Source organism: Erpetoichthys calabaricus, chromosome 5 (genome assembly GCF_900747795.2).
Source record: "Erpetoichthys calabaricus chromosome 5, fErpCal1.3, whole genome shotgun sequence".
Lineage (NCBI taxonomy): Eukaryota > Metazoa > Chordata > Cladistia > Polypteriformes > Polypteridae > Erpetoichthys > Erpetoichthys calabaricus.
The window spans coordinates 105,388,628-105,875,869 of NC_041398.2; the positions used below are offsets into that span (position 1 = coordinate 105,388,628).

At 38.6% G+C, this 487,242-nt stretch overlaps 3 protein-coding genes across 5 annotated transcripts; 2 read left to right on the forward strand and 1 right to left on the reverse strand.

The window, feature by feature from the left end:
• Positions 1–151,682: 151,682 nt before the first annotated feature.
• Positions 151,683–339,047, forward strand: tec (tec protein tyrosine kinase). Of its 2 annotated transcripts, XM_028801906.2 has the most exons (18): positions 151,683–151,977; positions 193,431–193,620; positions 230,336–230,440; positions 262,535–262,616; positions 279,798–279,926; positions 283,609–283,658; positions 288,117–288,304; positions 293,180–293,245; positions 294,541–294,595; positions 299,121–299,200; positions 312,569–312,702; positions 313,762–313,836; positions 314,158–314,329; positions 320,274–320,490; positions 321,627–321,691; positions 327,139–327,257; positions 330,155–330,312; positions 332,542–339,047. In XM_028801906.2, exons 2-18 carry the CDS (start codon positions 193,483–193,485, stop codon positions 332,611–332,613), a joined length of 1,905 nt encoding a protein of 634 aa, XP_028657739.1. In that variant the 5' UTR covers positions 151,683–151,977; positions 193,431–193,482; the 3' UTR covers positions 332,614–339,047. The 2 variants fall into 2 exon arrangements, with proteins under 2 accessions (XP_028657739.1, XP_051784317.1); XM_051928357.1 differs by lacking the exons at positions 151,683–151,977; positions 262,535–262,616 and having other exon boundaries at positions 193,478–193,620.
• Positions 339,048–375,898: 36,851 nt separating this feature from the next.
• On the forward strand, positions 375,899–435,223 carry txk (TXK tyrosine kinase). 2 transcript variants are annotated; one of them, XM_028801908.2, is made up of 15 exons: positions 375,899–376,000; positions 394,826–394,874; positions 395,376–395,475; positions 403,252–403,442; positions 404,388–404,447; positions 405,694–405,748; positions 413,053–413,132; positions 414,698–414,828; positions 416,307–416,381; positions 416,625–416,796; positions 418,419–418,635; positions 420,128–420,192; positions 423,440–423,558; positions 424,504–424,661; positions 434,803–435,223. In XM_028801908.2, exons 1-15 carry the CDS (start codon positions 375,985–375,987, stop codon positions 434,872–434,874), a joined length of 1,560 nt encoding a protein of 519 aa, XP_028657741.1. In that variant the 5' UTR covers positions 375,899–375,984; the 3' UTR covers positions 434,875–435,223. The 2 variants fall into 2 exon arrangements, with proteins under 2 accessions (XP_028657741.1, XP_051784318.1); XM_051928358.1 differs by having other exon boundaries at positions 403,378–403,442.
• Positions 435,224–463,129: 27,906 nt separating this feature from the next.
• Positions 463,130–471,866, reverse strand: LOC114651866 (fibronectin type III domain-containing protein 9). Its single transcript, XM_028801910.2, has 2 exons — positions 471,640–471,866; positions 463,130–464,555 (listed from the first exon to the last, which is right to left on the reverse strand). Exon 2 carries the CDS (start codon positions 464,536–464,538, stop codon positions 463,861–463,863), a length of 678 nt encoding a protein of 225 aa, XP_028657743.1. The 5' UTR covers positions 464,539–464,555; positions 471,640–471,866; the 3' UTR covers positions 463,130–463,860.
• Positions 471,867–487,242: the final 15,376 nt, after the last annotated feature.

A 487,242-nucleotide genomic window follows, 5' to 3' on the forward strand; every position in this document is an offset into this window, starting at 1 on the left:
CAAAGTATTGAGCAAAGGCTGTGAATACTTATGTACATGTGATTTCACAGTTTTTTTATTTTTAATAAATTTGCAAAAACCTCAAGTAAACTTTTTCATGTTGTCATTATGGGGTGTTGTGTGTAGAATTCTGAGGAAAAAAATGAATTTAATCCATTTTGGAATAAGGCTGTAACATAACAAAATGTGGAAAAAGTGATGCGCTGTGAATACTTTCCGGATGCACTGTAACTGCTAGGCATTCAAAAGTTGAGAATTTAGGAAGGGGGAGAAGTGATAATTGCAAACCTATCCGATGGATTATAGCCAGACCACTGCCACGTCCAGAGCTGCAAATACAATCTGCTGGTGCTGTGAAGCAGCAGCACTAACCACTAAGGCACTATGCTTTCCAGCATACTACTGATTAAAAATAATCGTACATACAGAGTTCCCTATGTGGTAAACTTTCAAAAGCACTGGTTATGGAATGAATAAAGTAATCTCAGTTTTAAAAAGATACTGCTTATGGCAAATTATGCACTAAGGTTTAAGAAGATCAGCTATATTTGCTTTTAACCCAGACTATTTGATGTTATGTTAATAATTATACAAGTTACTGAACAACTTAGCAGTCTATGAAAACTCTGCCATGGGTCTCAAAAGTGAAAGCAAATTCATAAATAGGACTTTAGTTTTTGTAGTTATGGAATGATTTCATGCTTCTAAGACAGAACTCTGATTAGATTTCTATTAGAACAGAAACAAGATAAGAATATTATATTTTCTATCTGCAGCCTCTGATTTGTAGTTTTGTTCAAGGTACTTTGCATTAAACACCAAGAAGCGGCTTAAACCCCAGAAACAAAAAGTTAAGATGAAGGGACCTTTTTCAGAATTAAGAAAGTTTTGCCTGGATGATGGCAAAGGAACCCGGACAAAATACAGGCTTAGGAAAATTTTTGGCAAAAGAAACGTAAGTACATTTAAGGTATTATACAAAAGAAGTAAAAATGTTCTATTTTAATAAATAACGGGAGGTTAGAAATTTGAAAATACAACTTATGAGAAGGAACCTATTAACCATAATAAAATGATCAATGTCTACATCCAAATGGTTTACAAAAGCCATTATAGAACAAACAAGTCAAAGGAAGTTATGATTAAGCTGTATAATGCACTGGTGGGGCACTGGCGGCGCATCATCTACAGTATGTGCTACTTTGTGCAGCTTTGGTCTCCAGTCTAGAAAAAGACCTAGAAGTATTAGAAAAACTCTAGAGAAGAGTAACTAGGCTGATTTCTGACTGCAAGGTATGAATTAATGCCTGAAGGAGTTAAACTTTTTCATTTGAAGCAAACAATGATTAAGAGAATTCATAACTTTATAATCATGGAAGGAATTTGTATGGAGGATCTTAGTTATTACTCTAAATTAACTTTAAAAATCAAATGGGGATATAGAATGAAATTTGTTATGGGCAGATTCTACACAAACATTGTAAAGTTCTTCACACAGAGAACCATAGACACATCATCAACAGTGTGGTAGAGAGTGGTGCATTAGGGCCTTTCAAATCTTGCGTCATTATTTTGTAAAATTAGTTGAATAAACATTAATAATAAATAGCAAAAGGAAATGCTATAATAAATTAGCTGGCATTAAAATAAACTAAACAAATTACAGTTTGGTGTGTCCAGTAGTCAGATATCAGTGTCATCCAGTATATAATTCTAAATATAAATATTACATTTACGCAAAATACAACATCAAGGGCAAGTGCAGGACCAAACTGGTGTTCACAAAAGTCTGAGTATCCTAACAAAGGAGGTAAACAGAATCTCAATCAGGGATACAGTCATGGTTGAAATTATCGGCACCCCTGGAATTTTCCCAGAAAATGCACCATTTCTCCCAGAAAATTGTTACAATTACAAATGTTTTGGTATACACATGTTTATTTCCTTTATGTGCATTGGAACAACACAAAAAAACAGAGAAAAAAAGCCAAATCTGACATCTTGTCACACAGAACTCCAAAAATGGGCCGGACAAAATTATTGGCACCCTCAACTTAATATTTGGTTGCACGCGCTTTGGAAAAAATAACTGAAATCAAGCGCTTCCTATAACCATCAACAAGCTTGTTACACCTCTCAACTGGAATTTCCGACCACTCTTCTTTTGCAAACTGCTCAAGGTCTCTCAGATTTTGAAGGGCGCCTTCTCCCAACAGAAATTTTCTCCATAAGTGTTCAATCGGATTTAGATCCGGACTCATTGCTGGCCACTTCAGAACTCTCCAGCACTTTGTCTTCAACCATTTCTGGGTGCTTTTAGAGGTATGTCTGGGGTCATTGTCCTGCTGGAACACCCATGACCTTTGACGCAGACCCAGCTTTCTGACACTGGGCCGGACTTTGCGCCCCAATATCTTTTGGTAGTCTTCAGATTTCATGATGCCTTGCACACAGTCAAGGCATCCAGTGCCAAAGGCAGCAAAACATCCCCAAAACATCTTAGAACCTCCACCATATTTGAGTTTAATAATAATTCATTACATTTATATAGCACTTTTCTGAGTACTCAAAGCGCTATCCACACAGGGAGGAACTGGGAAGCGAACCCAAAATCTTCCACAGTCTCCTTACTGCAAAGCAGTAGTAGGCCTCATTCCATTTTCTGTAAACAGTAGAATGATGAGCTTTACCAAAAAGCTCTACCTTGGTCTCATCTGTCCACAAGACATTCGCCCAGAAGGATTTTGGCTTCCTCAAGTACATTTTGGCAAACTCCAGTCTGGCTTTTTTATGTTTCTGTGTCAGCAGTGGGGTCCTCCTGGCTCTCCTGCCATAGCGTTTCATTTCATTCAGATGTCGACGGATAGTTCGAGCTGACACTGTTACACCCTGAGTCTGCAGAACAGCTTGAATATGTTTTGAAGTTGATTGGGGTTGTTTATCCACCATTCTGACTATCCTTCATTGCAGTCTTTTATCAATTTTTCTCTTCCGTCCACGTCCAGGGAGATTAGCTACAGTGCCATGCGTTGTGAACTTCTTGATTATGTTGCACACAGTGGACAAAGGAACATGAAGATCTCTGGAGATGGACTTGTAGCCTTGAGATTGTTGATATTTTTCCACAATTTTTGTTCTCAAGTCCTCAGACAATTCTCTGCTCTTCTTTCTGTTCTCCATGCTTAGTGTGGCACACTCAGACACACAACAGAAAGGTTGAGTCAACTTTTCTCCATTTTAACTGGCTTCAGGTGTGATTGCTATATTGCCAGCACCTGTTTTTTGCCACAGGTGAGTTCAGACGAGCATCATATGCTTAAAATAAAACGATTTACCCACAATTTTGAAAGGGTGCCAATAATTTTGTCCGGCCCATTTTTGGAGTTCTGAGTGACATGATGTCAGATTTGCCTTTTTTTATCTGTTTTTTGTGTTGTTCCAATGCACGTAAAGGAAATAAACATGTGTATACCAAAACATTTGTAATTGCAATAATTTTCTGGAAGAAATGGTGCATTTTCTGGGAAAATTCCAGGGGTGACGATAATTCTGGCCATGACTGTATATAGAGTATGTTCTAAAACAGATAAGTGTAGGACACAGTGGACATTGCCTATTTTGCTACACTTTTAGTGGCACACAAGGCCTGCTAAGACAGCAGATTTAACAGGATATTGAAATCTAGCTTCATCCCCAACCAGCATTTACTAGAAAATGGCTTAAAAGCTGCTCAAAATGTTATTCTAATAACAAAGGTGTAAATCAGAGTTGAACTGACATCTCTGCAGAGTCTTTGAGACATTCCAAGTTCTAAAAAAAAGCTTTAATTATGTACCAGGCTCTTGATCTGTAATTCGAAGGGACTTTATTCCAATCACCAGAAGGCACACATTCCCCCATTAATCTCTTGTTTCTTTTGTACTCTCTGAAACCAGCTTTCTGAAACCTAAAAGATGAGAAGCCACTCTTTCTCTTTGAGGAACTGAAAACTGAGATTCAGTCTACCAAGGCAGAATTTGGTGCCATTGACTGAGCCAAGACTGAAAAGCAGTTAATACTGAAAAAACTTAAGAGCCTAAACTCTTCTGCCAGAAAGATTAATGCATTTTCCGATGAAGCTGCAGAGAACACAGCCTAAGCCCTAAGAGGAAACTGAAGAAGGCAGCATCACATCCACATAAAGGGCCACATGGCAAAGAGAAAGTGCAAGAAAAGATCTCCATTTGAACCCAGAACAACAGAAACAACTCCACTTAACATTGGGCATCACCCTTAAAGACTTGGTATCATAAAACCGTTTAGTTGTGCAAAGATAAATTACAACTCCAAATAGCCAGTTGACAGCATTGCACTGTATGCTTCTCTGTCTCATCTGTCTTGCATACTGTCTTCTATGTCAATATGTATGCAGTTAGCATATTTCTGTAATACTTGCATTTCTTAAAATGAGTGTGCTATAGTTAATTTGATCTAAGTCTAATGGACAGAGACCCCCTTGCTTACAGAGTACGGTAAGGAAGTGAAAGGCTAACCAAATTATTTAATTAACTACTGGCACTGGTGAAAGCAAAACTGAAAATTAATTAACCAAGTTACAGATATCTCCTCTTCCTACAATACTACAATACAAACCAGCAATCTGCTTTATAAAGACACAATCTGCACAAGTAGCAGGAGGCTGAAATAAACAGGGCAGCTGATATGTAGATGCAATAGAGGACTGTTTGGAGTGAGCCTGGTGTACAGACAAAAGATGAGCACAATTTGTCTAATGTTATGTTAAAATATGACAAGAAGTATAAAAATCTGTTACACATTTCTACCAAAAACAAAATAATTCACTCAAAATCATTATTTGAAACAAACAAAGCTCAAAACTATTTTTATACCCGAAATAATTCTTTAGTAGCTCAAACACTTGTTTCTTGCGGAGTCTTTCCTTTAGTGGTCTTAAAGTTTGGAAACTTTTCAATGCAATTAGAAACCTTATATATCATGGCCTCCATGATATCATGGGTTATATGTTATGTGCATTACATGACTAACACCATACAATACCATAGTGATCAGATATACTTAATGGTGTGTGCCCATTCAAAAAACTACAACACAAAATTACAGCATGATACTTTAGCCCAAAAGTCAACATAAGGTTTTCCTTTGAATCGTTTTGCAAGAAATAACTTTCAACAGTGCTGTAGTTCCTGCCAGACTTTAGAAAAAGGTATATAAGTTCATATTTATTGCCACAAGTACAGAATAAACTGAAATTCTTCCTTGTTTATCTGACCAGTATGCAACAAGCCACAATTATCCAGGGCCAAAACGATGAAGAAGTATGATGTTGCATATGGATAAGTACATAGACATCATAATATGGCAATGATACCTGTGGCACATGCACACTTACCAGTCTGACAACAGTGAACTTCCAAATGAGAAGCACAAAAGATACACAAGAACCACCATAACCAGAAATGCTGCTAGAACAAAAATACTTGAAGACTGCCTAGATGTTATGAGTAACTTTAATAAAAAAATGAGTATGGACCACTGTGTGCCTGTGCACTGAAGTGGATAAATTAATGCTATGTGGCTTTCTCCATTTCTTTAAAATTAAAAGGACGAAACAATCATCATTTTAAGAAGAAGGGACACATGATTAAGTCCATTCTAGATAACTATCAATGTAGGCAAAGAGAAATCCTGTTTATGTGGTTGTTACAAAAATTCTATACACTCACCAGCCACTTTATTACGTACACCTGTTCAACTGCTTGCTAACACAAATATTTAATTTAATCACATGGCAGCAACTCAATACTTTTAGGCATGTAGACATTGTCAAGATAACCTGATGAAATTCAAAGCAAGCATCAGAATAGGGAAGAAAAGTGATTTAGATGACTTTGAACATGGCATGGTTGTTGGTACTTTATGGGCTGGCCTGAGTATTTCAGAAACTGATCTGCTGGGATTTTCATGAACAACCATCTCTAGGGTTTACAGAGAATTGTCTACAAAAGGGAAAATAACCAGTGAACGGCTGTTGTCCAGGCGAAAATGCCTTGTTAATGCCAGAGGTCAGAGGATAATGACCAGACTAGTTTGAGCTGACAGAAACGCAACAGTAAGTGAAATAACCACTTGTTACAACCAAGGCATGCAGAAGACCATCTCTGAAGGCACAATACATCAAACCTTGACACACATAGGCTACTGCAGCAGGAGACTATACTGGGTGCCACTCCAGTTAGCTAAGAACAGGCAAGTGAGGATACAAATCAAACAGGCTCACCAAAATTGGACAACAAAGATTGGAAAAATGTTGCCTAGTGTGATGAGTCTCGATTTCTGCTGCAACATTCTGATGGTGGGGTCAGAATTTGGTATCAACGACATGAAAGCATGGACCCATCCTGCCTTGTATCAATGGCTCAGGCTGGTGGTGGTGATGTAATATTGTGGGGAATATTTTCTTGGCACACTTTGTACCCCTTACTTCCAACTGAGCGTCTTTTAAATGCCACAGCCTACCTAGGAATTGTTACTGACCACGTCCATCCAGGAGGAATGTTTCAAGCACCTTGTTGAATCTATGTCACAAAGAATTACAGCAGTTCTGAAGGCAAAAGGGGGATACCAGGAAGGTGTACTTAATAAAGTGGCTGGTGAGTACATATAAACACTGAAAGAATTATTTTTACTTCCTTGCTGTCATTCTGATGCATTCTTAATTCCTGAAATAAAATTTATTTTGACAATAATATATACATATACAGTATAATATGTATGAGGGCAATCCCAAAAGTAAGGTCTCCAAAGCGGTGGGAATGTACAGAAACTGTTCGTATGGCTGTTGGCCACACTGTTGTGATTGGTGCTTCCTCCACTCCCAAACAAGCATGTGCGGCTTCGCTACGATGCTCAATCTTGGCTTGGCAGCCCTTGAAAATGGAGCTCCCGTTGAACGCTACCGCCAAGTGCGAAGTTCGCGCAGGAGACCGTCAATTTCCGACGAGACAGTAGCGAAGGTTGAGGAAAACATGAGTAAAGATCAGCGGTTGGAACTTCATCACCGACCCACTCTATAGTCCGGACTTGGCACCCAGTGACCTAAGTTGAGCAGCACCACCTGTTCCCTAAGTTGAAAGAACATTTGTCCGGAAGGCGATTCTGCTCCGACGAAGAGGTGAAAGATGAGGTTCAACGCTTCCTGAAGGACATGGTGGCAAGATGGTATGACATGGGCATTCTAAAACTACCACAGCGTCTACAAAAATTCATCGACCGAAATGGCGATTATGTAGAAAAATAAATAAGTCTTTAACCTTTAAAATGATGTACACATTATAGAAAATAAACGGTTATTTATATTTATAAAAAAATAGGAGATCTTACATTTGGGATTGCCTTCGTATATCTGCTTCAAGGTTCCATGCTCACTTAAGTTTAATACAGCTTCATTACAGCTCTAGTGCCTGAAGAGTTTAATCAATAAATTAATTTTCCACCCTTGGTTTCTTTGCAGGAAAAAATCTATGTTGTTCTCATTAGTAACTCTAGACTTTTTGCTAATTTAACAGTATAACAGGAGCCTTTAATATCTCAGACTTTTAAATTACCTTGGCAGTCACATTTACTATCAGACAACATATATCAAAATATTAAGATGAAGGTTAGCTATTTTAAAAACCAACAATGCAAAAAACTATTAATTTTTTCTAAACCTTTTTAGATATTGAATTATCCATTCCTGTGGTGGGTTGGCACCTGCCCGGGATTGGTTCCTGCCTTGTGCCCTGCGTTGGCTGGGATTGGCTCCAGCAGACCCCCGTGACCCTGTAGTTAGGATATAGCGGGTTGGATAATGGATGGAATTATCTATTCATTCATTTATTCATTAATCTTCTCAACCCATTCTAATTCCAGTTCATTTCAATTTAGGGTCAATGTCCAAGGAGAAACAAAACTGGAAGCAGACGTCAGTCTGTCCTTGGGCTATCTATTTCTTACCCATGCAAATTATTATGATAAAAGTGAAAATATTATTTTGCATTTCAGTGGAATACCAAGGCATTCCCAGGAGAGCCGAGTGTTATAATCTCTCCAGCATGCCCTGGCTCCTCCCCTAGGTCTCCTGTCAGTTGGACATGCTTGATACACCTCCCCAGGGTGACGTCCGAAAGGCATCCTAATCAAGTGTCTGAACCACCTCAACTGGCTCCTTTAGATGTGGAGTAACAGTAACTCTACTTTGAGTTCCTTCCAAATGTTTGTGCTCCTCACCCTATCTTTAAGGCTGAGCCCAGATGCCCTACAAAGGAAACACATTTCTGCCACTTGTATCCACAATCTAGTTCTCTTGATCACTATCCACAGCTTGTGACCAAAGGTGAGTGTACGAACGTAGATCAACCAATAAATCAAGACCTTTGCCTTTCAGCTCAGCTCTCTGTTCACTACAACTCACCGGTACAAAATCCATATGACTGCAAATGTTGCTCCACTCTGCCTGTCCATCTCCAGCTCCACCACTTCTGAACAGGATTCCAAGATTCTTAAACTCCTCCACTTGAGGCAGCGCCACAATCTTAATCTGGAGAAGGTACTCCACTCTTTTCCAACTGAGAACCATGACCTCAGATTTGGAGGTGCTGATCCTCATCCCTGCCTCTTCACACTCAGGTCTAAACTGCCCCAGAGCATGTCTAAGGTCACAACCCAACAAAGCCAGCAGGACCACATCAACCGCAAAAAAAAAAAAGATGTGATGCTGAAGTGTCCTCCATTCCTAGGCTGCATGTACAAATTCTGTCCATAAAAATTATGAAGAGAAACGGTGACAATGGGCAGCCCTGCTGGGGTCCCACACCCATGAGGAATGAGTCTGACTTACAGCCAGTAATGCTAACCAAGCAGGACTGGTACCAGATTCTCCCGAAACACCCAAAGTATAGGGTGTAGTAACACAGACTGTTTCAGCTGTGCTTTAAGACAGACAACGGGTTTTTAAGTAATCAACAGATGTTCAGACACCTGTGCAAATTGTTTGCTTCAAATTGTAAGGCTTAATTTACTTTAATCGCTGCGGAACATCTGTAGGTTGTGACTCATTAGTTGTTCCCCAAAGAAAGCCTATTTGTAATATTCTGAAATTTCCTTTTTCAGTTTTTGCTAACCTAAACTTTAAATGTAAACCTCTGCAGTTTACTGCTTACCATTTTACCATTTTAGGTCATTCATTACATTTCAACTGATTAAATCTGAAGAAAAACTGGAAAAACTGATGTGTTCTAAAACTTTTGACCTGTAGTATATATACTGAATATTTTTTTACTTATTGCTAGTTTGTGGCCATTTGTTGTATTTTGATATTATTATTGTTCTATTTGCCTCTTTTGTTGTTTGAGGCATGGTGACACAGTGGTTAGTACAGTGGTTAGTACTGCTGCTTCACAGCTCAGATCACATTTTTGACCATAATAATTAGTCCACCATAGTCGGTAGATGCTTCCCTAGCCCTCCGGGTTATTTCAAACACCACTGTATCATTATAAGCCACTCAGAATTAGTTCAGTTCCTCCTTCTTCATTGACTTCAATGCTATATGTGGACTTTGATGAATTTCACAAATATTTTCTGATTCCCTGAAGTCACACCTTGGCAAAATGTGCAGAGTCTGAGCATTACTAGTCATGAATTTGAATCTCACGTTCAAGGTCCATGAAACACATTTTGCCATTTTTGTCATCTATTTTTGCAGTTGAAAGTAACTGAACTTCAGTACCACTGAGGTCTTCAAAATAAACTTACTAAAGTTTCTTTGCTTGATTCCTACACACTGTACATTGCTCAGGAGCTGATTCCATGGCTTTCCAAGACTGCTCTGTGCATTGCATCATTATTTGATAGCACATACTGTTGCAAGCAATTTTACAAGCCTACTAATAGATACATGTCTTTGCGAGAAATTAAATGTTGTGACATCCAACATCTAAGTTGATAGTAATAATTTGTACAGAACATGTCACAGCAAAATCACTTTACTTTAAATTCTCTTATTGGTGTTTGATCAATGCTCCTAAAAGCTTTTGATAAAAAGGTTTATAGCTAAACCATTTCTTGGTGCAAATATTTTTAAAATTCATGTTTTTCATTAACAAATGTACTAGATTAGTTTGTTCATAGTCACACCTAGCTTTATATGGCCATTGTGTGCGTCACTATTGACAATTCAGCCCTCTCTATTCCTGTAATATCCACTTAACTTTATTCTTTATATCTACTCCTTAAAACTAATTAAACTGATTCTGATTCTACAAATATAGTTTTTTTTTCTCTAGCTTATCTGGATTTTTTTTTGTTTTTCTGTCCTCTTTGCTATCTGACCTTACTTTATTCTGTTATTTAGTTTTGCCTAACATTATTTTTGTTTCATACAACCTTTTCTTTCTTCATCTTGTAAAGCACTTTGAGCTACACCATTTGTATGAAAATGTGCTGTTTAAAAAATATTGTTGTTGTCGTTTTTCTACATAACAGAAAAAGATCAAACAAAGTCGAGAAATATAATGCATATAATTCAGGTTACATGCTTTTTATCTATAGGAGAGAAAAATCTTAAACTTGAGAAAATGTGTCTTTTGTTTTGTTTATTATTGTCCTTTGTTTATATCCCTCTAGACATATAGTGGCCACCCGGGGGCGAAGCAGCTACCTAAACTCCCAACACAAAGGCTCAGACACAAGTTTGTAAGTGAAATAAAAGATTTTTACTGTGTGAAACTCTTTATAGTCAAGTGTTTCCCATAGCACAACCACAGCACACAGCAATACTCTGTTTCTTCAGCTCTTTGGTCTCCTTCTCTGCTGCTCCTGTCGCAAGTTTTGTCCTTTTCCTTCTGACTCTGGCTCTCAGACTAAAGCGGGGCAGCTCCTTTTAAGTTACACCCAGGAGCACTTCTGGTGTCCTGAAGCTGTGGCTTGGAAGTCCAATACAACACGGCTCATAAATCCTGAAAACCCCCTGGTAACACCCATGGAACCCAACATGGCTGAGCTGACAAACTCCAATTCTCAAGATGCCTTGTGGGAATTCGTGGTGACACTGCAACCCAGGGGGGCTGCTATCTTGAATTCTGAGGGAGACAATGTCCTGTACAAACTGCCTCCACCTGTCCTTCCATGCTGTGGGTGTCCCGGTTGGGCAAAGTTCCTAGCACAGTTCTGGCCAGGTTACCAGCCTCGGCAGGACATCCCTCACAATATGCAGTATATGTCTATTTATACTCGCATATATCTAATAATAATAATAATACATCTGCTTTCTATTTTCTTTGTTTTGAATAAACTGTATTTGATTTTTTGCAGCAAGCGTGTTTGGGTTATTTGTTTAAAAATAGATTACCCCCACTGTCCAAACCACAAACAGAGAAAGTGAAAGATCATACTTCTGGGGTCCCAGCTGGAAGATAAAACAGCAATTCCTCACAGATCCTGCACCCTCTTTCCATGAATGCAATATATTATTTGTTACTGACTTTTGTGTAATGAAATGGTTAGACATGTTAATAACGCTCAAAATGCAGGTTACAATAACCCAACAAACATAGCCTGCCTTGTTTTTAATATACAGTACATTCATTTTTGTATTTAAAATCTAATATCCACATCAATGGAATTAAAAAATTTTGAAAACATAAACCTCTAAATCCTTTTGTAGTTTGTTTTCCAGTGATGTGTACTGCATATTTTTGCATATCTTACTATCTGCAATATATTTGTAGTAAATTGCATTTTTCAAGAATTTGCCCAAGTTTCAAAATTGTACAAATCTTTTTGAATTGCTTGTTCTGTTGTCAATTTCAAATTTCAGAGGTTCAATACCAGTACTATACCTGAAATTGGGTTACTTGTGTAAATTAGAAAAGTATTTATGTCTATATTGCAATGGACTGTCACCTCATCCAGAGTTTGTTCTAGCCTAGATACCTGAATAGACTCTGGCCCACATAACCCTAAACTGGATTAACCAGTGTTGACAATATACAGGCAACCGAATTTATGTACAGTGGAACCTCTAGATACGAGTTTAATTCGTTCCAGCACTGAGCTTGTATAGCGAATTTCTCGTATCTAGAACAAACTTCCCCATTGAAAAAAATGGAAATCCAGTTAATCCGTTCCGCACCCCAAATATATTAACATAAAAATCAATTTTCCTAACAAATAACACTGATAAATTATATATACTGTAGTCTACCTTTAATAAATAACACTGGTAAATAATATAACTGATTATTAAAAGAATCAAAACAGGTGTCCAAAGTGCAGTAGAGCATTCAATAAATCTTTAAATAAATAATCCTTAAAACAGTTGTGAAGTGGAGGTTTAAAATACACAAGAATAACAATCCTTTAACACGAGGTTAAAACGTCAAAAGGATGCAGTCTTTAAAAAACAGACGACAATCCCCGGTGCTTCTTCTCTGTTAGCGTCTCACCTGCGGGCTCTGCAACAGGCGGGACACTCTTAATGCAGCTGACCTTCTCTACACCGTCCTGCTTCAGCTGTTTGGCTCGCCTGTTCAGCTACACGCGAGCCTGCGCGCGCGCGCACACACACACACACTCTCACTCACTCACTCACTCACTCTCTCTCTCTCTCTCTCTCTCTCTCTCTCCTCTCTCTCTCTCCTTCTTCTCCCCCTTAACCGGCTCGCGCTTCTCTATATATGCGGGGAGGACATGGCAGCTGCAGCCCATCAGCCACAGGAACAATCATGGATGTGGGCAGTTTCCCACCTGTGCACTTAAGTGAGAAACGCAGACACCGCAGATCGCGGCTCGCAACTGCTACCACGCCCCCTCGCTAAGCCGCGAGCTATACCCACAGCCTGGCTCGTGGCTCGTTACGCGAGCCAATGCTCGCATTTAGATCTGAATTTTTCGCTCATACTTTCCTCGTATTTTGAATTTCTCGTATACAGAGGTGATCGTATCTCGAGGTTCCACTGTATTTACTGTATAACAGGCAATTACTGTAGACACCAACTTAAAAAATGTCTTAACAAATTGTGTGATCAATCCTTCCTAAACTAAACACTTGCTGCCTGATATTTAGATGATTATTTTTACATAAAGCAGCATTCTAACGTATTTCTAAATATAGCTACACTACAATACACAGGTGTTAGACATACTGTATGTCTCTATCCTATTCATATTCAAGGTAAGCAAACATATCATTTGCACTCCAATAGCTAGCGCAGAAAAATTAAGGAAATGACAAAAACAAAGAAAAATACCAAATAAGACAGGGAAAACTTGAAACTATAATAAGGAAAGCATGTAAACCACTCCTTCTTCTTCTTCTTTTGGCTGCTCCCATTAGGGTTTGCCACAGCGGATCATCTTCTTCCATATCTTTATATCCTCTGCATCTTGTTCTGCTACACTCGTCACCTGCATGTCCTCTCTCACCACATCCATAAACCTTCGCTTAGGACCTAAGCCTTAGGTCTTCCTCTTTTCCTCTTCCCTGGTAGCTCTATCCTTAGCATCCTTCTCCCAATATACCCAGCATCTCTCCTCTGCACATGTCCAAACCAACGCAATCTCGCCTCTCTGACTTTGTCTCCCAACTGTCCAACTTGAGCTGACCCTCTAATGTACTCATTTCTAATCCTATCCATCCTCGTCACACCCAGTGCAAATCTTAACATCTTTAACTCTGCTACCTCCAGCTCTGTCTCCTGCTTTCTGGTCAGTGCCACCGTCTCCAACCCATATAACATAGCTGATCTCACTACTGTCCTGTAGACCTTCCCTTTCACTCTTGCTGATATCCGTTTCTCACAAATAACTCCTGACACTCTTCTCCACCCATTCCACCCTGCCTGCACTCTCTTTTTCACCTCTCTTCCACAATCCCCATTACTCTGTGCTGTCGATCCTAAGTATTTAAACTCATCCACCTTCACCAACTCTACTCCCTGCATCCTCACCATTCCACTGACCTCCCTCTCATTTACACACATGTATTCTGTCTTGTTCCTACTGACCTTCATTCCTCTCCTCTCTAGAGCATATCTCCACCTCTCCAGGATCTCCTCAACCTGCTCCCCACTGTCGCTACAGATCACAATGTCATCAGCAAACATCATAGTCCACGGGGACTCCTGTCTAATCTCGTCTGTCAACCTGTCCTTCACCATTGCAAATAAGAAAGGGCTCAGAGCCAATCCCTGATGTAATCCCACCTCCACGTTGAATGCATCCGTCACTCCCACCGCAGACCTCACCACTGTCACACTTCCCTCGTACATATCCTGTACAACTCTTACGTACTTCTCTGCCACTCCCGACTTTCTCATACAATACCACAGCTCCTCTCAAGGCATCCTGTCATGTGCTTTCTCCAGGTCCACAAAGACGCAATGCAACTCCTTCTGGCCTTCTCTAAACTTCTCCATCAACATCCTCAGAGCAAACATTGCATCTGTGGTGCTGTTTCTTGGCATGAAACTATACTGCTGCTCACTAATCATCACCTCACGTCTTAACCTAGCTTCCACTACTCTTTCCCATAACTTCATGCTGTGGCTCATCAACTTTATCCCCCTGTAGTTACTACAGTCCTGCACATCCCCTTTATTCTTAAATATCGGCACCAGTACACTTCTTCTCCACTCCTCAAGCATCCTCTCACTTTCCAAGATTCCATTAAACAATCTGGTTAATAACTCCACTGCCATCTCTCCTAAACACCTCCATGCTTCCATAGGTATGTCATCTGGACCAACGGCCTTTCCATTTTTCATCCTCTTCATAGCTGTCCTTACTTCCTCCTTGCTAATCCGTTGCACTTCCTGTTTCACTATCTCCACATCATCCAACCTCTTCTCTCTCTCTCGCTCTCTTCATTCATCAGCCTCTCAAAGTACTCCTTCCATCTGCTCAACACACTCTCCTTGCTTGTAAGTACGTTTCCATCTTTATCCTTTATCACCCTAACCTGCTGCACATCTTTCACAGCTCGGTCCCTTTGTCTAGCCAATCGGTACAGGTCCTCTTCTCCCACCTTAGTGTCCAACCTCTCATACAACTCATCATACGCCTTTTCTTTAGCCTTCGCCACCTCTCTCTTCACCTTGCGCCTTATCTCCTTGTACTCTTGTCTACTTTCTGTATCTCTCTGACTATCCCACTTCTTCTTTGCCATCCTCTTCCTCTGTATACTCTCCTGTATTTCCTTATTCCACCACCAGGTTTCCTTTTCCTCCTTCCTCTTTCCAGATGTCACGCCAAGCACCCTTCTTGCTGTCCTCTTACTACATCTGCTGTAGTTTCCCAGCTGTCTGGTAACTCTTCACTGCCACCCAGTGCCTGTCTCACCTCCTCCCTAAACTCAACCTTGCAGTCTTTCTTTTTCAACTTCCACCAGTTGACCCTTGGCTCAGCCCTCACTCTCTTCCTATTCTTGATGTCCAATGTCATCCTACAGGTTCCTATGCTGCTTAACTACACTTTCCCCTACCACCACTTTGCAGTCATCAATCTCCTTCAGATCAACTCTTCTGCATAGGATGTAATCGACCTGTGTGCATCTTCCTCCACTCTTGTACTTAACCCTATGTTCCTCCCTCTTCTAAAAATATGTATTCACCACAGCCATGTCCATCCTTTTGGCAAAATCCACTATCCTCTGACCTTCTTCATTCCTCTCCTTGACACCATACTTACCCATCACCTCCTCGTCTCCACTGTTCCCTTCACCAACATGCCCATCGAAATCCGCTCCAATCACCACTTTCTGTCCCTTGGGTACACTGTTCATCACTTCATCCAACTCTCTCCAAAAATCTTCTTTCTCACCCATTGCACACCCAACTTGCAGTGAATATTGTGACAGTTTGCGGTCCTCTCGACCCCTTGAACCCTCTGACCACTCTTCAGACACCAGGTAAAAGTTCAATAATTATTTATTTGGACAATAATAAAGTGCACAAAGCATCTACACTCCACAATACTCATATAATAAATCAATAATCAATCACAATCAGTACAATCCTCCACTCCCAGACGCGTTGCCACCCTTCCACCCAGCTCAGCTCCATGCTCAGGTCTCTCACGGTCCTTTTTATAGTCCTTGACCCGGAAGTGTTTCGCCCTCTCTGTCCACGTGACCTGAAACACTTCCGGGTCAGATAAAAATCCTTTCTTCTTCACCCAGGAAGCACATCGTTCCCTTTGTCCACGTGACTCTGACGTACTTCCTGGGCATAAGGCAAATAATCCTTGTTCCTCCCTGCAGCATCCCCTAGCGGCCCCCATGGCATCCAGCAGGGTTGGGGATAAAAACTGCATTGTCCAGAATTCCCTGCTGGCATTCGGGGCACCTCCATGCTGCAGGGAGGACTCTACCTGGCGGCCTGGGGGTATTGGCCGGGATGAATGGCCGGCCACATGTCACAATATGCACTAACAACATTCATCATCACACCTCCAATTTCCAGCTTCACAATCATTACTCTGCCTGACACTCTTTTCACCTCCAAAACACTCTTGACATACTGTTCCTTGAGAATAACTCCTACCCCAATTCTCCTCCCATCCACACCATGATAGAACAATTTGAATCCACTTCCGATTCACCTGGCCTTACTCCCCTTCCATTTAGTCTCTTGCACGCAAAATATATCAGCCTTCCTTCTCTCCATCATAACTGCTAACTTTCTCTCCTTACCAGTCATACTGCCAACATTCAAAGTTCCTACCCTCAGTTTCACGCTCTTTACTTTCCTCCTCTCCTCCTGCCTCCGGACACGTCTCCCCCCTTCTTCTCCTTCTTCTTCTTTGGACAACAGTAGCCCAATTTCCGCCAGCACCCTGTTGGTTAACAGTACTGGTGGCGGTCGTTTCATCGGATTCTTAAAGGGTTCTGTGACTCAAAAAAGGTTAAGAGTTACTGGTCTAAATGGTCCCTGTAGCAGTAGTGGGCGTTATCGACCTCTTGAACCCTCAGGTACCACGCCAAACACCTGGTAAAAGTGCAATACTTATTATTTTTATTATAACAATAACATGCACTAAGCACCCTCCACTCCACACTACTCATACAATAAACAATACTACTATACTTCTCAATCCCAATCCTCCTCTCCCAGACACTTAGTCACCCTTCTTCCCAGCTCAGCTCAGCGTCTGGACTTTCCCAAGGTCCTTTTATATCCCCTGACCCGGAAATGGTTCCAACCCTGCAGTCCATGACTTGTTATCACTTCCGGGTCAGATTAAAAGTCCTTTTCTTCATCTTGGAAGCATGTCGTTCCTTCTGGTCATGTGATCAGGACGTACTTCCGGGTTATAGGGCACGTAGCATTCCGCAAGCCTCCTGGTGGTCCCCATGGTATCCAGCAGGGCTGTTTATAAAAACTACATAGTCCATGAGGCCCTGCTGGAATTCTGGGAGCCTCCATACTGCTGGGAGGGCTCCACCTGGTGGTTTGGAGGTGTGCGCCGGAATATATGGCCGGCCATCCCTCACATCCCCTACATGAAAGAATGCGGAAAAGGCTATGTGTTATGATTCTAGAAAACAGAAACATCTTAATTCATCTTATAAATTTTGAAGAAATTTAAATTAATAACTTTTACATTATTATCTAGTACATAAATATTTATTTGTTACCTAAGGTGCCAGAGAGCAACGTGATATTTTTAGCTATCAACTAATTTAAAGAATGCTCATAATTATTATAAAGAAGAATTCATACTTTAAAGTGGTAGCCATGCTCAAACAGAGTTTTGTGAATGATTTATATTTTTGGATTATGCAATACAACAAATAGATAGGATTGAAGCCTACCTTGCAACACTGGATAACTGACAGGAAACAACCCTGGGCAGGGTGCAAATCCATCGCAGGGCCCACTCATAGAACACACAACCAATTTAAAATTAACATCTAATCTAATCATTTTGGGATGTGGATGGAAAGCTCACACACACATGGGATGTGCATGCAAATTCTTTACCGAGCACAAGAAGTTATAGAACATAAACCCAGAATGCTGTATACATTATCCCTTTTTCCTTCACTGTCCCTATCCAATACAAATACAGTTAAAACAGATAAAGTGTTTTCGGGTTAAGGAAGAGAAAAGCCAAGCAAAATGACACCTTTTATTGGCTAACTAAAAAGATTACAATATGCAAGCTTTCGAGGCAACTCAGGCCCCTTCTTCAGGCAAGATGTAATAAAGAAACTCATCTTGCCTGAAGAAGGGGCCTGAGTTGACTCGAAAGCTTGCATATTGTAATCTTTTTAGTTAGCCAATAAAAGGTGTCATTTTGCTTGGCTTTTCTCTACATTCATAATGGCTAACATGGTACAACACCCTAGTACTACGGGTTAAGGAACAATTGCATTCCACCTAAGATTTCAGTGCATAGTGTACTGTGCAAATATAAGTTGTGTTCTTAATGTGAACATTTTTTTCATCCATTTAGTCTATAGACGTTCCTCCAATCCCTGTTTCAGCCTTGACCCTACCTTGAACTGCAAGCCAAAATGAAATATGCTAACTGCAAAGCAAAGCAGAAAGCTAAAACGTGCTGACTGAAGAAATAAACACTACAGTATATAACAGCAGTATAACATCATAATGTGTATTATTGGGATTCTTTTATGATTATTCATAAGCACATTTTATAAAGAGAAATGTTCCCTAATGAAAGTAATTACCAAGGACATTGTTTACAGAGGTACAACAACAACAACATTTATTTATATAGCACATTTTCATACAAAAAGTAGCTCAAAGTGCTTTACATAATGAAGAAAAGAAAAATAACAGACAAAATACAAAATTAAAATAAGACAACATTAGTTAAAATTAGGTTAGGTAGAGTGAAATTGTAACAGAGTGTGATGTATTTTCCAGCTACCATACAGAAATGTTTTTAGAAAAACTTTTCAGAAGATACAGCTTTGCAGTGCAAAGCATACAAATCATATCACCAGTTACAGACCTAATTTTTTTTTAATCTTGTTAGTTATAGTATACTGCATGACAGTGGTGGAAAAAATCAAGTAATTATACCAAATTCAACCAAGAATCCACAATGTTTTTATACATTTTTCACATTAAAAATCTCATCCTTGGTTGCAAATGACAAGTTCATTGCCAGTTTCTTAGAAAGTAATGTGTTTCAAGTCTTGAGGAGATTTGCTCAAGCAGAGTATGCTCTGGAACATACTGTATAGTGTGAAGCAAATGTTGGTGACAATGACTAAAGTGCAATGCTAGCTATCCGTAATAATTTATACACTTTACTGAAGCCTCCACATGGCATTTTAAAAGTATACTGAAATATTGCTTTATAAACTGTGGTGGATGCCTGGGACCCTTGCTTAGCTGGGACACCTGGAGAATGGAAGGACTGGGAGAGAAACAATATCTCCCCTGGGACACAAAAGGCCAGCCGCCCCAGTTGGTGTTAGGGCCGCGGGAGCCAAGCTTAGGGGCTCAACCCTGTGGAGGCCTATGGCCACCAACAGGGGGCGCCTGGACCATATCAGTGCCCTGGACTGCAGCACTTCTGCCACACTAAGGAAGTGTTGCTAGAAAAGAATCCGGACACACCTGGAGTGCTTCCTGGTGTCGATGCAGCACTTCAGCCACACCAGGAAATGCTGCAGGAAGATCATCAGGAGCACATCCAGGAGCAACATAATAGGGGCCACCTCACTCTATTCCAACAGGAGTCGGGAGGTGGTGGACAGAGATTTGCGAGTGGAGGAGTGAAGGTGGCAGGAGAAGAGAGGAAAACAGACAAAGAGAGAGTAAAAGGAATGAGCTTTGATTGGTGATTTGTGCATTGTGTGGTGCTGTAAAGCCTTAAAGAAGAATAAACGTGTGCTTTGGACTTGTGAGTTCTGTGTCTCTGTCTGTGTCTTTCACAAAACATATATTTCCAGAAAAGCAAAAGGGCAATCAAATAAAGACCAAAGATAAAATGTGGAAGTTTAAATTGAAATATTACTGTGACTACTCATGCTGAAACCAATAAATTATGAACCCTATCACCCTATTTAGTCCATAATGATGAATAGGAATATGCAGTGTTTATAAAACAAAATAGATAAATCTATTATAAAAAAAAAATCTTGGAAGGCTTAGAAGGAGAGGAGACGTGATTTTCTTGGAGATACTTTAACGTCCCGTGACACAAGGCAGTGAGACAAAATGACAGCTGCTGTACAGGCTTTTAAATGTTCGAAGTGCTGCTCAACATGCAGATCACGCAGCACAGCAGCAGCAGCAAGTCAACAGCTGATCAAGCAAAGAGGAGGTAAAAAAAAAATGTACTTGTTTCCCATTGTATCACCGTTTAAGAGGAGGTTTCGAAGGGCCAAGTGAAGCAAGCAGGGGGCAAAGCCCCCCAGTATACATAAATAATACTCTCTTTTATACCAGTAAGGGCAGGTGATTCCTGGTCTATTTCACTTGCGATAACTTTAGCATGCATTCTGTTTTTCATAGAGTATATACAAGAAGTAGAAGGTTAAAAGCATGAAAATACACAAGAAAACTGTTAAGCCAAATTTAAAAAAATGCACACTGCCATCTTAAATAGAAGTGCAAAATGGTGTCACCAATAAACCAAGCAATATTTTGGCCTGGAACCCCTGCATATTTTGTTTTTTTTCTCTAGCCATCTGTTTTTTTTTCTGTCCTCCCTGGCCATTGGACCTTTACTTTTAATTAATATTTACTGTTAATTAGTATTGCCTAATTTTATTTTAAAATTTTGTCTTTTTTCTCTTTCTTCATCCTGTAAAGCACTTTGAGCTATATCATTTGTATGAAAATGTGCTATATAAATAAATGTTGTTGTTGTTGTTTTAAAAGCAGACGTGAACCGTACAATATTTTAAAATACAGACATGAAAAAGTTGTGATAAATGTTATAAAAGAAGGAAGTAAGAATCATTATTCTCACGTGCGTAAGCACACTGACTAAGCACTAAGTAAATAATGAATACCAATGTTTGGAACCGAAATACAGTAAACTGTGTTTCTGCTACCAGCCTTCTACCATCACAACGTTATCATGGCATTGTTAAACTACTGCTTTAAAAGTGAAATGGTGTTATGTGCAAGAATAATACAAGAAGAATAAAATTCAATTATATATCCATTGCAGTGATTCTGAAAATGTACATGCACCAAGGCCACCATCAGTCTTAAATCTGTGTTTTACACATGACAGATTGTAAATTTTAAATGAAATATGACCAGTATTATCCTACACAAAAATATTACATTGGACATTGATCTCCAGGATAAACCCTACTTCTCAATAATCGCTGTCAGGTGTTTGGAATGCATGGCCAGCACATGATCGTAAAGGCCGGTTTATACTTCATGCTCAGAACACGTACACACATGCATCATGGGTGCCACACATTCCCAGAGTTCATTTGGCATGTCCCCTCAGCACATCCTCAGAAATTAATGTGACATGTGCGTGAGTTGCAGTACCGGTCAAAAATTTTGAGGGGAGCCGCAGTCTGTTCAATTTGGAACTTTATGTCAGTCTTTCTTTACTATCAACATGTGACAGAAGGCCACTTTCCTATAGGATCAATGTGCATGCTTCATTGTTGATGGATGAATGGTCCAATGTGGTGAAGCAAATCATCAAACTTAAATGCTGACATGCAAATGTATTTGTGGTGCTTTTCTTCATCTGTTTCTCGCATAGGTAATACAAGCGTCGCATATTCCCCATCGTAATGATGCAATACATTTTAAAGGTCTCACATACCATCTTTTTTTTCTGTACCTTCGCAACAGCATCAGAATATACGGAAGTGTATTTGTGCCACAGAGAAACAAAAATTTGGACCACAGTGAAGAAATTTGTGATTTAGTGATTAGAGTGGAAATTTCAACTTTAATCTTGTAGTTTATTTTGTTATTAAAGTAGAATGTTGTAAATGTCATCTTAAAACCAACCCAGCTGTTAATCACTATGTGCTTCTTGGGCTTTCTCCTGAACTGACAGCAGCAGCAGGTAGCAATCACCACACAGAACGCATTTAATTTATGATATTCCAGCTCTCTGCATATTTAGAATCCTCAGATTTATACTTGATATTACTTTCATGAAGAAATGTTTTAAAGTATGTATATTACATTTTACACATAAATCGTTCACTTCATTTAAATAATGAATACTGTTAATAATTACAAATGTGGGGGTGGCACAGTGGCAGAGTGGTAGTGCTGCTGCCCCACATGGAATCACGTTCCTGGTGTTCCCTCCTGGAGTTTGCATGTTTTCCTGGTGGGTTTCCACAGTATACTCCGGTTTCCTTCCAAAGGACATGCAGGTTTGGGGATTTGGTGATGCTAAAATGACACTAGTGTATGTGTGTGCTTGTATTCACCTTACGATGAGCTGATGTCCCGTCCAGAGATTATTTTTGTCTCACGCACAATTCTAGCTGGAATGGGCATGGCCCTGTATTGATGGATGTATTCAATAAACATCCATCATTTTCAGAGATCTTGTGGCAAGGTGTCCTGGGAATTTAATGAATGTTTCCGGCAACTCACAACACAATGAAGCCAAACATTTTTTCACCATGATGATATCTCGCACTGCCACCTAGTGGAATCCTCCAGATTTAAATAAAGTATGTGCGCAAGTATAAACAGTACATGATTGCGTAGCATATAAACCCGGCCTAAGGTAATGGATTTTGTTAGAAAATTCTGTAAAATATGACGCTCATTATTTCAGCTTCTTACCTTTTAACACAATACACCTTAAATGTTTTCATTTGCTGACCGCATATACATATATATATGCACATATATATATATAGTCACACATGTGAGCATGGGAAACAGTTTACAGGCTCAAATGTGTTTCTCAGCCAGGCCAGGGGTTGGCCCTGTCCTGTGATATTTTCTCCTTTTATCCTTCTGCAGACCATTTGAAGAATCCGCCTCCAAAAGACGTCACTTCTGGTTCCAATCCCCTTGTGCCCGACTCTTCCTGTCTCCAGAATATATAGATGCCATTTTTGTTTTGTTATCCAGTTCCATTTTGAACTTGTGTCTGTAAAGATGTTTCTTTATTTTCTGTATTGCCAAGTATATGGAGTGGAATCCCCAACACTCTTTTGTGCTTGTGCTTATTTTACAATATATATACAATATACTGTATATATTGAGCAGTAAATCCTGCTGCTGAGCGCCATCCAATAGAAAGGTGGGGAAGTGGCGCATTGAACCTTAGTAACAGTATCCGACAAGTTTCAGCTTGTTTGGTGCAGTCAGTCGGTTGTGAGTTTTACAGTGTGCAGGAAATCAAGAATTGCGAACATTAACATGAAATTTTGTTTCAAACTGCAAGAAAATTCTAAAGAAACACACAAAATGTTAAAATTTGTTGATGGTGATGCTGCAGTGACCGTGCAGACGGTTTAAAAGTGCTTCAAGCAATTTCTTAATGGTTATGAATCAGCTGAAGATAAGGAGAGATCGGGACGTCCTTCAACATCAAAAACCCAAAAGAATGTTGAAAGTGTAATCGAAATGATTTGATCAAACAGGCAATTGACTATTAGAGAAATTTTTGAGGATCTGAACATTTCTTATGGTTCCATTCAAAACAGTTTAACAACAGATTTGAACATGAGGTGAGTGACTGCGAAATTTGTTTCACAGCATTTGTCAATTGCGCGATCATGCCTCTTCATATTCCAGCTTTTTAAGAAATATCATCACAGGAAATGAAACTTAGGGCAATGGTTATGATACTGAGACCAAGATTCAGAGTTCTCAATGGAAATCACCCAGTTCTCATGCAATAAAGCGCATCAAGATCCAACATTAAGGTGATGATTGTGTTTTTTTGACCTTGATGGTACTCTGCAAGCTGAGTTTGTACACAGGAACACTGCAGTGAATTCTGAATATTATAAGGGCTTATTTACTATGATATTTTGTTACCAGTTCACTAAATAATCAATTTCATATTCACAAAACATAACAGCAGTAAACTGAAAAACACTACACAAGACCTTTTGAAAGCTGCAGTTGACTGTCAAGTTTTCAAAGAAAATCTCAAAATCTTTCACCCATAACTTGCAGATTCATTTCAGTTTGTTAAACGTGTAATTTCAGACTGTAGTGGACTCTGGAGGTTCTTAAGATTAATGTTTTGAAATATAATGCTAGTGTACTTTAGACACTACTGGCAGCCTTCACATGTCTCTTACTCTCTCTCTGGGTCTGGTTACATGAAGCAGGGTCAGAAATTCTTCTATCCACAATTCCTTAAGCTATTTAATTTTTAACTCTTTAATTATAATAATAAAAGTCTCAGTTATTAAAATGATAGAATAAATTCATTCTTCTTGTGAGTAAGACGATAATTAGTATCTCTCTACAAAGTAAATAGAAAACAAGTGGGGTGGAGATCCTACATCAACAACACCTATTTATTTTTTGTATAGCCCAAAATCACACAAGGAATGGCTCATTGGGCTTTAACAAGCCATTTGTGACAGGCTTTCCAGTTGCTATCAATGTGTTTGACGCATCTCTTTATGTCACTATTAAAAGTAGTGTTACCTTTGTCCTGATGTACAAATTCAGTGTAAATCGTGTGGGAGATGGCCGGCTGTTCATCCCGGCCAATACCCGCAGGCCGCTAGATGGAGCCCTCCCTGTAGCATGGGAGTGCCCCGAAGACCAGCAGGGAATCATGGACAATGGAGTTTTTATTCCTGACCCTGCTGGACACTGTGGGGCCCACCAGAGGACACTGCAGGGAGGCTCAAAGACTTATATGTGCCCTGTAACCCGGAAGTGCGTCATGATCACATGACCGGAAGGAACGACGCGCTTCCGGGTTGAAGAAAAGGACTTTTAATCTGACCCGGAAGTGATGAGGACTTATGGATTGTTGGGCTGGAACCACTTCCGGGTCAGGGGATATAAAAGGACTCTGGGAAAGCCCAGACGCTGAGCTGAGCTGGGAGGAAGGGTGGCAACGCGTCTGGGAGAGGAGGATTTGGTTATTGTATTGATTTGGTGATTTGTATGAGTAGTGTGGAGTGGAGGGTGCTTTGTGCACATAATTATTATAAAAATAAAAAGTCCTGGACTTTTACCTGGTGTTTGGCGTGGTACCTGAGGGTTCAAGGGAGCACTGGCACCCCCTACTGTTACAATCGTTAAAGCTACCAGAGCTGCTGAATACAGTACAACTCCAAGACAGTTGCTTTTAGCCGAAAATAACTTTGAAGGCTAATCTTAATGTTTTCCGCAATGCAAATCAAATTTATTATTGGAATACATCAATAAGGGCTGAGCATTAACAGTTTAAGTCTCTGGAGTAAATAGTGAATTGAGGAAGAATGTTCTTCAATAAAACATCTTAAAAATGTACTAAACACCCACATTTATAATAAGTCCACTGTTCATAACATAATTATTGTGCTCTTTCAAAAGCATGAAGTGGCCTGGTCAATCCTGGTCAAAGGTTTAACTATGTTCCACTGTCTCAGTGCATGGCTGGGATGTATTACAGACAACTCTATGAGGCTAATTTACTACTGTGTCTTCAGAAACATTCCTATCATATTCAGTCATGCTTTATCTGCCAGTTACAGCACATCTGTATAACAGTCTGTTATGAGGGCTATTTATTTGGCCTTTTGTGTCTTTTCTATGTGTTTCCTTTACATTCACCTGCAGTACATACCACATATTCATTGTAAGCTTTAGAATTGTTAAATTGTCATTGACACACCCAAGTGATCAGTTTTGAGGCAATCATATATGTTGAATGCAGTGGCAGCTGGTGAAAAAAATTTGGATGGGGGTTCAGTTTTGGGGGGGACAATCAGAAGCAATACTTATCTATTATATAGTACCTTTCACATCTATCTCTTATATAGTGCCTTTCAAATCTATTTATTATATAATGCCTTTCATATCTATGTAGTCATTCCATATGCTATCGTGGTCTTCATCTTAGTGCCAATGTACATCTTGGCCTGTCTAGTACCAGACCCACAGGAGAAATCCAGGCTAAAATGTATTATACCCTTTCCATCATGATGCCCAATCTAACGCCATTTTTCTCATTTATAATGTGCTCCAAAACATCAGTCCATGACATCCACAGTCCCCTTATTCTTCCCATAATTTGCCCTATAGATGTGGAAAGGAACAGGTGCACCCAACACCCAAATTTCATATACTACACCTGCCTCTAAATTACCAAGTCCTCTGCCAACTTGCCCAGTTCCCCATTCTGCCAAAACCCACACTATAATGTCTGCACCCTCACTTCCATAATCTTCCAAAAATGTGCACTTCCATCTGTTCTATTTATCATCCATAACATCAGTCCAATCCAAATCTTATTCTGCCTCTACTAATAGAGTGCCTAGTCCTTGGCCATTTCCACTGTATTGCATAAATCCACAGAATACAATCACTAGCCCTCTGATTTTTCTGAAGTGTTGCATCCTAATTTATTATTTACCACACCCATAGAGTCATTCCCACACTAATTTTATTCTACACTTGCTGCCAGTCTGCCCAGTCCTGTGCTAGTTTGCCAGGCTTATCTCATCTGGGTATAAATTCACATTGTAAGATCCACAGACCCCCACATCTTAAAACATAACTCGTCCTCCAACCTGTCTTGGTCAAGTCCAACTAAATCTTAAATATAAACTAAATCTTGAATATAAATTTCACCCACCTTTCCTTCAGGTCTGAAAATTTCTCTTGTTACTTTCTGATTAAATGGAGTCATATCACTAAGCCTACCAAAAAAAATTAGCCTCATACTATTGTCAATATCAGTGTTTCCCAAAGTTTTTTCTGTACTGGCACACTTTTTGTAAACAAAATTATCCCAAGGCACGCCATTATCTTACTAACTACAAACACATTATATCTCATAGATTTGCTCAACTGCCCGAAGGAGCAGAACTACCAGAGAAGCTTGTGAAAAAACAAGCTCCGAGATGAGCATTTGCAGACATGGCATTTAGTGAGCACTTTGTTGGCATCTCCAAGCTGCTTTGCCCTTTTGCACACTCCTCTCTGCCTCAGAGGAAACTTGTATGCCCACAATCCATCAGCACTATGAGGCTCGCTGGAGACCACGCACCCAGAGCAGATGGATTCTAACAGCCTAGAGACAATTCTGAAGTGCTTGAAGTGTTGCGATCATGTAGCTGCTTTTATGCCAGCTTCTATAGGTAGACCTGCCCTCCTCAGACAGGTCTCAACAACCTACAGAGCTTGTCCATCTTAGCTTCAGACCCAAGTGCGCTATACTATTATTTCTACAGCACACCTGGGTACCTCTTACAGTACAGCACTGTGCAGCAGCACACTACACTGGTTGAAAAACACTACTGTAGATGACTGCAGTTACTTTAATGCCACTTGCATTTTTCAGAAAAATGTTTTAGGTCTCATAACCCCATAGTTGTTCACAACATTTCAACACTTTGTAACAGCAAATAGGGAAAGCAAAAAGACATTACTTATACCATATCAAGTTAGCCAACTTCATTTGTTATTGCAAGAGCGGAAAACATCCGTGTGTAAGCTCGTCCTTGATCACTTGACTGCTGCTGAATTGTTAAGTCAGGTCGGTCCAGTCCATGCACCTTTACCTTCTTTAGGAGTATTTCATTAAAGAAATAACTGAATTTTCTTTGACTTCTGAAGTTCCACCTGAAGTTGCCATCTCCGTAAAGTCTTGTTTGCTCACCTGTAGTTATGTTAATGCTGGGTGTGAATTGTGAACCACTGACATGAACGTTAAACAGTTTGTTGACAATTGTCCGATCACAATAGATTAAAAAAACCTAAAATACTAATTTGCCACTAATAAATGTGGGAGTGTCTGGGACACAAAGAGCTGCATCCCCAGAAAAATCGAGAAGCAACCAATTAACGGGCAGTCTCAGGTTACCTGCTTGCCAAAAGATCAAGGACTTGCATGCAATCTCATTTGGCTATCACCCTTCACTCAGGAAATATAGATATTCACACAGAAATTAAACACATACAAGTTGGAACCAGTTTTTAATGGATGTTGACATGCACTGACACCAGGAACGTTGTGCAAATAAACAAATTTATTTCATGATTATTTTATACAAAATAAGTTTTTAAAATATTTTGGGGGGTGGGCACCAGATTGCAAAATGCCTCTGGTTGAATTTTACCATTCAGTCACCATTTGGGAGAGGACGTGGAAGTGGTGCAAATGTACAATTACCTGGGTGTTCACATGAACAACTCACTGGACAGATCTGACAAAACAATGGTGCTCTACAAGAAGGGCCAGATTAGACTGTTTTTGTTAAGGAGACTCACTCAGGTCTTTTGATGTGTGCAGGAAATGTTTTACCAATCCAGAGTACCCAGTGTACTGTTCTACACTCCAGTCTCTTGGGGAAGCAATCTGAGCTCAAAAGGAGCACAATGCCTGAACAAACTTATCAAGAAAGCCTGCTCCATCACCTGGATACACTGGGAGCTGTTGTGGAAAAGACGATGATGGCAAAATTGAATGCCATCATGAAAAATCTGCTGCATCCCCTCCAGGAAACACTCTCTCCTGGAGTGTGCTAAGAAACACTTATGGGGGTCTTTTCTGTCCACTGCTATCAGACAATTCAATGATTCCACCCGATATACTTGTGAAGTTTATTTTTATTTATTTATTACTTAACAAATGATTGATTGATTGGCTGTATTACTTGTTCTGTGACTCTGTATCCTTGTTTTTTTACATTTTGCTGCTATATGCATCTGAAATTCCTCATAGGATTAATACAATTTATCTAATCTAATCTAATTCACAAAGGTAGGCCTAAAAACAGCAAACTTTGAGATACAGATATTTTTCACTTAGCTATTATTATAAAACATTATAAGCTTGTAAAATATTTAATGTCAGGTGATTTCTACATGACAGCAATACATGGCTGATGACAGTACAGTAATACTTCAGTTAACAAAGTAAATGCATTCCACGACTTTATTTCTTATAAAAACTTCATTTTTGAGGGTTGATGTATCATAGGAATATTATGGATACATAGTTTAACAATGCAGGGTTAAAGGAGGAATGGTTTAGCACTACAGTGCTACAGTGGTGGAGGTAGTGGCCTTTAAAAGGACCGTTGTTTATTCTGCAGTCAAAACTTCCATCTCCTTCTTTGGCTGTCCTCCCACACCACTGCTGCTGCCCCAGTTTTCCATGGATCTTTCAATGCTCCCTTCATGTGGCTTAACAGACTGATTATATACTTCCTACACAATTATGCTTCCAGGTACACCTTACACCTCAGTTGGTGTCACAGGGAGAACCATATGCCTCACTTTCCCCAACTCCTTGAGCAATGTCAAATTACATGACTTTTGCCACAATTTTTCACTGGTATAACTCATTTACCTGTACATAATCTTAGAGTGTTGGGGGCAGATGCTACACACTTCATGACTCCTAGCAGTGATTAAGTCCAACTAGTCTGTCACTTACCCCAACAAAATAAAACAGGCTTGAATTTTTCTTAAGTTTCTGTGTGTGAGCTGATAATCAATGATCACTCGCCTAGAAGTATAAGCATATAATGCAGCTATGAGGAATAAAGAACACAAGTGTTCTGAGCTTTCAAACAGAAGACAGGCTAGTTTTTCTGATGTTGAATGTTTTACGTACAATGACGGATTGGAAAGCACAAAGACAGGCTGACATTGCAGCTAACTTGCCATAACTGTAAAGCCACTCACTTTATGGATGCCATCTCTGTCAGGCGGTGCATGTTACTAGCTGTCAGAAAAAGGAGTGAGCTTGAAATATTTTGAAAATATATTGCTGTGCTGGAGAATCACTATGCAGTTGGTTAATCTACTAATGTGAGAGCTGCTGGTGGCCACATACCCAGGCCAACACATTTTAGCATAAGGGACACACCTCCTCCTTGTAGGTGAGTACTCTCCATCAGTGACCCCTCTTCTACAATCTGCACTGGCTCTCCTCATGCCCAGGTGCTAACCCCAATGATTCTATTACATTATATACAGTATGACCACCAGTGTGTGTGAGGAAAATCAATATGTTGCACCAAGTCAAAAGAGTCCAGTAAGGACAGGAATTCATTCCTCAGTTTACATGTAGAAATTTCAATAAGTATGCTGAAATTGCCAAGAACAATGACTCTCTGGGAAAGGGAACTTAAGTGGGTTAAAAGTTCAGTCAGAACAGATAAGAAAGACCCATTGTATTTTGGGGGACGACAGACAACAATAAGTAAGACAGGACCAGATTTCATTATTAGTTAAAGAGCTAGACACTCGAAAGACAATGGACAGTCAATTGGGACTCTTTTAATATTTAACTCGGATCTGGCAATTACTGCAACCCCTACACTTTGTCTTGAGTTGAAGCCTCTGACAAGTAAATGTATATGGGTGGTATCGCCTCTGTGAGAGATTGTTTGGTTTTTGCCATGTTTCTGTTAAGTATGTCACATCAAGGCTGGAATCTATAATGAATTCTGATAGCAGCAGTGCTTTGCCGTTAAGACATCTTGAGTTAAACAATGCAACATTAGCCAGAGAGAATTTGTTGTGCACAGATCCATAGCCGGAGGTTATTTTAGCATATTGAAAATTTAGCACACTGACACTTATTTCCAAAGCCAAGAGTAGAATGACATATTCCATCAACAAATGCCACCATTGAACTTTTGATCAGCAGTCCAGAGGTGGTGACAGCCTGACCTGTGATATAAATTATTGTAGATGCCGTATAATGCCAGTGTCTTTTAGGACATTCCACTTTGACCACTTGCTCTGACAAACTGTTTAATATGAAAGAGTTTATAATGCCTAGTATAGAGCAATACTTTTCTGATAGTAGTAGAGATGCGGTGCAGTGCAGCGGAGAAGGTGTAATGGGTGGGGTGGGGTGGTGCAGATTAGCAATGATAGCAAAGCAGCATCCAGAAGAAGCATAATTGGAGACATTACAAGATGCACATGAAAGATAGCTACCAGAGTTTGGTGGTTCTAACATACAACCATATACATATAACGCTGAGTACTACAGGCATGATCGCCCCAGAGCTGCAAGCCAGGACCAGAAGCGGAACTCAAGGAAATGTAGAGATAGTGCACTTATTTATCAACAAGAAATCATGCAACCTTTTTAATATTAAAACAAAATGCCAAGGGGCCTCATGTATAAGACTTTCTTATTCTTATAAACATGTATAAGCCATTCTTAATGTAAAACCAAGCATTTATAAAACACGAATTTAGCATGGAAATTGGATTAAAGTTACAGAGAGTTTTAACCTACTGCAGGTCCAAAGCAAACTTTTTTGTTGGTATCATTTTAAAAAATCAGATGGCAGGACAATGAAGTGAAAAGAAAATCTTGTTGATCCATCCCTACATCCACCTAAATCAGTTGTTCTAAATCTGTTGGAACATGGATCTCATGATTTCTTTATGATGGTCTCTGTAATGCAGGCTCCAATTCAGCACAAAACTCCAAGAGGACGACTCCAGGACATCTAAATCAGCTTATTCGTCAGTGATCATCATGAAAAAAAGACATAAATAACAATACCAATATTTAAATGGCAGAAAACATGTTTGTAAGATTGGTTGTCTACGTAATTTAATGTGGCAAAACAACCACTTTCTTATTTTAAGAAGTTAGGGTGCAACTTAGTTAACTGATTTGAATTTTGGTGCATTTTCTGTTAATCATTTCCTTTATAAAAAATAACGATAATACATTTTTGTTTGTTAAATACTTTGTCACAGGTGTAACGTTTGATGTAAATGCGGACATAAGCCACGGCCATGCGCACAACTGTTTCAATTGCTTGTACTGATGATCGGTTTGAAGACAGAAGTGTTTTGTGGGGCACGGAAAAGAGGAAACACCAGAAACAACATATTCAGTTTGAAATAACCTCTCCCAAGCTAAATCTAAACTAGTGAACTAAGCTGTAATGGAAGAGTATTTCTCCAGCTGTTTGGCAATGTGCAATTAGTGTTGCTTTGGGCAGGACAGAATATAGTATTCATTTGATCCATCCATCTTCTAAACCAGCTTATTCAGGGCAGGGGCAGCTACAGCCTATCCTACATGGTAATGGGAGCAGGCAAGAACAATCCCTGGACTGGGCACCAGCCCATCATAGGATGATCACACACACACACACATACATTAGGGGTTAATTTAGCATCGCCAATTCATCTAACCCATCTTTGGACCATGGGAGGAAACTGGAGCAAACCCACCCATGTGGACCCAGGGACACAACCCCCAGACTCCTTGCTATGAGGCAGCAGTGCTAACACTATGTCACACTGTGCCTCATTCTGATTAACAAACACCTTTGCTGGGGCTTCTGCTCACGAATCTTCACTTTTTGTCCAATAAGACAGATGAGCTACAACTTACAATTAAGATAAAGACTTTCTCTGGTCATCTGCTTTATGTGTTACAGAGACATGTTTCAATGAATAAATTCTGAATGCAGTGCTACAGTTGACAGGCTTTCAGCTCTTTAAAGGGGGGCATGTCTCAGACTTAACAGGTAAATCTAAAGGAAGTAGAATTTGTTTTTATATACTTAAACAAAGGCTGGTGTATTGATGTCACAGTGCTACTAAAACACGCCTTCCTAATCTTATTATTAGTAAACCTTTTTATTCTTAATGTACATTTTCATCGTTTATGCTGATCTGTGTTTACATTCTGCTGCAAGCAGGCATGCTTAATAAATAGGACAAGCTGTTTGAACAGATAATGGAGTGGACAGAAGGCTCCCTAACTCAGAAGTTATTATCCTGGAGAATTTTAATAAAGCTAATCTGAGTTGGAAACTCAAATATAGTGTAACAATTTGGGGTTCAAGAGATGAAGGAATTGATTAAGCACTCTACACAAAGCTGGTAGTAGTGGGACCTCCATCCATCCATTTTCCAACCCGCTGAATCCAAACACAGGGTCACGGGGGTCTGCTGGAGCCAATCCCAGCCAACACAGGGCAGGGTGCCAACCCACCGCAGTAGTGGGACCTTAAAAGGACAATTTATTTCATTTGTGGTCACACCCCGTACATCCTTCATCAGTCACTCTTCAATAACACTCATATCTTCTATGGCTCCACACATTCCCTACTGTTTCATCCCCTTGCTTGCATATATACACACTGCCAGCCTTGCATCACTCTGCTCACCTAGGGTCAGAGGCAACCTGTCTGCCACACTTTCCCCTGGCTCCATGAGCCAACTCAAGGCCAGGATCCAAACCCAAGGCTTGCTGTCAGCAACACAACCAGGCTGATGGACTTTAGCTGTGGCAAGACATGTCCAAGTGATGATTTTTTTTAAGTGTTGTATCTGCATCTTCTCTTTCCACGTTCTCAGGAGCTGTTTTTATGGCCATCTTCTACAGGGACCCCTACCCTTTCTGAAAGTTGTCAGCCAGAATCAAGGGCATTTCAATAGCCAACATATTACAACATATTCACAAAGGAAGGGAGGGACCTAGATCCGGGCTCAATTCAATTAACAAATTCAGTTAGGTCACATTTTCAAAACAAGAAATTTAGCTGAGGCAGACATTTTCAGAGGTTGGTAAGCAGTTGGTAATGACAAATTTTAAACCAATCCAAATAAATGTATTGAAAAACAGATAATGTTTATTCATTGTTTCTGTTTTAAATTTGGCCACATCTGACACAGACACATCATAAAAAAACAATAAAAAAAAGTTATAAATTAAAAGAATCTAAGGTAGCAGCAATACGTTTTCCCCTTTTGAAATACAAAAACAAACATTTTGGTCACATCTGACCTAAGCATATATCAAAGTGCATAAAAATAAAGTAGTGTAAGGTATTATCAATAATATTTGTTTCCCTTTTGAAATAAAATAAACATTTTGCTCACATCTGACCCAGGCACATCTCAAAGTGCATAAAACTGGAAAGAGTGCACAGTATTAGCAATAACATTTATTTCCCTTTTGAAATAAAATAAATATTTTGGTCATATACAGTATGACCCAGGGACATCACAAAGTGCATTTAACAGAATAAAAAATATCAACGCTATCAAAAGCAGAAGACTACCTTTTTCTTTTTTTCTTCTTTTTTTTTGTTTTGGAGGTGTCCCCGTGACCCAGACAAGGAGTGGTTGGGCACTGTTTATAGCGTGGCACACAAAATAAAAAGCCAGTCGGCATTTTGAAGATTCCCCTGGAGAAACAGCTCCTGTGTGTTTTATGCAACAGGTCATCACTGTGTCATAGACTATTACCACCACTTCTAGACACACAACGACTTGCTGCATTGTGGGTTGAATGTTAGTAAGCTATGCAGAGTGCTGCATTTACAGTCTGCACTACTGTAGGGATTTATGTAAGAATTTCTGATGGCTCTCCAAATGTGTTTCTCTCCATTTTCTCTTCATTTCTGGTGGGATCACTGGCAGGGCCACTCAGAGGTTGCTTCTGGGCCGCATGTAGACCAACCCCAGATCATTGTTATACTACAATTACAGACGCATACCATGCAATCCCTCATACGGCCCTAGGGCATTCTGACCATAATATGTTATTTCTTATTCCTACTTACAGTTAGAGCCTCAAACAGGAGAAGTCCATTGTTACAACATTAAAAAAATGGACTACAGTGGTGAAATTATTGATCTGCTTTAAACTCATTGACTGGGTTGTATTTAAAAACACAACTAGCAGTTTGGATGAATATAGAGACACTGCAACATCATACATCACTTTCTGAGAAAATGGTTGTATTCCTATAACAAAATGGAGTAAGTATAACAATGATGAACCATGTCTCATAGCTGTACTCAAGCAGGCCCACCGAGCAAAGGAGGAAAAAACGAGCACTACTTAAAGCAGCCATGTATAAATTAGTGAAGGCAGTGAAGACTGCAAAGCAAGAATACTTTGGTACACCAAAAAAGCACCTGTTCAGCTAATGACCTATCTGCAGTTATGGACTGGCATGTTGGATATTACAACCTGCAAACAGAAATCACCTTCTCACTTTTTAAATGAACTTCAACTACAGATTTCAGTACTGTCTTTTTCTCAGTCAGGACACCTTTTAGCTCCTTTTTAATCCAGGGTTTGTTGTTCAGATAGCAATGCACTCTCTTTAAGGGTACTATAGCGGCGACGCAAAAGTTAATTTAATCTGAGATGTAATGCCTCAATATCGTTCCCATTTGACTCTCACATCATTTTCTCCAGGCTTGACTTCCTCACAATCTTGGTGGTAACTGGTTGTTATCTAATAAAAGTCTTTTAACTGGGAATAAGATGAATCCGGTTGTAGCCAGATCTGTCCAAAGGTGCCAGAAGTTTACACTTAAAGGCATTATTAACATTTGAATAGATCAAGTCCAGCTTGTTATTTACTCAAGTGTAAGAAAACACAAACTGATGGAAATTTCTCATAGTTTATTTCAAAGTCACATGGTTGATGTCTCCACATATTGTAACTGCAGGGGCATAATGAGTCATCATTAAAGTGTTGGTAACGAAGTGAATCAATTACGTAGCTTCATCCCCCTTTGCAGAGGGAGGGATAACATTAAAAATACATAAATAAGGATGCTGTAACTTATCTCCCTAAGCACATAATGTGGATGAATTCTGGCAGGTAGAATTTCAATGTAGGAATCACAAATTGTAGCTTTAACTGTAATATGCTCCTGTTTACACCATTCATCGCTCACATAGATGACCAGCCCCCAACTCCTGTCTTCTTTTCAAAACCACAGTGGGTCTCAGTCTGCTTGAATAAGATGAAATCCATCCAGCACTAAGACAGTGTCAGGAATATCAGGTTTAAGCCAGCTCTCTGTAAAGCACAAAATGTCACAGTACTTGTATGTGTCATGAGCTGCTATAACAGCAGACAGTTTGTAACAAATCTTCTCCGCCATGCCGAAACGGGTCGCTGATGAAAAGGATAGGCCAGTATCGCACCCTGCAGCACACTACAGCAACTGAACATATATAGTATGAGAGAAAAAAAATAACTAGACAATATTATCTATATGCACTGAGAAATGTATTCTACAAAAGAAAGGACAGGAGGAGAAAAGAACAAAAACAATCCCTTTCATCACCCCCCACACCCAAAATAACCCTTTTACGTGCAAATAAAATAGAAATATCACTCTCCCAGTTCCCCTTCCGAAGTTCACACACAAGTTCAAAGTTCCAACTGTTGGCAGCAGATGAATGATGTGTAGAATTGGGAGGCCGACCCCAAACAGTGAAAGTCCATCCATCCATCCATCCATTTTCTAACCCGCTGAATCCGAACACAGGGTCACGGGGGTCTGCTGGAGCCAATCCCAGCCAACACAGGGCACAAGGCAGGAACCAATCCCGGGCAGGGTGCCAACCCACCGCAGGACACACACAAACACACCCACACACCAAGCACACACTAGGGCCAATTTAGAATCGCCAATCCGCCTAACCAGCATGTCTTTGGACTGTGGGAGGAAACCCACGCAGACACGGGGAGAACATGCAAACTCCACGCAGGGTGGACCCGGGAAGCGAACCCAGGTCCCCAGGTCTCCCAACTGCGAGGCAGCAGCGCTATCCACTGTGCCACCGTGACAGTGAAAGTCTTGAAAGTAAAATGTTCTACAATCTGTGTGCTATTGTAATGAAAAATAAGGTCTTTGTGAGCTCACCTGAGTTTGTTAGAAATAACGGAATGCCAAATTCACAATTCAGGAGTGAATCGCTGACTTCCACCTAACAGACAGATCTTTCGGAGCTACAGAACCTCTTCTCATGGCCCAGGCAGATGCTGATCTGTTTAGTCAGATTTTTCTATCTTCTCAATGGTTGTCCTCTCCTCCTTTTTAAAAACGGCACAGTGCATGCAAATTTCCCCCAGAAAAAAAAGAGGAAACGAGATGTCCCACCTTCTGGGGTGCTGCTGTCAATCACAGTCTGTATGGGCTATCAACGTAAGCAAACCCAAAAGACAACAGAAAAACATTTTACATCTATTTATTTGGCTGCATTACAAGTTCATCCATTTTATTTGACACCAATTGAATATTGCCCATTACAATGGATGGTAGACCAGTTCTAAAACCTTGTCGCCTTGCTTTTACTCTCATTCCAGCAAATCACCCTCTCCATCTCTGAAAAACACCAGTAAAGTAAAGTGCTGCTTAGACACCCACAATTGCAGCACAAGTAGCTGATTACGGAAGTATTTAATAAACACCGCTTTTAATTTTGCAGTGTCTCTTAACATTTCCAGGTGTTGCAGACATAGGGAAGCTTTCCGGTCCTCCTTGCAATCTCATACAATTTCATATCCCATTTGAAGATGAGCCCGTGCCTGGGTTTGCGTGCATTGCAGTTTGTCAGTAAATTTAAAATCCACTTATGTTATTGCTAGTGGCTACTATCAGTGACAAGCCAGAAGCCAGATCAAATATAATCATAATCAAGACTAGTAACTAGCAAATCAAGTTCAGATACAAAAAGATAAAATGTGAGAACTACAGAGCGTTTGTAAAAGACTGCTGCTTGCTCAGCACCGGGACATGCTAAAAAATGAGTGAAAAATATTTGCCCTTGTATCTCTAACCATGTTCAAAAATTAAGAAAAATATTACAGTCACAATTAGAAAAAACAGGCAGAATAGGTGTAGCAGGAGAAACTTAGTGTTAAACAGTACTTTCAGATTTCTTTCATTCAAAGCTATTAGGTTGGAAAAATAAGAAGCTCTTGTATCTTTCACCATCTTATTAACAGTGATCAAAACTTGTTTAAGATGTAATTGATGAACTTCAGGTTTTGTGTACTTCCATAAGAGCTCCAACTATGGATACAGTAATTTATCCAAGTGTATAAATTAACAGCAGGCCTTAATTTACATTTAAGCAGAGCCATAGCATAGTTACAGTGATCATTAAAAAACTGTAATAACAATTCGACATCAAGAGATATTAAAGCTTAGGTTCAAGCATCACAGAGAATTTGTCAACAACTTCAAGCCAATGAAGCGAGAACAAATTTGTTTAGAAGGCAAAGTATCCAAATTAAAAGAACGATCAATTGATACACATTTATCGTCGCTGACAAATAAATCTTCACAATAAACATATCCAATGTTTAGACCAAGTGAAAAAAAGGCCCAGAGTATGACCACCTAAATGTGTAGGAGCAGAAACATTTTGCCTAAAATTATAAGAATTAATAATGTTAAGAAACTCAGTAGCACTGTAAGTTGCATCATCAATATGAAAGCTAAAATTCCTGACAATAGAAATCAGAAAAATCATGCAAGAAAGAAACAACTATGCCAGGAGGCTTATAGATTAAAATACAATAGAGTTGTCCTACTTTAGTCATTGGAGCTCACCAAGTGGCATGTAAAAGTCTTTTGAAAAATTACACAAAGTCCATCATCACAGCCAGAGAGATGTGGTGAACTAAAAAGTGCAGTCTGCAGGAAAAAGCCCCTTTTACATGAGCATATTCCTTATCCTGCTGCCATGTTTCAGTGAGGAACATGAAATTCATATTTTCCTACGAAAACAGCACCCATACCAGAATCCCAATGAGCCAGTGACAGCCATTTCTAGATATTGTATATTTCCATAAGGATTGAAACAACTTCCACATCAGTGAAAAAATCTATTTGCAAATGTAGCCAACATTAAGGAAAATAACATTACGCAGAAAATTAAGATCAACATTAAGGATTGCAAAGCAACCTTTAGAAAAAAACTATCAATGTGTTTTAATTAATGTTATGATGAAAGTTTGTCAGGAAAAATAGTCAGACACTAGTTAAGACCAAACATTCACTGCCAGAAATGTAACAATAAACTTTTCACCTGAAAAATGTCTTTTGCAGATTTTATACAACTACAAACTTCATTGCCTAGATGGAATGATTCGCAAAACTTTCCAAGTATACAATGATGGCAGTCCGAGCACCCATTTAAAAGGCTATTTCACGGGTCAAAAAACTGTGTAATAGTTCATGACGCTTAGAAAATAGACCTGATTTTCCTAGTGCTCAAGAATAAGCAATTAAAAAGCAATGAATGATGTCTAACTTTAGAAGTAATGAAGTGTTTTGAGTAAATTGTTTTAAAGCTCATTCACCCAGAAGCTACACCACTTTTTGATCCAAATGAGTATGCTTGTTAAGCAGTAAAGGGTAAAACTACCATGTTAATCACCACAGAATACATCTTTGAATATCTGAAGTTTAAAATTTAGTCAGTACAGTCAAGATTTTATAGGTTTAAACAATACATCTCCAGATAAACAATTTGATAAAATATTGGGTTAATTCACAATTTAATATGCAGTTGTTTTAAGTTTCTTGTGAATTACAGACTAAAACACAATTTAACTATGCACATTACCTTTAAAAAATATAAGCAAAGGAGCCATACAAGACTGTGATCTCTCCCAAATATTGTAAATTTTGCAAACAAATGAGTGCCAAGCTTCAACTTCAATGGATACATTTTTTCAAATATATGGCACTGATATAATTTTTAAAACCTGCAATTACTGTACATCACCAGGATATTTTAGTAGTGAAACATTACGCTGTGAAAAGTATGTTCTGATAAATTGTTGTAAAGTTCCACCTGCTAAATGGAGAGTTAGCTGACCATGCATGCACAAGATAAAATCAAACTGTAACATATAGGATAATGAAAGAAGTGAACATTTTCATTGAGATTCATGTAACAACTGTGGAACATTTAAAAAGAGTAATCCAGTCTTATTTTTCTATTCTTTCCAATATAAATTCAATTTTATTGTTCTATCAGACCAGTGACAGATTTTCATGATGTAAACTAAAAATCTTCAGCAATAAGCCTATTTCTTTGTAAAGTGTAGCTCAAACAATAACGGTAGAAGATGAATTTGATCAAAGTAAGGAAATGTCATTTTCTCATATGTTGTATATAAGTGAAGTTTTTTCTGTGACCTACTCTGCAAGTTTTTATCTTGCTGTCTGATATTGTTGCCATTGTTACAGTATGATCAGATGGATTCTTCATTATGACATAATGCAATTTACCACTGTTCATTAAAACATAGTGCGGCACATGTACTACAGACATTACACATAAACATTAGATATGCTGACCTTTTTAATGTACAAAATTCAAGATGCAATAGTTTCTGATGTTTTAGGGCGACTCAAGTTGTGTAATTTTTTGATTTCAAAGTCACAAAAATAATAGTTTGTAGTAACTTAACAAAAATATTTACCATGTATTGTACTTAGACTTTAAACCAGATTCCACTGACAGTTTATCCGAAGCACCAAACAAAGTGCAAAATGGTTTAAGAAGAATCAGAACAATATAAATTTCTCTTAACTTTAAATAGTTTTTTCCCTCCCTATGAAAGCATCGACATGTGTTGATACCAATGGGACATTATGAAATTAATCTGCATATTATTTTTACATAGCATGCAAAAAATTAAATTTGCCCAATGACAGCTGTGCTCAGTCGTATTGCTTAAATTAATTTTAAATTCAATAGGGAAAGGATAGTTAATCTCAAATTAGGAAAGGCAAATGTTTTGTACATATTTACAAGAAGCAAGAGAAGATGGGCTAAAATTGAAACACTAAAATGTGAAAAGCTGAACTGATCATCCAAATAACTGTATTACATCAGGCAGAGGCATGTGTACGGATATAAGCATACCCACAGTAAGACTGTATAACCAGTGTCACACACGTGCACAGAAGAGGCTGCTAAAGGGCTTGAATAAGGGCAATTCCAAATCAGACCAGGACGTGGCAGAGTGCACGGACTCTTTTTCTCCCTTTCCTGCAGACCATTCACGGGAGATTCCATCTGGCCCTGTTGATGTCACTTCCGGGTCCAAGCCTATGGAGGAAGACCTTGCTGGCTCCGGCCCCTGTGATGTCACATATGGGTTCGAGCCTATGGCTGAAGACCCTTGTGAGCCCGACCCCTTTAAAAGCCTCCACCTTTTCCCTATTCCCTCAGTTCTGTTTTGGACTCGATTTCGTGCACATCAGTGCTGTTAATATTTTTGCAACATTGCAGCCAGGATACCAAATATACGGGTGGCTGCCCCAAACCTTGTTATGACTCAGACTGGAGTATCTGACACCAGTAAAGAAAGAATCCTGAATCAATAATAACCAGAGGAGCATTTTATGAGCTTTTCATGTTAATTACCACTATCATTTGCCTGTTACTTTTCATTGGCCAACTTTCCCTAACTGTATTTAGCAATTAAATACAATTAAAAAAGTGCAGGTCTTTTCTTGTTTTGCAAAGATCGTAAGAATACCAGCATAGTACAAACAAGTTTTTAGTAATATAATGTAACCTGGCAGAATAAAATCGTTTCTCTACTGAAAAGAAAGTATTTGTTTCTTCTACCGAGATGTTTTGCTGAAGCCACTTTTAGTTATATTTTCTTCTATATATTGTAATTTCATAAGAATCTGAAATGTCTAAAACATGCAGAACCATAAGGAGAATACTCTAGATACAGTATATAGTATGAGTATGGCCTCAGCATAAAGATGGGTTGTGTTATGTAGAAAGATTGTTAATTCGGATGTATGAATCTCCTTGGTCAGTGGCTCCAACAATAAATTGAAGAGAAGAAGAGAGAGTGGACTGCCCTGTCTAGAGCCCTTCTTAATATGAAAAGGAGAAGACATGTCTGAATTTGTGGAGTATGGAGTGGAGTATAATGTTTTAATCATGTCCACAAATTCAGCACTAAATCCCATCTTGTCCAGAGACTGCCGGGGAAAAGTCCAATTTAACCAATCAAATCCCTTTTCACCATCCAGGGAGATTCCAGGGGTAGAAAAGGAGAGTGCTATGTCGATTGTATGAAGCAGTCTTGTGAGGTTATCCGAGACAAAATGGGAATAAATAAAACCAGTCTGATCAGGATGGGTCAATTTATGCATAACAGGCTGAGCAGTCTGCCTGTCAAAAGTTTCACATCTAAATTCATCTGGGATAAAGGCCCAAATTATGACACTGGGCAGGGTATTTGCCTTGTTCTAATAGGAGACTGATGACTTCAATGTTGAGTCTAGGATTTACATATTGGGAAGAAATGGCAGGATTTAGCATTTGGAAGAGTGGTGTTGTGATGTGAGATTTTGCATATAACTTGATAAATAGTTTGTATGTCTTTATTTGTAACTCTGGCAAAGCAATGTAATATTAGTGTTACATTATTGATAATAACAGAAATGGTGTGATAGTTTAAGAACCCCTTCCCCCCACTAGGACTGAGTCTCTTTGAATTTCACAACAGGATTTGGGGGAAGTGCCTCAAACCAGTTTGGCAAGTGTTTCTCTGCTAAAGTCTCTCAGTCAACCCCCCGCAAGAAAGCCAGGCTGCCTAACTGCCAAGCTTTACTTTAACATATGGTTTTGGGGGATGGCAGGTGTTAAGATGTTCTTTGCCCCATTGGTCTGAAGCATGGCTGTTTGGAATTGGCTTGTATCAAAAGCCTTTAAGTACCATGACGCCCTATTGGCTATAGGGGTTGGACAGAAAACCCATAAATTTGCTTGCTTTATCTCACCCTCTCTCTCTCTTACTAATATCTGATGAAGGAGCATCTCACACCATGAACTGAAAAAGACAACACAATGAAGAGCACAGCTCAGCAGCCATATTAAGACAGGCAATGCGGCCTGTTCTGAAGAAAGTTGACCACAAATGATGCCTTAACTAGAGACATTTTTAAGTAACTAACACGTCTGTGTGCCGCCTGAAACTACACATCACCATTTAATCAGGTTGTATGGTTGCCAACATTCAAATGTACTTTGCATATTGTTATTATTTATGAATATTATCAATAATACATTGTTTAAATTGTAACTTATCTCCTGCTTGTCTTTTACGACACCTATTTGCCTGAGGTTATAAATGTAGGAGGGAAGGTGGGGAGAAGTTATATACTATAATACCTTATAAACAGTGGTAAGTCTGGGAGATGTGAGGCATTCTGACAAAGGCTACATATTAATTATACAAAAGGGGAAAGAAAGTACAGCAATATATTACTCTACCAAGACAAAATAAGTGGTAAAGAAAGTTGTTCCCAAAAAGCTGAAACTAACTCTGGCCGAGTAATAGGAACACCTAAAAGCAATGCTTTGTCTTCTGAAAGGTGACTCAAATTGAATGAATCTAAGGAATCTACGTAAGATGAGCAAACAGAGGAGGGAAACATGGGCACCTCAGAAAACAGATTAGAATAGTAGTTTATTTATTTTCTTAGGATCATTAGTTACTGCCCCAGACTCCATCTTTATTCCAGAGAATGTAGCAAATGATTCATTACAATAAAGATGATGGGCTAAGAGTTTACTGGACTTAGCCCCTGAAATACACTAACAAGTCTTGATGTAATGTATCTGGAATTCTGCTCTTTGCAAGAGGAGTGCAATTAGCTCAGCTCTAACTGTTGATATTTCAGATTCATAGTTTTTATCTGATATGCAATGGTGAGGCCTTTCCAAATAAGAAAGCATAAAGAAAGAATCAAGTTCAGTTACTTTTTATTTTTTCAGGTGTTAAGGTGTGATGAAAAGGAAATTGAAAGGTCATGGAGGATTTCTCGATCTTGGACTGAGACAGTATTTATCAATAAAAATTCCTTTAATTTAGAGGATGATTGATCGCAGAATTGTTTCTTACTTAATAGTGATATATTGAATTTCATCCTACTGGCACAGGGTTGCAAGTTAGAATGATGGCATTTAAGAAGAAAGCTCTTATGGTCTGAGATTGGGGAAGCCATATGACAGGAACCTAGGATAAGTGGGAGCAAACCTCAAGAAATAAATAAATAACCTAAGTGTGAATAGGATTTATGACATGGAGAGAAGAAAGCGTATGCTCTAGGACAGGGGTGGGCAAAGTCATTCCTGGAGGGCCGCAGTGGCTGCAGGTTTTTGTTCCAACCCAATTGCTTAATAAGAATCACTTATTGCTCTAGAAACACTTCTGCTTCATTTTAGTTATCTCCCTCATTAAGATTTTGAACCCTTATTGCTTATGTAAGTCTTAAACAGCTGCATTATCGATTTTTAATTGCTCCTTATTAACAATAAGATGCAAATGACAAAAGAAACCAGCAGTTATCCATTTTGCTTGTTACCCTTTACACCTGTGTGTATTTATCGTGCACTATTTGGTTTAATTAAATACTTGGAAGGAAAGAGAAGAGAAAAAAGTGAAGGATTGAGAATTACCCATCCGTTTTACACTTCGAAGTATTTGGATGATATCCTTAGAATGGAAAAAAAATCTAGGATATGAGAATGACTTGACATAGCAGAGCTGAAGCACTAACAAGCCATGAAAGTTAATTATTGGCAAGGATTGTTTTCTAATGAAGCAACTGGGTTGGAACAAAAACCTGCGGCCACTGCAGCCCTCCAGGAATGACTTTGCCCACCCCTGCTCTGGGAGATGGATTTAAAATACAGTAATCCCTCGCTATATCGCGCTTCGCCTTTTGCGGCTTCACTCCATCGCGGATTTTATATGTAAGCATATTTAAATATATATCGCGGATTTTTCGCTGCTTTGCGGGTTTCTGAGGACAATGGGTCTTTTAATTTCTGGTACATGCTTCCTCAGTTGGTTTGCCCAGTTGATTTCATACAAGGGACGCTATTGGCAGATGGCTGAGAAGCTACCCAACTTACTTTTCTTTCTCTCTCTCTTGCGCTGACTATCTGTGATCCTGACGTAGGGGGATTGAGCAGGGGGGCTGTTCGCACACCTAGACGATACGGACGCTCGTCTAAAAATGCTGAAAGATTATCTTCACGTTGCTACCTTCTGTGTGCAGCTTTTAAGTATGCTGCACGGTGCTTCGCATACTTAAAAGCTCAAAGGGCACGTATTGATTTTTTTATCTGTCTCTCTCTATCTCTCTCTAACTCTCTCTCTCTCTGCTCCTGACGGAGGGGGTGTGAGCTGCCGCCTTCAACAGCTTTGTGCCGCAGTGCTTCGCATACTTACAAGCCAAACAGCCCTATTGAATTGTTTGCTCCTTTGAAGAGGAAGATATGTTTGCATTCTTTTAATTGTGAGACGGAACTGTCATCTCTGTCTTGTCATGGAGCACAGTTTAAACTTTTGAAAAAGAGACAAATGTTTGTTTGCAGTGTTTGAATAACGTTCCTGTCTCTCTACAACCTCCTGTGTTTCTGCGCAAATCTGTGACCCAAGCATGACAATATAAAAATAACCATATAAACATATGGTTTCTACTTCGCGGATTTTCTTATTTCGCGGGTGGCTCTGGAACGCAAACCCCGCGATGGAGGAGGGATTACTGTACTAAAGATCTGCCAGACTGAAGTTTTTACAAAATTTGCCAATGAAGGGGATTGACTGATGAAAGTGTACCTGGAGATTCATGTATAAAATAGCGCCTAAACCATTTCTAACACAAAAGAAAGGATTTATAAAAGAACTTTGGCATGAAAACTACCTTAATTTTATGATAAATTTCAACTATCCATAAATATCTATCTATCTATCTATCTATCTTACATAGACTTTTTTGGTGTTGGTGTTTTAATGACTCCAGGTGGAAGGACAATAAAGTGAACAGAAAATCTTCTTTTATTGTTCATTTCAATTACACATCAATCACATTCCGATGTTCTTGAATTAATTATATCACAGTTAATTTTATCATTTTTCCTATTGTTCTTTTTTTTATTACTATTTTGGATCATTGGATACCTGATCATTTGGCAAATAAATTATCAGTCCTGTGTAGATTATCATCATTTTTCATGAAAGCAGTGATATAAAAACTTAGTAATCCAAAGTTTAGAAGAGTTACACACAGCTAGAAACAGTGTTGCCTCACATCCTTACAGAGCTGGGTACAAATTAACACACTGTAATTGAATAATCTGCAGTCTCTTGCTATGTCTATGTTTTCTCCCACACTGATTTTCCTGATTGCCATTTCTAAATTTGCCCCTTAAGAGTATGGGTATGTTTGTTCTGTATGTACGTATCACGTAATGGTCAACAGTCCCTAATATAGGAGGTTCTTGACTTGTGCACCTTATGACCATAAAAGTGGAATAAGTGAGATTAGAAAATGAAATGAACTAATCAATTTACTATAACCTCACTAATAAAAATAATTTTTTTGATATCAACAGTTAAAATGCTGCACTGTCTATGAGCTCAAATAAGTTAATCACATTTTTATCTTGCTACAGTAAAATAGAAAAGGATTACATCCTTTCCTCCATTCATTTTCTTTCTGAGCTCACTTTATCCATTGCTGGGTCACTGGGAGGCAATCCCTATTTCTGAAACCTATTTGGCAAGGCAGAAGCAATTCTGAATGAGTTGCCAGTCCAACAAAGTGCACATTCAAAACAAAAGTTGCCGTTGACCTAGCAAGAAATCCGTAAACCTGGAGCAAACTCCCATGCATAAAGAGAGAATATGCATATCTCAGAAAGAGAATCATCAAGCTAGGGTTTGAACCATTGTAATATTCAACGCACTTAATTCAAAGGTGCATGTATATGTAACATTAACTGATGACTTTAAATTGGCCCAGTGCGTGTGAGTATAGCTGCATTCGTGAATATGCCCTGTGATGGCCACCAGGTCACCTAAGGATAGGCTCTGCCTTGCTCCTGGATGCTGCCTGAATAGGTTCTGACTAACCATGACCTTGTATTGAAATAAGATCAGAAAATGAACAAACAATAATACAGATTAACAAATGTTCATTAAACATAGGTAGCTATACATATATATGAAATATACCAGAAAGAAAAATGGATATTGCAAAATGCCTCATGAGTTTTTGAATGAGCTATGTAAGCTGAGACATTAAATGGTATTTTTAAGGCATGTTATGTCCAGGCATGGAGCCACTAAAGCTTGTGCTCTCAAGCACTATGTTGCACAGTAAACACTCGGCTTCAAAACATGTATACTTGACTGACAGCAACACCTTTAAAATATTTTTGAACCACATTGCTGACCATGACATTTTCACATTCAAATATAGGTTATTCCTGCCTCCAGATGCCACAAAGCAATTCCTCTTATCATTTTGTTCTATTTACAGTAATAAATTGCTATTTGGTAAACATTTTTTTTTATCGTTAGCAATACATGTCTTTGAACTTTAGTTAAAACTAACCAACAGAATCTACAAATGGCCTTGTGCTTTATCTACTGCATATAGTAGCTAAAATGGAAAGCATATAGGAACTTAAACTGGAACACATCTCAGCATACAATGTAAGGCTGGTTACCCACATGCTATTCCTTGATAACTTAAACCATTTTTTAAGTTTCTATGCAGAATATGCCCAATAACTATTAAATGTTTGAAATGTGTGACCCATAGGACCACTGAATGACCTTTACTAACCAAAAGAGTAACACTAAGAAGAGATAACTTGGGGAAAACCTGAAGAACCAAAAATATATATAAAAAGAAATAATAAGCCTGTTCCCCCTTGAGCCTTCCAATGCAGGACATCAAATCCCTGATTTACCTGTGGGTACCTAATACACTATACACACATTACTCTCCCAAATGACCTTGCACACTTTTCTGTACCTTTTTTGAATCTCTGGTCTCTCTTCTACCCTCTAGAAGAATGACTGTAAACTTCTCTGGTCAAATCAAAACTCCAGAATATAAATAAAACTACCTGTAAGGGGCTCATAAAAGGATCACTGTCAAGTTACTAGTGTTATATTACCCAAAGGTCAAGTTATCCAGCCATATACTCACAATGTTCAAAATGTAAGATTTATTCTTAAAAAAATACTTCTGGACAATTAGACAAAATTCTGAATTGATGCCAGGACTCTTGAAAAATGAATTGCAAGGACAGGCAGATCTTCAGTGCAGACACTTCATTCCAATTATGTGGATTGTGCAACACAAAAAACTTCTTTCATAGATGTTTTATTATTGGTTGCTGTCATTCACTATTCACTCTGGCAGCAATTGAAACTTATTATATCACAGTCTTTGTGTTCTCTGTTGTCCATGAAAACAATATGGGGGAAGTAATGTTATATATTATTTTCAGGTGGTATATTCATTTAAACCTAGCCCACATTGTATTTCTGCATAGACCTGGAGAGCACATCCAGTGTCACACTGGCTGTGGAGAATCTCTTGGTCATATCTCTTGGTCAGCTTCTTCTTATAGGCTCAGGGGCTCATGTACCTTCAAATTTCATTGATCTCTTTAACACTCAGACAAACACCCAATCACCTGACCTTTCCATTGAGTAGTAGTGACGTAAGTACAGCACACAGAGGTGCCCTGCTACTACCAGTCAGACTGAAGAATAATAACATCCTCTAGGTGTCATGGGGGTCGGCTGGAGCCAATCCCAGCCAACACAGGGCACAAGGCAGGAAACAAACCCCGGGCAGGGTGCCAGCCCAAGGCACGGTGGCGCAGTGTGTAGCGCTGCTGCTTTGCAGTTTGGAGACCCAGGTTCGCTTCCCGGGTCCTCCCTGCATGGAGTTTGCATGTTCTCTCCGTGTCTGCGTGGGTTTCCTCTTTCCTCCCACAGTCCAAAGACATGCAGTTTAGGTGCATTGGTGATCCTAAATTGTCCCTAGTGTGTGCTTGGTGTGTGTGTGTGTGCCCTGCGGTGGGCTGGCACCCTGCCCGGGGTTTGTTTCCTGCCTTGCGCCCTGTGTTGGCTGGGATTGGCTCCAGCAGACCCCCGTGAATCTGTAGTTAGATTATAGCGGGTTGGATAATGGATGGATGGATATATTAGCACAAGCAGACTGTACAGATTTTATTCTTTCCCCTTCATTACATAAAGTACACTTTTCAAACTCACTGAACTTGGAAAAAAAAAACAAACATTTTTATTGCTTAGTAAAAGACACAAGACAGTCTTGGTAGCTTGTCTGTGCTAGCAGTACAGCACCCTATACATGTAGCATATGTAGGTCAGCATTTTGGATTTTTATCAATTACACCAACTAAACATTTCAGATAATGGAATTGTTTTAATTCATTACTCAGTTACTTTCCAGAAGTACTCATAAACAATAAGAAAACATACTGATCTTTAATGTTTCAAAATAGTTTATCCAGACATTCAGTGGACTATTTATATTCTTTGTGCAATTAATAAAACCCAAGTTATCTATAATGCAGTGTAAACTCCTGTTTTGCAAATATCTATGAACCACCTTGGTGTAAAGAACAGTATTGTGTACCACAGCAATAAACTTCTCACATTTTTTGGCATCAATTATCCATATTTTTCCCAAAACTGCCAAACACAACTTGTGCCTTGGAAAAAACATTTTTTGCAAAATTAGTTATAAGTACAGTGGAACCTTGGTTTGCGAGTAACTTGGTTTACAAGTGTTTTGCAAGACGAGCAAAAATTTGTAATAAATTTTGACTTGATAAACGAGCGAGGTCTTGCAGTACGAGTAGTATGTATACTGTTTGTCTGCTGAGCATCATGTGATCACAACTGAGCTGATGGTTCTTCTCTCTCTCGCTGCGGGATTGTGGGCAATCGTCTCCTATTCTCCATCTGAGTCGGCGTGCCTCATAGTAAACATCCGTATGAGCGTATACTGTTTACTACAGCATTAGCATTGTGACTGTGTGCGCGCGCGCTTGTGTGTGTATGTGTGTGTGCTCGCTCGCACGCGTGTGTGTGTATGTGTGCTCGTGCGTGCGCGCGTGTGTGCTGTGACGTGCGAGTCCCCTTCTTGCACACTAAAACACAAAGCTGAGTCTCAGTACTTTAGCAACACCAGCTTTATTCAGCTTGAAACAGACACAGCAGTCAGGCACGGCCCTGCTTATTTATAATTTTCCTTGTCCCTTGTATCACCCATCGACGGCAGGCGCTTATAGCATGTCCGCGATCTTTTCGGATTCGCTTTTATGGCAAACTGCTACAGCACTGGGAGACTGCGATTGCTTTGGGACGCTCTTCCTCGTGTCGTCCCGTTGGGTGGAATCCCACAAGAGTTTAGAAGCTCACTCACACCAGCCATGATTCTTTTCAAAGGTAAAGTGCAGGTTTTACTTTATATTTTGTATTAATCATTTTTATATGAATAGTTTTGGGTTGTGGAACAAATCATCTGAGTTTCCATTATTTCCTATGGGGAAATTTACTTTGATATACGAGTGCTTTGGACTACGAGCACGTTTCCAGAATGAATTATGCTCGCAAACCGAGGTTCCACTGTACATCACTTTGGTCCTGCCCAAATTACAAGGTCATTCATTCATTCATTCATTTCATTTGTTCAGTTATTTATTTATTTATTTGTTTATTTACTTACTTATATATTTACCTCTGTGATTTTTGTCTTTTTTATATATAATAATCTTCCACCTTCAGATTTCTACCAAAATATAAGAACACTAATCTAAGAAAACTTGAAAAATAAATCATGCATGACATGGTCTCATTCATTTCTGTTTTTAACAACTTATTTCTATGTTTTATACCTAAAAATATATATATTTTGTTTCACCTTAAGCACAAAATATTTCTGTGGCAACAGTCTTCCAAGAAAATATTAAAATACACTAAGCAATTTGTAATACAAAAAAATGCAAAACACACTGTACCAGAAATATACAGGGCTATCAATACTAAATACAAAATACAACAGATATATAAAGATAGATAGCATAATAGGTAGATATCTACAGTATATCCTGATAAGCAAAAAAATAATGATAATAAAACTCCAGTCTTATTTCACTCTCACTTAATGTGTGCAATTATAAACAGCTTTGGGAACAGGGATGATAATGTTCAGTATAAAGCACTTTCAGAGCTCTTTACAGTTTTCAGAAAGTAAACCAGAAATGAAGATGGCTACAGCTATTTTAAAGAAGCAGTTCCACAATCTACTTGTGTAACCACAATTTTCCCTGTTGTCAATCTTTTGCCAGATAATAAAAGGACAAGGGTCCCTGGAAATGGTATTGGCCTTCTTATGTAATCTGCAAGTGTAGACATCTTCCAGGTTTGGTAATTTAGACTCAGTGACCCGCTAGGCTACCTTCACCCCATGCTGTAAATCCTTCTGATTGGCAGCAGGACTTAATAATCCTGGAATTATTATTTGTCTTTGCCAATTAAACATACAACATGGGCTATTGTTGTTTTAAAGTGCATACTGCTATGAGGTGAAGTGATAGTGGGAACCACCAAATGGACTAAACTACAGCTTGCTTGACTTTGATAACATGCCTACTTAAGTAACTAATCATATGATCTCTTGGGTGGAGTACAAACGTAGCCACTAAAAACATATCTGTTGATAGACAAAGAAAACAAAATGGCCATTTACCACCAAAAGCCCACTTGTGAACGTGTTGTGCTTTAATAGACAGTGGTCTAAACTCAGTCTAAACTCAGTCACAGCTGACACACCACAGACACCCAAGACTGAATAATGTGGCTGTTAAAATAGTTTTTACATTATTTGATATGGACAATTAAAACCGAGATTAGAAAACTGTGTGTGGCCAGCAACTTATATATGCTTGTAATATTTAACCCGGGCGGCACGGTGGCGCAGTGGGTAGCACTGCTGCCTCGCAGTTGGGAGACCTGCTTCGCTGGGTTCGCTTCCCGGGTCCTCCCTGCGTGGAGTTTGCATGTTCTCCCTGTGTCTGCGTGGATTTCCTCCGGGCGCTCCGGTTTCCTCCCACAGTCCAAAGACATGCAGGTTAGGTGGATTGGCGATTCTAAATTGGCCCTAGTGTGTGCTTGGTGTGTGGGTGTGTTTGTGTGTGTCCTGCGGTGGGTTGGCACCCTGCCCTGGATTGTTTCCTGCCTTGTACCCTGTGATGGCTGGGATTGGCTCCAGCAGACCCCCGTGACTCTGTGTTCGGATTCAGCGGGTTGGAAAATGGATGGATGGATATTTAACCCAGGCTTTATCTGAAAAATGCCAAAATTAATTCAACACTATACTGAAATACTGAAAAGTCTGAGTCTTCATCATTTAATTTACAAACTCCAAGGGGCACATATGGTTGTATTTAATGAGAAGATAAAGAGAGACAGAGAAATGTGAAAGTCAGAAACAAATTCAGTAAATAAAGGTATTGGACTGGATTCCATGATCAGATTTCATAATTTGCCTAAGCTGTCAAAAACAATAAACTTTACTGTTGAATTCCATGGAGCTATTTTAACAATATGACTTTACACTGTACATAATTCATTTCAGCATTATATAAGAAATAGTTCCCTGTACTGAATTAATTTTCAATGCCTTTACAAGCCTATAAAAAGCAAGATTTAATTCTGTTGATGTTAGATGATGGAAAAACTTTCTTGGTAACACTTCACAACACAATGGGGTTTTTGAAAATCATACAAAACATTACCTTCAGTAAATCACTGTTCACAGTTTTAACAGTGGACCTCAGCATTCAGCATTAACAATCCAATGAGCTTAGAAATTTTTTCATTAGTATGACAAATAAAGCCCAGGCGTGAAGTGCTAACTCACAACTTCACCCACTGTAGAGAATGATAACTATGCAAAATATGAGAATTCTGTATAGATAAAGCACAATAAGTGTTATTACTGTAGACCTTTATATATCTATTTATTTGACAATTTTATCCTAAGCATTTTAGAATCCACAGGTGTACAAATGCTCCAACATTTCTTTAACTGGAGCACTGGCAGGCAAAGCAAATTGCTTAGAGTCACACACAAAGTCAATGTGGGGATGGGAGTAAACAAATATATTCAATTCAGTCCCTTAGTAACTAGGGCTCACTGTTTATTAATACAGTTTTATTAAATCTATAAATAAATGTGTGTTATTAAGTAAAAAGCAGATAAGATTACAAGTGTAGCTCTAGTGTTCCATGCTCTTTCCTTAAAATTAAACATAATGATGTGCTCAAACTTTGTTTATAATTGTGCACACCATCCAAAGAGGAGGCGGTTGAAATTACAGCTATTATTTAGATGATCACAAAACAGTACTGTGTCTCTTCATGTAACCATAAACTGAAAGTTAAATTGCAGAACTGCAGGGAGGACAATACTCTCTTGTGTCTCAAGTCTAAATGGTTTAAATGCCTTTGAAGAGGATAACTGGATGATGTGTTCTGATTCAAATCCCATGGTAGAGAGCAGTGTTTTCATTTCCTTTTTTTTTTGTATCCTACAACATTAGCTTTAGCCATTCATAATTGTCTTCCTCCTCATTGTTTACCTCATTTCTAATTTTCTAGGTCAAAGTGATGAATTTCAACTTGTCCAACAGCATAATAAATCGTATCCCATAACTGCTAGCATCAAATAAGAAAATACATTACACTTTAATTGCAATGTTATGTTGAGTTCACTGCTGTCTCCTACTGCCATTTAGACAAAATTTTATTTACTTTGTGGAGTTTACATTCTTCAACAATGCCCCATATATTGTAATATAGTGGGATTGACATTCTTCTAGGATTCACCCAGACAATGTGCTTTCCAGTTTTAAGTTTTCCAGGGTGAAATTTTGACAGTCTTGTCTTGTTTGCAACCTGAATGTTTACATTACACATACACTCACCGACCACTTTATTAAGTATACCTGTTCAACTGCTTGTTAACGCAAATATCTAATCAGCCAATCACATGGCAGCAACTCAATGCATTTATGCATGTAGCCATTTTCAGGACAACCTGGTAAAGTTCAACCGAGCATCAGAATGGGGAAGAAAGGCGATTTAAGTGACTTTGAACGTGGCATGGTTGTTGGTGCCAGACAAGGTGGTCCGAGTATTTCAAAAATTACTGATCTACTGGGATTTTCACACACAACCATCTTTAAGGTTTATAGTGAATGGTCCGAAAAAGAGAAAATATCCAGTGAGCAGCAGTTCTGTGGGTGGCAATGCCTTGTTGATGTCAGAGGTCAGAGGAGAATGGCCAGACCGGTTCGAGCTAATTGAAAGGCAGCAGTAACTCAAATACTGTAACCGCTAGTTATAACCCACGCATGCAGAAGAGCATCTCTGAACACACAACATGTCAAACCTTGAAGCAGATGGGCTGCAGCAGCAGGAGACCATACTGAGTGCCACTCCTCTTAGCTAACTACAGGCAACTGAAGCTGCAATTCACACAAGCTCACTAAAATTAGACAACAGAAGATTGGAAAAACGTTGCCTGGTCTGATGAGTCTCAATTTCTGCTGTGACATTCAGATGGAGGGGTCAGAATTTGTGTCAACAACATGAAAGCCTGGACCCAGCTTGCCTTGTATCAATGGCTCAAACTGGAGGTGGTGGTGTGATGGTGTAAATATTTTCTTGGCACACTTTGGACCTCTTAGTACCAACTGACCATTGTTTAAATGCCAACAGTCTCCCTGAGTATTGTTGCTGACCATGTCCATCCTTTTATGACTGCAGTGTGCCCATCTTCTGATGGCTATTTCCAGCAGAATAATGTGCCATGTCACAAAGCTCAAATCATCTCAAATTGGTTTCTTGAACATGGCAATGAGTCACTGTACTCAAATGGCCTCCAAAGTCACTAGATCTCAATACAATAAAGCAGCTTTGGGATTTGGTGGAATGGGAGATTAGCATCACTGATGTGCAGCTAACAAATCTGTAGCAACTGCGCGATGCTTTCATGTAAATATGGAACAAAATCCCAGAAGAATGTTTCTAGCACCTTGCTGAATCTAGGCCACAAAGAATTGCATCAATTCTGAAAGAAAAAGGGGGTCCAACCTGATAATAGTAATGTGCACCCAATAAAAGGCCAATGAGTGTATACTGTAGATGGCACAGTTTTCCCAGGAATCATTTTTAAGACACCCTAGAACCCACAAACATAAAATGTAACTGTTATTTCACTCCTATTAAATGATCACATGGTCCTGAGCTTACCTTTGCATCATTTGGTTTAAGGCAGGAACCAGTACTGAATGGGACATTATTCTATCAAAGCCTATAATACTCACATACACAAAATACAGTCACCAGTTAAGGTAAGAACACATCATTTTTAGGACATGAGAGAAAACCAAAACACCCAGAGACAGCGAGCAGGTACACTCCACGCAGAACGCAACTAGACATGAAACCAAGCTCAGAACCATAGTATTTTAAGACAGCTAACCACCACTGTGCTACCTTGCTGCCTGTTTCATGGGTTGCACATTAAGAAAGTATATTCATAAATGGAACACATGTACTTGTACCCAAAAAACATAATTTAAAACAAACTTATTTGGAATAAGGTAAAGGTGACTTTTATGCGTTTTGACACAAAGTTTTGACACTTCATAATCTCCTATAGAAAAGCTCGTACAAATTTGCAAATTTGTCTACTGCAGGTGCCACGATGGACGGACTGAACTCCTGGATGGGAGACCGCATTGGAAGGATGTGGATGGGTCCACATCCCAGGTCAGTTAGTTGCTGGTATCTTTCCTGGCTGGGAGGCCATAATGGATGGACAGGAGAGATTGTGTATCCAGAACAATTCCTTCCCCAGTATGCTAGATAGCAGCATCCCTCTGGTGGATCTCCAAAGTACACACCCATAAGGCAACATGGGAGTTGTAGTTCCAAAGTGCAGTCCTGGAGAGTTTCTTGGGAGCCACCAAGAAACAGCAAATATTTACCACATCATTATCACACAAGACAGGCAAGGGAGCAAACAAGCAAGACTTACTTAGCAAAAGCAGTAACAGCTTATTTCAACATTGAGACTATAAAGTGCATTCCAACATGGGCAAACAGTGAAATTAAATAAAAAATTAAATAAATAAATCCATGAAACCAGTAAAGTGTCTCAGGGTTTTTAAAATACATATTCTAATCTCATAAAAGGGATAAAAGCCAACTATACTTTTTCCTTCATGCTCTTTCTCAGTTCTCATCATGACCCATGGGGGTTGTTCCACCATATCCCTCTGATCTGCCACCACAGCCAGGACTCATGAACCCAGAGCTGCCACCTCTATCAGTCATCACAACCCCTAAGGTGCAGCTACCTCTCTACCGCATAAGGACCCAACTTACCTCCTACTCCCGTAGCCTTTCTCACCCCCTCTGCTGAGAGTGCAACCATCTCCCGGAACTCCTCCAGCCCTCCGTTTTGCTCCCTCTAAACCAATCACCAGTGTCTGGTGCTGCCCAATTTGTCCTTCACGATTTTATCTCTCCCCCAAACCAGCAATCACTCTCTCTTTTGTTTTCTTCCTACTCAATCTCAGATCCTGCTCCCATTTGATCTATTAATTGTGCTAGGCTGGTGCCCTCTGATTGCAATGCTGCAGTTGGCCAGCAATCATTATTGGGAAGTCGCACATGCCAGTACCTGCACATCCCACACCAACAACTGCTAAAACAATGGGATGTGCCATTACTAAAAGGGTTAAATGATAAAAACAAACAACACCCCTTAATTCTCTCACAACACAGACATAGCCTGGGTCTGCAATAGGCTAACCTGATATCAAGAACAGGTTCCCTTGTGGCTGTGTTTAGAACTCACTTCTAGTGTTTACAAAATGGATTCAATCAGGATAACAATCTATGAATTTATAGACTTAATCCACAGAGCTCATCTGCAGACCATAGAGTTTTATAGTCCATATTATTCAAACTTCTTTAATCATGCTTTTTATCTGGCCTGCACATGGCCGCTCATTTCTATCTTGTGCTCACTTTAGATGCATGCCATTTTATAAGTTACTTTTCAACTCACTCCCATCAAGCTATACACACATGTCATTTACAAATATATTTTTAAATATGTGGCCAAAACTTGTAACCTGTAGGAATAAAACCTTTAACCTGCAATAAAGCAGAGTTTTCAATATGGCAGCAAGACACAGTGTCTCAAATTGCAATTTAAACATGCTAAAGCTTATTTTACTGTGACTGACAAATAATTATATTGTTTTTAAATATATCAAAACTGCAATATACTGAACTAGCAAAGAACCATAAAACCATACAATGTTTAAAACCACATTGTATTAGATGATGAACAGGGAATGTAAAAAATCAAGAAATTGAGAAGTTAGTTTCACATTTGAAAAAAAGTATTAGAACAACTACAGTGCTATGAAATTATAATTTTAAAATGATATTTAAATACAGTGTCATTATCTTAATAAACAGCATTGTGATATTTGACCCTACAGTTTTAAACATTTGAGTTCTTTAATCCCGCTGTCAAAACACTTGCAACTGATATGAACTGAGTGGATACTTTACTAAATACACCAACCTCTGTTAGTCTAAAGCAGGAGCAAGGAAGCCTCATTAATAAGAATGTATAAAAAGAGTTTCACAGAGATGGATGCCATGGTTGAGAGTCAATAAATAAATTGCTTATTACAACTAAATAGGCCCTCTTTGTGTTAAGCATCACAAGCAGAAGTTTACTTAGCAGTGGAAAAAAGTCCTTGGGTCAGATAACTAATCTTTGTTGTTAAACAAAATTACAAGCCTAAATGCTTGCTTCCCACAATGATATGCTCTAGTGGCTTTGTGATGGTGTAAATTCTAATTGTATTGGTTTACCCATTAGTTATATTTGAATAAATACGAAGCAATTCTGAATTAACAAGTTATGTGGCAAATCTTTCACATCTTGATTGTAGTTGAATGATTCAAGGTGACACAAGTGCTCAAAGAACAGTTTAAAGTGCATGGGAATATGAATATAGCCATACATCAATTTGAGCCTTAATGGAAAATTCCAGTACTCAGCCTCAGTACTCTGCGCTTAGCATCAGAAACAAAACAGAAAATTCTTTAAATTAACACAAAAGAATGTTATTGTGATGTAACAGCAAGTTCTTCCCCTGGCTGGAGTTCAAATTCATGATTTATGTCAGTCAGTCATTATCCAACCCGCTATATATACTAATATATACTAATACAGGGTCACAGGGGTCAGGCAGGAACAAATCCAAGGCAGGGCGCCAACCCACCGCAGGACACACACACACACACACACACACACCCCAAGAATAATTTTAGGTTCGCCAATGCACCTAACTTGCATGTCTTTGGACTGCTGGAGGACACCGGAGCACCCGGAGGAAACCCACGGAAACACGGGGAGAACATGCAAACTCCACACAGGGAGGACCCGGGAAGCAAACCCAGGTCTCCTTACTGCGAGGCAGCAGCGCTACCACTGTGCCACCGTGCCACCCATGATTTATGTCTCTTTTGTTAATTTTTGATTATTTTATTTATGTTGATTACATAATCAACATAATTTCATTCATATTTTGTGGTGTTGTCTATGTATATCAGTTGTCTTTGCTATGTTCTGTGTGTTTTGTTGGTGGACCCAAAGATGTCAGGGCCACCTGCTAATCACCACCAGAAACCTGGAGGCTCTTCCACAGTTCCTGGGGGTTCACTGTGAATGTGCTCTATGCTGAGTTCTTTTGCCATTTTCTTTGCTTTTTGTGAATAACTGGATTTTCGACCTGTTTTTGACCTTGCCTTGGATTTCATTTTGAGACTTGCTCACCTTGCGTTGTCCTTGCTGGCTGTTCCTTTTTGTTCAGAGTCCTCTACATATCTTCTTGTATTTACATAGCTTTCAGTGAAATAAATCATTTTATTTTACAAAGATTCAGTGCCTGTCTTTATTACTAACTGGGGTTTGATAGTGCTAGCCCCTCTAGTGGGGATTTTTGGAAGTGTTTTTGGGACTCCAGGTCCAAAAAAGCTATCATATTAATCAAATGTAGTTATATACAATTACTGAATCTATGAAAAAGGTACACTGAACTTGATCTACTGGTCCAACTCAAAATTTAGAGGGATAAAGGTTTGATGAAGGCACTGTTGAAATTTGAAGAATACATTATTTGAAATGGAGTGATTATTAAAGCGTTCATTACTCCAGAATACAATTAACAATTAACATTATAAATTATGACAGGTGTGATTTTTCATATTGAAACACAATTAGTACGCTTTTTCAAAATTGATAGAGTCGTTCTGCTTTGCTATTTTTAACACTGTATATCTGACCTGGATAAAAAATGCTTTCCTCTCGTTTGTCTCAACATGCAGTGAACACAGAGACATGATAGGTTTGGTCTGAATAAACAGTGTTCCAATTCAGATTTGAATTTTATTGGCCCTTTTGCTTTTCATTCTACAAGAATTCATAATCTATCCTGGTCACCACAAGATGAGTACTGTGGAACTTAAAATATATAATCCCACTGAGATCCATTAAACCATTGTTAACACTGACATTATGTAACTGGTTTAGAAATGAGGTAAAGAGTGTGTGTGTTTAGAGCTATCTAAACAGAATTTAACAAACGTAGAGTTTAAGTTATGTCAAAACTTGAATTATTTACTGTAATTCTTCACATGATACTTTTTATAAAATTAAAATATCTGAATATCGTAATTAAGTGTTCTAATAAACAACCTTTACTATAAATAAAGTATTACTACAGTGGGAACAATGCCAAAGCTTGTTACGTCCATAGCTATAATGCAACTCATTTAATTTCTTTTTTTTACAACTGAAGCAAAAGAAAGTCAAGTGACATACTCAGGGCTTTACAGTTAGGCTTAAGCAGGAACGGAATGAGCAGTCTGAATGAACAACCCTGTCAGCCTTAAAACGCAGGCTGCATAGCCTGCTGCACAACTACACACATTACAAGCTTTACAACCTGTGCAAGTTAGAAGACTGAGCTTCAGGTTTGTTAATCATGCATAGTTTATCAACTGAAAAGCCGAATCAGGTTACAAGAACTACCCAGATCCTTCAGTTTTCTACATAAGCATTTCTTTAACTGAGTTCAATCAAGCATTGTTTTTTTTTCATTTTTGAAATGGCTTGCAGTGGCAGTGAGAGATCACAAAGTGGCCAAATTAACTACCAGAGAGGAGACAAAGAGGAACCCAAACTTGTAACTGCAGACAGCCTTGTATTATAGAACATACCACCAGGTGGCAGTGTGAGATATCGTCACGGTGAGAAAACAATGTTTGGCTTTGCTCTGTTGTGAATTGTTGAACCATCCATTAAATTCCCAGGACACCTTACCACAATATCTCTGAAAAGGATGGATGTTTAATGATTACATCCATCAATCCAGGGCTGCACCTATTCCAGCTAGCATTGGGTGTGAGGCAGAAACAATCCCTGGACGGGGCATCAGCTCATTGCAAGGTGAATACAAGCACATACATACACTAGCATCATTTTATCATCACCAAGTCCCCAAATCTGCATGTCCTTGGAAGGAAACCGGAGCACACTGTGGAAACCCACCAGGAAAACATGCAAAGTCCAGGCAGGGAACACCAGGGACATGATTCTCCGTGGGGCAGCAGCACTACTGCTCTGCCACCATGCTGCCCCCTCATATGTACTTAACAGGATTCATTATTTAAACAAAGTTAATGACTTATCTGTAAAATGTAACATACATTCTTTAACACATTTTATCCTGAAAATGATATCAAGTATAAATCTAAGGATTCTAATCACTGCCTGCCACAGGAAGAAGCCCTAGAAGCACGTAGCAATGAACAAATGCATCGGTTTTAAGATAATATTCTACTTTAATGACAAAACAAACTACGTGATTAAAATCAAAATTTCCACTTTAATCCCAAAACAGATCATTTTTCTTCACTGTATCCATAATTTTTTTTCTCTGTGGCTCAAATACGCTTCCATACATTTTATGCTGCTGCGAAGGTGCAACAAAAAAAAAAAACAGACAGCATAGAAGATGATATGTAAAACCTTTCAAATGTACATATCTCGTTATTACAATGGGGAATATGCAACACTTGTATTGCCTACGAGAGAAATAGATGAAGAAAAGCACCACAAATACATTTGTATGTCAGCATTTAAGTTTAATGATTTCCTTCACCACATAGAACCATTCATCAAGCATCAAAGCATGCACATTGATCCTGTAGGATTTGCAAAGCAGGTTGCTGTTATATGTGGACAGTAAACAAATACTCTGACGTCACATTCCAACTTGAACACACTGCACCCCCCTATTTTTTGCTGGTACTGCAACTCACGCACACGTCGCATTAATTTCTGAGGACATGCTCAGAGGACGTGTCAAATGAACACTGGGAACAGGTGGCAGTCATGATGCATGGGCAAATGCATTCTGAGTGTGACGTATAAACCGGCCCTTACTTGTGCCTGATGTTGCCATGATAGACCTTGGTTCTCAAGACCCTGAACTCCACCAGGAGTGTGTAAAAATTAAGTGATAGATGAATGAATGTATCTCACTTCAATCGTTACTGCTCCAATTCTGAATTAACAAATCTGACATTTTCGTGGCTCTGTTAGCGTTGTGTTAATAGTCACAGATGTGTCTCTCATCACTAAATTTTAATAAAAAAGACAAAATGCTTTAATTATCATTTTATGTTCAACAACCATGTGGTTTTACGCTTAGGTTTTAATACTGAATTACAATTTTTTATTTAAGGTATGATATTTATTTATTTATTAGGCTCACCCTCCTTTTAAGGCGACCGACTTTTATCCTCAATTTGTGTGTGCTCCATGTGTACAACAGGCATGTAAGTGTAGGGAATGAGAACATCAAAGTGCCCATTCATAACATCTCCCGAAAACCTACGTTTTTTTATCCCCTCGAGTGCCTGTCCAAACTTGGAGTGTAGGACTCCATAATAATATACTTGAAACTCATAGGGGAACAACTCTCCCGCTGCCATTAGCTCAGAAATGGTACCATAAGTTTGAGACTTTGACATTTCAGTGAGATACTGAAGCTCATTTGTATAAGAGATTCCTGACGGCATCATTGTAAATGGCTGAAACCTTGACCAATTACTTAAAACATGTCGTAAAATGTCAGCCCTAATCTGTACCGCTAAAGACTGAGTTTCATGCACTAAATAAGCTATAGATGAGAATAAGCAAGCACCATCTCCCCTGATATTTACTATGCGGTGTGGCATTTGTACTCCATCAACATTAATTATTTCCAGAGACATAATTTTGTCTATTTTTCCAGCGCATCGCGCATTAAAGCAAGGGAACGATGGGAGCACGAGAACTCTGCTCACATCGCGTCGCTTCGTACCGCAAGCCGCAAGTAGTAAGTCTGTGATAAGTGGAATACCACTACGCTTTACACTCACGGGACGGAAGGACAATCCCGACCGCTTTTATATAGTAGAATTTATACCATTTAATGGTGAATGCCAGACTTTGAAAACTACTTTAACCATTTACAATTAATCCATATGAATTAACCATGTATTTATAAGGATAAATAGAACACAATGATTCTGTGGGTTCTCAGGGAAATACTGAAAAATAAGTAAGAAAAAGGGTTGAGCATACGGCGGTGTAAGAATAGGAACGGAAAACGGTGAGAAAGGAATTCGGAAATCAAGAAGAAAAAAATACTTCTTGAAAGACGCAGTTGTGAATAGGTGTTTTGGTGGAGACGACAGATAATGAGTCGAAAGATCTAACCCTAGAAAAAGCCACGTACAACTGATCGTGGCTGAAGACTGGTTGTTGTAGATTAATGCAAATCTTTGCAAACGTTTGTCCTTGGGACTTGTTGATAGTCATGGAAAAGGCGAGTCTGAGTGGGAATTGTGTGCGTTTAAATGTAAAAGGGAGATTGGTGTCGGAAGGAAGGAGAGAGATTCTGGGAATGAAGATTGTTTAAGAATTTTGGATAGCGATCAGTTTGCACTCAATAATATTTGTATGTATTCGGGTAACGATGAGTCTTGTTCCATTACAAAGACCTTTTGATGGCATAATATTTCAGAGGAGCATAACTACAGCTCCCACCTTCAGATGAAGGATATGGGGAGGCATGGCAGTTGGTGTGAGGGTGTGTAAAAACTCTTGTGGGTACGATTGTTGATCATTAGAATCGTCACTGACTGCTGTATCTATACTCTTGAAGGTCACTTTTTCACCCTGTATAAGATCAAGAAGTTTGCTGTTAATATGGAGAGAATCGTCGTTTGTGACGCTCAGTATTGCTCTTACAGCAAGTTCCTGGGGAGTCACAGTCGAGAAATTAATATCACCGTAAAGTTGAGCAACTGGGTCTTGTTGTGGTAAACATTGAGAAGGTAGTTCTGCCGTTAGTTTTGTTGCATGTATCTTTGACTTCCTGGAAATGTGGATGGTAATATGATCATTTTGCCTACACGTACGTTGTTATTTTCAGTGTTTGCTTGCAGTGTGTCTGATAGTCCTTTGTATTGTTCCACGCATAGATCTTGTTGATCTAATCTGAGATAGTTGAGACACACGCCCTCTGTTTTAACATACACATCTACAACGTACTGTTGGAATTGTTTGTCGCTGGAGTGCAAAATACTAAAGGTATTCCTCATTGCTAATCTGTACGCGTAGAATTGGCATTGAGTAAGCCTTATTCGCTTGGTGGTTCTTTTATCGGAAACATGTTGTAAATCTTTGTGCCAGCCAATGTCTCCATAAGGGAATAAAAGTGGGTAAACCATAAGATGACGTTGTACAAAAACCCGTCGACAGAGAAGATACTGTCGTTCATTTTATAACAAAGGCTTAGGAAACAACCGTCACAGTATAACGAAAATAGGAAGGAGCGAAACCAATGCCAGTGGTCGACAGAGTACATTCCTGTAGCAGGCTACAAAAAAAGACTCCCAGGCGCACACATGGCTGAAGTGAAAGGTCACGCGGTCAGGCTAGATATAGGGCGGTGACGTGACACCAATGGGGTCATGAGAGAGGAGCGGGGAACGCGGTAGTCCGAAGGAGGAATAGGAATCGAGAAAAGCAGCGTGGGTAGTGTATGGGAGGCCTCAGGCAGCGTGGGGAAGGATTTGGAAGAGCAGGAATAGGAATCGAGAAATGCCGTGTCGGCTGCGTGTGGGTGGGACTGGTTTTGAAGAGGAGCCGCAGGCAGCGTGGGGAAGGGTTTGGAAGAGGATGAATACCAATCAAGAAATCCAATCACAAGCAACAGAAAAATATTTTAAGTGTGCAATGAAATAGGCCGCTAGTGCAACATCAGGCTGTGCATTGGCGACTGTTTCAATTTATGTCACTCAAAGAGTATGTGCTAAATTGGCATCAATACAGTGGTGGACACAAGATATAACTTTCCTACAGTATTTATGCTGAAATTTTGGTGTTTACAAATTTTTGTTAAACATAATAACATTTTTTTCCTGTTGCAAAAAAATTAAACATTTTTGGCCTGTTTATCCAGGGGAAAATCTATCAAGTTACCAATTGAACTAACACCTGTTGAGACAGTCTCTGTTCCTGTAATTCTGAACTTGATTAAATTAATTAAATGATGGAGGAATGGCTCTCTTCGAAATGTGGGACAGAAATGGAGGTACCCCCATAAAAATCACCCAAAAATAAGAAGAAAACATGCACTGCACTTTGCACAAACAATGACATTTTCCATTATATTTAGCAGTTCTTAATGACAGATGTAGGCATACTTTTTAACATCTTCAGTGGTTTCTTAACTATTTGATATTACTTTGGGAAGCATTTGAAAGTGATTGACCCTAATTTCTGAACTGGATAAGGGTATATTAAAATATATATTTTATTTTCCAGTTTTCCTTCGGTACTTGCAGGAACTTTAACCCAGCTCTTCACAGTGTACACTTACTGTATACACACCAATACAATCTCTAAATCTGGCCCTCTTTAGGGTCACCAAATCTGTGGATGGAAGCTGGTGTAATGAAGAAAAAACTAAAGGAAAAGGTGTAGAGTAGGTAAACTTAACACATTTAGCCCGTTACGAAGTAGGGAATCAAATTCAGGTACTAATGCTTAGCAGCAACAGTACTCACCATTGAACCACCATGTTATACTCTCTATCTAGTCTTTATTGTCAAAAATATCAGCACTGAACATTTTCACCTTTAGGATCTGAGATTGAACTTACACATGTGTAGAAAAGGTGGGCAGAAATACACCTAGCTGAAAACAGCTGGCCAACCTATCATCAGAAAAAGGCTGAGCACTCCCATTCTAACCAACTGATATAATCCCTTCAGCATGTCCTGTGTCTGCCTTTTGGTCTCCTCCCAGAGGTCTATGTCCAGTACACTGCCTTAGGATACAATCACAGAAATCTGCCACAAAGTGATTTACTAATGGTTACTATTTCAGTTCAGCCCCAGTCATATTCATATTTTAGAAGAAATGCTAACTTATTTATTCATTATTTTGTGTAGGTCTGATGCAGTGTACTGATGATGTGACATGTTTTACTTTACATAGGCCTCAGTAAAGACTGATAATATTCAGTGTGGCACTGTGGTCTGTGTACAGTATTTCATAAGCTTTGCACTTAAAATAGCTTGCTTATGAAATATTATTGATTTATAAACAATATACAGTACATATTTTTTTTATTTCTGCGTATTATTATGATTTGGTTATTTTACAAAAACTATTATCCTAGTTACACAAAGTTTTACCATAGCCTGGCATTTTGAGATCTCACCACCACTGGACTAGGGAGCCACAGCTGCTAATCTGTGCAACCCTGTGACTTTGGAATTGCTACTCTCAATAACCTTACACTCCAAACTTCTGTACTCTCCTACAGCATCTGGAGAAGATACCAACAGGAGTAAACCTGTGCTGATAGGCAATATTATTAGGATAGGCAATCAATTACGTACATAGCCAATATAAGTTCCTTTGCTACTGATTTGAACCACATGATTAAACATGTTCATAAATATCCCATTCAAGCTAGGCATGTATCTTGATTGTATATGGATAGGATATAAATACATTGCATTTACACTAGAAACTTTAAATGCTTCTGTAGCAGAAAAATACAAACCCAATTTACATTTTTCCTTGCAAAAAGCAAATCAGAAATTTGGTAACCTTCTATGTTATGGGGTTCAATAGTTTAGGCATGCTGTTATGTGAGCTTTACATTTTCACTGATAATGAAAGCCAGTGGAAGATACCATTTTCTGCATGCTACTAAGAGAAGACAAGTGAGGCAGAGGATGTACTTTAATGCTGCAATTGCAACTTTTCTGCACTCAGTCACATGAGTCAAGCCTGATGAGACAAAATCCTTCTTAGATCATTCAAAGACTGCAACAGCTGTTCAGAGTCCATATGCATCAGTCACATATTTCTGTATTTGCACATGACTGTAGCCTCTCAGGCTGCTATGAAGAAAAGATATGAGATTTTGAAAAAATGTACCCATCCAAAAGCATGTCATAGCCATCTTCTCCAGTCTTTTTTAAATAAATAAACCTTCAGTCCACCAATGCATTTGGAAAGAGTGTGGTTTTCTCTGATCAGCTCTGCAGGAGATATACATCTGGCTCCAATGAAGCCACTCAGTGTGGCAGTGCAATCAATGGCTTATATATCCCCCATTACAACCCCAAAAATTAACTGACATGGATTATTACAACCTGAAATGGACGCCATTTAATTTAAATCCACGCTATCAATGATTGTTTCTGTATGGGTGTGCCATTCTGGAGGAAGTGAAGGCTGATATGTGTTCCCAAGAAAGAAAAACACTTGAGCTTCAAAAATGACACAATGGACAGAATGCATAAAAGCAAACCTAATTTACTCACATGAATAATGTATAATAATGCAATACCATTGTGTCCATCCTGCACTTCCTGCTTATATTTTGTACTATTACTAAATCCAGAAGCACCAATTATTAACTGCAGATGAGATGCGTATTTACCACTTGTGCTAGCAGCACAGGCTGACTAAACTTGCATAGTCCACAGAATGGGGTTTTCACAAATGACTATGTGAGCTCTTAGATTGTTAATATTTCACAATAAAAAACCTTTCTTCATAGTCAATAAATAATTATGGTCAAAAGATATGTTCAGTATTTTTCAAGTGTTTTATTTCTTCACAGCAATGGTATATATCAGTGGCGGACCATGCATTTCACACCTAGGCCTTCAGTAGTGCTCCGTCTGAATCAGCCCGCCCCTCAAAAACTAATTTATGGTTATAAAAACCATCTTCAGCCCGCCCCTCAAAAACTAATTTATGGTTATAAAAACCATCGTAAAATGCAGAAATACAGTATAAAGAGCCGTTGCATCGCAGATAGATAACTCCTGTAGCCACAATAAATGCCTTTATTGAATAGACAAACCAGGGGTGAACAAGTTCCTTTCTACTGCAGCTACAGCCGCGACACACATAAAAAAAACATCAATAATAACTCATAAACTTGCAATATTATTTAGGAAAATCGCAACATTTTACTCACCAAAAATTCGGATTACTTGTAAACAAAATCCATCCTCCTCTCTTTCCTCAAAAACAGTTCAATTACTCTGTCGTACAGATTATCCGTGCGCTTCAGTTCCATCACGAAGTCCCTTTCTATCGCCATCGAAGCTAATGCTGAAAGTCAAACCTGCCCTGTCATATTTCTGGCATAAATTTTAATTCGCTTTAGGGCTGAAAATGTCCGCTCGACAGAAGCAGTAGACACGGGAATGGTCACCGCCAAACATACCAATGTGTACAGCTGCCCCATGCTCTCATTCAGATCTTTGTGATGAAGGATGTCAAGGAGATCAGTGGGAGATTTTCCTGCAAAATCATCCATGGCATACATTACAGTCAGTTCTGTTTTTAGCCGAGACAAATCAAAAAGTGCTTCGTGGCTCTGTGTTAAACTGGAGAAGGCTGCATGCGGGAAATTTTTCTTGTATAACCAAAACTTCTGGGGGTCGAGGAGCGTGACAAACATCAGTTTTTCGTGGTCTTGAAATTTGGTCTGTGTCTGGCAAATAATATTGTCCAGAATCCTGCCATGGAGTTGGCGGTAGTGCACGCGAGGATCTTGCGCTTGACCTCTTCGTGCGCTCGGAGCGCCTGCGGTGCGTTCAGTGGCCTCGTAGAGTTCCTCATATCGGCTTCTATCTCGCTCAACAGTGTCACAGAACTCCTTTACCCTAGCCAGACAAAACTGCACATCCAGTTTTTTGTCCTGTAGTATTGAAAAGAGCACGTCTGAATACTCAAAAATGCCACTGAATGTGTGAAGCAAAAAACAAAACTCAAAATCATCCAGACGTGCTTTAAATCCATCAGCACAGCGCACTGCGTCATCATCATACTCGTCATGATGCTCCAGAATGTGATGAAACAGTTCCTTTAGAGCATCTGTCTTCTCAAAGACGGTATTGACCACTCTGGATGTGTACTGCCACCGTGTTGGTGCCAAACGAGGGAGACGGCGCTGGCAGATTTTGTCCAGTAGTTGCATGCGCCGAGGCAATCTAGAAAAAAATGCAGCAAGGCCATTGAGGTGGCCGAAAAAGATCTTGCATTCTTTAAGCTTTGAGGCCCCTTGAGTCAGTACTAAATTGAGCCGATGTGTATAGCAGTGTATGAATAAAGCCAAAGGTGCTCTCTCTTTAACTTTAGCCTGCACCCCATTTAATCCAGAAGACATGACCGCTGTGCCGTCAAAACACTGTGCCACAACTTTACCCAGACATTCATTTTCCAACAAAAATCTGATGATAAGACCTGCAATGTCATCGGCTCGCTTCCCACTGGTAAAATCTTCAAATCTGACAAATCGCTCCTTGACACCTGTGCCAGTTACGTAACGCAGGACCAGTGCTAGCTGCTCTGCGTTACTCGCGTCTGTCGTCTCATCCACCATAATAGAGACGAACGGTGCTTTTTTAACGTCACTTCTAATCTCTTCTCCCATCACTTCAGCAATAGCACTAATCAGGTTGTTTTGTATTTTACCCGACGTCCCACTAAACACTTTATTGGTGGACAGGTGGCAATGTAAATCCGCGTTGCTCTCAGCAATGAGAGAAAGAAGCTCCACATAGTTCCCTCTGTTATTGGATCCGCGCTTTCATCGTGTCCCCGAAATGAAAGTTCCTGTTTGCCCAAAAAAATGACACAGTCTATCAGTCTTTTTAAGATTGCTGTTTTTCTTCACCTTTTCGTTATGGAGCTCCGTTTCCCTGCGCACTTGCTCGTTCAACTGTAGATCCACTCTGGTTTCCCCAAAAGTTTTGGAAAGCACCGTTGCTTGTAAGTGTCCGGCAGTGCTTTGATGTCTCGTTGCTGCCTTGGTTAGGCAAGTCAAATTTACAAACCCAGTGTGGCTCCAAACACCATGTCGACCAATGGCAAATAACAAGCACTCCCAGCAATACAATTTGCAGTGTTCCTTGGACCCTGTGAGCCAGGGGTACTGCTCGTATTTGGTAACCTGAAAGTGGCGGACAAATCCTCCTCCTGGTTGTGACAGGCTAGCTAGCTTCGGAGTTAGTCCGACCTTTCTTAACAATGTCTAGCTTTTCTTGAAAAGTCCGTCTTGAAAATGGCCTTGAAAGTAAATCTGCCACCACATCTATTTCGTCTCCTCCTTCAGCCATGGGGTGACAAAATAGCTATTACACCATCCTATCCAATCAATGGGTCTGAATACGGTGACGTTGCCGTACGCCTGCTAGAGAGCCCTAGTGAAACCAACTCAAAATCTGATTGGTTGAAGCAACAGTTTAATCAACATTTATTTTGTGTTAGAGGGCCTGCAGAATGGATTGTGAAGGCCTCTGGGCAGACTTCTTTGACTTTGACCCTGCCTGGCAACAAATGATGGCTGAAATGTGATTGGTTAAATGCTTTAATACGAAAATACATGTCTGGAAGCAGCACAGCCATCGGAAAAGCTATGAAAGGAAGCGGACAGACTATTTGGAATTATTTAATAAGTATTCATGGACAAAATATAATTAACATCAGTTTGTGATTCAGATATTTTTTTAGGCCCTGACGGTCCGCCACTGGTATATATATTGTGGTCACCAGAGGGCATTCCTGCCACCCAAACCTGACACACAGACGCAGGACACAAGTTCAACACACATGCTTTTATTTTTCTTTGTGAGAAACATTTTGCCTCATTTCCAACCTTCACAGCACAGGTCCAAGGTGCAGTACACGGCACAAAATACACTTCTCTTCTTTTCTCTTTCCTTCTCCATTTGCCTCCACTCCTCTTGGCAAGCTTCATCCTCTTCCCACCTGACTTTGGCTTCTCACCTGGAGTGAGGTGGCTCCTTTTATGCGGCTCCTGGGAGTGCTGCAGGTGGCTCATCAAACATATATATATATATATATATATATATATATATATATATATATATATATATATAATACTATGGAAACGTTTTAGGCAAGTGTGAAAAAATGCTGTAAACTAAGAATGCTAATAATACATATAAGTGTTAATAGTTTATTTTTTATCAATTAACAATGCAAAGTGAATGAAGAGAAGAGAAATCTAAATCAAATCAATATTTGGTGTGACCACCCTTTGCCTTCAAAACAGCATTGATTATTCTAGATACACTTGCACACAAACTTGCAGGGTGGTTCACTTGCATAGATGAGTTGCTTCCACTTGCATAGACTTCTCTGGACAGTAGATGGGTGGCACCTGAGTCTCACAGGTTTCTGCCAGTTCTGAGCTGATGGCTCTGCTGGACTTTGTCTGATTTCAAACGGAAGCAGGCATGATGTGTCTCTGCTGCACTAAGTTTCCTTGGCCGACCACTGCATCTGCATTCCTCCACATTGCCCGTTACTTTGTGCTTCTTCAAAAGAGCTTGATCAGCACATCTTGAAACCCAAGTCTGCTTTGAAATCCTTGCCTGGAGAGACCTTCCTGATGCAATGTTTCTTATTGATGTGCTCAGTCTTGCCATGGTGTTTGACCTGTGACATGAAACCCTCTTCCACAATCTCACCTTGGTAGCAGAGTATGGCTGTTCCTCAGCCAGTTTTAAGCCTCCTGCACAGCTGTTTCTGTTTCAGTTAATGACCGTGTTTCAACCTACATATGAAAATGAAGACCATTAGCACCTTTATGGCCTGACTATAATTCTACAAAATCCCTGATTTTGTGCAATTGTACGTATAAGAATTGATGCTGGTTTGAAGGCAAAGGGTAGTCATACCTAATATTGATTGGATTTAGATTTTTCTTCTGTTAACTCACTTTACACTTTGTAAATAGATAAAAATAAACAAATTATATTTGTGAAAGCATTCTTACTTTACAGCATTTTTCACACCTGCAGTACTTTTGCACAGTACTGTATATATATATATATATATATATATATATATATATATATATATATATATATATATATATATATATGCACGGCCTCCAGATGAGATTGCCACGTGTGCTTAAGCAGAGTGTGCGCTTAATAGGAGTGCAACATGTCAGTCTGGAAAGCTGACCATTCAGTTACACCACCTACTAGCCTAGTCAAACACAATAAAACATTCATTAATACAGACTACGGTGAAGAATATAGTGGATACTTGTATAATACATACATACACATCAACTGTTCAGATATACATGTACTGTACCTGTATGTCTTCAGCCTATTCTTTTTCATTTTCTGTCTGGACTGCCGTTGTTCTACCAGTCTTGCGATATCAATTCCTTAGTCTTGTAAATCCGAGAAATCTGTCTAGGATGAGCGCTGTAATGTTTTGCAACAGAGACCTAACTCTCCTTGTTGTCAAGTCTGTTTAAGACATCGACATGTTCAGCCAGAGACAACAATTTTTGTGCACGGGACGACAACCAAGTCGACGTTATAGTCAAAAGTCACGACAGCTAACTTATCCCAGTTGAATTGTAAGGCTAATCCATAATGTCATTCATTGCTAACAGACTTTTGTTTAATGCATTGGGAGTTTTGAGACAACATTTATATGTACATAAGAACACGCTGCTAAACTGACTAAAGTGTACACCTAGTTACTGCACTGTAAACCGTTAGGCCTCATTACAGTAGCGGGATTAGACATCAGCACCTGAACGATCTGCCTTCAGACGGTCACAAGAGCCAGGCTGCTTACATCCTCACACTGATTACATCATTTGAGCATGTCAATCAATATCGTTGTTTGACTAGTGGATGTGAAGAGACCGTGCAGTTAACCAGAGTGAAAATGGATGAAGAGAATAGCAATGGGATCAATAATGTACGTGTGCTTAAGCAGATTGTACACTTATCGCTAGCACTCTTACACAAAGTTATTGCCTGTTTACTTGACTTTATACAAATAGGGACCATGGAAGTCACATGCAGCTAAGCGGAGCATGCGCTTAACCGACATGCACTTAAGTGGGGTCAACTGTATATATCTTAATATATAATTCGCTTGCCTCCTCACTCACTCACTCACGTCCGTCCGAAGCCGAATGCGCAGTCGCCTTCTGCGCGCGTCTGAAGCTGAATGCGCAGTCGCCTTCTGCGCAGCTGCCGAAAAAACTTATGAGACCGACATCCAACCCCAACATCGCGGCAGGTGGCGGATTTACAGCCGCAAAAATTCAAAGAGAAAGGCGACTTCGATTAAAGCTCTAGAGGCCTGAAAGGCGATTTCGACTACAGCTCGAGGCCTAATTACGCATTCTGATTCAATTACGCATTCATTCAATACACCTATATCAGGTTTGTGGTGCTTATACTTATTACTATTCCATATTGTACTAGAACATTCATCATTCAATATTATACTATAGGCCTGGAAAATTTATCAACTAACAGTACAAGCCTGTACAGTAATGAGTAAAGCGGACTACAATCATTACAAAACAACTTCTTTGTTACTTATCATTTGCTCTTCATACACTGCTGACATAAACTTGTGCCCGTTTCATCTTATGTTGTTGAAACAGGCTCTTTGTCTATATATATATGGATAGATAGATTAGTTTGCCACATGAATTTGAAATATATTTTAAAAATTTGGAAAAATATTTAGCCCACTTTTGCGCTTTATAATGGAGATGAAGGGTGCTGGAATCTGAATATAAAGAGAAGCCTTAAAACTTACCAATATGGCCACTTTAAAATAGCAAAGGTTTCAGTTTAAGAAATTGTGCCTTCCACATTTCTCAGGCATGCCTGTGACATGCCTTGAAAAATGCCAGACTTATCCTTTAAATCGTTTGGCTCACTAGGCTCATTTGCTTTAAATCCAGTGTTGCCAATAAGGCGAGGCTGACTTTTTCTTAACTACCCATTTATCCATCTCAGTGTCTCTATATTTAATGAGGTATTTTAGCACCTTTTACAGTGCACAGCTGTTAACCAGGAGGACACCCTTTGGTCAAATTGTAAGTTAAAGGATCTCCAGAAAAGTGATGTTTAAGGAGACAACTGATCAAACAGAAAATACATTACACATCACCCAACACTAAACTGGAGAACAGAGAGAACTTCAGCTAGCTGCTGATTTCATCTCTATTAACTTTTATCCTATACTGTATTTCCCAATACAATCTGACAGTGGATTTGTATTCTGGAGGATTCTGCAATACAAGTGAAGTATAAACATTATTTGTGTTGTGATTGGTGTTTTTGTTGTGATGTATTTAATCTACGCTGTGGCTTTAAGGCAGCACTGTGATTCTTAGCACTGAAACTGGTCGATTTGTGGACCCAATGCTCCCCACTGGCCAAATATTGTATTTACTTAAAATCTCCCACATAAAAGGAATAATTGTTTGTTTTGTTTGATACCTACTCAAAGTATTGACAGATACTATATCAATCAAAAAATCAGACTCAAAAGGACCCTACCATGGAGGGGAATTTAGATTTAATTTAGTATGCTAAAATAACATACAATTTTATTCTTTTGTTCTGCAGATCTTTCTTTGATGTACTGTTATTAGTAAGCAGCACTATTTCAGAAGTTCAATGAATTCTTTCACATTTTGCTAATAATTAACATGTTTTGTCAACAATGCTGCAAAAACATGTACAGTAGGTTATACACAGTATTTTAGAATTCTTATTAATGTATTCAAATTTTTAACACATTCCATAGTTGTCACAGGAGAAAAATGGACGACAAGCTGTAACAGGCTAATGTGAGAGATGTGCAAAGTTTTTTTATGCATGATGCTTCACATTCTGCTTATAAGCAGCCAGCTATATCATCAGCAGAGGGAAATCCAGGTAGGGTTCTGAGTTGAACGTTTAACAACGTTTGATACATGGTCTTCTTTGTACAACTCCACCTTAAAATGTTTTACCAGTCCATAGTAGCTGGTGTTTTGTTCTACTCTGAGGTCTCCTGGGGAAGCAATTTCAGTTCAAAAGACACACAACACCTGAACAAACTTGCCAGGAAAGCTGCTCCATCACAACACTAACCCTGGACCCACTGGACGCTGTTGTAAATAAAGAATAGGGGCAAAATGGATTGCCATCAAGGAAAATCCTCTTCATCCCATCTCTTGGAGCACTTTTACTCAAAGGCTCATTCCTCCATGGTGTGCTAAGAAGTGCCTATGGGGATCTTTTCTGCCCACTGCTATCTGGCACTTTAGTGCTTCCTCCCAACATCCCAGACTAAACACTTATACTCTTTACATTTATTTTGCTATTTCTACACAATATTGCTTGATTCATTTATTTATTTACCTATTTACAGTATCTAAAAATATTTGTATTACTTTCCCTGTCAGGTCAGGTTGGGAAAGCTCTGGTACAGCGTGTTGCCAAACCCACCACACGATGAAACAGCTCGGGATCCTGGTTGACAGGTAGACATGCAGTCCAGTCCCACCACCCAGAAATGACTATCTATCAGCAGCAGCCAGGTGTTACATGGGCATCCGATTGGCCTGGTCCAGCCTCTCAGTTCTTCAACAGTGATGACCCTGTGAGCCAGATCACCCTCGGGGAATCGTGCCACAAGGCCATAGTGCCGTAATTGACACTCCCTGACAAAGCAGGTAATGTGACTCATTCGGGACTCCATAAGCAACCACTCATTCAACAAGAAGGCAAACCAGCGGTACCCTAGGATTCTCTGAGGAGACACAGCAGTCGCTCCCAGTCTACGTCTCAGGTCACTGGACAGTCCATGTCTTGCAATCATATAGCAAAACAAGAAGCACCAGGACTCTAATGACTTGGAACTTTTTCCTTTTGCAAATATTTTGGGAGTGCCAAACAACCCTTTCCAGTGACCTCATGACCCCCATGCTCTCCCAATCTGCCTACTGACTTCATAGGAAGAGTCCCCAAAGACAAGAACATCACTGCTGAGGTAAGTAAACCCCTCAACAAGGTAAACATTCTCTCTGCAGACAAATACAATGCTGATGGCTGTGCCCAAGATGTCATTAAAGGCCTGAATTTTTGTTTTAATCCAGGACACTCGCAAGACCAGACATTCACACTCCTCACTCAGTCTCTCGAGAGCCCTGATCAGAGCCTCGATTGATTCGGCAAAGATCAAAGCATCATCAGCAAAGTCAAGATCACTGAATCTTTCTTCACCAACAGATGCTCCACAACCACTGGACCCCACAACCCTGCCCAACACCCTTTCCATGCAAGTATTGAACAGAGTAGGAGCAAGAACACACTCAGCCAGGATAACCTTACCACCAGCCTGGAGATATTCTCCCCAGATACCACAGATCCCTGCAGCCTTCCGTACCCTCAGTTGGTTCACCACCTGTGCAATCTCATTGAGACTAGGTGGTTCACAGTTAATTGGAGATTCACTGTCAAGAACCGTGGACACTGAGATGTCTTATGTCCTAGCCGGAGGATCAGCTTTAAACAGCTATCCAAAGTAGCCAGTCCAGCGGGTCACAATTTCAGTGTCATCTGTGAGGACAGTTCCATCACCTGCCGTGACTACAACTCTCAGAGGAACAGATTTGGATGTGCGTAATGCTTCGATTCCTCAGTAAGCAAGGAAGTGGGTCACTAGACAATAGATGGTGCGTCACTTGCTCACCGATTACTCTAAACAGTGTTTTCCAAACTCGGTCCTGGGGAACCCCTGTGGTTGCAGGTTTTTGTTCCAACCGGATTCATAATCAATGACAACACCTGATAGCACTGACCTAATTTAATTAGCTGGTATTTTTTTTTCTTTTATTCAGAAAAGCATAGCAGCATGATTTTTACATTATAAGACATTTAGAAATATTTCTGCTTTTGCTATAGATTTAAATGCTTAACTCTCTTTTGTTGATTTCATTATACTTTGCCCTTTCTCTGTGCAGTTTTTCCCCCTTTGTCGTATCTTAATAATGACAATTTAAAACAAGCAGACCAGACACCCAGGCAAACAACACTGAATAATCAAAGGCTGCAACTACTTTAGAGTCAGACCCACTAATTAGTAAATAATGAATTAATTAAACAATTAGAAGACCTAGAAGAGTAGAATGAAAATCAAGATGAAAATACTGTTAAAAAGAAAAAAATACATTATTCCTACATAACTGCTTGGTACATTTTAATATTTTTTTTTTAGCAAACTTAGTTTTCTAATTTCAATATTGTTCCCTAAACACAGAACTTGGGAAATATCAGTTCACTTAATTAGCCCAGGAGTTCAATTAAAAACAAAAGCTGGTTGGAACAAAAACCTGCAGCCACAGGGGTTCCTCAGGACCGAGTTTGGGAAACACTGCGTAACAAATGCATCCTTATCCGCCCTCAGAATCCATGCAGCCCTCCTTCTCACAACCCCACAACCCTGCCCAACACCCTTTCCATGCAAGTATTGAACAGAGTAGGAGCAAGAACACACTCAGCCAGGATAACCTTACCACCAGCCTGGAGATATTCTCCCCAGATACCACAGATCCCTGCAGCCTTCCGTACCCTCAGTTGGTTCACCACCTGTGCAATCTCATTGAGACTAGGTGGTTCACAGTTAATTGGAGATAGATAGATAGATAGATAGATAGATAGATAGATAGATAGATAGATAGATAGATAGATAGATAGATAGATACTTTATTAATCCCAAGGGGAAATTCACATACTCCAGCAGCAGCATACTGATAAAGAAAATATTAAATTAAAGAGTGATAACAATGCTGGTATACACACAGACAAAAACTTTGAATAATGTTAACGTTTACCCCCCCACCCCACCCCCCCACCCCCCACCGGGTGGAATTGAAGAGTCGCATAGTGTGGGGGAGGAATGATCTCCTCAGTCTGTCAGTGAAGCAGGAAAGTGACAGCAGTCTGCCGCTGAAGCTGCTCCTCTGTCTGGAGATGATACCGTTTAGTGGATGCTGTGGATTCTCCATTATTGACAGGAGCCTGCTCAGTGCCCGTCGCTCTGCCATGGATGTCAAACTGCCTAGCTCCGTGCCTACAATAGAGCCTGCCTTCCGCACCAGTTTGTCCAGGCGTGAGGCGTCCCTCTTCTTTATGCTGCCTCCCCAGCACACCACCGCGTAGAAGAGGGCGCTCGCCACAACCGTCTGATAGAACATCTGCAGCATCTTATTGCAGATATTGAAGGACGCCAGCCTTCTAAAGAAGTATAGTCGAATAATGCAGCACTGTGGCTTAGCTGGTTGAAGCGCTAGTCTTGTAAACTGGAGACCCTGTGTTTTAATTATCAGCAGTGCCTTCTGCGCTCTTCACACCGCGTGATTTTCCCTATGAGTCCACATATTTGTTTTATTTATGTTTCTGCAGTTATACGCATCTAAAATTTCCCTTTGGGATTAATAAAATGTATCTAATCTAACCTAATCAAGCCACATCTCCAGCTAGCCCTCACTGCCATCTCAGTGCTGTATGTACCAACTTCTCCACAGTTCCGTAACATTCTCAATGAAACAAACCTCAGAGATTACAATCCTCAACTTTAAAAAGCTTTCATTTAACTCATACCCCAGATGAAGACAATATTCAAACTCTTGCGGTCTGCACACATTCGGAAGAATTCCTCTATCATCTATCTGCTACATAGTTTATTTTATGGACTCTACTTTGACTGGGAACAGCTGAGTCTGTGGATCACGGGACGAGAACCATCAAGCATTTCTTTGTGCCTGGCAATCTAGGACCTTGGGATGATCTGTCTCCGTGATTATATTAAATTCGCTTTGCTGATCTGCTCCCGTTTCATCTTACAGTACTCTACGACTGGGAACTGATCTGATGTTCATATTAACCTGGCTTTTGGCTCCGAGGTGATCACGCCTGAAATTACCAAGCGTTACTGTTTGTGGCTGTGTATTGGAACCTCCAACTCCTGCTACCTCCTCCTGCTATGCTTTCTGCTGATTGCTATGGCTGCTCACCTACGCTACCACACCCGCCTGTCCTACCGGTTCCACTGTGCTGTGCTGCTTCTCCAGTGCTATTCAGATAAGTATTGCCCAGTATCATGCTAAAATACTCTCATGACAAACTCCTTCTTATTAAACAGTTTGTCCAGAGCAAATGGTCTGACTGCAACATCCTAAAGGACGCCGGTATTTTGCAGCGCCCGAAATATATACATCGCGGGTCAGGTCGCCGCCACCGCCGGGCTGCGAATGAAAAGACCACCGGCAGCATTTGCTCAGGAATACGCCGTCCTTCTCATGACCCTGGAAATAGAATTGTCAGTGTGCCAAATTTGTATTATGCGGAAATAAACCCTGATTGCAGCTCTGTGCAGTAAGAAGCCTCATTATGTAATATTGCACTGTTTAACTCGAGGTCTCTTAATGGCAAAGCATTGGTGTTGTCAGAACTCATCACTGACACCAAACTTGATATTCTGTGTTTAACGGAGACTTGGCAAAAACCAAACGAATTTGCGTGTCTCACAGAGGCGACTCCAATTGGTTTCACTTTCCACTCAGAGCCTCGCAGCTCAAGACAAGGCGGCGGGCTTGCAGTAATTATCAGAGAAGACTTAAACGTTAAAAGAATCCCAATTGACTGCCCATTGTCTTTTGAGTGCCTGGCTCTTAAACTAATAACGGAATCAGGTCCTGTCTCACTCATTGTTCTTTATCGTCCCCCAAAATACAATGCATCCTTCTTATCCGATCTGATTGAACTTTTGACCCACCTAAGCTCTTACTCTCAGAGAATTATCCTTCTTGGTGATTTCAACATCCATATTGACACCCCCACATCTAAACTGAGAAATGAATTCCTGTCCTTACTGGACTGTTTTGACTTGACACAACATGTTGATTTTCCAACCCATTCTGGCGGTCATATATTGGACCTGATCTGAACTTCTGGACTATCTGTTGCCAACATTTACAGCACTGATTTGGGACTCTCTGACCATAAAGCAGTATTTTTCACTGTCTCATTACCTCTCCCACCTCTTACCTGTAAACGACAAATTTCTTACAGAAACCTTAAAAATATCTGTCCCTCTATCCTTTCTGGATCCATTTCTGATCTTTTACTGTCTGCACCTATTCCATCAACACTAGATAGTTTTGTTCACCACTATAACACAGCCCTTCACTCAGCATTAGATAAAACAGCTCCTTTAAAACATAAGGAGGTTTCCTTTAAACGCTCAGCTCCTTGGTATAACTCAGAATTGCGATCTATGAAAGCAACTGGCCGACGCCTTGAGAGAATGTCACGTAAGACTGGCCTCACCGTGCACATCCAGGCTTTCTCTGACCACCAAAGAGCTTACAGAGAAGCACTAACTTCTGCCAAGAACACCCATTATGGCAGAATAATAGAAAGTGGCCATGATAACCCAAGGGTTTTGTTCTCTGTAGTTAATAAACTACTCGAACCCGCATCTGGTCCAACTACCTCTTCTACTGAAGTCTGTGAGGAATTCCTCCACTTTTTCCGTAACAAAATTAAAGATCTAAATAATTCAACTAACATAAATACATCATCTGTTTATATCTCTCCCTGTTTTCCCACTCCATCCAGCTCCTTCTCTAAGTTCTCACCAGTCACATCTGCGTTTGTTAATAACCTGCTTTGTAAGATGAGGCCGACTACTTGTGTACTGGACCCCAACCCCACCACACTACTTAAATCTTGCCTTCATGCCATAATCCCGACTGTTACAACAATAATAAACTCATCCCTTGACACTGGCTCTGTGCCGCTCACTTTTAAAATGGCTTCTGTAACCCCAATGTTAAAAAAGTCTGGCCTTGATGCTGACAATCTTAACAATTTCCGGCCTATTTCCCACTTACCTTTCCTGTCAAAAGTTCTTGAGCGTGTTGTAGCTTCCCAACTCACCAATTACCTAACCTCTAATAATTTGATGGAACCCTTTCAGTCTGGTTTCAGGGCGCGGCACAGCTGTGAAACTGCTCTGCTACAGGTAACATATGATTTGCTTATGGCAGCAGACTCTGGACAAACTAGCATATTAATTCTGTTAGACCTCAGTGCAGCATTTGACACTGTTAGACATGACATCCTACTGTCCAGAATGGAGAACATGCTGGGTATCTCTGACACTTCCCTCCAGTGGTTCAAGTCCTATCTGACTGATAGGCAAGAGTTTGTTAGTCTCAGCAACAGCAGATCCAGCTCAGCGCCAGTCACACAAGGAGTCCCTCAGGGCTCTGTCCTCGGTCCTCTGCTTTTCTGTATTTATATGCTTCCCCTTGGCCATATTATCCGTAGTTATGGATTGGGTTATCATTTTTATGCAGATGATACTCAGCTCTACTTTAATGTTAAAAGTGGAACTTCATCAGAGCTTTCTCAGCTCACAACCTGCCTTAGTGAAATTAAAACCTGGATGGAGCAGAACTCTTTAAAATTAAATTGCAATAAAACTGAACTCCTGCAAATTGGGACTAAAATGCAACTTAATAAAATGAGCTCCTTCCCAGTCCATCTTGGCAGTGATCTCATCAGACCTGCCTCTACTGTAAAAAATCTTGGTGTAATTTTTGATTCCTCCCTCACTTATTCCGCCCACATAAATCACATTAAGAAACTTTCTTACTTTCACCTCCGTAACATATCCCGTGTTCGCTCCTTCCTCTCCTTCTCTAATGCTGAGAAACTTGTCCATACTTTTGTCACATCCCGCATCGATTATTGTAATTCCCTACTGGCAGGTGCCCCTTCTAATCTTATATCACAGCTCCAGCTTATTCAAAACTCAGCTGCAAGAGTCCTTACTCGAACCAGCAGCAGCGAGCACATCACACCCATCCTGCTCCGTCTTCACTGGCTCCCTGTGTCCTACAGAATCGAATATAAAATCCTACTAATAACCTACAAAGCTTTAAATAACCTCGCGCCAAACTACATCAGTGACCTTCTTCATCACTATGTGCCTGCCCGCCCACTAAGGTCCTCTGATTCTGGTAATCTTGTTGTGCCCCTCACTAATCTACACTCCATGGGTGACAGGGCCTTCAGCTGTATAGCGCCCAGACTCTGGAATGACCTACCAAAATTAATCAGGTCAGCTTACTCCATGAATTCTTTTAAAAAACAACTCAAAACTCATCTGTTCAGGAAGGCTTTTAGCTCTACTTGACTTTATTACCTTTCTCTCAGTTTACTTCTCTGTCAAGATGCACATGTAACCTGTATGTGTGTGCTAGACCATCAATTATGTTGTCTGTTTTTTTTTTCAGAATTTACTGTGTTAATCTTCTTTATTTATTTATCTGGTTTGTACAATGCTATATACTGTATATTCTGCCGTTCTTTATTTATTCTGTAAGTGCCTTGAGCATGGGAAAGGTGCTATATAAATAAAATGTATTATTATTATTATTATAGTGCCTACACTCCACAAATTTTAACACCTCTCACCCCTTACTGCTTGGAGGTAAGCCAAGATAAATGTAGGTGAGAGCCATCTGAAGGCCCTATCCATATTAAGTCAGTGGAACATTACAGGACTTGATTAACGCGATTAATTATTCCATTGATATTGCTGCATTATGCAAAACTGTGCTAATTAAATATAAAAACTAATGGGAAAAAATATAATTGATCCATCATTTAAAATGTGGAAAATCTACATGGAAAAAGTACTCGTATTTGTGTGTATAAAATAAAAGTCAAAATGCAAACAAAATCTTTATTAATTAAAACTAACATCATGTTTTAGAAAAGAATTTATGGAGGGTCGTTTGGACTGTTCATTCTTTCTTCTGGCTCTCGTAGATCCGTCTGTAACAAGTAATTTGACTTTCTAAGTTGCGGCAGACGAGCGCACTTCTGCCAACATCAGGATCCATTTCAGTAATTCAATGTTTAAGGGTTTCAAACGTAGAGAACATTGCATCAAATTGTTTCAATGTTAAGAGATCTTCCATTTCAATCATAATCAGAGTTCTATTACACAATGATTGCGTGCTTGCAGTCTTTGATGTCAATTTTCCTTGGTCGCGGTAGGTATCTGCCTTTGCTAAAATTGTCCTGATAGTCGATTCATTGAAGCCGAATTCCCTGCCAATGTTTGCTTTTGTATCGCTACAATTGTATCTTTTAATTATCTCAAGCTTCACATCTAAATAAGATTTCTTCTCTTCTTTTCACTTTCCAATGAGGACTCACGCTTTTGCTTGTTCATGTTTGGAAAGGGCAAGCGCTTAAAAGAAAGGACAAAAAAAGTGAACAACGGGCGAAAAACGTCCACCCTCTAAGGTGATTGTTGGCAACTGAATTGGTGACTCATGACTCCGTGAGAGTTCGAATGCCCATTATGGCCACTGAGCTGGGCATAGGGGGGACGGTGTCACCTGCATGTTCAGCCGCAATCTCTCGTTTCTACTTTCATGCAATTTTAAAAAACCGCACTAATCAAATTTATAGCCATGGCATTCAAGGGGCTTTCGCCCTTTATTCAAAACCCATGCTTAATAAAGCCACATTAAACAAAGGATACCTGTCGTGTGCCAGAGGGAATATCAAACTTGATGACTGTATCTGATCCCATCTCCTTAGGATAGACAACTCCATAATGACTTTGAAGCACAGTTTCATATTTCCAAAATATCTATAGTGTCTTGAACTACTGACTACTTGACAGGCAAACCAGAGTTTGTGGGGCTACAGAGTTTTGAATCATAAGAGAGGTCAGCAACACAGAGGCCCTCCAAGGAACTCTTCTAGCTAGTGCTGTTTACCCTGTATACATCACATTTCTGAGACATACAGCCTACAGAAATTCTTAAATTTGGAATCAGTGCCTAACACCACCTGCATGACATCCTGGTAAAACAGCAGAGTACTTTTAGCATAAGGCTGATTTCACCACAGTGTTGCAGTCAATGCTGTATTACATCTTCTTAAAAGCTACTAGTAGATGCTGCAACATATTCTCTAGCTAAGCTTTGTTTTTTCTTCTTCTTGCTTTGTATGTAGGCTGCAACACTGCAATTTCCCTTTAAGATTAATAAAACATTTCTATATCTATTTAGTTCCATTTCAGACAAGAAAGTTTTAGGGGAACAAAACAAAACCATACTAGAAACCCCGGATAATTTACATTGTACCATTTAATTTCTAGTATGACTACGTTTTGGGAAAAGCATATATAGTATAATTTAAATGTGTTCATTATCAGTTGCTGTTTAATCGTCTATCCATTTTCCAAGTCCATTTTTTTCAATTCATGGTTATACACACACCATAGACCAGGTGTCGGCAACCCGCGGCTCTGGAGCCGCATGCGGCTCTTCAGCCTCCTTGTAATGGCTCCTTTTGGCCTTCACAAAAAAAAAAAAAAACATGAAAATGAATAACGGCAATTTCTTAATTTAATTTGTATATAATATATGTAATATATATAATGTTTATTTACTACTACTACTGTTATACACTTTAACATCTAATTTTTATTTATAATTTGTCAACTAAAATATGCGTCACATCTACGTCTATAGCCCTCGCCTTTACCTGCAGGTGGCTTCTGGAGTGTGCGACCCCTGCACTAACCATGAATAAATCCCAAAAATGAAAAATCCCAGAAGAGAACAGAGAGTTTAATTCTGCGTGGACAGAAGCATTTGCCTTCAGCGCCAACGACGCTGGCTTACCGGTGTGCTTAATATGTGGCGATAAATTATCGAACAACAAAAAATGTAACGTTGAAAGACATTTTCGAAACAAGCACTCAGCATTCACTGAAAAATACCCAAGTGAAGATGAGCGAAAGAGAGCAATTTCGGAACTGCAACGGAAAGCTGAACAGAGCAAACATACTTTCAAAAAGTGGATCACTTCTCCACAATCAACTACAGCTGCTAGTTTTGTGGCAGCTCAAGAGATCGTAAGGAGGGGTAAGCCGTTCACAGACGGAGAATACATGAAAGAATCGTTCATAAAAATATCAGAGCATCTATTCTCTGACTTTAAATGTTTTGGTGTTTGAGCGCATGATGACAGTGTTTGTCAGAGATGTACAGAAAGGTTCACTCTCTCACTTCCCCTCCCTGAGAGAGTTCAAAGCAGTGAACATTCACATAAATTGTGATTATTTCCACCGTACAATTATTGCAATGCAAGCTGCATTTAGAGAAAGATTCAGTGAGTTCAGAAAGAAAAAAAACACTCTCTCCTTCCCTGGACATCGACCCATCCCTGCTGAACACATCCGCATTCACAGGAGTAAGTAAGCCCGATCTAGAAATTGAACTGGCCGCATAGCGGATAAAGATTTATGGGTGTCCAAGTTCAAATGCCTGACAGCGGATCTTGAAGAAGTCGCCCGTCAGAAGGCTACTCTCGCTAAAGAGCACAAATGGACTGATATTGAAAACCTCCCCAAACCCGACAAACTTGTTTTCAATACATGGAGTGCCATTCCCGAAACATATATGAACATGAAAAAATATGCATTTGGAGTCCTGTCCATCTTTGGCTCAACATACTTATGTGAGCAAGTTTTCTCAAGAATGAACTTCATAAAGTCCAAATATCTCTCCCACCTCACACATGAGCCTGCAGTCCTGTGTGAAGGTCAAAGTCACATCGTTAGCCCCCACATAGAACAACAACAACATTTATTTATATAGCACATTTTCATACAAAAAGTAGCTCAAAGTGCTAGAGATGATCTGCAGCGAACTTCAGAAACAGAAGTCACATTAAACAGGTGAGAACAATAGCATTTAATAGGCTAATATTTAAAAAAAAAAAAAAAAAACACATTTATTTCAGACCCGGAGCTGATGTAGGTTTTTTTGTATGTTCAGGTGCTTCAGTTGATTGCTGGCTGAGAGGGAAACCTGAAGAGGATGAGAGCACACTGAAATGGAATTTTATGTTTACTTTTTTAAAGCTGCTAAGCTACAACTAAATGTTTTATTTATATTAAAGTGGGCTAGTTTTTATTTTAATTTTATACAGGTATAGGAAGGACTCAAATAGGCCTGCAGAGTTCAGTTAAATTTATTTCAAAGTAGGCCTACACATGCACACTGCACTTCTGTTTGTTGTATTCCGTGGTTGTAACATGTAAAATCTAAAAAAAGATTAAAACTTTTAAAAGTTTATAAGCTGTGTTATGTTTTGCGGCTCCAGACTATTTTTCTTTGGAGGAAGAGGGAGCAAAATGGCTCTTTTGATAGTGAAGGTTGCAGACCCCTGCCATAGACTATCCCAACAGTGCTGACACAAGAACAGAAACAATTCCAAAAAGAACAGTAGTTCATTGCAGGGCACATTCTCTCACAAACTCCCCCGGAAGGCCAACTTTTACTCGCCAGTCCACATCATCTGCATTTCTGTGGAATATGGAAAGAAACAAGAACACCGGGATAAAAACACAAGCTGACATTGAGAGGTCCATGATTAGAACCAATAAAACTACATCTGTGATACAGAAGCACCACCAACCGAGTTGCAGTTCAGAAAATATCTGAGGGTATTACCTGGTTTAACCATTTAGAAATCTGTCTAAATCAACAGAAGTATATTTTGAGAGATAATGGTATTTAGGAAAAACTCAACATGGATTGTTTCATCTTATTATGTTTTGTATTCTAATCACTAAAGGGTATTATAAAATACATGTAAAACTTTTTGTTTTAAATTATTCCATACTTGTTTACATCAGGAGTTTCCTGGGTAATTTTCCAGTTACTTCACCTCATCATGTAATAAATATTAAACAACATTCAAAGGAAATACCTCCTTCATTTACAGCTTGTTCCTAAGGGTAGGCTAATGTGTAGTTCGAAAGATACTGTAAAGACACTCTGTTGGGTGTGGATGCTACTCAGACAAGTCTATGAATAATGTATGTATTATCTACATTTCAGAAAGAGAAACCTGTTAAACACAGTTTATAATAATCAGTGACAACACAGGATGCAACTTAATAATGTACAAAAAGACAATGAAACCAACAGTGCAGTGTGCATTCAGTCCTTTATTTTTGTCAGTCTGAACATCTGATGAATGGTTGACACAGCTGCCTCACCCCAGTTCCAAGAGACTGGATTAGGTCACTCTGTATGGTTTTGCAAATTCTCCTCTTATCTGGGTAGGTTATAGCGGTGCTTTAAACTTCAACTCCCAGCAGTCCCTGCAGTGGCTCTGATTGGTCATCTGCTGAGGGTGCCAAGGTTGTTGGATACAAGGAGGCCGGCACAACATTTAAAAGAGGGCTAGTGTTACCAAAAAAAGAAGTCTGTTGTGTTTCGTGTCTGGAGTTGCCTGTCTGTCTGTCTGCCTTCCATTTTGATACATGTGGATTCTTGTTTTGTCCTGGATCGTCTCCTGCTTTGAGTGTATGGACTGTCTGGTGTCTTCCTGCTGCATGAGGACTGTCTGAGGATTTGTTGTCATCTTGCGAAGAAAGGAGCGCTCCTGATCCCATTCATACGCCATCATCTCATCAAGAAATACTGGTAGGACTAACTCTTACATTCATATACAGTGTGCTGATCACTGGACAGTCTACCATTATTTCATTTCATCAGTTGCCGTTTTCATGGACTTCATAGTGTGTGATTTTTGTTAGTGGTTTGTTGTTGTTGAATTCGTGTTTATTGTACATTGCCGTAAGAGGGAACTGGGGTGGGATCATTGTTTTAATTTATTATTAATACATTCTTTAATTGCTGTTTTATTACCAGTCACTTTTTTGTCTCTGCTTGTGAGTGAGTGTGGGTCGGGCCAAGGCTGGGTGTGTCCCTGGAATCTCCAAAAAAAAAAAAATAAATAAATTACTGTCTCTTTGACAGTGTGAATCTTAGCGGCACCGGACCGCTACAAGGTTTTCCACCAAATATTCTACATTTTTCCAACATACAACAGATGTGCAAGTTAAGTTACTTCATAACAGCATAATGTGCTATAAGTGAGAGTGGTTATGAGCATGAGTACGCCCTGCTATGGACTACAGTGTGTACTTGCCTCGTGCCTGATACTAACAGCACAGGCTTTGATTCTCAATGACAGTAGAGAGAAGTCAAGCAAAATGACTTATATTGGCTAACTAAAAAGATTACAATTTGCAAGCTTGCAGCTGCCTTCTTCAGGCAAGATGTAATTAAAATAAAAGGAGTTATTTTGCTTGACTTCTCACTACAGTCATAATGGCTAACACGGTACAACGGGCTAGTACTACATTCTCCATGACCCTAAACCTTTAGTAAAAGCTTGAAAAAACAGATGAGTAGATGGACAAAATATATAATTATTAAGTAAAATATATCCATTGTGATGGGCGGCCGGGTCCCATGCCCAGCCAGGACGCCCCTGCTGCATATGTTCCGGGGGAGCAACCATGGGCAGCTCAATATCTCCCCCAGAATGCTTGGTGGCAGCCTCCCTGGCCGACGGTGATTCCCCAACCTCCCGCATGGCTCCATGGGAGATGAAGTCCTCCACAGCCTGGTTGGGAGCTGGAGTGGCCGCTAGGGGGTGCTGCCTGGAATCAACAGCCGGCTGGACGAGTCTTCAGCCCCACCCGGATGTTCAATTGGGACCAGGGGGTCAAGCACCTGGAACACTTCCAGGTGGGCTATAAAATAGGCCAGCCACCACCACTCGGCAGCCAGAATCGGGAGGAAGAGGACGAGGTTGCCTGGGAGGAGTGGTGGTGCCAGAGGAAGGATTGTTTGTGCTGTTTAAAGTGCTTTGGGACTGTGTTGGGCCTGTGGGACACGGAGAAGATGTGTCCCATGGCTGAAGAGAAAATAAAAAGTTCTTTGATTTTAGCACGTGCCTCTGCATCAGTCTTTGCCGGGTCGGGCGTTATATAGCACCTTATCACACCATCTATCAATTCCCATTATTGTGGTGTGTTTTAAACTTGATTATTTTAGAATTTGATGCTATTAAAATAGTTTTAAAATCATCAGTTTTCCAATAAAGACAATGGTAATGTTTAATAGTACCCTATACATTTATTTTCACAATTCATTCAGCAAAATGCTTTGAATGCTTTAAATCTATTGAATTTTTTAAATATTTATAAAGCAACTACAGCTGAGCTAAGAGGTTTTGTAAATGCTATGAAGCTTATCAAAAGAAGAGATTTATAAGGATCTGTTGTCAAAAGAAAAGCACATGGCAAGAACCTGCCCTAGACAAGGTGTTAAACCATCTCAGGACTCTCTCTCTCACATACCTAATGTAACATAAATATCTATGAGCAAAAAAAAAAACATACACAGGGAAAACAGGCAAGATCCTTAAAGAGGTGGGATGGACATAGGATTTGACCCCAGGACATGGAATCTGTGACGCAGCATCACTAATCTTTAAATCACCATGCCACCCCAACAATACCCATGAATTACCCTGAAACAGAACAATATGTAACAATAGGTAACATATAAATAAGAATACTGAACAACCCCAAAATAAAAAAAACTGGCACGTAAGATAAAATGTATTTCTCTATTATATAAAAAAAACTTGGGACGAGACAAGACGTGTTCAGGGAGACAAGACGTGACCTTCTCAGAAAGACACTTTCACGTCCCGCGAGACGAGACATTGCGCCAAGAGATTTAACCATGTCCAGGGCAGGAAAAAGACAGAGTAGATGACAAAGTAGAACGTCGTAAAGAATTCAAAAACGCTGGCACGATACACTTTTGCAGAGCAGGTTAGAGATAATGGAAGTAGGAAAATTAGAAAGCCTCAAAAAAATGATAGTAAACATCGCATTGGCGCAAACAAACAGAAAATATTTCTCGGTGAAATAACGGAACAGCGAAAAGAGATCAAATAGTGTTTGAGGATGTCTGGGGGAGAAGAGAGACAAGGCAGTGAGACAAAAGGACAGTTTCTGTACAGGCTTTTAAATGTTCAAAGTGCCGCACGAGATGCAGATCACGCAGCACGGCAGCAGCAAGCCAGAAACTGATCGAGCAAAAAAGGAGGTAAAAAAAAAACTACTTGTTTCTAAATGTATCACTATTTAAGAGGGTGTGTCGGAGGAACAATCGCGTCTCCTTGGGGTGTGTTCAGGCACCCTCTTCACAACGTGAGCAGCACAGACACAAAGTGGTTGGCGAGTAGCGCAGGCGAGGGAGGGAGGGGGGTGTGGGCAAGCGAAGCGAGCAGGGGGCAAAGCCCCCTAGTTATTCATATATTCATTGAACCATCTTTTTCCAGAAAAGGGTTGTGGGGAAGTCAGACCTATCCTATTGACAGAGAACACTCTTCTCATACACCCACATTTACTCACAACTGGTCAATTTAGAACCACCAATCAACAATAATACACTGTCTTTTGGATATGAAAGGAAACTGGAATACCAGAGAAAAGTCATGCAGGCAGAGTAAGAACTGCAAAGCTACACAGAAAGTGATTCATCTGGGATTTGGACCTATAACTCTAGGGGTTTAATGCAGCAAGACTACAATAACTTCTTTCTTATCCATAAAAATATTAGACTATCACAATTAGGGGTACATGTGCTCCATCAGGGTAGCAGTAAGCTCCAAAAGAGCTTTTTTAGTACAGTACAACTGTTTGAATACTTTGTGAGACCCGGTCGCCTGTTAAGACCAAACCGAAGAAACCCCAATTCCAAAATACAGGTGACACGCCTCTGAAATATGTGTGACACGCCTGCCAGACAACTGCAGCCTCACCATGCACCACGTTTGTCGGCTACGGGCTGATCCAGGGAGTACTTTAATTCATGCAATGACCTGGCCCACTTTTTCTTTGTCCCCTTTCCTTCAGGATGACCCGATCCCAGATGCTGACCCACAGCCACAGGACCAGCCTGACAAGGAGGACTATCTGTGCCTAAACTGAAGAAGGAAAATGAGGCAGGACGACTATTGAAGTCACTGCTTGTTTGCTGTGTCTGTGTGTCGTGGAGTGGTAGTTCCCACTTCAATAAATACGCATGCTGTTTCTGTTTTAAGTTGAATAATAAAGTTGGTTCTCCTGAAGCCCTGAGAAAAAGTCTTGTCTTTCGGGTGCAAGACAGTGACTCACGCATCACAACTTCAAGAACTGGTGCACTCTAAGATTACACAACGTTCACATGGTCAAGCCCTGATTTAAAAAGACTGAGCCAGTAGCATATCAGTTTAGAATTCAGCAGTCCGAGTATACAGACACACTTACTGACAAATTCTAAAATTCTGCGTTATCTTAACTTTTACCAAAAGCAGGTCTTTCACACATAAAAATCAAATGACAAATAGAAATTCTACTACTATAGCAGGCATGTCAAACACACGGCCCGCAACAGAAATCTGTGTGGCCTGCATGACAGATCCTAGTTAGCACTGAACTTGTACAAAATGATTACTATCATTTGTGATTGAATCATTCTGCATCTTCGGTGTTACTTATTGACTTTTCTTACTTCTGCCTTCTGACAAAAGCGCGTTTTCCCATGGCATTACGGTACCGGAAACATCATCTGCTAGTATAGCCACGAGCCTTGACCAAAGTTAATGAGCCGCAGCGTCACAACTGAAGTGCTAGGCTGCAGCAGGGGTGGCCTTAGGCATGTGCAAACTGTGCACCTGCACAGTGCCGCCAAATCCCAGGGGCCACCACGCCAATATATATTGAATATAAAACAGAAAGAGAAAATAAAGACACAGCTGACGGCAATGTAGCCGAAAAACATTCTGTTTCTTGTTAATTAGTACGCTGTATTTACAAATGTCGCTAGAGTCGGAGCAGTAAGCTATATGTAGTATTATAATGTTTTGCCATAATAAGAATATCATGGGCCGCCACTTGGTTTTCAAGTTACGGACACGCGTATATAGAAGCGTGTCATGAGCACGAGGCGGCTATGCAGTGTCCGCAACGGATGTGGCCATCCGCCGTGCATAAGATACCGTATTGACATTGCCAGGCGAAGGGGCCACCGATTCTTTCTCTGCCCGGGGCCGCCACGAGCCTAGAGCCGCCTCTGCTAAGGCTACACTACAGACTGGGCTGCTGAGACTGGCCACTGGGCAGAACAGACCATCACGAGTAGTAATAGCCCGCATATTTTCACGTTTTTTTGCTCTAGTTTCATGTAATTTTGTGCTAGTATTGTAACAAACAGTTAGTGCAGACTACAGCTGAAGATCTGAAGTGGACGCGAGAAGTTGGTGAGTTGTTTATTAACATATTTTTGTGATTTTGAGTTTGTAAAATTATTGTAGGTCAGGTGGCTTTTTTCATATCGGCTTATTTTACAATATAAACTTTGAAGTAAACTTAATAAAGTAAAATTTGATTTTTGGAGGATTGGTTTTCCAACTTGAATTACTGAGCAATGAATTCAGTGAGCATTTTCGTGATTTCAGTTCACACAAACAGGGCATTGCGCTGTTCTCTTACAATGTTGAGAATGCGCCTGAGAATATCCAAATGGAATTGATTGAAGTGCAGTCAGATTCTATTCTGAAGGCAAAATACAACGAAGTTGGTGTGCCAGGTTTGTATGCTTTCCTGCCACCCTCGTATGTGCAGATCCGTAAGTTGGCATCGAGAGTACTGTCAATATTCGGAAGCACTTACCTTTGTGAGCAATTGTTTTTGTTGATTAAAGTTACCAAAACCCCACATCGCTCAAGACTTACCGTCGAGCACCTTTCATCCCTCATAAAAGTTGCAGCTGCACAAGATTTCAAGCCTGATATTGACGAACTGGTTACTAACAAGAGATGCCAAGTGTCGGGACAAAATAAATAAATCTCACACTGTAAGGCTCCTATATAAGCAATGAATATAATATAATGAATATCAATCATCAAGACACTATATAAAAGCGGTCGGGATTGTCCTTCCGTCCCGTGAGTGCAAAGCGTAGCAGTATTCCGCTTATCACAGACTTACTACTTGCGTTACAAAGCGACGCAATGTGAGCAGAGTTCTGGTGCTCCCATCGTTCCCTTGCTTTTGTGCGCGATGCGCTGGAAAAATAGACAAAATTATGTCTCTGGAAATAATTAATGTTGATGGAGTACAAATGCCTCACCGCGTAGTAAATATCAGGGGAGATGGTGCATGCTTATTCTCATCTATAGCTTATTTAGTACATGAAACTCCATCTTTAGCGGTACAGATTCGGGCTGACATTGTATGACATGTTTTAAGTAATTGGTCAAGGTTTCAGCCATTTATAATGATGCCATCAGGAATCTCTTATACAAATGAGCTTCAGTATCTCACTGAAATGGCAAAGTCTCAAACTTATGGTACCATTTCTGAGCTAATGGCAGCGAGAGAGTTGATCCCCAATGAGTTTCAAGTACGGTATATAATTATGGAGTCCTACACTCCAAGTTTGGACAGGCACTCGAGGGGATAAATAAACGTAGGTTTTCGGGAGATGTTATGAATGGGCACTTTGATGTTCTCATTCCCTACACTTACATGCCTGATGTACACATGGAGCACACACAAATTGAGAATAAAAGTCGGTCGCCTTAAAAGGAGGGTGAGCCTAGTAATATAATAAGGACCTAGCTAAGAGGTTAAGACTCTAATTCTACACTGTTGTATGGAGACTGCATGGAAATAAATTGCTTTTCTTTAAACTTTAAGTGTTACATTTTTTAAAGTTTTCAGTATTGGAAAAAAAGCTACAGTAACTTTGTATAACAGTATAATAGTATTTATTACAGTACGGCCCGCTGACGCACATATGGCAGTCGAAGCAGCCCACCAATGGTAGTGAGTTTGACATGCCTGTACTATAGTATTAGTGGGTGCTTTAATTTTAATTTTTATTGCCATCCAATATATTTCATACGACTTTCATTCAGTGTTACATCCATAAACATAACAAGGTAAATACAATTAACACAATATACAAAGCATGACACAACATTGTGTATAGTCATTTTGAAAATTATGTTGCACAAAACGCAAATATAGAAAACAGTAAAATAGAATTGCACTCCATACAGAGGTATAAGTAAGTCCTTATAATATAAACACAAAATAAAAATATGAACAAATATAATTTAGATTGGATGAAGGAGTTTAAAAATTAGGAAAGGACAGAGTTGAATTGGAGATTGTGTTTAACCATTATGATTACAGTAGGAATGAATTTGTTTCAATGTCTAGTAGAAACAGTTTCATTCCTACAGTTTCTTGCTTTTAGCAACCGATAATGTTTCCTCAGAAATAAATGAAAAAGATGGTTGCCAGGGTGAGTGCTGTCTTTGATTAAATTTCCAGCACATCTCCTAACCCATGACATATACAGGACCTCTAATGAGTCCAGTTTTAGATCTACAATCTTTTCTGCTGTCTGAATAACACACTGCAGTTTGTTTTGAGTGAGTAGGTACACTTCCATACCAGACTGTTATAAAGAAACTGAGGATGCTTCAATGACAGCTCTATAAAACTGTACCCCACTCTTAAAAATAAAGGTGCCAGAGTGGTTCTTCACAGCAACACTATAGAGAAACCATTTTTGGTTCCCAAAAGATCCATCCATGTGAAGGTTCCAGAAAGAACCTTTATTTATTTAGATCCACAACAGACTCCATACAGTAAATATACATGAACAGATGGCAACAGATTTGTGAAACACCAATGGCTCATGATTTTAAAAGGACTCTTGTTGCATATGTACAGTAAAACAAGCTAAGCCCAAATTTTCTTGATCTATTAATGTACTGCTAGGTGGCCTACCATACATTAAAGATTTCATTTTTTTCTGATTATTAGGAAATTTTTCAAACCACAAGGATCCAGCTTCATATGTAAAGAACCCTTCCCAGAATGAAATGGCACTTTGTCAAGCAATAGTTCTATGTTGAACCACATAACAGAATAAAGACTCATAAAGTGCCATTAGAGAACCAGTATTCTTAAGATTGTACCACTGATTGTGACAGATTAAACATTTTAAGTTGTTGGAGTGAAAAACATACACTGCTGAGCTTTTTTGATAAAACAGTTATCTTTTCATCACAGTTCAGACTTTGGAGTGATAGATAGATAGATAGATAGATAGATAGATAGATAGATAGATAGATAGATAGATAGATAGATAGATAGATAGATAGATAGATAGATAGATACTTTATTAATCCCAAGGGGAAATTCACATACACAGTTGTGCCAAGAAAATTAAATGATTCCACTCTGTTCGACAGTTACATTATTTATAACTAGGGGTGTAGGAGGTGTGCAGTTTCTCCTAAAATCCAAAATAACATACTACTTTCCAGGGAATTCAAGTTAAGATTCATATGGCACCTTATTCCTGTCTGTGGAGTGCCATTCAGGATGGTCTCATCAATGAACTTCAGCAGTTTAACAGATGAACCACTCTCCAACAACATCAAGTGCAGACAATGTTGTGGTGAGAGAAAATAAAGACAGAACACAACCCTGAGGGGTCCCTCCTGACTGATTTAATTATTCTCATTTCTACGGGTAATGAAATTTAACTTTACTGAAAATATTGCACTATTAATACAAAAATCAACCTATAAACTCAAGTTTTTGATTGACTGCACTAGGTTTCATTATAGTTATACTTAACTGATAAAGAACCGAAGTGAAGTCTAAGTGAAACTTGTGCGTGGAAATCCAAGTACAGCAAATAAAAAACATGACCTTCACCTTCATTTAAAAATACGTCTTCAACGTATTTATAGTTCATTAAGCAATGATTTAAAAATAAATATATTCATTAAACACGCGTAATAAATCAGCATAAAATTCTGAAAAGAGAAAAAGATACAACGCAATGAAAAAAATTCTTAACCACAATGTTACTACTCGTTCTCGGCGTCCAAATGAAACTTTCAACAAGTTGCTGCTAAATACAACCTCTGTGGTAAGCTTCACTATGAAAAACTGTAGTTTTGTACCAACAAACGTGTTATTTGTTCAAATTAGTTCCCCGTTCAATGCTCGAAATCATTGTAATTATTAATTGAAAAGATAACCACTGTGTGGAGAAACACAATGTACTGCACCATACAACTTGGGTCGGTAAACGTGGCGAAAGATCTGCGCAGCAGATAAATTTCACGCAGATATTTGCCCTGATTAATATCCGTTTTTCCATAGTATTCTACAAATGAGACCCGAAACACTTCTTGCCAGCGCACAAACACTGAGTACTTGCTCGGCATGTAGTAATCTCTAAGTTTGCCTGACGCCTCGGTGGGGCGCCACAGAAAACCGCAGGATGTGTTATTCTGCGCTGCAGGGATCTGCTCGTATTTGTGACATCGGAGAACTCCTCCCAGCATCTGTTCGTGCACTTTCTCTACCCTCTGCTGGTCTATTTGAGAGTCACTTTCCCCACGATATTTAGACGAAGGAGATTGTTCACGCAAGATTCGACCTGTAGTCGCACTCCAGAAATTTCCCCTTAAAAACAAAAATCTCGCGAGCGCTATATTAACAACATATACTAAGGTTTTGTACCGTGTGCCATTGCTTGACTTCTCACTACATTAATAACATATATAGATCTTTGTATCGCAGCCATAAAAACCACGTACTGTACATTAGGAATATTTCCACTGCGTAGTATTTGTAAGCGGCGCGTCCTACAGTATAACCAGTCACATGGACAAAGGCAACACAAATAGCTTTCCATCGATATGAATTGACGCGTCATGCAGCATACTTGCACTTCACCTGCTCCTCAATGATGGCAGTAACTCTGAAGCGTTCCAGTCTTGAGATGGAAAGGGACGATACCTACAGTGGTCAAAAAACCCGAGTTTACCTACCAGTGCTCATATTCTTGTCCACCTTATCTTCTCAAAAATGCACAATGCAATCCACGTTGAGTTAAATCCACTTGAACGGTGGTGCACATTGATTTATTGGGTAGTTAAAGCCTTATTAATTTTAGGCACGTCTGCAAATTTTTTCCAGAATAATTATCTATCTCGAAGTCATAATGTGGCTTCGGGATGACATTCCTGAATATTGGCTGTTGATAACAATGCAGAAAACAAATGTTGAAGACGTAACCACTTCAACCTGTTCGCCTATATATGTGCCTCACTAGTCGGCAGCATCCTTCGCCAGGCAGGTAATAAATAGCGGTTCTGACAGCTTTACTGCGCACAAGCGAGAGAGTGTCGCGAATGGTGATGGGAAATGTAGTTACTACATTACTCGTGGACTACGAGGAAAGCGTACTGGATGTACTACAAATTTGTGCGCAAACTCCTCAACACTGAGTCATACTGATCCATGTCAGGAAGAGTGTCAGGGTCTGCGCACGGTGGGAATTAAAGTTGAACTTCCAAGCCAGCGCTTTTTTTTCACGAAGTGTGCATTTTACGCCTCTTTGATATCAGTTGTTTAACCGAGGACGGTATAATAACTGGCAGACGCTGAACTGCATTGGGCGGAGACTGAGTTGGTCCTTGGCGAGGCTGAGTGCAAAACAGAATGCATGCTGAAGTCTGGTGCATGTTTTTAATATTCTACTTTAGAGAGGATAGCGAACCTTACGTCAGCTCTTAAATAAATCTACAATCGTGATGAATAGACGCCTTGTTTACTGTTAAAGCTGTCACTATTTGTTCGTAGTAATTAGTCATTATAGTGCGGGTGTGAGTGAGGGCGACTGTGCCCACAGCGGTGAGCAAGCGCCCTGGCCAGGGTCTGAGCTTCTTTTCCGCCCCTGGTAAAAGGAGATCCAAGTAAAATCGCAACTACTTCTGCACCCGGAGCTCCCATTAGTATGGAGTTGATTCAAGTGGTCTAGCTAGCTGCAGCGCTCCGCCCCGTTATACTATCCATCCATCCATCCATTTTCCAACCCGCTGAATCCGAACACAGGGTCACGGGGGTCTGCTGGAGCCAAACCCAGCCAACACTGGGCACAAGGCAGGAAACAATCCTGGGCAGGGTGCCAACCCACCGCAGGACACACACAAACACACCCACACACCAAGCACACACTAGGGCCAATTTAGAATCGCCAGTCCACCTATCCTGCATGTCTTTGGACTGTGGGAGGAAACCGGAGCGCCCGGAGGAAACCCACGCAGACACGGGGAGAACATGCAAACCCCACACAGGGAGGACCCGGGAAGCGAACCCAGGTCCCCAGATCTCCCAACTGCGAGGCAGCAGCGCTACCCACTGCGCCACCGTGCCGCCCCCGTTATACTATGGTTAAGATTAGTGTTGTGGGAGGGATCGGAGCTCCGTAGGTGTTGGCTCCGGCCTGCAGGGACAACGTACTCGAATTTCAACGTATGATTCTCGGAGACTTTTCCAGAGATCTCCTAAGCTTTGTGTGTATGCGTAGATCTTTCAAAAGTATCAGCGCAAGCAGGACTCGGATAGCACGTTCACAGCATAAATATATGGCATAAATAAATACATATTTAAAGGAAATACAGCGAATTGCTCAGTGACACCTTGTTGCGTGATCACAGTTGAAAGTAAGTCTTGTCATTAAATAAAAAGGCTGCAAGGGTTGAAGCGACACTTAAAAGTAGAGTGTTCAGCTTTATGTTAATTCTCGAGTGGACAGGCAGTCCACAGCAATCGGAGCGCATCTTTAAAGAACAGTTATAAAATTAACTCAATGCAGAAAATTAATTATTTATAAATGTTGACGGGCGTGTATCAGTTGTGCTTTCTTCTGTCTGTACTGTGAACTTGGCTGTATTCTACACCCGTCCGCTTCGTTAGGCGCCTTGTTATTAATTTTGCTGCGGAAAGCTTCCCTCTTTACGAATAGATTAAGTTTAAGTAACAAACATTAATAAGATGCTGTTAACTGAGTTATTTACAAGTCAAATACTGCGTGCTAAAAGTACTCCCCCGTTTAATACTACAAATGCTTTTTCCCACTAAATATGATTTTATCATTGATCATTTTTCATCCTTCAGTAAATGTTATTATAATTTCAGAAGCTACTTTAGTTTCATTATTTCAACAAGTTTAAAAGAAAAAACATAAAATTCATGACAATTGAGTTTTTACAGTTGAGAGTACATAATAATAATAATTGTATATACTTGCAGGTGGCATTTACGTTATACAGTAGATGGGTTTATTTTTTACACTGTCTTTTTCATTTAAAGGAGTATATTTTCTCAGCTGAAGAGGTTTTTACCCTTTAAACCAGTTTATTTTTGGCAGTGCTTTTTGCTTTGTTTTTGCTTTTCTCCGAATAAAGCCTATACATATTTAAATTATGCAAAAGTACTATTTATTTATGCCCCCCCCCCCCACGATGTCATAATTTAGGTTTTTAAGATTTAAAGGACGTTTTTTCAGACCTTAAATGTTAACTCCAAATTGTACACAGGCAGTCAAAAAGTACAGAAGAGGACGTTCTGAGAAAACGTCGTGAAAATACAACCCCCCATATAGATTAGGTGGGTAAGCTAAAAGTGGTTTGTTTTTCAAAATGTCTTTTTCCTATCCCCCAATGAGACATATCAGCATTAAGCATTTTAAAAAATGCAAAAATTGAGTTGATCAGTTTTAAAAGAAAACTGCATTTTCACAACTGAAGAGGTATCCTGAAAATATGACCCCGCTGCTATTATGCTTTAAATGATTTCATATTAATTCCCATATTCAGTAAACCAGAATTAAAAAGAAAGAAAGAAAGAAAGAAAGAAAAGTGAATTTTCTTCAAAGATGCTGCGGGTGATCACATTTTCACAAATAAAGTGTGTTGTGAAAAAAGGACTCTCCTTCCAAATCATGTTTTTATTCTTTTGAAGAGGTGTATTTCTCACATTGACTTTTTCTTATTCCCAACGTGAAGTAGATCAGTATTTAAAAGCGTAAAAAAGAGTAATTGTTTCCAAAAATAAAATCATAAAAATCATTTTAACATTCAGATATTTCAAAAATGTTTTAAAAAGAATGTATGCCAGTATTTTGAGGTGGATGATGTATTTCAGGTAATAAACTCCTATTTATTTGCTGTTAAAAAAACAATATATTATCATCTAACAGTCCTATCAATTAGATTCCTATGCTGTGATGCAAATATGGAGTAACAAACCACTGCATCTCAAAAGGTGAACTATTTGGACTGTTTTCATTAGAGTAAGAAGCTATCATTCTAAAGTGATTAATGCATAACAATAATGGAAGTGTTTAGAGATTGTAATTTTTTTTTACCTCCAAAGATTTGCCTTAATAATTTTAAAATATTAGTGGGAGCAGCAAATCGGGACCACATTGTACCTTCATTTTAAGTTAATATTTTGTTTGTTGTGGCCTCAAGGTAAAGTTTTGGCAAGGAGTAAGTAAATATGTTTGTCCTGTCCAGGTACTGGCAGGTGGTTACAGGAAATTTAATGCTGACGTACTAGGTGTGTTATACTTTTTCAGTGAAAAATATTGCTCACTGTTCTCTGGTAATTATTTTTCATACTTAATTCTAGAAGGGAAAGTCCCAGCAAATTTAAAACATACATCTTTTATGTTAAAAAAAATTGAACAGCACGGATTTTCCGTAATCAAATAAAATTTACACAGTATCTCTAAGCTTTAATAAGAAATTTGGACAAAACCATTACATTTAGCAGTGAAATAAAACTACTCAAACATATGCAGGTTTTTGACAAACAAGTGAATTCCTAGAAAGGACATGTTCTATTTTGACATATTAAGGAAACTAAACATTGAAAGCATTCTACAAAGACTATACTCAGGAGTCTAATTCAGATCTTCAAAATTCATTTAAGTCATTAACACAAATGATCCATAGGAATACTTAAATTTTGTTTAGCACAAAGTAAGATTAATTATATAAAACACATTATTACATTTTGTATTGTCCCTGTCTTCAAATGTTACAATTGTATAGAAAGTTAAGAGAAAATTAAAAATATAAGATCCCAGATCTCTGCATCACAGTACAAACCAAATACTAGCTTAGCAGACCCTCTCTCACATTGCACTCAGCACTTTAGTAATTTTAATCCTGTAACTGAGCAGGAAGTCTTAAGTTTAATTTCTAAAATGAAGCCCACTACTTGTTCCCTAGATCCAGTGCCAACAAAACTAGTAAAAAGTGCAATGGATGCTCTTGCAGCGCCTATCCTAAACATTATCAATAGTTCATTATTGCATGGCACAGTACCTGATACACTAAAAGCGTCAGTCATTAAACCATTACTTAAAAAGTTAGACCTTGACCCACATATACTAAATAATTATAGGCCTATTTCAAATTTACCGTTTCTCTCTAAAATACTAGAAAAAGTAGTCGCCATTCAGCTTCAGACACACCTTACGCATTACAATTTATTTGAGAAATTCCAGTCTGGTTTTCGCACTGGTCATAGTACAGAAACGGCACTAACACAGGTTGTAAATGACATTCTGATATCCTCTGATGAAGGAAACTCCACTGTAATTATGTTGTTGGACTTAAGTGCAGCATTTGACACCATCGACCATTCTATTTTACTGCACAGGCTAGAAAATGATGTTGGGCTTACAGGCACCGTTCTCGCTTGGTTTAGTTCTTACTTATCAAATCGATTCCAATATGTACAGAAATGTGCTGACAGTACTCCATCATTATACACAGAAGTTCAATATGGTGTCCCGCAGGGCTCAGTACTGGGACCTTTACTGTTTTCACTGTACATGCTTCCACTGGGATCTCTCATTTGGAAACATAATGTTAATTTTCACTCGTATGCAGATGACACCCAGTTATACCTTTCATTTAAATCAAATGAAGTTTCTCCAATGTTGTCTTTAATTAGTTGTGTTAGCGAATTAAAGGAGTGGATGAATGAGAACTACTTGTCTTTAAATACAGATAAAACAGAGATGTTAATTGTTGGAGGGAATGATGCTGATCACAACAATATTTTGTCATCATTTAACTCAGTTGGAATCCCAGTCAATTTTATTGAATCAGCCCGCAATCTAGGAGTTATCTTTGACTCTAGCATGTCATTTAAAGCGCATATTACAAAGTTGTCCAAAACATGTTTCTTCCATCTTAAAAATGTTAGGAAATTAAGGCGCTTTTTAAACAAACAGGATTCTGAGAAACTAATTCATGCATTTATCTCTAGTAGAATTGACTACTGCAATGTGGTGTTCACTGGATGTTCAAACTGTTCTTTATACAGCCTCCAGTTAATCCAAAATGCGGCTGCAAGAATTATTACAAGAACAAGAAAATACGAACACATAACTCCAGTTCTTAAATCCTTACACTGGCTCCCGGTTAAGTTTAGGGCAGATTTCAAAATCCTTCTTTTAACATATAAAGCATTAAATGGTCGAGGTCCAGCTTACTTGTCTGAACATATCATGACTTACAAACCTGTGCGCACATTAAGATCTCAAGATGCCGGTCTGCTTATGATTCCAAGGATTAATAAAATAACAGTGGGAGGTCAAGCTTTTAGTTACAGGGCCCCTAAACTGTGGAATGGTCTGCCTGCTACTATAAGAGATGCCCCTTCGGTCTCAGCTTTTAAATCACGGCTGAAGACTCACTACTTCAGTTTAGCATATCCTGACTAGAGCTGCTGATTAACTGTACAGACTGCATCTCTGTTGTTAGTCATTAGCACTTAAACATAAGTAACATGACAGTTATAATTGTATACTAACCCTCACTTATTCTGTTTTTCTTCTCGGTACTCAAATGTGGCACTTGGTGCCATGGCCCACCTGCCAAGTTGTTTTGCCTGCCTAAGGAAAAGTCATCCCAGATGGAGGATCGCAGGAATCGTGGGAAAGAGGGGTCCTTTCATCAGATTTGGCTGGCCCAGCACTGTTTCAGCCGTGGAATGGCCAAATGGGGGAGGCAGCTTGAAGGATGAGGTCTCCAGGACTCTACACAAATCCAAATCTTATTATGGGATATATCATCTACTGTTAAATTCTGCTCTGTACTTCTAAAATTTATATTTTTTATTTCTTACTATATTGAGAAATTGTTCTGTTCTGTGTACTGCATTGTATTGTATTGACCCCCTTCTTTTGACACCCACTGCACGCCCAACCTACCTGGAAAGGTGTCTCTCTTTGAACTGCCTTTCCAAAGGTTTCTTCCATTTTTTCCCTACAAGGTTTTTTTTTGGGAGTTTTTCCTTGTCTTCTTAGAGAGTCAAGGCTGGGGGTCTGTGAAGAGGCAGGGCCTGTTAAAGCCCGTTGCGGCACTTCCTGTGTGATTTTGGGCTATACAAAAATAAACTGTATTGTATTGTATTGTATTGTATTGTATTGTATTGTATTGTATTGTATTGTATTGTATTGTATACCCTTTTTCAAAACAAACGATTGTTATGTCACAGCCAGATCAATTGTACTAATTCCCTTCACAATTTAAACCCTTTAGTGGTGTTCATTCTTAATCCCTGTAGGCTTAAGCTAAAAGGTTTCATTTATTCAGTCACTCCTCATAGCTCAAACTTCACAGTCCTTGAATCAGCCTAGCTGGTCTATTCTGGACTGACCCCCTACTAGACATTACTTTCAGTCTCACTTAATATTAGAAAGGTCCCTTACCGTAACTCCTTGCTACCATGTGTTTGAACCAATTTTGCACTCACCTAATGTTCTAATCATATTTATTTTGCTTATTCTTGTTTTGGTTTAAATGCACTTGTTAGAAGAAGGAGGTTTCTAATTTCTAGGAGGACATGACACCCTGTACCCCATCCCCAACAGAGGGATGCAGTGTCATGTGGAGCCTTTGTCTGTACTGTAAAGTATATGTTTTATAAAATAGTGAATCATCATTTCAGAACTCATTATCTTTCTCATGGTGTTCAACACAACATGTTTACAAATATACTGTATATGTGTATATTCATAGAGTAGTACTGTATAAGAAACATTTTTAAATATATATGTTTGTTCTGCAATGGATTCTTTCCCCTGGGTTGTCTTTGTCTTGGATCCAATATTGCTAGAATAGAAACTGGCTCCCCATAACCATGAAATGGTTAAGCAGATTAGAAAATGTATGTATGGATGAATGTATATATTCTTATGATACGACATTTAACAGTGTTTTATATCACAGCATACAAAATTTCCTTATTTGTGGTATAGCATAAATTTAGATGTGGTGCTCTAAGTGTTGCATTACAATCTGATGTCTAGTTTATAGAGTATGTACTGAAAAAAAGAACAAAAGAGGATGCTGCCAAAATTAAATGTGAGATTGCCATAAAGATTATGAAGAGTCGTGTATGTAGGCAAACATCAGTACAGGCATTACATTTATTACTTAAAGATTTTCCAAATTGTAGGTAGCACTAAGCCAAAGCTGTAGTGTTAACACAGGAAAAAAATATTGTACTGTTTTTGTCTTTCAGTTGGGCATGTAACCAGTTTTTTGCCCAAAAATTGTAGATTTAAAGGTTTAAAGTTCTAACCATATCATTTGTATAATTTTACTATTAAGATATTTATTAAACTGATAAGAAAAAAATGTTTTGCTGTTTGCATCATTGGATAAAATGCATGTGTGTCCCAAATCAATGTCGAAAAGCAGATGATTAATTGCTTTGTATAACTGAATAAAAAGACTATAGAATAAAAAATGCAAAGCTCAAAATTATAAACAGCACAAATAAAATACTTTGAAGCTAGATCCACTTTTACTGCACTTTTTACACAAACCCAACAACAGAATGGAGCCAAATTGCTCCATGGCAACCTTGACTGAACTTGCTATTAATCACGTAGCACTTAGTGACTTAGAAATGGTGATATATTGTTTGGTTGACAGTCTTACCACATATTTTTCTTGCTTTGATGAACACAAATAAAATAAAAAAAATGTTACCAGTGATTTGTAGATGATTTACAATACGTGATTTGTGCCACTTCTGTGGAGAAGAAAGCTAAATTTATAAAGATAATCAAGAAATGACATCTCAGGAGCAATGGGTATTAAATAAGTGAATATAATTAATTATAAATTCAGATTTTTGACATATTATGACACCTGCACAGGATCTTTGAAGTGGTCATCTATTGAAATATGTTTTGTTGTTTTTAATAGTTTATAAAATATTTAAAAAACAGTCGAATCTGGTAATTTACTTTTGAATCTTTGGACAGAATTTTAAATATCTGCATATCTGATGATTGCATAAGATAGTTCCATGTTAAATGCTTTGACAACCAGCAGGTACAGACATCTGTATTTTCTATTTTTATTTTTGTATAAATAAAAAAGATCATGAACTCATTGTTGAAAAATAGTGCCGTCCCTTTTAAAATATTGTCAGGTTTATTGTTTTAAAATATATTTTAAAATATCTAAATTGATCACTTGATTTTGTGGATTATTGTTATATAATTTAAAGTAACAGAATCAATATCGTTACATTCATGCAAATACTTATAATTTTTGATATAAGTGTTGTTATTCCATCAGTACTTTTATCCATTTCTGTTATTATAAAGAAATATAGAAAAAGGTCCTAGGTTTTGTTAAATTATTTTTGTCATTTTTCAAATTGACATTATTTGTGATAATTTATTGTTTCTATTTTAATTTTCATGACACCCCCCCCACTTTAGTTATGAAAATGCAACTCCTTTTTAAGTTTTGTGATACTGTACTTTCCACTTTTGTATGCTTTTAAGTACAAACCTAATTCATCATGGGAATTAGAAAAGGAAATGTGATGGATGCACCTCTTTAAAGCTTAGAAATTTGATTTGTATGTACAGTATTATTTTATGACTGGGCGACAAATATACAAGCTATAAAAACCTGGACATTGACAAAGATAGATGAACACACACAAGCTTGGTCCACAAAAGAAATAAAATCCTGCAATACTTCTTTATATTCCTGGCTTTTTCCCCCAGCAAGTACAAGTTATCATCAATATACTAACAACTCAATTGTCCTTCATTCACTCAGAATATGGAACCAATGCAGGAAGCACTTCAAGTTAGAGAATATTTTATCTGTGGCACCTCTACATGATAACCACCTTTTCCATCCTCTCACACTTACACAGTTTTTAATGTTTGGAAAAAGTACAGGAATAATATAGGTAATGTCTTTGCATCCATCCATCCATCCATCCATTTTCCAACCCGCTGAATTCGAACACAGGGTCACGGGGGTCTGCTGGAGCCAATCCCAGCCAACACAGGGCACAAGGCAGGAACCAATCAGGGTGCCAACCCACCGTGGGACACACACAAACACACCCACACACCAAGCACACACTAGGGCCAATTTAGAATCACCAATCCACCTAATCAGCATGTCTTTGGACTGTGGGAGGAAACCGGAGTGCCCGTCTTTGCATCCTATGAACAATTATTCTACAAATTTAGCTTCCCACCAGCACAATTTTTCCACTATCTCCAAATTTGAAACTTTGCTAAACAAAATCTGCCCAATTATCCTCACCTCCCTCCTATTTCTATTCCAGAAGAAATATTTATCAGTCTTGAAAACTCTGCATTTCTGTATAAAAACATTTTAAAGTTCCTTCCTTTTAAAGATCCCAAAGGACAGTGGGAAAAGGATCTCTCACTCAACATTTCAGAAAAGTAGTGCAAGGCAGCCATGCACAGAATTCACTCTAGTTCATTCAAGTATTCAACTTATACTCTTATATAGAGCACATCTGTCTAGTTTAAAATTGTCCAAAATGTTTCCAAGGCAAGATCCAACCTGCACATGTTGCAATTGAGCTCTAGCCTCACTGAGCCACATGTTTTGGGCGTGTATCAAATTAACATCATCCTGGACCAAAATCTTTAAATGCCTATCAGAGTGTCTTGGTATCACAATCCCTCCTAATCCATTAACAGCTTTGTGTATTTCCAGATGGGCTTAAAATGGAGAAGGACAAAGAAACTGGAAGAACCCTAGCCCACCTCTGTTAAGTCAGTGGTTAACTGATGTCATATATTATTTGAAACTGGAAAAAATCAAACTCTCACTTAGAGGATCTGTTCAAAAATCTGGCAGGATCTAATCAATAGCATTTTAGGATAGGCATTTATATTGGGGAAAAGGATTTTCTTCCCTCTTTTCTGCCCTTAAACTTTTAATGCCTGTTGGCCTTCCTCTCTTTCTCTTGAGTGGGGGTTGAATTGAATTTAGTCTTGTATGGAATTGTATGGAATGTTACTTGGTTTTAATAAAATCAATTTAAAAAATTATTTAAGGGGAGAATCTTTTTTTCGCGATCCCCCTCCAGTTGTGAAAAATTATTCCCTCTTGCATTGTGGCAGGAATCACACTTTTAGATGTTTTTAAACACTGGCACACTTAATTGGTGAACAAGAAAAAGACACTGTGAAAAGTAAACCACTTTAAAGCTTAAAAACCTAATCTGTAGGAAGCATTGTATTTTCTTGATCCTTCTTCAATTTGTAAAATGTGATTTCCTCAAACAGTTTCTAAGAAATTCCACTTCTGTATTTCTGTCTGTTTCACTTTGGAGTTAAGAGCTGTAAACAAAACATGAACTCCTTTAAGTCTTAAACAGCTATTCTGTCTGGGAACAGGATCCTTCATCAAAGTCTATTCAGTTTTGAAAAAGCGAGTCCCTTTCAAAATTTAAAAGAAGTTAGATTTTTGTATGCTTTTATATTCATACGTGTTATTTGGGGTTAACAAAAAGACACTGTCAAAAAAATTTATTTTAAAAGGAAAAACTTGATATTGGAGGGGGAAATCACATTTACAGTTCTTCAGCTGTGACAATGCTATGCCTGCTTCATGTTGTCAACAGTTTCTCCTTTTATGTTTTTATACAATGATCTGTTGATCCTATACCAAGGAAGTGTACAAAATAAACCCATCTGACACTTAATAGCCGCCTGAAAGTGTGGCTGCAAGTTATTATGGTTTACTTTCAGCCATAAAACTTTATTAGATAGATAGATAGATAGATAGATAGATAGATAGATAGATAGATAGATAGATAGATAGATAGATAGATAGATAGATAGATAGATAGATAGATAGATAGATAGATAGATAGATAGATAGATAGATAGATAGATAGATAGATACTTTATGAATCCCAAGGGGAGATTCACATTCTCCAGCAGCAGCATACTGATACAAAAAAAAAAAAGTATGTATTACCTTGCATATTGCAAATATTACATTTTTCGGTTTATTTTAAGCTTTTATTATTATTATTATTATTATTATTATTATTGTTATGTTGTCCTTTTCTTGGTACCAGAGGTACCCATAAAGTACTTTAATAATAATGTAATTTCCAGAAAGTTGAAAAATCAACAATGGTAATATTTTGGGGCGAAACATATCAAAGATTAACTTTTTAGCACAAAGCATTTAACTTGTGAATAGCTCAGTTGATATCATCTTCTCAATGTGTATGATTTAAAATTGATTCAATAAACAGGGTCGCTTTTCACAGCAAAGTTAATAATATGGAGTTTAACAAAGTGGGCAGGTATAGAATGCAGCCGAGCTCACAAGGATGCAGGACAGAGACAGGAAATCACAATGCAGTTAAACAAACATATGGATACATACGTGCCCACATTTATTTATTCATTTATTTTTAGTTTGTAACATTGACCAGGAGGTATTTAACAATTGTGCTCAGTGAATAAGCCTCACTTAAATTGATACACTGGGCTTATCTGAACGAATTTCGGTTCCACCAATGAGGATTCGGGCAAGTTGCGTTAGGTAACCAAGGCAACTAAACATAATGTTTTATATGTTACTAGCCGATCTTCATACCTGCCCAATCCACATGTGCATGCGTATTGAAAGCCTACATGCCATAAATTGTTCACGAATGCGAGGCAAATCGGACAGGGACTCAAGTCGTAAAATAAAAAACACAGATTGGGCAGTATCGTAACAGTAAACGTTCTGCACATGCATGCACATACGTGTGTGGATTGGGCAGGCACACAGATCGGGTAGTGACATAATCTGTTCTGTACCAGGCTAGAATATGAAGCTTAGCGAACTGTTGTAGAGAGTTACCAACTTGTCTGGTAGAGAAAGATAAAAGGAAAACATGTACTAAAAGGAAAACGTACTAATAAAAAATAAATATAATTCCATAATGTTAACATCATCAATTATAAAAAGTACCAACTCTTAACTCATGAAACCTCTAACACTAAAGTAGTGTAGAAATGTGTAATTTTAAAGAAAAAATGCAGCACCATCTACGATCAACCCCAGTGTCCTGTTTTCATGTATTTACTGTATGCATAGAACTTTTAAACCACCAGCATAAAAAAAGGATAAGGAAGAAAATCCTTTCTTATTTTTGATACATGTCATTGTTGTTGTTGGATTTACCTTCTGACTTTAAAGGATATGATTGATGACATAGTGAATTTGATTAGTTACTGCAACACACTCCATCTCTCCAGTTTTGATGTCACTGCATTGGTTACTTGTGTCATTTAGAACTGACTTTAAAATACTGCTTACGGTTTATAAAGCCTTAAATAATCTCGCTCCATCCTATATCTTGGAATGCCTTTCACCTTACACTCCAAATCGTAACCTTATAATTCTAAGAGCTAAACTTAAAAGAAGTGCTGAGGCAGCCTTCTGCTGTTATGTACCTAAAATCTGGAATAGTTCTCTGATAAAACATTTGCCAGGCTAATATGATAGAGCACTTTAAAAAACTGCTAAAAACCCATTACTTTAACATGGCTTTCTCATAGCTTCATTTTAGTGTAACCCTGATATTCTGTATATGCATTTAATTGTCTTTTTTTTCATGGCTCCAAAATCCATACTAACCCCTATTTTCTCTACTGTTCTTTTTCCGGTTTTCTCTGGTGGCGATCTGCGCCACCACCACCTGATCAAAGCACCATGTAGCCCCTATATTGATGGATTGAAGCCCAGAGGTCCACATGACCATCGTCGTCTAATTCTTCCACGTGAAGTCTGAAAACCATGAGGACTAATTGAGATCATTTATGTTAGGTAGAATGCCCAGTGGGGGCAGGGTGGTCTCATGGCCTTGGAACCCCCTGCAGATTTTGTTTTTTTCTCCAGCCCTTTGGAGTTTTTTTTGTTTTTGTTTTTTCTGTCCTCCCTAGCCATCGGACCTTACTTTTATTCTTTGTTAATTAGTATTGCCTAATTTTTATATTTTTTTCTTTTTTCTTTCTTCATCTTGTAAAACACTTTGAGCTACATCATTTGTATGAAAGCATGCTATACAAATAAGTGTTATTGTTGTTGCTGTTGTAGTTAACTTAATATGTACTCAAATTGTCTGTAGTCGTTAAAGCTACATAGAGACTGTTTTTTCACTAATCTATAGCCTGCATTATCCATCCACCATCCATCCATCCATTTTTTAAAACATTATAATTGTATATCTATATGGCAACATCAGACTACACTATTATTATTGTTGTTGTTGTTGTTATTTTTATTATTTGTATTGTTGTTATTATGTTGTTCAAATAAGAGAGTCAGTATTTTTTGCGATCTACTAAAGGAGACCTCTGTATTTCTCAGACATAATCACAGGCAAAAGTCCAAATAATGAAAATAACAGTTCACTTGTTAATTTATGAATGGGATTAAGTACTACTTTAGATACAAAAGAAACACTCCCTAATTATTGAACGATCTTAAATATGAGACAACAAAGTACTTGCCATTACAATGCTTTCAGGAAACACACCCAAGGTCAGTGGCTTACTGCTCTTCATTTACTAAATGATCAAGTAAAAGGTCATTGGGTGGGCACAACAAATCAGGGTTTAATCTTCTGAAGACTTGATGACTGATGTTGTGTATTGTTTGAATAAGGACTTTTTATAATTTACATATGCTAATGACAATCTGTTAACAGGGCTCATGGGTAAATGTTTAAGAATATTTTATGATATATTAGGGTACGTTTTTTTCAGAGACTTTAAATTTTATATTAATATGGGTTATGGGGTTAATTGAAAAATAAACAAAACAAAAAAGAAGGTAATTATGCAGTCACAATCACTGGAAACTACAATAACCACAATTAAGACAGGTGGTTTAAATACTAAACTACCCTTAACAAACTGTCTGTATGACATGATTTTTGTGCCACTCTTTGTTTAAGCAACAGTCATAATGACATAAAAAGGTGGTGCTTTGCTGAGAAAACACTATCTCCTAAATTATCCCAATAATAAACTTAACTTTCCAAGTGCCACATCGCCTTAACAGAATGGGAATATGTATGGAATTATGCAGTCTTAAACCAAAAGGAAAGGGCTAGAACAACTGGAAACTCTGAAGGAAAACCCTAGAAGATAAACAAGAAGCAACAGGATTAAAGAAATAACCAGAAGAAAATTCAAATATTTTAGGCCAATGGGGAACACTAAAACACCATTCAAAAGATTAACTGTCCTGGCATGAGAAACGACACCCAACATTCTGGACATTAAGAAACACAGAGTTAAAAGGAAATTAATTCAGAGTGACAAATGCCCAAGATCCAACTGAAAAGGTGTTGAAGATGCCAGTCATGTGATGTGGGGATGTAACTACAACCATCCATCCATCCATTTTCCAACCCACTGAATCCGAACACAGGATCACGGGGGTCTGCTGGAGCCAATCCCAGCCAACACAGGGCACAAGGCAGGAACCAATCCCGGGCAGGGTGCCAACCCACCGCAGGACACACACAAACATACTCACACACCAAGCACACACTAGGGACAATTAAGAATCGCCAATCCACCTAACCTGCATGTCTTTGGACTGTGAGAGGAAACTGGAGCGCCCAGAGGAAACCCACAAAGACACGGGGAGAACAAACTACAACCATGATGTGTGAAATAAGTCCCCAAAAATCTTCTTAAATAGGAAACAAATCAACAAAAGAAAAATTTCTGTATGGCAAGTTCCAAACCCTACTTACAAAGAAAGAAAGAAATCAGTACTGAGTAAGGGTAAACATTATTAAAATTATAATAAGGGAGTTGAGAAAAGTGTTAATAATTCATTAAAAAGTAATGCCACTTCTAAGTGTTTTTATAGATTTGGAACGGATCACAGAACACAAAAAAAACATTCAGAGGCCAGATACACTAATGTTCAAACAAAAATATATGACACAGATTTGATCTGTGGATTATCTGTGGATAATACAGTATAGCCCAATTGCTCTGTGTTTCTGCAATGTCATGTCACAAATGTGTATTATTACAAGTGAATGTCACACTCAACATTCTGAAATTATCAAACTACTACTTTGCATTAACCCCCCCCCACACACACACACACACAACAAAAACATTTATTTATATAGCACATTTTCATGCAAAAAAGTAACTCAAAGTGCTTTACATAACAAAGAAAATAAAAATAAAAGACAAAATAAGAAATTAAAATAAGACAACATTAGTTAACATAGAAAAAGAGTAAGGTCCGATGGCCAGGGAGGACAGAAAAAGCAAAAAAAAAAAAATTCCAGACGGCTGGAGAAAAAAATAAAATCTGAAGGGGTTCCAGGCCACAAGACCGCCCAGTCCCCTCTGGGCATTCTACCTAACATAAATGAAATAGTCCTCTTTGTATCTAGGGTTCTCTAGGGAAGGACTTGATGATGATGGTCATGCAGACTTCTGGCTTTTAATTCATCACTGTTGCGCCACCACCAAAAGGACACCGTAAAAAGAAACAGAAGAGAGAGTAGGGGTTAGTACGGATTCTAGAGCCACCATGAATAGTTATTATAATGAATTGGATATGCAGAGTATCAGGATTAAATTACAGTGAAGTTATGAGAAGGCCATGTTAAAATAATGTGTTTTCAGCAGTTTTTTGAAGTGCTCCACTGTATTAGCCTGGCGAATTCCTATTGGCAGGCTATTCCAGATTTTAGGTGCATAACAGCAGAAGGCTGCCTCACCACTTCTTTTAAGTTTTGCTCTTGGAATTCTACGGAGACACTCATTTGAGGATCTGAGGTTACGATTTGGAATATAAGATGTCAGACATTCCGATATATAAGATGGGGCGAGATTATTTAAGGCTTTATAAACCATAAGCAGAATTTTAAAGTCAATCTTGAATGACACAGGTAACCAGTGTAGTGACATCAAAACTGGAGAAATGTGCTCGGATTTTCTTTTCCTGGTTAGGATTCTAGCAGCTGCATTCTGCACTAGTTGCAAACGATTTATGTCTTTTTTGGGTATTCCTGAGAGGATTGCATTACAGTAATCTAGTTGACTGAAAACAAACGCGTGAACTAATTTCTCAGCATCTTTCAATGATATAAGAGGTCTAACTTTTGCTATGTTTCTTAAGAGAAAAAATGCTGTCCTAGTGATCTGATGAATATGCGATTTAAAATTCAGATTACAGTCAACAGTTACCCCTAAGCTTTTTACCTCCGTCTTGACTTTTAATCCTAATGTATCCAGTTTATTTCTAATAGCCTCATTGTATCCATTATTGCCAATCACTAAGATTTCAGTTTTCTCTAAAACCACTTAAAATTTTCTAAAATTTTCAAGAGCAGAGGGGTCAAGATTATTTTTCTTAAGTACGGGTTTAACTACAGCAGTCTTAAGACAGTCGTATCTAATGACGAATTTACTATGTCTAGAATATTATCAATTAGCACGCCCGATACTTCTTTGAAAAAATTTGTTGGTATTGGGTCAAGGACGCAGGTGGAGGGTTTCAGTTGAGAAATTATTTTATGTAAATCAGGTAAATCTATCCTAGTGAAAGAGTTTAATTTGTTTATAATGGAGTACTGGGGTTTAGGAGGATCCTTAGTGTTGGGGAGATATACTATGTTATTTCTAATATCATTAATTTTTTGATTGAAAAATACAGCAATAGCCTCACAGGTTTTACTGGAAGTACTTAGGAGGCATTCCTTTGAGTTACTTGGGTTTAGCAGACGATCAATCATCGAGAATAAGACTCTGGGATTACTAGCATTGTTATTTATAATCTTAGAGAAATAGCAGTGCCTCTCAAGACAGACTGTGTTATTGTATTCTGTTATTTTAACTTTTAATATTTCATAGTGGATAGTTAGTTTAGTCTTCCTCCATTTACGCTCAGCTCTACAGCATGTTCTCTTTAAATCAGACACTCTTTGGGTCTTCCATGGTATAACAATGCTAGAAGATTTTTTAAATTGTCTTTTCAGGTGCAACTATGTCAACAGCAGCTCTCTCTTTAGTATTAAATCTTTCCACCTTATTACTTACATTATCCTTGCTAGTATAGATGGCACTATGTTGTGTTACACACATCTTCTTCCCACCAGTTCTGGCCCATCTCTTATGTTCCCAGGTTTCCATCTGCAGACATGACAACAATGACCCACTCAAAACATCTTTAAGCACTTGTGAGCTGACGTATTTCCAGATGTTCAGAAATATAAAACATTGTAGTCAGCATATCAATAATTAGTATGTAGCTGTTCTTCTTGGCTGTCCATTAGATAGTTTCTGCATGAGGAATTCATTTTTTCATTAATTTTGCAGTTTCAAGATAGTCATCAAAACATTTTTATATTGGATTTGAATTGCTTGTAACATTAATTTGAACACTGAAAGAAAAACCAGACAACAAATTTGGATATGAGCCATTAATGATAATCGAGTAACTTTTCATTGCAGACTTAATGTAGCCTATGTTATCAACTCTTACTTCCATGTAAGACTTGCAATGACTCAAGCACAGCAGGTATGTACCTTTCAACTCATTTTTATCATTGCAGTGTAGATCGCTTCTGCCTGATTTCCGCCACATGCAAGCTGACTTTATCTTTTCTCTTCTAAGTAAAGAACATTTTGAAGTGGTTTTATTTATGGAAAACTGGTAGATTGATGCAAGCAAATATTTGCAGAAAGGAAAAGGATAGATCCTGCTTTTGACACATTCTTAGTGCAAGTTTTGGGTTAAAGAGAGGAGAAGGTGATAAACATTCCAATGTTTTCTAAAAATTAGATGGAAGATATAAAACTGTGGCTAAGTAAACTTTGCTCATTCCAAATAGGACCAGTAGGAAAGGATTAAATGAGATCAACATAGGGGTATTATAGCTTCCAATTCAAACTGAAAAGGAATAATCAATAAACCCTAAATCCCATACCACCCACTTTTCAGTTGGGAGCAGCAAGAGAAATAATTTTCTATCTAGGTCAACTAAAAATGTGCCTAAACTGTGACCTAACAGGGCACATAGCTATAGAATTGAAAACAAAACAGTGTAAATACATTAGGTCACAGTGGTAAAATGTGTCAGGAGAACATAATTTTCAACCTGTGTGAAGATCCTTCTCACAGCTTCAAGGACTGTCATTGGTCCTTTGCAAACTATAGTAAAAAGGTGGCAGACCAATAAATTAACGATGAAAATAAACAGACAAGAGGAACAGAATAGAGAAGACAATAAAGAAGAAGAAAGTTTCTTCCTCTTCCAAACTCCGATTGGAGGGAAAAACACAAATAGGAACAAAAGTTGTCTTTTGCGGGGAGCATGGGGCAGAAAAAAGTCAAAAACATATAGAGGCAAACCAAATTAAAATAAAAGTGAGTGAAAAAAGGTTAGAAGAAACAATAAATAAGGAAAGATTGAAGATATACAGAGTATTGTGGAAGCAACGAAGGTTGAAATTGTAGAGGCCACTAATCTTTTCTTAGGTAGAAAGGCTTTTCAAAAGACAACCCAGATGAAAGATCAAGTAAAGGATATAATAGGGAAAGAGAAAAAGAAAAAAGAGGAAAAAAGCAAAGAAAATGTAAAGGATTCTACATCTTAAATAATGGGCGGCACGGTGGCGCAGTGGTAGCGCTGCTGCCTTGCAGTTAGGAGACCCGGGTTCGCTTCCCGGGTCCACCCTGCGTGGAGTTTGAATGTTCTCCCCGTGTCTGCGTGGGTTTCCTCCGGGCGCTCCGGTTTCCTCCCACAGTCCAAAGACATGCAGGTTAGGTGGATTGGCGATTCTAAATTGGCCCTAGTGTGTGCTTGGTGTGTGGGTGTGTTTGTGTGTGTCCTGCGGTGGGTTGGCACCCTGCCCAGGATTGGTTCCCTGCCTTGTGCCCTGTGTTGGCTGGGATTGGCTCCAGCAGACCCCCGTGACCCTGTGTTCGGATTCAGCGGGTTGGAAAATGGATGGATGGATGGATCTTAAATAATTAAGGGTAGCCTCAATAATCATGTGGAGAATATTAAGCAAGATACGAAGGAATGTGATATATGAATATCTAAAAGGAACTAAGGCAGACATAATAGCTCTACAGGAATGTAGAATAGCAGCAATTATCAGTGTTAAAATGAAACTGAAAGGAGCACAATATGAGATCATATATACAAAATCATAAATACAAGTACAGCATATACTGTATGCCCCATGTGGAAAACACAATAGGTTTGATATTCTTCAGAAACTATACTTTACAATAGCTAAGAAAAGAAATGTAATAATAGCTGGGGAAATAAGGTGTGTAATAGATGAACATCAAAAGAAGATATTGTTATGGAAAAAAACTTTCCTCTATCTTGAAGAAGGCAGTCCATGAGAATGCAAAACTCTCTTTTATTACACAGGTCATGCCTAAATGTCAAAGTTTATGGATTTACAATCAATTCCACAATTCATCTGCTCTTATCCTTTTCTATTACCATCTCCTCATCTAATAAATTATATAATCTGACTCTTAATATGCATAATATGCAAAACTTTATTATTCCATCCAATAAACTAGTGCCACCAGTATTTTCTGTCTCCTTTCGACTTTCCCATTTACCTGAATGCCACCCCTCTGATAAGGGAGTCCTGTAGACTTTTGTATTGTGCTTTCTAGAGAGGTGTTCATTACCTCATTCTAACCTTGGAAATTCAAGTTGCTGGTTTCTCAAAGGTGAGGCAGACCTCACATTCTCAAGCTTTTAGACACATTTAGTTAACCCTTTAATTACCTTCACTCCTTTTCCTTGTTTTAATAATTCATTGTTACAACTTTTTAAGTATATATTTTTAATAAATTGTAAAAAATTATATACAGTATTAACTAAAAATTCCATAATATTCAACAAAAACATTATATTACTAAAACAAATTATGCAGGATCATCAACTTAAAGAACGTTTTAATGAAAATTGTGGAAAAGGACAAGGGTTGTACATGGAAAGGATGGAAAGGGAAAAGAGAGTCCTGAAAAAACTACAACCTGTCCACTAAAGAAGATAAATTAAACCAATTTTCCCAAAACATTTTTCTGATTTTTCTGAGATCACCATGTCATAATAGCAGATCTGGAAAGAGAAGAGTGGAGAGTAAGGAGAATGGGATATTGCAAATTAAACACATAATTGTTAAAGGACCCCAAAATAAGTCCACCCTGCATGGCATTTGCATGTTCTCCCCATGTCTGTGTGGGTTTTCTCCGGGTGCTCTGGTTTCCTCCCACAGTCCAAAGACATGCAGGTTAGGTGCATTGGCAATCCTAAATTGTCCCTAGTGTGTGCTTGGTGTGTGTGTGTGTGTGTGTGCCCTGCGGTAGGCTGGCGCCCTGCCCGGGGTTTGTTTCCTGCCTTGTGCCCTGCGTTGGCTGGGATTAGCTCCAGCAGACCCCCGTGACCCTGTAGTTAGGATATAGTGGGTTGGATGATGGATGGATGGACCCCAAAATAAAAGTCCACCTTAATAAAAGGATAAGTGTCTGTGTATCCATCTGTTTGCTATGTCTCCGTTATTCCAACAAATGGCACATCACAGACATTAGCACTGCTTTTACAAATGGCATATAATAGAGACATATACATTGAATGGTGCCCTACAAATGTTAACAGTCTACACTGATTACTTAGATTTCAAATGGTCTGGGTAGCACAGCTAGTAAGATTATAAAGCGGCATATCAAGAATGGTCCATTAATGGTCATTAAAGCTGTAAAACATAGTGTATGTGCATGAAAGAAAAAACAAAAACCTTTTTCCAAAAAAGGGGCAAACAACAGGACAAGCTAGAAAGTTTTTGTGAACAAAGTGGTAAAAAAGGAGAAAAAAAGAGTGAAAAATAAATCAAGGATTCCTATAGACAGAAAGAAGAACAGATAAAGTTTCAAAGTACAGAAAGGAGAGAATGAATAATGCACAAGTTTGTTCTTTAGAAATTGAATGATCTAAAAATAAACGAGTAATACTGAGGCATTAAGGGATAAGAAAGGGAGAGTATAAAGACAGTGAAAAGAAGAGAATAATCAAGTCACTTTACAATTTATGGGAAAGGGAAAAGGAATCAAAAAGGAAGGAGTGTTTGGAAGAAGAAAATTTGGGAAGTACATGGGGAAGAAATGGAAGAAGAAATAGGTCTGAAAGAAGTAGAAGAAGCGCTAAAGGAAACACATAAAGAAAAAAAAACACCCAGGGAAGATGGGCTCCCAGTGGAAATTTACATAACATTTTGGGAGCCGATAAAATTGATAACTTTTAATCCCAAAAAAGGTGACCTAAAGAAAATACAGATCTGGAAGACAACCACCCTCCTATGAGTGGAATATAAGTTTTAGAGTAGAATACTGGCAAGAAGAATTTTGATAGATATTGTAGAAGAAGATCAAGTATGTTCATGGCCATGGAGGCAGACAACAGATAATCTTCTCCTCCTAAGACAGGTTATGAAGTGTGCAGAGGATAGGGATATCCCTGTTGCAAATGTAAATTTGGATTTGGAAAAGGTGTATGACGTTTTGGATAACCAATATATTTGGGCAGCAATGTATATTATGAATGTATCAAAAAAGCTAAACAGTATTGTTAAAAAGAAGTGACAAGCCAAATAATAATTAAATGGGAACCTCTCTAGAGAAATCCCGATCAAAAGAAGCATGAGGCAAGACTGTCTGAGGTCTGCTAGTTTTTTTATTCTGTCCACAGAACCATTATTGCAACAAATTAGAGAGGGGAGTAAATAGACAGCTTTAAAATATATGGAAGCCAAGGAAAAGAAGCAAAGGTTATAGGTTAAATGGATGATGTGACCATTATGTGTAGACCTACCATCTCAATTTTGCAGCCAATAGAGTGTGTAAATTAATTAATTTTAACAAAACTGAATACCTGAATAAAGGCAAAGAGAGAAACATTGAGGAAATAAAGGAAACAGGACTAACTATAAAAAAGGAGAAATAAAAGTTACAAAAGTAAAAAGGAGAAAGGGAAGATCTGGATGAGGTAAAAAAGAAAATCAAACAGCTGACTGGATTATGAAGGATAAGGAAGATACCATACGAAGGAAAAGTGTTACTGATTAATGCAATCACTGCTGCAACTGTTTTTTTTTAGCACAGCAATAACTACTGTTGCTGAGTCTGCATTACCAGTGACTCTTAATGTGAGAAAAAAAGACTGGATAACCAAAGAAATACTGCCTATAATGGAATAATGCAGGAAGATGAGTAGAGGGTCAACACAATACAAGGAGCTGAACAAGGAGAAACACAGTCAGTGTCAGAAAGCAAAAGAGAACTTCTACATGGAGCAATGTGAAGAACTGGTGTGTCTTGAACAAAAGAACCCACAGCATATCCATGACAAGGTACAACAGATAATTGGACAACAGAAACAACTGACAGTGAGATTTAAAGAGGCAAAAGATGGTTCAGTCATCATGCAAAAAGAAGAGATGCTGCAATGATGGAAAGTGTATATTACAGAGCTATTCAATGATAATCATGGTAACAGATCCAAAATAAAGAAGACAGGGGGTTTTCCGATATTGGAAGATGTGGTAGATAAGGCTTTGGATAATATGGCAAAAGGGAAGGCAGCTGGACCAGATGGGGTAGTTACTGAAATGTTGACAGTGCTTGATGAGTTTGGTATTAAACATATTAGTCAGTTGGCAAATAAGATTTATGAAGAGGATTATTTTCCAAAAGAGAATATAGATGTGTAAATCTATATTCATTGCTATTGCTATATTCATGGCTCGCTCCCATGAGTAACTTAAATGAAGACACTCAACATATTAAGGAATCTTAAATACAAAAATAGAAAGAAGCCATAGATAACACCAACATTAGTAATGTGGCATAGCACTTTGAATGAATGAATGGTCTACCTGCCAACTCGCCATCCCCTAGTGAAGTTTAAGGGCACTAATACCATTAAAATATACAGCATCAGTTATCTCATTAGTTAAAAAGATTCAAACAAAAGTAGCAGACATGTTCAGGTACAAAATGTGACAAATACTAAGGAAATTTGGGATATATCAGCCACTCAAAAATAAATTAACGGCTTTCAAGACTCCAACATATTCAAAAGAGGTGAAGTTTTTCCTGAGAACATGGAATTTTAAAAAAGAAGAAAATGAAATAAGGCATCAGTGGAAATTACTAAGGAAAGCAACTGAAGAAAAACAAGATGGCATCTGAATAAAGGAAATATCAAGAGAATAATCCAAGAAAGCAGGGTAAATGGTGGAAAGATGAAACTGCTTAATCATTTAGTAGATTTAGCCTAAGAGACGGTGCATGACATCATAACCACAAACAAAGATCTGTTTAAAAGGTAATGAGAAGTGGAAGGTGCCCAAAAGAAAAGTGTCTAATGACAGAAATGGCAGAACATTCTATGGGGACACATTTTTGCTATCAAATTGTGGCAAAAAAATTTTTTAAAAAGTCTTACCAGGAGCCAAATCTAACAAAAATGTTGTGTTATATGGTAATTTCCAAGAAAACATTGTAGAAAAAAAATGTAATTGATTGGGTGAGAATTAATTTAATAAAGAATGTCATATGGAAAACAAGAAACTTACTGACAAGTAAAACAAAAGTGTTGTCAGTATTAAAGAATAAGTTCAGTATTTTTCAAGTTGAAGTTAACTAACAAATACATCCATTTTTCAAGCCAAGACAATTGTCAGGTATTGATCCATGTCTTGTGAATATACAGTACACACATTGTAAAATGGTTCATACATGATATTTTTGGACAAAAACACATCAGTATTATGAGATTCAGCCATTTTAAAGAAAGACCAGCTGTGCACGATAGCTCAGTTCTCAGTCTCCTGTGCAACAACCTTTCAGCTCCCAGGGATGTTTTTTTCCCCAACAGACCACAGTAAACTTTTCATGCCATGTTGGTTTTGTTTTGATTTACTTCTGTATTTATGTAAGAACTCACACAAGTGAATAATAAATGTATCCTTACCATGAGAAAAATAGTACAAGGAATATGCAATAAGATGATAATTTCCAGATATCTTTTGTTGTCACAAACATACATTAGAAACACAATAACAACAATTTATTTCTTGTATGACTCATAACCACACAAGGAATGGCTCAAAGGGCTTTAACCAGCCCTGTTTTTTGACTGCACCCCAGCCTTGACTCTCAACTAACAAGAAAAGACTTACAAAGAATCCTTGTAAGGGGAAAAAATGAAGAAATCATGGGAATTCAATTCAGAGAGAGACTAACCTCCAGGTAGGTCGGCTGTGCAATGGATGTCAAAAAATTGCGTAAAGTAATCCTCTTCACAGATCAGGATGGTCAATTAATCATGGCCATCACAGAAATACAATACAATAGTACAAACTACGTTGCTCTTGCACAGTGCTCCTCATCAAGTGCTGGCACAGAGTGCCACAACAACTCTCAAGGCAGAATGCAAGAATATATTATACAACTTGCTAAAAACAGGACCATCATACATATAAACAGGGCCATTCTTAGTCATGGGCGAGCAGGGCAGTCGCCCGGGGCCCTGAGACAAAAGGGAAAAGGGGCCCCATCATTCGAGGGTTTTTTTTTTTTTTTTAAGATCAACGCAAGCTACGTACAGTAATCCCTCCTCCATCGCGGGGGTTGCGTTCCAGAACCCCCCGCGAAAGGTGAAAATCCGCGAAGTAGAAACCATATGTTCATATGGTTCTTTTTATATATTTTAAGCCCTTATAAACTCTCCCACACTATTATAAATATTTCCCGCACAATTATACAGCATAAATCCTTTGTATTCTCTTAGATATTAGGTAAGATTCGTTGAAATTATGTATGTAAACACAGTTTATATACAGTAAAACCTAAATATTATTTTAAAGATATCGAGCGTCTCCAATATCACATATGTTACAGCCATTACGACAGACAGGCCACCAGCAATAAATACGTACAATGCAAGAAAAATTGTATACAGTAAAATGTGTGTACAGTGACACTAAACTATGTACATGTAATAAGTACTGTACGTAGATAATTAATTATGGTTACTCACCAACAATGACACGACGACTTGTCTGATAACGATGAGTTTAATTTTACTGCACAACAAAGGAGAGCGTTACAGCTCTTCTAAAGGAGCCTCTTCAGGCGATTGTGTAGCATCGCCGTTGTTCTTCTTCTGGCAGTCTTCAATCCAAATCCCTAAAGCAGATTCCATCCAGACTACTGCCTTATCACGTCCACTTGCAACTCGTTTTGCGCACTGGTTAAAGTACACTGCGGCTGTAGATCTTATAATCTTTTCCTCCTTTTTAAATAAAAAGAATCGTGGACTCATGCTGTAATGGTGTCCTGCAGCGGTGTAGCTGTTCCCTTCCTTCAACATATCCAAAACTTTTACCTTTTCTGCAATCATTTGCATCTTCTGTTGGCGCTTGGACACGGCCCCTGAAGCAGTAGCAGGAGCACGTTAATGCTGAATGAGTGAGATGAGACTTCCTGGTTAATGCAGCACTCCGTCGCTGAGCCAATCAGCACACAGGAACTTTAACTGTGTGCTCTGATTAGGTAGCTTCTCAGTCATTCGCCAATAGCGTCCCTTGTATGAAATCAACTGGGCAGACCACCTGAGGAAGCATGTACCAGAAGTAAAAAGACCCATTGTCCGCAGAAACCGGGAAGCAGCGAAAAATCCGCGTTATATATTTAGATATGCTTACATATAAAATCCGCGATAGAGTGAAGCCGCAAAAGTCGAAGCGCGATGTAGCGAGGGATTACTGTATCTGTACTATGAAGTTTAAGCTAAGCTTACTGCCCTTTGCCATGACAAATTTTACCGTAAACCCCATCTCGGACACTCGCTGGGAGTGTTGTGTAGATTCGGTTAATGCTGTGCGATTCCAAGTTGCATCAATTTACGATGCATTGATAGATATTTCTGAAAGCTCAAACGACCCAAAGGCTAGAACTGAAGCAACTGCGTTAGCCAAACAACTAAAAAGTTATCCGTTCTTGGTATCACTCGTTATCTGGTATGATCTTCTGTCACAGATCAACGTGGTAAGCGAAATACTGCAAACAAAGGACATGCAGTTTCACGTTGCTTTGAAGAGCATTGAAAAGACAATTGACTTTTTGAAATCCTACAGGGAAACAGGGTTTGCTGGCGCTCAGGTTACAGCTAAAGAATTAGCTGAAGAATTGGAAATGAATCCACAAGAAATTACCTTTCCTGCACCAGAAAGCTTGCGTAGAAGAAGAGTGCGCAGACAATTTGAGTCAAATTTTGACTACGAAGTGCAAGATCAACGAATACTTGATCCAAAGGATAAATATTGCATTGAGTTTTTCAATGTATTGCTTGACCAAGTGATATCGTCAATGACTGAGCGCTTTGACCAAATGAAAGGTCATTATGATTACTTTGGTTTTCTTTATAATTATGAGAGAATAAAAGTGATGCGGATCTGATTAAATCCTGTCAGGATATTAATGCGATATTAACAGATGAAACGACTGGTTCCGATATCGATGCTCAGGACTTGTTCTCTAAATTGCGTATTTTGGCAAATCTGGTGCCTCCTAATGCTTCTTCTCTTGAAACACTGCAGTTTATATAGTAGAACAGCTTGCAAGATTCTGTTCCAAACGTTGCAACAGCGCTACGTATCACCTTGACCATACCAGTTACTGTCGCTGCTATGGAATGCAGCTTTTCTAAGCTAAAGATAATCAAGAATTACCTCAGGACAACCATGTTACAAGAACGATTGAATGCTTTAGCATTAATGTCCATTGAGCGAGACGTTATCCAATCGCTTGATTACTCGGCATTAATTAAGGATTTCGCAAGTGTTAAAGCGCGAAAAGTTGATTTCGTTTCTTGAGCTTTATTCTGGAATGTTCTTTAGCCCAAGTTTTAATTTGGTAGAAAAAAATGGAAAACGGTATAAAAAACACACTTTTTAATTGTGACAAGAAAATAAATAAAATGCTCTAAAATTTACAAAAATATGCACCACTGCACTGCACATTTTGCACACGCTGGGCTTAGCTACATACCTCCATGTGGTGCCCAGTGGAAACAGGTCAAGTCTGGCTGAACTGTAACTAATACTACATGCATTAGGGTCCCCACAGTCTAATTATGCCCAGGGTCCCCAACGTCCTAAGAACGGCCCTGATATAAGGATACAAATTTGTTCAAATGCATCAAAAACAAAGTAGAAACCAATTAATATAAATATAAAAGAACAGGGGCAGCACGGTGGCACAGTGGGTAGCGCTGCTGCCTCGCAGTTGGGAGACCTAGGGACCTGGGTTCGCTTCCCAGGTCCTCCCTGCGTGGAGTTTGCATGTTCTCCCCGTGTCTGCGTGGGTTTCCTCTGGGCGCTCCAGTTTCCTCCCACAGTCCAAAGACATGTAGGTTAGTGGATTGGTGATTCTAAATTGGCCCTAGTGTGTGCTTGCTGTGTGGGTGTGTTTGTGTGTGTCCTGCGGTGGGTTGGCACCCTGCCCAGGATTGGTTCCTGCCTTGTGCCCTGTGTTGGCTGGGATTGGCTCCAGCAGACCCCCGTGACCCTGTGTTCGGATTCAGCGGGTTGGAAAATGGATGGATATAAAAGAACAATATGTGTCCATCAGTTAATTGTAGAACCGCAGCCAGGTTATTAGAAAAGGAGTCAGACAAACCAGACACAGTCAGAGTCCTGAAGACCTCAGCTAACTAGTCACCTCTCCTCCACTGGCCATTCTACAGCTGAGTCAGTGATGGGACAGCCAATCTGATAAAGGAAACCATCTACCTGATTATTGCAGTGCTCCCCTATCTGAGATGTTTTTTCCATAGGCAAGAAAACAATCTGGCAGTAGAGTAATGGCACCAAAGTAGAGTAGAGTAGAGTAATGGCACCAAAGTCACAGATGAGTAAACAGAATAGGGGAGGGCTAGTAAGAGTTTATACATATCATATTACTTATATTTTAGTACGAATGACTAACAGAGATGCAGTAGGCATGGCTAATCAGAAGCTCTACTTAGGGTGTGCTAAACTGATGTTGTGAGTTTTCAGCCTGAGACAGATGGGTCATCTCTTATAGTAGCTGACAGACCATTCCACAGCTTCAGGGATTTGTAACTGTATTAGGGGCTCATGTGATGGCTTTCCTCCATTACTGCTAGTTTCACCATACAGTTGATCTCCAGCTCCACCTCTGCCTTCTTCAGCTCTACAGATTTTATTTTTTTCTCTCTAGCCATCTGGAGTTTTTTTTTTGTTTTTTCTATCCCTCCTGGCCATCGGACCTTACTCTTATTTTATGTTAATTACTGTTGTCTTATTTTAATTCTTCCTTTGTCTTTTATTTTTCTTTTCTTCATCATGTAAAGCACTTTGAGCTACATTATTTGTATGAAAATGTGCTATATAAATAAATTTTCTTGTTGTTGTTCACTATGGCTGCACCTGAAAAAGGAACTGTGAGGTTGTTAGGTGTAGCTGCATAACAGTACCTTTCTCCGTGGGGTTGAGCAGCTCTGGGGCAGCTTCTCTCTTCTTGCCTCTTGGTTTAAAGAGCAGTCTGGTGCCGTCAATAATGTCCAGGAGTTTCCATGTCAGCTTACAACTATCTTCACACTGGAGGAACTAAAAGGTGCACATGGTAATCACAGGCCACTATCTTGTCAAAATGTTTTACTGTGCTCTGCTTGGGATGAAACCAGTGGGCAAGCTTCCTTCACAAATCAAGGGACGGTGTTTAGGCATGTTACTCCAGCTTGAGACCCCAGTCGAGCCAACTTTGGGCCTGGCAGTCTGGGATATGCCCATACCTGGCCAGGATCTTCCACCTCAGGGTAGGATAATCCTCTGCAGCATGCTCTTCCACATCATAGTAGGCACATTGTGCCTCCCCAGTGAGAAAGGGGCCAGTTTTTGTGTCCACTCATTGCAAAGCCAGTTTTGGTAGGCCTTGGTCCTCTTAAATAATAATATTTACATTTTCATGTCATCTCTGAGGTGAATTGGGAATGTTTGGCCTCTGCTTCAACAAAGTGTCTGTTTTGAAGTTTATTAAATCCATAGCTGAATTACCTGCTTGGCAGGTTGGGGCACTATCTCAGCAAGATATGCCAGGTCAGTCATCTTTGGTAGATAAACCTGCTGACTACACCACTGTAATTGTTCAATTGAACAGTTGAATTCACAAATAATAGATGGGCCACCAACCAGGTGGTGGAACAGTAGCTGCATCCTTGATAAGGCTTTTATAGAGCTCCGACCTAAAGGGGTAGGGCCTGCTCTGGCTGCCATCTGAGAGGTTAGGTGCCCTCACTGGGTGTCTTCTCAGATCTGTGGGTAGAAGAGAAAAAACAGCATTAGCGTCCTCTCTTGCCCCAGAGTGATACTGCTTACCGAGTCAGGAAGCTGATCCTAAGGCATACATGCATGATATAGGATTTGTTACATTTTCTAACTTCTTAAAATAGAAAAGTGCTTATTTTGCCACAATTAAAATACATAGACAAACAAACTTGAAAACACAATGCTTTCTGTCATTTAAATATTGTTAATGGTATTTGTGTCCTTTTTTGTGATGGTAAATGAGTTATAAACTGATTTAGACTTCTCCTTGTGTGCTGAATTGGCATCTACATTACTGAGACTGTCATTTAGAAATCACATGAACCGGGATGCAGTCCAATCTTCTTTGTACTGTTCCATGTTTCTGCAGATGAAGGGCTGCCTAATAAATGGCACCATTGGGCTCATTTCTCATCATTGGGGTCCTTCTACCAGGCTACAAACGTGAAAGCACCCAAACCCTACTTTATTGCACAGACAATGGTGAGGTCTTGTAGGTGTTTTTTTCCTTTGTTGAATACAGTTTTGTATGAATGTCTGTTGTGTGACTTCCTCTTTGTAATTTTATTTACAGCCACTTGTGTTTCCTCATGTATCTCTTTTGTGTAACTCTGTGTTGCTTTGCTAGCATGACAAATATCCACAGCTTTCTCCAACATTAAGTCTGGCTGTCTGAGTAATCGGTCATTACACACACACATAATACGGGTGATTCTGTTAACTGTGCCTCACACATTCCTTGGCTTTATTTTTCAGTTTGGTCATATAAGCCTCAATCATTTCAGTTTGTTTCTGTGCTTGCATTAAAAAAAAAAAACATGTCTGAGATACATCATATTCTTCTGTAGTTGGCAGAAAGTTTGAAACTTCTCTTTTAATACCTCAAAATCATCAACATCATCTTCAAAATCCATGGTATTAAATAATTTTAGTGCTCTATCCACAGCAACATGGAGGAACAGAATGCAATTCACTTTTTCACTTTTCTCCACAATGTCACTAGCAATAAGATACAAGTCAAATCTCTGGATGCATGTGTGCTAATCCTCTGCCGAATTTCCCTCTGTATCTTCAATTGTGCACAGATCATTTTGCTCATCAATGGTGGTATAGGATAGTATAAATGATTCTAATATTACATTTCTCTTTTTGTTTTTATCATGTTCTCAAAGCAGTAGAGCCCTCTACATATCCACAGTACTGAATGTTAAAACATTATATCAACCACACATTACAGATTATACTCTTGAAACATATTTCTTGTAATATAATCTATTTGAAACCATACTGTATATCTTAAGGGGCTCACACTGTACTGTAAAGGTGTAAAATGTTCCATTATACTAAATAAGTTCTGGTCATTGCCTTCCAAATTTAGAAAATAGCTACTTCTTTCCAGCAGAGGGAACTAGTGTACCAGGGTTCAGAGATATAATTCTAATTGTACAGGACACAAAACTTCATGCTGGCATGACCATTTAATTCAAATTTGACCCATTTTTCTTTGACCAAAAATGACTAATGGCTTTTCTTTTTTTATTTATCCACAAAGACCACCTGGAAAGTAACACATTTTAGATTTTTGTTCATTCATGCATTACAGTATACAATGTCTTGCAAAATTATTAATTTGTTTAAATATCTTCCTTCAGACTGTATTTTAGTACAAACTTTACACATTCAAAAAATTTAAAGACTAAACTTCTTTTTTATCAACAGATATCCCAAAGCCCAATTCAATCTGATTCAATCCAGTTCAACTTCAATCCTACAGCTCAAATTTGTGTCTTTGCACAAGTTAATATGTGGTGGAGCTCTTTACTTCCACAATAACATATTTAATTCTTTTGCTGTCTACATGTCAAGCTGCTTTGTTAATGGATAGGAGTGATGTTTGCCATTTGTTTTTTTTTTTCAATTTTCTGAGAAATTTAGGATGCCACTTGTGGACTGTATTTTTCAAATTGTGGTGGATTGTCAAAGAAATTGTTATTGTGAATTTGACGGGGCCAATCTAGAACATCTAAATTTGAACTCTATTGTTGTTCTGGTGTTGTGGTTTTGGTCAGTGTGCTGCTGAATTTTCAGTCTTCAAATGTGACTATTTTTATAGTGGTCTCATATGAGCTCCCTTTCAAACTTAGACTTAGACTAAAATCTACCCAGGATTAAAACTAAATCAAACCAGAATTTTTTTTAAAATATCCAAATCATATTGTAATGGACAAAAAATATACAATTACCCAACTATTTTTGTTTAAACCAAATATATCAACCTGTCTTAACAAGGCTCTTCCTCACTCCACAAACCAATCTCACAACTTGGATGCTTTTTCCACTTTCCACTCCATCATGTTTCCTTTATCATGGAGAATGGTGGTATAGTACCTTAAAGGAATGATAAAGTAATTCTATCATAGTGCATCTCTGAATTGTATTCCATCCATCCATCCATTTTCCAACCCGCTGAATCCGAACACAGGGTCACGGGGGTCTGCTGGAGCCAATCCCAGCCAACACAGGGAACAAGGCACGAACCAATCCCGGGCAGGGTGCCAACCCACCGCAGGACACACACAATCACACCCACACACCAAGCACACACTAGGGCCAATTTAGAATCGCCAATCCACCTACCCTGCATGTCTTTGGACTGTGGGAGGAAACCGGAGCGCCCGGAGGAAACCCACGCAGACAAGGGGAGAACATGCAAACTCCACGCAGGGAGGACCTGGGAAGCGAACCCAGGTCCCCAGATCTCCCAACTGCGAGGCAGCAGCGCTACCCACTGTGCCACCATGCCGCCCCTGAATTGTATTGCTTTTCACAAATTAAATAAAAGATTATAAAAAAGATAATGGATGCATTATGTACAACATGCATAATTAACTGCCAGGTTATCCATCCATCCATCCATTTTCCAACCCGCTGAATCCGAACACAGGGTCACGGGGGTCTGCTGGAGCCAATCCCAGCCAACACAGGGCACAAGGCAGGAAACAATCCTGGGCAGGGTGCCAACCCACCGCAGGACACACACAAACACACCCACACACCAAGCACACACTAGGGCCAATTTAGAATCGCCAATCCACCTAACCTGCATGTCTTTGGAATGTGGGAGGAAACCGGAGCGCCCGGAGGAAACCCACGCAGACACGGGGAGAACATGCAAACTCCACGCAGGGAGGACCCGGGAATCGAACCCAGGTCCCCAGATCTCCCAACTGCGAGGCAGCAGCGCTACCCACTGCGCCACCATGCCGCCCCTGAATTGTATTGCTTTTCACAAATTAAATAAAAGATTATAAAAAAGATAATGGATGCATTATGTACAACATGCATAATTAACTGCCAGGTTATATTAGAGGGAAATATCCATGGTGGGGGAGAAATTCAAAAATCAGTCTGAGTCGTTCTTTATGTTATTCCCAAGCGACAGAACAAGCAGGTTGAAGCTAACTTTTAAAAATCTTTTACTGAGTATGTGGTTTGTCCATAATTGCTCATTAAAGCAGAGCTGATGGTGAAGGATGGATTTAATGGCCCAAGAAGTCACAAGAAGTAAGTACATTCTCTTACACTTACCCAGTGTGGTCTTTTTAGTTCAGTTTCTTTTCTCAGCTTCATCATTAATAGTCACTGAAAACCTGTTAAAAACTGATTCAGTGACTGACAGATTTCTCATTATGTTTCAACTTTGGGGTCAGTTAAAGTAGTTATTCCTTAGCATTCCTATATTTATTCAGATTGTTCTATCCCATAAGCATAGTTCCATCTGAAGTTAAATGTTTAATATCTAAGGCTAATTTTTGCACCACTGGCCTTTGCAAGCATTAACTTAAGACACATGGTTGCCAAAGACCACATACGCTATGTTAAACAAAATGGTTCTGTCTTAAGCAGCAGTAAAATTTAAAGGTGTGATGAAGAGTGCTCTGGGCCTTCTGTGTGGAACACTGTGGTAATTCCAACTACTAACAAGCATTACACACTTGTGAGGTTAGCTGTTTATGACAATATACCTTGTTTGAGTAGCTTTAGATCATTGAAGGTTAAAAATAACAACTGATTGTGAAATTGCTAGCATATCTACCTCATGTGTCTGTGTGGGTTTTGCTTCAGGTACTGCCAAGTTGGGGAATTTCTCAGGATTACAAAATGCTCAATATAAAAGGATGAAGAAGTATTTTCCACATGAACACCCACTAAAATGCAACAACACACACACTGTTTTCATCCACAGGAGAACTTACTACACAGGACGTTACTTGCAACCCCACCCCACCCAATGCTTAGCAACCACCCTTTCCTGGTTCTTTATCCCTGTACACATGGGTTTATATGCTCAATGAATGATGGAGCTTTGAGTCATTTTTGTCTTCACAGAAAGTGGGCATCATAATACATACTAGAACAACCACAGAACACATCTGATTATTCAACAAAATGTCTATATATGACAGGAAATCAGTTTGGTGACTTTTTTTTCTCACAAGGGATTTTTATTTAAATAGTAAATGACAGGCAGACACATGCAGAGTTAATGCATGAGAATGTTTCCAGACAGTAAAAAAAAATCAGCCTTCTTCTTGCGTCAGTAGCACAAATTTCACTGGAAGTAAAATGCCATTTTTAATTCTTAGATTGTTTTACAACAGTGAAACAATGAGTTTCGCTGCAAATTCAATTGAGCATAAATTGTTTCTGTCATCAATGGTGGTATAGAACAGTACAACTGATTTTGATTGCACACTTTTAGACAACCTGGTGTTGCTCTAAATATTGCTTCTAAGGCATTAGGAGTTATTTTATATCCAAGGCTATCCAACAGATGTACTCAAGTTATTTTCCAAAAAGGTTTAAGTGTTGGACATTCCCAAAAAATATGACGTAGACATGCAAACGCTTATGGACATCTCTCATAGGCTGGATCTTGTCCTTCAAACATTTTACACAATTTTAGACAAAAAATATGTTTTATATTACAATAGTGTTTATTCCCTGGCTCATACTTATTTTCTGTTTTTCTAAAGTTTTTGTAAACTTTAAATCATTATTTTTCATATTTATTCAATAACTTGGCCTTGTTTATGTTTCAGTAATTGTGTACTATATATTTAAATGAGTCTATTCCATGTGCTGTGTGCATGGTTCTCAAAGAGGCAGGGCCACTCTGACGTCACCACTCCTGAGACTTTCCTCTAAAGTAGAGGATCTCAGGTGTAGGGCATTGTAGTTCACTGGAGTCAATTGTGAGTATTGTTTTTGTGTGAATTTTATTGTTTTTATTCTTCTTTTTGTTTGTTTTTGGATTTCGGCTTTGGACTTTGTTTTAGTGCCTGTTTGGCTAAGGTAGCCATTTTTGGAAACTCCTTTTTGCCATTTTTGACTATTTTGCTCTACTTTCTATGTTTTGTAAAATACATACAGTATCCTCATTTACCCTTTTGTAAATTGTCTCTCCAAGCCAAATGTTTTTCATTATGATTTCCATTTCTTTTCTATGATATTTCGGAATTTTAAAGACATTTTGAACTGGAAAATCCAGTTTCCCCATTTTTGGGCCTGTTTAGGACATACGCCTCCATTAATAGTGTGTGGTTTGGCTAAAGTGGACCTTTTTACTATGGTCATTGCTCCAAACCATTGCAATATGAATGTTGAACACATTTTTTAAGGTGTGGTTGGTGCATGTTAAACAAATATGCATTTTTTGATTGGCTTAATTCCAACCCCTCCCTGACAGATGGTGTTGTTTTTAAATCTTTAATTATTTCATTGGTGTGCACATCATGCACTTATCCTTCCTTGACTTTCCCACTTCAAATGTCATTGTTTTTGAAACCCTGAAATTCTATTCAGAACACATGTTTAATGATATTTTTATTTGGTTTTTTTTTTCACACGAAGACCCCTCTATTACTGCCACAAGTAACGTGCATTGAACGTTGATGCTCAGGTGCAAATCTCACCTTCCGGCTGTATCTCTCCTCTGGCTTGCCCTTGACTGCATTTGCATATCCTTTTTACCTTGATAGATCCTCTCCTGCCGCTGTTATCGACACTATTGAATGTTGTTTCTCAGATGTCAAATGCTTCCTGTCTTCAGCAGAGAAGAATACAATAAGAAATAAGAAAATGTCATTCTTATCAGCACACACATTGATTCACTACATGTAATGAAGAACAAAAAAACTGAAAACTGTCAGAGATCCAATTATTTCAGTTAGGTCAAAAATGTCTATAAAACTCACAAGAAAAGGCACTGTCATGTTTTTTTACATATTGTTGAAAACAGTATGAATTTTAGTGGGGGAAGGAAGAACATGTGAAGTGGGCAGAGGCGACTGCTCTAAGACTACAAAGGAAACTGCATACAAGGGAAGCTGCCCCTCCTCTAAAAGGCCACAAAAAACTGTCAAATACATACATTGCTATTACAAAGAGTGTGCTAGAACGTGTTCAACTTCATGGATAGCTCATTCAGAATCAGCAATAATTTCTTGCAGGTCGTCTAATGTGATTTTTTTCCCTCATACATTCCAATGGCAGCATGATCCATTAAAACCTATTAAAGTGCAGTTTAACTGGACTTTAATGGCACTTCAGAATCTGCTTTGTTTTCAGTGCAGCAAAGCTAGATATTTATTGGACAATTGCTTCAAAATATTCATTTCCAGGGAAGCTCAGCGTCTCTAGGTGTAAATGGGGCAGTGGGCTGGCCGGGAAGTTGGGCTGCTGTATGATGATTGGAGGAACTGTCAAAGTGGCTGGACCTCTTTTTGACTAAAAGTGTTTTGGCATCGGAACATTTCAAGTTCAGTCCCATGTGGATTTTTGGCAAGTGAAGTCGTGAGACAAGCTGCTGCTTGTACTCTGGTATTTGCTAGAGATATAGCTCACCCTTTTAATCTGTACATTTCTTACTGTAAATAAAAATATAAGTATACTGTAGTGTTCTTGAATTTACTCCTTGTTTCAGTTTTAGTTAAAGTAGCTAGCTGTGCATAATGGCTAACAATGGCTGACAGGGCATACAAAAGATATGAGTAAAGCAATGAACACATGAGTTCATATGCAAAGTTAAGTTTTCTTGGCAGGGTCAAAGTAGAACATGCAATTAATGATGGTGTTCGCATTCTGTTGGCAAAACACAATGAAACAGTTAAAAAAAACAGGGCCTTTCTTAACCATCTAATTGATGTCACTTCACTGCTTGGCCGTCAAGAGCTGGCATTAAGAGTGCATGATGACAGTAGTAAATCTGCTAACAAGGGGAATTACAGAGAACTCACTGAAACATTATCCTAATATGATTCTGTCTTGGCCACACACTTGCAGTCATCTTCTGGTATGTCCCATTGCATTCAAAATTATTTGATTTCTGCTACTGCAGCCATTGTTGTTGATAAAATTAAAGGTCACGTTCAAACCGCTCCTTTTTTTTTTGCATGGCAAGTAGATAAGACAGCTGACATTTGATGGTTGATATTCGATATGTCGATACTACAGGTCAAATGCAGGACTGATTGGTTGGATTTTTTGATGTTTCAGGGGGGAAAGTTGCCCAGTCTGTTTTTGATGTTTTAAATGAAAAAATACAGGGCTATAATTACAAAGAAACTTGTGGCACAAACCTATGATGGAGTTGCTATCATGGCTTTCTCCGTGAATGGATGTCAGGCTAAAGTTAAAGTAATAGCCCCCAATGCCATGTTTGTACACTGTTATGTACAAAGACTGAACCTGGTGTTGTCTTTGGGGGAGATGCTTGTCTGAATCCAAAACATTTTTTGCATCTCTCTCTGGGTTTGCCACATTTTTTTTCTAAATCTACCAAGAGGATGTCTTTTCTTGAGTCTGCAGGGTGATCAAGGTTGCCCAGAAATACCCCTACCTGGTGGAGCTTTACATCACAAATTGTGAGCATTGTGGCAAACAACTATGATGGGCTCCTGCAGACTTTTGAAAAGATTATCGAAGATGAGACCATAATTGTACACACTCAATGCTGTCAAAGGGTTTTTAAGGACACCGAAGGATTCTGAGTTGTTTCCATGTTGAAAATATATGAACAAATCTTCTTAAAAACTGATGTAGCCTTTGACATTGTGAAGCAGAGGGCCATGGATGTTCTTGACTACAAATAAAGAAATGAGAGTCTCCTTTATTTTGCAAAGGAGAAGAAGTTGTAGGAGGCTTTCAAAGCTGTTCATGCAAAAGCAGCAAATCTCATGTCAGACCCTCAAAATGAGCCCAGGCAAAAGCACTGGTGTTTGTCACAACTGCAGGATCCTCAGGAGCGTTACAGAAATTTGTTAATGGCCTTCCTGGACAATCTTATGGAGCAAATTTCTCAGCATTTTTTCAAATGTTGAAAGTATGCACTTTCTAGAATTAATCAATCCAGGGAAATTTTGATGAAATGAAACAGGTATTTCCTGAAGAGGCATTCCAAAGGGTTCTGAAAAGTTATGGCCACTTATTTGATTCAGGGAGACTGAAATCTAAACTCCAAGTCCTATATTCAAATCGTGACTTGCAGGGCAACAGAGGTAAGCTGTGTGATTTCTTGGTGTTTTTTAAAGACATGGAGTTGGATGGTCCAATGCCTCAGCTATATATTGCCTTTAGTGGCAACAATTGGAGCTACATTGGCAGGTGTAGAGAGGAGTATCACCTGCTTAAAATGAGTCAAGTAATACAGTCACAACACAATGGGTCAAAACCGTTGAAGCAACCTTGTTCCTCTGGCCATTGACAGGAAACTGGTCAAGTCTCTGGAAAAGACTCACACTTGGTATGACAGAGTCATAGACTATTTTCTACAAAAAGAAAGGAAGGCAGAATTTACATAAAAATAACATGATGTAATAATTGACTAATTTTATGATATAGGCCTAAAATGTGTTTCCCATTTGAAAGACCACCAGCCACCACTGGAAGTGGAGTATAGTGGATGGAACGATAGAGCTGTGAGTGAAGAGAGCAGCTGACTCAGAAAGTTTTCAGACATTGCAGACTGACAATAAATACAAATGCAAGAAAAATTGGTGGTCTTTAATTGTGAAAATGGATGGACCAATGCAACATTTCACTTGTCTGTAAATGAGTCGTCTTTTAGGAGGATTTGAGTTAGCTATGTTGAAATACTATGGTTACTATACCATAGGAGGCTTTCAAAGCTGTTCATGCAAAAGCAGCAATGCTTTAAATTACATACACACACAATTGCATGAATTGAAAATGTGTTTGATTGCAGATGCAAACATACACAAAGAAAACCTTAGTTTATTCTTGCATTTGCATACTTGTACCTTGTCAGGTCTGTCATTTCTATGAAAACTTTGCAAGTGAATTTGCAAATGGCTTCATCCACAATACATCATTTTCCTTGTTCTTCTTTCCCAGTATAAAACTGATACGGGCTATGCACTTTGCATTGAAAGCTTTTCCCAGATACCTGACACTTGGCACATTTTGTGCAGAACTGCATCATGTGTTAAAAGTAAAAGCAGACATATTATTTGATGAACAGTTGTTGAAATGTTGATGCCCTTTTACAAGAACCCAACAAGTTTGTAATCAAATTTTTGCTGCTAATGTAACAAAAAAAAATATAATATATATATAATATGAAGAAAGAACCCACTCGATTACCAGGGAAACAAAGTGTGACCGTTCATGTGATCTGTGACCCTTTAACAAGCAATTTAAGAAGATTCACTGTGGGCAGTATGCTCGCATCACTATCCACAGTGCTGGAAGTCAGCATTTCCATTAATGTGCTTAGAATTAGTGTAATGTACGTGTGTGCACCTGCACCTGTCATAAGGGACAATTCACTTTCAACAAGCTTTCACATTTCCAAGGGAGATCCTAATGTTTCACACAATAATTTACGTACATATTAGAACATGCTTGGATTTCCAAGTGGGAATCACGATTAGAAATAATTTATGTATACTGTAAATCAGCACAAGCTTAGTTCTTACTATGTTACATAAAATGAGGAGGATGAAGAAGCCAAAACAACAGGGAGAATCGAGTATTTTATTCAACTCCAACCACAGACTTTGCAAGACAAATAAGCTGCTTTCCCAAAAGACAGTGCCTGCTCTGTATCAAACTGTAAACAAATTGAGAGAGGAGCTGCCAGCCCACTGTAAAAGGACACAAAATATGATCAAGGAAACAGACAGACACTGATAATGTGAAGAACAGTACTATTTTTGCAGCAGCTGTTAGAACACGGAGTGTACTGTACTTATAGGATTTCTCAGGAAAGTGTTGCACATGCACAGCACATTGGACCACACTCAGCATAACAGGTCAGTACACTTACTACTCGAACAACCTTTCCTAATTGTCCATCTGTTCTGCATAATGATAACACATCTCTATTGTCCCATCCCCAAAGGCCACAAACACCTAATACAGCTTTAGTGAATGCAAAAATAAACCATTTTTAAGTATACACACAGCAAGTATACTGTTTATATATATATTTTCACTTCAACGATTACCATACTTTTTCAATAAAAAAAAATCTAGGGATGCATTGTTGTGGGGCAGAAAACTGCTTTAGTATGTGTTGGTGAAAAGCAAAACAACACTTTTCTATTAGCTGGACACATAAAATAATACAAGTAGTACAAAATTTTCATAGTGATACTTTACATAATTATCTTTTTATTTTATTGTCTGTGCATTCCTTTTGCACCTCTTCTGGCCTTTAGTGAGAACAAAAGGATCCAGACATCACTTGGTATAGCCTAGCAGTTTAGTACTGAAAAAATGTGTGGTGGTTTCAGTATTAAGAGCTCTCTTTTAGACTGTTCCCTAAGTTCATTAAGGGGTAAGTACCTTTAAATTATTTTATATACTTCTGCAGATGCTGACTATATTTTTACCTAAACTAGCCAGTATCTAAGTAAGAGGGAAGTTGGGCCATTTCCTTTAAACAAAGTTTCTAATTTGTATATGGAAGAAAAAGTATCACTGGGAGCTAAATTTGTAGCATAACAGATCAGGTGATGCAAGGACATTATCAACATAGATATTTCTATGTCCCGGTGGAATGTAAGCCTTGTATTTGTGCATGTGTAAATTGTTTCAACAAACAGAAGGTCAATTCAATAGTGTAATTTCAAAAGTTGTTGTTGAGAAACCCAGAAGTACAACTTAATGACCAATGAAGGACAGGGGACAAGTCTTCAATTCAAAACCCCGATCCTGTTTGATTGCACAACCCAGTCATTCATGAGAGAATTTTCCAGGAGTAGTTTACTTAAATCCATGCATTTGGGCCATTGTTAGCATATGAATGGATATCTGACATATGGGTAATGCAACACAAGTAAACTGATATTTTTTTCATAGATATTTTAAGATTTTTTGCCGTTTGTTCAGCATTGGTCCCCATAGACGTTTTGTGCGAGGATCTTTCTTATCTCTATTCTTCATAAAAACATACACATTTTTTTTTCATTCATTACTGTAAATACCACATCCACACATCATTTTTATGACTTTACTATTGCATCATTTTATGTATTATTTTGGATCATGGTCACAGCCATTTTTGTGTTTTTTTTTAGTGTCTGTGGTTATTTTGTTGTTAGCAAAGGTGCAGCGTTGCTACAACATGGTCATTTGTTTCTGGGATGGCAAAGGAAGCTTGTAAGTTCACAAGCAGAAGAGAGGTCAACTTGTTACATTCATATGAGTACCAAGATTGTGAAGTTAAGGAATTGACCTTCCGAATTGAGCAGCGTGGTGATGTTTGCACAAATCAGGTGTAATAGTTGTTTTTAGTTATTAATATTCTGACACTCTCCACAAGCAAGAAATTATCACACATTTTGGTAAAAAGGGTACCTTACAGCAGTAATCCACTCTTTACAACCCACCCCCCCCGGCCAGTGTATGAGTGTTCTCTGTTTTTATATTTTGTGTTTCTTATACCTTTTCTCCTTTTTAATGCTGAGTTAGCTTTCACCACATGAAAAGCTGAGCTGCAGTCATTCCATCCTGACAAGCTATTGACTCTCATAAACTTGTCTTCTGATTCTGTTTTGGCTTTGAGTCTGCTAGACCTGTGGCCTCATGTATAACGTTGTGTACGCACAAAAATGTTGCGTAAGCTCGTTTCCACTATCAAATCACAATGTATAAAACCTAAACTTGGCGTAAAGCCACGCACATTTTCACGGTAGCTCAAAACCTGGCGTATGCAAGTTCTCCGCTCGGTTCTGCAAATTGGTGGCACCCAGCGTCAAAGCAGTGCGACTGTTCCAGTGTGGTTTCCCTTTCTTTTTCAGATCCACATCCCTGACACGTCTTTATAAATACACTGAAATTAACCGCATATTGTTTATTAGTTTAAGGCATCTGATTGTAATTAACCTGTAACAATATTATGATCCACGGAAAGGCCAAACTATTCCAAATACCATAGCTGCTTTAGCATTGTTACTCTCACTGTACCACTCGGAGCAGCTGATCAGAAAGTTGAAAAGTTGAAAGCTGATCTGTATCGGTATACAGAATCAAGCACACGCTGCCTCAGCCATTCGCTATTTGAACTGCTCTCATCCGACAAACGCTTCAGAGCCTTTCCTGTACAGACCTCGCGGTTCAGAAACAGTTTCATCTCAAGAACTATAAACGCACTCAATCTATCCATCAAGTGCTCCTTATAGAACTGTTTGTACTTACAAGTACAATTACCTCACTGTAAACTTGTGATGCAGTTATAATATAGCATAAAATGTTAACGTTATTTAAATAACCTATATTGTTAATAATTAAACAGGTGAGGACACGGTGCGCAGCACTAGCGATGAGCTGGCGTCCCAATTATTCCTGCCACGTGCTGTATTCTTGCTGGGGGTGGCGCGACACTGCGGAAAGACAGATGGATAAAATAATTAAACATGTACTACGAAGATATTTCAATGTTCCTTAAAAGTTTTGAAGAATCTGCGTTCTAAGCTTACAGATGGCTTAACATGTATTACAGAGCTGATTGTGTGGCGATTGGTTACTTGGAGAAAGAAAAGGAAGGACAGGAATTGGGGGTTAGTACGTTTGAAAGAGACAGTACTGCTGCAATAAATTATTTCATTTAAGGTCACGCACGGCGCAGCAAGCATCTTGCGGGAGGCAGTAACAATCTGTGGACGAGGCGCCTACTCATCACTATCAATGCACCACCGTGTTCCCATGTTTAATAACATGCTTCAACTCCTATCATCATGAAAATGATATCACATCTCAGTATTTTAATTATTCAGAGAGCTGCAATATTACAAATGTAATGGATTCTGTGTCCTGTCGGAAAAAGAAAAAGCCTGTTTAAGTAGCAGGTAGTGCACATAGAGCACATAGAAGGTCAAATACAAAACAAATCATTTAGCGTGCTACTTTAGTTACGATGGGATTTGAGAAACTAGTAAATTAAACGATTTTAAGATGAAGTTTATGATGTCTACTTTAATGACAAAATAAATTATGTGATTAAAGTGGAAATTTGGAGATTAAAGTTGACATTTTGTGCTTCTTTTTTTCTCTGTACCCTAATAAGCTTTCATATGACACTCAGATGGTGGGCTACGACTCGCCTTTCACGGCGATGTTGATATCTGACCGCTTCTTTTTTATTTTGGGCACTGTGCGACTTTGTGAACTTGAACTTTCGAGTTTCTCTGACACTCTATGTCACTCGATCAACTTCCTTTTGTTGATTATATCACTGTTTAAACCAACAAATAGGAAGTTTTTCCTTGCCTCCACTTGGTATTCACTGAAATTCTTCTATTTTCCCCCGTGCTTTTGCCATTGTCTTTTCACAGAAGGCTGAGCTTATGGGCTATTTATATTGATTCGCATATTCAAAGAGGCATAATTCTGGGAGGAGTTGGGATGGGACAGCAGATGCATGCATATGCGTTACTTTTCACGCTGACTGGGATTTATGTAGTGGAAGAACGTGGAAGTTGGCGTTCGCACAGATTTATGCATCTGGATTTTTTTGTGTGTAAGCACATTTCCGCTTTTGTCCATACACATGTTATAGTGTTAATTCTACGCACGGTGTTATACATGAGGCCCCTGGTCCTTTCAAAGTTTCCTCTAGTTTCCAAGTTCCTTTTGATGGTGTAGGAAACTACACTCACTGACAACTTGGCATTTTTTCAATTTATCTAAAGGAAATACCTACATGTTAAAGGGTTATAATGGTCTATTTGTCTTCCTTTGTTAATTGCCTTTTTCTCACCTTTATGATAGCAATATACTACTTACTGCAGTACAATATTGTCCAAAAAATGTTTCAGAGGGTGTAGCAAGACAGTTTATTCTAGCCCTGCTTTTATACAGGCAGTGTTTATAAGTAATCAACAAAAGTTGGAACAGCTGTAGGAATTATTTATATAAACCTTTAAGGCTTAATTATCTTCCATTGCTACAGATAATTTGAAAGTTCTCGACCAATTACTTGTGCCCTGAAAAAAGGTCTTTTAGTATAACTAACTTTTCAGTTTTTGCTAACCTAAACTTTTTTAACTTCTGGCAGTTTACTGATTAACTTTGTATAATTTCAAGTTATTCACAGGACTCAAACTACTTAAATTTCAATAAAGACTAGAAAAACTGGGGTGTTCAATAACCTTTGACTGGGATTGTATATGGAACCACTATGAAAGAATTTCCTATCAGTGTTAATAAACTGACACCTAATTTCTTACAGAATCTGTGGTGCAGATGGTGGACATTAGTAGCTCCTAATGGTTCACCACTGACTTTCCTAGCTAACTGTTGCCACCTCAATCTCTCCAGCTTGTTTACTGCACCAAAACGTATTGCTCCTCTGTTTACCTTCTAAAACACATCATTCCTTATAACTTGAACCTCTAAGGAAAGCTTACTTTTGGGCCATTGCTAGAGCTACTCTTGTCCAGTTGTGTGCCCTGAATTTTGCTAAAGACCAATTATTTTTCCGTGACGATCCATTTACTTATAGTACAGCCCAAGATGTTAGTTGCTGTCTAAGGTTAGTCAAGCAGTGATCTTTTTGATATATTTTCAGTGATATACATGTTTGTAGTTTTAGCAATACTTCACTTTCTGTTTACACAAGACAAGAGATCATAAGACAAAGATCAATTTGAACCACAATATCAACCTAAGTTTGATCTTGGCAGAAAGCTGAAATTCCTCAACACCATCTTGGCAAACTTGCTTATGCCAGTTTTGGTCCTTTAATCTCAATCAACCAAGCAGGTGGTTTTGCTGGAGCTCACAGTCACCAGGGCTTGAAGAAGCACATGAAAGAAAATGGGCCAATAATGGAAGGATGGTGGCAGAGTGTCAGCGCAAAGGATTGAAGCCCAGGTGTCAGCCAATGGAAGTAAGATCTAGAGGCTTTGCAGGCTAGTCTGTTTATCAAACTCAGAAATTCTGAACTGCACAATAGAAGAGCCATCAAGAACATTCTTGAAGCTGCTGAAAAAGCTCCTAGGTGGCATATGAACTGGGAGAGTTGAGCCTTGGTATAACATGTTACTTGGACACAAGCGGGAACTTGAGTGTGTCTGATGATCAAAGACCCAAAACACCCTGGGCTCATCACTGACAATGCGTCAAACTTCCATCGCAAAGTCTTACAAAACCAGAATGAGCATGTGAGTTGTTATATCTAAACTTGTCTGAGGTTAGAAGGTTGTTTTCTTTAAACACTTGTGATGTTGTATGAGTACTTGACCAGCCAGCACATTTATTGTAGCTTGTGGTCAGAAAGAAATTCAGAGTGAAGATCAATAATGAAAAAGCTTAACCTTTCATACACCCAGGAAAGGTTTACTGCCTCTTTTGTCATTTGAGCAAAGTGCTACTCAGTTTACGTGGGTGACCTTGAGGTATATGATAAAGGATACTACCCATTCCATGCTTCTTTAACGAAACCACATCAACTCTAAATGATGACACATGTGCTGTGACTTAGGGTTCTCTACCCTCTGGACTAGTCATTATGAAAACAGACATTGATAACATCTCATGATTTAACTGACTAGGTTCTCACTGCTGAGCTCTCTCTATATCTACCAGGTTTGAGAGACACTTGCTGAGCTGATGGAGCATGCCCAAGAAACGTACGCTATCACTACTTCCTCTAACACAGCCCCACACACATCAGACTCTACACTTGCATCTTTTTTACAGTTTACTCCTTTTCCTCCCAAGTCACTGCACACATGGCTGTAATATCTTAAAAGAGTACATGATTTCAATAAAGGATTTCAAGTAGGCATTTCAATAGACAGTGAGACACATTCCTAAATTAGTGTGTAGAATTCAAAGAAGGCATCACTGAACAATTTACTGATTGTTTAGTTGTATTCCTAGTCACTAGTTTTATTCCTAGTCACTAGCTAATATACATAGCATAAGAGAAAGTTGCTTCTGAGACTGTAGGAATGTTCTTTTATCTTGGGTAAGTTGCTCATATTTATTATTCACTGCAAGACTGGTCAGATTAAACTTGTGGGTTCAATTCCAGGGGGACCAGATTTCTAGCAAGTGTGTCAACAACATGTTACAATATACACTCATTCGGTGATTGTTTCATTACAGCATAGCACAGAGGCATAACATGTCTCAGTAGCATCAAAAGTAAGGCAAGAATAAAACCATTAAAGATCATAGACACATGTCTGGGCAATATGGAGTCACCAGTTAATTTAAGATTCATGTCTTTAGGATGTGGAAGAGAACTTATAGGATAGCCATCCACTAACTTCGTATTATGCTTATCCAGTTCAGTGTCATAGGAGGTGGAATCTATCCATTTTTGGCATGTTAGAGAAAAACCTAACCAGGCTTTGGGGATAATGTGAAAACTTCCTGAAAACAGGGCCTAGGCCCTACATTTAAACCCAGGATACTGGAGCTTTGAGTCGACTCTAATCACTATGTCACCCTACCACAGACTATGCCATATGAAATAAACACAGGAAGATTGTTTCAACAAGCAGAAATAAAGTAAGACTGCTAGAGTGGTATGGAAACAATTTTTTTATCACTACACCATCCCTTTGTCTCCCTTATGCATCTACTGTACCTACCTACTGTATATAAACATTGACATACTGTTAGTAAGGCAAGAGGAAGGATGGATGGTTACAAAGAGGAAATGAGTTTCTTTGGGTTGGTACAGAACAGCAAGACAAAAAACATTTTTAGTAACTCAGGGATCAACACTGCTGCCTTTCCACTCTCAAAGGCTGCATTTAAATTCCTATCTAGGCACTTCTAGTGAGGTATTTGCATTACTTCCTCATTTCTGCATGTATTTTTTTTTATATACAGTACTTCAAAAGAGATATGTGCACATTAGGTTGACACATTGGTGACTTTAAACCAGCCCAGTATTGATGATAGTGAAGGTGTGCATATATAAGCACCAAATTGTCATTAACACTGGGAGGGCAAAAATGTAATTGGCTGCATTTTAATAATGCAGTGTGACAACATTCAACCTCACTTATTGCTTGAGCTCAGAGAATGACTGCAGCAAAGGTCCATACTAATGCAGTTATTTAAACAAACCATGTTTCAGGAGCATGGTCTTCAGTATGTGACAGAGTGGAAGTTTTCATTACTTGTCAAAAGGCATTGTACGCTACTTTGAAAAAAAGAAAAAAAAACTCATATTCAAAGTATAGGAATTGTTTTTGCTATTTGAATAACAACAAAATATATGTAGATTCTTTGTTTGAAACTTTAACCTTATTCTTCCAGTGGTCAAATGTTAACCAGGCTTATTTTTCTATCTGCTTATTCCCAAAGCTTTTAAATGAACCAGAGAGGCTTAGGGTTCTTGTGTAACCATGAACAAAAGTATCCTTCTGATTTGTGTTACATATGTAGGCACTGTTATCAAAGAAAAGATTACTGTAAATGTCAGAATTCAATGCAGAACTCAATATATTGTGGCAAATCCTCACAGGTGGCGCACTGATAGTGCTGCTGCTTTGCAGTAAGGAGACTGTGGAAGATTGTGGGTTCGCTTCCCGGTTCCTCCCTGTGTGGATAGCGCTTTGAGTACTGAGAAAAGCGCTATATAAATGTAATGAATTATTATTAAATTACGCATAGAAAGAGCTTAGGTTTAGGTATATGCTGTCCAGATTTGAAACTGCACTGTCATTTGAAGGCTGGGGATGAGGCTCAAGCAGCTACCTTCGTTCGCTTGTAGCTCTACTAAAATGAAAAACCCATAATGTTGTTCTCCTTTGCTTTTTTCTTTGAAATCTAATAAACAGTTGTTCCACCAAAAATGACCCTACTTAACCTTAGTCCATTTTTAACCTAGACATCTAAACAGTAAAGTAAAAAATAAGGAAGTGCAAGACACAAATGAGAGGAAAGACTAAGCATATATATATCTTCAAAAAACAGAAAGAGACTGCTGAAAAAATGAATCTATAAGAGGCAGCAAAGTATTAGAACATTACCAATTTATTTTTACATCCTCAAAGCAAGGGTCTGCAGTGGTGAAGTGCAGAACTTTTCAGTTCAGCAGCCTGTTTAGTCTGACTCCGTATGATGCTGTGCAAGCTAATATCGATTGTGAGAGCACTCATATTAAATAAAATTTGAAATGATTTATTAAGTAGTGAGTACAGTGGTGGTAGATAAGTTTAAAGGTTAAGAAATTGGTGAAAACACCAGGGCCTCATGTATAACGCCGTGCGTAGAATTCACACTTTAACATGGCATACGGACAAAAGCGGAAATGTGCGTACGCACAAAATAATCCAGATGCATAAATCTGTGCAAACGCCAACTTCAACTTCCACGTTCATCTGCTACATAAATCCCAGTCAGCGTGAAAAGTAACGCACGTGCATGCGCCTGCTGTCCCGCCCCAGCTCCTCCCAGAATTACGCCCTCTTTGAATATGCAAATCAATATAAATAGCCCTTAAGCTCAGCCTTCTGTGAAAAGACAATGGCAAAAGCACAGGGGAAAATAGAAGAATTTCAGCGAATACCAAGTGGAGGCAAGGAAAAACTTACTATTTGTTGGTTTAAACAGTGATATAATCAACAAAAGGAAGTTGATCGAGTGACATAGAGTGTCGGAGAAACTCGAAAGCTCAAGTTCACAAAGTCGCACAGTGCCCAAAATAAAAAAGAAGTTGTCAGATATCAAAGTCGCTGTGAAATGGAAAGTCCTAGCCCACTGTCTGAGTGTCACATGAAAGCTTATTAGGGTACAGAGAAAAAAATATAGGCACACAGTGGGAAAAAAGCATGAAATGTCAACTTTAATCTCCAAATTTCCACTTTAATCACATAGTTTATTTTGTCATTAAAGCAGAATATCATAAACTTCATCTTAAAATCGTTTAATTTACTAGTTTCTCAAATCCCATCGTAACTAAAGTAGCACGTTAAATGATTTGTTTTGTATTTGATCTTCTATGTGCTCTATGTGCACTACCTGCTTCTTAAACGGGCTTTCTCTTTTTCCGACAGGACACAGAATCCATTACATTCATAATATGACAGCTCTCTGAATAATTAAAATACTGAGATGTATACATGATATGATTTTCATGATGATAGGAGTTGAAGCATGTTATTAAACATGGGAACATGGTGGCACAGTGATAGTGACGAGCAGGCGCCTCGTCCACAGATTGTTACTGCCTCCAGCAAGATGCTTGCTGCGCCGTGTGCGACCTTCGATGAAATAATTTATTGCAGCAGTACTGTCTCTTTCAAACATACTAACTCCCAATTCCTGTCCTTCCTTTTCTTTCTCCAAGTAGCCAATCGCCACACAATCAGCTCTGTAATAGATGTTAAGCCATCTGTAAGCTTAGAACGCAGATTCTTCAAAACTTTTAAGGAACATTGAAATATCTTCATAGTACATGTTTAATTATTTTATCCATCTGTCTTTCCACAGTGTTGCGCCACCCCCAGCAAGAATACAGCACGAGGTAGGAATAATTGGGACGCCAGCTCGTCGCTAGTGCTGCGACCCTGTGTCCTCACCTGTTTAATTATTAACAATATAGGTTACTTAAATGATGTTAACATTTTATGCTATATTATAACTGTATCACAAGTTTACAGTGAGGTAATTGTACTTCTGATCAGCTGCTCCAAGTGGTGCAGTGAGAGTAACAACGCTAAAGCAGCTATGGTATTTGGAATAGTTTGGCCATTCCATGGATCATTATATTGTTACAGGTTAATTACAATCAGATGCCTTAAACTAATAAACAATATGCAGTTAATTTCAGTGTATTTATAAAGCTGTGTCAGGGATGTGGACCTGAAAAAGAAAGGGAAACCACACTGGAACAGTCGCACTGCTTTGACGCTGGGTGCCACCAGTTTGCGTACGCCAGGGTTTGAGCTATCGTGAAAATGTGTGTAGCTTTACACCAAGTTTAGGTTTTATACATCGCGATTTGAGCATGGAAACGGGCTTACACAACATGAGGCCCCTGGTGTTAAACTAGACAGCATCATAGTTAACAAACTTCACTTCAGTTGATTTTCTCTAATTTAACCTACCTATTAATCTAAACTGTTTCATGCTTTATTAAACAAGGATACAAACTTTCAAATACATATGGAGCGGAGTTAACATTAGCTAGGAAGAACAGAACAGGAAAGTAGTTAAGATCAAAGTCTAACTTTGTCCATGAAGACCAGCACACATTATTAATTTTCTGTAAATTTTCAGCCTAATGCAGCATATGCACATGCAGAGATACCAGCACTCAGAGTCAGAGAATCAGCATTACGAGTCAGGGACAGATAATTAGGGAGACAGCCAATGTTATAATGTCTGTCAGTGCATAATGTACCAGAGGTTTTCAAATTCAGTTCTTGTGCACCTTCAGCTGCAATTTTTTTATTTGAACCAGTTTCACAATCTGAAAGTCATTGTTACCTTTAATTGATTTCATACTTTAACTAGTTGATATTTTTCACTTACTTTGAATTCAGAAAAGTGTGGTAGTATGAATTTTACATTTATAGGAAACTTAGTAGTATTTATGTTTTGCCATAATTTTAAATGCTTAAATGCAGTATCCAAATACTGATAATTATTGGCAAGCAGAGAACGCAGCCGGGTAAACAACAGCACCCATTTCAGTGTAATACCCCACTTTTGTGCATATTTGTAAATGATTGCTTAAATAACCAGAATATTAGAAAAATCCATCCATCCATCCTTGTTCCAACCCGCTGAATCCGAACACAAGGTCACAGGGGTCTGCTGGAGCCAATCCCAGCCAACACAGGGCACAAGGCAGGGAACCAATCCCGGGCAGGGCGCCAACCCACCGCAGTATTAGAAAAACAAGATATAAAAAAGAAAGAATTCTTACCCATCTAAAACATGTGTTAGCATTACCAGTTTGTGGTTTTTGGACTGATACAAAATTGAGTTTAATTGACATAGGCATTCAATTGAAAGAGGAAATTGGTGGGGCAAAAAATCAAACTGACACAGGCAACCACTGTACCATACAGATTAGTATGAAATGGTAAGAGGAGACGGAAGGATGATTGGTCTTCGGCTGATCGTAACAAACCTGTCTGGATAAAAGCCCAATGTCAATTGTTGGTCCCAGTTCATCCCTGGCTACATGTGTGAGCTAAATTCTGAGTTTATACATCTATGTTCATTTCTTATGTATTAAGCATTTTATTTACCCTCCGTTGTATTTAATGGTATATTCAGTGTGGTATCATGTTTTTTTGCAGGTTTGATTGACACAGTATCTGCATGGCATTGGGCCTTTGTTGAGCAACACTACGAAAATGTGGATCTGCGATGAACAAGATGCCGTAATGATTGTAGTAGTTTGCTGTATGTACTCTCAGGCAGGGCTGTCTTACCAGCATCATTGGCTCCCTGGCAAAGTAGCGCACATGGGCCCCTGTTTTGATAGCAAAACAGAAACATACATAAGCATCAGAAACACCATGGGGCCCTAAGCTCCTGGGGCCTCTGGCGTGTGCCCATTGTGCCCAAGTATATCTGATGTAAGTAAAAAATCATGGGATTTATTTGGATTGACTGGTAAGGGGAGACAGTTAGCAGATATGATGGAGAGAAGGAAGGTTGATATATTTTGCGTGCAAGAGACTAAATGGAAGGGGAGTAAGGCCAGGTGGATTGGAGGTGAATTCAAATTGTTCTATCATGGTGTGGATGGGAGGAGAAATGGGGTAGGAGTTATTCTGAAGGAACAGTATGTCAAAAGTGTTTCGGAGGTGAAAAGAGTGTCAGGCAGAGTAATGATTATGAAGCTGGAAATTGGAGGTGTGATGATGAATGTTGTTAGTGCATATGCACTGCAAGTTGGGTGTGCAATGGGTGAGAAAGAAGATTTTTGTAGTGAGTTGGATGAAGTGATGAACAGTGTACCCAAGGGACAGAAAGTGGTGATTGGAGCGGATTTCAATGGGCATGCTGGTGAAGGGAACAGTGGAAACGAGGAGGTGATGGGTAGGTATGGTTTCAAGGAGAGAAATGAAGAAGGTCGGAGGATAGTGGATTTTGCCAAAAGGATGGACATGGCTATGGTGAATACATATTTTAAGAAGAGGGAGGAACATAGGGTTACGTACAAGAGTGGAGGAAGATGCACACAGGTAGATTACATCCTATGCAGAAGAGTTGATCTGAAGGAGATTGAAGACTGCAACGTGGAGGCAGGGGAAAGTGTAGTTAAGCAGCATAGGATAGTGGTCTGTAGGATGACGTTGGAGATCAAGAAGAGGAAGAGAGTGAGGGCAGAGCCAAGGATCAAATGGTGGAAGTTGAAAAAGGAAGACTGCAAGGTTGAGTTTAGGGAGGAGGTGAGACAGGCACTGGGTGGCAGTGAAGAGTTACCAGACAGCTGGGAAACTACAGCAGATGTAGTAAGGGTGACAGCAAGAAGGGTGCTTGGTGTGACATCTGGAAAGAGGAAGGAGGAAAAGGAAACCTGGTGGTGGAATGAGGAAATACAAGATAGTATACAAAGGAAGATGATGGCAAAGTAGAAGTGGGAGTGTCAGAGAGATGCAGAAAGTAGATAAGAGTACAAGGAGATAAGGTGCAAGGTGAACAGAGAGGTGGTGAAGGCTAAGGAAAAGGTGTATGATGAGTTGTATGAGAGGTTGGACACTAAGGAGGGAGAAAAGGACCTGTACCGATTGGCTAGACAGAGGGACCGAGCTGGGAAAGATGTGCAGCAGGTTAGGGTGATAAAGGACAAGGATGGAAACGTACACACAAGCGAGGAGAGTGTGTTGAGCAGATGGAAAGAGTATTTTGAGAGGCTGATGAATGAAGAGAATGAGGGAGAGAAGAGGTTAGATGATGTGGACATAGTGAAACAGGAAGTGCAACGGATTAACAAGGAGGAAGTAAGGACAGCTATGAAGAGGATGAAAAATGGAAAGGCCATTGGTCCAGATGAAATACCTATGGAAGCATGGAGGTGTTTAGGAGAGATGGCAGTGGAGTTTTTAACCAGATTGTTTAATGGAATCTTGGAATGTGAGAGGATGCCTGAGGAGTGGAGAAGAAGTGTACTGGTGCCGATATTTAAGAATAAGGGGGATGTGCAGGACTGCAGCAACTACAGGGGAATAAAATTGATGAGCCACAGCATGAAGTTATGGGAAAGAGTAGTGGAAGCTAGGTTAAGAAGTGAGGTGATGATTAGTGAGCAGCAGTATGGTTTCATGCCAAGAAAGAGCACCACAGATGCAATGTTTGCTCTGAGGATGTTGATGGAGAAGTTTAGAGAAGGACAGAAGGAGTTGCATTGTGTCTTTGTGAACCTGGAAAAAGCATATGACAGGGTGCCTCGAGAGGAGCTGTGGTATTGTATGAGGAAGTCAGGAGTGGCAGAGAAGTACGTAAGAGTTGTACAGGATATGTATGAGGGAAGTGTGACAGTGGTGAAGTCTGCGGTAGGAGTGACGGATGCATTCAAGTTGGAGGTGGGATTACATCAGGGATCGTCTCTGAGCCCTTTCTTATTTGCAATGATGATGGACAGGTTGACAGACGAGATTAGACAGGAGTCTCCGTGGACTATGATGTTTGCTGATGGCATTGTGATCTGTAGCGATAGTAGGGAGCAGGTTGAGGAGACCCTGGAGAGGTGGAGATATGCTCTGGAGAGGAGAGGAATGAAGGTCAGTAGGAACAAGACAGAATACATGTTTGTAAATGAGAGGGAGGTTAGTGGAATGGTGAGGATGCAGGGAGTAGAGTTGGCGAAGGTGGATGAGTTTAAATACTTAGGATCAACAGTACAGAGTAATGGGGATTGTGGAAGAGAGGTGAAAAAGAGAGTGCAGGCAGGGTGGAATGGGTGGAGTAAAGAGTGTCAGGAGTAATTTGTGACAGACGGGTATCAGCAAGAGTGAAAGGGAAGGTCTACAGGTAGGTAATGAGACTATGTTATATGGGTTGGAGACGGTGGCATTGACCAGAAAGCAGGAGACAGAGCTGGAGGTAGCAGAGTTAAAGATGCTAAGATTTGCACTGGGTGTGACGAGGATGGATAGGATTAGAAATGAGTACATTAGAGGGTCAGCTCAAGTTGGACGGTTGGGAGACAAAGTCAGAGAGGCAAGATTGCGTTGGTTTGGACATGTGCAAAGGAGAGATGCTGGGTATATTGGGAGAAGGATGCTAAGGATAGTGCTGCCAGGGAAGAGGAAAAGAGAGGTCATGCAGGTGATGGGTGTAACAGAGCAAGATGCAGAGGACAGAAAGATATGGAAGGAGATGATCAGCTGTTGCATCCCCTAACTGGAGCAGCTGTAAGAAGAAGAAGTTTTCACATACCCCACACGAACACCCAATACCCCCTGCTACATTTGTCCGACCAGAGATACTACTTCCTCTGCAACCTCTGGATTACATTAGTTTGAAGATGAATGGACTCATTTTACAGCAACAGTGAATATAATCCTAATAACTGTCTCAGACTTTGCAGGCATACTCAGCTGACGTTAAACAATGGCGACATCTGCCCTCAGTAAATAAGACGTGTAATTCAAATACTGTACTGATTATGGTTATGTACAATGTTTTATTACATGTTGCCTTGAACACCCTTCTTACGATTCTTTTTATTTCCCTTACTGTATATACATGCATGTCTATTTTGACGAGTACGTGCTTAAGTTTCTCGGGTACTCGCATGGCAAACTCAGTCAGTACGCAATGTGGGGGCCGAACGGTGGGTCAAGCTCACCCTACGGGGGCGCTTGTCCCGTGGGATGGCGCCACACAACGGTCTTGTGTGTGTACTGCCTGTCACTAAGCCACCCCAGAACGCGCGTGTTTCCACATGAAAAGTCAGCTGATACACATGGTTTGTTTGAGGTGGGTTTCATATCCCCATGGAAAAGTTGAACTGGGGACGCGCATCCATTCGGACTATAATTTTCAAGTAGTGGGATGCGCTGCCGGCTACCGCTTCTCTGTACAGTAGTGCCTTACCTGTTGTAACTACAGTTCAGCATCGCCTGTGTCATTTCAGACGGACGCTCGCTCACTCTCTCGCTTTTTTTTTTTCTACAGTAGCTCGTTTCACAACTTCCTTGTTCAAAAAGAAGTCGAGCGCAGCGATAATGTTGGAGGTTTCCTCATTCTTGACTGTACCGTCACAGGCTGCAAAGGGGAAAAACAGTCGGCTGCCCTTGTGAAGCGCACTCCAGGCACTGTTCCTTTCTTACATGTTAATGTTTAACCGGCGTTTGGAGAGGACACCGAGTCGGCGGCGGCTGCGTACTCTAGCACAGAGGAAAGGCAGTGGCAGGTGCTCGCACTTTGCAGTCCTCCCATGACTGCTGCACATGTACTGGAGTAAACGTGAGTGTATCTTTATGCATGCGGTTTACACAAAGAACAAGCTAAATCTTATTTTCTTGTAGGAATCAGACTTGTTCATTTAGTAGATTTCGTGTTTTATCACTACGCCACTTTTTGGGAGACGCAGTTTGGTAGACGCCGCGGAGACTATGGTTTTGTAGGATTGAACTTTGGTTTCACGCGATCGCGTTGCCATGCCCTTGCACTCACTAAACCGTTTTCAAAGGCGCTTTGAAATTTCTTTTTTCAAATGTGTTCTTTAGGGATCTGTAATGTAGAGAAACTAACTGGAAATTAAATTGACTTGGCTTGTCTGTGTGCAGCGATCGCTATTTTAGTTTACGCCAGAAGCTTTGTGGAGGGTAAATGCTTCTCCCGGTGTTACAGACTTTAACAGGGAAAGAGAGAGAGAGAGAGAGATCGGTCTAAATGTTGTAACAGTGGATCTGTGCGTGATTCTGCCCAGAAGTGAATTGTCTTTCAGTCCAGGCAACGTTTCAGGCCAATAATTGCTTGTAATTCTAATGAAATTTGTATTTTAATCAAGTGCGCACTGGTAAAAAGTGGCAGTTCATCTATTTTCACGACGTGCTTGCTCATTGACCGGATCTGACAGTGTAATAGATTATGATACCCAAAATATTTAATGATATTGAAAACCTTTTAAATTGTATTTAGGTGTACCTAATCCACTGAATGTCGGTACACCCCACGGTGAAGTAGACAAGCAAATAAAATACCTTGAATATGTGGTCGGGGGCACACAAATAGGAGCTCGAATTCACACTGTGTCCAGCTTTTCATGACACTGAATTAACTTTCTTCTAAGAAAACAAAGAAGCAGTGTCATACTTTTTATTGAAATGCTGCCCAAAATAGAAAACTATTAGTTTTTCTATTTAAGCAAAACTATATGCAGTGTACTGTGGTGTGTTGGTGAGAACATTGGTATAGTGGTTAGTGTTGCTGCCTGGCATCGTTATGCACCGATGTTCATTTATTGGCCCAATGTTGGATTTTCTCCTTGCGTTTGTGTAGGTTTTGTGGGTGCATTATGAATTGTGAGACTTAATTGTTGAGTATAAATTGGCAGGTATGACTATGTGTCTATGTGCATGTGCCTTGTCTTAGACTAACATGTCCTTGCCTTGTTCTTTAAGCTGCTGAGAAAGGTTTAATCTTTCAGCAAACCTGTACTTAGTTTGAAAAAAATAGATGACCATAAATACTTGGAAAACCACTGACCCTCAATTTCAAATAACAAAATGTTAAATAAATTTAGTGAACATAATATGACTCAATACTTTTAAATATATAACAAATGACCTTCAAATACTGGAGAATTTCAGTGGTTCACAGTTATTGTGTAAGTTTGTTAGTAAATTGTCTTCTATCTCCTCCTAAATGGGTTTAACATTTCATTAGAGACTCTAAATACCTTATATCATGATATATAACTTATTAATTTTCAAAACCAATCTCATAGTACATGTTTAGAAAAGAAAAATACCAGTGAAATTCATTTACCCTAAATGTTAAAATTTACTTGTGACTTTGAAATATTTTATGTATGGCGTAATTGAAGTTCAGTAAGATTTTCATTACCTCTAAGGATATATTTAAGAAAAAATTAGGGATTCTACAGGAATTTTAAATTTCAAAATTTTGAATGTGCTTAATGATTAGCCAGGTGATGGACATACATGTGTCTCAATGCCAGAAAGAAACAAATATTTGAAAACTGATTTACATAGAAGTTACATCATACTTGAATGACTCTACTGTAGCAGTTGAAAAAAAGCAAAACAAACCTCCATGAATATGTGGTAAAATCTGAACATTATTTACTTATTTAGAAAACTTATACAATGAATAAAGAAGTAGGTCATGTCAATTACTACTATTTGTGCACAGGAGTTTTATATTCATGCAGACCTCCCCATTTGTATAAATGTCTTTCTGAGTGTAAGGCTCTCATATAACAAACTTTAAAAGTTTATCCAAATGTAATGTGTTATGTTTATTAGGATTTTTTTATAACATGTTAATAATTGGTAATTTATATTATGCTTTTCTAAAAGTGCAGAAATCTCAAGAAGACTTGCAAACCTATACTATACCATACACAAGTGCAACACGCATACACAAGCAGTCTTTGAAAAAACATTTATGGAATTATTTATGTAACAAGTGAAGGTCTGTCATGTCAAGCATTAGTTTTCATGTGTGTGTGTACATATTTCTGCCTATGCAGCCACATAATCACTATCCTGGGTTAGACTCTCATGCCTGTTTATTTTCCGTGTAAAGTGTGCACATTCTCTTTGAGTCTGTGTGAGGTTTTTTTTGGGTGCCCATATTACGAAGGTATGTGTTTGTTAGGTTATTTGGTGATATTAAATTGGTCTTATTTGTGTATGGGTTTATGAATGAGTGGTCATGCCATGGACTTGGACACCATCCAGTCTTTCTTTTAAAGTGCAGGCGTGTGCTAGTGCAAACAACTTTATATTCAGCACACATTTTCCAGTAGCCCACAAAGAAGCAAGTGAAGATATCCCCAAAACCATGCCATTTGCTGAAAGTTTGTAAAAGATGGATAATACAATTGCTGTGATCTGAAATGTTTTAACTGTACAAACTGTGCACGATCAGAAAGATATGATTTAAACCAGGCATTTGGAGTGCCAATAATACCAATCGATTTTAATCTCTCAAGAAAAATATCATGAGAGATTGTATCGAAGGCAAAGCTCAGATCAAGGAGCACAAGTATGGTTAACAGCCCAGAGTCAGCTGCCATCAGCAGGTCATTGGTGAGCAGAGTGACAACGAGTATATACACACTGTCACAAACTCGACAGAGAGCTATAGTAAGGTTTGGGGCAGACACCCGTATATTATTTCCTGGCAGCAAAATTGAATAAATTGATGCACTTAAGTGTACAGATCAGAGTCTTGAATAGAAGTGAGGGGATAGAGGAAAGGTGGCAGCTTTTAAAGGCCAGTATAGGAAGTGACCTCAAAGGGGCCAGAACTGGAAGGGCCTTCATCCATAGGCTTGGACCGGGAAGTGACATCAGAGGGGCCGGAACCAGAAGGGTCTTCATCCATAGGCTCGGACCCGGAAGTTACGTCAATGGGGTTGGAACCAGAATTGATGTCATTAGGGCCAGGCGGAATTTCCCATGAACGGTCTGCAGAAAAGCGAGAAAAAGAGTCCATGCACTCTGCCACATCCCGGTCTGGCTTGGAATTACTCTCATTTAAGCCCTTTAGCTGCCTCCCATGTGCAAGTGTGTGACAACACACACGCACAAACACATGCAATTGTGCTAGTGTTCCATTGGTTTACTTTTTAACTGAGTGTCAATACACAGCTAACTGATTGACAGTGTGTAGCTGTTGGTGGTGACATTGGTCACAATATATATGTTATATATTGCAATGGAAACTGGGGTATCAGCGAGCCCCAAAACCCCTGAACACAAACACACAGTGAGTCCTGGGTTCATAATAACGGAAGGTTTATTAAATTCACCTCCACAAAGTGTCACAAGCACAAAGACACAAAGTCTCTCTCCACAAAACACAATACCTCTTCCCAATTCCTCTCACCACCGCACTGCCATCCTCCAGTCAAGTGTTGCTTACATCCTCTCAGGTCCAACTCACCTGGACTTTTATTAAGGACCCGGGAGTACTTCTGGTGCCAGGATCACTGCCTGATGGAAGTACTTTTAGGTCATACGGAAGTCCCATTTTAGGGAGCACATCTCCCGACAGTGCCCCATTGTGGCATCCATTGTTCCCAGCAGGACTGTATTGGTGGACTACCTCTCCCAGCATTCCCTACTGGTTCCCAAATGGGTGCTGCCATCTCCAGTTCTGGGGGAATAAAAAGTCCCATGCAATTTCTTCCACTTCCGGTGGGCTGTTCATCTGTCTACTCCGGTCGTTTCTTCCAGGTCTGGCTCCTTCCTTTCTCTTGGTCGGGATGCCCATCTGCCTGTTCGGAGCCTCCAGACCAAGTAAAGAACCATCCCCTTCTCTGGTCAGGATGCCCGTTCAACCCATGTGGCATTCTCACAATATGTATACACTCATACTTATATAAATTGTGAGATTTTTGTGCTTTTCTGAGACCCTTCCCAATGGTTCTGCATGCCGAAATGTGATTGATGCATCTGTCAAGGGTTGCTTGTCCATTGCCAAGGTAACTGCAGGTTCTCAGCACTACAGAGGAAATTACAAGTTCACAGCCTCCCTGCATAATATATCTGTTGCTCAATGGGTGACTTAGGGAACATAATAACCTGGCCACTGACGTGGCCCCGTCCATGCTTGTTTGCTGTCCGTGTGTATTGAAGTGGTGGCTCCCATTTGAATAAACACCTTAACTGTTCCAGTTTTGATTGAAATAAAGTTCGTTTTCTTGAAGCCTTTTGACTCACCATTTTCTTTTGGGTGTTGGACAGTGACTCCCTGATCACAAAATAAAACAGTTTTTCTTATACATATACAAATATAAATAAAAACAATAGTTTTTAAACACAAACACATGAAAGTAAAAACAGTATTGCTCAGATACACACACGTGTACATATGAACACAAAACAGTTTTATGTAAAAAATAAAAATGCCTTTCTGTAGACAATTTCATGCAACACTAATAAATAGAGATAAAGAGATATATATAATGTGTATGTATATTACAATGCATATGTACATATTATTCTTTATAAAATATACATTATTTATGCTTGATAGTGCCATCGTCTGTATAACATTATATGTAATACTTTCCAGTAACAACAATCTACACCTATCAAAATGAATCTAAATACGAATTACACAGAGTGATTGTTTAACAAGTTTACACAGGAAACATTTCTTCTGAATTGCTGTCTTTGAAGATAGCCTCCAAAACCTCATTTAAAGTGCATTTTGCCCATTTTCTTCAGAAAATAAGTGAAAATGATGTTTTCTGTTTATACGCCATGCGTCTTTTAGAGACTATATACTTGATTATGCATGACTCAGCTCTGTCCTGTTATGTTCACATATGGGCATCTGTGTATTTTTGGTGATATCACAGTTACTGCCATCCAGTGGTATAAGGTTTTCAAGTGTGTGAACTTATTGAGTCCGAGCTAATGACCCAGAAATGTATGGTGGTATCTGTCAGAGGTGGCTCGTGCCTTCTCTTATTTGGAGGTTATGTCATAATTGATGCATCGTACAATAGTGTTCTTGGATTTCTTTTGATCAGAAGAATCTACTGTAAGTACTGATGTGTCACTTGTAGATATTTGTTGTTGTTTTGTGAAGTAGTGTGCAAGAGCATACGAAAAATCCAAAGGACTGCTGTTTCTAGTTTTCAGCCTGTAGCTCACATTTGCTCGGTTGGTGGGAGGGTCCATTGCATTGGTTGAAATCTATGGGTCGGGACATTTTGATTGATACCTAACACTTGGAAATTTTTTTGGCACAATTTATAAAATGCCACACTTATGATTTCATACCAGATTAAAAGTCAACCAAAAATATTGTAACAATTTGATGCTCGGAGTGTGAAGTTGACACCTACTTTGCAAACAAGGTATTGTTTGTGTAGGCATGGCAAAGTTCACCTCTATGATGTAGCGAAAGATTTCAAAACAATTGCTCGACCTGGTCCTTGGCCGCTCTGTGTGTACTACACATGCCACTTAATAAATCAATTTTGAAATATATTCTGTAAGAGAGAAAATATTTAATTTTCTCATTTCAAGGTTGTATCACTTTTTCTCTGTGTGTTCTAGGTTAGTAAATGCTGTTAATCTTCGCAGTCTCAATCGAGCTCGCCCCACAGTGAGCTTTTCTAAATCTATCAACGTTGCTCTCCTTAACACAAGAATCCCAGAAGCTTACGAAAAAACTCATAATCTCGGGCCACCTTCAATTCCTTCTCGCCTCTCCATTAGCGTCTTTTGTTTTGTAAATGTATTTATGAGCACAAGCAGCAAGCAGCCTGCTATCCCATCCCCCCACCGCCGCAGCTCAACTCAGGCAAAAAGTTCTTCCAGCTCAAGTCTTGTTTATCTGGGAGTGAGGTGTCTGGAGTTGTATAGTGTAAATAATATATTATTATTTGGAACACAAGCATTTCATGTGTGTTCCGTGTCTACAATGATCTTCGTAAGTGTAGGATGACAGAAAATACGAGAATTGCAAGAAATGTTGAACACATACCTAAAACAGAAATATTTTTTCACGTTACAGTACTAACAACAAAATTTTGACGTGAAGTGTATAATGTGTGAAGACTGAAGTCCAAATATCAAATAAACACTTTCACAAAAGGTACACATATAACAAAACAATTGCACTTTTTTTTCAAGAATATATGTGCAATGCTACTTCAGTACGCGAATGTCAGCATGGCTGTGTTGATAAAACACAGGAAGCTCTGCAGTCTACTTGTGACTTTACGCTGTAGGAAGATAAGTAAATAAATATAAGTAAATAACATACAAATACATTAAGGAGTCACCCTCAATTGAATTGTTTAAAACTAGATTGAAGATGCATTTCTGTGTTCTAGCTTTCCTTGACCTCCTGTGATACTAATGGTTCCTTCCCCATAGTCTTTTGTTTTCAATTTACTGTTGGTTGGTATTTTGTTTCATTGTATTTTATTTTATTTTTATTATTTGTGTTTATTGTATATTTTATTGTAAAGCACTTTGGCTATAGCATTACTGATGTTGTTTTAAATGTGCTCTTTAAATAAATTGATATGATTAGGTTTTTATATTGCATAATATAGTGCTGATAGGGTAATGTAACTGAAAATTTCTGGTTCAGAGAAAAAGTATTCTCGCAAAGACAAATGTTTGCTCTCACCAACCATATCCATAGAGGGCTGAGTCCTAACTTGTGCCAAATACTGCTGGTATAGGCTTCAGCCCTCCATAACTGAATTGAATTAACACTAGAATTACGGTTCTGCCTTTGTCCAGAAATGGTTTCATAAGCTTTATGACCTCAGTCTTGGAAAGTCTTTCTCCTGTGGGGCGACTGGGATCTTTTCCTGAATAAGATCAAACACAGTTGTTTAGAGTATGACAGGAGCTTCCACCTACAGGAAAAGTCACTTCAGTACATATGTACTTTGTGAGTATGTCTGTGTCGATCAAACAGAGGAAGCTCTCCAGTTTACTTGTGACTTTACGCTGTAGCAAGATACATAAATAAATCAAGGTAAATAACATTCAATCTGGCTTTTATATAAGTAACATATACATGCTATAATATAAAGGCCATCACAAAACATAATCACAAACTGGAGTTTGCACAATACCTTGGCAAGCTCCGTAAGCTGTGCTGTTTTGTTGAAGGACAGGTGTGGGGCAGACTGACTGGCATGATGACACCTGACCTATTGCTATATCCAAACGGTGCCAACTTTCTCCTTTACACCGGGTGCAGCTGCATTGTTCTTATATGTGAGTGGACATTTCTTGCAGGGAGGGCTCCTATTCTCTTTCTCCGATGTAGAACCCTCATCCTCATCTGAGTTCACCTCTGTTATAACACGTCTTTATTTGAAAACAGCAGTGCCAGGTCAGGGGGAATGTGAATGCAACTGAGAGAATAAAACTGAATTAAAAAAAAATGCTAACCTTTACAAGTACCACACATTTACATCGGCTGTTACAGACTCAAATTAAATATATGTTTTTATTGTGTAATCTATACTAATAAAAGACAAAGCCCTCACTGACTCACTGACTGACTGACTCATCACTAATTCTCCAACTTCCCGTGTAGGTGGAAGGCTGAAATTTGGCAGGCTCATTCCTTACAGCTTACTTACAAAAGTTAGGCAGGTTTCATTTCGAAATTCAAAGCGTAACGGTCATAACTGGAACCTATTTTTTGTCCATATACTGTAATGGACGGGGGCGGAGTCGCGTATCGCGTCATCACGCCTCCTATGTAATCACGTGAAACGCCTTGGGGCCGATCTGGAAGAAGGTAGCACAGCGCCTTGATTTAAACAATTCCATGTCTTGGTGGGTTTAATACTGTGTAAGCATACATATTAACACATGTGCAATTAAACGTGTGCATTTACGGGGTGATTTCTCAGGCTTAAAAGCTCGTCTTTTATTAAAAAAGTAAATGCAAACTGTTTTTCATTCTGAAGGGCACAAACCACGTTGGATTTTGTAATGATAATTGATTAGTAAGGTCTATTAAGGGATACTTACAGAATGATTAGTAATGCCTGTGAATGCCAATGCAAGTAGGAGAATGGGCGTGAACTAAAGAACGAATAGTAACATGTACAGTAAATGTCTCTAAAGTCTGTCTGTTAAAAAGTTATTATATCTTTCAATCCTGTGTATTGATTAAACTACGAACCTAACCAGATCACTACATGGTGTGAGAAGTGGCGGATTGGAAGAGGAATGTGAAGAAGAGGTTCAGCTTTTGAACGAGACTCTTGTCTGTGAGTAATCCGAAAACGTGGTCAGAAAGAGCTAAGACGTTCTAGCAAAAGAGAAAAAAAAATATGGAAGGATTACAGCCCCCACCAAATCTCCAGTTAAAGGGAAATGTAGCTGAAAATTGGAAAAGATTTAAACAGAGATTCGAGTTGTATCTTGCTGCGATTGAAGCAGATAGGAAAAGTGAAAAAATGAAAGCGTCTATGCTTCTACATGTAATTGGCGAAGAGGCGCTAGAGTTGTATAACAATTTTCAGTTTGAAGAAGATGGAGACAATATGAAATTGAACAAAATAGTTGAAAAATTCGAAGCGTATTGCAACCCAAAGTGCAATGTGACGTTTGAGCGGCACAAGTTTTTTACATGTTTCCAGAAAAGCGGCGAAACAATAGACCAGTATGTGACGGAATTGCGTAATAGGAGCTGTTCTAAGAAGAAACCGTCGAGACATCAAAGGACCAATAACCTCTAATCAGAGCAGTAACACCAGCGAAACAAATATTAACGAGAAAACAAGTATAAATCAGGAAAGAACATCTCAACTGCAAACACAACCAGAAGATCAAAACGTCAAGTAAAACCACCACAACGACTCATTGAGACATGTTGAGGATTAAAGGAACATTTTCAATTAAGAAATGCTGAATTCCTTTAACACTAGAATTACCAGAGCCTACGAAAAAACTCGTATATCCGGTCCACCTTAAATCGCTTCTTAAATCCGTTCACACCTCTCCGCCAGCATCCTTTGTCCTCTAAATGTGCTGATAAAAGACAAGCTGCCAGCAGCCGGCTATTCCATCCCCCCACCGACTTAGAACGTGAGCGAACTTTTCCCAGCTCATGCCTTGATTGTTTACCTGGGAGTGAAGTGGAGTTTTACAGTGGAAATGATAGATCGTTATTTGGAAGACACGCATGAAATGCGTGTTCCGTTTCTAAAGTAATCTGTGTAAACACATTGTTAAAACAGAAACTTTTTCATATTTTAGTAATAAATGTTACAAAATGTAGTAGGCATAAACTATAGAATATGTAAAGCCCGAGTTCCAAAGACAAATAAACACTTTCACAAAAGCTTCAGGAATGATTCAACAGCTTCTGTGGCGTAGTGCGCTAAGCTTTGCCTCTTAGTGCAGAGCAGCTTTTCCTTGCCTCACAGACCTGAGTTCGATTCCCCGCTGGGGATGAAGTGTTGCTTTTTTTTCTTTTCTTTTAAACCTCAAACGGACATAAAATTTATACATTGGTATGCACTGTCAGTTACTGAGATCGTTATATTTTCATGTGGGATGCTCCTTTTAAAATATTTTTTTAACAATTGAGACTGCAATTAACAGGAACAAATGTCCTTATAACTTATTTTTAAGATCCATAACACACAGACAGACAGAGCACTGGGTAATAGAGAGACAGACAGGCAGAGAAGTCACTAGATATATAAATAAACAGGGAAGCCACGTGTACTGAAAGAAAAAAAGATCAACATGTGCGTTGTCCCTGCTGCACTGAATAAGCGCAGGCGCTCTAACATCACCCCTCCCCCAATCTTACACTACGCCACAGAAGCTGTTGAATCATTCCTGAAGCTTTTGTGAAAGTGTTTATTTGATCTTTGGAACTCGGGCTTTACAAATTCTATAGTTTATGCCTACTACATTTTGTAACATTTATTACTAAAATATGAAAAAGTTTCTGTTTTAACAATGTGTTTACACAGATTACTTTAGAAACGGAACACGCATTTCATGCGTGTCTTCCAAATAACGATCTATCATTTCCACTGTAAAACTCCACTTCACTCCCAGGTAAACAATCAAGGCATGAGCTGGGAAAAGTTCGCTCACGTTCTAAGTCGGTGGGGGGATGGAATAGCCGGCTGCTGGCAGCTTGTCTTTTATCAGCACATTTAGAGGACAAAGGATGCTGGCGGAGAGGTGTGAACGGATTTAAGAAGCGATTTAAGGTGGGCCGGATATACAAGTTTTTTCGTAAGCTCTGGTAATTCTAGTGTTAACAGTTGTGCTTTTTATACATAGTTTGAATGCTGGATGTATGCCTGAAATGTTCTGGATAGTTCAGTTGTTTGAAGTGATAAAGTTTATCGAAGTAGCATTTGAAATGTATAACATTACTAAGCTTATAAGTACTGCCTTACTTCTCTTTAACCTTTTAACCGCCAACTCCCTAAATATTCCCCATGCCAGGAGAAATCTGAACAATTTTCGTTTTTTTACTTTACATTTATTCAAGCAGTATTTACCTGCTGAAATACCTGCTGAAATGTTTCAAATAAATGGTCAATCAAAGGACGTAGCTTGAACAAGCGATCACGGTTTGGATCTTTCATATCTGGCTCAGATAACGGGCAGCAGTCCAGTTGAGATACTGGGGATACACCCACTCATCGCCATCATCCGATGCGTCGTCATTCACAGTATCATGCAGCGCATGTTGCTGATCATCATTGTCGCTAAAATCTTCTTCAGAACTGCTACAATCATGATCAGAATTATTGTCCAAAATCGCCTGCAAAACCTCACTTGAAGTCAGTTTACGTTTCGCCATATTCACAGCTTTCACTTTCGAATCACATCATGTGATCGGCCAATATAAGCGCAGAGTTGTCGAAATACAATGTAGTAATAATACCCACGCCAAACTGTCAGTTATACTACGCGCCAGGCATTCACATAACCACAGGCAAATGTGCCGGATAATTCCGGCAGTAAGGCGTCAGCAATAAAGCTACGATGCCGGATATATCCGGCAGAGGGCGGTTAAGGGGTTAAGAAAGGAAGGTGTAATGATACTTGATTTAAACGATTCCATGTCTTGGTGGGTTTACGTAGCTTATTGTCAATATCTTAAAACAGGTGTTTTTAAGACTTATTGACTGAAACGGGCTTTCACTGTATCGCAAGTTTTTTAAATACAAGTGATTGCCCGCCTATCGCGGAATTTAGTTCTAGACCCATCAGTGATAGGTGAAAATCTGCGATATAGAAAGACCATATAAATAAACATTTTTATAGTTTAAGCCTTAAAATACCCATCCCACACGCTTTAAACACATGTAAACTTATAAAATACACTTTGTTAACACATATGATATGTGGATGTCGGACTAAGGATATGAGTAACATCTCTCTATTATAAAACATTTTAAGTTCATGCAAGACAAGGCAGTGAGACAGGAAAACAGCTGCTGTACAGGCTTATTGACACGCAGAGCGACAAGCAGCACAAAGTCCACTTCTCCTTAGCATGCATTCAGCAAGCCCTCTTCCCACCCCCCAGCCCCCCCCAACGCGAAGTGGCAGGAGCGTACCAATGCTCGGAGAGGGGGGTTTGAGCGAACGTGCGTTCAGCACTCACACACACACTCCTCCTCCTCCTCCTCCTTCAGAACGCGCAAATCGACAAGCAGGCATTTTGGCAGAAGCAGCACAAAGTCCACCTCTGCTTAATGTGCGTTCACCTGCCCCCCTCTTCACAAAGCGAGTGGCAGACACATCAACGTCTGATCGCTGCGTATAGTGTTGCTCTGTGGTGTTAAGAGTGTAGAAAGTGTTTAAGAGCATAGTAAGTGTTTATAAGAGTGTGGGAAAGGTTAAAAAGACAGACAGAAAGGTTTATAAGAGTGTGGGAAGGGTTTATAAAGCCTTAAAATATATATAAATAATAAAATTAATATAGGTCGGTACTTCGTGGATTTTCACTTATCGCGGGGGGCTCTGGAACGTAACCCCCACGATAGGTGAGGGATGACTGTATTTCTGTTTTATTTAAACCTTTTAAGTTTGTATGCATAGCCCCATTTGGCTGTTTTAGTTTTTTTTTTCTTTCTTCAGTAATATTTAATCTCCTTAAAGAAAAACAACATATGCATTTTACTTTTTTTGTATCTCTTTAGTAATATTTTAGTGTAAAAGGATAACCAGTATTTAAACCTTTTATGTTACTTTATAAAGTTATTTTACGCAATGTTGAAAAATTAATAAGAAAGATACATATTTTGGCAGCTGCTGCTTTAATTTTCAATGAAATGAAAAAAGCTCTCCAAGAGAAAACCTCAATGAAGAAGAAACAGTTTGCACTATCTAAAAAGGAGAAACCCTCATTTATAAAGGTTTGCTGCAGATGACTTAACTGAAAATAAATGAATAGTTCCTATGTGTATAATACATATTTATCTATTTTACTTATGCCTTTATTCCAGCAACTTCCAACATCTGAGGTACAATTTGTTACATTACTTTTGTTTCTTGCAGAACAAGCAGGTGAAGTGACTTCCTCAGGGTCACACAGTGGTGTCAGTACCAGGATTTGAACTGACAAGCTCCGGGTTTGCTGAAATATTACTGAAGAAAGAAAAAAGACGAAAACGGGCAAATGGGGCTATGCATACAAATGTCCATCCATCCATTATCCAACCCGCTGTATCCTAAATACAGGAGCCAATCCCTGCCAACACAGGGCACAAGGCAGGAAACAAACCCCGGGCAAGGTGCCAGCCCACCTCAGGGCGCACACACGCACACACCAGGGACAATTTACAATCGCCAATGCACCTAACCTGCATGTCTTTGGACTGTGGGAGGAAACCGGAGTACCCGGAGGAAACCCAGACAGACACGGGGAGAACATTCAAACTCCACACAGGGAAGCGAACCCGGGTCTCCTAACTGGCACCTTTCACTGCGCCACTATGCCACCCGCATACAAACTTAAAAGGTTTAAATAAAACAGAAATATATACCTTTATTTTTACTTCCTTAACTTGTGGAGGGTGTATCCTGTAGCAAAGCCCTACGTTTTTTCATGAAAGCCCCTTTCAGTCAATAAGCCTTAAAAACAGGTGTAAAGCTAAACTTGCAGCACCGCTATTCAATTACACTTGCCTAACGCCTCTCCTAAGGGGAGATACTGTGGGATTTGGGCATCAGTCAAAGCACCAATCACAGGCCCGATTAGAAAGCGGGAAGCTGTGATTTGTCGTCTCCCTCCCATGTAACAATCACAGCCCGTGTTACAACGCACTATGTATGTATGCATGTATATATGTATATGTGTGTGTTTATGTATGTGTGTATATGTATGTGTATATATATATGTTCATATGTGTATATATATATATATATATATATATATATATGTATATATATGTGGATGTGTATATGTATATATATATGTATATGTAGATATGTGTATATGTAGATATGTATATATATGTATATATGTATATGTATATATATGTTTACATAACCTCTTTAACACACTACTTCTCCGCTGCGAAGTGCGGGTATTTTGCTAGTATATAGATAAGAGCAACTCACTACTCAAAATGGTAAATATACGAGGCAGTCAGGATCGAACTGGGGGATTCTTGATTATAAGTCAGCAATTCCTACCGCTGTGCCACGGAAGCTATTGTATCATCTTTGAACCTTTTGTGAAAGTGTTTATTTGATCTTTGCACTTCAGGCTTTACACATTATATAGTTTATGTCTACATTTTGTCATTTATTACTAAAATATGAAAAACGTTTCTGTTTTAACGATGTATTTTTTGGTTAAGTTAAATGCACTTTTTTGTTTAAAGACTACGTGCACTTTAGTTTGTATTGTTTAATGTATTTCTTTTTTATTGTGATGGTCACACTAATACAAAAGCATCTGTATTATTTTCACTGGTTGTTATTTTAATTTGATTATTATTAATTTTAATCCTGTTAATGCAGAGACATCAGGGTGACATTCACAGGTGGACAGACGTGAGCAAATGAGGTAAGACATGCACTGGAGCCCAGAACAGGATGTGCAACCACAGGTTGCAGGCTTCAAAATAGTCAGTCATGAAATAATCGTGACTAATCAAAAAAAAAAAAGGCACTTCCCCCATCCCTGTTGTAAAATTACAAAGAGACTCATTCCTAAAAGGGGGGAAGGGGTTCTTAAACCATTGCTGTTATTATCAATAATGTAACACTAATATTACATTGCTTTGTCTAAGTTACAAATAAAGATATACAAAATATTTATCAACTTGTATGCAAGATTTCACATCACAACAACTGTTTAATTGGTATTCTCAATTAATTGACATTCTTGATGTAAAAAGGTTAATTCTTGATGTAAAAATTCATATGTTGAAGTGATGAGTGGCAAGCATATCTATAACTACTTAATAATAGATCTATATTTGGTAAACAAAAAAGATTGTAGGAGAATTTACAGTGCAGTCCTGGCAATGGCTTTAAACCCCAGTTTTCAGGAGGTGTACATGGGTACAATACAGCATAATCACACCTCACTAGTTGGTTGTACATTATAGGAGTTTGAACTTTGTGAACTTTTTTCACATTGGAAGGTATAAATAAAAAGCTGGCCTGAGCATTTTTTAGACTGATACAGATTTGCACTTCCTTTATTAAGCCTCATCATGTTATCTGTTCTCTACTACCCTGTTTTGAAGTAAGTGTAAAAATAATGAAATAATTATTCCTTTGATTAATATGGATTAATAATTAATATTACAACCCAGATGACACAGTGATGTTTTTATCTAAAGCATTACATGTATGCCCATTTTTTAAGGCCCCATTGCTATGATCTTCATGTTGCTTTCACTGTCCTCTCATTTTCTTCAAGCAACAATGTTGTTTAGAGACCCTGATCAATAGATTTAAATAGTTTAGGTATGCTACCACGTGTTTTTTTTTTCTTGAAGCCATTCTTTTCGACTGTGCATATTGAACCAATTCATTAATAAATAACTGAACCCATTGTAATTTTTTTCACACATGTAGGAATTGCTGCTTAAAAATGACACAGATGTTGTAACACTTTTGCTTCTGGTTGTATTCTTTTTTGATTCCATGTAGTATTCTTATTTATTTGCATTGTAGTACATGCTTTTATCAAATATATTTAAATATATTTGTGGTGCTGACACTTTTCATTGCACAACCAAGATTTACAAAAATGATACTTAGCTTAACATCAGAATTCCCATATTGAAAATATTGAAATAATAATGTGACATTGGTACTTTTTTTGTAAAAATTGTATTTTTAGTCGAGTCTGAGCCCTTAGTACTGAACAGTTTGCATATTGTTAGACAAAGAAAGTTAGTCTTTGAGGGTAGCATGCTCTTCTTGCTGTCATGCATGAGGTATAATATGTATTTGGGGGAAAAATACAGAAGTGGATAAGGACCCCTCAGCATTTTAGGACAAAAAGGAGTTTGACAGGTAGTGAGTAAAAATGCTTTTCAAAATGCACAGAAGCCCTAACAGCATGTGGAAAGTCAACTCATTTCAAACGATACTATGTAGAAATGATTTTGCATGTTTGTATGAAGAATTCATAACATATGCCAATGACCGATTAATTTAAATTTGTCCAAAATCTTGGCTACATTACAGCCAGATTGCTTATATCTGCTAAATTTTAAATTTACCTTTCTCCATTTATTCATGTGCTTATGCAGTAACTACAATTTTTTTCCTTTCCTTTTTAAATGATTTTTTTTAACTTGACTCCTCTGTTTGTTTGTCTGGGTCAAATCTTGCAATTGATTTTAAACCCATGTTTGGCAAAGCAAATTTCTTCAAATTTTGCATATGTGTTCAGTATCGAAGACAATACAATAATCCGTCAAAATCAATGGAACAATGTAACAAATTTTGCCATAATTTATAGATATGCAATTCCAATTAACGCACACACAACAATAACGGAGAGAGAATATAGTGAGATATAGGAGCATACAAGTGAGAGACGCATCAGATTGCCCCCACTTGCCTCTTCCATTGAGTGGAGTGGGTAAATATGCGTGCCGACTTTACTTGTTTACTCTTGCAAAGTAGCCTTGATGATCATGGTGAGGAAGTATTGCCGTAAGCTTGCCATTTTGTCGTTCATTTTTTTCACAGCGACTGAGTGCTAATCCCATAAGTGCCTGCACAGAAAAATAAAGATCAAAATATAATTCTTTTTAGTATTCAAATAATTCTGCAGATATATTATGTAATACTTTTAAAGAAGCTTCCCATTCATGAAAAATGATTAATGAAAAATAATTTGCAAAATAATCAAAACTAAAAAATAAAAAATGAAATATATAAAAAAAACATTTAAGTAAAATAACTTACAGTGCATCCGGAAAGTATTCACAGTGCATCAGTTTTTCCACATTTTGTTATGTTACAGCCTTATTCCAAAATGGATTAAATTCATTTTTTTCCTCAGAATTCTACACACAACACCCCATAATGACAATGTGAAAAAAGTTTACTTGAGATTTTCGCAAATTTATTAAAAATAAAAAAATGGAGAAAGCACATGTACATAAGTATTCACAGCCTTTGCCATGAAGCTCAAAATTGAGCTCAGGTGCATCCTGTTTCCCCTGATCATCCTTGAGATGTTTCTGCAGCTTCATTGGAGGCCACCTGTGGTAAATTCAGTTGATTGGACATGATTTGGAAAGGCACACACCTGTCTATATACGGTCCCACAGTTGACAGTTCATGTCAGAGCACAAACCAAGCATGAAGTCAAAGGAATTGTCTGTAGACCTCCGAGACAGGATTGTCTCGAGGCACAAATCTGGGGAAGGTTACAGAAAAATTTCTGCTACTTTGAAGGTCCCAATGAGCACAGTGGCCTCCATCATCCATAAGTGGAAGAAGTTCGAAACCACCAGGACTCTTCCTAGAGCTGCCCAGCCATCTAAACTGAGCGATTGGGGGGAAAAGGGCCTTAGTCAGGGAGGTGACCAAGAACCCGATGGTCACTCTGTCAGAGCTCCAGAGGTCCTCTGTTGAGAGAGGAGAACCTTCCAGAAGGACAACCATCTCTGCAACAATCCACCAATCAGGCCTGTATGGTAGAGTGGCCAGATGGAAGCCACTCCTTAGTAAAAGGCACATGGCAGCCCGCCTGGAGTTTGACAAAAGGCACCTGAAGGACTCTCAGACCATGAGAAAGAAAATTCTCTCGTCTGATGAGACAAAGATTGAACTCTTTGGTGTGAATGCCAAGTGTCACGTTTGGAGGAAACCAGGCACCGCTCATCACCAGGCCAATACCATCCCTACAGTGAAGCATGGTGGTGGCAGCATCATGCTGTGGGGATGTTTTTCAGCAGCAGGAACTGGGAGACTAGTCAGGATAAAGGTAAAGATGACTGCATCAATGCACAGAGACATCCTGGATGAAAACCTGCTCCAGAGCGCTCTTGACCTCCGACTGGGGCAACAATTCATCTTTCAGCAGGACAACGACCCTAAGCACACAGCCAAGATATCAAAGGAGTGGCTTCAAGACAACTCTGTGAATGTCCTTGAGTGGCCCAGCCAGAGCCCAGACTTGAATCCGATTGAACATCTCTGGAGAGATCTTAAAATGTCTGTGCACCGACGCTTCCCATCCAACCTGATGGAGCTTGAGAGGTGCTGCAAAGAGGAATGGGCAAAACTGGCCAAGGATAGGTGTGCCAAGCTTGTGGCATCATATTCAAAAAGACTTGAGGCTGTAATTGCTGCCAAAGGTGTATCGACAAAGTATTGAGCAAAGGCTGTGAATACTTATGTACATGGGATTTCTCAGTTTTTTTATTTTTAATAAATTTGCAAAAATCTCAAGTAAACCTTTTTCACGTTGTCATTATGGGGTGTTGTGTGTAGAATTCTGAGGAAAAAAATGAATTTAATCCATTTTGGAATAAGACTGTAACATAACAAAATGTAGAAAAAGTGATGCGCTGTGAATACTTTCCGGATGCATTGTACTTTAGTTATAAATGCACTAAAAGGCAAAAAAAAAAATTTTCTTTAACTTCAATTTTTGTGGTTTTATATATATATAAAATATATAAAAAGACAAAAACATTGTAATTCCCCACCATGCTAAACAAGTTTCAAAAATTGTTTGACTCAATTAATTTATGTGTGCCCCATGATTTTATTTAGTCACATATAACCACGAAAATTGTGGTTAAAGAAAAAAATATTTTTTGCTTTTTAGTGCATTTATAGCTAAAGTAAATAAAATAAGTTTACTTAAAAATTTATATATTTGATATCTCCTCTGTTTAACTTAAGTTAGTTTACTTCGGTTATATGTGACCTGTTAAGAGCCCAGAAAAAAAATTTTGGATTGATTGAAAATTCATAACAGCACATAGCATTCTCACACTTGTTTAATTTATTCAGGGTCACAGGGTAGACAAGTGGCTACACTACGTGCAATTGCAGGAACCAGCAACAGACAGAGTGCCTTGCAGTGTTCATTGCAGGTCCCACCTATAGGTACACTTACTCTTAAATGGGGTTAATTTAGAGTCACCAATTAACCTAACCTACACATTTTGGGGAGTGGAAAATAAACTAGAACACCCAGAAGGTACAGGAAAAACATGCAAACTGGAGATAGACAGTGACTGGGATGAGATTTGAACCCAGAATGTTTTATCTGCAATTCTAAACCATGCCCCCCATGAAGCTTTATTATACTTATGACTATGTGGTAGCACTCTAAGCTTGTCTAATTGGGATGACTAATATGTAAAAATAAATTGAATTTAACTGAGCTGACACATTTGTTTTTCTAAACAATAGAAACGAGAGCGTGCTATCATGTCAAATTACTGTCATACACTTTATTTATCACAGGCCAGTCACTGAAAACAGACACACCAAGACTCAACCTCACATGCCTTCATATTGTTCAGCTATAGGTATAGTGCTTGGCTACTCTTATAGGTGAAGTTTTGCTTTGCACAGACATTGATAATAAGATGTTTAGATGGATTTTTAATTTTTGACTGATTTCAGTATACAGATACTGTATCACCCAGTAGTTGTTAGTTTCATATCAACAAATTAAAATTATTACAATGAGATACTAATTACATAAATTTTAGAAGAGTGTTTGAAATAATCATAATACCCATAATGATCCAGTGTATCTTCCCTAGGTACTTTGCTGTCATTTTTTGTTTTTTATCAAATCCTGCTAGTATCTTCGTCTTATTCTTCTTCTTTCAGCTGCTCCTGTTAGGGTTTGCCAAAGCAGATCATCTCTTTCCATATCTTCCTGCCCTCTGCATCTTGCCCTGCACGCATCACCTGCATGTCCTCTCTCACCACATCCATAAACCTTCTCTTAGGCCTTCCTCTTTTCCTCTTGACCAGCCACTCCATCCCTAGCATTCTTTTCCCAATATACCCAGCATCTTTCTTCTGCACACATCCAAACAAACGCAATCTCGCCTCTCTGATTTTTGTCTCCAAAACATCCAACCTGAGCTGACGCTCTAATGTACTTGATCCTAATCCTATCCATCCTTGTCACACTCAATGCAAATCTTAACATCTTTAACTCTGCTACCTCCAGCTCTCTCTCCTGTTTTTTTGGTCAGTGCCACTGTCTGTAACCCATATAACAGCTGGTCTCACTATCATCCTATAGACCTTCCCTTTCACACTTGCTGAAATCTATCTGTCACAAATTACTCCTAACACTCTTCTCCACCCATTCCACCCTGCCTGCACACTCTTTTTCACCTCTCTTCCACAATCCCCGTTACTCTGTACTGTTGATCCCATGTATTTAAAGTCCTCCACCTTCGCCAACTCTACTCCGTGCATCCTCACCATTCTACAGACATCCCTTTTATTTACACACGTCTTCTGTCTTGTTCCTACTGACTTTCATTCCTCTCCTCTCTAGAGCATATCTCCACCTCTCCAGGGTCTCCTCAACCTGCTCCCTACTCTCGCTACAGACCACAATGTTATCAGCAAACATCATAGTCCATGGGGACTGCTGTCTAATCTCATCAGTCAACCTGTCCATCACCATTGCAAATAAGAAGGGGCTCAGAGCCGATCCCTGATGTAATTTCACCTCCACGTTGAATACATCTGTCACTCCTACCGCAGACCTCACCACTGTCACACTTCCCTCATACATATCCTGTACAACTCTTACATACTTCTCTGCCTCTCCTGACTTCGTTATACATTACCACAACTCCTCTCGAGGCACCCTGTCATATGCTTTCTCCAGGTCCACAAAGATGCAATGCAACTCCTTCTGGCCTTGTCTATACTTCTCCATCAACACCCTCAGAGCAAATATTGTATCTGTTTAGCTCTTTCCTGGCATGAAACCATACTGCTGCTCACTAATCATCACCTCCCTTCTTACCGTAGTTTCCACTACTTTTTCCCTTAACTTCATACGGTGGCTTAACAATTTTATAGATAGATAGAACGATAGATAGATACTTTATTAATCCCAAGGGGAAATTCACATACTCCAGCAGCAGCATACTGATACAAAAAACAATATTAAATTAAAGATTGATAACAATGCAGGTAAAAACAGACAATAACTTTGTATAATGTTAACGTTTACCCCCCCGGGTGGAATTGAAGAGTCGCATAGTGTGGGGGAGGAACGATCTACTCAGTCTGACAGTGGAGCAGGACAGTGACAGCAGTCTGTCGCTGAAGCTGCTCTTCTGTCTGGAGATGACACAGTTTAGTGGATGCAGTGGATTCTCCATGATTGACTGGAGCCTGCTGAGCACCCGTCGCTCTGCCACAGTTGTCAAGCTGTCCAGCTCCATGCCAACAATAGAGCCTGCCTTCCTCACCAGTTTGTCCAGGCGTGAGGCGTCCTTCTTCTTAATGCTGCCTCCCCAGCACACCACCGCATAGAAGAGGGCACTCGCCACAACTGTCTGATAGAACATCTGCAGCATCTTATTGCAGATGTTGAAGGACGCCAGCCTTCTAAGGAAGTATAACCGGCTCTGTCCTTTTTTACACAGAGCATCAGTATTGGCAGTCCAGTCTAATTTATCATCCAGCTGCACTCCCAGGTATTTATAGGTCTGCATCATCTGCACACAGTCACCTCTGATGATCACAGGGTCCATGAGGGGTCTGGACCTCCTAAAATCCACCACCAGCTCCTTGGTTTTGCTGGTGTTCAGGTGTAGGTGGTTTGAGTCGCACCATTAACAAAGTCCTTGATTAGGTCCCTATACTCCTCTTCCTGCCCACTCCTGATGCAGCCCACGATAGCAGTGTCATCAGCGAACTTTTGCACGTGGCAGGACTCCGAGTTGTATTGGAAGTCCGATGTATATAGGCTGAACAAGACCGGAGAAAGTACAGTCCCCTCTGGCGCTCCTGTGTTGCTGACCACAATGTCAGACGTGCAGTTCCCAAGATGCACATACTGAGGTCTATCTTTAAGATAGTCCACGATCCATGCCACCAGGTATGAATCTACTCCCATGTCTGTCAGCTTGTCCCTAAGGAGCAGAGGTTGGATTGTGTTGAATGCGCTAGAGAAGTCTAGAAACATAATTCTTACAGCACCACTGCCTCTGTCCAAGTGGGAGAGGGATCAGTGTAGCATATAGATGATGGCATCCTCCGCTCCCACCTTCTCCTGATATGCAAACTGCAGAGGGTCAAGGGCGTGTTGAACCTGTGGCCTCAGGTTGTGAAGCAGCAGCCTCTCCATGGTCTTCATCATTTTATCCCCCTGTAGTTACTACAGCTCTGCACATCCCCCTTATTCTTAAAAATTGGTACCAGTACATTTCTTCTCCACTCCTCGGGCATCCTCTCACTTTCCAAGATTTCATTTCATTAAACAACCTGGTTAAAAACTCCACTGCCTTCTCTCCTACAACACCATGCTTCCACAGGTATGTCAACTGGACCAACTGCCTTTCCATTCTTTATCCTCTTCATAGCTGACCTTACTTTCTCCTTGCTAATTCGTTTCACTTCCTGATTCACTATAACCACATCATCCAACCTTCTCTCTCTCTCTCTCTCTCTCTCATTCTCTTCATTCATCAGCCTCTCAAAGTACTCATTCCATCTGCTTAACATACCATACTCACTTGTGAGTACGTTTCCATCTTTATTCTTTACCACATCTTACCCAGCTCGGTCCCTCTGTCTAGCCAATTCGTACAGGTCCTTTTCTCCCTCCTTAGTGTCCAAAAATCGTAGAACTAATCATATTCCTTTTCTTTAGTCTTCGCCACCTCTCTCTTCACCTTACACCTTATCTCTTTGTACTCTTGTCTACTTTCTGCATCTTTTTGACTATCCCACTTCTCCTTCACCAAACTCCTCCTCTGTATACTCTCCTGTACTTTCCCATTCTACAACCAGGTTTCATTTTCCTTCTTCCTCTGTCCAGATGTCACACCAAGCACCCTTCTTGCTGTCACCCTTACTACTTCTGCAGTAGTTACTCATTTTATGTGGTAAATCTTCCTTGCCACCCAGTACCTGCCTTACCTCTTCCCTGTCACTTTATTTTTAGGTTTCTGTTATCAGTTTACACACAGCAAACTCTTATCTGTTTGGATGTATGATTCAGCCCTGCAAAGGACCCAGTACATGTGCTTCTTGCCTATACGTAGTGCTGCTGGAATAATGATAACACAGTTAATTTTACTTCAATGTGATATGTGTTAGGTTGTTACTTTAAAAACTAATCAGACAACTTAATGCATGGTACTTTTAACTTGTTACCCTACTGCCCTTGACTATGTGTTGTAGAGTTTAGTACTGTACATTCAGCTCATTAATACAAATATAGCAATTTCTGAAATATTGATACAGATTATTGACATTCCAAGCAAAGCGTGTGACTTCTAGGTATTTGTCTCTGTGTGGTTTACAATAACATTAAAAAAATAAATTCCCATCAGCCTATTCATTGGTGTCCTTTCTTCCTCTAACTCCGGTAACATGTTTGAAATGAGACGTGCAAGTTATTTTAATATTCATGAAAGAGGACTTGTATTACTTCCTCAATCTTCCTTAGCTGATAGCATTTACTTCATCTTCTCCAAATGTTCTTTACTGCTGAGCAACACACATCCACTTAAAATACAGTGTATGAGGTTGGCCATTGTAGGAAAAAAGATTTTAACCATCCAACCCAAGGTATGACAAAATAATCTAGGATAAAGAAGGGATTTTAACTTAGTTAATTAATTATTATGTTTCTCTTCGCCAATGCCAGTAATTAATAAAATAATTTGGTAGGGCTCCCACTTTATTTTCTTTACCTTCCTGTGTAGGAAGCGGTCTCCTACAGTTAGACTTATATCAAGGTAACAGAATAATACAATATACTGATAAACACTATAGAATGCCATATATTTCTTTTCTTCTTTTTTTGGCTGCTCCCACTAGGGGTCACCACAGTGGATCACCTTTTTCTGTATTTTCCTGTCCTCTGTCTCTTGTTCTGTCACACCCCCCACCTGCACTTCCTTTCTCCATCCATATCCATAAACCTCCTCTTAGGCTTTCCTCTTTATCTCTTGCATGGCAGACCCATCCCTAGCATTCTTTTCCTAGTATATCCAGCATCTCTCTTCTGCATATGTCTAAACCAATGCAATCTCGCCTCTCTAGTTTTGTCTCCAAACCGTCCAACCTGAGTGGACCCTCTAATGTACAGCAATATTTCAATGCAGATTATGCCATGTGCCCAGACTTCATAATGAGGGCTGTATTTTGTTTGACTCAATTTGCTCACTTGTATTGTGCCTACCGAAAACCCAGCCTCTAACAGAAAGTAAACATTCATGCAAAATAGATATACAGTGGATTCAGAAAGTATTCAGACCCCTTTACTTCTTCACATTTTACAATGTTTCAGCCTTGTGCTAAAATCATTTAAAATTCATTTTAAGATTAAATGTATTATTTTTCCACATCAAGCAACACTCAGTTCACCAGAAAATTAACCTGTTTTCACCAGAAAATGAAAATAGGATTTTAAATATTTGTTAAAAATAAAAAACTGAAATGTCACATCCATCCATCCATCCATTTTCCAACCCGCTGAATCCGAACACAGGGTCACGGGGTTCTGCTGGAGCCAATCCCAGCCAACACAGGGCACAAGGCAGGAAACAATCCTGGGCAGGGTGCCAACCCACCGCAGGAAATGTCACATTGGCACCAATATTCAGACCCTTTACTCAGTACTTAATTGAAGCACCTTTGGCAGTGATTCCAGCCTGGAGGCTTCTTGGGTATGATGCAACAAGCTTTGCACACCTGGATTTGGGAATTTTCTGTTCTTCTCTGTAGATCCTCTTAATCTCTGTTAGGTTCGGTGGACAGCTATTTTGAGATGTCTCCAGAGATGTTTGATTGAGTTTTGGGCTTAAGATCTTGTCTTGTTGTAAGAACCTTTGGCTCAGTCTGAGGTCCAGAACACTCTGAAGCAGGTTTTATTTATGGATATCTCTGTGGTTTGTTCTGTTTGCCATTTCCTCAACCCTGTCTAGTCTCAAAGTCCATTCGGCTGAAAAACAGTTCCACAGTATGATGCTGCCACAACCATGCTTCATTATTAGAATGGTATCGCACACAGGATGAGTGGTGCCTAATTTCCTGTAGATATGGATGCAAATCTTGGTTTCATTAGACCAGAAAGCTTTCTTCTCACAATCTGAGAGTCCTTTAGGTGCCAAGTAGGCTTCCATGTGTCTTTCACTAAGAAGAATCTTCTGTTTGGGTAGTCTGTCATAAAGCCCAGACTGATGGAGTGTTGCAGTGATGTTTTTCCTTCTGGACGTCTCTTTCAGCTCCACACATGTTCTCTGAAGTTTACTTAGAGAAAACATCTGGTTCTTGGTCACCTTCTTTATCAAGGCTTTTCATCCATGATTTTTCATTTTAGTGACAACCTCTGTGAAGAGTCATGGTTATACCAAACTTTTTCCATATAAGAATTATGAAGACAGCTGTGCTTTTGGGAGCCTTCAGAGCTGCTGGAAATTTTCTGTAGCCTTCACTAGGTTTGTACCTCAACACAATCCTGTCTTTAAACTCTGCAGGCAAGTCCTTTGACCCGGTTGCCTGTTTCTTGCTCTGATACACATTGTCAACTGTGGGACCTTCTAGACAGGTGTGTGCTTTTCCTAATTATGTTCAATCAACTGAATCGACCGAAGGTAGACTCCAAACAAGGTGTACAAACATCTCAATGAAGATAAATGGAATGGGATGCACCTGAGCCAAATTTCAAGTGTCTGAGGATCTAAATACTTTTTTTTTTTTTTTTGTAAATGTTTCTGAAATCCTGTTTTTGCTTGGTTATTTTGGGATACAGGTGGAACCTCGGGTCACAAACGTCTCGGACCACGTACAAATCGGGCTACGACCAAAAAAGTTTGCCAAACTTTTGCATCATTTCACGACCACACACTTGGGTGACGAACAAGCCAGTTTCCCTTCTGGTTCATACGTGCCGATGATTTCCACACGTGTTCAGTCTCTCCCTGTGCATTCCCTGTGTAGCGAGAGAGAGAGAGCATGCGAGTGAGTGAGTGAGCGAGCGCGAGTGAGCGAGAGAGAGAGCGTGAGCGAGCGTATATATATTTACATACAGCTCGTACAGTCCGGAACGGATTAATTGTATTTACATACAGTCCTATGGGGGAAATTACTTTGGGTCCACTGTATTCAGTTTGAAGAAAAACGTATTTGAATGATTGTAGCACAAGCCTGCAACATACAGTAGCAAAAAATGTAAAAAATATGATGGTGTCTGATTCCTTTCTTAATTAACTATATATTATATTATAATTGTAATGTATATATTAAAAAGGTTCAGTCTATGTAAGATTAGGCAATTTTTTCTTTTTATTAAACTGTTTAATTCAAATCAATGATTTAAAGCAATATTCAAAATGGAGAATAGCTTTTTTTAAGTACCAATTGGTACAGTTAAAATGTTTAGCAAACAAAGAATATGCCAGCCAAGGAAAAAAAAAATCAAGCTACCAATCATCCCAACTTTGATCAGCTGGTCGTGTGTATCGTTAAAACATATTCATCCGAAAATATTATGAACAGCACTTCTCTGTTGTTGCAATTGTTCTAGTTAAGATCAGCAATCAGCAAACTAATATAAAATGCAAAATGTGGAAAATTACAATAGCAGTTCAAAGTGGCAGCACATCTAAGTTATTTCAGTACTTTAAACATAAATATTAAGTGTAAGGAATAAATGCAAGAAAACACAGGACAAATATAAACCTGTCCACAACCAGCAGCTTCACAGTACTCTTTGCCCTGCTGCAGCATGTAGCATGCAAGTCACGCTCCCTATTGTATTTCCCATTAGACAGTTGGGAAGTGAAAGTTCTTGTTCTGGTGGCCGCCTGAAGAATAAACCAGAGCTGTCCATCATGCATTCTTTGTCTGCAACAGTGACTAAGCTATGGTAGGAAAAATATTGAGCAATCTATCTGTAAAGGGCCAAACTGTTTGTTTAAAAAAAGAAAAATAAATAGGGAAGAGTAGTGAGTGGTGCAAAAAAAACTCTTTTTCTCCCTTTCCTGTAGACCATTCCCGGGAGATTCCATCTGGCTCTCTTGACGTCACTTCTGGGACTGAGCCAATGGAAGGTGACCTTACCGGCTCCGGCCCCTGTGATGTCACGTCCGGGCTCGAACCAATGGCTGAAGAACATGGGCCCGATCCTTATGACCTCACTTCCTGTCTTCCCCTTTTCCCTATTTCCACAGTCTTGTTTTGGACTCGGTTGTATGCACATCAGTGCTGTATATTTTGAGAAAAAAACAACTTTGCAGCCAGGATACCAAATTATACGGGTGACTGCCCCAAACCTTTATGTGATTATGTCTCGTTTTTGTGACATTGGCGTAGTCGGCAGGATCGAGAAGTCCTGGAAGAGAAGGGGACATAGACCTGCAACACATCCAGGTGGGAGCATACCGGGGCCGAGTTTCCAGGCGGGGTGGGTGTCCCGTGTTTCGGAGTGGCCCGGTACAGGCTCTGCCCCCGGCATGCTCCACTAGGCAACCTAGGCAGGCCAGGGAGTGTGCGGGAGGGGCTCACAGAATTGGGCTGCTTCGGAAGGGGGAGGCAAAGAGGGCTGTTTATGCTCTCTCGGAGGAAAGTGCCCACCTCCCTTTGAATCCAGAGCCCCGATTTCCACCTAGGTGTGCCCCAGACTGGCAGGTGAGTAGCCTGAAAAACTGGAGGTTCGACCCAGAGTGGCCGACCCCTCAACAAGCCTGGTACTTATGGGCAAAGGTAGGGCAGTGGCTATGGCCACAGGAAAACAAGCCCTCACATGCAATAGAGCAGGTGGCTTGCTATCTGTTTCTGGACACACTACCCCGGGGCTTCACCTAGCCGGTCTGGGGTTCAGAAACATGGCAGAGCTCACAGAGCTCGTGGAAAGACAAAGGATAGCCTCACAATCTGGGGGAGCTGAACCGTCCCTTGGTCGAACTCAACCGGAGTACGTCCCAAAACCTATCCCCACCCGTACAACCCAGCCCCATACAACCCAGAGCTTGTGCCAACGTCCCCGAAGTCGCGGGTGCACAAACCGCTTGGGAATGAGGTGGAATGCAGGTGGAGGAGGAAGAGGGGTTGGTGTAATCAGCCGGCAGAGAGAGACAAAACGGCCGCCCTGAGTGACGTGGCAACTCCCGGGCAGTCGCGTGCCGACACGTCATCCACCAGCGCCACAGCGGAGCGGGAGGAAACCACGCCCCTTGAGGTCGGTCCAGACCCTCTCTCCCTTTTAAGGTTCCAATTTAGAGAGACGCCGGCTTCCTTTAAAAGGGAGCAGTGGAGTGACGATTCCCTGAAATTTGCAAAAAATGCAGTGGTCCTAGTCAACGGCCAGCGCACTAACCAGTCAGTGCCACAGGGTCCTCACTTTGTGTTAGACAACGACCTTCTCTATCGCGTAGCAATGCATGACGGGCAGGAGAGAAGGCTACTGCTAATCCCGCGAACCTTCCGGCGGCAGGTCTGTGAGTTAGCACATGCCCACCTCCTAGGTGGCCACTTGGGCACCGAAAAAACCCTGGAGCGGATCAAGCTCTGTTTCTACTGGCCGGGAATCAATGAGGAGGTTCGTCGCTTTTGCACTTCCTGCCTGGAGTGTCAGTTACGACAAATTCCAAGAAAGGACCGTGCTCCACTCGTTCCTGTTCCCCTGATTGACATTCCCTTCCATCGAATTGGGGTCGATATAGTCGGACCTCTAGAGCCCTCAGCCCGAGGACACAAGTACATCCTAGTCCTCATGGATTATGCTACCAAATATCCCGAAGCTGTTCCGTTGTGCTCAGCTGCTTCTAAAGCCATCGCACGGGAATTACTAGGGGTCTTTGCGCGCGTGGGTATCCCCAAGGAAGTCTTGATGGACCAGGGGACACCTTTCACCTCGGAGACGTTCAAGGAGACTGCCAGGTTACTGAAAATAAAGCATTTAAAGGCCGCGGTGTATCATCCTCAAACCGACGGTTTAGTGGAGAGGTTCAATCAGACTCTCAAACAAATGCTGCGTAAGGTGGTCAGCGAGGATGGAAGGAACTGGGATCTGCTCCTCCCCCTCGTCCTTTTTGCCTATCGGATGTTCCACAAGCCTCCACGGGGTCCTTCCCTTTTGAATTACTGTATGGGTGACAACCACGGGGCATATTAGATATCCTAAAAGAAGGATGGGAAGAAGAGGCTCTTCCCTCTACAAACATACTAGAGTATATCGCGTAATTACGCGATAGATTTGGAAAGATTCGACCCCTCCTTAAAAGTCACATGGAAGAGGCCCAATCAGCACAGGTCCGTTATTACAACCGCGGCACGTCTCTCCGGGAGTTCCGCCCGGGAGATCGTGTCATGGTCCTAGTGCCTACCTCCCACCCTAAGTTGCTTGCCCATTGGCAAGGGCCCTACGAAGTTAAGGAGAGGAAGGGACTCGTCGACTATTTGGTGAGTCAACCCAATCGTCGGCCGAGGGAGCGGGTTTATCACATGAACCTGCTGAAACTGTGGAAGGACAGGGATCCCGATCCCTCCTCCGGCCAGCCCCGCTCACTCTTTGCTCACACGGCTAGCCTTAACTTTGTTGTGGATTTAAGTCCCAGACAACAGCAGGAGCTGGAAACAGTTATCCGGTCCGTTCGGGAGGTAGTCAGTGAGGACCCTGGAAGGACACCTCTGGTTGAGCACAACATTGTGACAGAGCCCAGGGTTATTGTCCGAGAACGCACGTATCGTCTTCCCGAGGCAAAAAGGGCTGAAGTGGAGCTTGAGATCAAGCGCATGCTGGAACTAGGTGTGATTGAGGAAAGTTATAGTCCCTGGTCCAGTCCCATGGTGCTGGTCGGTAAGCCTGATGGGAGTTGGAGGTTTTGCAATGACTTCCGTCGGCTTAATCAAGTCTCTCAATTTGATGCCTATCCAATGCCACGAGTGGACTACCTCCTCGAGAGGCTTGGGCAGGCTCGATATTTGACCACACTGGACATGACAAAAGGGTACTGGCAGGTTCCTTTAACGGACTCCGCGAAGGTTAAAACCGCATTTAGTACACCTAGCGGACACTGGCAGTATCGTGTCCTTCCATTTGGGTTACACGGGGCTCCAGCAACCTTCCAGCGTCTGGTGGACAAAGTGCTCCAGCCTCATAACTCATACAGTGCTGCCTACCTGGATGACGTGGTCATCTATTCCAGCACATGGAGGGAACACCTACAGCATGTCCGAGCGGTATTGCGGACACTTGGTGAGGCCGGGCTCCGGATTAATCCCAAGAAATGCTTCTTTGGATTGAGCGAGGCCAAATATTTAGGCTACCTGGTGGGCCAGGGTACCGTAAGGCCACAGTGCTCCAAAGTAGATGCCATTTTGAAATGGCCCTGTCCGCGAACCAAGCGGCAGGTCCAAGGCTTTCTCGGGTTAGCGGGGTACTACCGCCGGTTTGTACCCCGGTTCTCAGAGAGAGCGGCGCCCTTGACTGATTTAACAAAAAAGAGGGCCCCGAACATTGTGGTATGGACTGAGAAGACAGGCGCTGCATTTGGTGACTTGAAGCAGGCCCTTACGTCCGCACCTATTTTGATGGCACCTAACTTTTCTTTGCCTTTCATCCGCCAGACGGACGCTTCGGACACAGGCCTGGAGGCCATGCTGAGCCAAAGTGTCGATGGTGTGGAACACCCCATCATGTTCCTGAGCCAGAAACTGTTGGACCGGGAAACCAGGTATGCAGCGGTGGAAAGGGAGGCTTTGGCGATTAAATGGGCGATTACTCAGCTTAGGTACTACCTGTTGGGCCGGGAATTCACCCTTGTCATGGACCATGCACATCTACAGTGGATGGCCCTGCACAAGGAGTCGAATCCACGGGTCACCCGGTGGTTTCTTGACCTACAACCATATAAGTTTTCGCTCGTTCATTGCCGAGGCGCTCTCCATACCAACGCTGGCGCTCTTTCTCGGGTTCACGACCTCTCGGTTAGGGTCACCCGACCCAACGGGTCTGGGCTAATGGGGGGGGGCCTTGTCACACACGTGCGCATGGGAGGCAGCTAAAGGGCTTGAGTGAAGGCAGTTCTGAGGCATGCCAGGATGTGGCAGAGAGCACTGACTCTTTTTCTCCCTTTCCTGTAGACCATTCCCGGGAGATTCCATCTGGCTCTCTTGACGTCACTTCCGGGACTGAGCCAATGGAAGGAGACCTTACCGGCTCCAGCCCCTAACCAATGGCTGAAGAACATGGGCCCGATCCTTATGACCTCACTTCCTGTCTTCCCCTTTAAAAGCCTGCCCCTTTTCCCTATTTCCTCAGTCTTGTTTTGGATCCGGTTGTATGCACATCAGTGCTGTATATTTTGAGAAGAAAACAACTTTGCAGCCAGGATACCAAATTATACGGGTGGCTGCCCCAAACCTTTATGTGATTATGTCTCGTTTTTGTGACAGTACCCTTCTCATATATACATATTGTCACACAAATAAATCACAGACATCATGAAGATTTGGGGCAGCCACCCATATATTGTTCCAAGGCTGCAAAATAGGCTTAAATTAGAGATGTTCACAGATCTGAGTCCAAAACAGAACTGAGGGCATGGTAGCAAAAATGGTGTCTTTATTAGGCAGTACAGGAAGTGATGTCATTGGCATCATAACCAGAAGTGATGTCATCGGAGGCACCGGAAGTAACATCATCATCAGCGGTGGGGGGAAAATGGAAGTGACGTCATCAGAGGCGCCGGAAGCAGGCAGGGTTTCCCAAGCAAGATCTGCAAGGAACTGAGGGAGACAGTCAGCGCACCCCGCCACCCCCTGGTCTGGTGTGGAATTATTATTACTCAGGACCTTTAGCTGCCTCCTACTCGCACGTTTGTGACAAGGCCTCCCCCTCAGCCCAGACCCATCAGGTCGGATGGCCTGTACCGAGAGGTCGTGAGCTCGAAAGAGAGCATCGGTGTAAGCATGGAGAGAGCCCTTACGATGAATAAGTGAAAACTTGCATGGTTGAAGGTTAAGAAAATATCTGGTGACCTGAGGATTCAGCTCTTTGTGAAGGGCCATCCACTGTAGAGGAGCATGATCCGTCACAAGAGTGAATTCCCGGCCCAAGAGGTAGTACCTCAACTGCGTTATCGCCCATTTAATCGCCAGGGCTTCCCTTTCCACCGCTGCATACCTAGTCTCTCGATCCAATAGTTTCCAGCTCAGATACATTACGGGGTGTTCACCATCAACGCTTTGGCTCAGCATGGCACCCAGGCCTGCGTCCATCTGGAATATGAAAGGTAGAGAAAATCAGGTGCTTTTAATACTGGTGCTGATGTAAGTGCCTGCTTTAAGTCACAAAATGCATCATCAGTCTTATCAGTCCATACCACATTTTTAGGAGCCTTCTACTTTGTCAAATCACTCAAGGGTGCCGCTGTCTCTGAAAACATTAGGAATAAACCTTCGGTAATACCTGGCTAATCCGAGAAATGCTTGGACTTGCTGCTTGGTTCATGGATGGGGTCAATTCAATATGGCTTCTACCTTTGAACAATGTGGTTTTACGGTACCCCGACCCACCAGGTAGCCCAAATATTTAGCTACTTTCATTCCAAAGAAGCATTTCTTTGGATTGATTCGAAGTCTGGCCTGTCCTAGTGTTCGCAATACTGCTATATCCTGCTGTACGTGTTCCTTCCACATGCTGGAATAAATGACAAAGTCATCTAGGTAGGTAGCACTATATGCGTTATGGGATTGGAGCACTTTATCTACCAGACGTTGGAAAGTTGCAGGAGCCCCGTGTAACCCAAATGGAGGGATATGATACTGCCATTGTTTGCTAGGGGTGCTAAATGCGGTCTTGAACTTAGCCGAGTCCGTTAAAGGAATCTGCTTGTACCCCTTTGTCATGTCAAGTGTGGTCAAAAATTTTGCCTGGCCAAGCCTTTTGTGGAGGTTATCCACTCAAGGCATTACTAACCAAGAAGATTTGGACTGGACCAGAGGCTATAACTCTCCTCTATCACTCCTAGTTCCAGCATATTTCCAGCTCCACTTCTGCTTTCTTTGCCTTGGGAAGTCAATAGGGGCGCTCTCTAACGATAACCCCGGGCTTTGTCACTATGTTGTGCGCAATCAGTGAGGTCCTTCCTGGCTTCTCAATTACTACTTCCTGGATGGACAGGATAGCTGCTTTGAGCTCCCGTTTCTGTCTGGAATTTAATTCCATGCCGAAATTAAAGATGTTTTGTTGAGCAAAGAATGAGCGGTGCTGAGCGGAGGAGGGATCCGGGTCCCTCTCCTTCCACAGCTTCAGCAACTTCACATGATAAACCTGCTCACTCAGTCGACGATTGGGTTGTTTCACCAAATAATCGACAAGCCCCTTTCTCTCCTTAACTTCATAAGGCCCTTGCCAATGGGAAAGTAATTTAGAACAGGAGGTAGGGACCAAAACCATGACACTATCCCCCGGAAGAAATTCTTGGAGAGTCGTACCACGATCATAGTAGTGGGCCTGTGCTGCTTGCGCCTCCTCCATGTGACTTTTTAAAATAGGTAGAATTTCCCAAATCTATCGTGTAACTGTGTGATATACTCTAGAACATTGATTCCCAACTTGGGGGTTCCGACCCCCACCAGAGGTCGCCAAAGCCTCACAGTGGGTCGCAAGGACCTCTCCATTTTAAGGGGTGCAAATTTATTTATTTAAGTATTTGTTTATTTAACTCTTTTAGGGCGGATGTCGACTTTTGTCGACAAGAGTGGTTGAGGGGGAATATTGACAAAAGTTGACATCCAGGGATAGAGGGCGACAATCAGCTGTTAATGGCGACAAAACTCACTGTCATGTCACAGGCATTCCCTCTGTGCTTGGAGGAATGCTAGACTCATTGACTCGGCAACTAATCCTTGCGTGTGTGTGAATTGCGAAATGTAAACAAAGGCAAGATGGCATTGACATGTCACAAGGGAGCGAAGCGAGTGCAGAAAAGAAAACACTCGGCAGACGATGTTTTGCACATTATCGCTGAGTCAGACTCTTGATTTTTCAGAATCGGATTTTATTGACAGTGATCAGGAGATCGAGCAAGAGAGTGAGAAGCCGGCATCAGCTGATCGGACACCAGCCAATGCAGTGCCAGCTGATCGGCTGCCAGCTGAGCGCATTCGCGCAACCGATGCACCTACGGCAAGGTTTGCATGGGAGGAATACCAAGACATTGATCCGTGGGAGCCAAACTGGCTAACGGACTTCACAAGACGGCATGGTTTGCTGTTGGACATGACAGATCACCAGCTGCTGGACTACTTCAGTCTGCTCTCTCCTGATGCTGCTTTTCAGCTACTGTCAGATGAGACAGACGGGTAGGCAGAGAAATTTTTTGAATCTCGGGCTGAGCTTGCATCGCATTCTCGTTTTTCAAAGTGGAAACCTACAACAAAAGACGAGATGAAGGGCGTTGTGGCATTACAAATAGAGATGAGACAGAACTGGTGATATAGCTTCAGGGAGCATTGGTCCAAACGTGCTTTGTCCCCTGGTGGCTTTAGACAGGTTATGCAGTGTGATGATAGGTACGTGATGCTGCAAAGTTTTATTCACTTCTGTAATAAACAGAAGCAAATCCCAAGGGGTGAGCCAGGCTATAACGCCATGTATAAAGTTCAGCCCCTGCTTGACATTGTGGAACCAACATAGAAACAATTTTATCAGCCTGGCCGTGATTTGTCTGTGCATGAATCTAGGATAAAATAAAAGGAACGCCTTTTTTTCTGCAAATATATGCCAGACAAGCCCACAACTCAGAAAAAAATACTTTTGTCATCTCGACAACCTTGAACTGAGACTAGAATGGGGAGAAGGAGATAGAGCCTTCTTGAGGAGCAGGGTAAACCACTGGTGACACCTCGCATACTACTGGGACGACTTGTGCCAAAGACCCCAGCATACACAGCCATTGTGTCGATTCAACAGTCCAATCCACAGGAAAACCAATGACTGCACCAGTAGTATATATGCATAGTGAGTGTGTTTGTGTGTCTCACTGTGTTATTTTAGCCTGCTGAACTGTACAGTTATTACAGTATTGTGTAGAAAAAACAAATAGAATGTGATCGGAGAGTAAAGAGTAAACAGGTTATTTTTTTATTTTTTATACATTGCTTGTTAAAATAAAGTGACCATCTGATTTAAAAAAAAAAAAAAAAAAAAAAAAAAAAAAGTCCCTCAATATGTAATCATAACTTGAGATTCAACTCAATTATTTTTCATGCTTGTCAAAGAAAAATTAAAATACGATGTTTGTAAACTACTGCATTTGTGAAATGGGAGGGTCTATCCAAAACTTTCATTGAGTGTATTTCAGTATTTGTTTAGTGACTTATAAAACCACAATATTACACTAAAGTATACTGCTCAAAAAATTAAAGGAACACTTTTTAATGAGAGTATAGCATCAAGACAATGAAACTTGTGGACTATTGATCTGGTCAGTTAAGTAGCAGAGGGGCTTGTTCATCAGTTTCAGCTGCTTTGGTGCACTAGAGGGGCAACAATGAGACAACCCCCAAAACAGGAATGAATGGTTTAACAGGTGGAGGGAGCCCACTGACATTTTTCCCTCCTCATCTGTTTTGTCACTCGTTTTGCATTTGGCTACAGTCAGTGTCATTACTGAGGCGATACCTGGACCCTACAGAGGTTACACAGGTAGTCCAATTTCTCCAGGATAGAACATCAATACGTGCCATTGCCAGAAGGTTTGCTGCGTCTCTCAGCACAGTGTCAAGGGCATTGAGGAGATTCCAAGAGACAGGCAGTTACTCTAGGAGAGCTGGACAGGGCCAGAAAAGGTCCTTAACCCATCAGCAGGTCTGGAGAAACAGGATGAGCACTACCAGAACATACAAAATGACCTCCAGCAGGCAGGCCACTGGTGTGAATGTCTCTGACCTCTGACAAAAAGAAACAGACTTCATGAGGGTGGCCTGAGGGCCTGACATCCTTTAGTGGGCCTTGTGGAGCTTGATTGGCATTTGCCATAGAATACCAGAATTGGCAGGTCCACCACTGGTGGGCGCTCTGTGCTTTTCACAGATGAGGGCTGGTTCACCCTAAGTAAATGTGACAGACGTGAAATGGTCTGGAGAAGCCTTGGAGAATGTTATGCTGCCTGTAACATCGTTCAGCATGACCGGTTTGGTGGTAAGTCAGTGATGGTCTGGGGAGGCATATCCATGGAGGGATGCATAGACCTCTACAGGATAGACAACGACACCTTGACTGCCATTAGGTATCGGAATGAAATCCTTGGACCCATTGTCAGACCCTAAGTAGCTTATGTCATGTCCAGGGCAACCGTCATGCCTTAATTTATAATATAATAATTAAGTTATCTTAATTTTATAATAATATAATCTTATATCACAGCTCCAGCAGATTCAAAACTTAACTGCAAGAGTCCTGACACGAACCAACAACAGCGAGCACATCCCAGCCATCCTGCTGCACCTTCACGGCTCCCTGTGCCTTACAGGACTGAATATCAAATTCTGTTATTGACCTGCCCACTAAGGTCCTCTGATTCTGTGCCCCACACTAACCTGCACTCTGTAGGTGACTGCAGGGCCTTCAGCTGTATATAGTGCCCAGACTGTGGAATGACCTCCCAAAATTAATGACATCAGCTGACTCCATTAATTTGTTTAGGAAGACATTAAACAGACCTGACATTCAGTCCCTTCTTTCAGTTTACCCCCTCTATCTGTCCAGGTACTCAGGGTTTGAACTTTTTATCACAATTTATGCTATTTGTTCAAGATTTTTTTTTGTAGTATTATATGTTCTACTAGCCAACCCGCGGCGTACCATACGCCGCATAATCAGGCCGCTTTTTTAATGATTTTTAAGCACAGGGAAAAAATTAACATTTGAAAAATCCAGAGGAGAGGGGAAGGACGCCCATTACGCCCCATCCGTCATGCTAGTCTGCTGATTTCTCGTTCACTAACCTGTGAGTAGTGATGGGCGGGGTGAAGCCTCACCCAAATCGTATCGAAGCTTCGAAGCATTTGACACTCGCCTCTCTCGTGACACCTCCTGGCCATTTTCATTAACGTTACAGAAACTTATGATACACTTCAATGATGTCTGTTAAAAGTCGTATTGCTTTTATTTTTTCATAGCTACAGACTGACAACGAAGAGAAGGGTTCGTCAGCAGCTTGTAGTGTGTGATGTCTACAAAATCTAAATATAACTAACGGTGACAGGCAGAATGCACTATACGATAGCAAGAGTTAAACAAAATAAGACGCCTCACCTCATGCATTCCCGGCTCTTTCAATTAGTATTTACTTTTGCACTGTACCATTATAATCGCTCCTGTTATTAGTATTATAATTAACCCTGATCTTTTCTTGAGATCACATTTAATAGCCTTAAATGTTTTCTTTGGTGGGCGGCACGGTGGCGCAGTGGGTAGCGCTGCTGCCTCGCAGTTGGGAGATCTGGGGACCTGGGTTCGATTCCCGGGTCCTACCTGCGTGGAGTTTGCATGTTCTCCCCGTGTCTGCGTGGGTTTCCTCCGGGCGCTCCGGTTTCCTCCCACATTCCAAAGACATGCAGGTTAGGTGGATTGGCGATTCTAAATTGGCCCTAGTGTGTGCTTGGTGTGTGGGTGTGTTTGTGTGTGTCCTGCGGTGGGTTGGCACCCTGCCCGGGATTGGTCCCTGCCTTGTGCCCTGTGTTAGCTGGGATTGGCTCCAGCAGACCCCCGTGACCCTGTGTTCGGATTCAGCGGGTTGGAAAATGGATGGATGGATGGGTTTTCTTTGGTCTGTCTTAATTAAAACGGAGTAGACAGAAAATAAAGGTTTATCCCTGTACTTTGCCATGATATAGGTAAGCACATTTGAGAAAGAAAATGTGAAATCCTTAAATCACAGATGTCATTATTCGATCAAGTATTAAAATCTGCAGTGCTTCGAAAGCTCGACACAGTGTCGAAACCTGAGTATCGAGCGGCCCATCACTACCTGTGAGTCACGTAGAGTTTTCATTGTTGTTTGCGGTTCTGGCCACTTTTCGTGTACTGAGTTGTTCCGGAGTCACAGTTGAGAAACAGTTTTTTAATGTCTTTTAAGCACAGGGGAAAAAATGAAGATGTGGCCCGGTGCATTCTTTAACTGCCTTGTGGCGCTGTAGTAGTACGGCTGCTTTGCAGTAAGGAGACAGTGGAAGATTGTGGGGTCGCTTCCCGGTTCCTCCCTGTGTGGATAGGAAATTATCCGCGACAAACAAACTGTTTTACACGCTGCAAACCAATCCGCGCCGCTTTTTCAATGTTTTTTAAGCAGAGGGAAAAAAATGAACATTTGCAAAATCCGTAACGCTGCTTTCAGTAAGTACAATGCACACGCGTTTAATTTGCCAGCCGTCTTTTCTGGTTTGGGCCGCTTTTGCAGTGTTACCTCTTGTGTATATTATACACCCACCCACTCAGCTTGTGTGAAAAAAATGCGCTCGTTCTTTCATCATTTTGTTGCAGCAATATACATTGTGTTTCCACTCAGCGCGCATTCATCTCGGATTATTACATCCTGCTAGACTAATCTGCTACACGGCTGCGTTTGAAAAACCGACTTATCCCAGATGAGTTTCACCGGCATTAATTGATTATTCAGTGTTGTTTGCCTGGGTGTCTGATCTGCTCAACAGGATCATAAATAAAAGGAAAACAATGTGAAGGCAATGTCACAGGTGATCCTGTGGTATAGTGGTTCCACAGCTCCCCTTCAAAAGCCCATTTTTAAATAAATAATCATCGCACTCACAGTGTAGCGAGGGCGTGGAAGTGTGGCTGAAACGGTTTCCGGGTAGACTCGTGCTTCGGGCATTTCTCCCCTGTGCAGTGTGTGAGCAAGTGACGAGAGAGAGAGAAAGTCGGTACGTTAGAGTGAGCGAGAGCAGGCTCGAAGGCAATGTGTTCCTGTGGTATAGCGGGTCCATAGCTCCCCTTCAAAAGGCCATTTTTAATCAGGCGACTGATAGTAGTGGAGTCAGGCACAGAGAAGGTCAGCTGCAGAGAGAGCGTCTCGACTGTTGCACGGCCTGAAGCAGGTGAGACGCTAATGAAAAAGAGGCACAGGGCTTATTGGTTTTTAAAGACTGCTTGCTTCATTGTGTTTTAACTTCAGTTTTAAAGGATTGCGCGGCTCTCTCTTGCGCTGCCTGTGTGTGCCTCAGTCTCTCTGGCGTTGCCTCTGTGTGTGTGCGCGCGGCTCTCTCTCTCACGCTGCCTGTGTGTGCCTCAGTCTCTCTCTGGCGTTGCCTCTGTGTGTGTGTGTGTGCCTCTGTCTCTCTGGCGCTGCCTCTGTGTGTGCCTCTGTCTCTCTGTCGCTGCCTGTGTGTGCGCGGATCTCTCTCTCGCGCTGCCTGTGTGTGCCTCTGTCTCTCTCTGTTGCTGCCTCTGTGTGAACCAAGGTTCCACTGAGGTTGACTAATGAAAAGTCAACATGGCTCAGAGCTGCAAGTGGACTGTGGCACAGACAAATAGAAATGACGGCATGTTTTCCGAGGCGTTGCATCTGAGTTGGTGGGCGTGGCTCTGTGATTTTTTTCGTCGTATCCAATGGTCTAAGAGTTGGTGGGCGTGGCTCCTTCCTGCGTGCGCCATTGGCGTGCTTTCCATGGGTGGCTACTTGTCTCCCGGCTTAGTGAATTATATATATAGATTTTAGTCTGCATTATTGTCTTTTATTCTATGTGAATGTTTTGTATATCCTGTATTTATCTTTATTTAGTGAAGATATTATTTGTAGCCAATGTTATATAGGTCCTGTTGTTCTTTTTCAATTTTGGGCAGGGTGCTATATAAATAAATTGTGTTCTAATTAGTATTTTTATTTTTTTCTTTTGATGGCCCATTTTTTAAAACTAGAGCAGTTCTATATAAGGCAATTAATATATTGCATAATTCAGTGTAGAATATGTATTGCTGTTTTCTTCACATATATGTTTAAAAATATTAGGTTGGCTTAAATGTTTATTCTAAATTGGTTTAGAACAATATTGCACACATGCATAGTACATTTTAAAAAACGTAATCACTTTTATTATTAACGTTTTACTAAACTCTAACGTGGTGTAAACATTATATTGTATAGTTCGTTTCATGAATGTAAACGAAAAACTATTTTCAATTAACACAGATCTTGATGATTTTGATTTTGTCGACATTTTAAATGGTTCCCACAGACCCGAACACAACATAAATGTTAATAGTGTATTTCACAGAAACGATCCGTATTGTTTACGTTGATGTATGACACAACATGATGGCAGAAACCCTATGAACTTCGCAATGATGCATATTATTTGGTTTCTAAACGGGTCTTTGACCCGACGTTACTTTCCGGGCTTTGCTGAGACTTGCCGAAACCTTCCAAAAGTAATTTTACGAAGTCAGTCCTGAAACGAAGGTGATGCCACTTTTGGGTCTAAAACTTCGGGTCTGAAACTGCGGTGACGTATGGTGCTGTGGCTCTGCAAGTGGATGCTACTCAATTTGGGACATGCTGCCCAATGGGACTACAATTTCCAGTGTTATCTGCATATGGTTGCATGAATGCAATGGCTTATTCATTCTGCTGCCTACTGTATCGGGGAACATACAGCCTGAAATATTTAATTCATGGTTACTTTTAACAAGCATCATTTTACCTATTTCTACAGCAAGTTAACTAGTTGAACAATCTCACACATGGCAGCGGTGTTGTAGCTAAGAGACTTCATGGAGTACCCCTCTCAGAAAATGAAACTAGTCATTTAGGTAGATTAAATAATATGAACTCCTTGGGCTTCCAATTCATAAATCTATGCATAATTGTGGTACTTAAAATTTGATTAATTTTTTTAACATGTCCTCAGTGGATTGAACACAAGGGAAAAGGAGATGCTAATCTTAAAACTGCATGGAACATGACCAGCACTTGGCACAACAGCAGGGCTTAGAATGCAAAGAGATGGTATAAAAAGCAAGATAATGCTTAAATTTAAATTTTAGAAGTAGTGGAACAGCATTCCTGACCACTTTAAAGAATGAAAGTTTTTGAAATAATGCAGTTCTGTAAGAAAGAGTAGATTAAAATATTTCCACAGTAATGTAGATAACTGATATCCAGCTTAATCTATAAAAAGAGTTTAATTGTCATTACTATTGCTGAAGATGGTGCAACCATTTATTAAAAGCAGAGAACAATTACCTTTTCACACAGTACCAGTTCATGTTGAACAATGTTTTGTTTATTCAGTAAATTACATAAATATAAAAATGTGTTATTTATTCACTCTGTGGCTTTTAGATTTTGGTTGAAAACATGAAAGCATTCAATGTAAAAACAATGTGCATTAATAAAGGAAAGTAGCATGTGTCCAAGTACATTGTCATAGCTCTGTAATTATCTTCATTGCTAATTTGAATTAAAATCTCCTTAACATGATTATTTTATCATTTGTTTTATTTGAAATTCACAATTCACTGTTTTCTACATTGTATTTTTTTTCTTTCAGCACTTTATTGTGGCATTTCAATGGCAGGAGAGGTTGTAAAAAGGAGGTCAAAATGAACTCAGAACCAATTTTAGAGGAGATTTTAATAAAACGTTCACAACAGAAGAAAAGAACATCACCACTTAACTACAAAGAAAGAGTTTTTGTTCTGACAAAGTCAAAGTTAACATACTATGAAGGACGACCTGAGGTATTTTTTTATTGTTTTATATGTTGTTGCACATAAACAGCTTGCAGTCCTGTGATCTGTGGCTATGTGGTGGTCGTCGATGCTCAGGTTGTCTTTCACAAAAACAAGTTCACAGGATCATTGTCATTTCCTGTCTCAGCTCACACGAAAATAGGAAATGTTAGATTTAACCAAGACTCAGGTCACATGTATTTCCTAATGTATTTTTTTTTCAGTTGGTTTAATAAAATGCATTTATGTTAGTTTACAAATGTTACCACGTTTTCTGTTCTCTCATAATGCATTGAATTTAGTGTACTGTGAATGAGGGACCTTAAAGATGGACCACCTGTATCTTAAAGGGCAGCCAGTGCTGCCGGTTTCTATAAATGGACAAAATAAGTAACAGTTCACGATATGACCTTTATTTTCCTGATCTACAAAATTATTCAGACAGAAATGGTAATGGTGTTTTAGGCAGTTATGTAATGCATTCTGTCATTCATTTAACATTACATTAAATTGAACTTGTAATGTGAGTGCAATTCATTGTGAAGTTGTTTGTATAATATTCTGTGAAGTAAAGTGATTAGAATGGTTTTGTTTGGAAAGGGTTTTTTTTTTTGGTGAAACAGATAAGAAGAGGGGCAATTAATAAATTCAGGTGTATTTACCTTATGCTTACTTGGAATTTTTTCTTACTTTTTATCTGATTTTTTTTTTGTCTTCTCAGCCTTAAAATTATAACAGCCTTCACGTCAGTAACTTTCACTACAATAATTCCTCCTAAACTATAAAATGTCATTATGTTACTAGAAGCACAGATAAAACTGTAAAAATGTGAAAGTTATAAGGACGTATAAACTATTACTTAAAACTGTACTCAGAAACAATGATTCTAAAACCAGAGCAAAATAATGGGTTTATTAGATTAGGAAGGACCTCAACATGGGAACCAATAGTGTCAAGCAAAAAGTTGCAGTTCAAGTGACTATGCATTGTGGTATACCACCTTAAGTGTGGAATGGTCCAGTGGTACATTCAGCTAAGCACTCCTCCCCAGAGTCAGCTCATAGTGGGTGTGGAACAGTTTCTTTTTGGTGTCCCACATACTGTATGTTCTTTTGAAGAAGGTTCAGAGAATAATGCTGTTGTAATGCTGACATTAAATTAAATCTGTGTATTGGGCATTGACCTATTGTGAAATGAAGGGGGACACTATCTCTTCAGTACATAGTTATATGGCAGACTGCCTTTGTTAAGTAGCACACATGACCACCTACTGTATCATATATAATTTGATAGTATCCGTATGTATGGTGTTCGCGTCAATACCCCGTATGTATGACGATGTATGGTGTTTGAGTCAATACCCCGTATCTATGGTGTTCGCGTCAATACCTCGACTCAATACAAGTTAGAACCATGCAATGGAACTCTGTCTCTGTAGTTAGAACATAACGTGGCAAACGCGGACGCAGTATTGCATGATTGGCTAAGAATGTTCGAATGCTACAGTGACGCCGCTGGACGGCCGAGTATAGTTAAGTCGGTGTTGGTTCGAGCAGATAACAGTAAGTTCGGTTGGTTTTTGGAACGTTGGTTTGGTGGGGTGTACTTTCCAGGACTAACATCGTCGACTGACTTAAACCCTTCGACAGCTCCGGAACCGTAAGTAATATAGAACATATCGCCATTTGCTTGGTACGTCGAAATCTATCTTTGGGCAGTTCGGTTTTGGCATCCGTCCTTCTGACATCTATTGGCAAACTGAGTAATGACGGCTGGGTATTAACAGCGGTCATTGTTTAAATTTTAGCCGATCTCAGATCTAAAATGACCACACCAACATAAATATTACTCCGACTCTGATTAGAGTTGTAAAATACGGTTTGTTTTGAAAATTTATTTGCCGGAAAAAATCAAATGAGGTGCGCCGAAGAGCTGAGTTCACATATCGCAGCCCCGTTTAAACAGGAAGCTCTTCATTACATTGGCCGAAAAGGTCTATTTTAAGCACAAATCAGTGCCATGATAACAAAATCATTTCAAGGACTTAAAATAAAAACAAATAATTCTTTGCAGAGAAAGTATGGATTTCACAAATGTAGAATTTGTAGCCCAATTCGATCGGGCTCCCAGTTGCTATGTTTCTTTAAATTGCCAAGAGATGGTGGAAGTGTCCAAGTATGAGAAGGCCGACCATAGACATAGAATTACTAAACGCTGCATGACAAGCACCATTGTACGTCAACGTCGCCGCCGCATTGCGAGTGGCACTGCTGTGGAGTGAAGTAATGGATAAAGATGCCCCACGCATGTGCTGCTTGGGATTGTACAAACCGCTGTACGCTCCAAACCAGATCCCAGGAGATTACATTTCATAGGTGAGGCTGAACAATTCTTTTGGTTATATTTCACCATTAGAAAATCCCATTTTATAATCTTAGCACTCAAGGTCACCTTACAATAAAATTAAACAACATTAGTAAAATTAGAACAAGAGAATGATAAATCAAACATCAATAATTAGCAAACAAACAAAGATAACTGCCAGTAACAGTGCAAAATTCAAAATTGGTATACCAGTTTGAAAAGAAAGTTCTGAGGGAAGTTTTAAAATGTGTTATTGAATCAAGCTGATGTATATGAGCTGGAAGAGAATTCCAGAGTTGAGGAGCACTATGAGAAACGCTCGAGCTCCCATAGAACAGAGTCTGACGTGTAGTACAGAAAGTAGAGCTGCAGATGAGGATCTCAGTGAGTGAGAGGGGTGTCAGTCTGTAGGAGATCAGTGAGGTTGTGGAGAGCTTTAAATGTTAAGAGCGGTATTTTGTATTATATTCTGTAGTGAACAGGGAGCCAGTGAAGCTGAAAGAGAATCGGTGTAATATGTTCACTGGATTTAGAACAGCAGGTTATTATCCTGGCAGCAGAATTTTGAAGACGTTGTAAGCGATGGATAAGTTTTTGTGGGATGCCAGATAGAATAGCATTAATAGTAATCTATATGTGAGGTGACTTGGGCATTAATCAATACTTCAGTACTGTGTTGCATAAGAACAGGACAAAGTCTAAAAATGTTTCGGAGATGGAAGAAGGCAGTCAGCGAAATGTTACTTATATGGGAGGAATTATTTAATAATAATAATAATAATAATTATTATTATTAGTATTATTAGTATTATTTAATAATTGCCTTTATTAGTGTATAAATGGATATAAATAATTACATTTAAATGATTCGCCAAAATCTGTTGTATGTAAACGATACTGTTTTAAACGTTATTGTTTTTTCATCAGAAAACCCAGTTTTCCACGTCTACGTGTATTAGTTTAAATGGCACTTTTACCACTCGCAATAGGGCAGACGCGCTGACGTATCGTGCTGACTGGGCAACACAGTGAATGCGGCATCTATCTATATATGTCTATGATTTGTTCACTTTCCGACGTAGTGTAAATAAAGTAAATTCATCTCACTGTGGTGCGTATTCAGTACGTAATACCATGTAACACATTATAATTCTCCTGCTTTACGCGAATATACTCATGCCACCGAAAAAAAGATGTACAATTCCAAAGTCCACTTCAGATGCCAGAGAAAAGTCTATTTCAAGGGCATCTCAAATGCCACAGCAGACACAATCCAAAGTGGACGAACTTACAATAAAATGTAAATCAGAAAACTGTTTGTTCTATTTCTATGTTCTGTTTCTTTCATTTGGGAAATTCACCAGTTATAGATTCCCGGGCAACGCCGGGTATTCCTGCTAGTTATAAATGATTGTGCTCCACACCATGACTCGTTTTGTGTTCAAGAATGTTTCCTAGATTACATCACTGTTGATTAGAACACCCAAAGGGTAGTCAATGGGGATGAACTGATTATAGTCAATAGTATCCCAGGCTATTCCAGCCAAATGCAGTGAGTGATGGTGACTAGTCATCCAGACAATCTGTTTTTAACTTTGCATTGGATTATCATCATTATGTGTCAGTGAACATTTACTACATTTTCAGAATTATTTCTGCCTTATAGGACTGACTGCCAGAAAGGATTTAGTTTAGTCAACAAAGCATAGTTAAAAATCAATTGGTGTGTACTGTATTTAAATGACACAATTACAGTTAATCAAGTAATTAAATCATCAATAAGGACTCAAGTAATTATTTAACTTTGGAAATAATGCTGGGAGTACACAAAAAGCTTGGTACGTGAAAGATTAATGTCTTAATATTATTTCATTGTTTGGACAGTATACAGATAGAAATTATATACTTTCAGTTGTCTCAGTCTGCTGATTCCTTAAATGATTCCAAAAAAGATAACTCTTACAATTTGAAAAATTCTCCAATTATAACCATTATTCTACATACTTTAATCAGTTTTTATATGATGTGTCATTTTCTGTCCATATTTAGGCTGGTTAGAAATTTCACTTTAACGAATCTATGTATTTTAATTGAATTAAATTAATTATTTTATTGGCGCCACATGATTTTATTTTTAGTCACATATGTCCAACAAAATCTTGGTACAGTACAAGAAAAAAACAGATTTTTTACTTTTTAGTGCTTCTTTGAATAAAATCTTGTGACTTAAAAATCTTTTTTTTTTATATATTTCTTCCCTTTTTGACTTTCCAGTCTGTAGCTGGTTGTGGATTACCATGTTAAGATAACTGGTTGCTGAATTCACTTGAATGCAGTTTTTGGTGATATTTTAGCAATTTTTAATAATTCACTTTAATTTAGAAGGCCATGCATTGACATTTTCCAATCATTTCATATATTGTAATAATGGTCTTCAGATTTCCACGTTATTTCTTCATCTCACAGAAACTGAACCACTGTATGCTGCTGTTGCATAGTGATGGTATTAAATGAACAAGCTAAAACTAACCTGCCCTATCATCACTGGTAAAAGACATTGGAAGAAACAAGGCCAAACATTTTGCTCTAGTCAAGTGCTGTCCCATTCGTAATATGTCAAATGCATTTATATCAAAAATAACATAAGCCTTTTGGGATACTTTTTGAATCGACATTATGTATACAGGTCACATAATAAGAGCAGTTTACTTTTGTGTGTGTGTGTGTGTGTGTGTGTGTGACCTCTAAATGTAGTACCTTAGCCATGAGCTCAGTCATTGTGCCTGTGTTTCTCAACTCCATGTCTATTGCAGAAAACCCTGGTGCTGTTGCTTCACCACTTAATCGCTGTACTGCATCACTTTAATGGTCCTCCTATGTGAATTGCACCTGATTTTAACCCATCTAAATCCAGTTTTAGGGATGGAGGGAGTTGCAACTCTTTCTGACAACACTGTGCAGATGGTAGGACCATCATGTTATAGGTCTGCCTTTATTATAGCACTCATAAAAGCATGAACTATCACAAACTATTTTTAAAGACAAAATAATTATTATAATGCAGCATAAAATATACAACATGATCAGTAAAATAAAACCATCATAGCAAAAAAAAATTACATGATAATAGTATCCAACCATTTTTTATAATAGAATGTACTGTAAACATATAACGTAGAGCACTGCTTAGGGTATTTTAGGACCACCATTCCTTCTTTCATAATTTGGATCTCATTTAATACATTCACTTTGTATAATCAAACATATCTTGGTTATTATTAGAATGTAGTCATCATAATTACTGTATATTTGAATGGTAACCACAAACACGTGAGTAAAGTTTTTTCACGAAATATGTCTAAAGCATTTCCTGTTGTTCAACAATACCATTGTCTGCCCCTTTTCAAAACCTTCTGAAACATTAAATTGACACTAGAGTAAAACCACACATCATTTTAAAATGTTCTTTTAAAGCAAAAAGGGGAAAGCATTTTAAAATATGATTTTTATAGCAGGAATTATTGAATTTTATACAACACTTTTCAAAGTAATGAGTGACCTTTTAAATGAACAATGCAGCAAAATAATATAGTTGTGACAGTAATCAGGGAGTAAAGCTGGTTATTTGGGACAGGGTAGACAGCCAGTTTGTCTCCACTCCATTTATCTCTTTATTACAAGGGACAGATACTGGTGGTACTCTTTCCTCCTGATCTGAGACACAGAAATTGTACTCCTTTATTTAGTCTAGTTGCAAAATCTTCTCTGACATTGTTTCTTTCACTTTTATTTGGAGCCTTATATTGTTCCTGTTCAGAAATATGCCTCACTTGTTGCAGTCACACCAACTTGGCCTCTTAATTTCCTTATTTCAGCAACACAGACAAAGTTAACAATTGTTTTTATGTCAACAGAGTTTAAAAACCCATAGATACTGATTAATTAGTATTACTTAAAAGAACACAAGGAGAAATGTTTCAGCCAGTAAGGGTAGTTAAACGAGAACAAAAAGTAAACATGTTAATTGCTAATATTTTCTGTGGTATTTTTTCTTACATTTCATATACAGTAATCCCTCCTCCATCGCGGGGGATGCGTTCCAGAGCCACCCGCGAAATAAGAAAACCATATGTTAGTAGAAACCATAAGTAGAAACCATATGTTTATATGGTTATTTTTATATTGTCATGCTTGGGTCACAGATTTGCGCAGAAACACAGGAGGTTGTAGAGAGACAGGGACGTTATTCAAACACTGCAAACAAACATTTGTCTCTTTTTCAAAAGTTTAAACTGTGCTCCATGACAAGACAGAGATGACAGTTCAGTCCCACAATTAAAAGAATGCAAACATATCTTCCTCTTCAAGGTAGCAAACAAATCAATGGGGCTGTTTGCTTTTAAGTATGCGAAGCACCGCGGCACAAAGCTGTTGAAGGCGGCAGCTCACACCCCCTCCGTCAGGAGCAGAGAGAGAGAGAGAGAGAGAGAGAGACAGATAAAAAAATCAATACGTGCCCTTCGTGCTTTTAAGTATGCGAAGCACTGTGCAGCATGTCGCTTCACGAAGCAGCTGCACAGAAGGTAGCCAACGTGAAGATAATCTTTCAGCATTTTTAGACGAGCGTCCGTATCGTCTAGGTGTGCGAACATCCCCCCTGCTCAATCCCCCTACGTCAGGATCAGAAAAAGTCAGCGCAAGAGAGAGAGAGAGAGAGAGAGAAAAGTACGTTGGGTAGCTTCTCAGCCATCTGCCAATAGCGTCCCTTGTATGAAATCAACTAGGCAAACCAACTGAGGAAGCATGTACCAGAAATTAAAAGACCCATTGTCCACAGAAATCCGCGAACCAGCAAAAAATCCGCGATATATATTTAAATATGCTTACATATAAAATCCGCGATAGAGTGAAGCCGCGAAAGGGGAAGCGCGATATAGCGAGGGATCACTGTAGTTTTCTATTAAAGTATCAGTCATTCAGATCATAATATATCTATCATTCAGATTATAACAAAGTGTTGTTCATTGCAACACTGCTCACATCTGAACATCCCAATATATTTGTACTTAACCATATTTGTCTACAGGCTATTGACAACACTTTTCAATGTTTTTTTTGTTTGTTTGTTTTTTAGTATTAAATATGTTCCGTGGGTCCGTAGGTTATGTCTTACTTATGAAAAATTCCCTCCAAAAAGCAAAGTATGTGTTATCAAATGTCAATAGTTTTTCCTTCTTTCTACAGGCTTAATTTTTGGCTATAGCTATTACAAGATATATGATTTTCTAGTTTTGCTAATTCAGTCTCATTTATTTATTATTGTTATGAAAGTTCTTAGAAAAATTGACATAGTTAACAGAAAGGAATCGGGGATAGATGACTATGCTAACTGTATTATTGCTGTGTCAATATACACTTGATTTACGTGGAGCTAATATGTAAAAATAGGTGAGTCAGTATTCATAGTTGAAAGTCACTGTAATTTAGACAAGTGTACAGTTTGCTTCTTTAATAATGCTTTACTTTGTATTTGGCCCCCCTTTTAGGTTACTTTTTCAGCCAATTGATGTCCTGAAATTAATTTAGTCTTGTAGCAAAAGAAGGGCAAAAATCTTAATAAATTACCCTGGAGAGAGAAACAGTCAGGAAGCTTGTGTGGGCAGGAGGCGCTCAGTAAGAGGAAGGGTGTAAGAAGGTAGCTTTCCTTTTTCTTGATACTGGGTTCACACAAGTGAAGTATATGAGAAAAGTTTGGGTCATATTACTTTGTTTGTATGAGGCAAAGCCAGACAGATTGCAAATACACCTGACACTGCTAGCACTTCACTTGTGTTAAGTTCCTGGAGAAGTCTTACTGGATTGTGCATAATTCGTAGTATTACAGGACAAAGTGAGCATTGCCCTTGCTGCTTGACTTTAGTGGCAAACCAGAGCTGTTAAGGAAACAGATTTAACTGGAATGCAGATATCTAGGTTTATCTTCCCATGGCTTGCATTTCAAAATAAGTGACTTAACTCTTCCTACCAGCCTTTACTTCAGCTGATAACACAGATATAAATCAGGGTTGGGCAGACATCTTTGCAGAGGCCCCTCTGCAAACGTCTTGAGTCACAAGGCACAAATTGAATTCAAACAAGAACAAAGACCTATAATTCAAAGAATGACAACTGGAATGGACAGGAAAACTGACCGACTGTATGAGAAAACACTGATTTTGTAACTTTTGTGACTTTAATCCAATCACAAGAGGGCAGACATTCTTTAAAAACTAGTTGCACCTGTATTTCTGTTGAGGAACTCAGAAAGGAAGACATGGATTTTCTCACTGAGCTCCCTGGAGACTCAGTCAAGGCACTCTCTCTAAAAACTATCTCACTCTGCAAAATGACTGTCTAAAACCTCTCTCTAACACCATGCAGCCAAAGAGCTGTTTCGTCTTTGAGGAACTGATGTCATCTTTAAAGATAGTAAAACTAGAACTCTAAATAACCAGGAAACAGCCAGCCTCATTATGCCAGATTAGGTTCTATCTGCTTATCTATATCTCTATCTATATGTTTGTCTGTGTAGTCTGTGTGCCTCCTGTCTATATATATATATATATATATATATATATATCTATATATATATATATATATATATATATATATCTATATATATATATATAGATATATATATATGCAGTAATCATATTTCTGTAATCCTTGTGTTTATCAGTCTTCTTCTTCTTCTTTTGGCTGCTCCCATTAGGGGTCGCCAGAGTGAATAATTTTTTCCATATCTTCCTGTCTTCTGTATCTTGCTCCAGTTTTGGTGTTTATCAGTAAATTGTATTATTCTGATTCTTAAAATGAGTGTGCCTCAGTTACCTTGATGTAAGTGTAATGACCAGAGATCTAACTATTACAACAGAGAAAAGTGAGGTAAATAAAGTCAGAGCCTTAACAAATTATTTAATTACCAGTATTGCCGGAGTCAAAATGGACAATTAATTAACCAAGCTAAATTTCTCCTCATTTCCTACAGTACTTGGCCTAGTTAGATTTACATGGAACTCAAACTTGAGCTTGTGTTTATAATAGTACAATTTTCTGTGTTTTGAATAATGATCTGCTCTGTTGGCAGAAAGAAAACCGGGGGGGTATTTTCCGTACGTCGCTTAAATCATCTGAGATCAGATGCCTCATCTTGGATGAGTTAATGCCGGTGAAACTCATCCGGGATAAGTCGGTTTTTCAAACGCAGCCGTGTAGTAGATTAGTCTAGCTGGATCTAATCATCCAAGACGAATGCGTGCGCCCGTGCTCATTGAAAAGCCCATATATATTGAGTCTAGAAAACATGATCAGCAAGTCTTTGATAGGCTGCAACAAAATGACGAACGGGCGCATTTTTTTTTTCACACAAGCGGAGCAAGACCTTTCATTCGAAGGACATGAAGAATTTAAAGATTTAATATGCACAAGGGATAACACTGCAAAAGCAGCCCAAACCAGAAAAGATGGCTGGCAAAAAGTGGCCGACAAATTAAATGCGTGTGCATTGTAGTTACTGAAAGCAGCGTTTCATTTCCTATGTGTCAGATTAATTATTATTTATTATGTCATAATTCCAGATCAAACGTGAGCACAAGGAGAACACAGGAACAGGTTAAAGTGAAGTACAAGAATATACTTCAAACTGGTAAATATTGGTATATAACTATTTAAAGAATTGATGACATAAAGAATCATATATAATGTAAAGAACATTAATTTTAAAGCTAATAAGAAGGCAGACAAGCAAAAAACAGGTGGAGGTCCACGTGGTCCAGACCTAACCCCTGCAGAAGAGTTGGCTGTCCAGCAAAATGCCCATCGCCCTATTTCTGAGGGCATTCCATGGGGAAGCTCCTCCTCAGAACCAGTGGCAGAATGCAGTGGTAACTTCATTTCAGGTAAAGGATGGTCATTGCATATATTTGTCCTCAATGTGTGCCATAGGTATGTTCTATATAGCCCTCTTTTTTTTGTTGGGTCAGTTGCAGGGAATGTCATATACCTAGAACCTGTGTCTGACCAACGAGATATTGACGAAGGTCAAATATTTGATGAAAACATTGTGTCTGATTATTCATCAGGAGGAGAGATACATTTTCCAAATAATGTTTGATCAAACTCCACTCTGATCAGTCCCATGTGCCCCAATCACATTTGGAAAACCTGGGTAATGAGAATGTTAGGCTGATTGTGAGATTCTTTATGGAACTGTGGGTGTTTTTACCTGTGTATTACCTACCTGCAATGGCAATGAAACGCCTCTTCTGTCTGCACACGGGTGTCCAGGAAACACTTTGAAAACCCAAAGGAAATCTTTCAGAGCCAAACAGACTTTATGAATTGCCTGGCAAACTGCACTTTTAGATAGATTTTCTGCATCACCTACAATATATAAAAAAACTGCCACTTGCAAAAAACCTCAAAGCAATGCCTACTGTCTGTGTGGTTGTGAGAGCCCGACTTCGCCAAGTTTGACTTCGAATATAAGGTCCTAATAAATTTTTGAGGTACAATATTGCTCCTCGGCTAAAGCGGTATCTTTTGAAAAGAATTTCCTCCGGGAGCAATAAAGGATCTTGCCGATCGTGCAAACCCCTCTCTATATGAAATTCTCTTCTTATAATTTGCATACCGATATCAATTGGTCACTCATTCATGAACGGCGAAGTCATGACTGAATGAATTCCATGCATGGACACTGATTAAGTGTGTGAGCTAATCCTTGTTTACATCGAACAAACCTGCTCTGAGCAGGTTTGAGGATTAGGATGTGTTGCTATGACAACACTTCCAGCAAGAGTTTCGAAAAACCGACAGATCCAGGATCACGCCAAATCGTCAACAATTACATCCGGCTAAACGAGTAATCCACGTACGAAAAATACCCCCCAGGTGCTTGCTTTGAGTGAGAAAAGGAAAGAGAGAGTGACTGCATTTTTATTATGCTGTTTATTAAAAAAATTAATCTCTCTTTAGTTCAGTTACTGCAATTTTTGCTAAATTTCTTGAGACAGTTGTCAAGAGCTTGGCTCAGCTGAAAATATGGGTAATTAAATGTAGCTTGCTATCTGCTGCTATTTAGTTACAAGACACTTGGAAATGAGCTCTTTCTCTGGCAAGAAATATTGTCATTAACATTTTCGAATTAAGGATATTATAATCTGTAACTAAGGAACTGGACCATCCAGCAGATGTCATCTGTGACTGAATAAAGACTATTTCAACCCTCCCGGGCTGTTATGCAAATAAAAATAATTTTAATTAAAAACTTATACTAGTTAGCTGAGAGCTGAATTGTTATTTGTTGTCTAGCTATGGTCCCTTAGGGGCACAAAACGGCACTTTTGTAAAGTCCTCTGTTGGTGGTAAAGCGCAGTTGAAATAAAGGATTGGAAATAAAAAACAGTCCCAGTCAATGAGTAGCCTGCCATTAAAGGACCCTAGGATTGAGTACACTGGGTGCAATATGAACAGCAAGACATATAAGAGGCTACAGGTAACAGTTGTGCAGTTGGTTTTGACATTTCTTCCTATCTCCGCATTAAGAAAAGAGGTTAGTTGGTACCTTTTGTGTTAGATGCATGTTACAGGTGATCTGATAACATGATAAAACATTTGGTGTATAAAAAAACTGAATTATAGTATGGGAAAGTAAAAAGAATAGTTGAATTTTTGTACTCCTCTGTCTACAGTGGCTTTGGTTTTGTTTGGAGCAGGTTAATTTTTATTCTTTCAAAATTTAAAATAAAAAACATTATCATTCATCATTCATTTTCATCCCTGTACAGGTTTCTAATGCAAATTATCCAAAAGACTTGTATGCAAAAGTGTGAAAAGAACTGATAATGTATAAAAGATGAGACCACAATTTTGAATATTTTAATCAGAGTAGTACACCAGTTGTTTCACTGTTTTCAGATAAGCACTGTATATAGCCTCTTTGTTGCTTTTTCTATAAATTTTAATGGTGCAAATGAAGCTTCTTTCACTGTTGTAATGCATTTCCCAACAGGTAAACAGTGAGTGAAGTCAAAAGATGGGGAACAGAAACTTTTTTTTTTTGCTGTTTGTAAGAAGTAGATTTATTTAAAATTAACTAACTATTTAAAGATAACTAACTTAACTAATGTAGACATACAAATGTCTCATATAGCACGGTACTGATGGTGTAGAGGAGTGACTGTAGTAGTGGCTATCTACCAAATTTTTCAAGATTTTGTTTACAAAATTAGTTCAATAACGCACCATTGTATAGGGTTGGTTTATGCCAGCATAGGGTCCATCTTTCGTAACCCTGAACTGGATTAAACGGGTTTAATGATAGATGCACAGTTACTCCAATAAAACATGTATAGCATAAGTCTGTTTTTGATGCCTCATTTTCTGGAGAATTCTGACTAAAACTGCTATGCAAGAGATTCTTTTACTCGACCTTCAGTTTTTTCTTTATTTATTTATCTACTGATTTGCTGAAATGTAATACTCCTTTGCCAATGTTTCTTTAGTCTGTAGTTTATTTTGTTGTGGAACATGTAGGGCTTTTGTCCTTTTAGAAATACCTTGAGTGCCTCTGCAGTATTCCTGTAGATATCTCCAGAGGCACATTGGTTTTTAAGAATATGTCAGTTTGTATAAAAAATAATTTTATAAATTCCTCAGTTGGTAGCATAAATGCATTAAGTTACCAACGGCAATGTGAAATGGTGAGGCATAATGATCTAAGTTTCAAAAATAAAAGGAACATGGTCAGCATTATCATATTTACAAGATGTTATTAAACTATTTTTAAAAAGTTGTTAATTCAAACATTGATGTGATGTTTTGTGGAGATCAAACAGTACTTTCTGGAACATAAATATAAATGTGCCAGAAAGAGTATGATCCTTACTAAATGGTGAGGTTTTCAGTATTGTAGTTACAGTGGGTAACAAACTATCTACTGTAGATAGGATTTGATGCACAGTTAAAGTCTGCAGTCATTATGAACATGTGTGATCTAATATTGGTGATTAATACAAAAGCCTTTGCCATTAATTCTTTATTATCTGTTGTAAAAAAGAGCTATATACAGTGCATCCGGAAAGTATTCACAGCGCATCACTTTTTCCACATTTTGTTATGTTACAGCCTTATTTCAAAATGGATTAAATTCATTGTTTTCCTCAGAATTCTACACACAACACCCCATAATGACAACGTGAAAAAAGTTTACTTGAGATTTTTGCAGATTTATTAAAAATAAAAAAATTGAGAAAGCACATGTACATAAGTATTCACAGCCTTTGCCATGAAGCTCAAAATTGAGCTCAGGTGCATCCTATTTCCCCTGATCATCCTTGAGATGTTTCTGCAGCTTAATTGAAGTCCACCTGTGGTAAATTCAGTTGATTGGACATGATTTGGAAAGGCACACACCTGTCTATATAAGGTCCCACAGTTGACAGTTCATGTCAGAGCACAAACCAAGCATGAAGTTAAAGGAATTGTCTGTAGACCTCCGAAATAGGATTGTGTCGAGGCACAAATCTGAGGAAGGTTACAGAAAAATTTCTGCTGCTTTGAAGGTCCCAATGAGCACAGTGGCCTTTATCATCCGTAAGTGGAAGAAGTTTGAAACCACCAGGACTCTTCCTAGAGCTGGCTGGCCATCTAAACTGAGCGATCGGGGGAGAAGGGCCTTAGTCAGGGAGGTGACCAAGAACCCAATGGTCACTCTGTCAGAGCTCCAGAGGTCCTCTGTGGAGAGAGGAGAACTTTCCAGAAGGACAACCATCTCCGCAGCAATCCACCAATCAAGCCTGTATGGTAGAGTGGCCAGACAGAAGCCACTCCTTAGTAAAAGGCACATGGCAGCCCGCCTGGAGTTTGCCAAAAGGCACCTGAAGGACTCTCGGAGCATGAGGAAGAAAATTCTCTGGTCTGATGAGACAAAGATTGAACTCTTTGGTGCGAATGCTAGGTGTCCTGTTTGGAGGAAACCAGGCACCGCTCATCACCAGGCCAATACCATCCCTACAGTGAAGCATGGTGGTGGCAACATCATGCTGTGGGGATGTTTTTCAGCAGCAGGGACTGGGAGACTAGTCAGGATAAAGGGAAAGATGACTGCAGCAATGTACAGAGACATCCTGGATGAAAACCTGCTCCAGAGAGCTCTTGACCTCAGACTGGGGCGACGGTTGATCGTTCAGCAGGACAACGACCCTAAGCACACAGCCAAGATATCAAAGGAGTGGCTTCAGGACAACTCTGTGAATGTCCTTGAGTGGCCCAGCCAGAGCCCAGACTTGATTCAGATTGAACATCTCTGGAGAGATCTTAAAATGGCTGTGCACCGACGCTTCCCATCCAATTTGATGGAGCTTGAAAGGTGCTGCAAAGAGGAATGGGCGATACTTTCCTAGGATAGGTGTGCCAAGCTTGTGGCATCATATTCAAAAAGACTTGAGGCTGTAATTGCTGCCAAAGGTGCATCGACAAAGTATTGAGCAAAGGCTGTGAAAACTTATGTATATGTGATTTCTCAGTTTTTTTATTTTTAATAAATTTGCAAAAACCTCAAGTAAACTTTTTTCACATTGTCATTATGGGGTGTTGTTGTGTGTAGAATTCTGAGGAAAAAAATGAATTTAATCTATTTTGGAATAAGGCTGTAACATAACAAAATGTGGAAAAAGTGATGCGCTGTGAATACTTTCCGGATGCACTGTATGTGCCCTACCCGACACAGACTTGCACGGAGGCACGTGTAAAACCAATAAAAAGATTAATTTTTCTTCAGCTGAGGTCCACGTCTTACCCGTGTCCCTCAGCCCTAACACAGTCCCCAAAGCACATCAAATAAATCAAAATAAAGCACACCACACTCTTCTTCTTCCTCCACCACTCCTCCCAGGCATCCTCGTCCTCCTCCTCCCAACTCTGGCTCCTAAGTGGTGGCTCTGGCTCCTTTTATTAGGCACCCAGGTGTGGTGAAAATACTGCCCACAAGGGCTCAGGAGTCCCAGCTGCAGGACCCAACAGGGCTGCACCAAACTCCAATTCCCGTGGAGCCCGTGCGGGAGACTGAGGCACCGCTCCAACCCAGGGGGGTTGCCATCTAGTATCCATGGGGAGATATTGAATAGTCCATGGCTGCTCCCACTGAACATACACTGAAGGGGCATCCCGGCCGGGCTTGGGCCCCGGCCATCCGCCACACTGTATTCAATGCATATTTATATTATCCAAATTTTATTTAGATTTATTCATATTGGCTACCACCATAAAACAGCATTCTTCAGGTTCCATTACTTTGCCAGTGTCTGCATAAGGAACTGCTTAAAAAATTTGAACTCTAAATGCACTGTCCCGTGGCTGTCATTGTGCTTCTGACTCAATTCTTGTAGTCCCAAACTCCAGAAATCACCATCTGTCTGCTGCAGCCAGGTGCTGCGTGGGTGTCCCCTTGGCCTGGTTCAGCTGCTTGTGTCCTTAACAATGAGGATCCCGCGAGCTGGGTCACCCTCGGGGAATCGCGTCACATGGCCTTAGTGCCGTAACTGATGCTCCCTCACAATGCAGTTAATGTGCTTCATTTGGGACTCGAGACACAAAGTCAAACCAGTGGTTTTTTCAGCAAAATAACAAAAAAAACTATTTGTATCTTTAGCCCCCTTAGTAAATATTTTGAGTTAAGGAGTGCCTTGGGTTGTATGCCCAGGGTTCACAATGTAAATAATGCAAAATAACAGCATTCTATTGGTTACTTGTTATTGACAGTTTTTATTGGATGCTACAAAAGTCTCATTCTATATTACATAAAGAGTGGGATTCTCATTATTTCATCCCATGGATGTAAAGACTTTTTGTCTTTAGCATTTTTGAAATGCTAATTCAGTATTTAAAGTTCACTATAATGTGCCTTTCCTAAATAGATGTTTGTTCAGTCTAAATCTAGAAAGCAATATGTCAGTACTAGGGATGTCACAAGTAATTCAGTACCAAGTTAATATCAAAGTTCCATAAATGTAACCGTACTAGATTTTTTATATCAGTAGTACCAAGTGAAAGTTGATACTATGCATATGCGTGACTGCAAGTAGATGAATTACTCCAGAACACACAATTATATGTGAGAAAAACACAGGAAAAAACTACATATAAAAATGTCTCAGAGTGGTGAAGGTGTTAATACAGCACCTCATTACATGTTGAAAACAAAAACAGCAGGAGTCATGTCTGGAAATGCTGTGTATTCAAAGCAATTGTAGCAGTCATGCTTATCTAAATAAAAAAAAGCCAAAACACATACATACATAAGTTTACTTATTAACACTTTTATCCCATTATAGAGTTAGTTCAGAAACATATTTGTGTGTGCTTTGAGAGCATTAGAGTGCAATGATGTGACTGATCAAAAACGTTTGTGTCAGAAAGCTGAAAGAGGAGACAAAATGACAAAAAGATTAATCTCTTTTTAATACCTTGTCCTGCACAGTCCCTAAAAAAGAACAGAGCCTTTACATTAATTTTCTGATTACACTGAACATATCTCAGATTTGCATTTAAGCATCTATTTATTTTCTAACCAGTTTGTACAGTTGGGTTGTGGGGAACTTTACACACCGACAGCACTCACAACAGTTGTAGCAACGAAACATCAAGCCACGTTTCAGATCAAGTGACAATTTGGCTTGTCTACACTAGGGATTAAATGAACTGCTCCATTTGTTAATACCAAAATAAAATTTACTTTTGTGTTTTTTTTACTTTTGTAATTTGTGTTTTGAAGCAGAGAATACTGCAAACATGCCAATCAACACGATGGGGAAAGACATCCATCCATCCATCCATTTTCCAACCCGCTGAATCCGAACACAGGGTCACGGGGGTCTGCCAGAGCCAATCCCAGCCAACACAGGGCACAAGGCAGGAAACAATCCTGGGCAGGGTGCCAACCCACCACAGGGGGAAAGACATACTTCATTGATATTTTTGGGTATGGTCTAGAATTTTTCAAGAAAGATGATCTTCACCCTAACTGGAAAGTATGGCAGCAAAACTGCCTGGATGACTGGTCAGAACATCAACTAGGCTGCAGCCTTGTGATCTTATATTGCAGGCAGTTGTTTAGCCCACCTTATATTTTGTAGCAGCTACTCTGATCCTTGTTGTGGAATCTAATAAATTTAGTCCTGTAGCAAAATTTAAATCAATTAATAACCTGAGGTAAAAAAGCATAATTAAAGAGTTAAAATCAGATTCTTAGCCATGGGTACCTGTATCAGTAACTTAATTCAAATTTAAACAATAATTATGATACCAGTTCAAAAACAACCTTTCAGCTTAAAGTGCTGTTTTGTAAACATTCGTTTTCTGGAAAATGAAGCTGCTTTGGTAAACAATATTGTATTAAGTACAAAATCTGGTTTGTGTCCTCTTTCTAAAACCTGGCTTAGTAAATACTTCCTTTAGCTGAGGCAGCACTAAATGTTTATACATTCCTTCATAAATCAAAATATAGTGGTTAAGGAGGTGTCCTTGGGATAATTCTGCGCAATGAACTGCAAACTGTTTCGTAGAATTTAGGCATATTTACATCCTTTGAGACACTCATATTAGATATTAAAACAGATTCTAGCATAATTGTAGTACTACTCTACAGACCGCTGGCGTCATATTCATTGTTAGTGACAACATTTTGGCAGCCTTTTATCTAATTTATCTATAAAATATGATGATGTAGTTGATGGGGTGTTTAATATACATATTGATTTGAAAAATGATGCTTTTAGTAAATGTTTTACTTATCTGTTAAACACAGTAGGGTTTTGTTAGGTTGTTAGTAACCTGACTTATAGTGAAATTGTTATCAAATACAGGTAAAATTCTGTTACAACGAACTGCCAGGGACCTAAAAAATATTTCGTTGTAAGAAAATTTTGTTGTAATGAGATTCTGTACTTGTCACTATAGTGCTTTGTTTAACTTGCGTCTAGGCGTTTGCAGTCATTTCCTTGCTATAATACACTTTCAGGGTGCGAATGATGCCCAAATCCAATGGCTAAAGCACTGCTGTACAATTGGGTGGGAGGAATTCAACACAAACATTATGTAAATGCGGAAGCATGTTGTGGGAAGCACAGTTATCAATCAGAAGCCGAATCATCCTTTTCTTCTTCTTCATATTGTGAAGTTTCTGAAGTCTTTTGGGATTCTTCCCACCCAACGGGAACGTCACGCTAAAAGTCGTCCCGAGGCGCGATTGCCGCATCTGTGTAAGATTGTTTGTCCATTGCCTGGGCAGGGCAACAGCAGACTCACAGCGGTGCAGTGAAGCGCCACAGAAGTGAATCCTAAAAGATCGGGGTCACACTGTAAGTTCCTGTCTTACACCCCAAAACACGAGGCTGAGTCTCAGTACTTTAGCAAAACCAGCTTTATTCAGCTTGAAACAAGAACAGCACAGTTATTTATTGTAGCAGGATCTGCCACTCTCCTATAAACAGATGCAGCAATCAGGCAGGTAAGTGGCCAATTAATACTGTTCACTGCATTTACAATGTTCCTTGCATCACCCATCGAGATCTTTTCTGTTTGCTTTGGTGAAGAGCTGTAGCAGAGCCGTGAGCCTGCTGTTGCTCCGGGAATGCATAAACAGACTTCCACAGACGCAGTGATCGCACTTTGGGATGCTCTTTGGTGTGTTGTCCCGTTGGGGGAGGTCCCAAGAGAGTTTAGAAACCTCACATTTTCTTGAATGAGTGCCATATTAATAAGAATGTTTCTTGATCGAGCATCACTTTTCCACATAAAAAACCTAAAGCTTTTTTTTTCTAATATGAACTATCGTTTTTTCGTGTCTTCTGTTTCTATAGGAGTGCGACAATGAGTTAAATTCCAATGGATGTTTTTCAAATGTTGACGAGCAATAAGCAAAATGTATCACCAAAAACCACCGAAAACAAAAACGGCAAAAAAACAGTATGAGGAAAGTTCGAAGAAAGACATTTTTTTTACAATGTTTCTCTTTGGGGATCATTGTGCTCAACTGAGCTGCAACCACAAAACTAACTGCTCTGTGGATGATTCATTCAGGCATTTCAAGGTCTTTTGAGCACTTCGTTGTAATGAAAGTATCTGCTGAATGTACTTCGTAGTAACGAGATTTGTATAGATTCGTGTCATATGGGGAAACTGTCGGGGCCATAAAATTACTTCGTTGTAATGTAAATTTCGTTGTAAAGGTATTCGTTGTAACAATTTTACCTGTAGTTATTTCTGATCACTAATTAATTACATTTGAATATTTTTTGAATTTTTTTGCTTTTACCAATACTATCACAGATTAAAACACGTACAGTACAGCATCAGGATTGTATCACTGCTTCAAAGTAAGAAATGAAACTTACTACCTGTCCATTAGTGTCATTTATCAGACCATTAATGAAAAAAACAGAGCTAGAGCACATGCAGTTAAGAATTATAGACAAATTTCAAATTTACCCTTTCTAAAATATTTGAAAAAGTAGTTGCCATGCAGCTTCAGTCTCACCTTACACATCACAATTTATCTGAGAAATATCAGTTTGACTTCTGCACTGGTCAAAGTTACAGAAACAGGGTTAACCCATGTTGTGATGAAGGAAATTCAACAGTAATTATGTTGTTAGATGTAAGTGCAGTGTTTGACACCATTACTCATTTTTTATTACATACACTGAAAAATTAAATCAGTCTGTCATTTGTTAAATCAGTTTCAGTACATATAGAAATCTGCTGACAGTACTCCATCTTTATACTCAGAAGTTAAATATGGTGTCCCTCAGGTCTCAGTACTCAGACCTTGATAGTTCTTATTTGATGTGCTTCCATTGGTAACTATCATTAGAAAAAATAACTTTAATTTTAACTTGCCTTCAGATGATACCCAGCTATACTTTTTTTTTAGACCAAACAACAATTCTCCAGTAGTGTTATTAATTAATTGTGACAGTGATTTAAAAGAGTGGATGAACGAGAACTACTTTGAGGACAGAAAAAATAGAATGTGGGGAAATGATGCAGACTGTAACAACATTCTGTCACTTTCAACTCAGCTGGATTAACTATTAGATTTACTGAAAAAGCAAGCAACTTAGGCATTATGACAACAGCGTGTTATTTCGGTCACAAATTACAAAATAATCAATGATATAAAAATGCTGGAGAATTCCAGATATTAAAGATACTGAAAAATTAATTTACACATTTATTTCTAGTAGGATTGACTTCTTCAGTGTGGTACTCACAGGCTGTAGTCTGTGGTAGATTACTCTCTATAATACTTTACTCACAGACAGTAGTCTTTTTTGTCTACAGTGTTATTAGTTATCAGTTCTAAAGAAAGCTGTCCATTTGGGTTCTTCCATCCTTGATAACTTCTTCCAGATTATTTTTTCAAGAAATGGAGAAAGATCTCCAGAACTGAATATTTAGTGATGACTGAAAACTCACCCTCATTAGTAGCCTAAATCATGGCCTTACAGGAAAAAGTGGTCTTGTCATAGGCAACTATTGGGTTTTCCAAAGGCAGTAGATGCAAGTTGCACACCCTAAAGCAGGGATGTCAAACTCCGGTCCTGGAGGGCCGAAGTGGCTTCAGGTTTTCATTCTAACCATGTTCTTAATTAGTGACCAGTTTCTGCTGCTAATTAACTTTTTTCTTTAGTTTTAATTCACTTGACTCAGGCCCCTTAGTTGTTTCTTTTTCCTTAATTAGCAACCAAACAATAACGAGACACAAAACAAGCCACCAAATGACCAGCTCACCTGTGCCATCACACAATATCTGAAAATAAAGAAAGGTGAAGGTCTCGGTGAGGCTGATCTCTCATGTCACCAAAACATCTTGATGGTGTTCTTGGAAAGAACAGAAAATCAGCAGTTTTGGAAATGTCTGCTGTGGCAGAATGAGAGAAGCAACAGGCCAAGGAATTAAATAACGGGTTTAATTAACAGCAAGACTCGTCTTCTCATTAAGAAACTGGTTGAAGTTTGAAGACCCAATTTAGCTGGTCACCTGTTGGCTCGTTTCACATCTCATTACTGTTTGACTGTCATTTAATGAAGAAAGGAATAAATTCAGAGGACCGAATCCTTAACAACAGGGATACTAAATTGAAGGGCAAAGAAATTAATTAGTAGTGAAAACTGGTCACTGATTAGGAAAATGGTCCGAATGAAAACTTGCAGCCACTGCGGCCCTCCAGGCCTGGAGTTTGACACCCCTGCCCTAAAGCATAGATATTTATTCTTAGTGGTATTACTGTATGTGCTATTTTCCATGTGAACACCACCATGTAGCTACAGGCTGTACATTTACCTACGTCCACCTCTATAGTTCTGTCGCCAGCTTGTTTCCTCTCATTCGCAGTCTACTACAACTGCTCCTCCTCTCAAGTGTATTTTGCACAATATGAGTAGTCAATGAAAGCACTAAACATTTCCTTTCTATCACCTTCATAGTCAAGTATATTTTAGTAATGAGAGATTCTTACATAAATTCAATATACTGTATGTGAGAACACTTTCAGGTAGGAATGTTTTGAGTGTGTGTTTAACCTCAATACATTAACGAATACACAAGAAGTTTCTCTGCATCAGTGTGGACATATTCAGTGGGATTTAGGGCTTTTGTTTAACTTCTGAACTGGTGCACCAGTGGCAGAAATTACAAGCCACTCAGTGAGATGTTTTACAACATTTATCAATATACCTTCCAGAGAAACTTAAAAGACATGGCTTTGGGATATAGGAGCAAAACCACACAGAAAGATGCAGTGACTGAACTTAAGATTTCAGCTATGATGGCTCATTGACACTGTGCTTGCTCCCAGTGAACTTGACGTTATATAAAGTTATATAAAGATGTTTTAATAGAATTGCAGATGGCAGCATTTGAGTAATTCAATCAGTTTGTTTTTGAATAATATGTGTTAATGTTTTAAAGGTATGTAAATATTTATACATTGGTAAATCGCTTAGAGATGACTATATTTAAATATTTCTTAAAATTATTTAAAATCCATCAAATGATTAAATTGTGAAATATTTAAAGAAGATTCTACTTTTCAAATATCTTTAAATATGTCAGTCTATCTGCACATGTTTATTTATGTATTGTAAAGTACATTGCTGCTTTTACAGTGTGAAGTCTTTAAAAGGCAACTTGCATTTTTCCTTAACAAAATATTTTTTATTCATTTGGTGAACTACTTCAAAGTGTTGCATAATTTGTTTTCAGTATATGTAGTTTAAAATATAAATGAATGCTTAAGTTGCCACTTAAGACCACTTGCATGGTCTCCATTGACACATGACTGTAAGTTCTATTTTTTTGAATACTTTTGATTCCACTAGCCTTACAACAGAAGTTGTAGTATTGCAGTTTAATCTTGTAATGTACTATGGTATCAGGATATGTTAAGTTTTGACACATTTATGCTGCTATTGACTGTCAGTCTATTGACTGACAGTGGGTGTGACCAGTTATTTCTAGCCTGTTACTGGTTGGGAATTGTCTTTTTCCAAAAATATTTACAAATAATGTAATGACAGCAATCTTTTGATCTCCTAATAATATATTTTAGTGCTTTAATCACTTTTTTTTCTTGTGCTATTTAAAAATAGCCCTTTCAAAAGTTATTTTTTGCTTACAACATTTCATTGTCTTTCATTCATTTTTCTTATTGAAAAATGTTCAGAAATTTTGGGTCATGTTTTTGTCTTCTAATGTCGATCTCTTGTCACATTATGTTTAGTTGTGTTTTGAATTGTTCAGTTACTCTAATTTGATGGAAGCCTCATGCATATGCTATTACTACATTATTGTTTTCCCATAAACAAAAATTAATCATTACAAACATTCATTTTTCTGCCATTCCTATATAATTTTTTTCACTGTATATCTCTAGCATCTTTAGCTGTTGCACAACTTAGCATTGTTTTAAACAATTTGTGCATACCCTGTGGCTGAATTCCTGCCATTTATAAACACAATCCATGAAATATGTAAGTAATGCTGTAGAAAATAATTGTTTTGACATAAAATAATTTTTATTATATTATATTACTAGCCGTGCCCCGCGTCTCCGCCCGCGTATTAGTGAAAAGGGACAATGAGGAGGGTCCTGTCTGGCTCCCCACTCCTGATGTCATGCTTCCCCCTCCCCTTGGCCCACAGCCTCTGTCTCAGATTAGCGTGATAATATATCGCTCCTGCAAGTGAACTATGATTCTTAGTGTGATGAATGAAATCGCAAAATCAACCAGAATGTTCAAGAACATTATAGAAAAAAACCCAATCTAAATTCGTTAAGGTAGTCTCTCATTGAAAAGTGGACATACAGACAGACATTGGATTTTATATATATAGAGATATTATATTGAAATTTCTTCAATTGGATATATGTGCTTTTTGGCTAACGCAAAGTAACTAGCTATGTACAGTGTGTTTTTTATTCACTTCATATCCTTGGTTTATTGTGTTGGGAATGTATTATCATACGTTATCACAGTCTCCATGGGAACTGTTTAACATCATTCCCTAAGTTTATTGTATTCAGACTGTTTAAGATCATATCCTAGGTTTATTGTACTTTCAAAAGATATCTCAATTTTAACATTTTCTATACCACTGCCAAGGGGTTCTTTTTATTTTGGACATGCCCCGTCTCTTGGCATGTGAGAGGACTGCAACACCCTTAGGGAGGAAAAATGGGGTGGGGTGTTGTGGTGGGAACAGAGCATAGCTATTTCTTATTTATCCTTTCTATCTTGAATAACTGTAAATAATATGAAATCTACATCAAAGCTATCATATGTAACAATGTACTACCGTAACTTAAGACTACAAAATGTCAACAAATGTTCAGAAGCAATGTTTTTATGACCAAAAAGTAAACGTTGTGAGCTGAATTGTCAAAGGTCTCAATCATGAATTAAAAGAGAAAAAGTATTCTCTCACTTAACAGGTTTAAATGCCAGGATAGTATTTTTACAGAAGACTCACTTAATAAGTAAGGAACAGTTTCGGTGGCAAAGGAGTAAGTAGATTGGCCAAATTTTTACTTCAGCTTTACAAAGAAAACTAGGGGTGTGGGAATCTTAATACACAGAAATATTCCATTTGTAGCATCAGATGTCATATCTGATCCTGAAGGGCAATATATCATGGTTATGGGCAATTTATTTAATAGTCCAACAATTCTGATAAATGTATACATCTAATGTGGATGATGAGATTTCATCCAAAATGTATTTGCATCTATTTCTAATGTGAACAGTTATAAAATTGTGTTTTTAATTGTATTTTAAATCCAGACTTAGATAGGTCTTCAACTACAGCGGTGATAACATCGAATACTGCAAAAATAATTGCATTGTTTCAATGGATCAGAACTTATCAGACCCATGGAGTTTTTAAATCCTAAACTGAGAGAATATTCCTTCTTCTCACAAGTTCATCATTGTTACTCAAGAATTGATTATTTCTTAGTAGACAATATTTTTTTGCCCATTATCAAATCTTGTAAGTACAATGCTATTGTTATCTCCGACAATGCCCCTCTAATCATGGATCTTAAATCACTATGCCCCTTACACATTCATCTCATAATTGGTATCTTAACCCCTTGTCATTAGCTGCTGAGAATTGTACAGAATTCATATCCAGGCAAACTGATTATTTTCTGAAGACAAATGCATCCTCAGAGGTCTCTTCAGGGAAAATCTGAAGGTATTTTTAATTGGACAGATTATTTCATATCTTTCTCACAAAAATAAATTGGAATCCAAGAAGAGTTAATCAGTGAAGCTATTAGAATAGATTCAGAATATACCAGGTCTCCAAATGAGGAAAATACAGTTTTTGCAATCATAATTTAACCTCTTGACTACTAAAGAAAGAGAACAGCTTATCTTTTATTATGAACACGAAGTGAAGACCAATAAGATTTTAGCCCAACAAATCCACAAGCAGGAAGTCCGCAATGGAATAGCAGCAATTACCAACACAGACGGAGATAAAATCATTGACCATAAAAATATAATCTGAGAGTACTATAAGTCCTCGTATTCTACACAGTCTAAAGAAGATAAGACACAATTCAATGTGTTTTTTGATTCATTACAGATACTACAGTTAAATACTCTTAGTTCTTTGGGACTGGATAGACATTCGCAGAATTACTGGACACTATAAGCTCATTTTGAAGTGGGAAAGCAGCCGACCCTGATGGCTACCCAGTAGAATTTTATAAAAATAATTTCAAACAAGTTAGCTCCACTATTATTAGCAATGTTTCTAGAAGCTAAAGACAACAAAACTCTACATCAAAATTTTCACCAAGCATTAATTACCATCTTTCCAAAGAAAAATAAGGACTTACTTCAATGTGCATCATACAGACTAATCTCACTCCTGAATAATAACATTAAGATACTCTCCAAAGTTCTAGCTAGAAGGCCTGAGAAAGTACTTCTGTAATATCACAAGACCAAACCAGATTTATTAAAGGCAGACACTTAGCTTCTAATCTTCAACGTTTCTTAAATATAATATATTCACCCGTTAATTCTAATACCCCAGAGATCTTACTATCTTTGGAAACATTCAAAAGATATCTGGACTAAGAATTTGTTTTTTCCATTGAACTCTCTAGCACAAAATATTAGACTGGACACCTTCCCATTTATCTTAGCAGATCAGTTTAAATATCTAGGGCTAAATATTACAAGAAAATATCATTTTCAACAAAATTTTGCTCTCTGCTTGGAAAAAAATTAAATGATGTGAACAGATGGTCCATCCTCCATCATATAATAGCAGGGACAATCAACAATGTTAAGATGAACATCCTTCCCAAGCTTCTTTTTCTATTTCAAAGAATCCCCATATACATTAACAAATCCATTTTTAAGAAAGTACATTTAATTATAACTTCATTCATTTAGAACTTGAAACATCCACACATCCAAAGGGTGACTCTACAGTGACCTAAAGCAGAAGGTGGCATGTCACTACCTAACTTTAAATTGTATTACTGGGTGGCCAATATACAGGCCATAAAGACCTGGGGCCTCATGCATAACGCTGTGTGTTGAATTCAGACTAAAACATGGCATACGGACAAAAGTCGAATTGTGCATACGCACAAAAATATTCAGATTCAGAAAACCGTGCGTAGGCCAACTTCCATGCACTTCTGCTACATAAATCCCGGTCAGCATGAAATGTAACACTCATGCACGTGCTTGCCACCCTACCCCGTCTCCTCCCAGAATTACGCCTCTTTGAATATGCAAATCAATATAAATATTTCCTTAAGTACAGTGTTCTGTGACAAGAGAAAAGACAATGGCAACAGCACAGGGAAAAAAGAAGAATTTCAGCAAATGCCAAGTGGAAGTAATGAAAAACTTATTTTTTGTTGGTTTAAGCAGTTGTACAAAAAACAAAAGGAAGCTGATCGAAAGTTCATGTTCAGGAAGTTGCACAGTGCCCGAAATAAAAAAGAAATTGTCTGATATCAAAGTCACAGTGAAAAGGCGAGTAATAGCCCACCGTCAGAGTTTCATAAGGAAGCTTATTAGGGTACAGAGAAAAGAAAAAAAATAGGGACACAGTGGAAAAAAAGCTCGAAATGTCAACTTTAATCTTGAAATTTCCACTTTAATCACATAGTTTATTTTGTCATTAAAATAGAATGTCATAAACGTCATCTTAAAAACTTTTGATTTACTAGTTTCTCAAATCCCATCACAACTAAAGTAGAATGTTAAATGCTTCATATTCTATGTATTCTTCTATGTACTCTATGTGTGTGAATCACTACTTGCTTCTTAAACGGGCTTTCTCTTATTCCGACAGGACACAGAATACATTATGTTCATGATATTACAGCTCTCTGAACAATTTAAATGCTAAGATGTACGTTTGATATCATTTTCATGATGAAATAAATTAAAGCATGTATTAAACATGGGGCCACAATGGCGCAGGGTACTGATGAGCTGGCGCCCTGTCCAGAGATTATTCCTGCCTCCTGCAAGATGCTTGCTGAGCCGTGCACAACCCTTGATGAAATAATTTATTGCAGAAGTACTATTCTCAAACGTACTAACCCACAATTCCTGTCCTTCCTTTTCTTTCTCCAAGTAACAAATCGCCACACAATCAGCTCTTTAATAAAAGTCAAGCCATCTGTAAGCTTAGAATACCGATTCTTCAAAACATTGAACATTGAAATATCTTCGCAGTACATATTATTCCATCCATCTATCCATCCAGGGCCGTGCCAGTTGCAGCAAGTATATAGTGCTAGGCAGGAACAATCCTTGAATGGGGTGCCAGTTCATCGCTACCATTGTCCACCGTGTCCACACGTTTAATAACAGTATACATTATTTAAATTAAGTTAAAAATACATTTGTATAATGAAATAAATACAGTATACACTTCGTTTCATCTTAAAAATGATACCAAGAGCTCCAAAGAAGATGGTGCCAGTCGTCATAATCTCTAAATATGCGCTCTCTTCTGCTGAATTGAATTTAATTGCTTTATTGTTATTGTATGGTACAATGAGATTCGATATGCAGATCCTCCATAAACTTATTTTCCTATAAAATGGTAAAACAACAATAATAATAATACGATAATGCTAAAGGAGCAATGGTATTTGGTAGTAGTGTGACGAGATCTCGTGGTACGAGATCTCGCGAGATCAGATTTGTCTCGCGAGATGCGTCTGGTCTCGCAAGAATGTGACGATATCCTTGCGTTATTGGCATGATGGAGTGTGAGGGAGAAGTAAGGATAGAAGATGCGCCCGCGACATTTAAATCGTTGGTGTGGCAACATTTTGGATTCCTTGTGGAAATAAGAAACGGCGAAAAAATGACAGACAAGACAAAGACAATTTGCAAACACTGTAAGAAATTAATACCGTACACCTCTGCTAACACAAGCACTATGCAAAAGCATTTAGAAAACAACCACAGCTCGTTACTAAAAGCTGCGCCTGTGAAGAAAACGGAAAGCAATTCAGTTTGCATGAAAGGGCAAACAACCATAACAAATGCCATTGCAGCTAAACTTCCACCATCCAATGCAAGAGCCACGGCAATAACAAGAGACATCGGCGTTTTCATTGCAGCTGATATGAGACCATTTTCTGTGGTGGAAAATCTGGGATTTCGGCGACTCATCCACACACTGGAACCAAAGTATGCCATCCTGTCACGCACACATTTTACTCGCACGGTGGTCCCGACCCTCTACAAGGAGTGCAAGGTAAACGTTGTACAGGCTCTGAAAGAGGCAGAAACCATCGCCATAACTACTGACGGTTGGACTTCTAGGTGTACACAGAGCTATATCACAATTACAGCCCACATTATCAACAGTAATTGGGAAATGGAACATTTTGTACTGCAGACGCGTCTACTTTTTGAATCACACACAGGGGCAAACGTCGCTGAAGTTTTACAAGAAGCTGTCACACAGTGGGGTCTTAAAAAGCCAAACCATTGCATCGCTATTGTAACAGACTGCGCGTAATATGGATGTGGCTGTGCGCGAGGCAGGATTTGAGCCGCACATCAAATGCTTCGCGCACACAATAAATCTCGCTACACAGGCTGGCCTCGGTGTTGCGCATGTCGCTCATTTGCTCGGGCGGGTGAGACGTGTAACTGCTTTTTTTCACCGGAGTTCGACAGCTGCCGCGGTACTGACGTCTAAGCAGAAGCTGCTACAACTGCCACCGCACAAATTAATAATGGATGTCACCACGCGATGGAATTCATCATTGGATATGCTGGTTCGTTACCTGGAGCAGCAGGCTGCTATAGCAGCAGCGCTCACCAGCCCAGAAATAAGACAAAATGCCCGAAACATTGACACACTGGATACCTGCAACATTGTCAATGCCGAATTTCTTGTGAAGCTGCTGAATTCTTTAAAGACAGCTACCACTGTCTTGTGTGAAGAGAAGAGGCCCACAGTGTCTCTCATCGTGCCACTGAAGAACAAGATAGAACAAAACATGGCACCAAATGACAGTGATTCCCCCACTGTGGCCGACACAAAGAGAGCAATTCTCAGCAATATTTCAGGCAGATACAGTGGGGATGTATACAACTACCTGCTGGAGACCACTGCGCTGGACCCAAGATTCCAGTCTCTACCGCAGCTAGACTGCAACCAGCGTGAGGTAGTCTTTCAGAGGATACAGAAAAGGGCGGACCAATTGCAGCAAAACCAGGTATCATTGACTTGATTTTTTTTTCCCTAGAAGATTTATGTTTCCAGTACCAAATTTTAATGGATTTAATAGGTTCATGCTGTGTTTGTGTGTGTGTGTGTGTGTGTTGTAAACACGAGAGCATCAGAGTGAGTGTATTTGTGTTAAAAGAGAGAGGGGGACTGCTTTGCTGCTTGCTAATGTTAAAGCCAGTGTTTCTGCTGCTTAAAGCCCACAGATGAGAAGAGTATGGAGCGCAAGGAAGAGGCATCAGCTCATTGTTCCACACATGGGGGCGAGGGGGCTCTTGAAGCTGAAGGCGGAGCTGAGTCAGAAGAGGAACCTGCTTCCAAGAAGACAGCACTTGAGGATCTGCTAGGGGACTCTTTCTCGAAGACAGAACAGCCCAGCAAAGGAATTGAGAGGGAAACAACTTTACAGAAGAGAGGCATCTATCCCACTTAGTTGCTGCCCTCTGACATGGTGGAGAAAAAACAACTCCAAATATCCTTTGCTGTCTCCACTTGTCAAAGAATATCTTTCCATTCCTGCGACCTCTGTTCCAAGTGAGCGTGTCTTTTCAACTGCAGGAGACATAGTTACTGCCCAGAGGTCACAATTGCTGCCAGAAAATGTAGACATGCTTATATTCTTAAAAAAGAACATGACCATATCTTAGGCTGTTCTGTATAGGTCATTACCTCATTACCTAGGTCTTAGCTCTTTTTCCATGCTTAAGAAAATTTTGTTCATTGTTTTGCACTCCGAGTTTTAAGACAGCACTACTTAGATAGTTACACTAATTATGGTTAATTGCACGTAAAGGGATATTTGTGTTGTGTATTATTTATTTTTATTTATACTATTTAATTTTATTGTGCAATTAATTGCCTGTCAGTTTGTGGCAAAATATTTTGCAGTGTTTACGTGATATTACTGCATATCATTCATCAAAATAGAAGTTTTATTTCATAAAGTTGATTTCAAAATGGACATGCATTTTTTGCATTTTGTGTTTTTCAGTTAAATAAAAGGCTATTTTTGCTATATATTTAAACATTGAGGATTTCTTTTAAAAAATGTCTAAAAGTCTCGTCTCGTTCTCGTGAACCCAGTCTCGTGTCTCGTCTCGTCTCGTGGGAAAAGCGTCTCGTCACACCCCTAGTATTTGGAATAGTTTGGCCATTCCATGCATCATTATATTGTTACAGGTTGATTACCATCAGAAGCCTTAAACTAGAAAACGATATGCAGTTAATTTCAGTGTATTTGATAAAGCCACGTCAGGGATGTGAATCAAATAAATAAAGGGAACCCACACAGGAACAGTAGCACTGCTTTGATGCTGGGTGCTGCCAGTTTGCAAAACTGAGCCGAAAACGTGTGTACCCAAATGGTTTGACCTGGCATGAGAATGTGCGTGGCTTTACACCAAGTTTAGTTTTTATACATCGTGATGTGAGCATGGAAATAGGCATACGCAGCATTTTTGAGCGTACACAACATTTATACATGAGACCCCTGGACATTGACACAAATTGATGAACATACACAAGGTCTGCAATAGAATTAAAATTTTGCAATACTTCTTTATATTCCCTGCTCTGTGCTCCAGCAAATACAAACTATCGTCAGTACGCTAATAAGTAAATTTCCCTTCATTCACTAAGAATATGAACTAATGTAGGAAACACTTTAAGACAGAGAAGCTCTTATCTGTTGCACCTCTACATGACAACCAGTTATTTCACCCTCTCAAACATGCTAAGTGTTTAATGTTTGGAAAATTTCAGGGATAAAACATTTAGAAACTTGTACATATATAATGTTTTTTCATCTTATCTGCAATTAAGCTTCAAATTTAACTTCTCATCAACACAATTTTTCTACTACTCTTAAGTTAGAAACATTGGTAAACGGAACCATCCCAATTTTCCTCACCTTCCACCTATTTCTATTCCAGAATAAATACTGATCAGTCTTGAAGACTCAGATAGAATCTCTACAATTTGTAAAAACATTTTAAGTCCCTACCTTTCATAGATCCCAGGGTACAATGGGGAAAGGATCTTTCACTTAATATTTCAGAAAAGGAGTGTAAGGCAGCCATGCACAAAATATATTCTAGCTCCATATGCATAAAGCACTCAGTCATTCAACTTAAAATCTTCTGTCAAGCACATTTATCTCATTTTAAACTCTTCAAAATTTTTCCAGAACAAGATTCAACCTGTGAATGCTGCAATCTATCTCAATCCTCACTGAGCCACATGTTTTGGGCGTGCACCATATTACAGTCATTTTGGACAAAAATCTTCCAATGCCTATCAGACAGCTTTGGTATCACAATCACTCCTAACCCATTAACAGCTGTTTTTGGTGTACTGCCAGATGAGCTTAAAGTGGAGAAGAACAAACAAATTGTAACTGCCTTTACCTCACTACTAGCACATAGACTTACTGTATCTTGCTCAACTGGAAAAATCCCACTCCACCACTTTTAAGTCAGCAGGTGTTCAAAACTTTTTAAAAATATGGCACTATCTAATCAATAACATTTTAGAATAAGCCTCTGTGTTGGGGAAAATTATATTCTCTTTTCCATTCTGCTTTTACAGATTTGCTTTCTTGGTTGGCTCTCCCCTCTTTCTTTTGGGTGGGAGTTGAATTTTGGTTTGTTAAATATGATTTGATTCTTTTGCTTTTAATTAAAATCAAGCAAAAATAAAAGCTGTTCATGTCATAGGATACCTTTCGGTTTAAATTTTCACTTTACATGTTACGAGGGATGTTCAAAACGTTTCCGCACTTTTATATTTTCATTGGAAATGGATGAAGGCGGGAGGAGTAGTAAGGTGACTATGTAGAAAAGTGATGTAATTTGTTTTTGAAACTCTTAATAAATAGAATTAAATGGGTGAAGGCGGGAGGAGTAGTAAGATGACTATGTAGAACAGTGATGTACAGTAATTTGTTTTTGAAACTCTTAATAAAGAGAATTAAAAAAAAGTGTGGAAACTTTTTGAACGTCCATCGTATAATGACAGTAAAGGATTATAATCTTCCAATCTAATTCTCGCTCCTAGAAGCAGTGCCAAATTGGAAAATATACACACAATTAAACAATTAAAGAGAATTATATAAAGTATCACCATGAAATTCTATTTCATATATTCCTTAGAGTTGTTTTTTTGATTGAAAACATATGCTAACATTTCAAATTAAAATATATATAAACAACATATGCTGTGAACCAAGAAATTATTTATTTTTATATTCACTCAAGCCATATTAGGCTATCTATGGCATTTGGGGGCTGTGGCAATTGAGATGTGTTATCTTGATGCAGAGCTGAGTGGGCCATTAGTGAGAACAAAAGGATTTAGATTTTGCTTGGCATAGCCTGGTGTTTAAGTACTGAAAATATGCATGGGTGGTTCTAGTGTTAACAATTTACTAAACTTTAAATTAGTTATTTATTACAATGCACTTCTTTAAGATGATCATCTAAATGTTCCATCCTGCTAAAATGGCTCAAATAAACACTGTACTACCACAGGAACAAACTTAACAAAATGGCTTAAATAAAACTGATGCCTCAATTGAACTCTCACAAAAAAGATCAAAATTCTTACATAAAGTGTAGATTTATCAAACATTAGAACATTTTAAAAAAAGGAATTTCAAGTCAAGTATAATACATGGCAAAAAAATCAAACTATAAAATATAACAAAAAAATTTCTATTCACCTTACCTCACTGACTTTTTATATTTTTGATATTAAATATGTTGCATTAATTTTTCTAACTAATCAACAAAATAAATTCAATGAAAATCTGAAAAAATACATCTATGTATGATCTTTTAACTTACTGACACCTGCCTTTTCTTTAACAGCTTTAAAAAGAGATATTATTATTTAGTGGCTTTTACAGATCCCTCTGTCTACTTACTGTTTCACGAGGGGCATATTTATCTTTGGAATAATAAGAATTTCAGCTTTCTCAGATATCAGCCTAGTCCTTCTTTCATCTGTCCCTCTTCATACCAGAGATGTTGGATTAGCTTAAATTAAAGTTCAGATATTTATGTGCATTTAAGCAGCTAATACCCGAAAATACTCTTTAAATTAGATATACTGTGATTATTCCTATGAGTCAATATTTCAATTTAATACATATATATATGTATTAAATATATACTGTAATATTTCCATCATTTGATGTTATAGTTTGAAATTTTCCCTGTTGAAATTAGCGACATATTTTTTAGACATTTTTTAAACATGCTCAGGAAAAGAAATTTAAAGATCTTCATTGGCAGACCCTTCGGATCCAGGCACTGCCTCACAGAAATAATAATAGTTTATTTAAGATAACAGTATTTTTAGAGATTGAATGGTGACATTGTATCAATGAAATATTTAGCATGAGAGTGCTTTTATTGTAGATATTAGCTGCTTAAACTGGAAGCGGATCGGGATCGAGGCCGTGACCGATAAGAGAAAAGATGGGTAACGGAACAGCTACTTTAAAAATGATATACAGTAGATTAGTTTAGTGAATAGTTGTATTTATTTACCAAAAAAAACTAGATTAACAAAATATAATACCTGTATAGTATTAATAAAATAAATTAACTTATATAATATTGTAATGACCAACATAATAAGCAAATACAACTCGGAGGTACTGGAGTTTTCTATGTTTTACTTGGAGTCTTCGTTGCATAACAAATGGTGCCCTGTATTATATGCTGTTATCTGGGTTACAAAGCATATTGCCAAAACAATAAAAGAAACCTTTCCCAACCAATAATTATCTCCTGCCAGTCACATTATGTCTTTTTCTATACTGCAAACACTCCTGCTTATTTTCTTGTGACTTCCTACTCAAATATTCCTTCTGTTAGTGGTTTCCATTTTCGACACGTTTTTCAATTTTGTCGGCATCACGTTTTATATTGTTCACTGTTGTTGTTCCTGCTCCGTAAACTGATGCAATACTTGAAGCTCTTTTCTACAATGGGACCTATTGAGCTTGGGATGGATCAAACACACTACAGTTTAAATGGAAACTAAAATATTATATTTAAGATATCCAAGGGGGCGGCACTGTGGTGCAGTGGTAGTACTGCTGCCTCGCAGTAAGGAGACCCGGGTTTGCTTCCCGGGTCCTCCCTGCGTGGAGTTTGCATGTTCTCCCCATGTCTGCGTGGGTTTCCTCTGGGTGCTCCGGTTTCCTCCCACAGTCCAAAGACATGCAGGTTAGGTGGACTGGCGATCCTAAATTGGCCCTAGTGTGTGATTGGTGTGTGTGTGTGTCCTGCGGTGGGTTGGTGCCCTGCCTGGGATTGGTTCCTGCCTTGCGCCCTGTGCTGGCTGGGTTTGGCTCCAGCAGAGCCCCATGATCCTGTGTTCAGATTCAGCGGGTTGAAAAATGGATGGATAGAAGATATCCAAGTACAGTGATCCCCCGCCTATCGCAGAAGTTACGTTCCAGACCCATCAGCGATAGGTGAAAATCCGCAATATAGAAAGACCATATAAATAAACATTTTTTTAATAGTTTAAGCCTTAAAATACCCATCCCACACGCTTTAAACACATGTAAACTTATTAAAACACACTTTGTAAACACATATGATATGTGGATGTCGGGCTAAGGATATGAGTAGCATCTCTCTATTATAAAAAAAATCTTGGCAGGGAAATGAGGCTTGATCTTCTCAGAAGACAATTTGACATCCCGCGAGAGTCATTTTAACGGTCACGCAAGAGAAGGCATTGAGACAGAAGGACAGCTGCTGTACAGGCTTTTAAATGATCGACGCGCAGAGCAACAAGCAGAACAGGCATCTTGGCAGAAGCAGCGTAAAGCCAGTAGCTGATCCGTCCACTTCTGCTTAGCGTGTGTTCAGCTCCCCTCCCTCATAAAGCGGGAGATACGCGAAGTGGAGTGAAGCGATCGAGACCAGGTCATCTCGGAGAGACACTTTGACAACACGCAAGACTAGACATTACAACCTTAGGAAGCAAAACCCATGAGATGGTGACCTTTGCATATCATTCCCTACTTACAAAAAATTTAAAACAAGTTCACTGACATCTAACCTAGCAGTTGTTGGAATGCTTTTGGCAGACAAACTTCAGGTGCTCCCAGCTCTTTAAACAACGACAAGCAGAACACGCAGCTTGCCAGCTGCAGCAAGCCAGCATGCGTTCAGCCCTCACACCCCCCCACACACTCCTCCTTCAGAACGCTAGTGGCAGAGACGCAAAGTGGCAAAAGGACAGTTGCTGTTCAGGCTTTTATGTGATTGACACAAAGCGCGACAAGCACAACAAACAGCTGGCCAGCAGCAGCAGCAAGACACCAGCTGAACCTATCGCATCTCTTTAGTGTGCATTCAGACCCCCCCCCCCTTCACAACGCGAGCAGCATTATAAGTCCCGCAAGAAAGAGATTTAACCAAGCCTGGTGCAGGAAATAAAGGACAAATATTGTTTTTACAAAAGTTTTAAAGTAAAAATGAAAATGATGCATATGTAACAATTTCCATGAAAATAACAATTTCTTTAAATTGTTTATCCGGTAAACCAAACCCGGGGGTGGGTGAGCGAAGTGAGCAGGGGGTGGAGCCCCCTAGTAATAATAATATTAATAAATCCACGATGTAGCGAGGGTGCGATAGCTGAACCGGGATATAGCGGGGGGTCACTGTATATAGATTAGACCCTTCTCATTTCCAACAGTTAACATTTCTTGGATTTCTACAGTGTTATATGTTTGTTATTCACTTAACCTTTTCCATCTTGCATACCATTTTTGAAATTACATCTTCAATGAAAAGAGGCAACTCATTCTTTTATTTGTTTAAAGGGGGGAAACAAAGATAAATAATACATTTATGTGTAGAGTACAATACAGTAAGTGTTAAATATGTGAATACAAAGAAACTGTTATCTGAGTATATATTGATGCATTCCAATAATCGCAGTAATACTGTAGTAATTATACTGTTAATTGTTTGCTCTTGTTTACTTTCACAGAAGAGATTCAAAAAGGGATCAGTTGATATTCACAAGATTAAATGTGTTGAGATTGTGAAGAATGATGGTAGTATTATCCCATGCCAGAACAAGTATCCATTTCAGGTAAGATTTTGTAGTCTAGTTTCTACTTGTGCTTTACAAAATTGTTTAGGTAGGTATTATACATTAAAGAAAATACTTTTAATTAATATGCAGCTCAAATACAAAACTATTACAAAATAGACTGTTTGCACTGTTTTGCTGTAATGCAGCTATATTTAAATAGGATCACATATATGATTAATGTAGACTTTAAAAGACTTGTGTTGACTTTTGTATTTGATACATTAGGAAATTTCATCAGTCCATTTTAAACTCTGGCAATGAGCAGCTGTGAACATGGTGCCATTTTATAACAGGCCACACTCATATACAATCACAGTCACTTGCACCTGGACAAATGGGAAGAAAACTGGAGTAACTGTAGAGTACACCCCACTAGTCGTGGAAAAGATAGGCACATGCCTTATACAGTACATAATGAATTGGACAAAACTTGTATGTCATGTCCTTGAGCTGTGAGGCAACATTTCAAATTGTTGTGCCACAAAATATAATGTAAAATTGAAACAAAAAGGAGCAGCAAACGTTGCAGAATGTTGGGTCAGCAAATAACATTAGTGAATACTGTACATTCTCTGCTATAACTGACTATTACTTTCTAAACCTTGTTTAATTACATATATTGGTTCTGGCTTCAGTGTTGAGAATAGAAAATATTCAGTAATGCGCTTGTAGTTTTCAAAAGATATAGTTGGCAGAATTTGATTGCTATAATTATCTTTAGTATAAATTCTTATTTAACTTTCTTTTATTTAGTGAAATAACTTATCTTTTTAAAAAATGTTCCTCACTGTTTTAAGCAGTTTTTAGAAAAAACTTTTAACTTTTCAGCCTCAAAAAATCAAGGTATTCACAACTAAAGATTTCCTTGCATGTAAAGCAGTGTTGGCTTTGCAGAGTGGAATGGTGGAAACATCAGCCTCGACTAATCAGCTGGTCACTCAGCCTAAGACTAAAGGGCTGTGTTCGGTCCTAAAGAATCAGAAGAAGGGTCTAAACACTGTGCTGGGAGTAAGACCACTGAAAAAGACTGGAATAAATTTATCTGAACTATATTCAGGTTTCTATCAGGTTTAGGAAAGTAAGGGTGCTCAAGAATTTTTCTGTTTTCAAATCAGCCATGAGTGGAGAAATTGCCTTCCAGAAAAAGGAAAGAAACCAAAAGAGGTGGTATCATATATACAAACATTTTGTCCTTTGTTCAGCACTGCCACTTCTCAAAAGAGAACTTCACTTAGTTAAAGGAGCACTCCACCCAGAAATATGTTTTATATGTTACTTACCCCATATAGTTTGTAGTGGTGTCATGTCATGTTGTCATGGAAAAATTTCATATTGAAGATTAAAACTAATCGAGACCCAACAGTAACCAGTTCTGGACAACTGCAAACAATATGAAAAACGTTCATGTCAAAAAAAAAAAATTCTCACGTAACTCATGTGTCTGTTATCCATTCATAACTTCAAAATGAGCAAAATGTGTGCATTTTTTGTTAAAGTGTTATTATCAAGTACGTCCAGAAAACTTAGTCCTGAAGGTTGACAGGAAAGACATCTTTCCCACAATACCGTGCCTTTGAATTTGAAGATCTGCCTCCCCCATCATTCATTAGACAAGGTTCCAAAGGGAGAGACAAATCTTAAATTCAGCTTGCTATCTTTAACAAAGCTTAACAGAAACTTCAGAGCCATTGGGTTTGCCAGTATTGTTGTTATATGTGGGTGTTGTGTCATTATTGCAATGTTATGTGCAGTTTTTTTAGTAATGAGATTATTTCTGGACTTGGCACATTAATTAATTTTTAATCCTAAAGAATCCATAAATCCAAATCAATATTCAAAAATATTGATTTGTTTTGTCATTAATACTTTAATTTTGCAATCCACTGTAACCCTCAATTGGATAAATAAGATTGATAATAGATGGCAGTGTGGCTCTGGTTCTTGTGTTGATTCTATGATAAAACAATGTTATTTGACATGTTTGTTGTGTTCTACATATAATTAATATGTATTTGCTACTAGAGGAATTTCTATCGTTCAGTGGTGAGCAGTGCTCATGTGTATTTCTAAAAGTTATAATTTGATTTATTAGAAGGATTGTCTAACACCAAATTTTCCTTTAGAGAGTTACAACAGGCAACAGTGCTAATGAATAAAAGTTAATTTATTTAGTAAGATCTGTATTTCTAGGAGGGCGGCACGGTGGCGCAGTGGGTAGCGCTGCTGCCTCGCAGTTGGGAGATCTGGGGACCTGGGTTCGATTCCCGGGTCCTCCCTGCGTGGAGTTTGCATGTTCTCCCCGTGTCTGCGTGGGTTTCCTCCGGGCGCTCCGGTTTCCTCCCACATTCCAAAGACATGCAGGTTAGGTGGATTGGCGATTCTAAATTGGCCGTAGTGTGTGCTTGGTGTGTGGGTGTGTTTGTGTGTGTCCTGCGGTGGGTTGGCACCCTGCCCAGGATTGTTTCCTGCCTTGTGCCCTGTGTTGGCTGGGATTGGCTTCAGCAGACCCCCGTGACCCTGTGTTCGGATTCAGCGGGTTGGAAAATGGATGGATGGATGGATGTATTTCTAGGATACTTATTTTGTTGTTTTTTTTCAGTAATTCAGTAAAAAGTTGCCATCACTGAAGACTAAAAAACAACCAGTAATAACAGCATAGCTATCGTATGAAGCAAATATAACAGTGGAATCTGTTTTCCATATGTGGTAAAAAATATATGAAATACAAACATTGTGATGAATGTCACAGGATTTATTTTGCATTTTAACAATGGAAACTATAGAAATTGTTCCATTTTGGTTGCAGCTTCACTTCCTTTTTTATGAGTTTGCAGTTCTTAGAATTAAATTTAACAACTACAGTACATGTTGAATATTTTCTGTTAGTTGTAGTATACTGTACTTTAGACTTATCTTTCCATCCATTTCGTGATCCTAGTATATACACTTCTGTTAATTTTAAGTGAGTTGATGACATTTTTTTCTGAAATATTTTTTTTATATATATCTGCATGGCCCTTGTAAAATGGATCTGTCTACCCAAAGTAAAACGATAATTACAGCATCACTTACACTCTCATATGGTTATTAAAAGTTAAAACCTTAAGATCACAGTGCAATATCAATAAATAGCTAATCATGGTTATTTTACTAACTTTTTTAAAATTCTGTTTTCAACTTTTTTGTTGTTACAGTATATTCTCCTTATAAGTATTATATATAGCTGTTTTCTGCTTAACTGATCTGACATATAAACAACATCAAAGCATAGAACAAATAAACAATGGCAAATAAAAAAAAATAATTCAAGGAATCATTAAATGTACAAAGTTTTATTAAAATTTTTGATTCATCAAAGTAGACACATTTTGCTGGTATAACAGCCAAACACACATGTGACATTCTTTCCATAAGTGAAATCAAATATTGGTCAAAAAGATCTTCCCAGCATTGTTGTAAAAGTACCCGCAATTGTGTTGTACTAGTAGGTCTCTTTCCTTTCATCCTTCATCCCAAAATAACTCAATGGGGTTTACGTCTGTAAACTGTGCTGGCTAGTCCACATTTTGAAGTGTACCTTCTTGTTCTTTTCTTTTAACGTATTTCTGACATAGCTGGAGGTATGTTTTGGGTCATTGTATTGCTGTATGATGATCCCCTGACCTACTAAACTTAGACCAGAAGGAACTGCGTGGTGTTTCAAAATGCTTTTGATTCAGAATGCAAGTCAGTCTGTGTAAGTCACCAACTCTGCCTCCAGCTAATGAACCCCAGGCCATCACACTTCCTCCTTCATTTTTGATAATTGGTTTTACACACTGGGGAACCATCCTTTCACCCCTTGACAGTGTACAAACACCCTGTTTGATGATGATATGTATAAATATTAAACATTTTTGTGTTTATTGTTATATATGGGATGGAAAAATACATGCTTTCGCTTTGAAAACATGGATTTTCTTCAAAGGAACACACTTTCTTACAAACAATAGTCAGAAAGTTATGGGATAAGCTACATGTCAAATGTCATAATGCACAACTCTCATATCTCATGGTAATAGAAGGCACCTGTCTTTTTGCTCCATTTTGAACATGACATTCCCCACCCCTCACTAGTGGGGTAGCTCTGGGAATATGATTTTGAATTGTATTAAGTCTGAAAAGACTGTAACAGAGTTGTGTTTTATTGCATTTAGTTGACTTTTATTTTACAGTATGTTTTGTTTGTTGCTGAAAAACCCTAATCTGTTCCTCCTTCTTCAAGAATAAAGTGTGCTCTTAAAAAGAACTGTCCATTAATTTAATTTGTAAAACTGAGAAACCAAATGTGATAGTTCGTAGTAGGAGCAAATGTTGCACAAATGGACCATGAGAAATATTAATCAAAATGGATCAACAACAATATTATGCTCACCAAGTGTCCCTTCTGCCTGAACCCGAAGAAGCTTGAGCCCCAGAACCCTAACACATAGCAAAGATTGGCTACAGAAAATTACTCTTGCATATGTATTTACCTTTGAGCAAATTGCTACAATGATGCACTGGGATCAAGGTGATAGGGCTTTCTTTCTTGTATGTTGCTGACTGGAGATGAACAGCAAGTTGTCCATAGTATCCCCTATTACAGAATTGATGCCTATGATTTTTTGAAACAGCAGTTTGTTCTTTATACTTTTTTTAGTTCTTTGGCCAAGAAAACAAAAATTCCAAACTAGTGAATTGATCCTCAACATTCTATTAGAGCTTAGCATCAATATTTGCTGAATATCGTTCAGAGGTTTATTAAAGTTAAATCATGAAGCCAGTCCAAGATATGAAGAATACCTTTATTGACATTTACGTGGAGCCACTCAGTACATGGAAAGATATGACTCACTTACAGATACTGGTAATACTTCTTAAATTCACTTGTAAATTACAGAAGAGCGTGATATAGTTTCACATATCATGCCCTTGCTAGTTACAACAATTCTGCTACACTAGATTGCACTGGTTTTCTTGTCACTACTTTTTCTTGTGCTAAAGTAGTAGCAGGATTGGGTCAGAGATCAAGAGGCTTTAATTAAAATGCTACCTAAGAGTGCTAAAGACAAAGCTAACAGATAACAAGGACAGACGTCATTCAGTACAATCAATTGTGAAAGACAAGGGGTGCCACTGAGCCAGACACACCACACTAAACAGTTCCAGGTGCAAAGTAAAAGTTTTATTGCACAAAATGCCTTATTTTCAGACCAATTTCACAGTCTTTCAATAAACACTCCTCTTTTCTTCATCCACGTCCAAGGACCCTAACAGGATTGTCCCTCAGATACACCCCTATGGGTGTCCCTACTGGGTCCATGCCAGCTGAGCATTGCCATCTAGAAACTGCCCTGGATGCACCAACTCTCCACCATTAACCATTACTTTATCCTAGTGCTGGACGGTATGACCAAAATTGTGTATCACAGTATTTTTCAAAATTATACCGGTTTCACGGTATTCAACTGTATTTTTTTCCCATGCATGAGTGGATGTTAACCACATTTTCCTCTGCAATTACTGCAGTAGACTGGATAAGAATAACCTATTGCACTGTCATGATAATTGTACATTGTACAAAAAAAACATTTTAATGTATTAATGTGCACACAAGTATTAATCCAGGTTTGCATGGCCCCATAAAGTGATAGTTTTCAAGGGGGTGGCACTAATGAAGAGAAGGAATCACATTGCATGACAGATTCAGTCAAAATATAGAACCTTTTTATTGAACAAATTTTGCAAACAACTTAAACTAAAACTTTGACAACATATGTGCAACCATCCGAAGAGGCATTTAGACTTAGTAAAATATCCAGAGGTGCTTGTCAAAAGTTGTATTGCACTGAACATGTCTTAGAAAAGGAATAAATAGTAAATATTTTTTGTAAACCAACTACACTTTCTGTTAATGTTAAGAATCTCTGTCCACTGACACGTTAAAGTGACTTTTTAAAAAATGTTTCCATCATTAAACTGCATAATATTTAAACTAATAAATAATAACAATAAAATAAATAATAGTGCAACTTCCAGTAATAATACTATTACGGTACTTCAAGACTTCAAGCCCAGGTGCATTACACAGTATTCTATTCACCAAATAAAAATAAAATAAAACAAAACAAGTGCAACTTGGTGATGACATTTTAACAACTGAACCTTAGGCAAATTGCACTAATATGGACCTTGCGTCAAGCTAAGCTATATACATAAATAATAAAACTGCAACTTGCATTTATAATACTATTTGTGATATAGCCCTACGGAATCATATTAGGGCCACGATGAAGAAAAAAAAATACAGACACAGGGAAGAAAAAAAAAAACTATATGTCGATAATAAATACATGTTGACTTTATTCTTGACATTTCCACTTTAGTCTTGACGCTTATGTCAAGATTAAAGTCGACATTTCCACTTTATTCTCACAGTTTATGTAGAGATTAAAATCGACATTTCCACTTTATTCTCATAGTTTATTTCATAATTAAAGTAGAATGTCGTAAACAAAACTTCATCCTAAAATCAATGTTTAATTTACTAGATTTTCTCAAACCCTTTCATAAGTTAATGTAGCACATTAAATGCTTTGTGTTGTGTTCCCCGACCCAGTTGTTAATCACTACGCGCTTCTTAAAATGACTTCCTCCACACTAAGAGGAGGCGCCAGCAGTGATCACCGCACAGAATACATTCACTTCATGATATTTCTGCTCTCTGACAATTTAGAATGCTAAGATATATACTTGATATCATTTTCAGGATGAAATGCATTAAAGCAGGTATTAAACATGCACTGTAGTGAGGCGGTAGTACTGCTCCCTTGCAGTAAGGGGTCCCCAGGTGTACGTTCAGTGTAGAGAACTTTATGGCAGGTGTGACAAGGCTCCAAAAAACTGGATGTATGAATGGGTATCGCACAGGTTTAACTTAAATATTGTGTAAATTTTGGGTTTGTGATCTGTTGGTCGGAGACATAAACACAGAATTCAATGGATGTTCTTCTGAGTGGGCTTTCTTTATTGCATGCGTGCTGTCTGTCTGACATACCAAACCCTCAGCTCCTATCCTTCCTTTTTCTTTCTCCACCTAACCAATCACCACACGATAAACGTCTTTGTGAAATTAAAACTAGTTATAAACTTAGCCCACGGAGTGTTCAGAACTTTAAAATAATCTTCATTATACATGTTTAATTATGCCATCCATTCAGGGTTGCGCCCATCCCAGCAAGCATTGTGTGCGAGGCAGGAGCAAATCCTGAACGAGGTGCCAGCACATCGCAGGGTGAATACGAGCAATACATACACTAGCAGGGTCAATATAGCATAACAAAACCCAACATCCTATATGACTTTGAAAGGAAACTGAAAAACGCCGAGTAAACCCACCAGAAAAACTTGCAAATTCAAGGCAGGGTACACCCGAGACCCCCTTGCTGCGAGGCAGCAGTGCAACCTCCATGCCACCATGCCCCCACATGATTAATACATGCTTTAATGCATTTCATCATGAAAATTATATCAAGTATTTATCTTAGCATTCTAAATGTTCGGGGAGCAGGAATATCATGAAGTGAATGTATTCTGAGCGGCGATTGCTGCCGGCACCTCCTCAGTACAAGAGGAAGTCAGTTTAAGAAGCACATACCGATTTAACATGGCTCGGGGAACACTTAACACAAAGCATTTAATGTGCTGTATAACTTATGACGGGGTTTGAGAAAATCTACTAAATTAAATGTTCATTTTACGATGAGGTTTAGTTTACGATGTTCTACTTTAATGACAAATTATGAGAATAAAGTCAACATGTCGACTTTAGTCTTGACATAAACGGCGACAATAAAGTAGAAATGTCGAGAATAAAGTCAACATGTCGACTTTATTCTCGTCATAAGCATCAAGATTAAAGTGGAAATGTCGAGAATAAAGTCAAGATGTCATCACACTATTGCACAGTACCCAGGCACATTACACTGTATTGAAAAAAAATAAAACAAGTACAACTTGGCTTGCAGTATTATCTAGTAGTATAGAAAAAGTATTTGCACATTTGAACATAATGGTCCATTTCCGACCTTTTAAAACCAAAGTATCTCCAGGCAACGGACATGACTCCTTTTTTTCGGCAAAAGTTCTTTTGTGTCATCATGTTCAACTTTATCGTCAGCTACAGCTTCAGTTTCGAGAATGTTCTCTGTCTATTTTCACCGCGCAATACCTACACTACCGCATGTACCCCGTTGCATGCCTATTTAGCGGTGTAGCAGTAAAAAAGAGCCCCTACGCAACATCTCCACTAACGCGTGTGCTCTGTTGTATGTGTTTAGCGGTGTAGCAGTGAAAAAGGGCCCCCCTTGAACAGTTTCCCGCTGTGCCATGTTCTGAACGGCGTTTAGGCAATTTAAACCGGTGTTGTGGTGTAAGAAAAATCCATATCATAACAATAATATAAAACAGTTTCGGTATGAACCGGTATACCGCCCAGCATTACTTTATCCCTTTACTTGAGATCTTGCTTCAATTCCATCCCAACTGGGTTTGCTTCCTTCCATACTGTCCTTCCATTATGGCATCATGGCCAGGAAAGGAAAGCAGAAATGGACGGATCAGCTACTGGCTTTGCGCTGCTTCTGCCAAGATGCCTGTTCTGCTTGTCGCTCTGCGCGTCGATCATTTAAAAGCCTGTACAGCAGCTGTCCTTCTGTCTTACTGCATTGTCTTGCGTGACCGTTAAAATGTCTCTCGCGGGATGTCAAATTGTCTTCTGAGAAGGTCAAGCCTCATCCCCCTGGTCTCCCTGCCAAGATTTTTTTTATAATAGAGAGATGTTACTCCTATCCTTAGCCCGACATCCACATATCATATGTGTTTACAAAGTGTGTTTTAATAAGTTTACATGTGTTTAAAGCGTGTGGGAGGGGTATTTTAAGGCTTAAACTATAAAAAAAAAAATGTTTATTTATATGGTCTTTCTATAATGCGTATTTTCGCCTATCGCTGATGGGTCTGGAATGTGACTTCCGCGATAAACGGGGGATCACTGTACTTGGATATCTTCTATCCATCCATTTTCCAACCCACTATATCCTAACTAGAGGGTCACGGGGGTCTGCTGGAGCCAATCTCACCCAACACAGGTTGCAAGGCAGGAAACAAACCCCGGGCAGGACTCCAGCCCACCACAGGGCACACGCACACACCCACACACTAGGGACAATTTAGGATCGCCAATGCACCTAACAGCACTTACAAAATATATAATAAATTTATGACAATCATAATTATCTAGAAATTAACTCTCTCAGTAGATAAAATGTTACATGGAATGAGTGAACAGCTTGTGAAGAGTTGCTCAGAAGTCATGTTTGTTCCATTACGGATTTGGAAAGAAGATTGGAATTGGCACAAGCCACTTTTAAAGAGAAGGGATAACCAAAATTGGAGCCAAATTCCATTCCGCCTCCTCGATGGATACACTTAGTTGTTCTTCTCTGTAAAGCTTTAAGTTCTGGTATGTCTTTCTTGTGCCATGGTGACCAGAATTATACACAGTACACCAGATGAGGTCTTACTAGTGTGTTATAGTCTGATCATAATATCCCTTGATTTATATTGAACAGTTTTACAATATAACAAAAAAGTCAGCTGGGTGTATGTATCCAAAACATCCAGGATATATTTTCAGCTTTACTTGGAAAAGATAGCCTTACTAAAATAAAAATAATAATGGAGCTTGATGTTAAGATTCAAATGCATCCATACGGGATTCCTTAACCTCAAACGACAGCCATTTGTCTGCAGGTAAAGCAAGTGCTTTATATGGGTATACTTCATGAAAGAAACAGTAAATGGAGTAGTCCAATTGTAATGGTCCCAAAACCAAACTAAACTGGACATTTTTGCATAGATTTTAGACTTTTTAATAAAATTTCTAAATCTGGTACATATACAATGCACCTTGTAGGTGAAATTTTAAATAAATTAGGATAGATTATTTACATCTCTCCCTTGGACCTATCTTAGGTATTGGCAGGTGACCTTTGAAGAAACCAGTTGTGAGAAAATTGAATTGAAAATCAGGCAGTCCTGGACTGTTTGAAGGGTGCTGGTTTAACTTCTAATCCAAAATAATTTAAATTACATATATCAGAAACTCATCACCTAGTTTACTCTATGTTTGAAGGTCTACCCATGCCACAAATAAAAAATAAATTACTGTGGTACTTGTGTACCCTCATCCAGAAACAGAAGCAGATTTCTGCTTTCTTAAGATTGGCTAGTTATTATTTGTTATTTATATCCAATTTTGCAGTTTGTGCTGTCCTTTTAATTGACACAGGTGCATTAGTGTTTGGACTTATGGTTGTGAAAAGGCTTTTACAAATTAAAAAAAAATCCCTGTTTCTTAACAGGTACTTGGAAACTTTGACTTTTCAAAAAATGTCATTTTGTAGACAGATGCCAGTATGTCTGGCTCGTGGGCCATATTGTCAACAGGATCACCCAGTTATGTATTGTAAAAGCTAGCCTGGCCACAGACAGACACAACACCGCAGTCCAAACACACACGTTTATTTACAAGTATTTACACGATTACACAGTCCTTGGTTCCTTTGGCCGCCTCCACTCCTGTCTCGCAAGCTCTGTCCTTCTTCCACCCGACTCCGGCTCTCTGATTGGAGTGAGGCGGCCCCTTTTATCCTGTCCCAGATGGGCTTCAGGTGCCTGATGACGGACTTCCGGCAGCAATCCCCAGTGTGGCAGAAGTGCTGCCCTTGCACCCGGAAGCACTCTGGGCATAAACCATCCCTGGTCCGTCAGCACTTCCTGGCGTCCCGGAAGCGCTGTCCCCCAGGGATCAAGGACTGTCCGGGTGCCCAGGGGAAAGAAGTGCCACTGTCCCGGTTCCTCCTTCCTCCAGGCATCCCGGCGGGGCAGGGTTCCTGGCCATCTATCACAGTATTTAAGATGTAAATTATTAAATTAAATTATAGAATGTAATTATTCAACTATTGAAAAAGAATGTGTGGCAATAAGGTGGGAAGTTGAAACACTCCATTATTACTTTATGCGACACAGATTTATATTAGTTGGTGATCATGCACCGTTGCAATAGCTCTATAGGCATAAGTATGTGAATTTAAGACTCACTAGTTGGTTTATTCATTTGCAGCCTTTTAATTTTTCAGTTCAACACCGTACTGGTAAACAACATGATAACACAGAGTCCTTTCTCAGCTGAGAGAGTCAATTTGTATAAACAAGTGAACAAAGCTTAAAAGGGAGGGTGTGGTGTATGGGATGAAAAACATTGCCTTTTTTACTTTTTAGACAGGGTTTAGATTCAAAGAAAACACACTTTATTAAAAGCAGTAGGCAGAATGTTGCAGGATCAGCTGCATGTTAGTGCCTTAACATTTTACAGTCATATTTCAAAGTTTTAAAAGTGTTGGTCTTGCTAATGCAATTAGGCTATTCTATGGCAATTGGGATTCTGTCTTTCTTGAGAATGGCATCCCTATTCATCTCTAGTGTGCAGCTCTGAGAGTATGCTTATGAATTTTGTTATGTTTGAGATGACTGTAATGGAGATGATTTTTATTGAAGATTAGCTGTGTTTTCGTTTGTGTTTTATTCCATGAACAAAGACTCTTCTTCAAGGATAAAGTGTACTCTTAAAAAAGCGTTTATTAATTTAATTTATGCAGCTCAAAATGTGACAACATGTATTTGTATAGGTTTGCCTGCATTCTGTGCCGTCTTCTTTTATTTTTATTTTTTATTATAAATGACGAATTCATGCAATTTCAGTCTGGAGAACTTTGACCCTTGAGACCAAGAATTGGAATACTGGAAGATGTATTTAAAGCTAAGGACACAGTCCTTTCCTGGAAAAGAATATCCTATTCTGTCAATGTAAAGAGTGAGCAGCTGCCCCAAGTTGATGAGGTCAGTTACCTTGGGTCTTTCTCACAAGTATGTGAAGAGGTGATTATGAGATCGACCAAAAAACTGGTGCAGCCAGCAACAGCAGTTTTGCAGATATTGCACTAGAGTATGTTAATGAAGTGAGAGTAAATTCAAATGTTAGTTTTAATATTATATTTCTTGACGAATAAATAATGCACCTGTTAGCATTAGCATATTTGTTAACTACAGAAACGCAGCAGGAGGCTTTTTTCAGTGTCATCCACATTGTCTTTTTATCTTTACAAGTTTTTCTTCTTCTTCCACTACAAGCATCTGCTTTTACTAGCTTTTAGAATCCATGGCTATACTCTGCATATTGAATAAGCAACAAATAGTTCTCCCAGTAAACAGCATGTGTCAGGTACTGAATATGGCATTCAGTCAATGCAAATAGCAAAGTTTTATTTTTCTTAACAGACATTTTCTCTTCCTTTTTATTTGCAATGGGGTTCCTCTTTAACTCTGATGCCCTTGGATGGTGTGACAGAGGTCCATATTCAGCATATGCTAGAAGTGAACTGTCACTGATCCTATTCCTTGTATATAGGCACCCTGGGTCATGTGACCAAAATTGGCAGTATTTCAAAACTTGACCTCTTTGGGCTGCCTAGACTCAGTTGAATTTGCAGTGTCCACATGGGGTTTAAAATAATATGCTACTACTACCTTCTATTGATGCTTTCGGCCCTGTTCTGAAAAGAGAGCAGAGCATGCTTTGAAGCATCTGGAGGTTCTTATCATTTCCAGCAGATTTTTCTGTGTGTGCTTCCAACTCAGTCTTAATGGGTTGTGAATAAACGGACGCTTGAGGGCACTTTTGCCCTGAGAAACCCAACAGACAGATGCATACACAGGTTTAAAAGCACCCAGAAGTATATAAATTTTTTTCCTTAAAGTGACCCAAAGCACCTCCACCACCATAAACAAGTAATCACAATAATAATCACACAATATTAAACGCAATAATTCTCCTCCTCACCTCCCAGCAGCTCTGTCACACTCCCTCCCAACTCCGGCTTGCTTGCTGGGTTCCCATCAGTCCGTTATATAGTTCTTGGCCCGGAAGTGCTTCTATTCTTCCTCCCACATGACTTACTAGCACTTCCGGGTCAGCTGGAGAATTCAAGTTTTCAACTGGCCCGGAAGTACTTCGGGGTTTCCGTTGTCGTAGTCCATTAGAACTTCTGGGCTAGGTGAGAATTTATTTTCCCACCAACTTCCCACAGCATCCCCTGGCGGCACCCACAGTACCCTGCAGGGCTGTGCTGCTGAACTCCAAGTCCCATGCCCTGCGGGCATCCGGGGCACCACTGCAGTCCAGGGATGCTGCCATCTATCGTCTTGGGGGAAGCAGTGTCGGCAAGTCACTGCCTTCCCTCATCCTTTTATTCCAGGAGCATCCCGGCCAGGTTGAGCTGCCAGCCGTCCATCACAGGGTATAAATCTTTTTATACCTATAAATCATTTAGATTTGAAAACTCCTTTGCTCTTGGAACTGAAAGATTATAATTAGAGAATGGCCAATGAAACATCGTTTCATGAAATATTGTTCAATATCATAAACTACTTGAATGTCAGTGTCATTTCCCTAATCTAGTGAGCATTGCTTTTATGCTGTGTCTGAAAGCCATTTTCTTCAAATTCATGTCTGACTGCAGGTTTTTAAAATACATCTGGTGGAACGAGAATAATGTTTGTGTTGCCAAAGCGTTATTAACATTAAGGAATGATAATATCAAGAAAAAACAAAGTCCCACTTGATAACAGTCTTATGCTTGTGGTTCTCAAAAGTTTTCATTTATTTTCATGTGTGCAGAATGAATGGTTAGCTCCATTGGTGAACTAGGTTCAGTGCTATGAAGTGAGCAATGGAAAGATTGCTCTATTTATAGTGCCGCTGTATAGCAACAAAATAATCATAGCGACAACAAAAAACAACTAGGACACAAATAATAATGTTTAACTGGTATTTAAGAATCACTCTGTACTGTCCACAACAAGCTCTTCTGGGAGAGCCCAAATAAATATAGGCAGGATGACTTCTGATGTAGCAGTTAAGATTCCAACTCTCTCACACTCTGTGCCAGCGGATGGGTTCTTGGAGCTCTGGCTGACGTTTGGTCCTGATGCTTTGTGTGTCTGGGATTTGGTTATGAGGTTCTTAATTGTAATTTTATAATTGCTTAATTATAATTTGTAAGATAATACTGATTTGGTACACTAAGCCAAACAATTTTTAACTAGGAGCTTCACCTCCTCAGACCATAGCATGCTCAGAATGTCATGGAACAAATGACTTTTTCAGTGTTTCTTCTGGCAGAGCACAATACATTTTTTCTCACAGATACCATATAATGATGAAAATATAAAGCACAAATATATAATAAAATGGGAAAAGCAAGCAAGGTAGCAGAATAAAAATAATAATTAGTTGATAGTGATACATAAATCAATTGGCCTTAGATTGAAATAGACAAGTTTCTGCTTGTTATTGTGGCAATCGGCTTGTAAATGGCCGATTGGGCTGCCTGTTTTATGACATTAAGTAAGTTAAATTGATGGCAGCTACTGTTGGAATTTATGATTGTATCTTTAAGAGTATGGCACATTATGGGAAGCAGGGAAACTCTGAAAACATTTTTTTTAAATCATGTCTGGTAGTTTTTTTGTCCTTTTATGTTGCTTGTTCATTTTAATGAATATAAGCGGGTTCAAAAATGAATGAAATGCAGGGTGCATATATGTGTGTACTTGTGACAATTTAAGGTTATTTTTCAGACACAACTGAGTTTGAAGAAGAAGCTTTCTTTGTTAAACTACAGAGCTGTGACTTAATATTTTGTATCGCTGTTCTTTGTGTGATGCAACTAACCTTGCCTTTTATATACTGTATATAATAATTTTAAATGTCTTCAGCATAGCACAATGGGCTTTAAGTTATATTATATAAAAATGTAGTTGAATTTAACAAACTCCTAATGTTTACAGGCACCACTTGAATCATGTCACACTAGAGGTGGGCAGTATGACCAAAATTCTATATCACGGTATTTTTCTAAATTCTGCCGGTTTCACGGTATTAGACGGTATTATTTTCCCCATGCATGAGTGGATGTTAACCACATTTTCCACTGCAATTACTGCAGTAGACTGGCTAAGAATAATCTATTAGACTGTTATGAGAATTGTACATCGTACAAAAAGACATTTTAATGTGCACACAAGTATTAATCCAGGTTTGCATGGCCCCATAAAGTGATGGTTTTCAAGGGGGTGGCACTAAAGAGAAGGAATCACATTGCATGACAGATGCAGTCAAAATATAGAACCTTTAATTGAACAAATTTTGCAAAACTTAAACTATGATTTTGACAACATATTTTCAACCATCCAAAGAGGCATTTAGACTTAGTAAAATATCCAGAGGTGTTTGTCAAAAGTTGGATTGCACTGGACACGTCTTAGAAAAGGAATAAATAGTAAATATTTTTTGTAAACCAACTACACTTTCTGTTAATGTTAACAATCTCTGTCCACTGACACGTTTAAGTGACTTTTTAAACAATTTTACCATCATTAAACTGCATAATATTTAAACTAATAAATAATAACAATAAAATACATAATAGTATTACTGATAGTTGTACCATTACTTCAAGGCTTCAAGCCCAGGTGCATTACACAGTATTCACCAAATTAAAATAAAATAAAACAAGTGCAATCTTGGTGATGACATCTTACCAACTGTACCATCATTTAGGCAAACTGCATTAATATGGACCTTGCTTCAAGCTAAGCTATATACATAAATAATAAAAACTGCAACTTGCATTTATAATGCTGTTTGAGGTATAGTCCTATGGAAGCGCATTAGGGCCACTGTGAAGAAAAAAAAATATGGACACGGAAGAAAAAAACAAACTATATGTCGAGAATAAATTCAACATGTTGACTATGTCAAGATTAAAGTCGACATTTCCACTTTATTCTCAGTTTATTTTATAATTAAAGTAGAATGTTATAAACTAAACTTCATCCTAAAATCAATGTTTAATTTACTAGATTTTCTCAAACCCCGTCACAAGTTAATGCAGCACATCAAATACTTTGTGTTAAGTGTTCCCTGACCCAGTCGTTAATCACTACGCTTTTTAAACTGACTTCCTCCGGTCTAAGAGCAGGTGCCTGCAGCAATCACCGCACAGATAAACGTCTTTGTGAAATTAAAACTAGTTATTAACTTAGCCGACGGAGTGTTCAGAACTTTAAAAATATCTTCGTTATACATGTTTAATTATGCCATCCATTCAGAGTTGCGCCCATCTCTGAACGAGTCGATAGCACATCGCAGAATGAATACAAGCAAAACATACACTAGCAAGTACAAAAACAAGTACAACTTGGCTTGCAGTGTTATCCGGTAGTATAGAAACAGTATTTACACATCTGACCTTTTAAAACCAAAGTATCTCCAGGAAACGGACGTGATTCCTTTTTTTTTCGGCAAAAGTTCTTCTGTGTCATTATGTTCAACGTTATCATCAGCTTCAGTTTCGGAATGCTCTGTCCATTTTCACCGCGCGGCATACCTATGCTACCACCCACTATTTGGTGGTGTAGCAGTGAAACATGAGCCCTAGTGCAACAAATCTGTGTTTAGCGGTGTAGCAGTGAAAAAGGTCCCCACTTGAACAGTTTCCCGCTGCACCACGTTCTGAACGTCGTTTAGGCAATTTAAACTGGTGTTGCGGTATAAGAAAAATCCATATCATAAAAAAAATAAACGGTTTTCGGTATGAACCGGTATACCGCCCAGTACTATGTCACACACTTGAATGGATGTGGCATAAAAATCAGAAATCAAATTTAGACCGGCTGATTTCCCATTAAAATTACTGATTGAAACCAGACTCAAAAATCTCTGTTAGTTGAAATAAAATATATATATATATATATATACAGTATATAGTACTTCATAAGCAGATTACGAGTGCAAAGCTTATTTAATAAACAAACCACATTGACCTTCATGGCTGTTTACAGTTTAGTCTGTGATGGGTCTACCCGCTCTCCCCCAGTTCATAGCAGGTACAACATTTCTGAGCTGCTAGTTTTATAGCTTAATTATTCCTCATATTATTTGTAGTTTTTGTGTTTCCTTTAAATCTGAGTATAGGTGAATAGAATTTGTACATTTTAACATGCATTTTCCTTTACTTCTTGGTATTTTTGTAAGCACATCAGGAAGTTATTGAAGACTAATTAAAACCACTGGACCGGATGGATTTTTTCCAATTGTGCTGAAAGAAATTAAAGATGTCATCTATAAACTCAAGTGACTGCATATTTGAACAGGCACTTGAGAATGGAGAAGTACCTGAGAACTGGAAAGTAAATGTGACTCTGATCTTCAAGAAGGGAGTCAAAATGTAGCCTGGTAATTACAGACCAAAGACTTATACTGCTGCAGCATGCAAAATCATGGAGACAATAATAAGAAATAAATTACAGAAGTATCTGTATGATAATAATATACTAAATAACAGTCAGAATGGGTTTGTGAGAGGAAGAACTTTTACAAACCAAACTTTTAGATTTTTGAGAGCAAGCTGCTGCAGTAGTTGACAAAAGCAAAACATCCAACATACTTTACAAATATTTTCAAAAAGCCTTTGACACAATCCCACACTGAAGATTAATTCTGAAACTAGAAGCTGTTGACTTCAGGTAACAAAATAGGATTGCAGCTTGGTTAACTGGCAAGAGACAACACATACAGACAGATCAGAGGAGAATGCTCCACGTGGGGTGAGGTCATCAGTGGAGTCCTTTATGATTCTGTTCTTGGTTCATTAGTTTTTCTGATTTATAAACAATTTGTAACTGTGAAATTCACAGATGACACTCAAATTAGAAGAATGACAAACACTGATAGGCAATAAAAACAATTCAAAAATATTTGAACAAGCTTCAAAACTAGAGTTTTATGCAGTTTAATGTAGAAAAGTACAAAGTGCTATATATGGGCAAAAGGAATATCAATTACAAATACAAGGTACAAGATGGACGACGGTGTCATACAGGAAGCAACTTCTGGAAAGAATTTAGGGTTTATTTTGACACAATATTTTCATCATCTAAGTTTTGCACAAAGGCTATTAAAAAGGCAAATAAAGTTAGCTTATATAGTAAAAATTATTGAATATACAGTACTGTGCAAAAGTTTTGGGCTGGTGTGAAAAAATGCTGTAAACAAAGAATGCTTTCAAAAATGGAAGTGTTAATCATTTATTTTAATCAATCAACAAAATGCAGTGAATGAACAAAAGAGAAATCTAAATCAAATCAATATTTGGTGTGACCACCCTTTGCCTTCAAAACAGCATCAATTCTTCTAGGTACACTTGCACACAGTTTTTGAAGGAACTCGGCTGGTAGGTTGTTCCAAACATCTTGGAGAACTAACCACAGATCTTCTGTGGATGTAGGCTTCCTCACATCCTTCTGTCTCTTCATGTAATCCCAGACACACTCGATGATGTTGAGATCAGGGCTCTGTGGGGACCATACCATCACTTCCATTACTTCTTGTTCTTCTTTACGCTGAAGATAGTTCTTAATGACTTTGGCTGTATGTTTGGGGTCGTTGTCCTGCTACAGAATAAATTTGGGGCCAATCATATGCCTCCCTGATGGTATTGCATGATGGATAAGTATCTGCCTGTATTTCTCAGCGTTGAGAACACCATTAGTCCTGACCAAATCTCCAACTCCATTTGCAGAAATGCAGCCCCAAACGTTCAAGGAACCTCCACCATGCTTCACTGTTGCCTGCAGACACTCATTATTGTACTGCTCCCCAGCCCTTCGACGAACAAACAGCCTTCTGCTACAGCCAAATATTTCAAATTTTGACTCATCAGTCCAGAGCACCTGCTGCCATTTTTCTGCACCCCAGTTCCTATGTTTTCGTGCATACTTGAGTCGCTTGGCCTTGTTTCCACGTCGGAGGTATGGCTTTTTGGCTGCAACTCTCCCATGAAGACCACTATTTGGCCAGACGTCTCCAGACAGTAGATGGGTGTACCTGGGTCCCACTGGTTTCTGCCCGTTCTGAGCTGATGGCACTGCTGGACATCTTCCGATTTCGAAGGGTAATAAGCTTGATGTGTCTTTCATCTGCTGCACTAAGTTTCCTTGGCCGACCACTGCGTCTACAATCCTCAACGTTGCCCATTTCTTTGTGCTTCTTCAAAAGAGCTTGAACAGCACATCTTGAAACCCCAGTCTGCTTTGAAATCTTTGTCTGAGAGAGACCTTGCTGATGCAGTATAACTACCTTGTGTCTTGTTGCTGTGCTCAATCTTGCCATGACCTGAAACTGTCTTCTACAACTTCACCTTGGTAGCAGAGTTTGGCTGTTCCTCACCCAGTTTTAAGCCTCCTAAACAGTTTTTTCTGTTTCAGTTAATGACTGTGTTTCAACCTACGTGTGACATTGATGATCATTAGCACCTGTCTGGTATAATTGGTTGATCATACACCTGACTATAATCTTACAAAATCCCTGACTTTGTGCAAGTGTACCTATAAGAATTGATGCTGATTTGAAGGCAAAAGGTAGTAACACCAAATATTGATTTGATTTAGATTTTTCTTTTGTTCGCTCACTTTGCATTTTGTAAATTGATAACAATAAACAATCATTATTTATATTTCTGAAAGCATTCTTTGTTTACAGCATTTTTTCACATCTGCCTAAAACTTTTGCACAGTACTATAGGTCATGAAATATTATGCTTAGAAAATATAATGCACTAGTGAGACCACCTGGAGTACTGTGTGCAGTTCTAATCACTATGCTACAAGAAGGACAAAACAGCACTTGAAGCTGTGTAGATGATGACAACCAGGTGCATCTCAGGACTTAAAGATATTTGATACTTTGACATACTCAAAGAAGTAAATCTGTTTTGTGTCAAGCAGAGGAGAATGCAATGGGACCTAATCCATGTCTTCAAAATCCTTAAAAGCATTGATAAATTACATTCTGCAGAACTTTTTCAACTAAATGGCTAATGATCTACTCAGAAACACCAGTGGAAATTAAGAGAAAGGGCATGGAGGACAGAAGCCACTCTTATTTACGCAGAGTTGTGGGAGCCTTGAACACACCACTGAGCCACGTTATTGCATCATAAACCCTGACAACCTTTGTGAAACATCTGGATGAAATATTGGGACATCTTAGCTAATGTGTCCTATGTAAGTGCATTTTGTCCCTGCTTATAGCGAGCCCTCTGTTTCCTGTTGGTATATCTGTGATAGGTTGGTGTTGGATACAGTCAATGGGTCCATATTTTAGATAGATAGATAGATAGATAGATAGATAGATAGATAGATAGATAGATAGATAGATAGATAGATAGATAGATAGATAGATAGATAGATAGATAGATAGATACTTTATTAATCCCAAGGGGAAATTTACATATTCCTTTATTAGGATTTTGAATTTATTGGTGGGGAGGTATACAGTAGTGTCAATTCATGTTGTGTTTTATAATTCATTATCATGTAATATATTTTATATTTTCTACTGACCCAATGATATTTTATATATTTCACCATCTTACAAAAACAAATGCCTCCGTAGGTTTTTAGTGATTTTTGTTAAGAAAATTGTTCTTGGTGCTAGGTCATCAAAACTACCCTTAGCACTTATTTTTTAAAAAAGGAAAGAATTGTTGCTGATGTTTTTCAGAGACACAATACCTACCGTATGTAGAAGTAATTCCCTGTTTTCCAGAAATATGACCAGGCAAAAGCAGGTATTTCATCTGCATTAAAATAGATTTGAGAACAGAGGCTGCAGGTGCTTGCAGAGTTGGGGTCTGAATGTAAAGTGAATTTTAAATAGCATCCATCTAATACCACAATCCTGTTTCAGACTTTGGGCGAAAAAGCTTTCTTTTTTAAATGTTGGTTTTTACATGATTGCTGTTGATATAATGATGTAGTGTCTTCCATCAATTCATATTCAAAACTTTACAGAAATAAATCTGGATGCCAGCCTGAATCACACCCGTTTTAAAGTCTCTGAAACAAGTACATATTTTACCTTAGTATTTTTGATGCAACTTCTACTATTCCTTTTTTGTTAAAGTTATGGAATTAAAAATATTACCTACAAATTTATTTTTTCTTTGGTGCTAGTATGTAATGCAATTCTATTTATTTTAGTATATTGAAATACTTTTAGTAACATAGGATTTACTAATATTAAATGCATGACAAAACTTTTTTGACTCCAGCTTCTTAATATCCATCCCCAGAATTTAAAGAGTTGGAACGTAGGGCAGAGATTTTCTTATATAATACGCTACCGTGGCTGTCCGTTTGTCTGTCCAGGATTTTAAATCACCTGTAGCTCGCAAACCGTTTGAACTATTGACCTGAAATGTGGTACACATATACTACATGACGTCTACTATCCGCTAAGGTGGAGAAAAGAAGAGCTGCTCAGGAACCAGGAAGCGCATCAACCTCTGAGCAAAGAAAAATGCTAAACGTACAGAGAGAGTATGAAAACTATGAATGCTCAAGTCAAGTGTATTCGCAGTGCGCCATTACTGGTATATTATAATATATATTTCTATATCATTAGATAGATATAATTATCCAGTTTTGTATTAATTTCCCGATTCTCTGTTTTAACTGTGAGGAAATCAAAAGAGTTATTATTGTGGCATGATATGAATCCATTCATTTTCTTTATTTTTTGTTATTAATTTATTTCAAGAAAGTAACATAGTACAAAATCATGAAGATATAATTGGCAGAACTTATACAGCAAATAACTTAAAAGTTAATGAAGAAAAACACCAAAGAATTAAAATAAAAGAAAACAATTAAAAACAAAACCTAACAGAACACAAATTCAGCTCCCACCTGTGAGAAAGAGAGAAGTGCTAAAAATCTCTTTTTCCCCTATATAAATGCATATTCTAAATTTTGGACAGATCCTGTAAATAAGAGTTAGATTTTTTCTATTTTGAGATAACATAGATGTCACTGAGTTATTCAAGGTTGGTTGAGATTCTTCCAGTTAAGCAAGATAATTCTACATGCTAGTATTGTAGTATAGGCTATTACTATCAATTTGCCCTTATCCACTTTAAGCCTATCTGAGGATATACACCAGATATACAGTAGCTGTTAATGGATTAGGAGTGATTGTGACAACAAGACTGTCTGATAAGTAATTAAAAAAATTTGTTCAGAATTATGTTAATTTGATGGAAACTCCTAACATATGGCCTAGTAATGCTGGGTTAGATGACAATGCCCAAAATAAGTGTGATCGATGAAAGATTTTAAGTTAAACTATTGAGTGCTTTGCACATTTAGAGCTAGTGTGTATTTCATTTATGGCTGATTTCCAGTCCTTTTCTGAGATGTTAATTGAAAGGTCCTTTTCCCACCGTACTCTAGGCTCATTGAAGAGGAGAGTGTTTGAGATGTTTCTGTATATTGTTGAGATGCTGTCTAAGACTTCAGGGCTGATCAGTTTTGCCTATGGGACAAACAATGAATAGGAGATTTGAATAATTGGATAGGTTACTTTAAACAACATTTCTAATTTGAATATTGAAAAATTGTTTTGCTGGGAGTTGAAATTTTAATCATAATTGTTCAAAAGATGCAAATACGTTATCTATATACAGTACTCTTAAGTGTCTAAATCCCAAGCATAGTCTAAGATTAAATAAAGAGTAAGTTTGAGAAGATTGAAAAACATGGTTATTGTGTTGAGAAGCAACAGATCAAAGCCTGTCTGCCTTGAAGTGCATCCTACATTGGTTGCATGTTCAAAGTGATTGATGGACTACTGGTTTATTGATAAAAGTTCAAATTTACTGGGGTACAAAGGACATATAAAAATTATTAGTTAATAAGAATTTCCCCTTGGGATTAATAAAGTATCTATCTATCTATCTATCTATCTATCTATCTATCTATCTATCTATCTATCTATCTATCTATCTATCTATCTATCTATCTATCTATCTATCTATCTGTCCGCCTGTCTGCCTGCCTGCCTGCCTATCTATCTACAGCAAGATTTAATTTCCAGGCTGGTATAAGTTCAATAATTGGTACCAGGTCTTTATAGTGTATATATTTGCCACCCAGTAATCAAAATGAAAGTTAGGTAGCAGAGTCATCTTTTGAATGTGTGGATGTCCCAAATTCCAGATAAATGAGGTTACAATTGACTGCTTTCCTAAAGAACAATTTAATTATGTATATACTAGACAAAAAGCCCGTTTTGACAATGTAAGATGAAACGGGCACGAGTTTGTGTCAGCACTGTATGAAGAACAAATGATAAGTAAGAAAGTGATGTAAGTAATGATAGTTAACTAAGAGGTTTGGGATATGTATGACTTTATCACGGCGAAAAATACTGTACACTTAAAAAATACATGCTATGTATGACAACGTTTTTTGTTTGTATACTGGAGGCCTGTCAGTATGCAACTAAAGTAAAATCTCTCTGTAGACTACATTTTTTGTGAAGACACTCTCACTGTTTGTTTCCCTTGATGTGGTCCATCTTTAACTTGTACCTTCACATCACTCGCCCTTCTGACTCTTGAAAAAGCCACATACAATTGACCATGGCTGAAAACGGGTTCGGCAAGGAATATTCCTACCATGTGAAATGTTTGTCCTTGTGACTTGTTTATAGTCATGGCGAATGCTAGTTTGACAGGGAATGCCCTTTGAATTTGGAAACACATGTAGTCTTTAAGCTTAATTTATTTTGTGTCATGTGCATAGAAATTGCCATATTTTATAATTAGGTAGGCCTATGGCAGTAAAAGGGAAAAAATGAGAAATACAAATCAATGAAAAGTAGAAGAAGAAACGAAGAAGTTTTTTTTTAATGATTTTAGTCTGCTTCACTCATTACTGTACAGACTTGTACTGTTAGTTGATTAATTTTCCGGGCCTATAGTATAATATTGAATGCTGAATGTTCCAGTAAAATATGCAATAGTAATAAGTATAAGCACCACCAACCTGATATAGGTGTATTGAATGAATGCGTATGTGGCAAATAGCCCGGACACAGAGAGACAGACATCATTTTAATGTCCCAACACACGTTTATTTACCCGAAGTTCAATGTCCACAGTCCAAATATGCACACAACCCAGTGCCTCAGCACCAATCACCCCAATAGTCCAGGCCTCTGTCTACAGTAAGACTTCAGGCCGCCTCCTTTTCTCCTCTCTCACTCAGTCTCCGACCTTGTCCTCTTCCACCCGACTCCAGCCCTGAATGAAGGGAGGCGGCCCCTTTTATAATCACCCGGATGTGCTCCAGGTGCTTCCCGGTAATCTTCCCCTGACACGCCCCTGTGTGGCGGAAGTGCCGGCTGTCTTTCCGGAAGCACTCCGGGTGTCTCATTTTCTTCTTCCCCCCAGCACTTCCCGGTGTGGCGGAAGTGCCGGGGTCCCAAGTCCTCAAGGCATAAGGACGCCCCCTGGCGGTCCGGAGGAGGCATGAGCCCTCCTTCTGTCCTTCTGGGCGTTCCGGCTGGGTACCACCCCCAGCCACATGCCACAGCGTAATTGAATCAGAATGCGTAATTAGGCTTCGAGCTGTAGTCGAAATCGTCTTTCAGGCCTATAGAGCTTTAATCGAAGTTGCCTTTCTCTTTAAATTTTTGCGGCCATTGGCACCAAGTTGCGAAAATAAGCAGTTTTGAAAGGGCGAGGATGCAAGGGGCATTAAAATCACTCCAGATGGTGTGGTGAACATTCAGTGCTTGGTGCGAATAGGCCTGCAGCGTTTTATTTTACTCACATCTCAGCAGCAGCGCACGACAATGCGTACCGCGCCACCTGTGGAGATTTGTATGCGGCTTAGAATGTGTACCTCGCTTCGCACACATCAACATCTGCGGACGACGGTAGTGTAATGATCGTGATGGCTATGGAGTCGTTCCTGCCGCTGAAAGTACTTAATAATAATATGTTCTTACGTATTATTTTGAGTGTGAGGGTTGGCTGTGATCGGGGCTAATATCCTACGCCTGGGCGGAAGGATTTGGGATTTCAGAATAATAATCCCGAAATGCGTAGGCTAAATCCACTGCCTGCCGCAATGTTGGGGTTGGATTTCGGTCTCGTAAGGTTTTTCGGGCAGCTGCGCAGAAGGTGACTGCGCATTCGTCTTCGGACGTGCGCAGAAGGCGACTGCGCAATCGGCTTGAACGTGCGCAGAAGGCGATTGTGCATTCAGCTTGGATGTGCCCAGAAGGCGATTGTGCATCCGCCGCCTGCCGTGATGTTGGGGTTGGATTTCAGTCTTGTAAGGTTTTTCGGGCAGCTGCGCAGAGGGCGATTGCACATTTGGCTTCGGACGTGCGCAGAAGGCGACTGTGTATTCAGCTTCGGACAGACGCGAGTGAATGAGTAAGTGAGGAAGCAGGTGAATTATGTATTAAGATGGAGGCTCAGAAGTAGATGTAGAAGTTTGGGAAGGATGTTCATCTTGACAGTATTGATTCTCCCTGATAAGTTGAGATGGAAGGTAGACCATCTTTTAACATATTGATGAAAAAGATCCTTATATTTGCTTGTGATGTTTATCCCTAGATATTTAAACTGTTTTGATAGAAAGCATGGAAAGATGTCTGTTCTAGCATTGTGGATTAGAGAGTTAACTGGGAAAAGCTTACTTCTATTCAAATTAATTATGAGTCCAGTTGGCTTTTGAAATTCTGCTAATGCGTTAATGATTAATGGTAAAAATATTTGTGGGTCTAATATAGAAAGTGCCATATCATCTGTGTATAGTGATATTTTCTGTTCGAAAACCTGCTTTGATAATACCCTTTATCTCTGCTGTATTTTGAAAATGAATAGCAAATGGCTCACTCATCATTGCCAAAAGCATTGGTGACAGAGGGCATCCTTGTCAAGTTACACGTTCTAGTTTGAAGTAGTGTAAGTTCATTTTGTTTATACAAACCAAAGCCTCTCGACAAGTGTAAAGTCATGTTACCCATGCAGATATATTTGGGCCAAACCCAAATTTGTGCAATATTGTGGAAAGATGGTCTTGTTCAACTCTGTCAAAGGCTTTTTCTGTGTCCGAAGATAGTGTGATCTTTGGTGTGTTAGATTTTGGGAGTGAGTATATTACATTAAACAGACACACAAGGTTTTAAGCTAAGTGACTGCCTTTAATGAATCCATTTTGGTCTTGTGATATCACAGAAGGAAGGACTTTCTATCTTTTACTTAAAGCTTTAGAAGTTTGCATCATTATTCAGAATTAAAATTGGTTTCCATAATGCTCATTGAAGTTTTATTTTTCTTTGGAAAAATGGTAATTAATGCTTATGGAAAAGCTTGAATTAAAATTTAATTTTCTCTTGCGTCTGTGAATGTTATTGATAATAATGTATCTAATTTTATTAAAAATGTTTTATAAAAGTCCAATAGTTAGCCATGAGGGCCAGCTGTTTTCCATATTTGGAATGAGATTATAGCATGCAGTATTTCTGAGAGTGTCAGAGGTTTGTCAAGTTCTTCTGCAGTAAGAGTATCAAACAGTGGTGTTTGTATTCTCTGGATCTGATCCCCTGTTCTTCAGCTTATGGGCTTTGTATGGATTTTCATGCTTATTTATCTGCTGAGCTGAGGATATTGAACTCGATGCCTCGACTGGGAGCTGGATTATATAATCTCTGTGTTGCTCTAGGAATTTTACGATGGCCCTGCTATATACATCGCAGATTTCGTTGGAGGCTGTGCTGGAGTACGCCCTCCAGTTCTCTGACTGTCAGTTTAATTACTACCATGTATTCTGCTCCTGGATTTTCTCTTGGTATATCAAGTGCGAGGGACGGAGGAGTTAACTTTGATAACCTTCGCTCACTTCAATACTCACGTATAATAAAGACCAATCAAAAAGACTGTGAAACACCTTCAAATGGCTCAATGAAGACGGTCTTAATGAACGTTCGGTCTGTAGCCAACAAATCTTTTACTTTAAATGACTTTTTTACATCCTGCAACCTGAACGTTCTATTTATGTCAGAAACGTGGTTAAGTGATGGTGATTCAGTTTCTTTCCATGATCTTTTCCCTCCTGATTGTACCTTTTTTTAGCTCATCTAGAATCACTGGTCGAGGTGGTGGGCTTGCTACAGTTTTTCAGAATCATAGACTTTTGACTGTAGACAATTTCTGCAGTTTTTAGGCTCAACTGTTTAAGATTGATCTTACAAATTCCTTACTGTGTGCACTGGTTTGTAGACCTCCTTGATATAATAAGGATTTTGTCCAGGAGTTCTTCTCTTTCATGGTGTCATGCACTGATGGAATGCTGATTCTAGGAGAATTGAGCATTCGTGTTTGTTATCTGACAAAACTCATGGTTAAAGAATTTGTAGGTCTTGTGGACTCTTTTAATTTTACTCAGGTGGTATCATGTCTCACACATCAGGGAGGACATACATTGAACTTAGTTCTAACACTTGGCCTCTCTGCAAATAACCTGGAGATCTCTGATGCTGGCATATTTGATCACTTTACAGTTGTTTTTGAAATTAAGTTTTTGCGTCCACCTACTGTATTAATTTCACTAAACCACGGTGCCTTTCATGCAGTATAAATGCTGACACAGAGCGTGGCAGTTCTGTGATATTTTCTCTGACATTCATTTACCCTTGGTGTTAGAAACCATCTCTGTGTTTTCTGATATTACTGATATGGTTAACACTAGAATCCCTGAAGCCTGTGGAAAAACTTGTAATCCCGGGCCACCTTAAATTCCTTCACACCTCTCCATTTTGTTCTGTAAATGTGTTCATCAGCACAAGCAGCAAGCAGCCTGCTATCTGATCCCCCCCACCGCCAAAGAAAGTTCTCCCAGCTCACGTCTTGTTTATCTGGGTGTGAGGTGCCTGGAGGTGTAGAGGATAAATAATATATCATTATTTGGAACACATGCATTTCATGTGTGTTCCGTGTCTTCAAAGATCTATGTAAATGTAGGATGACAGGAAATGTGAGAAATGTTGAACACATAACTAAAAAAGAAATGTTTTTCATATTTTATTAATAATTGACAAAATGTAGACATAAAGTGTATAATGTGTGAAGACTGAAGTCTAAATATCAAATAAACAGTTTTCATAAAAGGTGCAAGTATAACAAAACAAGTGTGCTTTTATTCAAGAATATAAGTGAAGAAAAAGAATTGGTTTAGGGTAAAATACTGCCAGAACCGCTTGGGTGGTGCAGCGTTAACCAATGCTGACTCGTAAGCAAGTAGTTCCTAGTTCTATTCCGGACGCGTCTGTTTTGAGTATTTAGCCACTCTTATTGTTACTGTTATAGAATAAAAACAAACATTTGATTTGAGTCTGTAACAGCCTGTGTAAATTTATGGTACTTGTAAAAGTTATATTTTTTTTTTTTAATTCGGTTTTTTTCTCTCAGTCATGTTCATGCTCCCCCCGATCTGACAGTGCTAGTTTTCAAATAAAGACGTACTATTACAGAGGTGAACTCAGATGAGGATGACGGTTCTACATCGGAGAAAGAGAACAGAAGCCCTCCCCGCAAGAAACATCCACTCACACATAAGAAAAATGCAGCTGCACCAGGCGTAAAGTCAAAAGATGGCATTGTTTGGATGCAGCAACAGTTCAGGTGTCATCCTGCCAGTCAGTCTGCCACATGAATGTCCTTCAAAGAAAAAGAAGGGCTTACAGAGCTCGCCAAGGTATCATCAAAGTCCTGTCTGTGATTATGTTTTGTGATGGTATTTATATATAAAACATTTATATGTTACTTATATAAAAACCAGATTGAATGTTATTTACGTATCTTCCTACAGCGTAAAGTCACAAGTAGACTGCAGAGCTTCCTTTGTTTAATCGACATGTGCATGCTCACAAAGTACATGTGTACTGAAGTGACTTTAGCTGCAGGTGGAAGCTCCTGTTGTTACGGTTCTGCTTTTGTCCATAAACGGTTTCATAAGCTTTATGAACTTAATCTTGGAAAGTCTTTTTCCCGTGGGACGCCTGGGATCTTTTCCTGAATAAGGAGTGGCATTGCACATGTACTTTATTGGGAAAATAGTACTTACTTACAGTTGCGTAGAGTGCGACAGGAGGTAATAAAGCTGAATTAAAAAAAAAAACGCTAACTTTTACAAGTACCATAAATTTACAACAGCTGTTACAGACTCAAATCAAATGTATGTTTTTATTCTATAATAGTAAGAATAAGAGCAGTTCACTACTCAAAACAGACATGCCCAACTCAGCAGTTCTAACCACTGCACCACCCAAGTACATGTTTTGTTATAGTTGCACCTTTTGTGAAAGTGTTTATTTGATATTTGGAATCCAGTCTTCACACATTATACACTTCAGGTCTACATTTTGTCAATTATTACTAAAATAAGAAAAACGTTTCTTTTTTATTATATGTTCAACAATTCCTGGGCTGCATTTCATCCTACATTTACACAGATCGTTGTAGACACGGAATACACATGAAATGTATGTATTCCAAATGATGATATATTATTTACCCTCTACAATTCCATGCATCACACAGCCAGATACACAGACTTTAGTTCTGAGAATCTTCTCTGCGACCTGAGCTGTTTTGGTGGGGGAGATGGGATAGCAGGCTGCTTGCTGCTTGTACTGATTGACACATTTACAAATCAAAAGATGCTGATGGAGAGATGAGAAGGAATTTAAGGTGGACCGGGATTACGAGTTTTTTCGTAGGCTTCAGAGATTCTAGTGTTAATTGTGTATATTATATTTTTATGGTCTATGATTTTATCCCCAGTTGCAACTGTAATTTCTGTTATTGCATTGCAAACTTCCTGTTTGTGGATTTGTTTAACTAAATCTTATTAGCCTTCTCACACTTTTCTTAATAATAATGTTGTGATTTAAAGACAAGATCATCTTCTTTTGTTTTAATTCTGATGTAGAGTCTGTATTTTCTTGTAAATTGCCTCATTTGGTGATGTGGCATATTCATGGTCTATTCTGGAAATCTCTCTATTTAACTCATATGATTTTTAGTCCCTAATTAATTTTTATGAGAGAAATATGAAATAATCTGTCTTATTAAAAACACCTTTAACATTTCCCAAAGTATTCTCGCTCAGATTTCTGTTTGGAGATGAACTCTATAATGTTCACCTCTGTTAACGACAATGAGTTAAAACATTAGTTATGAGATAAGTGGGTTGGGCATGATGATTCGACCTCCAAGATAAGAGCATAATCGGAAATAATTATAGTGTTTTTACAATATTTGATAGTGGGCAGCAGATTATTATTGATGATGAAATGTTCAATTCTTGAGTAGCTATGATGTGCTGGTGAGAACAAGGAATATTGTATTGAATGTGGATTTAAGAATTCCATGGGTCTGATAAATTTTGATCCATTAAAAACTGCATGATTGTTTTTGCGAGATTATCGTCAGTGTAGTTGAAGATCTGTCTAGGTCTGGATTTAAAATGTAATCAAAATCTCAGGCAATTATAATTTTATGAATGCTCATGTTGGGAATGGATTCAAATATGTTTTGATACAAATCTGTTATTCACATTAAGTGTTTATATGCAGTATTTATCAACATTACTTTAGAACTGAATAAATTACCATGATATACAGTAGCACCCTTCAGGGTCGCATACTACTTTTGGTACTACAAATTTGATTGCCTCTCTTTGAATTGTGAGTAAAGTCTTTGACAATCAAGCTTACAAAATTCAAAGGTTCATCAGAAATTTTGTAATCGGATTTCATATCAGTATTGCTAAGTAGTATGGCTAAGGAGAGTCTCATTATTTTGGCACTTACAGTTGTGGGGGTAAAAAGAATAGATACAAATAAACTACTCTCTTTCTTTCTCCATCTATATATTGGTGAACTTTGTTGGTATTTGAGGAAGATATTCATTTTAATAATATCACATCTCCTAGATAAGTTGAGGTAAAGAAATTACTTCTATTAACAACTTTGTTGATGATTTCCATCAAGATGAAAAATTGGATTTCAAAAGATCTTTAACTTTTTTTATTACCATAACTCCTGTAACCTTATTTGACTTTTTTGAGACATCAGAGGAAAGTGACCCATTTTAATCCATGCAAAGCTATTCAGTGGGAAAGCATTGTTATTCAACTTAGTTGTGAACCTAGGAACATCACAGAAATCCACCCTTACATTAACTGTTTGGCAGTGATGTGTATGGATCAGTAATGTAGAGCAATTAGTCATTTGCTGATATTACAGAGGCAAATAACCAAATATTTACTGGTAAAAACTAATAACATTGGTGAAGATGGACAGTCCTATTTAGTAGTATATTCTAGAGTAATTTTTTTTAATGTTTTAAATTATGTTAATCGTAGAAACAGAAACTTCCAGGCTGTGCACTTAATCAGTGCACTTGCATTGAATCAGAGTCTAGACTGATATCACCATTCAGCTCTATCAAAAGCTTCTTCTACAGACAAATTTAGAAACGCCTCTGGAAGGTAAGATATATTTACACTAAACAGTCATTCAATATTCAAAAATATATGTCTATCTCTAAAAGTTCCAGTTTGATCTTATGACATTATAGAAGGGACTGCACCTTTCAGATGGAGCTGTACAACTTACACTGGCGTGTAGCCTGGTGGAAATGTAAATCAGTGTATAGTCAGATATTTAAGCACAAATATGAAAGATATTCTAATGTAGAAACAAATACTGTACAATTATTAGTGTGTCATTCTACGTTCATCTGGGGCCAGTTACTTATCCATTTTTATATTAACTAATTAACTCTACCCTTTTTAGTCACTCAGATGTTACGTATACTGATTTTATGCAACTTTGTGTAAAGGTATCTGACAACTACTGTAAATAATAATAATAAAAAGGTCAGTTCCACAGTACTTGTTTAAAAGCAAAATTCTAATTTAATTTTTCCTTATTGTTAATACAATGTCTTTTTTATCTCTAAGGTTGTATATGATGCCAACACTTTGTACATCTTTTCGCCAAGCAGTGAGAGCAGAAATATGTGGGTCAAAAGTCTTAAAGAAGGTAAGTACCTATACATCCTATTGAGAGATGAGGCATCTAGCTTTGAAAGCCTGCCTATAAACACACAAGTTTCAAACAGTGTAGCTAAAGAACAATTGTATAACCATTATTGTGTTGTTGTACTTGCCAATTTTAAAATAAAATGGAGAAATTATATTTATGAACTAGAGCACCTCCTTACAGTGCTTAAGAAGACAGTCATTCATAATGTGAAAGCAGAATTGCCAACTTGGGGCCTCATGTATAAATGGTACATATGCACAAAAATGTTGAATATGCCCGCTTCCACTCTCACATTGCAATGTATAAAACTAAACTTGGCGTAAAGCCAGGTACATTCTCAAAGCAGCTTCCCTCCTTACATACGCACTTTTCTGCTCGGTTTTGCAAACTGGCGGCACCCAGCATCAAAGCAGTGCTGGTGTTTCTGTGTGGTCTCCCTTTTTGAGATTTGCATCAGTGATGGGGGATTTATTAAATATCTTCTTCTAATTTCAGCTGCTCCCATTAGGGGTCGCCACAACAGATCATCTTCTTCCATATCTTTCTGTCCTTTGCATCTTGTTCTGTTACACCCATCACCTGCATGTCCTCTCTCACCACATCCATAAACCTTCTCTTAGGCCTTCCTCTTTTTCTCTTGCCTGGCAGCTCTATCCTTAGCATCCTTCTCCCAATATACCCAGCATCTCTCCTCTGCACATGTCCAAACCAACGCAATCTCGCCTCTCTGACTTTGTCTCCCAACCATCCAACTTGAGCTGACCCACTAATGTACTCATTTCTGATCCTATCCACCCTTGTCACACCCAATACAAACCTTAGCATCTGCTACCTCCAGCTCTGTCTCCCTGTTATCTGGTCAGTGCCACCATCTCCAACCCATATAACATAGCTGGTCTCACTACCGTCCTGTGGACTTTCCCTTTCACTCTTGCTGATATCCGTCTGTCACAAATCACTCCTGACACTCTTCTCCACCCATTCCACCCTGCCTGCATTCTTTTTCACCGCTCTTCCACAATCCCCATTACTCTGTACTGTTGATCCCAAGTATTTAAACTCATCCACCTTTGCCAACTCTACTCCTTTCATCCTCACCATTCCACTGACCTCCCTCTCATTTACACACATGTATTCTGTCTTGTTCCTACTGACCTTCATTCCTTTCCTCTCCAGAGCATATCTCCTCAACCTACTCCCTACTATCTCTACAGATCACAATGTCATCAGCAAACATCATAGACCACGGGGACTCCTGGCTAATCTCATCTGTGAACCTGACCATCACCATTGCAAATAAGCAAGGCCTCAGAGCCAGTCCCTGATGTAATCCCACCTCCACCTTGAATGCATCCATCACTCCTACCGCAGACCTTACCACGGTCACACTTCCCTCGTACATATCCTGTACAACTCTTACATACTTCTCTGCCACTCCCGACTTCCTCATACAATACCACAACTCCTCTCGAGGCACCCTGTCATATGATTTTTCCAGGTCCACAAAGACGCAATGCAACGTCTTCTGGCCTTCTCTATACTTCTCCATCAACATATTCAGAGCAAACATTGCATCTGTGGTGCTCTTTCTTGGCATGAAACCATACTGCTGCTCACTAATCATCACCTCACTTCTTAACCTAGCTTCCACTACTCTTTCCTACAACTTCATGCTGTGGCTCATCAATTTTATCCCCCTGTAGTTACTACAGTCCTGCACATCCCCCTTATTCTTAAATATTGGGACCTATACACTTCTTCTCCCCTCCTCAGGCATCCTTGCACTTTCCAAGATTCCATTAAACAACCTGGTTAAAAACTCCACTGCCATCTCTCCTAAACACCTCCATTCTTCCACAGGTATGTCATCTGGACCAACGGCTTTTCCATTCTTCATCCTCTTCATAGCTGTCCTTACTTCCTCCTTGCTAATTCATTGCACTTCCTGATTCACTATCTCCATATCATCCAACCTCTCTCTCGTTCTCTTCATTCATCAGCATCTCAAAGTACTCTTTCCATTTGCTCAACACACTCTCCTCGCTTGTGAGTACGTTTCATTCTTTATCCTTTATCACCCTAACCTGCTGCACATCTTTCCCAGCTTGGTCCCTCTGTCTAGCCAATCAGTACAGGTCCTTTTCTCCCTCCTTAGTGTCCAACCTCTCATACAACTCATCATACGTCTTTTCTTTAGCCTTCGCCACCTCTCTGTTCACCTTGTGCCGTATCTCCTTGTACTCTTGTCTATTTTCTGCATTTTTCTGACTATCCCACTTCTTCTTTGTCATCCTCTTCCTCTGTATACTCTCCTGTACTTCCCCATTCCACCACCAGGCTTCCTTTTACTCCTTCCTCTTTCCAGATGTCACGCCAAGCACCCTTCTGGCTGTCACCCTTACTACATCTGCTGTAGTTTCCCAACTGTCCGGTAATTCTTCACTAGCACCCAATGCCTTTCTCACCTTCTCCCTAAACTCAACCTTGCAGTCTTCCTTTTTCAACCTCCACCATTTGATCCTTGGCTCTTCCCTCACACTCTTCCTTTTCTTGATCTCCAACATCATCCTACAGACCATCATCCTATGCTGTTTAACTACACTTTCCCCTGCCACCACTTTGCAGTCTTCAATCTCCTTCAGATTGACTCTTCTGCATAGGATGTAATGTACCTGTGTGCATCTTCCTCCACTCTTGTACGTAACTCTATGTTCCTTCCTCTTCTTAAAATATGTATTCACCACAGCCATGTCCATTCTTTTGGTAAAATCCACTATCCTCTGATCTTCTTCATTCCTCTGCTTGACACGATACCTACCCATCACCTCCTCGTCTCCTCTGTTCCCTTCACCAACATGTCCATTGAAATCTGCTCCAATCACCACTTTCTGTCCCTTGGGTACACTGTTCATCACTTCATCCAACTCACTCCAAAAATCTTTTTTCTCACCCATTGTACACCCAACTTGCGGTGCATATGCACTGACAACATTCATCATTACACCTCCAATTTCCAGCTTCATAATAATTACTCTGCCTGACACTCTTTTCACTTCCGAAACACTCGACATACTGTTCCTTCAGAATAACTCCTACTCCATTTTTCCTCCCATCCACACCATGATAGAACAATTTGAATCCACCTCCAATCCACCTGGCCTTACTCCTCTTTCATTTAGTCTCTTGCACGTACAATATATCAACCTTCCTTCTCTCCATACATATCTGCTAACTCTCTCCCCTTACCAGTCATACTGCCAACATTCAAAGTTCCTACTCTCAGTTCCACTCTCTTTACCTTCCTCCTTTCCTTCTGCCTCCGGACACGTCTCCCCCTACTTCTTCTCCTTCTTATTCTTCTTCTTCGGCCAACAGTAGCCCAATTTCTGCCAGCACCCTGTTGGCTAACAGTACTGGTGGCGGTCGTTGTTAACCCGGGGCTCGACCGATTCTGTATAGAAATTTGTATTGTTGTCCACATATTGATTTGGCAAAATTTTACACTGGATGCCCCTCCTGACGTAACCTTCCCCATTTACTTGGGCTTGTGGCACAAAGAAACACACTGGTTTGTGCATCCCCTGTGGCTGGGTTGGGGATTCATGAAATATACCAAAATTAATTGCATATTGTTTACAAATTTAAATCACTTGGTTGTAATCATTCTTTAACAATATAATGGTACATGGAATGAAGAAATAATTCCAAATACAATAGCTGCTTTAGCATTGTTACTCTCAGTGCACCACTCAGAGTATTTTAACCCGTTGTACGTGTGTGTGGAATCACAGCTGTACAGCAGCTGATCAGAAAGCTCTGCAGCATGTTCTGTTGAGAATGTAAAGGATTATTGGGATACAGCTTCCAGCCCTGGAGGACATTTATAGCACACGCTACCTAAGGAAAGCCACCAGCATCTGCATGGATTCCACTCAGCCATGCCAATCTCCAATCCGGCAAACACTTCAGAGCCTTTCCTTTATGGACCTCGAGGCTTAGAAACAGTCTCATCCCAAGAGGTGTAATGCACTCAATCAATCCATCAAGTGATCCCGGTAGAACTGCTTGTACTTATAATTACAATTACCTCACTGTAAACTTGCACTACAACTGTAACATTGCACAACCTGTGCCACTTTATGAACCGTTTGCACTATCCGCACTGTATGTACATTTATTGTACTTATACTTTAATATTTTTCATTATTTTTATTGTATTATCCATCCATCCATTATCCAACCCGCTATATCCTAACTACAGGGTCACGGGGGTCTGCTGGAGTGAATCCCAGCCAACACAGGGCACAAGGCAGGAAACAAACCCTGGGCAGGGCGCCAGCCCACCACAGTATCGTATTATTATTATTGTTATTTTATCATTTTATAGGAAAATAAGTTTATGGAGGATTTGCATATTGAATCTGATTGTACCATACAATGATAAAGAATTCAGTTCAATTCAATAGAAAAGAGCACGTATTTACAGATGATGATGACGGACTTCTAAGTCGATTTAGATTTCCAAGAGCTATCCTCTTGGAGCTGTGTGATGTTAGTATACTAGGATGTATAATTTATATACAGTACATGCTTTAATGCATCATGAAAATGATATCAAATATACATCCTAGTATTCTAAAATGTTCAGAGAGCTGTAATATCATGAATGTATTGTATTCTGTGTGGTGATCAGTGCCTGTGCGATACTGTCTATGAAAGAAGCACGTAGTAATTAATGACTGGGTTGGGGAACAAATAGGAAACTAGGCATTTAAGGTCCTACTTTAGTTATGATGGGATTTGTGAGACTCTAGTAAATTAAATATCGATTTTAAGATGAATTTTACTATGTTCTACTTTAATGACAAAATAAACTACGAGATTAAAGTGCAAATTTCGAGTTTAAAGTTGACATTTCAACCTTTTATTTCTTCACTGTGTCCCTATTTTTTTCTTTTCTCTGTGCCCTAATGTGCTTCTGTATGGCACTCAGATGGTGGGCTACAACTTGCATGTTCACGTCAAATTTAACATCTGACCACATCTTTTTTATTTTGGGCACTGTGTTACTTTCTTAACTTTAACTTGAACTTCCATCAACCAAAAAGTAAATTTTTTCTTGCTGCCATATTTGGTGAAATTCTTCTTTTTTTATGCCTGCTTTTGCCATTGTGTTTTAACAAAAAATTTAACTGAAAGGGCTATTTATATTGATTTACATATTCAAATATGCAAAATTCTGGGAGGAGCTGGGGTGGTGTGGCAGGCTTATGCACATGTGTTACATTTCACACTGACTGGGATTTATGGAGCGGAAGTGCGTGGAAGTTGGCTTATGCATGGCTTTCTGCATCTGAGTATTTTTGTGCGTAAGCACATTTCCACTTTTGTCCGTACGCCATGATTTAGTGTGAATTCTACAAATGGAGTTATACATGAGGCCCCTGACATCCATCTATACTTAAACAAATATCAGAGACTCTTACCAAAAGTAAAATACGCATACTGAATGAATAAATAATCATGCTGCATTCTAGGACGTATTCAGATAGGCTTGAATCCTTTGTCTGTCAGGATGGGTGGCACACCCCCTCTCTCACCCCATAAGCTGAAAACAAAAGGACTCTTTATTTCCCCTACCATCTCTCTCATAACAATTTCTGTCCTCTTCTTCTCACCTTTAAACTTTTTCATCAAACTGTCTTACTGACTGTAGGATCAGTTGTAGCTCTGTTCTGAATCATCTTTAACAGCTATTCGCACGTTCACTTCCTGACCACGCAGTCATGGGTTTTATAACCGTCAGGCTTCATTACCCTCTATAGCTGTTCCTAAACCCAGTGTGACCATTAAATTATAAGTCGTAAACATTTTTCACTCTATTCTACATCAAAACCTGAGATTAATTTTATTTTTCTTGGTTACCCCTACAAACTACATGAAGTAAGTAACATATAAATCTATATAATTCTTTGGATTAGTATTCTTTTAATATATTTTTAAAAGTCTGTTCAGTCAGAAATACAAGCAATCCAAAATATCAAAGTAACAATTAAGATTTGTAGACATAAGCCACACTAAAGTGCTATCCTGGCCCATAAATGAGAGCTAATTAGTAATAATTAGTAATTAGTAATATACAACTTCATATTAATTTTAACCATAGGAGTTTAGCAGAAACACTGGTAGGAGCCCAACAGACTTATTTTAGAATAACCTTAGTGAATTTTTGTCATATTCTAAAGAAACTCTGCACAGTTCCACACAAACAAATTTTTTTTCCAGTTTTAGAAAATATATAGTATCATTTTCCATTTGCTCACTTAAAGTCCTGTGGCTTTATTTCAGTTGCATTGCGATCTGCACATTGCCATCTTAGAACCTTTATTATATTTTGTTTTATTTCGTAGACTTTCAGTTATAAATTGTTGTGCTTAGGTTTCTTGTCCTGTTTCTTGATTCTGCTTTGGCCAAACTTTAACCATCAGTAAGATGACCTCACCTTTTGCTCTGCAACACTCTGGTGTAAAGAGGAATTTATACAGATGAAAAAAAACACATAATCGCCAATGCCAATCCACCACCACTAAGCTTGAACATCTTTTGCTGATACACTGTGAGTCAAACATGGGACACTCCACATGGACTCATTATTTCAGAGTTCTTGTGGTACATTCATGCAACTTTGCAAAATTAATCTGTGCTACCATTTTTTCCTAGGTGGAAAAATAGGGGCTTTCTCTTGGCCACCCTTCTGTAACAGATGTACCCTCTTCTGATGGTAGAGTTTTGACAAGTCAAGTCAAGTTGGCTAGCATGCACTGGTACAGTGCGTTGCCGCACCCACTACACGACGAAACAACTCAGCATCCCGGTTGGCAACCCGCCAGGCAAACACGCGGTCCAGCCCTACCCTCTGGAAATGACTCTCAATCTGCCGCAGCCACGTGATTCGTGGGCGACCCCTTGGCCTGGTCCAGTCACTCGGGTCCCCAACAATGAGGATCTTATGAGCTGGATCACCTTCGGGGAAACGCACCACATGGCCGTAGTGCCGTAACCGACGCTCCCTCACAATTCAGGTAACGTGCCTCATTCGGGACTCCATGTGCAACCACTCATTTGACACAAAGTCAAACCAATGGTACCCAAGGATTTTCCGGAGAGACACAGTACAAAAGGAGTCCAGTCTTCATCTCAGGTCACTGGATAGTGTCCATGTCTCGCAACCATATAGCAAGACAAGAAGCACCTGGACCTTCATCCTTTTGCATAGATATCGGGAATGCTACACACCCCTTTCCAGCAACCTCATGACCCCCCATGCTCTCCCATTCCATCTACTGACTTCATAGGAAGAGTCATCAGAGACATAAATGTCACTGCCAAGGTAAGTAAACCTCTCGACAAGGTCGACACTCTCTTCGCATACAGACACACTGCTGATGGCTGTGCCCAAGAGGTCATTAAAGGCCTGGATCTTGGTTTTTATCCAGGACATTCACAAGCCCAGACACTCAGACTCCTCGCTCAGTCTCTCGAGTGCCCCGATCAGAGCCTCCATTGACCCTGCGAAGATTACAGCATCATCAGTAAAGTCAAGATCCGTGAATCTTCCTTCACCAACAGATGCCCCTCATCTACTGGACCCCACAACCTTGCCCAACACCCAGTCCATACAAGCATTGAACAGAGTAGGAGCAAGAACACACCCCTGCCGAACCCCAGAATCCACTGGGAAAAGCACAGAGGTTCTGCCTCTACTCTGCACAGCACTCACAGTACCAGTGTATAGGCCGGCCATGATATCCAGCTACCTCAAGGGGATCCCGCAAACCCTCGATGTCCCACATGGCAGCTCGATCAACTGAGTCGAACGCTTTACGAAAATCGACAAAGGCTGCAAAGAAACTCTGCCGATATTCATGGTTGCGCTCCTTGAGAACCCTCAGTGCCAGGATGTGGTCAATGGTAGACTTCTTAGGCGTAAAACCAGACTGTTCCGGTCGCTGGTGAGTGAGCAAGTGATCACGGATCCTATTGAGGACGACCCTAGCATGGACCTTACCCGGCACCGAGAGCAGTGTTATCCCCCTGTAGTTGCCGCAATCCAGGTGATCACCCTTCCCTTTCCAGATAGGAACGACAAGTCCCATTTTCCAGTCAGTTGGGATGATGCCAGTCTCCCAAATAGAAGCAAAGATTGCTTGCAATACCAGGAGGACAGCCTTACCACCAGCCTAGAGAAGTTCACCCTGGATACCACAGATCCCTGCAGCCTTCCCCTCCCTCAGCTGGTTCACAACCTGTGCAATCACAGTGAGATTGGGTGATTCACAGCTAATTGGAGGATCAACCTCAAGAACCGTGGACCCAGAGATATCCAACAGCAGTGTCATCCGTGAGGAGCGTTCCATCAGCTGCCCTGACTGCGACTCTCCGAGGAAAGATTCAGATGTGCGTAATGCTTCGATTCCTCTGTAAGCAGGACATGGTTTGCTAGACCACAGAAGGTGTGTCACTTGTTCATAGGTTCCTCTAACAAACGCCTCTTTATCTGCCCTCAGAGCTCTCGCAGCCGTCCTTCTCAGTTCACTGGTACAGACCAGAGTTACCATTGAGCCGTGCATTGCGACTCCTCTTGATGATATCCAGGGTGCCTTGCGAGATGAAACACCTCCTTTTGGGAACACCGGTAACACCAACACAACCCTCAGCAACCTTCAGGGTCTTGTCACGGAAGGTCTCCCACATCACATTAGGATCGTCAGTCTTACCCATATCTGCAAGTTCCTCACACAAACTACGTGCAAACTCATTAGAAACAGTCTGGTCTTGGAGTCTGGCCAAGTCCAGGCTTAATTTTCCTAGTAGCTGGTAACCTGCTGGACCTAAGCTGGATCCTTAGAATTGCAACAAGTTTGTGGTCAGAATTCACAAACTGGGCACTTCTGTAGATCCTGCAGTTTTGCAAGAGCCTCCAGGGTCTGCCCATGAGGATGTGATCGATCTCCTTCACTGCACCACCAGTACTGGAGTACCAAGTCCAACAATGTGGTTCTGGGCCCTGGAACCAGGATCCAGCGATTTGCAGCTCCTGACCTTTTGCAAGTCAAGGAACATGGAGCCACTTTCACCATGGTCACCAGACCCATCGGGTCAGAGACAATCCTCATAGCCAGCCCTGTCAGTGCCAGTGGCTGCATTGAAGTCACCCATGACCAGAGGAGTGTCACCTTGTGGGCACCCATCAACCACTGAGCGAAGCTGTGAATAAAATGTCTCCCTCACCGAGAAATCACTCACCGCGGTCGGAGCATACACCGAGACAACAGACAAGGCACCCAGAGAGTGCCGTAATCTGAGTCTCATAATACGCTCGTTGAAAGGAAAGACATCGGACACCATCGGAAGAAGCCAATCCGCAACAGCTTCTCCCTGAGTATGACAGCCATCAGAGCGACCTGACCAATAAAAGGTGTATCCATCCACAGAGATCTGGCCAGCACACCTCGGAGAGTGCCGCCACAGAAATGCAGAGTTTAAGCAGCACCTCCGACAGCAGAGGAAGATGATCATCTTGCCAGGGAGACAAGACGTTCCATGTGCCTACCTGTATCAGCTGCCTCAAATTGGGACCTGAGTGCTGCTGTGCAGCAAGCGACGACTCAGCACCACACCAGTTCTGATCCCCAACAGACCTGACCCCATTGGCTATCCAACGGTTTCGACTCTTCCGAGGATGGGGCTCCCAAGGGCTTTCCCCCATCCCAAATGTTGTTCTTCATATTGATTGGCAATGGTCTTATTACTCTTCTTTGAGATCATTGTAGGGTGTCTTGTCATTTGGTGTAGTGTTATTACAGCTCTAAATTCTAAAGGTTCAGCCTTTATAGAGAGGGTAGAACTTTCTGATAATCAACTAATCAAGTGTATTAAATTAGAAAAGACAATCTATAATTATCTTTTTTTTTGATTTGGAAGGGTTAAAGGTGTACTTGCTTTTTTCCTGTTGGCAGATTGTTATATTTTAATAAGTAATGACAAACTTAAAATGTTTTTTTTTTTGACACTTGAGGTTAGATTTGTCCAATTTTAGGAGAAGATGATTGTCAGTTAGGTTCTGATATGTAAAAACAATTTTTCAAATGTCAAATAAACTCTGCAGTAAAGTTCTAAAACAAATTATATATAATGAGGAAGTCTAACCGAAATAGATTTAACACAGACAAATAAAGAGGAAGAGACACAGATGTAAGTGAGGCGGGAGCACGCCCACAGATTGAAGTTGTTCCAACTTGTTTCCCCACATCACAGAAGGGTTTATAATATGACAGGATGTTGCTAAAGATTTTTTAAAAGCAAGAACATTTAGCTAAGCAGAGATATTTATTCCTAGACAGATTTATTTGAAGAAACTTTACTTCAGATAATATTAACCAGACAAAAGTAAATAATTGTACCCTTCAAAAAATTACTTTTGCTTAGCAACAGTAAAATATATTCTTTTTATATTATATATGAGAAAGAAAAAACATACCTTGCTTGCATTATTTAAAATGTGCTGATTATTTAAAAAACATTTATAGTACACTAATTTAAACTCTACAAGCTTTACAGGTTATTTTACTTCAATTAATTAACTTCATTTATAGCATTAGATAGTTGCAGGGAAATCAGCTGCATTTGCCATTAGTCAGAAACCGGACAATCACAGTGTGCACTTGTACACCCAGAGTTAGGGAAAATATATTAAAAAATTAGTTCAGAGTTCTTTGTTCACAACCCCCGCTAGCACCTGAGCCCTGGATTGCTTAAATCCAGTAATTATACCCAGTTCATTCCAGTCATCCTTCATGTTGTTCTGAGTGAGTTTGTATTCTATTTTAGCTTTGTAAGCTTCCTTTCCTTCACTCAGCTTTTTCTCTAGCACACACTGTATGTCCTTCAGAGCCTCTTTGACACCGGATTTGAATGCTCTCTTTTTCTCATTCAGGAGACGTTTTAGCTCCTTAGTAATCCAGGGCTTATTGTTTGGAAAGCAGCACACAATCTTTTGTGAGTACCACTGTGTCACACAGAAGTTAATATAGTCAGTGATGCAGTGACAGTCATTTCCCAGTCTAACATTTGGAAGCAATCATTCAGTGTCTTTTCAGCCTTTAGGCTCCACTTCCTCACTGTTCTGGAGGTAACAGGTTGCTGTCTAATAACAGGTTCGTAGCTGGGAATAAGATGGATCAGGTTGTGGTCAGATTTGCCTAAATGAGCAAGTGGATTACACCTAAATGCATCTTTAACATTTGAATACAGCTTGTTATTTCCTCAGGTGGAACTGGTCACAAAATGATAGAAATTTGTCATTGTTTGTTCCAAAGTCACATGGTTGAAGTCACCACATATTATAACTGCAGGGTCGTAGTCATCATTAAAGTGTTGGTGAAAGAATGAATCATTTCCATTGCTAGGTCGCCATTTGCAGAGGGAGGAATATAAACATTAATAAGGTTATTGTAATTTATCTCCCTGGGCAAATAACATGGACAAATTCCAATATCTAGAATTTCAATGTCTGAATTACAAACTGTAGTTTTAACTGTAATATGTTCCCTTTTATACCATTCCTTATTCACATAGATGACCAGTCCCCATCCTGTCTTTTTTCCACACTGCTGAGTTTCTGTCTGTTCGAATAAGATGAAATCCATCCTGCATTAATACAGCATCAGGTGTACCAGGTTTAAGCCAGCTTTCCGTAAAGCAGAAAATGCCACTGTTCTTGTATGTTTCATGGCCTGCTATAAGCACAGACAGTTCATCCATCTTATTTGACAGCAATTGAACATTTCCCATTACAATAGATGGTAGACAAGTTCTTAAACCTTTTCACCTTGCTTTTACTCTCACACCAGCATGTCACCCTCTCCGTCTGTGTACAAACAGTTCCTATGGTAAAGTGTAACTGAGCTGCATAGGCGCTTGCTATCGTAGTGCAAGTAGCTGAATATGGGAGTATTTAATATACCCCGCTTTCATTCTCTTAGTATTTCTTCCTGTTTCAGGTGTTGCATACATAAGGCAGCCTTTGGGTCCTCTTTGTGACTCCATCTAAGTTTGCAGCCTGTTTGAAGTGCAGTCATGACAAGCCAATGCCTGGGTTTGCATGCATTAAAGATCATCCGTAAATTTAAAATCCATTTAATATCAAAGTATATGATTTCTAGTGGCTACTGTCAGTGACAACCCAGAAGCCAGATCAATTCTAATTTTAAACAAGAGTAGTAATTATGGATCCTGGTCCCTCATGGACCCCGTGATCATCAAAGGTGACTGTGTGCAGATGGTGCAGACCTATAAATACCTGGGAGTGCAGCTGGATGATAAATTAGACTGGACTGCCAATACTGATGCTCTGTGTAAGAAAGGACAGAGCCGGTTATACTTTCTTAGAAGGCTGGCGTCCTTCAACATCTGCAATAAGATGCTGCAAATGTTCTATCAGACGGTTGTGGCGAGCGCCCTCTTCTTTGCGGTGGTGTGCTGGGGAGGCAGCATTAAGAAGAAAGACGCCTCACGCCTGGACAAACTGGTGAGGAAGGCAGGCTCTATTGTTGGCATGGAGCTAGACAGTTTGACATCCATGGCAGAGCGACGGGCGCTCAGCAGGCTCCTATCAATTATGAAAAATCCACTGCATCCACTAAACAGTGTCATCTCCAGACAGAAGAGCAGCTTCAGCGACAGACTGCTGTCACTGTCCTGCTCCACTGACAGACTGAGAAGATCGTTCCTCCCCCAAACTATGCGACTCTTCAATTCCACCTGGGGGGTAAACGTTAACATTATATAAAGTTATTGTCTTGTTTTTACCTGCATTATTATCAATCTTTAATTTAATATTGTTTTTTGTATCAGTAAGGTGCTGCTGGAGTATATGAATTTCCCCTTGGGATTAATAAAGTATCTATCTATCTATCTATCTATCTATCTATCTATCTATCTATCTATCTATCTATCTATCTATCTAATTAGCAAGTAAGTTCAGAAAAAAATTAAATTTTTATTTTTTTGTAGAAAGAGTCTAGGAAAATAAAAAATGAACTATAATTTCAAACCAAACGATCAGTCAGTTTTTATAGGTAGACACCAGAATCCAGAAGAAATGAATCGCATACACACAGCAATACGAAACCTGCATAGGATTACTTCACAATGACTATCACATGGCTAAAATCATGACAGCTTTGTATTTCAACGAATTTAGACACTGGAGGACCATTTGACTGCTTGTGTATATTGTGTCAATGTTTAGATAAAACTAGAATAGCTTGGTAAGCAGTTGTGTTATAGTTTAAATACCATTCCTAAAGGATATCTGGACTAGGTCTTTTGTGGTTTTTTATGACTGAGGTTAGAAACTGGATTTTCTCCACTGAACAAATGCATAACAAGGGGTTTGTGTCATGTACACTTCCATATTCATGCTGTGATTGCTACTATTTCATATACTATTTAATTTCAATAGATGTTGTGATCATTAACAATTGACATTTGTATCAGGGAGGCTTTCTGTAAGTCTTTTCTGTAATGTTTAAGCCTTTCTATATTTTGTTTCTATAAAACAACGTTTTCAATCTATCTATTGTAAATCAATAAAACAACAAGTCATCAATGGTTGGGGCACCTGGGTGAACCCTGTATAACTGAAAGATGTTAGAGATGTGAAGATACATGTAGTAATTGCAGAGACATCTTCTTCAGATGAGAGCCTTGCTATGACTGACTCCGAGCTGGCAGTGTTGCCTGTTTTCAGAAGTGTGATACAGAAGGGGCGGGTTCAGGAGGGCCGGAAATCAGAAGTGATGTCAGAGGTGGAATGCCTCAATCATCAGTTCTCCAGTACGGGAATAGAAAAGGCATTAAGCAACAGTGCCACCCTCTTGTTTGGAGTGCAGTTACCAGTAGATGAGCCCTGAATTTGTCTCCTATTTGCACATGTGTGGCACTGTCTGTCTGTCTATCTATGTATCTAGCTAGCTAGCTTCTGATTTCCACAAATTTCAGCAATATAATTTTCCTAGAATGATGTGTAGCATGTAGAAATATCAGTTCTTTTACATTAGAGCAGGAAACAAACTATTCGTAAGTTAAAGCAATCAGCAGTGACATCAATTTAAGAGAAGCCAACTGAATCAACAAGCTAATTAAAAAAGTGGGCTCAGTTATTGGGCACGCTCTTAACTCACTGCAGACAGTATCAGAAGTGAGAATAAAGACAAAGCTGATGGCCATTATGAACAGTGCTGCACATCCTCTCTGTGACACAGTATCATTGGGCACTTTTAGCCAAAGAAGTATTCAGCAGAAGTGTGTCAAGAGCACTACTAGGGATCCTTTGTACCTGTGGCAATGTGCCTTTATAATACCTCTCTGACTGCTCTTTTATCCTTAGCAAAGGTGGAGGTTTTGTTTTTGTTGTTTGTTGTAATATTTCTTGAATTTCTGTAAAAAGCTAAATTTTCCCTTGGAACAAATAAACTACTATGTATCTATTGTAATAGACAAAAATAATCATAAAGAGTTGTAACATAACAAAATGATTGTCTTTCTAGATGTGAGTCCAAGGCTAGATAGGAGTAAGATGATTTTAAAGCAGTAAGGCAGGAAGAGGTGACTGGAAACCAGAAGTGCCTTCACAGGTGTTTGGCCTGTCAGTCTTCTGGTCTGTAGGTAGAGGAAGAGTAAAAACATTCAAACATAGTGCTGACCCTTGACTCATGGTGGAATTAGCATTTGATGAGCCCAGCAGTTGTCTCCCAAACGCACGAGTGTGACTCACTCTATCTACAGTATGTATGTTGGTATTTCATTATGTTTAACCATAATGCAGTAAATTTCACAGTGTTTTGACATATTCAAAAACTAAACTTACTACGTATAATGGGGCAAGTTTTGAGCAGATGCAGCAAAATCTATAAAGGGCAAACTAGGATAAGTTTTTAAGTGTAGAATAAGTTGAGTAGCAGTGGATCAGATTTAAAGACAATTCATGTACAATGTAGGACAAATTCATCTTGTAATTTAGAATTAGTCGGAAATTAAACCGAGCTTCACAGTGGATAAACATAGAGCTGAAAAAGGTGATGTAAAGAAAATAAAGCTATACAAGGAGCTTATGAGAGCAGCAGTTAGTATTCTGGGAAATTTAAAAGGCAGATAGTGAGAAATGTTGTAGAAGAGATGAAAGATGACCCAAAGAGATTATTTCAATATTTTACTAGTAAAATAACAGTCAAAGAGAAAGTGAAGTGCATTAAGAACAGTAAGGGCAAACTAAATGAAACTGACAGTGAATTAGCAAATGATCCTTGTTTTCATTTTTCTAAATTTTAATGAGTGACAAATTTGTTAACCTCTCAGCAGTTATAGGAACTGTAACCATGCCGTGGCACATGCAGACGTGGAGAACAGTGATAGGGCTAACCATTGATGTCATATACACAGAAGTGTGCCACTTGCAGCTTAGAATCTGTCCTATCTGCAGGAGGATGGGAGTTCTCATGTTGTCCCCTGTAAAGCAGAGTATTGTCTTCATAATCAGAATGTCACAGCTTTGGAACTGTGTTTTCAAAATTTAGTACACACTGGGCAAATCCCTAAAGATTAGAAGTTAGCAAGAAGCAAAACATACAATCATAGAGGTGCATATGATATTATTTATGTTGGTTTTCAGAAAACATCTAATATTAAATCCTACAAGAGTTACTAAATTAAAAGAAATGTGAATTCATATGTAGATTGGTGCACCTTCTCTTTTACTGTAAGTAATGATAAAAGTGGTGTCCCTCAGGGGATCACTGCTGGGGATGTTTCGCTTTTTAATATACATGAAAGATCTTGATAAGAATAAAAATAGCAAAGTGGTTAGGTTTACACACAACACCAAAATAAGCAGAAAAGTGGAAAATCATGAATTAGCCAAATCATTACAGAGAGAACTGGGCAGAATGCAGACCTGGGCAAATTAGAGGCAAATGAAATTTAATGTAAATAAATGGAAGGTAATACTTGTAGGAATTAAGAATATTAGGTTTGAGTACCCAAATGAAGGGTTGAAAATGTAATGTACACATTATATGAGGAGGACCTAGTAGTCACAGTGGACTTGTTATTGCCTACATTAAGACAGTGTATATATGCGACCAGCGAGGATAATAGTATGTTTAGTTAATTAGCACAATCTGTAGAGTACAAGTCAAGAACAGTGTTGTTTAAGATATATAATGCATATCTAATCCTTTTCATCCTCTGAAACTGCTTCCCCTGATGCGGGTCACGGTGGCAGCAGACAAAGCAGGTCAGCCCAGACTTCCCTGTTCCTAAACTACAGGAATTCTCAGATGTTTCAAAGCCGGCCCAAAGACATAACCCTCCAACATGTCCTGGGTCTGCCACAGGGTCTCTGTCCAGTGGGACATGCCTGGAGCAGCTCTAGGGTGAGCCTTCCATGGAGCATTTAAATATGTTCAAACCACCTAAGATGGTTCATGGTTGGTTTCGATATTGGAAAACAGATATAGCTGTAGTAGAGAAAGTGTAGACAAGAACAACTGAACTGATTTCAGGACTTCATTGTATAAGGAAAGGTTGAAAGAGCATTTTTAATTTAAGAAAACAGATTTGAAATGATTGAGTTTATTAAAAATATAAAGGGAATTAATAGGGTGGTTCCCAAATGTTACTTTAAAATAACCTCTTCAACAGGAACACAGAGAAAAAGAAAGAAAAACTTCTTAAAGGGAGATTTTACAAAAATATTAGAAATATTATCTTCAAAAAGAGAACCTCAGATACACAGAATAAGTTACCAAATAGAGCAGGGCTGGAATTTAGGGACATTTCACTTGATGTCATTTTGGGGAGAATAGAATTTGCAGGTTTGTTGGACCGAATGGCCTGTTCCTATCAACACTGCTGTAATATTTTGTTTTTTTTATGTTAGCTGTATTATATTTGTAAATATGTGTATTATTTTAACCATTTTAATATACCAAGTGTGTTTAGGCAAAGTTAAAAGTTTGAATTTATTTACATTCTACACTGATTATATTTTTCAATATTTTGTATTGTCTGAAGTGTTAAAGATTTATTTTTTAAATAATATTTTTATCTTTTCAGAAATAAAAAACAATACAGTAATAGCTGCCAAATTCCACCCACAGTTTTGGAATGAGGGTGTCTGGTTATGCTGCAGGCAAGCAGAAAAACTTGCTCCTGGCTGTGAAGAGTATAATCTGTTTGGTGACAGTAAGTTCATTAAAGTGCTAAATAATCAACCTAATGTGTAAGAGTGTTTTTCTTAACTTAAGAAAAGATTCATTCTAATGTTTTACACAATAGTGTAACTACTTATAAATTGTACAGTATTCTGTTCATAGCTGATATTAAACCTTTGTTATCTTTAATTTTCCTTTTTCTATTTAAATTTTATAAAGACATTGAGCTGATTGTTACATGTTTATCCAATAATGTGTGCTTGTCTCATAATTCTGAATTGAATAATAAACTTATTTTTATAGTATGCAGATTTTGACTTTGACGATTTGTGTGAGGTTCTGAACTTGTCCTTTATAAACTACACTAATGAAAGTAGGTGGCTGTAATTATCTTTCACAAAGGCATGGAGAGTAAAAAATGTGTTTCTGGTCTGCATACTAACTTTGTTTAAAGTACATAGCTTGTTCAGTTTACAGGCATTCTTGTAAACAAGAATAATTAAACATTTTCTTTATTTGCACTTGCTATTGAGAATAGAATGAAAAATTTCAAAATACTCAATCCCTATTCAATACCATATCAAAAACAGAAATCCCATTCAATGGCTTTGTATTAAAAATATCTTCATTATACAAGTAGACAACACTGTATGTGTGTTTTTCTGTAATAGAATTTAAAAAAATTAAAGGAACACTTTTTAATCAGAGTATAGCAGCAAGTCAGTGAAACCTCTGGGATATTGATCTGGTCAGTTAAGTAGCAGAGGGGGTTGTTAATCAGTTTCTACTGCTTTGGTGTTAATGAAATTAACAACAGGTGCACTAGAGGGGCAACAATGAGACTACCCCCAAAACAGGAATTGTTTAACAGGTGGAGGCCATTGACATTTTTCCCTCCTGTTCTTTTCTGACTGTTTTTTCACTAACTTTGCATTTGGCTACGGTCAGGTCACTACTGGTAGCATGAGACAATACCTGCACCCTACAGAGGTTGCCCAGGTAGTCCAACTTCTCCAGGGTGGCACATCAGTACGTGCCATTGCCAGAAGGTTTGCTGTGTCTTCCAGGGGCATGGAAGAGATTCCATGGGACTGGCAGTTACTCTAGGAGAGCCGGACAGGACCGTAGAAGGTCCTTAACCCATCAGCAGAACCCGTATCTGCTCCTTTGGGCAAGGAGGAACAGGATGAGCACTGCCAGAGCCCTACAAAATTACCTCCAGCAGGCCACTGGTGTGAATGTCTCTGACCAAACAATCAGAAACAGGCTTCATGAGGGTGGCCTGAGGGCCTGATGTCCTCTGGTGGGCCCTGTGTTCAATGCCCGGCACCGTAGAGATCGATTGGCATTTGCCATAGAATACCAGAATTGGCAGGTCCACCACTGGTGCCTTGTGCTTTTCACAGATGAGAGCAGGTTCATCCTGAGCTCATGTGACAGACGTGAAAGGGTCTGGAGAAGCCGTGGAGAATGTTATGCTGCCTGTAACATCGTTCAGCGTGACCAGTTTGGTGGTGGGTCAGTGGTGGTCTGGAGAGGCATATCCATGGAGGGACGCACAGACCTCTACAGGCTAGACAATGGCACATTGACTGTCATTAGGTATCGGGATGAAATCCTTGGACCCATTGTCAGACCCTATGCTTGTGCAATGGGTCCTGAGTCCCTCCTGGTGCACAACAATGCCTGGCCTCATGTGGTGAGAGTATGCAGGCACTGGCCCCCATGCTCGCCTGACCTAAATCCAATAGAACACCTCTTGGACATTATGTTTCGGTCCATCCAGCACTGCCAGGTTGCACCTCAGACTGTCCAGGAGCTCAGTGATGCCCTGATCCAGATCTGGGAGGAGATCACCCAGGACACTATCCGTCGTCTCATTAGGAGTATGCCCTGATGTTGTCAGTCATGCATACAAGCACGTTGGGGCCATAAAACCTACTAAGTACAATTTTGAGTTGCTGCAATGAAATTTCGGCAAAATGGACTAGCCTGTCGTATCAATTTTTCACTTTGATTTTCGGGGTGTCTTTGAATACAGCCTTTCTTAAGGTTGATCATTTTCATTTCCATCAGAAGATGTGGTATCCTTTCACTCCTAACACATTACCCAGTCCATATCAGTATAGATATCCAGCATGATTTTTTTTCCCCATTGAGATCTGATATGTTTTCAAAGTGTTCCTTTCATTTTTTTGAGCAGTGTATATATATATATATATATATATATATATATATATATATATATATATATATATATATATATATATATATTACAGGTATATATATTTGTCAAAACTTTAGGGCTTCCTGTGTGAAATCACTCTTGTCAATTTTACATTGAGTCCATTATTTCAGAAGTCTTATAAAACAGTCATTGTGCTTTTTTCACATGGTTGCGCTTTCAAAGCACAAATCCATATGTGCTGCAGTAGCTGTTTGCAACTGTGTTCTTTGGCTGCCTTTTTTAAGTTTAGTGGTCTCTTTAGGATAGATCTGGATTTTAAGTTTTGGATTTATGTACTTTTGTCATTTGTAACAGTTAATTTCAGATTATTTCTCCTTTTCTTTGTGTTTTATTTTGTACATAACAAATATACATAACAAAGTGTGGTTTAAACTAAGAATTAATTACTGTCCTATCTTAATTTTTTATGATGCAGCTTAAACTTTATAGAAAGTAAATGTAACTTGTAAAGTTTTAAAATTATTTTATAGAGTAATGCTAAGTTTATAACAATTCTGAAGAACACAATGGAAAGAATTACATTGCAAGAATATGTAGGTGTGGTGATATAGGGAAGGAACATTAAGATTCTGCGATTTGCAGATGAGATAGATGTGCTGAATAAATCTGTTGACAGAAAAGAAGGAGGACCTGCAGATACAGTTGACAGAAATCCACCAGACTGGCAATGACCTTTGGCTGTTCATTAACTGGGAAAAGACATAAGTGATGGTAACTGGTAACAACAAAGCAGGAGAAGTGTGCATAAGAGGTGTAAAACATGCACATTTAGACTAGTTCACATACCTCAGAAGCATGAAAACTTTGCATAATAATTGCAGCAAGGAAATGCAATGGAGAATTGGATTAGCAAAAGTGGCTTTGTAGTCCTGATCATAGAAAAATAAAAACATCGATTTAAAGACCAAGCTGAAAATAATAGATGAATGCATGATATCTGCATTGCTACATGCATGTGAGTCTTGGGACTCTGAAGAAAGTAAACATTTTTAAGGTGAATGAAATGAAATGCTACATAATGACAATTAAATAGCTTGGAGGAAAATGGTCAGCTATAAAGAGGTTATAAATGTCTTGAAAAGAAGTGTAACAGCTGAGACCAAGATCAAAGTGAAGAAACTAGCGATGCTTAGACATGTCTGTAGGATGAAGAGTGACACATTGATAAAGACAGTGCTGCTTAGAAGAGCTGAGGGAACAAATGAAAGAGGAAGACATAAAAGAAAATGGTTCGATGATATCTGGGAATAGACTACAATTGATATCCAAAGTGCACTTGAATCAAAAGAGGAAAAGACCCAGGTCAATAGAAATCTGCCACCATTGACTCCAACAGTCCACTGGAGTATTAGTTAGAAAGAAGAAGAAACTCTTAGATAGTGTTTTGATTGCAAGAATTATACTTCCTTCATTCATTCATTTATTTATTTATTGGTTTGTTTGTTTGTTTGTTTGTTTGTTTCAGTTTCAAGAAAACCTCTACCTCCCACACCTATTTCCGAGAATTCTGGAAAGGTAGGTGTGCATATGTATAATACCTAATTCAATTTATTACTTAGCACTGCACTGTCTCTTTTGTTTCTGTATAAAGAAACTCAATTACAGCAAGGTGTCAGCTTGGATTTCTCAGTTCTCTTTTATGGGTCAGCTTTCTTTTCACTTTTGTTCAATTCCAAATTCTTCTTTCTCTTGATTTTGGAAATCCTGCTTTTCATGATAATGTTCTTTTTTCCTTCTCCTTTCTCACATCTCTCCCATGTTTACACAAGGCTTCCATATCCATGTATAGCTGCCTGACCAACAGGTACTTGACTAGTTATACCTAAGAGGTCACAAAGACCTCTGAAAACCTCTCAAAGGTTATCCCTGAAATGCTGTGACAGGAAGACAGCAGTGCATTGCAGCACATATTCTGGATCATTTCATTTAACTGAGTAATAAAGGATCTTAAGTTCAAGAAGAATGACCCTGTGAGACAAAAAATTGCTGGACATTGATCTTCAGACTGTTCAAGATGGCAAAAAGAGTCACTTTTAGATACTGAATTGTTTATGCTATAGTAAAAGTGCTGAGAAGAATGAGAGGTTGGACAATTGTTTAGTTTTAAAGTCCATACACCGTATTAGTTAACTCTAGTTTGACTTTAAACCCAAGACTGAAGAGCAAATTACTACAGTTAGTCTATCAGAAGGCAAAAAGAGAAAATAAAGTTTAGCACACAGAAGAGATATGTTTTCAATTCAGAAATGATATCAGTTCACATTATAAATTGTGCTATAATAAGAAATCTAATCTGGTCTCAGTTTTCAATAGATTCAACAAAGGAGAAATGTACAGTATTGAATGACCAAGATTTGCTGTTATATGTTTTAACAAGATAATCTTCTGTCTTAACTAAGAATTATGCCTGTTTTATCTTCCCTAAAGTGCTTTGAGAATCAAAATAACTTAACAGTTTGATATTTAAAATGAGGTTCATTTGTTAGCATCTTCATTGTAAATCAAGTAACTCACCATAGATCTGTTTAAGTCCTGTACTATTTTTCAGTTCCATGAATCAGTAGATTTGTTCTCCTTGCATCTGATTCTGCATTACCTTTCATGTCCTCTATTTATCGTGTTGTTTCCTTCCCTATTGTATATGTGTTGGCTGTTTCTCTGTAGGGCATCTCAGGTCATAGCTGGGCTTCTTTCTCTTCCCATTATATATATCCCAATTATTCTTTGGATGAAGGTAAACAGTATCTAAATAACTTGAGCAAATGGCCCCAAGGACACAAATATGATCTGGTTATTTACAAGAGGAGCTTGTATGGGTAATACATGTCTGACTTTATGCTTCAAAGTTTTGTTGCATATCCTGAAATATGTAATGAAGTTTTACAATTTGGTTTGTGTTTACAGGTACATTACAGATAACCATTCTTTTTGTACTTTTTATTAAAATTGATATTTTAAAGCACATTTTAAAGATTTTATACAGTATTCACTTATTTACAATATAATATATTACCTGTTAGTTTTTGCTAAACTGAAGGACAAAATCCTTTGTGGTTTGGTTAGATATTACCTTGGAAATAAATTGCTTGACTTAAGCAATGGGAAAACATAAAGTGTAAAAAGTAAATGGGCTACAGGCAGATAGAAGCTTTTATTTACCACCCTGAAGTCACTTTCTGAAATTATGATTCCAGGGATTGTCTGGATCAGGAAAACCCCCTAAAAATAATGAGGCTTATGTCTGGTGGTTTAAAGTATTCATGCATCATTGAGCCCTAATTCCTAATTAAAGGCCTAGACATCTGTTTTTTTGTGTTATCATATTGACTGTGATATGCACTTAACACAAAAGATGCCAGCTAACATCTTTGGTTATTTTCTTAATGGAGAATATGAAGAAATATTAAACAAGATATACAACCGTTACTTGTGACCTCTTACCTGTCTCACTGTCCATATTGTACCCAGCATACTCAACCCTAGGGACCTCTTTAGCTAAATACGTGCCCACTGGGGCTGTCATTTACTTTCAATCCTTTACTTCAACCCAGTTCATTGTCAATAGACAACTTCACAAGAGCATCGTCATTGTGTCCTTAACAGGCTGCAGTTAGACAAAAATTTACAATCCAGATTCTTGGCTTGCTAGTAAGAATCAGACTGATACTGATTGAAGCTTTCACTTAAAATTATATTTATTTGTGGAAAACATAAGCAATATACTGTAAATAAATCATAGAACCTGGGTGAGTTCATCCAATCTTCATTCAGCCCAATTAGCAACATCAAGAAGGCAGATGACACTTGCCCAGATGGCAGGTTCCTTAAAAATTGTCACTCTTTGCAAGAGCCTTTGAAAAGCAACAAGTGAACTAATAGTGTCCATTTTCAAACTGCAGTTAAGAGAGAGACCTCTTTCTGAAAAAGGTCCAACAAAATGACTGCTGTTGAACTTCTTCCTTCTTGCACACATGAAACACATTGCTTACTTGTTTTTGTGTTTAGTAAAGCATTACATGACATTTTACAGTTTTTCAAAACACATAGAACATGTTATTGAATCATTATTGGCAAGTCAAGGTTATGTTCCTATTGGAATCAAATGCTGCACTTTCTATCTAAGCAAAATACTTTGAATAATGCTTTGCCTTTCAGTTTTCCAAGAATACATTACACTCCTGTTCTGCTTGACAAAACTTTCAGGCCTAAGGCTTATCATCTGAGATCTGTCAGCTGAAAAGGTTAATCTCCCGTATAACTTCCCTGGTAGCTTTCATGCTTCCTGCCCATCTACCGTAATATGAAACAATGTCTGGAGTAGTTCTACTGGGCTTCTACAATATCCCCTTGACCCTTTCCTCTCATAGTGCTCACAGAGGTATCTTCAATGCTTAGTCTGTTATTTGTCATATATTATTCCCATGCTGTTCCAACCAGCTGAGCAGCCTATCTCATTCACACGCTACATGTATGTATTATTTATGTATAATAATATAAACTTTGGATTCACACTGTCATCATTGGCCTCATCGTTATTGTTATAGGCTTGGCCCTAGGATGTTTACTGTTTGTAAGAGAGCTTTATATTTACACAGGGCCTGTTTTGGAAAATTAAGTAGTAGTTGACTGCAGATACATTTTAGGAAATAGCACATGGATTTCCTGAGTGGATGAATAAAGTATTTATCTATCTATATATCTATGATACCCTCGCTAACATTTCTTTACTACTCCTTTCGGCCTGTTAGCTATGAGTAGGCAGCTGGATCATTATCATTTCCTGAATATGTGTTCTTGATTTTCTTCTTGCTGAAATACTTTATATAAAATCCTGTTTTTAATTAGAAAGTCCCTGTCTTTGTTAACAATATGGTAATATCTTGTACACTATCGAATACTTACCATTGGCTACTAAAATATCAATAGCCTCCCTGTCTTCAATTCTGTAAAGAGTTGGTAGCTTCACCCTAAAACTTTGGATTCAAAATTTCAGTGAGTCCCAAAAACAAAATGTTTAGCCTGACTTCCAAACTCATGAAACAGAATTGGTAAAAAGTCAGGAATCAAATTTTGTATACCTGCTGTCGTCAATAAAAATACATAATAAACACTATTTTCAACTTAGAGAAAGATCACACTTAATTACCAGGGAATTAAGTCTGCGACTGTGGTGATGCGACTTGCTGAGCCTTTCACAAGCAGCAACAATGTCATTGTTGATAATATTTTTACATCACTATCTATGGTAAATAACAAAGTGAGAAACCTTCTCTGTACTATACTGTACTGTACACAAAATGAGATGGGAGCTGCCACAACCCTGTGAAAGGCAACACAAGATTGTCAATGACTGAGACAGTGCCCTGGAGCAGGATGCATGCACAACAAAACATACACAAATGAACTGCTGCCTTTTTTGTATGTGACTGCTGCTAAGAGTAGACACCAAAATGCTGCAAGGACTGCTGATGTTTTATAATATTCTATACAATATGTAATTATGGTTTTTAAAACTATACAGAAAAATATTAGTATCTTTCACAGTTGCTTGCTTTTTCATCAGCTGATTGCAAAGTGTTGTTTTGTTTTTACTAAAACTGAAGTGGTTTTTCCCCAAGCATCAATTCGATTTTGGAACCTTTTTTTAATTAAAAATTTAAACTAACATTTTAAGTTAAAGCAAGAAGATGTTCACCAAGAGAAAAAAATGTTTTTACATTCACTTAAGCTGTTTTTGTCTTATCTATAGTTTTTAGGGAAATGCAATCGGAATGGACATTCAGTATGCCAAATTGATAGTTCATTAGTGAGAACAAAAGGATTCAGACACAGTTTTATGCAGCTTTCATAGTTAAAGTACATGCAAAATGTTGGTGGTTCTAGTATTAATTCTTCTATTTAAAAATAATAAATGTGAATTTTAACTCTTAATCCTTTTGAAATGTTCAGTTTATTTATTTATTTACATTTTAGTGCCGCATGCTGCCGCCTCCTCCTCCTCCTCCAGAAAAACATGATGAAAAAGGAAAGGAAGAGATTGTAATAGCCATGTATGACTTCATTGGTGTGGAAAGCCATGACTTAAATCTTATCCAAGGGGAAGAGTATATTATTGTTGAAAAATGTGACATAAATTGGTATAGAGCACAAGACAAAGATGGGTATGATATTATTTATTTGTTTATTTATTTATTTTTATTAATTTTGATGTCAATTTGATAATTTTGGACCTGTTTTAAATGCTGTGTACTTCTTTTTACTTCCAGTTTTGGAAATAACTAAAATTGTATTTTTCTTTATATAATGTACTTGTTTTGCTCACCTTGCACAAATTAATTAGTTTATTCAACTGGGATTGAAAAAATGTTAATGGCACAGTAAAACTGCATAGACAGACAGAACAGTAAACCAAGATGCAGACAGTCAATCTAAACCATAGCGATAGTAGTAGTAGTAGTAGTAGTAGTTGTTTATTTATATAGCACCCTTCATAGACAAAAGGTCACAGGGAGCTGAACAGCAAATATAGTACAAATACAACAGTTAAAACAAAACAAAAGCAATAAATAAACAATCTGGTACTATTCAGCACTGATTAAAAGCTTGTTTAAAAAGAAATGTTTTTAGTTGTTTTTTAAAAGAATCAACAGACTCGACTCCACAAGACCGCAAGGCAGGCTATTCCATAGTCTTGGTGCCACAGACTGAAAGGCACGATCCCCATGGGTTTTTATCCGAGTGTGTGGGACAACGAGAAGGCCCTGTTGCCAAGTATCTTAGAGTCCGGCAAGCTGTATGGTGTTGGAGCAGGCTGGTTAGGTACTCGGGAGCTTGTCCGTGCAAAGCTCTGAAAGTAAATACCAAAACTTTAAAATGAATTCTATAAAACACTGGGAGCCAGTGCAGTGTCTGCAAAATGGGGGCGATATGACCACTCCGGCTAGCGTGAGTTAGGAGCCTGGCAGCTGCATTTTGAACTAACTGAAGGTGTGAGAGAGAGGACTTGCTCAAACCAGTAAAGAGAGCATTACAGTAATTAAGCCATGAGGAAATAACAGAATGAACAAGCATCTCCAATTCTGATTTTGAAATAACATTTCTTAGTTTTGAGAGATTTCTTAAATGAAAGAAACACGAGCGGCTGACTGACCTTACATATTCATCAAATGTCAGGGACCTATCAAAAATAACGCCAAGGTTACGTAGACTCAACTTAATAACAGGAGAGACAGAAGATAATTTTAAACTGATCTCAGAATGAAGAACAGGAGGAGCAACAATTAGTACCTCAGTTTTTCCTGAATTCAACTGCAGGTAATTAATACTGAGCCAGTTGTTAACCTGAGACAGACAATCAACCAAAGTGACCAAAGTATTAATTTGGTTAGGCTTAAATGAAAAATAAAGCTGTATATAATCAGCATATAGATGATACGAGATGTCATTGAAAGAGTTAAGAATCTGTGATAGGGGAAGAATATATAAAGAGAAAAGTATAGGTCCAAGAACCAAGCCCTGTGGCACTCCACATGTCAGAGGAGCAGAGTCAGATGAAAAACCAGCCACACCAACTGAGAAACTCCTATTTGACAAATAAGAGGAGAAACAGTTCAAAGCAGAGCCAGAGACACCTAACAGCTCTAATATATTAATTAAGATCCGATGGTCCACCGTATCAAAAGCTGCGGTAAGATCTAACAGTACAAGCATAGAGCACCTGCCTGCATCAGCAGCAATTAAAAGATCATTAAAAACTTTTAGATAGGTGAGATTAAAATTTTACATGCTGCTTATGCTGCCAGTGTGCCAGCCATTGCATGATTTTTGCATTTGGAACTACTCAAAGAGCAAAGCAATTAAGTCACACACTTAATATACACCAAGAAATTCTTGAATGATATTTCTGCAATTCTGCATTATGCAAATAAACAGATCGCTTATGCCCAGAATATTCAAAATTGTTTGTAGACCCTGTCTATCTAAAGCAGGGGTCTCCAACCTTTTTTCCCCCTGAGAGCTACTTTTACAAAAGGAAAATGGCCGAGAGCTACTCCTGTTTTCTAACGTTTATTCTCATAGCTTATTTCAACCCAAACAAACTGAATAAGCTTGTTTTGCCTGAACATTTACAAAATATTGGTGTCCACAACTCACATTTTGCATTTAAACATCACAAAAAATATTTAGTTCACCTGCAAGTGCATTTTGTATGTCTGTATGCATTTTCTAGTGTATCTCTCACTATTGAATTAAAACATGAATGCTGTCAAAACAAAACAATGCAATTACAAATACACAGATATTACTTATTCATTTGTCATTTTGTTACATGTCACTGTTTCACTTCACAAGAGTATTCACATGTCTAGTTGCATGTGTGATGTGTTTTTTCGTTAGTCAAATGACTAGCACTGCATGGAGTCAACAAGAGAGGTGTATGGTGGAGTGTAGCCACTTAGGTTCACTCTTATGGAGTCATTTAAATGTTCATCTCTCAGTCTTGTTCTCAACTGTGATTTCATGACATTCACGTCAGAAAAGGCAGACTCACAGAGGTATGTAGACCCAAACAAATGCTTGGTGATGATTCTTATAGTTATCTGGCTCTACTAAGCTCCAGAAATGCTGAGAATGCTTTTGAGACTTTAACTGCACATTATTTTGAAGGTTTACTAATATATAATATATAAAATCCAATGTCTGTCTGTCTGTACGCTTTTCACGAGCGAACTACTTAACGGATTTAGATCAGGGTTTTTTTTTCTATAATTTGCATGAACATTCTGGTTGATTTTGCAACTTCTCTCTTTCCGCTATGTATCATAGTTTGCATGCGGTAGCAATTTATATTTATCTTTGCGCGAATCCAAGAGAGACGCAGCAGGCCGAGGGAAGGGGCCTTCCTCACTCAGCTTTGGGGCGTGTTCCTTAACTCCGATTAGCTAGCGAACGAGAGAACAATTGAATTCAACTTTGTTTGATATTTAAAATAAAGTGTTACTTAGGTCTTGATGAGTTTGAGTCCGGATATTCTCTTAAGTGAATGCAATTCAGAATGTGGATCGTGATTTTGTGTTAAAGGATTGTGATATGATTTTTTTTTAAAGATCGCCCACCCCTAATTTGACTAATCAAGTTTTCAAATTTATTTAGGATTCATTAACCATTTGGTGAGCTACTTGGAAAGGGGTTGCGAGCTACCGGTAGCTCGTGTGTGACATGTTGGAGACCCTTGATCTGAAGTAAACAGGATTTACACATTCATTCCATCTGTTAGGTTTCTGTCTTGTTCTCAGAAATCATGAACATTGAGAATCGGTACTGTTTTAGCAAAAAATTGATGTGCTTTGCAGTTGGGCCTATTTTCTTTATGTGTCTTAATCATTTTCAGCAGTTTTGCAACATCCATCCATCCATTTTCCAACCCGCTGAATCCGAACACAGGGTCACGGGGGTCTGCTGGAGCCAATCCCAGCCAACACAGGGCACAAGGCAGGGAACCAATCCTGGGCAGGGTGCCAACCTACCGCAGGACACACACAAACACACCCACACACCAAGCACACACTAGGGCCAATTTAGAATTGCCAATCCACCTAACCTGCATGTCTTTGGACTGTGGGAGGAAACCGGAGCTCCCGGAGGAAACCCACGCAGACACGGGGAGAACATGCAAACTCCACGCAGGGAGGACCCGGGAAGCGAACCCAGATCTCCCAACTGCGAGGCAGCAGCGCTACCCACTGCGCCACCGTGCCGCCCGTTTTGCAACATCCTCTTTCAAAAACTTACAGCTGGGCCCTTCTATTGTTGTTTTAAAAACATCATTATCCCATTCCTTTCTTCTTACTCAGCAGCTTCTTATTATTCTTATTATCAGCTTGTTTATACAGAAGGATAAAAGACCACTTGTTAAAAATTCAGCATTACAAAGATAGGAGGGAGTATGGCATTGGCTGACTTTCATCTATACTACTGGGTTGTGAATATTCATAATTTGAGATAATGGAAAGAGGAAGACAGTGTTGAATACACACCTGCCTAGATGAATCTGGAAATGAAAAGTCCCGTCTACATGCTCTGCTCTGTGATCCTGTCTGTAATAATTTTTGTCAGTATGCCAATAATCAGATTTTTCTTAATTTACTCAAAATATGTAACCAATGTAGAAAACACTTTAAGGAAAAGATACTGCTGTTTGTTTCTACATTACTGATAATTTTGCATTTAAGCCCTCCCTCAATTATACAGCATTTATCTTGGATTGGATCCTAATTGTGAACAATGCTCCACTCTTGCTCGGGTATATATTTTGGGACTATCCAAATTTAAAGCCACTCTGGGAAAAGATTTTTTTCTGATCTATCAGATAGTTTAGGGTATATGATCACTGCATCCTCTAACAGCATTTTTTGGAGTTATTCTAGATGATGTAGGATAACCTGGTGATAATCTGACCATTACTTCCTATACTACATTGTTAATGTATCAACTAATTCTTGTCAATAGGAAGAATCGTATTGTACTCTCCATAACTCAATGGACAATTATATTTTAAAATTATCTAAAGCTAGAAAAATGTAATTTTCTTTTAGTAGAACTGTGCATAGCTTCTTTAAAATTTGGCAGGATTTCATTAATGTTATTTTAAAATAAATTTGCATTGTTTTAAATAAAAAGGGACTGCATAACAGAATATGTCACCTTTTCCTCCTGTCTTTTATTAGTAATTTGTTCTGAGGGTGGGTGATTTAGTGCGGTTTATGATTACAGAATTAAAATGAATTGTATATTTTGTGTTACAGGAATGTTATTTATCTGGAACAAATAAAGCTTAATTAATAAAAAAATCTTGCCTTTAGTTATCATGAGTGCATGTTATTTATACATAAATACCTGAAATTATACTTTTCTGGTTTAATAAAGTATACATTGTACATTTGTAAATAAAGTATTAATAGAGTCTTAAGTCTTAATAGAGAAAAAGTAAATTACATATTAATATGTATTCACTGATTTGTTACTTTTATGTTTAGAAATGAAGGATATATTCCAAGTAATTACGTCACTGAAAAGAAGTCAAATAATCTTGATCAATATCCGTAAGTAAGGAAAGTTGTCAAAATTTAAAACAAAGGTATTTAATGGTATTGGCAGCCTTTATAATTAAATGTTAGTAACCATAGATAAACCTGAATAAAGAAATTATATTGTATACATAGTTCAATTTTCACTATAGGCATTTTAGCTGAGATGTTAAGGATATGGGTAATTGAAAGTGGAAAAATCAGTCTTAAATAACACCTGCAGTATCAGTCTGACAAGTCCTTTCATTTTACTTTAGTGCAAATGTATGAAACTGTTTTTGAAAGTTTTCTCCTTGTAAATGTTTCACTAAGATGTTCACCACTAACGTGATGTTTGAAAAAAAAAGTAAGCAGAAATACTTCTGATTACTTCTGGTCTCTCATTAATTGTTACCCAGTACTCAGAGATTATTCAACTCCATGTGTTGATTTTTATATTATTTTTGATTTTTGGAAAAAAAAGCTTGGTAAACTGTAAACAAAAATCTGATTGTATATGGTAGTTAATTATTTGTATTGTGCAGCTTTGTGTATCACTTGGCCTCCTCTATGTGGACTTAGCATTTTCTAAGATCTGTATGAGCCACATAGAAAACTCGGTTTATTTCAAATAGATGGATTACAACTGAGTCACACATGCTAATGTAAAATGGGAATGCAATTTATTAAAAAAAATTACATATAGCTTTCCAGTTCATCCATTGTGCAGAGTAACTGTCCAGTGGAAGCCTTCAGGGTACCAGACAAGGCACATGGCCATGCTGTGGTTGTGTTTATTGGAAGATATATTTAATAGTGTACATCTATGGGTAGCACAGTGGTGAAGCGGCTAGTGCTGGGTTCAGATCCAAAGATGGGGAATCTGTCAGTGATAAATTTGCTTGTTCTTCCAGTGTCTGATTCCACTTTTCAAAAGTTGATAACTGAATCTAAACCAGCCCATTGTAAGTTTGTGAGCTTGCAATGAACTGTACATGATTTGCTTCTGCCTTGGGATAGGCTGTGCGATACAGGATATGTAATGTAATGAGAAGAATAAATGAATAAATGTGTATTTTAATCTGGATACAACCTAGTAATTATCAAAGCCTCTTTTATCATTGATAGTATGGCATACTCAAAATACATATCCCTGCTTGTGGCTTTGTTATTTTACAGAATTTCTTATTTTTAGTATGTAATTTTACAGCATCTCAAAACATTATCCTAGATCCTAGATAACAGCTAGACTTATCTTTATCATAAATGCTTTAAACTATTTAACTATTTACGTTCACAGTATTAAAAATGTGTGTGTTCTTTTTTTATAGCTGGTTTTGTAAGAATGTAAACAGAAATAAAGCAGAACAGCAACTCAAAAATGAGGTAAGTCTGTTTCTTGTCATACTATTAGCATTTTGTTTTTCATTTTACAAATTTTTCAAGACTGGCTAATATTCAGCTCATTTAAAACTAGTTGGGGGAAGAACTTGGCCACTGCAAGAGGGTTTTGCTAAACACTGCTAGTCCTGTGTTTTCCCTGATTGGGTGTTAGCTTCTCTGCTCCCCTTACATCCATCTTTGTTGTAACGTCAAGGTAATAGAGGTTGCGCTATCTGATTGGGGGGACAGTACCACAACACCATGAACAGACCAGTAGATTTTAAAACAGTTTTATTCTGAAGCAGTGTATATTGATCCCTGATTATCTGACTGCTATCCTTAAATGCAGAATTTCTCAAATAATACACATTTTGTGTTATATAGGTACACATTCTTTTGATTGCAATGTGGTTACTATTCTGTACTTTGTATAGCTTTCTATTTTTGAACAGTTAGAGAGAGAATAGACAGGATTAAGAATGTCAGTTTTATTTTATTTGACAAATGGGTTTTAACATTCAAACTTGTGTCAACCACTTTCACAACTCAAGGTACTTTACCATGCAGGTGTAACTACTGATGAGAAGGAAATATGTGTAGCTGAGAAGTGCTTAAGTGATACGTATTAGATATATATACTGTAAATGAAAGACCAGTGTATGTATGGAGCTGTTCACACTGCTCATGCTCAACCACAGCCAGTAGATGGCATATGCATGTACTTTTACATTTTTTCTGCACTTGCACGCACCTCACTTCTCACTGCAAAAGACTTGTATGCAGCAAACGCCACCACACAACAGTAACGTTGTACTAATGACGCAGATGAAGAGACACGATGTCAAAATTAAGCAAATGCTGTGGCTCAAATATAGGCAAGTGAAACACCTCAGCATTGGACAGCAAGGTTTGAAGTTTTTACTATAAACATTGTCTATCTGGAGGTTTTTTCTTAAGACAAAGATTAACAGGACTCATATGCCAGTGATATAGCTAAAATATGGTATCGCCAGTGTCTTCTTACAATAGCCAGTGGGGCAGAAGGCACAGTGGCGTAGCGTAGTGGGGGCGACCCGCCCCGGGCGGCACTTTTAGGGGGCGGCAAAATTTCACAATAAATAATAATAATATCTTGTAAAAATTTGAACCATTTCATTTCAGATTTTAGTCGCTCCTACGATTCGGACCGATTGAAATGAGCGCGGAATTTTTCATTACTTATTCTGTGACGAAACTGGGGAATCCCCTTTCTTTAAATGAATGTATAATAATGACATCTTGCTCATTGTAGCGACTGGCAACTGTACTGACTTGTAGGGATTCCCCGTATTTTATTTTGTGCTTGGATTGTTTATGACTAATATTCAGCGAGAATGACTTCTATCATATAAAGAATAGTGTTCAATATTGTATAACACCACCTGCAAATTAGATTACAGTACGGATAAGTCCCTTCAGGGAAGTCCGTGAGTGCTCAGCTTTCCAAACTGTGATTTTAGTGCTCATAAGTACGTGTAGTGATTGTTAAATTATTGAACTTTGTTGAAAAATTGTATTGTTCGTGTACGTATACATTCGACTATGTGAGTATTAAATATTTTATTTACGTTTTTTATTTATGTAATTGTATGTTTGACTATCTGCTACGTTGTTCAAGCTTTAATTTATTAAAATAAAAAAATCAGAACAAGTAAATTTCAGTAAAGTAGTTTATATTTTTTTAATTTATTAGTAATTATTTTGAAATGTTCTACGATACTTTTGTTTACGAATCCAACTCGTACTTTTATTATTTATTATAAGTGTCAATAATTATATATAAAAGAAAAGTCATGAATCAAGTGCACTACACAACCAAAATTATTGCAAATGGAAGGAGTTGGAGACCAGACTTAAAAAAGGACAGACTATTGACAAGATAGAGCAAAACTTGGTGGCAGAGGAAACAAAAAAAATGGCAAGAAATTCTTATCAGAATGTTTGATATTATAAAATTCCTTGCCAAACAAAATTTGGCTTTACGTGGCCATACAGAAAACGACACCAGTACTAATAGAGGAAACTTTTTAGAATCGGTGCATTTAATTGCAAAGTACGATCCTGTACTTCGTGAACATCTTGTAAGATCTAAAATGTGTGGCAAAATTTCAATCACGTATATGTCACCAGAAATCCAAAACAAATTTATTGCAATTTTGAGAAATAAAGTTCGCCAACATATCATCGGACAAATAAAAAAGGCCAAGTATTATTCGATTATATTCGACAGCACTCCAGACATTTCTCATAAAGACCAAATAAGCCAGGTATTAAGATACGTAGTGATTGAAAATCAGGAAGTACAAGTAGTGGAATCTTTTATAGATTTCATTGAAACAAAAGATAAAACTGCTGAAGGAATTTCAAAGATGATTTTGAACAAGCTTGAAGCTGATGGCCTCGATATAAGCAACTGTAGAGGCCAAGCATATTATAATGCTGCTGTTATGGCTGGAAGGCATTCAGGAGTTCAGCAAAGAATTAAAGAAATAAATCCCAAAGTTGAATTCGTACCTTGCTCAAATCATTCGTTAAACCTGGTTTGTTTACACGCTGCCTCAGTTGAGGCGAGTTCAGTAACTTTTTTCGGCACATTAGAACGTTGCTATTCATTTTTTTCCATGTCCACACATCGTTGGGAAGTTCTGATAGCAGCTACAGGCAAAAGTTTAAAAAGGGTTCAAAATACGCGGTGGAGTGCAAGAGGCGATGTCGTAAAAATTACATTGCATCATTACAAAAACATTCTCGTCGCTTTGGAAAAACTGACAGAGACAGGTGAAAGCTTAAGCACAAGAAAAGATGCAGGAACTTTGCTAGTTACGATGCAGTCATTTTCCTTTCTTTGTTTCTTGGGCCTCTGGCAATCGGTGCTACATGAAGTGAATGATGCACAAAAATATTTACAAACAAAGGGACTTGACATAAGACTGTGCGCTCAGAAAGTAAATGCTTTGCAGATGGTACTGATAGAGAAACGAGAGGAATGGGCAGATGGCGCTGTAAGTTATGCAAAAAATATGTGTGAAGAACTTGGCATTTCCATGGAACCTCAGAGGCGCATAACGAGAAGGCACATTTTTGATGACGGAACCAGAGATGCCAACTTGTCTTGTGAAAATGAGTTGAGACGGAAGCTGTTTTCTTCGTTAGATAGAATAATTGTAGAAATTCGTGAGCATTTTCAGCAGCTACAGAATTTGGCGGATAAGTTTGCTTATCTAACGCCGGCTATATTACTAGATTCGGACGATACTAAATGTAATCTAGACTACGCATCTGCCGAAATTGACGAGCAGGACTTCAAACTGGAACGACTTCGACTGCGGACTTTTATTACTGCCACAGGCAACGAAAATAAATGAATTAATGCGGACCCACTTGAATTATTAAAATTTATTGTGAAATCCAAGCTGGAAGATACTCTGCCCAATATTATAATAATGCTCCGAATATTCCTCACAATTGCCATAAGCAATGCCAGCTGTGAGAGGAGTTTTTCAAAATTAAAATTGATCAAAAATTATTTAAGATCAACAATGAGTACTTTAAGGCTAAACAATCTGGCTATCTTGTCTATTGAGCAAGAGGTATGTGATGCTATAGACATTGATAGTGCAATAAAAGACTTTGCTCTTAAAAAAAGTAGACAAATAAAGTTTTAGTTAAAGACAGAAGTTTTGTTTTTAATTCTAACAATTATATTATTTTTCAATAAAAATATAAATAGTAACAGTATCGTTCTAGTTCTAATTGGAAGTCGATTTGTGTTTTATATTCAATTCGCTAATAACTTCCATCTTGTCGATCGTCAAGGTATAATCATAAGTGTTCTATACCTGTTATATCAATGTAAGTGGCATATGTGTAAGAATTTTTGTAATAAATGTGATTATTATATTGTAAAACATATATACATGACTTTTTTATTTGTAACCTGTACAATACACAATAATGATGATTGTTCTTGCCAAAAAATTCTTTAGAATTACTGTATATTTTAGTCTTTTAAATTGAAATACCTAAATAAGGGGGCGGCGGAATTTTCCTCCGCCCCGGGCGGCTGACACCCACGCTACGCCACTGAGCAGGCATAGGTGTGTCAAGTAATTCTTAAGAGTTAGCTGACACCTCTCCAAGTTCACGAATATAGTAAAACTGCTGGGGAGCCTTTGGGTTCTTTTTTTGTCCCAAAGACCACACTCAGCTAGTTCATGTACATTTATATATTCTGTCCACGGTTTTACCATGAATGTTATAAAATAATGATACACCATTCTGATGCAGTATAAATTTAATGCTGAACAATCTTAGTACAACCCCAGCTGAAAGAAATCTGTTAAACAGACCTAAATTATTGAAAAATAATTGCAGATAATTTTAGTTAATATTTTACAAATATACAGTACATACAGTAATTTAGATTTTTTGACATGCCTTGAGAATAAAAAGTACTGTCCTGTTGTATTATGTTTTAAATGCTTTACAGGACAAGGAAGGTGGATTTATGGTGAGAGAATCAAGCCAGCCAGGCACATACACTGTATCTCTTTTTACTAAATCATCTGGGTGAGTTATAACTTTTTTATCTTAATTTTTATAAACATAACTATTATATTTTTACTATCTGATGTAAAAAGGACTCCGCAATTAAACAGCTTTTTTTTTAGGTTCTACACTTTATATTCCTAATGATTATCTATTACCTGACTTTTCTTTCAATATGCTATTTAGGCTATTAGCCAAACTCAGTAACATCCAAAACTGGCACAATTTTACTCTCATTTGCAGATATTCTTCTGTTGGCTTCTTCTATAACTGCACCACAAATGATAATGTAATACATTTAGCCATACCTTCAAATGTAATGGCCAATTCAGCCTGGTTTAATTTGTTTACAAAATAAATAAGTGAACAAAAAGTCAAAGATGACACCCACACACACATACACACCCACAATCACTACTCCTAACCTGCATATCTTTGGACAGTGTGAGGAAAACCAAGCACCTGGAAGAAATCCACACTAACACATGGAGAACATGTAAACTCCACACAGGAAGTATCTGGGATGTGAACCCAGTCTCCGTAAAGCAAGGCAGTAGCCATACCACTGCACCTACTTGCTGCCCATAATAATTTAAGTCTATCAAAATTAATAGTGAATGTTAATTTAGGCTGCGGTGGGTTGGTACCCTGCCCAGGATTGGTTCCCTGCCTTGTGCCCTGTGTTGGCTGGGATTGGCTCCAGCAGACCCCCGTGACCCTGTGTTCGGATTCAGCGGGTTGGAAAATGGATGGATGGATGGATGTTAATTTAGGGTAATCAAAACCATGCACCTTACTGGATCATATTCAGTAACATTACTATTAAAACAGTTTATCTAAACTAATCATTTTCTAAAATTCATACACAAAAATTAGAATTTTTGCCTGAAATAGAATCCTCTTGAATTTAAGATCAAATCCAGAAATAGGCATTTTCATATAGGTTGTTATTGGATGAAATTATTACTTGCCTTTTGCTCAGTTGGCATTTGGCATCTCCAGTCAGTACGTTGCTCTTTTTAATGTTTAAATAGTAGGCATAGGAAAAATACAGTGAAATACTCGCCTTGTACAGGAAACAGAGCTGTCTTCCTTTGGTACATATATACGCACACACATGATGGAATGAGATCAAAAGGGTGTCTATTGTACAAAATTCCAATTATTCATTTTTTTTATTGTATACGATGGCTGACCAATAATCAGAGTATTAAAAACACACAAAGCAATCTGTGGTTGGCACCCTGCCCGGGATTGGTTCCTGCCTTGTGCCCTGAGTTGGCTGGGATTGGCTCCAGCCGACCCCCGTGACCCTGCGTTTGGATTCAGCGGGTTGGAAAATGGATGGATGGAAAGCAATCTGTTCAACCATTGTAGTTATTCTCTAACAATTTTTTTTTTTTTTTTTTGCTCACCCCCTTATTCTTAAATCGAAAGTACTAGATTATGGCCACCAAACTAGGAAACAAATGTAAAGAAACTGCTTGGCTTTAATCTGAAGTTTGAGTATTTCAGTGTGATACTCTTTCAAGCTTGTTCTAGCTATTACTTCACCCTAAACTTTATTAATTTAAACAGCCGTCTAACTGGTCATTCTTCATCACTCTTATTTTATTCTGTTTATTATTCTATTCTATTCTGTTATATTATATTATGCATTCTTCATCAATGCTTATTTATTCTGCTTTATTCTATTCTATTCTATAGCCAAAAAGACTCAAATGCATAAAGTTGTTGAGGAAACATGTTTAAATTCTTCCATTTCATTTCCAATAATTTCCTTTAGTAGATGGTTTACCACATCACTGACAATATCATATCTCTTTTAAAAACTGTTGTTGCAAGCAGAAATGCTCAGAGGCACAGCAGAAAATACAAGTATGCTAATTCAATTTTCCCCTGGGTTGGTACATTTTTTAATAAAAGCATATATTCAGCCCAAATTGTTCTATCATTTGTCTTGGTATGTTATTTCAAGTTGTTAATGTAAAGTAAAGCAGTAGTTTTACAATACTGTATACCAGAATATATTTAAAGTTGTAAATCAAGTTTTTAAGTTTTAATCAAGCTTTTTATATTTAGATCTGAAGGTAAATATTTTCAAGAACAGAGCATCTTCCTGTTTTATTTAGTGAGCCATTTGCTGTCTTTAATTTTATGAACACCTGTTTTGTCATATACTGTTTTTTAAAGCTGTCTTGCAACAGAAAAAGAAACTAATAGCAGATTTTTAACTTTAGTGTACTGAAATGAAGTATGTGAGATGTCCAAATGACAACTCAATATTTCTGACAAACATTACTCCTAGAGGTAGCTATTTTTACAAAATTCCACCATTTGCTATTTTAAATTGACCTCTCACGTGATCAGAAAAGTGCCTGTAACCGTACAGTATTGTGTATGAAGCCATCTTTCTCTAACCATTTGTTAAAAAGGCTACTGAGTTAAAACTTATCCTGGGTACTTGTTTTCTAATTAGAATGTGGAACTGGTTATTAATAGGTTTTCGCAAATGTTGCTATTACTCTGGATTGGAGCTATTGTAGTAATACATCACCAAAGTGATTTAGTAGGCTGTATATTTTTCACAATCCTAGTATATTTTAATTTGCGATGGGAAACTGTAATCATAAGTGAAGAATTTTTTTTATAAATTTTAGAAAAATACAGTACCGGTTCTTGTGGTTTTACAAGATGTTGTCTTTGGAGCATCTGTGCAAATGTGAATAAAAGCCTGAAAATTCCTCAAAATACCAGTGATACACTAATGCATTGTGAGGCACATGCATTTGTCTGGTTACAGCCAACACAGTGGATTAAGTTTTAAATCAGTTTTACTTTAATTCAGTTTGATTCAAAACTAGATGCCATAACACCTTTACTCCAACCTCAGTATTGACTCCTCTATATTACCAGGCCGGTAGGGAGGTGATCAAGAGTACTGTGTAGCCAGTTCAACAATAACAACAACATTAATTTCTATAGCACATTTTCATACTCAGGATATAGCTGATAATGCTTTATAAGATATCAAAGTAATAACTACAAGAAACAAAAAATAACATTAGATAAGAATAATAATGAATAAAATACAAAACAATAAATTATTATGCACTTACATAAAAATAGAAATATAATAGAAAAGAGTCCTTATGCAGTATATAGTATTGTATTTTAAGTCTCTGGATTAATGAGCTTCAGAAAAATGTAATTTTCTTTTTCCCAGCTTTATTCCATTTGCTTCCAGTGTTAATTGCCGTTTCTTCCTCTACACCAAGTCCTACTCTAAACTCTGCACTTGTCTTTCTCTTGCTCTGTGAAACACATTCCTCTTATTACTTATACAGTATCTCTGTTCTTTCTTTGCTTCATGTTCCAAAAAGCGATGCTAATAATGGAAAATGGCATCATGGCAAATGAAAAATATTTTTTAACTTCACATAAATTAATTTTTACACACAATAAATGCTTCCATATAGCAGCTTGCATCCTGTCCACCATTCATGCTTCCTCATCACAAACACCGTTCATCCACTCTCTATCCTTAGCATCCTTCTCCCAATATACCCGGCATCTCTCCTCTGCACATGTCCAAACAAACGCAATCTAGCCTCTCTGACTTTGTCTCCCAACTGTCCAAATTGAGCTGACCCTCTAATGTACTCATTTCTAATCCTATCCATCCTCATCACACCCAGTGTGAATCTTAGCATCTTTAACTCTGCTACCTCCAGCTCTGTCCCCTGTTTTCTGGTCAGTGCCACTGTCTCCAACCCATACAACATAGCTAGTCTCACTACCATCCCATAGACCTTCCATTTCACTCTTGCTAATACCCGTCTCTCACAAATTACTCCTGACACTCTTCTCCACCCATTCCACCCTGCCTGCACTCTCTTTTTCACCTCTCTTCCACAATCCCCATTACTCTGTACTGTTGATCCCAAGTATTTAAACCCATTTACCTTCGCCAACTCTACTCCCTGCATCCTCACCATTCCACTGACCTCCCTCTCATTTACACACATGTATTCTGTGTTGTTCCTACTGACCTTCATTCCTCTTCTCTCTAGAGCATATCTCCACCTCTCCGGGGTCTCCTCAACCTGCTCCCTACTATCGCTACAGATCATAATGTCATCAGCAAACATCATAGTCCATGGGGACTCCTGTCTAATTTCGTCTGTCAACCTGTCCATCACCACTGCAAATAAGAAAGGGCTCAGAGATGTAATCCCACCTCCAACTTGAATGCATCCGTCACTCCTACCGCAGACCTCACCACTGTCACACTTCCCTCGTACATATCCTGTACAACTCTTACGTACTTCTCTGCCACTCCCGACCTCCTCATACAATACCACAGCTCCTCTCGAGGCACCTTGACATATGCTTTCTCCAGGTCCACAAAGACGCAATGCAACTCCTTCTGGCCTTCTCTAAACTTCTCCATCAACATCCTCAGAGCAAACATTGCACCTGTGGTGCTCTTTCTTGGCATGAAACTATACTGCTGCTCACTAATCATCACCTCACTTCCACTACTGTTTCCCATAACTTCATGCTGTGGCTCATCAATTTTATTCCCCTGTAGTTACTGCAGTCCTGCACATTCCCCTTATTCTTAAATATCGGCACCAGTACACTTCTTCTCCACTCCTCAGGCATCCACTCACTTTCCAATATTCCGTTAAACAATCTGGTTAAAAACTCCATTGCCATCTCTCCTAAATACCTCCATGCTTCCATAGGTATGTCATATGGACCAACGGCCTTTCTATTTTTCATCCTCTTCATAGCTGTCCTTATTTCCTCCTTGCTAATCCGTTGTACTTCCTGATTCACTATCTCCACATCATCCAACCTCTTCTCTCTCTCGTTCTCTTCATTCACCAGCCTCTCAAAGTACTCTTTCCATCTGCTCAACACACTCTCCTCGTTTTTAAGTACATTTCCATCTTTATCCTTTATCACCCTAACCTGCTGCACATCTTTCCCAGCTCGGTTCCTCTGTCTAGTTAATCGGTACAGGTCCTTTTCTCCCTCCTTAGTGTCCAACCTCTCATACAACTCATCATATGCCTTTTCTTTAGCCTTCGCCACCTCTCTCTTCACCTTGCGCCTTATCTTTTTGTGCTCTTGTCTACTTTCTGCATCTCTCTGACTATCCCACTTTTTCTTTGCCATCCTCTTCCTCTGTATACTCTCCTGTATGTCCCCCTTACTACATCTGCTGTAGTTTCCCAACTGTCTGGTAACTCTTCTCTGCCACCCACTGCCTGTCTCACCTCCTCCCTAAACTCAACCTTGCAGTCTTCCTTTTTCAGCATCCACCATTTGATCCTTGGCTCAGCCCTCACTCTCTTCCTCTTCTTGATCTGCAACGTCATCGTGCAGACCACCATCCTATGCTGCTTAACTACACTTTCCCCTACCACCACTTTGCAGTCTTCAATCTCCTTCAGATCAACTCTTCTGCATAGGACGTAATCTACCTGTGTGCATCTTCCTCCACTCTTGTACGTAACCCTATGTTCCTCCCTCTTCTTAAAATACGTATTCACCACAGCCATTTGGCAAAATCCACTATCCTCTGACCTTCTTCATTCCTCTCCTTGACACCATACCTATCCATCACCTCCTCATCTCCTCTGTTCCCTTCACCAAGATGCCCATTGAAATCCACTCCAATCACCACTTTCTGTCCCTTGGGTACTCTGTTCATCACTTCATCCAACTCACTCCAAAAATCTTCTTTCTCACCCATTGTACACCCAACTTGCGGTGCATATGCACTAACAACATTCATCATTACACCTCCAATTTCCAGCTTCATAATCATTACTCTGCCCGACACTCTTTTCACCTCCGAAACACTCGACATACTGTTCCTTCACAATAACTCCTACCCCATTTCTTCTCCCATCCACACCATGATAGAACAATTTGAATCCATCTCCAATCCACCTGGCCTTACTCCTCTTCCATTTAGTCTCTTACACGCTCAATATATCAACCTTCCTTCTCTCCATCATATCTGCTAACTCTCTTCCCTTACCAGTCATACTGCCAACATTCAAAGTTCCTACCCTCAGTTCCACTTTCTTTACTTTCCTCCTATCCTCCTGCCTCCAGACACATTTCCCCCCTCTTCTTCTGCTTCTTCTTCTTCAGCCAATAGTAGCCCAATTTCTGCCAGCACCCTATTGGCTAACAGTACTGGTGGTCGTCGTTGTTAACCTGGGGCTCGACTGATCTGGTATGGAAATTTGTATTGTTGTCCGCATATTGATTTGGCAAAATTTTACACCAGATGCCCTTCCTGATGTAACCCTTCCCATTTATCCGGGCTTGGGGCCGACACGAAGAAACACACTGGTTTGTGCATCCCCTGTGGCTGGGTTCTTAAAATAATTTTAAAAATCATATTTATTTGTGTATAATTTTTCATTATCGCATAATCACGTTTCTATTTATGTATTCATGTTTCCCATGTTTATTGTGAGTGGTTCCCCAAGAGGCAGGACCACCTGTCTGTCTCATTGTTGAACCACCCCAGCCCTATAAAGGCTGGGTAAAGCAGTTAGCCAAAAGCAGTGAATTTTACTTGGTGTTGGTTTTATGATTTGTTTATCACTGGATTTCTGACTTCTGTTTTCTTGTTTTTTTTATGATCTTTTTGGATTGTGTATTCAGACTTTGGTTGCTATATGATTGCCTTTGGATATATCTTTTTAACCTTTTTTTCACTCTTTGAGCATTTTGGAGTTTCTGAACCTTTTTGAAAAATAAACATTTTATTTTTACAAAGATTCTTTCTCTGCCCATATTTATGCAGCCAGAGGTTTCCGGTGACCCACTTCCTGTAAGGGCATTTGTTAATGTTATTTGGACCTATTAGTTTTATGGCCAGTTTCCAATTTAGAGGGCCTGCTGCCCCTAAAGCCAGCAGGTCTCTGTTGGGAACTGGCCAACTCAAGTGTGCATCTGCTGGGGTGCACTGCTGTGGATTCTGGCTTACTCCACAGCCAGTGTGGAGGCCCCAGTGAAGATTTCAGAGATCTCCCCACTTTATAACAGATTTTATTTGTGAACATCTTAAGCATGCTAGCCTCGTAATCTTGACATTTTATGAACATATAATTTATTTAATTGTGGTTGATAATTATGACAAGCATTATATTATCTTGTTTGCAATATGCATTTTGGGCAAATGTTTTTTGTACATGTTTTGTTAATTTAAAAAATGATATGATTTAAGGGGATTTTATATTCCTTTTTTGGTAACACTTTACATCAAGTGTCCATCATTACACTGTAACTACTATGTAATTACCTGTATAAGTACAGTGTAACTACGAGTTATTACTCCGTACTTACTGTGTAATGCAAAGTAACGCTGTAACGGCCAACCACTTACCCAGCCGGCAGCTACACTACCAAGACCTGTGGCCTGGATAAATTACTGAGATGAATCTTATATCAAGCCGTACCTCTAACAAATGAAATTTTCCCCTCAATCGACGGTTTACACAAGCACGCAAAAACAGGTATGTCAAATAAGTAAATATATTAAATGGAAAACAAAACACTACTGCACATTCCCAAAGTAGAAAAATTATATATGTATATCCCTCCACCAAAGCAGCAACGTGACAACACCATATATATATATATATATATATATATATATATATTATATATATATATATATTCACGGCATTCGTAGTCTGTGTCACAATCTGATTGTATGGGTGGTTACCTACCAGGTAACGCTTGTGGTTGGCCAGCAATCTGCTCCGTGTTTCGCCCTCGTGTCGTGTACTCTTTGCATTTATTTGACAGTAAACTATTTCAACCATTCCATGATCTGCTCCTCACAAACTGAGGGCACCGTGGCGGATGTTAGCAGATTGCTGGCCAACCACAAGCGTTACCTGGTAGGTAACCACCCATACAATCAGATTGTGACACAGACTACGAATGTCGTGAATGTAATTACCCCGATCTACATGCTGTCAAATAAACGAACCACACGCCGTGGCGCAACGTTAGGGGCATCGCCTCTGACGTCCGAGGTTCGATTCCCGAGAGGGAGTGCAGTGGAGTGTGTACACCTGATGAGCCCAGAATGAGGGCGAAACACGTGTCGTGTACTCTTTGCATTTATTTGACAGTAAACTATTTCAACCATATATATATATATATTATATATATACAGTGGTGTGAAAAACTATTTGCCCCCTTCCTGATTTCTTATTCTTTTGCACGTTTGTCACACAAAATGTTTCTGATCATCAAACACATTTAACCATTAGTCAAATATAACACAAGTAAACACAAAATGCAGTTTTTAAATGATGGTGTTTATTATTTAGGGAGAAAAAAAATCCAAACCTACATGGCCCTGTGTGAAAAAGTAATTGCCCCCTTGTTAAAAAATAACCTAACTGTGATGTATCACACCTGAGTTCAATTTCCGTAGCCACCCCCAGGCCTGATTACTGCCACACCTGTTTCAATCAAGAAATCACTTAAATAGGAGCTGCCTGACACAGAGAAGTAGACCAAAAGCACCTCAAAAGCTAGACATCATGCCAAGATTCAAAGAAATTCAGGAACAAATGAGAACAGAAGTAATTGAGATCTATCAGTCTGGTAAAGGTTATAAAGCCATTTCTAAAGCTTTGGAACTCCAGCGAACCACAGTGAGAGCCATTATCCACAAATGGCAAAAACATGGAACAGTGGTGAACCTTCCCAGGAGTGGCCGGCCGACCAAAATTACCCCAGGAGCGCAGAGACGACTCATCCGAGAGGTCACAAAAGACCCCAGGACAACGTCTAAAGAACTGCAGGCCTCACTTGCCTCAATTAAGGTCAGTGTTCACGACTCCACCATAAGAAAGAGACTGGGCAAAAACGGCCTGCATGGCAGATTTCCAAGACGCAAACCACTGTTAAGCAAAAAGAACATTAGGGCTCGTCTCAATTTTGCTAAGAAACATCTCAATGATTGCCAAGACTTTTGGGAAAATACCTTGTGGACTGATGAGTCAAAAGCTGAACTTTTTGGAAGGCAAATGTCCCGTTACATCTGGCGTAAAAGGAACACAGCATTTCAGAAAAAGAACATCATACCAACAGTAAAATATGGTGGTGGTAGTGTGATGGTCTGGGGTTGTTTTGCTGCTTCAGGACCTGGAAGGCTTGCTGTGATAGATGGAACCATGAATTCTACTGTCTACCAAAAAATCCTGAAGGAGAATGTCCAGCCATCTGTTCGTCAACTCAAGCTGAAGCGATCTTGGGTGCTGCAACAGGACAATGACCCAAAACACACCAGCAAATCCACCTCTGAATGGCTGAAGAAAAACAAAATGAAGACTTTGGAGTGGCCTAGTCAAAGTCCTGACCTGAATCCAATTGAGATGCTATGGCATGACCTTAAAAAGGCGGTTCATGCTAGAAAACCCTCAAATAAAGCTGAATTACAACAATTTTGCAAAGATGAGTGGGCCAAAATTCCTCCAGAGCGCTGTAAAAGACTCATTGCAAGTTATCGCAAACGCTTGATTGCAGTTATTGCTGCTAAGGGTGGCCCAACCAGTTATTAGGTTCAGGGGGCAATTACTTTTTCACACAGGGCCATGTAGGTTTGGATTTTTTTTTCTCCCTAAATAATAAAAACCACCATTTACAAACTGCATTTTGTGTTTACTTGTGTTATATTTGACTAATGGTTAAATGTGTTTGATGATCAGAAACATTTTGTGTGACAAACATGCAAAAGAATATGAAATCAGGAAGGGGGCAAATAGTTTTTCACACCACTGTATATACAGTGGACCCTTGACTTACGAACTCAATTCGTTCGCGAGGGCTAGTTGTAACTCAAGTTGGTTGTAAGTCAAGACTATTTTTCCCATAAGAAATAATGGAAATACCCATAATGCGTTCCGAACCTCCCACTGCAACACTTACTTAACCTTTTCATAATAAAAAAAGGGTTGTATAATGTGCATAATTTACCAAAACACCAATAATTTTTCTAATGTACTAACCAAAAAGTAATAAAAAGTGCCTAGCCTACCAGAAACAACAATTTCATACTATACTCACCATTTAATTTGACATCTTTGGGCTGCAGGAAGGGAGGAGGATGATAATGAAACTGAAGGCTTTTTAAAGGCTTTGTTTAACTTGCGCTCAGGCATTTGCAATCATTTCAATAGCTTCTTTTGCGTTAATTTTAATCTTCTTCTGCCTACAAGTTATTCTGACGAGAATTTTTCTCAGCATTTCCTTGCGTTGATACAAGGAACTGTTTCTGAACTCTTCTGAGACCCCCACTCCCCACTCAATGGGAACGACATGCTGAAGTGCGTGCTGAAGTGCGTCCTGAAGCACGATTGCCGCGACTGTGGAAGCTTGCTTGTCCATTGCCGGGCAGGGATATCACATGCATATCACCCATCGATATCTTTTCTGTTTGCTTTGGCTGAGAGACTCAGCACAGCTTTAAGCCGGCTGTTGCCCCAGCAACAGATAAACAGTCTTCCATACGGAGTTTGGACTTTGGCATGTCTTCTAGTTGGGGGAGGTCCCAAGAGAGTTTACAAACCTGACATTTTATTGAATGAGTGCCGCATTAATAGGAATGTTTCTGTTTGGTTACAATCGCGCAAGCGGATACACGTGACCGCATTCAGGTCGTAACGCAAGATGTTGGTCGTAAATCAAAATAAAAATTTTGGTCGTAAATCAAGTTGTTCGCATGTCAGGCCGGTCGTATATCAAGGGTCGACTGTATACACAATAACAAACCCTCCCTTGCCCCTGTAACATATAACAAACAACACGAATAACAACAATGAATGAATACGGAATGAATGATTGTGAACTTGAGTCAGAGTATGCAACTGTCTTGAAGGCGGATGACTGGTCAACAGATATGTGATGTGTTTGTATTTCCCGGAACAAATGGAACAACCCCACTGTGAATCCTCAGCGTATGGTGGATGATGTAGTCCGACCCCAGGGTCTCTGGCGATGAGGGAATTCAAGTAAGTCCAGCGGAATGAAAACAAACTGGATATAAAGCGTGATGTGGAAAACAGCAGGTAAACTTGGTTCGTAGTTGTAAAGTGAAATCTCCGTCTTTCTCCTCTCCTCCCCTCTCTCTGTTCCCTCCTGATTGTTTAAATAGTTGAGAGCCGGATGTAAATGATTGTGATTGAAAACAGGTGCTTTCCAACTTGGGGCTGCGGTCTCTTCACATCATCCGTCCCCCCTGTATTTACGGGGACGATATTCACTGATGCACACATAAACAGCAAACGGGACGATGGAAACAAAACGCACTCAGCACAAACATTGACAACACTATTACTACTATGTAGCCCTGCTACAACGCTATAGTTAATTACTCAGTTTTCATTGTTATTCCGCAGTTTATGTAATTACAATGTAACAGTTTATCACTGATCCAAAAACGTGTACTTACTCAAAATGTAATAAAAACATTAGGGTATGTAACTACAACTATGTAATAGATATTCCATGGTCTGGGCAATTGTAATGGAGAATTGCAGTGATAACTGCATAGGTTTTTGATGATATTTCAATTTCTTTTTGAAATGGTGAAAACACCTTTGCAAAATGGTTAACGCTTTTGCTTCACGGATCCATTATCCTGAGATGGAATTCTGTCTGGAGATATATGTGTAAAATTTGTACGTTGTACCCATGTCTCCCTTTGTCTTCTTCATGGGTTTTACTGCCACATCCCATGGACATGTAGGTTGGGTTACGTGGCCATATGTGTGAGAGCGTGAGTGCTAGTATGTTTGCCAGTGGGCCCTGCAATGGGAAGACTCCCCATCCTGGGCTGTTTCCTGCCTTGTGCTCGGTGATGCTTGGACTGGTTCTGCGACCCTTTGTACCTTGATTGAATGATGCAAGTTTGGCAGTATTATGTTAGGAATGGGTATAATAATTCAATTCAAGTCTCCATTACAATTGCCTAGACCATGGAACATCTGTTACATAGTTGTAGTTACATATGCTGATGTTTTTATTACATTTTGAAAGTATAGATACCATGTAACTATGTAAGTACATGTGTTTTTGGATCAGTGATAAATTGTTACATTGTAATTATGTAAACTGTGGAATACTAATGACAACTGAGTAATTAACTATAGCGTTACTTTGTGTTACACAGTAAGTACGGAGTAATAACTCGTAGTTACACTGTGCTTATACAGGTAATTACTTAGCAGTTACAGTGTAATTATGGACACTTAATGTAAAGTGTTACCCTTTTTTTTTTTTTGGTCACTGAACAATAGGCCTACAGAACTTAATTTCCGTAATTAACAATGAACATGTACAATAAAACCTATGGTGCACAGTTTAAATATAAGTGATCATGAAATTGGTGACTGCCAATAAATATAAGTGATCATGAAATTGGTGACTGCCAATTTCTAGTGCCATGAAAGCAGTGACTGGTGTTGGCCCTTAAAAAGATGTGAACTGCCTTAGGCCCAGTGCTGCCAAAAGTGGCTCCAGGTCTTTCCAGTCCTAAATTAGATCAAAGACATTTTCAAAGTTAATGAAAATAATATACACTTCTGTAACCACATATTTTTGCTCCATCCTCATAAAATTCCAGACAGTTATTGAAATGGGATGTTCCAATTTTAACACCTTAACAGATTAATAAAAAAAAATAAAAACACTGAAATAATTTTTCTGAATTGTTTGATTAGTAATTGTACATTTGTATCAACGTGTATGAAAATATGCAGCCTTTCCTTTGGCCATCAAAATAAATTATTATCAGTGACTAAAAAATTTAAAAATTACTTTTAATATGTTGGACAAGCAGTAGAGTTAATAGATAAAAAATAAAACAATAACAATGAGACAGATTCAGAATTTGAAAGGTAGATGTAAGAAATGGATAAGGAGGTTTAGAAACTGGATGGATTGATGGATGGTTATAAGAAGGTTGTGCTTGAGTGGGTTCTGATCGATTTTTTCAAAGATTTTATACAGTTTAGCAAATGTTATATACTTCTATTGTTAGTATAGCTATAAAAACAAGACAATTACTTCTGACACAATAGCTAATACTCAGCTAAAGGTATTTAATTTGGAAGCTTTTTTGGGGGGAGTGGGGGTTGGTTTTAACAGGTAATGCTGACCCTAACAATTAAACTGCTTCTTTCAAGAAATACTGATTGGTTAATATAAGCAAATCTCTTAATTTTAAATTTGTGATAAATGTTTCTGTAATTCTTTATTTGTACAGTATGCCGAATAGAAAGTGCATGCAATGGCTAATTCTTAGGTAACAGTGTTACTTATCTTTATTTCCAGGGAAGGTACTTCTCAAGTAAGACATTACCATATAAAAGAAACACAGACATCACCTACACAGTTCTACTTGGCTGAAAAACATCTTTTCTCTGATATTCCTATACTCATTGAATATCATAAACATAATGCAGCAGGTATGGAATTTATTGGTTCTGAGAGGAGTTATATGTTTTGTTTTCAATATTTTTTAGCCTGTGTAAGCAAAAAAAAGAAAAAAACATGGAACATGCTTGGAAATATCATTAGATGTTTTTCCTAAATTTTTGTCATTTGTTAAGATATGTTTTTAGTGACACCTAGTGGTATTCACAGTTTTTGCTATAATAATAATACCCTAGACCAGCAATAACCAAGTTTGTCCTGGGGCGCCCCCTGTGGCTCAGGTTTTTATTGCAACCAGTTTCACAATCAGTAAGTCATTCTTGTTTTTAATTCATTTCACTGGTTATTTAACTGGCCTTTGTTTTCTTTTAGTCTAAGAAATTCTGAAATATTTGTATTTTTGTCTTTGCTTTAAATACTTAATATTCTTTTATTGTTTTCTTAAGTTCCTCTTTCCTGTATTTTATGCTTCTTTAATTTTATCCAAATGATTACAATAAGCAACAGGAAGTGGAGACATAGGTACAAATACTGTATGCAAAAGATCAGCAATTATGCAAGTGTTATAATCTATTGTATGCTTACAGTATCTGTAAGACACATGAGCAGATGAGTGGATATAGCACTGAAGTAATTGCTTCTGTTTAGCGTTCATTGTTGTCAACTTTCGGAACAGTTAAGTGAGAAAACTATATAGAAAAGAAATTGATAAAATAAATGCAAGCCTTTGAAGCTCTGACAACAAATATAAAATACTGTATATTTTAAAATAAGAAGAGAAAAATGGTCCGTTAACTAAAGAGTGAGTTCAGTTAAATCTAAGAATGTTACACAAACTGTGAAACTTCACTATAGAAGGTCTGCAGGATTGAACTTGGGAACCACTCCTCTAGCAGTACAGAGAATGAATTAAATAAGCTATTAAAAGTTTATTCAAAGAAGCAACTCCAGTTATCTAAGATTCTTATGATCATTGTCTAAATGTTGGTATACATTTACTATAACTTTTATAAATGATTGTGAAACCAATTAGTGTTTCACACATCAAAATTATGTGAAAGGTTTGATTGAAACTGTTATTCTTTTAATAGGTCTTGTGGCAAGATTAAGATATCCTGTTGGTAAAAAAGGAACATCTGCACCGACAACTGCTGGTTTTAGCTATGGTAGGAATCAAATATTTTCTGTTTATTTTTCTGAAAATATTTTTGAATTAACTTGATATATATTACAATAGATTAGATGATACTTTAGTAGTTATCTTTCTGAGGAATAAGAATTTTTGAAAAATTGAGTTAATTTATGTAAAGGAAATAAAATGTTTTCTTACACAGATATATTGTAGAACAGGAATGAGATGGGATTGAATTTGATAATGTAATGTTACAAGTATTTCAGTGCAAAAAATAATATAAAACTGCTCATGCATTTTATTCTGTTTGGTCTGTTCATAGTATGTACTTTGTATGTTATTTAATCTGTTCCAGACAAATGGGAGATAAATCCCTCAGAGCTGACATTTATGAAGGAGCTGGGAAGTGGACAATATGGTGTTGTGCGTTTAGGAAAATGGAGAGCACAGCATAAAGTGGCAATAAAAGCAATCCGTGAAGGGGCAATGTATGAAGAGGACTTTATTGAAGAAGCAAAAGTTATGAAGTGAGTAGATTCATTGTTTTGCTGGTGTTCCCTACAAATATAGTTGCTCAAAGATTTTACATTACATAACTTTTTAGGTGTGTTCCCATATAATGTGAAAAGCACCAGCTGATTTTGTCCTGCCTGTCTTTCTGTCCACATTAAACAATTTGGCTCCCGGTGGATTGATTTTGTTCGTTTTGGCACACTTACTCTTCAAGGAAATTTGTAAGGAAAGCTTGAGATATCTCAAATGTAGCATGCTACACATTTTTGAAATTTGTGAAACTCACATTGAAAACCATTAGTGAATTTTTTAACTCGCCCATCTTAAAACAGAAACATTCTGTGCAACTTCAATTATGGATTAGTTTTCAGTTTCAAATTTACCTTTAGAGATGTTACTTTAACTTGTGCATTTTGGCTATTTTTATTTTTTACTCATCTGATATCCGCTATTGGCAGACAGTAAGACAAATCCCAGTACAGATAATAAAACACCAGCAGAAATGCATGCACAGTAAAAGCTTAATGAAACAGTGCCAGGTAAGGTACATGATATTCATGATGGTAAAAGTAAGAAATGCAAGCAACTTTACATTAATTATAAATAAACAAAGAGGAAACAAGCTCCCTATACATAGCTGTGTGACTTACTATGCATACACTGAACAAACATATACTCAGTATTTCATATAATAAAAACAACCACACAGCTGCATTATCTGTAGAGTCAGTAGTTCAATGGTACTGTATTTATTGGCAAAATCCCTCAGTGGTCTGCTATCCATCAACGATACCTAGAACCAGTAATTTTGGATTGAAAATTAGATTTTAACTCTCCAGCATGTATTTCTCTCAAAAATTTTGTGTTTAAGAAATATGAATTACAGTCAGCCATTTATAATAGTGCAACAACTGATTAAATATTTGCAAGTGTGTATTAAAGCTAGTTTAGACACAACTACCCTATTTGGTCTCTGTTTTTACCTACAGTACATGATATTATAAAATGCAAAAAATATATATTTTTATGTGCTCTTATAGTATTGTTGCCTTCTTTTATCACTATTATTTTGAATATGTTACATAAATATTTAATAAAGAAAACGTGATGAAGCAACTAAATAGAAATTAATAAGGCTTCAGCTGTTAAATCAGTTAATTAAGTCTCTGAAGTCACATAACTATTACACCATGTGGAAATTTTCTTACTTTTTTTAATCTGATATTAAAGCTTTACTAGCAATTTGATATTTACATTATGTGCTTTGATTAGGTTTATCTTTCATCATTTTAGTTTCACAAGTAAGCAGCTAAATATCTTCTATGATTTTATTATGCATAGTTATTTATATCCATTTAAAAGTAATTTACTCCAATCAGATTACAAAAAGTGAAAAGAACTAAACGCAAATTGCTTGAATTATGCAAGGGATCCATTTTAAATAAATTAAAAAATAACATCTTGGTGTTATAACAGTTTAATTTCTAAGGTGCCTTGGAATATCGGGAAGAGTGGTGGCTCTGTGGCTAAGGATCTGCGCTGGTATCCCGAAGGTTGCCGGTTCAAATCCCCGTCACTGCCAAAAGAGATCCTACTCTGCTGGGCCCTTGAGCAAGGCCCTTAACCTTCAATTGCTCCAGGGGCGCTGTACAATGGCTGACCCTGCGCTCTGACCCCATGGGGTATGCGAAAACTAACAAATTCCTAATACAAGAAATTGTATAAGGCGAAATAAAGAACAAAAACAAAAATTGCATTAACACAATAAATTAGGACTGAGGAATAATTTCAAGAAGTTTGGGAGCAAGTTTTGGTTGATGCATATTTTTGTTAGATATAGTGTAAAGCAGCTGTTCCAAACCTGTGGGCCGTGGCAGCATTGCAGGTGGGCCATGGCTGACCCCAGATGAACCATATCACCAATCCCCCCCCAACCCCCACCTCAAACGCTGCAACAATAGCGCTTGATTCACAGTGCCAACTTTGCAGGTGGATCGCAGCCAACCACAGACAAAAAACTCCATCCACTGTTCCAAGGAACATGCTCAATTCACGGTGGTAGCATCAGAGGTTAATCACTGCCAGTCCTGGATGACAACCCCCACCCCCACTCTGACAATTCAGCTCAATTCACAAAGTAGGAAAAACATTGAAGATTGTGCTTGATTCATCTAATGCTCTGGTGATCATGCAGGACCGACCCTCCTCCTGCCACTTCGATGATCTTGCTTGATTAACCAAGGGGGACCACCACACTAACCCCCACTCAGATGATAGCACTAAATTCTTGGAGGCGGCCCCCACCCCACCCTCCTGGTGGGTTGCGAACATAATGGCATTTGAAAAACTGGGTTGTGACACCACAAATGGTGAAAAGCAGTTGTGTGAAGGCTTAGTCAATATGGGTTGAGCTTTAATTGTTCCTTTTACTTCATCCATCATTGTCAGTTTTTAAAAATGTGTTACTTAAAAAAACAAGAGTGATTTAAAATGAATGAAGAAGTAATACCAGACAGATTTATGTATTACTTTATTTCACTCACTAATCATTTCTATTCAGTTATTTTTATGGACACATTTGAGAAATACAAGTAAATTATTTCTTTCAAAATGTACAGAAATTTGAATAATCTTTGCTGAACTTCTTTCAAACTAAATATGCACAGAGCAGCACATAAAGTACAGGTAGTTGTTGACTTGTGACCTATGCATCTTAAGACCATTCGACTTATGACCCTTACCGTCTCACGGGCAAACAACAGTTTTCGTCAAGCCAGCTCCTTATGCCGAAACTCATTCATCTTGACCTCAGTTTATTAACTGCAGATGTTTCGACTACGTTCATTTAGGAAAAGAGGCAATTGATCTCGACACAAAAATGAAGGTGATCAAGCAGTATGAGAAAGGAAAGAAAGTTAATGTGATTGCATGTGACTTTACGTAATCCCATTGTAACTGCTGTTCACTGCATTCTCTGTACTGCTGAGCTCTGACTTTGAATCCGGTTAATCTCTGAAGCTTCTGTATTGTGACTCACAATGTACCACTTTGTGCAAACCGGCACAAAGGGGTAAACTCCTTAATCTGTTAATGTTTATTATTAACAGGATGAAATGTTAAAACAGAAAACATATGAGTGCTCAAACTCTGCTGTTACAGTTTCTCCTATCAAAGGTACTGTGTTTCCCCAAAAATAAGGCCGGGTCTTATATTAATTTTTGCTCCAAAAGATGCACTAGGGCTTATTTTCAGGGGATATTTTATATTTATTCATGTACGACTATATACATTTATCCAAATACAGTCATGTCATCGTCTGGAATATCGTCATAACTCTCCACATTCAAACCGTGAATTCCAGCCTGAATTTCTTGCTACTCCAGCTGCTTTTAGGATCCTACAGGATTGATGTGTTTACTTCAGTGTTTGATGAATGGCTCGATATGGTGAAGCAAAATGCCGACATACAAATGCATTCATGGTGCTTTTATATTCAAGCGTTGCATGTTCCACAAAGTAATGACATTTTAAAAGTCTCACATACCATCTTCTGTGCTGACTTTTTTTTTTTTTTGCACCTTCACAATACCATCAGAATGTATGGCGGTGTATTTGAGCCACAGAGAAAAAAATAAGGACTTAATGAAAATGTCTATTTTGTGATTAAAGTGGAAATTTCGACTTTAAACTCGAAATGTCCTCTTTAATCCCGTAGTTTACTTTATCATTAAAGCACACCGTCGCTATGCGCTTCTGGGGTTTCCTCCTGACCAGCAATAGATTGCCACACCGAACACATTAAATTTATGATATTCCAGCTCCCTGCACATTTAGAATTCTTAGATTTATACTTCATATCACTTTCATGATGAAATACATTAAAGTATGTATGTTACGTTTTACAGATATATCGTTAACTTTGTTTAAATAATGAATATTTTTAATATATACACATATGGGGTGGCACAGTGGTAGAGTGGTAGCGCTGCTGTCTCGCAGGGAGTCACGTCCCTTGTGATCCCTGCCAGGAGTTTGTATGTGTTCCTGGTGGGTTTCCACAGTGGGTTCAGTTTTCCATCCAAAGACATGAAGGTTTGGAGATTTGGTGAAGCTACAATAACGGCAGTGTATGTGTGTGCTTGTGTTTACCTTGTGAAGCTGATGCCTCGTCCAGGGATTTTGTTTCTGACTTGCGCCAATGCTGCTGGAATGGGCGCATCCCCGAATTGATGAATGTAATCATTAAACATCCTTTTCAGAGATATTGTGGCAAGGTGTCCTCAGAATTTAATGGATGTTTTGGGCACACGTGTTGCATTGCTTGAAGTATAAAACTGGCCTTAGGTGCCTTACTTTTCAGCTGACACTCTTGACTAGGGCTTATTTTTGGGGTAGGGTTTATATTACAGAGCAACCTTAAAATCATGCTAGGGCTTATTTTCGGAGTAGGTCTTACTTTCAGTGAAACACAGTAACACAATGAACACTGAGAGACCCTCAAACTGGTGACGTAACATAACACAGACAAAGAAAGGATTCATGAAGCTGTTAAAGGTTTGGCACTCATGCGAGCAACAGTAATAATGAAACAAAATAATAAAATAATTCACAAAAAAAAGAAAATCTACACAGTGTGCTAAGAATGATGATAAAAAAGGATACTATACATATAGTTATGTTTGAATACATATGCCAATCTATCTAATCTCCAGATATACTAACGACAAGTCCATCAGATCCTAACATAGTTGTAAGTCGATGACTACCTGTATGCTTTTAATATTCCTCCTCCACTATCCTAATTGCAGATATTACTCAAATTTAGCACCGTATTTGGTGCAAAAATACATTTTTCCAAAATCCATTCAGATCTGTTTTTAAGTTGATGAGCTACCCCAAAACAGGCCACCAGCCCAATAGCTCTAGCTTTAATGTATTTCCAGATTTATTGTATGGTATATACAGAATTTGTAACTTCATTGTAAATTGCTAAGTATATAGTCATTTAGTGTACAAGCTCTTCTTTATTTCTTATTAAGATAAAACCACCTTAGGGGCGGTACGGTGGTGCAGTGGGTAGCGCTGCTGCCTCGCAGTTAGAAGACCCGGGTTCACTTCCCGGGTCCTCCCTGTGTGGAGTTTGCATGTTCTCCCCGTGTCTGCATGGGTTTCCTCTGGGTGCTCCAGTTTCCTCCCACAGGAGGACAGGTGCATTGGCGATTCTAAAATTGTCCCTAGTGTGTGCTTGGTGTATGGGTGTGTGTGTGCCCTGCGGTGGGTTGGTGCCCTGCCCAGGGTTTATTTCCTGCCTTGCAGACCTCGTGACCGTGTAGTTGGGATATAGCGGGTTGGATAATGGATGGATGGAAAACTCCTTGGGTCCTCCCTGCGTGGAGTTTGCATGTTCGCCCCGTGTTTGCATGGGTTTCCTCCGGGTGCTCCGGTTTCCTCCCACAGTCCAAAGACATGCAGGTTAGGTGCATTGGCGATCCTAAATTGTCCCTAGTGTGTACTTGGTGTGTGGGTGTTTGTGTGTGTGTGTGTGTCCTGCGGTGGGTTGGCGCCCTGCCTGGGATTTGTTCCTGCCTTGCTCACTGTGCTGGCTGGGATTGGCTCCAGCAGACCCCCATGACCCTGTGTTAGGATATAGCGGGTTGGAAAATGACTGACTGACTAAAACCACCTTTCGGTTCTAATAATCCTCCTAAAAACTTCCTGGAGAAATCTCAAGAAGAAAATACTCTTTAGTTGTCAATGAATAGTAAAAGAGGCCATCCCCAATTGTTTCTGGCATAAACATGATCATTTTATATTGTGTTTACACTAGATTCCAATCAAACCAGATGAATTTGTTTTGTATAGGAGAAACCATTTCGAATTACCTTGAACTACTGTATTATTTTGTATATACTGTGTTATTGTTTCATCTAATTTTCTTGCTTTATTTTGTTTTTGTAGACAGTTATCTCATCCTAAATTAGTTCAGCTATATGGTGTGTGCACACAACAGAAACCTATATACATTGTGACAGAATTCATGGAACATGGCTGTCTTTTGAACTACATCAGACAAAGACGGGGGCATTTCACCTTAGGAATGTTGATCAGTATGTGTCAAGATATTAGTGAAGGAATGGAGTATCTGGAAAAGAATGGATTTATTCACAGAGACTTGGTAACTATGGTTTTATTTTTTCTAGTCCATGAAAGTGATACATAAAGTTCTTTTTTACTCATTTATTAAATAATTATTTTTTCATTTTTAGAGTGTTAATTTGATTTAGATTTGTACATCAATCCTACTCTTGTACTGTATATTACATTTAGAGTGTTATTACTGTCTACTATGATTCTAATAATCAGGTTACTTTTCATGAGATATAATATTAAATATCAACCTATGGGAACATCTCAACTGGTATGTCTGTTGTTCTCAAAATAAACCCAAATACCAGTGGTTTATTCTTTGATGTTTTTTGTTCAATAATTGCCTGATTTAGCATTGTAAGGTTCAGGAATACTAAACAGTCCAGCCTGTTAAAGTCTGAGACTTAAAAGGTAGATAGATTGGGTTGATGATTATCTAGACATTTTTGTTTAAATCAGGGTGAGTAACACTTATCAGAAAAGACTGCTGTTTTTGTTAGTACAAATCACAGGTTCATGTTCATTATCTATTATACATATAACTGAGCAAAGCTCAATGGCACACTGTAAGAAATCTCAGGTTGTTGTGAGGGGGGTGCATGCTGCAAGGTAGTGGAGAGAAAAATTTTCAACAAGGAGTAAATCACTCATTAGCCATCCTAAAGTCTGAGTGCATGCTGTGGATATGCGGTAGTAGGTCCATGAGTTCTAAGAAAATATACAGCAAACAAACCAAATGCTTTTGTTTTCTCTCTGTTCTGAAGAGTATTCTCTGATGGAGCGCTTATTTCAGTTAGATGTTTTATTTCTGAAAAGTGAAAAACACCTGTCTATATAACAAACTTAATATGCCTCTAAGGGAAAATGATTTTTAGCTAATTTTTTAATGCATTGTTTTTTTAAAATAGCTGTAACGAGTAAAATAAACTATACAGTTTTACAAAAATAAAACTATGAAATCTTAAATTAAATAGTGTTTAAATGTATTACTATTTTTGTGCTATTAGAAATGGTTACTGGAGCTGGTTAGCATAAAAAAAAAGGGCATCAGTCCTTAAACATTCTACTCCTAGAACGAGTTGTACAGGGCATGAATGTAGCACAGCCTAATTTATACCCATTATTTAAAAGTTTTTGATAATTTTTGTGTAAATCTTTTCACAGGCTGCCAGGAACTGCTTAGTAAATGAGTCACTTGTTGTCAAAGTATCTGATTTTGGAATGACAAGGTAAGGCAAGGTTGAATACTGTATTACCTTAAAATAATTTTGATTTTATTGCAATTATTTGCCATGTCTTAATGGTTTAATCCTGAAGGGATCCAGTGAGGTAGGGTGCTTACAATGCTTGGTATGAATGAGGCAAAGAACATATTTTGTTTTCTAAAAGTTTAACCATAACATTGAAACATTACTTGCAAATTCACATACTGTAGAATTTACGTAGATGTTTAATTTCATGACAGTCAAACTTCTACATTTGCTACTGCACACGATGCTCTAGGACAAAGTCTTTATAAAATTATACCCCATGATTAATGGACATAACACTTTGCCAGTAGGCCTTCCTGACAACTTCAACAACATGAAAAGAGGTAACTGTACTGTATTTTGCAGGGGGCGCATTCTTTCTGAAAACTAGGTTGTTTTACTTCAGCATAGTGCTAGTCTAAAAAGAACACAAAACACACCACATATCAAAACAGGTAATTAAGGAAGAATCACATAGAAATTAAAGAGAAATGCACTTAACTTGTAATGCTGAAATAAATTCCTAAGAACAACAGTGTGAAGACACTACATCAGTACCAACAAAAAGGAGTCTTTGTTATAACAGGAACAAGGACTTTCAAGGCACTGTTGTCTCTCCAGCTGTGTCCATGTGGCATGCCTCAGAGAAAATGTCCAAAGTCTTGATCGCATGAAACAAGACAGTACTCAGAAGTTAACTCACAAAGATACAACAGAGAGCAGCAATGTATTGTATTCTAGCTGCCCCCCATTTCATCTTTATCAAAGAATTACTTACAATATCTGCCCAATAACTAATACAACTTCAATATATACTTCTCTCTTAAGTCTTTTTCACAATGCTCAGAATATTTTGCCAATTTCTAGGCCTGAGGCTGTAGTTTTGTTTTCTCCCCCTGGGTGATTAAATTTCAAAAAAGGCCTTGTTTTATAGTTCATATAGTGTCTTGCTCTCAGTAAAAATTTAAATACTTTATATATGTGTGTAAATGCAAGCTTATTTTTTACACAATAGAGAAATATGGCAAAAATGTGTTAACTGTATTTGTATAACCTTTGAAGCATAAATCACAGTGATATACCATTATATTACATTTGCCATCACAATGCATTAAATTTACTTAAAAGTTATCTTGACTGAGCTAATAGAACCTAGCTTACCTACACTCAAAAGGGTAAAGCCGTAAAGGAGGAATTTTATTCTTTACCTCCTTGATTGCTGTGTATTCTATAATTCAGTTTATTAATTAATACATACACTTTATTGTTGCTAAGCCTGGGACTCCTGGTTATTCTGAGTGAGTTTAACAACCCTAGATCTTGGAAAGGGTCTTTATAACTCATAGGCATCATCCTTTCCTGATTGTGACTGTGTTTTGTTTTTAAAGATAATTGTCTTTATTGTTCACAGATGGAAATTTGTTTTGGTACAGTTGCCAACATTGAACAGCATATAGTAGCTATCCTTCCGTATACATCAGTCTGCTAAGTAACCCACAATACATGGAAAAATGTTTAGTTTAAACATGAAAGGAATATCCATCCCAGTAATAGTTGAGAAAGTGTTCATAATAAGCAGAACACCTTTTATTGGCTAATTGAGCATATTACAATATGCAATCCTTCAAATCAGCTAATGTATAATGTAATAAACATGTTTTGCTGCATTTCATCTTAAAAGTGATATTGTCATCATATGTAAATACTTGCTTTATAAACTGGCGCAGGTGGTGTAATATTATAACTGTATCACAAATTTACAGTGAGGTAATTGTACTTATAAGTACAAACAGTTTTACAAGGAGCACTTGATGGACTGATTGATTGCATTTATAGTTCTTGGGATGAAGCTGTTTCTGAACCGCGAGGTCAGTACAGGAAAGGCTCTGAAGCGTTTGCCATATGGGAGCAGTTCAAAGAGGCAGCATGGCTTAGGCAGCATGTGCTAGATGCTGTATACCGATAATTCTCTTTCTGATCAGCCGCTGTAGAGCTGTGATTCCACACTCAGATACAGGGATGTAAATACTCCGAGTGGTGCAGTGAGAGTAATATGGAAAAAGATGATCCGCTGTGGCAACCCCTAACAGGAGCAGCTGAAATCTGAAGAAGAATAAGGTGCAGTGAGAGTAACAATGCTAAAGCAGCTATGGTATTTGGAACAGTTTGGCCACTCCATGGACCATTCTATTGTTACAGGTTGATTGCAATCATATCCCTTAAACTAATAAACAATATGCGGTTAATTGCAGTGTATATGATAAAGCCGTGTCAGGGATGTGGATCTAAAAAACCACACTGGAACAAAAGCACAGCTTTGACACTGGGTGCCACCTGTTTGCAAAACCGAGCGAAGATCTTGTGTACACCAGGGTTTGAGCTAGCGTGAAAATGTGTGTGGCTTTACACCAAGTTTAGGTTTTATACATCGCGATTTGAGAGTGGAAACGGGAGTACGCAACATTTTTGTGCGTCCGCACCGTTACTACATGAGGCCCCAGGTGACTACATTTCTTCCCAAAGTATGATCGGAAAAGCAGCTTCTTATTTAATGTTTGTGGTCCTATGCAGTCTTGGCTGCTTTCTCCTTTGGTTGTCTTGTGCACTGCTGTCCAGTGACTGCTACATCGCAGCACCTGAAAACTAGATTAGAATCACAATTGAGTCATTATCAGTGTGAAATTTGTATTTTTTCTAGTGTGGAATACTTTTTTCCCTTTAATACCCCAAAAGAGAGAATATTAAATTAAATCTAAATTAACTTTTTAGTCTTTGTATGCATGCGTGCCTCCTTTATAATCCTGGGAATTAATCCAGAGTTGGTTCCTGCTATGTGCTTAACACAGCCATGAAAATTGGTCTATTCCTGTGATTTTCAGTTGGAGTAAGAAGGATCTATGTTGTTGACACCAGCATCAGTATTTGCCAAGCTTCTAACTGTATTCTTTATAGGATTCATTACTATTTTGATTGGTATTCTTAATTGGTAATTTTTAACTTATTGTATTGCCAATTTTGCCACTGACCTTCTTCCCATAGTATAAGATGAATAAGTGTGCCAGTGACTATAATAAGTACATTAGAGATGTGATTGGGATTAAGGTCCTGCAAGACTCAGCATATAACTTGCGGGCATATGTCTTTTTTTACTCTTGTGTGGGTAGGAATCGGTGGTCAGCCTTGAGAACAGCAGATTGACAAATTCTCTGTAATGTGCAATAAAGCTCCAGTAAAAATGCCGATACTTTGAATGTGAATAAAAACCGTCACATTATAAAAAAATCTTGTTTACATGTTAAAAATCCAGTCATAATGGTGTTATTTCTAAGCAGCAAATATTGAGAAAATGGAACAGGATACAGGCAATCAGAGCTGGCCAGTACAATACAATACAATAAATTAGACAAAAAGATGAGACATTTGGAGCAGGCTCTCTCTGGTTTTAGATTTAGATGGAAAGGAGCTATGTTTAATACTCTCCAGATCAACCAAATTGTGCATTAGTCAGAAATAAGATGTGATTCATTCTAACATGTAACAAGAACAAAATAGTGAATTTTGTTCACATTGTGTGTGAAATCATTCATCTGTGTGTTCTGGTAGCTGGTAAATGGTCTGTGCAGCTTGATCAATTCAACATTGACAAGGCTGTGAAATACGGCAGATTTGATGTTCACATATGGAAAATATATCTAAATGTAATGCACACCAAAGTAAAAACAGGTGGATTTATTCATTCCATTTAACTCCAAGCAATTCTGAAATGTAGATATTACCATATATGAGATATTGTGATACATCGTTGATACATGTGATCTCATCATGAACCTCTGTTACGGTATTAGATGCATCTTCCTTATCAACTCTAAGTCAAACAAAAGTGAAATGTGCCCTCTCAAGTGAAACAAACACTTTCAGTAAATGAAAATGTGTGTTCATGTCAAAAGCACATGATTACTTTGCAAAATTAAATTTTGCAATAGTTTATTCCATGTAAAGTGTAAATAGACAGGGTGTGCCCATGTGCCAAAAAGCCACATTCCTTGCCATATTTCAAAAAAGCAATCTAAAGCTGCCTTACCGTCTTTTTTTTCCAAGCAACTTAAGGCAGACACTCCTTCATGGACACTTAAAATCCTCAGTAAATAAGTTTTTTAATACTTTATTATTTGTTTATTTTTTTTAGGGGATTGGGCTAAGTTCCTAAGATAATGCAGTGGAGGGTACCAGTCAGAGTATCTGTTGAACGGGATTAAAAAACATACAGCTCTGACATACTGTACATACACCCAGATTCAGATAAGAAAAACATAGCCAGCTCTAACTCCTGTTTATGCTATCTGTAACACTTATGGTATAAAAAATCTAAGATTGCTACAACTGCTTAGCTTTATGACACCTCAATATTATTATGAACACATGGTTGTAACTGTTAGGGGTTCCATCTAAAGTCAATCAGCATCTTATTTGCTTTTATTGCATATAATTGAAGGTCATGCTGTTGTCCCCACAGAAGCCTCCAACTATGTTGAATCTTTAGAGGTGTATTTTGCAAAGTCACTGGTTATGCAATGGTTCTTCAAACTCCCTTGGTTTATTAATAATGTATGAAGTACAGAGGGATTATCAGTGTACAATTGGCAGCTATTGTAGACCGAAAACAAATGGCAGGTGGATAATTATTTGCCTTGTTATACTTCCTCCTATTGAGGAGAAGGACTACAGTCCACAGGATGAGATATTGACATCCAATAGAGGTTGTGATGGACGTCCAGCAGCTCAACCCGGCCAGGACGCCCAAAGAGTGGAAGGATTGGGGAAGGCAGCTACTTCAGTCAGTGAGAAAGCAAAGTTCTATATGATCTCAAATTGTGCAAAATCACATTTCTTTTACGAGAATCAGTTACTTTTTATTCAACTTACTGTTTTGTCATCTGCAAAGATCTGTTTCAGATAACAACAACCCCCATCTCAAGTACACACCATAATAACTAAAAAGAAAGAAACACTTCTGACTTGGCTAAAGTTGAAAAGAGCAGTCACAGTCACAGTGAGGCACTATAAAGGCATATTCCCATTAGTATAAAGGTAGCCTTTCTTGACACACTTCTCTTGAATAATTTATTGACTAAAGATACTCAATATTTTTGTTTTTCAAACATATTATTGTACCTACTATGTTATTCACATTTGTTTCATTGGCTTGTGCTCTGTTATAATGGTTCATATCCAAATAGAAAAGAATGAAAAAAAATGGAATTTTGCTTTAAATATATGTATTAAATATACGGTATATGTAATGTATATGTACTTTATGTATTTTTACATATATTTTTATATATACATGAAACATGTCCATGTACAGTTTTTTATATTATTTACAAGAAAATGAACCAAAGATTTTTCTTTGTTTTTTTTTCTTTTAGATATGTTCTTGATGATCTATACACTAGCTCCTCTGGTGCCAAGTTTCCTGTGAAGTGGTCCCCTCCAGAGGTTTTTAACTTTTGCAAATACAGTAGCAAATCAGATGTTTGGGCCTTTGGTCAGTGTTTCGTGTCTCTTTTTATCTGCAATTTCAATCCCTGTTTGTTTGAGCAGCGTCTAAATTGCTAAAGTTCAGAGGAGGGTGAAATTCTTAAGTAGAAATTGTTCATCAATATGTCACAAATCCCATTGTACAGAATTATGATTTATTAACTTTAAGGAGATGATTGTTGTAGGTACAAACAGCAGAAATGTATCTTGTTTGAAAGGCTTTTTTTCCTTAAAGTTCATATCAGAGATTGGTGTATTATCATAGACTGTAACCATGAGCCTTCTCAGTTCAGATTTGCACTGTGGTGACTGCCATTGGTCAGCCGCTAACCCGCAACATCTGGATTACAAGTGCCCTCAGAAGTGTCCTCCTTTATCAGTGTAAGATAAAGGAGAACTGTTGAAACAGAAACAGGCTGTGAGCAATGGTGTCATCAGCTGAGCTTTTTCTCCTACTCAGCCCCTACCATACTGTGCATCACTGCCACCACAAATGGCAATCTGTGAGAAACTTGTAATTTTTAAGTACATTATTTATAGCAAGGTTAGACATACAGTGCATCCAGAAAGTATTCACAGCGCATCACTTTTTCCACATTTTGTTATGTTACAGCCTTATTCCAAAATGGATTAAATTCATTTTTTTCCTCAGAATTCTACACACAACACCCCATAATGACAACGTGAAAAAAGTTTACTTGAGGTTTTTGCAAATTTATTAAAAATAAAAAAACAGAAAACACATGTACATAAGTATTCACAGCCTTTGCTCAATACTTTGTGGATGCACCTTTGGCAGCAATTACAGCCTCAAGTGTTTTTGAATATGATGCCACAAGCTTGGCACACCTATCCTTGGCCAGTTTCGCCCATTCCTCTTTGCAGCACCTCTTAAGCTCCATCAGGTTGGATGGGAAGCGTCGGTGCACAGCCATTTTAAGATCTCTCCAGAGATGTTCAATCGGATTCAAGTCTGGGCTCTGGCTGGGCCACTCAAGGACATTCACAGAGTTGTCCTGAAGCCACTCCTTTCATATCTTGGCTGTGTGCTTAGGGTTGTTGTCCTGCTGAAAGATGAACCGTCGCCCCAGTCTGAGGTCAAGAGCGCTCTGGAGCAGGTTTTCATCCAGGATGTCTCTGTATATTGCTGCAGTCATCTTTCCGTTTATCCTGACTAGTCTCCCAGTCCCTGCCGCTGAAAAACATCCCCACAGCATGATGCTGCCACCACCATGCTTCACTGTAGGGATGGTATTGGCCTGGTGATGAGCGGTGCCTGGTTTCCTCCAAACGTGACGCCTGGCATTCACACCAAAGAGTTCAATCTTTGTCTCATCAGACCAGAGAATTTTCTTTCTCATGATCTGAGAGTCCTTCAGGTGCCTTTTTGGCAAACTCCAGGCGGGCTGCCATGTGCCTTTTACTAAGGAGTGGCTTCCGTCTGGCCACTCTACCATACAGGCCTGATTGGTGGATTGCTGCAGAGATGGTTGTCCTTCTGGAAGGTTCTCCACTCTCCACAGAGGACCTCTGGAGCTCTGACAGAGTGACCATCGGGCTCTTGGTTACCTCCCTGACTAAGGCCCTTCTCCCCCGATCACTCAGTTTAGATGGCCGGTTAGCTCTAGGAAGAGTCCTGGTGGTTTCAAACTTCTTCCACTTACGGATGATGGAGGCCACTGTGCTCATTGGGACCTTCAAAGCAGCAGAAATTTTTCTGTAACCTTCCCCAGATTTGTGCCTCGAGACAATCCTGTCTCAGAGGTCTACAGACAATTCCTTTGACTTCATGCTTGGTTTGTGCTTTGACATGAACTGTCAACTGTGGGACCTTATATAGACAGGTGTGCGCCTTTCCAAATCATGTCCAATCAACTGAATTTACCACAGGTGGCCTCCAATGAAGCTGCAGAAACATCTCAAGGATGATCAGGGGAAACAAAATTGAGCTCAGGTGCATCCTGAGCTTCATGGCAAAGACTGTGAATACTTATGTACATGTGCTTTCTGAATTTTTTTATTTTTAATAAATTTGCAAAAAATCTCAAGTAAACTTTTTTCACGTTGTCATTATGGGGTGTTGTGTGTAGAATTCTGAGGAAAAAAATGAATTTAATCCATTTTGGAATAAGGCTGTAACATAACAAAATGTGGAAAAAGTGATGTGCTGTGAATACTTTACGGATGCACTGTATGTCTGGAATACTATATTGTACCTTGCTGAAGAAATACTGGCATTGCCCATTGGGAGAGACGCAAGACATTAAGCAGACATACTTCCAGCTGGTCTACCTTTAGCAAAGATGAGTAATTAAAAACAACATCCTATTTTAAAACTGTGCAAATCATTAAAAATGTGATATGTAAATATATTTCAGTTTTCTAAATGGAAATTCTAAGTATTCTGTACCAAAAAATAACAACATTGAGCTGAAAGATATTGAACCTAATTAATCAATAAACAGAACTGTGGAGTAGCTGTACAAAATGTTTTTCCTTCAACTCAGCTTGATTTTTTCAAAAACTGAGCTATTTTTAAAAGGAAAAATGTCGAAGGCAACAATATGAAGTTTAAAGAAAGCTCAGCTTTAAGATAACAAAATAGCAAGTTCTCAGAAAAGATCTTAACTTGAAAGTACAAAGTTCAGTATTTTTATAAAGCTTGTACATTTAAATCAATGAAGAAGAATGACTGAAACTTAATTTTAATAAAATAATGCAAAAAAATACAATCCTTTAAATAAAATTCTTCAAGGTAACTTGATACTGAGCATTCCTAGATTATCCCTAGGCAAATCACTATGTTGTGTCTAGTTGTTGCATTTGTTGTTATTAAAATGAAATAGTAAGTATGCACCTCAATTGGATCTTGACTTTAATTCGATTTTGTTTTATCATTTTCAGGTGTTTTAATGTGGGAAGTGTTTACTGAAGGGAAAATGCCATTTGAAAACAACCCAAATCATGAAGTAGTACAGCTTATAAGTCAAGGTCATCGATTATATCGACCAAAACAAGCCCCTGCAAATATATATGAGATTATGATGATGTGCTGGCAGGAAGTGAGTACTGTATTTTACAAATTAGTTGAAATTAAAAAGTTGAATTCCTTAGAAAGGGTTGTTTTATTAGATGCTGCACTGCGTATAGTCATGATGTTTTTCCTGACAAAAGTCAATATTATTATTTGCTGTATACAGCTATATGCTGTAATCACATTAACCTCTTGAAACAATATAATGAGATCTGACCCAAAATATTTCTTATATTTGTAATAATACTGGTTTCTGATATTTGTCTCTTTCAGAAAACGTAAAAACACAATGTTTAAGCATGTTGAGAGAGTGTAGTTATTGATATACAAGAAAATAATGGGAAGTAAACCATTTGGCAAATTGTTATATCTTTACACATTCTGGTGCTGTACACGCATTACAGTTAATAACAGCTGTTTTCATATTAATTCAGTTAATACTTATGACATTAATTTTGTATTTAAACTGAACAGAAAAAGTGGCAAAGTTACTTTTGACTTTAAGCATGACAAAATGTTGGAGGAGCTGGCTAGTGCAGTGCAGAATATTTTTGTAATAATCATAGCTATGCTTTAAAAGAGAGCAGCTATTGTGACTTGCTATACAAATGGCACTAAAAGAATATGCTAGTTATTGTGAAATTGTGTGGTTTTTGAGACGCAGTATGAAAGAACTAGTACATAATAGTCAGTTTTCTCTTGTGAACCTTTGAATGGTGACTTTGCAGTAGTCATTAAAAAACAGTCATTAATACTTTTAGCATTTTCTTCATGTTTGTTTACACCATAAAGCATGCAATAATATAGAGTTCCACATGCACAGACTTGGATGCACTTCATCCCCTTGCCTTGTCAAGCTCAAAAATTCAGGGAAGCCTGAATTGTTTGTTTTAGGTGTATATGACACCAATAGTCTTGCAGTCATTCAGTTAAAATTGAGAAAAACTACCACCTTAAGAAGCAGGTGCTACTGTGTTGTACACCGGTAGAGTAGAAGGAATCACTCTTCAGAGCTAATGCTAGCGTCAGAGAATCATCTACTATGTGTGGTCCACCAGGGTGGCACCGCCAGCTGAACCCGACACAGACACGCGTGGGACACAAGTTCACAAGACACAGGTTTTATTTTTCCTTTTTTCCCTTGTGGGAAACGCCTTCCCCGTTCCCCACAAGTATAACACAGTCCCAGTACAAGCACAGTACAATACAATACATCTCTTCTCTTTATCTTTCTCCACCTTCACTCCTTGGGTCAAGCTTTGTCACTCCTCCTTCCAACTCTGGCTCCCCGAGTAGTGGCTGCTGGCTCCTTTTATAACACACCCGGAAGTTCTCCAGGTGCTTGATTACTTGTTTCTGGCAGCACTCCCGGGTGTGGCTGAAGAACTGCCCATAAGGGCTCAGCAGCTCCTGCCGCAGCACCCCGTGGCGGCGCCTGTGGATCCCAACAGGTCTGCACCACACTCCAACTCCCATGCAGCCCTGCAGGAGTCAGAGGCACCGCTGCAACCTGGGGGGCTGCCATCTAGCGTCCCGGGGGAGATAACGCTCTGGCCCCACTTATTCCCCGGTGTTCTCAGTGTGGAGGCTTCCCAGCCGGGCAAAAGCCCCGGCTGCACGCTACATATGAATTCATTTTTTAAAAAAAAATTAGAATAATCCCCATCAGGCTAGAGGCCTGAAAAGACAAATTAGAAATGATCATCTTTGTATATTTGGATGCAAGCTGCTCCGTAGCTCTTTTACACTATGAGTTTAACCTTGGGGACTAACATAACAATCATAATACAAATTAGGAACTTTTCAGATATTGTTTTTGGTTATTTTGCCATTTTTTTTTCTGATTTTCATGTGATAAAAGCAACAGTAGACGTGTATCCTAAGATTTTGATATGTACAATGCATTAGATTTAATTCATTTAGAACTGCTAGTTAATAAGTAAAACATTTAAGAGGTATCAATCAAGAAAATTAAAGAAATGGCAGGTAAAATATTGCCCCACGCAACAGAAAGAATTTGGCAGACTGAATGATTGCTGTCACATTGCAGTAAGCAAAGCAATGTGTTTTAATACCCTAGGCACAGAAATACCAAATGCTTCTAAAGCTACTGATTTAAACCTGGCTTTTGCATACCAACTTGCTAATCATATGCTTTTTAGTATTGCATAAATAGTCCAAAATCACATATTTAGAGTCACAGGCAGACATATTAAAGTGTCATTTATATCAATTAAATTTTTTACTTCTTTTGCAGAAACCTGAAGAACGGCCAGCATTTTATGAGATATGCCATATGATAAGTGAAGTTGCTGAAGGTGATTCCTAATGAGAAGATGATCAATACATGCCTAAGACTAAAGGCCATGTCACATTACACAACATTTCCAGAGATTTTCAGCCACAGACTTCATTTACATAATCCTAGATAGTCTGAGGCAGTCACAGTGCATGTCTGTGACCACCCATGACCCCAGCTATGTAGTTTGACATACCCAGCACCTCAGCGATTCACCCAGATAAAATCAAACAAGTTTGATTTTGTTTTAAGACATAGCAATGCACTTTATATATGTGAGAGTTAAGAACCAATATGCTCAGCAGAAGGTACAGTGCATATAATGCAGCTGTGAGGAATATGGAATGCAAGTATTTTGGGCTTCTCAAACAGAAGAGAGACTCATTTTTCTGATGTCTCATGTATTATTTACCATGACAGAACAGAAAAAAAAAAAAAAAACTCCCAACATTGTTGAATTCTCTATAACTGCAAAACATTTGTACAGCACCAGTGCTGTTAGGCAGGATATCCTTGATTGACAGAAAAAAGGGTCAAGCTTGCAATAGTTTGGAAAAATGAAACTGTGTTGGAAAGTCATCTTGCAGTAGTGTAATTTGTCCTGCAAGTCCTGGCTGTGTAATCTGACATCCTCAGCTGTTACGATCAGCGACTGCATTCTTCAAGTTTAACTTCCCATCTTACTAGAAGTCAAGCGATATGCCACCAGCTTAAAGTCATTATTGAGTGTGAAAAGAGAAACATTTCAGCTGAATCAGTGAATCTGTAAAACAATATAAAAGAATTTTATAACTTGGCAAACCAATAGGTACTGAGTTTACATTATACACTGCCTGGCCAAAAAAAAAGTCGCCACCTGGATTTAACTAAGCAAATAGGTACGAGCCTCCTATTGGATAATTACTGCATGGGCGATTATCTTTCAGCTGGCAACAAGTTATTTAACCCCAACTGGTGCAATGCGTTGCTTCTCATTTCTTAAACAACCATGTCGAAAGACACATCTCGTGGTCGTGGAAAAGATGTTAGTTTGTTTGAGAAGGGTCAAATCATTGGCATGCGTCAAGCAGAGAAAACATCTAAGGAGATTGCAGAAACTACTAAAATTGGGTTAAAAACTGTCCAACGCATTATTAAAAACTGGAAGAATAGTGAGGACCCATCGTCTTCGAGGAAGAAATGTGGTCGGAAAAATATCCTGAATGATAGTGATCGGTGATCACTTAAACATTTGGTGAAATCAAATCGAAGAAAACAACAGTAGAACTCAGGTCTGTGTTTAATAGTGAAAGTAAGAGCATTTCCACACGCACAATGCGAAGGGAACTCAAGGGATTGGGACTGAACAGCTGTGTAGCCATAAGAAAACCACTAATCAGTGAGGCAAACTGGAAAAAAAGGCTTCAATTTGCTAGGGAGCATAAAGATTGGACTCTGGAGCAATGGAAGAATGTCATGGATTGGCCACCACAGAGTCCAGACCTTAACCCCATTGAGAATCTTTGGGATGTGCTGGAGAAGGCTTTGCGCAGAGGTCAGACTCTACCATCATCAATGCAAGATCTTGGTGAAAAATTAATGCAACACTGGATGGAACTAAATCTTGTGACATTGCAGAAGCTTATCGAAACAATGCCACAGCGAATGCGTGCCATAATCAAAGCTAAAGGCAGTCCAACGAAATATTAGAGTGTGTGACCTTTTTTTTTGGTGGCGACTTTTTTTTTTGGTCAGGCAGTGTATCTCCATACACACTAAATTATAAACAGCAAGAAGAATTATTGAGAATTATGGTGTAAAATGACAAGTTGTCTTAGTAGTCAAACTAAAGGATATTGAAAATTCAGAGAAATCTTAAGAGAAAATAGCCAACATACTATTTTTCTTAATAACAGAACCTTTTTAAAGAGTGACTCTAATACAGTTTCATTTTAACAATAATGAGCATTTTTATGCTTGTTTGACTCACCAAATTAATTTGTTTCTCTTTTCAAAAATCCATTAAGACTTACAGGGAAAATGGATTAGAAAGGCAGTAACTTTAATGACTACCCATCTGACAGACACAGTTGTAGTTTCGTTGGTGTGCGGCTGAAAAACCTACCCTGACATTTCCAAAGCACTTGAGTCTCTCATTCTTCAAAATGTACAAACTTAAAACTACGAGTATTCCTCTATTACAGTAAATATGTTTAAACTTGTTATACAGTCATTTTCTGACAACCTTCAAGAAAACAGAGACAGTTGGGCAATGAAAAGTAAAATACTTACAGATACATTTGAAAGCTGAGTAACAGTGCATATTAAAAAAATCAGTGTCTTCCCAACCCAAAGTTAATAATTAGATATTAGAATAATATGAAGCACATGTGCAAAGAAATAAACATGGCGTTCACCGCCTAATGAGTACATTTCAGAGCAAGAGACTATATGCATTCATCCCTTCCTTCTAATTGAAAGGTATAATTATATAATTGATTTCTTGATTTTTGCATCTAAACAGCATTCTGTCTTGGGGAACTTGTTCACGGTACAATTTTACTTTAGGTCAGCTTTCCCAACTCTTTACTGGAAATGATCACTGATTTAGGTAAATGGAGCAACCACTCTGGGCTGTTATTTACAGTAGGCTGCAGATAGAAGCTACTAAGACACTTTTTTCGATAACCAAACTATTAATTTAGTCGGATCATTGGAGAAATATTTAGTGCACTACTGTTTAAAGGAACAGAAGCAGCTTGTCTTAAAGATCAGTTCTCCTGAAGCCAAGTGTTCATTTCACTGCTCTAAAAGCAACTTCAGGGACAGGAAATTTAGTGTTCTCCACTGACTCACCCAGTGCATTGTGGTCTCCCATCTAAGCATGAGACAGTCTCACCTCCCTAGTTAGAGGGTACAACAACTATACTCTCATAAAACAGTAAAATTGGAAGAACAGTTCCTTGCTGAGTTTTCAGAATGTGTATAATTTACAGTTATCTTGAAATAGCACCTACTTAAGTTTACTTTACACTGTAGATAATATCAAGTGTTTTTATTTAATACTAGAGGACTTCGTCCCCTGCTTGCTTCACTCGCCAACCCCCGTGTTTGGTTTTCCGGATACACACTTTTAAGATTTTTTTTTTCTTTGGATTGTTGCTATTTCATTAGTTTCACTTTTATTTCAGAACTTCGTTAAAAACAATATTTGGAATCTTTTGAGTCCCAACATGCTGAATCTTTTAAATGAGGTCCATGAGACATGTGTTTAATGACTTTGTACCACAATTCAGGATAGGTTTCTCTGTTTGGAATTTCAGCAAAGACAAAACGATCTACATCTTCAGCAGTTAATAATTATTTTTGCAAAGTAACCAATAAATCCATGTGAGGTAAAACCTGTTTTTGAAATAATCTGACTTAAACATCAAAGCCTTACAATATTTACATACTTCTGACATATCACCTATGTCCATATATTCATCTCTATTCCCTTTTTCGAGTAATAATTTTCGTTTGTTTGGCTACTGCGATCTATACTTTCTTTTTTTGATACTTTCTAATTATCCTTCTTTCATATTCTTTAACTTTCTCTGCATTTGTATTGCGCCGTTTTTTTGAGCCTTTCGAATTCCACTGCTTTCATAATCTCTAACCTGCTCTGCATGTGTATAGCGCCAACGTTTTTGAATGTCTTTATGAAGTTCTACTTTGTCTTTTACTCTTTGTCTTTTAATTCTGAGCCCGATTAGACGTGCTTTTTTTCAATTCCACTTGTTCCGGGCTGATTATTACTTTCCTTATTTTCTGAATTTGCACCTAGATTATTCTTTTTCTTTTCTGCATTTTTTTCTCTCCAACGCTTTTGAGTCTCTTTTCTCTGCGCTGCTCTTTCTTCTTCGCTTAGTCATCGACGTTTCATCTATATTGTCCTTATACGCTTTATATGCGTTGAGAGCCCTGGATCTGTATGTGCTCAAATCCTGTACACGACTGAGTGTTTGCTGCCCGTGGTCTTATTTGATATTGATTGTAAGTAGGGCGTGTCTTGAAAGAATCTCATGTTCTACGTCCCCGCAAGACGGTCCTGAGTCAATCTCTTGGCACAAAGTCTCATGTTTAAGGTCCCTGCGAGACGCTCCGTGGCCAATCTCTTTTGTCTCATGGGTCTTTTAACTGTCTTCCGTGATCTTTCTCTCCCAGGATTTTTTTTTAATAATAGAGAGATATTGTGGAATACATTACAATAGAAATAAAAAAGACTGACAACCACAGTATTTACAAACAATGTCATTTGTTCCTTAATGAAAACAGTTCAAGTAGTGTTTTTTCTATGGGCAGAAGGCTTTAAGTTTCTACTTTCAGTTTTTTGGTTTGGTATTTGATATATGACTGCAGACCATAATGACTGGATTTGGAGCAGTAAGAAGTTTTTTTGGATTGTTTTTCTTACTGAGTGGACTTTGGTTGTTCTCCAGTTTGGGTGTTTTTCCTGGTTTGTCCAGTGTGCCGCTAATGCCCCAAATACATGCATTTTGCAATGTGGTATTTCCATTTTTTGTTTGAATTTCAATTCTCAGGTTATGCACATTTGTTAAACATTCTAGCTAAACACAGTATCGTGCTAAATAATGCTGTACTTTGTGATATGTTACAGAAGTACCTCGTTAGCTCTGTTGCTCTGCTGTTTATACAAAAAACACCACCCGCGTCAGAGGCTGACATATGTCCTGTCCTCAGGAAACATACTGTCTGCTATCAGTGGAAAGCATTTTAAACTCTTTTCTTACTTTGTGTGACTTGTTTTCATGAGGTTTTGATGTTAAGAAAGGTTTTTCAGGGACCTGAATTCATATCTGACATTAGTTTTGAATTACAGTTTTTAGTTTTGTAAAAATATTTTGTGTCTTTCACCGATGCTATTGTGTTTTCTATAGGTGCTGCAATTTTGTGATGTGGTTGACACAACATTGCCATGGAATTAGGAGTAGAAGTGTGTGGTATGTGATGTCAGTGTCACAGCCGTATGATGATTGACACCATGCAAGTCCTGGTCATCCAAGAGGATGATTAATTCATAAATTTTGCACTTTTGTTTCTATTGAAATTCCTGGGTAAAGACTCTTTTGCTTCATTTTCAGATTCTGGCTTTGTTGTTTTTCCTAAATTATTGGATCATTTGGTTTTCTGGTTAAGAACTTTGGCTGTTTATTTTGACTGCATTTTTATCTCCTTTGTGAAGAATGCTGTCAAGAATCTGTGATAGAAATGTAATTTCAGCTTCTTTTTGTTGTCCTAAATTCACCTCAGAAACACAAGAAGCATGTTTTCTGAGGTCACAAACTTCTCCTTTTCAAACTGGATGAATTCAGAAAGTTTTAATGCTTTTTTCCAGATGAGCCCCCCTTAGATTGACCTTTTAAGTCTCACAGGAAGAACTGTATTGTTTTGTATTTCATGAATAATAATTCATTTAACAATACAAGCAGCTATGATTGTTGCAAATAACTTCAACCTCAAAAAATGCCACTGTAAACATTTAAAACCAAGAAAAACAAGCCACAACTTCATGGCAATCCCATCATAAACACAGACGTACATCTCCATACATTTTATTGTGCAAGCTATGATTCTGTACAAACAGTAGTGTTTGCTGTATGTAAAAAATAGTAATGCGGACAACTGAAAGCAAACTGAGGGCTGCCTGTTTATAATAATGTAGGTTATACCACACCAGCTAGCAGGCTGTCAAAGTAAATTGTGAGCACCAAAATAAATTGCCATTTCTGTTCTATGGCCATCAGTTTCAGAAATGCTGTTAAGTGTCTTTATGTGTCAATAATTGTGAAAAAATGTAAGTTTTTCTTTTATACATTTTTCTCCACTCAGGGAACACAGTTAACTCAGGATCATTTCCGTGGTGTAATGCTGGGACACCAGTAATGTGTATACAGTATGATAGTAAAATGTCCCATGAGCCTAACATGTGCTTAGCTGATCTTTGAGCAGAAACAAACCAATATGACTCAGCAACAAGTTCAGATAAAGACAGGAAGTGACCACTGAACAGGCATCTTGTGAACAACTCCTACATTCTACTAAGTAAGAAGTACTGTTGTTATTATCAGCTGTATCATATTTTCGTCATGTTTCAAACTGTATTATGTTAATTAAGCAGATTTTTGAATATTTATTTAAATGGTTCATTGAACCTTAAACATATATCTATGTCAACCCGTTCACTGTGTCACATTGTATTTTAACAACAGTAAAACTACTTATTTAAACACTAGACATTTGCACATAATACTGTAGAATTTACTGCATATGTGGTGTGATCAAAAGGTTTGGTGAATGTTGCAGCAAAATATATTGAAAAGTATGCCATTACAATTTTGCTGTCCTTTAAAGTACATTTTTTGCTCATTGTATTGCAGCATGATTTATTTTTTTAATAAAGAAGCAAATCCTTGACTCTTCTATACTTTCATCCAATTTCACATCTTCCTTTTCTGTTTTAATCTTTAGAATATGTTGTTTGTGGTCTGATCACTAAGGCTCAGAAATTACATGTATCTGTCTGAGTTTTCCACTCTGGATTGTTACCATACCAAAGCACTGAGACAACACATGCTCACATTGTAGATGATCTTTTTCTCATCATTACTGATGCAGGATCTCCCAGTGTTCATGTCATCACTGCCTTTCAGTGAACCACAGCATCCTCCTGAAAACCCCAAAAAGGAATGCTTACTGGAATATGTTGCTTTTCCTACTGGTTCTAATACAGTCTCTTCTGTTTAGTGGTGAATGGTTTATAATAAAGGAAATAGGGCACTGTCAGCCCACAAAAAAAAACCAAAAAGAAGACAACAACTCTTTATTCCACCAACTAGTTGTTAAGCACACAGCATTGTGGTAACTATAGACTGTACTGCTACATCTTTCCCTTTTAGCTCAGTCATCCTCTTTTTAAAATTATTCTTTTAACATAAGTCTCAGTGCTCAGGAACTATATTAATACTTTAAATTAATAACCAAAGCTTTATATTCATTTTGATTATAACTCCAGTCTTTCTGCTCTATTTGAAATCCTTCCTGAAAATAGTAACTGTCCCAGTAGTCCAAAGGTGAGAAGACACTCCTAATATGATGTTGGTGTGTTTGCTGATCTCAAGACTACAAGTGGAGCTTCCTCTGTGGCGAGCGATGCTTTCTGCCCAAATGTGAAGTCTGGGAGTGGTGTAGAGTGATGTCTCTGATTACAGTGAACTGCCTGCTTACCCCTCACCTCCTCATTTCTCCTTCAAAAAACTAAAGATCCAGCTATTTAGGATACAACTTGCCATTAATTGGGATACTGAAATGTGCAGATTTCTCCCCATTAATAACTGAGCTGGAGAGAAGCCAGTGGAGGTTCTAGAGCAGTAGTTTGGTACACAAGTAGTGCTCTGCTTTGATCCTTGTCTCTTCCAAAGGTTTTTAAATGTCTGCACCACGTGTCCAGCTTCCCCATTTGCTTGAAGGTAATGGGGGATGCATGTGATGTGCGTGAGCAAAATATTTTGAATGCTTCTGATGAGAACTGTGGTCCATTGTGTGTGACCACAGTCTCTGGAGTCTCATTTTGGGCAAATGCTTCTTTGATCGCTTGTATTGTAAAATCAGTCAATGTAGACCTAAATTCTGTCACCTCTATATGTTTTGAGAAGTTGTCCGCAATCAGCAAATCAGTTTTCTTTGACCAGTCAATCCTATCCATCCCCACCTTTTTGCCATAGGTGTCCTGAGACTTTGGTTGACAACAATGGTTCTCTATACTGTTTTTTGTGTTTCTGACAGATCTCACATCTGTCTGCTACTTAAACTATCTGAAAAGAGCTATCAGGCCACCATACAAATTCACGGGTTCTAACTCTACATTTTGAAATTCCATGATGTCCTTCATGGCGTCTCTGTAGTGCATTTCTGCTATTACAAATGGAGATATTACTAGTCTTTCTCCTTTCATAAAAAGGTCCCCAGCAACATGAGGATATGCTGTAATTTGTCAGTATGGCTTAATCCCTGGGTCAAGTTTGTGTTTTACTTGTCAAGAATGTAATGTACAATCTTGTATTATCTTCAGCATTTTCCTGCTGACTTGTAAAGTTTAGCTCCCCAGATGACCTTTCCTCATTGCTTGAACCAGTTTAACCTGCCAGCCACTTAAGATTTTTAGACCTTTTCACTATTCCTGAGTTTTCTTTTCCATCATTAGATGAACACTCACTTAGCGTTATGCCTCCTTCTATTTAAAACTGACCTGCTAGATCTGCCCAGGAAGTGTCATTAGTGTTAACCTGAAAGCCTTCAGTTCTCAAAGGTATTTAGATTGACTCACCCTATGTTTCTTTTATGTTGATTGCACTCCTGATTTAAATTGGTCTCAGAGAGCATCAGTTATATAGAATTTAGTTTTAATGTAGTTAAAAGCAGGCTTGTGATTAATCAACAAATAAAACCACATACATAGTTTTCTTCTAGATCAAAAACCTTAAATGACCTAACCTAATTGAATCAACCTTAGAAGCAAAAATGTAAATATTAACCAGCAAATATTTACACGAGCCACTCAATAAATGTAAATATGAATATTCAAAGTCAAAATTACCATGCAAATATGTTTTTTCTTTCAGTTTCTTCTAAAAATAAAGTGCATGGCCAAATAAATGTAACTTTTAATATCCTGTTTCTCTATTGCTGAGCAGATTATTATATGTGTCCACTTATCTGTGTCCCTATCTTCCAAAATGATTCCACAAGTTCTCCTACAAGCATCATTCTTTCAGGTTGGCATCCACAAAATGGCTGGGGACAAAAACAAAGACCATGCCCTGTCAACACAGCAAGTAAAGTTGTATTTTAAAATTATAATAAATTCCAAGCACATTCCTTAGTCCTGTTTGCTTTTGTCGCTGCACCCCAGTGACATGTGTTCATTAACAGTGGGTTAAATAGCAAGATCACATGGGAATTGAGATGAAAATCATCATGATGATAAGTAAAACCATAAAAATGAAGATTTTAGCAAAACGTTAAATTATTTCCATGTAACATACATACATACTTGCTACATTCCAATAAAAATGTGTTCTCCACACATATTATAACATTTGAACAGTCTCAACGTAAATAGGCCAACAAATCTTGCCAGTCCTATTAAATTAATTCTTCCAAAATAACATCAAGTCTAGTTTTGAAGTCCCTAAAGTCCTACTGTCTATCCAACTACTTGGTAACTTTTTCCATGTGTCTATGGTTCTCGGTGTAAAGAAAAAACTTCCAAATGTTTGCACCAAATTTACCTTTAAATAAGTATTCCCGTGTTCTTGATGAATTTTCAAGTAACACTCTTGATCCATTGTACTAATTCCCTTTATAATTTTAAACTCTTCATGACACTTTATGACACCCATTTATACGCTTACCTGGAGTTTTACATTTTTAAGCCATAGAAGGCTCATCTATTGTTACTGCAGTTTTGCGGTCGAGCAAGCCATGTTAATGAGAATACTGTTCATATTTGCTCTATAAATCACAGCCCCTTCTTTGAGACCTGCTTTCATGAGGCTTCGGGTCAATTTGGAAATGTCATGTCAGTGAACCATGTAATCGTACCAATCCACTCTTAAGCCAGTTCATTCATGGTTCGCTCCAGACATATAATATATACATCTGCCCCTTCAATACTAAAGGATAACTAACAAGGTTAGTAAAAACATACAAGACCTAGTATTTGGTTTGGGTTTGCAGAAACCTAAAGAAGTTCAGACTCCTTCAAGAAGCAGAGAATAACAGAGTCAATCTGACCTGAGGGGACTCCTTGTGTTTATCATTCACTTTTATGCACCTGCGTAGTTCAGTTCTGGGAGGACCTTTCAGCGCTTTGCAAGGCCATCAAGAAAAGGAATGTTAATTGTTGGGCCATTAAATGACAAGACTTTCTCTCAGGTTGAAATTTTAAACAGAGAGCAGAGTCAGACGCATTGTTGCAGGTGGGGGCACCAAAGCTACATGCAGTGTGTTATAGCCAGTTGGAAATAATGGCGATTGTGATGGCAACAGAGAAAAGATGATACCTTAGTGGTACATAAATACCACATTGTGAATATGAAGATGAGAAGACAGAGGTATTTTGATAGAGGAAATAGTAAACCTTGTAATTGTTGTGACAGATAGGGGGCGCTGTCGACCCCTTGAACCCTCAGACAACACGTTGAGACACCAGGTAAAAGTCCAATAATGAATTTATTATAACAAAATGTGCACAAAGCACCTCCACCTCCACTATACTCAATAATAATTCACAATAATCAAATCAATCCTCCACTCCACCCAGCAGCTCTGTCGCACTTCCTCCCAACTCCGGCTCAGTTTGCTGGATTTCCCACAGTCCTTTTTATAGTCCTTGATCCGGAAGTTATTCTATCCTTCACTTCCGGGTCACATGAACTCTTCTTTTTCTTCTGTCCCCGTGATGAGGTAGTACTTCCGGGCTATAATAAAAACAGCTGTGCCTCCCTGCAGCGGCCCCCATGGCATCCAGCAGGGCTGTGCAGCCGAACTCCATTGTCCATAATGCCCTACGGGAATTCGGGGCACCTCTATGCTGCAGGGAGGACTCCCTCTAGCGGCCAGGGGGTGTTGGCCAGGATAAACTGCCGGCCATCCCTCACATTGTATTATGGAAGAGTATCTGTGTTGCCAAAGTTAAATGTAATCCAACTTGTAAAATACACTGCAGTGCAATGCATATTTGTGTCATGCAATTAATTTTGGTACAGTTTTTTGTGTCAAAATTAAACAAAATCAAACAAATGAATCATTGTTTTTTGATATGAAACACAATAGAGCAAACTGTATTTCCCTCTGTGACCAAGCTAAACGAAATCAAACAACTGATCAGTGTCAAAAAGAGACAATCCAGTCAGGACTGTGATTTTTTGAGCATCGTCAAGAGATACATGATTTTAAGTAAATAAAATATAACAAGCACAGAGACATCACACAGGATAAGCCCTGAGATCAATGAGAGTATTTGTTGTTTAACTCCAAACCTGATCTTGTGGAGAACTGTCTCTCACATTAAGCTCTCCTCCTTACAAACTGCTGCTGAAAACAGAATTCTCCAGTCAGGCAATGGCATTCATTTCAGTTGGGTCTGGAACCAGAATACCACAGGGAATAGCAGGATCTGGAAGCTGTGTCAGCAAAGAGTTGCAGTACTCCAGCCAGGAGAGACAGACAGAAAGTACTTTCTTAAACAGGGGTTGTAAATAAAGAAACAACAGGAATGGGTCAGTGAAAAAATATTCAGTGAAAGAGAGGGGCAAAGGTTGTCACAATACCAGAATTTTTGTAATTTATAAAATACCAGTGAAATTTCACAGTACTTGATACCACAGCAAAAACAGAAATCCCACTCAACCTACTCTCATTCATTTAAAAGAAAAGCTTAATGTGATATGGTGTTTGGGTCCCAGCTGGGTCGCCCCTTTTAAAAAGAACGAAGGCTGTCAAATAAAATAGGTGCACAAAGGTGTGAAAGAGACTGAACATAAATAGTCTTCCTGGCTTCTTAAAGTAAGAGGCTGTTAAGAACAGGTCTGGTTTATGGAGCTCCATTCATGAACAAGTATTTGTCCAAGTGGGACCCTGACATTCGTGGGGGGGGTTGGGTATTTATAATCCTCCAACCGGAAGAGGCGCGATAAGTGGCCTCAAGGGTCATCTTCTCAGTGCTGTAGGGAGAAAAAAGACAACACTGTTAGCGACACTGTGCCTCCTTTCACCCCGGCAGGATCCTGCATATCTTGGGTGAACAAATTCAAACTATGGTATGTAATAATAATAATAATAATAATTCATTACATTTATGTAGCCATTAAGTTAATAAATAGTTGCTTTTTATTAAAAGTACCTCCATTATTCAGACCAAGTTTCACATCCCGTATCCTTCCCTAAATGGAGTTTTCATGTTCTCCATGAATCTGCTTTGGTTTCCTTCCACTCTCCAAAGACATGCCAGGTTAGAAGAACTGGTGTTGCTAAATTGGCCCTAGTGTGTTATTGTTGTGTGTGTGTGTCTGTTTGTATGTCCTGTGATGGACTGGTGCCCTGTCCAAGGTTTGTTCCTGCCTTGTGCTTTATGCTCGCTGGTATAGGCTCCAGCTCCCCTGAAACCCTGGTACGGATTAAGTGAGTTAGAAAATTACTTGACATCACCATTATTCAAGTGAAAGATACTGTGTTTTTATTTCATTCTGTAACACAGTTATAACAACTTTAAAATGGTGATATAGCCTTCTAGTAGTTTCCCTATTATTACATAGGTATGCTAGTACTGACATTCACAAATACTGAATGGAGTGTGGAGAGTGGAATTAGAATCTTTTGATTGGATTTTGTAACTTTTTATTTTTGGGATTATGTGGACTATATAATGGTATAACTTGGGTTCAGAATGAAATATTTTTAAAATCTAAAGAACACTGTTTAGAAGGGTAAGAAAAAAAATTACATTTTCATCATACAGCAATGCTTGTACTACTTTTACAAAATTAGATTGTAAACAGAAGTTAAAATTTATTGACATGGTTAACAAACATGTACTGTATCTGAAAAAGTTTAAAAGACTACAATTATATTGTGTTAAAACTTGACTAAATGGTAAGGACATTTTAACAAGCTACAGCCTAAAACAGTAGCATAATTTACCACTTTATCATTGTCAAATATAATTGCATATAAATAAATAAATAGCAGTCATCTCAAATAAAAACAATGGAAATACAAGTATTTCTGGGTAAGAACATTTTAAGAGCACACTGTGTTGCTAGTTGTTAGTATAACATTAATATAATTTGAAACCGACTCTTCATATTATAGGTGCTTAGTCAGCTTTGCTGTCTTATCTTCTTTTAGTTTATACTGCTTGGAGTCAGAATTTACGGTCTGGTCTTTCACTACCAATGGTGTTACCCCGTGCATCTGCGTTAAAGGCAAAGCATCTGTAGACATTACTTGTGCTCATGAACCATGGAAGCGGAGAGACCATGAAGGTTTAGGCTTCTGTTTGTTCATTATATTTAGCATGATTCATGCTGCTGGAGAGTGATGGTGTGGTGCATGTTGTTCAAGCATGCAAATACCAGTTTTTTTTGTACTTTGTGTACATAGTAATAAATTTCAAATTGACTTACTCTTTTATCATAAGAAAGGTGTTGATTTCTGAAAGAGCCAATGCCACTGTCCACTTGCATATCATTACTAAGACCGCAATCAATATTGTGTACATGCACGATTAAAGAAAAAAGAAAAATAGAGGTAATGAAAAAAAGCACATTAATCAATAGACATAAGCAACCATGACACAGAATGAAGCACCTCAAGCTAATTACTCACCTAATGTGTACCATTACATTTTCTTATGCAGTTTTTTCTCACGTGTTTGTATGTGTTGCCAAGTAATTTATCTACTTGCAGTCAGACATAAGTGCACTACCAACTGTAAAAAAACTAATATTATACACTTTCTGAATTTTGCTATTGACTTGGTAGAGAAGTGTCAGTTATTGTAACATCCCTACTCAGGGTGCACCAAGCTCTTTGACTGTGTTTGCTGGCCTAAAGGTGCCATTGGTAAGAACAATGTACAGAGAAATATCTGTGACAGGAAGAATCAAAGGTAAGTAGTCAAAATCAGACTTGAAACAGTTAAGTTTAAGATAATGTCCATTGTATCCATGATGAATGGGCAAAAGTGAGTTAGAGACTTTTGGTTGAAACTTGTTGGATGAAACGAGGAATTGAAAGAAAGTTTTTAATATTATCAGCACAGAAGCAAAAACAAAACACAAGAAGATATGTAAGAGTAGTAAAGAGGAATTAAGATGTACAAATAATGAATTAGCAGATGCTCTGAACTTGCATTTTTCTGAGGTCTTCACATGTTAGAAAGTGGACAACCTCACACTGGTAACAGGGACTACTAAGGAAGTACTAATGATTGGAACTTGTAGCGAGAGAAGTCAGCTCAGATTAAATAGGCTGAAATCAAACAAATCACATGGACCAAATAATATTAATCCTTGAGTTCTTAAGGAGGTTAGCGAGTACATACTGTATATAAACCCTTGATGCATATTTTTAGGAAGTCACTGCACACTGAACTGGAAAATGGCAAATATTATCCGCTCATATAAAAAGGGTGATCAGGCAGATCCAAGCAACTAAAGGCCAGTAAGATTAACATGCATCACAGGAAAATGAATGGAAGGAATTATTAAAGAAAGAATTGACCAAGAACAGGAGTTATACTGAACAGTCAGCATGCATTCAGAGAAGGGAGATCATGTTGTGCTAACATGCTAGAATTCCGTGAAGAAGAAAAAAAAGGATATGATCAGAGTGATGCATATAATATTATATATCTTGACATCCAGAAAGCATTAGATAAGGTGCCACAAGAGAGGTTGGGAAACAAAAACTTAAAAGAAGTGCAATTTCAGTGTGTTATGTTTAGATGGGTGCAGAATTGTCTAAAACACAGGCAGCAGAGGGTAATGGTGTGATGAACCTTATCAGAATTGGCTTATGTTAACAGTGGTGTCTCAGGGGTCAATGCTTGGGCCGCTGCTATTTTTAATATATATAAATGATTTTGATAGGAATATAATTAACCAGCTGGTTAAATTTGCAGTTGATACCAGTCTAGTTGGATTGGCAGATAATCTTGAATCCATTGAATAATTACAGAGGGACTTGAAGCGCATACAGGCTTGGGAAATTTGTGGCAGATAACATTTAGTATAAGTAAATGTGATGTATCTATCATAGGAAATAAAAATGTGAGATTTGAATACACAATGGGAGTTCTGGGCTGAAAGACCTGCTCTCATCCAGATTGTTCTAATGTTCTAAAAAAAAGAAACAAATGTAAGTAGAGAAGAGAACCCAGCACTGACCTTTGATGCACACCTTTGGAAAACTTTAATAATAATAATACATTTTATTTCTATAGCATCTTTCCCATGCTCAAGGCACTATCAAGGAGATGATAGTGGGTGTGTCATTGTGGAAATTTATCTGTGGTTTAATATATCTGCTTTATAGCACCCCACATGTACAGTACAACCTTATCTACATGTGGATAGCTGCTGTTGTTTAGGCAAAGAAACTTACTAGCTTGGCATAAACAGATGAAACAGTTGTCTTTAGACCTGAGCTACACCTGTGCCAATCACCAAAGCAGGTGCCCGCTTGCTGTGCTAATTTATATAGAAAATGCCTTTCTCAGCTTCAAAGCCTTGTGTGAGAGTGGCAATCACTCTAGGTGCTCTTGGCTCTATACCTAGAATGTAATATTTCTATGTTTGTTATTTTGGATCAGCTATGCTATAGGTACTGTTAACTGTTTTGTTTATATTGATGTTAGGTGTATCTGCTTTATAGCACTACATGTGTACAGCTTTATCCTCATGTGGACAGCAGCTTCAAGCAAAGATACCTAGTAAAGTTCTCTCTATCAATTGATGTGTCTATCTATCTATCTACCAGCTCGGCACAAGAAGACAAAGCAATTGTCTTCATAAATAAGCTACAGCTGTGCGAATCACCAAAACAGGTGCCTGCTCATCTCGCTGCTTTCTATTGAAGACATCTCTTCTCAGCTGCTAACTCCTATGGGAATATGGCAATCATCCACAACAGCTGCTCTTTATACAATATGCCTTAATCCAATCAAAAAATATAAAATCAATATTACTATAAAGCAAAATTAATAAAACACAGTAAAAACGATGGTAGAAAAGTAAGAAATATATTTGAAGAGAGTCTTACAAGATTAGGAAATGCATTTGAAAAAATGTTTTACTAAAAAATACTTAAGTGAAAAATATGAGTGAAGATGAGTCTTTTCAAGTTTAGGTACATATCTACTTCAGGTTTTCTGTGCAATCTGCAGAGTTCTTGTCAATCTCTTTGGGGATTCAGAAATTTTGTGTATGTCATCATCTTCAATCTCCTGTTCTTCTTTCTTTTTGTTTTCCTCTTCTGTTCCCTCTATATGTATACAGTAGCATGCATTCCAAACTTAAAGGCCTCACTTCACGTGTAATTCACAATGAATACACAAATAATCAGTAAACTTATTACATCAAGGTTTTCTTTCCCAGGCTAATGTCCCTTCAGATCCTAATTACTGTATCCTAATTACTATACTGTAAAGGTAATTTTAAACGTTCCAAAGAAATTAAGTAAAAGATAAAGATTTAGATAAATTAAAATTCAAAGTTAAAGTTAATGTCTAGCAGGTTGCACTAATATCAGTTAAAGATGCAAAATATCAAATGATGATTTAAACAGGTAAATTATGGCTTATTTCACCACTTAGTTATGTTTGAAAGAGATTTATAGTTTAAATAAATGCCTAGTCATCGTAGGTTTATGTTTTTTTTTAAGGATATAGTCCAGTGGCCTGAGTGTTAGCTGTTTAATCATATATATTTATATATTGTGGACCACCAGGAGGCATACCAGCCACCCTACCCAACATTGACTGGCAAAGATACAAGTGGAGGTGCAACACACCTTTATTTTTTCATCTGGGAACAGCTTCCCCCTGCTTCCCACCTTGATAGCACAGTTATCCAGTACACAAGGCAGTAAAGCATACTGCTCACAGTCCTTCTCTTCTTTCTTTGCTCTTTTCTCGCCGCCACTCCTCCTCTAGCAAACTTCGTCCTCTTCCACCTGACTCTGGTTCCTGGAGTAGTGGCTGCTGACTCCTTTTATAAGGCACCCGGAAGTGCTCCAGGTGCTCGTTGACCGACTTCCAGCAGCACTTCATGGTGTGGCGTAAGCACTGCAACCCAAGGCTCTGACAACGTTCAAGTGCCCTCTGGCAGTGGCCACGGGCCCCAGCAGGAAGAGCTTCCAATCTCGAAAACCCATGGCCCTACAGCAAGCCAGGGCTTCTAGTGCTTCTGCCCTCTAGAGTTCCGGGGAAAATAACGCCCTGAACACAGTCTCTTCACTGGTACTTCCGTTAAAGGGACATCCCAGCTGGGCAACGGTTCAGATTGTTCGTCACTATATATATATATATATATATATATATATATATATCTGCGGTGGGTTGGCACCCTGCCCGGGATTGGTTCCTGCCTTGTGCCCTGTGCTGGCTGGGACTGGCTCCAGCAGATCCCTGTGACCCTGTGTTAGGATATAGTGGGTTGGATAATGGATGGATGGATGGATATATATATATATATATCCATCCATCCATCCATCCTCCAACCCGCCGAATCCGAACACAGGGCACGGGGGTCTGCCGGAGCCAATCCCAGCCAACACAGGGCACAAGGCAGGAAACAATCCTGGGCAGGGTGCCAACCCACCACAGTAGATATATATATATATATATATATATATATATATATATATATATATATATAGTCACACACATGCGATTAGGAGGCAGTCAAAAAGCCTAAAGGTGAGTGAAACATCGCAAGATGAAGGGTTGTCACGTGGTACTTACCGGAATCTCTTCTCTCCACAGAAAAACTGAGGAAAAATAAATAACTTCACTTCCGGGTTCCAAAAAGGCCACCATGACACCACTTCCGGTCACATGAGATGATGTCACTTCTGGCTCTTTCAAAATGACCCCACTTCCGGTTTTCATCAAACGACGTTGTTTCCTCTTCCTGTTTCAATGTCACCTCCTGCCAACCATTTCCTATTCCCATAATACCATTTTATATATAAACACCATTTTGTGATATAAACAACGTCAAATGTTACCTATTTGGACTTTTGATCATTTATTTACTACTTTATCCGCAGGACAATATATGGGGACGGTCCCCAACACTTTTTTTTTGTGAAAGCTTCTTTCTTTTTGTGAAGAATTCTCACAATATATTGTCAAGCTTGGGTCACAAAGTTGCAAAGGAGTGCACAGAAGGGTTTCCAAGGAGCAGAAGCTTTATTGCAGTTCCGGCAGATACAAACACAATCTTTTCGGAAGCAGTATGGCCACACAGGGAACACCGTCAAATGTGACGCCTCGGCTCCGGCTCCTTGTTAAAAGAACACAAAGTCTTCTTCTTCAAGGGGTTACAGTAGCTCAGAAGCAGTGACCGTAACATAGGGAGTCTGATGGAAGAGAGGACAGGAGAGTGAGACTTTAGGATGGCCGCGGCACGGTCTTTTAAATGTTTGAAGCCCCGCATGAGGAGCACGTTGCATGGGAAGCCAGCAAGCCTGCAGCTGATCCCACAAAGAGGAGGTGTAAGAGTGTATTTGTTTCCCATTGAAATACTGTTTAAGAGAAAGTTTCTTAAGAGCGCTCTCTATGTATGTATATACATTAAGCTTCACTAGACAGAAGTAATGTAATGCAATGTATCAAGTAAGCTTACCACTCTCATTAGGTAAGAGCATGTTAGTGTATAATTAAGGCAATCAAGGATATACACAGTATGTTTTTAGCATTATAAGTAGCGCCAAACTGACCGTCTCACAGTTCTGGGCAGGTTCCATAGAATTAGCCCTTTATGGCCTTAACCTACTTACATTGATCATTTTTTAATGGCCTGAACCTACTTGAATTGATCATTTTTTTATTAGATAAAAGTAATTTTATTGTGCAGAAAAGTGGACCACATGCTTGCAACTACAGACTAGTCACATTTCCATTTCCACATCAAACTCTTAGAAGGGATTTCAACATGGATTTCCCCAGCAACCCATCTCCTCCAATTTGGGGGGTCATAAAGACAAATTAATTATCCAAAACAAGTCACCAGATAAATACTATGTTACTGTCTGTACTGGTGAGAGCCTACTAAGCAAGTGCTTCCAGGTGTAATCATGGTGTTCTATCTGGACATGTGAATTTCCTGTTAAAAAAAAGAGACTAGATTTAGCATATGGAATCTTGTACTGCTAACTGGTAGGTTCATGCAGTACATACTGTAACTATTATATTTATCAGGCCTTTTAATTAATTTATTGAATGTGGGTTTTCTAATGATGACAATATTTAAAACAGAGGTATCACTAATGCATTGTTAATTTTCCATGGAGGTTTGATTTTGGTATATTTGTACACATGATAAGATAAGGAGATTGTTTAATGGCTCAGATAAAAGTTCCTTCCAATTTAACCAACAATAATAAACTAACCTGGCATAGTTGGTGCTCATCTTTAGTTGTAATACTTGAAATTAACATGTAAGGTGGATTATCACAGAATCTCTTTTTCTTTTTCTGTTATTTGATGTAGCAGAAGTGTGTGTCAATGATATGTTGTTGGAAGTGTTTGCATACCAACCAGCCTTCATACCTGTTTTCATCCAGATGCAGCTGAAAAGTAAAAAAACTATAGACAAGAAACTTACTCACGTTCTTGTTGTACCAGAGACTCTTATCCTTGCAGCTGGAATAATGATATGCTCCTAGTCTCTACATCTATGTACATACTTGAAGTAAAATGAGAATTACAGTGCATCCGGAAAGTATTCACAGCACATCACTTTTTCCACATTTTGTTATGTTACAGTCCTATTCCAAAATGCATTAAATTCATTCTTTTCCTCAGAATTCTACACCCAACAGCCCATAATGACAACATGAAAAAAGTTTACTCAAGGTTTTTGCAAATTTATTAAAAATAAAAAAACTGAGAAATCACATGTACATAAGTATTCACAGCCTTTGCTCAATACTTTGTCGATGCACCTTTGGCAGCAATTACAGCCTCAAGTCTTTTAGAATATGATGCCACATGCTTGGCACTCCTATCCTTGGCCAGTTTTGCCCATTCCTCTTTGCAGCACCTCTCAAGCTCCATCAGGTTGGATGGGAAGCGTCGGTGCACAGCCATTTTAAGATCTCTCCAGAGTTGTTCAATCGGATTCAAGTCTAGGCTCTGGCTGGGCCACTCAAGGACATTCACAGAGTTGTCCTGAAGCCACTCCTTTGATATCTTGGCTGTGTGCTTAGGGTCGTTGTCCTGCTGAAAGATGAGCCGTCGCCCCAGTCTGAGGTCAAGAGCGCTCTGGAGCAAGTTTTCATCCAAGATGTCTCTGTACATTGCTGCGGTCATCTTTCCCTTTATCCTGACTAGTCTCCCAGTCCATGCCGCTGAAAAACATCCCCACAACATGATGCTGCCACCACCATGCTTCACTGTAGGAATGATATTGGCCTGGTGATGAGCGGTGCCTGGTTTCCTCCAAACGTGAGTTCAATCTTTGTCTCATCAGACCAGAGAATTTTCTTTCTCATGGTCTGAGAGTCCTTCAGGTGTTTTTCGTCAAACTCCAGTTGGGCTGCCAAGTGCCTTTTACTAAGGAGTGGCTTCCGTCTGGCCACTCTACCATACAGGCCTGATTGGTGGATTGCTGCAGAGATGGTTGTCCTTCTGGAAGGTTCTCCTCTCTCCACAGAGGACCTCTGGAGCTCTGACAGAGTGACCATTGGGTTCTTGGTCACCTCCCTGACTAAGGCCCTTCTCCCCCGATCGCTCAGTTTAGATGGCCGGCCAGCTCTAGGAAGAGTCCTGGTGGTTTCGAACTTCTTCCACTTACGGATGGTGGAGGTCACTGTGCTCATTGGGACCTTCAAAGTGGCAGAAATTTTTCTGTAACCTTCCCCAGATTTGTGCCTCAAGAAAATCCTGTCTCGGAGGTCTACAGACAATTCCTTTGACTTCATGCTTGGTTTGTGCTCTGACATGAACTGTCAACTGTGGGACCTTATATAGACAGGTGTGTGCCTTTCCAAGTCATGTCCAATCAACTGAATTTACCACAAGTGGACTCCAGTTAAGCTGCAGAAACATCTCAAGGATGATCAGGGGAAACAGGATGCACCTGAGCTCTATTTCGAGCTTCACGGCAAAGGCTGTGAATACTTATGTACATGTGCTTTCTCAATTTTTTTATTTTTAATAAATTTGCAAAAACCTCAAGTAAACTTTTTTCACGTTGTCATTATGGGGTGTTGTGTGTAGAATTCTGAGGAAAAAAATGAATTTAATCCATTTTGGAATAAGGCTGTAACATAACAAAATGTGGAAAAAGTGATGCGCTGTGAATACTTTCCGGATGCACTGTATAAGTTAAGGTAAGTGCTTGTTAGCAAAATGAATTAGCCATATTAAAATAAATACAATATCCCTCTAGCAAAAGCAACTCAAAAACTATTCCTTAATCCTCTCTTTATCCAAATTAACAAGCAATGACACCCAGGCATTCCTTTTCCTGCCACGTCCTTCTATTCCTCTGGGGAGATACTGAGTCATTTCCAGGCCAGCCAAGAAATGTAATCTCGCCAGCATGTCCTGGGACTGCCTAGAGGTTTCCTCCCAGTTGGACATGCTCTAAAGGCCTCCTCAAGAATGTGTGCAGGAAGTATCCTAATCAGATACCCAAACCGTTTCTCCTTTCGATGTAGAGGAGTAGTGGCTCCACTTTGAGCTCCTCTCAAATGTCTGTGCCCCACCCCACCCCCTTATCTTTAAGCTCAGCCACCCTGCAAAGGAAACTCATTTCTGCTGCTTATGTCCGCAATGTAGTTCTTTCAGTCAGCTTGTGACCATACTTTAAGGGAAGGAGCATGGATTGACCAGTAAATCAAGATCTTTGCCTTTTGGCTAAGCTCTCTTTTCACCACGACTGACTGGTACAATGTCTGCATAACTGTGGACGAGGCTCCAATTCGCCTGTCAATCTCCCACTTCCTTCTTCTCTCACCTATGAACAAGATCCTGAGATGCTTAAATTCCTCCGCATGAGGCAGTATCTCATCCCCAACCCTGAGAGATCACTCCACCTTTTTCTGACTGATCCTCATTCCGGCCACTTCACACCCAGCTGCAAACATCACCAGTGTGTTTCTAAGGTCATAGCCCACTGAATCCAACAGGACCATATCATCTGCAAAAAGCAGAACACACCAAACTGGACACCCTCAACCCCTTGGCTGCACCTACTAATTCTGTCCATAAAAATTATGAATAGAATCGGTGATAAAGAGCAGTCCTGACGGAGTCCCAAACACACAAGGAATGAGTCTGACTTGCTGTCGGTAATGCAAACCATACTTTTGATTTGGTTGTACAAAGGCCAAATAGCGTGCAACAGCATGACGTACATTCAACTTTAAAAAGATTCTAGCAAACTGTCAGGCACCCCAGTGGGGAAAAGTGATTTCTTCACTCGTGGTTTAAAGTAGGGATGGAGTGCTGCTGACCTCACCTGTGTATATATTAGGTGGTGGAAGGTGCACTTTGTGAACCTCCTAAATTCCACCAACATGTCTTCTTTTGAGGAAGCAGAGTCAGGAGACACCTATAACTGGAATTGAGGTCATTGAGGTACTTAAAAAATTTGGAGGATGAAATTTGCCCTGAGTTCTTAAAGATGCTGAATGTTGTTGGACTGTCATAGCTAACGTGCCTGTTCATGTCAGGAACAGTGCCTGTGACCTGCCAAATTGGGGTGGCATTCTCCATGTTTAAGAAAGGGGACTGGAGGGTTTCTTACAATTTTAGGGGAATCACACTCCTCAGCCTCCCTGGGTCTATGCCAGATTTCTTGAAAGGAAAATCCATTGTTTGTCGATCCTTGGATTCAGGAAGAACAATGCAGATTTCATCCCAGTCGTGGAGCACTGGACCAGCTTTTTGCCCTCCCAAGGATTCTGGAGGGTTCATGTGGGAATACCCAACCGGTCTACATGAGCTTTTTGGACTTGGAAAAGGCATACAACTACGGCCCTTATTGCATCTTATCAGTAAAGTGTATTTCCCTTCATTTGTTGCTATATGAGAGTCAAAACTGACACTAAAAGATAGTTAAAGCAGACCATAAAAACATACTAATGTAGTGGGAAAGTTTAGTGGAATTATACAGAAACTGTAAAAACTGTTATACATGACAAGTTCATATTTAATAGTTTAACAGCAGTGTAATTAACTGTTAGATTGAAAAGAAAGATATTGATAAAAGTTTTAGAAAACAGAAAAGCCTGTATCTGATCTTCGTTTCGCTTACCTTGTTTAATTGTGTTTACTTCATATATCCTGCCATCCCATAAGACTTTTCTCTTCTCTTCACACAATACGCCTCATCTGAGGCAGCTTTAAATCCCTTTCCTGGGGTTACTTATAACCAGACCCAGGTCCTCTTTTGTCATCAGGTAGAATCCATTGAGTGTCAGGGCCACTAAGACACTGTACTGTTTGGTAGGGGCTCCAACCTCAGTTGTTTGTTTAGATGTCACCTCCCATCCCCCTGCTATTTGTGCCTATCGTTAGACAACTCCCAGTGTGCAACAGTCACATAATCGGAGCCAGGGGACATACAGCTGGGAAGTTCAGGGGAGACCCTGGCTTTAGCAATGTGCCTTTTTTATTGGTGCCACAGCCATCCTTTGAGTGGTTTTTGGTCCACTGTTTCTTTTTAGTTTTTATTTTGATTTCTGAATTTTGTCTAGGGGTGGCACTGTGGCGCAGTGGGTAGTGCTGCTGCCTCGCAGTTGGGAGACCTGGGGACCTGGGTTCACTTCCTGGGTCCTCCCTGTGTGAAGTTTGCATGTTCTCCCCGTGTCTGCGTGGGTTTCCTCCCACAGTCCAAAGACATGCAGGTTAGGTGGATTGGCGACTCTAAATTGGCCCTAGTGTGTGCTTGGTGTTTGTGTGTGTCCTGCGGTGGGTTGGCACCCTGCCCGGGATTGGTTCCTGTGTTGGCTGGAATTGGCTCCAGCAGACCCCTGTGTTCGGATTCAGCGGGTTGGAAAATGGATGGATGGAATTCTGTCTATTGTTCTTTTGCCCGCCTGAACATCTGCCTGGATTTTGGATTTGGTTCACCTCTTTACCCATTTAAATTTACTGTTTTTCACTATGTCTGTCTGTTTATGATAGTGTCTGTGCCGTTTGTTTTGGTATTAGAACATATCATTACAAATGGCTTAAATTAATCACTTTGTCATACCTATGTCAAAATTGGTTTATTTTGGGCTTTTGCAGTTAGTCAGCCTTTACACAGTAATATGCTGATCCCTATAGGTGCGTCTTATTTTAGAACACACAGCACATCATACCTATGACAGCTAAGAAAGCGCTTACAGAGATGCAGTCCCATTAACTGTAGTTTCTATGAGAAAGTACAGCTCGGCTTTTCCATCAGGAGTGTTGCTGTGCACCTGACAAGACCACTGCACTCGTGATGTATCTGTAGTCCTCAAAGATCAAGGCCTTTGATGTAATCGCCATATCACTTTGCTTAAAAGGGTAACATCTTTCCATTCCTTCAATTCTGAGACTGTGTGCTGGCAACAAACAGATGGAAGCATATGCTATCCTGCCAGACCTAGCTTTTAAAACTGCTGCATGGCTTCATCTGTTCATTATGTGGCCATGTATAGTCACTTATCAACCAGGACATGGCCAGATCACCTCTTTCCCCTCTTAGTAAAACAGGGTTCTTGTCATGTTGCAAGGATCATCAGCTTTTTAGGGTCCAGACTGGAAATAACCTGATTCCTCTGCGGCAATACTCCCCATTTTTCTCCTCCTTCACTAATATTCCTACCGACTACTCTTTTAAGGGCTATATGTATGAGACATCTTGATTCGGGTGGTACCCATCTTCAGGTACTGGTATACACATGTGCTTTGCTGGACCCTAACCTGTGCCAATAGATTATAACAAAATAATTCACATCATACTTTCCTGCTGTATCATAAAAAAAGAACATTTACTTTCATTTTACACTTCAAATTTAGAAACAGATTTGTTCAAATTGTATTTTACGGTTTAGTTCACTGAATTCCTTTTTTTTAATACAATTCATTCACTGTGGAAACATTTTATTTTAGGCCACATGGCACATAATGCCCAAGACAACTAAGAAAGCACTTGCAGAGAGGCAGTCCTATCACTATAGTTGCTATGAGTAAGTAAGATACCGGCAGACTGAAACAAGCCCCTGAAGCTCAGTGCAAGCGCATGCTGGTGGCTCATTGTGCACGCTTAGCGTCCTGATTCAATAGGATTGAGTACTTTCTTGAGCAATGTTTCACACATTCAAATACACATGCTGCACAGAGCCTGCCTCCCACATACAGACAGTTCATTAGCCTGCATTTTCCCTTTTTTATTATAAAAGTTAAAAAGTAGCATTACAAAAACATTTGAATTTTAATGGCCTGATTCCCTGCAAGTTTCTTGTCCTGCAGTGCAAAAGTACAAAATGTGTATATTTTTAAAATGAGTATAGAGGATATTAACTCTAATATAATGAAAAATCCTATTCCAGCTTTCTTCTTACTATTCTAAAAACTTTTATTTTTCAGGAGGAAATATGCAATAGCCAGAGAAAACAAAGTATGTGATTACCAGTCTATTACTAAATCTCATGAAACAACAGAAGGTGGTAGCACCAACTACCTTATAACTAGGATAGAACTGAAAGATGGCCAAAACGTAAGTAAACAAAGCCACTTCATAATGAATAGTTTACCTGCAGAATACAGTACATGTCTTATTAACAAAGTCCAGACAGATTCATAATTGTAATAGTGCATTCTTGTGCATCATTAGCAGTTTACCAGATAATCTGTTAAACAAGCACAAGAGACAAAAATAATTATGTGCCTGCCATTTTGCATAGACTTGTGAATTTTCATGTAAAAGCTACATGCTGTCAAACTGATTCAAAGCATGTATCTTTTATCATAACTGTCCTTAATGGGTTTCCTGTAAAGAAATGCTAGCAGACCACAAGAAGTCCTGACACAAAGCTAATGTTACAACCACATAAACCCCCGGATGGCTTGACAAATAAATCCTCATGTTAGAATAATTCTTTAGAGTTTATTACTAACTAGACAAAGAGCCCGTTTCAATAATGTAAGATGAAACGGGCACGAGTTTGTGTCAGCAGTGTATGAAGAACAAATGATAAGTAACGAAGAAGTTGTTTTGTAATGATTGTAGTCCACTTTATTCATTACTGTACAGGCTTGTACTGTTAGTTGATGCATTTTCCAGGCCTATAGTATAATATTGAATGATGAATGTTCCAGTACAATATGGAATAGTAATAAGTAGAAGCACCACAAACCTGATATAGGTGTATTAAATGAATGCGTAATTGAATCAGAATGCGTAATTAGGCCTCAAGCTGTAGTCAAAATCGCCTTTCAGGCCTCTAGAGCTTTAATCGAAGTTGCCTTTCTCTTTGAATTTTTGCGGCCGTAAATCCGCCACCTGCCACGATGTTGGGGTTGGATGTCGGTCGAAGTCGCCTTTCTCTTTGAATTTTTGCGGCCGTAAATCCACCGCCTGCTGTGATGCCGGTCTCGTAAGGTTTTTCGGGCAGCTGCACAGAAGGCGACTGCGCATTCGGCTTCGGACATACGTGAGTGAGGAGGCAGGCGAATTATGTATTAAGATACTGTTGTAAGATGAAACACCCCAGAGTTGCAGTTTATGCAGGATAACCATATAGAACAGCTGAGAAAACATCACAGCCTAATTCAAGGTCATAGGTACTTAGCTCCGTCCATGGAGAGTTAGGGAGGAGGAGGTTTTTATTGCTTCTACGCTCTTAACAAAATGTTATTGTCTGCAATTTGATATTCAATGTAAATTACGAGCAATTTGTACAAAAATAATAGTAGAAGAAAATGTATCCATTTTTTATAAAATGAAAAATACATAGCCTTGCATAACTATGGTTAATTGTATCATGTTCAGAAACAATATAAGAAGACAGATAATGTATGCAATGTGGTGTAAAATTCAGGTTTTTTCTTAGACTTAGTGAACTGCTTTGAAAGATTATTTACTTCATCAGAGACAGATATATTTTTATTCATTAAATATTTTTTAATAATGAGCCATATTCAAAGTTAACTGTGATAAAAAATAATGTTATTGCATAAGAGATCAGACAAAACATGATAAAGAGTTGGGCACCACCTTGGTGACCCTGTATAACTGGAATGCAGCAAAACAAGAAAATCAGTAATAATTGCAAAAATGCCTTTCCAGACGTGATTTTCAAAATGGCTGAACTTCCAGTCATATGTCCGTCTGGCAGGAAGAGGTGGGTCTGTGTGGGCGGATACCAGAAGTGACGTGAAAGAACTCACAGCTGTCAATCATCCTATCTGCAAAGGGAGGAAGAGAAAAGGTTTAAGAACACGTTGACAACCCCTGGACCAAAGACCTTAAGCTGTTCCTTATGTGCATTTGCATGACAGTGTATTAGTAAATTACATTAAATTCTTGCTTCTTAGTAGCAATTTATATCATATAGATAAAATCCAAGCCCAAAAAATCTTGTGATGAAGTAGTTTTCACAGAGAGTGATGTAAAAATTGCACTCTTTTTATGCTTTAGTTGTTTGTGGAGGATCTATAATTAATTTTACAACTGTAGTTCCCATTACCTAAACATAACCATTTTTTGTAAAAACAAACCCAACAGGGAACTAAAATCAATATTGAAGTCTCAAGTTAAAATTGTCAGCCACAAAGGACCATCTTGGATAGCAGTGTTTTAATGAGCTACCTTACCCTTACCTTGAATACTCTGATCACCATTCAGTACAGCTGGTTCCTCTTTACAAATGCTGGTAACAAAAGAAGTTAACATCTACAGTCTATAAATCATTATTATTATAAATACAATTCTCCCTGCTTCTGACTGGTACCTCTTTACCTAATCAACTTTAGTGGCAACACTTCACTACATAGGACTTTACTTATCACCACTGCCTGACATACATTCTTCCTTGCACTTCTGCATCACTGAGTATTCAGTGACCTCGCCTCCCATGTTCCATGTACAACGATGATGAAATTCATTGATAACACCACTAATCACTGGAGGATGAGGTGAAATATTGCATGGAGGTGGTCCATCTGACTAGCTGCCTTCAACAATTTGGACCTGAATACTCTGAAAATAGGGAAAATGGTTGTGGATGTAAGTAGGCACATTCTCTTTTTGTAACCATAGTTATACAACATGTCTCCATCATAACCATGTCACCATTTACATTTATTGAAATCATGACTACTCATGGTCAGAGCTAGGATGAAAACATAACTTTTCTTATCAAAAAGGCTCAGTGATAAAAATCTTTTTTCTTAACCACCTTAAAGGGTCAATTGCAACGAACTGTAAGTAGCATCCTAGCAGGAGCTCAAACCATGTTTTAGTATACATCTGTGGACCAAATGTTTGCTTGAGCTCAACTGTATCCCACTGATCTTAGTCCATGGCATGGTACTAAACCTGTTCTCGATTGCAATGAACTATAAGCAAAAGCTGCTGCCCTCTAGAGGTGATCAAAATAGTGGACTCACTTAAACTTACTCTTCAGTTGGTTTAAGCAACTTATTACTGTACTGGATTACTTTAGATGGCTCAGAACGTACTGGAAATAATATATACAGTACATGTCCAACAGTTATAAAATTATAGTAATACTTAGCTCCAATTGTATATTAGTCTTACTTCATTTATTAATGTCGATGTTTGCTAATACATGTTTATTAGCAGATCTGTTCCTCGACACAATCCTGGCTCTAATCTTGTATAAGATCATATTTCAGAACACCATTCTTTCTCTCTCACATGGCAGTGTACTGAAAAAGAGAGAACCAACAGAGTGCGTTACTAATGGGTCATACCCAATTAATTCCAAGGTCAGTGGTGGTTCTGTCTGTTGGTCGGCTGGTACACAAACCAAAATGTTGTTATAAAATTCCAAAATCTTTTTTACTGTGGTTTCTTTTTTATGTCTTTTTATTATACAGCAGTTTTGACAGTATTACTAGATTACAAATATACACATGTGCCAGGACATCCTAAAAGACAGACAATATCACAGATGAGAACTCCACAATATAATCCATTCTCAATATCTGATTTCAAATAACTACTGTCAAAATTTCGAGCATCATGTGTACTGCCAGACTATCTTTTTACCACACTGAAAAATCTCATGATATAGCCAGACACCATCTGACAACTGATAAAAGTATGCCTATGTCTGAAACCATTAAACAGGATCTGTTCTTTTCTTGTGAAATAGAGTGAAGGTCTGTGTATAACCTATAGAGTCAACAGCCCCTGGGATTCCAGCTTCAGAGGAAAAATATACAGTGGTGTGAAAAACTATTTGCCCCCTTCCTGATTTCTTATTCTTTTGCATGTTTGTCACACAAAATGTTTCTGATCATCAAACACATTTAACCATTAGTCAAATATAACACAAGTAAACACAAAATGCAGTTTGTAAATGGTGGTTTTTATTATTTAGGGAGAAAAAAAAATCCAAACCTACATGGCCCTGTGTGAAAAAGTAATTGCCCCCTGAACCTAATAACTGGTTGGGCCACCCTTAGCAGCAATAACTGCAATCAAGCGTTTGCGATAACTTGCAATGAGTCTATTACAGCGCTCTGGAGGAATTTTGGCCCACTCATCTTTGCAAAATTGTTGTAATTCAGCTTTATTTGAGGGTTTTCTAGCATGAACCGCCTTTTTAAGGTCATGCCATAGCATCTCAATTGGATTCAGGTCAGGACTTTGACTAGGCCACTCCAAAGTCTTCATTTTGTTTTTCTTCAGCCATTCAGAGGTGGATTTGCTGGTGTGTTTTGGGTCATTGTCCTGTTGCAGCACCCAAGATCGCTTCAGCTTGAGTTGACGAACAGATGGCCGGACATTCTCCTTCAGGATTTTTTGGTAGACAGTAGAATTCATGGTTCCATCTATCACAGCAAGCCTTCCAGGTCCTGAAGCAGCAAAACAACCCCAGACCATCACACTACCACCACCATATTTTACTGTTGGTATGATGTTCTTTTTCTGAAATGCTGTGTTCCTTTTACGCCAGATGTAACGGGACATTTGCCTTCCAAAAAGTTCAACTTTTGTCTCATCAGTCCACAAGGTATTTTCCCAAAAGTCTTGGCAATCATTGAGATGTTTCTTAGCAAAATTGAGACGAACCCTAATGTTCTTTTTGCTTAACAGTGGTTTGCGTCTTGGAAATCTGCCATGCAGGCCGTTTTTGCCCAGTCTCTTTCTTATGGTGGAGTCGTGAACACTGACCTTAATTGAGGCAAGTGAGGCCTGCAGTTCTTTAGACGTTGTCCTGGGGTCTTTTGTGACCTCTCGGATGAGTCGTCTCTGCGCTCTTGGGGTAATTTTGGTCGGCCGGCCACTCCTGGGAAGGTTCACCACTGTTCCATGTTTTTGCCATTTGTGGATAATGGCTCTCACTGTGGTTCGCTGGAGTCCCAAAGCTTTAGAAATGGCTTTATAACCTTTACCAGACTGATAGATCTCAATTACTTCTGTTCTCATTTGTTCCTGAATTTCTTTGGATCTTGGCATGATGTCTAGCTTTTGAGGTGCTTTTGGTCTACTTCTCTGTGTCAGGCAGCTCCTATTTAAGTGATTTCTTGATTGAAACAGGTGTGGCAGTAATCAGGCCTGGGGGTGGCTACGGAAATTGAACTCAGGTGTGATACACCACAGTTAGGTTATTTTTTAACAAGGGGGCAATTACTTTTTCACACAGGGCCATGTAGGTTTGGATTTTTTTTCTCCCTAAATAATAAACACCATCATTTAAAAACTGCATTTTGTGTTTACTTGTGTTATATTTGACTAATGGTTAAATGTGTTTGATGATCAGAAACATTTTGTGTGACAAACATGCAAAAGAATAAGAAATCAGGAAGGGGGCAAATAGTTTTTCACACCACTGTATGCAGATACAGTATCTCATTGCTCCTCTTCATTTGGTGTACAGTAGTGATATTGGTTGTATGCGGGTACACAATGGCTACAGCAGCTCTGTGAATGATTTGGCAAAGGGTGGTCTTGTGTTCCTTTATAACATTACTACCACAACAGTAAAAGATCCAGTGGCAAAAACATGCAGGGTTAACAAAACATCATTATTTGAGGCCAGAGTATTATTTTTTAATATAAATTAATTGTATTAATATGTTTGCATTATGAAAATTCACCTTACAAAAGGTTTTATTAAAGGATTAGCTTTGCAAATAAACAGGAAGCCTGTACAATATAATCAAAGACCACATTCGGCCAAGTAACCATATCTTCAAATTTTTATCATTACCAAAACATTACTAGCCACTCAGAGCAAGGTTAATAAAAATATTTTTTTCAGCTCTGCATCCTCGATCTCCAAAAACCTTTTCATCAAGCGTAAACTATGTTTGTTTTAAAGACGGGCCATGAGTGTAGTCCTATACATTGTCATATTATGGTTTTGTCCACTATATTATTAATAACTTTTCTTGTAAAATGTTGTGAAGAGATCATATACAAGGAAAGTTGACAAAAGTTTCTGCAATTTTTATATTTTCATTGGAAACAGTGAAGGCAGAAGGAGTAGTAATTGGTCGTATCTGAGAGTGTCAAGTGACTAGTTCTGTCTGACAAGCCAGCTGCCCTTGCAGTTTAGTATAAGAGTTGCCACCCTGTGCTGAAGATGGCTTGTGAAACTTATAAATTATAAATAAGTGCGTAAACTTTTTGAATGCCCCACTTATTATATATCAGGGGTCATCAAAATTCTCACAGACCAAATACTCCTTGTGTCAGGCATGGCCAAGAACCCAACCTCTCCACAAAAACCTCACACACCTTAACAGGCACACTCACTCCTTCAATCCTGTACATTTCCATCCATTCACCCACTTATTTAGATAATAATAATTCATTACATTTATATAGCGCTTTTCTCAGTACTCAAAGCGCTATCCACACAGGGAGGAACCGGGAAGCAAACCCACAATCTTCCACAGTCTCCTTCCTGCAAAGCAGCAGCACTACCACTGCGCCACCTGTGAGGACATCACACACATATATTAATTCAGTTCAAACCTGTCATATTTATATCTATTTAAGATCAGAGATTATCAAGCATATGTTGCACTGAATTTATTCTGGTGTTATTAACATTCTAAAGCCCAACCATTTTTATTCACATGCAAATCCACAGCAGTTGTACTCAATCTTGTAACTATCACTGATCAGCCAGGATATAACATTGTGATATTTTGGTTGAACTAGAGCTGTAGCAGCTACCCAAGTGATATTTACTTTCACTTTCAGCCTCAACAAACAAAGCAGTAACATTGTGTACTCTGTTTAAAAAATGGTGTATTACAAAATCAAAATTATGTTTTTATTAATTAATATTTCATTATGTTGTTAATAACTTCTGCCCAAACAAAAAGCAATAAGATTGTATCTTGGACTTCCACCAACATTCTTCACCTTAACAGATTCAACATATTAAAATACTGAGGTGTGGGGGAGGACGTTCTGAGACAAAGACACAGGTAGCAGCTAATGGCCTTTGGAAGGATCTTTAATTATATCTTTTCTCTTTGGCTAAAGACTAATTTTCACTGTTGGCCTAGGAAGACGCCCAGTAAATTATATAAACTTTCTCAGTGAAATTGCCATCTTTGTGAGCTCTCATTATATCAACTGTCTTCTCATTCTTTTCTTGTCCAACCTAGCGGTCTGTTCAGTGCAGCTCCTTTAAGGCCAGTCCTAGAGATTCTCACCTGCATATTTCGTCACAGATCATAGTCACAAACTTATTTATAAATGTTAATGTAAAGTAACTGTGCTATATATGGAATAGCCACAACTATTGTTAAATTCACTAACTAAACAGACAATATAGACTCAAAACGAAAATAAGATCAATGATATAAAAACTTTGAGAAATTAAGTCAACAAATGTTTCAAAAGTACAAAACTGAAATGCAGAACAGAGTCTGTGAGTTTCACGGAATAGCACTTATGCAGTGGTGAATTCACAAAAAGAGCAAGTTAAGTAAATGAAAGTTTAAAAGTTTTTTTTTGTCCACACTGAGTGGGTGGCATAGTTTGGTTGAGATTATGATGCCCACGTTTGACGTCTGTGGTGCGAGACCTGGTTTAGGGCCATGGAAAACTTTCCCACTGACCAATAATTGATGGTCCCAGTTGTATGTAGTACAGTCAATTGTATTTTAAAATTTTTATATCAATCATTGGAAAAACAAGACAAATTCTTTAAACTGTTGCTGCCTTGAGGTAATGTTCAATTCAGTTAAACTCACAATGTCGAATTAAGGAGGGAGAGCAAAAATTGCACAGTTGCAGGGGTGTTTTTAATCTTTAGACTGAGACATTTTCCAATATTTCTAATCAGATCTAAATGAGTATCCGATGTTTTAAAAACTGTACTGACCAATTAGGTGTTGTTTTTATGAAAATTTTTAGTGTCTCACTGTTAGAATCTGTAGTCACCAGCCACTTACAATGACAACACCCTGTGCCAAGAATAACTAAAGTCATCTGCAGGATCTTTTTGATTACCATCTTGTGGCACTTCCATTGTGATATAACACTTTAAATCAGTGTTTTTCAAGCACTGGTTGAGAAAGAATTTTGGGTACCCGGTGGCTGCCAATGGGTCACTGGTTGCCATTACTGGTTGATGAGTGGGTTGTGGTGAGTCAAGAGGAGTGGATCGTGGTGTGGCATTGCATGATATGTTTCCCCATTTCGAAAGAGAGCTGCTTTCACCAAGGAAACAGTTTACAGCTGCTGCTAGTGGGTTGTCGGTGAATTTAAAACAGCAAAACTGGTTCATGAAACCATGAAGGTTGAAAAACACTGCTTTAAGAGACTCTTGCTGGGACACATTTAGTATAAATGTTTCAGCTAGTTGCTTAGCGTAACAACTAGACCATGTCCCTTGCACTTCATACAATCCTGGCACATCCAAACAATGAAAACGGTTATGCTAGTGTTCTGTTTATAGACTTCAGACCAGGATTTAACACACTATTCCATGAATGTGATCATTACGTTCCTACACTTGGGGCTTAGTTCCATCCTCTGCAGCCAGATTCTGCACTTTCTATTACCAGACCCTACTGTGTGTGGATTAGCAGGATCACTTCCTCCACAGTGATCCTCAACATACCAAGGAGGTGTCACTTAATCATATCATTAAGTGTAAGCTAATCAGTCTCCTTTTTATGATAAAACACAGATGTCATGAAAAAACTGAGAAACACAGTTATCATTAGGCCATTTTTCCCCTTTGGAATGGCTGAAGTGATGTAGATGAGTCCTTCCGTTGTACTCTTTGCTGACTTTGGCTATGAGGCCAGATATAACTCCAACTCCATCGTTAAATTATCTTGATGACAATATCTTCATAAACCTGATCACCATCACAGATGAGATGGCTTACATTTAAAAAAAAATCCTTCTGACACAATTGTACTAGGCCAACAGTCTCCTATAATGCCCCTTAAAACCAAGGAGCTAGTCATAGATTTCAGACCAAATTTCCATTTACCTTAGAAGGGAATTTGAGGAGTCACCATTAATCGTGACTTAATACTGGCAAAACAAACTTTAGCTATTGTCAAGAAGGCATAACAAGGCAGACTTCAAGGAAGAATACATATGTCTCCATCAATACTAAGAAACCTATGCTGGTGCATAGTCAAGTGTATCTTGACTGGCTCCATTTCTCCTAGTATGGTACCTGCTTAGCTGATGACCACAAAACACTGCAGAGGGTTGTAAAGACAGCTTAAAATAATGCTAGATCACAGGTTGTTGTACTCATACACTGTATAACATACCGTATGCTGCTTTATTATTAAAGACTTCAGCCATCCTGCACAGTCACTTGTCTACCTCCTGTGTTCTGACAAAGCTATGAAACCAATAGGTCCCTTTCGACTACCTTTGGGACATATTTCATCATGGGTGATTAAGCTACTCATCAGCTGCTCATACTGACCACTGAATGAGTGTTTCTTATATACTGTTTGATGTTGCATTTACTGCTCAGAGTAGTATTTTTTTATCAGTTGTTGGTATTGTATTACTGTATCTCGTCAGTGGAACACACGGAAGTAATAATTTAATTGTTTTGTATACACATGGCAGTAAATCTGAACTTGAAACACAACTTTCTGGAAGGCTGAGTATTTTTTTTATTGGCCAAGGTTGTTTTATATGGAGGAATATTCCAAAAAAAATTAAATCAATAAATACATAATGAAATGTGTGTATAAATAATTATATGTGTCACAATATATTTATGATGATCTGCTTCACACAACTAAGAGGGCATTAGCCAACAGGGTGCTGGCGGAAATTGGGCTACTGTTGGCCGAAGAAGAAGAAGGAGAAGAAGAGGGGGGAGACGTGTCCGGAGGCAGGAAGAGAGGAGAAAAGTAAAGAGAGTGGAACTGAACGTAGGAACTTTGAATGTTGGCAGTATGACTGGTAAGGGGAGAGAGTTAGCAGATATGATGAAGAGAAGGAAGGCTGATATATTGTGTCTGCAAGAGACTAAATATAAGATGAGTAAGGCCAGGTGGATCGGAGGTGGATTCAAATTGTTCTATCATGGTGTGGATGGGAGGAGAAATGGGGTAGGAGTTATTCTGAAGGAACAGTATGCCAAGAGTGTTTTGATGAAAAGAGTGTCAGGCAGAGTAAAGATTATGAAGCTGGAAATTGGAGGTGTGATGATGAATGTTGTTAGTGCATATGCACCGCAAGTTGGGTGTGCAATGGGTGAGAAAGAAGATTTTTGGAGTGAGTTGGATGAAGTGATGAACAGTGTACCCAAGGGACAGAAAGTGGTGATTGGAGCAGATTTCAATGGGCATGTTGGCGAAGGGAACAGTGGAGACGAGGTGGTGATGGGTAGGTATGGTGTCAAGGAGAGGAATGAAGAATGTCAGAGGATAGTGGATTTTGCCTAAAGGATGGACATGGCTGTGGTGAATTCGTATTTTAAGAAGAGGGAGGAACATAAGGTTACGTACAAGAGTGGAAGAAGATGCACACAGGTAGATTACATCCTATGCAGAAGAGTTGATCTGAAGGAGACTGAAGACTGCAAAGTGGTGGCAGGGTAAAGTGTAGTTAAGCAGCATAGGATGGTAGTCTGTACGATGACATTGGAGATCAAGAAGAGGAAGAGATTGAGGGCAGAGCCAAGGATCAAATGGTGGAAGTTGAAAAAGGAAGACTGCAAGGTTGAGTTTAGGGAGGAGGTAAGACAGGCACTGGGTGGCAGTGAAGAGTTACCAGACAGCTGGGAAACTACAGCAGATGTAGTAAGGGTGACAGCAAGAAGGATGCTTGGCGTGACATCTGGAAAGAGGAAGGCGGAAAAGGAAACCTGGTGGTGGAATGAGGAAATACAGTAGAGTATACAGAGGAAGAGGATGGCAAAGAAGAAGTGGGATAGTCAGAGAGATGCAGAAAGTAGACAAGAGTACAAGGAGATAAGGCGCAAGGTGAAGAGAGAGGTGGCGAAGGCTAAGGAAAAGGCATATGATGAGTAGTATGAGAGGTTGGACACTAAGGAGGGAGAAAAGGACCTGTACCGATTGGCTAGACAGAGGGACCAAGCTGGGAAAGATGTGCAGCAGGTTAGGGTGATGAAGGATAACAACAACAACATTTATTTATATAGTACATTTTCATACAGAAAAGTAGCTCAAAGTGCTTTACATAGTGAAGAAAAGAAAAATAAAAGACAAAGTAAGAAATTAAAATAAGACAATATTAATTAACATAGAATAAGAGTAAGGTCCGATGGCCGGGGAGGACAGAAAAAATAAAAAAAAAACTCCAGACGGCTGGAGAAAAAATAAAATCTGCAGGGGTTCCAGGCCACGAGACCGCCCAGTCCCCTCTGGGCAAAATAAAGATAAAGGGATAAAGATGAAAATGTACTCACAAGCGAGGAGAGTGTGTTGAGCAGATGGAAATAGTACTTTGAGAGGCTGATGAATGACGAGAACGAGAGAGACGAGGTTGGATGATGTGGAGATAGCGAATCAGGAAGTGCAACGGATTAGCAAGGAGGAAGTAAGGACAGCTATGAATAGGATGAAAAATGGAAAGGCCGTTGGTCCAGATGACATACCTATGGATGCATGAAGGTGTTTAGTAGAGATGGCAGTGGAGTTTTTAACCAGATTGGAAAGTGAGAGGATGCCTGAGGAGTGGAGAAGAAGTGTACTGGTGCCGATATTTAAGAATAAGGGGGATGTGCAGGACCGCAGTAACTACAGGGGAATAAAATTGATGAGCCACAGCATGAAGTTATGGGAAAGAGTAGTGGAAGCTAGGTTAAGAAGTGAGGTGATGATTAGTGAGCAGCAGTATGGTTTCATGCCAAGAAAGAGCACCACAGATGCGATGTTTACTCTGAGGATGTTGATGGAGAAGTATAGAGAAGGCCAGAAGGAGTTGCATTACATCTTTGTGGAGCTGGAGAAAGCATATGACAGGGTGCCTCGAGAGGAGCTGTGGTATTGAATGAGGAAGTCGGGAGTGGCAGAGAAGTACGTACGAGTTGTACAGGATATGTACGAGGGAAGTGTGACAGTGGTGAGGTCTGTGGTAGGAGTGACCGATGCATTCAAGTTGGAGGTGGGATTATATCAGGGATCGGCTCTGAGCCCTTTCTTATTTGCAATGGTGATGGACAGGTTGACAGACAAGATTAGGCAGGAGTCCCCGTGGACTATGATGTTTGCTGATGACATTGTGATCTGTAGCGATAGTAGGGAGCAGGTTGAGGAGACCCTGGAGAGGTAGAGATATGCTCTAGAGAGGAGAGGAATGAAGGTCAGTAAGAACAAGACAGAATACATGTGTGTAAATGAGAGGGAGGTCAGTGGAATGGTGAGGATGCAGGGAGTAGAGTTGGCGAAGGTGGATGAGTTTAAATACTTGGGATCAATAGTACAGAGTAATGGGGATTGTGGAAGAGAGGTGAAAAAGAGAGTGCAGGGAGGGTGGAATGGGTGGAGAAGAGTGTCAGGAGTGATTTGTGACAGACGGGTATCAGCAAGAGTGAAAGGGAAGGTCTACAGGGCGGTAGTAAGACCAGCTATGTTATATGGGTTGGAGACGGTGGCACTGACCAGAAAGCAGGAGACAGAGCTGGAGGTAGCAGAGTTAAAGATGCTAAGATTTGTACTGGGTGTGACGAAGATGGATAGGATTAGAAATGAGTACATTAGAGGGTCAGCTCAAGTTGGACGGTTGGGAGACAAAGTCAGAGAGGCAAGATTGCATTGGTTTGGACGTGCAGAGGAGAGATGCTGGGTATATTGGGAGAAGGATGCTAATGATAGAGTTGCCAGGCAGGAGAAAAAGAGGAAGGCTTAAGTGAAGGTTTATGGATGTGGTGAGAGAGGACATGCAGGTGATGGGTATAAAAGAGCAAGATGCAGATGACAGAAAGATATGGAAGAAGATGATCCGCTGTGGCAACCCCTAATGGGAGCAGCTGAAAGAAGAAGAGGAAGAAGATGGATGTTTGCTGACTGGCCAGTCAACCACAAGTGGACCACCCAAATGATCAGATTGCGATCAGAACTGTAGATATATATATTGTGAAAGCCTTGGTCGCGTACCACCGCCTTAACCTCAACACAGACAGGCACAGAGACACACACAAGAGGAAACAACACACAATTTATTTCTTTTGTTGCTTTCCCAGGACAGAGTGCACAAATCACAATAATACAACTCAGTCCTTCGCTTTTCTCCTGTCTCTCTCTCTTCTGCCGCCTCAACTCCTCTCCTGCAAGCTTTGTCCACCTTCCACCCGACTCTGGCTCCTCAATCGAAGTGAGGCTCCAGGTGCTCTTTGATCATCTTCCGGCAGCACTCCTGGATGTGGTGGAAGTGCTGCATGGTCACCCAGAAATGCTCCAGGTGCACCTGGATCCTTTTCTGGCAGCACTTATATATATATATATATATATATATATATATATATATATATATATATATATATATATATATATATATATATATATATATATATATATATATATGGAAGCAAAGGTCTGTGATACAGATTGTATATTTGTAGCCAATAATCCACAAAGGGAGAAAGCAAATTATGTATCTTAAAATAGTTTTCTATTCCTCAGCTAGCAACAACCTACCAGGTGTCATCATCAGAGGAAAATGATTAGACATACAGGAATCAAAAGGTAATATAAAGCAAATGATGGGGTGGGGTTGCAAGGTAGGGGGTGGATCAGTAAGGTGGGTTTCGAAGTGTGTTAGTTATAAAGTCTCTTTTATTACTTATGTGTTCTTTTTTTTAAGCCTGCATATGTTGGATTCATGCCCAAATCTCTGTTAGTGGTGTTTTCATTTGAGAGCCATGATTCAGCTAGCTCTCTGGCACTTTCAGTATTAGCCCTGAATTTTAATTGCACTGAGTCCCAGTTAAACGTTTATCCAGTTGAACTTGTATGTGCATATATCAGCGATCATGGGTCTTTCCATCTGACAGCACCGTGATGTTCTTGGGTGTGTATTGCGAGAGTTTTAGATGTGTATCCTATGTATGCAACTGGGCGTGAACTGCACTGATGCAGATTTCTTAACCCTCCCCAACCCTAATCTTAACCATAGTCTTATCTAGTGAGCTAAATGACTTCCAGCCTGTTGCTCTGACATCACATGTGATGAAGACCATGGAGAGGCTGCTGCTTCACCACCTGAGGCCACAGGTTCAACACGCCCTCGACCCTCTGCAGTTTGCATATCAGGAGAAGGTGGGAGTGGAGGATGCCATCATCTATATGCTACATCGATCCCTCTCTCACTTGGACAGAGGCAGTGGTGCTGTAAGAATTATGTTTCTAGACTTCTCTAGTGCCTTCAACACAATCCAACCTCTGCTCCTTAGGGACAAGCTGACAGAGATGGGAGTAGATTCATACCTGGTGGCATGGATCGTGGACTATCTTAAACACAGACCTCAGTATGTGCGTCTTGGGAACTGCACGTCTGACATTGTGGTCAGCAACACAAGAGCGCCACAAGGGACTGTACTTTCTCCAATCCTGTTCAGCCTATATACATCGGACTTCCAATACAACTCGGAGTCCTGCCACGTACAAAAGTTCGCTGATGACACTGCTATCGTGGGCTGCATCAGGAGTGGGCAGGAGGAGGAGTATAGGGACCTTATCAAGGACTTTGTTAAATGGTGCGACTCAAACCACCTACACCTGAACACCAGCAAAACCAAGGAGCTGGTGGTGGATTTTAGGAGGCCCAGACCCCTCATCGACCCCGTGATCATCAGAGGTGACTGTGTGAAGAGGGTACAGACCTATAAATACCTCGGAGTGCAGCTGGATGATAAATTAGACTGGACTGCCAATACTGATGCTCTGTGTAAGAAAGAACAGAGCCGGTTATACTTCCTTAGAAGGCTGGCGTCCTTCAACATCTGCAATAAGATGCTGCAGATGTTCTATCAGACGGTTGTGGTGAGCGCCCTCTTCTACGCAGTGGTGTGCTGGGGAGGCAGCATTAAGAAGAAAGACGCCTGGACAAACTGGTGAGGAAGGCAGGCTCTATTGTTGGCATGGAGCTGGACAGTTTAACATTTGTGGCAGAGCGACGAGCGCTCAGCAGGTTCCTGTCAATCATGGAGAATCCACTGCATCCACTAAACAGTGTCATCTCTAGACAGAAGAGCAACTGCAGCGACAAACTGCTGTCACTGTCCTGCTCCACTGACAGACTGAGAAGATCGTTCCTCCCCCAAACTATGCGACTCTACAATTCCACCCGGGGGGGTAAACGTTAACATTATATAAAGTTATTGTCTGTTTTTACCTGCATTATTATCAATCTTTAATTTAATATTGTTTTTGTATCAGTAAGGTGCTGCTGGAGTATATGAATTTCCCCTTGGGATTAATAAAGTATCTATCTATCTATCTATCTATCTATCTATCTATCTATCTATCTATCTATCTATCTATCTATCTATCTATCTATCTATCTATCTATCTATCTATCTATCTATCTATCAGGTGCATTGTGGAACATCACAGTTTTGAGTATGGAGGTCATATGTTTCCTGTCTTTTGTGGACCTCCATGCCTTCTAATGGACAGCTGAAGTCACGTTTCTTGTCCAGCTCCAAACATTCCAGTAAATGCAGCCAGATATTCTTATGAGATAGTCGTACCACATGACACGCACACTGCAAGACATGCCTGCTCAATAATCTTCATTAGATAGATAGATAGATAGATACTTTAATTATTCATGAGTCAGATAACTCTCCCACAACCCTAATCACAACCATGGTGTAAGGATGTTTTATCAAAACTGTGGACGATTCAGCAATCAAAAATTGTACTTGCTAAAACTAGCCCTTTCAACTTTGAGAAGTGAAAATTGAAATTTGTCATATTATACCAAACCATTTTCTAAGCTTGCTTGTCCAGAGCAGGGTTTCGGGGGCCACAGTCTAACCAAGCAAGCAAGTGTGCAAGGCTGGAGAAAACCCCTGGATGGGGCTCTAGTCAATTTTAGGGCTTATTTCATGTCACTGAGATAAATAAATAAAGAAATACTTAATTAAGTACATTACAAAATAAGGCAACAAAGAAATATATATTTTGTGACATATTTAATTTCTTATGCCCACATTTATTGTGTTGTCAATTTCATATTAAATGTATTTAATTGCATATTCATTTATTTAATTTTGTTTGAATTTTTCTTCCTGTTATAATGATACACTAGTGGAGGACAACCATACCTCATTACGCTTTTTTTTTTGCCTGTGTAAACGATGAGCTACCATGGCTAAGGGTTTGTATATTTATGAAGACAGAGTATAACCTTTTTTATTTTCTCATATACGAAGTATAGGGAAAGTATTGTAATCGACGTTTTAGAATCTCGACGTTTTAGACCCCCCTGAGTCCGAAAATACTATTTTTGGAATTATGTCTGTATGTCTGTGTATGTAAACACGATAGAGTACGCTTTCACTTAGGTCAACCAAATTTTACATACAAGTTATTAGCCACAAAACGTGATTTCTATCAACTTTTGGGCTATTTCCGCTATCCGGAAGTGGTACTTTACCTTTTATTCATGCAGCTGCAGAGTCCGATTTATTCAACTTTACTTTTATAATAATTGTTCAATATATTATTAATTTGATTGGATTTGTTGTTGATTGTTCTTTACGTAATATTATTATTATGCTCCACAATATCTTAAAAGAACTCCTTATATTACAATCCACTACAAGAATGTGAATTTCCCATTGGGATTAATAAAGTATCTATCTATCTATCTATCTATCTATCTATCTATCTATCTATCTATCTATCTATCTATCTATCTATCTAAGAATTCTCCGTTTTATAAATACCCACCGCCTTTGCCCCCCTGTGACCAAACTTCGTAAAATGGGTGACGGAGCCTTTGTAGCCGCTGCTTCACGGCTCTGGAATGCCCTACCAAGAGAGCCTGAGAACACAGCAGATTGTGGGCTGTTTTAAAAAACAGCTAAAGACATTTCTATTTAGGAAAGCATATTAACAAGAATGCTATAATTATTGTTGTTAAATCTGTGTTTTTATCTTGCCTTACCTTTGTTTAATCTTTTTATGTTGCACTTTGAGATTTACTGCTAATGTAAATTGCCCCTATAAATAAAATGCATTATTAAAGTATAATCATTGTCTTGCGGTTTACTCCTCAAATATCCATCCCCATAGATAGATAGATACTTTATTAATATGTGAGTATATGAGAAAGTCTAGGGGAGACCACTCACAATTTTATTAATACTTGTGATTTTCTTCTAACATAAATGTCACGTAAAACAATGTAACTCATTTTGAGTTTTAGTGCTTTAAAATCAAAACACTTTACAGACAACAAAACATTCAGTGCACTGTTTGTTTTTCAGTAAAATTAGGGAATTGCTCTGGGGTCTGATACATTTTGCCAGGCGCTGTATATCTAAATCATCACGTTTTGCCCAAAATAGTTGTACTGTTTCTAGAGCAGGAGTCTTAACTTTGGATATAGGGTGACACGAGCTGGGTCCCGGAGACTTTACAGTATAATCTAATGTCACCTTAAAAATCTCCGGGGTACAAATATAAACCCTAGTAATAAATTGCATTAAATACAAAAATCAATATTGCCACAATTTAGTATTAAAAGGACACGGATAAAAAAAATTATCCACAACGCTTTTACGTTGTCGGACCTCCTTCAGGATCGTGCAAAGCGCTGCGGCGGGCGCCACCTGCCGACTGTGATGACGCACCTCACGTGTGCCCCCGCGCTGGACGTCACGCGCACTCATATGCTGTGCTGCTGCCGCGCGACGGAGAAGTTGTAAACGCCTGAGAGTCAAGCACGAGTTTGCTAAGCATCGGCAATGATTCTTTCGACTTGTGAGTACCGAAGCGTGCCTTCTGCACAGTGTTCAATTGTTTGTTTGTTGTTTTGACTTTTTAATTGCTGCCTCGGGTTTTTTTCAAAATCTATCCATCCATTTTCTGATCCAGCTCTTGACGTGATATGCAGGCGGTAGGGGAGCAGGGAATGAATAACCTGTAATGCGGAAAAAAAAACTTTCTGTAATTTGCTTAACCCTCTTGCCTAACTCTGAGTTCGTTAGCATTTTTTGTTATCTGAATACTCGGCATGATTGGAATTGTCAGTGCACCTGCCAGGGAGAACCACAGAGGTTTCAACAGTTGAACGTGCAGTTTTATTTATGTGTTGATGTTGGTCTAACCAAATGAGGAAATTTGTTAAAGACATTTGAAACACAGTAGACCCTTCCTTTATCGTAATTTTTTTCCCACAAATGGAGAAATACGGAAGAATTAAGTTTCGTCTCCGAGCCTTTCATTGTACGATAAACTAGACGTTTGCTTTAAAACGACACTGATCTCTTGGTTAGGCGTTTGTAGTGGTCACGCACGTTAACGAATGTATTAGGCATGAGTGGTTTATTAAACTTTTTTAGTCCCAAGATAGTTTTGCATCTTTGACGAATGTAAATTGGTGCCCCGTCCAAGGAGTAACACTTTAGAATAAGGGCTAGTTGCATCTTTTATTCTGCTGGGTTAAGAGCAGCATAACATAGGCTTTGTTGTGTCTCCGAAACAAAGGACAGCGTTTCTACTGCCTGTTGTACATCTTTTGGGGGGCTGATTGCTATCTAGCAGCAGTTTATCAAAGGCTTTGAGTTGCTTTGACATATACAAGTAGATGCACGCTAGCAAGCCCGTTAAACCCTTTTTTGTAAAGTGATGGACACCGCGGTGACGGACAGTATCTCTGAAGCAGGTTTAACTGAGCTCAGAAAAAGGATAGATGTTCAGTTTAAAAGTATTATGTGTTACGGAAAAAAAATCCACACCGTTAGTCTGTATATGTGAAGTAAAGGTCGTATGGTTTGAACGGAAACATCATATTGCCAATGGAAAATCAGCAATTGCTTTGTAGTTTTAACCAAGACCTTTACCATGTAAAACATTTAAACGTTTTTACCTTCAGCCAGCCAGGAAGCGTGGGTTTCCGGCAGTACTTAAGAATGCTAGCAAAGTGGCTAAAGATTAAAGCTTTTCCTGTCTATAAGAAAATATTCCATTACATGTACTAGAGTTGACGAGATCTTGTGTAGTAGTCAGGGGGCGCAAAGATTTATACAAGAATGAGAACTGAATAAACATACAGTGTATCAGTCCATTTTCTTAACTCCACACAGTGTTAGTCATTTTCTAACCTGCAGGGTCGCGGGGAGTCAGCTGGAGCCAATCCCAGCTAACTAGCATAGGGTGCAAGGCAGGGAACAAACTCTGGACAGAGTTCCAGTTCATCACAGCACAAACACACACTCACCAGGGCCAATTTAGGGTCGCCTAACCTGCATGTCTTTGGACTGTGGGAGGAAACTGGAGCACCTAGGTGAAACTCATGTACACAAGGGGAGAACATGCAAGCTCCACGCAGGGAGAATCCGGGATGTGAACCCTGGTCTTCGTACTGTGAGGCAGCAGCACTACCACCATGCCACCATGAAGCTCCATTCCACACAGTGCCTTGAGTAAGTGGAATTTACACCAGCAGCCTTGGGCTTATGATGGGAACTAACAAAGACACTACTGTACTTATACTGTAATTGTCCACAGGCAGCCAGTTAACATGACAACATGACTTTGAAATGTGTGGGAAAACCGCCTGAAATTCTACAGAGCCGAATTCACATAGAAGACACCGTAACCAAGATGCACACCAGAGTCTGCATGGTGTTAAGTGGCAATGCCAACCACTGCACTGCCGAAGGATAGTTATACAAAGTATAGATATTACATTTTCACAGCCATAGACAGTCATTATGTATAGTTAGTTGCTTATTCCCTCAGATATGCCTATAATTTAGATTTAAAAGAAATATTGACTAGTGTAATAAATTGCAGGGGAGTTTTCTGTTACTGGAAAGATGTAATTTCATATTAAATAAGAAGATAAGAATTTTTATAAAGTGACAGGATGCAGTTTGGTTGAAAAAAAATCAGTAGGTTAGTTTTTCCACAAAGTTTAGTAGTTTTGCTCTGAATTTTGAAAAATGTTTATACAATGAAGTCCATGCACGTCACTGCCTTGAATACAATTTTGCACTTATCTGAAGGAATTCTATTTCTTTAACTGAGAAATTTCAGGACTTAAGTTAGGTTCACTTCCAGATTTGAGAATAAAGAGGTTTAGTATCCCTAGCTTTAAGGGAAGGACATAAACTATATATATGTATAATGCACATGGTTTCTCATCTCTGCACAGGTTCTGATATAGCCTCAAATGTCTTATGGCACATTATGAAGTTTAAGTATAATATTATTATAAGAGCAACATTTATTTCTATAGCACAAATTCATAGCTTTGTCCTAGACGATTCGATGCAAGGGGGTGTATTACAGTGCATAATTTGTATTCAGTACACTTACAACCACGTTTTTTAATTTTATCTCGGTGTCTGCAGCAGATTAAGGATGTTGTGTAAACATAACATTCTCAGTCATTTTTAATCCAGTCCTTATCCTGGCAGCATCAGGCCCAATGTAGAAATTGGTGCTCAGTAGGGTGCCAGACCTTTGCGGTGCCCATTCATGCATACACTTCACATATACTTGCACAGGACCAATTTAGAGTTACCAATTTACATACCAAGTAGGTCATTGAGAATTGGGGCGGGTGGAAAACCCACATGGATATTACGACATAGGATATGGCAATCAAACCCAGAACGCTGGATATGTGAGGTAGCAGGACTAATTACTGTGCCATTCCACCACGTGAGTTTGCTTTTTGCAGGTCAGTGTCACATTTGTTGTGTTTACGACCTCTGTTCCTTTTACTTGCAATTTACAAGAATCAACACTAACTTGTTTTTTTTCCTCAGTGTTTTATCATTTTCTTTTAATCAGTTCATTACAATCTGCCTAAAGAAGGGGCTTCCGTTGCCTCGAAATCTTGTATATTGTAATCGGTTCAGTTAGCAAGTAAAATGTATCATTTTGCTTGACTTCTCATTGCATCTGTAATGGCTAACAAGGTACAACACCATACTACTTGCAATCAGTTAACAAGTTAATAAATTTAATCAGTTTCTTCCAATTTTCGTCTGATCAGTTTGTTCTATCTTTGCAGGATTTATGTAAAAACAGGGCAACTTGCTCTTAATTAAGCTGATTGCAAATCATTAATGGCTTCACAGGTTACAGTCACCCTGGTACTAAATTCAGTAATTATGGGGGGCTATTTTTTGAGTATCAGTTTATATCATGGAGAAGATTGAAATTTTGTGAAGCTTTTTAATGTATCAGACATAGACTGAGTTGTGTCTGCTCACCTTATTGTTATCCTCAACACTGCTGGGTACCCTTGTTTCTGTATCATATTCTTTTATCAACTAGCTTGAGATGTTGCCCATGATGAATGTAACAGTTTGACCTCACATGATCAAATCTATTAAAGTGTTATCCTTGGAAAGCTTGGCTTGGAAATGAGCAGGTATTGTGTTGTGTAAAAAGATCTATTCCATTTTAGCAGGAGAATTAGAATTAGTGCACATTAAAAGAACTGTTAGTTTATTTTGGAACAAGATGGACATGAAAGTGACTGGACACAAATTCAAAATTTTTCCAAACATTCTTTTACATACCTGTATAATACTACAGAATCACAGGAAACCACAGCCCATTTCAGCTGCCAAGGCCCAAAGACAGAATCCAAGCCAAGACTAGATTGCAGCCCATTCCTGGGGCTTCATGGATGCAAAGGGGCTTTTACAATGGGACAAATGAAATAACAAGCTGGCTTTGGACTTTGGAAATAGTTGCACACATACACAGGTGAAAATAGGCAAACTCTGCACATAGGATCTCATGCCAAAATTAAACTATGAACAGTTGCTACAATATGGCAGTTCTTCTCATTAATGTACAATAAATACTGTACATATTATATTGCAGGAAGTACTATGTCTTTAGAGCTCCAGAGTGCTGGGTTTGGTTCTCTGGCATGTAGGTTGGACGTTCCCTCAGTGTCTGTGTAGGTTTTCAAGGGATGAATGTTCTGTTGCCAAAAAATCACATACTGAGAATGTCTTTTCAATTAGACACTGCTTTAGATTATTAAAAGTTGGTAATGATTATCAATTTGGATAAGAATATTTTTATTTTTTTCATTTTTTTTGTAATTTTTCATGACTTTTCTATGCTTTGTCAATTTGTCAAATTGATACTACACTAATTAGTAATTCTTTTATGCCCCATAATGCAGGAACATGCTTTTTGTTTCCTGTAATCCTGTCATGCAGAAAGTGAGTTTAGTAAATGTGTGGATGTATAAATAAGTTAGGAAGCATCTACATGACCAAGTGACAAGCCATTAAAACTTTGGGGACATTCCTTTCACGCTGTTCAAGTTACATGTCTCTGCCAAACTTACTTATGCAAATACTGACTGTTTGTCAAAAAACAGTATTTTATTTTATATACAGTATCACTCTTTACAGGTGAAATGAGTTTATATTCTGTAAGGCAGCAACAGAGCAGTAGTAAAAGTCTGGTAGACCTAGACACTACAGCTGGCAGTCCAGTCCCTCTCAGGGAATTTTAACAATACAGTACACCAACAAAAAACGTTCAGACTAGTGGCCAAGCCTATAGTGGTGACATGTTAAAATGAATATTTATCTCCACCCAGTGTTGCATCACATGGTAATTAAGTTGCAGTGAACTACAGTATATTGTGTGGTTTGATAAATCAATGACATTTTTATTTACAATTTTTGCCAGTCTGACTTTTTATTTTATTTTTTTTACTAGCCATTTAATATGGAAAAGCATAGGTATTTCACAGTGACTTGCTATAACAATAAGCTAGATGTTATAAATAGAATCTGTTGCATCATGCCAAGCTAGCGGCTCTGACATGGCTAGGTGATGTTAAACAATATGTCCTCAAAATCAAATATTCAGAGAGTTGGGCATCCTTGACATTCTTAGCATAGTTTATGAGCTCTGGCACTATAGACATGGTGCCTAACTGTAATTTTAGGTATCCAGAAATTATGAATGTCTGTGTCATTAGATACTGTTGAGAAGGCAAACACAGTGATAAAAAATAGGAACTTTGTCAGTTAAAAATATTTTATCATCAGGTGTATGTTAATGTTTGTTTATTTAGCTAACGATTTTATCTAAAATTGGTCTGGGATAAATTTGTTGCTTTGTGTAAGCAAAATATTAATAGTAAAACAGAGTAATGGATGTGTAGTATCCTGTCCATACTTGTATTTTCTAGAGCTGCTCTCCAGTATAAATGTACCATAACACGTTGGTGCTTATTCTGGCAACTACTTGTAGAGGTGCAAGGCAGGAACCCACTGTGGATGAGACACCTTGCAATTTGAGGTCTCTTGTATGAGGATTCCCACATTAGGCCTTTTTGGATTCACCTCTTTAAAATAAATTTACTGTAGAATTTGCAATTAATGACTGGAAACTTTGCCAGAAGGATAATGTGAAATTGTTGTTAATTACTGTAAAATACAATTACAGTATATTGCTGGATTTAAATGTACAGTGTTCTCTTGTAAATAAAATATGGCTGTTTATTATTTTTTTTCTTTTCAGTAACATTATATTGAACTTGTAATACAGTTTATGGCAGTCTTTTGGAATCTTCTTAATTTACAGTACTTACCATACAACTTGAGTAGCCAATAAATGTTTGTAAATAACCTAAATTGACAATATTATGTTGACTATTTTACATTGAAACGTTGGAAAAATAATATTTGTACCAGTACATTTACATTGATTTGTTTGGCAGTTTATTACAGTGCTGTCAAACCAGCAGCCTTTTGTTTGGATTGTAGGGACAACACACTGTCTCTGGTGGAATCCTAGTTAAACATTGCATAACAAGTAAACTCCTCGCAAAATACCTCCAAACCAGGTAACTAATCCAGTATCCAGACACAGGAAACTGCATACTGCACCACCTTGCTACCAAGTGCAAAAATAATAATTATTAGTACAAAAAATGTAATCCTAATACAATAAACAATAGTATTGAGTTAATTAATTTAACAGTGTTTTATTAATCAATAACTATTCCTCACTCATAACACAATGGATAGGAGAAAAAAGGTTAAAAAATTAGGGTTAAAATGCTGTGTTTAAATTTGTAGCAGCATCACCAGTATTTTATTTAACGTGTATTAATCTGTACTGGACTTCAGAGGAGGAAGCTGTTTATCTCACAGGAAATCACAACACACCATATCAGCTTGTGCTATCAAAAATTTACTTTTTATAGCTTTTTTTTAAAGTCCAGGTGGAGTTTTACATTTTGCACTTAGGATATCCGACAGGCATAATCAAATACATTTTTTTAATTTACTTGACAGTTTATATATTTATTGTTGTGCATACAACATGTGAACTTAACAAAGTAATATTACATATTTTCTTTTACTGGTAAAATGCACTAAAACCTTTGTATAAATTGTTTCAGCAATATTTTATTAAGTGTCAATGTTAATAAATAGATATAAAAAGTACTTTAAAAGGAGTAATATTATTTCTTGCTGTCAAATTATTTTTTTTGTTTGTCTAACACATTCTGCCTATTTCTTGTATTTTTGTTTGTTTGTTTATCTAACACCTGGCCCTGCAGCCTTAATGCAAACAGCAATTGTAAGCATCAAAGTAAGCTGTCAGGAGTATATGGTACTGTATTACTCCAAAATATGTGATAGAATGAAGACTAACAAAAACTGCCAGCAAAGTATTAAATTAAAAAAACAAGTGGAAAAAATAAAAAAGTCAAACTAAGAGTCTTATATTACATTTAAAAGTAAGAATTTATAGGCATCCTCTCTAATTGCACTGAAACTACATGCCAACTTCTCACTATTTTCAATTAATAGTAAAAATCTGTCCTTTGCAATGTTTTATCAATAATGAAATGCAGTCTTAACATAGGTCAAATGATGAGTAAATTCAACTCAGACTAAGGCATTAATTGTAAATCTTGCCTTGACATGCATTGTGCAGCTTTACGGAAACCAGTTTTACTCTCAGGCTTGACTATGGCTTTTTTGGACCCTATTGTAAAGTAAGTACCACAGATGTTATCGGTTTGTGTCATTATTAAATATAACAATTTGATTAGTGTGTTACTTATCTTATTTTTCCTGTGTTTTATATATTGATACCAAGGCGGCAGCTGTGGTGGTTTAGCTGTGGCCTGTACAAAGGCACAAGACATTTCAAGCTATTGCTGAGGTATTGGCTCTTGCTTGTGTTGTTCAGAGCTGCTTTTGGGCTATGATATTTGAAGTTATTTTGTAAATTCTCATTTTGTTTTTTTGTTTTTCGGATGCTATATCTTGTTCTTGGATTTTGGATTTGATTATCGTCACCCATATTTTGATTTTTGCCTTGTTTGTAGCCTCAATTTGCTAATAACCTTATTTTAAAGTAATACATTTTGTTTTGCTTTTTAGAATAAAATGTAATATTCAAAATAATACTGTTTTGTTCTTTTGGGCAAGGGTTTAAGGTTCCCATCTTTTATTTGGGGTGTATTGGTTTAGGTGTTTTGGAAATGTAGGGCACAGGTCTGCTACTGAGGACAAATATAGAAAAGTACTGTGAAATGTTAGCAAAGATAAATAAATGCGTTATGAAATGTAAGCATAAATAAAAATATTGCCACAATATACGTTTTTGTTGCTAATTTATTTATTTAATTTTATACATAATATTCCTCCAAATGCATCATGAAATGCGGCTTGAAATAAAACTGTCACTTTCACTTGTCAAAGTTGAGAGGGTGTTCTCTAGCACATACTGTGTTTTGATTGGTGAATTGTCTTCAGTAGATTGCTCATGCCTAATTCAATACGTCAGTGTGGGAGATGGTAGTAAATGAGATAGCACAAGAATTAATTAGAAAAATGCTTACTACTGTCGATGAAATGGATTCTGTTGAAGTTATCACATTTCAGGGAGTAAATTTAAGGTTTATCAGAAGAAATTACAATGTTGGTGGCTCTTTTAGATGCTGCCGATGAAACTGTTTCTGAAAACATCAGAAGAACTGTTGCAATGGATTAGGCTACACATCAGTTTAAGAGGCAAAGTTACTTCTTTCAGGAGTTGGTCATCATGTACCTCAAAAAGAGGGACATTTACAACTTCTTTCTGATTTGTTGCATGCAGATGGTACCACTCTTAGTTACATTGACTTTTTTTGGGAACCTAGTCATTTAGAGATGCACCGATATGGGTATTTTGGATCGACCCAATAACTGAAAATATCTTTGTGTTATGGTCCTGTCTTTCAGAGTTGTGTGGCTTGCAAGTGTTGTAGCTGTCTTCCCAATCGTCTTGTTAATATGAATATCTAAGGAGAGGTTGTCGGTGATGGTGGAGCTGAGGTATGTGAACTGATGGACGAAATTGAGTTCATAGTCATTGATGGTGATGACTGACAGTACAGATGTATCCTGTCCCAAGATTTTCATCTTCTTCAAACTGATGGTCAGTCCAAAGTCCTTGCAAGCCTTAGAGAAGCGGTCCATCAGTGACTGCAGTTAATGTTGGGCATGGGTCGCAATGGCTGCATTGCCAGCAAACAGCATGTCTCTGATGAGTGCAGTACGTACCTTTGTCTTGGCTTTGAGGTGTGCAGTATGTACCTTTGTCTTGGCTTTGAGGCGGGCAAGATTGAAAAGCCTGCCATCTGATCTAGTCTGCAGGTTGATTCCCTCCTGCACAGTGCTGAAGGCATGTTTTGGGAGCATAGTGAAGAAAATCACAAAGAGTGTCAGAGCTAGAACACAGCCTTTTTTGACATCACTGCGAATGTCAAAGGGTTAGGAGGAGGTGCCATTGAACTGTAATGTTCCTTTCATGTTGTTATGGAAGGATTCGATCATGCTCTTCAGTTTTGTCGGGCAGCCAATCTTTAAGAGAGCCTTGAAAAGACCATTACTGCTGACCAGGTTGAATGCCTTGGTGAAGTCAATGAAAGTGACATACAGGGGCATCTGCTGTTACTCTGCAATTCCTCTGAAGTTGGCAAAGGGAGAAGATCATGTCTACTATTGAACTCTCGGCTCGGAAGCTGCACTGTGACTCTGGGTAGACACGTTCTGCCAACCTCTGTAGGCGGATCAAAATGACCCGAGCAAAGAGTTTGTCAAGGATGTTGCGGAGGAAGATGCCTCTGTAGTTGTTGCAGTCACTTCTCTCACACATATTCTTGTAGAGGGTATTGATCTTAGATTCCATCATGTCCTCTGATATAGCTCCTTCTTACCAGCACTGGCACAGGACTTCATGCAGTGGAAGCAGTTGGGTAGTCTTACAGTGCTTGATCAGATCTGAAGGGATACCGTCGCTGTCTGGGGCCTTGCCTGAGACCAAGTTGTCAGTGGACTTGCTGAGCTCATCTACAGTTAGCTCTGTGTCAAACTCCTCCATAGTTGGCAGGCGCTCAGTAGCATCAAGAGCCGAGGAGGACACAGTATTATTATTGGAGTAGAGGTTGGCATAATATTCTACCCATCTCTCAATATGTTGGCCTTTGTCTGTGATTACTTCCCCAGTGGAAAATTTAAGGAGGCCATCTTGCTCTGGGATGGTCCTAGTTCCTTCTTAATGCCATCATACATTCCCCTGATATTTCCTGTTATGGCAGCCATGTGGATGCTCTCACTGAGCTTCATCCAGTATTCATGGCTCTTTGAGATCTTTTTCCCAAAGGTAAGCAAGGCTATGTTGAGGTTGGTGTTGAGGTGGAGAGTTATGAGTTGCTCTGAGGCATTGCTGCCTGTTTCCACCATACTCAGCCTGCTGTTGCACACTTCAAAGCCTACTCCATGCTCTCTGGGCTCATCTGAGTCTTTCCACTGTTGTTAGAATGTGTAGTCCTTCTCCTTCAGTGTGCTCAAGTCTGCCAGTTGTGTTTCCTGAAGGGCTGCAATGTCCACATTCAGTCTCCTGAGCTGTTTGTTTATGACAGCTGTTTTCCTGCTGTCGTAGTTATCTTGAAGGTTTCCAGAAAGGCCGGTCATCATTGTCTGGACATTTCAACTTTCCAGTTTTAGAGCTGGTCTCTTTCTTTGAGGTCTTTTTTTCCTTTGATGCGATGGTCATAGTCTGCTGTTCGGATAGTTCCTAATCTCCATGCACCCACTGAAGATAGCAGACTTGGTGGAACAGCACCATACTGGCTGGGTCTGTCCAGCTTGAGGCGGGCGATAGGTGTCCAGTGAGATCCGAGAATCACTCCCATCACTGGGAACAACCCATGGAGCCGTGCTTTATGACAGTCAAGCAGTAGTTTTATAATTGGTATCTGTTGCTCCCTGTGTTGTCTCGACGTTGTAGGTGAAGCTGGAGTGTCTTCTCCAGGTTGCAGGTGTAGGTTTGTAATTGAATGGTTGGATTTAAGCTTGGGCAGTATTGTATGGAGGGCAGGCTGAGTTTTTCTTTTCCTAAATGGGCTGCCCTCCTGAGATAATATGCCCCATCTGCCCGAGAATTGTGTAGGGTGGGGTGTCTGCAAGAATGTATTATAAACAAGACAGTATAGTATTTTTTAGACATTAATTAATGAAAGCCTTTTAATACTCTTAGAGATTACTGAGTAATGATGAGTGAAATGTTTGTGACCTTTGCAGAAAACTGTAAAAATGCATTTAAGTGGATAAGGAAGAAGGAACTGAACTAGTTTTGAGTGGGTTATAATAGTTCAGTGGTGTTCAAAGTATTGATTAGGGTTAGAGAAGCGTCTTCCAACTATATTAGACTGATTATTGTGGCCTAAAGTATGATCTGAGCTGTGAGGCAGTGTTAACCACTGTTCATATATCATTCTACTCATTGATTTCCCTTCTTGAGGAACACATTAGCCATGCAATAAAACAGAGCCTCATTCCATTGTTTAAAGTCCAGGTACAGGGTGTCACTCCATTTTCTTTTTATGTTTCCGATCTCTGTGCAGATGCTTTGCACTTTTTTCTTCCATGAAAAAGACAGAAAGGCCTTGTAAATCTTTTGTTATTATCATTATGCAGGGTTCCCTGTGTTTCCTATGTCAGAGAGAGGATAAGTAGAGCTTCTTTAAGGCTTGTTTTGAGATTGTAGCTGGACACATGGCTAATTATTTATGCACAGGGATAAGGGTTATATGTCCAGTGGCAGTACTCATAACATCCTTATTATGGTCAGCGAATGTACCCCTCAAATGAAAATACTGCAAGTTTTTTTTTTTTTTTTTTTTTTTTTTTAAACACATGCATTGTGGGGGCACTGCATTACAGCACAAAACAGCTCACCAATAATCTTACAGTATGAAAGTTCTGCAGGTCTGTGATGTCACACACTGGCCTCGCAAAGCATCATGTAGCTCTAGAGGTAAAAAAAAGTCCCCCTATGCAGACCACAGGACCAATTTCCAGAAAAGTATTCGGCAAACAAGGTCACCAATGAATACAAAACGTTCACTGAGAAAAAAAACGCTTTGCCAAATTTCTCAGATCAACACTATTACTAAGCTTAACATTATACACATTAATTCTTCATTTCTTAAACGCTAAGGAGTCTGCAACCTTTTCATAATCAAATTTACATTGATCTGGCCCCTCCAAGGAAATTCAAATTAGATTATTTAACACTCCTGTGATTCCACAGACATGTTTTTTATTAATTTTTGAGCAAAAAATTCCCATTTGCATTTAGTTGTGCACACAGATATGACCAGCCCAACAGAAGCTAGTTTTGTTGAATTTGAAAAAGACTCTTTCAGTTCAGATGTTGTTGCTAATTTTAGTAGTAGGCTATATGTTTTGGATTTAGATTATTGTTTGACTGCCCTTTAATAATTTTTTATTCAATGACGTAATCTTTTTATTAATAGCATAGTTTAAGCCTGCAGGACTGCCATTTTTTAATTACTAATTAAAAAGAATCTCAGCATTCTCCCTCTGATTATGACTTTCAACATTGAGAAGTCTTGAAAAGCATGAAATGATTAGCAATATCAAGAAGTCTTCCATCTAGGTGATTAAGAACCAAACTTGTGTACTTATAATGAATTGTAGCCTTGAGTGACACATCATTAGCATGTGCACAGTCAAAATGAATGTCTGACCATTCAACTGAAAGATGTGGAAGATTTTGAAAATGTCTGCCAGGAGTGTCTTTCAGTTCCATGATAAATGGTTTTGTGTGTTTATTTCTGCTAAGTTAACATCTTGCTCTTTCAACAAGTAGGCAATACATGTACCATGTCTGAAATCATCATTAGCATTTCAACAAAATTGTATATTTTAATATGTCTACTTAAACCTTCAGCTGTATGTTCTACTTCTCATTCAAGTACAACTATAACACTTGAATGAGCATGCCACTGTGGTTTTTAAGAAGAAAAGAAGCACAGAGCTCTGTGTTCCTCCTTAATTGATCCTTGAGTGACCCCCAACTTCTGGGAGAACTTGCAAGTATAGAATTTCTGAACAGGAAGGGGCAGGGTCCCAGCCAACAGGGAAATGACTTCAGTGGTCCTCAGGGTTTTTCTCTTCCTCCAAACAAAGGAAACAGACAGAATAAAAGTTATGCATACTCTTCTCTATGTACAGTATTTGTCCAGCACAACCCTGTAAAACGCTCCCTATGATTATGTATCTGACACCCCTCTCCTCATCACAAGAAAACCAGCAGCTCTGCCCAAGAAGTAGTGAAACCCCTGCGATGGACCCCATTGAACCGGTAACTTTGGAGGTCAAGGAATCAGTGAGTGTCTCTCTAGTTTGTCTTTTAAGAAATATTTTTCTACTTTAACTCAAATATGGCTATTGAGTACTTTGTACAACATAGGGGACCTGACATTGAGGTACTATAATATAAGAGGACAAAGGTCATCAGATAAATGCATATGATATATGGTTTGATTAAGGTGTAGAAAAAAAAGTGGTTAAATGTCTTTTCTGGTTTGAGGGATGGCCGGCCTGTCATCCCGGCCAACACCCCCAGGCCGCCAGATGGAGCTCTCCCTGCGGCATAGAGGTTCCCCGAATTCCAGCAGGGCCTCATGGAACTTGTAGTTTTTACAACCAGCCCTGCTGGATACCATGGGGACCTCCAGGAGACGCTGTAGGGAGGAACAGGGAATTCTACATGCCCTATAACCTGGAAGTACGTCATAGGCAAGGCGACAAGGAAAATGACGTGCTTCCTGGATGAAGAAGAGGATTTTTATCTGACCTGGAAGTGATGGGAGATCACATGGACTGAGGGATTGGAAACACTTCGGGTCAGGGACTATAAAAGGACCATGGGAAATCCCAGACGGCGAGCTGAGCTGGGTGGAAAGGTGGCAACGCGTCTGGGAGTGGAGGATTGTGATTATTAATTAGTGATTATTGATTTATTAAGTATTGTGGAGTGGAGGGAGGGTACTTTGTGCACATTTATTATAATAATAAATTCATTTTGGACTTTTATCTGGTGTCTGACGTGTGGTCTGAGGGTTCAAGGGGTCGACAATGCCTGTATCTACCACACTGGCTAAGGCTTTCTAAAAATGTTTTTCAGCAAAATAGTGGAATCATCTTAGAAACAAACTTACAGAATAATTTCGGCATAGGAAGATTTGTGAAGATCCTCTGCCCTTATTGTTTAACAGGCAGCAAGGACTAATTGAGATCAAGGAGATGTCAGACTTTATCCATAAAGTTGTTTTCATTCTTTGGATGTTCCTGATTTAAGCATAGTGAAGGCTCAAAGAAGGAGGACGACAAATCTGTCCATAAGAGAGATATAGTAGACCTCCCTTCTTCTGTCGTCTATTCTGTGGTTCTACACCTGTTTACCATCATGTTTCCTATTCAACTGAAAATGCTGTGCAGGCAGCCAAGACCTTCCAAAATGTTACCATTCAATAGCTAGGGCGTCTTAAGTTTTTGAGTGCGGCATACCTCTTATCCTTGCCCAGATTGTTTCTGACCCAAATATAGTACATCACAGGGTGGTGTTCTTTGCCGATGATCTGACTCGTACTGTCCAGTGCATCAGTATGGGAGATATAAGGAGAGAAATTAAGTGTTATAAGGATAGGTATATTTCTCAGAATTGTCTTGAGGTCATTCAGTGATGATTCTGCTCTAGAGTTCAGTAAAACTATAGTGGGAACAGTATTTCTTGTTTTTTATGTTTGAGGATGTACAAGTATTTTACTGTATATTGTAAGGATATTGTTCAGACATGTTGTGTATTAGGCACACATTCATTGATGTTTGGTTATATCTGCTAACTATTCTGTTACCATCCACAATTGTTTTTGTTAATGAGGACTCAAATGGTGTCTTTAATTTAGTTGTAATGTTTGGGGGAATAGCACAATGTTCATCACTTCTTGACATCTCTCCCTATTCCCTCCAAGGGTTTAGCCAATTAATGTAATATGCCTGTTCCTTTAATCTCCTGTGAGGTTTATACCCCTGAGCATTTTTTATGTGTTCCCTGACAAGTGATAGTAGTTTTTCAGTACTAATGTCTTTTAATAGAGTCAGCACCAGTCATTTTATGATTTGATTTAATTCATATTAAGGGCAAGATGTACAGAATTGTGCAAAAAACCTCTATGTCTACTTCTATCCAATAAAACTGCAGTTCTATTTTTTTAAGGGTTTTGTTAAATGTGTCCCATAATGTAGGCATGCTGTTTATAGTACACACCTTCTTGAATTAAAAATATGTCTCCTTTTCATTAACGGTGAAAAAGCCTGAGTATAAAATTAAGTAAAGAGCAGGCTGAATCGTGAAAACAGGCAAGACTGGTAATGACTACAGTAGAATGTTAACTCAAAAGGCTCAAGCAACCAAAACTAATAAAACAAAATTCCTAACCAAAATGTTTTTTTAAATATATAGTCTATATATTACTTGACCTTCTGTGACAAATAAAGATCGATCGATTGATCGATCTATCTGTCCATCTTTCTCAAATAAATAAAAAATGGCAGACAATGAACAACAATAACAATTACAACTGTGTTAAATGCAATGATGTGGGTGGGAGGTTAATAGCTGTTGGCATACATTGCCCTGATTTGTACTATTCAATATAAAATTATTGTATAATACAAAACGAGGACATTGTTGTGTCTTTCTCGCCTAGTGTATCTTTCTTTCCCGTTTAGGGAAACTACACCTTTTCTTTCATGTTTTCAAGAATCATCATTTTGTTGTTCTCTTTTAAGTAGAAGTGGTAGATTTAAAGTCTGTAAAAACTTGGAGGCAACCTGATTAGCTGAAATGCCTTCAGTTGCTCTCCACAGAAGTATTCCCCAAGTCTGATGTCATCATACCTGCTTGCAATTACAAAGGCTAGAGGTCTGGCATGTTGATATTGCATGAGAGCAAGTTGTAGTGTGGTGTCCCTTTAGTGTTACTTTTTCCAATTGAAGGTAAAATATGAGGACTCTGAAACTTTTATTTGTGGTGCCCTGACAGAATTCGAAGAAACTGGTTTAACTCTGACTGGGGATTTTCCATGTGCTTGTATGTAGCATCTAATTTTAGGCTAGTCACATTGGGAGAATTTTGATATGCAGTACTATGACTTGGACACACTTTTTTCACACATCTGCAAGTGAGGGTAACTACATTTGTCAGGTACACCATTATATCCGCATGTATACAGGCAAGTGGACATTTTAAACTGCTTACTTGTTACATGGGCACTAAACCAAAGACAACAATTACTGTATTGCTCCCAGATCCAGGAAGGTAGTGTGCTTATTCAGCACACCAGTTTTACACCAGGGTTGGACATACAATAGATGAACAAACGGCAATAACAAAGTACCATCTGCTTTGATTTCATCCACATTACCTTGGTTTGTTGAGGTTTGGGACAGTTGAAAATAATATGACAGGTTTCCCAACATTTCTATCTCTTGGTGGGGTATTGGTTGTGTCAAAGTTAAATTACGAAACCAGTTCAGGATAAGAATACCTTCATTGACACATACAGAGACTAAGTAAACAAGATAAACTGTTTATTAATCAGGTTGTATGTTTTTGGCAACACTTATTTAATTGCTTACATTTTGGACACAGTTGGAAATCCTAAGTTTATCTATGTATGTATGAATAAAAGTACAAATCTTTTCTCTTGCCTGTTTTGGTATGATATCTAGTTACCTGAGTTTAGAAATATAAAAGGGATATGAGGGATATAGATGAAATATAGAGGATTCTATTCAGTTTACATACTGAAGAGACTGAATAGGAGAATAGGGTCATCCTGGAACCCTACCACTACAAAACAACAAGAACTGCAGAAAACCACTCAGCAAACTATAAAAACTGTCTCATGTTAGTCTGTCATGTATTTCTTGTATTTTTGTGACAGCTGTGGGGAACAGACCGGACACAGACAGGTAGACAAGATGTTATCACCCAACACACGTTTATTTACATTATTTACATACATCATAGTGCACAATACCCAGTGCCGCAGCACCAATCACTCCTTAAGTCCTGGTCACAACACAATGCCTTCTCAGTCTCTTGTCCGCCTCCACTCCTCTTCACCAAGCTTCGTCCTCTTCCACCCGACTCTTGCCCATGACTGGAGGGAGGCGGCCCCTTTTATCCACCCCGGATGGACTCCAGGTGCATCCCAATGAGCTTCTGTGGCCACACCCCTGTGTGGCGGAAGCTCTGGTGGTGTATCCGGAAGTCCTCCGGGTGTCCCCAATCCTCTTCCCCCCAGCACTTCCGGGTGTGGCGGAAGTACTGTGGTCCAGGGCTCCCAAGGCATCGGGGCGCCCCCTGGCGGTGACCACGGGCCCCTACAGGGTAGAGCGTCCAAACTCTGTACCCGTGGCCCCCACAGCAACCAGGGAGGACGCCCCCTCGTGTTCTCGAGGAGGTATAAGCCCTCCTCCTGGGCATCCTGGCCGGGCATGAACCCCAGCCGGTTACCACACAGCATATTACCTTATAATGAACAAATGAAATACTGTGTCTCACTTTACTCTAGAAAAATGACATCAGCAACACTGAACATGTACGTGTTTGATATGGTTTTAAAAGCTAGTTTGATAATTTCTAATAAGTTCCTTGTTACAATTTTAAGTGATGTTTTTAAAGAATTGGTTAATCACTAGTGCCTAATGAATTTTGAAACTGAAAAAAGATGCAAAATTGCTATTTCTGGTGCATGTATTCTGCTGCCGATACTGGTGACTTTTCAAATTGCCTGTGGTCCCTGTTCATTACATTTATAATGTTCCTGTTATTCACAAGGAGTGTTTAGGTGTCTACTGCTATCATGACAAGCCAACATAATATTAATAATGTCTTAATGAAGTCCCATATGTTTTCAAGGGCAACAAATGGCTCAAAAACAGTATTTGCAGCAAAACAGGCAGGTGCTTAGGCACCCACCAACAATCTTCTGGAAATTGTTTGTTGATCATTGTTGGCTGCTTTTTTCATCCTAGATGCAGCATATCCTTGGAGCAATGGACTTCAAAGCAACAACCAAAAAATTTAATGAAGAAAAAGAAAATGAAATGTACAAAATAGATGTCAAAACCAGTAACTAACTAATGTATAAATAAATAAATACAATTGTACACATATATATGTATATGTATTTATATGTGCATATATATATATGTATATGTGTATATATATGTAAACATTCTGGGTAGATTTACTTTTTTTTCTAGACTCAGTAAAAAAATAATGGCTGAGAAAGGGAAATTGAAAAAAAGGCTATGACTGAAAATTACCTTTCAATGGACAATCTCCCACAGATAAGTCGGGGCTTGATTTTACCGTATAATTTCTGGTATTTTATAATGTTGGTTCGGATTCAGCGGGTTGGAAAATGGATGGATGGATGGATGGATGGATGGTTGTTATAAGTCGAATGCAGAATACTCATGCTATTGGTCCAAGAGATTATTATGTTAACGCCCACCTGAGAGAGTAACCACGGAGCATACTGCCTTTTTTATTCTGTATTGTGCCTACGTGACCACACGGTAATATCCAAATTATTCTGAAGCGACATTTGCACTGTTTTGTTTTTTGTGTTTCACACCCTCATACACATTTATCGTAAGAGCATCCCTTATCTATGATGGAGCGTTCGATCAGAAGAAAATATGAAGCTTGTTTTAAATTAACAGTCGTTGTAGTGGCGAAAGAAATTGGTAACTGCACTGCTGTAACAAAATTTGATGTATCTGAGAAACATGTGCGAGATTGGAGAAAGCAAGAAAATGTTAAAAAAAAAATGTAAGGGTCGCATTTTTGAACGGCCGTATAAGTCAAGATCTGATTTTATGATCGATTTTTCGGGTTTCAAGACCCAACTTATACATGAGCATATACGGTATATATACTGTACATAGTGAGATATATATTCACAAACCTACTTAATTCATTTAAGGATCAAAGTGGGGTGGAGGTCATTGCAGGCAGCACCTGGCACAAGGTAGGAAAATCCCTGGATGTCCATCACAGGACACTTAAAAATAAAAATAATATTGTCTCACTCATAATGTACAGTGACAATCAGTCATATCAAATAGGATTTTGAAACAATACTGTACATATACTTTATTCTCCTTTAATGTATTACATTGCTTTTGTTTGCAGACAATACTATTCAGTCTGTATTTTGCTGCTGCTGTTCAATGCAGAAAAGGTAAGCATCTACCTTTTATTTTTTAGATATTTGTATTATCTTTTAAAGTTTGCGCTAGTATTTAAGTATTTCTTTTTTTGTCAATTAAATAGTTCTGTATTTGTAATAAACTTTTCATTGTATCAAAAGTTACATTCATTACTATGAAATGAGAAAGAGGTGGTACAAAGTAATATATGGTTTAATGTTGACTGGTAAACTCTAAAAACAAACAGTATATTAAACATATGATTTAATAAATATGTTAATGAGTGTACCCTATGAAGGACTGCCATTCCATCCAAGGTTGTTTACTGCCTTCAATGTAGGTGGGGTGGTTCCAGAACTGGATTAATGAGGTATAGTGGATGGATGAATGGATTATCAGTTTTACTTGTCATTTAGCACTTCAGTGCCACACTCTATTATAGAGTTATAGTTACTTACATTAGTTAAATTAATGTAAACTTCAACTTTTCTATAATCCTTATTCACTTTTGACCATGACATTATACATCATAGACAGACGAGAACTGAGATGAGTCTCGAAGATGGTGCAGGTCTAATGGGTAATGGCTCACAATACGACAGACATCCTGTCTATCCATCAAACAGATACCAGGTAAGCATTCTCTATTTTGAGTTGATGGAGTAAATGAATAAGATAATGGACTCTTCTTCACTTTCCGTCTGCATCACCTTGTAATGAATGGTGTGACAAGTACAGTGTTGAACAAGCCAATCCATTCAATCCCTAGGAACAGGTGCTTCAAGATCAATTGAAAAGGATTTGAAAATCAAAAAAATATAATGTTAAAACGTTATGCTTGTTCACTGGTACTGTGCAACTCTCAGATGTTTTTTTCAATAATAACCATTTAAAGAAAATACTATAAAACACATTTTCATTGTACAGAAGTATTAAAATGGTTAAAGCCATCCTCTGTGTTATTGGAAAGTACAGTATGTCAGGTACTTTGAAAATTAAATTATTTTTTAGGGTGACATGCAGTTTTCCAGACAAGGTCTTTGTTATTATATGCATTCATATTTTTTATATGTAGACTTTTTTCCAAGTTTGGGATTTTCTTAATTTTTTACCTTTTCAAAAAGTCTACCAAAGTGGGTAACAAGAAGCAGACTTATTAAAATATACGAAAGAATTAACAACAAAGAGACATAAGAGGTTGGGATTCCAAAGTGAGACCTAGTCATTATGAAAGCGTTTTGTGCCGTCAGGTTTGGCATGGAGATATTTCAACTGAATGAGACCCTTGAACTTTTTTCATGGACCCTAAGATATTCTGTATCTCTTGGTCCACTTGTGCTTGCTTTATCTCAGGGAGGCAATATTACAGCTCTTAAACCACAATTCTGGGACCAATAGGGATACTGTTGCAAAATGAAATGAATAAGCCCAGATTTGTTTTTCATAATATCCACTACCTTGTTCTATACCTGTTACAAACTGGTGTTTCTGTATGGAAGTCAATTAGACTCCAAAAAGAGAGCAGTTGAGACTGACAAAATAGCATCATAATAGACATGTCATACTCTGATGCATTGTTCAGGATTTTAGGAGATTTACATATGTTTTATTAGGATACTAATAGATACTCCAGCAGCAGCATACTGATACAAAAAACAATATTAAATTAAAGAGTAATAAAAATGCAGGTAAAAATAGACAATAACTTTGAATAATGTTAAAGTTTACCCCCCCCCCCCCCCCCCGGGTGGAATTGAAGAGTCACATAGTTTGGGGGAGGAACGATCTCCTCAGTCTGTCAGTGGAGCAGGACATTGACAGCAGACTGTCACTGAAGCTGCTCCTCTGTCTGGAAATGACACTGTTTAGTGGATGCAGTGGATTCTCCATAATTGATAGGAGCCTGCTGAGGTAATTACCTAATACAGGTAATTCACTAGTTTTGTGTTCTTTGACTGACCGGATCCCTGCCAATGTAAGAGCACATTAAAGTGAGATATATAAATGTGTATGTGTATGAATATATATATGTATATATTACACCTCCTCCAGACCACTAGGGGGCGGCCGCCCTGGTGGCTGTGGGGGACCACGGGGAAGGAGCATAGAAGCTCAATCCTATAGGGGCTTGTGGTCACCGCCAGGGGGCGCCCCGATGCCTGAAGAGCCTTGGCCTTCAGCACTTCCTCCACACCCGGAAGTGCTGTGGGGAAGAAGACCAGGGACACCCAGAGTGCTTCCAGATGTACAGCTCGCACTTCCGCCACACCAAGAACTGAAAAGAGAAAGGTATTGTGAGAGGCCTGGACTTTGGGTGTGAAAGTGGGTTGTGTGCTGTTTCACTGTAAAATGTATAATAAACGTGTGTTGGGTTTTGTACCTAGAGTGTCTGCCTGTCTGTGTCCAGGCCGTACCCCACAATATGTATATATTGTGGCCCACCAGGCTGATACCGCCAGCTGAACCTGACACAGACACGCATGGGACACAAGTTCAATGCACAGTCTTGATTTTATTTTTCCTTTGTGGGAAACGCCTTCCCCGTTCCACATAAGTATGAAACAGACCAAGCACAAGCACAGCACAATACCACAAGTTTCTTTCTTCACTCTTTCCTTCTCCTCCTTCACTCCTCGGGTCAAGCTTCGTCGCTCTGTCTCTGGCTGTCCGAGTAGTGGTTGCTGACTCCTTTTATACTCGTTTAAAGCAGCACTTCCGGGTGTGGTGGAAGAACTGCCCATAAGGGCTCAGCAGCTGCTGCCGCAGCACTCCCTGGCAGCGCCTGCAGATCCCAACAGGGCTGCACTACAGTCCAACTCCCATGAAGCCCTGTGGGAGTCTGAGGCACCTCTGCAACCCAGGGGGGGGTTGCCAACTAGCTTCCCGGGGGAGGTAATGCTCTGGTTATGCTTGCTCCCTCGGTCCTCCCAGCATGTGTGTATAAATATACAGATATATATATATGTATGTACTGTATATATACGTATATGTGTGTATACAGTCATGGCCGAAATTATTGGCACCCCTGGAATTTGTCCAGAAAATGCACCATTTCTCCCAGAAAATTGTTGCAATTACAAGTGTTTTGGTATACACATGTTTATTTCCTTTATGCACATTGGAACAACACAAAAAACAGAGAAAAAAAAGCCAAATCTGACATCATGTCATACAGAACTCCAAAAATGGGCCGGACAAAATTATTGGCACCCTTTCAAAATTGTGGGTAAATCGTTTTATTTTAAGCATATGATGCTCGTTTGAACTCACCTGTGGCAAGAAACAGGTGCTGGCAATATAGCAATCACACCTGAAGCCAGTTAAAATGGAGAAAAGTTGATTCAACCTTTCTGTTGTGTGTCTGAGTGTGCCACACTAAGCATGGAGAACAGAAAGAAGAGCAGATAATTGTCTGAGGACTTGAGAACAAAAATTGTGGAAAAATATTAACAATCTCAAGGCTACAAGTCCATCTCCAGAGATCTTCATGTTCCTTTGTCCACTGTGTGCAACATAATCAAGAAGTTCACAACACATGGGAATGTAGCTAATCTCCCTGGACGTGGACGGATGAGAAAAATTGATAAAAGACTGCAACGAAGGATAGTCCAAATGGTGGATAAACAACCCCAATCAACTTCAAAACATATTCAAGCTGTTCTGCAGACTCAGGGTGCAAAAGTGTCAGCTTGAACTATCCGTCGACATCTAAACGAAATGAAATGCTATGGCAGGAGAGCCAGGAGGACCCCACTGCTGACACAGAAATATAATATAAGCCAGACTGGAGTTTGTCAAAATGTACTTGAGGAAGCCAAAATCCTTCTGGGCGAACATCTTGTGGACAGATGAAACCAAGGTAGAGCTTTTTGGTAAAGCTCATCATTCTACTGTTTACTGTAAACGGAATGAGGCCTACGAAGAAAAGAACACAGTACCTACAGTCAAACATGGTGGAGGGTTCTAAGATGTTTTAGGGATTTTTGCTGCCTCTGGCTCTGGATGCCTTGACTGTGCGCAAGGCATCATGAAATCTGAAGACTACCAAAAGATATTGGGGCGCAATGTTGGGCCCAATGTCAGAAAGCTGGGTTTGCGTCAGAGGTCATGGGGTGTTCCAGCAGGACAATGACCCCAGACATACCTCTAAAAGCACTCAGAAATAGTTGAAGACAAAGTGCTGGAGAGTTCTGAAGTGGCCAGCAATGAGTCCGGATCTAAATCCGATTGAACACTTATCTCAAAATTGCTGTTGGGAGAAGGCGCCCTTCAAATCTGAGAGACCTTGAGCAGTTTGCAAAAGATGCGTGGTCGGAAATTCCAGTTGAGAGGTGTAACAAGCTTGTTGATGGTTATAGGAAGTGGCTTGATTTCAGTTATTTTTTCCAAAGCGAGTGCAACCAAATATTAAGTTGAGGGTGTTGATAATTTTGTCCAGCCCGGTTTATGAGTTTTATGTGAAATGATGTCAGATTTGGGCTTTTTTCTCTATTATTTTGTGTTGTTCCAATGCACATAAAGGAAATAAACATGTGTATACCAAAACATTTGTAATTGCATACAATTTTCCTGGGAGAAATGGTGCATTTTCTGGGAAAATTCCAGGGTGCAATAATTTTGGCCAGACTGTATATACGTATATTATATGTATGTATATATACGTATATGTATATGTATGTATATATACGTATATGTATATGTATGTATATATACGTATATGCATATGTATGTATATGTATGTATATACAGTTAGGTCCATAAATTACGAAGACAGAGACAACTTTTTTTCTAATTTTGGTTCTGTACATTACCACAATGAATTTTAAATGAAACAACTCGGATGCAGTTGAAGTGCAGACTTTCAGCTTTAATTCAGTGGGGTGAACAAAACAATTGCATAAAAATGTGAGGCAACTAAAGCATTTTTTAACACAATCCCTTCATTTCAGGGGCTGGCAGATTCCTCCGTCATCTTGCCGAGTGTGGTGGAAGTAACAATATCCGGGTCCCACGAGGTTTTATTAGCGCCCCCAGGCGGTGGCCACGGGTCCCAACAAGTCTTTCTCCTTTCCCGTGGTCCTCTTCTTGCTCCATGGCGGTTGTGCCCTCGTGGCCCGGAAGCTATTCCTGCCACCTTCCGGTCCTTTCTGGCGTCCTGGCCAGGTAATCATCCTGGCCACCTGCGACAGTGCCCCCTTTCCAGCGAAGAACAGTCCTTTGAAGTGGCCTGTCCCGTGAATGTATAACGAAGCGGGCAATCTCTGTTTTTCCCCGGCTTGGCCCTGTATAAAACAAAACAGACACCGGGGCGGAGACGTTGCCCTGATGCCACTGTCTGGCTTTCTTTACTTTGAAATAGGGCCAACGCTCCCCCCTGTGACCAGCACTCTGGTCGCCAAAACCTTGGCACCTGCTCCTTTTGTTTCCATTCCCCGTCCTCCGGGTACTTAGGGAAATCGCTCTTGCTGAGTGAGGAGCACCCCACAGCTCCTGTAGTGGACCGTTTGTCCCCTTACGTGTGCTCATGAACTTACTACTCACACTGTAGGAAGAACCGGGCTTTCCTCCTCCGATTCTCCCTATTCCTCTGGGGCTTTCTGACGGCCTGGGTCTTCCTATGGAAGAGGAAAAGACCCCTTGCCGCCTGTGCCCCTACAATCTGACGCGAGCGTGATGCTGGCTCTGGCGGTAGAGCACTAAGACCCTGGGCACTAGTCAGCCGGCATCCTGGCTCCCCTCCTTCCCAGCGATCAGCCCTTCTTATTTCTCCCACTGTCGGAGATGCAGCTACTAAGTCCCTGGAACCACGCGATCCAGGAATGAATTCGCTCGCACCTCCCTTTTTATCTCTGGTAACGGTTTCGCTTACCTTTACCGTCACAAACCTCCAGCCAAAGTTTCCAGCGTCGCGCCCATTCCGCCCTGTGACGTTCAGTCTGCTGTGACGTGACCACCTTCCTCTCCAGCTTTTCTTTAAATACACGGTCGTTTTCCACCTGCATGATCCCCTGCGCTAATCGAAGCCACGTCTCCGATTCCTTTGGATCTGTAGGTAAAAATACAGTCTCAGCCAGTGGAGGATTTAATTTTAAATCGTTCCTACTCACCGGCTTTTCTTCTTGTCTCTTTCTTCCGGGTTCCACCGGACCCTTCCCTTGCTCGAGATTGACGTTCACCTGTCCCGTCTTCAACCAATTACAGACGGGCTCATGGCACACACCGTCCAATCTTTCGCCTGTCACGGGGCAGAACTACCAGTCTTCTCCCAAGGGATCTATGAGACTCCTCGCAGCCACTCTGCCTCGGCTTCTTGAGATGCGGCGGATCCTCCCCTTTCTCTAGCGATGCCGTCCCGGCTTCCCTCCGGGACAGGCACCCTCCAGCCACTGACACGGTTCCAGGTACACTCCTCCTGACGATTCAGTACTAGTGCCTTCTGCAGTCCCTCCGGCGACGACGGACGCTGAGGAATCCCCTTCTCCTCTGCCTTGGCTGGCCCCTCTCAACCCCCTTGGGTGGAAAGCAGCACTCTGGAGAGTCTCCGGCAGCCTCCGGGCGATTCGCGGAACGCCCGCGGTGCGTGTGTGGACCGGCGCCATACCGGGCGTGTGCGTGGCTGACTGGTGTACCGGGCAGTTCACAAAAATTTTATTTAGTGGGTCCCCCGCTTGGTAGCAAGCAGAAGGTCCCCGTTCGGGTGCCATTGTGGTAATGCCAATTGAGGATAATCTATTAAGAAGAGTAGTGTGACAAACAGTATCAAAGGCCGCACTCAGATCAAGAAGGATGAGAACAGTGATTAAACCAGAATCAGCTGCCATAAGGAGGTCGTTAGTAATTTTGATAAGTGCCATTTCTGTACTATGGAGGGGGTGAAAACCAGACTGGAACTGTTCATACAGATTATTTTGAGATAAATGAGAGTGAAGTTGAATAGCCACTATTTTTTCAAGAATTTTGGAAATGAAGGGTAGATTAGAAATAGGACGAAAGTTACTGAAATTAGTCGGATCAGCACCAGGTTTTTACAATATTGGGGTTATTGCAGCAGTTTTAAAACATGAAGGAACTGTACCAGTACTAAGAGAAGAGTGGATTACAGCCGAAATAAGGGGGACCAGACAGGGGAGTCAGGCTTTGACCCGAACTGTAGGGATGGGGTCCAGTTGACAGGTGGATGGCTTAGACTTACAGAGAAGATCTGAGATTTCTGAGAAAGTAAGAAGCTGAAAAGAGGAAAATGGGTGAGCGGGCATATAATAAATTTGCAAAAATCTCAGGTAAACTTTTTTCATGTTGCCATTATGGGGTGTTGTGTGCAGAATTCTGAGGAAAAAATGAATTTAATCCATTTTGGAATAAGGCTGTAACATAACAAAATGTGGAAAAAGAGATGTGCTGTGAATACTTTCCGGATGCACTGTGTATGTATATATATATGTGTGTGTGTGTGTGTTTAACATTTACAGTTGTGTTTGCACATTAGTCACACACATTTACCTGTTTTCTCATGGTAAGGGAAACGGACAGCCTAAATCTAACCCAACATCCATCCAACCATATGGTAATGCAACCTACTGTGCAACTATGGCATCATCATATCAGAGTATGGTATTGATTTTAGATTTAAAACCAATCTATCATCTGTTTGCAGTTTGAATTTAGTTTTGAAGTATAAAAACAGGTAATTTATTTGAGTGTATAATTCCTTTTCCCCATTCATTTTCTGATTACTGTTTAAAGCTCATTTAATTTAAAATAATACCTGTAACACATTTAGTCAAACACCCATGCTAGAATCAGCAATTGGCTGACTACAGCACCCTCATTATGCACAAAAAGATAACATTTTAGCAGAGGACTTTAGGTGGAGGTGCAAGTGACACATCTAGAACCTTAAAAAAATCTAAATGTCACATGGCAATAATTTGCTTTTAGAAAACAACTAATACTATAATACAAAGTAAAAACGTAAATTTCTTTTCCTCTGTTACGTATTTTTAATAATATAAACTGCAAAGTGATTTATTTTGCTGAACTACTTAAAACATTTCATGTAAATGTAAGGATATTTCAATATGTACCGGTAAGTACTTCTGCTGTATCAAATCTAATTGTAACATTAAATGCTGTTGTATACTGTTAGACATACTGTATAGTGTAAAATTATTTAGTGAAATTACTATGTTGGTGTTAGAGTTGACACTTTTTCCATTTCTTGCCAGATGAAAAAAGGTATTGAGGCAGAACTACACTTATATGTAGTTTGTTATGTTCTTTATTTTTAAGTGTAGCTTCTGAGCCATATTTTCAGTCACACACGAAGTAGACAGAACTGACTTTTTTCACTTTAACGAAGCCTTGTTTAATTTCTGTTAATCTGATGCACCAATCTTTCATTATATACAGTCAAGCAGGTCACGACGGAAGCCACCACCACCACCACCACCTAATGAAGAAGAAGGAGATGAAATGTGTGTTGTTGCGATGTATGACTTTTTGGCCAAAGAGGAAACTGATTTAACTCTATGCCAGGGGGAAGAATACACAATACTTCATAAACAGGACCAGCACTGGTGGAAAGCAAGAGACAAATATGGGTGAGTTGTGCAGCACTACAGTATTTCTTGAACTTAGTTTCTTGAAAGAGAATACATTATGTTTATTACAAATAAATTTTAGCCAGAGTTTACCTCAGTCTCCTGAGAAATCAACAGTATAGTATTTTTTGTGTTTACTATGACAGTTTTCTCTGCTGTTTTTTCACAGCAACTTAGAACCAAGAGTATCAGGTACTCTAATATATAAAAATACAGGTTTATTAAACCAGAAACATTGGAATGTAAGATCAAGTTAAACGTTGGTATTAAATATTTAGTGGTGCCCCTTAGTCTCATAATGGGTTTCCTTAACCCATTACCTATCTTAAGACAAATATATACTGTATATGTCCAAAGCTCATTATTTTAAATGCTCCCATTTTCACTTCCCAGTCTCTCACTCTCTCTCTCTGTCCTGGCCACACTGTTTCCATGCAAGTCAAAGCTTTGGTATAAGTGATTATTATTGTTTTTAAATATTAAGTTGATGCCTCTGTTCAAGATAATTTACAATATCAAGATACAGTGAAGATGTTTAATGTTCAACTCTCAAAGTACATGCTCATCAAATAGACCACAAGGAGTACTCAGGGTAGAGTTGAGGAATTGTTTGTCTCAAATTCTCTGGTACCTCCTGGGAGTTCCCCTGAAAATGCTGTAGACTTTTGCGGAGGACAGGAAAGTCACTTTAATCTAGTTAGTATGTTGCCAGTACAGCCCTCATTTGGAAAAGCAGAAGTTATGTAGACAAGTCATTTAGAAAACCAAATGTTACATGCTACATTTTGATGGAAATACATTTGCTTTGTGGTCTAAATCTACCTTGTTTTTGTCTTATGCCAGTTTACTGAGTACACTGTATGTGGGGAATTTATCCAGTGTATGTAATTGCTTTGTATTTCTAGTATCTTTCCCTAATTAATTTATTTTCAACTATTTGTGTAGGAAGGAAGGATATATTCCCAGCAATTATGTTACAGAGAAACACAATATGGAAGCAAATGAGTAAGTTCATGGTTTTATTTTTGTTTACTTTTTACAGCTAGAAAAGTAAAATCCAACATACTATTATCCAGACACCATGAGTGGTTTCTTCAATAACGGCTCCTATTTAAAGAAGGAATTTATTTTATTTTCTATCAGTTCTATTGATTTGTTGTGTTAAATCTACCTTTGTTGATCTTATTAGCTAGCATCTGTCTTGAGTTCCCAACAATTTTATTGCAAACAGAGAATAGATTCGTGAAGCTCGTTACTGCAAGGGTAAATGCTGTAGTAAAGCTGACAGAAATGAATTCTTTGTGTGCAGTGTCAGGATTTGATGATTTCTGAAAGGATACTGTAAATGTGCAACAACCGCACTCACACTCAGATGGCAGCAAATTACATACTCTGGCCACCCCAAACCGTACTTACCTTACGGTTTCTTACCTGCCTTTCACTCAAGCTCCCCAGTGACTGACAAAAAAAGATAAATTAGTCAAAGATAAAGGTTCAGTAGGTGTAAAATGAATACATTAGAAAAAGATGAAATACTACATACATACCCCTGCTCTCCTGTTCTCGATGTAGATGTAAATAGTGACAAAAAAGAAAAACATGAAACAGACCCAAGCCTCACTTGTCTTACCCATGCAACATATATAAATTACAAAATGAAAAACTGACCTCCATATACACTAAACAGTTACACAGTCATTTCAGAAATCAATTTGGTTCACCCCTTTTGTGGTTTTATTGTAACCTACATCTAAGAAGCATTCACTTAATGTAAATGGACAGACGACTTCAGTTTTTGAATATATGGTATATGTTAACTTGTCAATCCACGGTATTGGAATTAAATAATTTGCAATGAGATCATTTCTAAATTAGTTCTAGGGCTTATTCAATAAATGGGTAGGCTCCATATGTCTTTATTTGGACCAGTCTTGTTCTTTTCAAGTAAAACGTATTGCTTCTGTCTGAAAGAATATTGTCTGACTATTTTGTACTACATTTGCAACATTTACAATGATAAAATATAGAAATGTTTTAAAAATCAGAAAAAGACAAAATTACAAGAAAGAAAAATATATGTATTATGAAGTTTTTGTAACCTCAGTAAAAGCCTGGTTTTACAGGGGAGTGACATGGAAATCAGCATTATTTACTGCTAGATGTATGATATCTATCAGTAGATCTTATCGGTTGCAGGTGAACTGTTGTTGTTTTTCTTCATTTTACATAATTGAAATTTTTTGTTTGACAGGTGGTACTGCAAAAACTTAACGCGAGCTAAAGCAGAACAACTGCTTCAACAAGAGGTAATTGATTTTATTACTGGGCAGCAAACATACAAACTATAAAAACCTGGACATGGACAGAAATAGACTAACATACACAGGCTTGATCCGCAATAGAAATAAAATCCTGCAGTACTTCTTTATATTCCTTGCTTTGTACCCCAATAAATACAAGTTATCACCAATATACTAACAACCCAATTGTGCTTCACTCAATCAGAATATTGAACCAATGTAGGAAGTATTTTAAGTTAGTGAAGCTTTTATCTGTGGCACCTCTGCACGACAACCACCTTTTCCCACCCTCTCAAATGTACACAGTTTTTAATGTCTGGAAAACATTTGGGATTAAATCACTTAGAGATCTGTACATAGACAACGTCTTTGCATCCTACGAACAATTACACTCTAAATTTAACTTACCAGCAACACATTTCTTTCACTACCTTCAAATTCAAAACTTGGTTAAACAGAACCTGCCCAGTTTTCCTCACCTCCCACCTTTTTTTTTTTTTGTAAAACTTGAGTTATGTGTATGGAATGTTATTTGATTTTAATAAATTCAATAAAATTTAAAAAAAGAGAGGTAGTGGAAAATGCACAAAATACTATTAAAGCACTCAAAAATGGTACATAGTAAAATCCATTTATACTTAATAATGAATTACAAGTAGATACTTTTTAGATTCCTAATGATAGGCAGAAATTTGCTACATTTTGTGATTAGATTTCAAGGCACATTTACAGTGCATCCGGAAAGTATTCACAGCGCATCACTTTTTCCACATTTTGTTATGTTACAACCTTATTCCAAAATGGATTAAATTCATTTTTTTCCTCAGAATTCTACACACAACACCCCATAATGACAACGTGAAAAAAGTTTACTTGAGGTTTTTGCAAATTTATTAAAAATAAAAAAACTGAGAAATCACATGTACATAAGTATTCACAGCCTTTGCTCAATACATTGTCGATGCACCTTTGGCAGCAGTTACAGCCTCAAGTCTTTTTGAATATGATGCCACAAGCTTGGGACACCTATCCTTGGCCAGTTTCGCCCATTCCTCTTTGCAGCACCTCTCAAGCTCCATCAGGCTGGATGGGAAGCGTCTCTGCACAACCATTTTAAGATCTCTCCAGAGATGTTCAATCGGATTCAAGTCTGGGCTCTGGCTGGGCCACTCAAGGACATTCACAGAGTTGTCCTGAAGTCACTCCTTTGATATCTTGGCTGTCGCCCCAGTCTGAGGTCAAGAGCACTCTGGAGCAGGTTTTCATCAAGGATGTCTCTGTACATTGCTGCAGTCATCTTTCCCTTTATCCTGACTAGTCTCCCAGTCCCTGCTGCTGAAAAACATCCCCACAGCATGATGCTGCCACCACCATGCTTCACTGTAGGGATGGTATTGGTCTGGTGATAAGCAGTGCCTGGTTTCCTCCAAACGTTACGCCTGGCATTCACACCAAAGAGTTCAATCTTTGTCTCATCAGACCAGAGAATTTTCTTTCTCATGGTCTGTGAGTCCTTCAGGTGCCTTTTGGCAAACTCCAGCCGGGCTGCCATGTGCCTTTTACTAAAGAGTGGCTTCCGTCTGGCCACTCTACCATACAGGCCTGATTGGTGGATTGCTGCAGAGATGGTTGTCCTTCTGGAAGGTTCTCCTCTCTCCACAGATGACGTCTGGAGCTCTGACAGAGTGACCATCGGGTCCTTGGTTTCGAACTTCTTCCACTTATGGATGATGGAGGCCACTGTGCTAATTGGGACCTTCAAAGCAGCAGAAATTTTTCTGTAACCTTCCCCAGATTTGTGCCTCGAGACAATCCTGTCTCGGAGGTCTACAGAAAATTCCTTTGACTTCATGCCTGGTTTGTGCTCTGACATGAACTGTCAACTGTGGGACCTTATATAGACAGGTGTGTGCCTTTCCAAATCATGTCCAACCAACTGAATTTACCACAGGTGGACTCCAATTAAGCTGCAGAAACATCTCAAGGATGATCAGGGGAAACAGGATGCACCTGAGCTCAATTTTGAGCTTCATGGCAAAGGCTGTGAATACTTATGTACATGTGCTTTCTCAATTTTTTTATTTTTAATAAATTTGCAAAAATCTCAAGTAAACTTTTTTCACGTTGTCATTATGGGGTGTTGTGTGTAGATTTTGGAATAAGGCTGTAACATAACAAAATGTGGAAAATGTGATGCGCTGTGAATACTTTCCGGATGCACTGTACTTTGAATTTTCTGTGTTATCTTCTCATTTGTTAAATTAGTGATAATTACATGTTTTATTGTTTTATTTAGCAAACACCTTTTAGAAGGGCAACTTACAAAGAGTCAGTATACAGAAAATAAATGTTATTTTTGAGGAAGAACTTACAAAATTAACAGTGAATAAAGATATACTTGCAGTTTTTATAAAATAGATCAAAACAGCTTGAAATGCTATTAGTTCTAATACAAGATAAAAAGCTGGCAATACATGAAAACACAGTAAGTTGATTGGATCAGTATGACAGAAGATATCCAAATGGAGAGCTGGAGCTGAGAATGGAACAGAGGCAAAGTGAAGGGAGGTACCAGGGCTTTGCAGAAAGAGAAGTCCATATTTTACTTTTTGGCTTTTAACCTATTTATGGAATTTATTTATTATGGATTTTATCTCTCACTAGAAAAGCACTGGGTTTGATGGGTTTTTATTTGGATTAATGAATGTATACTTTTATTTTATTTAATTATTGGAACACTAAGCACATTATATACCTACCCTTACTTGTTTGTGTCCTCATTGCCCAACTGTCCCTCGGATATGACTATCAACAGTCATAGGTTCAAGGAGGTGATGCCAGCTTTTGGTACCTGGGCTGTAACATGCTGTTACCCTTAAAACATGACCATGTGTTAAATAAGAATCAATTGAATAAAGATGTAAATTAATATACTATTTATTGACCCTTTCAAATTCTCTAGTGATTCTATCTGTAATATGAACAGTGGCACAATTATATAGCAAGTGGCATGGACTATAGTTAGTACTGCACACTATTAGAGACAGGGCCAGGGAAACACCTAACCATTGAAAAGAGGTTTGGTGTGTAGAATGGTATGATCTAATCCTGCCCAGTTTTCATGGTGTACTGAGTGAGCATTCAGACTTAATCAGAGGCATTCACATTTATGCTTTTCATTTCGATGTTTACAGTAATCCCTCCTCCATCGTGGGGGTTGCGTTCCAGACCCCCCTGCGAAAGGTGAAAATCCGCGAAGTAGAAACCATATGTTTATATGGTTATTTTTATATTGTCATGCTTGGGTCACAGATTTGCACAGAAACACAGGAGGTTGTAGAGAGACAGGAACGTTATTCAAACACTGCAAACAAACATTTGTCTCTTTTTCAAAAGTTTAAACTGTGCTCCATGACAAGACAGAGATGACAGTTCCGTCTCACAATTAAAAGAATGCAAACATATCTTCCTCTTCAAAGGAGTGTGCGTCAGAGAGAGAGAGAGAAAAAAAAAGTAAACAGTCAAAAATCAATAGGGCTGTTTGGCTTTGAAGTATGCGAAGCACCGCCGGACAAAGTAGCTGCGAGGAAGGGAGCAAGCAATTTTCAGCATTTTTTAGAGGAGCGTCCGTATCCTCTAGGCCAGTATGCGAACAGCCCCTCTACTCACACCCCCTCCGTCAGGATCAGAGAATGTCAGAGCAAGAGAGAGAGGAAAGCAAGCAATCAAAAATCAATACGTGCTGTTTGATCTTTTAAGTACGTGAAGCACCATGCGGGAAGCATATCGCTTGCAAAGCAGCCACGTGTAAGCCCTGCAAAGAAGGGAGCACTGTGAAGGTAATCTTTCAGCGTTTTCTGAGGAGTGGCCGTGTCCCCTAGGGGTGCGAACAGCCCCTGTGCTCACAATATATTTGAGGAGTTTTATTTAATACATAATACGCGCTGTGGTTGGGTAGCTTCTCAGCCATCTGCCAATAGCGTCCCTTGTATGAAATCAACTGGGCAAACCAACTGAGGAAGCGTGTACCAGAAATTAAAAGACCCATTGTCCGCAGAAATCCGCGAACCAGCAAAAAATCCGCGATATATATTTAAATATGCTTACATATAAAATCCGCAATAGAGTGAAGCCGCGAAAGTCGAAGCGTGATATAGCGAGGGATTACTGTATATGTGAATTGTTTTGTACAGGTAAGTTCCCCGAGAAATAGGATGTTAGATTAATGTTTATTTACAATGGCAGGAGAGCTCCACCGATAATATTAGCCTAAAATTGCTCTCTGTAGCTTCAGTTTGAAAACCCAGAACTCCTTGACTGTTATGTATGATGACGGTAATGAACTGAGCGTTAGTAGTGTACTAAAGGGCAACAATGAAGTACCACATTTTTCAAGGTCATTGTACTAGGTAGAGGCAGCCAAGTGTGTTGGGGTGGGGGTCCCTTGATAGGCAATCCCTTGTAGTTTTCAGTTGGCAACTTGCTGGTGTGCATTGTGCTTTCGCTGTCGGTTTTCTTCAAAAACAATTAATCCATCATCACTACGCAATGCGTACTTCAACATTCTTCCTAACGGTGATGTCCAAAATCGGAAAACAATTCTTCAGTGGGTGGCTAAATTTAGACAGACGGGTAAAACATTGAACAACAACATAATTTCCATCCTTACAAAATGACGGCAGTGCAAGAGAGAGACTGGGAGAGCCATAGAGAGTTGTACGCAAACATTTTGCAAACCATTCATCGAGATGACATCTTTGTGTGCAGCGGCAAGACACATTTCCATTTGAATGGTAACGTGAATAAGCAAAAGTTTTGCAATTGGGCTGAGACCAACCCTCTTGAACTTCATCAGAGACCCCTATACAGTGAGCGTGTTAAGAGTTTTGTGTTCTGTTACAGAATTTGGCATTGTAGTCCCGTACGTTTTTGAGGAGGGGGGAGCAACGGTCACCGTCACTTCAGAACGTTACACTGAAATGCTAGGGAATTTTTTGCAGCCCCAGCTGGAATTAATGGATGTGGTAGATGCCTGGTTTCAACAGGATGGAGCAACAGCTCATATGGCGCAGAGATCCATGCAAGTTGTGCAGGAGATGGAAGCTGATCTCCCTGCTCGGCGATGTCAGGCAGCCTTCCTAACCCTAACCCTGATCTTGCTCCATGCAATTTCTTCTTGTGGGACTATCTCAAGTCAAATGTATACACATACTGACCTCAAAACCTTGAAGCCCTCAAGGACGCTATTTTCCACAAAATCACCACTATTCTCCTTGAAATGGCCGAATGAGTCATGCGAGCATTCAGAAATCGTCTAGAAAAGTGTATCACTAATGATGGCCAAAACCTGGTAGACATCATTTTTAAAATACAGTGAAAAAATCTATTTTGTATACCTTTTCTTGTTTCGTAATGAAAATGTATTTTATCTTGTAGCGTTTTTGTAGAATAAACATTTGAAATGTGGTACTTCTTTGTGGCTCACCCTGTATATGTGCTAACCTTGGTGTGCTACTTCCTGAATTTTCATAGGCTTTGAGAAAGATTGTAAAGCCAGATACGTGACTCATCAGCCTGCAAAACTTGAGGTTGCTAAAATTCTTATAGACAGACAGCTGCAAAATAAAGAAAAAAGCTTGGGCTGTGTTTTAAGTCAGAAAACTTAGTAGTCTTGGGCTGTATGGAATCTACACATTTTTTATTGTCCTATGTTCCATCCCGGGTGCTCCAGTGTCCCTCCCACATCCCCCAAGACATGCTGTTTAGGGTGAATAGTTGAGCATGAGTGCAGATGTGTGTCAGTGGATCCTGTGCTAGGCTGGCACTATGTTCATTTTGTTCTGCCTTGCACTCACTGCTTTTGGATAGGCTGCAATCCATGCAGTCCCTGGATTAAGCATGTTTGAAAATGTATTTATGCTATATATGTTTACCTGCCATCCAGTCTAATTAAATTAATCAAATTTGGACCAAGATTTCAGGAGGTGATTTTACATTTTCTTTTTATTATTTGACGGATACATTTATCTGAAGCAACTTAGAACATTTCAGTTACAACGGATTACAGTTCATTTGTTTTTCCAGTTAGAGCATAGATCAGTGAAGAGACTTGCTCCTGGTCACACAATGCCAGTAGTAAGAGTTGTACACACAGCCTCAGGGTTTGAAGATTAAAGCCTTAACCACTATGCCACACCACCAGCTTTTCATCTCTCAGCAATTAGGGTGAAAATGAATTTCATTTCTTCTACTACAATTGGTCATTTTATTTATGAACAAGCATTGTCTTTCTGCTTTTTTTTCTAAAACCTGCAGTTTTTTTTTTTTTTTTACAAAATACTTTGTAAAATTATTAATTAATTAATTATTAATAATTAATTATTCAAACTTTTAATATTCAGGTAGTTTTTTCTGATAGATATTGGCCAATGATTGATTAGAAATATTGAGAGTTGAATCACCTTATACCTAAGCAAATGGTGTCCCCTCCTTTCTGAAAGAGGAAGACAGAGAAAAAGGGAATGAATTGAGTTACTAAAATATATTTGTAAGGTTCAAGTTAAAGTTCATGTTAATTTTCAGTGCTGTGAAGCTGTTTTCCAAAGAACATTACAGTTTTTGAAATGCGTGTTATTAGTAACTTATTTAGTCTTTTAAAATACTAATTAACATTTCATGTGAAAAATCCATCCATCCATCCATTTTCCAACCCACTGAATCCGAACACAGGGTCACGGGGGTCTGCTGGAGCCAAGCCCAGCCAACACAGGGCACAAGGCAGGAACCAATCCTGGGCAGGGTGCCAACCCACCGCAGGACACACACAAACACGGGCCAATTTAGAATCGCCAATCCACCTAACCTGCATGTCTTTGGACTGTGGGAGGAAACCGGAGCGCCCGGAGGAAACCCAAGCAGACACGGGCAGAAGATGCAAACTCCATGCAGGGAGGACCCAGGAAGCGAACCCAGGTCTCCCAACTGCGAGGCAGCAGCGCTACCCACTGCGCCACCGTGCCACCCCTCATGTGAAAAATTCATACACATAATATTTTTCTTTTCATTCATACTTTGTTTGTGAAAAACTAATACCTAAACACACCAGCATTATCAGTATATGTATCAACAATTGGCTATCCTTGCTGTCCACATATATTAATTAATTAATATCTTTATTTGTCTAAAAAATTCATATTAGTCCAGCAGTAGTCTGTAGTGGTGATTGGTATAATGGCAGGGAAAAACCTCTAGTGCAGTTTTGTCTTAAAAGAGGGTAATGAAAAACTTATAACAATATTCATGTATTTTAGGGAAAGGAAGGTTCGTTCATTGTAAGAGACTCAAGTCAACAAGGTTGTTACACAGTGTCTGTATACACCAAAGCTTCAAGGTAAGCTGATGTGATCTCAAGAAGTCAAATTGATAAAACTAAACTGGTCTAAGGATGGCACAATGGTAACTCTGCTGTCTCACAGTAAGGAGATCAACTTTTGTATCCTGGACCCTCGCTGTGTGGGGTTTCATTTTCTGCCACAGTCCAGAAACATGCATGTTAGGTGACTTGGTGCTGCTATATTGGCTCTTGTGGGGGTGTGGTGTGTGTGAGTTTGTTCTCCCTGTGATAGATTGGCGCTCTGTCAAGGAGATTGTACCAGTCTTATGTCCTGTGCTTGCTGGAATGGGCTAAAGCAAGCAAGATAAAGCAGGGTTAGAAAATGGTATGGTATGGTCCATGGCCAAAGTAAATATCAATCATTCATTTTCTAACCCGATTTGCTGTGAAAACAGTTGAAGGGTCTTCTGGAGTCTGCCACAGCTAGCATAACGCACAAGGCAGGGAACAAACCATGGACATGCAGGGCACACACACCCACACAAGGGCCAATGTATGATCACTAATTCACCTGCATGTCTTTGGACAGTGGGAGGAAACTGGACCACCTGGAGGAACCCCACAAATACATGGAGAGTACATGCAAACTCCACCTGGGACACAAACCCTGATCTCCTTACTGTGAGGCAGCAGTGTTACCACTGTGCCACTCCAAACTAAATGTGTTCTATTTATTTATTTTAATTTGAAGTTACATATTTATTTAGTTATGTTTTGAATGTGTTCACTTTTATGTACTTCCACCTTACACTGTATTCAATGAGATACTGACAAGTATTTAAATGCACCTTTTTAAATTAAGTTCCATAATGCAGTGTACCTATTTCAGGAAAAATGTTCAGTTTGAAACCCAAGGTAAATACATGCTTCTCTACTTACCTAAAAAAGAATTTAGACATTTTAATTTTGAAGCAAATGTTTATCTTGTTGATTTTTTGAAATTTTTTGATGAACTGCTAGAATTTTCTGTGTAAATTTACTCCATACGTCCATAATAATTAAGTGTGAAGTTTGCATGTCTTCTCTGCAAAATTCTCCAATCTCTGCATTGGTTTGTTTCTAGGTGAACCAGTTTTTGTTGTGTTTAATTTGCAAATATAAATTAGCCTGAATGTCTGTGTGTGTGTGTGTGTGTGTGTGTGTGTGTGTGTGTGTGAGAGAGAGAGAGAAATAGCATGCCAACGTGCCAACAAGAGGCTGGTATCCCATCCACATTTAGTTTTTGTCTTCCACCAAACACTATTGGGATATGCTGACTATAGTGACAGTAAGCTGGATTAAACAGATTGATAAATATGTTGTTGTTCTTTGTGTAACAAATAAGTATTCACTATTAAAGTTTATTTCTTATAATATAGTATCTCTCAGCCTCTATTATCAATGTTTTGTTGTTGAATTTTGGCTTGGGTTTGGGTGGTTCTCAATTCACAGTTAAGTGAAAACCACAGCAGAACTGCTGTTACTGATTATTAGTCTGTATTGAATTATATTTTGTCCCAATACTTATTCAAAGTTTTATAAATGTTTAGCCTTATCCATTTTATGTCTCCTTTTTGTTTTAGTACAACAAATAAAGGTGATATCAGACATTATCAAATAAAGCAGAAAGGCACAGGCCAATATTTTCTAGCTGAAAAACATATTTTCAGATCAGTTCCTGAGGTTATTTACTACCATCAGCACAATGCAGCAGGTAAGTCAAAGCTGCCTTTTCCTGATTAGAGATTCTTTAGTTGTTAAAATCAGCTTTTAATGTTTATTGATATTTAACATTATTCTAATGACCAGATTTAAAAAAGGGCAAGACAGGGTAATAAATATGCTGTATATAAATAGCTTGATTATCACAGTTATGTGTAATCATGTATAGATGCTTCATCTTTACGTAAGCTTGCAGTACTGATGGTTTTCATTTTTGGAAAAGTTTAAAAAATTCAATACATACTGATTTATTTTTTAACAAAATGCACAACAGGGTTTGATGAAGTTCAGAATTTTCAATATTTTATAATTAAGAGTCAAAGTCTTTTTTTTTCCAAAATCTACAAATGTTTTAAAACTTTTTGATTGCAGGTTTTATTTAATAATAATTCTGCATACTTTAGTACATAAACCTCAGCTTGATTTCTAATGTACGTTATGAGTATTATGCATATTAAAAATTAATAGCAAACAATTACAATTAAACAAAGTGATACATTTTCCAGATATACATGTTTTGATACTGAGGAGCATTTCCGGCTATTACTGTTTTTAGACTTCCTAGCTTCTGGGAAAAAGTATATTTTAGTCCATTACTTTAATGCCGTTTTTTTAAGGTCACCACTATGTTAAATGTTTCATCATCAGGGGTACTCCCAGTAGCCGGGGGTCGTGGTTTTGATTGTCACAATGTCTGATATAATTGACGTTTAAATATCAGCATGACAGGGAATTTGTTGTCCGTGATTAAGGGATAAAACAAAGAGTTTTGTGCTTGTTCTTTTTGAATTCTGGTTTCTGAAATTTTTAGCTTTCACCTTTGATTTCATCTTTTGGTTATAGTTTTGACTATGGCAACAGAATTAACATTTTTTTGTTACTGACCTGTTCCTGGTAATTATTTTCATTCTTTCTCTTCTTAGCCTTCGGTTACAATAGTAAATGGTTTTCATAGTTATTCAGCTCCCTGAAAACCTGACCCAGAGATTCAATAGATACAGTGCATTAATTAATTCTATATGACTTGCAATAATACACGTTTATGTTTAAACTGGAACTGTTTTATGCCACATAATTAAACAAAAATTAAAAAGAGAAATAATCTGTTAGCTAAATTAATACTTTTTACAGATTCAGTGAATGCAATAGGACAGGTGAAAAAGCAGCTGCTTTTATAATAACTTTGGTTGACTTGTTTACTTTATGAATTTAAAAATGAACCAACCCTCTATATATGTGCACCCACCACTGATTCACTTCTGCTGACAATGCCACGTAACACTGTGACACATAATTTAGTTTATTAGTTGACAGATCACATAAAAACTTGCAAATTAACTTTGAAAATTGTTAAATTTAATCCATGCTGTTTATTTTTTTTTTAAAAAGCTGTTTCATTTGCCAGATACGTTTTTCTTTTCATTTGTCTTCAAATAAAACTATATATCTTTTACTGATATCATTCTTAAGGTCTTGTCACAAGACTGCGGTATCCTGTTGGTCCAATGGGAAAGTGTGTTCCAGCAACAGCAGGATTCAGTTATGGTATGAATGAAAAGTTTTCTGTTGTGGAGTTTTATTGTTTTATATTAGTAATATTTGCTGTTTTTTGTATTATGTTAAAACTAGTCTTGGCACTTAGAGCACTTATGGGAAATAAATATGTCTATCATAAGTAAATGAAGGTATGTTTTGTCTGCTGTTCAGAATAAGGAGTAACTTGCACAGATGATGTTAGCTTTGAGTAAAGTTAATGTTTGAAGAATGTGATATCAATTTATTTTCTAGAAAAATGGGAAGTAAGTCCTTCAGAACTGACCACTATGAAGGAGATAGGGAGTGGACAGTTTGGAGTGGTGTACTTAGGAAAATGGAGAGCACTTTTCAAAGTTGCAATTAAAACAATTAATGAAGGATCCATGTCTGAAGAAGATTTCATTGAAGAAGCTAAAGTCATGACGTAAGACCTACACTGGCTTTTTTCAAATAAAACAAGATCATATAAGAATTGTTGTATCAATTTTTAAAATGCCTGATCCAAATTAGGGTGCTGGGGTCTATTTCAACAGCATAAAACACAAGGCAGGAACCAACCCTTGATGAGAGGGGAGGCAACCCACATGCACTCTTTTAGAACTGTAGCCATACTAGAACTAGAACTAGATATACTGTATATATAAATATTCTTCTGCACATGTTATGCTGATTAACCTTAAACTCCTTCTTTTACAATGTTAGATTGTTACAACTGCCTATAAAGGTTCTTCTTCTTGTGGCTTGAGTTAGCATGTACATATTGGAGATAGCATATGTATTAGAGTACAATATTAAGCTAAACTGCATGTATGGAAGCTAAACATAAGTACTGTATATAAAAAACAGCCAGGTTCACTGATCAGTGTTGCATCAGCCACAAGTTGTTTTCCAGTTCTGGCTGCACTCTATAATATCCCACACATTGTTGAGATGAAGGGAAAAATAGAGTACCTATTAGAAGTCCATGCATACACTAGAAGAGCATGTTACATGTTCTCACAGATAGTTACAGGGTAGGGACATTTGCCCATTATACTGGAGATACAGTATTAAGCAGCAGCACAAGCTAATCTTCCCTCCACTGCTCTGTCCAACTTTAATTACTGTATATATTTTATTTTTTTTAATGATCATAATTTAGAGACAAACAGGTAAACTTATTATGTTTATCAGTCAATTTTGTATATGTGTTTTCCATTTTTTAATAGATTAAGGCAAATATTAAGATATCTTATAGTCATTTTCAAATTTTTTGGAATGCACTATTTTTCATTTTTTTCAGTAAGACAAAATTAAAGCTGAGCCTAGGTGCATAAAGATTCTTGGCTTTGAAAATTCTAATTGATGTTTTCTTTGAATACTCCAGTTTTCCTCCTGCATCTGAAAGACAAGACTACCCTGTATCTCTAGTTTGGATTTAATAGGTTTGACGATGCATGAACATAAGAAAGAGAATAAGAGACGATAATAAAGGTAGCATTAGAAAGTTAGTGGGATGCAGAATAAGCTAATATCAAGAAATTAGAGAATAGGCAAAATGAAAAAAATAAAGAGGCTATTGATGAATTTGCTCACAGATAACAAACACACTCTAACACTATTCTATTATGTCTATTATTTTTGTCTCAGTGAATGTGGATGGATGTATGACTCATGTCCTGGGCTTTGCCTTGCATCAGATTCTGCTAAGATAAGCTTTAGCACTCCATTAATTTGAAATTAAAAAAACATGTTAAATAAATAGGTATTTAATAACAATGTTCTTTGGTAAAATAATGATGTTGAGGATAAGTATTATTGTAAACAGAATATCCTAGTATTCCAATTTTATTTCTGACCTGGGGTGCTATATGGATTTCTACTCTTATGTCCTCTTAAAATTCAAAAACCTCCTGTCACATGGAATGGCTGCGCACAACAACCATACTGTGAATGTCTGTTTGTGTGTGCCTTGCACTTGGCTGGTGACCCATCCCTGACTTGTGTCTGATTTTGTGACTTACAACATAAAAGATGTTGATTGTTTTATTTTATTTTATTTTACAGAAAGCTGTCTCATCCTAAATTAGTTCAGCTATATGGAGTATGCATGAAACAGAGGCCAATATGCATAATCACAGAGTTTTTGGAAAATGGCTGCCTTCTCAATTTTCTAAGGCAGAAGATGGGCCGTTTGACAAAGGAATGCTTGCTGGCCATGTGCCAGGATACATGTGAAGGAATGGAGTATCTTGAAAACAATGGATTTATCCACAGAGACCTGGTACAGATGCATTCGTTGTTATAAACTCCCCAAAATAATTTATATTATACAAGAAAAAAAAACATTAATAATGTAATCTTAATACATAATTCGCCTGCCTCCTCACTCACTCACTCACGTCCGTCCGAAGCCGAATGCGCAGTCGCCTTCTGCGCAGCTGCCCGAAAAACATTACGAGACCGACATCCAACCCCAACATTGTGGCAGGCGGCGGATTTACGGCCGCAAAAATTCAAAGAGAAAGGTGACTTCGATTAAAGCTCTAGAGGCCTGAAAGGCGATTTCGACTACAGCTCGAGGCCTAATTACGCATTCTGATTCAATTACACATTCATTCAATACACCTATATCAGGTATGTGGTGCTTATACTTATTACTATTCCATATTGTACTGGAACATTCATCATTCAATATTATATACTATAGGCCTGGAAAATTCATCAACTAACAGTACAAGCCTGTACAGTAATGAGTAAAGCGGACTACAATCATTACAAAACAACTTCTTCGTTACTTATCATTTGTTCTTCATACACTGCTGACGCACACTCGTGCCCGTTTCATCTTACGTTGTCGAAATGGGCTCTTTGTCTTGTTTATAATAAACACAACTGTTTGTTTCATAAAGTTCAAGATAAATGTTAAACATTTTTGGAAAAAGTAGAAGCAAACTTTAAGCTCCTTCCCCAACACCACACATTTCTATCAACTCTGCATACAGTTTCAGATAAATGTAGAATCTGAGACATTTATTAAGGGTTTTATACTGATAACCCTTATAAAATGAAAAATTTTAAAATAAATTCATAGAATAATTAGGCAAATAGAAATTACAGAATCCTTTTAAAGATAACTACCAAAGCCTATGTCAGAAAATTGGGAGATTGTATAGGAAACCTAGCAACAAAACCAAAACATGAAGTGAAACTTGTAGTTGAAAAAATCAGAAATGGATTAAAATATCCTTAAATCGTAAACAAACAAGAACCACAAACAAACTTGTAATTCTTTTGAGGAATCCAGAAAATTGAATGAAGAAGTAAACCCAAAGACTGGACTTTATACACTGTGACCTCTAAAATCACTTAAATTGTGACCTTTGACATTGCTGTCAGTAACTGCATAGCAACCATCAAACAAAGCATCTCAAAAAGAAAACATAATAACATTGAAAACATAAATAAATAAATAAAATCTTAATTTTAATTACTACACATAAAATGATCCTCTAAATAATTAAACAATCATATAAAATTATAGTTTTCAAAGTATTTGTGGCAAAAGCACATAACATCATACTACCCTTTTGGTCTGCATATAATTGCATGCTGTTTCTTTGCCATTTGTGAAATAACATACAGTATATAGCATCAGAGTTGAGTAACTAAAGAGAAACTGCATTTAAATGCACCAAGGAATGCTTATGCAGGGTTTTGTTTATACCATTACAAAATAATTGTTGCTATTCGTCTTTTGTTTGTTTTAACTGCAGGCAGCACGAAACTGTTTAGTAAGTGAAAAGCATGTGGTGAAGGTCTGTGATTTTGGAATGACAAGGTGGGTTGGAAGCTTTAGTTTTTACATCGTATCTGTGAATTTTTTAACAGCATCAGTGCCTCTTATTCCTTAAAAATATTATAAAGTGTGTTCATATCAATGGATATCTTGCCAATGGCACTATGGATTTAAAGACTTCTGTAGTGGTAGGGTTGAGTCCCAGCCAAAGATAATAAAATTCTCCAGACTGTGTTTGGATGTAATAGCATACCTCCTCCTTCAGTGTTTTAACAAGTCCACTGTACTGGAAGGCTTTAGAACAAAAACCTCCAGCCATTGTGGTCCTCCAAGTCCAAACCATATTTCCCTGATATTAAATACTGACTGTTCAATGTGGTGAATAAACTCTATTTAGACTTCATCTTGTATGCTCTATATTTCTAATTTGCACTGACAGAATAGTGTCCTCGTAGTTTGTAGAGTGTCCATTTTCTATTTGTCAAGCTGGCGTTTCTGTTACAACTGAAATATATTGCCTTTTTGCCTTAAATGTTATTTCCATCATATTATTTATGCAGTGTACCAAATACCAAAAATACACCGACACACACTATTAAGTAATTTTCTGTTGACCTGCTTAATCCAGTTCAAGGCCAGAGGGGTACAAACCAGGAAACTGACCTGAACAAGGTACCATCCAGTGCCTTGAGCATGGGAAAGTTGCTATATAAATAAAATGTATTATTATCCCATCACAAGGTACACTTGTGCATATATTCAAAAACAACCACTTTAGTTTCACCATTTACCCTAACCTGTATGTCTTTGAAGATATGGGAGTAAAACTATGGTACCTGGAGGAAAACCCTGCCAAACAGAGGCAGAAAACATAAATTCCAGACAAACAACAACCAAGAGCTGGATCCAGGACAACAGATCTTTGCAGCAAGAACACTTACCACTGTTCTATCATGCCACCCAAGTATTAAAGCAGCAAAGTACTTTGAGTCTCTGATCATAATGATGAACAGTGAAAATGGAGAAACTGACCACAGGATGGGAAGGCAGGATCTAAATTTTCATGTTAACTCCCTGATTTACTTCTTTTTTTATTGATCCTAATTGCATATGTGATTTCAAATTGTGAATGGGAATTACACTTAAACTTGTAGGAAATGAGGTGTGCCCATACCATTCCGCTACATCAGTGATTTCTTGAATAGCTCAGCAATCTAGGAAGACCTTGTGAGTAGAGTTACTATTTCTTTGGATCAAGAGTAGCTACTTAATGTGATTTGAAGATTCTAGTAAAGCATAACCAACAATATTTTGGGTGCCAGACACTTTAGGAGTAGGTAATAGTGTGGTACAGTTAATTACTAGCTACTCCAAACTCATCAATAATGACAATTGGTGGTGGATCATTTGTTAAATGTCTTTTCAATGTAAAAGGCTGTATACAACATGTTTTGTGTATCTCACTTCTGCTTGAGTTGTAAAAGGGTTTATGCCACCTGTAGCACCAAAATTACAAGTCTCACTCAGTAAAGTATTTAGATTGTGTAATGCAATACAAGCAGAATGCATGCCTCCAAATGTCAATCAAGTGCTAGGTAATTTAAGTACAAAGCTTTTAAAAGCAGCTATCACATGGTCAGCTATCCTGACAAATAAAATCGAAACATTTATTTTTTTTACATGTTTAAGTCACATATCATTCTTTTGTTCATAGTAAGTCTTAGTTTGCTTCTTTATAGCATTGTGTGAATGAGGTAGCCTACGCATGGTTTATTGTATGCTAAAACTTAAACAGATATCACAGCAACTAAATTGTTACCAGTTTCTTCACTTATCCACAGTCACTGACAATTACTGCCACATGCCTAATTTTACATTTTTTATTTTATGAAATGAAATCAATGATTTCGATAGACTCTATTTCCTTAAACTGTTTTTTACATTTACAGTTTTCAGCATGTCCTGCTGTCTTTATCTTCACTGCAATGTTGGCAAAGCCAGCACAAAACAGCAATTTCTATTTTAAAAGCCATGTTAAAGATTTATGCATGAAGTGGAAAAATTTAAAGACACAAATTATTTTAATTCTGCATATTAGTCCTCAATTGCCATGTCCTGAATTCCAAAGAATTAAGTTAAGTTCTATAAGAAGGATTGTCTCTACTTTAATTCACATGAGCATACAGCTAGAATTGTCTGACAGATATTGTAATCATTTTAGCACTGGATAAACTGAAATGTAGTTAAACAAGTGAAAAGTTAATCTGATGTACATGATAATGCTGGGTAGTGACTGTAGATAGCAACAGAGCATAAGTGAAGGTTAACTGCTGTATCGTATGTAGTAGTTAGTAGGCAAGCCAATTCACATTCTTGCATATTGACATGATGAGCCAGCTGGTAAAATCAATGGTGAAACAATGGTGCAAAAAAAAGCAAATATTTAAATTATGGTCATTTATAATTGTGTTTCACCACATTGCATTCAAGCTGTTTACAAAAAAAATGTTATTTAAAAAACTTTTTATTTATACTCATCTGATCAGTTCTTATAAGAAGACTTTTCATTTCTTCTGGGTTCAAAATTCATATTTAAAATTGAGATCTGGGAAACAAATACAATAATTATACATAATTATCTATATCTAATGATACAGAAAAATATGTATTGATAATGTTCTAAGCCACATTATGTATTCCTAATTTAGAGTGGTATATATCTCTGGAGGCAAAAAATTAATGAATTAAATGATTAGAAAGCAGGCTACAACTGTATTTAGACTCAAAAAATAATTTTGTTGTTTTTCTATTATCAGTTTCATAATGAGTGCAGGAAAACTGTAAAGCGTTTTGCTAAAATCAAAAAGAATAATAACTTGATGCTAGAGATGACTTTCTCTGGACTGCACAATGCCATGAATGTGGGGAATTAAATTGTGTAATACTTTATTTGTTGCACATTTTATATATTATTGTAACTGTGCCGACTGAAATAGCAGTGGCAGAAAGCAGGAAACAGGAAGAACAGCGCCAACAAAATGAGCTTGAGTCCACTAGGTCAGTGCTGGTAAGCACTGCACAGCACTACATTATGTATGATGACTGGAGTGTTTTAGAAACATAATAGGCTTGAAAATTGTGCAATACTCCTGTATACTTGCAACATATTTTTATATATTTTTGTGTTGTGTCAAATGTGAAATATTGCTTTTAACTTAAGGGCATTTAATTGTGACATTTAAAAAGATTTCACTTTTTTCACTTTTATTCTTTGCTTTCATATTTTTAGATTTGTTCTTGACAATGAGTACATTAGTTCCACGGGCTCAAAATTCCCAGTAAAATGGTCACCCCCTGAAGTTTTTCATTATAGTAAATATAGCAGCAAGTCAGATGTATGGTCATATGGTAAGTTACCTCCTAGTAATTCTCAGTAAAAAAGCAATGATATATTCATATAATGTATAAGTATTCAACATTTATGTCAAGAAACAAACCCTTCATGAAAATGTTATCTTTTAAGGCCAAATGAATGCCAAAAAGGGGCAGAAAAGAACACCAAACAAACTAAACCCCACTGTGCCCAAGCAGTGGTAACACACCTCTTTAAAAATCCCTAGGTATTGCTGTGAGGCTGACTATACGATTTAGAGTCTGTGTTTTCCTCCCTTAGAAACACTAAAACACTTAATTACTTAATTAACAGAACTGAAAAAACAGTTAAACTAACAAAAGAAGTTAGCAAAATAAACAATAATAGAACAATAAAAATTTTTCCAAATAAAATGAGTTGATTTGTATATATATAGAAAACTAAATGCAAAAGATACAGAAAACCAAACTCCAGCAGAGAGCCAAAGTTTGCAAATTCTAAATATCTGGTTCTGCTTACATTTGTTTATAAACTAACATGCTATTTGCAAAATCCCATATTTCTTACTCAGTTGAAATTCATTTTCCTCAAGTATGTTGAGAATAAAATAGGAGTTATTATCAACTTAAACATCAAAATAGAATCAGTAACAAATAATACAAAAATTATTGTGGTCACATGAAGAGGTCTATAGTGTTAAATAGTTTAGTTAAAATTAAGTGAGTAACAAAACACAGACCTGGGGAACAAGTTATGTAATTAAAAAGTTTCCAGATTGATTTCATACTTCAGTTATTGTGTAAACATGGCTTAAAAGTGTATATTTTCTGAGAAAGTTAGTTGTTCTGAGCATAATAAGCAGTGTCTAAAAGCAATTTGAAGTCAATTGTTGACAGAATTTCTTTCAGAATTTCAAGTAATATATGCAAAGAACAAAATCCTGTGAGTCTATGTTTTTTATTTATTTTTCATCTTTGTAGGAGTGTTGATGTGGGAAATCTTCACTGAAGGCAGAACACCTTTTGAGAATAAATCAAATCCTGAAGTAGTGGATGAAATCACACAAGGTCATCGCCTTTATAAGCCATATTTAGCATCTCGTGATGTATACCAAGTTATGTACAGCTGTTGGCATGAGGTTTGTTACTTACTTTTAGCTAAATTAGTTTTTCTTTCAGTTTTATTTAATAGTATTAAATAACAGTATTCTCAGTTAAATAAATATGAAGTGAGACTAGTGGGGCTTTTCCCCTGGATAGTGTTCAAATTCCTGTTTAAAGTCTTTTTATTCAAAAAGCATAGTATTATTCAAAAGTGAAAGTCACCATCTTAGGAGCATTCAATAAAAGACACTGTAAGTTTCCTCAGCCTAATGGATATAGGGTTGAGGACAGTCTCTTGACTGAGATGGAGTGGTGACCCCACCCATTGGGGAACCACCCAGAAAATGCATGTAACATAATATAACCAACATAGACACAGAGAAATAAAATTATACACAAAACATATAAAAAATACAGAATAATTGAATAAATACCAAAAGTAACAATATTAACATAGACAAAAGAATTAAAAATGAACAAAAAATAAATAAAATGGGAATAAAATTAAGCATAAAATGACAAAAATATAATGAACCATAACAACTACTGTGTGTGTTTTTACTCTCGACCAGGTATTTTGGAATTCCTTTTTTATGTTTGTCTTGTACAGCAGGAAAAACAGTAATGCCTCTGTTTCTTCTATGGCAATAAAAAAACATAATACTTAATTTTCATTTTTAATATGTATGTTTATTGCAGTCCCATGCAGTGCTAGTTGAGATACAGGCAGGGTGGTCTCTAGATTTTCTCCATACTTTAATGGAATAGGGGGGTTTGGAAAAATTAATGAATAAGTGAATTGATGGGCATTTCTTCCTGGTCTGCATAACCATGCTTTTTTAAGTTAACACACCTGATTGTGCAAAACTGTTAGGTTTCCTGTGTTCAGTGGTTCAAAACTGGATGATGGCAGCCTGTGAGATGATAAAATTGCCAGATTTTTGCTTTATTCTTTTAGCAGATTAATATAATCTGTGATTTTTTTGTAAATTGCCTAGTCTAAGGGCATCTTCCAATTAAAGAAAGATAATAATAGTTTGAAGTACTTTGCGTTATCAGCACCCCATCCACGGTTTAACTTTGAGCATGATGCTTCAGGATAGGCTTCAGTCTCTGAACTGGATTAAGTGGGTTCCATAATGGACAAATATGATTTACCAAAAGACATAATGAATTTGGAAGAAATAATTTGGAAGTCCTCTATCAGCCTTTAGGTTGCTTCAATTCGCTCCTCACACATTCCTAAAAAATCCTTAATCTGTCTTGACTATTATATAGTACATCCGGAAAGTATTCACAGTGCATCACTTTTTCCACATTTTGTTATGTTACAGCCTGATTCCAAATGGATTAAATTAATTTTTTTCCTCAGAATTCTACACACAACACCCCATAATGACAACGTGAAAAAAAGTTTACTTGAGGTTTTTGCAAATTTATTAAAAATAAAAAAACATGTACATAAGTATTCACAGCCTTTGCTCAATACTTTGTCGATGCACCTTTGGCAGCAATTACAGCCTCAAGTCTTTTTGAATATGATGCCATGAGCTTGGCACACCTATCCTTGGCCAGTTTCACCCCATTCCTCTATGCAGCACCTCTCAAGCTTCATCAGGTTGGATGGGAAGCGTCGGTGCACAGCCATTTAAAGATCTCTCCAGAGATGTTCAATGGGATTCAAGTCTGGGCTGTGGCTGGGCCACTCAAGGACATTCACAGAGTTGTCCTGAAGCCACTCCTTTGATATCCTTTGAGGGTCATTGTCCTGCTGAAAGATGAACCGTCGCCCCAGTCTGAGGTCAAGAGCGCTCTGTAGCAGGTTTTCATCCAGGATGTCTCTGTACATTGCTGCAGTCATCTTTCCCTTTATCCTGACTAGTCTCCCAGTCCCTGCCGCTGAAAAACATCCCCACAGCATGATGCTGCCACCACCATGCTTCACTGTAGGGATGGTATTGGCCTGGTGATGAGCGGTGCCTGGTTTCCTCCAAACATGACGCCTGGCATTCACACCAAAGAGTTCAATCTTTGTCTCATTAGACTAGAGAATTTTCTTTCTCATGGTCTGAGAGTCCTTCAGGTGCCTTTTGGCAAACTCCAGGTGGGCTGCCATGTGCCTGTTACTAAGGAGTGGCTTCCGTCTGGCCACTCTACCATACAGGCCTGATTGGTGGATTGCTGCAGAGATGGTTGTCCTTCTGGAAGGTTCTCTTCTCTCCACAGAGGACCTCTGGAGCTCTGACAGAGTGACCATTGGGTTCTTGGTCACCTCCCTGACTAAGGCCCTTCTCCCCTGATTGCTCAGTTTAGATGGCCGGCCAGCTCTAGGAAGAGTCCTGGTGGTTTCAAACTTCTTCCACTTACGGATGATGGAGGCCACTGTGCTCAATGGGCACCTTCAAAGTGGCAGAAATTTTTCTGTAACCTTCCCCAGATTTGTGCCTCAAGAAAATCCTGTCTCGGAGGTCTACAGACAATTCCTTTGACTTCATGCTTGGTTTGTGCTCTGACATGAACTGTCAACTGTGGGACCTTATATAGACAGGTGTGTGCCTTTCCAAGTCATGTCCAATCAACTGAATTTACCACAAGTGGACTCCAGTTAAGCTGCAGAAACATCTCAAGGATGATCAGGGGAAACAGGATGCACCTGAGCTCTATTTCGAGCTTCACGGCAAAGGCTGTGAATACTTATGTACATGTGCTTTCTCAATTTTTTTATTTTTAATAAATTTGCAAAAACCTCAAGTAAACTTTTTTCACGTTGTCATTATGGGGTGTTGTGTGTAGAATTCTGAGGAAAAAAATGAATTTAATCCATTTTGGAATAAGGCTGTAACATAACAAAATGTGGAAAAAGTGATGCGCTGTGAATACTTTCCGGATGCACTGTATATCTGAATTTGAGGTAGGCTCTGACCTTGCAGTTTTGCCTGGTTCATTGTGAATTATTGTCCTTAATAGAAGATAGCTCTGCAAAACCATGGACCTGTTAAGTCTAAATCTATAATGTAGAAATACAGAGAACACAAGGTGATACTTATGAATAGTCCTTTATCTGCCTTTTATCTTTATTGATGTCAATTTAAGATCACAGACGGCACCTTCTCCACAGTGAGTATCATATTATTACACTTAAGTGAGTTACATCAGGCAACATTAGTGTGTTTTAAAGATATAAATATCTTTGTTTTTTTTTTATATTTTTCCTTGTCATGTGTCTTTTTCCATGTCACAATGGTTTTCACAAATAACAATTCATTCCCTACATTCACATTTACTCTTATTGCTTAGATACTAGCTTTTTGTTATAAATCCATGACATCCCTGTCTGGTTCCCAATTTCTTCTCCGTTGTGAAGAGCACTGGGCTGAAAACTGATTTTACCTTCATATCAGTTTTTTACTGTGACACTTCCAGTGATAGGAACCAATTTTATGTCAATCCTTTGCAGGACACAAACATACTATACACTCACTCACTGGAGGGAGAAGTGAACTCCACATTACCATGCTTAACCACTTATATCCTTCTTGCGTACCTTTCCCATGTTAAAGTTTTAAGATACATGAGACACTGAGTTAGAGGAATGCCTCAGAGGACTGCTTTAAGTATTTAGACATTGATCTGATTTTTCTTTTGGTTCCAGAACATACACTGAAGTAATAAAATGTTGTTAGAATGTTGTACTGTGTATCACTAGGTGGCAGCATTTTTCAATGCTGTTAGAAAATACAAGAAATGGTAAAATAGAGTATATTTTAGTGAAAGTGTAATTAAATGGATCTAGCATTCTGGGTTCAAATCCAATGTCCATTCAGTGTTCATGTGATGTTAGCATGTACCCCAGTTGCCTACAATTTGAAATTGGATTAAATAAGTTTGAGAATGTTTTAATATATAGAATTTACTTAATTTTGCAGTATGATTCTGCAATGTATTTTAGTTTATGATTCCCCTATTTTATTTGACTGAAGTTGAATCCTTATGTTTGGGCTTTCATTTTGACCAATAATTGAGACTATAATTTCAAATATTTATTTGAATGTATTCAAATATGGGAATTGAAAATATTTTGAACTGTATACATGTATGTTCCTATTTGAGGAAAACATTATTTTGTTGTTTACCAATAATAGACTTATTAAATTTTTATATATTTGAAGGTTAAGGCACTGTGTTCCATATTTTTTTAAACTTATGCAACTTTATTGCAGTGAAGGCTAGCTTCCCAGTATATGTCCTTTTAGCCAATTTTTAGTCATAACCTTCATTTACATAATATTAGCAAGTTGTGGATACCCATGATTTACACCTGCAACCTCTAGATGTCTAGTGTAACATCTTCAACAACTAAGTCATAGCACACTACAATGACTGTGCTATGAAGTTTGATTTTGGCAAAAAATCATGGGTATAGGCTGTTGTGTGTACGGCAGTTGACACATAATGAGGTTTCAGCCAGAAGTATGGACAGTGAAAAAAATTCCAGTATACTGGATATCTTCCTCTGATATGGATTTCAAATAAACATTATACTGGTATGCTAAAAATTAGTGGAAAGGTTGCAAGCATGTTTAAACACAATGCATACAAATTTGTGCATACAAAAGTAGATGAGAAATATAGTTTTGTACTTGTGTATTAGTATTTTAAAGACAATATGTTTATGTACGCCCTTGTATATAAATGTGTAATAAAGTTGTATAACCCTTTAAGAATATTACTCAAGAGTCGTATGCAGTTCAGCCTAATCAGTAAGTTAATGCAAATGTTAACATAATAAATGAAGAAGTGTCATGTCTTGTGCTGTGTTCGTTTAGTGGCTGTGGCAGCAACATGGGCAAATAATTAAAAGGGAAAAGCTGCATTTTTATTGGTGCAAGAGAGGTGAATACCTTCTATCAAATCTACAAGGTGTGACAATTTAATTTCTATAATGAACCAAGGGAAAAACGTGCGCGTATCAGCATTAGCGGCTACCATCACCATTGAAGTAATCCCTTTCCACAGCCATTCCAGGAATTAAATTGTCACACCTGGTATCTGAGTAGTAGAGCATTTACAAGCATTTCAGCATATTAAGGGAAATACCTGTGTGCACGGTTCATGAAAAACACATTTGATATTTGCTACACAAAATGCATTTCAGTCTGAAAAGTATATACAAATGCATTATACTGATTTTTATCAAAATCTTTAGAATTTATTTGTATCATGATATGGATTTTTGCCCATACCACCCACTTCTAGATCCTTTGCCGCTGCTGCTTGTTATCCAGTTCCTGTATTTGCATTGTGAGAGTTGCATATAAATCAAATTAAGTTTTTGAGGGCAACAGACTCTGTCAAGGGTGCATCTTGTCTCCTCTTTTATTCGTGGTATTTATGGGCAAGATATCAGGCTTGGAGAGTATCAGTTTGGGGAACCTAAAGATTACATCTCTATCATTTACAGATAATGTTGTCCTTTTAGCTTCATCAGACTGTTATCTGAGATGTAGATTGGAATGGTTTGTACCTGATTGAGATGAGTTTGGTATGATAATTAGCACCACCAATCTGAGACTATGGTTCACTCCTTGAAAAGAATAATTTGATCCCTTGAAGTAATGGATAAGTTCAGGTACTTTAGGGTGTTATTTTTCAGTGATGGTGAAGGTGTTCACCAGATTGATCAACAATTTGATGTAGTGCTAGCAGTTTAACAGACAATGAAGCAGACCATGGTAGCGAAGACTGAGCTTAGTCATCAGAAGAAGCAGACAATTCTATGTCGGCATCCTCATTTATGCTCACAAGCTATTTGACGTGACTAAAGAATTAAATTACAAGTAGAAACAGACAAAATGATAAAGTTGACAAAGTTATAGACCTCACCTTCTGTGTCAGTGTCACAAACTCAGCATTATAATGCAATGGAGTAGAACTCTGCAGACTGAGAGGAGCCATTTAAGTTGATTTTTGGTCACATAGTTTGGGTGCAGGTGACATTTGTGGGAGTTACACAGGACACGCTAGAGAGATTATATATCTCAACTAGGCTGGGACCAAAGTATCTGAGAATTCCTGCAAAGGTTTTGACCGTTTTTTTTCTTTTAGTTTTTACTTAATTTTTCATTTTATTTTTTTACTATTTATTAAGTCTTACTTTTTCACCATCTTCTAGTTTTAATCTTTATTCAAATTTGTGTTCTGTTTTTCAGTTTTTATTTAGTTTTAACCTTTTCAGTAATTAAATATATTGTCTTTGTAGTGGTCAATTGTTTATCATACATGTCGGATATTGATCAACTTTATACATAAATTCATGAAACATATATGATTGTGTTACAGCATAATTTTTATCATGCTGATGTGACAGTTCAAAGCTTTTAGCGTAATTTAAAAAATGCAGTAATCAAATAAGTATTCTCTGTTCTTGTTACTTTAACCTGTATTAAGGTTAAGCAATGGGTTGTTAAAAAAAAAAACAACTTTCAAGTTGTGCGACTCCATTTGTAATTTCACAACACACCAAAAATAATGTCTTCATATTTGCGTGCATGTTATTGTGGATAGAGGAGTAGGGTATTCAAGCATTGTTACTTTAAAATGAATATTACTTAAGAAAAAGTAACACTTTCCATTCAGACATTTACTTCAAAAGGACAATAGTACAGGTATCAGGTCAAAATGTTACTCAAGGACTTGGTGTACTTTAACTACAGTTAGGCTTTTAATGTACTAAAAACAATATAAATATACAGTACTTTTCAATAAGCTCAATGTAATATATCCAGTCAATCTGGAATAGCCTAAAAGAGTGATTAAACAGAAAAATAAACTATTAATGCATTTTACATACTGTAAATCAACTTATTCATAAACTATTTTTTTCAAAAGGCTCTGCTGTGTGCAACTTAAAACACCAGCCTTTGCATTTTAGACCACTTTGCTGTTTGCAGAACTTTGAACCACTGTCTGTAACCCACAGTCCTCTTTAGGTGCTTATTCCCACCATTCAAAAAATAAAATTTTGCCTTATTTTGCAAAAATATTGTTTATATATTTTATGAAAATGTGTCACTGATCACTATCAATTAACAAAAAATAATTATTCCTTGATGTACTACGAAATAAATTACATTCATCCACACTCTGAGTGTACATCTTACTCAAGTACTAAATAACCTGATTAAAACTAAATGTATACATATAGCATCGGCTCTGCTGGCAGCATTAATTACATGCTACATGTCTGCTTAAAAACTCACTGCAGTGACACCAACATCAAACAGGCAATATCTTGCCAAGTAAGGTCATTTTTTTAATGGCAGCAATAAGCTTACAGCCCCCCCAAATGTTAACTTAGATCAATGACAGCTATTCTAAACATTAAGAAATTATTTTTTATTCTATCAGTTTACTTTGATTTGATAGCTAGATATTGCTCTATAATAAGAATAAGAGAACATCTGAATCAGAGTCAAAACTTCACTTTTTAAATTAGTAATATTCCAGGGCTACTACAGAATAAAACATACTTAAAGCAATATGTTTTCAAGTACAGTAATAGAAAGTCAGTTCATATGGTATATGCGGATTGCTGAAATTCTTACTGCCTTTGGTATAAAAAGATAACACTTTTTGTTTTTCAGTCTAAACACCAGCCGATCCAACTGAATATACTGGTAATTTTGCATGGTTGGAAACAAATTATGGAGACAGACATGAGGACAGTGAAAGTGAAAATTACAAAGTATAGTTTTGTTCTTGTTTGTTTTTTTTGTTTTTTTTTTCCAGTTTTTAGGTTTTTTTTTTTTCATTTTTATTTTAATTTTAGTTAATGAAAGCATAATTTCTACTTTACAGACAGTTTTTGTTTACAAGATACAACACTTAGTTTTGTAACAAGTTGCTGAGGATTTACACCCATCAGCCACAACATTAAACTTGCCTGTCTAATATTGTGTAGGCCCACCTTGTACTGCCGAAACAGCTCTGACTTGTTGAGGTATGGACTCCACAAGACCTCTGAAGGTGTCCTGTGGTATCTGCCACCAAAACAGTAGAAGATGATCCTTTAACTCATTGAAAGTTGCAAGGTGGGACCTCAATGGATCAGACTGTTTTTCTAGCAAATCCCACAGATGCTTGATCAAATTGAGATCACCTTGAACTGTTTGTCATGTCCCTCAAACCATTCCAGGAACAATTTTTGTAGTGTGGCAGAGTGCATTATCCTGCCGAAAGAGGCCACTGCCATAAAGGAATATCATTGCCATGAAAGGGTGTACATGGTTGGCAACAATCCTTAGGTGGGTGGTAGTGGTCAATGTAAATTCCACATGAATGCCAGAACCCAAGGTTTACAAGCAGAATATTGCCCAGAACATCAAACTACCTGCCTGCTTACATTCTTCCCATAGTGCATCCTGCCTGAAATCTCCTACCCAGGTAAACAATTCGCATACACCCTACCATCCACATGATCTAACAGAAACAGAATTCATTAGACCAGTCTACCTGTTTCCATTGTGCCATGGTGCAGTGGCCCCATACACAGCATGCTATGATGCACTGTGCTCTGACACCTTTATGTGATTGCCAACATTAGGTTTGTCATCTATTTCTGTTACAATAGCTCTTCTTTGGGATTGGACCAAATGGGCTAGCCTGTGCTCCCCACATGCATCAATGAGCCTTCGGTGCCCATGACCATTGTCCTTCCTTGGATCACTTTTGGTTGGTACTAATCACTACATATCGGGAAGACCTCACAAAACCTGCCATTTTGGAGATGCCATGACCTAGGTGTCTAGCCATCACAATTTGGCTCTTGTCAAATTCACTCAGATCCTTATACTTGCCTAATTTTCCAGTTTCCAATACATCACCTTCAAGAATTAACTGTTCACTTACTGCTAATATATCCCACCCTTTAACAGGTGCCATTGTAATAGGATAATCAATGTTATTTGCTTTACATTTTATTGGTTTTAATGTTGTGGCTGATCAGTACAGAATGACCTGCACTGTTTAGATTAGCAGGTTGTCATCTCAGCCCCCCTGAAGAAAGTGAATTATTCAATGTTATAATGTGCTGAGGTTTTATTTTTCATTTATTCACCCCCACATCTACTAATTAGCTGGAAGCTAACCACACTTTCCTGCTGTTTTAGTGCAAGGTGTAAAAATCTTCATTTGCACAAAAGCTATGCATGTTATTAATGCTCAGTTAGCAGCATCTGAACAGATTATGAACAGTTTCAAATGCACCATATTCTGTGATGTAAAAAAGTTAAAGTGTATTACATAAATTGTTGTAAACGTTCAGTTTATAAGAAGTATTTTGAATCATTTCACAAGGAAAGAATCAAAGCTAAATAGGGTTTTACTTATTCACTGTATTATTAAATCTATAAAGCCTGTCTGGTTAGCTAAGGTATTCCAATACTGTCAAGTCCTGCACTTCAAATTCATAGCTTGATAATTTGTTCATGTTTCAAACTTTTCTGTAAGTAAATCTTTATATTTCCTAGTTTCTGTTTTGAATCCACAGGTGTCATTGAATATATGATTCACTATTTAATTGAATGATCAACATTATCAGTAATCCCTTTGATAATTTTGAATATCTAGATTAGGTCCCCACTATTAAAGGGTTTATTTTTCCCTAGTTTGTCAAAGAAGAATATGTACTTGTTTCTATTCTTTGAATAGCTTCTGGTGCTGTTGTGGCATTTTAAAGTGTGAAAACCAAAACTGCAGTCATTATTTCAGTTGTAGTCTTACTTGCATATTGCAGTTTGAGCATAAAATCTATTGATTTATCCATCCATTATCAAAGCCACTTAGTCTATTTCAGGTAAGGGGGTGAGACATGAGCCAAACTTTATAGTATTGCTTTAGCATAGTACAGAAACCAACTCAAGATGAAGTGTCAGTCCATTGCTGTTTATGTGTAAACCAATCTGGTAAATGAACCATTGGTCCAGAAGCCTTGAGGGAATGGTTCTTTATAATCCTGTTAGCAAATAGAAATATACCTTTAAATAAATGTCATATATACTGCTTTTCATTTAAGCTGATACCTTGTTGTAACATATAATATTCGAATTGTTTCAAACAGCATACTGTTTATCAATGGCTCCTGAAACTTCTAATGGATTTCGAATGTTCACTTTTCAGAAACCAGAAAGCAGACCTTCATTTGCCGAATTGTTGAACAGCATCAAAAGGATAGCAGAAGGTGAATTCTAGGACAATATTCATCACAACATTAATTGTGTTTTCATTTCCTATAGAATGGAGTATAGTTTGGCTTTTCAACACTAGAAAATCTAGCACAAATTAGTGTAGCACTGTAGTCTCAGGAAATTCAAATATGTAAAAATGCCTTTTTTTTTTCCTGTCGTGCCCACAATGAATGTGCTCGCAGTAAATGCTGTCTTGTACAGCCTGTTGTGATTACAGAATATATGGAATAAAGATATTTATGTAAGAATAAGTTACTGTAATAATGTAAAGAACTGTATAATGTATATTTGTAGAATGCTTTGTGTCAATACAGACAGTTAATAACAATATAAAAACAGTAATTATTACATAATTTTTAGTATATAGACGTATTGTTTGTCCATTCTCTGTGGGAATATGTTTGTGTGTTTTTAAAAACATGCGTCAGGATTATGTACTCAGATTCATATATATTACAACACTTTCAGTAATAATTACAGTGATAAAAAGTAATAAAAAGAGTAATAAATGAGTGTTTAATATTTATTTTAATTAGAGCATAGTTAATTGTTGAACTGTTTTATATGTCTTTGTTATTGTTCTGTAGGTTAACTTGTTTTTCACAAGTTTCAATCAGGACAGGACTGGGATGGGCAAATTTGTACATAGTGTGATTTGGTTTTTGATGTTCTAACAGATATCACCACAAATGATTTATTTAGATAAACCACTTTAGCAGCTAGTTTCTGGTAAGCAGATGTTTCCGTGGGTGCCAGGACTCTTTTGCCAATAAGTTATCAAAATGAAACTAAGCAGAGTAAGCTCAATATTATGATCTCACAAGTAATACAAGAAAGCCACAATTTATTTTAAATTCAGGAAGAGGTAAAAAAAAAAAAGTGTGAACTAAGGCAAGCAATTCCATCATAATCTCAAAGTAGAAAATAGTTACTGATTTCCATCTTTGCTAATCAAAAATCTGTATTTCAGATGGCTCTCCGAAGGTGAATTTGTCCATCCCTTTGACAGCCATTGTTTTTTATATTACTATGAATTACGAATAAAACAGAACTTTATTGTTCTTATTATGAGTGGAACATTTGTCCATAATAATACCATACATTCAATTAGACAAATAAATAACATCTGAAAAATGTCAAAAAGAGACAGCTTTGCTGCAATATAAGATGCATACGTTTACATATTTTACATTTTAAAGCAGCGGATACATGGCAGTGAAATGTCAGTAATTTACACAAATATTGTAAGCATGCATACAGATTATTTTTTTGTCATCATGCATAAGAGAAAGTAATGACTAGGCGGAACAAATTTGACCCAGTATTATATACTATGCATGTCATCATATATTAAAATTCCATCCATCCATTATCCAAACCTATTTAATCCATTTCAGGATAGCAGGGCCCAGTGTCTATCCTAGTGGTATTGAACTGAAGGTAGAAACCAAGCAATGATGAGTCCATCATTTGGCACAGTCAAATACAACTTTCACTGACTCATGCTGTGTCAAGTTACAACCGCCAATTAAATTGGTGTATATCTTACACTTATTAAATTAATTGTATATTGGATTGATTGTATGTTTTATTTGATGTAAATTCTGGCTTTCAAATTACTGTACTGAACTTTTTGTTGCTGACATATACTGCATAGTAAGTCTTTGCATCAAATACATCTTTTGCCCTGGTTTTCATGAGGTATCATACAAATAAAATGTTAATCATACATCATCAGATTATATTTTTATCATTTTACAATCTCACAAAACGTTCATATAATAATTTAGCTCCTTAAACCTAAATTCACTTAATTTAGTTCATAAAAATGTCTTTAATGGTTATGACAAACATAGGAGGTAAGTTGTAGTTGACCTTTTAAGGATGTTTCTTCAGAAAAGCATAGAACAGAAAATTTCTTTATATGCAGATGATATGGTCTTATATATATCGGACCCAGAAAACACTGTCCCTGCTGTTTTAACAGCACTAACAGAATTTCAAAAGATATCTGGTCTTAGAATTAATCTGAATAAAAGTATACTCTTTCCAGTGAACTCACAAGCATATAATAATAAATTAGACACCCTACCTTTTACCATAGCAGATCAGTTTAAATACCTAGGGGTAAATATCACAAGTAAACATAAAGCTCTTTATCAACAAAATTTTGGCGTCTGTATGGAAAAAATTAAGCAAGACTTGCATAGATGGTCAACCCTTCATCTCACTCTAGCCGGAAGAATTAACATCGTTAAGATGAATATCCTTCCTAAACTTCTCTTTTTATTTCAAAACATTTCAATATATATCAATAAATCGTTTTTTAAACAGTTAGATTCAATAATAACCTCATTCATTTGGAACTCAAAACACCCACGTATCCGAAGAGCGACCCTACAAAGACCTCAGGCAGAAGGTGGCATGGCTTTACCTAATTTTCAGTTTTATTACTGGGCAGCAAACATACAAGCCATAAAAACCTGGACACAAATAAATGCACATACACAGCTTGGTCTGCAATAGAAGTAAAATCCTGTAGTACTTCTTTATATTCCCTGCTCTGCTCTCCAATAAATGAAAGTTATCGCAAATATACTAATAACCCAATTGTGCTTTACTCACTCAGAATATGGAACCAAATTAGGAAGCATTTTAAGATGGAAAATCTTTTATCAGTGGCACCTCTGCAAGGGAACCACCTCTTTCAACCTTCGCAAGTATATCCAGTTTTTAATACCTGGAAAAGTTTTTGGGATTAAAATGCTCAGAGATCTTTATATAGACAACATATTTACATCTTTTGAACAATTACGTTCAAAATTTAACCTCCCAGCTACACATTTCTTTTACTATCTTCAAATTAGAAATTTTGTTAAACAGAAATTGCCCGATTTCCCCCACCTTGCACCCTCCACAATGCTGGAAAAAATACTGCTCAATTCCGAGGAAACAAACACTATTTCCGCAATATATAAAATCTTATTAGAGTCCCTACCTTTCAAAGATCCAAGAGGACATTGGGAAGAAGATCTCTTAATCAATATATCAGAAAAGGAGTGGAAGGTAGCAAAGCAGAGAATTCACTCGAGTTCTATATGCGCAAAGCATAGAATTATTCAACTAAAAATTATATATCGAGCTCATCTGTCTCGCTTAAAACTGTCCAAAATGTTTCCAGGCCAGGATCCAACCTGCGAGCGCTGCAACCAAGCTCCTGCCTCACTGGGTCACATGTTCTGGGCCTGCACCAAACTAACATCATTTTGGACAAAAATTTTTAAGTGCCTCTCAGACAGCCTTAGTATCACAATCCCTCCTAACCCACTAACAGCTATGTTTGGTGTCCTTCCAGATGGACTTGAATTGGAGAAGGACAAACAAACGGTGATTGCATTCACTACACTTTTGGCACACAGACTTATTTTGTTAAATTGGAAGAATCCTAATTCTCCTCTTATAAGTCAGTGGGAAACTGATGTTTTATATTATTTGAAATTGGAAAAAATCAAATTTTCAGTTAGAGGATCTGTACAAAATTTTTTCAAAACTTGGCAGGATTTAATCAATATTATTTTAGAATAAGAGAATTAACTATTATTGCATTTAACTCCCTTCTCCATCTCTTATTTATATAGATATTTACTTCTCCCCTTCTTTTGTCTAATGTTGCCTTATTAAAAAGCTTAAAGCAATTTTCCTTTAGCTAAGCTCTCCTTCTCAGGGGTGGGGTTTGATTTGTCTTCAAATTTGTTGGGTTATAAATTGATCTGTTTGTATGGAATGATTACAATGAAAATTAATAAAATAAAAATATTAAAAGAAAAGCATAGAAATCTGAAAAGCTATGATATCGTTAATGTACAAGCACATTGGTAATGCCCAACACAAGTAAACTCTGTTCTGTATTGTGTGGAGAATGACTGTAAAATTTACTTATGTTTAAATTAATATATAATTAAAGCTCTCTGATGAGGCTGATCCATTGATCTGTTACATTTTAAGGTATTGTATCTGAAATAAAATGTCTTATAAATCTTTACAACTATTTTCTTCTTTTGAAAGATCTCTAAAGCATTAAGAAATAGAATCATATATACCACCAATACAGTAGATTTCATTGTCATATAATAAGCATTAGATATAAAAAGTGTGATATGCCTTTACGATTGCTAGTACAAACTGTTCATATTTTGTAACACTTTGCCATTGTGGGTTTGTTTAGATTATATCATCACCACAATTCTGTATAAGATATACACTAGTTCTGACATCTAAGATTTTGGATGTTTTGGAAAACTTTTTTTGCTGTTTTAGTTTCTTAAAAATCTTACTAGGATGCCATCATGTTTTTTGAATAACAGTATGTATTAGATTTTTCACAATTTTGCTCCTATCAATATTTTGGCTCAGATCTCTGCATGTTTCTAGTTGATTTTTTTTCCTTTTCTTCTCCTGATCCTGTATATCTTTTTGCCAACCACCAACCTGGCAGAACAACAGCAACAGTGTCAGTCACCCTTACCAGTAATGGTCCCCTATTATTGTGAGGGAACATCACATGCTATCAAAGAATGCTCAGATGCTATTGAAAAGGCAAATAAAATGTTAGGTTATATCATAAAGACTGTTGAGTATAAATCAAGAGGTGTTGTGCTCACAGTATATAATGCACTAGTAAGATCACATCTGGAGTATTGAGTGCAGTACTCCAGGTCACTACTCTACAGGAGAGGAGAAATGCCAAGTGCATCTGAGGACTTAAGGACATGTCCTACTCTGACAAACTACTCTGGACACAGACAGTTAAACCTGTTTAGTCTCAAGCAGAGCAGACTGCATTGTGACCTAATCCAAAATCCTCAAAGGCATTAATAAAGTAGATCTTAACAGTGAATCACATACTTGAGGACACAGTTGGAAATTAAGGGGCAGTGCATTTAGGACTGAAACCAGAAAGGACTTCTTTATGCAAAGAATTGTGGGAATCAGGAAGAAACTACCAAGTCATGTAGCTGATGCAGAAAACCTGAAAAACTTTAAGAAGTACATGGATGAGATATGAGGACAGCTTACCTCTCAGCTGAACAAACAAGTTTGATATACTGAAAGATCTCCTCTCATTTGTCACATTTCTCATGTTTGTATGTTCCTACCTAGGCTGCAAAGGCTGATTTAATTTCTGTGTCAAGTCCACGCTGTAGCTATGCATGTAGCCTACATTGTAGGCTATGCCATTGAATGAAGTTTATACCACGCTGTAGGCACACACCTGAACACTAGTTGATAGTGTTTGTAACAAACTTTCTTCACTAGGCAAACATATTTTGTCCATCACATTTTTCACTTTTTCATACATTAGCTGAATTCCAAACCATTGTTAGCTGATAATGCATGTCACAAAGTGGCAGCCTTCTGACTGTATTTGCAGCATATTATAATGCTGTATCATATAAACGCCTATATGTTCTAACTTCTTTGAAAAGTCTTTTCTCGATTTGCTCCATGTTTACTTCAGAATGGTGAACGACAAACAGGAACATGTTTCAGAAAGTCCATAGTTACCACTCTGGCCAATCAGAGTTTGAGGGGTCTGCCATGGGTCACATTTTAGTTACATTTGTGAAGATGTAGGTGTCAGGGTACACCATGGAGCATTTGTTCACGGCGGCCCCTTCTCATTCCTACTATCCCTATCTCTCATGAAGCTATATTGGGTTGCCGATACCAGTGACATCCACTGATCTATTAAAAAAAAAAGCCTGTCTTTTTCTGTTTCGAGTAAAGATGACAGCACTTTTGTTTAGCATTCATTAACTGAGCTAATAATGTGTTACACAGTTTGATTCTTTTATAGACACCTGGATTATATGAAGGCTCATTAATGTGCCTTTTCATCACAGCCATCCCTGTGCAAAAGGGCGGCATCCATAAAAGAAGCGTCTTTTCATTCATTTAGTCAGCTTCGTGAATACTTAGCAGTACAAAAAATGACTTTAAACAGTAATGAACAGGCTATAATTCTCTTCAAAGCTGGCTTGAAGAGTTGCCATTGTTTACAGATATGCAGGCCTTTTACCGTATGTCAAGATGACCTAAAGGCAGCAGTCTTTTTGGACCATTTTTGAACTTGCATACAGTTCAAACAATCAAAGCAATGAAAAAAATGGAAAGCTTTTCAGCAACAGTTCAGAAGTCTATTGCTTTAATCAGCAGAGAGAGAGGAAAAAAAGAAAGTGTGTGGCCTCTCTTGTTAGAAACAGCTTTCTGTAATTGCAGAGTGTTATTAAAGTTCATTAGTGAAGAAAATTAAGAACGAAAATGAAAAAGGCGGTGGATTATCCATTAGTGGTGGTTAGAAGAGATGTTTGGGAATTAACATTAGTTTTAACATCTCACCATTTTCACCCACTCTTTCATTAGCAGTGTTAAAACTCAAGATAGATTAATGAAATGTACATTTTTCATACATTGAGGTTGCTAAAAAGAAAATTCAGAAATCCATCTATCGATCCATTTTCTGAATCCCTTTTGTCAGTCACATGATTGTAATGAGATGTAAGCTTTGTTTGTAGTGGCAGGCATGAAGTGGTGATTGAACCTAAATGGGATGCCAGGCCAGCTTGGGGCACACCCTCATGTTATGGTTTAATGCCAATGATCACCTTAAAATGCACCTTCTTTTGTGACCTTCAGTTGTACAAGTTTACCTGGTCTCGTGGACAAAACTGTAATAAACACAGTGAGAACACACACACTCCAAATATGCAGTGAGCAAATCCACAAGCAGTGTTCTCCACTGTGCTACTGTCCCATTCTTCTATTTGGTCAGCAAACTTTTTCCAGTGTTTGGGGTCAGTGGGAACTGCAGCCTGCCCTGAGAGTATTGTGGACAATTAAACTTGGTTGGTACACCAAAAATGTTGCAGCACGTTCATTTGCACAGCCCGATTTAGAGTTGTACTTTAACTTAATATGCAGATGTTTGAAATGAGGACACCCAGACAAAAGGTACAGAAACAAATATGGGTGCCACACACAGTGATCAGTGCCCTTATTTACCAAGCACCTCAGAATTAAGAGTCTACTGAGCAAAAATTTGTCCTGCCCCAGAGTAGGACATGACAAGTAGTTATGAAGCATCCCACTCCCAGCAATGAGTAACAGTTCACATTTGAAAAATGTCACGGTTTTACAACACAAAATGACACTCATGAAGGTGATTTGTAGTTTTTTTGGGATAGCTCAGTGATGTTCTGCAGGCTTCACCACAAGGATAATGATAATATTCAAAGCATTAGGACAAGAAGAAGGTGAAAAACATAATAAGGTTGGATATTGTGCTAAGCTACACATAATTGCTGCCACTTTGCCACAACATCACAAATAATACAGTTTGCAACCATGACCTCATATGCTTGCTCATCCACACTTGGGGCAATGATATTTATGTGTGTGCTATCAGTCACAGCAACACCAACACCACACACCAGGAAAAACAGCAATTTGCATGAATGCAGCTTGCTTTTTCATCACCTCATGTGACATAAACCACTAACCACTTGAAATAGTTCCATGGCAATCATTACATTCCAGTAAGTCTACCTGAGATGGATTGCTGTCTGTAGGTTCCAGCAACTACCAAACTACCTGTGGGACACAAAACACACTGGTCTATTGTGACTATACAAGAAGAGCAGAGTCTACAAATCCCTGAAAGGAGGCTGCTATTCATGAAAAACAAGACATTCTATGCCAAGTCTGAATAGAAATTCTATGTAAAACACACACTGCAAGTCTTAGAAAAAAGTCTCGTAATGGGATTAGCCTGCCTGAAAAACATTTAGTAATTTAGCAGCCCAGATTACCACCCTTTTGACTCTCACACTGCCATTATACTTCAGATCTGTTGTCATTTTCATCTTATTCCGTTTTTGAAGCCTTTGATTCTGCTTGTTTACTATATTTTCTGGCCCACTTCATGTTTTTAGATTAATCTTGAATGGATCTTGGTCATTCTGGTGATGTTTCTGTTCTCCATAGTAACCATTTGTTGTTCTAAAATGAAAGTCCCTTCAAAGCCACAAAGCTGTTGTCCTTTTTTGATGGTTGTGTTGACATTTAAACAAATCTGAACTGCAGTGCTGGATGCTCAGTGGACAGACGCTTATGGCAGAAGACTTCTAATCTGTGGCTGACACACAATATGAGAGTGTAATGCAAAATGAAGGAACATTCTTTGGACACATCAGTAAGGAAACATGGACATTTACTCTACCAGACAGACTCACTGGGACTGAGAAGAGTGCCCCGTGGCATCCCTCCTTTTCAGCATGGGTGTTGCATTAGGGTTTAATTTTGTAACATGAAATGTGCAAGAACAGGAATAATTAGCAGGTTCAAGCATATCTGGGTGTCTAGGGCAGGCGCAGAATGAAGCAGAAAAACCTGTGGTAGCTTCAGATTTCCAGAGAGTTGAGTTAGGCTAGGCTGAAAGAATGGACATCCTACATGGGATTATATTGACCAAAGGGAGGCAAATGGCTGGAGGTCTTGGAAAAAGTGAATAGCACAGTTGGATTGTGTTATGGCATAGATGGACAGACACTTGGAGTACGACATTTTTTAAAATTTTTATTGAAATACATGACTCTTACATGTCATTCTTATACATAATGGAAACATTATTGGTCTTCAGATAATAAGATTATTTTAGTTTAACACTCATCTTTCTCCTTCAGTAATGCTATGTGTGAACAAAGCTGCTTCATTGCCTTTTCTGTTTCTTTCCAATTCAGCAATGTTAGAAATGTTCTCTTGCACTGGCTGAAAACATTAAACAGAAGTAGTTTTGAAGAGCTGGCATAATTATCATATTTTATCACATAGAGAGCCAGAGCCCACACCAGCACCATGAGATGGAAGGTGAGAACCAACTGTGAATGGCATGCCAGTCTATAGCATGGTCTAATCAAGGCCACTTCTTACATTTGGCCCATTTAGAAAATGTCTTGTCATTTGGGGTGAGAGAGGAAGCTGAAATATTCAGAGAAACCCAACTGTGCCACCTCAGTGCCATAAGTGGCTTCAAGTATTCATCTTACTTTCATAAATGTGACCGGTTGAAATCAATTAAGTCATATATTATAGTTCCTAATTTTGAGTAGCATATATGTGTCATGAATCTGCTTTTTAGAATTTTTATTTTGTGTATTTTTAATTTTTCAAGTATATTATTTATTGTTAAATTAAATTTGAAATTAATTAATTGAATTTTCAACATCTCTTCCATTTTGGGAGTTTTGTTCGTATCTTGGTTGCCACCATTGTGTGTGTGTGTTTTTCTTCATGGTTACAGTAATTGTGTTTATGGTTACTAGGCAGGTTTCCACCATATGCTTCATGTCACATGATGTGTGATGTCATCTTGCAGAGGGTATGTATACAGAGCTGTCTGGGGAAGTGCGGATGTCCAGTTTTTCAGATATTGCTCAAATAATGCCAATCTGTACTTAATGGTATTCTTTGCAGAACTTATTTTATGGTTTTTGATTTTTTTGACTTTGCTTTTGCCATCAGTTTTTGATTAACGGTTTTTAGGTTCAGACACCTGGTATTTGTACCCCTCTGGCATTTCACCTTTTGCCTGCTTTTAAGACAACAATTTGTTTCTCTTCTAACAGCTTTTTTCTAATGCTAAAACACAAAAACTGGCACTCCGTACACAATACTTCCAAGCCATATTGATAACATGCTTTCCACCACCTTAGACACAATTTCCTCACATGCCAAGATTTACAAATCAGTTAAACACTCTTTTCAAAACCCTAAACACAAGGGTCACTGCAACACATGGTTAGAATCAGGCTGCCACTCGAAAGATAGGACCCTCATACCTTCAGTGCCACACAAACAGCACACCGCTGTCATGGTCCAAGCACTGACAGTCTTGGTCTTTTTTCACACTTTCTAAGACAAATTTCTTGAAACTTCAAAATATAAAGACAAAAAAAACAAATAGTTTCCTTCTTTCAGGTCATACATGCAGCCAGTCAAATTAAAAGCACTGCTGTGCACTCCTTCAACATCAATCAATGCAGCTACATCAGAAAATGAAAACCCACAGTTCAGGGCACAGAGCTCCAGAAATAAAATATTTATTGTGCATGATACAGTAAACACATTTTCCAAAATCACAAGCACAAAATTGCCACACAATTTAGATAATTGTGTACTGTAAGTACGATAAGCCATACAGTAATGAGTGTTTGTGGTAAAGTAAAGCACCACACAAGCCCAAAGACTAAACTGTAAATATAAAGAACATTACAGTACAGTGTAAGATGTTCTGCAACTACAAAATCCAAGTTAATGAGTGATTCATTCTGCCTCAGCATGTATCTGTCCTGGGTGAGGTTAGAGGACTTTAGCCAGGCATTGGTGGAAGAATCATCTGGAGTGCAGGGTGCAGCCTTCACAAGACACCACACCTGTGTCACCGCAGGCCAGTTCCACTGTGTGTTGGATATTTACCCTGCGATAAGGTTTTTCAGTTATAGACCTTCCACCATACAGAGAAAAACGCTTCTGTTGGGCTGAGAAAAGGATAGTGTGGTGGAAGGCAAACCACTCCCATATCTGGACACCACTGTGAAACCTGACATTGTCCTAAACTACAATATTGATAAAATGCTGTACCATGGCCCTGATGCCCGTGCTCATGGCCCTGATGCCCGTGCTTAAACAAATAGTTCCATATTTAGTAATAAGTATTATGTATACTTACACCTGCACTCAGTGAAAAACATTGGATGTGAGTGTCAGTAGGCTTTGCACCCTAAGAACCAAGTCACCTGAACAATTCTATAACATTTTAGTAATCATTTACCACTTTGATCTTTCTGATCATAAAATAGGTCATTACAATAGCAATATAATTAATTGCAGAATTCCTCTAGAGTGCCTCTTTCTGTTGTACGATTTGGCCAAAAAACTAATCAGCACATCGTCATCACATAACAGGCCTAAGTTTCAAGTTTCGCATTTTAAATAAAACGTCACATAAAATTGTTGCTCTTTTAGGCTTAGGATTTTCTGTATATATAAATATATATATATATATATATATATATATATATATATATATATATATATATATATATATATATATATATATATATATATATTGTGGAGGATTGCCAGCTTTCCAGTCCGGCCCTCACCACCAGGCCGCTAGGAGGAGCCCTCCGGACAGCATATTGGTGCCCCGAGTTCCAGCAGGGCCTCATGGACTTTGTAGTTTCTATACACAGCCCTGCTGGATACCTTGGGGGCCGCCAAGAGTCGCTGTAAAGGGGCTAGTGGGCTCTTGCGTGCCCTATAACCCGGGAGTGCGTCACAGTCACGTGACTGGAGGAAGCGACGTGCTCCCGGGATGAAGAAGAGGACTGTTTTGCCCTGACCCGGAAGGAAATGGACTTGTGGGTTTGGCTTGGAAGCACTTCCGGGTCAGGAGCTATAAAAGGACTATGGAAAGCCCAGAACACTGAGCTGAGCTGGGAGGTAGGGTGGCGACGTGTCTGGGCGAGGAGGAGAGAGTATTGTTTATAGAATAGTTTATTGAATATATGAGTGTGGTGTGTGTAGTGCTTTGTGCACGTGACAACAAAATAAAATATTGTTGTACTTTCACTTGGTCTGAAGAGTGGTACCTGAGGGTTCGAGAGGTGGCTCCACGCCTTATCTGCTACACTGGCGTAGTCGGCAGGATACTCTAGCCGTCTGGAGGCAGAGGATCTGCATTTACAATTAAATTCGTTGTGGCAGAGAACCCTAAGAAGGTCCCTCTAGTAACCGCGGAGATGAAAACTCCACCCGCGAAGAAGAACGCTGCAATCGTGAGCCGTGAGACACAGCCAGCTGCAATGGGAAAAAGGTCTGGCAAAAAGAAGGCCAACACCAACTGGGTGAAGACCGCGACCGACGCCGAGCTGACCTGGACTTACCTGACTGGGTGTGAGAAGGACCGGCAGCCGATAAAGGCTGAGCAAGCCCGAAGGGCACAACAGCAAGAAGGCTGCCAGCAATCGGCCGCATCAACAGCCCTAAATGAATCGGGGACACCGTGGAAAATTCCAGAGGTATGTGCCTGGGCAATGCCCGATGGGCAGGGGATGTTTCATTCCTATTTTGCAGAGGCCTGCCTTCGGAAAACAACCGGTAAATCGGATACCTGCCTCGTACCGTGGCAAGATGGCCGCGATACCCAGAAGGCAAGTCTGGCTGGAAGTCGGCTGGAAGCAGTCAACCCATTCGTGGGATGTATCCACGTGACCTCGCGTGACAGCGACCAGGAAGAAGGTCAGTTTGGAGCCGTCGGTGAGGTCAATAATTCCCCAATGCGTCTGCGCTCCCTGAAGGGGAAGGGGGCGGCGAGCGAAGCAGCGCCAATATTAAATAAAGAAAAACAGGGGCGGGATGTGACTGTAGGATCTGCCGTTATTGGTAAAAAGGCAGACCTCAGTCGGCTTGTTGCAGCCACCCGTCCCTCAGAAGACTCCAAGGCCCAGAAACCTTCACGAAGCCCAGCAGAGCACGTGCCAAGAGCGGACGTGCTCATTGGTTCCCAGTCGGCAGGTGATCATAACAAGGATGTAGCCTTGCCGCCGGCCGAGACAAATAACTTTATAAACTTAGGGGAGCTCGACAAATATCTCGAGCCCCTAAATATTTTCTTCCAGGGACTACAAGAGTTAAGGAAGTGTGTGGAGGAGCTGGGAGCTACAGCGGAAGCACCATTGAAGGGACTGCAGGAATACCTTCGGCGGTTAGGCCGTGAAGCCCCGGCCTCGATTAATACGGCGGTGCAGGTAGGTGCCCTCTGTACCGTATATAATAAGGGGACACAGTGTGAACCGGCACCGCGTTTAAAAAGTAGCGGTTGCCAAAGCGCTGTGAACCCGACATTGGAGTGTGGCACAATGACGGAGTGGTCGGGCAACTGTCCGATAGAACCGGGGCGGCGGTATCAGACGCCGCTCTGGACCGATGCAGACCTTAAGAGCCCAACCCGCGTGATAAGGCGGTTGCCGTTGGTTACTGGAGGGGTGGAGGAAGTGCCAATCGAACCGGGGCGGCTGAATAGTGCTGTTACCCGGAGCGATGTGGTACTAATGATGCCGCCTCCAATAATACATAGGACAATGGGCGTGCAAACAGCAAAGAGGCTCTCTCTTTTCCATAGAGAGCCTCACGCTGTGCACAAGCCCCAGAGTAAGCAGGAGATCCCCGAATTAAAACGAGGGTCTCCTAACAAAATAAAGAAAAGGGCAGAGAGCAGCAAAGCGGCCATAATTCCCTCCTTGGCGGAGGAAAGGGCGGAGCTAACCCTGACGGAATTCCCAAGGTGTTTTAGGTCCCAAGAAGAGAGGCGACCAGGAGGACGGCGCGGTGTTACAACTGCCGTCAACCGGGCCACCTATGGCGAAGTTGTCCCCGGAGGACAGGGGAGCGGTGGGATAACAGATACACTGTTCCCCCAAGGTTCGCTGGGGGGTCTCGACATCGTCGCCAGGGTCCGGACGACGCGTCTTCTTGGAGGAGAACGTCCCTCGCGGGGATCAACGCTCCGCCCCAGTTGGCTTCGCTGAGAGGGGGGAACTGTGGAGGATTGCCGGCTTTCCAGTCCGGCCCTCACCCCCAGGCCGCTAGGAGGAGCCCTCCGGACAGCATATTGGTGCCCCGAGTTCCAGCAGGGCCTCATGGACTTTGTAGTTTCTATACACAGCCCTGCTGGATACCTTGGGGGCCGCCAGGAGTCGCTGTAAAGGGGCTAGTGGGCTCTTGCGTGCCCTATAACCCGGGAGTGCGTCACAGTCACGTGACTGGAGGAAGCGATGTGCTCCCGGGATGAAGAAGAGGACTGTTTTGCCCTGACCCGGAAGGAAATGGACTTGTGGGTTTGGCTTGGAACCACTTCCGGGTCAGGAGCTATAAAAGGACTATGGAAAGCCCAGAACACTGAGCTGAGCTGGGAGGTAGGGTGGCGACGTGTCTGGGCGAGGATGAGAGAGTATTGTTTATAGAATAGTTTATTGAATATATGAGTGTGGTGTGTGTAGTGCTTTGTGCACGTGACAACAAAATAAAATATTGTTGTACTTTCACCTGGTCTGAAGAGTGGTACCTGAGAGTTCGAGAGGTGGCTCCACGCCTTATCTGCTACAATATATATATATATATATATATATATATATATATATATATATATATATATATATATATATATATATATTTGCAGCTGTAGATCCACAAAGGAAGAAAAAATGAATCACGTGTCATAAAGTACTTTTTATTCCTGAGCTTTCAACCCCTGCCAGGGGTCTTCATCAGAGGATAATGCTTAGACTTACAAAAATCAAAGGCAATATATAGATAGATAGATAGATAGATAGATAGATAGATAGATAGATAGATACTTTATTAATCCCAAGGGGAAATTCACATACTCCAGCAGCAGCATACTGATACAAAAAAACAATATTAAAGATTGACAATAATGTAGGTAAAAACAGACAATAACTTTGTATGATGTTAATGTTTACGCGGATGGAGGTTTGGGGGGTATTGAGTTCTTCAGTTTGCATATGCTGGATTTATGTCCAAGTGTCTGTTGATGGCGTTCTCATTTGATAGCCAAGATTCAGCCAGTTCTCTGGCACTTTTACTACTGGCCTTGAATTTTACTTGTACATTGTCCCAGTTAAATGTTGTCTTTGCCCTGTTGATTTAGTATGCGTGTAGATCAATGATAGTGAGTCCTTTCTTCTGACAGCGTTGCGATGTTCCTGTATACGTGTTGTGATTCTTTTTGAAGTTTGTCCTATGTATACCGCTGACCAAGAACTGCATGAAATGCTATAAACTGCGTTTCGTGTTTCTGCTATCGATTTCTTGTTTTTAGCATTAAACAGGACCGTGCACAGATTGTTCATGGGTTTGTGTGCTGTTCTGACGCCTGACTTGGCCAGGATGCGCGCTGTACCTTCAGACACTTTGTGATGATAAGGAAGTGAGTACCAGGTGGGGTGGGGATTCTTTTTTGGCGTCTTCTGTGTAAGCTCCGATTAATGAGTGTTTTTGAGTATCCGTTTGAAGTGAAAAGACGGAAGAGATAGCGTCTTTCGTTCGTTTTTGTCTCCTTCATATTACAATGGGTGTGGAATCTTCTGAACTGAGTTCTAACACAGCTCCGTTTATGAGATACTGGGTGGTTGCTGGCGAAGTGTAATATTTTGTCTGCGTAGCATTCTTTACGGTACACACTTGTGGTCAGGGTGGCGTCATTATTTCTTTTGATGTAGATGTCCAGGAAGCTGATGTATCGGTTCATTTCTTTTTCCATTGTGAATTGGATTGCAGGGAATATTGTGTTGATGTGGTTGTAGAACTCATTCAGCTGGTCATTTTTTAGTATGACGAATGTGTCTTCTACACAGCACATCCAAATTTTGGGTGTGAACTGGGATAGAGCTGCATTTTCAAATCGCTGCATTACCAGTTCCGCTAGAAGCCCTGAATAACGGTGATCTCATTGGCATGCCTTCTGAGTGTAGTATTTGCCATTGAAATGAAAGTGAGTTTTTTGGCAAAGCGATATTAGGTGCATTATGTCTTTAGTGGACAGTTTGGTTCTTGTCTCTATGGTGGGGTCACTTTCCAGTCTCATTAACAGTGTTAGCATATGCAAACTTAAGAAGAACATATTCATAATAAATACAATCTTTACAACCAAGAACCCCCCCCCCCCCCATTACACTGACTTAGCCCCCCCTCACCGCGCCCCCCACTACGTAATTTTTGCTATATATTGCCTTTGATTCTTGTAAGTCTAAGCATTGTCCTCTGATGAAGACCCCTGGCAGAGGTTGAAAGCTCAGGAATAAAAACTACTTTATGATACGTGATTCATTTTTTCTCCCTTTGTGGATCTCCAGCTGCAAATATGCAAACCGTATCACAGACCTTCTCTTCCATATATATATATACTGTATATTGTGAGAACTGGTCCAATCACCATCAGACAAACACCAGCGATTTATAAAACACACATTTTATTCTTCTCAAAATCCCACACAACACACAGTGCTTCCAGAACCAAATACTCCCAGCACGGACCTCTCCCAATGTCCATGGGCTGCCTTTCCTCCTCCTGTCACTGGAGCCTTGTCCTGCTCTCGCTCCCGACTTTAGCTCCCCGACTGTAGGAAGGCAGCCCCTTTTATCTTCACCCGGATTTGCTCTAGGTGCTTGCTGCTGATCTTCCGCCGGTGTTCTGACGATTTGTCCTACTTTGTCGAAGTATCCTACCGTAGTTTATTTATGGAAATGTGAACATTTCTCAATTTATTCTATATGCATCATTTAATGCCCGAAAGAGACACAGCCTGATGCAAAGATTTCACAAGACGGTCATTACTCGTGCATGGATACAATGGCCTGTACAAGATTAAAAGTCACACATGCAAAATATACAACTTATAAAATGTTGACAGTAAATACCTATGCAGTAAACTGTAATAAATGCATTAATGTAGTAAGGCTACGAAAAGCATACATATTACTGAAATACAGTAATACTTACCTCAAACTTCAACACTAGGTAGAAAAGTTGCGTAATTTTGGTCTGCGCATGCATAGTATCAGTGAGTAGATCATTTCGATGGGTAGGATGTTTCCTTAGAACACTGACACTTCCTGGTGTGGCAGAAGTGCCGCACTAGCACCTGGAAGCAGTCCGGGCGTCCTTGGAAGGTTCTTCCTCCACCTACCCAGGTGTGGTGGAAATGCAGGTTTCCCAGGCTCCATGATGCTCGGGGTGCCCCCTGGCGGTGGCCACGGGCCCCTATAGGTTTGAGCCTCCTGGCTTGGTCCCTGTGGTCCCCTCCTTATCCAGGGTGGTTGCCCCCTTGTGGTCTGGGGGACGTATAAGCTGCCTCCCGGTCCTCCCAGGGATCCCGGCTGGGCCTGGCCACCAGCTTTCTGCCACGATATATACTGTATACTGTATATGTAGACCACTGTCAGGCAACCAGTGCAATTTTCTAGGGGCGCAGCGAAAACTTTTGTAAAATATTTAAAATTGCTAGTGTTTTTGAACTTTGGGTTGATTAAAAAGATAAAGTTTAAAAAAATACATTGTATGTTGGAAAAACAGATAATGGTTAGCCAGATTGTTGAATAAACGAATGTATTTATTTTGAATGCAATTTAAAATTTTCGCTCTTCACCATTCATCATAATATCAACACCAGCGGTGTCAAAAACACATCTCGTGAGACTTAAAAAGTCTTGTTGTTAGAATATCTCGCACAATGTACGGATAGAAGAAGGCGGAGCAAATATAGAACGAGAAAATACGAATGCTACATTTCGGCTCTTGCCGACGAGAGAGTATCGCTGTAGCTGCAGCTCTCGCCACTTAATCGTCTCAGTATTACTATGGAAAAATTAACCTTATTTTCGCTCTGACACCGCTGATCAACACAGTAAACTTTGTAAACTCAGTGACCTTCTCCAGTTCTTTGTGGTGAAAAACATTTTGTTGTGACGCAAGCATTCGATACTTCCTTGTAATTTAATTCTCAACGATTATCACTCGCTTTTTATTAATGGTAATTTTAACTAAACTTTATCTAGAAAAATTCATACATAGTTTATTCTAAAAACTCCCAAAAAACTTAGATGGAGAGATTTCTAATTAGAAAAGATGCAAGTGATAAGAAAGATAAATCGAACGAGAACAGGCAAGATAAGAAAACTGTAACATCAACAGGAAAAAAGCGGAAATATGATGAAGATTATCTTAAATATGGATTCATTCCATCTGATAATGATCCGTCACTGTCGTTTTGCTTGATTTGCCAAAGAACTCTCAGCAATGAAGCAATGTTGCCAAGTAAACTGCATCGCCATATTGAGACAAAGCATCGTGAGCAGATGGGCAATCTGATCAGTTATTTTGAGAGTCTTACAGAAATGAAGTCTAAAAAACGCCAGAGACTTCAAATGATCGACAAGGAAATGCGCGTCTGTCTTTCGAAAATTGATCCTCACATCAATCTCATATGTGCTGAAAAACAATCTCAACGTTCACATTAATTAAATTTAAGATTTATCCTTTGATTCCTTTATTAATAAAATGTCTTTCAAACTTATAAAATTAACTGTTTTTATTGGCGATTGTCCATAGATTGTGTCGTCACGACTTTATTTATGGGCAGTCCCTCAGGTGCGCTGCAAAAGAAAATTTTTGGACTTAGTGCGCTGCAACTCGAAAAAGGTTGCCTTTCAATGATGTAGACATACTAGACAGACAAACATAACATATAGGCTGGCAGTTTACTGGTTATTATGAGTTCTAATTTATCATTGCACCGATAAAGTTTTTACAATATTAAGTCTTCCAATATGATTTCTGATTTTGTGTGGAGTTATTGGTGCTCCAAATTTAAATGGAGGATTGTTCTTGCATTGAAGTTCACTCTTTCTCTTTGCTTCATGATCCTTTGGTGGTGGTATTCTCTGATGCTGATTTCTCAACTTGCTTTCCTCAATTAAGCCCTTTGCCATTATCATCGGGAAAAACCATTACTGTTTCTGGCACAAGAGTTTAAATGCTGGAGTTTCTTTCTTGAAGAGAAGGAATGGTTTCAGAGAGAAGTCTAGAAGGTAATTTTGTGGATAGAGACCACAGTTTTCCCAGGGGCAGAGTTCCCCAGAGAGAGTGCTTGAAGTGAGAGTGTTAGATGGGATGAGTGTAACTAGTTTATGAAGAAAGGTGTATTCTCTTGTGGATTAGAGTCAGTTCCAGTTACAAAATCAGTGTCTCCTCGTAGGCAAGTTCTTCTGTCTAACAGAGTTATCATTAATTGAATTACAGCTCTTTGTTCTTCTGTGAGTTCATTTTGTGCCTTCTGGCTCATGAAGTCTCTGCACAGTATCTGATTTATACCTTTGCTATCAGATGAAGTACAGGCTGGTCCTGGTTTGATGAATTCAATCATTTACTCTAGAATGCAAGTGAGGGAAGGCACAGCTGGATGTCTGCTAAATCTGCTGCCTTAACAGGCCTGGTGTGTTAGAATGGGCAATGCCCATTTTATCATACAGTGCTAATGGCTCTATCCGTTTGGGAGGAGAATAATGTTTTATAAGGAATTCAAAGTGTAGGCACCCTACACCGTGTTCTCCAGTGTAACAGAATGTGTAGGACGCAGCTTTGTCACATCGCAACAGTGACAGGGTTAAAGATCTGCGGTTTCAATGTGTCCACGTATGGCCAATTTTGCACAAATTGACACGTCTACAGGAAACAGTACCATTCTATATTCAGTCACAGTTGTACTCTTTACATACTGCACTACTGCTTGTCTCTTTCATTTTGTATTCCAAAAACACATTTATATCTACTGAATAAAACTGAAACAATTCTTGTTTGTATTATTAAACACACATGTAGACTTTCAAGTGAGTGCACAACTGTTGAGGTGACAAAAGTAGAGTTAGATGCTCATGTGTGTGTTCTGATGACAAAGTTTCATTTTGAGCAAAGTTAACATTGTTTTGAATCAGTTATTGGGTTTTGACAGACAAGGATGTATTTTGGAGAATACAGTAAAGTTAAAAGATTTCAGATTTGTGTTTGGGGTTTTGAACAAAGGTGATGGAATTGTAGAAAATGTGTTTTAGCAGTTGTAAAAAAACTCTAAAAGATTTCTATCTCCTGGTCATTATTACTCCATTATTTTCTACTAGTAAAATTCCTGACATCATATACCAAAGCCTGCAACCTTTTTTATATAAATTATCAGAGAGTACATTTATTCAAATTGTGACACAAGTCACTTTCTTGCATCCGAGAGAAGACTCCGACTCCAAAGGCTTCAGAAAAACCGACTTTATTCCAATCAAAACAGGAACAGTCAGGGTATTTATTCAAATTGGAGTTACCACTTCAATTCACACAGACACAGCAAATGACCAGGGACGGGGTCAGGTTAGTGGCCGGGTTAGAATGATCCCTGCATCATCCATCGGGTGACAGACATGTTACATGGGAAGGCTGTGAACTTGCAGTTACCTCGGTGGCACTGAGAACCTGTGATTGCCTCGGCCTCAGGCAAGCAACCCTTGACAATGCCTCCAGTCTTATCACTCCTCAGTATTGACTCTCTAGCAGACCAGACACTACACCTTACCTAACACCACTTACCAACAGTGCTGCTCACATTTGGAGATGTCCCTCCTTGCAAGGACAGATGTGTCAATCTGTATTTACTTCAATCACCCAAAATATGCAGGCAAAGTATAGAAATTTAAAGCAAAGCAATATTTCTTAAAATAAAATAATAGCAAAAATAGAAATGAGTTAAATGATAGAAAACGTAAATGAAGAATAGCAAAGTCTGAATGTAAAACATACATCTTAAAACCAACCTGAATGTAATTCCCACATCTCCAGCCTTGCTTCACAGCTAAAAAGTTTAAACAGTACATTTTGTAAAGATATGAAAGCTGCAGCATAGCACCCTCTGAAGGAGCTAGAAAGAGCTTGTCTTCCAGACTGCCTGTCCTTACTAAGACGTCAGGCTGATGCATGGATGGCACCTTCAATGTCCAGGTGGATGGCTCTCTCTGATGTAATGGAGTCTCTTTCTCACCCACTTAATGGTTAAATGAATAAAAACCTGAAATGACCCACAAAAAAAGTGCTTGTCATTTATGTGACATTTAGGAGGGCTCCAGGAAACATTTACTTTGTGCCGAGTTTTTTTCCAGAATTGCTTGAAAAGTTCTATACAATACAAATTTCCCAATTTAAATATTGTGATTGTGGGAATGCAGTCAGGACAGGATTTGCAATCACAGAAGCACAAGATAAGAGTTTAAGATGTCCTGGCAGATGCAACTCATTGGAAGTGTCATTGGAAATGTCACTAAGCTGCCACCAGCAGAGGGCAGTGATTCCTTTAAGCTAAGGTAGTTATGAATTAGCCAGCTTTCTGCCATGGTTTTCACTCTCCTTGCTTATTCATTTTGTTGTTGTTTTTTTTTTTTTACTATTTTGTGTTATTTTTCTATGTTTTTGTGAAGTTCTACAATTTCATATTCTGCTTTTTATATTGTGTTTTCTGGTTTTAGAATTATTGTGCATGTGTTAAGCATGTTAATTTAGTTTGCTATCATTGTTCTTGTATTCTTTATTTTGAACCCAAAGATGTGTGGACCCCTGACAATGCACCTAAGAAACCCACCTCAGCCTCAGTAAGCTGTTCCTGCTTTTGTGGTTTGGCTCATTTTTGCATTTCTTGGTTTTGTAAGCTCTCTGCTTTTGATTATTCTGTTTTTCGATACATTCTCATGCAGTGTCTGTCCGTCCACCCGTCTTCCTGCCCTTCCACATGAAACAACCCGACTGCCAGATGCTGATGAAATCTGACACACTTACTTTTCAAGAAAATTTGTCAAGATATTTTACATTTTCTTTGAGATATTTCAAATAGGCCGCACGGTGGCGCAGTGGTAGCGCTGCTGCCTCGCAGTAAGGAGACCCGGGTTCACTTCCCGGGTCCTCCCTGCGTGGAGTTTGCATGTTCTCCCTGTGTCTGCGTGGGTTTCCTCCCACAGTCCAAAGACATGCAGGTTAGGTCGATTGGCGATTCTGTGCTTGGTGGGTGTGTGTGTGTCCTGCGGTGGGTTGGCGCCCTGCCCGGGATTGGTTCCCTGCCTTGCACCCTGTGTTGGCTGGGATTGGCTCCCGTGACCCTGTGTTCGGATTCAGCAGGTTGGAAAATGGATGGATGGATATTTCAAATACCATACACTGTACAAAGTTTTGAAAGTTCAAAATCTCCCATTGAAAAGCATTCCCAAATTTGCAAAGTCATCCATTTATCTTAAAAGAGAGAAACATTCTGTAAGACTTCAATTACAAATGACTCTTTTCAATTTATCTTGACAGAGGTAATTTAACTTGTACATTTTGTATATTTTCATCATTTTCTCATCCAATAGCTGCTCCTGACAGCAATTCAGATCCTCAGTACAAGTTAGTCAAGTGGCGGGATAGGCGCACGTTGCACACCAGCTCGCTGCTCTTGCTGCTTGAGACACATTAACATGTAAAAATTAAAAACAGGCAAAGTAATTTAGCTCATTTAACTAGAAATGAATGTCTGAGAAAAGGAATTATGTTAGTGCCACTTTATAAGCACAGAGGTTGCAAATAAGTACTTGGTGTTTGCAGCATGTGACCCTAAAAACAGTCTTATCACAGCTGCATTATTTCCAGACCCCCGTGACCCTGTAGTTAGGATACAGTGGGTTAGATAATGGATGGATGACAATGATTCAGGATTTCTCAGACACAATAATTTATTAGTTTTAATTACATGATACTATTAAGTACTGTTAAAAAGTATGCATTTAATGTACTGTATGCAATCACTTTTGTTTTTCTATATGACTCATTGTTACAAAAATATTTGAGAAACAAAAATGTGATAACTACAGTATCTCTTTAAAGCAACTAAAACATACTGAATATGTTGTAACATTCCAATCAGTCATTGAATGTACCTGAATGTTACGCCATACATTCACACTGTTACTTTTGTCTCCGGTTTTCATTTTTGTATTATGGGCTTGGCTTTTTCCTATCATAGTTTGCCTCTTAGGTAGCGTTTTGTAACCTTTTTTGTTATGTTTTACGTTTACATGAAATTCTTCATTTATTAAAAATTATTGTTAATATGGGAAAGGTACTTTGCTGTTCCTCCTCCCTTTATGAACTTTTTAAGTTTGAGCCCCTTTGTGACTGTGCAGGGCACAAAGCCTGCTTCTTGAGTTATGTGGGCCAAACGTATTTAGTGAAGCTTACCTTTTACTTGTCTGGCTTGCTTGCGGTGACTTTTAAGGCCTACATTTGAGTTTCACAAGTCTACAAATCAAAACAAAGGCAACTTAGCAAACAGATCAGTAACAGTGACTTCAGGTGTAGAGAAGGGAGTCGAGATATATGACTCCACAATTCTAGAGGGTAGTCTAATCATTATTAAATGAGAGTGTGTGGTCATTAGAAGCAATATGCCTCTTAATCATAACTTTTGGTCTGGTTGCACTGACAATGTTAGTACAGGGTTAAAAGTAAGGTCAGTGGGAGACAGAGGCCAAGTCCAGTAGGTCACAATGGAAGCTTCATTGCAAATCTGGGGCTCCATGCTACACATCAGTATGAACAGATAACTTGAGATAGGCCTGGTTTTTTAAAGAAGTGCTAGCATTCAGGACTCCAGTGACACCAGGGGCCAGTAGTATTGTGAATTCCAGAAACCTGTCATAGACATCCACATGAAAGGAAAGTCGGGAGTAGCTTGTTTTGTCAAGATCCTGAAAATTCTTAACTAAAAATGTGGTCAAATATATATTTTTCCACTAAGTCCTTAGTACTAGGGTGTTGTACCGTGTTAGCCATTATGAATGTAGAGAAAAACCAAGCAAAATGACACCTTTTATTGCCTAACTAAAAAGATTACAATATGCAAGCTTTTGAGGCAACTCAGGCCCCTTCTTCAGGCAAGATGTAAGTCCTTTATTTTACAATGAAATTCATACACTGCTTAATAAGTGCAGCCTTCTTTTACAATATGGAAGTCGTGATATTATGGATCTCATGTGGTTGGTGCATCACATACCAAGAAACCATGTAGCATCATAGCGACATATCACAAAAAATAGTAACACTCTTCAAAGTTGGAAACATAAAATGGTAGAGTCCACGTATGACAACAATAACAGTAAAAATCTATACATATATAATGCAAACTTGATTCACTCACTCACTAAAAAACACCTTTTTCCATTTAGATAAAAAGCTTAAATTTGGCAGGATTGTACATCTAGGTCAGTAGGTAAGAAAGGACACATATCAACATTTAGGGGTAAAACCCCGATACAACAGAAAAACAAAATATCCCCAAATCTCAAAAACACGTTGACTGATTTGACTGGAAGTTGGTGATGTTATAAAAAAAGAGGAAATTAGCTGACATTTTTTTTTTTTAAATCTCTCGATATTTGTTCCTAATAAAGCTGCAGCAAGTGAGCAATTTTAAGGCACAGTCATTTTTCCACTTAGCATAGACGCCGCCAGCACAGCGCTTGCCAAAATGAAATACACCATTTACATAGCTAATACATTGGATTGCATTTCATTTTGGCACAAATAATTCATAAGGATGACTTTTCACAAATCTTTCTATCAGATAAAATTGTCTGTATTATATATTATACAGTATGTTTAATGTTATACTGGACAGAAGACTCCTATCAAAACTGTTTCTGATAAAATGAGCTCTATAAATGTATGACCAATACTTCGATTAACTGAGACATAAAATACAGAACTGCCATACTGCCTGTTATTTAATGTGTGTGTTCATACTTGGGTTAGCTGTAGTGGTCACTGCAGATTGTGCAGCCAGAACATTATGTAAAAACTGGGTCTTTTAAAATTGTAATAAAAATTTTTTTTTCCCTCATGTATGAATTCTACACAATCAATGACTGTCACAATTACTGTTTATTTGGACATTGTGTGATGAACAAAAAAGCGATTTTGACCTATCACAGTAACTAATTTATTTTTATACTAAAAAAGTGTTACCATTGTTTTAATGTTATACAAACAACTATTACAGCAAAGGCTTTTTTTTCACTGGCTGCTTTACTGTTGGAGTACAACTTAAATAGAAACACACACTCTTATACAAAATTTGTATTGTTTGAAAACACCCCTTGATACAAAGTTACATCCTATGGCATATTAGCTATGAGCTTTGCTTAATACAACTTAATATTAAAAAGGATCATTTTGGAAGTTTTCTATTATTTTTATGGAATACAATGGAATAAATTTAAGAATTAATAAACAATAAAATAGCATTGTGTCAAAAGAGTATTTTCAGCTTGTTCCTTTTTTGTTGTCTTTGAAACATTATTTCATATATTGTGTTACTGTTTATGTTTTAGTTTTCATTCTTTCTGTATTCTATTTATTACATGTTATTTTGTTGAATTCTCTGCTTTTGTATTATGCCAATTATTTATTTAATTGTTTTTTGTGGATATGCCTTAAAATGGAACCAAAGGGGAATGAGCCCCCAATGCTGTAACTGCTGGTCCTTGAGCCATTTATAAGACTGCAAACCAGGCAGGAGGGCACTTTGGCATTGACTCTCCCGAATGTTTCTCTGTAAATTCTGTTAGGATTGTTCTGGGTTTATACTCTTCTTGATTCTGTTTTAACTAAGATTACTAAGATTAGCAGGCTCGATTTTTTTTCATATTGCATTTTTAGGCATTTCTTTTTCCTTTCTTGCTGTGTTGCTGCTCTAGAATAAAATCTATAACCAATCTTTGTTTTTGTTTGCCTCTTTGAATCAGAGGTCTCCACCGTTCCCCTTTCCTTTTCTCAGAATTGTATGTATTGTGAGGATTATTTTAAATATTATTGGGCCTTTACTCCTTTGTGTTTGTCTGGACTAAAGCCTACTTGTAGTTTTGAGGGAAACCCCTATTTTGGCTACTAAGCCTCAGAGGTACCTCAGACTACATTTAGAGGAAATAAGCTTCATTGTGAACAGACATAAAACAGGTTCATATTTGCTCAAAATTTGCCCACATCAGGGTTATCATACTCAATGCTGGCAAGGCTGCCTTGTATGCTGGCCTTTGCTCTAAGTTTTTCTTTAAGAAGCTGTTTCATACCTTACATTTTTTTCTCCAAATACATTATTTTAATATATTTTGTTAGACAGTTATTCCTAATTTTGTGTGTTATAATAATTCTGAGCCTTCTCGTTTAATCAAAAGTCAGTTTGAGATGTTAGTACATTTACAAATATAAGAAATGCATATATTGCTATTATCAATATACCTTAAGATATATTTATTTATTTGTGTAAAATTGAGAAAGTGCAATGGTTAGCACAGCTTCTTCCTGGATTCAAATCTTGTGCCTGCATGTTGTCAGTGTCTGTGTGGATTTCCTCCCAAATAATCAAAGGTTAGGATGATTCCATATTAGCCCTGTATGTGTGTGTGAGTGGGCTCTGTAATGGTATGGCCCGATTTGTAAATAAAGGAAAAAGGGAACCACTCTGAGCGGACATGTGGGAATGCAGTACTGCATGTTAAAATGATGCCCATCTCTGAACATGCAATGATTTTAAAAATACAGAAGAACCACAGTCATAACAAATGCCATTATATTTAGTAAAAGTTTCACACGTCATCAGAAACTTAAATTGACCTGAAAATCAACTGTCATTAGCACCTTGAGGGGAAATATGTTAAACATGTCTGATATACACAGCATGCAGGTTTTTGTTTTGATGAAAAGAAGATAAATAAAGCTGTGATAGGCTCCCATCTCATCTACTCCAGGTGACAGCCACTTATGAAATTTGAACCCATACCCTTAAGCTTGGCTTGCTGACTTTTGCTGTGGCACTTGTCATAGATTTTTATCTTTACTCTATTAAAATATATATTTTTTACCTGAATAGTATGACATGCTGAGTCTCCCTTTTCCTAGTCTGATTCGGCTTTGTGAGCAGTGGCTGATGGCCATACACCTGGCAGCAGCACCACATCACTGTGTTCGCACATGTGCTATTCTGATATGTCCATGCCTTTTATGAAATATCCTGGGATTGTAGCCTAAAAGTAAGAGCAAATTGAGAATCAGGCAGATTGATGTTTTAGATTGCAAGGGGAAAATACAGCATTAAACAAGAACTAAGATAGATTTATAGGGTTTATAGTGTCATTAATTCCATGTGTATATATTGCAATACAGTGAAATTCCTGTTTGCATGTGCTAATCCAAATGCAACATGTCACCACTCTCCAGTACCATTAATGGTGAGTATAATTGCTTCTGTTTTTCTTACTTTAAATATTTACATTTATGAGGAAGGGAGTTAATATTAAACTGCACTTCCATGCCAGCTGTAAATTAATCATAACTTTGTTATTACTTCATTATGTGACATACTCTCATGGTACTGAGCTGTTAAAAATGTATCCATTCATCAGTTGTACTGATTTTATTCTATTCATTCTCCCATTTTTTGTTACTAATAATGACATCAAATCAGATACAAGACCAACCACAGTGTTTGACTTGCCTGCATTTATATTTCTGATTGGAATTAATTTGACTTGAAAGTCAAATTCTCTTTTTTGCCTGAAGGATGTTGCATATAAGAGCACTTTTCTTTTATGGTTTACTGTTTTCTAAAGATTTTTTTGTTAAAAATTTGGCACTTTTTGTTATAATAAGGAAAGGTTTAGTTAACATGATAATAAGGGAAAGATGGCATGGTGACAGTTCCTGCCTGCATGCAGTCTACATTTCCTTCCATTTTCTTCAAGCCTGCTTCAGCATCCAGAAGATGAACATGTCAGATCAACTGACATAGCAATTCTGCATTAGCCAGCTGTGTGTGACTGAGTGAGTGTGGGTACATGCTCTGTTATTGACCAGCATCCCATCCCAGGCTGGTTTCTGCCTTGTACTTGATCAGCTCTGCCTCTCCAGTCCTATAAGGTAAAAGACAGAGTCATTAAATAGAAGAATGGATATCATATAATGTACTGGTCAGCAACGCTCAACAGAACGAATGCGATGGTATACATACTGCCATAATGGCTTTAATGCTTAAACGTTTTTGGCACAATTCACAGGAGTATGTGAATGCAGTTCATGTTGTTATTAGAAGTATGTTTATCATGTGAGTGCATTGCAGAGTGCCTTGTGAGGGTGTGCTCTGTGAAAAGGCACTATTAATGCTGATTGACTGACTGTTCAAATGGGAAGATACAGACAAATTGGGTAAGGCATTACATGTAGATGTCCTTTCTCATTACTGTGAGACTATCCCTTTTACCTCGCTATATAAATGTAATGAATTATTATTATTATTATTATTATTCATCCACCTGCTTTTAAAACGTGCTTAAGCCACTGGATCCTGCCATGAGCTTGCTATAGCTCTGTACTATATAAGCAGCATTGGAAAAAATTAAAATTAGCATAATAATAATAATAATAATAATTGGTGGCAGTGTGATTTGCATTGCCGCCTCACTGTTCTTGTGGAATTGTTTATGTCTCCTGCCCTGGTCATTGTCCATGTGGAGTTTGCACATTCTCCTTTTGCCTGCTTGGATGCTTCTCTGCGGACACCAGTTTTCCTCCCACCTCCCAACATTTGTAATTAGGTTGTCAACTTTAAAATTGTAGAATGTATGTGAATGTATCCTCTGATGGACTAGCATGCCTTGAAAAATTACCTCCTGCTTTACACATGCTGTTAATGGTTAGACTTCCCATTCCCAAGCTCCTATAAGGGGAAAAATGTGTTCCACAATAAAAAAAAGGATAAGAATTGTATGTGACGAAGAAGTATGCCATCTGTGGTTCAATGCTACTTGCTATTGTTGTTGGGGCAGTCTCCGGTTTCCAGTGATCCTGTACTGCACAATCACGTTTAGAAAATAGCAAGATGAAAGTACAGATAGGGCACTTACCATCAGTAGCAAGCGCTTTCAAATGAGCAATGAGGAGGCAGGTTCTGACAGAGACAGCAGTGTAAGTATGGAAGAAACTAGCAAGTCATGTTAAATAACACATTATTCACCTTGAGGATTAGCCTTGATGAGATCCTCAGATTGGTCTGAGGGTAGCATACCTTCAAGCTTGACAGACTCTCAATTACTATCTTACTTATGGCCTCATCTCTAGCATTTATGATCATTTGAAAAAGCAATGTCAAGAATGAACTCCATTACTGATACTATTCATGTTTAAACAGTATTAATCGTCCATCCAACATTCCCATTTACAGGAAAGCCAAAGATCCTCCTATTCATGGACACTCTGTGGTAGGATGACTGTTCTTTCTTTCGTTCTGTAGCAAGTTCTCAGGTTGTTTATTCCACTTTTCCCATTGTCGCTTAAATAAGCTGGCTTGTCTTCTGCTTTTTTTTCCAACATAGAAAGAGTCTGTAGGCTGCTCTGGTCATCTCCAAGTGCAGTCTCAGCATTTACAATATTCCAAGCCTGACTGCCCCCACCTTGAATGCGAACTGTTTCTGCAGAACTGTAACGCTTCCGTTTACATTTTCTGCACCACAGCTTAAAACAACCATGGAGCAACACAATTGCTGTGATCATGAGGAGGATGCTGCTTGTCAGCCACACAACTGTAGCCAGATCCAATGTTCTGCTATTCAGCACCATGGCATCCTTGGCCAGAGTGTGGAAAATAGAACACTGATCCCTGGAAGGCTGGGATCCCTGGCAGGTGACGCAGAGAATGTAGTTGGTTGATGGGGTGAGCCTCTGTAGCTTTAAAGAACTGCGGCCCAGTGGTACAGCTTCCTCCCTGTGAAAATTTTGCCTTGAGAATCCTGACAATATGCTGTTCCAGTTTGGTCGGTACATTAGTCTGTACAAGTTTTCAGGACAGCTGTAAGGATCATGGGACCAGGATACAGATGCTGAGGTGAAGGAAATGTTCTTGATTTCTAGGTTCATCATTTGGATTGAAAAAATTCCTTAAAATGAAAGGGACACAATAAGAATAGTTAGGCAAACTGGTTATTGTTAAAAAAGGAAAGGTTGAGCTATTAGCATACAACTTGATTGGCCATTACTAATGAGAAGTTAAAATGTACTGTAAGTTGTAAACCCATAGAGTAAAAGAGGAGGCTCCAGAAGAGTGGAGAATGAGGTATCAAGGTAAGGATACTGCTTTTTGACTTACTAAAAGTAAGTAGCTCTGTGAAGTGGAACAGAGATCCAGAATTGAATGGTTAACTGATCCTGTCACTCTGGGGTGACAAGAAAGACTAACCCAAGAGTAAAAGGATCAGGAGACCCTTACCTTGAATATGTGTAGATAAAAATCATTGCTGAGAAAGTGTAACTCTGCATTTTTCTGAACTTTCTGCTTCTTTTTTGCAAAGAATTACAATGCCATTCCACACAGTTAGTTGATAAATGGCACAGCCCTTTAAAAGGGCTCAGTGATGTAATGTGCACTGGAGGCATCATGAGGGAGCACCAGCTAGTAGTGCACAGCAGTAGCTGATGGGCCTTTGAGACTCCTGCTTAGAGCTGGGTGGAAACAAACTTTAGAGATTTGAGTTTGCTTCATTATGTTTCACCATAACATAAGCTGAACGTAACACGTATTCATTCAGGTGACACTATCTTTCACAGTAAAACCATGATTACTTATGATTACAGTAGGTTTGTTCCCTCCATCTGCTTAGGTTTCTTTCTACTTCCCAAATACTGTATTTGCTTGTTTGAAAAAATGGATGAACGATTAGCAAATGGTGTTTGGTCACTTTACCCATCCACTTTCTGAAAGTATTATTTTTCCTTCACAGGGTGGTATGTGACCTGATGCTATTCTAGGTTGCCTCTGGTTGCCAACTGTAGATGGCACAGCAGTCCTCACTGACCAACACAAGGCAAATCAACCTAACCTTCATGTCTTTGAGGTGCGGGAGAAAAACAGAACTGTCATTGTTAATTCAAGTATGATGAAATAATTAGAACATCAAGGAAATGTACTTAAACTAAAGTGTAAACTAGAGTACCAGGAGGAAATTCAATCAGGCACAAGTAGAACATACAAACTCCACAAAGACAGTGACCAGGACCAGTGCTGTGGGGTCGGTAAGCAAAACCTTAAACTTTGACTCCAAAAGTTTGAGGTCACCCAGAAATTTTCATGTTTTTAATAGAAATTGATACTTTTTTCATCAAAATACCATTACATTGATATAAAATATAGCCAAGGTATTAATATTGTGTGTAAGGGCTATTACTTTTTGAAATTACTTATTTTTCAAAAATGTGTTCATGATTACCACAATAACATAACATTCCTAAAACTGTTTAATCTAAATCTGAATCTCAGTGAAATGATGCCATCCTGGCAACACTGGGATGAGGCAGGAACCAGTCCTAGATGGGGTATCAGATCATCACAGACACAATTTAGAATAACCAGATAACAGAACATGTATGTCTTTCATGTGACAGATTCCCAAGAAACTGAAGATTTCATACAAAGGTGTCTATTGCTATCTTGAAAGAAGAGGGGGAGATGGATCTAACCAGGATAGAAAAGGATGGGTAAGTCCTAGACAGGCAATGCATAAGAGATAGACATCAGAGTCTTTAGTTTGAGAAACAAACACCTTAAACGTCCTTGGTTGTCTTCTTCACTAAATATACACCAAACACCAGCATTATCCACAACGGTGAAAAGACGATCCCGGGATGATAAGCATAATACATGTTTCCAGTCATCTCCTGTCCAATGTCTGTATTCTTTTTCCCATTTTACGCTTTTCTTTTTATTCACCAGTTTCACATATGGCTTTATCTTTGAAACTCTGCCTCTAAGCCCAGCATCCTGGAATCGTCTTTTTACTGTTGCAAATGACACTGGTATTTGGTGTGTATTTAAAGAAGAAGTCAACCGTGGACCAGAAAGACATTTCTTTCTTACACTGGAGAAACTGATATTCTTATCCTCTTATGCAGTTGTCCATCTTAACCTTTTCTTCTTTTTCTAAACTGGTTAGATTAAGTTCTCCCTCTTCTCTCAAGACAGCAATAGAAACATTTGTATGAAATCTGCACTTTCTTGGCAATCTGCCACATGGAATAGCCTTCATTCTGCAAAAAAGAAAACAACAAATAGACTGACGTGTTTCTTGAGAAAGCTGTTTTATTTCTGCCATTTTATAATCCTGAACCTAAGCTTATGAAAGGCAGTACCTTGAAACACAAGTGTACCAAATAACAGGCTTCAGTGGTGCTAGTACAGTTAGAAGGGTTTCTCTAATAACCAATTATCACTAACACATGACTAATTAAGGATAAGTGAAGGGAGTTTACCATTAGGATATTGAAGGAGTCACTGCTGAAAATGGGGCAATTATATTGCAGCAATATGTGAATAATAAATTAAAAATAAGTCATTTCATGCAGTAATAGCTATTAAACACACTAGCAATGCCTTGGTTAAATCTTTAAATCAATTTAATTGTATCTACGTGAAAAAGGTATAAATTTATATCAAAAACATGAACATTTCTGGGTGACCCCAAATGTTTGAATGGTAGTGTAGTTACTATATTAACTGAAAGCATACAACATACAATATACAAAGCATTTTATCACTTCCAACGTGAATCATCAGGCTACTTTTTGGAACCCTAACCTGTTAAAGTTTGGGTTAAAACATTGCAGACATGCCATTCAGACTTTATTGAAGAGGTTACAAACATTGAGTAACAGTAAACAAAAGACAAAATCTACAAAATGACAAAAGAGATTGTGTTTTATCAAAAGGCTAGAAGAAAAAAATACTGTAGTTTATTTGAAATTGTATATGTGAAATTGGAAGTTTTAACACATTACAGTGCATCTGGAAAGTATTCACAGTGCATCACTTTTTCCACATTTTGTTATGTTACAGCCTTATTCCAAAATGGATTAAATTAATTTTTTTCCTCAGAATTCTACACACAACACCCCATAATGACAACATGAAAAAAGTTTACTTGAGATTTTTGCAAATTTATTAAAAATAAAAAAATTGAGAAAGCACATGTACATAAGTATTCACAGCCTTTGCCATGAAGCTCAAAATTGAGCTCAGGCGCATCCTGTTTCCCCTGATCATCCTTGAGATGTTTCTGCAGCTTAATTGGAGTCCACCTGTGGTAAATTCAGTTGATTGGACATGATTTGGAAAGGAACACACCTGTCTATATAAGGTCCCACATTTGACAGTTCATTTCAGAGCACAAACCAAGCATGAAGTCAAAGGAATTGTCTGTAGACCTCCGAGACAGGATTGTCTCGAGGCACAAATCTGGGGAAGGTTACAGAAAAATTTCTGCTGCTTTGAAGGTCCCAATGAGCACAGTGGCCTCCATCATCCGTAAGTGGCAGAAGTTCGAAACCACCAGGACTCTTCCTAGAGCTGGCCGGCCATCTAAACTGAGCGATCGAGGGAGAAGGGCCTTAGTCAGGGAGGTGACCAAGAACCCAATGGTCACTCTGTCAGAGCTCCAGAGGTCCTCTGTGGAGAGAGGAGAACCCTCCAGAAGGACAACCATCTCTGCAGCAATCCACCAATCAGGCCTGTATGATAGAATGGCCAGACGGCAGCCACTCCTTAGTAAAAGGCACATGGCAGCCTGCCTGGAGTTTGCCAAAAGGCACCTGAAGGACTCTCAGACCATGAGAAAGAAAATTCTCTGATCTGATGAGACAAAGATTGAACTCTTTGATGTGAATGCCAGGCGTCACGTTTGGAGGAAACCAGGCACCGTTCATCACCAGGCCAATACCATCCCTACAGTGAAGCATGGTGGGGGGATGTTTTTCAGTGGCAGGGACTGGGAAACTAGTCAGGATGAAGGGAAATATGCCTGCAGCAATGTACAGAGACATCCTGGATGACAACCTGCTCCAGAGCGCTCTTGACCTCAGACTGGGGCGACGGTTCATCTTTCAGCAGGACAACGACCCTAAGCACACAGCCAAGATATCAAAGGAGTGGCTTCAAGACAACTCTGTGAATGTACTTGAGTGGCCCAGCCACAGCCCAGACTTGAATCCGATTGAACATCTCTGGAGAGATCTTAAAATGGCTGTGCACCAACGCTTCCCATCCAACCTGATGGAGCTTGAGAAGTGCTGCAAAGAGGAATGGGCGAAACTGGCCAAGGATAGGTGTGCCAAGCATGTGGCATCATATTCAAAAAGACTTGAGGCTGTAATTGCTGCCAAAGGTGCATCGACAGAGTACTGAGCAAAGGCTGTGAATACTTATGTACATGGGATTTCTCAGTTTTTTTATTTTTAATAAATTTGCAAAAACCTCAAGTAAACTTTTTTCACATTGTCATTATGGGGTGTTGTGTGTAGAATTTAATCCATTTTGGAATAAGGTTGTAACATAACAAAATGTGGAAAAAGTGATGTGCTGTGAATACTTTCCGGGTGCACTGTATATTACAATGTACATTTAGTTGGGAGATGGAGTTGGTAACCCAATAATTGCTTCTAACTCCACAGCCCTGACCAGGACATGAGCTGACCCTGTGTCCCTGGAGCTGTGAAGCTGCAGAGTTGGCCACACTGCTTTAAACCAATGAGAGAATTAGAAGTGAGAACTCTGTAAATGAAGATCAGATGCAGCGTTTGATAATAGAACTTCGTTGTTGTGTTTTGTGTTTATGAGTATTCTTTTGCTTAGTCATTTGTGTCTATATCCCACTTCTCCTTAGGCGCAATCACTTAGTTTTCTTCTCAGTGCTCCCTCTCTACTGCCATGGTGCCTTGCACTTTACCTCAGCATGGATGCTGGAGACTACTATTAAGCTGCTGGTTGCCAAAGCAACAGAAAATGCAACCTGTTGACTATGCACTTAATGCACATAGATGCACTCAATTTAAGGAATATACAAGCTAATACCAAATGTGTGGGACAGTTATTAACAGCTGCCTAGAGGCTAAGCATTGAAATAGTTCTGCTCCCATAATGCTGCTGATACTGTGAAATTACTGCATTAACCAATATCTTCTCTGGGATATCATATAGAACATGTTTTTCTTTATAACTGTACTGATAGATGACACTCTTTTTTGGGCAAGTTTCCATCTGAGGTTACTCCTAATCATTATCCATCCGCTTTCAAAGCTGCTCAATCTAATTCAGGCTCACATTTGCTTGAAATACAGGACACACATAAATGCAAAGTCCACTTTAGAGTCTCCCACTGACTTAACACACATCTTTGGGATATGGGAGGAAGATCTGAAAATGTTATGTCGCAACTGGCACCTTCTTAGGGACTGGTATTTGTCCTTCCCATAGATCTACCTGGACAGACTGCAGACTGCCCCTATAACATTGATGTAGATTAAGCCAGTTTGTTAATGGATGGGTAGATGGACAGATTAGTTTCAACATGGACAAAACTGAGCTCGTTCTCAGAACACATTACACTTTTTGATCAAACTTTACCCCTCACGCTCAGCACTTCAATATGATATGAAGACACAACTGACCAAACTCAATAAAAATAAACGTATGTAATCTGGCACTAGTGCTGCTGTTCTTTTTAGGGACTGAAAGCTGATTTTTTTATTTAAGCCCAGTGTCATATTAAAGGATTCCAGTTCAAGCAAAGATGGGAGCAATAAGGTGTGAAATCAAAGCTGTGCAGAGACTTATTAGAAAAGTGGGATTAAAAATTCAGCTTTTTTAATTAAAATATTTTTCTTTACTGTACAGTTGAGGTCTCTTTTTTATCAGTTGGAGCACAAGAATGTTAAAGTGATTTAATCGAGATCATGCTGCAAACCATGACAGTGATCTAAGTTGCTAACCTTCTGGTCAAAGCCTCTTGTTTAGACCACACTCCATTGCTCAATATCGCTATCGTATAGAGCATTTTACTATGTTGTAAAAAAAATGCTTGGGATTAAAGTATGTCTGTGCATCCATCCACCCATGAACCTGATTAATCCAGTTCAGGGTATACTTCAGTACAAGGCTGCAAGTCTACACACCTGAGCAAATGTGCCCTAAAAAGAGAGAAGTCCATTGAGCATACTTCGAATTGTTTGCACTTGAGAATTGCACGTGTTCACAGTGCCAGTGCTAGGTTATTTTGCACCTTAGGTCAAGCTTATTAGTGTGCCAACCAACTGTTCAATTGCAAACCTGTGCAGCTGCCCCCAATTATGATCTGCACCCTAGGCGATTTCCTATTTCGCCTTAATGGTGGTGCCAGCCCTGGGTATTCCATAAAGAAGCAAAAATGCGTTCAGGATCATCACAATAACAACATTCTCAAACCTGTTTATTCTGATTCTGGATTTCACTGGAATGATGCCATCCTGGCAACACTGGGGATGAGGCAGGAACCAGTCGTAGATGGGGTATCAGATCATCACAAACCCAATTAAGAATTACCATATAATCTAACATGTACATCTTTTCAGCTGGGAGGACAACTTACAGGAGCACAGAGAGAAAGTGGAAACTCCACACTGATTGTGACCTGGGGGAGGATTCAAATCCTGAACATTGGATCTACAGGGCAGCAGTGTGCCGTATACATATTCCTATCAATTTTGAAAATGCCATTAACACAATATTTACAGAAGAAAGCTGGAGGATAACATGGGCATTACAACAAAGGTAATAATGAGGGCTGCATTTTTTTCTGCCCTTCTTCTACTGAAATATGTCTTTGCAATTTGCAAATCATTTTAGCTGTTGTTTAAAAAAAAAATTAGAATTGATATCAGAATTACGCGTTGGCAGTAGCGACTTGCCACATTGTAAGATCCGTGGCTCTAGTCTCTGTGAAAATTCCGATCAGACCGCTGGCCGGTGTCGCTAACGTCCCTGCCCGAGTCTTTCATGGCTGTCACCTGAGCGCAATTTGATAGGTGCCACTGACTCCTAGTAATAATGAATTTTTAAAATGATGTCATTTAGCTGTTGGATGGCTTCTTGTCGTAAATATGCTAACATGACACGTGAAGCGCAAGACAATGAAGAAAAGGCGGCTGTCGTTGTCTTCTTACCTCTCCCGTTAGACGGTAGACTCCAATTTGCCCTTAAGGTAAAGAGCTCCGAGGCGGCTAAATTTCAGGCACGCTGGTGAACATTTTTACCGCATTAAAATGCGATGCTTGCTTTTCAACTCGTACAAACCTACATGCTTGTGCTCCTCCAGTGAGAGGCAGCAGATCTCGCTGTTGTGGTGCGGTGGCGGAGGGAGACGGAGGCTGATGTGACTGTCCAGCACCTGCTCAGAGTGACGTCACCGGCACCGAACTGAAAGGCGAGCGCGGGAGGCGCGTTCACTCAAAACCGTTGTCGGCTGAGGCTCGGGAGCTGCTGCAGGATTCTTGCATATTTTTTTTCTCTACGCAAAATATGGGTCAATTCACGTTGAACGCAGTTCAAGTAAGATTTTATTTGGCATCAATTGTCGATTTCTTTCTCTAAATGAAAGCATATATTGTAATAAGGGGTGTTGAAAACTTATTCCTAATGTGATACGACCCGAGTTGATGGGGCACGTGTCTCTTCATAAACATTAGTGACGTTCAAAATGTCCTTGGTTTTCATAGAGCTGCAGTTTATTTCCTAGTATTTGAGGCTGCACTGACAATTTAAAGTTATATTTAACATAATTGGCCATTGTGAGGGGCTGGCAGTGCTGAAAGAGTTGGGCAGCAGATCTGAAGGCTGCCGGTTAAGTCTTTGTCACTGACATGGCCCGTGACCCTGACCAAGCTGTATAAACGGCCACAGACCAGCTTTGAATAATACATGGACAGAAATGTACCACTCTTTAATTAGTATTCACTAAAGAAAGGCGACACATTGAAAAATATTGTTGGTAATGGAACTGTTTAAACCAATAATTTAAATTTTCCACTATTCCTTTCCACTTTCAAGTATGCCACCACATTACTTCTGTAATGTAATGTAATTCTGTTCTGTGGTGTACTGAAAAGATTTTATTTTTATGTCGTTAAACCTGCTGAAACATCCATGGATGTACGATCCAGCCTGCATAATCACAGAGTGGGTCTTAACAAACTTTTGCTTATTCTAGAAAAATAAGTTGCATGGCAGGAATAAATCCTGTACAGGGTGCTAGTGCATCAGTATGGACTTCCTTTATTAGGCAAGCTTTATGTAAGAGCAGAGGCAGCAAATCAGCGTTTGCTCTAGGTCCCACTATCATCCATTGCAACCGATTACTGCCACCCAGTAACCATCCATCACAACTGAAATGCCACCAGGAAACCTACCAACACAACTGAGACAACAGCAAAGCCCATGACCAGAAATATATTCCTCAAGTAAAATGCCAAACCCTAGAAAACTATCCCTTCCCTCATCAGAAAAATAAATAATGATGAGAAAAAAATCTGAAAAAATGGAGCAAAATCTGATGTGATATTGCTCCGATAAGTATGCTTACCCATGCAGGACCATTCAAACATGAGAACGTGCCAACTCCACAGAAACAGTGGCCAGGCTGAGCTCTGCACCTCCTTATTTCCTGGAGCAGAAGTGCTAGCTACTGCGTCCATGAAACATTGAAATTAAAAGGGCTTAAGATAAGGTCCACATTTAACATAAATACTTGCTGTTAATGTTTCTAATTACAATAATAAAACAATTTATTTATATAGTGACTTTCCCATGCACAAGTGGTGCTGGGTTGCATGTTAGTAAGCATTTCACTGTAGACATGACAATAACCTGCAACTTGAAAAAATGCAATAAATTCCAATAACCGGCACTAAATTGAACATACTAGCATTGTCTGGCTTTACAGCTAATCTCTAATCACACAAACAATACTATGCCATCAATGAAATACCGGTATCGTCTAATGACTCTGTTAAACATCTTGAATTAATGCTAGCAGGCATCTGAATAAAACAAATTTTGTTATACAAGGGAGTGTGTATTATAACTTGACAAACAATTCATAGCATCTTGAAGAAAGAACCAGACAGCACATGACCTGGATCGCATTTCCCTTCTATCCATAAAGCCTTTGAGAGGAGCTAAGCTCAGCGTTTACAGACACTTTAAACTTTGGTGTCCCTGTCTGTTGTACCAGCATACCTTAAGAACAACATTATGCCTGAGTGAATGTCACCTAGTGGCAATTCTGTGGCACTTTAGCATCTTGAAATACTAATAATGACTCACACCCAAAGCTCTTTTCAGAACTGTCCAGACTAGACTGCCTTGAAGTTAGTTTCTACTTTATTATTTTGATACATTTCTTTTTTTCCCTTTAAATTATACATTCTTGCTTTTGTTTTCATAATAAACTGCTAAACCCGAAATACACTGGACCACCACAACTGTTGACCTACTCAACCCTGAGAATTTTTAATATATCAGCCCCACTTAAAACTCAGTGCTTTTAACATCTGCATGCTCTCACAGCCTCTGAAGAAGATGAGGGCCACAACTAATTAACGGCTACAGTCATCTTTCTCACCATTTATCAGAATTCTCCTGGCAGGACCTAATTGTGGATTTGTAGGATCCAAGATTCTTTAAGACAAGCTAAGTATATAATTACTTGTGTCTTCATTGATTTGTGGTGATGTGCTTATATTGTTGTCATTGTAGTTTTAAGGCAGCACTGTAAATGGAACAAGTTTTTCATGGTGCATTTCCCAGCATTGAACTCACTGCATCTGTAGAGTCCATTCACAATGCTATATGCATGTCATACATCATGTAATTATCTGTTCTGAGAATAGTGCCATTTCTCTAGCCCTCCCTCGCTGGACCTACATATGGCCCTTGAACACTTTGACATGTGAGACACGTATTTTAGTATGCTATTTCTTCTCTAAGATAGCAATGAAATATATTCAACTACAACTGGATACTGGCTTGGTGGTGAGTACAAGCAACAAAAGTTAATTTTTAACTGCCAAAGATCATCCAGGTTTCTGCCATTTTTATTCATATTTATTATGTTGATGTTCTTCTGCTGCTTATAATCTTGCAATGTCTGTACAGTGTCTTGTGATATAGTGTGCTGTTCATGTTACTAGATACTATTATATCAATCTTTTTTTATATAGCTTGCTTTCATTTTTGCAGAACAACAAAATTGTCAATGTGTAAGTGAAATTTGTTATCTCTAGATGGGAATTAAATTTTGTTATGTATGATTTAAATCAATAACAAAAAAAATCAGACAGAGAAAATGTTACCTTCTGTTTGTAGGACAAAGTGCCATTGCCTTATTTGGCACGGTACATGAGATTTCAACTGCAGCTCAATACCTGTGCTGTAGTCCCTCATTACTGATGCTTAACAGCAAATATCTACCTCAGTCAAAGTGTGAGTTTCTCTTTGGAACTGCCACAGTAGCCTCTTTGGTATACAGCATATAGATTCCCATCAGATAAAACAGGATCAACCGCAGTTGAATGAAATTTGTGTTGGTGTATCCAGGCTTAGAGATGTCTCAATTTGATACTGTTTATCAGCTAGCTCAAAAGTGATCATAATTCAAATCTTTATCAAACCTTATTGACAAAATGTTTTAAATTATTAAATAAAAGGTTTGGCTTATGTGCATACAAGAATCAAATAGCAAAATTTCCACTCCTTTCTTTATGGCCCAGAATCACCATTAGCTCTCTGCATCAATGAAACCTTGAGATTAACTTCTGCTCCATAGGAGTACACCATATTTCTTAGGGTGTGGCCTACAACACAGTAATGGAGCAATCCTCCTGCTTCAAAAGGGTAATCTATTACAGGACTTTTAGCAGCAAAAGAGAGCATATAACAGAGTTTGGCTTGGATGTTGCATTGAGTAGAACCTAGATTATGGACAGCAAAGTGCATAAGCAGAAGAAACCGCACATACAAGAAATAGTTTCATGTTGCCGAAGAAAAGATTTGACTTGCCTCTAACTTTCAGCATCTATCTATCTATCTATCTATCTATCTATCTATCTATCTATCTATCTATCTATCTATCTATCTATCTATCTACAGTGGTGTGAAAAACTATTTGCCCCCTTCCTGATTTCTTATTCTTTTGCATGTTTGTCACACAAAATGTTTCTGATCATCAAACACATTTAACCATTAGTCAAATATAACACAAGTAAACACAAAATGCAGTTTTTAAATGATGGTTTTTATTATTTAGGGAGAAAAAAAATCCAAACCTACATGGCCCTGTGTGAAAAAGTAATTGCCCCCTTGTTAAAAAATAACCTAACTGTGGTGTATCACACCTGAGTTCAATTTCCGTAGCCACCCCCAGGCCTGATTACTGCCACACCTGTTTCAATCAAGAAATCACTTAAATAGGAGCTGCCTGACACAGAGAAGTAGACCAAAAGCACCTCAAAAGCTAGACATCATGCCAAGATCCAAAGAAATTCAGGAACAAATGAGAACAGAAGTAATTGAGATCTATCAGTCTGGTAAAGGTTATAAAGCCATTTCTAAAGCTTTGGGACTCCAGCGAACCACAGTGAGAGCCATTATCCACAAATGGCAAAAACATGGAACAGTGGTGAACCTTCCCAGGAGTGGCCGGCCGACCAAAATTACCCCAAGAGCGCAGAGACGACTCATCCGAGAGGTCACAAAAGACCCCAGGACAACGTCTAAAGAACTGCAGGCCTCACTTGCCTCAATTAAGGTCAGTGTTCACGACTCCACCATAAGAAAGAGACTGGGCAAAAACGGCCTGCATGGCAGATGTCCAAGACGCAAACCACTGTTAAGCAAAAAGAACATTAGGGCTCGTCTCAATTTTGCTAAGAAACATCTCAATGATTGCCAAGACTTTTGGGAAAATACCTTGTGGACTGATGAGACAAAAGTTGAACTTTTTGGAAGGCAAATGTCCCGTTACATCTGGCGTAAAAGGAACACAGCATTTCAGAAAAAGAACATCATACCAACAGTAAAATATGGTGGTGGTAGTGTGATGGTCTGGGGTTGTTTTGCTGCTTCAGGACCTGGAAGGCTTGCTGTGATAGATGGAACCATGAATTCTACTGTCTACCAAAAAATCCTGAAGGAGAATGTCCGGCCATCTGTTCGTCAACTCAAGCTGAATCGATCTTGGGTGCTGCAACAGGACAATGACCCAAAACACACCAGCAAATCCACCTCTGAATGGCTGAAGAAAAACAAAATGAAGACTTTGGAGTGGCCTAGTCAAAGTCCTGACCTGAATCCAATTGAGATGCTATGGCATGACCTTAAAAAGGCGGTTCATGCTAGAAAACCCTCAAATGAAGCTGAATTACAACAATTTTGCAAAGATGAGTGGGCCAAAATTCCTCCAGAGCGCTGTAAAAGACTCATTGCAAGTTATCGCAAACGCTTGATTGCAGTTATTGCTGCTAAGGCGGCCCAACCAGTTATTAGGTTCAGGGGGCAATTACTTTTTCACACAGGGCCATGTAGGTTTGGATTTTTTTTCTCCCTAAATAATAAAAACCATCATTTAAAAACTGCATTTTGTGTTTACTTGTGTTATATTTGACTAATGGTTAAATGTGTTTGATGATCAGAAACATTTTGTGTGACAAACATGCAAAAGAATAAGAAATCAGGAAGGGGGCAAATAGTTTTTCACACCACTGTATCTATCTATCTATGCTATAAGGTACTAACAAAGCCAAGAGAGAGAAATGGATTCCGGGAAAAAGAAGACAGAGCACACTCATTTTCATTTCATGTGTGTCAGTAAAAATCTCCGAGTAAGCCTGAAGACTTCAGATTCAAACATTGCCAGGGACACTATAGACACTGGACATACTTGAATACCTTTGCTTATTACTTTGGCTCTAGTACAAATATTATTTTGTAATCTTGTAGTTAGGGTAAAGGCAGTGAACATATTAGCGTGTTTTCTGGTGATTTTTATTACTATAACTTAAAGTAATAGCCTGTGTAAATAATAAATCTTTAGCTTTTGTAAGTTTCTCCTCCTAAAATGAACAGGAAAATCAAACTTGCAAACTTTTTCATTAATGCACAACGGCTGCTGGGACTTAGTCATGCTGTACTTGTGCTAATTCTAGAAAAAGCAGTTGCATGTCAGGAATAAATCCTGTACAGGTTGCTAGTCCATCAGTATGGACTTGCGTTATCAGGCATGCTTTACATTAGAACATAAGTTTGCAAGTGAGGGAAAACTATTGAGCACATTGAACAGAGGCAGCAGATGGATATTTTGTCTGGGTCCTACCATCATCCACTGCAACAGGTCATTGCCAAATGGTAACCATCCACTGCATCTGAAACACCACCAGGAATCCTACCAATGCAAATGAGACAATAGGAAAGCCCATAACTGAAACACCAAGCCCCAGTAAACTATCCCATCCCTCATAAGGAAAATATGTGATGATGATAAAATAATCTGTCCAGTTCATCCTTCCTAATCAGCACTAGAAATGTGGAAGGCAGGAGCAAACATTGATGTGATGCAGCTTCAAACAGTGTGCGAAACTTCTAAACATGAGCTGTGACAAAAACAGTGACGCTGTATTAACCACCTTAGTTTTATGTTTACCCACAGGAAATGAACCACACTGAATTTTTTTTAACGTAAAAAAAAATATCTGTAACAGAAACATGTAAATACCAAAAGTCAACATAAATACAGTAGAAAAGGAATGTCTAGTGTTCACTGCTGCATTGATGTAGAGTTGATATACGTCCTTCGTGTGATGTTATGAAACACTTACCAATGCACAGCATTGTAATCAGGATAGTAGAAGTGTGTTTCTTTGCTCACTTTTCTTATAATATATTTTCAATTGTTTGTACATGTCAGTGCCTGATAAACCTGATCGACACACCCTTTGTGCTATTGTACCCAACCAGACTGCAAGGCATAATGTTATTTTATCCACTAGACAGCAGCACAATACTGTTCCGAGTGTTATTCAGGCTTAACACTGTACATTGGATCATAATAGCTTATCCTGAGAAATACTGAGGCTTAACTGTTTTTAAACAGAATTCCGAGCCTGAGAAAGCCACAGGGTTAATACCAAGGATGTTAAAACATGCAGGAACTGAGAAACTTTTAAATTAATAAAAGATATACCTGGCTAAAAGACCAGAACACTTATTAAAAGGCATACCCAAATTAAGGCATTAACTTGTAAACTTTTCCTTAAAATGTATATTTATTTACCTCAAAGCCAATAACAGTATATAAATGAATATATGCAGAATCATACCTCAGTACCTTAAATCTTTGTATAGTCCAAGTAGAATTGACAAGATGCCGATGACCATTCCACTCCCAGGTGTCTTTTTTCTTACAGTTTAAGTGTTTTCAAACACAGCAAAGGTACAGTGAGAGAGAGAGAGGTAGATGACTCTTAAAAAAAAAAAAAACATCGGGGTTGGGCCTCCAGCATCAGCCCCATCCTCCTCACCTAAACAGTGAAAACACACACTCATACTAGAACATGTTGACTTTATCTTTTGCATTTTCTCACTGCCCAGTGTATGCTTTAGACATCGTTATCTGCAAGCTCTAGGTTGGTTCTCTGAGATTCCCAGTTAGGTAAGCAGAAGTATAACATAATAAAAAAGATAAATTCCTGTTTCATTTTCCAACATTACCAGCATTCATAGCAATTCTGTTTTGCTTGACAAGACTTCAGAGTAGAAGCAAAAGGCCTCTTATCACTATTCAAAGTTCCTCCTGTACACGCACAAATATACCGTACATGCATACTGTACAACTGTCTTCTATTGTTCTTATACAATAAATGCAACTATATTTTACTACAGTGAATGTGCTTAGGTTATTTGTTAAAAAGTAGGCTATAGCCATGTCTGAACCACAGTCAGAGAAAGTGTAGACTGATTTATGACTTGGCCATTTTGGTAAATAGCTGTTGAGACCATTATGAGGTGACAACAGCATCACGGCATTAAAACTCATTCCAGCATATGACCAATATTTGTGAAACACAAAAGCAAAGAGAAAACAGGAAATAAAGACATTTCATCAGAAAAGATAAATCCAATCCAGGACTCATTCTCCTTTGATTAGGAGTTTGAATGTAGCTGCCGTCCTCTATGAATTGAGATGATTAATCAAACCAGTCGTTTCAAGTAACATTGCATAGAAAATGCTCTACACTAACATTGCAACACTGCAAACCTGAGCAAGATTGAAAATGGATGGATGGATGCTTGGATGGACAGACATTGTAAGCAGTAGTGTGGCAGAACTAGTTACTTAATCAGTTATACTGCTGGTTTCTTCAGCATATAAGAATACCAAAAACTGAACAGTCTTAACTTTTTTAAAATCTCTTTTCAAGATAACACATATAATTTTGTGTCATTAGATTGAAATCTGCTGGCCTATGAAAGTCATACTTTTTCCTACCAAAAGGACACTTGATATGTAGGGGGCTATGCTCATTTTAGCAGTTCTCATTGTATTGAGAACCTTTGCAGCTGTGCACAACACTTTGTCAGACAGACAGAATATAAGTTGGGAAAACGAGATAAACTAGTTAATTTCTCTTACTTGATTGATTGATTTGTGTGACTCCATATTGTGTTTGACTTTTCACATGATTACATTGCTGAGAGTGCTAAACAGACCATCACATGGAAATACCTCATTTTGTATCAAATCTGGTATTTTGTTTCAGGTGAATTAAAACAGAGGCACATTATATTTTAATAAGGTTCACATTGAGAGCCATGGAGCAGATTTTTGAGCCACATTTTTAAACGTTTCCTTCTATTCTCATTCTGAAGATAGTAAAGTTTGATGTCAAGTTCTGCTCTTCATGCCCTTTTATAACTCTAGCCACTTTAATGTCATTATCAGTACAGAGACGGATTGTACTCGCCTTCAGTATACTTTCTGTGACTGTGGTTATTTTTGCTTTACAGTAATTACTTTTGTGTTGTTATTATTTATCTCTGTTTTTTGGACTGAGTTTTTCATTCTTTCCATTACTGACCATTGTCAGAGTTGCCACTTCCTCTTACATGCAGTACTTTGAAAGCAATGTAAATTAAATGGATGAATGCTGCAGTTAACAATTTATATATACAGTAGCTGGACACAGCATCCAGTCCCAGCTTTTAATTAATGTTGTTACCTATTGTTTGGTAGGAATTCAAAACTATTATGAGAAAGAGAAAGAGAGAGAGAGATAGCCATCTTCATCAATAAGGATTTCAGACAGAGAGAACCCGTAAAACAGGAAACTATGATTAAATATACAGTATTCATCTGACAATAAATGTAATAAGTGTCTCTTTTGCTTTTGTTTCACTGACTCTTTCACATATTCTTGTCTTAGCTTATAGGCCACAATAAACCAAAGACGTCAGCCTACAACACTTTATTTGAACTGATTTTGAGCATAATACTGTGTTTCACAGAACATTTAATGAGCATAAATTCACAAACATTTGAGTTTTATTTGCCTTTAGCACTCTTATGAGTATACTGCTTTTGTGAATGGTCATTTTTGCATGTACTGTAAATGTGCATATGTAGGTATATTTGTGCACATTATATTCTGTATAATAGTTGCTAAAACTGTCAGTAAAGTTGATGTTGTGTTTCATTCTAAAGTAGGATGTTGGTGTAATGATTTATGAAATTGCATTTTTTATGCTAGGTTGAAAATGTTTCTAATATTTCTACTGAATGCTCTAAATTTAAGCATACTCACGTAGTACAGATAATGTAGTTAAAAAGTACAGAAATGTCTAGCAGAAAAGGCATCTAAGGTGATATCTAGACTGAACATGGCCTCAGCCCTCAGGCTTGTAATGAATAAGGAAGTGATTAGGTGTAAAGAGTATACATTACCCTGTTAAATTCCATCTGTTGATCAGTGGTACCTCTACATTAAAGACAAGTGGGGCACTGACCTTCCATCCCCTAATCAGATGGCATTGTGCAAAACTTATATAAATTGTAAACTTACATAGGTAATTGTATTATTAAAATATTTGTAATAACTTGGTCATCATACTCAGTTTTCCAATTTTCCATGGTATGATCAGTGCAACTTTTTATCTGGAAAAATATTTCTTTGTTGTGTATGTGAATTTAGTTTTTGTCTGGTGCTGCTAGCTTGTTTGCAGGTTGCTGGGACAGGGCTTTCAGCTCTGCAGTGTTCTCGGCATTCGTTTGCTTGTTCACGTGCATATACAGTACAACTTTTCAGTTCTGTTGTGGGGCTTCAATGCTGCAGCCTTTATAAGTGACCCATTGGTTTATATTATTTTTCTTTGTGACACAATTTAAAATGTATGTGATCTTTTATATCTTACTCTTTTAAGGCATTTGTCATCATTACCAACATGAATCAAGTCAATTACTTATATACTGTACAATTTAGCACTGTGTCCCCTGAACAAAAATGGGAAATTTTATGAATTCTCATTTTCTAGTGTCGAGTTTTTAACGTTGAAATATTGTTTAATACTGTCATTTGGTGGTTGTGCAGTACGACAATACATGGATAGATCTTCATTTTGTGTGACTTTTATGATATTATTTGTCTGACATTTTATCATTGCTCCCTCATACAAGATTTACTGGAGGGTGTTTTAATTTTTTTGGCTACACTTCAACACTGCTGCTGCCACACTGATATTCTATGCGGCTCCAATGATCTCTTCTCTGCCATTTCCATTGCATACACATTCATGTCATTGTCTCCACCTCGCACTTATTAATCCCGAGACTGAAGAATTCTGTATGCATAGGCCAATGGATTAAGGCAGAGAAGCAGCTCTCCTATGTACTGCCCTTTTAAGTGCTAGATAATCTCTCTTTCTCTCTCTCTCTCTGTCACACACACACACACCTCATTCATGTGTGTGGCACACACCTCATTCTCAGGATGGCTAAATTCTGTGTGGTAGCATGTTTATTCTAGGTCTTTGTTGTCCCCCAGGATTGTAATTCTAAAAATGCCACTGTTGTGACCATAGCTTTCCCCATTGCTAGATGTGGAACAAACTTTTTTTAAAATTTCCTGTTTCTATTGATTGACTAGGAGTTTACCTTTAAAATTAGAGACACACCTGGATGGGATCCCAGTTCAGCAGAGGACATAATTATATGTGCACTGAATTATCCTAGGCCAGTTTAATGTGTACAATATGCATCCAGTAAATTCTTTAATTTGTTACTTCATGAATAAAATGGTCTTTAAAAAGTTTAAATAACTGTTGGTTAGAATAATAAATTGTCCGTAGGTGTAAAATGTTTCAGGAATTGCACACTTTAATTCCATTAGTTCAAGAATGACCTCTTTCAAACTGCTGCCTGTTTTATAAAGAGGTAGTTGTTGGATTAGCTAGTCATTGTTTAAAGGAGCACAGTGTCCTAAAACCCTTTGTCCAGATATTGTCACTGTGAAGTTTGCATATTCTTCCCTCGTGTATGTAGATGTTCCTCTGATATCTTCAATGATCTACAAATTAGATTAATTGGTAGTTCCAGATTTGCCTGGTGTGAATGAGCCCTGTGATAAACTGGCACCCTGTTTAAAACCATTTCCTCCCATGTGCCCAATGCTGCCAAAACATACCCCAGCCTTTGTGACCCTGAGTTGCATTAAGTTCTTTTAAGTTCTATGTTCTTTTATGTTATGTAGTTATTTTTTAATGATGCCACAAATTGGGAGTATTTCATGCCATGCCAAATATATACAGTATGTCTACATAATGTATACAATACTATGTCTTCTTATGAACTAATAGCATTAATTGTAAGCTTCAACAGTTGTTTTGCAATACATGTTTGTACTTGTGTATAATCATGGTTTTTTTTTTTCAAGACACGTTCCTGGAGATATTGGGACCACTTACCTATTAGCTAATCAAACAAGCTTCATAGACAGAATGGTGTCCTCTTGTCTGGCATATTTTTTATGTTCTTATATTTTCACATCCTCACACTCTTCCATATTTCCTACAAGACCTGTATTTCTAAAGTATTTGTCAGCACTGGAAGAAATACAGTATCAACCGGTTGCCAGGAAACTGGATTGCAAAAATTCTGCCTGCTCTCTTCTTGGAGCTCCTGGCCTGCAATCAATAAGCTGTATGATGACTCACTACTTTATAGCTGGCCAACCTTTTGTCAGGGACATTTGCAGTATCTCTGTTTGGAAAGCAGCATGGTGTGCCACAACAAAAGGCTGTACAAATTTCAGAAATATGAGCTTGCAACTGGGAATTACTCTTCTTTGCATGTGAAAAAGGTGGATTTTGGTATGACAATAGCAGTTACAGAGTAGCTCAGAGTGCAGTGTTTACGATAAATTGGTAGCCAAGGTCATTGACAGATCATTTGTTGTAATCATTAACTGCTAACATAATGCCACACCTTTACTGGATTATGTAATTCTACTGCTGGGTACAAAGCTCTGTCACTGTGACTGCCTAGGCTGTTTTCCAGCTCTTTGTAACCTCAAGCAATGGGCTTAATCCTTTTGAGAAAGATTTAAATTTAGGATAGGAAAGTATTGTACATGCAATAGCTTGTGTGGCTGAGCCCCTGCTTGCCTGAGATGAAGAGCTTTCTATAGAAAGTTTGCCATGTTCTACCAGAATTCTTGTTCCTTTGGTTTCCCTCAGCATCTAAACCGCTGTCAATCTACATATCCTAAGTTTCCTTATTATAAATTAGTTGTTTCCATTTGTCTGTTACTACCTGTGTTTGTTCCAACTTCCCATATGTGAAAGTCTGAAGTAGATCTCAGTTCATTTCCTGTCTAATGTCTGGGTATATCTGACAGGATTGTATAATTGGAAGTGAAGGTGATGTCATGCTTTATGTTATGTTTATAGCACTACCAAGACAAAGGACTGGCACCCTCTTCAAAGTCGTTCCTGACTTGTGCCTGGTGCTGCTGTGATCCAGCTCCCCACTAAAGTTCTGCATGGGGCCAGATACCTGCAAAAATGAGGGCATTGACAATATTGTGCAGGTTGAGGTGTGTTTAGAATTTCAAAAATGAAGATGGGCAAAAATTATATAATACAATAATGATGCATTGTTATTTTCTGTAACGCCTTTTTTCTCTCTTCTCTCACTGATACAGTGAGCAAATTTTACATAAGGCTGGCTTCTTACTGTGTCAGTGGGGTGGAGTTTAAAGGCATTCCTTTCATTCTGTTCTCCAATATGAAAGCCACTTCCATATTTCGCCAGGCACTTGCATCAATATAAAAACACCCTGGTGCCATCATGTAATGAAGGCAACATTAGCTACTGGGAAATATGAAATATGTAAAAATTTAATATTTTGTTTGTGGTAAAGTGAAATGTGACCCTATAGACCGACTGTTAATTGAAAAATCAAGATCTTCCATACTGAATGGAAAGCCAATGTTGCATTTGGGAGAATATTAACTAAATAAGCACAAAAACAATCACATATTCTGTGACAGATTTATTTATTTACACTTTATTATTATCACATTTCATAGTAATTTTATTTATTTTCATATTTATTATATTTTTTCCAAAGTATTCCTCCAGACATTCTGACTACTATTCTAAAATAATAGATGAAAACAGAAATAATCTTTGTGTACTGTTTACAACTTTTGCTAATTTAAAAAATAGTAATTCTGAAATACAATGCAAAATACCTATAGACACTAGCAGTGCAGACTTTATGGACTTCTTTTTTAACAATAGAACATTCCAGATTCCACTGTCACCTTGCAAAATAAAAATATTACTTTGGTAATCCCTGTCTCACCTTGCACACCACTTTATTAATTTTAACTTGATTAGTTAACTTTAATTTCTAAAATGAAATTTACCAACTGTCCCTTAGACCCAGTGCCAGCAAAACTAGAGAAGAGCTCAATGGCTTTTCTGGCAGTACCTGTTCTTAACTATTATCAGTAGTTCATTACTGAATGGCACCTCTTATGATGCACAAAGTGTGAATTATCAGACTATTATTTAAAAAAATCATAGATAAACCCAGATATGTCAAACAATTATAGACTGAATTCAAATTCAGTTTCTTTCCAAAATACATGAAAAAGTACTGCCCATGCAGTTCCAACCTTACAATTTTATTTAATTCTGTTCTATTCACCTTACAAATCATAAGTGTTTTGAGAAATTCCAGTCTGGTTTCCACACCATTCACAGTACGGTAATGGCACTAACTTGTGCTGTAAATGACATTCCAATAACCTCTGATGATACAGTAATTATGTTGTTAGCATTTGACACCATTGATCGTTCTTAAAAATGTTGAAAAAATGTTAAAAATGATGGATACTAAAAAATAATTTATGCATTTATTTTTAGTAGGATCGACTACTGCAATACATTTTTCATAGGGTGTATTTTCAGCTTTCAGTTGATTCAAAATGCTGCAGCAAGAATAATTACAAGAACTAGAATGTGCAACCACATCACTCCTGTTTTAAAGTCCAGTTAAACCTAGGGCTGATTTCAAAATCGTCCTCCTTATATTTAAAGCCTTAATGGCCAAGGCCTTTCTTACTTATCTGACCATATCATTACTTACAAGCCAGAGCGCAAATAAAGATCTTATGGTTTCGACCTAATAAAGCCTTCAAGGATTGGGAGGTCAGCCCTTAGTTACAGGGTCCCACAGCTGTAAGAATGATATCTGCCTGCTTTTATAAGAGGTACTCTTCAATCTCAGCTTTTAAATCCAGACTGAAGACTTACTGCTTCAGTACAGCATATCCTAACTAGAGCCACTGATTAGCTGTGCATATTGGATCCCTGCTTGTTACTCATTTGTACAAAAATATAAACTTTACAATAATTCTGCACAGTTAGTATACTTCCTCTATTCTCTCTCTTCTCAGTATTTTTCTGTGGCCCTTGGTAACTCTTGAAAGAAATGTCTTGGTGCAATATGAAACCTAATTGTTATTTTTTGACTAGATTTGATTTTATTTGACTAGATTAGAGGAAGAATTTAACAAGCTCATCTTTCTTCAAAAATCTAGTAATTTCAGTCATACCTTTTGAATTTTTTGGTAACTGCCCTATATGCAACAGATCATTTTTGTAAGGAGTCTAAAACCTTTTCATTGTCCTTTGAGTCTAAAAGAACCCCATTGCCAGTAATTTTAAATACCTGCATGGTGTAAATGTGATGCATAGCTACATTGTAGGAAATCATGATAGAGTTCTTACTTCCAAAAAATCTGATACCATCAGTCCCCTTTGCCCTTTTTCTCTTTTGAATGATATGTTGTTGAAATTCTTGTTTTAAAGTCTGTATAATTAAGATTTTAATTTGTGCACTTAATCATAAATAATCACTCAACTTGGAACAATTCTCTTGCATAGCCTCCAACCATGCCTCAAAAGGAATCATGGAGGTGTGATATAGCAAGTGTAGCAAGTGGTCTGCGCCAAATATCCTCACCAACTTTAGTTTCAAAATCATGGGTATATATTCTTATCATGTTGTTGTTACAGTAGATTCACCTTCCATAAAATTGTTATACATTTATGATTTTTTTGATTGGCAGCTTTGATCATGAGTCTGAGACAGGTTGTCATTTTTATAAATGCAAAGACATAAGAACATATTTCACTTACCTGATGGTGGATA

Coding starts and splice junctions, on each gene's coding strand:
- LOC114651866 (XM_028801910.2), bottom strand. CDS start 464,538: ATGATGAACCTAGAAATCAAGAACATTTCCTTCACCTCAGCATCTGTA.
- tec (XM_028801906.2), top strand. CDS start 193,483: ATGAACTCAGAACCAATTTTAGAGGAGATTTTAATAAAACGTTCACAA. Junction 279,927..283,608: donor GTATAATCTGTTTGGTGACA/GTAAGTTCATTA, acceptor TGTTTGTTTCAG/TTTCAAGAAAACCTCTACCT. Junction 283,659..288,116: donor TTTCCGAGAATTCTGGAAAG/GTAGGTGTGCAT, acceptor TTTACATTTTAG/TGCCGCATGCTGCCGCCTCC.
- txk (XM_028801908.2), top strand. Junction 405,749..413,052: donor AACAACTGCTTCAACAAGAG/GTAATTGATTTT, acceptor CATGTATTTTAG/GGAAAGGAAGGTTCGTTCAT. Junction 420,193..423,439: donor TGTGATTTTGGAATGACAAG/GTGGGTTGGAAG, acceptor TCATATTTTTAG/ATTTGTTCTTGACAATGAGT.